Source organism: Lutjanus erythropterus, chromosome 12, assembly GCF_056507025.1.
Source record: "Lutjanus erythropterus isolate fLutEry1 chromosome 12, fLutEry1.hap2, whole genome shotgun sequence".
NCBI lineage: Eukaryota > Metazoa > Chordata > Actinopteri > Lutjaniformes > Lutjanidae > Lutjanus > Lutjanus erythropterus.
This window is the reverse complement of record NC_139328.1, coordinates 33,805,407-34,372,889: the sequence shown is the minus strand read 5'-3', so window position 1 is coordinate 34,372,889 and position 567,483 is coordinate 33,805,407. Positions and strand designations below refer to the sequence as shown.

Genomic DNA, 567,483 nt, shown 5'->3' with positions numbered 1-567,483 from the left:
AAGTTACCTTAAAGTTGCAAAATGACTCACATCTAACTTCATAATCATTTATTTGTGATGTTTTGGTTCTAAACCTTCATCAGGCAAAAAAGTTCTGAAACGTCACAAAAAAATCAAACAAAAGAAAATCAACAATATAAAGGTAAAATAAGTAATCTGTTTATTATTCAATTAAATCAGTACAACTATGTAAAATACTATATACTAAATCATGTTGTTGTATCTCTACAAAGCTGAACTTTGTCCTGTGCTGCAGGTTCAGGTTGGTTTGCTGTGTTTTATCATCATTATTGAAGCAGGTCGTCACACTCAGATGAATCTAAACCTGTTTTTCTGCACAGACCTGATCAGTACACAAGTGAGCAGCTGGACTGACAGACACTCATGGAAATACACTGAATAAGTGGAAATCCCCTGTTTGACATCAACATTTATTTTAGGTTTGAAAAAACTATTTCCAATTGTTTAAAGGTGTTCCTTAATGCAGACATCTCTCTCACTGGGTTTCTGGCTGCAGGTCCAACTGTTTTTATTCTTTCAGATGGATGAATAAGAAGCATCTTTTCTCTCAGTTCAGGCTTCTTCTGACCTTCTGATTATCTGATTAGTAACTCAGTTTCGCTGATAATCAATCAGTTGTTTCAAGTTGACTAATCAATAAGTCAGACATCCAAAAACACAAAATAGAACTTTATACATTTAAAATGTTATTGAATGAGCTTGAAGCAGCTTGTGTTTGTTATTCTTACTGAATAAAAAGTGAGTGAAAGTCATCAAAACTGTCATCCTGAAATTAATCAGCTAATCTAATGGTTCCCAAAACTTTTCTGATAATCTGAATAAATCAGTTCAGATGAGTGTATTTAGTATTTTAGTGAATTTGTTGTCAGAAAACTTCTTTATTTTCCTCCAGTCAGAGCTGTGTATGTTTGTGATGATGATAAATGATGTGTGAGCTCTGACAGCATGTTGTTGTGTTTGTGTGAAGGTGTGGGCTCTGCTATGAATCAGTGTGAGGAGACAGAGGAGGGAGTCCCTCCCTCTAAAACCACTCTGTGTGGGGAACATGACAGCCAGACCAAAGCTCAGAGGTGAGATGAGCATCTCTAACTGTTCATGACAAATCACTCCAGCGTCATTATTCACAGTCAGAGCTCTGTGTGTGTGTTGTGTTGAAGCCCAGAGCAGCAGCAGAGACCAGACTCTCCTGGACCTGAACCCAGCTGTGTGTCCATCAAGAGTCACTGGTCCATAGAAGAACCTATTTACTTCAAAAATGAAAAACACTCTGCTGAAGGAAGGTAAGAATTTTAACTGCTGAATTTGTTCATCTGCGATTCTCCTGGAAAAGGCTATGTAGTTATTACATACATTTTCAGATGCACTTGAACACATCATCTGCGATGTAACCTGGGGTCATCAGGTTTTTTAGGTGTTTCAACAATCATACATCATCATCAAGGTGACCCAGCCAGGGTTGATGAGGTCCTGTCTAGTGTTCAAGTGGTCTGTGTAATCCATGGACCTCCTCCTTAATCCAGAGCCACCTGGATACCTTCTCTGTAGCATCAGTGGTGTTTCTGATGTGTTTTTTTACTGTGCCATCCTGTGATGCCAAGAAGCTTGAATTCCTGCAGGGATACGGGCCAGAAAAGTCACTGCAGTCCGCCTCAATACGGAGACATTACACATACTATTACTGCTTCCAGCACTCACCAAATAAGTCTCCACCCTTAGCCCTCTTTCTGTCATGGACCTTCCTCCATCTGACATTCCCAGGGAACAATCAGCTCCATCTGGGCCACTTGCTTTTCAGCAGTTTCAGACATCAGGGCTGTGTCTGACCTCAATGTGGTCATTGCAGTGGTTGCTGGGGAGTTAAGCACAAGCCTTTCAGCTCATTTTGTCAAGGAGCCTGTCCAGCACCCTTGCCTGAGCCTGTGGTTTCTCCACTGCTCTGATGAATGCAATGCCCTGTTTTTGATGGACAATGTTGTTTGACTTGACTGATCTCCATGAAGATGGAATCAGCAACTGCCCTCAGGACCTGGTCATGATAATGTGCCACTCCTAGAGCCTTCGGGCACCAGCTGAGGATATGTTAGTGAGTGATCCTGTTCTCTGAGACGGGGGCATGCTGAAGTTTCAGCAAACCCCCTGCAATACAGGTTGAATGGGCCAGGTGCCACACACACCGAATGATACCTATCTTTGCCTCTGGCTTTGTTGTAGCATGATCTTGAAATACTGATGAGTCCTGCACATACAAGCTCCATCATTCAGGATCTGTATTTTAACAGCCTCTTTCTTTTTACTCACAGAGTTGAGCTGGAGGAGGTTGTGCCTAGAGGGTAACCCTAGACCCGCAGAAGATCTCCCAAGAGTGATCATTTTAATGGTCTTTCTCTAACCCTAACCAAGTGTTTTTTTGGCCTTAAACCTACCCAGGTGTTAACCACAGTGGTGTCACATTATAAAACAAACTTTGCTTTGTGCAATTCCCATTACCACTTTATGCACTTTCTGTGCATTTTCTTTCCTGAGGTGCACCGAGGCTCAGCTCATGTCTGTGAAGAGAGAAATAAATTTGTTATATGTGATATATTAGGTCATATTTGCATTTGCATATCTCCACAGACTTAAGGAGCAAAAGTCAGAGGGTCCTGGTGGTCAGTCTGTCCAGCAGCATCCAGAAGACCTGGACACCATATTCATGGTTTGTAACTGTCCAACAACATTTACCTCAGTTCCCAATAAATTAGACAAATATTTTAAATTTTTTTTAAATTATTTTTTCCAGCATCTTGAAGAGAACATTATCACTTTTGTGAAGAATGAGCTGAAAAAGTTCCAGAAGGTTCTGAGTCCAGGTTACCCAAAATGTTTAGACAGACAGAGGGAGGATGAGGAGGTGGTGGACAGTGAGGAGGAAGAACAGAGGAGGAGCAGCAGAGAGAAATTTCTGAAGATCACACTGAATTTCCTGAGGACAATGAAGCAGGAGGCACTGGCTGACTGTCTACAGAGCAGTAAGAGGATTTTCACACACACAACTCTTCTCATATTAACAATAACATCCACTCACTCATCATATTTGTTGTGTTTCTATTCAGGAACTGTTGTTTCAGTTTGTCGACATCAACTCAAATCTAACATGAAGAAGAAGTTTCAGTGTGTATTTGAGGGGATTGCTAGAGCAGGAAACCCAACGCTTCTGAATCAGATCTACACGGAGCTCTACATCACAGAGGGAGGGGCTTCAGAGGTCAATGATGAACATGAGGTCAGACAGATTGAAACATCATCCAGGAAACCAGACAGACCAGAAACAACAATCAGACACAAAGACATTTTTAAATCCTCACCTGGAAGAGATGAACCAATCAGAACAGTGATGACAAAGGGAGTGGCTGGCATTGGGAAAACAGTCTTAACACAGAAGTTCACTCTGGACTGGGCTGAAAACAAAACCAACCAGGACATACAGTTCATGTTTCCATTCACTTTCAGAGAGCTGAATGTGCTGAAAGACAAAAAGTACAGCTTGGTAGAACTTGTTCATCTCTTCTTTACTGAAACCAAGGAAGCAGGAATCTGCAGGTTTGAAGAGTTGCAGGTTGTGTTCATCTTTGATGGTCTGGATGAGTGTCGACTTCCTCTGGACTTCCACAACAATGAGATCCTGACTGATGTAACAGAGTCCACCTCAGTGGATGTGCTGCTGACAAACCTCATCAGGGGGAAACTGCTTCCCTCTGCTCGCCTGTGGATAACCACACGACCTGCAGCAGCCAATCAGATCCCTCCTCAGTGTGTTGACATGGTGACAGAGGTCAGAGGGTTCACTGACCCACGGAAGGAGGAGTACTTCAGGAAGAGATTCAGAGATGAGGAGCAGAGCAGCAGAATCATCTCCCACATCAAGACATCACGAAGCCTCCACATCATGTGTCACATCCCAGTCTTCTGCTGGATCACTGCTACAGTTCTGGAGGACGTGTTGAAGACCAGAGAGGGAGGAGAGCTGCCCAAGACGCTCACTGAGATGTATATCCACTTCCTGGTGGTTCAGTCCAAAGTCAAGACCATCAAGTATAATGGAGGATCTGAGACAGATCCACACTGGAGTCCAGAGAGCAGGAAGATGATTGAGTCTCTGGGAAAACTGGCTTTTGATCAGCTGCAGAAAGGAAACCTGATCTTCTATGAATCAGACCTGACAGAGTGTGGCATCGATATCAGAGCAGCCTCAGTGTACTCAGGAGTGTTCACACAGATCTTTAAAGAGGAGAGAGGACTGTACCAGGACAAGGTGTTCTGCTTCGTCCATCTGAGTGTTCAGGAGTTTCTGGCTGCTCTTCATGTCCATCTGACATTCATCAACTCTGGAGTCAATCTGCTGTCAGAAGAACAATGTAACTCTCCACAAAATGAACCTGAACTAACACATTTCTACCAGAGTGCTGTGGACAAAGCCTTACAGAGTCCAAATGGACACCTGGACTTGTTCCTCCGCTTCCTCCTGGGTCTTTCTCTGCAGACCAATCAGACTCTCTTACGAGGTCTGGTGACACAGACAGGAAGTACCTTATGGACCCATCAGGAAATTGTCAAGTACATCAAAGAGAAGATCAGTGAGAATCTGTCTCCAGAGAGAAGCATCAATCTGTTGCACTGTCTGAATGAACTCAATGATGGTTCTCTAGTGGAGGAGATCCAACAGTACCTGAGATCAGGACGTCTCTCCACAGATAAACTGTCTCCTGCTCAGTGGTCAGCTCTGGGCTTCATCTTACTGTCATCAGAAAAAGATCTGGATGTGTTTGACCTGAAGAAATACTCTGCTTCAGAGGAGGTTCTTCTGAGGCTGCTGCCAGTGGTCAAAGAAGCCAACATAGTTCTGTAAGTTCACAGATAACTGCAGATAATAATGTCATCACATGTTGAGTTTCATTGTCTCCACAGATTAATGCAGTCATGAAATATAAAATAAAAAACACCATCACATTGTAGTTCACTTGAGGCTAAAATTATTGTGATTCCAGAGATGTGACTATAATTTTAGAAATGTTCGATTGCTGTTAGATTCCAGTAATATACACAGTAAAAACACTAATCATCAAAAAAATAAGGGTAACCACATTAACATGTTATTTATAATGTAGACAACACAAACCGTCTCAGTGTTTAACTTTATCTCTAACTCTCCTTCAGGCTGAGTGGCTGTAATCTGTCAGAGAGAAGCTGTGAAGCTCTGTCCTCAGTCCTCAGCTCCAAATCCTCGAGTCTGAGAGACCTGGACCTGAGTAACAACGACCTGCAGGATTCAGGAGTGAAGCGTCTCTCTGCTGGACTCCAGAGTCCACACTGTAGACTGGAAACTCTCAGGTCAGGATTTATTTTCTGTTTAACAGAGGAGCATTTAAATGTTACTTGACATACAAGTTAATGTCTATTAAAAAAGATCCCCAACATCTACTGGATTTCACCTCTAGATTAAACTCACAGAGTACTACCCCTTTCTTCTGACAGACTAGAAATGGATATCTTTGAGAAAATTTCATGATTTCTTTAAAATGTTCAGCAAATGTCACATTAGCTTCTTTAAATCCTTTCAAAACTCAAATCCACAACAGCCTTGTAATTTAGGGTTTCACGTACATAAACATGAGCATCTAAAACATATGAGAGAACGGGTTTAATCCAAAAGAGAAATATTGTCATTTAAGTTTTTCTTCACCTCACTGCAGTTCACTTCAATCAGAAATTTATTACAAGGACTTGAACAATTAATTCCACCAACCAAAATCCACATCAGTTTCTTTTTCAGTTGTTCCTCTCAAAGGTGGAACAAAACTTCTCTGCTCCTGTCGGCTTAATCTGCCTCTCTAGTCTGAGCCAAATCAGCATCGGTGAGCTGAGGCTGTTATATCACTCCTTTGACACAAACAGTCATTTTACCTTGCAGAAACCAGTATTAGTTTACATGTACACAACATTTTGAATATATTTACTGACACTTATTTTGTGTCAGACAGCCTTTTCAGGTGGAGAACTGATTCTGCAGTCTATGATCTCTTCACACTCACCAAGACAAAAAACTAATTTTACCTCACAGGACACAGAAGTTGTTGATCTAACTCTGTGTCTGTGCCTCGGATCTGAACAAACACATTAAAACACTGAAGCCACACAATAAGACAAACAAACTAAGTGATTGAGGCAGCAGTAGACCAACAACTCCTGTGTCCTGTGAGGTAAAATGACCGTTTTTGTGAAGAGTCTTTGTGGCTTTAAAGAGAACAAAGATGGAGGCTTCAGTTCTCTGTTGGAAAAGTCTGACAGCAACATGAAGCAGTGAAAACATCCTAATTTAGTCTACACTTTATTTACACACTAAACTGATTCTGATTTTATTTAATGATGCACAATAAATGTTGGTATATAAATTATTGGCCAGTATTGGCTATTACTTTTTATATCAGTCTATATCAGTATCAGCATATATTAGCTGATAAATATGATATAATAAAATCTGATTTGACAGATTATGTCAAATCATTTCATTTGAATTAATTAAAGGCAATATGCTTCATGAAGCCAAAGTATATTTGACGTTTTTAATTAATTTTATTTAAAAAACTAAATGAACATTTGAAGAGTCAGACCTGTTGTTTGTTTTTGTTGTAACAGTGATGTCAGTCAGATTTGGTTCAGTCAGAGTTGTTGAATATTAAATCACCCAGCTTTGATCACTACATCTGAGCCTTTCTTACCCTCAGCCGTGCATAAACTACAGGATGTATGAACTTCTTTTTCAAATATTAAGATGTGAAATGATCAGTAATCTTATTATCAGCCATGAGAAGCAGATAGTTATCAGTATCAGCTGAAAAACTCCATGTCGAGCATCCCTACATTTTTTTCAGGTGTCTAAAATATGTGTGCTGCTGCTCCTGTCCACACCTGTCCACACAGCAGTACATTGTTTAGCTTGTTGATGTCGATCAAATCCTGACGTCCAACACAGTCTGAAGAAACGGTCTAAACCCTGGGTCCGTAACAGGGAGTCTGTGACCCTGAGGGGATCCTGACTTACTGCAGGGGGCCCAAATTATTGTTCCATAATTTTCTGAAAGTTTTCTTTTTAAGAAGTGAAATTTGACTGAAAACATGAATCCAACATATTATATAAATCAGTCAATTTGTAAAAGAAAACTATCAACATGTGAAAATATTCAGTGTGATATATGGAGTATGAGGCTCCAGCTTTGTCTATCAATCAGCTAAGAGGTCCAGGTGAAGACCCCTGGTCTTTGTAGTTTTACTATTTAAAGCAACATTTCCAGAGTCTTTAAGAAGTATTTTTACATTAACAATGGATCAATGTGTGTCAGTCAGTGTTTCAGTCTCACTGCTCTCATCAGCTGGGGGCGACACGGTGGTTCAGTGGTTCACACTGTTGGCTCACAGCAATTTCTCAGTGTACTCTGGCTTCCTCCCACAGACCAAACACCTGCAGGTTAATAATAGCAGGTTATAACAGGTTAATTGGTGACTGTAAATTGTCCGTAGGTGGACATGTTTGGTTGTTTGTCTCTATGTGTCAGTCCTGTGATGAACTGGTGACTTGTCCAGGGTGAACCCCGCCTCTCGCTCAGTGTCAGCTTGGATAGACTCCAACTCTATGGGTCATCTGTGTTTTTTTCAGCAGCAGCAGGCAGCGGTTTTCATCAACCAAGCTCTGATGTAACAGGGCACTACCTGTCCAGCAGCAAACAGCAGAGAGAGACAGTTAGAGACTATCTGGTGAAGAAGGTGGAACATGTAGCAGCTAAAGAGCAGCACAGATTTCAAGATATTTTTCTGATCTCACAGATGTCTGATGTCTGTCCACAATGATTAAGAAGGTTTTGTTTTGGGCTAAAAGCAACTTTACTGTGTCTCCAGTCTGTCAGGCTGTCTGATCACAGAGGAAGGCTGTACTTCTCTGGCCTCAGCTCTGAGATCCAACCCCTCCCATCTGAGAGAGCTGGACCTGAGCTACAATCATCCAGGAGACTCAGGAGTGAAGCTTCTGTCTGCTGGACTAAAGGATCCACACTGGAGACTGGACACTCTGAGGTATGAACACACATCAAGAGCTCAAATACTGTTTGTGTGTCACACTGACAAGCTGAGGACTGTTGGTTCACAGTCTGTACCAGCAACACTGCTGATAACAGTGGAGACAGTAACTGATGTGGTATGTAAAGTGCAAACAGTGCTCAGAGGATACTCTTGATTGTGGCTCTATAAATGCGAGGTGTTCGGGGACCAGGTCAGATCAGATGTAATGTGGACACTCCGGAACTTGATGTTGTCTACACGTTCCACTGCCTCCCTGTGGATGTGGAGAGGAGCATGTACTGTCCTCCCGGTCCTCCTGTAGTCCATGATGACCTCTTTGGTCTTGCTGTGTTCAGAATGAGGTTATTGCCTGAACACCACTGTGTCAGGTGCTGGATATCTTCTCTGTAGTGAGTCTTACCATTGTTTGAAATGAGACTGTTATGCCCCGGTCTAGGGGAACCCTGGACACAACAGATAATGTGCTCCCTCCGTCTTCCCACACCAAAGAAGGCCAGCAACCACGTTTTCAGGTTCAAAAAAAGGAGCAGTTTTTATTTTGCTTCAGGGGGAAACACAGGCCAAAACAATAAACAAAACAATCTAAGGAAAACCCTAAACTTACCTAACGAAGAAAAAACAAAAGGGGAAAGAATGACAAAATACTATCCTGATCTCCTAACAAAAACATAAACAGGAGAAAACAGGTTCACAAAATAAAGGCTGCCCCCCCCCTACTAAACTGCCCTGCTATTTACACGTATTTACAAAGGTTTCAAGAATTCGAGGCTTACTCGAAATATGCTCACAGTGCTATCAACAAATTACTCGAAGCTACTACCGTCATCTACTGATCTACAAAGATTACCAAAACCAAACAACTCGTAACACCGTGCTGGTGGTTCTTTGCGGTGGGGAGGCTGGAGAGAGGGAGAATGCAGGCCGTCGGCGCTCATGTAGGCCTAGGGCTCCGCCCCCTGACCAATCGCACGGCAGCAATCGTCGTCATCATCATCATCATCATCATCCAGCACCACCTGTTCCCAATTCACACTGGAGCAGCAACACACACACACACACTAGGGAGAGGAGACACTATAGCAAAAGGAAAAAACAAGAACAAATTCACAAATGACCCACAGGGTCATAACAGAGACCCATCACAGTGGTGTCATCCGTTAACTTCACGACCATGTTTGTGGAGTGGATGGCGGAACAGTCGTGGGTGAAGAGAGTGAAGAGGGCTGGGCTGAGCACACAACCCTGCGATGTGCCTGTGTTCAGGACCAGAGTGGACGATGTACAGGCTCCTATTCTCACCACCTTAGGTCTGTTGGTGAGAAAGTCCCTGATCCAGAGACATAGCAGTGGGGACAGTCCATGTTTAAGAAGCTTCATTGCCAGCTTATCCAGGACCACTGTATTAAAAGCTGAACTTAAGTCAACAAATATCATCCTAACATAGGTGTTGGGATGCTCCAGGTGGGTCAGGGCTGTGTGAAGTGCTAATGAGATAGCATCCTCTGTTGATCTGTTCCCCCTGTAGGCAAACTAATGTCTGTCCAGACTAGCAGGGATTACCTCCTTGATGTACTTCAGGAGAATCCTCTAAAAGCACTTCATAATCACAGGAGTCACAGCAACAAGGCGGTAGTCATTAAGGCAGGAGATCGCTGATTTTTTTGGGCACAGGCACAATTATGGAGGATTTAAGGCAGACAGGGACTGTGGCAAGCCGCAGGGACAGGTTAAAAATGTGAACACTCCTGCCAGTTGGTCAGCACATGACTTCAGAATCCTGTTTGACACCTTATCTGGTCCTGCAGCTTTGTTGGTATTGATCCTCATCCTTCACAAGTGAAAAATCACTTCCTGTAAGACATACTGAACAAAAACATAATCCTGAGCAGAGTGGTCCAGCAAAGACAGCATGAGTGGATGGGTGTGCAGGCAAACCAATGCAATGCAATGTATATAGGACTAGTACATCACATGTTTTTACTTAAATGTAATGATGCATACATGTATCATCCCCATCAAATAAATAAAGAACTAAATAAACAACAACTCAGCCTCTGTGGCCAACAGGGGGTGGACAAACCAAAAATAAACCAAACTAAAACCTAAGGAAGATTAATGAAGGCAAAATGAAACTAAAACAACACGGCAACTACAGTCAAGCTAAAAAAAAACTGCTCAGTGAATCCTACAGGTTTTCCCTCATCAGGGTTGAGGGAGAAGATGAGCTTAGATCACCTCACCAGTGAGGCTCAATCACACTGACAGTGATAATTGATGCACCTGTTTTTATTGAACTTGATTTATTCAGGGGAGTTTGACGGAGAGCGATGCTCTCTTTTTCAGGGACGTCCTGATCACATTCACACAGTTAGACACATTCACACCTAGAAGCTGCCCAGTACAACCACAGTCTGATCTGCTGGCCAGAGCAGCTCCACTGGAGCAGTTGGGGTTCAGGGTCTTGCTGAAGGGCACCTCAGTGGTGGTAATGAGGGAGGGGCAAGAGCTGCTCTTTCAATTTCTCCACCCAGATTTATCCTGCTGACGACCTTCAGGACACAAGCTTGTTTCTCAAACCTTTAGGTCACCACTGCCCCAATATTTCTGTTGACCACTGAATTGAAGACACTGTAAATGATATTTTTATCTTTCAGTATTTTATTGTCTTGATGTTTTGGATGTTTCCTTCTTGTCTGACCTTTTTATTATTTGACTGTTTTCTTCTGAGTATTTGATGTAAAGTTGAACTGAGTCTGTGTGTGAAATGTGTTTTATAAATGCAGCTGTTTTGTCTTCATGGTGGATCTGAGTGAAGGTTTATGAGGATCATTGATGAAGAAGCTTCTGAAGGTTCATTCTGACTTTGTTTCTTCCTCCAGGGTGGATCATGGTGGAGAGCAGAGGCTGAAACCTGGTCTGAGGAAGTGTAAGTGTGTGTTCACTGTGATTCATGAAAACAAGGCAGCTCATGTTCAAGTAGTTTAAAGCAAAAGCTTCTGTATCTGCATTCAACTGTCAGTTTGAAAGAAGATCCAGAAAGATGAGAAGTTTTGATCTAATTAACAATCAGTCTGTTAATGAAACAACAAATAAACCCATCAGGTGTGTTAGATGATAAACTGCTGCTGTGTTGTGTCTTGTTCTCTCCATCAGATGCCTGTGAACTCACAGTCGACACAAACACAGTGAACACAAACCTCAAACTGTCTGACAACAACAGGGAGGTGACATGGGTGGAGGAGAAGCAGCCATATCCTGATCATCCAGAGAGGTTTGACTGCTGGCCTCAGCTGCTGTGTAGAAATGGTCTGACTGGTCGCTGTTACTGGGAGGTTGAGTGGAGAGGGAGGGTTTATATGTCAGTGAGTTACAGAGGAATCAGGAGGAGAGGAGACAGTGATGACTCTGTGTTTGGATGGAATAATCAGTCCTGGAGTCTGATCTGCTCTGATGACAGAGATTACTCTGTCTGGCACAATAAGAGAAGAACAGTCCCCTCCTCCTCCTCCCCTGTCTCTCACAGAGTAGCAGTGTATGTGGACTGTCCTGCTGGCTCTCTGTCCTTCTACAGAGTCTCCTCTGACACACTGATCCACCTCTACACCTTCAACACCACATTCACTGAACCTCTTTATCCTGGATTTTCAGTCTGGAGATCTGGTTCTTCAGTGTCTCTGTGTTCACTGTAGGAGGGAGACACACACACACACACACACACACACACACACACACACACACACACACACACACACTTTTTGTCTCTGTGTGTTTTTATTTTGCTCAATGTTTGTTCATGATTTTTTAAAACCTTAAAATATTTTCATTCAAGTTTTTGGACTAAGAGTAAAAGAGAAATGGTTTATTGGCACATGCATGATATATGAAACATGAACAGTCTTTGGCGGTTAGACCCCATTGAGGTGAAACAATATGTATATACTATATATATATATATATATATATTGTCCTGAGAGAATTTATATTTCATTGTTTTGTGTATTGTTCTAGATTAATTAGATTTTTATTTGAAGCACTAAGCATTTATTGACGTCTTTACTCAGCAGATGTTTAGATTTGGTTTTCTTTATGGTAAAAAAAAAAACGTATTTCAGTAGAACATACGTTTTATGTCATGCCCTTCTCTTCAGAAGGTGTGGGATTACAAGGACAAACTTTTTCTTTGATGGATTTGGAAATCACTTTTGCTGATGTATTGCTTTAATTTAATTTAACTTGATTTATTTATGTTACTTTGTTTTGTGATTGTTGTAATTCAGGGTGAATGTAGAATAATTTTATCTGAATAAAAATGATTTAAACTCTTTCTTTCTGTATTGTTTTGTCTTTCTTTCTTCTTACTCACCAAAATTAGCAGGTGGGTTAAAATTCCACCAACTATACAATTTACCTTGAAAACGACGTAAACTAAAAATTCTTTCACCATTTTCATTGTTTGATTCATCTCAATCTTTTCTCAATTACTCTTCTGCTTTAAAAATATCTGTTGGGCCAATCATCCTGATAATGAGTCAGCATCATCTACAGCAGACCTGCTGGGGCAAAATGTGGCCTGAGGGCCAGATGCAGCCCACTGAAAGGTTTCATGTGGTCCTACAAGGCCAACATGGAAATACAAGAAATTAAAAGTCTAGCAAAGACAGTCAACAACATTTTGCTTACCATTAAACTGTTATCAGACCTTTACTTTGAAAGGGCTCAGTGTTAATGATGATGAACTGAATCTTTAAATTAAACTGTAACTTTATTCACTCAGTGCTGAACATCCATGTTTTTTATGTTGTTCTTCTTCTACTGTTTCTGCTCCTATCATTACAACCTGTATGCAGCAGCATGGTTCACAATTCAGAAAGAGGGACCAACAGTAGAAGAGTCCTGAACAGAACATTTCTGATCGTTCCATTATTAGAGGTTTGAACATCAGTTAGGACTTTATACCATTTGTGTCTGACCCACAGCAGCCTGATCAGTTTCTCATGTGGCCCCACATGAAAAATAACTGACCACGTCTGATCTACACACTTTGTTGATCTAAAGTTTTTTTTTGTTTTTGATCCAAATAGCTCATTTAGAAAACTGTGCAGTCAGTCATGAACTCAGTGAGATATCAAGATAAAACCTGACGTCTGTTCAGGACTGTTCACTCAACTAACTTATCCAAGTGCATTTCACCTCTAGGGGGCACCACAAACTCTTAAAGTTTATATCTCATAGTTAGCTACGTGGATTAATGCAAAAATTGTTTTTGCATGATCTCAGGTCAGGACTCAGTCGGTGCATGAATTTAGTGATGATTGCTTAAAGTTGGCCCGACTTATTACAACAAATCTGAATTCATAGACATTTCATAATCCGAACTTGTAAAAATCAGCTGTAATTAGTAACATTTTACTTATTTACATATTCATGTATTCATTCATTTAACAAAGACAGATCATATTAATGAACATCAGTGTGTAATACATGATGTATTACTGTCAGAGTTAGAAACAATACTCAGTTTCATCTGTAGTCCTGAGGCCGATAACAGATAGAACAAAATAAAAAACAAGACAAAAGAACAAAACACAATAAAACATTGGAAAACATCACTGTGGATAACAAACATAACAGACATCCCACAGGATCTATACTGCAGAAATAGTTTATACACACACATTCATAAGTCTGGATGTGTGTGGACACCGGGTCCACACATGTTGACCTGTCCCTGCCACCCAGGACGGTCCAAGACACTAAACACTCATCATATACAACACGCTGCTACAGACTGACACGTTATCATGGACACAACAACACAAAAATACAGTGAGTGCCGGGTATGATACAATAAAGTGCATCACTGAAGTGAAGTTCCACAATAAAGTGCAGGATCATACTGAGACACATGTACACATGAATGTGATATTTGCATATCGACACACAGCCACATGTATCAATACAATCAATACAGTCATTTACATTTGACTTGCACAGTTTATTTTGCCTTCCTACAGTAGTAGAATTTCATTTATCATAGTTTAGTGTGTGTCCCACAGCTTGTTTTTATCTGTCCCTTTGTTCTGTTTTCAGTTGGCTGTTACCATGTTTTATCAATCTTACATGCAGTTTATCTCCTGAATGACTTTTAATGCCTCAGATTCTTGATTACTCCTTCAGCTGTGTTTTAATTTCATTATTTTACCTGATTTTTAATGTGTGTGTGTGTGTGTGTATGTTTTCCTCATCAGTAGAAATGGCTCAGAGGAACATATCCATTATATTATACTGTAGAGTTAAATGTGTTTTCTGTGTGTCCATGAACCAACAAGCAAACAACAATCTGTGACGGACGGACGGAAGGACGGACGGACGGACTCACATATGGCCGGACAACTGGAGAACAGGCATAAAAAGACGCTGAGTCGGTTCATTGAGACATAGATGTATGATGTTTGTGATGTGATTGGTGGAACTCGCTGGAAGCATCAATGATTGGTCAAATTTGTAGAAAAGCTGTAGTGATTGGACAGACTTGGTTGTGCAAACTTCATGGGGATTGGTTAAATTTGCATTTATTGTTGCAATCACAGCCTCTTGAAACCACTGAGACAAAAAAAGAAAAAGTTTCTCTTGTGTAAAAAGTCAAAGAAGAAACTTTTAATTAACACGAGAGTGACAGGAGTTTTCCTTCACATCCAATCACAGCTGCAACTGATCAAACTCCAGATGTAACATCACTGTCAGTGTTTGGTACCTGGAGATCCTTAATCAGTCTCCTCATTAGAAACAAAGGAATTATTTGGTGGCTTTTGTTTGTTTATTTGTTTGTTTTACTTTCTCTTTTTATTTTTCCTTCTCTCACATTGTGTTCTACCAGGATTCATCATATTTAAATTTTTTTTTTTTTTTAATTTAATCCCAGCAGCAGTAGTAGTAGTATTTATTCAGTATTATTAATATTTTCTGATTTCTTTGCTGTATTTATTTGTATTTGTCTGTATGTATTCCCTTCTTCCACATGTGGTTTCGTCTCTGTGATTGGTTTGTTTAGCTCAGTGTTTCTCAGTCCTCAGGACTCACTGATTCAACACCCCTGATTCAGATCAGCTCATCAAGCCTCTGCAGAGGCCTGATCATTTAAATCAGGTGTGATGTATATGTATGATATATGTGTATTTGATGTCCAAAGGCAGTAGTTCTTTTCCAACCAACACCAACACTGATGTGTTTGTCTCTCTTCTGTCCCGGGACTGTTGGGAAAAGTTGACTGCTGATTTGAGCTGCGTTGTGTTTCCTCTGCAGACTTGTCTGTTTAGTAAAAAAATGTTTCATTTTAATTTCATGCAGCTTATTTAGATTGTTGATGACATTTTAAACTGCAGTCTGCACCAGTGAGAACACTGAACTCTTAATGGGACAACACTGCTGTGTTTAACACGTCACATGACCTGCTGAGCTCAGCAGTGTGCTGCTGGGATATCAGCTGTCATTCTGATTCACTCAGTTAAAAAACTGACGAGTGACTCTGATTACATTAGTACACTAAACTTTGCTTTATTAAATATCAGCTCTCCGGCTGGCAAGTCACTATTAATTAATGATTTTATTATCAACAAAAACCTTGATTTTATGTTTTTAACTGAAACTTGGTTAAATGAAAACAACAGTGCAGCAGTTCTTATTGAATCAGTCCCCCAAACTTCCATTTTATCAACTCAGTTAGACAACTTAGAAAAGGAGGTGGAGTAGCCACTTTATTCAAGGATGTTTACCAGTGCAAACAGTTATCATATGGGAAGTTTGAGTCTTTTGAATATGTAGCACTGCAGTTGAGATCCTCCTGTCGAGCAGTATTAGTAACCATTTACAGGCCACCAAAATATAATGCACACTTTGTTGATGACTTTTCTAGACTATTGTCTGTTGTGTGTATTGATTTTAACTGTGTTGTTATAGTGGGCGATTTTAATATTCATATTGATAATCCCAAAGATGGCAGTGTTTTCTACATCCTGGACAACTTTGGACTTTCCCAGCATGTAACAGATCCAACACACAATAAGGGACATATTTTACATCTAATTATTTCCAAAGGGCTCAACATTTCTGAGGTTGTGGTGACTGATGTTGCCTTTTCTGATCATTACTGTGTTTTCTTTAAAATGGCCATATCCGCTGACACCAGTAAAATTACAACAGAGGTGATCAGAAAACGTTATATGTACACTATTCACCCAGGATTTTACACCCACACCAGCTCTGCCCTCAGTCTCTGTCGATGATCTGGTTCATAGTTTCAGCTCTAAAGCTATGAATGTTATGGACACTATTGCTCCTATGAATGTCAAAGTTGTCTCTGGTGAGAAAAAAGCACCATGGAGGAATGCCACACTGATAAAAGCTTAGAAAAGAGAATGTAGAAAAGCAGAACGCAGAAACTCCAGGTTCATTATGACATCTATAAGGAAAGTCTGCGCATCTATAACTTGGAGCTAAAAAGGGCGAGGCAGTCCTTTTTCTCTGAGATTATCAACAAAAATAACAACAATGCACGGACCTTATTCACTGTTGTTGACAGACTGACAAACCCCTCAGCATCAGTCCCTCCTGAACTGCTGTCCACCGAGGCATGCAATGACTATGCCTCTTTTCTCACACACAAGATTTTAAAGATAAGACAGACAGTCAACACAGTGGCTATTTCACCTGTGCCTCATAACACTGCTCCACTTAATTTAGCACTTTTTCACCCCTTAGATGAACTTTGACAGACATAGTCAGAAATCTTAGGTCCACTACCTGCTGCCTTAACACTCTGCCTACAAGCTTTTTTAAAGATGTTTTTAACTGCATAGCATCAGATATACTTCAGATAGTCAACTGTTCTCTTCAGTCAGGCCTTTTTCCAACGGCCCTGAAGACCGCAGTCATTAAACCTCTTTTAAAAAAGCCTAACCTGGATGCCTCAGTAATAAACAATTACAGGCCCATATCAAACCTACCTTTTTTAGGAAAGATCATTGAAAAGGTTGTTTTTCAGCAACTTAATGCCTTCTTGGTGCACAACAATTTCTTTAATGTCTTTCAGTCTGGATTTCGAGCACATCACAGCACTGAGACTGCACTTGTAAAAGTTCTGAATGACATTCATCTGAGCAGTGATGCATCAAAGATTTCAGTTCTGGTATTACTGGACCTCAGTGCTGCATTCGACACAGTCGACCATAAGATACTCCTCGACAGACTAGAAAAGTGGGTGGGACTTTCTGGCACTGTGCTAAATTGGTTTAAATCCTGTTCACAAGACAGGGATTTCTTTGTGTCTCTTGGCAACTATGAATCTGTGCAAACAAAAATAACATGTGGAGTTCCTCAAGGGTCCATCCTCAGGCCTCTTCTGTTCAACATCTATATGCTCCCTCTTGCTCAGATTATGGAATATCACAACATCTCCTACCATACTTATGCAGATGACACAGTTTTTATACAACAGTGTCACCAGATGACTACAGTCCCCTACATCTGTTAAATAAGTGCATTGATAAAATCAATATGTGGATGTGCCAGAATTTTCTACAACAAGCCAGAAATCTTGGTGTCATTCTGGACTCAGACCTGTAAATTTCAGACCTAATAATCTGTAGCTTTTGTTTTTATATTTGTCTGCTGTTGCTTTTGTTTTGTTTGCTTTTTAAATGCACTTTCTGTAATATTCTAAACTATTTATTGTCCTGCTTTTAGCTTTTGTTTTTAATGATCTCAAACGCAATTTTAATGTTCCTTTAATGTGCAATGAAAACAGACTTAAATTAAATTAAGACATACATTTTAATGTATTTTCAAGTTCTGTAAAGCACCTTGAATTGCCTTGTGTATGAATGGTGCTATATAAATAAAATTGCCTTGACTTGCCTTATCAATCACTGAATATCAAATTGATTAATCAAAATTAGTTAAATGTAAACGTTCGTGCTCTTTATTCAGAAAACCCACCTGTCACATCTACGTTTCAGGATCTGTTTATTATAAACACAAATGTTTAATATTAATATTTCAATATTTATCATCACAATAACAGTGTTACATACATCGATAGCTATAAAGACTCATAAAAACATTAGAAAAATACATATGTTGGTTTGGTGCTTACCTCTGTCCTAAACATATAAGGAGTAAACATTTATAATCATCACATTAAAAGTTACATACGTTGTTTTTGATGCCTATTTGTTTCCCAAATATATTAGTGTGTGTGTGAATGGGTGAATAAAGGGCATCAACTTAAATCACTTTGTAGAAAGGCGCTTTATTAAATTTGGTCCATTTCCTTGCATTAGTTTATGGGGCAGTTCTGCCACATCCAATATGGCGGACACGCCGATGTATCGCAGCAACGGGCCAACCCGCTCAATGAGACGTCTATGTTTGTCTTTTTTTTTTTTTTTATTAAGCAGTTGAAAATACAAACTCTCAAAGAGGATGGTAATAACAACAGAGATGAAATTTAGTACGTCTATGTTTATGTCTATGGGTCTGCAGCCAGGTACTTGTGGCCTCAAGCTGGAAACACGTGACCTATCTGTAACTTTGAACATCTTAAAACATTTTTAACAGCACATTTTAGTGCAGATGATACATTTTACTCACTAACTACACATTATTATCGTTGCTCATTTCAAGAAATATACAGTATATATTTTAAAGTAATTAAGTCTTCTTCACTGAAGTTTTAGGATGTGGGGAGAGAGCGCCCTCTATTGACCAGCTGCCACTGCATTTGACCCAATAAATATAACTATAGATGACCAATTTGCCTTCTTACGTATGAAATTAAAATAAAATAGTTAAGATTTCACTTGAAATTAATTTCATTAACTCTGTGGGTCTCATGGTTTTACAGCAGTATGCTGTATGTCCAGGGTTTATGTCCCTTGTGGACGTTCTGTTTTTGATCTGTTAGTTATTGCGTCTTGAAATAGCATTGTTTCAGTCTCAAATATCATTTTGGTATCAAGAATCATTATACTAAGCTGGTTAGTGGTGTCAGAGTCAGAATGTTGGTATTGTGACAACACTAACACAGTTAGAAGAAGCAGAGAGGAGAAGCAGCACAAAAACTGAGCAACAAACTGCTTTGAACAGGGTCTGAAAAAGATTCATCTAATAAAATCTATATCAGTTCAAGTGTTTGCTGTATATAGAATACTTTCACTGCTTCATCTTGTCTTCAGACAGAAAACCACTGTTATTTAAACCAAACAGTGTTCTCTCCAAAGCAACAAAAATTAATAATAATAAAATAATAAAACAGGCAAATTGTCTGCTGTCTCTTGAGATCTAATAAACACTAGGGCTGCAACTAATGATTATTTTCGTAGTTGATTAATTGGTTATTTTCCCAATTAATCAATTAATAATTGTTTGCCTATAACATGACAGACAATGGTGAAAAATGTTGATCAGTGTTTCCCAAAAGCCAAGTTGACATCCTCAAATGTCTTGTTTTGTCCACAACCCAAAGATCTTCAGTTTACTGTCAGAGGAGGAAAGAAACCAGAAAATATTCACATTTAAGAATGATTCATTTTGTCTTAAAAATTACTCAAACTGATTAATCTCTTATCAAAATAATAGGCAATCAATTTAATAATCGATTAATCATTGCAGCTCTAATAAACACATTATACAAGCTTTCAAAATACCAATGAAAACTTAAATAGAGCGACAGATGCTGAGCAGATTTGGACCCGAGATACAGAATGTACTGAATAAACTAAACCTTGATAAGCTTTGGTGGTCTGATGGAGAAAATCTTCATAAGTGGTGTTTGATGGGGATAACTGTTATATGTATGAGAAGTGACACATTATATCATTCATTCTTGAAAATTGTTTTCAGTTTTTATTTAATAATTCTAGACAACACGTGCGCCTGATGTACTGTTTGTCCTCTGCAGAGGCTGCTGGTTTGCTGAATGTCATCCACTCTCTCTTCATCCCCCTTTCCTGTCATGTCTTCAGCTGTCACTGTAATTAAAAGGCAAAAAAACTCAAAAATAATCTTAAAAAAAATAAAAAATAAAATAAAAAATAAAGGCAGGACGTTGCTCAAGAAAGCACCTAAGTTACCTACTGCTCTTGGTTTATGTGTCTGCAGTAATATTATGAATTTAAACATAGATGGATGACTAATAAGGTATTTTGGCAGGTACATCCTTCTAAACTCAACAATGATTGCATTTTTACATTCAAACAAAACATGCTATTCATCCCCCAATGATTTATCATTACATATAAAGTATAAAACTTTTTATCCCTTTCCAGACATTTGTATCATCCTGTTATCTTTGGGATTCTGCTATTAGAAACTCAAAAGTTACAAACTGCCTGGGAATACCGACTATATTCACAGAGCAGATACTTTTCAAACTAAAATTCCTCTTTAAATTCACAGTATAGATCACATGATGACATACTCATAATGCCACTTCTGAAGGAAGTGACCTCTACTCACCTGCAAGCTTCAGCCAACTGATTTATTCAGCTAAACAAAGTCCAGCTGAGTTTTGTTTCCTTGTCTTTTAACAAGCTCCCCCAACAACCAATAAGTCTCTTTTTATTGCAAATACATAGTGGGCATCTTCCCAGCTCTCCATATGTCATACTGTTACAAGTGGACATTTGAACTTTCAAAATGTACTTGAGGAATTTCACATGTAGCTTCTCTAAAATGCCTCCCAACATGCACAGAGCTGAACTGGTGTCTTCAAAGAGCTCTAGTCTGACATCTATTGGTAGATCAGATTTCCTACACTTGCTAAACAGGGCAAACATAGATCTAGAGGTCTGTTTACTGAGTTCCTCAAAAGCAATTTTAAAGGAGCCCTGATAGTTAAATACCCAGGTATTTAAAGCTATGAACATGAACATGAACATGAACTCCTCACCATTACAAGAATTGGTACCGCTTGACATCGACTTTGTGGCTGCTAAATATAGAACCTTTAGTTTACTACTATTTATGACTAACTTCCATTTTCAACAGCAGACACTTTTGACAAAACTGTATTTAGTCAATTTTTTGTATGAGGGGGTTTGATTTTTACTCTTCAACTATTCCCTTGGCTATTAAACCTTGTAACGGGCTAGCCTCCAGGTGATTACAGTTTTTTTAAAGGTATAATCAGAAACATTTTCTAAAAAAAAAAAGGAGTAGAAGTGTGTATCTACACAGACTCTGCACTCTGCTTGTATCATATTGTTAGTTCTTCCCCTCATTGTTTTGCTGTCCTCGGGATGTTTCATGTTGGTATTTGACGTCCTGATGCCACGATGTTTATGAACAGCTCAGACAAATCTCTAACTCAGACTCTACCTTTAAATATAATGAATCAACCCTAACAGATGGAAAATCTGACAAGAGTTGAGGTCTTACAGAGCTGACAAAATGTGACTTTTTTCATTTCACAGCACAGTGATAGTGAGCAGCCATTGTATTTTTTTAAAGTGTCTCAGAGTTCTCTTAATGTTAATCAAAATACACATTTTTAAACCATATTTCTTATTTAGCTTTGATTTAGAAGAACTACAGAGTTGACATGTTATGATTGAGACACATCTGATAGAAATATAATTCAGTGAATTTGTTGAAAAATAGAAAGTGCTTGAGCAGTATTCTCACCTTTTTTAAACCAGGAAGTGAGACAGGGGTCCTTAGGGTATAGTTTAACTTGTTTATGCCTGATTAAATCATGTTTTTGTAAAAATCTGACAGAGAGATATCTGGGACACGATTGTTAAGGGGCCAAGAGTGATTTCTGACAGTTTAGGGAAAAAAAATAAAGTAAATCAAAACATTTCATAAATTACATAAATTTCATATATAAATCACCAAAAAGTTGGAATTAAAGTGTTCGCTTGCTGCTTCCTCTGCCCCGAGTTTAAATACTGAATCATATACAGAAGAGGACAGTTGTCCCTCCTACAGTCTTTCATGTGTTCATGAATAAATACTGCCTCTGTGTGGATCACCTGTGACATTACATTTCATCAAACACAAGAGAAGACATGGCTGCCAGTCAGGAAGAGTTTGATGTGATGAGTAATGGAGTGTATGTGTCATTTATTCCAACCTGTAAAACTCTTGTGCTCAGATGGTGAATGTTGCTTTGAAGTATTTACAGTGTTAACAGTGTGATAATCAGTCTACACAATCACTGGTCTATATAACACAACAGACATCACACAAGTAAATGGAAGCTTTGCACTGGACAAGGTGGGGCATAAACCCTCTCTCTCTCTCTCTCTGACTCACACACACACACACACACACACACACACACACACACACACACTTAAATAGCTAACTTTAGTATCAGTATTGTTGTCCAAACAGCTTTGTATCCAGGTCACATGGTCGATGCCACATTATTATGACATGACAGTGTGTGCTGCGTTTATCTTTGTTGGTCACTTTGGAAAATTCTGTTTATTCATTTTCCAAATTCACAATATAACAAACATAACATACCAGCATACCTGTCAACCTCGAGACTTCAAAAATAGGGATTCAAAACCATAAAAACTGAGTTTCAGAGATGTTTCCTGCACCTGGTGACTTTTAAAGACTAAGTACACTGCAACATCAATTTTATGTTAAATACTTTAAAATGTACTTTTAATTTATGGAAGGAATTCAGAATAAGTCGCTCCTCTACAGTGAACATGCCTAAATCTCTGGCAGAAATTAACATTCATCAGTTTTAATTCATTCATTTTTTTGCCCAGCCCCTAAAAGAATATTGACACGGCAGATTTTTACAAAATTAATTTCCCTCTACTTTAAAACTTCCATTAAGAGACAGGAAATCTTCTTTCCAGACAATCTGGTGTCGCTGTACTGTTGTCCATGTGGAAACAGCAGATCCTCAGAGCTGTAGGGCTTATACTCACTATGCAGTGCCAGAAACAGATTGTGATAATGAAAAAGAAAAAGGTGTGAAAACGTATCCTCAGTCAGGAGAAATGCAGGAGAATTGTGGTCACCTGGGAAAACTGAGTGGGTTTACAAGTATATATAGCATCCCATACCATAACATAACAAAACAAAACATGACATGACATAACATCAGGGCCATATTACACTGTGCATTTGACACACACACACACCACCACCACCCTTCACCCAACCCAACCCAACCCCCCCAACACACACACACACACACACACACACACACACACACACACACACACACACACACACACACACACACACACACACACACTAGTGTAGTGTCTCTTTCCAGAAACGATGACCTACAGTAATGTAGATAATCCACACACTATGTTGTGAGCATCTTCATGTTCACTTCTTCATCATATTAAATCAGATATTACTGTGCTATAAACAACCAAAAGTATATTTCATAATAGTATTCTGGTGGCAAATTAAAGGAAAGGAAAAAGTTTTATGTTTCAAAATGTGACAATATAAAACAATCACTCAAACAAATAATTTAAATTTGAAATTTATTTTCAGTTTCAATGAAAGCCAATACAATGTCCAGGTTTTACCTCCCACCCACTGTTCCACCACAGGACACACATCAACAAAGACTGACAGGTCACATTAAAGGCACAGTTCACTCCCAAATCAAAAATGACACACTGAATTTTCCTCTTACCCGTGACCAGTGATTCAGATATCAGCTGTAGAGATGTCTGTCTTCTCTCCAATATATCTCCAAAACTCTGCAACTCACACCAAAAAAATCTAGATGAATAAATAGCACTGCAGGTAAGAGGAAAATATTTATTTTTCAGTCTCTCAATCATAAGTTAAGCACAGGAACATGATTGATTGATTTATTCTATATTTTCCACCAACATCAGAAGTCTTTCTTGTAGCTTTAAATAAAGTTGAAACAAAAACTTTAATTTACCTGCTGGCTTGTTGTATTCTAAATATTAAGTAGGGTATTTTTTAATGTGCCATCATGAAGTTAATGTGCTAATATTTTAGATTAACTGTAAATTGCGTCTTTGTTAGTGTCCTTCAGCTACTGTTTCTGATTTAGCCTTCTTAATTTTATTTGTGATATCAGCTGAATGAAGGAGGATGTGCCACATACTCACCCCTCCCTGTGCTGCTCCATGAAAGGGCCTGGTATCTGTGTGGCATCCAGGCAGCCAGAGGGACTGTCAGCTGGAGGATCTCACCTCTAATCCTCCATAAAACACGGCCTGAAAACACAAGCAGCTGCCCGCCTGATCTGCGCTGCTGAAAATGTTCCAGAGCAGAAAGCCAGAAAAGAAGGACATGGCTGGACACGCTGGAGGCCTCGTGTTCATTCCTACCAAAGACAAAAATATGTCTGAATGTTTTACAAAAGTGCACACATTCATTACTCAACTAGAAGCACAAATACTACAAAAAAGATTTAAAAAGTATAAAAGTAGAAAGTAAGCCTCTGAAGGACATTTCTACCAGCTGTTTCTGTGCAAAGTTAACTGAACCTAACTTTTCTCTGCAGTCGAGCCTCCCCCTCTGTCTGTTTGTTCTTGTTTTTTGTCTTGTTTTCTTTTACATCATTTTTGGGCTTGTTACATCTTTTATGCCATTTTTGGTCTCATCATGTTTTTGTTTGTCTTGTTGCACATTTTGTGTCATTTTTCTTCATGTTACATCATTTTTCCCTTGTACCATCTTTTAAAAAAACATTTGTACATCTTTTTTGTCTTGTTACATATTTTTCTTCTTTTTACACATATTATGTCATTTTTCTTCATGTTACATCTTTTTTGTCTTGTTACATCATTTCTGGTCTTATTTTCTCTCTCTTTTTGGCCTTGTTAGGTTTTGTTACTTCTTTTTGGTCTTCATACATCCTTTCTTTCCTTTTAAGTCTGATGTGTGTGATATGCACTGATGGTTACATCGAGGAATCGTCTTTTCTCTTTGTTGTGGTCCCATCCATTTAGGCTGAAAATGGTCTTGGGAAGGCAATAATTCCCTTTAATGCATTAAAACTGCAGTAATCAGGGGCGCCCCTGTAGCTCAGTTGGTAGAGCGTCTATACAGGCTATCAGTCCTCTGCAGTGGCCATTGGTTCACCTCCCACCTGCAGCCCATTTGCTGTGTGTCATCTCCTCTCTCTCTGAGAGAAAAAGTTTTGTACTGTGATAACATTTAACTGGCTAAAATAAACACAGTTTGTCTTAATACATGAGTTATTACAATGGATTACATTAGCTGGTGAAATAATTCGGCAAACTAGCCAACTAGCATATCGACTCAGGTAGTTTTTGCATGCAAGCATGGTAAGGTTAGCAAACTGCCCCACAACGCCAGCGGACAAAGCAACTTGCAGCAGACAAGCGAGGCAATCTACCAGTCAGATCAGACCTGGAAGTCTGAATAAAATAGCTGATGAACTCAAGACAGTATTTTGCTGTTAACATACCTAACAATTAGCAACTAGCAGCTAAAACCACAATACAATGTAAATTATTTTACATGCTTTGCAGCAGGGGCACCGAGGCGGGGGGGGGGGGGGGATTTAGGACGATTCTAAGGGCCCGGCCAAGACAGGGGGCCCTTTGAGGGCTATCAATATTATTTTAATAGTATCATCTATCTAATCTTTCAGGGAGCCCAAGATTTCTGGCGGCGCCCCTGCTTTGCAGTAAAGTTAGCTATGGCTTTGGACTTTGTCTTGTAGTGGGTGCCTGCTGTTTGTTGATGTTAGCAGACTCCATTAATAAGCTAACATAAGCTAGTGTGTTGATGTGGTAGGGGAGCTGAAAGTCACATCCTTTGAATTTTTTCCAGGAAATGCATCCAGAGTCCTTCACAGAGAAACCATTCCATAAGCTATTAATGGCCAATAGAGAAAGTTGGAGAAGGTCTCATTTTTACGTTATGTTTCAATCTGGTCACAGTACAAAATGATTTGTGACTTGCTTCAAATTCATACATATTTGCACATTTAACAGTATACATCAATATTGACAAATACACAATAAAACAGCATTATAAGCCTTTAGTGTCTAAAATATAACAGCCAAGTTGTGGCTGAGAGAATAAACAGGAACAAGACTATCAGTTCAAGCTCTTTGTCTCGCCGTGGTGGTTATTTTCTCCCCATGACTGTGTCTTCTGTGCATGGTTCAGCTCAATTCTAGTAAAAGAGAGCTCTTATCAGCTCAGCTGCTATCAGGCTGAAAGTGCCACTGATGATGTGACCAGTAAACAAGCTCATACTCAGTTTGTGCAGAGGAAGCCAGTAGGGTCAGGTGAGGTATCAAACAAAAGGTTTATTAATATCCATCACACTCAAAAGAGTATTAATAAACTGCACACATGCTAATACCACAATGATGAGAGAACAATGGTGAGTGCAGCTTTCTATGGATAGAGCACTCCCTGTCTAGTAGTTAACTGGGACCTCACTTTTATTTTACTCCCAGCATCGTGCTAAAAAAAAGTTGGTTTAATCTGTGATAGATGCAACCAGTACTCACTTTTATAATGGATGTCTGAGTGGGTATATGATGGATCAATGTCTCTTGATAGCAAGATTCAGGTGCTTGTCACTGTTTTTTAGTTTCAATTTGCTATTTCCTGGGAGCACAGGAGTCTCCACACTCAACAGAACCACTTTCTTTATCAATTCACTGAAAATTATTAGGAAAAAGCTGAATCCATGGGTATGAGCTACAAAGTTTTTGTATTAGACTAAAATGCATTCACACCCTCCCAAAACTCAAAGATCAAAATTACTGTTAAAAACAGGCTTAAGGAGTAATGAATTACAAGTAATGGGATTACATATTTAGAATACAAAAAAAGGTAACTGTTTTCCATTAGAGTTAGAGGGAAAAAAGAAGTAATCAGATTACAGACACATTTAGTAAAAATGGGAATTATTTATCAGGATTTCAATTTTAAAATAAATTTAAAATAAAGAACGATATGCCACCATGCAAAGTGTGCACACAATACCACACTTCATGGGTCGCACAACTCCAATCTGGTCTCCAGAGAAACTACAGCAAATCTTACCAATTCAATCATGGCCTCCATTTCACAATTATTTAGATACCTTTTTTAAGTTTAGAAAAGGTGAACAACATCACAGCAGAGTGATAGTTCATCCTTCAGATGTAAAAATACTGCCATCATCAAAGACCCCACACCTAAATAAATACTGCTTACAGGTAAGACCAACCACTAACAATAGCTACACACAAAACCATTAGCTTGCTAACCTACTACTACTACTGCTATTGCTACTACTGAAAATATTTTGGGACTGTAGGTGGTGATGCTGGTGACATGGGGGTAAAAACTCCCCAGACTGAAATAAGGTTATGACTGTTTGCTTGAAGTTGTGTGAAATGCACTTAGCTTAAAAATGTACTTAACAAAGTACATTAAGTTCAGTTGGTAGAGAGACCACTGCATGTACAGAGGCTATCAATCCTCAGCAGCCTCCATGTGTCTGATTACAGCTTTATGGCCCTTTGCTGCAGGCCATCCATACACTTATAGTAGAACTAGACAGGGCACTGCCACTCAGCCATGTCAGCAATTTTTCCTTGTGGCCACTTCCAGTATTGCAGGAATTTTTTTTTCTCCAAAGACCCAAAAGGTACTTTCCTCCATAAGCCACCATTATTAAAGAGATGGTTGTAAAATTGTTGACAGGACACCTTGAACTTTCTATTATGAATTTCGGACCCATGGTGGTTTTGTGTTTATAAAACTTTCCTCAAGCTGAAAAATGATGATGTCATCACCATGTAAAGTCTATGGGCCGAGTCGGACTCGCAGGAAGGGGCAAAGAGGAAAACACTACTGCACATATTCAGTGGGCCGTATAACCAGGAAGTAAACACAGAAGCTAGAAAACTTTTTTTTTATTTATGTGCCAGGCAAGAAACTGTCATTGGACTAAATGTGTGCCACCTTTGCATTCATTATCTAGTTCCTTATAATACATCTATGGTGCCTTCTCCCCTCTCTCCCCTGTTTCCTGTCAATCTAAAGCAGAATACATTTTAAAGTAACCCCCTGTAAATCAGCTCTCCATTTCATGATAGCAAATATTCTTTGAACTAATCAGTCAGTAGCCTGGCTGCAGAAAATTTTAAAATCTACTCCTTCCTCTTGAGGTCCATCTGTCAGCTGTATTTCATTACCCAGTCGGGTTACATGTGGCCAGTCATGACAGAGCTGTCAGTGAAATGTCAGTAGTGGTTGTTGACAGGATGCCAGCCATATGTAGCTTGACCAGCCTTCAGTATATAATTTAGACTTGGAGCCTGGCTGTGCTAAGCATGTCATAATGAGACATGGTGTTAATTTACAGGTATCACCCAAACACTTAACCCTGCTACTGTATCATTAACGGTGGAGTGATACGGAAGCCTATTAGCACAAGCAAGCAACTGTGGATATAAATGCTGACATGGTACGGTGTTATTGCTGGAGCCTCTCTGCACTGCAGTGACATGGAATGCACAGCAATATAAGGACATTACAAACAGGCCCCCACTGGGACTTAACTTAGAAATAAAGATCCTCTAGGGCGCTTCCAAACAGACCATGGCTAAAGCAGGTGAAGGCTGCAGTGGAGACAGCACTCACAAAGTGAATGCAACCATCAAAGTCTTTAAATAGATCAACAAATCATTCCAATGAGATGGGATGGATGCAGCTGTTTTATCAAGCAAAGCAACTTGCAGTGTCCTGCCTGATCTCTGTCAAGAATTACTTCAGTCAGTAACCCACAACACAAAGCCTATCTATACATCATGTATATACTATACATCTATGCAGCAGTGCAGCTCTCTGTACTAATTATATGTTTGACTATTTTCAATAGAACACGTCCCTCAGCTTGTATTAGATACCAAGCACCTCCCCCCTGGAGAAGGAAGCTCATTTGCAGTCTTGTTGTTTTGCATCAGATTTGCCGACAGCAAGAATAGAATGAAGTTGACCAAATCAGGTAGCAGCTTCTCAGTTCAAACCTGCTATTCTGCTGTGAAGTTTATTCTTTCCACGGTCCAAATACACTGAGGTTAGGTGAATCAGCAATTGGAAATGGATCATTGGTGTGAAAGGTTGTCTGTCTTTATATGGCAGTCCTGTGTAGGGGTGGGTATCTTTATTGATATTGATACAGATACTGATTATTGATATTAATACAAAGTCAAGCTGTGTCGTTCTAAATTGTGTTTCCGTTGCCACTTTTATCGTGCCAAGCTGTGCCCAAGATGGACCTACTCTGTAGTGGGGCCAAAGCAAGCCTGACCTCTCCTGTGTCATTGTTTGCACTTTCAGATATCTGCATTATTTTACTGTTTCATATTTGCTTTCACCTCTGTAGGGGTCATATTAAGTTAATACTCATTAAACCCAGAAGGAAAACATTTCCTGTTTGTGTTGCTTCCTAATAAAAGCCTTTAAATAACAAAACAACAGGGAATTAAAGTAACAGTGTGTTTATCCCAGACATGTATACGAACGGTTTATCCACTGCTTTACAGCTATATGATTTGAGCTTCGTCAAGCTCATCTTCAGTTAAAGACACACCTTTAAGCAGGTAGCCCTGCTGTAATGGGAATTTAAACCACTGCTGAGTCAAACCAAGTCAAGCCAGGCCAGCTAATGTGTATGGAAAAAGTGTACTTGTAACTGGAGTTCAAGGCTGTACACAATTCCTGAGCAAAAGAGCAGCTTGTCACCGAAATGAGAATAGGTTGGTCCACCTTAAAGGTCAGCCCTCCTTAATCGAGTCTGTATTGGAGTTGTAGCTACTCCAGGGCAGACCCCCATCAGCAACATTCAAAATACAAAAATGCACTTCTCTGTTATGTTCACTCTCTGTCTCTATGCGTTTTGTCTCGACTGCACTCTCACATGGCGACATCAGCAGGAGGGGATGCTGATAAAAAGACAGAGGCATGTGGATGAAAGGGTTCAATCGGGGTCACCTTTTGTACAAAAGCGGCCCGATCTCTCCCACCTGTGTCCTAGCTTGTTTTATTTCATGTATGGCATCACCAAGACACTTTGTCTCATTTGGGTTGATGTATTTGAGAGGGAAAGGGGGGCAAAGAGAGCATGCAGGGTACAAACTGATGGGCAAAGAGACCACTGAATCAGAGAACTAAAACATTTCCTGATTGTTTCAGAGCGGTTATGCACAAATAAACACCCCCCACACCCTACAGCTGATTGCTATTGAGTAAATTCATGTTACATAAATACAGACAGCAGCACTGTTTGTACAGGAGCTTATCAATACTTTGGTACCGACCAATCAGGAACCGGTACCAATTTAATACCATTCTCAATACCCATCCCTAGTCCTGTGACAGACTGCAGACCTTTTCACGGTGTCCCTTGCTCCTAACCCAACGACAGCGGGGAGAGGCTCCAGCTATCCAGAGCTCATTACACTGGTGACAGCGGGAACATAAAATGGTAATTGAGAGCTTCACCTCTGGGCTCATCCTTCCCAACAGCTGGGTACAAGATCTCCATCACTACTGCACCAATCTGTCTGTCAGTGTGACGATCCATCACATTTGTGAACAAGACTGAAAGGGGGCGTCATCACTGTCTGGCAGAGTATCGTGGCCTCAGAGGTGTAAACTCATGTGTGCCAGGTCACAGTCTGATAAGTTCAACAGAATTACAATCAGCAACTTCTACAACAATCAACTTCTACAATCAACTTCTACAGAGGAGCAATAGAAAGTATCCTGTCAGTTAACATCACAAACTGGCATTGGATGTGTACGGTCCAGGACAGGAAAACTCTACAGCGGGTGATTAAAACCACCCAGACCATCACTGGCAGAACTGTGGTACAGCCCAGTGATGTGCTTATCAGAGCAGCTCTCATCCAGTTACACAAGGGCTGGATGGTGTGTCTCCGGGGCCTCAGCACTCTACATCTTTGTCACAGTCCACCCTTTGACCTCAGTATTGATCTTTGATCATTTACACTAGAGAAACTGGCAAGGCTTCCCTTGCTGATGATGCCTCGTCAACAAACGATTTCTCTAATCCATAGATGTGACCTTGTATTCCCATATGGTCTAGCGGTTAGGATTCCTGGTTTTCACCCAGGCGGCCCGGGTTCGACTCCCGGTATGGGAAAGCTTCCTTTATGAAGTGGCAGTAGCTCTCTCTGTAAGAATTTGGCTGGGGAACCACAGGAGGAATGTGTAAGTCCAGCATGAACTGGAATCCTGGCTACAGTATGGTAGCACAGGGAGGTGCCAGTTCCCCTGCCAAGGTCCCCCTGAAGTGACTGCTCAGGGTACCTGTCTTGGGGCAGGTCCCTTTCATCAGTCTCCATTGATAAGCACTGTTTGTATATATGTGTAAAATAACAGGGTGAATAAAGGGATTAAGAATGCTTGTTTCTTTTTAAGCTCCACTGGAGCCCCTGAAAATAACAGCTGGAAGAAGGCCAGTCTCTCCATCCTGAGTCTTCTGATACCTTGACGAAACAACTGAAGCCAACTAAAAGTGCTTTATATGACCACAGAAGCTGATGTTCTTGATGGGTCCACTGAGACTCAAAAAACCAATAAGATATAGGACCATTTTCTCTATATGTTGCACTTGAAGACCTTGCAACCTTGCAGTCACAGCCTCAGTTCATCCTCACTAAGGTTTGGCATTTAACAAGTCACTTTATAAACTGTTAACTGATATATCAAATAACTTGCTTCCTCTCCTTGCCATACAGCTACATTAGCTGATCGCCAACACAAGGCCTGAGGAATTCTTTAAACATTTATTATGGACAGTCCATGACCAAAAGAGAAATGCCAAACACGAACATCCCGCTGAGACAGGGTCAGTCTCTTGGGCAGGTCAGGAGTTTTGTGGTTTTGGCAAGAATTATGTTGTCAAATCTCTGCTCCCCTGCTTTAAGATGGAACATTGAGATGGTAAATATATCTTCTGTGCATAGCTATGGCAGTGTACAGAACAAAAAAAGTTTCTCTTACCCAGACTGGGGACAGCTGCACACAAACCACATAATGTGGCAATTAGAGTGCAGCAGCCAGAATAATGAATAAATTGAAAATGACATGTGACTTGATATAAACTATGTTGGCAGGTAATTTTATTTTTGACCTAGGTAGCAATTCATACCTTTCCTGTTACACTCTGCCCCTCTTCCCACTGTTCCCCTCATGACAGGCAATAAATAGAATCTGGTTTCCGTCCACAACTAGTCCTCACTTGGAAAAAGGAAGAATTAGAGATAGAGAGGCTATGCTTGGGTGACTCACACGAGTTATTCAGGAGAAAGTTCCTGGCGCCACTCCCAAAAAATCACATTATTTGGATGTGAGCAGAGAGGGCAGCCAGACATCATGAGAGCCCTAGAGAGCCCTGTCGTAAGTGATGAAAGTGATGGCGATTACCACAATGTGTGTGTGCTTGTGGGTGTGTGTGTAAAAGGGGATGTTTATGAGTAGTGTACCTGTTGGTGTGTGTGAGTGTGTGTATGCGTGTGTGTTAGTTAGCAGGTCGGGGTGGTGCCCTTGGCCTTGTAAGGCAGGGTTATCTGGGGTTATATATTTGATCCCTGCCATCCCTGCAGGTCTAGCAACTGCTTCCTCTTCACCTGGCCTCTGTAAGTCTGAACAACTGGCTGCATTTGATATTCATTCTGTTTTTCATACTCTATTTTTCCATTATCTAAACTAACACTAAATATATTTAAATATGATCTCATTTAACAAAATAGAGGTGCTAGGAAGGTACGATTTTAAAACTTAAAACAACTAACACAAAAGTACTATACATTGACAAGTTGTATGCCACATCAAATTAAAATGTCTGAGCATATTTGAACATTTGAACTAACTAGGTTAAACTAGAATAGGACATCTGTTATTTTAACAAATGTTACTGTAATTTAGATTTTTTTAACAATTACCTAAAAATATTCTACTTAAAGTTTTCTCTCCCCTCTTCAGGTGGATCACTTGATTGTACTCTGAAGTCTGAGCTCACCTGTCATCTGAGTTGAGCCCACTGGTAAATTATGCTTTCCTAATGCTTTCATAGCAATTCATATCAGAAGATAAGGACTGAAGAAAAAGATGGATTTGTAAATAGTTAAACAAAATCCAATGCTATAGAAGAGTGATGAAAAAAATTCCTTGAACTCCCTTAAGGTGAGGTAGCATATACTGACAGAGTGAAGCCTTTATCAATCACTGTTATTTGTAGGTACATTAGTGCAGCCATGGGGGATGCAGAGATGGCTGTGTTTGGGGCGGCAGCACCGTACCTGAGGAAGTCGGACAGGGAGCGTATGGAGGCGTCCACACGGCCCTTCGACATAAAGAAGGAATGCTTTGTCCCGGATCAAGTGGAAGAGTTTGTGAAGGCAACCATCATCAGCCGAGAGGGAGACAAGGTCAATGTAGAGACGCAGAGTGGAAAGGTCAGTGGCTACATTTTATCAGTTAGTTTATATTATTTATTTGCATCGAAAATATTACTATGAACCTTAAGTGTAAGCTTAACATATGAACATGTACAGAAATAAGTGTAAGCACAGTCATGCTTTCTGGCACAAATTCACCTAATTTCAAGGTGTATGGAGAAGGAAAAAGTTAACAATAGTCTCTCCAAAACTCCAGCAACATTTGTTATCTACAGAGGAATTTTATTGTTAGACCAGTGCATTTTGGCTTGTGGCCTCCATCAGGGTCATCTGGGGATAACCAGAAGTACAAGTCAGGCTGTGGACAGAGTTTGTTAACTAGTAGTGATAAAAGTAATGTCAGAGTCTCAAAAAACTGTGTAAATTAATGAACCCAGAATGAAAAAGTTTTGCTTTTACTCACCTAGCATGCCAAAAGAGTAAAATTGTCATATCCAGACACTGCCATACATAAATCCTCAGTGCACTTAAAACCAATCTGATCAAGGAAAAAACAAGCAACAAAAAGAATCTAATTACCTACTTTGATTAAGTGTGTCACTCGTGTCATCAGGGTCAGTTAAAGCAGCACAGGAAACACATGAGATGTGAGTCTGAGTGTGAGTCTATGTGGAAGTCCTTGTCTGGGAGCAAGTGTTAATCTGAGTGTAAATCTATGTGTGATTTAAAGCGTCTATCCTTGAGTGAGTGCAAATACAAGTTCAAACAGGAGCCTGAGTACTAGAGCAGTTAAAGTGTCTCCAGTCACTACACCGAGCAGCTGAGTGATGAAACGAGGCATTGCTGCCATCTGGCAATAACAATGTGTGCCATGCTTTGTAATGTCACACAAGCATTGTTAATGATAATAAGGTATTATATGCAGGTAACTGAAACAACAACAGAAGCTGACTGTGCTCTTTTTTTGGCTAAAAACTGCATTTATTTTCCTTAGAATGCAACTTTCAAAGACACCCAGATTCTGCAACAGAATCCTCCAAAGTTTGACAAGATCGAGGACATGGCCATGCTGACCTTCCTCCATGAACCAGCTGTGCTGTTTAACCTCAAAGAGCGTTATGCAGCATGGATGATCTATGTGAGTAGCCTACAACCAATAAACAAGATTAGTCAATAAAATGTACTGTACATAGGGATGGGTACTGAGAACTGACACTCAACATGTACCAGTTCCTGACTGGTCAGGACTAAAGTATTAATAAGATCCTGGACAAATGATACTGCTATTAATACTATGTAACGTTACATAACCAGCTGACAGGGCAAAAGAATTAGAATGTGGGCTCACTTTACTCAATTTGATGAAAATGCAGCTAAATGGCTAAATGCAATATCTAAGGAAACAATTTAATTTGTTACTTCTGCAAAATAAAAAGATAAATAAATAAATAAATGAAGTAACTGTTGAATCTTCTCACGTCTTTTCATGTCTGTTCAAATTATGGTGAGTAGTAGAGCTGCAACCATTAATTGGTTAATTGATTATTAAATTAATTGGCAACTATTTTGATAATCTATTAATCACTTTCAGTCATTTTTTTAAAGAAAAAAAGGAAAATTTCTCAGATTCCAGCATCCTAGATGTGAATATGTTATCTTGTTTCTTTAGTGTCCTATGACAGTAAACTGAATATCTTGTGGCTTGTGGACAAAAGACATTTGAGGATGTCATCTTGGGCTTTAGGAAACACTGATTGACATTTTCCACCATTCTCGGACAACTTATAGACCAAATAACTAATTGATTATTTGAGAAAATAATCCACAGGTTAATTGACAAGTTAGTTGCAGCTTTAGCAAGTAGCATCAATAGGAGTATTGATAAGTATCACATTGATAAGTCTTGTCAATGTCAACAAAATCCTAATAATACCCATCCCAGCTCTAACTGTATGGTTCATAAAAGCATGGTTCCACAAACCCACACACCAATAGAAAATTTAAGGGTTAATTATGCCATTTAGAAAACACTGTTATTAGTTTTTCTCTTTAAGATGTAAGATTACCTGAATGTCACAAGTAAAGGAATTGCTATCAGCAATGTGAATAGATTGTACAAAACCTGAATTCATCAATAGATGGATATAATTTTAAAAAAATTTCCAGATGGCATATGATTCATGTTAAAACAGTAATGATTTATCTGTGAATTTCAGACCTACTCTGGGCTCTTCTGTGTCACTGTCAACCCCTACAAGTGGCTGCCAGTCTACAACCAAGAAGTGGTTCTTGCCTACAGAGGAAAGAAGAGAAGTGAAGCTCCTCCTCATATCTTCTCCATCTCTGACAATGCCTACCAGTACATGCTGGCAGGTAAAAACTAATAAGAAACTTAATGTTTGAGGTAACTTTTCTTTCATGTATTAATGATGAATCTTGATACAATCAAAGTCATACTCTCTTGTATTTGTAGACCGCGAAAACCAGTCAATTCTGATCACGTACGTAATATCTTATGCTTGAAAAGCATGACACTGCATGCACTGAAATAAAACAAATTATTCAACATTATGTCACTGTAAATGTTAGTCACTGACTTTGCAATTGCAGTGGAGAATCTGGTGCAGGAAAGACTGTCAACACAAAGCGAGTCATCCAGTATTTTGCAAGTATTGCAGCTGGAGGCATAAAGAAAGACGCCAGTACCAAAGACAAGGTAAGTAATAAGCTCGTCCAGTGTGAGTTGTAGGAGAGACTCCACAGTCTTAAACTACAAGAATAAAACCAAAAGACAAATGTCACCACAAACTCTTATTCACTTTAACTGAAATGGAATAGATGTGTCTAACTTTCCTTGTTAAACTTAAAAAAAAAATCACAAATTCACTTCACTTATTTTATGACTTCTACTACCAATAGCTACTGTGTTATATAATTTCTATGTTAGGAATTTCTTTGACCTTTGAAATAAAATCATTTGATGCTATCAGAGGCTGCTAAAATCTCTCTGTGTGGCTTTAAATATTAATTTCAGATTGAGCTTACATAATGTTCCTCTTTGACAGGGAACTCTGGAGGATCAAATCATTCAGGCTAACCCTGCTCTGGAGGCCTTTGGGAATGCCAAGACCATCAGGAATGACAACTCCTCCAGATTTGTGAGTGTCTAATTTGTGTGTGACTGACTGGTGTATAAAGTACACCACTCCCATGAAAACACAATAATTAGCAGTAGCAGATATCAAGGTTTGTCATAAATATAAACTTTTTTCTTTTCAGGGTAAATTCATCCGAATTCATTTTGATACCAGGGGAAAGTTAGCCTCTGCTGATATTGAAACATGTAAGAACAAACACCCTCATCCAACATACATTTATAATAATTTATGTTTTATAATATGGTAATATATGGGAGTGTTTTCACTTTTTTTGTCACTTGTCAGATCTTCTGGAGAAGTCTCGTGTGATCTTCCAGCTCAAGGCTGAGAGAGATTACCACATTTTCTACCAGATTCTGTCCAACAAGAAGCCTGAGATCCTGGGTTAGTAAACAGCTGCGCTTCCTTTCTTTTCCTCCCAGTAGTGGTTGGCCACCATGAAAGATAAAAAAAAAACAACAAAAAAACACAGCTACCATTGTCTTTTTACTGCAGTTGTGAGTCCGTCTGTCTGACCTTGTCTGACCCTGTCTCTTTGTCCTCCAGAGATGCTGTTGATCACACTTAATCCCTATGACTACGCCTTCATCTCTCAGGGGGAAACCCAAGTGGCCTCCATCGATGACGCAGAGGAACTGATGGCAACAGATGTCAGGCTCTCATCCATTTCTCTCTCTCTCTCTCTCTCTCTTTTTTTTTTTTTTTTTTTTAACAATTTTACATTTCACTCTAATCATGATGACAACACAGGACTAAAAACAGCTCTGTATTAAAACAAGAGAAGTTGGTGAGGGTGTGACAGTGAAATACAATCGATTTTCAGATGCCAAAGGCCAAAACACCGAACACTGGTTTATAATACTTTGAGACAGGATTTCACAACTTTAGACAGTTATCATGGCAGCAAATATTTTATCTTTCGTCAGGGCTTAGGGCTGTCATGTTATCAGATTTTCTCTACAAAATTATATTGCTGAAAAGAATTCACAATAACAAAAGAAAATTTGAAGAAAAAAAGGCTATTAATCAAATTAATTTTTAACTTGAATGAATTACACTCATATTTGTGATTTTGGGGTAAACTGTGCCCTAATAAATAGTGACAAATCAACCAGATTAACTGAAAAACAAAAAAGGCCTAAGATCTGCCATCAGTACCATGTCAACTGAACTGACAGTAAGGAAACAAATTATTTAAGAGCACACAGCAATTTAAGAGTTGCTGGTTTATTTAAACAGCATTATCGTATGTACATTAACATAATATCAACAGTTATTAAATATCATTTATTGTTAATAGTTATTGTTATTGTTAATAGCACTATTTCAATACCCCTAGTCAAAATGATTGCCAGGTAAACAGTAGAAATATGGCATTCAGGTTACAAAGTAATGTACTGGGAATGTGCAGCTAGAGTCAGTCTGAATGAGGCCTGTGTTCATACATACACATACAAAGGAGCAGAGAGTCGTTGGTCTCTTAGGAAGCTCTGTGTGTGTTGTGTTGAGCATGCAATCTACATACTCTGCTCTACAGTAACATTCAGATGTAGTGAACTACAAACAAGGAAGTTGTTCATTTCTTTTTGTCAAGTACAAAAGAGCTGCTTTGCAGGATCCATTGTTGAAACTGATGCAGAGGCTGGCATGACTGATTAGCTTTACTGTGATGCATCTATGTTGGATCATGCACTCCTCCACAGAGTGCCTTTGATGTGTTGGGCTTCACTCAAGATGAAAAGAACTCGGTGTACAAGCTGACTGGTGCCATCATGCACTATGGCAACATGAAGTTCAAGTTGAAACAGCGAGAGGAGCAGGCGGAGGCTGATGGCACTGAAGGTTAGAGAAGCTCTGTTTGTCAGTTTGGCTCAGAACCAACGAAGACAGGTGCTGGCCCGAGTAGGCTGTTTTAACAACATTAAGTTTCCTTCTTCAGATGCTGACAAAGCAGCGTACCTGATGGGCCTGAACTCTGCTGACCTCATCAAAGGTCTCTGCCACCCAAGAGTCAAAGTAGGAAATGAGTGGGTCACCAAGGGACAAAATGTCGCTCAGGTAAGAAACAAAAAAGTCAACTTAAATTCTTGTATAGGTTAGGTTAGTTTAGGTTAGGTTAGATACCAAATACAGGAATATATTATGTTTTGTAAGTGGCTATTTTTGCAGAGGCTAAAAGGTTGCATGAAAGCACTGCACAAAAAGTTCACTTTTATTAATTTGCATGCTTGCTATCAAATGTGTGTACATCACAGGTGAACTATGCTGTTGGAGCTCTATCCAAGGCTGTTTATGAAAAGATGTTCCTGTGGATGGTAATGAGAATCAACCAGTCACTGGAGACCAGGCAACCTCGCCAGTACTTCATTGGTGTGCTCGACATCGCTGGATTTGAAATTTTTGAAGTGAGTGACCTTATTGGTATGCAGTAAACCAGCCCTTTCATTATCAAATGGACAGACAATTACACTCTCATTTTTTTCGCTTTTCAGTTCAACACCTTTGAGCAGCTGTGTATCAACTTCACCAATGAAAAACTGCAACAGTTTTTCAACCACCACATGTTTGTGCTGGAGCAGGAAGAGTACAAGAAAGAGGGCATTGAGTGGACGTTCATTGATTTTGGTATGGACTTGCAGGCCTGTATTGACCTGATTGAAAAGGTGAGATATTTACATGTTCATGGATAAAAATCAATCAAATAAAAGGTCTTTTTTTAAAATGACCATATTTTTGTCTCCTCAGCCCATGGGTATCATGTCCATCCTAGAAGAGGAGTGCATGTTCCCCAAAGCCAGCGATACCACCTTTAAAGCCAAACTCTATGACAACCATCTGGGAAAGTCTGCCAACTTCCAAAAGCCCAGAATTGTCAAAGGCAAACCAGAGGCCCATTTTGCCCTGATGCACTACGCTGGAACAGTTGATTATAATATCAACAACTGGCTGGTGAAGAACAAGGATCCTCTGAATGAGACCGTTGTTGCACTGTATCAGAAGTCTACTATGAAGCTATTATCTATTCTCTTTGCAAATTATGCAGGAGCAGATTCAGGTACTTTGGAATGAATATATTTTTGAGATAACAGTGTCTTTTTGTCTTGCTCTAAGGCTACACATTTTTTTTCCTGAACAGCTATGTCTGAAGCTGTTGAAGGCAAAAAAGAAAAGAAAAAGAAGGGATCATCATTTCAGACTGTGTCTGCTCTTCACAGGGTAGTGTAGTGTATATATGATTGCAAAAATGCAAAAATGATTTTATCCTAAAATATGGTATTTCATATGATGCTTAATGTTTTAATAGAGAGCACTTATAAATGTATGCTTCACTATATTAACAGGAGAACCTGAACAAGCTGATGACCAACTTGAGGTCTACTCACCCTCACTTTGTGCGCTGCATCATCCCCAATGAGACCAAGACTCCCGGGGCCATGGAGAATCCTCTGGTGATGCACCAGCTGCGCTGTAACGGTGTGCTGGAAGGCATCAGGATCTGCAGAAAGGGCTTCCCCAACAGGATCCTCTACGGAGATTTCAAACAGAGGTACTGTTATTTAATTTCACTCAGATACTGTGTAATTTCAGACAGAAGTAAAGTATTATTCTGCAAGATATTTTTTTCTTTTTGTCTTTTAGATATCGCATCCTGAATCCCGCTGCCATCCCTGAGGGTCAGTTCATTGACAGCAGGAAGGGAGCTGAGAAACTTCTCGGGTCTCTGGATATTGACCACAACCAGTACAAGTTTGGACACACCAAGGTATCATCCGAAGTTGCTCTTGTATTGGGAAACCTGAAACATTCTAGTAGGTGAAAAAGATGGCAAAAAAGTAAAATACCCATTACTGTTGTTAGGTGTTCTTTAAGGCTGGATTGCTGGGTCTGCTTGAGGAGATGAGAGACGAGCGCCTCTCCAAAATCATCACTGCTATTCAAGCCAGATCCCGTGGTCTTTTGTCTCGTATTGAATATCAGAAGATGGTGGAACGCAGGTATCTTTTGTGTCCAGCTAATATTGGTCACTAAGGATTATTGGTTTGTGATTTGAATGTTTAACTAAAGCTTTCTATTTTATTTTAAAAATAATTTAGAGATGCATTGTTAGTGATCCAATGGAATGTCCGTTCATTCATGGGAGTCAAGAATTGGCCGTGGATGAAGCTGTTCTTCAAGATCAAACCTCTGTTGAGATCTGCTGAAGCAGAAAAAGAGATGGCCAACATGAAGGAAGAATTCCTGAAGCTGAAGGAGGCTTACGCAAAGTCTGAGGCTCGTAGAAAGGAACTAGAGGAGAAAATGGTTTCTCTTCTCCAAGAGAAGAATGACCTGCAGCTCCAAGTTCAAGCGGTGAGAATGGCACTATACTGCCACTTTGCTTTGAAACAAGTCATTAAGGTACGTGCTAATGAGTATCACTATTTGACAGGAGCAAGATAACCTCTGTGATGCAGAGGAAAGATGTGAGGGGTTGATCAAAAACAAAATTCAACTGGAGGCAAAAGCAAAAGAGCTGACAGAAAGACTGGAAGATGAAGAGGAGATGAATGCTGAACTTACAGCTAAGAAGAGGAAGCTGGAGGATGAGTGCTCTGAGTTAAAGAAAGACATTGATGACTTGGAGTTAACTCTGGCTAAAGTGGAGAAAGAGAAGCATGCCACTGAGAACAAGGTGTTACATTTAACTTAGGCACTGGCTTCAACACAGATCAGCAACTTAACAAGACATCCAGTGATTCATCTTTTCATGGTTCACAGGTGAAGAACCTGGTCGAGGAGATGGCTGCTCTGGAAGAAATCATTGCTAAGTTGACCAAGGAAAAGAAAGCCTTACAGGAAGCTCATCAGCAAACACTGGATGACCTGCAGAGTGAAGAAGACAAAGTCAACACTCTGACCAAGGCCAAGGCCAAGCTGGAGCAGCAAGTGGATGATGTAAGTCCATATGGAAATTGTACTGCTTAGATGATATTGTAAGCACTCGTAATTAAACATTTTGCAAATGTTGTAATCATATGTATTTGCATTAAGCTTGAAGGATCTCTTGAGCAAGAGAAGAAAGTTCGAATGGACCTTGAGAGAGCCAAGAGAAAGCTGGAGGGAGACTTAAAGTTGACCCAGGAGACTGTAATGGATTTAGAAAATGACAAGCAACAGCTGGAGGAGCGCCTGAAAAAGTACAGTTTCATTATGATATTGTTCATTCATCATGGTCATTTAATAATATGCACACAGTTTGAATTAGTCGACACTGATTGAACAAAAATCTGCAGGAAAGACTTTGAGATCAGCCAGCTGAACGGCAAAATTGAAGATGAACAGGCCATAATCAATCAACTCCAGAAGAAGCTGAAAGAGCTGCAGGTAAAAATGTGCTCTGGTTTAGTTAAACATACATATAATCCTAAGTACTGCTACATTTAAACATGTTGTTCCGAAAAAGGCTCGTGTAGAGGAGCTGGAGGAAGAGCTTGAAGCCGAGCGAGCTGCCAGAGCCAAGGTGGAGAAGCAGAGGTCAGACTTAGCCAGAGAGCTGGAGGAGATCAGTGAGAGGCTGGAGGAGGCTGGTGGAGCAACATCTGCCCAGATTGAGATGAACAAGAAGAGGGAGGCTGAGTTCCAGAAAATCCGCAGAGACCTTGAAGAGGCCACTCTGCAGCATGAAGCAACCACTGCCACACTGAGGAAGAAACAAGCTGACAGTGTTGCCGACCTGGGAGAGCAGATTGATAACCTGCAAAGAGTCAAGCAGAAACTGGAGAAGGAGAAGAGTGAGCTCAGACTGGAGCTGGATGATGTGGTTTCCAGTATGGAACAAGTAGTTAAGTCTAAGGTATGTACGCACAAAGATGCTCATGAACCAACCGTCAACCTTAAAAGCTTAATACCCAGAACCTACCCACAAAAATCTCCAACTTAAATGTATTGTTCTTGTCAGGCTAAGTGAAGAAAAGCTTAGTTTAACACAAAACCCGGTGTCCCTCTAAGATGGAATTTTGAGTGCAAAGTAGTCAATGAATGTCTAGAGAGGGTTGCATATATTATTATATTACACTTTCTTTAAATATTACACATAATATTAAAACAACAGTAAAATGCCTCTGAACTATGGGATATTTCTTTTGAAGACTACCTTGGAGAAGACCTGCAGAACTTTGGAGGATCAAATGAATGAATACAGGGGCAAGTGTGATGATTATCAGAGATCCCTTCATGATTTTACCACCCAGAAAGCCAAACTTCAAGCTGAGAATGGTCAGTGTCATACTTTTCACACATTAAACTTGCTTAATGTCGAACAAAACAATTCTAAAACATGACTTTGCCTCTCTAGATGAACTTACAAGACAGATGGAAGAAAAAGAATCGCTTATTTCTCAGCTGACCAGAGGAAAGAATTCCTACAATCAACAAGTTGAGGATCTGAAAAGACAATTAGAGGAGGAAGTAAAGGTATAAGATGGCAAATGTATTAAGTTATCTTTATGTCTCAAAAATAGCTGCATGTCCAAGAGAAATATCCATTATCCATTATCATTATTAATCCAGGCCAAGAATGCATTAGCCCATGCAGTGCAGTCTGCTCGTCATGACTGTGACCTGCTCAGGGAGCAGTATGAGGAGGAGCAGGAGGCCAAGGCTGAGCTGCAGCGCGGCATGTCCAAGGCCAACTCTGAGGTGGCTCAGTGGAGAACTAAGTATGAAACTGACGCCATCCAGAGAACTGAGGAACTGGAGGAGGCCAAGTAAGTCCAGTACATACAAGAACATGAATCTAACATGTGATGTAAGATGCATTGCTACGCCTTCTTAACAGGCCACTGTGGTTGCAACTTGTCACAAGGTAGCTGCTTCTTACCTTGCTTTATCATCCTTTTTACTCTAAATGGGAGCATAATTTACAAAACGAACATCATGCTATTTTGAAGAAATGATTGAGACCATAAACTCATTAGGAAACTGAGGTGAGAAATCAAGTGACAAGTAGGGTTTCTCATAGACTTCTACACAGTCTACACTTCTCTAGTCTCTAGACCCCAGTAGAGTCGCCCCCTGCTGGCCATTAGAAATAATACATGTTTAAGGCACTTCTGCATGGGCTTCTTTTATAGCCTACAGGTACACCACCAGTTTGTACCTGAACCTCTGCCTCCATTCTCTGTCTTTCCATTGCATTTAATTAAGCTCCCTATCTGTGTCCTGCGATTCAAATAAACACAGTGGCCCATCTAAGCAAAATGACTCATGAATGTTCTCATGATATCCCTCCATGGTATGATCAGCCATTGCACTAAGCTTTTTGTATTTCCTTAGAGCAAAGTAACAGCAGTAAGAGTCAACCTTACACAAGTCAAAAACCAGAGTGCTTGAAGAACATGGCAGCTGCCAATTTGACCTGGATTTAAATATGTCTGGAAGTTAGCCACAATGGTTATTCCAGGGAGCTAGGCATTTATAGTTATTCACTGAAAAATCATATTTATTTGGAAGGGCTCAGGCAGCTTACCACATGTGTATAAGAATGTATATATAGGAATTGCAACGTCTCCAGTTTGAATACAGCTGGTGACCTTTGTTGCATGCCGTTCCCCATCTCTATCACTTTAATTTCCTGTACTCCAATAAAGGCATAGATTGCCTAAAAAAGCACCAGTAGATAAGACTTGTGTTTCATTTCCAGAAAGAAGTTGGCTCAGCGTCTGCAGGATGCAGAGGAGGCTGTGGAAGCTGTGAACGCTAAATGTTCATCTCTGGAGAAGACCAAACACAGGCTGCAGAATGAGATTGAAGATCTCATGGTGGATGTGGAGAGGTCTAATGCTGCTGCTGCTGCTCTGGACAAGAAGCAAAGAAACTTTGACAAAGTATCAGTATTTTTTAATCAACAAAAATGTTTAACACATTACAATTAATTGAATCCAGTTTAATATGTTTTGAAGTGTTTTCTTATGTGATGTGAAAGATAAATTGCAAATGCTGTTAATGACATTCATGACTACCAACCTACTTCTTCCCATGTACAACCTGGGGTTTTATAGTGTTCTTACAGTGCAAATACATTCTCCTAAAATGATACACACTCTAGAGAGCTCAGCGTAATTAACCTCAAATTGTACAACTTGTATCCCAATGTCTAGGTCCTGTCTGAGTGGAAACAGAAGTATGAGGAGTGTCAGTGTGAGCTGGAGAGCTCTCAGAAGGAAGCCAGGTCTCTGAGCACTGAGCTCTTCAAACTGAAAAACTCCTATGAAGAATCTCTGGACCATCTGGAGACCATGAAGCGAGAGAACAAGAATCTTCAAGGTAATTTATCAGTCAATGTGTCTAAGCAGGCCATACACACAAATTAAAAAAGCCAATTAAATACAACTACTTTTATACACAGAGGAAATTTCTGACCTCACCGAGCAACTTGGTGAGGGAGGAAAAACCATTCATGAGTTGGAGAAGGTCCGTAAGCAGCTGGAGCAGGAAAAGAGTGAGATTCAGTCTGCCCTTGAGGAGGCAGAGGTAAGACTAAAACCTCAAATCCTCAATTTCTCACATAATGTATATGTGTAGTTTCAAATGGAAGCTCTAATTTGGAGAATAGTTGGAGAGATATATGATTTGACATACTATGATTTCTATCTTAGGCTTCTCTTGAGCATGAGGAGGGCAAGATTCTGAGAGCTCAGCTGGAGTTCACCCAGATTAAGGCAGACATGGAGCGTAAACTAGCTGAGAAGGATGAGGAGATGGAGCAGAGCAAGAGGAACCAGCAGAGGATGATTGACACCCTGCAGACCTCTCTTGAGGCTGAGACCCGCAGCAGGAATGAGGCCCTCCGTATAAAGAAGAAGATGGAGGGAGACCTCAATGAGATGGAGATCCAGCTTAGCCAAGCCAACAGGCAGGCTGCTGAGGCCCAGAAACAGCTGAAATCTGTCCATGCACATTTGAAGGTAGGAAAGGAAACCTGACATTCAGTTTTGTTAGCTTTATTACTATGGTATCTTTGTAACCGGGGATGTTGAAACTTTTTCAGGATGCTCAGCTCCAGCTTGATGACGCTATGCGAGCCAATGATGATATGAAGGAAAATATTGCCATCATTGAGAGACGTAACAACCTGCTTCAAGCTGAAGTGGAGGAGCTCAGGTCTGCTCTGGAGCAAACTGAGAGAGGTCGTAAACTTGCTGAGCAAGAGCTGCTGGATGTTAGTGAGAGAGTGCAGCTACTGCATTCACAGGTATGGCATGCTAGACTTGGGACTTCTTTTACTTTTAAAAATGTTTCCCTACAATACATTGTATAATGTATTTGTCTTAACTGTATAATAAGAACACCAGCCTGATAAATCACAAGAAGAAGCTGGAGGCTGATACATCCCAGCTTCAGACTGAAGTGGAGGAGGCAGTGCAGGAGTGCAGAAATGCTGAAGAAAAGGCCAAGAAGGCCATTACTGATGCTGCCATGATGGCAGAGGAGCTGAAGAAAGAGCAAGACACCAGCGCTCACCTGGAGCGTATGAAGAAGAACATGGAGCAAACCATTAAAGACCTGCAGCACCGTCTGGATGAAGCTGAACAGATCGCCATGAAGGGAGGCAAGAAGCAGGTGCAGAAGCTTGAGGCCAGGGTGAGTATTTCTTTTGCGTTTGTGATTTGTGTTATTTTTCATCAACAGTGATGTTGGATATGTTTTCTGGAAGTTACCTAAAAATATATATTGTGCCTGACCAGGTGAGGGAGCTGGAAACTGAGGTGGAAATGGAGCAGAAGAAAAGCAGTGAAGCTGTGAAGGGCGTCCGTAAATATGAGCGCCGTATCAAGGAACTCACCTATCAGGTTTGCTGAATGTAGCTTCATTAATTGGCATGTGTGGTTTCAATTCTTTCCAGGGAAATTAAGTTTGTAACTTTGTCTCTAATTTCCACAGACTGAGGAGGACCGCAAGAATATTGCCAGACTCCAGGATCTGGTAGATAAGCTGCAGCTGAAAGTCAAATCCTACAAGAGATCTGCTGAGGAAGCTGTAAGTGTGGAAATGTATGAAATGAGGCCTTCATTCAGCTTCTTCCCCTGTCACTGTTTAACTTTTTTTTTTTTTTTAATTTAACCTAAACAGGAGGAACAGGCTAACGTTCATCTCGGAAAATTCCGCAAGCTGCAGCATGAGCTGGACGAGGCTGAAGAGAGAGCTGACATTGCAGAGACTCAGGTCAACAAGCTTCGTGTCAAGAGCCGTGACATTGGCTCAAAGGTTTGAAGCGTTCTCTCTGTAGCAGGTGCACAGCATCTGACTCTAACACATTCTGCCCTCTGTTGGCTGCATTTAACTTGTATGCTGCTCTGCTCTTCAAGTACTAGTACAAATATGAGTTAGGTCAATAGCTGTGCTTCAGTTTACATTAGTCGGCTAATGAATACGCTGCTTTGTGGCACTAAAGCAACACTAATCTGAAGACCTAAAAGCTGTTTCTCTTTTTCTTCCTTTCCAACTTCCTCGGCTGCAACAGAAAGGGTTTGATGAGGAGTGAAGCTTTGGAGCCTGCAGAATCCCCTTTGCCTGCTGTGTACTGTAGATCCCCTCAACTATCACTATTCACAACCTGTAGTGCTTAATAAAATTTGATCAAGCTGTTGCACAACATCGTATTCTTCCATTTTTTTTTACATGAGTGTGGTCATGGAACTTTATATAGGAAATATTGTATGCAATGTAACTTTAGTATATTATATTGATGCGTCAGTAGCAACACAGATGTATCATACTATTTGAATTAGAAATATTACATTATGTAGTGAAATATATAACGCTACATATATGTCACTCATTCTTGAGAACTGGGACAACAGTTTTTTTTGGGGGGTGGTGATTTTAACTCTTCAATTATGCTGTGAAAATATATTTTAAAAGATCAAAATCTTGGCTGATCAACCTTGTAAGATGCCAGCCTCTTTAAATTTCTTATTAAAAGACATCAACTCTGTCAGATGGTAAATCTCAGTTTTTTTTTCTTACAGAGTTGACAAAATGTTACCTTTTTTCATTTCACAGCATCGTCGTAGTGAGCAGCCATTTTATTTTTTAAAGTGTCTTAGAGTTCTCTTAATCAAAATACACATTTTTAAACCATAATTGTTATTTAGCTTTGATTTAAAAGGACTACAGAGTTGACGTGTTATGGTTGAGACACATCTCAGAAATAGACAGAAATATTTTTAATTAACTTGTTGAAAAATATTATAATAGAAAATATTCCCACTTTTTTAAAATCAGGCAGTGAGACAAGGGTCCTTAGGGTATAGCTAACCCTTTTTATGCCTGGTTAAATCATGTTTTTGTAAAAATGTGGCATAGCTGATGGAACTCAACATGTCTCTAAACACAGATGATTACAGTAGCACATTTTATACATGTTATCGGTGGGTATTGTTAGTTTTAGATTTTAACACATTTTTAAATTGTTTGAAGTTGTGAATTCTTTTTTAGGACAAGGGTGTTTTCTGGCACTGAGCTAGCTTAAAAGTAGAAAAAATTAAAGCAAACCAAAACATTTCATAAATTAACATATATCTCATATATTAATATTCACCAAAAATTGGAGTTCGATTGTTGGTATGAATTGTTTTGTTTGGTAGGACAAGATTTGTCTCACTTCTCAAGAATGGATAGTGTATATACAGTGCATAATACAAACTTAGGTAACCAATAAAATTAGCAACATGAATTTTGTAAATAATGGGTTTTTAATATCATTATCATACTTTTCCTTTAGGATACATGGAGTGAGATTGACTAAAATATTTTGAGGTAAATTCTTTTGAACGCCAGGTGTCAGCGTGAGGATGAAGAAGCAGGAGGGTCAGAGTTAGGCCTAAGCAGAGCAACTCTAGGGACCGATAAAGTACGGCGGCAGAGGGCCCAAAAACAGGGAAGTTGAGACGAGGTGATTGCTAAAATAGAGAAAGATACAACAAATCTCTTGTTCTTAAAATAGAGTTAAAGAAAGCCTAAGAGCCTGGGCCTCAAGGGCAACAATAGACCGACGCTCATGCTCAGGCCTACCATAATACCAGACATAATCACTTGCAGCTGCTCAGTAAATCCCTGCTCAAGTCTGCCTGCTCCTCCAAAGGGCTACGGAGAATTTCAAAGATCCAGTAATCAAAAATATCTAGTTCATATACTGAAATAAATCAACAGAAAAACAACATATTACATTGGGATGTCAGTCTTAAATTTACATATAATTAAGCGTAGTAAGCTGAGTTGAACTTTTACATGAAGCCTTGGTATATTCTTTAAATATTTTGATGGAAACATTTTTTTCAAGGATTATCAGCATTGTAATTTTGAGAGGTATCTTAAAGTAGTTTGCAGGGCTATAGAGACATAAAGAAAACATTTATAACCTACACTAGAGTGCTATCCTTACCTTACTTATCTGTCTAGAGCTTTGTCTTGGCGCTGGTGTCAGGTCTCCATCATTGCGGCTGCTGCTAGACACTAAATAATGATTTAGTTCAGGAGGATGGATTAGAGGGAGGCCCCAGACTCCCTGTGCATGAAATTCAGGGAGTCCTGTTTCTTCTCTTATTACATGTCATGTCCTTTACTCCCTGAGTGGACAAGCAGGTATCTATTAGCTAATAAAGGCACATTCACACCTCTGGTTAAAGAGGTGCACCACATACAGCAGAGTACGTGTTGAGGATTGTCAGCACGATTAACAGGATATCTGAGCCCATGCTTGAATACATAAGAGGACTGACCAAAGATGGAACAATCCACTGCCTCTATAATTAGACCAGCTTTATTGCAGTATATGATGCTTATGTTCTTATCTCACAGTTAAAAGAAATCACCTTTGACATGGTCATATAGTTTTCATACAAAAAAACTAGTGATTTAGTTCATAGCCAGTTTATAAAAAGTTTTACACACCTTTGTGACCTAAGTCCCTCAAGGATAAACTTCTCTGCGACACAGAAAGTAATTTTCTTTTCCAGCAGTATATATATATGTATATATGTATATATATACATATACATATATACATATATACATTTCAGTACAATTAACTGCATAAATTAACAAAAGGACCATAAAACTTTACTTTAAAGTTTTAATTAATTGTACTGCTGTACTCATTGTCAATGTAATTTCATTTTAACAAACATACTGTATCAACAACTTGGTGACTAAAACAATGAAAGACTGAACTTCATTCATACTGTGCTTTTATAAATGCTTCACAGTAAAACACGGCGTAAACAGAAGAAACAAAACAAAACAATAGCTATAGAGTAACTGGTAAAATTAGAAGAAAGCTAGGCTCATCTATATCCATTGGATCGTCTATGATCTTCAAAGTGGGGGCCAAGACCCCCCTGTGGACCACCAAAGGGTGCCAGGGATGCCTCAGCAAATTCAAGGGGAGTTAAGGTAAAATCCTACAAAAAAATAAATAAATAAATAAATAAAAAAATTGAATTGTTATCATTATGTGTATTTTTTCTAAAATATAATTTATAGTGCATTTATTTAAATTAACTTATTATTACACTGATAAAAGTAAAGAAATGTATTTGATAATTTAATATTTTAATTATTATCATTATTATTTTTGTTGTTGTATCATCAGTGGGTTTAAAAAACACCTTGCAAAAGGGGGTCCTGGCCATAAACTAATGCTACTTGGGGGGGCTTTGCATAGAGAAGTTTGGGAACTCTAAGTTGCTGATATACTGAGTAGATGTCTATTGTGAAGGTGTCCTCTGGGACCGCAGCCCACAGACATGTGGCTACATGCTCCATCTACTAAATATCCTTTCCCAGTTTGCATTTAATTGAATGCTGATTTGTTGTGACATAAACAAAGCATTTAAAATTTGACCTGTAAGGTCAGTGTTATCTACACTTGGTCTTTAGCAGGGGCATGGAATCTCTCACTTCCATTTGGCACCCTGACGCCAGCTGTCAGTAACAGGGACGGGGAAGTTATCAGAATGGAAATAATCTCAGCACTTGTCAGCAGCTGTTGACCCTCCTTTTATCTCTTAACCTTTGAAGAGGCTGTGATTACTGGTGCTAGTGATTGGCTCTGCATTAGAGCTGCTATACATATATGCTGTATAAGTTACTTAAGTTTTATAAGTCATCATTTATTAAGTGATATTAAATAAATGAATAATAATAATTTAAATAAACAAAATGGTTTTTGGAGTATAAATCAGTGAGCTACATGAACCACACTTAAAGATAACCTGTTGGTAGATATATTTACTTTTGGAGGAAGTTTTTGAAGAAGCCACCATGTGTTGATGGATTTCAATGATATCAGAATTATGAGTGGAGGTAAAATGACAGAACTGAAGCAGCTCAGCTTAGACTCAGACTCCACACAGGAGAGGCATTTTAAATGGAACAATAAAATCTGATGGGCTGGGATTAGCTGTGGGACATACCTGTCCCCACAAGTATATTTATGAGAGACAGAGCCCAGTGTAAGGCCGTTCATCTGCTACAACTGATCCTAGATGCAGGGGAAGGCAGGATCCTGAAAGCCTCTGTGGCTGCTTTCCTCAATCAGTGCAGTTCTCAGCAGGAATTTCACACAGTTATCTTTGTCCTCAAAGACACAATGCCATGTCAACAGGACTGTAACTGAGGGGCCAGCTTTCGCTCGCTGCTGTCTGATAATGGGAGAAGGCTTCTACAGTGACCTTGGCATCACATTGGCGCATGTCGTGCTGGCATAGCGCTCTATTGTGTGTCATCATTGCTGCCTTCCAGTGAATCTCAAGCATGTCACCTGTGGCAGACCTCTGTCTGTGTGCCTCGCACTTGTCGCCTGGTTAATCGCACAGACTAATGTTCTTTATTTAGACCGAACCACTCGGTATCCGACGGCTGTTTATGTTACCACAAAGTCCATTCTATGATAACTAAACACACTATGTTACCAATGTCTCACTTCAACTCCACTTAAGCCCTCTGGGTAATTGAGACCCATACATGAAATACTTCTCGAAAATATCTCCCCAGATATTTTCTGCATCTTCCTTTGTGTCTGTACAACAGTAGTTTACATTCACACTATCCTCTATGATTGTAGATCATGCGAAGAATGTTTATTATCCTTTTGATTTTTTCTTTTGGTTTTGCTGCTGTTCCAAGATGCATTGAACATGTCTACTTATTACTTTCTCTAACAGTCCAAAAGCAGTCCAAAACAGACACATAATATATAGTTACTGCTTGCTATAAATGTTATTTAATCATTGTTTTTTATTAATTCTGCCAGGCGTGAGCTCTGGAGGAGATCTTGTGATGTTGATATATGTGGGTGTGTGAGTGACCAACAGGGTTGGAGTTACTGTCCGTTTTGTCCACAGCTGATCTCACATACTACTGAACCCATCAGCCTAACATTTTTTGTGCACACTTATGACTGTGTGCTCAAGGACCTCTCATGGATGCTGTGATTAGCAATTGTAGAAAAACCTTGAAAATCTGTTTTATTGATTGCTCAGTCTTATACTGAATCCTCTTAATTGGCTGGTAGAGGCTGCAAGCCATCAGCAACTGACTGGCTAAAAACAAGGTTTACCTGTTGCAGCCCACACTTTGGCGACTGTCACACATTGGTACAAAAAATCCATTCATTCATATAAAAGTTTGGTCTTATCTTAAATTGGAGCATCCGCAGATTACTACCATACCAGATATGATCATCTAAAGTTGGGCATAATCAAGAGATGAATAAATCCAAGCCGCATGTTGTCTGAACAGTCACCATACTGGAGCATTCGAGGGCCGCTAGTAAGCACATGAAAGATGCACACTTGCAGAAAGATGCACACCGTAATACGCTTAATTCTAAACCAATTTGCATGACATTTGGCTTGTTATAAACCTGAAAAATTGAACATGATATTGGTTACAGTTCCTTAAGTTTCTGGAGGTGATATAATCTACTCTATGCCAAACATGAACATTCTGAATAACCACAACTTCCACTGGGACATGCAGGCTCCCAACTTTGAATGGGCAACATTAAGTGTAAATAATTAAGAATATCAGCTTGTGTGAGTTTCTTCAAAATGTAGTTTTCTATATCTATTAAATTGTTGTAAAGCCACTTGGTTGTTGACTTGGGCACAATCTTAAAGTTGTCTCCCAAGCCAACTCCACTTTTGAAATAATTCATAGGCACTATTTTTTTGAAGGTTTTGTTTATGCCCCCCTATCTGTCTATCTAGGCTAAATGACCTGTGTGCTGATTGTGCCTGTAGATTGAAGTGAATCAGAACAGAGTCTTTGTGATGGTGTAACTAAAGTTTTTACTGTGAAAAAACATTGTAAACAGCATAAAGTAACATATGAGGTGGAGCCCGTGTTGTACTTCTCTCAGCTCAGAGTAAAAGGGTCATGTGAAAAAAAGTACAAACTGCAGTTAAAATAGAGACAACATCTCTGCTCTGCAGATGTGTCCAGGGCTGAATTTCACCTGTCTCCCCCAAGTTGTAAAGAAATCCGCACCCTTGGTTCTAAATACATAACAATGTTTAAATTGGTTGGGCTTATTAAAAAGTTTGGGCTTATCAACTGGTTGACTGTTTCCTTATTTAGTTTATACAGTTAGGTGAATCTCCACTGGTTGCATCTGCAGTTTTGGTGGCACTGGAGTAGGTGCTTCACCATCTGTTGCCTGGTGAAGATCTGCACTCTGCTGTGTGATCTCTTCTATTTTTTAGTTTGTGTTTTGTGGTAACATGCAACCAGGACCAATGAGGAAAATTAGGGAATGATACATAATTATATAAAATATGTTTAGATTGGTAACATTGGCATTCGCCCTCTGATAGGTAGGGGTGTCAGAAAAAACATTGAAAATATTGAGTATTATGATATCATATATTATGATACTGTATCAATTCTCAAAACACTGTATCATCATCATATTGTGATACATGCAAAGATTTGTTCAGTTCTAACTTAGAACTGTTTGTTCTTACTGTGACAGTTTCCCTAAAATAAGATAAAAAAGAATAGCAATATATAATTTTGCTGAGAGTATCACAATATATCACAATACATTGAATCATAACCCCTGCATCGTAATACATATCATATTGCCAGATTATAGCCAATATACAACCCTACTGACAGCTAACAGCAGTTTGTTCATTTTCTGTTAGATCAGTTGTTTTAAATTATATTTCACTGACCTGCCTTTAAGTAAGAATAAGTTTGGAGAAGATTTGATATGTTGAAGTTGAGCATATCAGTAGATTGACATCTCTTTAAATAATTCATCATATAACAGTATCAGTCTTGCCTGTCTTAAGTGAGGATGCTTCTGTTCAGTACAGCACACATTGTCTCTGTAACAGAAGCACACTTACTGTAAGGGATGATGAGAAAGGAATTCCTCCCTGTGTCTATTTAAAGATGGAGTTGCAGTCCCCTGGCTGCTTGAGGATACCTATGATAAATCACCACACCACATGAAGCTCCTAATATGGCCTCGTCAGGAGACCCCAACACTGATAAGACTCTGACCCGCTGATTTCTATATTGCTCTCTGCCACTCATTAACCCCCTCCCTTCATGTACCCCCAACCCATCTCAGACACAATAACATTCCTGGACCTTGAAACGCTCCTCCATATTTGGCAGAGAGGCTTTGTTTATAAAGAGACCTCATGGTGAAACCCCCAATTGGTCACCATTCTATCTCAAGGTAAGGTGCAGGGACAATGGCTTACAAAAACTAAAGCATTACCTGTGTTGGTGTGGACCACAGACTCATTTCATCAGTTTCCATTCTTTCTTTCCTCAGGACCAGTACACCTCAGTCTCCTCAGCAGGGATTGAAAGGTAAGAGCATCTGAAAAATTAAAATGTGTGTCATTTAAAAAAAAAACAAAAAACAAAAACATTTTACTGACATTTAGAAAGAAAAACAATATATCACCAATAGAATAAAGTAACAAAAAAGTAACTCTATATTGGCATTTTCACCTGCAGTTGCTTTTAGATAAATACATAGTTGAATTTCAATAGATTCTTTCTCCTGTAGACAAGGTGAAAAATGGGTGACGCTGCCATGAAAGAGTTTGGGGCAGCAGCCCCGTACCTGAGGAAGTCAGACAGGGAGCGCCTGGAGGCCCAGACCCGTCCCTTCGACATGAAGAAGGAATGCTTTGTTCCCGACCCTGACGAGGAGTACGTGAAGGCTTCCATCACCAGCCGTGAGGGGGACAAAGTCACTGCTCAGACTGAGAAAGGGAAGGTTAGTGAGCTGGCAGGCACAGCTGCCCTGGATGCAACTGGGTTCCTAACTAAGACACAGTGGGTAATGCAGAGAGATGATTCAGGTCATTTGTCAATTAGTCATGCATAGCAAGAGACACGATAAAGACCCTGATGCACAGAGCCATGATGCTCCTGTGCTACATATTCACACATTCCTTTTTTCCTCATGCAGAGTAACACCTAACTGACATTTGTATATTAAGTAAGTAAAGCTTCAATATTTTTACTTAAACAAGGGCCCACTCAAGGGGGCTTTATGTGACTTTTCCATCTCCATCACTAGCAGACCGTTTCTTGTTGTAGGTAATCAGAGTCAGAAATACTTTATTAATCCCTACCAGGAAATTTTTTCATTACGATTGCTCCCTTTCAAGAACAGAAATATATATAAGCATATAGAAAATATAAAAATGTAAATAGAAATAAGTATGTAAAAAAAATACTGTATTATACTACTATATACAACAATATACAAAAAATAGAAGAAGATGTGTAAAAATATGTAAATGACAAAAAATATACAACAATACATACAACAGTGGTACACAAAATAGTGTAAAACAACAGTGATGCTGAAGATGGGGGATAAGTGTGTTAGGATACAAGTATTATAAATAAGAGTATAGGTTGGTTTAAAGGCACAGTATAAATAAATAAATCCAGTAATGATGCCAGCATAACAAGTGTATTTAAGTATTAAACAGTTAATAATCATCTAAATATCTAATAAGTAAGTAGCTTCTGACAGTGGTGAAACAGGCCCAAGTCAGTTCAGTCAGTTACTCAGAGCGTCAGACACTGAGAGAGTAGTGGTAAAGTTTGATGGCCACAGGTAGGAATGACTTCTTGTGGCTCCCTGTGGTTCATCTTGTTGAAATCAGTCTCGCAATGAATGTGCTCCAAGTTTTTCTGCTGCATCTCATTGGCTTGGTTTTGGCAGTTTGTCATGAGCTTTAAGGAGTCTACATTTTTCACCGAGAGAAAATGACTCTGTTTCCCAACATGATCTAAATGTGCAGCAGCAACAGCAGCCTCAGGTATCCAGCTAGAAGCAAACAAGTTACCATGAGTTATAGTAATAGTTAAAAAAAAGTATTACTGTGGGGTTAAATTTATTTTATTTATATTATCATGTATGAAAAGACCCAAAATGAACACTGTAAGTAGACTACTTGGTTACCATAAGCAAACTATTTAACCACCATCTGTATTGGAATGATTTTGTCCTGAGCTTTTTGATCCATATAAGTATGGATCTGTATGGATTTCACTGTAGAGGAAATTCTGCAGGATTAATAACAGTGTATTAATGCTGGCTGTCTCTATTTTCAGACTGTCACAGTGAAGGAGTGCGATATCCACCCTCAGAACCCGCCAAAGTTTGATAAAATTGAAGACATGGCGATGTTCACCTTCCTCCATGAGCCCGCTGTGCTGTTTAATCTCAAAGAGCGTTATGCAGCATGGATGATCTATGTGAGTTGAAAGCTTTGTACACTTCACCAATACAACTACATACTACATTCACATATCAATGGCTGATATAAAAGGTTTCTTACACAGTTTTTGAAGTTAATTCGCTTCAATTTTTTTAAGGTTTTGCAGAGCTCAAAAATATAATTTAACTATTATAACTTTGACTGAAAAGAGAGACAATTAATGGAGTCCTAACATATGTCATTATTCAGCTTGAATGAATGGTGCCTGCTTCCTGTGTGAAGAACCTACAGCACCTCAGCTCTTTATTTTGATTTAAGACAACTTTTCAAAAGTTGTGAGGGAGTCAGAGGAAGTTTTGGGTGTGTTACATGCTGTCTTTTTTGCCCCCAAGACTGTTCCACCACAGTCCACCCTGTTGTGACTGGCTACTACTACTGTGCTCTGAATGTAGACCGGCACATAGGAGAAGTTTTGCATGGCAGTTTCCCCTAGGAGACTGGTCTTTTTGTCCAGTGCGAAGCTAAATCTATTCTATTAATGGCAGAGTGTCTCATTGTTTTATACTAAGTTCCTCAAACAATTACATGCCATTGGATTCGTTTTACTGTAGGCTACAGAGCATTGCAATTTTCCCAGCAGCTTTAAATGCACCATCTGCAAATCTAATACCTACAAAAATTACAATAAATTAAAGTCAATTTATGACCTAATTTCTGTGGTTTTAGTTTGAGAGTTTTTATGACTTTTTAGGGGACTTAGGGATGATGCTATCTTAAACACTGCACTTACCTTTTTGTCACTCTCACAGACCTACTCTGGGCTCTTCTGTGTGACTGTCAACCCCTACAAGTGGCTGCCAGTCTACAACCAAGAAGTGGTTATTGCCTACAGAGGAAAGAAGAGAAGTGAAGCTCCTCCTCATATCTTCTCCATCTCTGACAATGCCTACCAGTACATGCTAACGGGTAATTTATTTGTTTAGTTGTCATATGTTCACAGAAAGGAAAAGCTGAAATTTGCTAAGGAACTTACTTAATTTCTTCTCTTTTCCAGACAGAGAAAATCAGTCAATTCTTATCACGTAAGTCTTTTTTTTTTACTTTGTTATCCTGCAACTGCAATGGAAGTTTTTTTTATTCTTCTGGACAATTTCAAAGTGATGTTATTCAATTACAAGCAGGTCACTGATGATTTCACTACTGTTATAAATTGCTGCAAGAGTCCAATCCAGTACAATGAATGTTAAGAGGGATAGGTTAATTAGTGATAGTGATGAATAATGACAGTTATAGTGCTGGCTGAGTGACTTATTTTACTGATTAATTATAAAAAACTGACTAGGTGTGTGAGATGCACTGCATGTTACGTATTTGACAATTCATCAAAACAATTCTGTTTGTGTCTTCAGTGGAGAATCTGGTGCTGGGAAAACTGTCAACACCAAGAGAGTCATCCAGTACTTTGCCAGCATTGCAGCTGGAGGCGGGAAGAAGGAAGGCACTGAGAAGAAGGTTATAATCCTGAAATGATATAATCAAATCTTTGACAGCATATTGCATTATTGTCTTTAGTGAATGTTGAATTTTGATTTTTTTAGGGTACTCTGGAAGATCAAATCATCCAGGCTAACCCTGCTCTAGAGGCCTTTGGTAATGCTAAGACCATCAGGAATGACAACTCTTCCAGATTTGTAAGTTTCTGTCTGTAATGAAACAACCCTGTGTGCCTATTCTATTTTAATGTTCCTTTTGTCATACATTATAGGGCAAATTCATCCGAATTCACTTTGCAGCCAGTGGAAAGCTGGCCTCAGCTGACATCGAGACATGTAAGCAGTCTCTTCTCTATACTTTTATCTTGTTCATTCTTGTTCACAATAATCATCTCGCCACCTACATAATACAATTATCTTCACAGATCTGCTGGAAAAGTCCCGTGTCGTCTTTCAGCTTAAGGCTGAGAGAGATTACCACATCTTCTATCAGATTCTGTCTCAGAAGAAACCTGAGCTGCTTGGTAATAAAAAAATAACTGATAACTGATCTTTGGACAAGGAACAGCTTGTAGTTGTAATGTTGCTAGCATATGAATTTTGACGGTTCTGTTTTGCTTTTTAGAGATGTTGCTCATCACCAACAACCCCTATGACTACGCCTTCATCTCCCAAGGAGAGACGACTGTAGCCTCCATCAATGATGCTGAAGAGCTGATGGCCACTGATGTGAATATGAATGCACCATACTGTCTCTTCCAATTTATGGATTTAGCTATTCTAGATTTAGAACTGATGTCAATGATGTCAGCTGTAACCCAGTATTACTGTGTGCTTTGATGAGAGTGAAATGATTTGAATGGAGTGGATTAGATGTCTGATGTCAGCTATGGTTTAATGTTATCCTGGTAGCTCAGAGAGCACGTACTATCGTATCCCCTGGATCGCCTGTCACTCTCCTGTATAGCCTGATATCATGTAAAAAGTCAATGGCATATCAAATACAATGTCCCTCTCTCATTCAGGACGCCTTTGACGTGCTGGGCTTCACTCAAGAAGAGAAGAACGGCATTTACAAGCTGACTGGTGCCATCATGCATCACGGCAACATGAAGTTCAAGAACAAGCAGCGTGAAGAGCAGGCAGAGGCTGATGGCACTGAAGGTAGGAGAGACTCCCTATAGTACTAAAATATGATAAACATGATATAGAACGTCAGAATTTCAGGCATTTATTCAGCGATAAAGCTTATTGAGAGATTTTTCATTTATGTGTATTTTCTCAGATACTGACAAAGTTGCTTATCTGATGGGCCTGAACTCTGCTGACCTCATCAAAGGTCTCTGTCACCCAAGAGTCAAAGTAGGAAATGAGTGGGTCACCAAGGGACAAAACGTCCAGCAGGTAAGAATAAAATTTAAGAGATGGGTTTATGCCAAGGTTTCCCTTAAAGCAGTGGTTCCCAACTTTTTTCCTCAAGCGACCCCTTTCTACCATCGAGTAACCCAAACAAAATGACACCTTTCCAGATACAGTACCGAACAAATGATAAACTTTAAAATTAATCCAAATACTGAACACAGTAATATGTATATACTGTACATATATTCACAGGTGATAATCTGCTCAAATTTCATTCAAATTGCTCTTTTTATCTCCCCACCACCCCAGCATATTCTACTTGCTCTTTGATTATTTTAACTGTGTCCTTTTCTAATGCAGCCTGTATAACAGAGAGTGAAGGCTCTGTGAAAACAGCTTGACCTGAACAAAGGTCCTTATCCTGTGAGATTTAAAAATAACAGTTTAAAGGTTTTTTTTACTCACTTTTCTTCACAGAAATGAATGAATTATTGAGATACAGACCTGTTTATTTTTCTTACACCCCTTAAAATTAAAAATGCCTCACAACCTCCCATGAAGCTTTGGCAACCCCTAGTGGGGGTTGGGACCTCCAGGCTGAGAACCAGTGTCTTAAACTGCAACATATGACGGAAACAACACTGAAGTTTTAACATTTGGGTCTTTAGGTGTACTACGCTATTGGTGCACTGTCTAAGTCAGTGTATGAGAAGATGTTCCTCTGGATGGTGGTAAGAATTAACCAATCCCTGGACACCAAGCAGCCGAGACAGTACTTCATTGGTGTACTGGACATCGCTGGATTTGAGATCTTTGATGTAAGCTTCTATTTATGTTCATATAATCTATATTCTATAATTCATTTAATCAACTCCATTCTTTTTTATTTATTGCAGGTAACAAAAGATGTAAAGTGTGTTTACTTTTGTCTCTTTACATTACAGTTCAACACCTTTGAGCAGCTGTGTATCAACTTCACCAATGAAAAACTGCAACAGTTTTTCAACCACCACATGTTTGTGCTGGAGCAGGAAGAGTACAAGAAAGAGGGCATTGAGTGGACGTTCATTGATTTTGGCATGGATTTGCAGGCCTGTATTGACCTGATTGAAAAGGTGAGATATTATTATATATTCAGCTATATATAAATATTGATTGATTGTGTTTCTTTTCTTTTTCAAACCACTTATATTTTTGTCTCCTCAGCCCATGGGTATCATGTCCATCCTTGAAGAGGAGTGCATGTTCCCCAAAGCCTCTGATGCCACTTTTAAAGCCAAACTCTATGACAACCATCTGGGAAAATCCAGTAACTTCCAAAAGCCCAGAATTGTCAAAGGCAAACCAGAGGCCCATTTTGCCCTGATGCACTACGCTGGAACAGTTGATTATAATATCAACAACTGGCTGGTGAAGAACAAGGATCCTCTGAATGAGACTGTTGTTGGACTGTACCAGAAGTCTACTCTCAAGCTGTTAGCTTTCCTCTTTGCAAATTATGCAGGAGCAGATTCAGGTAAGAATAACCTGAATGTACTGCTTTAACCTCTACTGGGAATGTAAATTTTATTTAGCTTATTTTAGATATTTGTCATTATGAGAATGGCAAGATTGAATCATTTTTCTCATGTCTAATGAGTTGTACACTGGTTTATTAGCTGAGGGTGGAAAGGGCAAAGGAGGAGGAGCCAAGAAGAAGGGTTCATCCTTCCAAACCGTGTCTGCCTTGCACAGGGTTAGTAAAAACACATGAATATGTGTGAATGGTGTCATCATATGGACACCAGAGACTGTGACTGAGACTTAATTTTAATCTGAAAAGCGTTTCAATAATCACCTAAACTGGATGTTAAACACAGGGTTTAATTACTTCAACAGGAGAACCTGAACAAGCTGATGACCAACTTGAGGTCTACTCACCCTCACTTTGTGCGCTGCATCATCCCCAATGAGACCAAGACTCCCGGGGCCATGGAGAATCCTCTGGTGATGCACCAGCTGCGCTGTAACGGTGTGCTGGAAGGCATCAGGATCTGCAGAAAGGGCTTCCCCAACAGGATCCTCTACGGAGATTTCAAACAGAGGTATTATATCATATGTCAAATGTTTGGTCACATACTTAATTACAAATGAAAATGTATATCATTATCTAAGTTATTATTTCTTTTCTTCTTTTCCAGATATCGCATCCTGAATCCCGCTGCCATCCCTGAGGGTCAGTTCATTGACAGCAGGAAGGGAGCTGAGAAACTTCTTGGGTCTCTGGATATTGACCACAACCAGTACAAGTTTGGACACACAAAGGTAAAGAAAAAACAGTCAAGACCAATAAACATCATTCAGTATAAAGTGTTAAAACAGTAGAAAAAATAGAGAAGAGTCATCAAGTCAGTAAAATGAACTGACTTATGAATAATGCCATTTGTACAGTACAATACAATAGTCATCCAATGTTGGGGAACATGTTCATGCTTATATTTGTCTTGATAAGCAATTGGTTACACCAGAGTAAACAAGTCCATGGCAACAATTTGAGCAAGGGTACTTTTAAGAATTCAACTTTTAAGTTCTAGGAGGAACAATGTATCATTTCTTTTTCTCAAAGGTTAGACAGTCTTGATTTAAATCTACAGTATCTTAGACTGTTAGCCCTTATATGTAACATTGGTGGTCATTGATATGCTGTGACATGCTCCCAAAGGTGTTCTTCAAGGCTGGTCTTCTTGGTCAACTGGAGGAGATGAGGGATGACCGTTTGTCACTCATCATCACTGGAATCCAGGCCAGATCAAGAGGTCTGCTGGCAAGAGTGGAATTCCAGAAGATTGTTGAAAGAAGGTCAGAAGAATCAGGAATTTAAAATAAATTACAACCAAGTAAATTATATTTTACAAAGATTTTGTTTTATGTCAAGTGGTAATAGTAACTTTGATTGATCTTTGACAGAGATGCACTTTTGGTGATCCAGTGGAACATCCGTGCCTTCATGGGAGTCAAGAATTGGCCGTGGATGAAGCTGTTCTTCAAGATCAAACCTCTGTTGAGATCTGCTGAAGCAGAAAAAGAGATGGCCAACATGAAGGAAGAATTCCTGAAGCTGAAGGAGGCTTATGCAAAGTCTGAGGCTCGTAGAAAGGAACTAGAAGAGAAAATGGTTTCTCTTCTCCAAGAGAAGAATGACCTGCAGCTCCAAGTCCAGGCTGTAAGTCCAATGATGCATTCTTAATATTTTAATGCCAAAATGCAACCAAATATGAATACATAACTGCAACTTCTCGTATCTTATCAAATTAATGACCATTTCAGGAGCAAGACAATCTTGCAGATGCTGAGGAAAGATGTGAGGGACTGATCAAACACAAAATTCAGATGGAAGCAAAAGCCAAAGAGCTATCTGAGAGGCTGGAGGACGAGGAGGAGATGAATGCTGAACTTACAGCTAAGAAGAGGAAGCTGGAGGATGAGTGCTCTGAATTAAAGAAAGACATTGATGATTTGGAGTTAACTCTGGCTAAAGTGGAGAAAGAGAAGCATGCAACTGAGAACAAGGTACCACAACAACTCAGCTGTTTATACTTTTCTTAATATTAATTGCATGAATGAGTAGCATGTTTCTAACCTATACACTTTTTATTCATTTCATTCATTCTGCAGGTGAAGAACCTGGTCGAGGAGATGGCTGCTCTGGATGAAATCATTGCTAAGTTGACCAAGGAAAAGAAAGCCTTACAGGAAGCTCATCAGCAAACACTGGATGACCTGCAGAGTGAAGAAGACAAAGTCAACACTCTGACCAAGGCCAAGGCCAAGCTGGAGCAGCAAGTGGATGATGTAAGAATTCTACTACGTGTTGTCGCCACCTTAGTTTAATATGTTTGGTAAGATCATACGCTCCCTGTATATTGGAGAAAATAGTTTGACTTTCTGTAACGATATTGCCCAGCTTGAAGGTTCACTGGAACAAGAGAAGAAGGTTCGTATGGATCTTGAGAGAGCTAAGAGGAAGCTGGAGGGAGACTTGAAATTAACCCAGGAGAGCCTAATGGACCTGGAGAATGACAAGCAACAACTTGAAGAGCATCTGAAAAAGTAAACACATTATTCTACTCTATGAACAGTATGTCTCAATGTCATACACAACTCAAACCAATGAAAATCTGCTCTAATTCTGACTACTGTTTTAACCACAGGAAGGATTTTGAACTCAGTCAGCTCAACAACAAAATAGAAGATGAGCAGGCCATAACCATTCAGCTTCAAAAGAAAATGAAAGAGCTCCAGGTAATGGGCAATTGTATGGAAGGGTCAAAATTCAAAAAACACTCAACTGTAAGCAGCAACTAAATAATTTTGCCTTTACAGGCCCGCATTGAGGAGCTGGAGGAAGAGCTTGAAGCAGAGCGAGCTGCCAGAGCCAAGGTGGAGAAGCAGAGAGCAGACTTAGCCAGAGAGCTGGAGGAGATCAGTGAGAGGCTGGAGGAGGCTGGTGGAGCAACAGCTGCCCAGATTGAGATGAACAAGAAGAGGGAGGCTGAGTTTCTGAAACTCCGCAGAGACCTTGAAGAGGCCACTCTGCAGCATGAAGCCACTGCTGCAACACTGAGGAAGAAACAAGCTGACAGTGTTGCTGACCTGGGAGAGCAGATTGACAACCTGCAAAGAGTCAAGCAGAAACTGGAGAAGGAGAAGAGTGAGCTCAGACTGGAGCTGGATGATGTGGTTTCCAACATGGAACATATTGTGAAGACAAAGGTTGGCTAAACCTCTTGCTAATGTTGGCATGGCACAAATATATTGGTATTGGGGGTATAATGTATATATTTGATTTTTAATCTAGACAAATCTGGAGAAAACATGCAGGACAGTGGAGGATCAGATGAATGAATACAAGACCAAATTTGAAGAGGCTCAACGCTGCATCAATGACTTCAATATGCAAAGAGCAAAACTTCAAACAGAAAATGGTATATTTTTTGTTTTAATACAAACTGATATCTACTTGATGTATTTCACAGCTGACCATTTCCATGTGTAAGATGTTTCAAGCTTTCAAATCATGGACTTCAATGAGTTTTATTGAAAAAAACAAAACTTAACAAAAAAAAAATCTTTTAAAAAAGTTAACCTCTTGGTCATACAAGCTTTGCTAAGACACGGACAATGAAATTCTGCGTGCGCCAAAATACTAGGTGAGCTGTCAAGGCAGCTGGAGGAGAAGGATTCTCTGGTGTCTCAACTGACAAGAGGAAAGATGTCCTACACTCAGCAGATTGAAGATCTAAGGCGTCAGCTGGAAGAGGAGACCAAGGTAAAATGAAGTTTCAATGCACTGTGACAGCACTAGCCAGTAATTTCTAGCTGATGTCAATGTATTACAGTTGCTTATTCATATAATTTTGTTTTAACAGGCCAAGAGCGCCCTGGCCCATGCAGTGCAGTCTGCTCGTCATGACTGTGACCTGCTCAGGGAGCAGTATGAGGAGGAGCAGGAGGCCAAGGCTGAGCTGCAGCGCGGCATGTCCAAGGCCAACTCTGAGGTGGCTCAGTGGAGAACTAAGTACGAAACTGACGCCATCCAGAGAACCGAGGAACTGGAGGAAGCAAAGTAAGACAGTTTGAGATCCAGATTCTTAATTTGATGCAATTCCTTAAGAGACATTTTACTTCGTCTGGCAGATCAGCTTTTTGTTTGTGTTATGTTCCAATTAAAATGTAAGACGAACAAAAAGTTTGTCTGTTAGATGATCGAGCAGCCAGTCAAATTAGTTGAATTTAGTATAATTTATACAACAAGCACAGCTGCAGGGACATTAAATTATATGAATGATTGACTTCTAAAGGAAAAAGCTGGCCCAGCGTCTGCAGGAGGCTGAGGAGGCTGTGGAAGCAGTGAACGCTAAATGTTCATCTCTGGAGAAGACCAAACACAGGCTGCAGAATGAGATTGAAGATCTCATGGTGGATGTGGAGAGGTCTAATGCTGCTGCTGCTGCTCTGGACAAGAAACAAAGAAACTTTGACAAGGTGAAGCACTGCAAAGTATTTGTTTCTCTAAACCTTAACAGGGCTTGTTGAAGCCATAGTGTGCAGAAAATGAAAAAGTCTTTGGTGCCCCCCAGTGGTTGTATTAAAAAGACACATAAACACAATCCTAATCATGTAGACAACCTCAGCTGACAAGTTTGACCAAACTGTCATAGACTAAAACTAAAGACATTTCCTGTATATTTTTTTAATCGTCATTTCAGTTAACTAAAATGTTTTTCACACCAAGTTTTAATTTTGTTTTGGTTAACTACAATAACCTTGCATATTAGGTCAGCTCTCCAAGCCTGTAATCATTTCTTCATCTGGCACATGTACATTTATTGCTGACCTTTCTATCCACTGTAGGTCCTGTCTGAGTGGAAGCAGAAGTACGAAGAGTCTCAGTGTGAGCTGGAGAGCTCCCAGAAGGAGGCCAGGGGTCTGAGCACTGAGCTCTTCAAACTGAAGAACTCTTACGAGGAGTCTCTGGATCATCTGGAGACCATGAAGAGAGAGAACAAGAATTTACAGGGTAAGATCTACTGCTGGGGTTTGTGTCCTAGTTTCTTCAGACATGCTTTGCAAATTAAATTATAACACCATCTTAATCACCTGCTTGACATTTTGCAGAGGAGATTTCTGACCTCACTGAGCAACTTGGTGAGGGTGGAAAGAGCATCCATGAACTGGAGAAAATGAGGAAACAACTGGAACAGGAGAAGAGTGAGATCCAGTCTGCTCTTGAGGAAGCTGAGGTACAGCCTCTCTTTCATAAATAAAACATTTCTGAGTAAAACTGTCTGCTGTTATGTACAGTGTAACTCTTGACCCTCCAACCCACCAGGCCTCCCTGGAGCATGAAGAAGGTAAGATTCTGAGAGCCCAGCTGGAGTTCAATCAAATCAAAGCTGATATTGAACGCAAACTAGCTGAGAAGGACGAGGAGATGGAGCAGAGCAAGAGGAACCTGCAGAGGACAATTGACACCCTGCAGAGCTCTCTTGAAGCTGAGTGCCGCAGCAGGAATGAGGCCCTCCGTATAAAGAAGAAGATGGAGGGAGACCTCAATGAGATGGAGATCCAGCTGAGCCAAGCCAACAGACAGGCAGCGGAGGCCCAGAAACAGCTGAAATCTGTCCATGCACATTTGAAGGTAAACTAGAAAAGAAAAGGCACACTTTTTAACATTCAAATTCAAACTAAGTCTAAACATTAATGAGGTTGATGTCATCCAATTAAGGATTGCCAAATTCAGCTGGATGAGTCTGTTCGGGCCAATGATGATCTCAAAGAGAATATTGCCATTGTTGAGAGGCGCAACAACCTGCTTCAGGCTGAGCTGGAGGAATTGAGGTCTGCTCTGGAGCAAACTGAGAGAGGTCGCAAACTTGCTGAGCAAGAGCTGCTGGATGTTAGTGAGAGAGTGCAGCTACTGCACTCACAGGTAAGACCTAATCATTTATTTTAAACACAACAGATTACTGACTGGTTTTCTTGGACATTGTAAAACTCAAAAGCATTACACTTTGGAAGTGCAGTAACAGTAAGAAACATTTCTTCACACTCTCAAATCTCACATCTCAAAAATGTGCAGAACACTGGCCTGATTAACCAGAAGAAGAAACTTGAGGCCGATGCTTCCCAGCTGCAAACTGAAGTTGAGGAGGCACTGCAGGAGTGCAGAAACGCAGAGGAAAAGGCCAAGAAGGCCATTACTGATGCTGCCATGATGGCAGAGGAGCTGAAGAAAGAGCAGGACACCAGCGCTCACCTGGAGCGTATGAAGAAGAACATGGAGCAAACCATTAAAGACCTGCAGCACCGTCTGGATGAAGCTGAACAGATCGCCATGAAGGGAGGCAAGAAGCAGGTGCAGAAGCTCGAGGCCAGGGTAAGAGAAATTTGCCAATATACAAATATCACATGCATTGGTGGGACCAATATTATTTTCATATTTTTGAAGTGACAGTATCAGATTTTGAACTGAAAAATAAGTCAACAGCCCTGATACATAACTGCTTTAGAAACCTGTTTTGGGTAATAATTGCCTTCTTGCACATCCAGCAGACACTAAACAATATTATCATCTCATTATCATTATCATCTCATCTCATCTCATCTAGACACCTGATAAATACATCAAATATATGTCCTCATTCCCTTGCCTTTAGGATTTGTCTTCACCAAATCCTGAGGAAAATGTTCATGTTTTTAGTTTAGTAGATAATCAATTTTTTTCACCAGGTAGTTCCTAACTTTGTCTTTCTATTGTTTGATTATGGACAGGTAGCGTACAATGGGTTCATCAGATTCTCATAAAATCAAGACAGTCTTCTAAAACTGTCTAAAAAGCTACATAGAGCTGATAATTCTCTTGATGTTTGCTACCTTTTGTACCTCACATATTTATTGGTGTTGACTGCTAGATCTTTGAGCTTAGATCCTCATAGACCAGTGAATTTCCAGTAAATGATTTTTCTGATGTTTTCAGGTGAGGGAGCTGGAGAATGAGGTGGAACTGGAGCAGAAGAAGAGCAGTGAAGCTGTGAAAGGAATCCGTAAATATGAGAGACGCATCAAGGAGCTCACATATCAGGTGATTTGTTTTGTTCTAGCTATTACCATAAATATGTTATGGTAATGGTTATAAATAAGCAATAAGAATTTGTATTTTCATCTCTAAAACATATATATTAATAAGTGTCTTCTTGCCCCGGGCCCCAGCATAGTTGAAGAGTAAAAATGAAAACCCTGTCAAATTACATTTCTGTCCCAATTCTCAAGAATAAGTCAATTAAGATGCTAATTGAAGACGATACTTTAATATTATCCATATCATTAAGAATGCAAGTCTCTTTCCTATTCCCTTGATTTATTCAGACTGAAGAAGACCGCAAGAATACTGTGCGTCTGCAGGATCTGGTTGACAAACTGCAGCTGAAAGTCAAAGCCTACAAGAGAGCTGCTGAAGAAGCTGTAAGTCTGGGCTGGAAAAGATGTCTCTCATTTGTGCTGTGTGCTCAGGATTCATTCAAATTAGCTTTCCTTTTGCAAAATGTCAATTGAGGCTTAAACAAACTTTCTACGGTGTCACAGTTAGCATGCTCATAGCTTGTTACTTTATGCAGTTTATTACATCATATAAAAGTTAAAATATGACTAAAACACTAGTTGTTCTGGATTTTAGCCAGGAAACATTTCAGCCTCCACTTTGACTTATTTTAGACCTAGTCTGTAAACTACAAATCAATGTTGAATTTTGAAAACTGCACAGAAAGATGCTGGTTATAGCTGTGTTTACCCTTTCAACTGAAGACCATGTGGCCTTAAATCAATTCTGCCAGGTTCACTGTCTCCAGTAGTAATACAATCTTGTGGTTGTTGAATCCTATAGGAAGAACAGGCCAATGCTCATCTGAGCAAGTTCCGTAAACTGCAGCACGAGCTGGATGAGGCTGAAGAGCGAGCTGACATCGCTGAGTCTCAGGTCAACAAGCTGCGGGCCAAGAGCCGTGATGTTGGCTCAAAGGTAAGAACCTACGCTAGATCAAATACTGTCCTACTGCTTTCACAATATTGAACATTATTTTTCAATCAACATCATCATCACTATCATTTCAATGTAATCCATTTCAAACTTTTATTTGTAATGCAATCAAGAACTACTGAACTGTTTATCATTTAAATTGAACAAATAAACCAGACCAGTCTTTATATAGATCAATTTTATTGAGTATTTTATTGATTTGTTTTGATGGATTTAGTACGTTGCATTAGAGCAATGTAATAGGTTAGTAGTAATGCAATTTTTTCCACATGCAAGGAAACTGCAAAAAGTTTAAATTGTTCTAATTCTATTTCTGGGCATTTCATGCATTTATAATTAAGCTAACAGAAAATATATGACAAAATGAGATGAGATGTGGAGCCACATGCAGCAATATTTTTGACAATAATAATGACATCAGTGAGATTTTTTTAGGAATGCAGAGACATCAATCAACACTGTAAACCAATCAAAGTAATGTTAGCTAAATAATATATATATAATGATGAGTAAAGACGTGAAACATTGCCTTGAATGGTCTTCCTAGATGATCTTGTCAAAATAGAGCGACTAGTCTGTGCTAATGTATGAACCAGCTTGTGGACAGTTAATGTGTTGTGTGTCAAGGTAAGCTTGAATCCAACTTTTATATTATTTTTTAAATCATTAGCTTACCTCTATTGTTTACCGTAGATTGAACCCATCCATCAAAACCAACTTTAATAAAAACAAGCAATGATTTGTGTCCAAGCCAAAATACCAGAGTTAAGAAATGATGACAGTAAAATATAATTTATGTAAAATTACTGCCACAATCAGCAACTTGTCACAAATTGAATGTTACAAGTTACTGACTTGTTACAAATGAATAAGTTGCCACTCAGTCCAGAACTAAATCTACTTCTGTTGATTGTTATTGATTCTTGTTGGTCCTCTGTCACTAATGTTTGTCTCTCTCTCTCTCTATTCTCTTATTCTTCTTCATCACAGAAAGGGCTAGATGAGGAGTGAAACTCACAGTCAGCCATCTAAGACCTTTGGGATCTCCTGTCCTGTAGTCCCCTTTGTCTTCAAAGTACTGTAGCCCTGTAGAATAAAGCAAAGTGTATTCAAATTAATGTGTACATTCCTCATTTATTTCAGGCATGCCTATGGACAGTTCATCCCAAAATCAAAAATACATAATTTTCTCTGGCCTGTAGTGTTCTTCGTCCATCTATGCTGTTCTGCTGTGTGTTTCAGAGTTCTGGAGATGTCTGCCTGAACTAAATGGCACTAGTCTTGTGGTGCTCAATGGGCCAAAAAAAATATATTTGAAAAACTCAACACCAATATCTCTTTCCAGAAATCATGACCCGGCTACTCAAACTAGTCTGAAGTACTTGTTGTGAACAGTTTCATGTAGGAACTACTTTCTTTCTGCAATAGAATCTACCAGAACTACTTTCTTTCTAATATAAAGGAAATTGTTTGTATATGAAGCTGCTCACAAGGTTTGTGTACTATCTTGAGTAACCGGGTCATGTTTTATATTGGAGAAAACAATCTAGATGGCTAGACAGCACTGCAAAATATGTATTTCTGATTTTGGTGTGAACTTTCCCTTTAAATTCACCAGCTTTCACTTTTTCAACCATGAAAACACAAAAGGAACTGAGACACACACACACACAAACACACACGCACAAATGCAGTGTATTAATAGTATGTGCAGCCAATTAATACCTGACACAAACTACTGTGTTCATTTTCTGTGGCGGGTAACAAGTGGAGAGGGGCTACAAACATTAAATAGGTCACTCCTGCCACCTTGTGCTGACATTTTGAACTGCTCTCCGATTTTCTACTGTTGCAGGGATGTTTTTCACAATGTGACAAACAGATCTTTTTAATGTCAACCATAAATTATGAATGTTCCATGACTGAAAAACCACAGCTTCTGTTCTGTGTAAAGCCTAATACTGAATATAAGATTGACAATAGGGGACAATATTCATTCATTCAGATTTCTTGAATATTGTATTTCAGTTAGTAAAGGTCCATTCCCCACCACAGCAATTAAAAACATCTGTAAGTAGACTGAAAAAGAAAGGAACAGCTAGAACTCAAAGAAACTCTTCAGGGTTCATGATGGTGTAAATACCATTTTAGAGAGTTCTTGAACTTGTCCAGTATAAATCCAGCAGAAACATGGATTCCTTGCAATTCTGTGGCAGTTGTCAGCTTTAAGGAAACTAAATTTGTGTTCAACATGGCTTAGAAATTACTTAAAATGGTCAACACTGTAGAACAATAGGATCAAAATGACCATAACTATCTTTCCTTAATGGTGTTGTATGAGATGCTACCATTAATAGAGGTACTATTAATAGGCTTTAGCCAAATGTTCCTGGGTGTGATGTTACTGTGTGCAACAATACCAGCCCTGAGAGTGCAGTAAAAACACAAACAATGCACAAAATATTTTATCTTAAATAAAAAATCCGGCAATAATATACAAATCAACTTGTTCAAGAATGTTCTCAAATAAAGTGTCAAGTTATTAGTAAAGTTCATCAATCTTACCTCAACCGCCTCAATTTTATACTGATGCTGCTATATGAGCTACATGTGTAACAAGACCATCAGCAAGAACGTTGCTTATTTCTATATAGTTATTCTAAATGTTGGCCAACAGGTCAGATTCTTCTTGGAATCAGATAAAATGATTTATGTTAACATTTTCCAAAGGCCAATTTACAGTGAGTAGTACACAGCCTGTACTTTAGATACTCTCACTTTTTACATTATATTAAGTTGTTATAGCGACGGAAACAGTGCCACTGTTGTCCACAAGGGGCGTCCAAATTCAACACAATATGAAAGTTCCTTGTAGCAGTTGTGGGAAAATAAATAAATAAATATATATATAAATATATATATATATGTATATATATATATATATATATATATATATATATATATATATATATATATATATATATATATATATATACATGGATTAGAAACAAAAAAACATGGCTTCTCTGGAAGTAACAGTGCTTTTATCTACTACTGTTTCAAAGATAAGAAAAACAGCAGCTCTTTTGCTGTAGATGTAGTGGATGCTGCTATATTTTTTTTTAAATAAATGTTCTATTTATAAAATTTTATATGATTGCCTGGAAACAGCAAAGTATGTGTTAAAATGGCCTTTTGGAATATCTATACGTAGATGTAGAAATGACATCAAAGATAAAATGTCTAAAGGTACTGTTTACAGTACCTGTATAAAAACAGGGCTTTCTGAGCCTCTGCACTTCCACTGACATTTTAGATGTTGTATTCAGACAGGTATTCATTTGAAGCATCTAACTACAGGTAATAGATTACCTGTAGTTAGTCTACCTGCATGTCTGATAAAAGACTAATCTATTCCTACAGGTAATAATTCAATATGAATTCTATCATGATGACATAATCTTCTCATGTTATCGACTGCAAATTCCTGCTGTCCAAATGATTGATTCAGAGCAAGCTACTGAACTGTAGGATAACACTAATGAAGAACAGTGGAACATACTGTAATTCACTGAATTGAACATCAGTTTAATTAACATTTGCCATATCATATCCATATGTATCAAAGGAAAAATAATATTAATAAAAATTTCATATCATATTGCTCAGCCGCATAATGTTACAATGCAGTAAAACAATGTAACAAGTGTTGACTATTGTTTAGCCTAGCAGATGCTATCATTACAAACTCCTTTACATAGTAAAGTAGAATTAGCAAATTAAAAATTAAACAAAATACATCACAAAACGTTAAAAAGCTGAAATTAAAATGTGGTATCTAATGACAACAAACTGAATTCATACAGCACTGTTTACACTAAATCTACCTTTTAGCTGAGTCTAGCTGACAGACTTACCGTACCTCAATCTTCTTCAGCAGCAGGAGGGACTGCTGCTCCAAGTTCTTGCACTGGCAGAGGGAGCCAAGTGAGGGGTGGACATCAGCTTGACACTTGTCTAGTACTGCATGTTGACCTTGATCTCACATGGCTGGTCCTTCAAGGGTTTTAGATATTTACAGAGAGATTATAAGATAATAAATAAATCACATAGTGTTATTCTTTGATTCCACATTTGTACACTAACAAAACCACTTAAGCTTTGTTTATCTTCCTCGTGACCCTTTAAGATTTAGCAACCTTTTAGCATCATTACATAGGATTCTCTGTGTCAGCTGCTTAACATGAAGGAATGTGATGTTTAGCGATACCATAGGATTAATAAGCAGACGTCACCAACAATAGCATATCAAGGTGACACCACTTGCTCGTTCCATCAAAGATTTTAGCTGCCAACTGGCCTTACCTTAGGAGTCTGATTACAACTCTGTGCCCATGCAGAGAGAAGGGAACGGAAGCCAGGAAGATGAAGATTTCCAGAGGGATTTAGACAGCTGAGAATGAGAATGAGTTCAACAATGTTAAAAGCAAATTCTGACCGACTCTTGCAAGGTCCATTAGAAAATAGCTCAGCACTCAACATTCTCATTTTACAGGAGTAAAGAAAACTTGCATGCATGGCTTCATTTGCTAAGAGTGCATTTTTCTCCTGAAAGCCGTGTTCACTTAAATGTTTTTGACTCATGTTTAATAAAAGTAGACCTAGAAAAAGGCTATGGTCTCCCTACTATAGCCTTTTGATTTGTATATACTGCATAAATTCAAACTGCCGATGTCAAATTATTACATTCCATAATGGAATAAAAATTAAATGAAACAACTGAAAAAAGATGAAAGTTGTGCTCTAGAATAAAGGGAGGTTTCTGGGTAAATTTACAGTGCCATACACCTGTTACCACTCATCCATCATGACATCAGACTCTGCACTTCAGCTACATCAGTGCCCTTAAAGGCTGCCCTTCTCAATCAGAGAGAAAAAATCCAGACAAGAATTTCACAGGGTTATCTTTGTCCTCAAGGCCAAAGGAAAGGGAACAATGCCATGACGACACCATGAGACAAAGGGTGTAGACCTTGTTGGGCAGAACAGTGGTGAGTGATAATTCAAAGTCCCTGACCTTAGCTCACTCGACAACAGCTGCAACACTCTTTTGTCTCAGCGGAGGCTATAGAAATGCATTTCACCACCCTTCACATGACTGACCTTTACTGAACTTTTTCTTCTTGATTAGGAATGTTAACAAGTCCAAAGCAAGGTGTTTGAAGAACAAATCAGTCTTATTAAGTCATTAGTCTTGATTGTCACTCACTGCTCTGTTTGGGATTTAGGATGGTGTCACTGAACTGTATGGTACTGTTTGAAGAAAATTAAGAATCATGGAGTTTTTGCTTTAACTTCTGTTTTCCCAAATGAATGTGAATTTAAAAGGATTTTTTTTCACCACATCCATGTCTACATTTTTCAAACTTTTCAGTTCTGGTTATCAAAAATTGCAGCTGCTAGATGACTAATATTTGCTGTCAGTTAATTCCACCCATCATCAAAACAAAACAGGGTTTAAAAAGGAAAATAATTTAAGTTAATAAGGAAAATGCCCTTTAAAATATTGAAATATCAGATAAAAGTACTTAATATACTATTTATTTTGTTAAAAGTAACAAAGCAACTATAAGCAAAGCTAAATGTGTTAATCTCACTCAGCAAATCTAACTGAATAAAGTCAATAGCTAGTAAGAAATGACATAAAACGACCTGTTATAATTTATATGAATAAAATAATAGTCACTTGATATCAAGCCTGTCCCTGATCCCCACCTCTTGCCCTCCCCTTTCTTTGTACCATGTATTGTCCTCGCCCTGTTTGTCACAAGGTGAAAGCAACAAATAGCAGCAGTACATTCTGCCCAATTATGAGAACGCTTTTTTGATGTGCAACCTTTTGCCAAAAATTCATCCCATATTTGGTGGATAAACAACCTTTATTAATGGAGGGAGGGCTGCTGTCTGCTGCGGAGCTCATCACTTCTCTTGATTAAAGGTTGAGAGTCAAAGGTAAGCATTTGTATCAGTGGTATGGAATAGAAATATGGCAGATGTCTTGACATATACTGCCTTAGATATAACATGTTTTGGAGTAAAGTTTTAGGGATATACTTCACATGTATATCATGCTCTTTGCAACGACATTTCTTACACAATATAATTGTCTGTTTTATTTAGTGGGCTGTAGATCTTTTTGTGTCCTTAATGAAGTTATTATTTATTATATTATTAAGTTCTGCTTCATTATCAGGTTTGAATAGCAAGTCCCAGACTGACCCAGGTTTCTCTTGTTCTCCAAACCCACCCAAGGTAAAAGCCTCTTTTGATTCTATCTGAAAAGTTAGTAATGATGACTACAACACCCACAACTTCAGTGTGGACTTGCAGTGAAGTTTTTCTTTTTTATGTACAGTTTGATTCAACAACTGATTCTGAAGAAAGATAGTTGATTGTTGAACATCTTTCACAGGTTGTCAAATTACTGACACTTTGGCTTGGTGTCGTAGAGATAGTTCATTGTTGACTCTCATTCCCAGGTTGTCAAATATTTGCATTTTGAGAATGAGAGTCAACATTAAAATCTCACTGACGTGTCTGGCCACAGTCTGCCTTCATGATCTAGATTTTCTAGGGAACGAAGAGGAGAAGTCTAGTTCTCTTTCAGACCACTCGAATTACATTATACTTAAAGGTTATTAAGGAATTTTGCATAGTGATACCAAAAATAAAATGTTTTCCCAACTTTAAGAGCTTGAGGTAATTTGCATACTAAAGGCACAGTTCACAAAGAAAATATTGTGGCTTATGTAACGCATGAAACGTTTATGACACAAATCCTGTTGTACACACTGTAATAATTCTGAATGCCTGATGTTGCTTCATGTTAATGATGACACTATCATCAGTAATGGCTCAACATTTGTAAATCCAATACAGGTTGAAAAATGGGTGACGCTGCCATGAAAGAGTTTGGGGCAGCAGCCCCGTACCTGAGGAAGTCAGATAAGGAGCGTCTGGAGGCCCAGACCCGTCCCTTTGATATGAAGAGGGAGTGCTTTGTTCCCGACCCCGAGGTTGAGTTCGTCAAAGCTACTATTTCCAGTCGTGACGGTGACAAAGTCACCGCTGAGACTGAATTTGGAAAGGTACATAAATTTTAGGTTCTGGTGGGAAATGCTGATGTACATATTTTTTCTAGGGTCATTTGGTTAGGTTCTGGTCAGTGTGATTGTAAAATGTATTATTTTCTTTCATAGACTGTCACAGTGAAGGAGAGTGACATCCACCCTCAGAACCCACCAAAGTTTGATAAAATTGAAGACATGGCGATGTTCACCTTCCTTCATGAGCCTGCTGTACTGTTTAACCTCAAAGAGCGTTATGCAGCATGGATGATTTATGTAAGACAATAAAACCTTAACATAAAACCTCACCTTCATTGATAAAGCATCGTAATTGTGACTGGGTAATACATGATGCTATCCTTCTATTATCTGTAACCCTTCTGTTACTATGACAGACCTACTCTGGGCTCTTCTGTGTCACTGTCAACCCCTACAAGTGGCTGCCAGTCTACAACCAAGAAGTGGTTCTTGCCTACAGAGGAAAGAAGAGAAGTGAAGCTCCTCCTCATATCTTCTCCATCTCTGACAATGCCTACCAGTACATGCTGTCAGGTAAATTATTTATTTTTAGCCTTCATTGTGTTTAAATATTCAACACAGATGCCATTACATTTTTTACTGATAATTTGAAAAATCTCTCTTGCAAACAGACAGAGAAAACCAGTCTATCCTTATCACGTAAGTCACACAACAAACAAAAACCTCTTTAGTAGTTATGGATCATTGGTCTTGGTGTAAAATTTTCTGTCTCTCTTCTCCTCAGTGGAGAATCTGGTGCAGGAAAGACTGTCAACACCAAGCGTGTCATTCAGTACTTTGCCAGCATTGCTGCTGTCCCAGGTGGGAAGAAAGATGCAGCAGCTGAGAAGAAGGTCTGTATTTCTTAATATGGTACAACCAAAATATCAATTTAAGTCAAAGTTGTTGTTTTTTTCTTGAAGTCTTTGTTTGTTAATGTCTTCATTTAACAAAACCAGGGAACCCTGGAGGATCAAATCATTCAGGCTAACCCTGCTCTAGAGGCCTTTGGGAATGCCAAGACCATCAGGAATGACAACTCCTCCAGATTTGTGAGGCTATTTGATTAACATTAATTGATTGTACGTTTTTTTTCTTATCTGAAATATAAATGAACACTATTCCTCTTAGGGTAAATTCATCAGAATTCATTTTGACAACCGAGGAAAGTTGGCCTCAGCTGACATTGAGACTTGTAAGTAAAACTCCATCCATACATCAATACAAGATGTGACCAGTTTGTTGAAACAAATGTATTTGTGTATAACCCTACTGAATATGTAATGTCACACCAAGGAGTGAGAGTGTGGCAATTACTATAGCTAAACCTGCACTTAGAGCAAATTGTTTTATATCTGATACACAATAACATAAAATATATTATACCTCTAACAGACCTTTTGGAAAAGTCTCGTGTGACCTACCAGCTCAAAGCTGAGAGGGACTACCACATTTTCTACCAGATCTTGTCTCAGGCAAAGCCTGAACTTCTAGGTAAGTGTACAATACATACATGCCATACATGTGATATTTGGTTATATACTGTTACTGAAACGATGTATCATGTATTGTATCATCAAATAAATGTTTTCTATTTTGTAAATATCTTTTCAGAAATGTTGCTTATCACCAACAACCCCTATGACTACGCCTTCATCTCCCAAGGAGAGACAACAGTAGCCTCTATTAATGACTCTGAAGAGCTGATGGCCACTGATGTGAGCTGAATCTTCAAACACCAGTCAAACATTTATAAATCAACTTTAACAATGCCAGAAATGCATTTTTAATCATATTTCTTTTATTAGGAAGCATTTGATGTTCTGGGTTTTACACAAGAGGAGAAGAATGGCATTTACAAGCTGACTGGTGCCATCATGCATCACGGCAACATGAAGTTTAAGCAGAAGCAGCGAGAAGAGCAGGCAGAAGCTGATGGCACTGAAGGTTAGAGATGATTTTTGAAACAAAAGCCAACTGTAATAAAGGAATCAGGAAAAAAAAAGAATGATGAGGACACTGAAAGGCAGTGATGACCTTGATGAATTAATACCACCATTTCTCAACAGTTGCTGACAAAGTCGCTTATCTGATGGGCCTGAACTCTGCTGACCTCGTCAAAGGTCTCTGTCACCCAAGAGTCAAAGTAGGAAATGAGTGGGTCACCAAAGGACAAAATGTCGCTCAGGTGAGAGAATGTAATTTCTTTTCTTCAAGTCCAAGATAAAGATCCACTAAGTTTAACTTAGGTGTTTTTTGTATTTCCTTGTTAGGTGAACTATGCTGTTGGTGCACTGTCCAAGGCAGTGTATGAGAAGATGTTCCTCTGGATGGTAATGAGAATTAACCAATCTCTGGATACAAAGCAGCCCCGCCAGTATTTCATTGGTGTGCTGGACATCGCTGGATTTGAAATCTTTGAAGTGAGAATTTATACAATATGAAACAGTTTTTGGCTTAAGGAGAAAGTATTAACTCTGGTCATACTGTGGACCGTTTCATTACAGTTCAACACCTTTGAGCAGCTGTGCATCAACTTCACCAATGAAAAACTGCAACAGTTTTTCAACCACCACATGTTTGTGCTGGAGCAGGAAGAGTACAAGAAAGAGGGCATTGAGTGGACGTTCATTGATTTTGGCATGGATTTGCAGGCCTGTATTGACCTGATTGAAAAGGTGAGATATTATTATATATTCAGCTATATATAAATATTGATTAATTGTGTTTCTTTTCTTTTTCAAACCACTTATATTTTTGTCTCCTCAGCCCATGGGTATCATGTCCATCCTAGAAGAGGAGTGCATGTTCCCCAAAGCCTCTGATGCCACTTTTAAAGCCAAACTCTATGACAACCATCTGGGAAAATCCAGTAACTTCCAGAAGCCCAGAATTGTCAAAGGCAAACCAGAGGCCCATTTTGCCCTGATGCACTACGCTGGAACAGTTGATTATAATATCAACAACTGGCTGGTGAAGAACAAGGATCCTCTGAATGAGACCGTTGTTGCACTGTATCAGAAATGTACTATTAAGCTGCTCGCCACACTCTTCGCAAATTATGCTGGTGCTGATTCAGGTTTGTATTTAAAAAGGGATTAGCCCCTTAGTTTTAAAAGGCTCATCAAAGTATCACATAGAAGAGTTGTACAATGGTAGACTTGCATAACACAAAATTTTATACACATCTGCCATGCATCCCATTTGTTTTCCTGTATGTCACCTGTGCTATTTAAAACAATGTAAAGACGTAAAAAACACATTCAAATATATTTTTTCATTAGACAGTCTAATGATAAATATTTTTTTTAGTTCACGAGTCTGGTGGGAAGGGCAAAGGTGGTGGCACCAAGAAGAAAGGTTCATCCTTCCAAACTGTATCAGCCTTACATAGGGTAAGATCAATATAATCTATAGCTTGTCACACATTAGTTAATTGAGAGGTTCTTTACAGTGTCATCAGTGCTTAACAACATGTCATTATATTGCTTATATTCAGTTAATGACAATCAATCATGTCCTCTGTGATGCACTCACAGGAGAACCTGAACAAGCTGATGACCAACTTGAGGTCTACTCACCCTCACTTTGTGCGCTGCATCATCCCCAATGAGACCAAGACTCCCGGGGCCATGGAGAATCCTCTGGTGATGCACCAGCTGCGCTGTAACGGTGTGCTGGAAGGCATCAGGATCTGCAGAAAGGGCTTCCCCAACAGGATCCTCTACGGAGATTTCAAACAGAGGTATCTCTCAGACAAACAGATGGGTGACAAATTTAAGAAAAAATAAAGTTTCTTAGAAAGTGAGCAACCAAGTGTGGCCACAGCAGCTTTAAGGAAACTTATAGATTCATAGATAGATCACTGTAGATTGTCCAAGTTTCTGGCACTCTGTTGGAAGGATAGACGTCATTCTACCATAATTCAGTTAGTGGTTTGATGACATGGTTAAGACTCTCACTGACTCTAAAAGCTCCTCTGGGTATTCAATTGGGTTGAGATTTTGTGACTGTGAAGGCCATAGCATATAACTGAAATAAAAATAATAACGAAACCATTAGTGAATCTAAAGTTTCTCCACTAAACTTTTTTTATACTCTTTCTTTAGTAATAGTTATCAAGTTGGGTGTATTTGTTGCTTTGATAGTTTATATTACATGAAAGACTGATGATCTTTTGTCTTCATTATGAAGGTACCGCATTTTGAACCCAAGTGCTATCCCTGAGGGACAGTTCATCGATAACAAAAAAGCTTCAGAGAAGCTTTTGGGCTCCTTGGATATAGACCATAACCAGTACAAACTGGGGCACACCAAGGTAAGTACTGGTAAAATATATTTTTGGCAGATACATATAGTGAAAAGCATTAATATTCAACAAATCTTCAAAATGGACATCTTGTACTTGCATATGTTTGCAAAAATCAGGTGTTCTTCAAAGCTGGGCTGCTTGGTCTGCTGGAGGAGATGCGAGATGACCGTTTAGCCTTAATTATCACCAGGATCCAGGCAAGGTCACGGGGTGTTCTGGCAAGAATTGAATTTCAGAAGATTGTAGAACGCAGGTAAATAAAGTAATTGATTTGATGAGGAGAAGATTTAACTTGATTTGCATTGGAGAAGTACAGTACATGCAAAAAATGTACTCATACAGAATTCGTGTACAGGAAATAATTACTTGTATTGTTCTACTCAATCTGTATGAATCAATATCCACAGGGATGCACTACTTGTGATCCAGTGGAACATTCGCGCCTTCATGGGGGTCAAGAATTGGCCCTGGATGAAGATGTATTTCAAGATTAAACCTCTGTTAAAGTCAGCAGAGACTGAGAAGGAGATGGCAAACATGAAGGAAGAGTTTACCAAACTGAAAGAGGCTTACGCAAAATCTGAAGCCCGCAGGAAGGAACTTGAAGAAAAAATGGTCACTCTCCTCCAAGAGAAAAATGACCTGCAGCTCCAAGTTCAATCTGTATGTTTAAACACCGTTTCTAACAGCATTAGATTAATGTCAACATATAACCAGGTCTACTTACGCTGCATGACATGCTTTATGATTTTAATAACAGGAGCAAGATAATCTTTGCGATGCTGAAGAAAGATGTGAAGGGCTGATCAAGAGCAAGATTCAGCTGGAAGCAAAAATCAAAGAGCTGACAGAAAGACTGGAGGATGAAGAGGAGATGAATGCTGAACTAACTGCTAAGAAGAGGAAGCTGGAGGATGAGTGCTCTGAGTTAAAGAAAGACATCGATGACTTAGAGCTAACTCTGGCTAAAGTTGAGAAAGAGAAGCATGCCACTGAGAACAAGGTACCACAAACATTAAAACTGTAAAATTACTCTGTGTATTGTACTCTATATTGTACTACATGATAAAAAATTTCTCTGGCTATAGGTGAAGAACCTGGTCGAGGAGATGGCTGCTCTGGAAGAAATTATTGCTAAGTTGACCAAGGAAAAGAAAGCCTTACAGGAAGCTCATCAGCAAACACTGGATGACCTGCAGAGTGAAGAAGACAAAGTCAACACTCTGACCAAGGCCAAGGCCAAGCTGGAGCAGCAAGTGGATGATGTAAGAAAAGAGTAAATAAGAGTGTCTTGGTATCTTTTAAAAACAAATTAAAATTTTAATATTATGAATTCAACTGAAATGCTCTAAATATCACCCACCACAGCTTGAGGGATCCCTTGAGCAAGAGAAGAAAGTGCGTATGGACCTTGAGAGAGCAAAGCGTAAGCTTGAGGGAGACCTAAAATTAGCTCACGAGAGCATTATGGACCTGGAAAACGACAAGCAGCAACTCGAAGAGAGGCTGAAAAAGTATATGAAAATGGCACTTGAGAAAGCACAAATGTATTTTAAACTCTGTGAGAGATGGTACATTTCATATCCTTTTTATCCCCAGGAAAGATTTTGAAATCAACCAGCTCAATGGCAAAATAGAAGATGAACAAGCTATGAGTGCCCAGCTCCAGAAAAAACTGAAGGAGTTGCAGGTAATGTTAAATAAGAGGCAGAGAGTAAATTTGTTTGTACAGGAACGTGACATTTTGCTAATGCCACAATTTGTAGCCATGCAATCCAAATTTCCACTTTTACTTTGGTCTAGGCCCGCATTGAGGAGCTGGAGGAAGAGCTTGAAGCCGAGCGAGCTGCCAGAGCCAAGGTGGAGAAACAGAGAGCAGACTTAGCCAGAGAGCTGGAGGAGATCAGTGAGAGGCTGGAGGAGGCTGGTGGAGCAACATCTGCCCAGATTGAGATGAACAAGAAGAGGGAGGCTGAGTTCCAGAAAATCCGCAGAGACCTGGAAGAGGCTACACTGCAGCATGAAGCAACCACTGCCACACTGAGGAAGAAACAAGCTGACAGTGTTGCCGACCTGGGAGAGCAGATTGACAACCTGCAAAGAGTCAAGCAGAAACTGGAGAAGGAGAAGAGTGAGCTCAGACTGGAGCTGGATGATGTGGTTTCCAACATGGAACAAATTGTGAAGGCTAAGGTAAAAAAAAAAAACCCCAAAAAAACATATTCCAATAATTCTTAAGAAGTTTATGTGCCATTATGAATGTTTTTTTTTTTCAGAATAATTTGGAGAAAATGTGCAGGTCTCTAGAAGACCAGATGAGTGAATATAAAACAAAGTCAGAGGAGGGACAACGTACCATCAATGACTTCACCATGCAGAAAGCCAAGCTTCAAACAGAAAATGGTATGCATTTGATTAGAACTGTGCTTTTTGTTTGGGACAAAATGAAATACTCAGTTTATTTTTGCATCAAAATTAGGTGAGCTTACAAGGCAGCTTGAGGAAAAGGATTCCCTGGTGTCTCAACTTACCAGAGGAAAACAATCCTACACTCAACAAATTGAAGACATTAAAAGACAACTGGAGGAGGAAGTCAAGGTAGAAAACAAAAAGCAATGAGACTTCATTTACAGAGAGATTAAGTAGTAGATGAGTGGCATTAAGATATCTTTTCATTTCAGGCCAAGAATGCATTAGCCCATGCAGTGCAGTCTGCTCGTCATGACTGTGACCTGCTCAGGGAGCAGTATGAGGAGGAGCAGGAGGCCAAGGCTGAGCTGCAGCGCGGCATGTCCAAGGCCAACTCTGAGGTGGCTCAGTGGAGAACTAAGTATGAAACTGATGCCATCCAGAGAACTGAGGAACTGGAGGAGGCCAAGTAAGTAAAACATATTTTCACCCAGCCCTGCACAGTTCAACAACAATGAAGCCTGAATACAATCATAACAATAAACTCATTATAATAAAATAATAAAACCAAGTAATTCAATCATAATCTAGAAAGAAGTTGGCTCAGCGTCTGCAGGATGCAGAGGAGGCTGTGGAAGCTGTGAACGCTAAATGTTCATCTCTGGAGAAGACCAAACACAGGCTGCAGAATGAGATTGAAGATCTCATGGTGGATGTGGAGAGGTCTAATGCTGCTGCTGCTGCTCTGGACAAGAAGCAAAGAAACTTTGACAAGGTTTAATTTGAAATATGTTTCACAATTACACTATTTTAGATTAACAATTAAAGAATAATGATTTTAAAATATTTCAGATCCTTTATCTAAAATGTGAACTGCCCCTCAGATTTTGGCAGAATGGAAACAGAAGTATGAGGAGTCTCAAACAGAGCTGGACAGCTCTCAGAAGGAAGCCAGGTCTCTGAGCACTGAGCTCTTCAAACTGAAGAATTCCTATGAAGAATCTCTGGAACATCTGGAGACCATGAAGCGGGAGAACAAGAATCTACAGGGTAAGGGCAACACCAGCTAACATCTCTATTGTTGAATCTGCTCTAATGACTAAACCACTGACAATGTTACATGTTGTTTCCCAGAGGAAATATCTGATCTCACTGAACAAATTGGTGAGAGTGGAAAGAGCATCCATGAGCTTGAGAAGATTCGAAAACAGCTGGAACAAGAGAAGTCTGAGATACAAACAGCCCTGGAGGAAGCAGAGGTATGTTGGATTTCCTGATGTCGAACATTTTTTGGTAATTGGTAATAATTAGTCATATATTTGATTCTCAATCTTTATTTGATGATAGGCCTCACTGGAGCATGAGGAAGGGAAGATTCTCAGAGTCCAGCTTGAGTTCAACCAAGTCAAGGCTGACATTGAGCGCAAGCTGTCTGAGAAAGATGAAGAGATGGAGCAAGCAAAGAGAAACCAACAGCGAATTGTGGACACTCTTCAGAGCTCTCTTGAGGCTGAGACCCGCAGCAGGAATGAGGCCCTCCGTATAAAGAAGAAGATGGAGGGAGACCTCAATGAGATGGAGATCCAGCTGAGCCAAGCCAACAGGCAGGCTGCTGAGGCCCAGAAACAGCTGAAATCTGTCCATGCACATCTAAAAGTATGTATTTTATTTCAAAATAGGATGTCTCAGGCAAATTATGCTGTCACTAGATTTCACTTGTTTCACAATAAATGTCTCATTCTTCCAGGATGCTCAGATGCAGCTTGATGACGCTTTGCGAGCCAATGATGATATGAAGGAAAACATTGCCATCGTTGAAAGACGTAACAACCTGCTTCAAGCTGAAGTGGAGGAGCTCAGGTCTGCTCTGGAGCAAACTGAGAGAGGTCGTAAACTTGCTGAGCAAGAGCTGCTGGATGTTAGTGAGAGAGTGCAGCTACTGCACTCACAGGTAAGATTAAGTCATTGCAACCTGGCACAGTCCTTTGCTATTCTTGTCAGTTTACCTACGACTGTATAACAAAATTTTGTCTTCAACTAGAACACCAGTTTGCTGAACCAAAAGAAGAAGCTGGAGGCTGATACATCCCAGCTTCAGACTGAAGTGGAGGAGGCAGTGCAGGAGTGCAGAAATGCTGAAGAAAAGGCCAAGAAGGCCATTACTGATGCTGCCATGATGGCAGAGGAGCTGAAGAAAGAGCAGGACACCAGCGCTCACCTGGAGCGTATGAAGAAGAACATGGAGCAAACCATTAAAGACCTGCAGCACCGTCTGGATGAAGCTGAACAGATCGCCATGAAGGGAGGCAAGAAGCAGGTGCAGAAGCTTGAGGCCAGGGTGAGTATAAGTTGGCTCTTTGACTCCTTGCATACATGTGACGTACAGTGGCATTGGCTGACTTTTCTTGTGCCTTTATCCTTCATACTGCAGGTCAGAGAACTTGAAAATGAGGTGGAAGCTGAACAAAAGAAGGCCAGTGATGCTGTAAAAGGAGTAAGAAAGTATGAAAGACGTATCAAGGAGCTTGCCTATCAGGTAATTACACACTCTACACAGCTGGCCCACTTGACCAAACAGACATTAAATGTGACTCTTCTTCATTGTGATACAATGCTCTATCTTGATGAGATCAAGTGATTAGATTTAACCAGGATGTCTTTGCCAGAACTTTGCTGGTCAAGGGTCAGTAAATCACATTCAGAATCAAAATATATATACATTTTATTTTATGTTGTTTATGCACGATTTAGACAGAAGAAGACCGTAAAAATCTAGCACGCCTTCAAGATTTGGTGGACAAGCTGCAGCTAAAGGTCAAATCGTATAAGAAGGCTGCTGAGGAGGCTGTAAGTACTGTGACATTCAAATTCCAAACTTGCATCTTACCAGAGAAACTAAACGTTATCGGAGCAGATATAATACGTAATATACATATATGGCGTGTCTCTTCTACAGGAAGAACAGGCCAACACTAATCTTACAAAGTTCCGCAAGCTTCAACATGAGCTTGATGAAGCTGAGGAGAGAGCTGACATCGCTGAATCTCAGGTCAACAAGCTACGTGCCAAGAGCCGTGAAGTGGGGTCAAAGGTCAGCATACACATAACATACATACATTTAAAAATAGGGAATCTTTAGATACTTTGTTGCTTAACCACACAGAAAGGAATGTTACCTAGAAGTGGCAATCATTTTACTCATATATTGTATAACAGTGAGGCAGTGGTCCTCCATCGATTTGTCAGTGGTGGATATTTTTACTATATTTAATTTGTATTAATTTAATTAGGTTAATACTCCTCTGAGGGGTCTAAAGGATGAATAATATGGGGACAAACATAACAAATCTTATCTTAATATTTATCTTGTGTTTTCTTTCTTTTGTTTCAGAAAGGACTTGATGAAGAGTGAAGTTCCCTCAAAAAATTTCTGAGGCACCTGTTGCATGTGTAATGGTGTCTCCCTAAAAATGGTTTTTGTTCAGTAGAATAAATTTATGTGCATCTGAAACCGTTTCTTGACTCTTAATTGATAAAGGCTTTAGTGGTTCATAATTACAGAGAATTAAAGTTTACTTTTTTCTAAATAAGTAAAATTTACATTTCTGAATAAAATAAACTGATGATTTGAATCTGAATTAATTTTTGAAATAAAAAGTGAAATAAAACAAATGGTTACACAAAGAAAAAAGTCTAAAAATGCGTGTTAATTTGCCAAACATATCTTACTATTATCAAAGAATTGTATTTTAAGAAATGCATTCTCTTTCAGCAATCATTCTTTTTTTCCAATACACAAAATATGGTTAAGCCACTCCCACTTCTATTGGCCAGGCGGGATTCAAAATTGACTGATCAGTCCTTAAAGTCAATTGCTAATACCCAAGCTGAATAATTCTAAGAATATGCGTGTGTTAATTATTATGTATAAAACAGAGAAGAAAGTCAGTCAGTAAGTCAGTTAGTGAAAAAGACCTTGTACCTTCAAGAAAATAAATTCTGCTGATGGAAAAATAAATCCTAATACTGAAAACTAAAAAAGGGTGTCTACTTGTATATATTGAAGTTGATTAAGTAATTGATTTATTCATGTCTTTACTATTTATTTCCAAAAGTGTCACGTTGGTCGTCCATTGATCAAATATCACAAAAACTTCATTACATTACATTTATTTAGCTGACATTTTTATCCAAAGTGACTTACAATAAGTACATGACCACAGACTACAGCTGTGGTTGATTTGAAATTAAATTGTCTACCTGTGGTCCATATAATACTGTGCTAATTCAGGCAGTTTTCTTTATAATAGTAAATATAATAATAATAATAATAATAATAATAATAATAATAATAATAATAACAACAATAAATTATTATTATTATTATTATTATTATTTGTGGCTGCAAACTATTTGTTAATTAGAAGTATTTAAAAACCAGCTGGACTTCTCCAGTCTCTTTCACCTGATGATGTAAAAGTCACTCAGTATCATGATCAGCAGAGTGCGCTCACACTCTGTTTTAGTTTGGTTAAGAGGATATTTGTAGTTGTTCAATTAGTTTTGTTCAAGGACAATAATTAACTCTTACAAACTGATAACACCTTGTATTATGATTTTAATATTAATGATACTATACACTTTTTCAAGTATTGCAACTTATTTTTTGTTTCAATGTGCTAATTGAAAATAATCAAAAATACAGTATTTCTCTAATTAATTCTAGTTAACTGAATACATTTTGTGGGGCAAATCTATTAAAAGCATTTCAAGGATTCCAAATTAGAATAGGGTTGTAAAAATGTGAAAAAGCCATTAAAAGAGAATAAATATACCTAAGAAATGATCACGTGATAAGGAGAAAAGATGTTGCTGCTTCAATCCCTCATGGGTAAAGCTGACTAAAGGCAGAGAGTAGTACAGCAGAGTGTGCCCACAAGTACAACTAAGAAGAAAAATCTGCTTTCCCAGTATTAAACGTGCGCCCACAAACCAAGAAACTGCCAAAGTATTTTGACAGAATGTACATATTTCTAGTTTAATGACTGGAACTAATGATTTGCTAATCACCACTTCATAAAAGTCCTCTAGAGAGAATTTTCCACTGCACATAGCATACTGCATTTTGAGTTTACAGCAACTCTTAAGTAAAAGTGGAACATTTTTGGATTATTAAAGGAGGATCTGTGCAGCTATAATGAGCAATATGGATGACTGCAGAACGGTAGTGTATGAGAAGAACTATGAGAAGTTTGTACAGAAACACCACAGCAAAAGGACTGAAGAACCACAATGGATATATGACAAAATAAATTAAGAATCTCACGTATTAATAAAATAAAAAAATAAAAATCGATAGTAGTTGCAACTGAAAAATAACTATCGACTAGAGATGTAACAATAAATCAATCTGGATCGATACACTGATTAAATGTTCAACATTCCAATATTATCAATGCAAATTCAAAATATTCATCTGTATCATCATCATCTCTATGATACACCTTTATTTGAAAAATCACATGACATCTCTGTGTCAGTCAGTCATACAACTGTCAAATCATAATCAATTACTTTTTGTGGGTTGACATAAATGTAACAGAGGGTGTTCAATGTACATGATATTGTCTGATATCGATGGCAGGACCCTGAATTGAAGTGAATCAAAATGTGGCAGACTGTGATATTTGCAAATATTGTATCATTGTTCAAAGAATTTATATAATATCATAAAGAAACCGAAGTAGAAGGATTTACACCCCTACACTTTTCCCATTTTCTGGGCACAGATTTTGGACACAGAAAATCACTCATTCATGAGCCAACCTTTGCCTTTCACATAAATGTAATTCATAGTCCATTTTGAGATTACACACTTAAATCGATAAAGATCTAAACTATTAAATTTGTCAACTAACCTTTTTATCAGTAGTGGAAGTCAGTCTCCTCCAGTAACAGGCATCTTCTTTTCAAAGTCAGGTGAGGGAGGGCCAGCTGAACACAAAGAGGAAGACTTGACTTGACTGACAGCAGATAATCAGGATTTGGTGTGCTAGAGTCCTGCAAGACAAACAAAGAATCAAGAAACACCATTTCATAAATCGAAACAGGGCAGGACAGGACAGTCTTTATTAATTTTCCAAATTAGCAGATTTTTCAGTTTTCTAATTTGCTTACAAAAAAGTAGACAATAAAAGCGTTAAATGGTCAACCCTACCTTTCCCTTATTTTGCCATGTTCTGGTCATTGCCTCGTCAGAATACAAGCAGAGCTCAGGAGAAGAGCCCATACGGAGGTCCACAGTCTGAATAAGTGGAGAGAAGACAGAGCACGAGAACATCAACTCCTCACCTCCACCAGGGCTTAACACGCCCTTAGAAGTGACCTTCCACAACAACAAAGGACAAATACTAACAATAGCTTTGTTGGCTCTCGTTTCAAACTTAAGGGAGTCAAGGTGCTTCACACCTTCCCTTGTGTGTTCATGTGATTGTAAAAGTCAGAGACACAAGGACTGTGGACAGCTGGGAATGAGACCTTTACACATCGGCTGACTGCTCTGCTAGCCTGGAATAGACAGAGGGATAAGGAGATGAGATTTCTAGTATGAAGTCAAGCAGGGAATAGTGAGATGTGATGTGAAAGAAAGAAGGACAGCTAAGGTTCTGGTTGTATTGCTGAGCAACGTGCTTTGAAAGACTGAATTTGTAATTTGAGTTTCATCATACCAGGTTTTAAATTTTCTCTCAGGTCAAGAAAATTATTTTGCATGTCTCAGAAATCTCCTTGCTGCCATAACTCATGGTACAATTGATTTGCCTCACTGTCCTTCACAGTATGACACAACTGAGTTGTTTTAAATTCAGCCTGAATACAGATTAATTTGCCATTTTATTGTATATAAATGATATCATATTCATAAGTACACTATATATAGTGCATACACTAGATAAGTGGTTTCTCATAAGCTTATCACCTGTTGTTTCTGGTCATAGAAAAATAAAACCTGTCCTACTAATTGCGTCACAAGCTGTCCCCAAGCTGTCCTCTGAACCACCAAGCCCCCAAAGGCAGCCAGCAGGAATTTCACAAGTTATCTTTGTGCTCAAGGATAAAAAGAAGAAAACAATGTCATGTCAACAGGAGCAGAACAAGGGCATTTGCAGCAGGCAATGTTTGGATAGACGCCCAGAGTATAGGTTACAATATAGGTTAGTCTATATGGATTTGTTTGAGGGCACAGAACTTTGTTGTGGATGCCAATATTTTATTTTTCTAAAAAAAACAAACAAAAAGAAGTTACATGAAATAATCTGCATTTCTTTGAACACATAGAGGTTATAAATAATGCAATGAAAAAAATAAACCTAAAATCTGAAATCTAAGTCTAAAAATGACAAAAAGGTACAAACACTGTAGTTAAACTATTTATTCAATTTTACGTTTTATGATTAAAAACAGATACTTGTTTGTACAAGCTCCTTTGTGTCGTCAAGTGGTAGAACACAGAGGACCTTTTGACATTTAAACATAAAACTTCTGTTTGATCTAATCTTGAACTGATCTGCTCCCAAAATCCAGGTATTCTTTGGTTAAAACAATAAACGTATATGTATGTCATGAGAATAATCATACACCCTGAAGCAATGTGAAGCCACCACCTTCATCATGAAGCAAAATTTACTTTTATAATAATTAATACTGCACTTAGAGAAAAGCTAATATCATCTGCAAAACCTAGAATGTACACATGTAACCTTTGGTCATCCAGTTTAATTATTGTATAGTGGTAATTCCTAGATTTATTAATTTATTACATTTATTTATTAATTTATTATTAAGAAATTACACATTACTTAATTTCTGACAAAGACATGTACAGTAGATTTTACATCCTGATTCTTATGACTTCACAAGAAAACCCTGATGCTATGATCCTTACAATACCCTGTTTTGGACTTTAGTGGTGTCCTGTTATTTTTTTCCCTCCAAATGTCTAATACCAATCAATGTATCACAGTATATCTCTCAATATACACAGACACCTCTATCACTTAGACATCACCTGCAATTATAACAATAATATAGAAATTACTGTATACATAAAAGGACATGCTAAACAAAAGACAAAAACAGACATAAGGGGTGGAAACCTCTTGGTACCTCATGTTTGGATTTGATTCTGATTCAGAGGGCTACAACGCAATGATAAAATTATTCTTGATGGATCCTGACTTAAAGCTTTGTCAAACTGTGTTCATCTGCAGCTGCTCATGCTCAGTTATCCTCACCAAAACTCAAGAAGTAGTTTTGTTTAGCCTAGTAAACATGATGCAGAGACGTGAATCTCTTTGTTCAATTTGATTCAGGCTCTATTCTTAATTGAATAAATAGAAAAGGGAGCACAACTCTCAGTATCTTGCTTCAACTCCCCTGAAATACAATATGAAGCATGGTAATTTAATGGTCTACAGCCTTTTTATTTTAAAAAGTTAACTTCATTAATTAATAAATGAATCAATTTGAAAGCAACATTCAGTCTCCTGCCTGTATAAGAATAACAAAATAAGGTGGGGGCAGCATGCGCCACCGTGTTAACGTTGTGTCAAAATCCACCCTTTCCATCTTGCACCAGGGATGTAGGGGTATCCTGCCCTGTCCTGCCCTTTGTGCCACTAGTGCACAGTGGGATACACCTATCAGGTGTGCCCAAGTGCCCTCATTAATTCACAGGCGAGTCTAGGCCAAGCATGCAATAAACCAATCAGAAAGTCAGCCCTGATCACCTTTAAGAGGCATGTGGGCCAGGAAGTGGTGGCAGCATGACAGCAGATCTACTAGGAGGAAACAAAGAGAAAAGATTATCAAGAGAGGTGACAGATCTCCTGGTTCGAGAAATGACAGCGCCAGAGTGCGCAATATATGGAGGCAGCAGGGCGTCTCCAAAGCAGCTTCATGTGTAAATAGTTTATTTTACATTAATGCCTAACAATGACTATAAACAATTAACAATATAGGAACCACAAATGTCTTGCAGATATGTAACTGGTCATGTTTCACACTGAAGCACCTTGAAATTGTGTTGCATTTTATACAACACAACTGTATTTCTATTATCATTATCATCATTATTACGCAGCTCCGCTGGCTGAGGAGCGAGGGGAGGGGAGTGACGAGTAGGGGAGAGAGCCAGTGCAGTGAAGGAGAGATGTGAACCGATCCAGTCTGGCCGCGAAGCTGCCATCTCGAGGAACAGTTACACGGCTGTCTGTGCTCCTCCTTCTTCTCCTCTCCCTCCTCATCCTCATCTCCTCCTCCCAACCTTGCTCCTCTGTCCTGCTAGGAAAAAATCATAACATGTTTCTGAAGTTTGAAGTGCGCAAAATTACGCATGAGTATATCCAACCAGCTCTGGCAAAAGCACACATAATCCACGAGACCATCAGATATGATGTCTTGTACATTTTGTATGTTATAGATCATAATTGTTCAATCCTTGTTTTTCACAATAAACATGCAGACACAAACACTACAGCTGCTCCAGCTGTCATGCTGACTCATCTCATAAAAACAATCTGACAGCTGTGATCCTGGCCCGTGTGCACTTTGCAGGTCTGTTCAGATTTATTAGGCTTTAAAATTACAAAATAATTTCTTTTTCCTTATTAGTGCGTTTAACTTCAAAGACACACGTGTGCACAGCTGTTCAACATAAATGAAATATGTTCTGTGATTGTGACCTGCACGCTTTCAACTTCAATATTTACACTTTATCGCTGATAGCAAATATGTTCGAAGGACACGTTACTAATTCACACTCCTCTGTGGGGAAAAGACTGGAGATAAATTGAGGTGTTTTGTGATTGTGGAGACGCGCGTGTGTGTGTGTGCTTTGGCCGAACACGTCGGGTGCTATTTCGTGCTGACAGACCAGTTGTGCCACAGACTTTGTGCTTCAACCAGGTTTTAGCTGGTCTAAAGGGCAAGTGGCTTTTACTCCAATGCACCGAGCACAAGGCCGCGCCTTCGTTTTGCCTTCATTTTCAGACCTCCTGCCCAGGCACAAGTACATTTGCTATCTTGCACACATGGCAAAAATGGCACTTGTGCCAGTGTAAGATAGCAAATCCACACTTCATTATTCATTCATTCAGCCACTATATTAAAACATATTTGTAACTGCTGCCTTTTGAGAAGATGAAGTACATCTCTCATTACTGACTGCTGATACTGTTGATAACTGCTGACTGTCCAGGTGCTGCACTGCCCACCTTCTTTGCTCCATCAACATCACTTTGTTAATTAACATTTAGAAAATTGATTCTTGACAGATATGAATCAATGTAGAATATTACACCTTCGCATCATAATGCATCTAAGAATCAAGTTTTTCCCCACTCCTACGACACATATGCACATGCAGTGAGCAAGTGAGTGATTAAGTGAATGAGTTTGCCAACTCAGCATTAATTAAGAATCATTTTAATAACTATGCAAATAAATACACAGGATCACCAACACCTGTGTATTTATAATAATCTGATACATCAAAGCTAATAACTTATCCAAATGCAGAATGCTAGCAGGAATACATGACTTCATGGCTCTGTTACTACTGAACTTTGGTGCTCATGTGTCTTCACTGCTCCGGACTCCTAACTTTAGTTTCATTCCATCTTGTTTTACTTGGGAAATTTTCTACATTTACATTTTTGTTGGTTTATGCACTATTTGCTAATTATATGCAATGCAAAGGCCTTAAACACAATACTGGATATCCCCAACAAAAATACTGATAGGAGAGAATAGCCTGGATTAATGCATGAACTAAAGGTACTGTGACACTCACATATGGCACTGACTTCCTAGGAGATCATACTGACAATGAAAGTTCACACTGATTTATGGTTTTTAAACCATTTCAACTGTCTCACTAGTCAACAGTCACAACAAATATTTTTGTGTATCAACCATGTGGGTCATTGACTCCAACATTGAAAAAAAAAAAAAAAAACTTAAATCCTAAATATTATTCAGGCAGAGAAAGCTTTTAACCAGTCCTAGGTCATCGAAAAGCAGAGCTCACGTAAACTTCATGTCATATGAAAATTAGTTGAATTGCATAGTCTGAATATTGCTGGTAAAGAAAAAAAGGAAACAATGCCAGATGACCAGGGCTAAGGGCATATATCTATGAACAGTGGTGAGTGATAATGAAGGGATCTCACAGCTGTGACCTTGGCCTTGTCTTGCCACTTTGTAGACAACAGCTGCAGCTCTGTATTCTCCCTCTTGAAATGTATTTCACACCGTATCACTTGACAGACTATTGTTGAACGCAATATATTTGATGTCTCATAAATCCTGCTTGCTAGCCTACTTCATTTAGTTTTAAAGTATAGAGGCTGTGTGTTATAAAACATGTCTGTCACTAAATAAGATATACATCATCATAAAGCATAGTGGGTCTATTTTCTAAGCAACAAATGGCAATCAATATAAGTATTCAGATTAATGTGTTTCCTCTTAAAATTTTCAGTGCCAAGAAAATAAAGAATAAATGCCTAATTAGTGCTGTTCTGGAGTATACAGTAGAGTAGGTCATATCACGTGTTGATACAGATTCTTAATAATTATAAATAAAAATGATAATATAAAAAATAATGAGTGATCATACCCCAACAAGGTTCGTCATTTTTACAGTATGCTCAACAAAGAAATAATAAATAATAACATTTTCAGCATCAAGTTAACTGCCACTCTAATTGTTCTTTATAATTACAAAATAATTTTATATAACTCACTCAGATGAAAGTGAATAACTTGATAGACTGTAGCCTGTCCCTGCTCCCCCACCTCCTGCCTTCCCCTTTCTTTGTCATGTCCCGTCTGGGGTATTAGTCTGTTGTTCACAAGGTGAGAGCAACAAATAGCAGCACTAGGCTCTACCCAATTTGGAGAATGCTTTTTGCGATAGGAAACCTGGATGCCATTTCTCTGATATTCATCCCCATATTTGGTTGACTAACAACCTTTATTAATGGAGGGGCAGCCTGGTGTCAGCCACTGGATCCATCATTTCACTTGACAAAGGTTGACAGTCGAAGGTAAGAAAAACATCCACTCATTTGAGAATCTGTTACATCGTATGTGACTGATCATTTTAAATATTGTTTGCTTTAGATGTTAAAATTACTGTCATATATATATATATGTTTACAGTGTATTTTATTAAGAATATTTACTTGCCAAACTTGATTTGTCTTCATTAAATCACGATGTCATATAACATTTGCTTTGCTTCTGTCCACTAAATATAAATAGTACAGATCCCAATTTCCTGTGGCGTGAAAAGACCTCAGGTAAAATTAACAGCTATATTTGAGTGACATTGTACTCACTTATGATGTACAACAGTCAACTAAATAATTATTTAAAGCATCTTGCTCTTCTGTTGACACATGCAGATGTGAGCAACGAATGCCTTTTCTGATTCCAACATTTTGGGGTTGTTCATGCTCGTGTTAAAGACCTCTGCATGTCTCTTTAACTCTAATGTTAAAGATACATCCATTTAAGCTTTTATATTTCTATATTAAAAGACAAAGGTTAAAGGTTTTAAATGATATAGACTTGTTAACAAGACAGTGATTGGAAATACTGTTTTTCATATCTGCATACAGAAAACCTGTGTTTGTATAATTTGTATATTAATGCTTTGCCTTGTGTGTGTTTCCTTTGGGTCTTATGTAATGGGTCATGCATATGTGTGTAGTCCCTAAACTATGTTTTATTCTTAAAAGGTTGAAAAATGGGTGATGCCGCCATGGCAGAGTTTGGGCCTGCTGCTCCTTTTCTGAGGAAGTCAGATAAGGAGCGTCTGGAGGCCCAGACCCGTCCCTTCGACATGAAGAAGGAGTGCTTTGTTCCTGACCCTGAGGTTGAGTACGTTAAGGCATCCATTACTAGCCGTGACGGTGACAAAGTCACTGCTCAGACTGAACAGGGAAAGGTATGTACAGCACATCAATTTATTTCAGTTCAAATGTTTGCTAATTCAAGTCTTGACCCTTGCTTGAGAATGTGTTATCTCTTTCTGCAGACTGTCACGGTGAAGGAGTGTGATGTACACCCTCAGAACCCACCAAAGTTTGATAAAATTGAAGACATGGCGATGTTCACCTTCCTTCATGAGCCTGCTGTACTGTTTAACCTCAAAGAGCGTTATGCAGCATGGATGATTTATGTGAGTAAACTGCCCAATCTGTAAATTAATTTCCTTCATTCGTAAGACATCTCAGCATCTCAAGTCACTATTCTCTATCCCTCAACACAACAGACCTACTCTGGGCTCTTCTGTGTCACTGTCAACCCCTACAAGTGGCTGCCAGTCTACAACCAAGAAGTGGTTCTTGCCTACAGAGGAAAGAAGAGAAGTGAAGCTCCTCCTCATATCTTCTCCATCTCTGACAATGCCTACCAGTACATGCTGGCAGGTAAATTATCTATTTTTAGCCTTCATTGTGTTTAAATATTCAACACAGATGCCATTACATTTTTTACTGATAATTTGAAAAATCTCTCTTGCAAACAGACAGAGAAAACCAGTCTATCCTTATCACGTAAGTCACACAACAAACAAAAACCTCTTTAGTAGTTATGGATCATTGGTCTTGGTGTAAAATTTTCTGTCTCTCTTCTCCTCAGTGGAGAATCTGGTGCAGGAAAGACTGTCAACACCAAGCGTGTCATTCAGTACTTTGCCAGCATTGCTGCTGTCCCAGGTGGGAAGAAAGATGCAGCAGCTGAGAAGAAGGTCTGTATTTCTTAATATGGTACAACCAAAATATCAATTTATGTCAAAGTTGTTTTTTTCTTGAAGCCTTTGTTTGTTAATGTCTTCATTTAACAAAACCAGGGAACCCTGGAGGATCAAATCATTCAGGCTAACCCTGCTCTAGAGGCCTTTGGGAATGCCAAGACCATCAGGAATGACAACTCCTCCAGATTTGTGAGGCTATTTGATTAACATTAATTGACTGTAAGTTTTTTTTTTCTTATCTGAAATATAAATGAACACTATTCCTCTTAGGGTAAATTCATCAGAATTCATTTTGACAACCGAGGAAAGTTGGCCTCAGCTGACATTGAGACTTGTAAGTAAAACTCCATCCATACATCAATACAAGATGTGACCACTTTGTTGAAACAAATGTATTTGTGTATAACCCTACTGAATATGTAATGTCACACCAAGGAGTGAGAGTGTGGCAATTACTATAGCTAAACCTGCACTTAGAGCAAATTGTTTTATATCTGATACACAATAACATAAAATATATTATACCTCTAACAGACCTTTTGGAAAAGTCTCGTGTGACCTACCAGCTCAAAGCTGAGAGGGACTACCACATTTTCTACCAGATCTTGTCTCAGGCAAAGCCTGAACTTCTAGGTACGTGTACAATATATACATGCCATACATGTGATATTTGGTTATATACTGTTACTGAAACTATGTATCATGTATTGTATCATCAAATAAATGTTTTCTATTTTGTAAATATCTTTTCAGAAATGTTGCTTATCACCAACAACCCCTATGACTACGCCTTCATCTCCCAAGGAGAGACAACAGTAGCCTCTATTAATGACTCTGAAGAGCTGATGGCCACTGATGTGAGCTGAATCTTTGCTACAGCAAACAATGTCAAAGTCAAAGTCAAAGATTAATTTAAAACAAAATAAAAGAATTTTCATTTTTTGATTTCATTCAGGATGCCTTTGATGTGCTGGGCTTCACTCAAGAAGAGAAGAACAGCATTTACAAGCTGACTGGTGCCATCATGCACTATGGCAACATGAAGTTTAAGCAGAAGCAGCGAGAAGAGCAGGCAGAAGCTGATGGCACTGAAGGTTAGAGAGGGTGTTATATGTACATATGTATTATTATGACATGCATTAGTACAAGTTGTTGACATTTGTATTTAATTATATACTAGCCTCATTTTCATTAAATTATGTAAAGCTATATAGATATCCAGCTGTTTACATATCTGAGGCTATGACCAATGTCATGTTAAAGAGACATAGACTTGTGAACAGTATATGTAACTTGTGTATATCTTTACTTACTCAGATGCTGACAAAGTCGCTTATCTGATGGGCCTGAACTCTGCTGACCTCATCAAAGGTCTCTGTCACCCAAGAGTCAAAGTAGGAAATGAGTGGGTCACCAAGGGACAAAATGTTGCTCAGGTATTACATTGAAGGGAACCTTTTGAAGACAGTAATTGAAAGTTCAGTTTTAAAAATATTACTACTCATTTTCTTCCTAAGGTGTACTACGCTATTGGTGCACTGTCTAAGTCAGTGTATGAGAAGATGTTCCTCTGGATGGTGGTAAGAATTAACCAATCCCTGGACACCAAGCAGCCGAGACAGTACTTCATTGGTGTACTGGACATCGCTGGATTTGAGATCTTTGATGTGAGCGCTAAATAGAATCCAAAGCTCATAAAAATTTCTAACATTTTCTTGCCTGAGTTAATTTTTCCTTTCTATTGATAATATTACAGTTCAACACCTTTGAGCAGCTGTGTATCAACTTCACCAATGAAAAACTGCAACAGTTTTTCAACCACCACATGTTTGTGCTGGAGCAGGAAGAGTACAAGAAAGAGGGCATTGAGTGGACGTTCATTGATTTTGGCATGGATTTGCAGGCCTGTATTGACCTGATTGAAAAGGTGAGATATTATTATATATTCAGCTATATATAAATATTGTTTGATTGTGTTTCTTTTCTTTTTCAAACCACTTATATTTTTGTCTCCTCAGCCCATGGGTATCATGTCCATCCTTGAAGAGGAGTGCATGTTCCCCAAAGCCTCTGATGCCACTTTTAAAGCCAAACTCTATGACAACCATCTGGGAAAATCAAACAACTTCCAAAAGCCCAGAATTGTCAAAGGCAAACCAGAGGCCCATTTCTCCCTGGTTCACTATGCTGGAACAGTTGATTATAATATCAACAACTGGCTGGTGAAGAACAAGGATCCTCTGAATGAGACTGTTGTTGGACTGTACCAGAAGTCTACTATGAAGCTATTATCTATCCTCTTTGCAAATTATGCAGGAGCAGATTCAGGTAAGAATAACATGAATGTACTACATTAACCTCTACTGAAAATGTTAACTTTACCTTATTTATATTACAAAATCCTAGTGAGAGCAGAAAGATTGAATCATTTTTCCCATGTCTAATGATGCCAACTAATGAGTTGTACACTGGTTTATTAGCTGAGGGTGGAAAGGGCAAAGGAGGAGGAGGCAAGAAGAAGGGTTCATCCTTCCAAACCGTGTCTGCCTTGCACAGGGTTAGTAAAAACACATGAATATGTGTGAATGGTGTCATCATATGGACACCAGAGACTGTGACTGAGACTTAATTTTACATTGATAATTGTTTAAATAATCACCTAAACTGGATGTTAAACACAGGGTTTAATTACCTCAACAGGAGAACCTGAACAAGCTGATGACCAACTTGAGGTCTACTCACCCTCACTTTGTGCGCTGCATCATCCCCAATGAGACCAAGACTCCTGGGGCCATGGAGAATCCTCTGGTGATGCACCAGCTGCGCTGTAACGGTGTGCTGGAAGGCATCAGGATCTGCAGAAAGGGCTTCCCCAACAGGATCCTCTACGGAGATTTCAAACAGAGGTGTGATCAACAAGCCCACCTTTAAAACTAACAATGAAAACCATTATCAACAATTGTCTTGTCAGAGTTGTTGCCGTGTCTATATTTTCACAGGAAGCAAAACACTTAACCTTTTGTATTTTTACCAAAGATACCGCATTTTGAACCCTAATGCAATTCCTGAGGGCCAGTTCATCGACAACAAAAAGGCTGCTGAGAAACTGTTGGGTTCTCTGGATATTGACCACAACCAGTACAAACTGGGGCACACCAAGGTAAGTCTTTCTAACTTGGATTAAGAGAAGATTAATTTTGCTCAGCAGATACGCTATTACTAACTATCCTATCTGCCTCTATACAAAAGGTGTTCTTCAAAGCTGGACTGCTGGGTCAGCTAGAGGAGATGCGAGATGACCGACTAGCACTAATCATCACTGGCATCCAAGCCCGGTCAAGAGGCCTTCTGGCAAGAATTGAATTCCAGAAGATTGTTGAACGCAGGTACCTGCTAACAGCATGGACAAGATGTGTTTGTCAGGTCAAGTCAATTATATTCATTAAGCCCAAAATTGCAACTCATGAATTTGTCAAAAACATCTTTAAATTTAGCACAGCATAACACAACTTGTATACTTAAAACCCTTAAACCCAAAAACCTACCAACCTCTAAAAAATGGAGTCAAAAATCAAAGCTGAATCCGTGCCTCAAAATGCTCATACAGGTTGCCTTACATATGTAAATCAGGCAGTAAAACTACCATTGCAATTACCATCAAAGAGAGTAGAGCTTTAGGAGGGATTGGAATTTAGGGCATATAAAAAGGACATTTTTCCAGTCAGGCTAAACTTGCATGTCCCCTACTAGAGCAGGCTTTAAAGACAATGATAATGTGTTGTCCACAGGGATGCACTACTTGTGATCCAGTGGAACATTCGCGCCTTCATGGGGGTCAAGAATTGGCCCTGGATGAAGATGTATTTCAAGATTAAACCTCTGCTAAAGTCAGCAGAGACTGAGAAGGAGATGGCAAACATGAAGGAAGAGTTTACCAAACTGAAAGAGGCTTACGCAAAATCTGAAGCCCGCAGGAAGGAACTTGAAGAAAAAATGGTCACTCTCCTCCAAGAGAAGAATGACCTGCAGCTCCAAGTTCAATCTGTATGTTTAAACACCGTTTCTAACAGCATTAGATTAATGTCAACATATAACCAGGTCTACTTACGCTGCATGACACGCTTTATGATTTTAATAACAGGAGCAAGATAATCTTTGCGATGCTGAAGAAAGATGTGAAGGGCTGATCAAGAGCAAGATTCAGCTGGAAGCAAAAATCAAAGAGCTGACAGAAAGACTGGAGGATGAAGAGGAGATGAATGCTGAACTAACTGCTAAGAAGAGGAAGCTGGAGGATGAGTGCTCTGAGTTAAAGAAAGACATCGATGACTTAGAGCTAACTCTGGCTAAAGTTGAGAAAGAGAAGCATGCCACTGAGAACAAGGTACCACAAACACTAAGTACTGTAAAAGTACTCTGTGTCCCCCAAATAACATCTGTATTATAGTACTTGATAAAAATTTTCTCTGGCTATAGGTGAAGAACCTGACTGAGGAGATGGCTGCTCTGGAAGAAATTATTGCTAAGTTGACCAAGGAAAAGAAAGCCTTACAGGAAGCTCATCAGCAAACACTGGATGACCTGCAGAGTGAAGAAGACAAAGTCAACACTCTGACCAAGGCCAAGTCCAAGCTGGAGCAGCAAGTGGATGATGTAAGAATTAACAAAATTGGGAGGATGTGTATATAAAAAATATTAAGTGAAAAATAAAATATTATACTATTATGGCCCACAGCTTGAAGGATCCCTTGAGCAAGAGAAGAAAGTGCGTATGGACCTTGAGCGAGCAAAGCGTAAGCTTGAGGGAGACCTAAAGTTAACTCAAGAGAGTATTATGGACCTGGAAAATGACAAGCAGCAACTCGAAGAGAGGCTGAAAAAGTAATATGAAATGTGCACTTTTAAAAAGACAAATACATTTAAAGCATCGTGTTGGTTGGTGAGTTTGACTTCTTTTTTTAATCAACAGGAAAGATTTTGAAATCAGCCAACTCAGTGGCAAAATAGAGGATGAGCAAGCAATGAGTGCCCAGCTCCAGAAAAAATTGAAGGAGTTGCAGGTAATACTTTAAGTATGATATACTGTATGTAGGCCAGTGCATGAATATTGAATATAACACCGAAATTTAGAGCGACAATATTTCATTTTCATACAATGTTTTGCTTCTACTTTTGTCAAGGCCCGCATTGAGGAGCTGGAGGAAGAGCTTGAAGCAGAGCGAGCTGCCAGAGCCAAGGTGGAGAAGCAGAGAGCAGACTTAGCCAGAGAGCTGGAGGAGATCAGTGAGAGGCTGGAGGAGGCTGGTGGAGCAACATCTGCCCAGATTGAGATGAACAAGAAGAGGGAGGCTGAGTTCCAGAAACTCCGCAGAGACCTTGAAGAGGCCACTCTGCAGCATGAAGCCACTGCTGCAACACTGAGGAAGAAACAAGCTGACAGTGTTGCTGACCTGGGAGAGCAGATTGACAACCTGCAAAGAGTCAAGCAGAAACTGGAGAAGGAGAAGAGTGAGCTCAGACTGGAGCTGGATGATGTGGTCACCAATATGGAGCAAATTCTGAAGGCTAAGGTAAAAAACATCACCTAATGCCAACTTACTACCAACTTGTACTACTTATTGCCTGATTCATATTCTAATTTGTCAGCACAAAGACCCATTTTGTTAATTTTAAAATAGTCTATGTGCCATTATGAATGTTTTTTGTTTTCAGAATAATTTGGAGAAAATGTGCAGGTCTCTAGAAGACCAGATGAATGAATATAAAACAAAGTCAGAGGAGGGACAACGTGCCATCAATGACTTTACCATGCAGAAAGCCAAGCTTCAAACAGAAAATGGTATGCATTTGATTAGAACTGTGCTTTTTGTTTGGGACAAAATGAAATACTCAGTTTATTTTTGCATCAAAATTAGGTGAGCTTACAAGGCAGCTTGAGGAAAAGGATTCCCTGGTGTCTCAACTTACCAGAGGAAAACAATCCTACACTCAACAAATTGAAGACATTAAAAGACAACTGGAGGAGGAAGTCAAGGTAGAAAACAAAAAGCAATGAGACTTCATTTACAGAGAGATTAAGTAGTAGATGAGTGGCATTAAGATATCTTTTCATTTCAGGCCAAGAATGCATTAGCCCATGCAGTGCAGTCTGCTCGTCATGACTGTGACCTGCTCAGGGAGCAGTATGAGGAGGAGCAGGAGGCCAAGGCTGAGCTGCAGCGCGGCATGTCCAAGGCCAACTCTGAGGTGGCTCAGTGGAGAACTAAGTACGAAACTGACGCCATCCAGAGAACTGAGGAACTGGAGGAGGCCAAGTAAGCAAAACATATTTTCACCCAGCCCTGCACAGTTCAACAACAATGAAGCCTGAATACAATCATAACAATAAACTCATTATAATAAAATAATAAAGCCAAGTAATTCAATCATAATCTAGAAAGAAGTTGGCTCAGCGTCTGCAGGATGCAGAGGAGGCTGTGGAAGCTGTGAACGCTAAATGTTCATCTCTGGAGAAGACCAAACACAGGCTGCAGAATGAGATTGAAGATCTCATGGTGGATGTGGAGAGGTCTAATGCTGCTGCTGCTGCTCTGGACAAGAAGCAAAGAAACTTTGACAAGGTTTAATTTGAAATATGTTTCACAATTACACTATTTTAGATTAACAATTAAAGAATAATGATTTTAAAATATTTCAGATCCTTTATCTAAAATGTGAACTGCCCCTCAGATTTTGGCAGAATGGAAACAGAAGTATGAGGAGTCTCAAACAGAGCTGGACAGCTCTCAGAAGGAAGCCAGGTCTCTGAGCACTGAGCTCTTCAAACTGAAGAATTCCTATGAAGAATCTCTGGAACATCTGGAGACCATGAAGCGGGAGAACAAGAATCTACAGGGTAAGGGCAACACCAGCTAACATCTCTATTGTTGAATCTGCTCTAATGACTAAACCACTGACAATGTTACATGTTGTTTCCCAGAGGAAATATCTGATCTCACTGAACAAATCGGTGAGGGTGGAAAGAGCATCCATGAGCTTGAGAAGATTCGAAAACAGCTGGAACAAGAGAAGTCTGAGATACAAACAGCCCTGGAGGAAGCAGAGGTATGTTGGATTTCCTGATGTCAGACTTTGTGAACTCAAACATTTTTTTTGGTAATTGGTAATAATAAGTCATATATTTGATTCTCAATCTTTATTTGATGATAGGCCTCACTGGAGCATGAGGAAGGAAAGATTCTCAGAGTCCAGCTTGAGTTCAGCCAGGTCAAGGCTGACATTGAGCGCAAGCTGGCTGAGAAAGATGAAGAGATGGAGCAAGCAAAGAGAAACCAACAGCGAATTGTGGACACTCTTCAGAGCTCCCTTGAGGCTGAGACCCGCAGCAGGAATGAGGCCCTCCGTATAAAGAAGAAGATGGAGGGAGACCTCAATGAGATGGAGATCCAGCTGAGCCAAGCCAACAGGCAGGCTGCTGAGGCCCAGAAACAGCTTAAGGCTGTTCATTCACACCTAAAAGTATGTATTTTATTTCAAAATAGGATGTCTCGGGCAAATTATGCTGTCACTAGATTTCACTTGTTTCACAATAAATGTCTCATTCTTCCAGGATGCTCAGATGCAGCTTGATGACGCTTTGCGAGCCAATGATGATATGAAGGAAAACATTGCCATCGTTGAAAGACGTAACAATCTGCTTCAAGCTGAAGTGGAGGAGCTCAGGTCTGCTCTGGAGCAAACTGAGAGAGGTCGTAAACTTGCTGAGCAAGAGCTGCTGGATGTTAGTGAGAGAGTGCAGCTACTGCACTCACAGGTAAGATTAAGTCATTGCAACCTGGCACAGTCCTTTGCTATTCTTGTCAGTTTACCTACAACTGTATAACAAAATTTTGTCTTCGACTAGAACACCAGTTTGCTGAACCAAAAGAAGAAGCTGGAGGCCGATACATCCCAGCTTCAGACTGAAGTGGAGGAGGCAGTGCAGGAGTGCAGAAATGCTGAAGAAAAGGCCAAGAAGGCCATTACTGATGCTGCCATGATGGCAGAGGAGCTGAAGAAAGAGCAAGACACCAGCGCTCACCTGGAGCGTATGAAGAAGAACATGGAGCAAACCATTAAAGACCTGCAGCACCGTCTGGATGAAGCTGAACAGATCGCCATGAAGGGAGGCAAGAAGCAGGTGCAGAAGCTTGAGGCCAGGGTGAGTGTCATATTTCTGAAGCGTTCAATATTGAAAATCTAAGAACCATAACAGTTCATCATAATAAAAACTACACAAAGAAAATAATTTCTTCACATGCCAACAGATCAGAGAACTGGAAAGTGAAGTAGAGGCTGAACAAAAAAGGTCCAGTGATTCTGTCAAGGGAATACGAAAATATGAGAGACGAATCAAAGAGCTGACCTATCAGGCAAGTTTCACTTAATTTACAAAATTGTGGAACACATAATATCATTTCTACTCAAAATTCCAATTCTAATGTTCTATTTTTTTTTCAGACTGAAGAAGACCGTAAAAATCTTGCCCGTCTGCAAGATCTGGTCGACAAGCTGCAGCTAAAGGTCAAGTCCTACAAGAAAGCTGCAGAGGAGGCTGTAAGTACTCTTTTCTTAGTGAAACTAATATAGAAAAGAGCACAAAATCCACTCAAGCCCGCAGCACGTGTGCATATTAAAAGTATGTTTCATAGATAAGCTGAGTTACAAATAAGATAGAAAAACAATGATGTGTTACTGTTTCTGTGTTTCTGTTCTACAGGAGGAACAGGCCAACAGTAATCTCACCAAGTTCCGTAAGCTTCAACATGAGCTTGATGAAGCTGAAGAGAGGGCTGACATTGCTGAGTCTCAGGTCAACAAGCTGCGTGCCAAGAGTCGTGATGTGGGGGCAAAGGTCAGTTATTGATTTTTTTTTTTTTTTTTGCTTTGGGCACTGCATGTGCTTGTTTTAGGCCAATCAGGATGATGTTAAATACAGCATTAAGCCTGTCAGTACAGTGTATTGCAACCAGATCCCATCAATGCCAATATTAAATAGTGTAAACTGTGCCCAAAAGTTTCTAACTACTATGAAGGGCAATGAATCTACAGCATTTAAAGGTTATGATCATAAATTATGATGCATTTTAAAATATTTGAAATAACAAAGAAATGTATTTCATTGTTTCCTTGTTTCCCTCTTATTTCAGAAAGGACATGACGAGGAGTGAAGCTCAAGGAATTAAGTTCTTGTTTCTGAGGCACCTGATGCCCTGAATAGTGTCTCCCTAAGCATGTCAGTTGTTCAGTAGAATAAAATTAATCTGCATCTCAAACTATGCCTTGGCTTCTTTTTTTTGTAACTTTCCCATATATACTGGTCACACTTTATCCAGAGGTTGATAATAAAAAACGGCTTATAACCATTACTATCACATAATTAAAATGTATTTCCTACTTCAAATGGTAGGATTTATATCACAATTGTAACCTGTATATAAAATATGTAAGATTGTTGCTACACATATCATTGCACAGCAACTGCAATAAGTATGTCAAGCAAACCCAAATGGGTCTTTGTCTGTGCAAATGGTTAATAAAATGTAAATTGGAGTATACAGTAGAAACTATATAGACTGCCAGTTAATGGTTGGTGGAAAAGAAGATGATCAATATGTGAATGGTTGCAGGATTTCATCAAGACAGCTTTAGAATGGCAGAATTTTCTATGTATTTTATGAGCAGTGTTAAGTCCAATATAGCACATTTGATTACACCCTCTGACCACACCACTGACACTGATGTGAAGGTTGGATGAGAAGTGTGCTCTGTTGCGCTTGTAACCACACTCACTAGTAATGTCTCAGTGTAGAGACACATCCTGCTGTACACTGCTACATCACTGCAGTCAGGTGAGAAATTATACCACTAGAGGTCAGCAAAGTTTTAAGTTGCTCTTTTACAGTACTGAGCATTTCTACAGTATGATGCCTGTGAGTTCATAAGCTATCGACTTGATGATATAACTAGAGGATCAAACAAGACATACAGTCCAGTGCCGTTGGCTACATAAGACAACTGATTGGTTTATGTTCTGCTGGAGTTAACTTTTCAAATTTCACTGGGTGCTGGGCAGTGAATGGCCCTTTCCAAATGATTGGTTTTAGTTTTACGGATGTAAAACAGCCTGCAGATTATAACCTGGCCTAGTGAGAGGGTTTACACAGAGGTTTAAATCATTGTCCTAATAAACAGTATTGCACTGAGAATGAAAATCTATGTAATCTGACCATGTGTTGATTAATTTAGTTAGTAATTTTGGTGTACATAACCTCTTTGTGTACATAAATCTGTCATAGATAATTGTCTGATTATTGACCTATTACGAACATATCACAGCGTCACTAACAACAGGTACTGTGTGCAATTATAAGCAGTAATTCTCTTATATGCTCACCTGTTATAATGATGTACTCTTGCAGAAGGCGCCTCAGTTCAAAGATTTGTGTTGTTTCACAATAAAAGTCTGAAAATTTTAGAAAAGAAGAAAAAAAAAATCATAAAATGATAAGGAAACATTCAACATTATTAGTGATTAAGTGGAATTTCCATATTACAGCAAATTATTAAAAATATTACAATACACAGAAAATAAATAAATTCATAAATAAGATCATTAATATACAATCCAACATCTAATAACTTTTGTCGTTAAGTCATGACGTATGGCGAGGGTAATAATGGAAAACATGCTCTTTCATCTCAGAAAAGTGCAACCATGCGATAATTGTAGGCCTTGTTCATATCCTCTAAAAATGTTACAAATTTCGCAAATCTCTCATCTATATATTGCTAAACTATCTCTTCATTTTCAATAACTAACATATCTCAAGTTACATTACACACATTATCACTGTAATTACAAATGAAAATTGAATATTTAATGTGCATAGATCGCTGACATATTGCTGCATATGTGACAAACAACATTTCACATAATGAACTACATTATTTTTCATTAAAACAAGTGATTAAAATATAATGTAATTCAAACCCTACCTTGTTGCCCTGTTATGCACAATATTTGGTCCTCTTCAGCAGAAAAAAAATGTCTCATCTGTGCAATAACCTGTAGGAGTCTTCCAGCTCTAAGCACAAACGCACAAGCCACTAACTTCAGTGTCTGAATGGAGACCAGGAGAAAGGACAAGACAAAGAGAAGGACACATGGAGGCAGGGTCCAATACTCAACACCTCCTCAAGTGACTCTCAGTAAATAACAAGCATTCTAACAATAGCAACCTCATCTGAAACCACAGTTGGCTCAGATTTCACACTTAAGAGAGTCAAGGTGCCTCGCACCTTCCCTTGTGTGTGTACATGTGATTGTAGAAGTCAGAGATACAAGGACTGTGGACAGCTGGGAATGAGACCTTTGATGGAGGGCTCACTGCTCCACTAAGGCCTGGAATAGACTGACGCTAAGTAAAGGAGTTCAGAATTCTGGTATGAAGGCGAACACATTGCCAACTTTATGTAGGTCCATTGTATGGGGGACAAACTAAAGAACTTTGTGTTCTACCTAGGTTGCAAGGTTCACTAGTAAGGTAAGCTATTGGTACATTAGGGCCGGCCTTAGTGTATGACATCCTTCAGAACATCTGGTTTGGATGACACAGACTTATATTAATACACAAGCTCCAGCTTAATGGGTACGTACTGAAAATGTTTGCCTGATGCAAGTACTTACTTAAGTGAGTTTGGTGGATTATCCTCCCTGATAACAACCTACAGCTACTTAAAATATGTCTAAAAATTAAAGACTAGGGAGAACAATCAGCCCTTTATTAATAGTAGGCATGTACTTGGGAATTCTTAGATGCATCCTTATGTGAACGTGGAAGATTCTGAATCGATTCATCAATGCCAAAAATTGGTTTTCTAAATGCCAAATAACATGATGTTGATGGAGTGAAAAAGGCGGAACTCAGCTGCAGGGCAATGCAGCATCTATGCAGTGCACATGCTAGAGTTTTCAGCACTTAACAGGGAGATGTACTACGTCTTCTCAGAAGGCAGTGGTTAAATGTCTAAATAAGTGCATTTGCGAGACGAACATGAAGTGTATTGTGAATATGCTTTACGCCATCATCTGGAAACTGAAAGACATTAACAGAGCATCAGCTGTGACAAATAGGAGTGACATACATGGTAGCATTAAAAGACTTCAACCAGCTCTGTGATGAAGAAGATCACTCTCTGCTCAGTGTGTTTCCCCTCAAAAACTCTGTACTTCCTCTACATCTTGGACAGCGATGGCTTGTCTCAGAGCTAACAGTGCAGCAGAAAGGCTGCTTGAGACATAACGTTAACAACAACACAGCAGAGCACTTCCCCCTCATTGATTTATCCTCATATAAGCAGGAGATTGTATGATGCTTTTAAAATTCATTAATTAATGAAGTTAACTTTTTAAAATAAAAAGGCTGTGGACCATTTAATTGCCAGTTTGGTTTCATATGGAATCTCAGAGGACCTAGAGAGAGACTGGAAATTGTGCCCCATTTTCTATTCATTAAATCAAGAACTGATTCTGAATCAAATCAGACAAAAAGATTCCACCCAAATGTAATGTCTGTTTCTTGAGTTTTGGTGAGGATGGGTGAACAGAGAAACAGTCTGACTGGCACCCCCAACTTAAAGGTTAAGATTTTGATGGCTCAAGATACATAATGAATCGTTTTAACATTGCATCATAGCCCTCTGAATCGTAATCGAATTGTGACATACCATGACATACCCACCCCTAGTGTTTATAGGTGATACAACTTACCTTGGTTCAATGTTCATATTGTTTGAGGCAATAAATCAAATTTTATTTTCAATTATCATTTTGGCCTCCAACAACTGTCAAAACAAGACAATCAAGCTAAAACGATTATTGTGCCGCATTTCACAATTACATATCTAACAATGGTGTTTTATTGTGTGGTATAAATCATTTTTCTCTGCAGTGATGGGCTTTTGCCCTTCCCTAAAAGCACAAACTCTCCACTAGGCTGTGGCATGTTGAGTCCAGCTCACTGCAGTCAAGTGAGCCATCATCTGCAAAAATCCAGTCAAGCCGACTGCCACTAGGATTCTGATGTGCATCTGTTGGTTTTGTTCCAGAAAAGGTGCTTGGAGCAGCATGATTTTTTCTGATGTCAATGAGTAATCATGTTAAATAATTATGATCTCAATATTGACCAAACTAATAGTTCTTATGATTTTTGCCTTAATCAACCAGCCCTAGTTTGAGGCTGATAGAACATCCCATCTACAACTTCACTATATGCAAATAGTACATTTTTAACTAACAGGGTGCAGCACTCGACACTTTTTGGAGTGACTCTAATTTTGCTATATACAGCAACTCTTTTATTGCTGATGTGTGTAAACCTGTCCCAGACAGCTAACTGGAGAAATGTGTGTGTGATCCAGCAGGTGTTGCTATCAGTGGCTGTTTATTGTAGCTTGATAAATGGAGACCTTGGTGGAGTATGCCACCCATAAGTTACAACAACAGATGCAACAACAGTTGGACCAGGAAGACCTAAATAACAAAGCAATAAAAAGGGCAGCAAAGCCCTAGCAAAAAATATAATCTCTCTTTAGACTTTTAAATCTTCCATTCTAAATAAGTTTATCAAGGACATCTTGACTTTTTATAGAATTTGCTTTTCAGCCCTCTATGGAAGGTCATATGGAATATAGACATGCAGTCATATTCCTACAAAACAGTTTTCTTATTTGCACATTATGCAGTATTGCCACAGGTTGCATTTGATGCTATAATCTTGCATTCTCTTTAACATAAGTATGCATTCATGTGTCAACAATTATGTATTGTGTATAAATATGTTTCTTGAGAGTGTGTCAGTGCCAAATTCTATTTTAACCTCCAGCCCTGACAAATTGCAAACCTCTGAATCTCTTCATTTGCTTGCAATTCATGTCATTTCAATTTAGGCACTGTTGGGAATCAACAGAAATTATAGATAACAGGAATAAGGAAAAGGGTACTGTACACAATCAATAGCTCCTCTTTAACATGTATGTTCATTATGTTGAATAAGCAAAAAAACATAGTGAAAATATTCTAATCTAGTTGCTGTTATCAGAGGTGGGGGACTGGAAACACATGACCTGACTTAATTCACAAATTAGAGGACTTGAGTCTTGCATGAATAACACGGATAAAAGATTCTACTTAACTTGGTATTCATGACTTGAGACTTGATTTAGACTTGAGATACATTACACAAAAGGACAGACCAGCAGAGGCCAAACCATGAGGCATCAATCATGGTGGGGTCTCATCCAAAAGCAATACAAATTTGTATTCAAGGATTATGTTGTTGATGACAGTAGTAAGAAGAGTGAAGTGGTATGTCTAATCATATGTGAAACACCTTAGATAGATGCATTAACAGGCCAAAAAGCAATGCTGTGACCCACCTGAAGGAGGTTTAACATTGTGATGTATTATTTGTTTCATGTTTAGAGCCCTTCAGAGCTATATTAACATTTCAAAGCCCCGCTCTTCATTGCTATTCATCAAGAAGGCTTCTTTTTGATTGCCAATGTTGAAAATAACACTAATGGGAAAAGTGCAGTAGATTATAATAATTTTGTTGTTTTGCTTGTGACATGCAAAGACTGTTTAGGTCATATCTTTTTATTATCCTTTTTTAACAAGTCACTGTTTAATTAAGCATAAGAATGTGAGGGGCTGTCTGTTAGCCTGATCACTCTTGTCTCAGGGTGTTAGCAAACACTTGTTGGACAACAATATTGTTGGGATACTGCCCTGAACAATCATAATCAGAGATAGCCAGAGCAATGACAGCATTACTTAGCTTGTCATTGTGAAAAATGATAGAAAAACAGAACAGTGTCATACAACAGTTTTGTAATCAGAATATGTGTGCATTAAGAAAGAAAGATGTTTGGTGCTTACACTGGTTCACCCTGGTAGCTGGAGGAGAAAATATAATAGACATATACTTACACTTACTGGGCTGCTGGATGAACTTAGATGTGTTTCTGTGTGGCAGATGTGAGAAAGGTCACTGTCCATGGTGCTGACCTTCCTCTTTGTTCACCCTTCTTTTCCTACAGTTGATGCAGAGAAATCAGACTTAACAACTACAATACAGTGTTTTACCCTACCTTAAAAAAACAAGGATCTATCTGAATTTAATTTAATCAGCATTAAGAGAAACTGAATCAGAGATATCTGATTCTAAACAGGATGTGAGAGTAAAAAGTTGTTTATTTTGCTAAAGACATCAAAATACTAATTTGTTTTTCCATGTAAAAGGCACTGTCTGAATAAGTTTCATATAAAACACATTCATGTTCTCAGGGCTGGGCAATATGGTTGAAAAAAAACATTGCAATAAAATGTTTCACTTCAGTCAATATTGATGATTACTAACCACTTTATTTTACCTGCTTTAATTTCATTTTTTTCAATTTTTATTTGTCAAGGCATACAGGTAATAGACTTTAAACAAACAAACAAAAAACTGCTATTCTGGCAAGCTGACCTGCCCTTTTTTTTATTGTCCATTTCCTCACTGTCTGCACTCATTTTCTCACTCTGCACTGTTTCTATTGTTGTGCCACATGTCCATGGGGGGATTTATTATGTGCTTTTAATGCATTTAAGTCAAATTATTAAACATTTTATAGAATAATTTTCTTATTGTTATTGATGAAGTACCTATTGATGACACATACCAGTATTGTTTTGTTGCCCTGGCCTGTGTTCTTAACACTAAGTATTGAGTTTTTATCCCTGGATTTGTTTATTTTAAAGTAAACTGTACTGTTGTTCCCTGTTTCAGTTGTTTGTACAGTGTAAATGATTGGCTGTTGCTACATCACCTGTTGCTGCTCCTCTCCATGTTAAAACACTTCATTCCACCGCCGTGCGTCATAAGCTGTCTACTAAATCATCACCGCCGTGAAGGCAGCCAGCAAGAATTTCACAGGTTATCTTTGTGTTCAAGGATACAACGCCATGCCAGAAGGCAAGGACAAGGATAGAGGCAAGGGTACGACCAACTTCTGGAGCTTCACCAATCAACAAATATAAGGTGTAATCGTAATAACACAACTAGCCTAATTTGACTTCTCTATACAACTAATAAAATAAAAGTCTGCTCAGTTAAACTCAACAAAGCAAATGTTGTGCAAGTTTATTTAATATGTATGGTCAGCAATAATATAAAAAAAAATTCTACACCATTTTCACAGTAAACACACAACTGATCTAGTAATGGACACTATCCATTTTTTGAGCTTATTTGGGAGAACAACAAAATAAGTCATTATGGAGCACCTGTATTTGACAAAGACTGTTTAATTGAGCTTGTCTCTCATGAAAAAAATAAAATAAATAATTGATTATTAAATTAATCACCAACTATTTTGGTAATTGATTCATAAGTTTCAGTATTTTTTTTAAAAATGTCGATATTGTCTAATTCCAGCTTCTTAAATGCGAATATTTTCCAGTTTCCAGTTACTTCTTTATGACAATGAACTGAATATCTTTGGGTTGTGGACAGAACAAGACATTTGCGGACGTCATGTTGAGCTTTGAGAAAAACTAATTAACATTTTTCACTATTTTTTTATATTTTATGGACAAACATGGATCCAATATAATTTTTTTCACAAATTAAACAGAAAATTATTCAGTATGCACACATACATACAGGGTAAACAGGTGTTATCAATGATACTAATCAAGATTTGTTCCACTCAGGGTGCTGCTCCTGTGCATGGTGGCTCACTGGAAAGGCTCTGCTGCACTAAACGGAGTGGAACTTTAATTAGCATCACTGGTAACACCTGTGTTGAAGGTATTATTTCAATATGGCCGCTGTGGAAAAATGTCTATTCTTTACATTTTGAACCAGTGAAATTTAACTGAGCACTTTCTCTTCTCTTCTAGACAGTACAGAACTTTTGCTCAAAAAATATGAAAAATATTTATATTTACTGCATTTAGGTTTCATGTTTATGTATGTTTTGCTTCTTCTTCTTGTTATTATCATTATTATCATTATCATTATTAATATTATAATTATTATTATTATTATTATTATTATTATTATTATTATTTTGGACAAGTTATCCATATTAAAATAGAACAACTAACTACAAACTACACAAACTAACAGTCATCCTTCGGACTTGAGAGCCCAGTAGGACGAGCAATGAACTAATTGTGTAACTATAAGCAAACACGCTTTAATGTTAATTTAGACCACAAACTTGACTTACCCATATCCAACCTTTTGCTAGCTAACTAGCTAGTTAGCATATAATTGATAATTTGAATATAAAGCTAAATTTTCCTACTGCACACCCCAAGAGTGGTGTAAAGTGAATAAGTGCATTCACTAAAGTACATACAGTTGAGTACTTTGAGGTTTACATACATGTAGCCTGTAGTAACAGCAGGTCCCTCCTGTGTACGACGTGTCCTTCATATCAAACCTGCGGTTCCCCTTCTGGCCGCGAGACGTCACGCTCCTGGGCACGTTCCCGCCTCCACCACCTGCGTGACATCATCCGTCATCGTGTGCGCGAGCTGGAAACCAGACTGCCTACATGCATCATAGCATTACAAGTCAGCCGTCATCGTCAGCTTCTGAAATATGATGCATAGACCTTTACATAGCAGCCATTTTGACATGAAATAGTAGTGTAAACACAGGTGTTATCAACAGTACTAAGGTGTGTTTCATTCAGGTCAAACAGTCAGGATGCTTCTGTTGTGCATGTTGGCTTATTGGAAAGACTACATTAAATGAAATGGGACATTGGTCACACCTATTTATAATACTATTTTCTATATAGATAATTTACAGTAGAATATAAATTATGTAAGTACAATAATTAAAATTAACCACACCTTTACCAGCTGCAACATTAAAGTAATAAGTAATAATCAATAATTATAGTCCAAAATAATACACATTATTCTGAAATAGGCCATTCTGCAAAATCAGTACTTTTAATTTTGGTATTTTCAGTCTATTTTTAAAAAAATACAAATTACTGTTATTAAAATGTGCTTTAAGTTAATAGAGCATTTCATAATTTTTAAATTACCATATTTTGTACATGTAATCAAAATAATATTCAAGTAGTCTTTGACAATGTAACTATAATCTAATTACACACTCCACTCCACAGGACTGAAATATGCAAAAGTTAATAAAACACTGATTAATTCATAAGTTACTTTTGGATTACTTCACAATCAAACACTGAAAATACGGCACTTTATTCTGAAAAACTGATCGCAGCCACAAAAATTTGAGTTCTGTGAATAAAATGCATTTTTGTAGTTTTTTTTTTTTTTTTTTTTTTTGTGGAGCAGTTGTCCAAGAAGTTGTGTAAGTCAAATGTAGTTTTTATGAGTTAACAGAGTACTGATTACTATGGAGAAAACTTTCATAATCAGAAAATTGCCATATTTTAAACATGTAATTAAAAAATGCAATCAAGTCATTCTTGCCAATGTAACTAAAATAATCTCAATTATTTTCAAATGTCACCTGGGATGATTTTAGTGACTAAGTCAGCCGGTCGGCTTTTATTTTATTTTATTTTAGTTTAGTTTAAGTTTTATCTTGCATGCTTTTATATTCTTATTGGTCAACTGTTGGGTTTTCATTATTTTATCTTATTTTTCTTCCTATTACATGGTTTTAAGTCTCATGTGTTACTATTTTACCGGTTAATTTATTTTATTTTGCCTCCCAATTTTATGCATCTGTTCTTGTGGCTGCAACTTTCTTGGCTCACTCTCTGTGCAGCACTTTGTGCATCCACCTGGAATAAAATAAATAAAGCTTTGCTTGCTTACTTATTTTTGTAATCTGATTACATGATCCTGATTACATGTTATCTGTTACTACCCAACCCTGATTATGGTCCACTGCTGGTTAAAAAGGTCAACCAATAAGTAAAAATACTGTACACCACATTAAAGTAAATGTATAATGTAAATGAAAGTAGAAGAAATGACACACCCATGGCACTGGCTGGTATTTTGCTCATCTTTTTATTTCATGATTAATATTCACATCACTGGTTAACAATTAATCACAATGAACATCTCTTTCATACCAAATATTCAGAATTGAAGGGGGGAGATGAGCTCTATCTAATAGGACAGATGCCTCTAACAACCAGCAGTTTGTTTGTTGTCTTCTGCATGCTCTTGCTATGGTGTTGTGCCCTACAGAATAATACAGCACACGCTACAGCGGATCTGCTCCACAGGACTGAAAAGTAGACTCTACTGCCTGTTTCCGCTCCACAGATTTGGACACGGAGCCAGAGTTCGACCAAAAGAACTGAATCCTGCAAACAAAACCTGTCTAATAAATAAAACCCACGCGGAGTCCTACTTTTGTGCTCTCCTTGACAAAGAAACATTTGGGAAACATTTGGTTTCACTGGGGTACCATCTGGTAGTATCTGTATGTGGTAAAGGACACAAGCTACTTTTCAGTGCTGTGATGCTGACAGGCCTCTGTAGGTGGGAGACACAGCTAGGGGCTCCAGGTGCATATCTACCAACACTCCAAGTTCTTCTGGATTTACTCTTTTCTCCAGTTACGTTTCAGCCAAGTGACCGCCTCTCTTAGAAGTACAGTTCAAACTTGCTGCATGTTTGAGCTCAACATTCACTGATGTATCCTATGCTTTTTAATCATGCAAACCGGTCCAAATTATTGACACTGAGCCGATAATTTGGTTCAAGACTTTCACGAACTCAGTCCCATGTTGGTAGGTATGTCAAGGTGACTATATAGGAGCTGTCTAATACAGAACATTACTTTCTACCACATGCCAAAAGACTGGTTAGTCTAACAGGGGGGGTGGCGGAAAAAAGGCGGGAGAAAGGGCTGAGCAGTGTGTGTCAGGTGTCACATGTACTGTAGTGCAATTCAAACCAAAGTGGAAACCAGTCAGACTGTTTGCCAAGTGTGTGTTGTTTTTTTTTATTTTTTTTTATCTGCGATTCCAGGTTCTCTTTCTGTAGACCTTCACCGCACCAAAACACGACACACACTGCCTCCCTTTCGTCCCCGTCAGTTTGAATCCAGTAAATAGTGTTTCCATATGTGATCTATCTTCCAAAAACAGAACAGAGACGAACCTCAAACATGTACTCATAATCTTGCATCTGTAATACATTTTAAAAACATTCTTGAAACTTCAGCAGCCCTTTTCTTGGAGGAAAAAAGGCAGACTCTGAAAAAAAGGAAAAAATACACTTTTCCTTTCTTATGCTTTCAATCTTTATAATAATAATACCATTATTAACCTTAACAGTAACAGGTTTATGAACGTGAAAGCTCATCTGTCAACATCCACAACACCCTGTTAAGAAGTAAGATTTTTTTGTCTTTTTTTGTTTGATTTTAATTTATTTGAGTTAACTTCTGGAGTGATAAAAACATGGTGGAAACTATATACAAGGGACAGTGTGAGATACTAGTGAAAGGGAGGTATTCAAGCGCTATAACTGGGGGATCAAACAGCTGTGAGTGGACATCAGAGTGAATCTGGTTATTACCTTTTGTCCAAGCTGCAAAGCTACAACGTTAGCGTTGTTTCACAAATAATCAGATTGGTTACTATGAAAAACATAACTCTAGCCTGAAACCTAATCATATCAAATATGATTATATTAAATCTTAGACATGAGGTGGCCCATCGGGGAACTCCTCTCTTGGAAAGACTTTTAAAGCATTGTGCCTAATTTTCAAAAATTTCTCCATGATTTCACTTGAATCCCATATAATTAAGATCTCTATAATATGATCCTTAAGTGGAATTGGCCTGTGGATTCATAAATCTTTAGCAAACACACTTTCAAAAGTTTGGTAGCTGTCTGGCTGATGTCATTCACGTCTGGTGTGAAGAAAACAAGCAATGCTTTTAATCCTGCAGAATAAACCTCACGAGTCTGGATGCTTCTCATTAAAATGTATTAACCATGCAGCATTAATACTGCTACATATTCTCATTGTCACTGTTTTAGGATATTGAAAGCAACTCATAAATAAGTTGCAATTTGCAGGTTCAAACCCTTGTGCTATTCGCTATTCGCTTTATAGCCTGAATTGTGTTATGCTATGGTCATATTTGGCATTTGTGGCACCCCCTACTGGTCTATTTAATTGAAACATTCAGGATATATTTCAGGTACTTATGTGGACATATCTGGTGAGTTTTGTGGTGACTGGCCCAACAGTTTTTGACTTTGCTCTATTTATGTTCTGAGCCACACTGCATTGTCTGTTCTTAGAATTAAACTATGAAATAATCATCTAAATAAAGGCATTTTAACTTTGCCAGACGAGTGCCTTGGACCTTTGACTTTTGATAAGGTTAGTCTACAGATGCCAATGATCCATGGACAATATTGTAGTAATTTGACCTATGGTTTAAAAGGAGATGTCAAAAATATGTTTCTGGCAAAAAATTGCAAAGGGGGTTGTAAAATCCATCGTGGTGGACTTTTATGGTCCAAGAGGCTTTTTGTAAAGCTCACTGAGTTGGACTTGTATGTCCAATTTCAAGTAAACTGGACTTATGGTGTCTCAATAACAGCGCCACCATCTGGCTGACTGGGCTCATATTTCTTGGGAAGCATTTTATGGGCCAGATCTAATCTTTCTAACTCATTTCAGCTTGTAGAATAACGGCCATGGAATAAATAGTAATAATAAACCAGCACAAACACAATAGGTTTCTACTGCTTCTGGACTTTAACTGTAATTACTTGACATACTGTATCCTAAAGAATGTTCCACCAGGAGTAACTTTGAAGAGTCCAGTATGGTGCTTTAACTGATCACAAACAGAAACTTGCCCACTTGAGAAATGTGACTTTGCAGCTCAGTCAGACAGTAATATCCAGTGAATGTTGACAGGAACGACATGAGGACAGACCGGAGACTCGAGTGTTAAACCATCATAGCCAACAGAACAACACGGATGACCAAAGTTCCACTAAAAAATCTCTAAGCTGAACAAGATAAAGGGGCACTGATGTGTCATCCAAGGTACACAACATCAGGTCGTCCCGTCATACGGAAACGTACTCTTACACTGAGCTTCCGACACACATTAAGACTACGATTTGTTCCTACTTTATATACACAAAGCAACTGCCTAGACCTATCAAAGTGCTTTCATCCCTTTGTTCTTCTACTCCCGAAGAAAGATTCACATTATCGTTTTCACATATGATCCACACATATGTCAGGTATCATGTCTTGCTTTTAGGCAACTCATGGGAATGAATTGGAGGGAACAGTACAATATTAAATATGTCTATATGTTGCTTGTACTTGTCTAGTCTTTATTGTTGACTATGTGACCACTTGCTCTTTGATTATCATAACTTTATCTAACTACCAAGACTGTTTTTGCTCCCAAAAAGCACACATGTACAGTACACAGTTGACAATGTTTTACCAATATACAGTAAAGCAACTTTAATATCACTTCAGTGCATCAATAAATGAACAAGACTGTGTTCAAAGTGCACAAGACTTTTGAGTTTTAAGGGGAACTGTACATAATTCATATGATTTTGATAGTATTTATTATTCCAGACACGATAATATAGTGTGGCCATCAAAGCTAGATTAAATGAGAACAGTATGTAACTCTACTGAAGCTTCTGGTGATGTAAGGTTTCTCAGTCTCAGAGCCAGACTATCAGTGTTCCAGAGGCTAAGCAGCGCTCTCTACAGGATGGATGCAGTAGTAACACTTCACACATCTGACAACTACGGCAACACCCCACAAACACGTCAGCAATAATCCTTTATAGTTTCAGCGGAGACCAACCCAGCTTTTAATGCTCAATGCATAGAGTAACAGTGAGTAGAGTAGACGGGGGCCTTCTCCGTCGAGACGGCTGCTTCTACTCGTTTTACTGTACGTGACACATAACAATGCTTTTGTCTGTAAATCAAAGTCACATCACAGTGCTGTTTGAATAAAATCTAAAATGCCAAAACTGATTTTAGGTGATTTCCTAAAATATAACAAACAGGCTGAAAAAAGTGACCTTGTTTCTTCTCACTAGATCATTTAAGACATTTAACAACTGAGCAAAAGTACTGTTGCTTTCACACGGATTCAGGCGAGTGGTAGGCGGCAAACTGGATATTTTAATGGACGAGAAGGGCAGTAAAGTTAAGTGAGAATACGGTCTGTTGTACCGTCCAAAGCTAAAATATTTTTAAGATCTTGCAAATCAACAATAAATGTGTGTTCTGAGTTTTTCGCATCACGGAAACATGTTATTACACATGTTATTAACCACCCGGGTAAATTTAAATGAAACAATGTGACATCACCATGGCAACTTAGTGTCACATCTTGTGAAACTACCTGTTTGTTTTACCCGTTCCATCGAGCAGGTTTCCTCCGTCTGCCATCACCTGAATCCATGTGAACGCAGCATAACGCCCTCTACAACTTTAGGCTCGTTTTTCAACCATCATTTTACATTTTCTCAGTGTACTACGACCATTATTATGTTTTTATCGGAGGATTTGTATTTTACAAGTACATATTAGGGCTGCACAATTAACCAAAATATTACAGAAAGTATAATATCCAAATGGCAGGAGCTGTAATTCTTTTGATAAAGGAAAAGCAGGTAACAAAATAGCAGTGCTGCAGAAATGCACTGGCCTACAAATCTCGTTCTCCAGATGTTTTTTACAGACCACAACAATTTTTTTTCAGGAAAACTGTGATGCAAAATTTCCACAAATTTTGAATCATATCACAATCATGACATCAGTCTAAATAATTGCAATATGATTTTTTTTTAACCATATCATGCAGCCCTAGTACATATTTGTTTACCAAAATGACAATTTCATGCACCACTAGATGGCCCCGACTACAGGATCTGCAGGCCCTTCTTGGTTCAGCTTTGCTGAAATACTGCTGCATTCATGGCATTTTGGAGCTGGGCAGTCCCAGCTGTCCAGTGTAGTAAAATAATACTTTCATAATTTCTTTTTAACATTTGAGAATGTTTATATTATTTGTATATCCAGTGATACAAAACAAATAACAAGAAATAGCTGAACCAAAAAAAAAGCATTTAAAAAGCTATTTACTTCCATCTATTTACACTTAAGATGTTGAGTAAAATATATGCCGAACAATAGATAACTAGAAACTAGATCATCTGCTGCTGTGCAGTACTCGCCTCGAGTAAATCACTAAAAAGTTGCAAATAAAACGCCGACTTCAGTCGTGCCATGAATGTAACATTATTCCCTTTAACTGACAGCTCTTCCTGCAGGTTCCTCTCTTAACCAGCTGTTAACCTCTGCGGTTGTTCTCTGTCTCTGTCCATCCCTCTCTGTCTGTCTGTACGTCAGGTGTATGCGCGGGTAACAAAAGGCATTTCCAGCCAAGATCACTGTATTGCTGTCAGAGAGTCAGAGTGAAACACGGGTCGGGGAAACGAACGAGAAAGAGGCAGGATGAGGTGAGCCTATGATGAAGATGCCAGACGATGACTATGATAGGAACAACACACCGACACAGCTCATCATTGTTTTAACAATATCAGCATAGACCACCAAAACACAATAAAGAGTTGGTTTCACTCTAGAACAGAGAAATGCTTCTATGAACAGCATACCGTTTTTATTTCAGGGTGCTGATTTGTGTGTACATGTGTATATCTGTGTGTGTATGTGTGTGTGTGTGCATGCACACCAACAAGCATGTGTGTGCTTTCCATCTGTGCTTATGTGTGTGTTTGTGTGTTAAGAAGAAAGTCTCACAGAGAGGATTCTAAGACGCACCGGCTAGTGGGAGGACTAAAAAGAGGGCGTGGCTCTGTAGCCACACCCCCTCTCCACTGGGGTGAACCACATGACCAGGAAGTGCCACATGCGCGAGAGAAGGACGGTGCTGTCTGTCTGTCTCTAATAGCCACAAGTGAACCGTAAATGCAACTCATGGTGACTCCTGGGGTCCCTCACAGGAGAGTCGATACAGTAGATGTATGAGTGGCATTATGGGATACCTGGGGGGTTGGGGATAATGCGTTATGGTGCAGGAGAACAGGGCTGCATGTGCTGTGACAGTCTTAGTGAAAAGATTAAGACTAAAAGGTTCAGTACCCCAAACCTTTATGCCATACAATGGGTCGGACATACGTGCTTATTCAGAGATAAGTTTAAAAGGTTTGTAAGACTTACACTGAAACAGGTCTGCTGCTTAAGGTGCGTTTTTGTCCTTTCTTTTTCATACTTTCATCACCCCAAACTGAAAGGGGCTACAGTGCTGAAACATCCATAGCAGTCTGTGAACTTGTGCTAAGACCATGTGACCAGGACTGATCAAAATCAACGAGCAAGCAAGAATGTTAACATTAAGTAGTGCTGTAACACTCAATGTCCCCAGAGGTGGTTAATATGCTCTACAGACCTGTGTTTACCCTGATGTATTAACATATTTTCAAGCTATTGTGTTAGAGGAAGACCGCCGACCACTTTGTGGAAGCTATCAGGAGACCAAATAAAGGCCCGGTCACAGCACAAAGTGGCATGATGAAATTCATCCGTGTGTCTTCCATAAATATGTTGGAATGTAGGGACTAATTGCAGGGTTAGTTGGTAAACTAGCATACTAGACCCTAACTGATGATGGTGATTCAATTGTAATAATCAAATTTTGCCATCTGAAGTGCAAGAACCAGGTCTTTACACAGCAACTTGACACTGCGGTTGAGACTGTCCACAACAAAGCCTGGATTATACTCCCAAGTGGACATTTCCTCTGACAGCTGCACACACCACAGATGCGATGTGGTTCCTATTATATTCTAGAGTCCACACGTGCAGTAGAAGGGCATCTACAAGATTTACTGCAGGATCTGCCATGTGGACGATGTGCGATCCCAACCACAGACAGTAGAATAAGTGGACGGAGATTCTGGGTCTGAAAAGTGAAGCCAATGCATAAGTGCTTAAAACCTGCTTTTTTTATAATAGCAGGCCACGTGAAAAGGAGTACAACTGTATGCAACCTTATGAAAAAATTACCCTACTTCTCACTTGGAAAAGCTCATTTCGGAACCTCCCGAAACATATTTTAGCATACTGTTTAGCAGTAATACAAGAAAGATTGTGACCAGACAGTCTGCCATTATTTCTTGCTGATAGGATGAGCCAAAATCAAGAACTGCCCAACGCGCCTCTCGGTACTGTGCATGCTTGGGTTGCATAAAATCAAGATGGCAACTCCCATGATGCCAAACACAAGGCTCCAAAAGGTTGCCCACAACCCAATGGGTGATGTCACGGTGGTTTTGTCCACAAATCATTCTACTGTCTATGATCACAACAAATTGTTGCTATGCGGATGTCCACACAAGTCCTACATGTACATCCTCTCATGATGACATTTTTATCACACAGACCCTAGCTGACCCTCACAGACATGGAAAGTGTAATACTATCTGAAGAAAAGTGCTACATACAGTTTGCTGTGCATTAATGATTTCATGTCATGTTTCTTGACTAAAAGGTGCAGCAGCAAGCAATTTAAGGTTTAACAGTTATCAGAAAGACTTGAACACTCCTGTTCAAGCTCAGTCCTTCAGCTCCATTTGTACTCACTCCTTCAAGGTCAAATACTGTGATCTTAACTTCAGGAATACTTGGCTTTGAGATCAAATACCTCTGTTCCGTGCCAAATCCTTTTTGAGCCAAGGCCACCCAGAGAAGCGAAACAGCTCCACCATCACTTTACACCCACCTATCTTGATGATTATCATGCACTAATCACATCATTAAATGATGCTTCTAATTGTCATCTGCTTTGTCCTCTAAATCTCCAAGCAAGTACCGTCCTTGAAACATAACACAGGAATTGTCTAACATCCTTCTGCAATGATTCCGAACTCTGTTTCCAGTCTTCATTCTATTCCCTAACTTCTCCAACTGTTGCCCCTCTACTCTACTGTACATAAGCCCTTGTCCTCTGCACCGATCACTGCTAACTGTGAGAATCCTGACATTAATAGTCAAGAGATAAAGAAGCATTGTTGTAATATAGTTGGGATGGAGACAAACAGGCAATGATACCAAGAGATGTAATGGGAGATATTGTTTGATGAGTGAGCTGTAGAGCGACCTATAATGAGAAGACGTGCAGTGCTGTAGATACTGTAGATCTGGAAATAATAGCCGGATGCAGGCCGGGAGCCTGGAATGTGTTGATTTAAAGCAGACTTGACAGCATTTGCCCTGCTGATAGCTGGTAGCAGGGCCTCAGCTGGTTGGTGTGGTCTGGGGCTAAGTGGACACTGATTGGGGATGGAGGTGGAGCAAATAGTAGTCTTAGCATATCTGCTTGGGTTGGAAGATCAAAGTGGTTTTGAGTTGTGAAGGCCTGTAAGAGGGACCATAGATTAGGCTAAGAAACAGAGTTCTGAGGCAGGGTGTTTGCGCTATAAGGACACGTGTTAAAACAGTAATTAGACTCAGGTGTGGAAATATTCTATGAAAAAACTGACTATGCTCAGTATACTTCAAACAGCATGGACTACGCTAGTGGATTTATTGCGTTGGGGTTGTTAAATTTGGGGTTTGTCCTCTAACTCAGTGCTTACAAGGGGATTTTATCAGTCGAGAAGCTGGTGGAACCCCACACAGAGAAACACAGACAAACAGCAGGTGCTCTTCTCTGTGGTAGGCAGGGCCAAAGGTCAACCCGAGGGCATTGAGAGGTCAAAGGTCAGGTTTGGTAGCAGGAAGCTGGCAGGCGGACCCCAGAGAAACACTGAGAGGCGATCGGTCAGTTCGGTGCTGCGGTGGGCGAGATGAAGGGCGGGGCCAGAGGGAAGTGACTGCGCCGTGGTAGGTTGGTTGGTTGGTTGATTGGCGGGTCGGCAAGCGCCATGCGCGTCCCACCAACATCTACAGGTCACTGGGACTCAATCTGTGGAGGGGAAAGTAATCAACAGAAAAAGAGAAGAGAGAGAAAAGTGATGGGTGGAACATTGCAGGGTTTAGATTTTACCAGCCAGATGGTCTCTAGCTAATAGGCTCTTACTGTCTGGGGCAGGTTCATATGAATTATGGGCCTAATTATAAAACATTCCTGTTTTTTATTGTATTAGCACTACAGTCATCCATCAATTAGGCCGAGTTTGGCAACCACATCGGGTGGCAGAAGCCTGTTGTGCCTCTGAACTCAGGGAGTGTGGAGGCCAGTTGCAGTGCCAGAGATGAATTTATCCTCTAAGACTGGCTCATCTTTACTCTGTAGGTCTTCTCATAATCTCATTTTGTCGCAAAGTGTCTGCTATTGTTACCATCCCACTCCATCAGACACGTAGCAAAGAGCAGACAACACACATGCATGCACGTACAATCTTTACTCATTTATTGTCAATTGTCTCATTGCAAAATACCCCTGAATAGCAATTGACCAATTATGGCTTAGCAACCGTAACTAGGCATGTCAGGCTGTCTTCTGCCTCAGACTTCTACGCATGTTGAAGTGGTGTGAAAGGATGCCATAGAAAGAGCGATAACCTGAGTAGTTTGGAGAGTAGTGTTGTTTTTTGTCACATTTCTAAAACTGAAAACACCAGAGCAAAAGTGTGCAACAAAATTTCCAAATTAGCTAATTATATCATCAAATGGGTTACAGATAACAGAAAAATATCTGTGCAGGACTAGAACATTCACTATTCTTTGCACTTCTGTGTACTGTACTACATTTAACATCCTAAGGTTGTAAAATTAATTTCAATGTATACTGACAATAAAGTTGTATCACACTCTATCAAATCATAACATGTTGCATTGTATCTTATTGGATCATACTGTATTGCACCGTATCATATTGTGATGTATCACATCATATCATACCATACTGTACTGTATCATATCCTATCCTATCGTTTCATGTCGCATCGTATCGTACTGTACCGCATCATATTGTGTCATATTGTTTTGTATCAGACACGACCATATTAGATCATATTGTATTGTATAGTACTGTACTATATTGTGTTGTATTGTACAGTATTGCTACAGTATTGTATACACTTGGGAGCCAAGGTTAAGAGTATATCACAGGAGGAACATAGCAGCTTTGTTCTTGTCTTTACTTTGAGAAAGTTTACATCCCTGCCAAGATTGCATTAGATGTTGTGGTGTTGTGACTGCTCAATTTGTTTTTTAACTTATCCTTAAATAGTTTTCTCTTGTAAAAGTGATACTGTTTCAAAATACAAGCAATAAATTGTATATCTAACCTCTGTGTTGGTTGTCCAAGTATGGTTTTATATAGTAAGCTTTCAAATCATCCAACATTGGTACTGCCAGCATCAGTTGTCATTTCAGATATTTCAGCCGACCAAATCCACGGTTGTTGGTTATCAGTAAGTTAGTTTACTTCTGGCTGAAATCAAGGACCTGTTGTTTCCAAAATTTCTACACCTTCGAAAGCTTTCTTATAACTCTCTTAATCCTAGGCTAAGGGAGCTAATAGCCCCAGGTTAAGACCACTTTCACACTGACATAACCCTGTCACATGCTAACCCAACTTTAGCCTAGGGCTTGCTGGCTTAGCTGTAGGATTATTCATTAGAAATCGATTAAACACGGGGCTAAAAGTTGTCAAGCATGAATCAGGGATAAAGGTTGCTAAAGAGACGTCACGCATCATTCTAGATTGTAAACATCAGTCACTGTTCCAATAGATATTTAACCCAGAAGCTTGAAAAAGTGAACTGTGAATCAATAGCCCTGGGTTTAGGTCAACCCTTAGCTAATGGTCAGTTTGCTCAAAATCATAGACAAACACTTCACTACATTTAAAACTGATACTGTAGCCCTGTTCGTGCCTCTGTTTACCCACTTGTCTCAGTGATGCGTTTGTCTATGCTAAGGGGCTCCCTCAGTCCGTCTCCCCCAAAAGGAGTAGGTGTGGGCTCCTTCACCCCATTCTCCTTGGCAACACCTCCTGGTGCTGTTGCCTTAGCAACGCCTGCTGGTCCTGTTGGGGGTGAAGATGTCTTCTCCTCTGTTTTCTCCTCCTGCAGCCAAATATAGACACACAAGGGCAGGGACACACACACACACACACACACACACACACACACACACACACACACACAATGATTTTTAGAGAGTACTATCTCATGCTACCACACCATCTAGTGGTGTCAGCAGGTAAAGGCACACAGTGACTCAGCAGAACCAAAGAAGTTAACTGTGTATGAACTGATGGTAAATGACTGTGTTAAAGTTCGACCTTGTGTCCGTTGGTCTGTCCGTTTCCTTGCCCCACGTTGTCCATGGATCCGACCTTAGACTTGGCTTTAATGTTTAGCTTATGGGACTCAATCTTCACATCACCTCCACCTGAGGTAGAAAAAGAAGAAAGTTTGAGACCAGCGTGGAAGAAAAAAGTTTAAGGGGAGGAAAAAAAGAGGGCAGAAGGAACAGAAGTTTTAATAGTGACCTGGCTTATGTTTGATGTTGTCCTTGGAGCCACATTTGGACGTCACCTTGCTCACGTCGACCTTCTTATTCAGGATCTGCACCTGGGAAAGAGGAGAGATCATAATGCAGCCTCATAAATACGCCACATCCAGCACAATGGATCTTTACTTCAGCGTCTACTCTATCCACTTTAGAAAATCACTGTCATCCATTACCATGCACCTGCTGCATATATAGAGGATGACATTCAGTACAATACAGTGGAGAACAGATACTCGTTTCCTACTTTGACCTGCTTTATTGTTACTGAAGGTGCCTTCTTGTTTTGTTAGGCTGGTAAATGACGCTCCATTTATGCAGATAAATGGGGACAGGCTATAATTGGAGGATGGGAGAAGGCAGTTATTAGATCGACGTCACATAGTGCGAGCGTGTGTTCAGGATCACGAGGAATAATCCCGATCAGTCTGACGGCAGCTGGCACTGATGGATTTTGAGACCCGCTGACCTGCCTCACAGTGTGTCAGAAGATCAATCATACTTACATATTCAGTGACAGACAGGAGGATGAACTGTCTGTACACTGTGACCCTCAGTGCTGTTAAACACACCTTGATTAGTGCTGATTGCCTGACTGACATTTGAGCTCTCCCTCATTAGAGGCTGCTCCACACTTTAACATATTAGCAACCTGATTTTATAATATATACAAATATTTTAAGTCTTAACAGCTAATTTAAATATTCATTATGTCATTTGAGACTGAGGAACACACCAGTGTATGGAAACCCTGAGAGGCAAGTGAGGAAAATCCTGCCAATCTTTTTTCTAAGTAAGAGCTAAATTGTTTATTCTTCTGTATTTATAACTTATGAACAGATAATATAAAGAATAATTGGTCTAAAGCTCTTAAGTTTCTTCTTTCATCTGTGAAATAGGTGAATTTTTGTTGTATTTGTTGTTGTAATACTCATTTTCACCACAAGAGGCTGAAGTGCACCACTACCCTGTGTTTTTAAAAAGGACTAAAAGCATTCTTGTTTTCATCCAGGTGAGTCTTGTGGAGCATTCAAGTGCTCCTTGGACAGACCCAGTTTGTGGTGAGTTCATGTGCATTTAAATCATACTGTAGTAACAACATGGATGCTACCGAGAGTAAGGGACTAGTTATCAGGGTTAATGCTAATACATAAAATTTTGAATTAATCTAGGTCACTCTATGTGGACAATAACTAACAGTTACAACTTAATACAATATTACAAATGATGTGACCAAAAATGATATGCAATATGAGAATTAATAAATAGTTATCAACCAAAACTTTTACTTTTGCCCACCATAATTCTGTGTATATGATGTCAACAAACAGCAACAACTACATTTTGTCAGACTCTCTGAGTTGTTGTTCTGACTTGAGGGAGCATTCATGTGAATTTTCCCTGTTGGGAGATAATTGTTTCCACTATTCCAACAGTACATGAACGCACCTTTAAAGTCAAGATGAAACAGCACTTTCAGAGTGTCTAGCTTCTGTACTGTGACATATTTCAGTGAAGCAGGATGGATAGGCAGGTCATAATGTTGGGAATAATTTGATTTGAATGTTGAAGAGTGGGCACATTGTAACCCGAAGTACAATCCTGTTGCTAGCTTGCTAACTAATGAATCTTAGGTCTGTGTTGCTAAAAGTTGAAGATTCATTGATGGGTGGATGACATGATACTATTGGTTGAAACTAGCTGGTATAAACCTATGTAAGCACAAATCATATTTTATTTTACAGGAAGCAAACATGATTGGATTTGGGTCATAAATATATTATAGGGTGCTAGATTGTGTATGCAAACATGGTGCCCTTTTCACCAATGAGAGCTGCTTATCTGGCACATAAGCCAAAAAAGTTTTCTAGCTTTTGGGTTTACTTCATGGTTATATGGCCCACTGAATATGAACAGCAGCGTTTCCCCCTTTGCCGCCGCCTGCGGGTTCCAACACGGCACACAGATTTTACATTGTGATGACGTCACAGATTTGAAAATTGATTTGTTTGGCACGAGAAAAGGTTGTAACGGCGGCCTATGGGAGAGAATACTTTTGGGGCCAATGGGGATTTTTTTTTTTGCTGCAATACTGTGAGTGGCCACACAAACAAATTCATTGAGTGGCAGTGCCCTGCAACAGATGCAACAGAATTAGTTTTCCTGCATTTTTTTTGCAGTAAAAAGGCATCTTTCATTTCATCTCAACTTTAATTTCTCACATGGAGGTATTAAAAGTCACCTGGAGGAAAATTTTCCTGATTAAAAAAAAATCACCTACTGATTTTGGTAAAAACTTTTTTTCACCTGATTCACAGATGAAAAGAGAGATCAATTGGGAAAAAAACATCTTTTTTTTCACCTGTACTTGTCATAAACACAGGAGAGAAAGAAACTTAGATCAGACTAGAAAATAGGTCACCAGATTTTTTTTTTTCCTCTTTTGCCTGTCAGAGTTTCCATACCACTGACTTCAGTTTTCTTTTATATCAGTGTGACTTTATAGTACTTTATAATATATTACTACATTATAAAGTAGTAATCCTACTACAGTACATTCCCATGGGATATGTATAGTGCCCTTGTACTGTAATATTAACACCTTACAGGATTGTATTGGTTTGTATTTACTTACTTTATGTGGAACATGCTTTGGAACATATTCATACATGTGTTGTTTTACATTTACATGTAAAACAGCAAGACATAAAAAAGTACAGAGCATCAAATGTGATTAAGGCAGGAAAGAAAATGGACAAGACAAAGTAAAGATTGAAACAAATATCTAAATAACAATAACAACAGTTGAGAAGAAAAACATAATAAAACATAACAACATGATGAAATTAGATTTACAGAGGAATAAGATCGTGCTATATCAATATTCAGTTTTTTGTAACCCACATCCCAATTATCTTGATTTCCATTTCAGTTATATACATTTTTTTTTGGCAATAATTATTTCTGTAAGCTTAACAGCGTTGTCATGACTATGGTTTAAACTGATGAAATAACCAAGAAGGCATATTTCAGCATCCAAAAGACTGAACATTTGCTGAAATAGTAATGTGTGTGATCAGCCCAGCCTAGAGCTTTATGTGATGCCACTACTTGGATGTTAGCCATTTGCTCTAAACCTTTTGCATTTGGTTTAATTGATCTGAGACAGCAGAGTGGTGATTGTGAGAGCAGGCCAGAGATGGGATGTGATAGTGCAGCAGGTGTTTGGAGCAGATGGGAACAACATCTGGAAGGGTGGGCAGAAGGACCTGAGGTCAGTCCACTTTAGGTGAAGTCAAACTGAAACGCAAACAGGTGGTGCCATAAACTTGCTAATCACGGTGCGCTCATTCTCAGTTTATGCTTGATATTTGAAAATCTGGATTTTCCAGCCTTGAAGGTTTCTCACTACAGAAAAATGTGATTTTCTAAATCTGTGTGCAGCGGTTTGATCGTGATCACCACATGATTTAGGATACAGTACACTGATACAATATATTGATTATATGTCAGACTGATTCATTTCTTTCCATTAACTATCAGGTCTTCTTCTTGTTTAATCAAGCAGGAAGTGTGAAGAATGGTGCTTTGATTCAGCCTGTGTTCACAGACAAGTAAGGCTCATACTGTATAATGGTGGTAAAGGCTTATGAAGGCCTGAGTCTTGTTCTGTGGACATTTGGGTTGCAACAGTATGATTTTTTTCACAGTATGATGAAAGTCTACATCGCAATTTCAAGGTAACAGTAATTCTTATCATTATTATTATTACCATTAGTCACAATGTCCTTTAAGGATGGAAAACAGAGGGATTTTTTTGGTTGAACAAACACTTTTTGGTTTATATTTCACAAAATTTCATGTCCTGACAGACATGAAATAAATAAGACAAATTTCAATTTAAAAAAAACTAGAAACAAAGAAAACGAATAAACTAAACTAACACTAATACAGTAACACTAAAAGAATAAAATAAGTAAATAAGAATTGTTATTTTTAAATAACACAAACATGAGATAACAACACTAATAATGCTAATATAGTAGAATTATATTTTTAATGCTCCTACAATAAAATTTAATAAGAAGAAAAATAATTAATTCAGTAGAATAAATGTATTTTTATTAACACTAATATGGTAGAATCTTTTCTTAAAATAACGCTAACACAATAGAATTTAATTTCTTTTACAGTAGAATATATATTTTTAATAACACATACAGTAGAATTGAATTTAAAAATACTAATATGATAACACTAAGACAGTAGATTTTTTTTTAAATTTTACAATAACATCAATATGATAGAATTGTTTCTTCGTAATAACATTGATATAGTGGAATGCAATACATATAAGTAAATGTACATGGTATTATGACCATCAATTATCATGTCATAGAAATGGTATACTGCTGCAACCCTAGTGAACATACAGCCCAATCAGGTGTATGAGATAAAAAATGCATCCAAGCTACTCTCTTATCCTTTTGTGACACATCAGGTCTTTTTGTGGCTGGGATAAAAAAAAAAGTACATTCCCAATTGATTAGGATTTTGAGCGAGACAGCCAGAATGAGGCAAAATTAGCATAACAATGATATGCATCCACCCTAACCAGAGTCTGCCTCCTCCAGCTCCAGCAGTACTTACATTGCCACCTCCAGGGACATGTTTGATATTGTCCTTGGAGCCACAGCGAGACGTGACATGGCTGAAGTCCAGCTTTTTGTGCACTATCTGAACCTAAAGACAGGCAGGCAGACACACAGACAGACAGACAGACAAGCGGGGGAGTGTGGGGATAGAGAGGGAAAAGAAAGAAGAAAGAAAGAAAAAAAAGGGAGGTATGACAGGCAGACAGACAAGAGCAGCAGAGAAGAGCAGATCAGCTGGCAGTTGAAGTTAACGGGAAACAGAGTAGCTTTGCTCTGCTAGTATGGAAGAGATTCTGTCATTCAAATCAAATGACTCCTCCTACAGTATACATGAGATCACTGATTCTCTGCATTATGGGATAAATTAATCAAAACATGGCACTGTAAAAATGGTTTGGGGACATTATGCAACAAAATCATTGTAATTCAAAAAAAGGGTGCAGCTAATCGGACAGATTCTCAAAAAAAAAAAAGTTAGTGAATAGTTACAGTTTTAACGCTGAAGTACCAAAAGATGAGGATACTGACTGAATAACAACAGAGCGCTTCCATAAACAGGATTAACCAAAAGTGATCAAGCACAGGACAAACACCGGAAGAGGAGACAGAGCACATGCAACACAATATTACACAGGACACTCAGTGATTGTGTGTTAACACATGCGGTTCTAGGCAAAGAAGCAACTGCAAGCGACCAATACGGGAGTGTGGAGGACCAAAGATGTTCCTGTGTTGTTCTGCCCTGCAGCCTGTCCCACGGTTCTAAGAATGACTAAAAGCACAAAGTATATGTTGCATGATTTCATTCAGGTTTTCCTGGGTTTTCATCAAGTAGTACTCAGAGATTTGGAGAGTATTCCCAGTATTAGATATTTGGGGGACTAAATGACTGCTAGCCACAAAAAGTTTTGGAATTGGTCCAGTTGTAGTTTTAACATGTTAGTTTAGATCTAACCAAGGGTGGACATTTCATGCCAAGGTTGGTGGGGACATGTCCCCATACACATAGCAAAAGGTGTCAGTCTCCTGTCTGAGGTGCACAGTGTGAAGGGAGACAGAGAGATGCTGTGCTGCTGCCAGGCTGCCAGAGGAGTGCTGACTAAGATTACAACATGCATCAGAATAAATTTCAAAACAATAGATTTGTGTATATGTCTCACTTTCACCCTGATCTTTTGAATAGCTCACTAGACTTGTCTCTAGTCCCTTAATTCATATATTAAATAATTTGGCAGTAAAAAGAGGCCAATGGCTATAGGTAGAATGCAACCTTTCAAAACTTAAAAAATACATTGTTTTGCATCTAATTTTTTAATTTGCTCTGGGCAGTTCAGTAATTCCTGTATATTTGTTGGGACATACCCTTTTCTCCACCCTTGGGTCTAATCATTTAAAACACCACCATAATACAAACAAACTAGCTGACTGTGGCAGCAGTAGACCTGCAACTGCTGTGGTCTGTGAGGTACAATGACCATTTTTGTCAATAGAGTCCAGTGGCCTTGAAGAACGATACAACAGCTGGCTCAGGTGGAACAAAAAGGATAGGCTTTAACAAAGATGTCTGTCTCTGTAGGGATCCATTTCTTTATTGTCAGACACTTTGAGTAACAATTTGAGTCTGTCAGGGGAAAAAACAAGAACTTCTGGAGCTAGTTTACACCTAGAGGTCTGGTTCCTGAATCAAACCAAAGCAAGGATGATTCCTTGTTTCAATGTTAAAACTGGTTCTGCGTTCAGAAAAGCAAAACTCAAATGAATGACCATAAATTGTAAACACAAGTCATGTGGTGGAAATTTGATTATTTGTCATACAGTCAGCAGGTAAAAAGACAACAAACAGCCCAATTTCTACATGGATATCACACATCATGAAGCACTGTCAGGTTCTGTTCACGTTGGTATTGATCTGGACCGCAAGTCAGCAGACTTTCAAGGACCGCACATATGAACGTCTCCTAAGACTCCAAGTGTTAAATAATTTAATAATGCAGGTCCATTGTGAGTTCAGGTTTGTCCTCTGCCAGTCCACATTTTGGTAGCAAACATGCTACTAGTTTACCAGTCACCAAAACAGGAAGAGAAACTGTTTGGTAACCAATGAAATTACACATACAATGGTACACTTATGTGATTGGTGTGAATGCTGTTCTCAAAAGAGATGAACCACTGCAGACTTCACTTGACTTCACTTGTTTGAATCTGGTGTCCACACCAACCCAAGCAAACCACAATGAGGATCTAAATGCTCCAGGGTTCTGTTCAACCAGATGAACCAAGGCTGGTGCGAACACGCCCTCAGTTAACATACTTTGAGAGGTGAATTACATTGGAGCCATTGTAGCCTGTTTTGCAGCCGCCAGCTGAGGCGATCTACTGGACCAATTCCAAAACGTTTTGTACCTATCAGTCATTTAGACACCAAAGTATGTAGAAATGGGGAGTAGTAATAACAGTGATCAAAATTTTTTGATAGTTTGACTGTCTACAAACAGGTTTATAATCTGGCAGCAAATGGACCAAAAAAGACCCAGAAAACCAAGGAATAAACAAGAAGAATCATTAACACAACACAAGTTAATAAATGAATAAATAAATGAAGTCATCTCAAATTTGAAAGGGCACAATGAATACAAAAAGTACAAATTAAATGACCAGTGGGATTAAAATGACTTGCAGTTCAGCAGTGTCATCACACTGTGAACTGGTGTCTGTTGGTTTTCTGTAGCATGAAGCAGAATCCAGATCCACATCTCAGTCACGCCCCAAGAAGCCTGTGTCTCTGAAACCACGATGTTGGCAGGTGTGAGTGTGCAGTTCATTAGTTTTATTGCAGAAACTGGACACTAGTCAGACTAACAGAAGACAGAGACGGACATCGTCTTTAACCTTTTCCTCTCCTTTGTCCTTTACCAAAAAGATACTGGCAAAGGGAACCGCAGAACATTTTGAGACACCATCTTTGGAGTATTATTATCTGTCATTGCCACCAGTTGATTGGTAATCTGACCCTAATCTGACAATTATTCATAATCAGAGATGCATGAAGTATGTGTGAAAGACAACTACCTATTAAGAGAAAAAAAAAGTGATATATTACAGATAGTTAGTAATGGCAATACTTACTAATTAGGAGACATAGCCAGACATGTTATCTGCACAGCACTGTGTCAGCGCTGGAGAGACCTGTGTTCAAAGAATTACGTTTGGAGTTTTTTTTGGTTGGCAAGTGAAGCAAATCTACCAGTCACTTGCATATTTTACTATCACTGCGCTGGTGGATGGTGCTAATTTTGTTCCCCGACTGTCAGCGAGGATGTTCAGGAAAACAACACTGGATCTGACAACTAATGCTAGCTAATGAACTATCACAGACAGAGAGGGAGAGCACACAGAGGAGAGCAAAGGCACTGTTAAATACACCTTAAAGTTCAAGTCTAAGGTTACTTGATTAGTAAAACTATCTGCGAGAATTTTCCCCTCCTTCAAGTGCCGTCCAAGCCATTCAGTGTCTACTAATGGTAGCCTCATTATTTTCCATGCTATGAAAAAGAATGAAAAGTAATAATGTGATTTGCTGTTATATATAGCTGACTTCTCTCTAATATAATGTAACCAGATTGCACTTGGCTTGTGGTGCTCAAATGCCCCAAAAAATACATTATAAAAACTCAACAACGTCACTCTCCTCGGGTTCCAGGTACCGAAACCCCTGACCTACTGGACCAAATCACAGCGCAGATTTCAGTGCCATGTGCCTGAACTGTCAAACTGAACTAGTTGACCTCTGGTGGGGGCGTTACAGGCGCATCACTAAACAGCTAGTTAACATTACGGCAGAAATCTCTCTTCAAGGCTATGGCAACTGGTGACAATAGCCTACCATTAGCTAGTAGCTACATTAACCACAGTTAAGACGCCAACCTAAATGGACTTAAGTGTGGATGTAGTTTACTCAATAACAGCAGGCTGGACGTGCAACAAGTGTTTAAAAAGGTGTAATTTGAGGAAGCATCTGTTTTGTGTTTTCAGCACCTCAAACTGAGTGCCATTGAGTTCCATTAAATCAGAGAAAAGGCTGAGAGTTCTATGGCTCATATTTCATGAACTCACAACTCACACAAAACAATCTAGAGGAATAAACAGCCCTACAGGAAAAATACGTATCTTTTTAGTTTGGGGTGGAGACTCTGTTTAATCAGTTAACATGCAATAAGCATTATCTCACTTCTGAGATAATGCTTATGGCCTTATTACCACTCAACATACAGAAATACACAATGAATAGTTTGCATTCAGTATTGAAACTACTGACCAATCAGGGACCTGTGGATGATTTCTCCTCCCCTAAAGCAAATTTGATCTGCTCATTTTCTGAAGAGTTTGATTTATTGCTTTAATCAAGCAAATTCACTTTTCTTATGCACAGGTCAGTTATGTTATTTTTCTCCCACCGAACAATCAAACAACCCCCCTCCCACACACACACACACACACACACACACACACACACACACACACACACACACAAAGAGGACATTAATGCCTTCCCATCATGTTGTGATATCAGTTTAATCCTTTGTGTTTGTGTTGTAAAAAGCCCTGCAGCAGACCTGAGACGCCTTACTCCTCTCTCCTCTCTCTGTCTCTGTGTCTTTCTCCAGGATGAAAATGGCATGATGACGCAGGTGGCACCAGCAAAGGATGACTCACTGAGCAGTTAACACACATACGCTCTTAACACGTGAACACACGCACACGCACACAAAGAGCAGTAGCCTAAACAGAGTCTCTGTATTTTCTCATTGTAAACATCCTAATTGATTCCAGCACACCTGTAGGTTGGTGGCTGCAGCCTTGTGATTCATCATGTCTCCTTCATTTCTGTATCCTTTAGTGAGCTAAAGGATAAAGGGACACTGCAGGATGCTCAAAATGTTTCCCTGCATCACTACAAGTGAAGAAAAGAAACTAAGTGAAGCCTGAGTGGAACTAAACCAGGGAAACGTGCCCGCGCTTCATGGAGTGACACAACACTGAAAGTTTCCAGGCAAAGACACAAGGTCATTTCCCTGGTTAGTTCGTCTTTCGTGCACATCTGTCCTGCAGCTGTGCACATTGTCTGCATCCACTGGTGTGTACAGTACATACCTGACCAGGAAAAGCGGTTCTTTTGTTATTTGTTTGTTAACCTTTTCAACAATAGCATTTATATCACTCATTCTTGACAACTGGGACAAAGCTGTATTTTGAGCGGGTTTTGATTTTTACTCTTCAATTATGCTTGGAATATATATTTAAATAGATCAAACTCTTGTCTTTTAAACCTTGGGCCAACTTCCCAGGTAAATGTAGCATGTAGTAGTTTTCTATCTGACAGAGTTGACTTGGAGTTCTCTTAATCCTTATAAAAATATGCATACACATTTTTAAACCATAATTCTTATTTAGCTTTGATTTAGAAGGGCTACATATTTATTATGGCATTTTTTTTATACCTATGTTATCAGTAGGTATTGTTAAAGCCTCTGAAGACATTTTTAGATTGTTTTAAATTGCGAATTCTTGTCTGGGACACGAGTGTTTTTGCCAAGTTTAGAAATTTAAAAAATGAAAACAAACCAAAACATTAATAAATTACTTATATTTCATATCTACATAACCTTGAAGAATACATTTACAAAAAAATGGAATTAGAGTATTTGTATTAATCATTTTTCATTAATTTTCTTTTTTTGTTGTTGGGCATGATTTGTCCCAGTTCTCAAGAATGGGTGACATATATGTTTCTTGGACTTGCTTCCAAGTTACAGAATATGTCAGCTTCATTTGTGATTGGTGTGTTTTAGACAAAATTGAAAGAAAAGGTGTTTGGCTTCATGGAAGCACAAACCACGCACAATGTTCCCAATTTCCTTGATATGTGTAATGCCAGTCATGACGATGGATGTATTTCAAGATCTAGAGGACTATTCAGTCCAAAAAGAATTGCTCACCTGGTGCATATGCCAAAAAAGTTTTTCTAGCATCCAGTTTTACCTTCTACAGTAAATGGCCCGCTGACTATGTGCAGCAGTGTTTCTGAGTTTTAAACACTGAGTTTTAAATCACTTTTCTTGCTTTGAGGAAAATTTTACAAATACAAACCCTCAATGGATCAAAAATTCAAAATAGAAACAGCCATAATTGACCTTGTTTGCACTTCGAGGTGTACTATCAATAGTTTTACAGATGCTTTTGCTGCAGGTGATTTTTTTTGCTGCAATAATTTGAGTGGCCACAGGGCAAAATTGGAAGCAAAGATGAGTGGCAGCGCTGTATCCAGGTCTAATTATACATCCACAGTCATGACTTGACCGTGGAGAGTTACAGTGGTGCACAGGAGCAGGTAGACTGGTGCAAAAGACATGCAGAGGCTTGTGTTTGTTATACAGGGACTTCACAGGGAGTTGGCTTTTTGTTGCACTAGAATCCACATTCATTAGCAGTCAAGTCAAAGAGAACGTAGGAACAAAAAGCTGCCCCTTAAAACAATTTTATTTTTCAGGAGAACATCTTGTTGGAAAATGGGTCATCAGTCCCTGCTGGAGTGTTCTTTAAAAAGTGTGGACATACAGAGGTGTAAATAATGATACTGGTGAAGTCATAAAATACAGTTTATGAAGCTCAGTTCATGTGATAAGGATAAGGTGTTATGGAAATGAAAATGTAAATGAGAAGAAATCGTGGGGTTTAGATTGAGGAACTGTAAAACATATCAGTTTTTGAGTAGTAGCAAAACTTTTCTTTTCATAGTAAGTACCATACAAGGACAAGGACATGATCCCTCACTGGCTTCCCATCTCCAAAAACTGCTTATTGTGTGTGATATAACAGAATTCAATGTACAGTACCTTGCTTGGAGGACATGTTTGTGGTTTCTTACTTTTGCCCTTTAATGTAATATAAGATCTAAATACCACACTCCAAAATAGTGCCCATTCATTATCATAAAAATTGCTCATTGACTACACATGCCAAAAAAAATGTTTCCTTCCTGTGCAGCCCACTGCACATTCTCTGTCACTGGCCCTGTTGACCATTCCAAAAGACTTTATATTTGAAAAGCTTTGGAAAAGTTAAAGAACAAATATTAAACCTTGGTTTGAGAAATGTATAGTACAAAGAGTAATTATTTACCTTGTTTACAGTTGGAGATGTCCAGTCAACATTTTATAGACATTCACTTTTATAATGGCTGTCTATGGATAATATGTTTTTTGTTGCAACACTGAAGTTGTCCACTTGGAAAACTACCTTAAGTCTAAGACAGGTCATCTAATGATCACAAACTGTATAATAAACCGTGGATGAAGCCACTGTGACGTCAACCATTCATTTGTGGAGTTTGGCATTATGACAGCCACCGTCTTGGGGTTTTGGAACCAGAGGTGACCATATTTGGATGAGAAGGTGGATGGTCATGTCTAGATATTAACCCCTGACCCCAGAATGAGGGTGCTCATGTTTAACCCAAACCATGATCTTTCCCTAACCCTAACCATGTGTTTTTGTCAATAAACCTAAGCAGATCTGATCACAATCACAGATCACAATGAAGAGACAACATTTAAAAATCCAGCTTCACATATCTATATCTAAGGTTACCATCTAGACATGACTTGGCTGGAGCTGGTATATTGCTATGCCTCTATCTTGCTTGGATCTGCCAGGGTTTATCAGCCATTTTACTCTTATTGGAACAATAATTTACAAAATGAACATTGTGTTGTATTGAAGAAGACTTCAAACTACTGATTGAGACCAAAAAATCTTTAGTGAAGTGTTTAGTGAAGCAAAAAATCTGCTGAGAAGTAAAATCATTCTCTCATAAGACTTCATACAATTGGACTTTGTTTTGCAACCAGTGGATTCACCCCCTGCTGGCCTTTAGAAATTATGCAGGTTTAAGGCATTTCTGCTATGGCTTCACTTTTCAGACCTAGAGGATATGTCCACTACTTTTACTGTTTATGCAAATGATGATGACTCAAGGGAACCGTGAGAAATGGAGGGAAATTCAAAATGTCAGAATCCTGTAATTACTACTTGTGCCTACAGTGAACACTGTTTAGTGAAGGTTACATGAAATAGTAGCCATAATTTTTTTTTGATGGAAAAATCTTGTGTTACATTAGATTTACTTGGTCATATATGAAAACAACCAGGCTGGAAAGTTTCTTTTACTCTGCTTTCAAACAAACTGTAGTTTGATATCTTGTTCTTGAGAACTGGGACAAAAACTGATTTGGAGGTGGTTTTGAATTTTAATCTTCAATTATATTGGGGAGAGAGGTGCTTGATGTTTTCATGCCTGATTAAATCATATTTTTGTAAAGATCTGACTTTAAAGGGCCAACATTTTCTTTAAAAAAGTATTTCAAAACAAACATGATTATAAAAAATATAACTTTTTATACCCATGTTATCAGTAAGACTTTTAACACATTTAAATTGTTTGAAGCTGTGTTTTCTGACACAGAACAAGTCCAGAAATTAAAAAAAAGAAAACCAAAACATTTTATAAATTACATTTATTTCATATGTATAAATCCTTTAAGATGTTTCCCCCAAAAAAATCCATAGTGTTAGTATAATTGGTATAATTTTAAAATTTGTTCTAATTCATTTTCTGGCACAAAGCAAGTTTAGAAATTAAAAAAATTAAAACAAACCAAAACATTTCAGAAATTACATGTATATTTTATATCTATAAACCCTTAAAGAGTACATAATGGAATTAGCGTGTTAGTATTAATAATTTCTCAAGGTTTTTCTGGTAGGACATGATTTGTCCCAGTTCTGAAGAATGTGTGTAATAAGAGAGACATGAAGTGGAAGCGACAGTGTGGACTGATATTTACTTATTTCATCATGTATTGATAACAGGTGTAAACAGCAAGGGTGAGGCGTGTCCTGGGTGGATGTAGAATGGGCAGTGTATGCGGTGAATGCAGAGAGAAGGTGGGCGGATGTTTCTTGTGTGTGAGGGTGTCGATGGCAGGGACTCACTCTGGCCTTGGAGGCGGGGGTGGAGGGGTCTGATGCCTTGTTGTTCTGGGTGGAGGAGACCTGGGGAGACAAGCACCCCCTGATCAATACAACCTCCAACCAACCACACGCCACGACACAACTGGAGTGGAAGAGCAGGTGGAGGGAGTGGGGGACATGGTGGCTGGTTAAATGGAGGGGGGTGGGGGGGGTGATGGGTTAGTGTGTGCGGACCAATCAGATGAGTGTCAGTGAGGGTCAGTGCAGCCAATCAAAACGGAACCAGAGAGTTGCATGGATCAAAAATGAGAAACCAACTTCAGAATCAAATTCACCAGACAAGACTTGAATCTTTAACTTAAATTGTCCATGTGATCATGTCTAAATGATACAGGGTGAGGATGTGAGGAATCACTGTGGATATGGAATTGGATGTTGCTAAAAAGGGAGTCTGCATGCTGTTTCCCTGGATATAAAGGGGGGGAGATGGCATCTGTGCTGACAAATCTTAAATGGTTTGGAAATCCTGTTTACCCACCCAGCTACTGCTACAGTATATGTTAGCCTGATCTACAGTCTTATCAAACAGTCTTATCAAACAGATGTGAGAGAAAGTAAAGAGATGAAAATGCACCAATTACAGAGCACAGAAAGATATCATGTATCTGCACCTCTAACAAACATTTACATCAACATATAAAAACACATTAGATTGAAATGAAGCAGTTCCAGACTTAGAGGCAGAAATGTAACACAAATACCTTTGAGTAGCTTCAGAGACAAATAGGAAGACATACAAACACATGGAAAGGTGGGGCAAGAAGGAATAATGCACCTAAAAACAGTAAAGACTCATTTATGCTTAATGTCAGATACACATATGGATACAGACGTATCTGTGCATGTTTTCAGAAAACTTATGGACATGAAAGAAATCAGAGCATTACCACCAAAAGTCTGGGGGGGAGCTGTAGGCTTGGGCAGTGTCTACTTTTTTATACCTCACTCATTCATGAGAATTGGGACACAACTATATTTTGAGAGGGTTTTGATGTTTACCCTTCAATTATGCTGGAAAATATATTTTAAAATATCAAACTCTTGGCTATTAAATAGGCATGTAACAGACAACAGTTATATAATAGAAAAAGCACAGTTTTACTGTCGCTGTTACTTTTTAAAGTAATAATATCCACAATCTTGATGCAAAGTTGGAGTGAAAAGATGAGACAGTTGTGTGCTGTGTTTTATTCTCTGCGAGGCCGTGAAGTCTAAAAAATAAGGAAGAGTGACTGTATTAAAAGCCGTCACATTGCCTCGAGTGAAATCTGAATCATGACTTGCATTTTCACTGACGTAACTGGTAAACTGGGCATGCTGTCGTCATAGAAACAGATCATAAGATTGTGATATTTATTGAAACTTTGGTGAAATCTGCTGTCTGAGCTTCTACACAGCTCTGCTCTGCTCACCGGTGCAGCTCTGTGTCTGTAACACAGTGTGTCTGTGTTGATTGGACATTACACATGACTTCTAACCAATCAGATAACATGTAGGAACTAGCAGTTCAGGTAGATTCTAAAAACAAGGTCTGTGGATTATCTTGAGTAACCGGGTCATGACTTTTAGAAAGAGACACTGCTATTGAGTTTTCCAAATACTTTTTGGTGCTTTGAGCAGTACAGGATTAGTGCCACCTAGTCCCATTATACTGAAGAGAAGGCAGAAACCTCTGCAGCAGAATTCTCCAAAATTTGGTGACTCACACCAAAATCTTATAGACAGATAAACAGTACTACAGGCCAGAGGGAAAATATGTCCTTTTGATTTTGGGCGAGCTGTCTTTCTAAAAAGGGATTTTTCATTTCGTATCGACTTAAAGCCCAGAGATGATTAGTCAGCCTAGACTTGAAGCAGGAGGAAACAGCTGCCCTGGCTCACTTCAACATTCAAAAATACATCTACCAACGCTTTCAAATGAAATGAACAAAAAACCTGCACATTATTAAACCTTGTAGGTGTTGGTAGGCATCATATGAGAACAAACAACTGTGGTTTGATGACGGAGTATAGTAAAGGTGGAAACAGGATGAACCAGACAGACACATCATATCAAATAGCAGGGCAGACGGAGAGGAGATGATGTTTGTGATTCAAAGAGACGGCACAAACCTTTCCCCAAGACACACTGTCTCAAACATTGAAGGGACACAAACACAACCAGGTGTCTGAGCCATGTCAGTCCGTGAAATGCTGCTATGTGCCTTTTTACCACAGTGGAATGCAGACAGGACGATCATTTTCACTGTTTTAGAAGTGTCACTCTGTGTGTGTGTGTGTGTGTGTGTGTGTGTGTGTGTGTGTGTGTGTGTGTGTGTTGGCAGGGGACTCTGAGATTCCCAGGTGTACCTAGGAATGTGAGAAACAAAGTTGGCATTGCCGAATTTAGTGGTGATAAACAATGACAATGCTGTCAAATGGATGTTGCACTGAACAGACAGACAGAGGGAGACGGAAGGAGGAGGAGGAAAGGTGGTAGATGGATGAGTGAAGCCAGCACAGGGAAACAGAAACACAAACTGACACACAGATTGTTGCTGTCTCTTTAATTAGCATGTGATGGTACACTCTTAGAAATGAGGGTTCCAAAAGAGTTGAACATGTCTACCACAAACCCTTTGCTACTGAAGAACCCTTTTAAAGAGAGGATCCGTCAGGTGTTCTTTGTATGACTTAGGGTTGCATTAAGAACCCATTTTCAGAGGAAAGAGTTCTTCAAGCATTGTTGAAATCCTTGAAGGAGTCAAGGGTTCTTTGTACCATATTATATAAGGATTCTTAGTAGAACTCCCTGGGTGGGTTCTAGATAAAAAAAAAACAAAACCTTGGAATATAAAAAGTTTCTCAGAAGAATTTCCTCAGTAGGATCTAGCTAAAAGAAAAAGGTTCCAAAAAGAACCCCAAGTGTGTTCTAGATAAGACGCTTGGAATATAAAAAGGTTCCCAATAGAACGCCCTTAGTGTGTTCTAGATAAAAACCCTTGAATATAAAAAGGTTACCAACAGAACCCCCTGAATGTGCTCTAGATAAAACCCTTGGAAAATAAAAAGGTTCCTATTAGAACCCCCTGAGTGTTTTCTAGATAAAACCCTTGGGATATGAAAAGGTTCTCATTAGAACCCTCTAAGTGTCCTCTAGATAACAACCCTTGGAATATAATATAGGCTCTTGGTAGAATTATTTGAGTGGGTTCTCATTAGCACCTTTAGATGATTGAACTGCTCTGAATAGAACCTCCAGAGAGGGTTCTCGGTGGAACCATTACACCATAGAAGGGTTCTCTGTAGAAATCTCTCTCATAGGGGGTTCTGGGTGAAACCTTTGATAGATGGTTCTAAGTATATCACTTTATGTTGGATTCTAGGTAGAACTATGTGAGAGGGTTCCAAGTGGAACCTTTATAAAATGTCCTACTAGGAACAAATAAAAGGTTCTCCTATGAGGACAAGCTGAGGAACCCTAATTAGTACTTGTATTTCTGAGAGTGTAACAACCTCCAAAAAACTTGATGTCTGCAGTGCAGAGGCGAGGTGTGTGTGATAGTTTGGGATTGCGCAATATTTGTCGAAACAAAGTGCTGAGAATGTGTGTGTTGAACGTCGATGTCACATTTCCTCTCCCACTTGAACTCATTACAAAAGCTAATTTGAGTGTTGTTGTTAACAGGGTATATCCTCCCCTCTCCATCCATCCTAATCTCATCCACTGCTACATGTCTCCCCACAGCTGCGACACACCGTGCTGCCTCACACAGCACAGAGCTGAGTCTGAGGCTGCGGCATAATGTGGCTGGATCCAGTGTTCTCAGTACAGACTCTGTGACAGAACACGCAGTGATCTTCTGTTGGTTTTAGTTATCAGCCTCCGACACACAGACATTGTTGTTACAGATTGACGGGGATCTAAAGTCCACATTCACAACGCGTCATGAGGTCTACTTTCACATGAGTCAACACTGCATCAAGACCAGTAATAACTTCCTGCTGAAATAAAAGCAATTTTATTCTCAGAGGACAAAATATATTGCTAGGTTTAAAGGTAAAACAGTGAAATTTTCTGTGCTGTGAACTACTAATTCTGCACTCTGATTGGCTGTGAGTGTAGATTGGCACTGTCTTGTCCCGTGTGAAGCTGAATGTGACTTTTAACTGATTTTATTGACTCGGTTGACTCATTATTTTAGTTTTTGGCAAAAAAAAAAAACTACTTACTTAAAATTATGGTTAATGGTTAAAATAGACCCTTCGACAACATTAGAAAGGCTCTCTGGCAATCACACGGACCCGTCATCAAGGCAATGAGAACTAACCAATCACAGCTCAGCAGTGGTAGCCAATCACAGTAGGGCGGGACTAGGCGGAACAGTCTTGGGGAAAAAAGTAACATGGTATTATGAGACTGGAAGGTCTGAAGTTAGCTGGTTAGCATGCTAACTTTAATAGATATCTCTGCAACACAATACACAAAAGTCCTTGGCAAGATGAAAACTTATTTCTTCACTTTATTGAGATTTTGAATGTTTTATTTATTTTTTTTAGCTTAAGACCTCTTTCTGACACCTCTACCCTCCCTGATTATCCTTCATTGATGTCATTATAGCATGTCATCAGTACAGCTGCCGTCAGTAACCTGTATTTATGATTATTTTGTCAGATAATTGTAAAATAATGGTGATTTTGAAAAGTGACTTGATTAAATTTTCAGTGCAACAACACAAGAATTAAAACTAGCATGCTAAGATGAGAGTCAACACAAAGTTAACTTTTCAAGGAGAGATTGATTAGCATTTATTCTGACAGCCAGTCTGGTCCTAGAGCAGAAGGAGCCCTCTGAGTAAAACATGTTATGATGTACAGCAGCTATTTGAATTACAAACCAACCAGCGCCAAATCATTTCCTCATACAAGAAAATCACTCTGCAGGGAATCTTGACAGGTACATCACAGTTATGAATTATTCATCAACTTTTCTTGTGCTGTCTGGTTTGTCCTACCTTTCCTCCACCAGGCTGGTACTTGATGTTGTCAATGGATCCGATCTTGGAGCGGACGTTCTTAAGGTCAGGTGTCGGAGCGTTGATGGGTCGGGGGGTTCGAGGGGCACGGGGCACCGGCGGCTTCTTCTCCAGCGGGGTCTGCTTGGGCACGGGGGGCTTGGTGATGACGCGGCGGCGGTGAGTGCCAGTTTCACCGTTGGTAGAAGCGGCTGGAGTGGCAGGAGTGGCGGTGGAGGCCGGGCGAGGACGGGCTACAGAGAAAGGACAAAGTATTGAGTCGAAAGTTAAGTACGGATCAGTTTTGTGAAACACAAAAAGTCAAGTTAAATAAAGTTAGTATTAACATGAGTGAGATGTAGACATAATGACAACATGTAGACTTGAGTCACATGACTTGGACTCAGTCAGACTTGATCACAAACTTGATTACTTTAAAAAAGAACTAGACTTTAACACCAATGATGCGTGACTTTCCCCCAAGCCCAAAGATAAAATAGTATGTTATTTAAAAAGTTTGAAACAATAAATCAAGTTGATGGAGAGAACCATGAGAATGTTACGTTACATACCAAAGATAATTTTGTTTGCATACAAAAACTAAGTGGTGGTCAACAAAAAAATGTATCACAGACGGAGACGAACAAACTTCCAACTTTGTTCTGCATTTGAAGATCCCAACTCTGTATAATGGTTCACATGGTTTACATATGCAACCCTGTTATCTCATCAGTCATAAACAAATAAACCCGTTAGGTCTAGTGAGGAAGGTTTGCTGTGATACTGAATGTAATGTAACACATCAGATATGATGTGGTTATGTTGGGTCGTTAAAAATGACACTACACTTATTGTCCCAAAAAATCGGGCAGACACTGTATGGATTAAGCCATATCCCAAAATTGATCATCCCCAACTATTTTTAGAGTGAGTGCAGATTTATGCCAGATCTGCAGTCGTTTGATGTGCAGTTTGAGGAGGGTCATAACGCCTGATTAACTGCTTGAATGATTAACAATATGACTGTCAGGCAATCTAATGGATTTTTGGCTTGTCAGAAATTTTGGCTGGCTGTCTGAAGTTTGAGCAGTGATCAGATTTCCCAACATGACGGCTGCCAAAAAGAAAAACATTATACGCTGCAGTGGCAAGAACTGTAGTCTCACTATATCTGAAGAATCTCCTTCCTTTGTTTGAACCTACTACAAAGAATTTTTAAGTAGCTATGAAACAGTTTCTGTTTAACACTGATGCCTCTACAAACCCCCTTTCTCTTGGTAAACAGCTAACTAGCTACTTCTGTTGGCTTGGTTTTCAGCATTGGCTGAAGAAAATCTGATTACGTAAGGTCACTCACTCTCCAGGACCGTGAGTGTTACCTGGAAAAGTTAACATTAATCAATAGGAGCAGATTGGCTGACCTGCGCACACAGGTCCATGATTGGCTGATTTCACTGATGGTTGATTGTTGAAATAGTGGAAAGACAGATTAGGTGAGTTTTATTCAGTTTCTGTCTGTCTACAGAGTTTAAATGAAGTTTGTTTCACAGAGTTAATGAGGTAAGTGAAGCTGGATTCAGAAGATGACCAGTTGTATTTTAATAAAATTAGATGTGGGAATATTTCCTTTCATGACATTTTGTGAATTTGTTTTATTTATTTTGTCATGGCTCGCACATATCTGCCAGGTTTCATCTGATCATGTTCAACCATAGTTGTCAGCTTCAATTTTAAGCCATTACTACTGAGATTCTTGCACCCAACAACAGGAAGATGCCATTTTAGCTTGATTATGTGTCCAACTATTTTGTGCTTGCTTCCAGTTTTTCCTCCAGCTAACACTGTGATGTAATCCTGACGTTGGTTCAAATAGAGTTTATATAACCTAAATATATTTCTGTCTAGTTGTTCTTCATGGCTGCCACTGGGTCGGAAAGTGGATGAAATAAACTTGTCTTCATATTTTTCCAGGCAAAGTTACAGTGAGTACTATGTTAGCCGGTTTAAAAGAAACAGGATTTTTGAAGTTATATTTTATTGTTATGGCAGAGAAAAAACTACTGCTTCTTTCCACAGGGGCCTCCAAAATCAACACAATATCAAAATTCCCTGTAGAAGCTTAAAGTAATATTTGTTATACTGAAGCCATGCTGTGTGCTTTCACTTTGTTATTATTGTATGTCCTGTTTGTGATCATGGTCTTGAGGCATGTAAATAAATAAATGAACTGAATAAAACTGAACTTGCAATTAGAATTGCACAAAGTGATGCTGGCTTTCTCTCTTTTTCTCAACATAGTAGAAGACACAGTCTTGTTTGAATAAAGTTTATTGTCTTCCCACCAACTTAGCCCTGGTTCTTGAACTGGTTTTGTCCAGGATTCCTTGGTGCTATTTAACGACTAAGCACACGTTTCCACCAGTTCTGAGCAGAACCATTGTAAAGGCCAAACGTCCTATCTTGCAAGGATAATGAATGCATCAAATAATTTGTGCATCCCTGTGATTTGGATCAGCTCCAAAATTTAATGGGTTCTTCCTCAGCTCCTGCTACACCCTATGATCAAGTTTCATTAAAATCATAGTAGTTTTTCTTCAATCCTGCTAACAGACAAACCAACAAACAAACGGCACAGGGAACATAACCTTCTTTGGTAATTAATTAAAGGTGTATCATCAACGGAGGGTGTTGCACGATGCCAAACAAAAGTAAACAGTAGAAGTAAGATGGTGAATCGTATTAATTATCTGCAAGATTTTGTTCTGTTGTTACACATATTTGCGTTTGTCAAAAAAACAAGCAACTCTCCGTTGTTGTTTTCTCCATCCTCTCTTTCCAAATAGTAGAATATGACACGCCCACTCATGCTGTGTCATGGTTTGCGCTTCATGTCGAGGAAAACCTGATCATTTGTGGTTCTAGTTCCATGTTGATGGAAAAGGGGTAGGTGTGACTGGTCAACTGATCCATACAGTGTCAAATTAATAGTCAGATTCTGGCCATATAACCATATATAGATTTCTATCCATAAGCTATGCTTTATTCTAGTGACATGAGAACAACATCCAAACATACGGTCACTGGACTTTCTCTTCTTGCCTGTCTATCTTTACTCTGTGTTTGTTACCTGTAGTCTTAGGTTTCTTGGGCTCTCCCGTCTTGCTCTCAGGCTTGTCAGTCTTGTTTGCTGAAAGCAAGAAACAGAAAACAAACTTCAAAACATGACACATAACATTGGCAGCCTTTACCAGTGTCCCAGGGTTGATCATGTGGGGGCAAAATCTTTTCTTTTTTTTAGATCAAATCTATGGTTTGTAGCAGCATTTGCAGCAGCATCAATATTTTGTTTATTAACAATGATACAGGTTCTTTAGTTTTTTTTAGTATTGATTTAGCAGCATGTTTACTGTTTGGTTCATTCTTAGCGGTCTCATCAATTCTCATTTTTTCTGGAGCAGTTCGCAGTACAGTAAACCCCCGTACACTGTATGCTCAGCACAAATCAGGGAGACAAAATTAGCAACCAGATGGTGAAGAAATGATCATTTACAAGTTAAAAGAAACAACTTTTTTTTTTCTCCGTGTGTGAAGATTAAAACAGTGACACACCACTACTACACAATCTCAGAACCCAGTGACTACCGTTGACAATGACTTAGCCTCAGGGGGCGATGGCCAGTGTTTCGAGGCTCCTGGTGGTGCCGTCACATATATGGATAACAGATCATGGACATGCAGACTTCCTCTCCCCTGAGCCAGTCATTGTTTACAGCCTGATTAGCAACTTGAGACATGAGAATGAAACTGGAGCTGAGAGACAGTGATGTCCTCTTATTTAGCTGAATATGGGCTTTCACAATACAAAAATACATGTCTGCCCCAAATCTTATAATGTATGTACTGAAGGTATTTTTTGGCTGTATCACTACATTGACATGTGTGATTCTAGTGAATAATTTCCAGTTAGAAACATGCTGTCTTCACTTAGAGACTATTTTTTACAGAGGAGGACAGAGGACTGATAGAGAGCTAAATATTATATTATTATTATTATTATTATTATTATTATTAACATTATAAAATGTCATCACTTCATTATTTTGCCTTATTAGACATTTGTGTAAAATTTGTGTTGTATTTTTGAGTTATGTAAAAGGAGAGGTCACAGTGACCTTGACTTTCGACCTCCAAATTCTAATCAGTTCATCCTTGAGTCCAAATGGATGTTTGTACCATGAAATAATTCCCTCAAAGTGTTCTTGACCTATCATGTTCACATGAGTGGGGCAGACTAGAGGTCACACTGACCTTTGACCTAAAAATTCAAATCAAACCATCCTCGAATGGAAGTGGATGTTTGTGCCAAGTTTGAAGAAAGTCCCTCAAGGCGTTCTTGAGGTATTGCATTTGCAAGAATTGGACAGATGGACAGATGGACAACCCGAAAACATAATCACTCCGGCCACAGCTGTCGCTGGTGCAGAGGCATAAAAAAACATAGTGGCTGATGAGGCTTCATATGATTAGCTAATTTAAATGTTAAAAATGCCACACAAAAATTTTAATTTTAATTTTCAGGATTTCTTCAGGAAATATCTGTTCTCACCTGCCTGTAAATGGTTCATTTTTTACCTGTGTGTGTGAATTTGCATAAATGTAATTTTTACCGTTACACAGCTTTTTAGCAGGTTACACGGTGAGTATCTGACCCAGTGCAGGATTCTGGCTTCCAAAATCTTGTCCCTTGCCTACAGATGTGCACTCACATGCATACATCTGTTTATAGAGATTCCCTAACACGTGACCAATACCAACTTAATACATCATGGCTGTAGTGTGCCCCCAATGTAGTATTGCACAGTATACCAAAATTCTGGTATTTTTCCTTTTTCCAATGTGGCTCTCCGCTCCCTGGAGCTTAGCAGCTGTATATTGTCAAGCGGAGCACTGTACTTTTGCTCTACACTCCAGCGATACATGTGAACTTATCACACAAACTGAATATTTTCAACTCACACTTTCTGCTGATGCTTAAACAATGCTGCCAGCCACAGTGTATTAAGCACAAGTTATTTGGGGGTCTCGTTTTGGTGCATTTTAAAACACTCAATGGCTAAAAGAGCACAGCGCTAACAGCACTAGCTACATGTAACTTTTCAACTATGGTGGCTCTGTAGGGTCAGACAGACTGGCCAGTGAAAGAGGAAAACTGACTGAATGTTCCCGAATAAAAAAAGAAAATGTGTTCCTGGAGTGAAATTTTAGTGGAAATGTCCTGTTGGTAAAATCATGGTTTGTAGGTTTGGTATATTCATAGAATAATACATTGGTACTGTGCAGGACAGGTCTATAATATAACATATATTAATATTTGATCCAATAAATATAACCATTAAATAGCAATTTAACATATGAAATTAAAATGAGGGTTAATGTCCCTTGTAGACGTTCTGCGTCTGATCTGTTAGGCACCAAGTATGGAACTAGTATTGTTTGAGTCTAAAGTATCGTTTTGGTATCGAGTATTGTGGTACTAAACTGGGTATTAGTATCAATGCCAAAATGCTGATATCATGACAACACTACTGCAATGTGATCAAGCAATGAATGCAAATATTTGGAAAAGATGTTTCACAAACACTGTGTAAAACTGGAAAGCTTTGCACAGCTGGTCATCTGTTTTTTTTTTTATTGCCAACAAAAGGATATTAAGAACGTGATTGGCTGACAATTGCAATGTCAAGATTTCCTGTCTGATGAAATCCTGCAGTCGGCTCTAAGGCTTCTTGATTGATCTACTGTACGGGAGATTTAAGGACATGAGTCATTTCACTGTTTATGAAGGAGTGTCAGCACGTCCATCATGTTGATAAAGCTGTGCTGTATGTAATGCTGCCATCATGTGGCAGAAACATTATGGAGTTGGGCCAAACTGCTGCCGTCGGTGCAACAGTCACAAAAGTAATGGAGTTCACTCACGCAACTAAACTGAAATATTCACCTTGCAGTACGTAACAGCCATCGCTGTGAACCGGGTGAGTGAATCATATTCTCTGAGGGTGCTGAGCCGAAGTGCACCGAAAGCAGAAAGCCTGTTTGACTAACATGGCTCAGACTGAGTCACAGCTTCCTCGCTCCAAGAGGTGAGATACTGTTTGTGATGCGCAGATAAAAATACCAGTCTGGTGTCTTCAAAAGCCGGCTCTTGAATCCGATTAAGTGTAACATATGGTAGCAATTCAGTTAGCCTGTTGCCTGGAGAGGTGCCAGTGAGTCATTTTTCCAGCCACTGTAGCAAGTTCAGGTCTTGTTGTAGTGGTCATGTTGCACTGGCACACACTATGAACTACAGTGGAGATACTGTCTGTGACAATAGTGTTCATATCACACAGTCAGGGACTGAGGGCAGACACAAACTGGGGATATAACACAAACGATGATAGTGTACAAGCTGTGGAGGTGTGTTCGTACCAGCAGTTTTACTTGCAGCAGTCGCAGAGGAGCCGTTCTTATTGGCAGTTGCACGGGGTGTGGGCGTGGCCTTTGGCACAGGTGGGCGTTTCTCAGCTGTACCATTTTCTGGAGTCTGGAAATCACAACATAGCAGAGATGAGCAGTGGGTGTGTGTGTTTTTTGATAGTCTCGTTTGTGAGTAGTTTGTCTGCATGGTTTGTGTGTGCTGTGGCTGCAGTCTGCATTAAGGCTATGTTATCCTGTTTTCCGCTGTTATGAGAGACCAAACATGCAAGCGTGACGTAAGCAGCAGAGAATGAAAGCAAAGAGAGGAAAGAAGGTGAAGACAGACTGATGACAAACAGGAGCGGAGGAGGGAAGGAGGACTAAGGTGTTATGGTTTGATTAAAAAAAATCAGAAAGTAAAATGAGACACAGCCACTGCAGTTAAGTCATTTGTAGTCTGATTCATAGGATGTAGACTGTACGCCTGCCATTGGCCACTGCATTCACCTTCCCTTCCGTTATCTGCCTATTAATATTCATAGCCCCCGTACCTACAGAAATAACAACTACAACACCCAAACTAGCACCCTCCACGCTGAAATGGCAAATTACACTGACCTGTTAGCTAACATACACAAGCTAGCGACATTTTCCATTTCTTTAGCAGGGATTTAGCTATTTTAATGCCAGCTACGGCCCACCTCCCCAAATGCAAATGTTCTACCAAAACAAGTTTCTCTCAACACTGTTTTGCAGAAGCAAAACTCTGTGGCCTGGGCTTAGCATGAGGGATGTTCCTGTAGACTAAATTCCCTGTCGATTACATGGGAATGAAGTGATGGCCAGGACACCTCGGCAGCACCACAGTATTTATTTTAAAATGGTACTTTGACACATATTTTGCCTTTAATAAATACTGCGCATCCTGTGTTTTGAAAATTGCAGTAGACAAGATTTTGATAACATTTCAATTAATTGTTCAGCCCTAGTAATAAAACACTAAGAAAACAGTTGAAATTGAGTACAGTTTATTAACTGATAATGTTAAACACTATGTTAACAAGCTATTTGTAGCTGTTAATCACATTCCACAATAACCAAATAGTATTATAAATGCCGCTGAAACGTGTGGCACTTTGCGGCTTGCATGTTGAACATATTCAGATCAGTTCAAGTCAATTTTATTTGTATAATCACAACAAAGTTATCTCAGGGCACTTTTCAAATAGAGCAGGTCTAGACTGTTCTGGTTATCGGCCCAACTGTTCCCACCAAGAGAAAGCACTGTGGTAACTGTGGTGAGGAAAAACTTCCTTTTAAGAAGAAGAAACCTCGAGCAGATCCAGGCTCTTTATTTAGTGTGGGGACCATCTTCTGAACCTACATTGCAAATTATCTTTCATAACATGACGACAACTCATTAAATGCTTTTTCAGACAGCACCTGCCAGTAAAGAAATTTTTTTTTACCAAGCCACGGAGTGGCAGTGCAGCAGCAGCGGCCTGCTCTCCTTGCAGTTTAACATCTGTGCCTGTGCTGAATGTCTGGTTGAGTGATTATATGCCATTTCTTTCTGACAAAACCTACATACAAGCATATATTCATTTTTTAGATCAAAATATTGGCAAAGTGTGTTTACAAGCTGTCATCTGTGCCATACAAGCATAAGGGTAGTGATGGTAGTGATGTTGACCAATCGCACATCCCTAGCATTAACACTGCCCAACAAAATTGTGACTAGTTTAAAGCTGGGCTAGGCAATTTTGAAAGAATAAGAACGATAGTTGATTTTTGAGGTTCATTCCCAGGTTGTCAAATACCGACATTGTGGGTGGGAAGCTCACTCCGCACTAGAGGCTCCTCCTGGTTCAGAGTAGTTGTTTTTATTCAGGCGTGGTAGGTTCTTACAAATGTCATTAGGAGCACATGGAGGAGCCAGAGGAACCACATTTTTTAGCATATTATCTGTCTCATGTGCTACTGTTGGGATATAGTGATAGTTTCAGCAAATATGACAAAAAGGTTTAATAAAAGTTACCCACTGAACCTTAAAAGAAATACAAACTGTTGGTATAAGAGACTAAGTCACGTGGGACAGTGGGATGGTCACTGATGTCAGCGGTCACGTAGGACCATGCAGGTATAAAAGTTTCTAAAACCACAGTAGGCAAGAGATTTATGTAAAAATATCAAAATCTTATAGGTCAAAAGTCTCAATCAGCAGGAACAAAATGGCTTTCTCAGTGCCCCACGTTCCTGCTCATGTGCGTGGGAGTTCATACTTGGCAGCCAGGCTCTGGTGGTTAGACTTCAACATAACTGTCAATAACAGGCTGACTCGAGACGAGCTGGGCCTGGGGAGAGTCGATCCACAGTGATCAGCGCACAATACATGCCTGTCAGATTTCTGTCTGACTCGATCCTGACTTGCTCTGCCAGTTTGCTCGGGCAAACGTAGGCAACGGCGGTCTCACAACATCAAGACAGCTGCAGGTGCTTTGTACAAGTCTGCAAGACTTCAGGGCATGGTGGGAAACGCCTGGCTCTCCTCTAACCTCAGCTGAGTGGCACAGATGTTGGATCAAGAACATGACAAACCTTTCATTCTCATTCTTTCGTTGATTGGAGAGATTAATGTATTATTAGTCTGCTTTTGTACTGTGAAGTTTTGTTTTGTTTACAGAATAAGCGTTGTGTTCACGTGTCGATGGAGAACTATGATAGTTTTAGTCTACAGTATTACTTATTTCATTCCTGAAATAACATATCTTACAAAAGTTATTACATCTTATGTTTAAGCTGTTATGTAGACATCAGTGATACCTGTAAATTACCAAGTAGCTGCAGAGACAGGCCTGTTTTTCTCACTGGGCTGTCATCGTGTCAACTGTGTGGAGCTATTTTAGGCTCAAGGAAGAAAAGAGCAAAACGGCCAATTTGCAGTTTAGTTTCCACGTGTGAAAAAGTTAGCATGAAAAGATGCAGCAGTGCTACATTATTGATGCACTTCTTCCTTGATGGTAGAAGAACATTTGTTTCACAGTTTGAGCATGATGTTTTTAGATGGGTAGGTTAAGCAAAGCACATCTGTACAAATGTGTTATTAAGAGCTTAGCTGTTTAAGAGACGACAAAAAGACGACATTGAATCTGTATCGGATATATCGCAGATATAGTTTGAAGTTTGCTGAATTGGTATGGATTTTGGGCATGAAGAAGTGGTATTGAGTCATCCCTAGTCAGAGAATAAAAGTTGATCGGCTTTGCTCATATCCACACAAGTCCCTCCCAAAGTATCCTTGATAAATGAGCGGAGTGACAACACTTCAGTTAAATGTGTACATTGCATTGGGATGAGACTGATGATGTTTCACAAGTCCATGAGAACACAGGTACAGACAAGAATGTCCTGTCTCCACTAAATAAGATTTTGCACACTGATGCGGAAGAAATAACTCTGCCCACATGTGGATCATACTCACCTTGGCAGCCTTGGCCGAGCCATTTGCCGGTGATGGCCGCTTGGCGGCAGTGGGTGTGGTTGCCTTGGGTACAGGGCTTTTTTTATTGGATGAGGCTGTGGTGGGGGAGGGGCGTTTGGCTGAGGTGGCCTCGCCATTGGTGGAGAGGGTGGATGGGCGGGATTTGTTGTTTGGTTTGGTTGAACCCACGTCAGGCTGGTGATAATGAAATTAAAATAAGCCACAATAACAGTAAAAAAAGGAGAAGGGAAGGAACGGAAGAAAATTTGAAGACAGATAGAGATAGAGAAAGAAAAAGCAATCACTGATTGCAATGACAGCGTGACATGGCAGCACAGCCAGCAACCATATGACAATCAAAAATAAATTCTAAAATTAAATTAGCAATTTACAGCCACTTTAGAGAGCTCATGAGCAGGAAATCAAAAAATTGGCCTCAAATCTGATGAAGTGAGCAGCAGTCCAAAAGTGGCACATGATATGGAAATTAGGTCTCAGATACAGAACACAGAATCAGCAAGCCCACACACACACACACACCCCTCCACATAGACTCGAAGATGGACTCGAGTCACACATTTTATGACTTTAGAGACCCTGAGACTTACTTGTCACTTTCAAAACAATGACTTGTGTGCCATCTGCTATTTGGCACTTCTGAACACTTACTAGAAGCCCAGAAAGCACAGCTAAGCTAACCTGTGCACCTTCACTGAACAGGTGGTGCTAGACGTTTGGTGACATCGATTAAATCCTCATTAGATTTTATTTGACTTTGACTTTTTAAAAACACAATTGTGAGTATTGTTGGAGGGAAGCCTGACATCTCAGAATTTCATAGCCAGTGACTGCTTCACTGTAATTGCTGCGCATAGGACAGTAAAGAACTTGAACTTGAATTTGTAGTGACAACTCAAGGCTAGTTGGTGAAATACAGCAGTCGGGAAGCTAACTTCTCAGTCAGTCACAATACCTCCTTGAGCTTGTGTCTTTCAATCATTCCATCTCAATAGTTACTGAAGAGGGGAAAAACCTCCCACAGCTGGCGAGCTTTGTAACTGTCAATCTACCCGATCTGTCAATTAGCTTGTTAGCTTGGTCGCTAAAGGGATAATAAGGAGGATGTAGGAGGGTTTAAGAAAAGGATAGTTGCAACCAGGGCCAGCCCAAGCATTTATGGGGCCTTAAGCCGAATTTGATTTCGGGGCCTCCCCAGTGTCTTGGTGCCCCCAATACTATTGATTATTGTCAATGCTTTATCAATCACACACCTAACGAAAAATAACACACCCGTTATCAATTGTATTAGCTGTAGATTGGTTGCTTACATCATAACAATGCAAGTATGTGCATGAATGTGAACCAGCTGACAGACAGCAGGCAGAAGTATTATGACTGTGTCACTTCATGGCTGCACGACGTCAGCTGGAGCTGATCGCTCCCATTGCTCCCAGTGCTTGCGATTCCACCAGCAGCAGCTTTTTTTTTTTTAGATGGATGCCACGTCAATCTACACAGAGCAGACAGAGTGGGCAGGAAGTCAGGCACAGAGGATCCAGTTAGTTTAAGACAACAAAAAGACCCTGTGCAGAGCCGCGATCAGAAAAGAAGCTATGTAGCCTACGTATCCAGGGTAGAAGCACGTATTTCATTATATAAATATGTGCATATTTTATCATTTATATTATACAAATATATATTTATCACGACATAAGTTATCTCATTTATCGCACTTTTCATATAGAGCAGGTCTAGACTGTACTTTTCATAATTTTATTAACTGAGACCCAACAATTCCCACCATGAGCAAGCACTTGGCAACAGTGGTGAGGAAAACTCTCTTTTAACAGGCAGAAATCTCAAGCAGAACCAGGCTCTGGTCAAACAAAATAAGCAATTTGATGACATCACCTGGGCCTTTAGGAATGTACAGAGAGTCTTCAGTATTTTCTTGCATCTTATAGACCACAGCTGATGGTGAAAATTTTGATAGGTTTCTCTATTTTGGGCTCTTGGGCTTTCCATTCCCTCAAGATGGTTTGCTATTTGTCAACAACACAAACTTTCAAGTTAAATCTGATCAGAATTGAACTTGACACATAAGATTAGGACAGATCGAAAGAACCCCTGTGAACAAATGCACTGATTCCATTGAAATAAATCAATTTTGACGTCAAATTGAACCATTTAAAATGCTGGTGTCAACTTGCCTTAAGACAGACACACACACACACCCACACACATCTGGGACCGATGGAAGCAGCAGAAGCAGTGCAGCGACTGAAGTAGAGGATGTCTGAGTAATTCCTGCAATCAGGCTGAGCATCCGTGTGTGTGTTTGTGTGTGAACAGGCGGGGGTTTGCGTGTCTTGCTCAAGGACACTTCAGCAGGTTGTTTTTGGACACACCGGCTGTGGCAGAGTTCAAAGCTGTGACCTTTGGGTGACGGGGCTGTTTCTGTAACCACTGGACACTCTGCCACTTTGGGTGTGTGAATCTGTATGCAGGAAATGTGTGTGGACAGCAGTGGACAGCAGTGGACAGCAGCGTCCGTGTGTGTGTTTGTGTGTGTGTGACCCACCTTGCTCTTGCTGTCAGGGCTTGGCAGAGTCTTGCTGCCGTTGCCTGTTGGAGACTTTGCTGTCCCCTTCCCTCCCTTCTCCTCCTTCTTCTCAGCGGGCTTCTTCTCCTCTTCCTTCTTCTCGTCTTTGTTGGTCTTCTCCGGCTTGTCCACCTTCTCCGCCTTCTCGTTGGCCTTGTTGTTTTTCTCCGCGTTCATCTTCTCCATCTTCTCATCGTCTTTGACGATCTTCTCAGACTTCTGGTTCTTGTCTGAGCCGTTGTCCTTCTTCTGCTGCTCTTCCTTCTCTTTCTTGTCGAAGGTGTCGATCTTGTCTGTCTTGCTGGACATGATGTCTGTCTTCTCCTGCTTGTCCTTGTTGTCAGTTTTCACTGAAAGAGAACGAATGCCATCATCAGCATCAAAGCTTATTTAACCAAAATGCATTTTTGGTTAAATAATAAGTTTTGGAATATAGACTTTTTTCTAAGAAAATGTTGGTTGTTATATATGAACCAAAATCTTTTTGTTAATTAAATCTGATAGATCATGGGGTATGAGTTGAGCATGTTTATCATTTCTATTACAGAAAATGGCTTTTCTTTACATATACATATGTTGTTATCTCAAGTTGCAATTATGTGCAAAAAAATTAAAGGATACTGGAAATTTCTTTTTACAGTTTTTGTAACTGTAAAATCAGTTATTTGAAGCAAACATGGCACTATGAAACAGGTCAGTTAACACGGTACTAAAAAACAGGAGTTTGACTAATATTTATAAAGTAAAACTAACATTGTTCTAGGAGTATGTTTGGAGCAATGATTCATTTTAATGTTTTCTAATTTGCAACCAGGTAAAGCTTTGGTTTAGGTTTAGTTTTAGGGAGAAACACTATGTGGCTAAGGCTCAGAAAACATGTGGTTAAGGTTAAAAGAAACCAGCTGGGAATGCTGGTAGATGAGATGCATAAAGTTGACCCATCCATCCAGGCTGAACCCTCTCACTGAACTTTGTTTCTATTTATAACAGGACGCTACTTTCACCTTTTCTTCTGGGAGACAATGTCATGGCTACAAGATGTCGTGGCAACGTTTGAATTTCTTACATGCTGTTAAATGTGAAAAGTTCAGCATTCAGGTCAAATATAATGCTGTCTTCAACCCCATCAGCTATCCTTTGACAACAGTTTAGCCTTTGGGGGCAACGGCCATTGTTTCTCAGCACAAGAAGATTGAGAAGAGCTCCCATGGCATTTGTGTCAGACCTGTTGCCTAATCCTCATTTCCCCATGGGATCAAAGTAGACTGGACTCACCGAATCAGCCCACTGAGCAACAAGCCACATCGTCGCGTTTGCCAAGATACAACACAACCAAGTAAAAGAGAAGAAAATGCAAATAGCTTACAATAGGAGCTCATAAACTCTGAAGTACAAAGCATCAATATCTTCCCAGAGATGAAGAATTTCATCACATTTTGGCCGATCCATTACAGCTCTTTTGCACTTCATGCAAAAAAAGTCTGCTCAAACATGATTGGTCAATAACTACTCTGGCTACAAATGCACTAAAAATGGAAACCAGAACACTTCCGATACCAAAATCTTGTCCCATACCTACAGATTCTCCATAGAAATGATATGTAGTGAGACACAACACATCTTTTGAATACCAGTCATTCCTGAGCACTGGGACAAATCCTACTAAAAGAAAAGACTTTAAAACTCATTAAAACCAACAGTTACTCAAATAATTTTAAAAATATTCTAAAAGCCTTTAAAATCTAAAATACCTACTGATAACAAAGATGTAAAAATGTGCTATTATAATCATCTTTGTTTTAAAGTCAATTGTTTATGAAAATGTTGGTCCTTGTGTCCCAGATTTCGGTCAGCTCTGTCAGATTTCTACAAAAATGAGGGTTAGCTGTACCCTAAGGACCCGTGTCTCACTTCCTGGTTTAAAAAAAAAGCTGGAATACTGCTCAAACATGGGTAAACTTTCAAAATTTTCAATCTGACAGAGTCGACATCTATATCTAATAAAATAAATGGAATCACTAGGAGTTGGATCTTTTAAGACATATTTTCCTGCATAATTAAAGAGTAGAAATTGAAACCCCTCAGAATACAATTTGTCCCAATTCTCAAGTCATTTACACAGTTACTTGACTCATGAGACGCTGTCTGTCACTTCTGTGGACACTGTGGAGCTCGAATGTGTAAGAAAGTTTTCACCGACAGAATCTATCACATCAAATAACCTGCTAATTGCAACTGGACATCAGTTATTTATAGATATGATTGTCAATCTGGGTTACTTTATGTAGGTCGCACCAGCAGATGATTCTGGGTCTAGTTGATAAACAGGTCAAGCCCAGTAATTCCATTGGTCTGCATTACGAAAGTTAAAATCCATGCCAATGAGGTTATATCCAGCCCTGATAGAGGAGGTGACTCATATGTGACTGTGTCTATGTACAGGCTAATAGCCAGACTGATGTGCCACTTGTTTCACATTATTCAGACTTTGTGTTCATATGAGCTGTATTGTGTTTGGAGGACATAGATCAGCGTCAGAGGATAAGTGCTATAATCGTAATAATTGATAAGTTATACAAATGCCCTTTCCACTTTTGTTTTCGTTGAAAAGATGTTGAGATGTGGGCATCAATCAAGGGGTCTGGAACCCGACTAAGATGACTTGCCTTTGAGTGACTTTATTGAGGGCCGGCATTTGACCAATGACATGCTTTATTCTCATACTTATTAAAGAGGTACTCCAGTGATTTAGTACTATAGTCCCATGATATTAGCGGACAACTTGTGAGAAAAAGATTTAAAATACTGTTTCAAAATGGTCAATGGAGCAGAGGCTGAGATAGCCTGACTTCTAGTCACTAATATGGTTCAAACTTCCAAAAATGCTGCATCATACACTTCCCATGATGAATATTAACAGCATCTTTTCCGTTCTTTCAGGCTTTCTTTTACAAAAGTGCTCACTCCAACTCCAAGCCTAATCCAGGACACTCTTAATGACGTGAAGCTTGTCCAAAGCCACTGAAGACGTCATACAGCTAAATGTCCCTTTTGGGATGTTTTCTGTCCAATGAAATCTACAGCACGTTCACACTGTAGTTATGTTTGATTACATTTGACTTAGGGATGCAGGTGAAAAGACTTTTGTTATTTAAGTTGTTTTTAAAAATCAGAATTTAAATCAGAAAGGTATGTGTCATTTCAGTGTTGACTGTTCTTCATCTGTCTGCCAGGATTATGAAAGCAACATTCAGGGACATCCATCCTCCTCAGAGGAAGCACTAGGTCAAGCTGGGTCGCAGCACCAATGTTGCCAACAGCTGATTCATAGGATGAGCACAGTATAAGAAAGAAAAAGAGAGAATAAAGTGAAAGCAAGAAGGACGTACGACAGGGAGCAGTGGGAGACAGAGACAGATGGGGTTCAGGAGGTTGATGGGGTGAAGGAAAGGCAGCCCGAGGGGGGTGGGGGGCAGAAAGGGACAGGGGCTCTTTGTTGCCACCAAGACATCTCTTACATAACAGTGACAGTGGACAGGCCTGGCTATGCTGTGCCCTAACGTCCCCTGATGTCCCTCTGCGCTGTTGTTGGCTGTGTGATAACTCTGTGATTTTTTCTCCTCTGAAACGATGCAAATTTGTCTTCTTAGCAATCAAGCAGACAACATGGAGCAGCTTCCTCCAGAACTACAGAAGACACCTAACAAGAAGCCGTGGTTGCAAACAAGCTTGGCCTGGAGCCAGCCAGAGGCTACAACTACGTGCACGGAGGATTTTCACATGCACAGTTTATGCGTGGTCATGCAGGGAACGGAAAAAGCTAAAGTATGTTCAGTGTTCAGAGTCACTCATTTAAAGTTTGGTAATCCTCCTTGCATTCCTATTCCCACTCTTTGTCCAACAAGACCATTTTGTCTGGCTTTATCGAGCTATAATGAAGTCAGTTCCTGCCTTTCTGCTGTTAAGCTGATGTTAATGCAAACTCATCACTTGCTGCAGCTGCTTCACAAAGCCTCTCGGTGACACCTACTTGTTTCATGAATTTTAATGTCCTCGATTCCAAGATCCCTTGCAGTGTTTTGGTCCTGTCTGTTGTTGGTGTCTGACAGAGAAAATATGCATCAATGTGAGCCATTTGGGAACTAAAAAGAATTCTATCGCCTACAATGCTAAATGAAACCAAGATCTTCTGTCCTCTATCCACGATTTGGTCATCCTGATTCATCATATTGTAATTTTGCTATTTTGGTCCACTTTGACCTGGTCCTCAAGTCCACTGCTGAGGCAATCAGCAAGGCAATCAGTGACAGCAGATATGCCCACAATACAGCAAACATGACTGTTTGTCAAGAAGGGAGAGCGTCTGAAGGAAAGGCCTAGGAACTGCTCTGTGGGTTGAATTTCCACAGCCAGACTGGGTAATGACAGTTGGCCTGGAGAGGCAGCTGAAAATTCCACCACATATCATCCAGTCCTCACTGAGACCAGACATCATCTTGGTCTCTGAGGCTGCAAGACACCTCATCTTGCTGGAGCAAACTGTGCCCTGGGAGGAGAGGATGGATGAAGCACATTAGAGGAAGAGGGTGAAGCACCATGAGCTGGGGGGCTGCTGCAGGTGGAGGACCAGGTGCATGCCAGTGGAGGTGGGTGGTTGGCGGCCACTCCCTCAAGCAAGGACTATGGAACCCTGGGCATTATGGGACCAAGCACGAGGGCAATCAACAACAATACAGATGTGGCAGAGAAGACGTCCACAAGGCTCTGGCTGAAAAGGGTGACCAGTGAGGTCAGCAGAATGCCCCTTGAACAGCCTGAGCAACCTTGTTCGGGTTGCCGTGGTGAGGGTGTCTGTTGCAAGACCCAAAACACCGAATGACTCCAGGATAAAACACTGATGATGTTACTATCAGAAGATATATGTAAGAAGGATGGTGTTCTGAGTCTTACTTTGTTCTGCCTGACCATCACAGACAATGAAAGTCCATCCAGGCATTAAAGGATTACCCTACTGATTGCACTCCTATAACAATGTCTGACTATTGTCAGACGGAGATACAATCACTGTCATCTTATTGTCTTCATCAGCAGATCTGCTCATAAAGTTTGTATGTGGACATTAAGATTTCTACTATAAGAGTTGAACTGAGATTCAGGAGTGCAGTGAAAAGTCAGATGGGGCAAGAAACAATCTGTCAGAGCATCAGGATGTAAACCCCGTGCTAATTTGGAGATGATGGAAGTTTCGTCACAGTTTAGAGACCAACTTCTTTGTTCAACTTTAAGGTACTATTATACATTCATGTGGTGTCAGAATAACCAGAAAATAAGTTGGCAACCAGAAAAATCAATGTGAATGACTCCTCAAGTTGGAACAGCTTGAAAAGCCTGTGGAAATTTTAGTACACAACTTTTGGTTGGTTGATAACTTTTAAACCATTCATATATAATTTTTTTTCTAATTTGTTCATTCATTCATTGGCTGTAACCACTTATCCTTGAAGGGTCGTGGGGGGCTGGAGTGGCGGGGTTTACCCTGGACAAGTCGCCAGTTCATCACAGGGCTGACACATAGAGACAGACAACTATTCACTCTCACATTCACACCTACGGGCAATTTAGAATCACAAATTAACCTATTATACTGCATGTCTATGGACTGTGGGAGGAAGCTGGAGTACCTGGAAAGAACCCATGTGGATACGAGGAGAACATGCAAAGGCACTTCCCAACTGCAAACTCTCCAGCCCAACAGCTGGCTGGGGATTTAAACTCAGGACCTTCTTGCTGTGAGGCAGCAGTGCTTACTACTGTACCACTGCAACACTGTGCCACCCACATGTAATTTGCTTGCTGTAATGAAAAACAGATCAGGGAGCTAAAGTTAGCTAGTTGGCAATTCAGTTAACTAACACAGAGTTTCATAACAGTTACATCAAGGGTTGAAGGGTGGAGGACTGAACATCGTTGCTCATAAAAAAAAATGGGGCTTTGGGGTTTCTGGACATCACAAATATGAACTAATACTCTCAGATCAACTCTTCGTAAACAAGCTCAATCTCATCTGTCTACAGATGACATTTCAATCATAAAGGTTCATAGGAAACAACAAAGCTGGGTTTCATATGGGTCATTAAGGGGTTTCCACTGATAAACAAGTTAAGTAAAGCAATATTTTACTGGTTTTAGGGAATGTATTGGTGCAGCAAGTCTCACGTTGTTATCACTTTGTTGTTTTAAGTTTCAAACTGTTTCAGCATTTTTGGATAGCAACATGAATTTCACTGAGACACTAGCCTCAGCCAAACCATCACCCAGACACTACAACAATAACAAGCCTACCCTACACTTTATAGCGTAGTGTTATTTGACCAAAGTCAGAAGAACGACTGCCCAATTGGGGAAGTGGGACCATCTGAGGAGCATTTCACATGTATTCATGTCTGTTTTTCCACCACAAAAAAAGTCTTTTAAATTATCCAGATTACCTGGATATATTGACACAGATTTCAGCAGGGGAAACCAAGAGTGAAGGGCTGAAAGCAACACATAGACTGCACCAATTGTCTTTAAAAATACATATGCTCTCAGAGTAATTTCATAGTTGCCATACTGACAAAAAATCCAGACACAGACAAGGGACTTTATTATTATATGACTTTATTACTGTAGCTTCAACATAAGCTGGTGGCTTTATTTGCTCATGCTACAGTAGTTTTCATCACTGTATCACTCCACCCTGCAACACCAGCAATGTGACTCATCCAACATGAAACTGCTGGCTGAGAACACGGAGGATCCATCTAATACCACGCTACAATACACAGCTGCTGGCGACCAGCTGTGTGTGTGTTTGTGACAGAGAGAAACAGAGAGAGAGTTGACTGCCATGTAAATCAGGGCATGACTAACATACACAGACATGGGGCTGGTGCAAGGATATTTTACTGCAGGCAGCCTTCTCAACACACGCACACACACACACACACACACACACACACACGCACACACACGTTTTCACTTGCTGTCTCTCATGCACACATAAACCCAGTTTGAGTATTGACCGCTATCGGTCCTGTTTGGTAGCAAGATAGCTACTGTATCAAGCTATCACACTGACAGATGGGACAATCAATAGACAGACTGACAGACAGTGATAATCCACATGACTTTGCATGCACATACACTACACACAAACTGATTTTATTCTCTGTGACACTGAAACTTTCATTTTTGGAAATCCCTCCTTATGTAATAATGTATTGATGCTTTTATTAGTGCAGATTGCATTTTTACTCAATCATTCACTATTTAATTATTTAATTTTTTTGCAAATCATACAGGTTCACACCCTGAGATCTTTCCGGAATCATTTTAGCTGCAAAAAGCAGTGCAAGTTTTGAAACTGTGAGCCCATAAGCCCCTCTCACACCTGGGTCCACCTCCTGCCTGCTCACATGCACATGGTGCACCTGTTTGCTTTCCCTCTCCTGTAACTACACATTCAGGGGCTGCCTACATGCTAAAAGCTAAAAACATATTTCAGCTGTACTTTATTTTACAGTACACTGCGAAGAAGTAACAAGCTGTAGTTTTTTATCAAGTTAGACAAGACCTAGAAATAATATGTTCTGTATGAGACAGGCAATAAACACAAATATACCCTAATTAGACACTTCACACACAACAGTACACTAATCAGACTTAACAAGTCATGCTTTGTTTCAAATTAAACAAAAACTAGAGGTAATTCTTTATTGGACAATATTAGACCCCTTATTAGACTTAATTAGAGGGCAAATAGTGACTCATTACAACATAACTGTACTGTAAACTAAAGTATATTATTTCTCACTGTTAAATCTTTATTCGACTTCATTAGACAGTAATTAAGGACACACTAGAACCGAGCTGTACAGTAAACTAAAGTTACTAATTATTAGACTGTATTAGTTGGTAATTAAAGATACATTGCATCAATGAAGCCTATTTCTTTCCTTAGACTTTATAAGAGGGCAATTAGGTTCACATCACAAAAGAGCTGTACTATAAACTAAAGTGTATTTTTCCCCACTGTTAAAACCTTGATAGTCTATATTAGAGGACAATTAGGGACACATTACAAAAGAGCTGTACATTAAAGTAAAATGCATTATTCCCCACTGTTCAACCCCCATTAAACTTTATTAGACAGTAATTAAGGGCACATTACAACAGAGCTATACTGGAAACTAAAGTGAAATCATGTATCTGCTTCTTCCCCAAGGGTTTAACATGGAAAATATTACACTTCAGTTTACAGTACAGTTTTGTTGTAATTTTGTCCCTATTAACCCTCTAATCAAGTCTAATATATGTCTAATAAAGGCTCTAATACTGTTTAATAAAGAACATTATTTCTAGTTTTTGTCTAATTTGAAACAAAGTACAATGTGTTATGTCTTGCTATTGTACTGTAAAATAAAGAGCACCCCAAAAAAACCCATTAGTTTAAGAATATGCTATATTTAGAATGTTTTCACCACTATTTCTTGCAATCAGTCAGCCTTTTCTAACAGGGAACTGCCATTATACAAGCCAAACATCAGACTAACAGATTGAGGCAGCTGTAAAATGGCTGTTTTTGTTTGGTTGCTTCAGAGAAAGCGATATTTGGCTCATATAATGACAGTCTCCTGTCATAAAAGGCTGTCTGACAACCGTTTTTTGGATGGCTAAAATATGTTTTGCTGCTGACTGTCCACAGCAGTTCACTGTTCAGCCTCCTGCAGCGGTACTCCTGCTGCTTCTCCAAACTAGGGGCGTGCTGAATGCCATCTACTGCAGGTAACACACTGACACTGAAATTCCAAACTATCCCTTTAATGTTATCAGTTCAGTTCAGGTTTTCTTGTTCTTGTTTTTGTCTCTCATAATCCATAGATCCCATAGAGACAGCTTTAGAGGAGGGACAGGGGTCTAACACTGGTTCCAACATAAAGAGGTGTGTTAATGAGGACTGCAGCAGGTAGCCGGGCACATTTTGATCCGTTTAATGAATCGGTTATGTATCAGCACTGTTTATGTTTCCTATTAGCGCAAGCTCAAAGACTCACACTCGCCTCCCCCTCCCCCCTGCGGTTGTGTACTTCTTTGTGCATGAGTGTGTATTGTCGTGCAGCTGTGATCTATTTCTGTGCTAAATGGCAAAAAAAAAAACCACAAGTTGCAGACTTGCTGTCTACTGTCAGTGTGTCTGTGGGGGCGTGTGCCTTTAAAATCTGTAAGATTCAGTGGAAGCTCTTCACATACACACACACATATCTGCACACGCGCATGCGCACGCACGCACACACACATACGATGCTAGAAATAGCTGCTCTAAATTTGAATGAGTACAGTCAGAGTCAATGTCTAATCAATGTCCCAGCTTCTCTCTGTCGACTGCAGTCTGAAAAAAACAACTCATGGCTGCATGGATAGATAACATACCTTATACATATATACAGAGAAACATACACTCAATAGAAGTGGATGGAAGGTAAAACACTTAGGAAAAATAGGAAGAGACAGAAATAAATTTATGGATAGTTTCTCTTTCATTAACTTCGTTATATGGAGCCATATAAAAGACACCAATAATCCAAATCAGCATTCCTTTTAAATTCTAAGCCCTGGGCCGGTCCTCCTCCTCCCCCATAATCCTCTGCCAGCTCCCTTCACACACTTTCCCCCCTTTCTTTTCCTGTTACATCACCATCAACCTCAACTTGTCAGAACGTCCTCTGAAGTTGTCCTAGAATTCATCAAATGGTCACTTCAAAGAATGCAATAAAATGGGAAGATGTGATAATATCTGTGTGACATTAATAAAATGAAAATGAAACAGAGTGATGACGTGAAAACCGGCAAAACCAATTTTCTCATATCGATTTACCTGATTAAAACCTCTATTAGAGGAGGAGATGGGGATTAAAAGAGCACTAACCTTTGAGATAATGGAAATTAAGACTTGTTTTCCTAAACTAAGTTGGTATACTTGCTATACACAGCACTCATGATGTCCCAACAAAAGTGTGATATTACTATCTGAAGTTTTCTGAAACTCATCTTTCATTCCTGAGACAGGAAAGCTCAGTCAGTCCAGTGATCAACAGAAGTCATGAAAGCTGTTGTTGCTGGTCAACATGGCAGCGGGTTCATCAAGAAGAGCCTCATTCATGTTTACTGATGTGTTCAGTGCAGAGGAGGCAAAGGGCCACACGTTCTCTACTCAAGCAGAAATAAAGATACTTATGTAAAAAAGTCTCAGGTAAAAGCAAGTACTGATTGAACTTCTTCACTCGAGTAAAAGTGACATTTACTCAAAGTATAAAAGTAAAAAGTCATTTCTACCAGCTGTTTCTATGCCATGCTACCTGAACCTCACTTTCTCTCTATGGTCAAGTCTTCCTCTCTTGTTATTTTTGCTGAGTTTAGTCTTTTGCAGCGTTTTTGTTAAGACTTTACCTCAATTTTCGTCGTTACGTCCTTCATGTCGTTTTCATCTTATGTCTTTTGTCAGTTACGTCATTTAGCTTATTTTTATATTGATACATCTTTTACAGAGTTTTGTCTTGTTACATAGATTTTGTCTTTTACGCATTTTCATCGTATTGTGTCTTTTTTGTCATGTTCGTCTTTTTACAGTTTTAGGTTACTTTGGTCTTGTTATGTCTTTAACATAGTTTTGTCATGTTACATTGTTTTTGTCTTGTTACATCTTTCATGCCATTGTTGTCTTCTTTTACGTTGTTATGGTCTTGTTACATCATGTACATTGTTTTCGCCTTGTTATATCTTTTACGCCAGTTTTGTTTTATCACATCTTGTACATTGTTATGGTCTTGGTATGCCATGTACATCGTTTTTGTCTTATTACATTATTTACATTGTTTTTGTCTTGTCACATCTATTACATCATTATGGTCTTGTTATGACCTTTTACGTTGTTATGTTTTGTTAGTTTTTTTTTTTTTTTTACATAATTGTCATCTTGTTATGTCTTTTACATAGTTTTTGTCTTGTTACATATTTTAGGTCATTTTCATCATGTTATGTCTTTTCCATAGTTCTCTTATTTTGTTGTTTTTATCTTGTTATATTGTTTCCATCATAACATCTTGCACATCGATTTTGTCTTGTTGCGTGTTTTACGTCATATTTGTGTTGTTCTGTCTGTTGTACAGAATATACACTGACAGACTATCCATTTAGGTTTAAATTGGTTTTGCTGCGCACAGTGATACAAAATAAAAATAATCAATAATTCCCTTGAGACACATTAAAGTGAAAGTAACAAGTCTGTTTTGAAAATGTAAGCAGTCAAAAGTACAGACATTTGTGATAAAGTATAGAGAGTAAAAGTAAAAAGTTGTAAGAAAAATAAATGCTCAATCAAACTACAGATACTTGAATTTGTACTTAGTTACTTTGGATCTCCGGTTGAGTGTTACTGCTGATAACTGGCTAGATTTTTGTTTTCCCTCACTACTCTGAGCCATACTCTATGTATTGACATGAGCAAAACCCACACACTCCTTTTACCCCAGCTCATTAATTTCATTAACCACCATCTCAAATTAGCACAACATGTCAACCAATTGATTTGCTACTACACTGAGACTGGAAAACATGAAATGTACTGTATAACTTTCCATGGATGTTATTGGCAAGCCCCATATAACTGAGAGCAGGGAGAATAAATTAAACTATGCCAAAGAGAAACAAAGAAACAGAATGGATATCCACAGGTGGATAATGATGGTGGGCAGCGGGTTGCACAAAAAGAATATTCAGTGCCTGAGCATACCCAGCCACAGCGTGTTGCAGGCATGGTGCATGTGCCTCCTACCAAAGTGGCAACCAGCAGTGTGGCAACCTCCTATTGATATTCTAAAATACACCTCTTTTAGACATAGCTAATGCTGGCAGAGAGGGCACAGCCAACAACCTATACTTAGCCAAATGCACTGATGATCACTGATTGCAACATGTGCTCAGGTGAAGTGAAGCAGCAAGAAGGACAAGGAAAGGACTCCAGGCACTCATGATCTTAACTGTGTAATGATACAATCACATGCTACACAACCCCTGATGAAGATGAAGGCAGAGCAGCATAAAAGCTAGAACAGTCCCCATGGCCAGTCTGTTGGGTATGTGTCATTTTTGTATTATCATAGCTCTGTATAAATTACGAAAAAACAAGACATTGCGACTACTTTCAAGTCTTTCAAGTGGCTGGAATTTCAAGTACAGTCACAAGTTACGGGGTAGCAACAGAGCCTTCATACATACAGTAGTTTGGCGGGGCTGAACTGAAAGAACTGTGACTAGATTTACTGGTTGCAGTTTGTAAACACAACAAAGCTGGACCCTCCCCCCAAGCTCAAGAACACCAGAAATACATGCCCCCTGCCTGTTCTGCCTACTCACTGCCTCAACAATGTCCTTGCGATTGACAGAAAACTGTCTCTAGCATCATGGAAGGGTGCATTTTACCCAAACATTATGATCCTTTTCTAAACCTACTGAGGTAGTTTTTATTTCCTAAACCTACCCCAGCCAACTAAGTCTAAAAAAACAACAGTGACTTTCAACTTTACATGGGACATGGAGACCAGTCTCCTGGTCTTGTGTCCTGTGTTCGATCCATTCATCCACCACATCATCTTTACTAAACTGCCATTATCCATTTGTACTCGCAGCCAATCGGAGCACAGTAGTTGTAGCCAATCACAGCACAGTAGGAACTAGGCAGAACAGTCTTGGGGAAAAAAAATACTGCGCCATAACTGCTAGAACAGAATTTTCTACATTGGTTTGTCTGCTTGGCATTTCACCTTGCTATGCTGTGTCATTTACGCAGCTTCTTCATGCTCACTGTCTGGCATCTGATCGCTACATTTTACAGAGTCCCACCCTCACACATAGTCTTGCGATACCAGACAATCAGAGCCCTCTGCCTACCGAGCATCTGGGGATTTCTAAATGAAAAATACTTGCTTTAACCGTGGTGAAAATGGCCATGGACAAACCTATGCTCCTTACAGTACAAAGGACAGCATTTATCCTCAGTCTTTATTGAGTGAGGCGTGTAGAGACTGACTTGTGAGCCTCACACCCTGAGACTCCCAGCAACATCCCGCATACAGCAAAACAAGAAAATACAGGCAGATGGCATGGGTCTCAGCTGATACAAACACTGTCACAAACTTCTACTTGTCACATCAGTAATGAGAGTTGACTTAGTTGTACAGCTGCCTCAATCTTATCCACACTTGCCACAATTTTTCATGAACGCAGCTAGGTAGCTAGCTAGCTATTTAGGAAGATGATGTCCCCATCTTTAATCCTGCGTACAAAGTTCTATTTGGTCCACTACCTCTTCAGATTGAAGAAACCACCATCTATGGGCAGAAAACCAGATTTATATGAATGTTTGAACAAATCATAGATCTGAATGGTTATTCAGAGGTCTGGAACCAAGCTGGGGAAAATTTATCCTGTACATTATGTAATAATTTACTTTTATATTTTGTTACATCCATCCCAACAGAAGCATAGGCGCACAAACAGAAACTCTTACCCGTTATATTATTATCTTGGGTACTTTTAATGGACGTTCCTGCAGGAAGGGGGACAGTGAGTAAAAAACTGGTCTCACAACTCCCTTGATGCCTCTTAGGAGGTGGGGATGATGGCAAGACAGTTGTCGCCAATAATGGGGATGACATCATTGTCGCCATTGCAGCTGAAGCTTCTGTGCCGTCCGTGACCGTGAGCGATCGTCTAACAGCCACGTGTGGGTAAGGTGGCCTGGGCGGACAGCCTGTTCCCATCAGGGAAAAATTCGGTATGTTGGGTGTCATCACTGGCGAACCTCCCATGCCAGTGGGGTACGTCCCGGCCATTTCCATGGGAACAGACAGATGTGAACAGTCAGACATTGCTCGTCTCACTGCAGTCCGCTGTGGCAGTTCACTGCCTTGGCTAGTTTTTGTCTCTCTGTTTAAGGTAGCGCATGATCCCACTCGCCCATCTTCAGCACGACTTAAATCTTGCGACAGGCCATGAATTGCAACTCCACCTGTCACTACTCTGCTAGATAGAGCACAAGACTCTGGCCTCCCCTTGTCAGTATGGCTTAGGTTTTCTCTCTCCATTTCACTCTCCCTTATTTTACTCACCCCAACACCAATGTTAGCTGAGGGTGGGGGTAGGCCTGGTCTAGGCCCTTCAGTGGCACCAGTTTTACTGTCTGTTAGGTCAGCAGTAGGAGGAAAAGTACCAGTAGATTGTGTGGCACTTTGTTTTCCTAAAGATGGCTTGAGAGTTTGAGTTCCAGTTAGACCTGCAACTGCATTTTCTTTAACAGATTTTTTCTCTTCCTCTTTATTGCCTGGACTTGATCTGGTTCTTCCGGTGAAGCAAGGGCTCAGTGTGTTTCTGTCCCCAAACTGCCCAACCTGGGCAGACATTTGAGATCCCTGGATGTAAAATCCATCTTTCCTTCCTGTTGAGTTTTGTGGGAAATTATTTTGTCCACCAGAGTTTGATGTGGCCTTACAGTCAGGTGCAGAATTTGGGAAGGATCTTGCAGGTGAGATGGATGGGGAAGGTGCTGAAGAGGAAGGGGAAGAGTGGGAAGACAGGGGACTGCTGGGGCTTTGTCCTGCACTCCCTAATGACCCCAATGCCCCTCCCACCCTATATCCGTCCTCCTTTGGCCTCCCCCCTCTGGACCCCTCATCCTCTATCTTCAGCACTGGCATCTTGAAGCTTGGGGATCCTGGTGCCTCGGCCACCGTCCCAGACAATGTCCCCTCGGTCCTGCCTCGCCCTAATTTCACCTCATCTTCCATCGAAGTTATTTTTGACCCCCCCTGTGTGGCAGCGGCAACCTGCACCCCTGGTACCATCTGGCCTTGGCAGTGCCAGTCACTGTGTCGGTCAGAGGCTGGGCTGGAGGGTGATAGCGTAGAGGAGGCCAGGACCGCAGGGATGCTGGCGCCAGAGAGGGTATTGGGAGGTTTGTGTTGCTGTTGATGTTGCTGCTGCTGTTGATGCCCACTGGAAGGTTGTCCGTACCCGCTGCCACCACTAATAATGCCAGGCTGCTGCCAGGGCGAGCCAGACAGGAAGGACATTCTCCTGGTCTATTGTTAGGTCTTCTTGTCTTGCCCTTTTTCTGGCTTGGTCTCTGTCAGTCTCTTATTTTCTCTTTTCCTTCTTTGTCTTGTTTGTAGTTTTTGTTCTTCTTTCTGTCTTCAGTTTTTCCTCTTGTCTCGTGCTCTTTTCTGTCTCCAGTAAGTGCTGTTTTATTCGTGTCCAGAAGGCAGAAATGTCCTCAGTATCCAAAGTGTTATGAGCGTGGAAAGTAGAGGAAGCAATGCATCCTTTCTTTTTTTAAAGTGATGCCTCGGAGTTGTGTATGTGTGTAACAGAGTTGATGTGTGTGCAGTGCATGAGAGTATGCAAAAGGCATGTGTGTGTTTACAGCCGAGGCAAAAGGAGTGCGTGTGAGAGTGAGAGTGAGTGTGTGTGTCTGGTCGTCTCGGCTTCTCTCTGAGCACTGCACGGATCAGCTGTGGGGCTAAATTGCACCTTGCTCTCTCTCTCTCTCTCTCTCTCTCTCTCTCTGTATCTCTGTTTTCTTTCTCTCTCTCTCTCTCTGACATCACAAAGTCACATGACAGCCCGGAATATTCCCTCATTCGCTGGAGCAAAATTTCAGCACCTAGCCCCTAGCGACAAGCGTGCACAGGCATACACACATGAAGACACAAGATCGCACAAACACATGTGCAGTGGTAAACATGCATACACACACGCACACACAAACAGATCAATTGCTGCCACAGTTACTAGGCTGCCATATGACAGCCACTGTTCACATGTTGATTCAGAGTGAGAGACACAAGGAGAGATTAGTGAGACATCACTGAGGACTGTAATCATCCTGACAATACTCTGATTGGACTTGTCTCCTTCTAATATCAGCCCATGATTGGCCGCAAAAGTAAAAAAAAAATAACGTATATTCTGAGGCTATAATTTACCACATTGACGTCACAAAATGACAGTGTGTGTGCATTGAGGGACCTGTGTGCCCTGACCCTTGTGCTCTTGTCTTGATTAATTTGTGGCTTCACTGCAATTATTTTGCGTGGTTCAAATTTTTACTCTGCAAAGTTCATATTTTCACGTCTGACATACTTAATTTATTTAGTTGATTACACTGACTCATTTGATTAAATGAAGTATATTTCATTGCAAACACAGGCAGGGAGGGGGCAAATCATGGCGGCTGGGGTGACTCTCAAGTCTAACATTTACAAAGTAGCTTTATGTTGGGCATTTTCACGGGACATAGACATCTTTTCTGCACATATTGCTTAAAAAAAGGAGGAAAATCTTTCTGAGGTTGAAGTACAGAATGGAAACATTAGCACTCAGCACCGCCACTACGTATAGGTGCATCATGTGCTGTGTGTAGGGCACCAAGTGCCAGAGAAGGTTCCAAAGCTGATTGTGGCGGCAGGAAGATTTACGAACATCAATTGATTACCTTGCAGCATGTGAATATGGACAGAAGTGTCAAGATGATAAAAACATCCTTTGATGAGGAAGCCTACTGTTTCTCTGTAATTTCTTTGTTTTATCACCGAAGTAAATGAACTACACTGCAGGCTGAAGTCTCTAACGGTGAGAAGCGTCCTCTATGAAATGCCTGTATCTATGGAAGCCCATTTCTGTCAATATGATGCAAAAAGAAGATCCTATGATTCATTATTCTGAGACGCTTTGTAGAAATGAGTTAGGATCTAAAATAATGTATCAGTGTTTAAAAATAATGAGTGAGCATCTAAAAAATGACTTAGTATATGTAACTTCGTACTGTTAGCACTGGACTCTTGACTCTCTTGAAAAGAAGAATTCATTCTGCATCACAGATTTGTTCATCTTTTGGTGAAAAACGTGGGATGGGGTGAAGCTAAGCCTGTTGAATCTCAACCAAATAACCGAAGTGGGTCATGTTTTTACTGTGTATTTGACCAATCCCTCATGTGAAAAACCACACGGAAGAGTTTAATGCTGCAGTGAAAAAGATCACAATAAAACAGTTCTGACTCACAAAGGTGAATCATGTTAGCCTGATTTATAGCGGTATGTGTCAGCTCTTATAATTAGCAGTTACATATGTGGATTTTCAAAGCAACAGAAGGCAGACAGACAACATTAGTCACAAAAAATACTGGCTCATTGTGCAACATCTGTTATATTAACACTGAACAGTTTCAAACTTGGGTGCCAATTTCAATCGATTTCAGCTACAGCCTGTATAAATTATTATTTTTTAGCTAACTGGCTTTGTTCTTTTGACTGAGGAAATCTCTTCTGACTAAACAGAGGGAGTAGCTGCAAACTGTGAGCCAATTAGCCAGCTGCATACATGTGGGACAAAGTTAGCTTGTAAGCTAACTTAACATCACATGCCTAGCACATGATGCCAAAGAGCCAGAGTAGGAGTGTCTGAGAAATAAAGGCAAACATTTAGCAAGTCAAAAACTTTCTTATTAAGAGGACCAACCGTGTGTACAACCCCAAGAGACTTTTTGTCAATTAGTAGTCCCTCATTCTTGGTATAATTTGTCCAGGGACGTTTAAACCTGAAATAACTCATTTCCTTTTGGCCACATGGAGGCAGCAGAGACAAATTATGATCACCACACTGACATATCATCATCTTTTAAGCTGATATGGTGAAGCACACAGTAAGTTCAATAGTCACTCTCTTGTAGCTCTGTTTCTGTCATTTCATACATTTTAATTATAAAAATATTGATCAGAGCCACTTGCAAATACAAAAAACAAAGAAAACAAAAGAACATCTGGCACAAGTTGAAGCTTACCAGCAGTAGAAAGTGCCTGTTTGTTGGCTCAGAGTGTGGGCTCAGAGGCACGACTCCTGGGACGCTTAAATGGAACAAGGCCACTGGTGTGTTAACAATTACACCTGTGCTTTTACTGGTGTGAAAAGGTCCTGTTGTTGTTTTTATTCTGCCAAAAATCAGCAGAGATTTCCAATGTTCACTAGTCCTACAACAGGGTCATTCTTAGAGTCCTATGTTTCCTTGTTGTACAAATGTGCTCTTCCAGGGTACAATGTTTCCCAGGTCATATATATATATATATATATATATATATATATATATATATATATATATATATATATATATATATATATATAGTGTATAATGAGTTTGGGTTAGGATTTAGCATTGAACATGGATCCTGGCAAAACAGGACATTCAAACATCTGTGTGCACTGCTACAGGCATGTTACACATGGTCTATATACACAATAGTAAAGGCATAAGGCCATCCCTATGGTCATGATGCCCCATAACACAACACTAATTAAATTAGGATGACGTCCAAATGCTTTCCAAGGCTATACCTCAATATATAGCACATCACTATAGGAATATATGGTGAGCAGAGTGAAATGTAGATTTTTTCCTCCTCCACCCTGAAAGAGCTGGAGCTTTTTCCACTTTGAGAATAGTACAGTATCCCACTACACTCCGCTCAGGATTTGTACCACAGCTTTTGCAAGGAGGATTAAAACTGTTCTGACGGCAGAGGGTCTCATCCTCCACCCTGCCTCTGCTATCTCCAGGTTTTTGCCTAGCACTGACTTTCTGGACTCACTGAGAAATTGTGTGTGGGAGCTAACTATCAGTATCACATTACACCTACCTAAAATTGGAGGCTTAAGCAATACAAGATGAAATTCACAGCTACATTCAAGGCATTGACCTAATGACATGCTGTGCAGCATTCGTATCATCAGCTCCAAGTGCGAAGCAGAAACCATAAACGGACTTCAAGGAGTGCCACCATCTGGATTCAGTATTCTCTCTTGACAGAATCTCTCCTGGAACTGGTAAGTCTTCTGGCTGTTTAAAGCACTGAGCATGCTTTCCTAAAAAAGACCAAGGTCATGTTCAAAAGGGGATATCACTTTCATAATATGCAGTAGATTCTGGGGTTGGGTGATGTCAACCAAACTGGAATACTGTCAACAGTGAAACATCATGATGGATGATGTTATCATTGCATGGTCTAAAGGGTCTTTGTTTTGGCATCAAATGAACACGTAGTGCAGTGAACAGAAGCAACACCTTTTTATTTTCGCTCCCACGTGGCAAAATTAGGCAACAACTCTATGGGGAGACATCCTGCCTCAACTACACAAGGCTTTTAAATCATGAAACTATGGCTGTAGTGGTAAAATAAAAGGTAGGTAAATCCTACCTTACCTCAACTACTGTATCAGGGGCCTATGAGTGCAGTGGTGATTGAAAGATAGATCTGTCAGGTTAACAGCATAATGGAAAACAAAATGATCCTTGAATCAATCCTGTTCAAGCACACAACAGGAGCTGGAGGTGTGGACTTCAGTCATATGACTTGGATTTGAGTCAGTCGCAAATCTTATGACTTTAGATTAGACTTGACAAAAAAGACTTGCGATTTAACTTGGACTTCAACACCAGTGACTCATGACTTCACTTGGACTTTTGAGCCTTTTCATTTGAAAATGTGCCAAAAGATTAACAAGTATGTTATTTAAAAAGTGTGCCATGAATCCAGTAATTTCCCTTCATTCTCTGAAACGTTTTTCATTCCCAGCAAATTGATGCTCAACTCCCCATAATCCCCAGGTCCACTTTGTTTTGAACCAATCTGACAGTATCCAGTCAAGCTGCAAGAGAGGGCCATGAAGAACTTAAGATAAGTTACTGAGCTCCTGGTGGAAAAAAATATACCAAATGATAATATTATATTTTGCTTGCTCACCAGAACTATACAGTCGTCAATAAAAAAAATGAATTGAGGGTGACGGAGATGCAACAATTTCCAGCTTTGTTTGACATTTGAAGTAGCACAAAGAACGGACAAAGCAGATGCTTTGACACAGCTGTTGATGTGTTTCCTTGGAGATGATGCACCTAGTTTGTGATTATCAAAAACTAATACTTTTTGGACCCTTTTACAAGCAGATAAACCTCTGTCAATGTTATTCTAACAGTCTCTGATCACAACAAAGTTTTCTCAAACATCTGACTTGGCCTTCAGCAATTTATTGTCCACAATTTGGCATTCGCCACTGACTATTTTAGCCTTTATGTCATCCATTTTGATGTATGGTTAGCAGCTAGCCTACATCGCTATCATATCTGTGATGTCCCACCATTTAGCCAGATGTGGAGTCAAAGGCTGTCATAGGCTTTCGCAAAAAAAAAAAAAAATCCTATTGACTAATTATGCTTGATGATATTATCTGATTTATATCTAAAAATAATGCAATGTCATTTTCATTTCTGATTTCTCCAGAAAAAAACACAACAGCATAATTTTGTTGTCAACCACTGCCCACCCACAATTAGTACATTTTTACCTGTGTCCCTACCCGTAAATGTATACAAATATATATCTACACCTGTTACAAAACTTTTTTGTGGGTTACCTGGCAGGTACCTGCAGGTACCCAATCCAGTACAGGACTCTTACTGTTACAATTGTGCATTATGACTTGTTCAGGACTGTTTAGGACTTGACTTGGGGCTTGAGTCAGGACTTGCCTGTCTTGATTGGGACTTGAGTGCAATGACCTTAAACTTGTGACTTGCAAAACAATGGTGTGTTGAGCCTTCACTACAGCCCTGCATGTAACTCTGTGTTTAATATGTAGTTCTTTTAGTCCTATGCCAAAAAAGACGTTGTCAGCTAAAGAGCTAAGAACTATGACTTGGATCTTTGTGTCCTTGCAGCGTTTAAAGTATGATACAAGAGTTCAGTGCTCTCAGAAGTCAAAGTAAGTCAAACAGAGGTAGAAAGTACTAACAAGTTGCACATGTTTAGACACCGGCAAGTATCTCTAGATGTCTTGAGTCAACCGTCAGTGAACCAGCTCAGGGTCTCGACCCTGCCTTTGAGACAGAATTTGAAACAAATGCCTGATGAGTTTTTCACTGCACATGACAGCTGACTGTCTCCCACCAACCCCGGTTCACCCCCAACACACCCGAGGCCAGAGCCAAAATAACAAGGGCAGCTTGTCAAGCATGACTGAAAGTGAATGAGTATTATTACATAATCCTCCATAAACAATTTGTCTACTGTAACCACAGAGGGAGAGTTAGCCAGAGAGAGGAAGAGGAAGACATTAGAGCCTTGTTCATTTTCAATAGGCTTGGAAAAGGGTGGGCATTATGCAAGAAATCCAGGCAATGCTTCTGTTAAACTTTGGGTCAGTCTCAGAAGTGGCATGTGCTAACATTCAAGCAAGTCCTCTGGTCAAACCGGAGAAATTTGTAGGCTTGACAGTTGAGGTTCTGGGATTTCACAGCCAAGACAAGGGCAAGTCTGAAACTTGGAAGACAGACCCCTCTGCATTCAATTCTCTCCTTCACAAACTATTATCACTTTGAAGTGAGAATGGATCAAGTCAGATGTATGTACTGTATGTTAATTTAGTCTTTGTTGAACTGTCATGTCTGAAAGCCTGTGGCAGTGACCTTTAGCTGATCCTCCCACTAATGTCAGTTTCACTGCAGCAGCATAGAAAGATGTCATTTCTCTGTCCAGTTCAAACTGCTGTGGAAATGTTTGCTCTGCTAGCACAGGTTTCACATCTTTTCCCTCATGATGTCCCAGAAAACCACACCATTATACAACCAGATTTGTTTAATGGTGGTTTTATAATTGTTTTTGTCTAATAACTTTTGTTTAATAACCGTTTAATCCTCTTGTGGTTCAAAACTAAAATGATGTGAAGTGCAGTAATCAGATTCACTTGCTTTTTTGTTTCATTAAGTCTTACACAGTTATGTTATGTTAGTTGTTTTTAGTTTGGAGAGGGTGGTAAATTTGCTCTGACCTATTAGCAATGACTGGGGAAACTCTTTATCCAAGGGTCCTATGTTTCCTGGGTCTTTTGTTTCTGATATTTCATAGGTCCTATGTTTCTATTGTTCTATGTTTCTAGGGCCCAGTGTTCCCAAGGTCAAACATTCCCAGTGTCCTGTGTTCTCAAGGTCCTATGTTCCCAAGATCCTCTGTTCTCTGGGACCTATGTTCGCAGAGTCTGATGTTTCCAAGGTCCTATGTTTCCAGGGTCCTATATTTTTAGGGTCCTATGTTCTCAGAGTCCTATGTACCCAGGGCCCTATGTTCCCGGGGTGTTACGTTCTTTGGATCCTGTGTTCCCAAGGTCATACATTCTCAGGGTCATATGTTACCAAGGTCCAGTGGTCCCAGAGTCCTACGTTCCCCAGCTCTATATAGTTCATAATGGGTTGGGATTAGGAGTAGGGTAAGAGTTAAGGGTTAGCAGAGAATATACTGCAGGACTCTGGGAACACAAATACACTTGTGTAGTGACTGATGTATCTGTCCTGCCTATGTCAATTTCCGTTGACATCAATGTGTTACCACTAAGATGCGGGACCACTGACACTACCTCTGAAGCTAATGGTTTTCATTTTGGTCTGCAGATCTAAGAGTCACTCTTTCTACAAGTCAACAAACATGGATTTCACGCCCTGTGGGCCCCTAAGAAACCTCTCACCAAATTGATGGGACATTCACAGCCTCAGTAAATGTCATTTATAGTGCAACAAAAGTTGACAGTAATGTATTTTTACAGGATGTTGCTATAGATTCAGTGAGTTATGCTGTGGGCTGCAAAATGAGCCCCTTATTTTAGCCTTTATTTCATTATGTTTTGGCAAACAGGAACCATTAGAAGTAATCCTAACTATTAACAGTTTCTATTTGCTAAGTACCTATCGCTATACAGAAAATTATTACTGGATTACTTGATGCTGAAGACCTTAAACCTGACTAAACAGGACTACTTTTTAACCTGATGATTCTGGTGTCATAAGGAGTGTCTTTTCTCTTCTTTCTAAGTGAATTAATGGGTGACTATCAGTGATGGATGATGGATATAATGATATCTTTGTATCCTCATAAAGTGTTCAGTGTCACACTGAATCTCAAATTATGTCTATCAGTTAGAGTTAAAGCTCTGACAATGAGCACAACATCTAATGTAAATTGAGGCAATCTGGCACTAAGGGTTTTAAGGTACCATGAGCTGCAGCTGCTGAGTGAGTTGATGAGCGGCCAAATCGATGACCAAACTCCTGTTGTTTTTAGAATCCTAGCACGCACCTTTCACTCCACACAGTGAGGTTTGCCTCACATCTCTCCCTCTGGCCTCATTGAACTCTCCTGTGGCCCCCTTGTGAGGCACACCTCACAGTTTGAAATCCCCCGACTTAGAATAGCCTTTACAGCTGTGTCAATCTCCCTCATGCTTGTGGCCATTTTTCTGTCACTGTTTTTCTAGTACAGGTAGATGATGTCACCGTTTTTAGTCTCACCTACATAGCTTTGACAGACTCTGGTTACAATATAAAGCTCTGGAGCCAGGCTAGTATGGTCCAAAACTGACTTGGATACCACTGTGTGACAACAGATTCTAACTGTGACCAGACTTTATGACCGAAAAAGCGTACATAGATATTCCTCAAAGAATTCCTGCAGTATCCACTTCTCTACTTTTCAGTATATTCTAAACACTCATCTTTCAAATACTGTACAGCAAAAAACACACGATGAAAACTTTTAAAATCCACTTTGACTGACATATTATAATCTTTGTGAAACTAATAATTATTTAATGATGTTTATATAGAGCTCTATTGTTGTCCAAAAACTACAAACCCTGTATCCTGTATCGCAAAAGGACCATCCAGACTGATCACGCGCCAACTTTAAAAGCCCACATCTGTAATAGTATAGGGTTGTGTTAGTGCCCATGGCATCACATTAATGCTAAAAGGTACATACAGTTTTGGGAGCAACATATGCTGCCATCCAGATGACATCTTTTTCAGGAACATCATTGCTTATTTCAACGTTACAATGCTAAGACACAATCTGCATGTGCTACAACACCGTGGTTTCATAGTATATACTGTATAGTATAGTATAGTAGTAGTATAGTAGAAAAATTTCACTTTCAAAAAATTTCACTTTCAAAAACTTCAATTCGTGTCCCCAGTTCCCAAATGCTGAATGAGTGTTGTGTAAAAAAAGGTGATCTAACACAGTGGTAAACATGCTCCTGTCCAAACTTTTTAAAAACATGTTCCAGTGTATATTTACAAAAAACAATAAAGTTAATCAGTTTGAACATTAAATATCTTGTCATTATACCATATTCAATTGAATATATGTGGAAAAGTTTTATTTAAATTTTACACAACATCCCAACTTTTTTGGAATTGGGGTTATATTAAAAACACATCAATGAGCCACACTGTTGCACTGGGTGGGATCTTCCTTCATTGCCATGAAAACACACTGCACTTTATCTTCATTAAAACCCACACACACCGTCCTGCTGCCCCAAATACTAGCTGGAGCAAACGTGAATTCATGCGCAGCTTAAAATAGTCCCCAACACTCCTGTTTGACGAAGGAAAACTTGCCAGGTGTTTTAGGAAATTATTTTTGAAAAATAAAGATTTACATCTTCAGTCAAGGCCAGTGGTTTAATGTTGCCTGGAGAAGTAATTAAAGCCCTATTTTTTTTAAAGTGGCTTGTTGAGCAAAAGATAAATGCCCTGTGTTATAAACCAAGACATATAAGACTACCATGCACATTACGTACACCCACATCGTCAAGTCTGTTTCTTGACTTCAGGAGGTTATATCATTATGAAATTAACATTAGCCACAGAAGAGGTGCTGACCCAGACTATAGTGTGAGACAGCTACATAATTCTGCATGTTGAGTGAACTATTCCTTATTCCTTATTCTGTCCACTCATGAAAATTGGACAACTATTCTCTCACCTTGCAAGCAGTCTATGGGCCAGGAGTTTCCTTTGTAAACTGTCTCACAGAACAGCTGATATGCAATAGATAGTGTCCTCCAGAGTGTGCCATCAATTTGCATGAACATAAGATAAATTCAAGATGAAGCAAACCTGGCATTTCAGTGAGAGATTAGTTTTTAGGTGATCAGTCATGACCCGCCCTACTCTGCCTCTGATATTCTTACCTTAACCCTCATTGGCCTTTGGATCATACATCGACGGCAACTTACTCTGCATAGATCAAACCCCCTTGACTATAACACCATTCATTGAGATCAATTGAGAAATAAACATTATACACATATATTGCTTTCTACACAGATATATTTGTTCTCAGGTCAGTCTTGACCCAAGAAAAATGGCGGCAATGTTGACGTAATGCAGCAACAAGCCAAAGTGGCCAATGTGGCATCTAGGTATAAATGTCTGACAATGACTGCAAGCTAATCAGAGGCAGAGTAGGTGAAACAGGTGAAAAATACTTTCAGATTAGGTTCGAAAGTGAAAGTTTTTTCACCAACTACTTGAAGATGTTGACTGGGTGTTGACATGAAATATGTGTTTGGTGATGTTATAACTGCATTTTAACAGACTGAAAAGAAGGTGAAAAGTGGATTAAGATGTTCAGACAGAATATTAACCAGATTTTGACTAGAAATCAACATTGAAACTCCAGTTGGTTCTCACTGGGATGTGCATCAGAGGAGATCTAGATGTGGATATATGAAATGCTAGCTGAAAAATAAGTGGGTATTACTCCAAATACCTGCATATAACCTGCTCTACACCACTGATGGGAGCCAATGGACATTGGAATTGTTGACAATAAAAATAACACCACCCTTATTCTTGCAATTTCTTAGCTGCAGCTAAGACAAAAATTCCCCACCCATTGGCGGCCACAGTTTTCGAACTAGGAGGCTGAAATCTGCCATGGAGGTCAAGTGTGTGTGTGCATGTGAAGGTGTGCATTTGTGTTCATGCCAGTGGGCTACAAGGGGGCCTGACAAAGGGAGTGGTCTAAAAGGTGCATAACTTCCAAACGGTTTCTCAGACACACAGAAGTTTAGGTTATTAATGAGCCAAAGGACAGCTGATGAACTGTTCGTGTCAACTGGCAAATAGGGGTGTGTGGCTGTGGGAGTGGCCTAACTTCTAAACAGATTTACGCATCACGGCCAAACTCATGAACTGTTAGACACAGACTCTTGTAGGAGGCATCAGCAGAGTTCGTTTTTCTTTAGTGACTTATACTCAAATCACAAACTGTTTGTCGTAGACACTTGTGGGAGGCTTCACTGGCCTTAGCAGAGCTCTTTGTCATTGGTGAAGGTTAGCCTTTAGCTAAATCATGCCCCCTTTCATAACTCATGACCTGTCATAGAGCCTTGCAGCTGGCATGATTGGACCTGGCATTTGTGTGACTTAATCCCACTCCTTATACTTAAGCCATGGAGGTCAAGTGGTTGTGCAGCCATGTTTCTTTGCTGGTTTTGTTCAAAAATACAGTAATGGATGGTCCATTTTCATTAAAATGTCACATTTAAGCAGTGCACAAATTGCAAAAAAACACTGTCACTTGCTTTCATTGGTGTATATTTGTGCTCAATATGATTTGACTGTTAATGTTTTGATCTCTTTGTATTTTTGATATTGCTGCTGTTTTGTTGCATTATGCACAATAGTTGCAGAACTGAATTTAGATGAGAAAATGCCTCGAAAATAAAATGTATACACACTATGAATTTGATTCCATTTGTCCAGCTTTCATTATGTCCTTTCATTAGTATGCAAATGGAACATGGCCATATTTTGCCTATGAAAGGACCACTGCAACTTTAATAAGTCTCATGCAAATCATGTCAGATAAGTTTAATGATTATAAATTTGAGGTTGTTAAATATGGCTCCCCAAGTAAAACTGTAAAGATTTCTAAAACTGAAACTTTGGCAACTAACAAGCTTGACCACAGAGACACTCAGAGGAATGTAAGGTATACAAACAGCATTCAAAGAGCAGGAGAACAAAATAACAGGTCATATATTTAGAAAAAGCAGCTGACGGCTCAAATTAAATCTGATACTCTTGCGGCTTTTCTGCGCAGGCAAAAATCACAGAGGTCACTGTTAGTCCACCTTCTGAAGGTCACAGATTGTTGAACATCAGCTGGAGACGGAGGAAACAGAGAGAGGAGGATGCTACAGCTGGCTGCCCATGGTGCTGGGCAGAGAGAGAGGGATAGAAGGGTGGGGGTGGGGTGGGGGTGGTGTTGGTGGTGGAGGTGTGGGGGAGGGAGGAAGGAGAGAAGGAGGGAGGAGGATCTTGTCAGAGTGTTTCTATTTTTACTCTCCGACCTCACTGACTGTCACACCCAGTCCGCCCCTTCTCTATCCCTCCATCCTTCACTCGCAGAGTCTCTTTGTTTCCACGGCAACCGCCTCCCATGTCTCCCTGACAACACCCCCACCCCAACTCCCCACCAACACCCCACAGCCCCCTCGCCACCCCCCCACCTCCCACCCCCTTCTCAATCGCCAATGCAGTGATTATTACGGTGCCGCAGCGACACGGGGAGTCTGGGCAGGAGAGGGGAAGACGTGACGTGGATGGAGGAGACAGAAAGGGCAAAGAGATGGAGGGTGGAGGGGAGGTGGGGGGGCAAAGGCAGAGAGAGGGACACTCTTAGAAATGAACGTGCTAACTAGAACCATAAAGGGCTCTTGGGCTTGTCCCCATAGGAAAGCCTTTTTGGTTCCTAGTAGAACCCTTTACAAAGGCTCCACTTGTAATCCCTTCAGAGAGTTCTAAACAGAATCCCACATTGAGACCTAGAGACTTACACCTAGAACAATCTGTGAAAGGTCTCATCCCTTGTGAGGTTCTATCCAGAACCTTTCCACCATCTAACGGTGCTAACAAGAACCTACTTATGGGTTTCTACTGAGAAGTTGTCTTATATTCTAAGGATGAGAACAAGAACCCACTTAGGGGGTCCTATCTAGGACACTTTTATCTTCCAAGGGTTTTATGTAGAACCCTTTTGTTCCAAGGATTTTATCTGGAAGACACTTAGAATATCGAGAATCTCTCTATATTCCAAGGGTTTTTTCTGACCTCATTATAAGGGTTCTACTGAGAACCCTTTTTGTTCGAAAGGTTTTATCTAGAACCCACCAAGGGAGTTCTACCCAGAGCCTTTTTTGTTTGGAGGGTTTTATTTAGAACACACTCAAGGATTCTATTGAGAACCTGTTATACATTTCAAGGGTTTTATCCAGAGGTCAACCAGGGGTTTCAACTATTTTTTTTTTTTTCAATATTTCAATGGTTTTATTTAGAACCCACTCATGGGGGTTTACTGAGGACCTTTTTATATTCTGAGGGTTTTTATTTATTATACACTACAGAGGGTTCTACAGAGAATGTTTTTATATTATGGTACAAAGAACTCTTGAACCCTTTAAGAAAGAGTTCTTCAAGGATTTTAATAAGTCTTTCTGACAAAAGTGGTTCTATGGATTAAAGGGGTTCTTCATGGAACTCTTAGTCATACAAAGAACCTCTGACAAACCCTTATCTTCAGACACAAATGGTTCTGGGTAGAACCTCAGCCTTTTAGAGAGAACCCTTCTAGAACCTTGATTTCTAAGAGTGCAGAAGCAGGGAGATGAGGGGTGCTGAGGAAGACAGAGGAAGCGAGACAGAGGAATCTGGGAATATATGTAGATGAGAGATGATGAGTGGCAACAAATGATAGAAGAAGAGAGGAAAGGGGACAAAACAGGGCGGAAGTAAATACAGAGAGGAAAAGAGTTGGCCAGACAGAAGAGTATTAGTAGAGATAAAGATAGAGATTCGGGTGAGAGGAGCAAGAAAAGGAGGGCAAGTAGAAAAAATAATTTCCAAAAACTCTCCACTAGCCCACTTCCTACTTTAATCTGCTCTGTCTGTCTCTGTGTTCTAAAGCTGGTTTAAAAGTCCCCAAAATCAGGATTTAATTAGAGATATTAGATTTGAAAAATTATCACAGGAAATGTGCTGGCTTAAATTCAGCTCAAATCAAGAAGACATCAATAATAGGAGCAACATAATCAAACATAATCAAAAAGAGAAGACTGGCAGCCTCGATATAGTAATAGATGTTATGTGTCAATGAGTCAGGTTTGGCAGGACAGCAGGAGGAAACAGGAAGAAGTTTCAGGGACTCTGGCAACAGACAGGAAGGAGTGAAAATACAAATATGCAGTCAAGTAGACAGACTGACCTGACAGGAATAGTAAGTAAGTAAAAGATAACAAAGGCCATGGTTACACCTGGTATTAGCATGTGACCTGGGTGGTCTCCACATTAAGTGGACAGCTTTAAGTACAGGTGTGGCTGCGCCCAAGATGCACTGAGGACACATTGAGATCTGATCACTCAGACCACATCTGGAGGTGGTCTGGGCCACATGTGACCACATTCTTAGAGCAGTGTGTACGCTGTGAGGGCCGGTTTCACAAAGATATTTTAGACTAGTCTGCAGTGTTAGACTAGTCTTAATTTTGCTCACAGATTAGTCTATTGAAAGTTAGACCATTTCACAAGATTAAATTAGACACCTTACCTCAAGGCTAAGTCAGGCTTAAGACCCATGTTACCATGGTAACAATCAGTCCCACCAACTGATCAGTAGCACTGAACAACAAAAAAGAGGGAAACATGGCTCATAATTTGTGGTTTGCTAACAATGTTATGGAGAGAACAATGAGAAGGGAGAGAGTTTTTGGAGACTGTAGTAACCCACTGGAAATATACAGCAGCGAAGACATCATCAGTCATTTTCCTTTGCCTTTCTTTGTGCCTTGTACCCTACTTTTATATCTTTTTTGAACATCATTGACGACACTCACAATGGTGAACACTGATAACTGTCACTGCAGTTTTTTTTCCATGTGAGATTTTTTGTATTGTTTACACTCTTCAGTGACCTCAACTGTTGAATTCCTCAAAAAACAAAAAACAAAACAACAACACATATTTTCTGCTGGGGTAAACAGAGCTGAGCAGTTTGGATGTGATCCCTTAGTCGGCCATTCTTTTATTTATTTGGACCTTAATTCAGCAAATGGTATACATGAATTTATATCTTTCTTTGTGTAAAAACTTTGTGTCCCATTGTCTCAGCATTTTGTCTACTACTGTTGGGCTGCCGGTTAAAAACAACACAATACAGGTTTGCAAATGGAAATGGTGTCGCTACCAGGGCTGAACCATTTTGAGAAAATATATAATTATGAGTATTTTAACTGATATTGCAATTGCGATATGATTTGTGGTATTAGAGTTAATGTTACTTTTTACATCATTGTTTTTATTTTGACTGACAAACAAATCAAAATGACTTTGGTGTGATTTTTTTTTTTTTTACAAGAATCTATACAAAATGAAGATGTTTTCTAAAGCCTGTCAACTCTGATGTGTAGGACGAAACATCTCTGCTTCATTTTAACTAACAAATGTTGCACCTCCTGTGATTTGACTGTGATTTTGATAAAAATTTGATCAACTGTGCAGCCCTAGTCGCTACGTGTTTATTTGCACATGGAACAGTGAAGTGAGATCTTGTCACAAGTGGTCACTCATGGTACTTTCTAATAGCAGGTGTGAACTGACATACTTGCAGCTATCGACTTGTGATCAGATCATCCAAGACACATGTTAATGGAAGGTGTAAATGGGGCCAAAGAGGACAGATACAGATGTCAAGCTGATCAATAAAGTGACCTAAATGAGATTCTGCAGTTTGCAGTGCTGGTTTTGGGCTCACCCATGAGAAAGAGACTGTAAGATATGATTTCATTAATCCACCACGCCCTGACACTGATGGATTATCCTATAGACCTATTAATCTGACCGGTCAGAAATCTGCCATGTCCTACATATCATGCTTGCACCTTAAGGGAACAAATCACACAAAATAACAAAAAGATTTATTATCTCCGCTAGAGGATCATGCGATCGTTTCTGTGTGTGCCTTAGCGTGTGTGTGACCACGAGCCCTGCATCTTATCTGGCGCTAATCTTGCATACTCCTGGACTGATCAGCTTAATTTCTTTTGTGCACAGTCACCATTTTATGCTGAAGGACCATATTAGGAAGGACCTGATACCATAATATATCTGTTATAAGCTAATACCAGCCTGGTGGATTTATCAGTCAATTTATTAGTCTGCAACATGCCAGAAAATTATGAAAAATGGCATTCACAATTTACCAGAGCCAAAAGTAACGTCTTCATTTTGTTTGCTTTGTCTGAAAATGAGTCTTACAGCCAAAGATTGTTGGTTTGCAAAGATATAAGACAGAAAAAAAAAAAAAAAACATTAAGAGTTGATTGTTGAGTCACTAACATTTAGGTTTTTTGATCAACAAATCAAATACATAGATGTACTACCCTACAAATGTACTATAGCTACCTTTTCCTCATAGGAACAAACTCCAAAAGTATTATATTACACTATATGACATTATAGGATTTTATATATTTATTTATGCCTTGGCCAGGAGTCAGTCTGTTAAACGCTGCACCATTATGTCTTTGCTACCAGTGGCCATTTGTGTCCGCTGAGCTCCAGTTGTAGGAGTTTGTGTTCAGAGCTGCAGTCCTCCCAGCAGACACCTGATGGAGCCAACGAGCAGCGCTGAGACGCAACAACCCTCTGACGCTTCCCACACTGCAACATGATGACCTATCTGCAATGTTACACTGCCAACCACAACACACACGTGGGTCTCCAGTGATTATCTTAATTTATAATATTCGCTCGGATTCCATCTCACTGGCTCGCTCTCAAGGACAAAAGCAGGTCACTGCATCGTGTGTTTGTGTGTGTCTGTGTGTTTAGATTGCAAATTTAACTCACTGGCAAAAGGTGGTTACAGCTTTGCTTTGCCTACAAGAGGGCTTTCTCTATTTCTCACACACACACAGTTTATGTGGCTGAATGATGATGTTCTGAGAGAGACTGCACACAAACACACACACACACACACACATTTGGATCATTATCCCCACTGCACTAACATAATGCATTGCATTCACTGAAAATTCTAAGAAGTTAACCTTGAAAAAATAGCAAATTGATTGCCTTGGGGAAAGTTAAAGAATATAACTGTCAGGTTGTGCATGACTGCCTCCAACTTACTCATAAAAAACAAGTAAATATTCTAGAATGACACAAGTATGAGGGTCAAAAGTACTGACAACTCACTTTAAGAAGGTAGAATTAAAAGAGAATAAGTGAAGTTAAAGGCACTACTAAATTTAAGTAAATGTAGCCCCTTATCCTACCCATGTCCATCACAACTGAATGTCTCACCCTATATAGATATACTTGCTGTTTAACCATGCGTTTGCGTTTGCGTAGTGTTAATTTCTGAGGACGTGCACAACCATCGCTCCAAATGGATGCAGGATACACGAGGCAGCCATGAAGCATAGGGATGCATAGTGGTGCGAACACGTACTTAAAAGCAAGCATATTTCCAGCATTACCCTTACACTAACCTTGACCTAATTCTAACCCTAGCCCTAAAACCAAGTCTAAATCCTCAAAAATCAGTCTGGCTGTGGGGAACTCAATTTTGTCCCCAGAATGACAGGAGGTCCCCATTGGTTGTTGCGCAGTCAGGTTAAATCCCCCACAAGGGATATAAAAAATACAAGAGCGCACAGACGCACACACACACACGGACGCATGCACACACACACACACACACACACACACACACACACACACACACACACACACACACACACACACACACACACACCCTGCATGGTAAAAGGTGAGGGTGTCCTCGCCTTATGTAAGGGCGAAATAGTCCCCGTCATCAATATTGTATTTGAGAGAAGAAGTGGAGGCAGAACACGTCTTTATAAATAGAGACAGACATGATAAAGACAGAAGAGAGAAACAGACACAGATAGAATAATAGAGTGATACAGCAGATGTCTACTAAAGACGCAGTCAGCTGTCAATAACTCTGTTAGAGTCCGTTCACTGAGTCGCAGGCTCACCACACAACAAAATCACTCTACCTGCACTGTTTAGGCCAAATCTTACAAGTGAATAACAAGTAAATGTTTGCTACGAAGTGACAAAATATGATAATTATATGATTCAGGTACAGAACTTTAACACTCTGTTATGGCTGAGTGTTTAATCACAGATTCTAGTCACCTGCACTCTGAAAAAGAATCACACCCATTCTTGAGATCTGAGACAAATCATGTCCTGCCAACAATACTTAAAAAAAACATAATAAAACAACATTTTAATTCCATTTTTTTTGGTGAAAATGTATTCTTTAAGGATTTATATATATATGAAATATATGGAATTTATGAAATGTTTTAGTTTGCTTTAATCTTTTAAATTTCTAAACTTGCTCTGTGTCAGAAAAACAGCCTTGTCACAGACAAGAATTCACAACCTCAAACATTTAAAAATGTCTTAAAAGCCTTCAAAATCTAAAACTAACAATACCTGCTGATAACAAGGTACAAAAAATTTCTTCTTATCTTTTGTTTTAAAATTGATTTTTTTAAATGAAAATGTTGCCCCAGATTTCTGTCAACTCCTGGCTTCCTGGTTTAAACAAAGGCGTGAATACTTCTTAAGCACAGGTAAACTTTCTATTTATTTATTTATTTATTTATTTTTGACAAATTCATTAAATAATATTGTTATCAGATGTGTCTCCATAACATGTCAACTCTTTAGTCCTTCTAAATCAAAGCTAAGATTTGTATTTTGATTAACATTAAGAGAACTCTGAGACACTCTGAGACAAAAAATAAAATGGCTGCTCACAACAACTATGCTGTGAAATGAAAAAAATGTAACATTTTTTCAACTCCATAAGACGTGAACTCATTGACATATACATTTAATAAAAATATAATCACCAGGAGGTTTAACAGCCAAGAGTTTGGTCTTTTTAAATACATTTTCCAGCATAATTGAAAAGTAAAACTCAAATCCCTGTGAAAATAAAAGTTTTGTCCCAGTTCTCAAGAATAAGTGAATACAAGTTTGTGTCATCTCAATAGGACATCTCAATACAGACTCATATAATTAAAAGTAATGTGAATTTGAAATGACAACTTATTCATTCACTGCCAGTGACGACACAGAGGTCGTGTATTTTTCTGGGAATTTAGGGATACACTCTATAAGAAATAACAAGGAGGGTATTATACTGTCTTAAGGATGAGGGATTCAGTATTTCTTGTGGATAAGGTGCCATTTGTCCCTTATCTTCTATATATCTCTAAATGTGTCTTCTTGAATATGGAAAAAGTCCAAATAATAATGGCATTTTTGAAATGGGATGCACGACAACATCCACATGTCATCAGTCTCAGCTGATAGACTTTAAAATGAAATATCATATCAACCGGAAGTGAACATTTTGATGTGACAGACAAACTTTATAGTCTGTGTAATGGAAAAAAACGTTAGAAATGTTAGAAAATAGTTGATGTGAAAAGACTGAGACCAGTTTAAGACTGAACTGGGGAGTTAGATGGTTTTTCACAATTTCTCAATGTCGGTCATGCGAGGAGGAACCAAATCATTTTCCTTCAACACTGCAAATTTAACTGACCATCTTAAGAGCCATCATCGTGATCATTAAGATGAATTAGTGACGAACAGAGAGAAACAGGCACCAGCAAAAAAAAAAAACAACAACCTGTCAGCAACAGTTTTGTCCAGTGAATGTGTACATTTTTTTTTTGTATCTTATGTCTGCATCAGTGGGCTTTCACAATAAGAGCAGACATAATGATACATAAATTCCACCACAAGACAGACTTGGTTTTCTCTGTAATTAGATGGAAAAAATATGGTCAGTGGACCAAAATGAGCTGGAAAATATCCAGTATCGTGCATCTCTGTTGGTAACTTGTCTTATTTTTAAGGCAATAAAATTGTGTTTGGGGAACTTAGGACCTTGACATTTGTAAAATCTTGGCTACAACCCTGATCTGCTTTTTCTACTTTCGACAGAAAAAGACTCAGTGGAGCTACAGTTTATGAACATCATATGCAACAGTACAACCCTGAGGCAGTCAGAGATTATAATACCTCCACCATTTCATGCTGGATTTTGTTATCTACTGAAAGAACATCTGTTCTGATATGAGGGTTTTGTCACTCACAGGTGGTGGATATCATACAATATTTTAGTGAATGGCCGTCATCAGTGTGCAGGAGTGATTATGTGGGTTTTGTTATTAAAGCAACAGATCAGAATCTACTACAGATGCAGATGTATGGTTGCAAAGCTTGGACAAAGATTTTTTAAATGAAATAATATTAAAAATCACAAGTGAAGAACTAGTGTTTCTCTGGGAGGTGCCACATATCTTCTACGGAATCACACTTTCATAGCAAAATGGAATGATGTGTTTAATGTTTGTCGTATATTTGCAATGAACCGAAGAACAGGGTAAATATCATCAACACTGATAGTTGCCATGGTTGACCAGATGAAGGAAAAGAGCGCCACCAACAGAAAACAATTTTCAAAAAGGCATTCTTGAGATTTCTGGGAGGTGCAGTGCAGTCATGAGCAGCAAGTTTAAAAGGTTATAAGCATCAGAAAGAACCACAAACTTAGTGATCACAACTTTATAGACTAATAAATATTAAAAGCTCAATTTGTACTGGACCAGTAGCTCTGTTTGAAAAATAACATGCTGTACTGTTTGCTCTTTCATCTTAATAGCCTCCATTTTTCAAACCCTGTGAAGTTTTGGTGACTGCAGCACCAGATCTTAGTCAGGTCCCGCACTGAGGGAGGAGCAGCCACAGAGCAACATATTCACCCTGGGACAACTTAGTACCGACTGAATAAGCAAAGCAGACAGGCTGGATGGTGCTACACTCTGCAGCAGAGACGGCCTCTCAACAAACACAAGGACTTAAAGCTTGGAAATGACTGAAGAATTCCTCTAAAAATTCAAAGTGATTTCTCTGTATTGAGATGGATGAGACAGAATCCTCTTTGTGGCAGTTAAAGGTGCATTTGCCATTAGAACATAGTGCTCATTTCTCGAGTATGCAATGCCTCATACATCCCTAAACTCACAATAGTCCCACAACGATTCATGTGGTGTGAAATATAACATCATTATCTTCCAAGTAATGCCATCTAGTAGACACTGGAGGGCATGTCAAGGGAGAAACAGCTCAGTAACATACTGGCAAGGACTCAGTTCATTCATAATTTCATTCATTTGTGGTTTTCACTGGGTGGAAAGCAACAGGAACAACATACCTTCACTGTCACTGACTGATAATAAAGGCAAATGTGATTTAGTATTTACATTGCACGTTTTTTGTGTTATTTGTTTTGTTATAGCAGCTGCTGTAGCAGTATTTTAGGACAGTTTGATATTAAGCCAAATACCAGACAAGACTGGTAATACTGAATTTTACCACTAGGTGTCAGAAGTAGCTCATGCAGCTGAATTAAAAATAGACAATTGCCTCTTTTCCCATCGCCCGTAAACAACTTCACCTGTGCAGTGAGCAGAAAAGACAGGTTTTTAAAAGTCTCTGTGTGGTCAGTTCTCAGTAGTTCTGTAGCTTGTGACTGAATCTCTGTGGTTTGACGTTTAGCTTGTCCCCTGCATCACTGTTTGTACTTTCAGTTATCTTCTTTATTTCATAGTCACTTTCAGCTGGATAGGACTTGTGTTAAGTTACTGCTGATAAAAAAAAAAAAACATTTCCTGTTTTTTGCTACTTCACAATAAAAGCTTTTAGATAATAAAAGAATGGGGGACTTTTATTGTGAAGAAAAGCCAGATGGTGGGTGTTTGTGGGTTTTTGTACAGTGTAAAAGTGGCTTCAGAGTGGAGTTATATATCAGTGAGTTCCCCACAACAGTGTGTCTACAAATATTTCATTATAACAGCATTGCTAAGAAATGAAGGGTTTCTGTCCACTGAAACGCTAGATGGCTTTTAATTTGAAAAGGATTGCAGAAAGTGTTGAGTTTACATTAGCAGAATAATGCAGTGACTTTAACAGGGCAAAGGGAAGCAGATCAAAACAAAGTTTTGTACTTCTGCTATGTTGCTGCACTGACAAACTATAGCTGGCTAGCTACTTGTTACACAACAGATGTGATAATCATGAGCAACATGACATTCAGGAACAGGGTTTTATTATGATGAAAAGAGAAAATGACACCCCACATTGGTACACCTTCAGTTCCAAGTTACCTCGACCCTGATGTACATTTCTAATGAAAGCAGATTTTGTTTAACTGAGACAGATTAGAGATGAGCTTTACAGGTGGGATGAAGTTTGAACCAAAAGAAGATAATATGATGATTTATATTACACTATGCTGATGACACTCTATTCTCTATACGCAAATTTGTCACTGCTATATTTGTTAAAACCACCCAGGAATATGCAAATAAATGAAATTATTATTTACCACACCGTCACAGTGTGGTCAGGGCTGTCCAACATACCCCACAGAGTTCAATTTGAGAATGAAGTAATTTTACACACTTGAAAAAAATAAACTTTTCTTACCTGTTGTCCAAGGTCATGTGATGGTGGCATTATGAAACAAGAAAAAAAGGGAAGGGGGAGAGACAAAAAGAGATATTCAGTCAATTTAGAATTAGCTTCACTGCATTAAGCACAGTTCTCAAACATCAACCCTAACAATGTCTCAGCGTTGGAGCTTCTATTACAAAATGTAAATCATGAATGTGCTTCACAACTTCTGGTAAAATTTCTGAATGTTACAAGACACTTTAGAGATTTGTACTAGTACGGCTAGAAGACCAGTGTGAATGAATCACTGTTTTACTAACAGAAAGGACTCTGGTATCAGAATTTGGAAACTAGAGCTACAAAATCTGATTCAGTTAATGGATCAAGAGCAGTTAACAAACATTCCACAAACAGTGCCAAGTACTGGGTCAGATTTTAGTAGTGGAGGAGGAGCATAGAGAGAATCACACTGGAAAATAAAGCTTCATTCAGCAGACTGTGGGATGTAGCCAGAGACAAAGTCTTCAGGATTGAAACCCAGCATTATCAGGAGGAAGGAGCATTAGACTGAGGTCATGTCAGGGTTTTCCCCAGTGTACAAGAGGTCAGGCAGGCCAAAAGGGCAGCTGGTTGTTAAACTCATGGGGGTGGTCAGCTATGTCTGTCAAAATTATGCCATGTACAGTGCATAACTTTTTTAGACTTGTACAATGTCAAGAGTCTGCTGGGAACTGGGGGAAGCCCTGGCATTTGAAGGTGGCTTTATTTATTATTTAGGACAACATACCAGACAGGCAGATTCTACCCTGGACTAGGATTGGAACAGGAACAAAAATTGATTTTTCAAACTTTTAAACTTCACTGGATCTTTGCATTGCACAAGGTTCCAAGTGGTTACAAATCAATTCATCTCATTTTAGAATCTGTAACTCTTTGAGCTTTTTATTCTTGACCTTGAAAATCCACTCAGTGACTTAATTATTAGGTACACCTGTACAATCTAGTGCAATCCAGTACCACTGTCCTGCAGATTTGTCAAGCCATACGTAGTGATGGTACGCCACTGCATTATATTCAGATAGATAAAGTAGAATTTATGGCAGAAATCATACAAGTGTACCTAAATAAATGGACACTGAGTGCAGCTGTTTGACAAATAAAATCATGCAATCTATCATAAGACTCAAAGTCCTCTTTCAGAGTTTTCAGCCACATCTTGCGGCCATGTATCAAGTTATTTGTGGAGATGGTTCAATTGATCATACCTAAATCCCACCCCTTTTTGCTCTCTGAAGCTCTCAACCTTGATCAACTATCCTTTACTGTTTCCTCTATTTAAATATTTGATGTGCTAGTCTTGTCTATGTTGAAGAGAAAACAAAAATATGAATATGGTAAAAAGATGTTGCTGAGGGACCTGTAAAAGGTAGCAAAACCCTAGCTAACAAGCTAGTTAACAGTTCATACTGTTTGTCTGGCTAGTTATCTTGCCTTTTGCTAACAGTGGCTGTCAAATGTAACTAGCTAGCTATCTATTAATGAGGGGGGGACATAGAAGGGGTCAAAAGTCATCATATGACTTGGTCCTTGTCAGGTGGTCATATATTGTCAGGGAAACATATCTAGTATGGTGACCTTGAGTTAAGAAAAAAAAATAGCAATGTACTGTATAGTTCTGACAGCTTCAGTGTTTTGGACAGCTGAGTTTGAAAAAAAATTGCTTACTCCAATTTGAGCCAGATGTGTCAGATTTGCTGCCCTAAATTTGAATGTTCTACAGTCTCTTACAATGTTCTGTCTCAAAATGTGTTCAAAGACATTATAAACAGCTGAAACAGACACAAAATATAGACACAATGAACCAAGAAAAATAGATAATTACATGGTGTGCCCTATCATCCTAAACCATGTTTCACATTACTGGTAAACTAATTCTGACCATATTTTCTTAGCTATAGCCCTGTCTATTGTCAGCTTCTCCACTGCGATACTAATTTGGCTCAGTGGAGTTAATACATTACACGCTAAAAGGCATTAGCAAACTAGCTCTGCGATGCAAGGACCCAGGTTATGTTTAGACAGAGAGGAGATAGTGGGAGGTTAGACAGGCAGCTGACAATCAGATGAAACAGCAGACAGTCGAGCAAGCATAGATAGTGGAGCTATCAGCAGCAGGTCAACTAATAAAATTGTTATGATCATGGTAACAGATACACAGAAGCAGGCAGAGGGAAATCAAATCAGACAACTTATCACTTCACCCTTGCAGTTTTGTTAATATAGGGCCCGACCAGCACAGTACATTTGTCTCCCATACTCATGCCAACAGTTGGGAAGAGTGGCATATCTGAACACAAATGTTTCTCTGATAAATTTCTGAAATAAAACCATTTGTCTTAGGGATTTTTCAATGGTAATTAAGATCATATATGTGTATATGACTATCTAAAAATCAGATTCAAACATAAGCTGTATGATATATATCTGTCGGGCCCTGGTTATCACAAATACATAGAGGAAAAGATCAAGCACCAAGCAGGCCTGGTGCTCAATCGACAGACAAAAAGCCATGCATACAGGAAGACAAACAGTAGCTACTTCCTGCTGTCTTAGCCTACAATCATTTTGTTCAATTTAGCCCCATGTTATTCATAATCTTCCCTGTAGTTCACCAACCTTCCAGTGGGGGGAGCTGTGACGACGAGGACTCCTGGTGCTCTGAGTGTGCAGGGAGAGAGGGAGGGGCTGCGGGGGTGATGGAGGGAGGGGGTGTGGCTGCTGCTTGGCTAATGGGTGTGGCTACACTTTTGGGGGGAGTGTCTGGTTGTGATGTGGGAGTGGCTTCATTCTTAGGGGGAGAGGCTGAGGAGCTAAGGGTCGTAGCTGGGGTGGTAATGGGCGCAGTAGCAGTGGTTCCTGTGGATGCTGCTGCTGCTGTGCTAACAACAGGAGTGGCTGCGGTCGTACTGGGTGTAGCTGTGGAGGATATGAGTGTAGCTGAGGGGACAAAAGGCTTGGCATCGACGTTGAGGGAGGATGCGACTGTGAATGCTGGAGGGGTGGTGGTTGTGGCAGCTATAGGTGATGGGTTGGTGGACAAAGCAGAGGTAGGGGGTAGGTCTGGAGTGCTCTTGGGGGTGTTGAAAGCAGGACTGGCTTGTGAGGCAGGGATCACAGGTTCTGTCGGGTTGGACTTCGTTAGGGCAGCATTAGCAAGGGAAGGGGTGTTGGTGATAGGGGTGGTGGTCTGTGAGTCAGGAGTGGAGCCTGGAGGGGTCTGGAGGACTGAATCCAGGAAAGAGAAGGTCTGGGAGACTGGGCTCAGATTGTCCCCTGTCATCAATGCTAGGCTACCGCTAACATCTCCAGCTACACTACTCTTGCTGGCAGCACTGGCCACTGAGCTACTGGTAGGATCGAGTTTGCTGGTTGAAACTTTCTCTTCATTTGCTTTTTGGCCATCTTTAGCAGATGTAGGGAAATCGTCTACACACATTGGCTCGTAGGAGCGTGGAGATGAATCTGTTACAAGGCTAGCATGGGAACGGTTGGTGAAACTTGTGGGTATTTGTGCAGGGGCAGAGGGCAAAACAGGGCTGGGGCTGAAGTTTGGAGCTTTGGAGTCAGAGGGACCAGAGTCGGTAGTTGTAGCTCCGGTAGGAGCGACTGCAGCCGGTATGGGAGACACGGGTTGTTGGGGCGCTCCCCACTCCTCTGGAAGTCTTGCTCGGCTCTTAGTCTTCTTGCCTTTCACTCTACCCCCTCCTCCACTCTCTCTGATCTCCCACTCCCAGTTCTCATCCTCGTCCTCGTCTTCCTCCGCCTCCCGTCCCCCTTTATCCAGCATCCCATGCTTGTCTGACTGGCCAATGTTATTCTCCTGGCTATCCAAGAAGTCGTAGACCTCATCGTGGCCCTTCCTCTTCTTCTTCTTCCGTCTCTGCTGTTGCTTGCCAGCCTCTCCCCCCGGCCCCACTCTCTCAGGGCTGAGGGGTTCGGAGTTGGAGGAAGTGCTGTCATCCATTGAGCCACTGGGAGAGAGGTTGGGAGCTGCCGAGGGGGGGAGGGTTTTATAAGAGGAGGAACCAATCACATACTCTGTCAGAGAATCACCTGCCAAAAAGCCATCAGATTGTGGTTACCAGAGGTGGTTTTCACTACTTCATGTCAAAATGGTTTACTGTTTCATGGCAGTAAATGAATGCAATGACTGGTCTCATCAAAAGTGTAAGGTCCATACCAGCTGAAGTGATATTTTGAAGGGGGAGCTTGTAAAATTACCAAGAACTGTAGGTGGATTGCTGGTTTGTAATGCAAAGTTTTGTAAGGATCAGCTTTTGCAGAATTAGTTATTCCTTCCAAGACAGAGTCATACAAACTCATGGATCCAAGTTTTAATGATTCTGCATGTAGTTCTATGGCATGTTGAATATGTTAGGGTTAGGACTCCAGTCAAGACTAAGATACTTGGTACTAAAGGCTTTTATATACTCTGAAACTGATGCTTACACAGACAGCTGTGGACTCCTAGGATGTGTAGCAGTTCTGTTTATACTTCTTACTGGAGTTCGCTTGGATTCCACACATGCATATAAAGTATTCTGAAGCATGTGCTATTGACAAGTCTGTGCAATCGCAAAAAAGGAGGTACTGTATGCAGTCTGCCCTTACATCACACTGATTCTAGTGAACCCTCCCATACCCGAGTCAGGGTGTGCTTATTGTGAGGCTTAGCTTAGTCCCTTACACTGTCTGCAAATAAACATGAGGTAGTTGGATGGTTGAGATTTTCCTTCCAGATTCTACACATCAATATCTGTTCACTGGAGTTCGGTAGCACTACTGCATATTTGAAAAAAAAGTGGTGTAAAGCCATTAGTGGTTCTAGACGAAGCTGTGCAAAGTCTGATAAACTGCCTCAAGTGATTACACTTGAGGCAAAGCCAGCTGGGGCTGAAGTCTACAAGTTGGAAAGTTAAAAAATCTGTAGGTGGGGTGTTAGAAAGAAGAGAGGTTACCCGCTCCTCATCGCTGCTTAACCTCGCTCAAGGCTCCATTAGCACAACACACCCAAATCACCTTTTGAACTGTCAGCTGTAGACTTGTATTGTAGGTAATGTCGACGACAGGTTTTATGAAGGAAGAAGAATGTGTGCATTGTAAAGCCAATATTATATGTTCGGTGTATGTGATTGTGCGAGCTTCTGCTAGGGTTGGCATAACATAAATTGTGTCACGTAACTCCAATTTGTAGTGACTGTGCAGACTTGTCCACAGAGCGACTACACCGATCCATTAATCCCTGATCTACTGCATATGTGTGAAAGGCGTCCTACAAGCAGACTCCACAAAGTAGTATAAATCAAACTACCATGTGTCTGTGGTGTATCCACAGCTGCTGCATGTCTATTTGGGAGTTTAATCCTGGTTTAACTGTGCAAAGCTAAATACGTGAAGTACTCTTTTAAGGGGAGCTACTTCAAGACCATAGATGACTATTAATTGAGCAAAGTTGAAACTCCCACTAAAGGTCCCTCTGTTTTGCCTGCAGAGATTAAAGGCTGCTATGAGTTTCTCTGACACTCAGTAACTGGAGAAATGTTTTAACTCAAGTGATGACTACAATAACTCAAAGGTTAGTTCTGTGCTTAATTCATACATAATGCATGCCCATTACCTGACTACCTAAAGCCTTTAGGAAATAGTGCATCCTCAAGGATGAAGCAAAGTCACTAGTGTGAAGGCTGTGATGTACGTGCATTGTTAAATAAGTTGCATATCCAGATGGAGAAAGATAAGCTCTGCTAGCGTCACTGTGGGACTTGGTAGAAGAGAGGAATTTCCATTACTTTCATTGTAGTACACCTACTGAGACCTGATGAGACTGGGTGGTGGCAGCATTCGTGAGCTTCTACCATGATAGTAGATACTATGACAGAAGTACTGTATTTAGCAATATTAGCTTTCTATGTATAATATGAGTTAGCACTGCACTTGGATGACACATTTAAATTAACAAATAAGCAATGGCTGTGTCCCAATGTTCCCCATCAATGGCCTAAGTTCTGAGCCTTCATAGACTTTATTGACATTACCTGGTATTGCTTGAGTGCAAGGGCCTGAAATGGTATAATGGAACAACATAACATCGTGTTACCTTGACAGTGCTATTATATGGCCAAAGCACTGAAGCCTGACTTTAACGTCTTACAGGCTCTTGCCTTACAGAGTGGATCAGAGGTAGGCCTTGTCAAATAATCAATTTATGTCAAAACAGCATTATACATTTACATGTGAACTTCTTTTTTCTTGTAGCTGCCTCTTCTGCGTTTACAGTTATTTTAAAATGCTTTTTTAACGTCATGATTAGGTTTGGGTACCATTCACATTTGAACTGATAAGGTAGCTATACTGGTACCTGCAATTCAGAACTGGTACCTTTTTTTAATACTTAACTCTCTCTGTAATAACTAAAATGTGATCAATTGTAAAAAAAAAATAAATAAATAAAAATAAAAATAACTTCTCAATTTCAACATTAATATTTATTTTGATTATCTTGTTATCAAAAAAAAGAAAAAAAAAACTCCCTCTCCTAAAACCATCCCAACAACCTGCAGCCTGTCAGTCTGTAACCACGGCAACACTGTCGTTTATATCGCAGAGAAAAAATATGATAGTTTTCCGGTTATGTTGTTGTTGTGCTTGCATACTGTAATATTTTCCCCCTTTGCAATTCAAAAAACATTGTTTTCATACTAATAAACCTCACACACTGTTGTGGCATGCTAAATATCATGTTGGTGAAGTGTTTCAGTATTGGCTAACGGTCAGTAAATGCTAAGCCAACCAGGACAGTTATCACAGTAAAAAAGCCCAGTTATCTCCACTAAGAACTTATCCAGTGAGCTAATTAATCACCTGAAGGTGCTGAAGTTGGTGGTGCCTCACTTAAAGTTTCTGTCATCCATGTACACTGTTTAGGTGCTGGCTGCAGGCATGCTAACATTAGCAGCTGCTGCTGTGGGGAACCTCCGGGCTGTGTTAAATGTATTTTGTGCTTGCTAGACATGTTGCAGCGGATTTGCCTGTGTCAAGTTTTGAAAAGCTTAACCACACTTGCCACTGCTTTTGGCTCGCTGCTACACTGACTCTCTGACTCCACTCTGTGACTTGAGCAACCTGCTGCTCTTCGCTCTAACACCCCTCTCACTCTTTCCCCTGTTTCTCTATAATCTGAGATACTTTCTCATCCAAATGTGCAGCCAGGTATCGAAATTTGGCACAGACTGATAACGTGAATCAGTACTCAGTAGCACAGATGTAATTTGGTCAGTACCCTTAAAAGTACCATGTTCAATACCCAACCCTTATCACAATGCTATGAACAGTGGGAAAGTGTAAATTAGAGGGCTCTCATGCACTTGATGATTTGACAGTGGGACAGCCCTGAGCTGGCGTGGACTTGTCAGGAACATGCCTTAAAATCCATGAAGGTGAATACTGGGATTGGGTCAGTGACTCTTGCATAGTTGTATATGCTGCTTGTGCAGACAATATCCAAAAAAGGTGATCAAGTTTAATCACTGGGTGTTTCCAGCCATAGTAACCATAGTCTGAGTGCTTTTAGGCTTTGGCGCAACCTTTTGAACTTTTCATAAAATAGGGTGTATGTGATGGTGCCTGCTTTTATAAATACAATCAACCTGCACTTTACTCACCTGTTACATACTTTCTATGGTTCTGCAAAGGCTACACAATCAACTTGTATTAAGACGGATATTTACAGGTGCTGTTTTATGGCAACGTTATGGTTCAGCACTGGGTATTGTGTGATTGGAATTTGCTCTGATTGATCTGCTTGGTTGTGTTACAGTTGCAACATGATTGTATCTCAACTCTGCTGGGGTGAAACTGGTCTCAATTAAATTTACATTTTATATAAACACACTGTGAAAACACTGTTTTTATTCAAATTTGCCAAATTGTTATGGCAACTTTGTAGGACCAAAGCTGAGCTTGACTGTATATTAACATTTTAATCTTTAAGAGGCCTAACAGTGACAAAGGATCCTCGTTTATGATCTGTACAGGTTCATTTTATATTAATCCTAATAAATACAGTCAAAATTCACAGATCCATTGTCTGGTCATAACAAATTATGTAAATTTTCAATTTTGAAAATTCTGCATGGAGTCTGGAATGGACATAACAAGTAGCACTCTTCAGTCAAATGAATTCATTGTGTGATTCTCTCTTTTAAACATCATCATCATAATCATCATCATCATCATCATCATCATCATCATCGTCATCATCATCCAGGGGGCAGAGCTGGTCTTGTGTTGGAGGCAGGCACACACAACAGAGCAAAACAAACAGACCGGGAGCGACAGAGCTCTGAAGCAACTTAACAAGGCAAATTAAGCGAGCAGATTTCACACCAGGTCGAACATGCATGATTAAAAATAAATGCATGCATGTCTGAAGAGTCACTGCAATAAGTGCATCATTGTCACACATGCAGGAACAGTGAAATGATCCAAAAATGACACACATGTATGTAGGATATGTTGCAGAAACACAAAACAATGACAAACTGTGCACATGCGAGCTTTGATGAAAACAACAAAAGAAACTGAGCTTGCACTGGAATGATCCCTTCATTTGTCTGTTCCTACCATCTTCTCTTGTTTTCGGGGGTTAAGTCATCACATTTTCCTCTGAAGCCATATTTTACTCAATTATTTCTGACAAGCACTTCATGGGCTCGGAGAGAGCCAGACAGAAAGATGAACAGACAGACAGAGGGATAGACCGTATAAATAAAACTTTGACCTAATACAGTCCTCGGTCTGCTCATCATGCCCTCTTCATGCCTGAATTATTATTCCTCTATCTCAGTTTTCATCCTCTCATCTCCTCTTTTCTTCCCTGTCATCACTGGATAATAATGTGAATCCAGAAAAAAAGGAGCATCCCCCTCTAAATCTGGAACCTTTCCCTGTATTTCTAAATTGATTGCAGTTGCTATTTTCTCCTTTTGGCCTCAGATGCTTCCCCAGCTATAAACAGCTTGAAGAAGAGACCAGGCCGGGGCATTACCATCTATATTTAATGTGATAAGGTATTTAATGGGAGTACATCTTAATCCGCGGTCTGGCGAACTGCCAAGAGAAACATTAATGTTGGAGTGCTGGCAGCGTCAAACACATTGCCTATGCAAAAGTGCGGTGGGTGAGAGTTAATCTGAAATATCCTGCAAAGGGATGAAACCCACTGACACCTGCACAGACAGAGGAACGGGTGTGAGGACGACTTCAAGCAGAGGCAGCACAGACGGAGCTGAAGGCTGGTTGGTAAATGTGCCGTCAGTGTCCTGCAAAAGTCTTGTAGCTCCAGACAAAACAGTTTCATTTCCGATACAGAAGAGTTGTGGTTTAAAAATGTGTATTTTGATTAGCATTAAGAGAACTCTGAGCAACTTTAAAAACATAAAATGGCTGTTCAGTACGACTATGCTGTGAAAATGTCAAAAAACGTCAACTCTGTCAGATAGAAAGTAAGATATGCAATCATTAGGAAGTTGTCCCTCAAGAGTTTGATCTTTGAACGTATGTTTTCTCAGCATAACTGAAAGAGTAAAAATCAAAACCAAGAATCGGCTCAAGAATGAGCATCTTAAACATCAATTAAAATGCACCAGTGTTGCAAAACCAGTGAATTAGAGGTTGATAAAATGGGTAATTAAGATTTATAGAGCATATTAAAGGTGCCACTCGTGTTTTTAATGTTCCTGCTGTCTCCTGCTACCATCCAACAGCAGAGATATTATGGCTCCTGTGAAATCATTAGAGCAAACAGAGCATAGACTGATTCAACTGGACTACAGACAGACTCCCTCTGTGAATGTTTTTATTAAAGGTTTTATGATTGTTTCCCTTCATTAGACACTCAGTGATGTGAGAAGAGGAAGCAGAGACATAACTTGCCATGACTCCAAATATTTCCTTCTGTCTGCCAACAGGAATGAACTAGTCACAGTCAACTAGCCTCACAAGAACAACTGAGACATTACAAGAAATGACAACTATTAAAACAGCCACGCTGTGGTAAATCCAAACGTTGCCGTCAGTGGTGTAGTCAGAAGACTTTACATTAGATTGCTCATTAGATGTACAAAAGCAACTGTGATAACAAAGGCAGGGTTTAATATTAACCTAGACCTGATGGGCCCTGGCTGCAGAAAGTTACTCTGTGGCCACCAAATATTCCATGCAGATGGGCCCCTGTGGCCGCCAGGTTTGATCCCCATACTGCGTGTCTTTTCACAACACAGCATCACAGCTCCACAAACATCCCGATTCCTTCGCAGCTTTTAATTCAACATTCTACAAAAAGAGCAAATGGTGCTTGTCGCTGGCAAGCATATGTCGAAGCTCGTGAAATATGGGTAATATCACAGCTCATGGGAAAAGTGGATAATGCAAGTGTCACAGTTAAAGAAGACCGTGATGTTGGGTTAAATTTCCTTTTCTGTGTTGTTTTTACATACGTTTACATCTGGGCCACCAAAAATGTACTGTGGCCACCAAATTCTACCTGTGAAAGGATTTCGATATCAGTGACATTACTTTACTACTGGGATGACTGTAACATGGAAGTCTGGTATTGTGAATGCTGCCATGGCTTACTGGGATAGTTGAAAAGAACAGAGTAATCCTTAATGTTATTAGTAACATCTACATGAGTACTGTACCACCTTCTGGATACTACATTAATGATTACTAACTACATCTTCACTAGTTATCTACAAAACTCTACCACCTTCCAGTACTTTGCAACATAATTTATAAACTTCAGCACTGGGTTGCAGCAGCTGTCAGTAAGGTCTTGCCTTGGGTTAGGGTGTAAAGTAAAGAGGGTACTTGTTAGTCTGTAACTATATTTGCACCATGATTACTTTAGTATGGACCTAAAGTCATAACTAAGGTAAGGAACCAATCAACAATCAAAGACAGAGTTCAGTTGTCATGGTGGAGCCGAGGAAAAACAGCTGCAGCTTTGGCTGCTGCCAACGGGGATCCTAGTAAATAAAATGAAAAATAGGGACTACGTGCTTTCTGGCTGGCATGAGCCACTTGGCACTGTAGGACACTGTAGAAAGTTTGATTGAAATTTATATATCAATAAATAAGGTTTTTAATGCATTACTATGTTGCAAAAGTCTGCAATAAATAAAAAAGAAATAATGCTATGTGGCAGAGAAACTGCTGTTTTATCATTAGTGAGAATAATTCTGTATCATTTTATGATTTACACCTACTGTGTAACCATTTAGTTCTTACATCTGACAGAGTTTAGATCTTACAGAGGTGACAAAATGTTTTTCATTTCACAGCATAGAGCCGCCATTTTATTTTTTAAAGTTGCTCAGAGTTCTCTTAATGCTGATCAAAATACACATTTTAAACCATAATTCTTATTTGAGGGCTACAGAGTTGACATGTTATGGTTGAGACACATCTGATAGAAGTATAATTTAATTAATTTGTCAGTGCTTGAGCAGTATTCACACCTTTTTCAAACCAGGAATTGAGACCTTAACGTATAGCTAACCCTTTTTATGCCTGAATAAATCATGTTTTAATAAAATTCTGATAGAAATCTTGAACACAACTTTAAAGTGCCAACATTTTCATAAAAAAAGATGTTAAAACAAAGACGATGACAATAGCACATTTTATACCTATGTTATCAGTAGATATTCTTAGTTTTAAATTTTGAAAGTTTTTAATGCATTTTAATATTGTTTTGAAGTTGTGAGTTCTTGTCTGGGACAAGGCTGTTTTATGACACAGAGTAAGTTTAGGAATTAAAACATCAAAGCCGACCAAAACATTTCATAAATATCATCTATTTCATATAAATAAATCCTGAAAATAATACATTTTCACGAAAAATTGTAATTAGAGTGTTGTTAGTAATAATTTTAAAGTTTTTCTTTGGTAGGACATGATTTATCCCAGTTCTCAAGAATGGGTGCATCAACCTAGTAATAATTTACATTATAACTAAGTGAACTTACAGCTGGTGCAACAGGCTGCAGGGCTCTAACAGACAGCTGGAGCTAATAGCTCTGCTGAGTTATCCCTCTTGAGATAATGAACATTTTCCAGGCATTACTTTAGTGATTTGTGCAGTTTAATGCACACAACAACTTTTCATACTGGTCTGCTCATTAGCTCTCAGCCATTATGGTTTGTTTTATACACTTGTGTGTGAGTGAATATCACTGATGGACTAATACACACAGCTTGCAGTGGTAACAGGCCACAGGTTGCATATTTCACACAACATTTAACAAAGAAGTAAGATTTGCAATAGCAGGATCATAGATTGAGTTTGCTTATCCAAAACTTACTTTTTATTCTTCATTGTTGTCGTTCAAATTATGTAAGAGGATTGGCACATTTACAGAATGTCTGCAGGTATTTTGTGTGATGGAGCGGCTAGCTAAACACAGAATTTTAAAATAGCAGCATGCGGTTACATCACTGCAGTCTCTTCCCTGAAAATTTAATGGCTAGTAGGAAGATATTTTTAGGGTCAAACAAATACAACTACAGTTTTCATTCTGAAATGTTTGGCAGCCATTAATGGATGACACTGCAGGGAAGCAAATCATTTTGGCCACCAGACAGTCTTTCCAATTCATCCCCGGTTTCTAGAGGAAGGCTGTTGAAATGTCTCGTTGTGTGTTGTCATCTGTGTCACTCATGCATCAATAACATCAGCATCAATAGCAACTAAACTAGAATAGTAACTGTTGCATAACAAGCAGCCTGTACCGCTAGCTGGCTTTAAGCTAGTGGGGCTATCTTTAGTACATCAACAAAACAGAGGAGAGAGGAGATAGAAAATAAATCCCTGAATAAAAGCTGCTAAATGTTTCATGGTGAAACTCAGATGCTGAGTCATTTTGCAAGTTTAGTTGAGGATTTTGGGGTCCTGGCATTACAATAAAAAATGATCATAATCATTTTTGCAGCTCTGCATTGCATGCCTCTACTACAGAATGTGAAATGTAGCTTTTGGGCACAGTTACACATGAAGACTGTAGACGGCATGGTGTGCTGCTCTATCCTCCTGTGGGTTTGCATTTTTGTTGCTCAGCAACCACTAATTCAGCTAACGCTCAGCTGTTACTCACTCCAGCAGATATTGACTATTATAAACATTAATAATTCATAATGAGAGGCAACTATTTTCACAGGGAACAGAAAGTTGCCTATGGGCTGTTCTTTTCTCATCATAAAACTGCAGGTTGTCCTGTATTTATAATTTCAAATGTTGGCTGCATGAGTCCCATCTGTCTGTTGATCCAGTGTGTCAGTACATAAAGAGAAAAGCGGAGTGCACAGAGCAGGAAGCAATGAGGCAACCAGCGAGCTGGAGCTGCTCCACCGACAGCGACAACAACTAGAAAAGGCTGCCCTCTGCTGCTGAAAGCACGTCCTGTGGGACCAGGCTGCTACACTTCTTCTGCCACCACCCGCCCCTGCTGCCCTGCTGCACAAACCCATGCCAACCTTCTGGTAGGCTAATACAACAGGCTTGATTTAAATTTAAAATATGAGTTTTATAGGGATAGTCTGGATTGTTTGATGTAGGGTTTGATGAGGTACTCAGTGTATTACCAACAGTAGATGCTTGTTGGCAACGCTACATTTAAAAATTTTCACTGCTTTAGCTTGCTGTTAGACGTTTTTTTTATGTCAGGAAAACTGTTATTTCAGCCATATATGACTCTCTCCAAACTAACCAAACTCCATAGGCAAAATCAGCAATTTTACCTCATAACACACAGGTGTTTCTGGTCTACTGCTCACTTGATTGGTTGGTGAGTTTGTGTAATTGTGTGACTTTGGTGTTTTGAAAATTAGTTTGGATTCACCAAAGTCACACAATAACTCAAAACAAACTAACAGATTGAGGCAGTGGTAGACCAGCAACTCCTGTGTTCTGCAATGTAAAATTACTGACTTTGTCTATGGAGTTTGGAGAGATTATTTGGCTTATATAACAGAGCTTTCTTTTTGGAAAAGGATGTCTCACAGCAAGGTATCATAAACTGATGTGTTTTTTTTTAAGGTGGACCTTATTTTAAGGTGCCAAAATATAATTTGTTGCTGACCCCATCCAGAGCAATGCATTGCTCTGCTTCTCTTAAGTGGGGGCGTGCCAGCCGGAATCTACTAGAACTAATACACTGACTATCAACAAATACATCATACACTTCAAATAATCCAAACTATCCCTTTAAAGTTTGGGTCGGGGCTCAAGCTCCAACTGCCTCTATAACTATGTGACAAATCCAACCAAACCTCTCTAATGCATAAACTTATTCGCTGAGATTTTCTCTAGAAAAGTCTCTGAATCCCAGAACCACACTACCGTAACTTCCTCCTCTCTCCTCATTCTGCTGACGCCACCCTCCCCTGCTGGCCCCCAGCACATAGCAACACATGCAACCAACCCTCTTTTTAATACCTGTAGAATGATCCATAGATTGGATTCCCGGGCCACCAGAAGAGAACATGTCACTGGTTTTCAATGGACTGCTTCCACTGGTGATAGTGGTGGTTTTGCTTTCCACACCAAACAAGCCTGAGGTCTTCTGGGCATCCACAGCCGAGCCCATCCCGGTCTGGCCGAGACCGGAGCTCATACTGGTCTGGAATGGTGGCATGCCGGACCCCACGGTCCCTCCCATCCCAGACTGAGAGAAGCCTGATGGAGACACAGAACAAAGACATACATCAACAACATTTATACACAGTTTATATAGTATGTATTATACTAGATTCAGCAATAATAATGACTGTTATAAATTTGTTACCTTACAATATTAAAGCTGCTACATGTACAATTTGAGGGTTTCTGATAAGTGACCCAGTGGTTGAGTCATAGAAACTGCAGGCCAGTTTTTACTATGACTGATTTTTCTACCAACTATAACCAAGACTATCAGAACAGTATGAAACGTTCCCTTATCTTATAAAAGTTCTACACATAGTAGCTTTAACTTTTTGTTGTATCTGTGGTTATACATTTCTTTCATTATACATGTCGTTTTTACAGGTCCCACAGCAACATGTTTAAACCATAATCAAAATCTGGTTTTATTTAACAGGGACAGATCACCCCAAAATCATATTTTTACATATTTTGCATACATTTGCCTTATTGTGATTATATTGATTCTTTATTCCAGCATACACAGAGGTGAGCATATGTGGTATTAAATGGTACTGAGACATGACTGAGTGTTTAATAAAGGCTTGATAAAGGCAGAAAGTAATTGATGCAGTGAGCAACATAAATATATTATGGATGATTTGCTGAACAACTACAAAGCAGCAGCTTGCATCAAGGTTCATCTTTTTATTGTTTACCTCCCGGGTTGATTTGTGCACAACATCCCAGCTTGACTTGTTTGTCATTAATAATAAATCATTTAATGAACACGACAACAAAACATCTACATCCAGAGCCAGATTCAAATCATCACCACATCAGATTAAATCATCTTTGAGTCAAAATTCAATGACCAATTTGAGCCAAATGACTTTTTCACTTTCAGTATCTTCAGAAAGAGAGGAGGGATAATACAACGTCCTTCTGACTGTCAGAGGGAGTCAGTCAGAGGTAAAAAAAAAAAAAGGACACGGGAGGTGAAAAAGTAAAGTGGACCTAGGAATGAGTCAGGCATGCTGCTGTCCTTTGTCTTGTTCAGGCTCCACTGATCTGTCTTCCCACCCATCATAGGACCTGAGAGACAGAAAGAGACAGACAGACAGATAGACAGGAGGAGAGAGAGAAGAGAAGAAGAGCCAAAGGACCAAAAAATAAAGGATCAGAGAGGACAGAGAGACAGAATCAAAACGAGTGGAAGGCAAAACGAGGTGAATGATCAGGAGAGATGAGGAACAGAGTGACATGAAGCAGTGGAAAGAAATGGGCAAAGTAAATGTTAGACTTTGGAAATATTCAGCAGGATTTTAACTGATCCATCAACTGTTGATGTTGCATTTAAAGTATGTGCATGCAGTATGTTAAGTTAAATGGAATGCATGTAATATGAGAAGAATAAGAATATAACACATTTTTGGACATTTTGACATGTCACAGAAGGAAAAGCACAGGTAAATAACAAAACAAATGATGGCTGAATTCCATTTCTTCAGTCACTTCAGTTTCAAGGTCATGCTATTATGCATGGTGGCTCGCTGTCACACTGTCTTGGACAGAATGGAGTCATGATTAATGCTATCGCTAACACCTGGGCTTTTCTTTTAGGACAGGTCAAAAGAAAACAAAGCATATGAGTAAAGAGAAAATGCAATAAAGGCTGATGGAAACAAAATTGTTGAACAAATAAAAGCGTTGATGTTGATGTGCTGATGTGTAAATGCTGATGGTGGCACGATTTGTGGCTGTTGTCAGAACGGTATTTACAGTGAACACATGAATATTTTCGTTTATAGTTTTTGGCACCAAAATGTAAAAAGAACCACGTTACTCAGTAGGCAATTTGAGGGGGGATATCATCCCCTTGTTACCCCTCATTGTATCCCCCTTATTAACCTGCCATCCTGCCTCTCCATCCTCCAGTAGCAGAGTAGAGGTCAGGGACAGAGGGGTTGTTACAGTCTGCCTGACTCATTGATCTTTCATCTGAGGTTGGCACAAGTTAGAATCTATGGCCCCGACCATGGCGCTGAAATATCAGCAGCCTAAGCATCTTTTCACACAACAACAATGTGGCATGAAATTGCAGCTAATATGAAGGGGAAATTTTGATGTGCCTGACAATTCACATCAAGCGTGATGCAATTTGACAATAAATTATTACATTATGATTAGGGCTGAATGATTATCTAATTGTGATTATTTTTGACTGATATTGCAGTTGTGATATGATTTGCAATATTAGAGGTAATGATCATTTTTATACCATTATTCTTAATTTGATTGAAAAACATGCTAAAATGACTATGGTATGCTTTTTTTTGTAGGAATCTACAGAATGAAGATCTTTTTTAAGTTTGTAGAATCTGATTTGTAGGACAGGACATCTCTGCATCATAATATTCATTAATTTAAAGGTCTTTTGACACACATTTTGCCTTTAACAAATGTTGCACATCCTGCAATTTGAAAATTGCAGAAGCCATACTGCAGTTTCGATAAACTGTGCAGTTCTAAGTATAATTATATCATAACCAATGTCACCCAATGTTTGGAAAAAGAGGAAAACTTTGTGAGTTTCACTCCTTGGTTCAGAAGCTGAAACTGCACCACAGCAGCTTCAGGACGTGTTTCTCTGCTCCAACAGCTGGCATCAAATTTGAAGAAGCAAAGAAGTACCGTCTCAGAGTACCGACTGACCCAGAGCAGCGGCTGGTCCTGCATCTGAGGTAAAATATGCTTTCATATGGCTTGTAAACAGCTCCAGCTGTGCCCAGTGCACATTTGGTTCACTCATATTCTGGGGGAGGAGGGGGGGGGGCGGGGGGGGGGTCATCTGGTTGGAAGTTTGAACTAAAAAGTTTTCAGTAGATATACACACCATCGTCATACTGAAGCTCATTTGCTATTCCTCTCTACACACTGTCTTTGAAACTGAAAACATTTGAAATTGTTGTCTGTAATTCTTTCCCTTCTTATCGAATAAAATGGAGTGTTGTGAAACAAGCAATCTGCCATGTTGAATGTTTTGAACGTGACGTTGTCAACAACATGCAGATTGATTGGTCGGATGTGTGCATGTCGGCAGTGAAATTTCAGAAAAAATTACCGTAGTCCAAAAAAATAAAAACTGACATCGCTCTGCAGAATTTTATGAAACGTAAAAAACATTAATAACGTGCGACTTAACTGGATGAAAAAAACATGTCTGGTGTGAAAAGGCCTTAAAGAGCAGATTGCAGGTTAGAGCCCACTTTTAACCAAAGTTTAGAAAAATAATGTAGGAGTTCGTTTTTTATTAAAAATATACTTATACATACATTTTTTAGGTTTTGGGGATCATTTATTGACAAATTTTTACTTCCGCATCTGAAAATGCTTGACCGGAAGTGACGTAACGGGAGGGAGACCGGTCTACTCGAACAATAGGAAAACGATGGATCGCGATCAAAACGCACCCAGGCACGGAAGGCAGCTCCGCCCTTTTTCCTGTTCGGAAACCGGTGGACCCGATGTCCTGACAGGCTGGAGTTTGTGCAACCTCCACACACGCAGTAATTCACCATGATAAACCAAGATAAACTACTGAAAACACACTGACTCTCTATAACACGACCGCTCTGACTTATAACTACCTACTCGCCACACTAAACTATTGAAGCGGCTAGCTTATAACTCCCTCACGTGACGTAATATGACGCGATCTTGAAAAAAAGAGCAGTTATATTCGCTTTGCTCCAAACAGTCACTTTTTCGGTTAAATTTGCACCCTTGTGGGCTGAAAATCATTGTAAATCATTGCTTAACTTTTAAAATGGTAATTTTTGGACAAGATTACATATACATGTGTAAAAAAGTATAACCTGCAATATGCTCTTTAACTGTGCTGTGCATCAATAAATCCATGGAGCTGTCCATGGTGCTGAAGTAGCAGACAGATCTATAATTCCACTTTTTTCTCTCAGTCCCACCTTTCTGTCAGTTTTGTCTTGGATCTATAATATTCTATATACTATAAATACTAAGTTATATATAATATTGTAGCCTATATAATCTATAGAGTAGTGTCACCTTCATTATCAAGATCAAGAGCAAGAGGACTGTAGAGACACACTGCTGCCTTTAGTATTCTACAATGTTCTTATAATAAGGTGAAATGTCAAAGTCATAGTGAAGGTGTCCTGCAACAGTGTCTTGTGGGAGGTGTACATGGTGTAGTTCTTAACATTTAACAGATCATCCACTGGTTGACTTTACTAGGTGTGAATTCAGTACTAAAAGATTTGCTAAATCCTCGTGAACATTTTAAACTTTTACTTGTGAATATACATTAAACACATAGAAAGCAGTGCTCAAAACTGTCTTGAAGTGTTATTTTGGAATCGACCTACAGGGGGCACTACAGCCCCCCTGTGCAAACATCTTCTATATTAAAGTAGTAAAACCCTGTAATGAATAACTCGCACTCCCTCCACCCTCACCAGACAGGTAGTCAGAGCCGAAGCCAGGCTGTCCTGGTGGGTCTTGGCGTCCTCCTGATGACATCGTTGATGACATCATCCCTGGACCTAAAGGAGATAAAGCACATTATTACCACCACCGTAAATCAATAAACAGAACCATCACCAACTTTCTCATTGTCGCACCAAATCTGTTAATTCTCCCGCATGGAGCATTAAAGGAGCAATATGTAACAACTGCACGTTCAAAAATGAGTACAGCAGTCCAAACAGTGTGTTGGAGCCATAGACTGTATATTAAATAGATCGTAATCCTATTCAATATCCCATCTATGGTTAAAGGGAGTTGTTTCCCTGCCCTCTCCTCCACAGACTGGAGGAAGTTCAGGCAGGCTGCAGGAGCTCTGCAGGAATGCAAGACGAGGACAACACTGTAACTGCACAATAACAAGCGAGGACGAGTCCTCTGCTTTATGTTGATCGGCTGTTTATGACCGTCACTTGTCTGTCAATGTAAAGTTAAACCTGTTATCCTGAAAATAATACACACAAAAAACACTCTGCTCTGAAAATACACACACTGAAGTTAAATGGCTGCCTGTTTCACGGCCTGCCAAACCGCATTAACATTATACTCAATTTAACAGTTGGAAACATTTATGCCCTCTAAAGGATTCTTAACAATTTTTTATGACTTATAAACAGACACTAGCTTATTTGGCAAACAGTCAGCATTAATTTAAACTCTAACTGCCCTGAAACTGGTAAACAATAACACAAGGGCTGGAACAGAAATTTCAAAGGGGGACAGGCTGTGGCACTGTTGTCAGAGAAGTGAGTATTTCAACTCGGCAGGCTTCCTTAATCTTTGATGACACAGCCTGGTCATTTTATGATCTACAGAGAAGATTTAACAGATTTCTCCTTCTTCAAATTCCCTAGAAACCATGTTTCCCACTATGAAAACAAAAGGTCTCTTTTTTTAACGTATGTAGTGCTGTAAGCTTGTCATTGCCCAGATGACTTGCTACATTTCCAGGTGTAACATCTCTGAAATAAATTAAAGATTGACAGCTAGACCTCATTTGACTGACCTACATGTTTGTTACGAACAAACACAGCATCCTGCAGGCTTCTGTTTAACAAATCTCTCCACACAGTGACACAGACCGCAACCCGCACCTGGATGTGTCTGTCTGTCTGTCTGTCACTCTGCTCTGTCAGCTGTTTAACCATCAGACAGGTCCCACATCCCAAAACCAGCTTGCACCAGTGTGTGTGTTTGTGTGTTGAGTCCATTTTTTGACAGTGAGGCGAGCAGACACAACACGTCGCTGAGAGGGACTATCACCATGGTTACGCAAGGGGATGATGACAGCATCTGCGGTTCCCTAGGCAACGCTCGCTGTCGGCGGACGTGTCTTAAAGGGCCGATGCATGTGCACCACCCGCTGAGGCACACATGCCAAGACACGCATAACACTCTCACACACACTCACATACACTATTGATATACACTATAAATAAAGTGTTTCATATTACTGTTAGTGGTCGGGGGAGCAGGAGGAGGAGAGGAGATCCTCAGATACTTAAGTGCTGCTGTATCATAAAAGAAATCAACAGGACGTTGCAATCCATTGACTAAAGTAAAGGGAAGATTTGCACTGCATTAAGTCACATTAAGCTGCACAAAGTTAAATATAAATTGTTTTATATCATTAACTATTATCATAACAATAAAGATATATTATCTGACTACATTATACAAATATTTACCTCAAGTCCTCCTCCTTCATCGGGGTAAACTCTGTGGTGGAAGAAACATTAGTATCCTTAATTAAACATTAAAGTCCATTAAAGGTTTTTTGGTTTTATTTTACTGTAAACTATAAAATATTGCTCTGCTCCTGAAATGAATAACTTCTTCTCATGACCAATAGGAGCCATTCACGTCTTTTTTTTCATTATTATTATTATTATTATTGTTTTTGTGAAGCAACACATAACAGGTGAGACAAAGCAAGACAGACTTTAGGAGACATGACAGGGTTAACAAGGATAGTACAGACAGGCACAGGAAGTCAAATCAATAGTGAGTGAAAGAAAAAGAACAGATAGGGAGAAGAAGAAGCGAAGAAAAGAGAGGAATGACCTCCTGGGAGGGGTGATGAGGAGGGATGTCCTGCATCCAGCCATATTACTTTTTTCTTCTTTCTTTTCTCATTTTTGCTGGAGGATGATCACCGTCACTCAATCACCCAGCATGAGGCAGCCCCTGAACCCAGGGGGAGGTAGACTGTTCTTGCGCGGAGAACCTTTTTTCCCTTCCCTTTTATTCTCCTCTTTGACACCAGACATCTTAGCTTCAGACACTGGTTTTGAAATTTTCAAAAGTATTCTTTTGGCACTTTGAGCACGACAAGCCGAGTGCCATTTAGTCCCATTATATTGAAGAGAAGGTAGACATCTATATGACTGATATCTCCAAAACTCTGCAACTCACCAATAAAAATCTAGATGAATAAAGAGCACTACAGGTTAGAGGGAAAATATGTATTTTGGATTTTTGGGTGAACTGTCCCTTTAAAGAAAAAAACACGTTGAATATGGTTATCCATATGGATATGAATGTTGCTGTGTGTGTGTAACTTACTGTAAGTTTGCTAATGTTAACAAAATGTTTGATAAAAACATCAAAACAAAACATTGGACATCCAATATTAGCAAAATGCTAACTTAAGATGTTACTATAGACTATATATGTCACTCTTACAGCATCCCTGAATTGAATAAACTTTATTTCAAACATCTTTTAAAAGAATAAAATAAAAAACATAACTTACCAGAAATAAACAATAATTTAACAGAAATAACTGAGTAAACAAAATAAACAAGCTCTAGATGAGCACACTAATAAACAACACAAAACAAAACAAAACATGTTTTAACCAGCTTCAGAATTTAGACAAATAGAACTATAGGCCAGGGGAAAATTAAAAATACTTTTAATTTTGGAGTGAACTGTCCCTTTAAGTAAAGTATATGAGTAAATGCACCTTTCAAATTGACCCTCCCTTTCCACCAACTCCAAATATTCATTTTTAATTTGATAAATAGCAGAAATTTCCTGTTGATATACATATACATCAATAGTATCTTGAGCTGTAAAATTCATTTTGATGAAGCACATCTGGATCAAATACAGTGTGATCATTGTTTCTTTAATGCATTATCCTGCTGCTGCTGCTGCACAAGAAGTATTATAGTGTGTATCTGTCTATGGTCCTGAAGACCAGGGGGAAAGACAGACAGTGTAGCCTCCAACAAAAACCAGGACTGAACTCGCACAGACACACGTCCCGTAGCTTCTACTGAGACACATGCAGCATGACTGTTCTTTGTTTACCTGAAAAGATCTCACTGTGGTTTTTTCAAATGCAATCAAGGGAAATAAGGACTCATATTTCTGGCTCGGGGCCAGTATCAGTGTAATGGTGGATATCGTGAATAATTGACGAGTGTGCATTAACTGTGAGTTTAGGCTCACTGGCTCAAGTGTGAGTGCGTTTGTGAGAAAGCAAGTGTTTCTTTATGGCCATTTTTGGGGTCTACTGAGGAAAGACCTCTGTGAATTTACACTCAGCTGGAACCACACAAACAAACACACACACTCAAAGACAAACAGCAGACACAATATCTGCAGAGTCACTCTAGACGGAGCGCCACAGGAGTCTTTTCTGTCTCCGTCTAGTTTTCCTCCTCGTCGATCACTCTTCAGCTCCCTCTGTGTCGTGTTTGTTTCCCTCCCTCTCCCCTCACACACACACACCTCTTTGTATTTGTTGTTTTGCCTTTTCTACTTTTGCATACAAGATGTTACAGCACAAAAGAAAGCTTAAAAGAACATTTCAGTCAGATCACATTTATTTAAAGCTGAAACAAGCAGTTTAACATTACTGCTGTAATACTCCATTACCACATTAAGTTTGATTAATTAGCATTTCAGTGTGTGAATGATTACTGACCTCTACCATGCATTTTACATAAACCAGCCGGTCAAAATGATATTTAAAGCTACTACAAGCAACTTTCCTATCGTGTTGATTTTGGAGCCCCCTGTGGACAAAAGCGATAGGGTTTCCAACATAATAACAACAAAATAAAACATAAAAAATAAAATGATCTGAATAAAAATGTCCTCCTGCTTCTTTTTTAACAGGCTAACATACTTCTCACTCAAACTTTGTCTGGAATGTTACACTCATTTGGTCTTTCAAGGAGAATCCAGACGTTACGAATAACTGGGCCGATCCACAAATAGTCAATCTTCATGCTGAAGGCCTAGTTTGCTTATGTAGCTTATATAGAGGCAACAGTAATAAATTGAGACCGCTTTATAACCTGCTAAAAAGTCCCTGTAGTAGCTTTAACATTTTCATTAAAGACAAGAAAACAAATGATGCCACAGAGGGTAAAGCAGGACACGTAGTATTATTGTTTGTGATACAGCACAACACAGTTTAAAGGTGAGCTGAACAATTACTTTAGAACTACATCTACATTTTACTTTTTTTTAATTATTAAAGGAAAAAGCTGTAATAAATGTACTGTAAGAAATCATAAAATGAGCTGAATGTACCATGTTAAGTTATGATACTGCAGCTTCGAATAACTGTTTTCTATTTCACGTTAATTAGAGTTCAAATTAATGTCCAAACTGTCTGTTTATGAGTTGTAAGAAATCATTAATAATCTTGTAGAAGGTGTAGATGTTTATAACTGTTAAACTGAGCTAAATGTTAATGGAATTTGGCAGGCAGCCACTTAACTCAGCAGCAGAGCCTAACAGTTGACATCTCAGCTGTGCTATGCTTGTTTTGGCCAACATCTCCTCTATGAACTTCTTGCCCGTGTTAGTTTTAGAGAAAGCTGTGATAGAAAACTCAAGTGAACACAGAGCACAGACGTCTTTTCAAGGTGGAGTGGGGAGTAAGCAAGGGAAGAAGACCGGAGACGAGGACAAAAATGAAGGAGGAAAAGTGAAGATATGATACCAGATTCTGCAAATTTATCATTCCAAACAGTGTTTTTAAGATAAAATACAAAAATGAGGCAAACAATGAGAATCTGTTAACCAAAGTGTTTTATGGTTAATATTAGAGGAAGAAAAAGAGAGTGAGCAGGAGAAATTAAGGAAGTAAAAAAGAATGCAGCGACGAGAGTGGAGGAGAGTGAGATCAAAAGGTAAAAAGAATGAAAGGAAGAAACACAGGGAAAGAAAAAAAAGAGGAAAACCACTGCAGTTGGGAAATACTTCTGGTTTTAATTTCAGAAATCTGGTCACCTTAATTTAGAACATTCTGGTAAGTGCAGAAAATGACATCACTTTACTGTAATGCAGCCTTATGTCTATTACATATGATGATATAATGATATCCAGCATTTAAGATGATATCTTGTCTCACATCACAGTATGGATGTAATATTGATAAACTGCCCAGCCCTATGGGCAATAGAGGCACAGTTTCACTGTAAATGAATGAATGAATCAGCCACACCATGGATGCATTAGGTGCACTAAAGGTAAAAAAGTTTCCCCCTTACTTTTTGCTTTTGTTCTCTTTTCTATCTTCCAGACACCCCCATGAACACACACGCACAATAGAGACATACAGTATGTGCGTGCAGGAACAGTCTGAACCCAGACAGTCCTCTGAGGACAGCAGCCAGTATCAAGCCTCAAGGTCAAACACCTTCTTTTTTTCCAACATGATTTTTGTGGCATTTCTGCATCACTGGACTGGAAGCTCTTTGAAACACACAGCCAGGAGAAACGAGTTAAAAAAAATAAAAAATACATCCAAGTGGGGAACCACCACTGAAATAGCTCCGGTTGCGTAGTTTGAAGAAATACAGTTTGAAAGGCTCATCACCGTGCCAGACACGGGCTGGTCGTACTTTCAGAGCTCATTACACTGCAGTGTTAGGGAGGATGCAGATTTGACCTTCTGTCGTAGCTCATCTTGTAAAGCACCTTCAGTTGGTGTAGAAGGAAAAGAAAATAGATTTTAAAAAAAGTCTTGAGACGTGGGTTGTGTTTGTGCTTTTTTCTATACCATGGGTAGTATATTAGTCTCATGTATTATGTGTAAAGTCTATGTGTAAAAGTTTAGCGTCACTGATCTACCCTTCCCTAAGCCTCCAAACAGCAACTGTCCAATCATAGATTAGCAGCCGTAGCTAAGACGTTGCAACGCCTATCAAACTGCATTTCTCTACACCAGAGATTCCCAAAGTGTGGAATGCATCATGAGAGACATCAAAAAGTTTTAATTTAAGTTTTTGTACTTTGTAACTAAATTACCCTAAAATATTTACAATGAATGATCTCTGTGGAAATTTTAAATGATCTAAATATTGTTTCAAAAAAGCTAGTCACATGGAATTTTCTAATTATTACATAGATCTCTTTTTATTTGTTGACAAAATGAAGTGATTATGTTTAATATACTGACTTATGATTAGGGTGGAAATAACTAATTACAAATACTACAAACTAATTAAATTAATTAAGTAGTTTTTGGGGGTATTTGTACTTTTATGAATAGATTTTAATGCTGAACTTTTACTTGTACTTAATTACGCATTACAACTGTGTTTCTCAAACTTTTTACACCGCGTACCACTTAAGAAAATACTGAGCTTTCCCTTATTGTTTTGTGCCATTTGGTGCTAGCAAGCATTAGCATTAGCTAGCATTAGGAGCTCTGGACACTTCACTGGTGCTTCTGTTGTCTACTTTTCAACACAACTTGCTCCAGATATTGTCCTCCTGATCTGAACTTCTTGTTGTAATAGTTCCTGTTCGAAGCCATGATCGTGGTGCTCTTAAAGCATTCTGTGACTTTTATCTCAACTTATTATCTCAGCATCACAGTTTAGCTTGTAACTACCGCTAATCAGGCGGATATTGAAACAAAAACACAGGAAAGACAAAAAATTATTTAAAAAATTGTGTTTCTGTGATCTTTTCTCATTTTTTTATTATGTATTTTTATCATTTTTTATAACATTTTATCAGTGGTACATGTATCACAGTTTGAGAATCTAGGCAATACAAGATGTAATCTACGTAGTTACTTTTAAAATCATAGTTGAGTACTGAGTACAAGGTGAATTAATATCCTCCCTTCCATCTGCATTTTAGTAGCCAATCAGGTGATCTGACCACAAACGGGCCAATGAAAACACTGGCATACAGCAGCACATGCAGCTAAGGAGGGAGAAGCCAGTAGCACTGAATGTGATTTTCATACTATATTTTTGCCATATTTTGTTAAACAGGTGGACAGTATGGACAGGGACATGCTCTAAAAGGGTTAAAAGGGTATTTTTCAATTCATCTGGACTTTAAGAGTCCTTCTGTAGCCTCCACCTCATTTATTTCTCCTCAGAGGTCAGAGAGCGGTTCTGTCTGCTGTGCTGTGCCTCTGAAGTGGTTCAGGGTTTGCTGGAGTGATGATGATGATGATGCAGGGGTACCAAGACTGAACCCAGCTGCACTTCAGCTAACAGCCAGAGTACAGCCTCCAGATGATGGTAGTCAGCCTCCAGGCAAACCTGCTGCCTCTATATTTAGATGAACATCTCATGGGTCACTTACTGTTGGCCAACAAGGTCAGTATGAAATTTTTAATTAAATCTCTAGGTTCATGGTTTATGTTTTGTATAATTATAACTTTTCTATCTCATAATTTCTACTTTGTTCACATAATTATGACTTTTATGACTTTTATCCCATAGTTTCCACTTTTTATCTTCTAATTATGACTTTTTATCTCATTGTTTCTACTTTATTTTCCTCAGAATTCTGAATTCTTATCTCATAATTTCAACTTTGTATTTCATAATTACCACTATTATTTCATAATTTCAACTTTTTATCTCATAATTATGGACTTTTATCTTATAATTGTAACTTTTTTCAGAATTTTGACTTTTCATCCATAATTTTGACTTTTTATCACATAATTTGAACGTTTTTTTTTTTGTTTTTTTTTTCATAATTATGACCCTACCCTAGGGCTGTTTTTTTTCTTTCACTGGCTTTCAATGAGTATATTATATATATTTGTGCTCTTATTCTTAGTCATTCATATTATGTTTTTCTGTCTGATACTGCAAATTTGATGATTGCCATCATAGGCAATTATATCTAGGTCAATGCTGTAAAAAAATGAATCTCTATATTTCACCTTTTCTCTCTTTGTTTAGACATTTCCCCACCAAATATGTTTTAAAAAGAAGGGTGATTCCATCTCTCTCCATCACAGAGTCCTTGACCTGTCCCTGTCCCCTGCTCCCACTTTCATGCAGCTAATATTAGCGTGCGTATCTTGCTAATGCTACAAGTCTTTCTCCCTCTCTCTTCTCTCCCTGCCAAGGACAGGGGAGGTTAGTGTCAAACCACAGCATCCCATCCTCAGTCACAGCTGTCACTACCTCTGGACAGAGACAAGCACTTAAGAGCGAGGGAGAAGAGAGAGGAGGGGTGAAGAGTAAAGGGATGGATGGAGACGGCGGTGGGCAGCAAAAAGACAGAGAAGGGGGAGGACAAGAGGGAGGGATGGAAGAGGGGCAAACAGAGAAGGACAGGTAATGGACGCACTAGGGCTATTTTCGGGAATAAAGGACTGAGCAGTGAATAGTGAATTTGCTGGGGACTATTTTCTGTAGCGAATGAATCCCCTTTGGTGATCTAGTGAGCATTTGGGGCAGCAAGACAGGAGGAAGATGCCACAACAGTGTGGCTGACTGATGTGAATTTAGTAGTTTTTGGACATATGGAGAAAAAAAAATAAAATAAAACAGTCTTCTATATACATAGGAAATATATATACTATATATTAAATACTAGAGTTTTAGCTACAGGCCACACAAGAAAACGCCTGGTTTGCAAAACTGAAATATAAAACAGTTTAAAGATACTACAATGATTTAAACATTTACTCATAGTTTTGTTTTGTTTGTTTTTTTGACCATGACTCACTTCATTGTTGGTTTTGGTCTTTTCGGTGGCTTCCTTGACAACAACTTAACAAATCAACCATCACTATCTGTCTGGAAGGCACGGATGTTGTAAACCAGCGAGGTGGAAAGTGGGACAGATAATATACACCAGATGATTTGTAACACAGAACCACCTGGGAAGTCTTCCTTGGAAACGGTTTGGAAAAGGGCAGGCACTTTCCAAAAACCTTTGGCAGGTGATTGGATGAACCATCTGCCTATCACGCCTAACACAGGGAAACCTATTTGGCATGTCAGGTTATCACAAAATGATAGTAGGATTAAAAATATGTTTTGCTTATTGAAAGATGTGATTAACTGTTGCAAATGGCTCTTAAATACATGCAAAAAATGTGGGCAGTGTTTTAAATATCAATTAATAAATTGTATTGTTTTCTTACTTTAAGACTAGTCGACTAAGCCTCACATTCTCACCTTGCTGGTGTGTTAGACATTAGGTCACAAGCTATAGTAGTTTGACGAGTCGCCCAGAAAGTCGGGCCAACGTGACCACATTGAGCAGTGGCCATTTTGCAGGGATGCAAGAATATTGTGTCACTTTCTAGTGTGACCAGGCCTTTATCCTTGAAAGTGCTTAGTCAAAGTCAAATATTCATACTAACAAACTCGTTACAAGAAGTGATGTGAGACAGATGAGACAAACTGTTCTGCTAGAAATCAATAAATTCTGATATCCAGTGTTATATCATGCTAATACTACTGTGTCAGTGAACATAAATCAGACTGGAATAAGACTTAAAGAGTAAAGGAGGATGTGAGGGGGAAAGAGACAAAAGAGCAGGTGCACAGGAGGATTGAAGGTAGTTTAATTTATTATTGTTACGATGATGGATGGTGGGATGCAGGGAAAGTGAGCGCCCTTTACTAGAAATCAAATGAATGACGCAGAGCAAACTGATGATCACACAGAGCCTGAGAAAGTACGAGGGACGTCAGAGCGTGAGGGGGAAATAAACACGTGGAAACGGAAACGGGGTGAGACATAAAAAAGAAACTGAGAGGTGTTCAGGTGAATCATTCTCTCCTCTGGGTGCAGATGGTGCTGTGGTTCTGATTAACAGCAGAACAACAAGAACAACCCAGATGCTCTGTAATGATGGTGCAGTCCCATGGACACTGAGCACACGATGCAGATCCTGTTACTGTGACTGACGGACTGTGGAACTGGAGGAACCTCTGGAGGCGCTGGGTCTCCTCTCAGCTGTCAGACACAGGCTCCTTTCATGGTCATATTTACTGAAAAAATATTGGGTTTTCAACCCACATGACCTCTGGTGCATAGTCATACAGTGACATCTGAATGTCAGTGTGTAACATGTTAAGTGTGTCAGATTTAGGACGATCTATTGGCAGAAATGGAATATAATTTTCATAAGTCCTTTTCATTAGTATTTAAAAGATCAAAGTTTTGGCTATTAAACCTTGTAACAGGCCAGCCTCCTGCTGATTACAGAGTTGACAAAATGTTACATTTTTTAATTAAATTCATTATTAAATACAGATGTCAACTGTTGAGTTCACATCTTACCTCTGTTTTCATTTCACAGCATAGCCATTTTATTTTTTAAAGTTGCTCAGAGTTCTCTTAATGCTAATCAAAATACACATTTTTAAACCATAATTCGCTTTAATTTAGGTTTGAGACACATCTGATAAAAATATTATTGAATGAATTTGTTTTAAAACAGAAAGCCTACCAGAGCTTCAGCAGTGTTCCTGCCTTTTTTAAACCAATAAGTGAGACAGGGGTCCTTTGGGTATAGCTAAACTTATTTATGCCTGATTAAATCATGTGTTTGTAAAAATCAGACAGAATTGATGAAAATCTGGGACACAACTTTAAAGGGCCAACATTTTCATTAAAAGGGTTAAAAATAAATAAATAAATAAATAAATAAAATAAAGAAAGATGATTATAATAGCACATGCTTGCATCGGATTGTATTGTTAGTTTTAGATTTTGAAGGCTTTCAACACACTTTAAATCTGTTTGATTTATTAATTCTTGTCTAAGAGAAGGCTATTTTTTGGCATATTTAAAAAAGGAAAAAACATTAAAGCGAAGAAGAAGAAGAAATTACATTTTTTATATGTATAAAAATCCTGAAAGAATACATTTTCAGAAAAAAATGCAATCAGAGTGTTGGTATTAATAATCTAATAATTTCATTTCTTTGTTTTAACACACTTTGGCCTGCATTTTTTGGAGCAAAGTTGCTCTGAAAATAAACTGTATTATTATCATCATTATTCCTATCATTATTAAGTATTATTAGATTATAGGTTAGTACAAAAAACTGAACTGAAGGTGAAAATTTATTACTCAGTTTGCTGTAAACAACCCTCAATGTTTACAGACGACTTCCTGCTTCAGCTATGACCTACTGTACCACTTCTGTGCACACACTTTGTCTTTGGGGCATCATTACCCACATTTCACCTGCACACAATTTTTGTTTTACCTCCAAATACAACGTTTTCGATGATCTGGCTGATCAGCAACCCGTCTGACTGCTTGTGTTTTTAGTCCACTCACACTTTGTTGTTGTGTGTTGTCAGTAATTAACTCAGTGAGTCCAACTTCATATTAACAGAATTATCCTTTAATTTCTTCATCTAAAACAGTCACATTATAACTGATACTCAAAGATGGGAAGGAAAGTGCTGTGCTTATATAGATTTTTCAGTTATCTCTACATTGCTTGAGTATTTATTTAACTGACAACTTTTTAATTCACTCCCCATTTGAACAGAAATATCTGTACTTTCTACTACTTTACTGTTACTTTAGTTTTAATGCATTTCAGGTGAATAATCAATCATTTTTATTTGGCTTCATTGCGAGTCACCTTCTCAATATCAAGACAGATTACAAACTAAATGGATGCAACAATAACACACAGAGAAAAAGACTCTTTGGTGTATCAGTGCTTATCACACACACACAACAGACGAGATGAAAATGACATAAAAGAAGTAACAAGATGAAAATGATGTGAAAGACCTACCAAGAGAAAAACTATGTGACAGATGCAACATGGTGAGAATAATGTAAAAGATGTAACAAGATGAAACTATGTAAAAAATGTAACAAGGCAAAAATAATATAAAATACATATTATGGTAAAAGGATGTAGCAAGATGAAAATAAAACAAAAGACAAAACAAGATTAAAAAAAAAAAACTACAGGAGAGGGAGACTCGACCGTGGTGAAAAGATGACATTCAGTTAGCTTTTCACAGAAAAAGATGGTCGCAATGTCTTTCAGAGAGCAACTTTTTACTTTTATACTTATACATTTCAGAGCCTGCACTTTTTCACTTTTACTTGAGTAAAGAAGTATTTGTACTTCTACTTGAGTAAAGAATGTGTGGGCTTTTTCCATATCTGCTGATACCACACTTGAGAAGTTAAAAGCTAAAACCCACTGAGGCTTAAACTGTGTACATCTCAGATCCTCTGTCTGTGTGTCTGTCTGAGTCGTCCAGGATGTCAGAGGGACTCGTCTGTCTGTCAGTCTGTCCTTCAGTCAGTCAGTGTTGTACAGAAGTGCTGTAAAAGCTTCACTTACATCATGCTCACTTCAACATATCTGCTGAACTCAGCTCACTCACACACACACACACACACACACACACACACACACACACACACACACACACACACACACACACACACACACACATCCTAATTATTGGCAGTGACAGCCAAGGTGTGTGTATGATGACCTCACCAGACCTGCATGTGTGTGAAGCTGCTGGTATTGATGCTCCACCGTACTGCAGTAACATGTGACTGCAGTGTCCCGTACTGTAACACACACAGACACACACACACACACACACACACACACACACACACACACATGCAGACCGATTCACTCAGGAATATAAAACACAATCGCCTCAGATGCACACATGCACATGATGCTACTGCAGAGGGACTTTTATTTGCTGACACACACACACACACACACACACACACACACACACACACACAGAATACTTGTTAATGCAGAAGTCCCTGCCCCTCCTCTCTCTCTCACACATACGTCCAGTGAAAGTACACACACTGCAGGGACGTGTTAGCATGCCTCAGCAAACACAGCTCCTTCCCTGCCTGCTAGAAACACGAGCAGACTGCAGTGAAACTTTACCTTTATCGTGTTTTTTATTTCACTGTGGCTTCATCTCAACCTGGACCGTGTCAGATCCAAACTCAGTGAACTTTAAACACGATGAAATGTGAAAAACTGTTTCTGAAATAAATGATCCTGAGTGCTACCCATACAAATACTGTGTGAATAACACTTTCTCAGCACTACAAAGTGAAAACATTTTGTGTTTGTAGTGGAACATTTGGCCTTATGCACAAAAAAGAAGATATTCACATGTGAAATTCTCACATTTTTACAACAGTGACTGCAGTGAACGTTGATCAAACTGTATTCACATTCACATTCAAATGATCTGATTTGATATGTCGACATTATTTTAATCTTTTATTAAAGGAGCGAGACGATACGTGCATCCAAAAATGAGTACAGCAGTCAAAATAGCAAGTTAGAGCCATAGTCAGTACATCACACAGGCTGAAATCCTATTGAATTTAAAGTCTCTGGTTGAAGTGAGTTCTTTGTTGTTCTCGCTGACTTTCATCATTGATTAATCTGTCAATTATTTTTTCAATTAACTGATTATTAGTTGGTCTATGAAATTTCAGAAAACAGAGTAAAAAGACAAAAAATATTCACATTTGATGAGCTGGAATCAGAGAATTTTGACTATTTTTTCTTAAAAAATTACTAAAACCAGTAAATTGATTGTCAAAATAGTGGGCGATTAATTTAATAATCAATTAATCATTGCAGCTTTAGTTCTCCGCCCCACTTTCTGGCATAACAGTTGCTCATTCTGGTTTTCAGTATATTACCACGAGGGAAGTGGCTGGTGTTCATTTGCCAAAACTAAGGCTAAAGTGGCTAACAGAGCTAGCCTCGACAAGGAGTTAACAACTGAACACAACTCAGTGTAGTTTTTAATCATTATCAATTAATCTGTTGATTATTTTCTTTATTAATCAATTAGTTGTTTGAAAAATGACAGAAAATGGTTAAGAATGTTGATCAGTGTTTCAGGCGACGTCCTCAAATGTCTTGTTTTGTCCACAACTCAAAGATATTCAGTTTAATGTCAGAGAGGAATAAAGAAATCAGAAAATATTCACATTTGAGAAGCTGAAATCAGAAAATTGGACCTTTGTTTTTGATTAAAAGAAAAAATAACTTGATTTTGCAATACTGCAACACTGTAGGTGCAGTGCAAAATGCTTGAGGAGGAAAAATGAAGCAGAATTGAAGGTTTCCTCTTACTGACACTGAGGACTGATGAGCGTTTGGATTCCCATTCAGTTCAGACAGCAGCAGTCACGTTTATTACAGGCCTTCATCAAAGCTGAGGCCTCAAATGACTTCACAGCTTCCACATTATTAAGACTGAAATGAAAGGAGAAGCACAACAACACTTCCCACTACTACAGAATTCAACAGACGAAGACAAACAAGGTACGAGGCAAGAGATGAATGAAAACAAGAATTAAAGAGGCAGAGTGAGAAAGAAGGGATGAGCGTAAGACAACAAAGACAAGATGAAGAGACAGAGGAGGAGGAAAATACAAAGGAGTCATGCAGGAACAGATGTACAAGAAAAACAGTGACAGAGAGATGAGAGACAGTCTCTCGTCTCAGACTATAGATCTCATTGATTTAAGTGATTGTGACATGTACCCTGACCATCCAACTAAATATGTCAATATGTCAGTCTGGCAGGCTACAATGTCAGAATTATTTTATATTAATAGACAACATTTCCTGAGAAATGATCCTTGAGTTGAACCACATCGGTCTCTGGGTTCAAATCTTATCACATATGATCTTTGCTGTGATGCATATGTGATTGAGGATATATGATATGAAAACATTTGAGAAACCCTGTGGTAAAACATCTGCTGTATGCTCATGGTCTCTGCCTCAGTATCACACAGGAGCAACCCCACAGACAGGGTTAGAAATAGATTCATGTGCATGGACACAAATCTTGAAATTCTTTCGTGACAGTCTGCACGATTTTCTAACTAATAAGAAGTAGGACTTCTAGGGGCTAGGGCTGCAGCAATCATTTTATAGTTGATTAATTAGTTGATTATTGTCTCAGTTAATCGAGTAATAGTTGTTTAGTCTATAAAATGTCAGTCAGTGTTTCCCAAAACCTACAGTGACGTCCTCAAATGTCTTTCTTTAGCTCACAACCCAAAGATCAGACGATCAGGCCAAAGAAGATCAGTTTACCGTCATAAAAAAGTAAAGAAACCAAAATTTAGGAAGAAGCTGAAATCAGGCAACTTTGACTTTTTTTCTTAAGAACTGACACAAACCAATTAATCAGTTATCAAAATAGTTGACAAGTAATTTATTATCGATTAATCATTGCAGCTCTGGTCCACTTGGAAGAAGGTCATAGGCAGTGTCAAACTCAGGACATTTACACATTCTTGTGTGAGAAAAATACTACGAAAAATAGTTAAATATACAGTAGTTATTTCAGCTCGAACCACAGTGTTTTCCTAAACCTAACCAAATAGTTTTGGTGCCTGACCATCACATGAAATGTTCCTAATGAAGCTTGATTTTCAAAGTGTAATCTGACATTGCATACTCATTGTCGCCAACTTGACTGCAGAATGAGACCGACGGTTGATAATACATTAGTGTGAAAGTTGTGCGTAGTGTCAGGAAAAGAGTTGAAAATTCATGTGCTGGAGAACACAAAAGTCTACGACATCATCACGTCCTCGGAGAAAGGATTGTTGAAAGAATTTGGTTTGGTGACCATTCTCATGTCTTCTGGCTCTGTCCAGAAATTTTACAGTTTTGGGGAAAATGTTCATTTGGTTATTGTCAAAAATTTGGGCCATGATATACCAAGGTCAGGTATAGTACTGTGTTTTGGCAATATGACAGGAAATCTTGTGTTGAGAGAAGATGGATGTTTGCTGAAAATCTTGCTAGCAGCTTTTAAAAAGCCATCACAAAGAGACGGTACAAGCCAGAATCACCATCACAAGATAAGTGGTAGAAAACTGTGAGTGAAATATATGTTATGGAGCAGCTGACTCATAAGTGTCCTCCCGTCTTTGAGTTGGTTCTACAGGGTGGATGGTAAACTGAACCATAACCCTTGACAAATTCCATAAGAAAAATATTATTATACTCATTCTTAAGAACTGGGGCAAAACCGTACTTTGAGGGGGTTGTGAGTTTTAATCTTCAATTATGCTGGAAAATATATTTTAAAACGTCAAACTCTTGGCTTTAAACCTTGTAATGGGCAGTAAAGTTCTTATTAAATGCATCAACTCAGTCAGATGGAAAAGCTGATGGAGTCAACATCTTACAGAGTTGAATTTTTTTTTTTTTTTTTCATCTCAGAGCACAGTCATAGTGAGCAGCCATTTTATTTTTTCTAAGTGTCTCAGAGTTCTCATAATGCTAATGCTAAGTGAACCCCTGAGCTTCAATTTATTTTGTTACACAATAAACAAAAATTGCAATAGCGTAAAAGTCGTGTTATTATTAGGTTTAGTCCAATTAAACTTGTTGCAAAGCAACCTGAACAGAAAAAACAAAAAGTGGGCCGAGACTTGATCCTTGAGTTGTACCACATTGGACTGAATCTTATCACATATGAGTCTTCAGTGTAAAGCATATTTGACTGAGGATATATGATATGAAAACATTTGAGGAACCCTGTAGTAAAACATCTGCTGTATGCACATGGTCTCTGCCTCAGAATTATACAGGAACAACCCATATGGAACATACAGAACGTAGCCTACAGGCCTTTATAGTACCAGCGTTTCACACACACAGAGCTAGAGGACGTGTGTCTGCTTTCTGTCATCTTCATCACACCAGCTGTGCGTGGGCATGTCAAAGACTATGTGAAATGAGACGACAGACTGATGATTTATCATAAAGGATTAAAAAAAACATACACACAGCTCTGTTTGAAGAGTCATCTGTGTTTAGCATCATAAATATCTCACCAATCAACAAGAGCTCGTCAAACTCTGGATCTATGTCAGCCTGGGAACCAGACAAATCTGCAAGCTCATGTGTCTTTTGCTCTGGCTACCCCCCCTCATTCAGACAGATTTCTACCCATCCTGAATGTCTTCAGTTCAATCACAACCATTAATCTGATATAGGGTGGGGTTTATATGATGACTGTACAAAGGAGCACAACCTCATTGGCCCTTGAGGTATTTTCATGAAGCCGATGAGGTGGGACTGTTTCTGAATGACACAAGAGCCACAACAAAACAATAAATAAATTATTCCATTATTATTTACTTTTATGTTATTACTGTTTGTCTTTGTCGTACTTACATAAGACCTTTTGGCTGTTAAGGCATCTCTATATAACTGTCTCTTCTTGTTTTGTCTGCCCTCTGTTGCACAATAAAAAAAAAAACATATTCTTCCCCTGGCCTGTAGTGACATTTATCCATCTAGATAGTTTTGGTGTGATTTGCTGAGTTTTGGAGACACTGCCCATTGAGATGTCTGCCCTCCACAGACTTCCACACCCACAAACCTTGTTGTGAGCTGTTTCATGTAGGAACTACTTTCTTTATTCAGCAGAATCTTATAATTTGCGATTTTTTAAGGAGCTGAGTCTGACTTTCAGTCTTTCTAAGAACAGAGAGAATACGCAAACATTTTTGTAACTTTTCTTTGATGTATAATTTAATTAGATGCTCATAATAAAACAATGAATACTAAATAACTTACATTTCCTACAAAAGTCCTCCAGGTTACAGCCCAGTCCTTATTATATCATTATATTAAGATTATGTTCCAGAGGGAGCATGATCTCATGAGATCTCACATGGGGATGTGATTTCACATGACCTCACGTGGAAGCAAAGTTAACAAACCGGAGACTGACATGGTGCAACAGTTTGCTGCAGTAAAGAAGAAGCAGAAGATAAACAAGTCTGGATCTGTGCATCCCTACAAACTAGCAGAACTACTTTCTTTTCTACAACAACGAAAACAGTTCCTAAATGAAAATGTTCACAATGAGGTCTGTGGATTATCTTGAGTAACCAGGTCATGACTTTTTGAAATGGACAGTAGCTTTGAATTTTTCAAATGTATTTTTTGGTGCTTTGAGCCAGGGTAAAAAAAAACAAACATGTATTTTTGATTTTAAAATTGCATGCCACGAGTTATACTCATTCAGTTTACATTCAGTCGTGAAGAGCCTTTTCAGCTTTTAACAAAAGCTGCATATTATCTTAAAAAATAACTCCAGAGATGATCATGATTTCTACGTAAAAATGCTAATGAGTTGCATCATGGGAAGTGCAGGAGCCTGCATTTTTGGATCTTAACCTACAAGGTAGGATATCCCAGCTTCTGCTCCTTTTCTTTGTCTCTTGTGCATCCAACAGCTCCTATACGGAGGTGAATATCACTAGACTTGATTTGACTAAAATGTCCATCTACAAGTGCCATGGATTAGAGTTGTTGCCAAAACTCTGGTTCCCTACAGCTATGGACTGTTGCGTGTCAAACACTGACAGCTTAACATTCAACTCATTGGACCAGACTGTGCCACTGGCTGGGTGCTAATTTTGTGTGTGTGTGTGTGTGTGTGTGTGTGTGTGTGTGTGTGTGTGTGTGTGTGTGTGTGTGTGTGTGTGCGAGTGGTGATGGTAATGATGCTAATACAGCACTGTCTCCAGGGCTGACACAGCGTAACAATGACAGGAAGAGAGACAGACCGAGCGGACGGGTGGAACAGAGACCAAAAGAAAGAGAAAGCAAAAAAAAAAAAAAAAAAAGGAAAAATGACGAAGGAGGAAAACGAAATACAGATAGAAGGACTGAGGATGACAAGAAAAATAAAGAGAACAAGCCGGAGAGATAAAGACGAAGAAAGACAGTCCTACAGCTAATTTAAGTCTAGACAGGGTCGGCCGAAGTGTCGAAGCAATTACACTTAATCTTCAAAGCATACACACACACACACACACACACACACACTCTCTCTCTTAGGAGAATCCCTGATGGCCCTGGAACATAAAGTAGTATATGAGGAGCTTATAGTGTCTGTATTTTGTGCAGTGATACTCACAATTATTGGACTGCTGTCGACCATAACTAACCCTGAAATCACATGATCTCTTAATTTCAACCAGTTGAGTTTAGCCAAAGGCCTGACATCAATGTAAACCATGTTTCAGTGTGCTGTATCCAACACTGTTACAAACAGCATTAATTATTAACACATCATGTCTGTAACAACCAGAGGAAAATCCTTATTAAATCAGGGCATGTTCAATTTAACATGAAATATTGCTAACATAAATATCTGCAGTAAAAACTGGCAGTATCTGATAATAAAGCTGAATAATTGAGTTTATATCAAAATTATGATGTGAAAGAGTCACAAATTTAATTTTAAAGGGGAAGTTCACCCCAAAATCAAACATGCATATTTTCCCTTGATCTGTAGTGTTATTTATTGATCGCCATAGTTCTGGTGTGAGTTGCACAGTTTTGGAGATATCAGCCGTAGAGATGTCTGCCTTTTCTCAAGTATAATGGGACTGAATGGCACTCAGCTTGTGGTGCTCAACGCAGCAAAAAATACATTTGAAAAATTCAAAACCAGCATTTTTTTTCCAAAAATAATGACTCTGTAACTAAAGATAATCCACAGACCTTGTTGTGAACAGTTTCATGTAGGAACTACTTTCTTACTCTGGTAGAAAAGAAAGTAGTTCCAGTAGATTCTACTGCAGAAAGAGCACTGACCTGTGTCACTATGAAGACAACTCTCTCTGGCAAAGGCAGCCAGCTGTAGCTAATTACCATTCATTCAAAGAGTTAATCAAACGATGACGTGAAACTTGTGCTGTAGTTACGTTGCCTTCAGATGGAGTTGTGTTTACTGTGTTCACTAGAGGTGTTGAACGCCCCCCTCTTGTTGAATTCAGTGCCTTGTGTAGCCTAGCTCATCCCATCAGTCTGTGAAGCTAACATTAGCTAAAGCAGCTACAAAGGTCCAATATCAGAATTTTTTAGAGGTTTTTACACTTTCAGCTATGAACAACCAGAAAAAAAGGCAAGTAAAAGAAAATACATAAAACTGTCAATGTATCTAATATCTTATTTTCATCAGAAAGCAAGTTAAGATTTCCTGGAAGCATTTCTTTGGCCTTCCGGTTTGAGAATAGAGACCTCAGCAATAGTTTTATTGGATTAAAAGACATTTTTAAATTTTGCCTGGTACAAATACATCTTAAAAAGTACAGGCTTAGAATTTAATCTGAATTCACAGCTGATCAGAAAACTACTCAAATCATCATCAAGAGAGCAGTGCAGAGAACGACAAACATCATCTTAAAAGCCAAAATGACAGGGTTTATGGGAAATCATTTTCACTCTGCTTCCACTTGATCCAATAAGTTTACAGAGTTTCAATTAATGTGTTGATGTTTTCAAATGTCACACAGCAGCTTTAAACTACCTTTAACTCAGCTGCTGTCCCTGAAGTTGAAGGGGACTTTACTGAATAGTTCAGACCCACAGAGGGACAAAAACTACACGTGGATGTTCTCTCAGTAGAACAAAATCTACTGCAGTCCCTTGTTTGCACAAATGACCCCCCCCCCTCCCCTGGAAGATTGAACAAACCCCCTTCTATATACAGTAATAATCCATGTCCCTGTGTGTCTACAGGGCCTTTGTGTCTGCTCTATTTAACTCTCCAGCCTGGACGACTCCCTTATTCTCCATCCGTCGCTCTCCTCTTCCTCAAACCCTCCACTTTGCTCTTATCTATATTACTTCTCTTTTTATATCCCAGCTCTCCCCTCTCCTCCAGTCATCCATCCATACATTGCTCCCTTCATTCATTCCTGTTAGGTGATCATGTTTACACACAGCTTATCCCACCTCTCTGCATTTTCAGTGCACAGGAGGTTTAAAAAACTATATTTCTAAAGTTTAAAGATACTATCAAGTTGTATTATGGTAAATGTCAGATCCAGCGATTTGGAGCTTGATCCATTCCAGGGGCTTAAAGTTATCAAATACAGATATAAAATTTATCTCCTTCTAGAAATGCAATACTAAATCAATTGTGTAGCCCGCTAAGTGGATTGTTCAACCAATTCAATCTCTGTGTGTACAAACAGCTACCCTAAATATGACATTTGTTATTGATTAATAATCTTATTTCTCATGAAAGCTGCAGGGGGTGTGTTTTATTATTCAGCAGGACTAATATATCATGTAAGCAGGTGGCAAATGATACAACAGTCCTGAATCATTAAAGGCTGGTATAATATTCATATTCCTGTTGGGGGTATGTAGAGCACATGTGGTCGGTTTAGTGACTTTATAGCAAAGTTTTTTATACTTTACACTGATGTTATTTCCCACGTCAATGTCTCATCAGTATTGTATTTATATCTGGTTACCCTGAGTTTTAACGTATCTTATAGTAACACTCATTCTTGAAAATTGGGACAGTTTTGGAGTTTTTATTTTTACTCAGTTATGCAGGGAAAATATATTTTATATAATATATTTTAGATTAATAATCAATTAATCACTGCAGCTCTAAATGTAACCACTGCTGGGAATAAGCCATGAGTTTGTTAATGCAGTGGAATCTAACACAAGTTTGGCTGGAGGTAACGTTACCACAGCTAGTAAGCTAGCATTAGTTAGCAGGACATGCTAATGTTGCATCTCATGTTAGAGCAGATAAAGACTAAATTTAATCCACATGAGTCCGCTTGTGTTTCCCGTTTTTTAAAGACTATTAAAAAATGACACTAAGTCACAGGGAAATGCAAAGTTTGAAGGCCTGCAGAGCCTTTGTTACAGTTGCTGTTCACAGGAGGAGTTTAGCAATGGGTCAAATTGTCAGCTGTTGAGGTACTATTCAGTTGTTTTGCTTTAACTTTATTCTTATTTGAACTCAGATCAGAGAGACCAGAGTGCTAACCATTACACCATGGAACCATCACATATACATCATCTGCTGCATTCACATACACGTGCTGTGGGTGGGACATACATATTTTCAAAGACAATCCTTAAACATACTTTTACATTGTACATTTTGCATCGTCTATACTTTACTCCATAGATTTCTGTAGTTGTCAGTTTCATATCCATTCGTGAATGTAAGAAATTGTAAGTTGAGCCAAAATGGACAAAAATATAGAATGCGTTATGTCAGTGTCCAGAATGGCAGCTAAAGCCCTGCAGATGAGCCGTTTCATGTTGAGACTTTACATGTGAGTATTTGTATTGTGAGATTCATCGTCTGTTGAGGTGGACTAGTATTCAAATTTTTTACTTAAAATCAGGTCCCACCGAGATTTGAACTCGGATCGCTGGATTCAGAGTCCAGAGTGCTAACCATTACACCATGGAACCACCACACACATACCTTGTGCTGCTTTCACAGACACCTGTTGTGGGTGGGACATCCCATAAACAAACCAAAGCTTTTGACAGACAATCCTGAAACTGTTTGAAAAATGGCGGTGTTGTTTTGTGTGCCAGTTCACGAATATAGTGCTGGAGGACCATGCCTCTGGCACGTCATGGAGCCATGACAGGTCCGCCAAAAAAATCCTGAACACAGAAATCCTGCATAACTGTTTAAAAGGCCTAAGCTCACAATGCGCCTCATTCACAAACAGTGCGTACGCAAAAATTTGTGCTTAACCCGTGCGTACAAACATTTCAGGCACAATTCATCAATATTTTCTTACCTGAATTTGTTTGGAAACTAATTTAGAACTGCCTGGTGCCTTGTTCTTAGAATTTTATTATAAATGTTTTGATTATCTGTTTTTATGGTAAGCACTTTTGTTGCATTTCATGAATGTATAGTGCTAGATTATTATTATTATCAACAACAATTATCATTATTATTAATGTTATCATCATTTTTATCCCAATGCTCCTTGTTCTCCGGCTGCTTCTTTATTTTCCTTCTGGTCTGTTTTTCTTTTGAACACATCACGTTAATGTCAAACCATTTCTTTTTCATCTGAGACACAGTCTGTTTCCCCTGGGACACAACACAACATGCACCGCTTCGATTATCGCAGCCCAAGGAGTAATTATTACGAGTCGCAGTGCAGCGGTGTGTCCAGACTGAATGGGGTGAGGCGGCGCTCAGCGCTGTTAGAAAGCAGCTGAATCAGGGAAATAAAATATTATTTCCTGATTCTTTCACAGCGCTTCAGTGCTAAATGCAAATAAACACCCCCACACACCGCAGCAACTCCTGATTTGGCCTGAATGTAACTTTACAATGACTTCACTGCTTTCTGTCTGATGCTTTTCTATTCAAACATATTTCCTTATATAGAGAAAAGGGGGCGTGTCATTATGCAGATTACAGGCAGCAGGTTTAGAATGACTCTGATTCACTAACATAAGCACAGTGATAAGAACAAACTTGGCTGGTACTTATGAGTCATGAATCAGATGATGACTTTGCACGCGAACTTATTATGTGTGGACAGTAAGAACATTTCTACACACGTTAGTGAACAAGGCCCATTCTAGGTATTTGAAATGTGTACTATTCAGATGATCACAGTTTTACTTAGATCGGCCTTAAAAATCAGGTCCCACCGAGATTTGAACTCGGATCGCTGGATTCAGAGTCCAGAGTGCTAACCATTACACCATGGAACCACAACATGTCAGAGCCATGTTGCATTCACAGACAGCTGGTGTGGGTGGGACATGCCATTACTACATCAAAGGTTTTGACAGGTGATCCTGACACTGTTTGAGGGACGAAACATGTATAACAAACACACCGCACCAATGGCACAGCACTTATTTTCATAACTGATTTATCATATCACAATTATCATGAGTTATAAATATACCAAAGTGTTTTGGTGGGCGCATCACCAGTTTTTAGTTTTTTCATTTCAAACAGCTCAACAAATATTGCAAAAGCTAAAATATGGCTGCATTTTTTTCCCAGAAGCAGTGTTTCAGAAGCATTTCAGTAGCGGAGCTGCTTCTGGTAAGCATCTGAAACACACCGTAGCGCTTCTGGTAGAAACACAAGCTTTGTCTAGAGTGGCCGCAAATGTTGCCTGTGTGCCGCGGCGTAGCCATGACAAAGCGCAGCCATGCCTGGTGGAAATTGGGTAGGAGTACTTATTTGGCTTAAACATACAAAAACACTGGTGCAATCCTTGAAAGGGGCAGTTCACCCCAGAACTACATATTTTTCCACTGGCCTGTAGTGCTATTTAACCATCTAGATTGTTTTGGTGTGAGGTGCAGAGTTTGTCAGAAGTATCAGCTGTAGAGATGTCTGCCTTCTCTCCAGTATAAAAACATACATTTAAAAAAAAAACAACACTAGTGTCTCTTTCCAAAAATTATGACCTGGTTACTCAAGATAATCCGCAGACCGTGTTGTGAGCAGTTTCATGCAGGAACTACTTTCTTCTGCAGTAGAATCTCCCAGAATTACTTTCTTTTCTACTAGAAAAGAAGTAGTTCCTACTTGAAACTGCTCAGGTGTGGGGATTATATTGAGTAACCAGGTCATGATTTTTGGAAAGAGACACTGCTTTTGAATTTTTCATATGTATTTTTTTGTCGCTTCAAGCTTCAGCAAGCTGAGTGCCAATCGGTCCCATTATATTGCAGAGAAGGTAGACATCTCCAAAATTCTGCAACTTGTACCAAAATATCTAGATGCTTAATAGCACTACAGGCCCTTTAAGGATTCAGTGAAAACACACACTGCAGCAAAACCGCCAGTTTCAGCCAGTTTACCACCCTGAAACTGGAGGCTAATTTCACCTAAATGATTATAATTCAAGCCCAGTAATTATCCAAATTATACAAACAGCTGATTTTTCTAAATGCCCACCAGCCAACTCGACTCTAACCTGGCCCAGAAAAGAGAGCGGCCCTGCAGGGATCAACATCACATTAGACAAAAACATCACATTTTGCATAAACACTGAGGGCGACTCACCGCTCTTGGTGTCCTTTCCATCCAGCAAGGGTCGGTAGTCGCTCTTGGAGACCGTCTCCCCCACCTTGTCTTCATAGCCCTCTTTCTCCAGCGTGGCAACAAAGTCCCTCTTCAGCAGGGCCTCGGCAGGGGCCCCTCCTGGGACCCCACCTCCACCCCCACCCAGAGCATCTCGCAGGCTCAGGTCCATAGTCCTGTTGCTGGAGAGAATAAGGAGAGATTACATTTATTAATCTTTTCTTATTGCAGTTTTTTTCCTTTACTCACTCCACTTCAGGTCACCTGTTTGTCATAAATAAAACTTCTTCCTTTAGTGACCATCACACTTTACACTTTTTACACGCCTGTCAGTTTAGTTGGTGTGATTGCAGATGAAAACTAAAAGAGTGCATTCAGTAGAATGAAGATCCCTGCCAGGCATCTGATGGTGAAGCACCTACTGCAATGTCTCCAGCAGAGATTTGCCAACATTAACATGACCCCCTCACACATTGTTCTGAGCTGAAACTGAAGCAGTTGTGGATCACTTAAGAAGAGTGAGAAGTCAGCTGTCAATGGTCGTATAAAACAGACTGGTCAAAAAATAGAATTACTGCCTCACAGTTGTTTGTCTCCACCAACAAGTCAAATTACAGTTTACATCCATGTCTGTCCAGACTCATGTAATGTCTGTAGTGAAGACTTGGAAGGAATTTAATATGGAACTGACCATTACATTATTACTCACATCTTGTCGTGAGCAGTTTCAATTAGGAACTGCTTCCTTTCTGCAACAGAATGTACTGGAGCTTCTTTTTTTCTACTTGAAAGAAGTATGTATTTTGAGATGTCCCTTTAAAGTAGTTCCAGTAGATGTTACTGCAGAAAGAGAGTAATTCCTACATGAAACTGCTCACAACAAAGTCTGTAGATTATCTTGAGTAACTTGGTTATGATTTTTGAAGACACCTCTAGCTGATAGCTGATATCTCTAAAACTCTGCAAGTCACACTGAAAAAAATCTAGATGGATAAACAGCACTACAGATCGGGGGAAAATTATGTATTTTTGATTTTGGGGTGAACTGTACTTTTAATTTAAGTAATTAAAGCCAAAGCCATAATAAGAATTGAAACTCAAACTGTTGAAGTACATATGTGAATAAGGAAGTCAAATGAACTGTGGGCAGAACTTTTAAACTTTGTGTATTTTTCAGGTGAATGGTTAAAAAAGGAAAAAACTGCGCTCGTCTCTTGTGTGTCTGTGCTCCTCCTGAAACCACAGCAGCTGTTTATCATGAATCAGGTGTTTCTACTCCTGATGATTCACAAAGGTGAATAAACATGAATGGCCTCTAAATAAATAAAGCAGTGAAGCAAACATAAATCCACTGACAATCCAGGAAACAATTTCTTCAACAATAATTTCTCCTAGAATAATACGTGTTGAAAACAAGGACATTTGATCCCAAAATAATCCACCAAAACATGACAGTCTCAGTCCAATAATAGGTCAAAAATGTTAAAGGTGCAGTTAGTAATTATGGACAAATACAGTAGACTGTTAAGTCTCACTCAGGATTGGTGACTCGACACCGACCCAAAGCTTATCAGAAAGCACCTGCAATTCAAGTTTTACAGGAAAAAATAATTTATTGATAACCTGGCATTTTACTTTTTATTGTACTGGACATATTAATTTAATTGTCTCTTTTACAAAAGGCTGTTCACACATGGCAGAACATTTTACCATTAACCTGGTAAAGCACCAGCACTATGAGAGCATTCTAGATGAGATTGATTTATTATTAAGAAACTGATTTTTACTTCACCTTGCTCTTAAAAACCAGGTCCCACCGAGATTTGAACTCGGATCGCTGGATTCAGAGTCCAGAGTGCTAACCATTACACCATGGAACCACCCCACAGCTGCATTTACAGACAGCTGGTGTGGGTGGGACATTCCATAACTACACCAAAAACATAGAAAACATTGCACTGATGGTGCTGTTAAGAGAACGGGACATTTTACATCTCATGTGCTTTACTTCATAGTAGGGAGGTGGGATAAATATCAGGGCTGATAGGTTATTGGCTGATACTGGCCTGTCCAGCTATATCAGTCCATATTGGCAAATATTGGCCATTAAATATTGGCTAATAATAACTGATTTTGACAGTTTATCCAAGCATTTCATTTGAATTCTTCAGCAAATGCTCTGTAAAAGCTAAAGTATATTTGTTTTTTAATGAACATAAAAAAAAGGACATTTGAGAATATTTTTTTTTACATCCGAAGGTGCTGGGCCGGAGGCATACTGTTCTCCAGTTGTCCGGTCGTACGTGAGTCCGTGTGTCCGTCCTTCCATCTGTCCGTCCTTCCATCCATCCGTCACAGATTTTTGTTTGCGCAATAACTTTTGAACGGGTGGACGGATTTGCACCAAATCTTGTCTGAGATCAACGTTTTCGAGATGGCCGCAAAATGGCCGCCTGACAGACCTGTCTCTAAAAACATACTTATGCCAATCAGGTGTAGGGAACACAAAAAGTCACAGTTGTATGAAACTGTTGCAGGCGGAGGCATCAGAATCAACGCTTTAGCGTCGACTTCTACCCATTTTCATTATGTTGAGTCTTGATATCCGAGAATTTGTACTGTGAGATTGAATTTGTCAGTATTGGAGGTACTACTCATATACTCAAATTTTTGGTTAAATCAGTCTTAAAATCAAATCCCACCAGGATGTGAACTTGAATCACTGGATTCAGAGTCCAGAGCACTAACCATTACAGCATGGAACCAACAAGTTCATAGAACATGCTGCATTCACAGACGGCTGGTGTGGGTTAGGGTAATATGAACTATAATGCATTTTTTTCTTTCCAGGTGAAATGCATTCAAAGTAACCATATTTACTTTTGTGCAAGGATTAAGATGTTTTTACTGGGCATTTTGATTGATCTTCTTGATTTATGAGATTTGTCAGCTGTCATGGTAACCTACTATTCAGATTTTCACCTAACCTGATCCTCAAAATCAGGTCCCACCGAGATTTGAACTCGGATCGCTGGATTCAGAGTCCAGAGTGCTAACCATTACACCATGGAACCACCCCACAGCTAACTTGTGCTCAGTTTACAGACAGCTGGTGCGGGTGGGACACGTCATAAACATATCAAATGCTTTAAGAACGACCCTGAAACTGTCTGAGGAACACAACATGTGTACACACATTGTACTGATGGCTCTGCTAACATTTGCTTTATTATTTATTTATAGGATTGTCAGTCTAATATCTGTTGAGGAATGTATGAAATATTTACTTGTTATGTCTTTTTCATCTTGTTAAGTCATTTTGTCTTATTACGTTATTTTTGTCTTCTACATCTGGTTACATTGTTTACATCTTTTATGTCTTGTAATGTCTTTTGTCTTGTAAGGTAATTTTGTATTTTTTGTCGTTATGTTGTTTTTGTCCTTTTTTTGTTACATCTTTTTCTTTTACCTTTTCACGTTTTTTATGCTGTTTTTGCAGTGTTACATCTTTTACATAATTTTTGTCTTGTTGAATCTTTTCAGTCATTTTGTTTTGTTACATCATTTTTGTCTTGTTATGTCTTCTTCAACCGTTTATGTCTGTTTCATCTTGCTTCCACTGTTGTTCATGATGTGCACTGATGGATATACCAAGAAATCATCTTTTCAGTGTGTTATTTCCTCGTCTGTTTAGCTTGAAATTAGTCTTGATGTTGGGAAGGCAGTATGCAATCGTGCAGAATAAAAATAATATTTTCCAAAAAGGGATGATTTGCAGTTTCTGCGGGGAAAAAAATGCAACAAATACTGAAACAGAATAACAACTTTAACAGACATTTTTACTGGACTCAAATCAGTTGTGTTGAAATATTTCAACTCAGCTTTAAAGCTTGAGTTTGGGTTGGATTCATTCGACTCTCCACCTGCTAAATGCCACAAAACATCAAACATAAATGGTGTCAGCATGACCACTGAACAAACTCTTCTTTCTCTCTGTCCTCTGTTTCTGTTTATCCCTCCATCCAGCCTCCCAGCAAACAAGCTGTCATTGTCTTGCAACTGTACCACACACACACACACACACACACACACACACACACACACACACACACACACACACACACACACACACACACACACACACACACAGTGCCCAATAGCCAGTATGAGGACATACAGTAGAGTGTTATCAGGCCTTGAGTGGAACTGTAGGCCATTGTTTCAGGAGAAGGACACAGTATAGTGGATACCTCTCTCTCTCTCTCTCTCTCTCTCTCTATTTCTCCCTCTCTCACTCTCTCTCTCTCTCTCTCTCTCACACACACACACACACACACACACACACACACACACACACACACACACACACACACACACACACACACACACACACACACACACACATACTTTGGGTTACCTCTTTTTCACCCATGGTTTCTCCTCTGACTCTACTGCTGTTATGAATGAATGTCTATCCCTGTTAATGCCTGTGATTTTCTCTCCTGTTTCTACACACATTTCCTCATTAATTCTGGTTACTGTGATGCTTTATTACACACATTTTGGCTTATAATCACACAGCACACTGTCTCTCACACACACGCTTGTGATGCACTCAATAATTCCATCACTCCAATACAAAAAAATGACCCAATCCCAAATAGAGGCTTCCCAACCTCTATTACCCTCTTAGCGTATTATTCTGCCGTATTTATCGCTCCATTGGAGAGGTTTCATAAGCCAGAATATTCAGTGGCCCGGAGCTGGTGTTCTTTGTTTTCTCTCACCCACTCTGCCTCTCATTACTCGTGACAGCAGATATTTTTGTTTTAATTATTAATGCATGTCTTTACTTACTGCTGCCATGTTAAGTATAACATGAAAGGACATGCTGTTGAAACTGATGCTGAAACTTTCTACGACCTTGAATTCAGATTAATGAGATATTTCTGTTGGTTCTTCCAGTAGACAGCTTGATAACCCCCAGTCATACAGAAAAGGAATAGAGCACTGCAATCATTTACCTCAGCAAAGCCCCACTGGAGAACTTACCAATTTTGCGACAAAAAATATGCAACATCGAGTCAAATTTTCAAAATGAAAGGTACAAAAACTATATGGTTGGATAAATAACTTGTGTACGTTACATAACTTAAAAAGAGATCAAGCTATAATTGTTTGCAAACGTGGTAGGGCATTTAGCAGCTAATGAAAGTTATATTTTTCTCAAGAGTTGGTGGAGACCAAAACCAGTGCTAAAAGGAGAGAGGATATTGGGATGTTCGACAGTTGGCCAGAAAAATGACGAATGCTAATGTTGCTCTGTGTCTGCTGGTGTGACCAATTTTTGCTAACACTTGTATTTTCAGGTTTTTTGCTGCAACCAAGTAGCCAAAATATAGCTTGAAAGAAAATATAACGACTAGAAATTCAGCCTTGGTGATAAAACAATAGTGGCATCTTTCGGCGATAGACATGTCACCAATAGCAATAAGACAGTAGTTCAATAAAATGTTCGATAGTCTCACTTAAATGCAGTGAATGTAAACCACCATGAAACCAATATGCCCCAGTTCATAAGCAGCCTGTCATATCCCTTGATAATGGAGCAAGCTATGATGTGCTAACAGCCAATCATAAAACAGACAGACCTATCATATTAGTCTACCAGTCTACCTCTTTTTGTATTATGTAAAACATATACAAGACAATGTAAAAGACTTTTTACTTTCATACTTTGAGTACATTACAGAGCCTGTACTCACTTTTACTTGGGTAAAGAAGTTGAATCAGTACTTCTACTTTAACCAGACTATCTGTACTTCTACTTGAGTACAGAATGTGTGTACTTTTGCCACCTCTGCTTGTTGTACAACCCTGTGTTGTATAATGATAATAGATGTCCTAAAATCCCTTTAGTCAAACCAGCATTTCACGGAATATTTTTAGACCAGAATCAATTAATTTCAAATGAACCCCTGCAATCAGTGGATTTGTGAACTGGTGCAGTACCTTCACATAACAAAACACTGGTCAACTTTGACTTTATAAGTGTATAACATCAATGTTACACCAGAGCATTATGATGTAACTTGTGGTAAGTAAAAAGCTGTGTGTGTATTTGTGTATGTTTAAGAGAGAGAGAGAGAGACAGACAGAAAGAGGGATGATGATGATGATGATGAGGGGCTGTTGGGTGAGACAGCTGTTGCACTCTGAGGGATTAAAAACTATCTCTGTACCCACAATCCCCTGCTCCAGCATCCGCCACCTCTCCCTCACTGAACCCAACCGTCTGCTACATAATCATCTCATCCTCCAGAACACTGACATCCCCCACGCAACCACACACACACACACACACACACACACACACACACACACACACACACACACAAACACAAAGGCCACAGATTGGCAGGAAATCAAACACATCACTGTACCATCTAAACACAGGAGAGATTTAGTGGATGATATTTTTGTGTTGAACGTGTGTGTGAGTGTGTGAACACAAACCATCACCTAAATAATTCTCCATCAGCCTCCTGTCTCCTCTCTGCACCGGACATAAATCAGGTCAAGCAGGATCACTGAATTAGCAACATTTTGCTTCTGAAAAATGTGTATCTCTTTAATATTACAGGGAGAAGGACTCTGCAGATAACAAATAACAAGTTTCACTGAGACCTGTACGGATTGCAGACATGAATTTCACACAATCAAGTCCATTTTATTTATACAGTGCCAGCTCACAGCTAGAGCTGGGTTAGAAAAAATCGATTCAAATCCATTGCCTGGTACGATATCGATTCATAAAATCCCAGAATCGATCTTTTAATATCTGTCTTTTCTCAGGCAGATGTGTGGTATGGCCTGCAGTTTTAACCCTGTTAGTCTCACATGACCAGCCTTTGGCATCAAATCTCCTGGAGCGAGATTTTGCCAATTTTAGTGTGTTTTACTTTTTTTTACTTATATTTTACCAGGTTAGAGGGTACCTTGTACAGTTTACAGCTTAAGTTCTCTGAGACTCTCTTTCACATCCAAATAAAATTGGTATTGTAACTGAAATATATCTCTGATCAAATTGATATCGAATTGAATCAAATTATGAATCGAATCTAAGTGTGACCTTGTGAATCGAATCAATTTGGGAAATCTTGATTGATATCCTGCCCTACTCATAACAAAACTGATCTCAGGACAGTTATCATATAGGGCATGTATAGATGGTTCTCTTTATAATATTATTTACAGAGACCCAATAATATCCACCATGAGCAAGCACTTGGGGACAACGGCGAGGAAAAATTCCCTTTCGAGAGGCAGAAACCTCCATAAATGTTACACCTCAGGACGAATTCAGCACCAAAATAAATCGAAGTTCATGGAAGAACAAGAGCTAATTCTCTGTCAAGTTAACTCACCATCAAGGTCTGTAATAATAATGCATGTAATGCTTTGAACGGCAGCGCAAGCCAAAGAGGACATTTGAGGAACGTCCCCAGTGCTCTAATGTGTGCGTCAGTTACCATATCATGATCTAATGGGATTTTATTGTCATGGCAGTGCAATGACCCGTGCAAGCCTGTTTGTGTTTCCATGACTTTGAAATGCACTTTGATTTTCTGTTTAGGATTTTAATGCACAGTCACATGCACAGGAATGCACTAAGTCAGAATAACGTAGAATCACACAGAATGTAAGATTAGTTATGGTGGATCGTTGCATTTAATTTGGAATCTTAAACTGCACAAAAGAGCTGAGAGTTAGTTACTTCCTGGTGGGGGTTTTTTTTTCACATTTTTCATATTTTTCAGATAATATCAGGGGTCCATCCTGTTTCATTTGTCTCACTCCTCAATATGAGCCTAGAAGAGTCACTGACAGGCAGAATATTACAATTTCTTTACTGCTGTTTTTTTGCTACGGCCAGTTTGCTCCTCTTTAGCAGCTCCACTGTTGGCTGCTAACAGGCTAACACATTGCTTGTATTTCTGTGAAAACCAGCTCTTTGTCATTGTGCTGAATACACCAGATAGAAGTGAGAGAGCCGACTCAGTTTTCAGCATGGTTCACACCTAGTGGATAATGTGATGTTTGTATCAGTCACCACACACTTGATGTGAGATGAAAACCTATTTTGAGCAAAGAGTCTAAAACCAGTTGATGTATTACTAGTACTGTTTTAATTAAACTGTATACATTTGATCGGACAGTTTTGGATTCAAATTGCAGTTACGTGATCATAGTGAAGAACTATATGTAACATACCTACATCTGCCATGAGGGTCTTTTCACACCTTCCTCCTTTGGTCTGGACTTCCCGACTTCAGTTTGATCCAAACCAAAATTAAAGGTGTAAACCCCTCTGGACCAAGGTCTGGACCAAACAGTCCAAACCAAAACACTGGTCCTCGTCCGGATCAAATTGAACCATTGTTCTTGTGAAGACATTTTTTTGGATGGTTCGGACTGTCCATGAGCGATTTAAGAGAATTTTTGCAGTATTCACCAATTTTCATGGAGTTCCGCAGTATGAATGAAGTTGACAAGTGTTCCAGACCTGTCATACCAGTCATGTGCTGTCATGGACCCAACAGTCAAGGCACAAGGACAAACAGATGTAAGATTTAGATTTAAACCTATGTCCAACCAAAAAAGATGGCCTCAACCTGGATCTAACTGAACCATGGTTTAGCATGAAAACTTCCTAGCATGAAGACCTTCGTACTCTCGAACCAATTAGCTACAGGAAGGAAAAAAAACAAAATCTTTTCAATTATGTTTCAAGAGGATTAGAAGCAGAGGGATTGAATTGAACTGACAACACGCCAATGTTAGGTGCATGCTGATCTACAAACCAATCAACTGCAACTACAGGGACACAGCTCATGTAGGTGATGACGACAGGGTCTAGGTATGTCATGTATAGTTCTTCAGTGTTCAGAGATATCAGTGACCAGACACAAATGTACAAAGTTTTTTTATGAGGTTATATTAGGGGACGTTACACTTTAGTCAACTGTGATGAAAACAAGACTGTAGTTTTATGTCTATACATGACATACACAACAGGTATGGACTGCTCATGAATTTCATTCATAACGTACCGAAAATACAAAGTATGAGACAACTGGTGAACTCCCAGAATTCTCTTCAATCTCTTGCATGTACTACAACAGAATAAATCTGTCTGTACGAGTGCTTTACACATGATGCTAAATGTGATGACGTGTTTACTACCCGCTCACCGCTGTCTTGTAAATAATAGAAGAAGTGGTTCTCACAGTCTGGAGGAGTGGGCTTCTGACCCGAGGGTCGTCCACACTACTATCAAATACTGTCAAATAGAGTTGAGTAACAACTGAACTATACTGAATATCAATCCACATCATCACGATATGATATTATATTCGTTCTTTGGACAATGATACAATATTTGAAGATGTCACAAAGTCTGCCACAATATGATTTTGATTCAATTCAAGTCAGGGGCCTGCGATCAATATCAGATGATATGATACGTCCATTTAACACATTCAGTTACATTTATTTCAACTCTTAAAACGCTAAGTCGACCTCTCTGAGTGTGGCCTTCAAATCAGTAGCTCACAGTTACTTGGATCAGTAACTGTAATTTAATTACTGATTTGGAAATTATAATCATTTACAGTAATTGTTACTGTTACTAAATTCATAATATTACAGTAATATATTACTGAGTAATGCATTACAGCCCAACACTGATCATACTGTTGCTAACTAGCTAACTAATGGATCTTAGCCTTAGCTCTGCACTGCTAAAGGTACATAAAATAGTACCGATTGAAACTGCTTAGTTGTAGCTTGCATGTTTTGTTTTAGAAAAAAGAAGAAGAAAAACTAATTGATTTTCCGTGCTTTTGATATAAAAACATAAAGAAATGGAATTTGGGGTGGGGGTATCGTTAAATATGTGCACAATATACTGTGATGTAAACGAGTTAAAAAGGCATTTTTCATTTCATCCCAAATAAATTAGTGCCAAATTTCAGTACCTGAGAGCACATTTGGAAGGGAGAGTAACTTCTAGTATGGAGAGAAAGAGCAAGAGAGAGAGAGTGAGACTGTGTCATCCCTGTAGCGTGTTTAGTCACAGAGACTTGGGGCAATGACCGGCTGAAAGCAGTGCAGTTTGGTCACACTGTTCAGAACCTGAAGCCAGACAACAATCTCTGCAATACTTGTGAAATGTGAAATGCAAAGCTGGTCAGGGCAATACGCCTCACCTCAGGAAATACGCTGTGACACACACAACAGCATTCTCACGCTATGCCCTGGTGACAGACGGTGGCATGACAGGCTGGAGGTCGGGTGTGGGAGAGGAGAGAGAGGTAGCAGGGTTCCCCCAGTGTGCTATAAGCCTAGTAGTCCACCAGGCCCAAGTTGACCCCCCTACTGGACCTAGGCATGGGGGAATTTTAGCATGCCAAGACTACACATTGTCAGATTCTGTGTGATTCTTGTTATCACAAAAACTACAGGGCCAGTCTGGCAGTCAGTGGGCCACACTGGGCCCCTTCAAAAAAAGACACCTGGCCACCCACCCGTGTCAAAAGATACTTGCCACCAGGCCTAACAACTTTGCAAGGGAAACCCTGGAGGTAGGGAGAAATTTTATGTTGCATGGCGTGTAAAATGTTGCCAATAAATACAAAATGTTCTAAATAGATAATGTTTAAATTGAGAAGTTATTCTTTATAACTGAAACATTTCTGTTATTAGAGGGAGCAAAGTACTGAGACAGGGTTCCATAAAATCCTGAATTCAAGCAGAGGTGGAAAAAGTCCACACATTCTTTACGCATGTAAAAGTGAAAAAGTACTGAACAGCTCTGAAATGTACTCAAAGTATAAACGTAAAAAGTCAGTCAGTAAAAAGACATTTCTACTGACTGTTTCTGTGAAAAGCTAACTGAGCCAAATCTCCCTGTCTCTTGTCTTTTTACATGTTTTTTACATCATTTTTGTCTTTTTGTTACATCTGTAGTGTCATTTTTTGCCTTGTTAGGTCATATTTTCTTGTTACGTCTTTTACATAATTTCCATCTTATGTCTTTTACATTGTTTTCATCTTGTTACATCTGTCATGTGTGATATGTTCTGTTGTATATATGAAGAAATCATTCTATGCATTACTGTCTGATCCATTTGGTCTGATTTTGGTCTTGATTGCTGGGAAGGCGGTGCCCCATGGTGCAAAATATAAATCAATAATTCCTCTTAAATGAATTAAAAATAAAGAACATGCCTGTTTTGAAAATGTAAGAAGTAGAAAGTACAAATATTTCAGTTAAAATGCAGAACGTAAAAGTAAGAAAAATAAATGCTCATTGTACTTATGTATTTGTATTTCTACTTAGTTGCCTCCCATCTCTGGATGTCAGCAGTTCCCAATTCTTAATCCAAACCCCCAATTATAAACACTGACATTACTCAAATACTGAATATAGTAATAAAAAACAGGAAAAATCAGGTTTAGCATGCTGCACAAGTCAATATCATCCCACCACCTGACAGAAAACAGCTGTTTTTGCTCCACAGTGTGATAGAAGGTAGTTTTACAGCCGAGCCGCAGGTCAGTCCAGCTCAGTGATGAGTCACAGTACAATATCTGCTAATGATGTAACAACAGTGAATGGAGAGGTTAGTGGCCCTCGGGAGCTGCTTCTTCCTACATTCATGGGTTTGTTGGTCACTGAGAATGCAATAAAGAATCATCTCCACTCATTCAAAACCGTACATCTCTGCTCAGTTTAGTTTGCTACAGCAGAGAATGAGATTTTGCCAATTCATCCTAAAATTTACAACATATTTGGCTCCTTCTATCTTAGTGTCTGTCAACATATAGCATCTTAGTTTATTGCCGGGTTTGATGAGGACTATATTATGTAAAGTGGCTGTGAGTAAGCTTTTTTCAGCTCAGTGTAATCATGATAAATTAATGTGCAACCAGCCTGCTGGCCTGACAAACGAAGTGCATCGCTGCCTCTGAAGCACTTTCAGCTTCTCAGCAGCTGTGACTTCGCTGCAGCTTTCACTTTTATTGTCCAGCCCACTGGAGGGTTCACCCACAGGTGAAGACAGAGAGACATCAGGACAACAGGACAGACAGAGAGAGTGGGTGGGAGAGAGGAACAGGGTGTGTTTGTGCTCTTGTCATCCAAAAATAAATTTCAAGGAGACCGGAGATATGGAAGGAAGATTTGGGAGATTCTTTTGGTTCACCAGCAACACAGTGACAGACAAAAAATAATCAATTTTTAGCCAGGGATAATCATTAATAAATGAACTGTATGCTCACAAGCAATCGTTTGTTTTTCTATCATAACGGCTGTCTCTTCAGACATATTACTGTATGTTTGTGGCCACATAGTTTTATTTTATTGTAGGATTTTGCCAACACAACATTACAGTTTAAAAAATATCCCTTATAGTTCAGCTTTATACAATAACAGCAAATAAGTGTTGGGAACAGCCAGTTTGTTGGGGCTACTACAGTTTGGGCTTGAGCTGACTCAAACTGCTAACACCATCCTTAAAGAAGAACCAGAAACACAAAAGGTGGACTATAAAAAAACAGCAGGAGTTTAAGTGGCTACAGTATGACACACACCGAAAGGTTGCGTTCGTTTTTCATCAGAAACAATGTGTTCAGGAAACACCACATTGCAATTCATGGGAAAAGTGGACAACACAAGTGTCACAGTTAAAGTAGGTTGTGTAAAGTTGTGTTAAATTTCTGTTTTGTTTTTTAAATTAGGCTACATTTGGACCACCAGAAATGTAGTTCGGCCACTAACTTTAGGGGCTTGGTGGCCTGTTTTAATATATAAGTGTCTATCCCTGGACCTGCCCTACTCTTTGTTTCTCCTGTTTCTCTCAGCTTTGAGAAACACTGATCTTTTTTTTGCCATTTTATAGGCAAATAACTATTAATTGATTAATTGAGAAAATAAATGTTTTTTTCATATCTCATTCCATTTCATAATGAATTAACTGTTATATCTGCTGCAGAGAAGAACAAAGACTAGCTGTAAACTTGAATAAAGTAGTACAGTATTGCTATTCCTCTCCTATGTTATCACTTCAAAATAGGGACTTGAAGCAGTATCTTTCTTCTTTGTGAGAAAAAGTGCACAATCTGTAGGCTCAGAATGTAAATAATTCAAATCTATCCATGCTGGAGCTCAGTGTATGTGAGCTGGAGCTCTGCCTCAGTGAGTATAGCTATACAGCATGGTACTATAAGACTTAAACTGTAAAACTATACTACATTTAGAAAATTACCCATCCACCTCTAAAACCAGCTGCACTGCAACTTTAAATAATATGTGCTGAGTTACTCTATGTAAAACTGCTGATACTGGTCCTGTATCAGCAGATGAAGCATATAATGTGTATGTGCAAGGTCATAAGTGATGCCAAAATGCATTAGAATCACAATGAAATGATGATCACAGAGCTTCCATATACTACATAAATCAGGTGGGCTGGATATATGCTTATTATACGTTCATTTCAAGTAAGTGAAAATATTCTTCCCGGACAGGTGATTAAATACAAAAAATACACTTGTAGTTTTGAGTGTTTCAGCATCTTTTTGCTCAATGTTGTGGGATTTATGTTCCACACCTTGTTTTGTTTCACTCTCACCAGCCTTCAGTGAAAAAATAAACTGATAAATCCACTTTACACTGGCTGCCCAGCACCAAACAGCAGACTAAGTTAAAGACTAACCAGGCATTTTTCTCAGGAGCTGATGGAGACCCAAGCAGAGCTGAAAGGAGCAGAACGTTGGACTAAAGGGTCTAGTACTCTGTCAGAACTGCTTGTTGTATGATTGAACAGCTTCAAAAGTCCCTCCCCCCACCACAATGTAGTACAGCACTATGAATGTCTTCCAGGAGAGCTGGTTTCAATTGCTAACCTGTTGCTAATACTGATGCACCCTTTCTAAATGAGAAAATGTACGAGATATGACCATGCCATTGTCTCAAGTCTTTGAACTCAAGTCCAAAGACAAGTCCTGAGTCAAGACAGGCAAGTTCCAAGTCCTAAACTTTGGGTTTCAAGTCCTAAACAAGTCATAATGCACTCTTCACCAAATGTAATGCTATTATGAAATAGTTTTTTTTTTTTTTTACCAGCTTTACTTGCCCAATTATTTTACTTGCCCTGGGCTAGCAGGCAAAAAATATTTTTTAGCACTGTCCAAGTCAGGACTTCCTCTTCTGTGTGCTGACTTGACACATGAGAATGGAGCTGGAGGCTGATTTCTATAAACAGATATCAGCATATGAATACAGATAAATCTTAAAAAAAACAAAATGTTCATTTTTGCCATTTTTCAAAGTCCAAGTTGATGCCTTTAAATATCCTGTTTTGTCAGGCCATAATCAAAGATATTTTGATAATAAACAGAAAAGCTGTAAATCATTTTGCATCATTTTTGCATGACATTTTTGAGTCATTTTTGCATGAAAAATAACTTTAATGATTAATCAGTGCTCAGAATAATTCTCTTTTTTATACAAATTGCCTTGTCAGGAAAGTAGTTGCTAAACTTACAAGCCCAACATGACATTTTACTTGCTCCAGACAGCAGAAAAGCCTTACTGTTGAGCCCTGTTACTGACACACAGAGGTGAGGATAGATGTCAATTTCACTTGTGTGGTCAGATGGCAAACCAGCATTTCCTACAATGATGGACTGCTCCTTTCAACATGTTAGTCGACGTCTAAGATGACAAGGCCAGCAGACGCAGAGGATAAATGAGCAGCCTGATTTAGTTAGGAGCAACAATCTAGACAGTTGAGATGTGTCTGAGAGTCCATTAGCGAGCTCAGAAATGTCGACTGTGGGACTTATGGTCATGTCAGTGTAATCTGTTTAAATCATGGCTACAGGCGTGCTGCAGGAGCCCCCTCTGGGCTTTTTCCATGTTGTTAATAAAACCTGCTACAACAAACGGATGGTGGCATGAGGAAAGAATCTTCCTGTCATTAAACATTACAGGTTGAAGTGAAAACAAAAGGAAATGCATCACCAAAGCTGGAACTCAGACATGTTCCCCGTTTTTCAGACTCGCAGCGTCTAACGTGTTAATAAAATCCTGTCATGGCTGCCCAGCCAGTCGCCATGGTGACTCAGCAGCTCCTCGCTGTCTCCTCCTTGACGGGCACAAGCTCCGACACACACACACACACACACACGCTCACACAGTGTGTGTCTGATGAGCAGCAGTTTAGATTACTGCTGACAACACACTGTGTCGACCTATCCACGCACGCACACACACATACATGCACACACACTTACACATGGCATCAGTACATGAGAGAAAGGCGCAGACAGTCAGCTTATTCAAGCGGCCCAATGACTAACTGGGCAAATCTGTCAAATGTGGCTCTGTGCTGCGTTAGTGTGTGTGTTGTGTTTTCAAAGTGAGAGATAATCAAGAAAAGCAAGACTGCACAGAGGAGACGAGATGGAGAGAAGTCCACCAGTGAAGGAGGAACAAAGGAGGTGAAACGATAACAGAACAGGCTCTGCAATGAATGATACCGTATCTTTTCATCTCTCTATGTCCTCTGACTGTTTACACAGCAGCTCCAAGAGTCCAAGTGTGATCTGGTGATTTTATTGGAGGGAGGCAAAACAATTTTATTTCTGTGCTTCATCCTATGATGTATATTCAATATGTAGTCATGTGACCTTAGACGTATTTTGTGATCAGTTTTAATTAATTATTGGATGCTATAAAAAGTGGGTCTCACGTCATGATCGACAGCTGAGCTCTGCTCGGTCAGCTGTGTGTGAGGGACCTCAATACTGCGCTCCGACCCTGATCACTGCTGCACAGACTCGGACACGGACTGACTCCACATGACGTCAGCAGCACAAGATGGCCAAAAACTGGAATATTTTTGTGTCATTTTTGTACAGTGGGAGGAAGTGGACACTTCATCCATCTTTATATACAGACTATGCAATTTCTAAAACCTAAACTCTAAAAGGTATTTGCTGATTGAGTTTCAATCCATTCAGCATAATGTACAATCTCTATAACTCACTGAATAAAAAATGAAACTGGATTTATACTTCTGTTGAGGGCTTCCCTCGTATCTACAGGGTGATGACTATATTCATAGGCTCCGATGTTCTGCTGTAGGCTTGACATACACCTCCTTAGACATGTGTGGCGACACAGATGCCATGAGGGGGCCGTAAGAACTGTTCTTGATCAGCCTGGGCTTAAAGATCTTGTAAAGATCTTGTGTTCTGGGTTTGCCTGGGTTTGATTAAAAAAACTCACTCAGTATATAAAAGTAAGCCTCGTAATCATGAAATAATCTCTGCTCTGAATTTTTTTTTCTTCTGTGCCCAGTTGTTGTAACAAAAGTGAGCTGACGCAAACTCCTCGGCTGATTTGGACTGAGAGAGTCGCTAAAGATATGTTCGTAACTGATGGTTAGGAAGGGTGAGGTGGTGTCGTTTGTGTCTCAGTTTGTGGGGCTTATATAGTATTTGGGAACCGTGTCTCTGGCACATCATGGAGCCATGTTTCAGGTCCACCCAAAATATCCTGAACAACTGTCTACCAGTCTGACTTCAGAATTCAGTACTACATAGTTGTTGAGATTGAGGACAACTGTAGCTATGTTTCCATGTAAATGTCACAATGCATAGTTTTATCAAAAATTAGCAGTACAGGCTACATTAGTAAACTGAGTAGAAGAAGCAGAGGTTGTGAACCAAAAACAAAACTAGTTGCCTTTGCAATCCACAACAGTTAAATGGAGAGAGGTCTTCAGGAATCCTCTTCCTGTTGAACATTGAATCAATATATTGATCCAGGTTGATGTATCGTCACACTCCTACTTTGGTTTCCAATCTATTCTGGAGCTGAAATGATCAGTCAATTAATCAAATAGATGACCGCCAAAAATTGAATCTGCAACTTTTTTGATAATGAGAACTTCATTATCATTTTCCAGCAAACATTGTTGCAGTTATGTCTTTTCTGTTTCTGAGTACTTCTTCCACAACTGCGTATATCAACATATATTTACCCCAAAACCAAAAACAAAGAGCATCCCACGCTGTCTCTCCCGGAGCCCCACAGTGCAACTGTCTTAAAGCAAAAGTGCTGTTCATTTATGCAAAGAAGAGCGTAGGCGGATAGACAGCATGAACAAAGATCCAAAAAAGAAGGCAAATAAAAGCAGATGGAAGCAGCTAAAGGCTATATGTGTCTTTTGGAAAGGAAACATCCTACAATTTAAAAACTAACAAGGGTTATTTTGAGGGCGGTAACTTATAACTTACTGTAGCTAAAGAAGCCTTGAATAAAGTGGGTGTGTGTCTGTGCCCACAACCACACAATGGAAGCTTGAAACGTTCACACTCACACCCACTCTCAATGTTCAGTTACTTTAATTTGCAGCCCCTAAACTACATTTAAGAATTGGTTTATTAGCAGCACTGTTTTAGATGAAGCGCACACATTTAGTTTACATTGTTTTATTATGTTGTTAGTTGCTTTTGTAAGTTATATTGATTCATGAGTCTTTGCTTTTGAGTTACCTGGCTGCCGGCTGCTCCTTCCTGGTCTGAGTCTGGCAAAAGATGAGTTGTGGGCAGAGCCTCGTTTTATGCACAGGGCCAAACCAAGAAGTCATGGTAGAAGAAGAGTCATTAGGGGGGGGCGGGGGGTCTGTGTGTTGAGTATTTATTGGTCTGGATCAGCCAGGATATATGATGCCCTCATGCCAGGTCTGTTGGTTGAATTACTGTCTTGTTAGCCTAATTTTTAGCAGTTATTTATTTTTTTGTATCATTTGCTTTGTAAAATCTCATTTGGGAAAATAAGTCCACCTTTTAAACTTTGAACTTTTTGCTTCTTATGTTTTGGCTGCTTGGTCCATGATAAAATGACTGAATGGGAGCACACACATTAACATTTGCAGGTATACTGTGACATTAAACTGATGATGAGTCATTCCTCAGGAACTGTATTTACACCTCTTTCAAATGGGGACTTGAATTGTTTCAATAAATCTCATTTAAAACAGTTTATAACTGGAACCATACAACATGTTTGCAATGGAATGTCCTCAGTCTAGTCAAGTTTTTCATACTATATTCAATACAGTTATACTATATATAGTATACATATACTGTAGTCCTTTCCCCAGTGTATTTATTCAAATAACAACTATTTTGTGAGAAAAATATGAAAACTGCACTTTTTGAATAAATATCTGAAGCAACTCTTTCCACTGAGCTTGTTTCCACCAGCTATGAGCAGTAAAATATTTAGTGTAGACTTTCACATTTTCTGAATTTAGAGCACCCGACTTGCAGTTTAAAAAGACTCCAGCAGAAAGCGATGCTGCCAGTGGCTTTAATGAAAATACATGCGCTGTCTTTGTTACCAGTGCTGCTGCATGGCTCCCCAGTTGTGCTGTTCAGTACCCAGTTTCTCTATAATTCCGTGGAAATCGTCACACACTGACAACTGTGGGAGCAGGAGGCTTTTTATTCAGTCACAGTTACTTAAAACAATATCTTCTTATTGTCCAGTTTTCCAAAATCCAATGGTACCTGACAGGTGACACGTGAAAATATTGTGTAATGGTTAAAAAAATATATTTATATAAATTCATGGGTGTAGTCAGGGGTAAAAATGAACTAACTGATGGGCAGACAGCGGGTAAGAACAATAATATAACACATACAATACAATAATATGCTTTTTCCCTGAAGAAATCACAAATGAAATGATTGCGCAATATTTTTATCATTTACATTTACTTTTATTTAAAACCTAATCAGCTGGCAATATTTTATCGTTAAAGGGTATGACATAACCTTTGACTCCATATCCTGCCAAACAATTGTATATCACTGTTTGATCTGACAGCAATGAAAGTTTGCTGATAGCTAAAACTGAAAAATGAGCCAGTGGATGATACCAGACTGTGCTCAATAAATCATCAAAAGCCATGTTGGGCGTTTGGGAGGACTTTCAGGCACTCAAAGACTGTGAGAATAACGTTGTCAGTGGCTTTGCTGCTTGTAAAAGGTTTCAAAAAGTATTAGCTTCTGATAGCCGCATGTTAGGCTCACGGTCACTATGAAAACACATCGATGGTTGAGTGACTGTGTATGTGTTTTATCACAGATGCAGGTCGGATCATGGGCCTTTATTATATTAATGGTTCTGGGCAGGCAAAGCTTCGATTTGGAGATATTTTTTTCTGGTTCTTCAGTTTTGTAGTTCAAGGTGGATTTGCAAACCTGGACCCACACAGGACTTTACTTGCTCCAGGTTTATCCCTACTGCCAGAGTCTGTGATAAGCTGAAGGAGAGGAGGCCTGCAGACACTACTGAGGTCTGAAAAAGTAATGCAAACTACTTGACACATTTTTTGCAAAACAGAATAAAACTGTTTAATCTATTTCTCTTGCATTCAATATTCTGCAGCTAGCAATATGCTGGAACTGAACATCAATCAAAATAAATATTGGATATGGCAGTAAAGCACAGTGCTCTTTTTAGTGGCACATTAAATATTTATCTACCACCAAGTATGAGGTCTCTATCAGCCATAGAATTCACAAGCTTTCACATTATTTATTTATTTACTTATCGACAAGCTGTGAACTGTGATTTGTTACTTCTACTCTGAACTCTGAGCTTAAATGATGAATTCTGCATTTGGGATCCATCATTTCATGCATCAAAGACGGTCGTCGGAAGGATGGGGACATTTCGTACATTTTGTCCCCCACTCTACCGTACCGTCTGATGTCAGGTCTGATCTGAATGTCAGCCTCTGTGATCAGCAGGACAGGAGAGACCTTTGCCTGTTTCGAATCACAAACACACACTGATGGAAGCTCGCTGGAAGAGGACGACGAGAATGAGGAGGAGACACGCTCATCCCGTCCTCCCCATCTCTGCTGTGCCGTATGATGTCAGGTCTGATCTGAATCTCTGCCTCCTCCCTCAGCAGGAGACGACGACCTTTGTTGTTTCCTCTGAACTCTGTGTTTAATCTGCTCGCTGCATCTCCAACATACATTCAGGTCAGCCAGGGGGAAAGTTATTATGCTACTGTTCTGGACTGGTTTGGTATTTATTGGTTAAATTCCAAAAAGAATATGCATATATCAGTAATAAATGCTATTATTTATTACTTTAATCATGCAAAGTCTAAAGTCAGGACCTTCTGTTCCATACGCAAGGCTGCAACTAATGATTATGTTCATAGTCGATTAATTGATTGATTATTTTACATTAACATGTCAAATGGTGAAAAATGTCCCAAAGCCCAAGATGCCGTCCTCAAATGTCCTGTTTTGTCCATAACTCAGAAATATTCAGTTTACTGTCAGAGAGGGATAACAAAAAACAATAAAATATTCACATTTAAGAAGATAAAATAAGTGAATTTTGATTTCTTAAATTTACTCAAACTGAATAATCGATTATCAAAATACTATGATTCATTTTATAATCGATTCATTGTTGCAGCTCTACTCACAACCCAAAGATGTTCAGTTAACTGTCATAGAGAAGTAAAGAAACCAAACAATATTCACATTTAAGAAGCTGTAATCAGAGACTTCTTCTCTTAAAAAAATGACTCAAACTAATCAAGTATCAAAATGGATAATAATGGATTAATCACTGATTAATCATTGCAGCTCTATCCATAAGTCAGAATAACTCACTCAAATTAGTATCACTGCAAATGATCTATACTGATGAACTGGCCAGGTCGATAGCGGCTGATACTAATTTATTTTAGATATGGATTTATTGGTGTACATGTTGGCAGAGAAGTTAATAGCAGCACAAAAATGCTGTTTGAGGTCATTTAGAAGCTGTGTCACCATTACATAGGTCAAAACAAAGCACTGACATTATATTATATATTTATAATTGTACAGTAAAACGTCCTGCTTTGCACATATTTTTGTCACAATTACAGAACAACAAATCCAAGCACATTTGTATCATCATTCTTTGTATGTTATGTGTTGTTGTTGTTTTTTATCTCACTTGTCTTAGTATCAGATTTTTTTTAAACTGTCAGATATCTGTATCAGTCCCGGCCTCAAAAATCCATTACTGGTGAGGCTATGCTCTACAGTAGAAGTTGACTGATAGAGGACATTTAAAAGCAGATATAATGATGGCAGGGCTTGTTCATATTAAAAAAAAACAATATCCTATGGTCCTTTATTTTAAATATCTATCACAGCTAAATCAGTTTATATCAGTATTGGTGTATATTAGATGATAAATATTGGCTATATTAATATCTGATTTGACATGTCAAAGCATTTAATTTGAATTCTTAGGCAAATTCCCTATAAAAGCCACAATATATTTGTGAAGTTTTTCAATAAACTTTACAATAAATACTACATGAACATGTGAAGAGTCAGAGTTGTTGTTTGTTTTTGTTGTCATAATGATATCACTATTAAATAATCTATCTTTGCTCACTATATCTGAGCTTTTCTGAACCTCAGGTGTGCATAAAGTACAACAGAACTGGAATGATTAATCAATTATTATTCGATTATGAAATTAAACACACAATTTTGATAATCAATTAATCAGGTTGAGTCATTTTTTAAAGAAAAAAAGTCAAAATGTGATTCTAGCTTCTCAGATGTGAATATTTTCTGCTTTCTTTACTCCTCTCTGACAGTAAACTGAATATCTTTGGGTTGTGGGCAAAACAAGACACCATTTTCTGACATTTTATAGCAAACAACTATGAATCGATGAATCGAGAGATAATAAACTAATAAATCAACTATGAAAATAATTGTTAGTTGCCACCTTAAAGTACCGGTTACATTAACTTCTTTTTATCATGACAAAAATGTGAAATTATCGGTTATATTATCAGTATTGGGCATGAGAGGCAGGTAATTATTGTTTATCTGTATCAGCTGAAAAAGATCCTTTAAGTGCAGCCTAAGTGTCACCAGCTGGACAGAAAAGCAAAGTGTCAAATGTTTTCTTATCTCAATCTTCAAACACACAAAAATGTGAAAGATGAATAAAACAGACATAAAAAAAAATATCTGGCCCATCCAACACCAACGGCTCAAGTCCCACTGGGTGATGTGCCAATGTGTGCCTCCTTACAGCAGTGCTGAGGAGGCTGAAACACTGCTTTGTCATTTGGATTCAGTGAGTGAGGAGGCTGCTGGTAATGCCAGGCTCTGCCCCACAGAGCGACATCACTGTGCCACGGAGTGAACTTTGAATTCAACACAGGCCTTTCATTTTCACAAAGGTGATTCACTGTTAACCGGGCAATCACCATGGTAACCACAACCGAAACAGGTTCAAGTTCGAGCTGTATAAATAACAACCTCCTCACCAGTCGGCTCACTCGAAAAAAAGGAGTCAACATTCAACAAAACCTGTCTGCATATAAAGTTAGGAAGCAATGAAGAAACCACACTCTGAACAGAATCTGGCTGATTACAAGGTCTGTCCGCAGTGTGTTAGAATGCTTTCATTTTCTCTTTGAGTGATAATTTATTCTATAAGACATAATAAATGTTTTTAGGCCCCTAAGTCCCACTGTGGCAATAAAAAAGGGCTTCCAACAGATAGCTCATAGCTTACATAATTCTCTACGGTCATCAATAATGAATCAAAATTGCTATTGCTCATTAAGCACACTGGAAGTCTTTCCACAGATTCTCAAGAGTAACTGATGCAACAGATTGCACCCATATTCTAATCAGCACAGCGTGAGGCCCACTTCACAGACTCAAAGGGAAAAAGACAATATTTTATCAATGAGAAGTTGTCCTGCTGTGTTTTCATTACTAGGCAGGGGTGAGACTGTGTCAATGCCAATGTAATCTGTGAGACTTTCTGCAATTTGCCTCCCGTTATCCTCTCTGTCTTTGGCAGCAACATTGTTTAACACACACAAATATATTGACTAAATGTCAGCACATGAGCTTAAAACACATCCGCATACATAAACAACAGAATATGCTGATTGCCAGTGATTCCGAAAACGATAAATATGACATTTAGAGACTGCAAGAAACGGGCAACACCTGGCCTCAAGTATGTTACGTACGTCATGTGATGTTAAACACAGGGTTAACATTGATACCTATGTATGGTCACAGTTTGGTTAGGTTTAGGCACCAAAACTACTTGGTTAGGTTGAGGAAAAGATCATAGTTTGGGTTAAAGTATGTATGTTATGTTACATTTAGAGATCAATCCACGTTTTTTTAAGTTCCAATCCAGTTCCAGTATCTGAATTTGGATATCTGCCAATACCAACACTATACCGATAACAGTGGTCTGGTTTTCTTGATGCGTATTATTATTAGTAGTACTAGAAGTGGTAGTAGTACGTGAGGCTGAAACTGAACTTCAGTCTGGAAAGCTTGTGTTGTTTATGTAATGTAACCTATGTAATGGTGTCCTTCAACCATTGTGGGGTGCAGTAGGATTGTGGCTCATGACATTGACATGTGCAGCTGATAGGCTGAAAAACGGCCATCATTTGCATAATTTCCCATGATGCATTGTGGAGAGCCTGTTATTTTATGTTCCAAAATGCAACTGTTACGTTTTGATGGTGTTTGTAATGTTTTTGTTCAGCAACATGGTTTATGTTGGTAACTGTCATTTTTGTGCTGGTTTATTGTTAGACCACAAATAAGGTGGCTAATACATTTCTTCAATCCAGGCGTATCGGAACACAGTGAATTAGAACATTTTCTTAAAAAGCAACTAAATGCAGAGTATAAGTGAAAGGCAACATCCAGCAATCAATTCCCACTGCCTAGCGTAATGTTTAGAAAAGTGTGGTAAAAGTGGCGTTGTGGAATTTACATTGGAATGCAGATCATTGTCGCAAGTCTAATACCTCAATATTGGGCCCCGATACCTTTATCAATCCCATCTCACATTACATTACATTATTTTACAATACATAGGTCACATGACGTAAGTGATGTGATGCAATATTTTTTACATTGGTATTAGACAAGGTTTAAGGTAACGGACCCTGTAGCCAAATAATAAATGGTTATTCAAGACACAAATGTTGCACGTCTGAGTTGCACTGTTGTGGAAGACATAAAAAATGTATACACACATGACCTAACAATTAACAGGTTGGAGTAGAGCAATCTGAAAATACACAATCTGTCATATTATCACCTTATAAAGTTATGGTGAATGCTTACGTAATGTATCCAGTCTGCACAAAGCAACAAGTTCTTCTTGTGACCTGATTAATTTAAGAATATTCACCCTCCTTTTTAGCTGTGTTCTCCAACAAATATCTGTCTCATTAGCAGCTAAATGCTGCACCATGTTCACCAGATGGTCGCTAACTCTGCCTGTCTGCCGTTTGGTGCTGAGTAGGTGTGCACAGTGGGTTTATCAGAGCTGTTTTTGTTGAAAATAGCTGCCTGCTGCTGGATAAAACGATGCTGATGAGAGCTGTGAGAGTTGCACTGCTACTGCATGTAAAAAACAAGATAATAGATTAAAGAGGGTAAAATTCTCCATAGAAGAGTAGTGAACCCCAGAGTTCAATGATAATTCTCTGTGGGTTTGTCATCATGAGCAACCTCTGACCCATTACACAGTCATTTCATCCATTGTGAATATATATATTTTAGTGTAACCCAATTTGTCCAACGTCATTCAAATATTAGAAAGAAAGTTTTTATGGATGGATTTCATGTAGAATTAAAATTTATACTGACAGTAGTAGCAAGTGAGAATGGATGCAGTCTGTGCTGCTTTCATCCCATTCATGTCAGATATCAGATAAGCTGAAATACTGCACATAAGGTTTTAATGATCACTGTTATCATGAGACATCTTAATTCACTGTCTGTAGTCTTACAGTGAGGCTTTGCTGGTGGCTTAACAAACTGTACATACAGTCCTTCATTATTTTACATTATTGAACTGTAGTTGATCGTTGGCCACATATCTAGGGATGCACAATATGGATTTTTTTCAGCCAATACTCATCACAGATTATAATAATTTGCTTCTCATGGCAGATATAGATAAAATAACCAACCTTGAGAATTGGAACAAATCATGTCCTACCAAGAAAAACTAAAAAAAAAGGTATTAATTCCAACACTCTAATTCCATTTTTTTTATGAAATAAGAGATTTTCATATATGAAAAATTTGTATTTAATTAAATGTTTGGGTTTACTTTTATTATTTTTGAATCTCTAAACTGCTCTGTGCTAGAAAACGCCCTTTTCCCAGACAAGATTTCACAACTTCAAACAACTTAAAAATGTGTTAAAAGCCTTCAAAATCTGAAACTAACAATACTTACTGATAACATAGGCGTAAAAATATGCTATTATAATCAACTTTGAATTTTTAATGAGATATAAACGTGTGTCCCAGATTTCTGTAAACTCTGATAGATTTGTACAAAAACACGATTTAATCAGGCATAAAAAGGGTGAGCTATACCTTAAGGACACCTGACTCACTTCCTGGTTTAAAAAAAAAGTTGGGAATACTGCTCAAGCACTGGTAAACTTTTCAACAAATTCATTAAATAATATTTGCTATGAGATGTGTCTCAACCACAGCATGTCAACCCTGTAGCCCTAAATAAGCTAAATAAATTCATGGTTTAAAAATATGTATTTTGATTAGCAATAAGAGAACTCCAAGACACTTTCAAAAATAAAGTGGCTATTCTGTGAAATGAAAAAACATTTTGTCAACTCCATAAGATGTCAGATTTTCCATCTGATGGAGATGACGTCTGCATTAGTAAAGAATTTAATCACTTTGAGGTTTAACGTCCAAAAGTTTGATCTTTTAAAATATACTTTCCCAGCATAATTGAAGAGTAAACATTTTTCAAAAAACCCTCAAAATATGGTTTTGTCCCAGTTCTCAAGAGCGAGTGACATAATTTCACATTTTTGTCATTTAAAAAGAAGATCATATAACCTGTAGCTTCTGCACACCTGAGACTCCAACCTGCAATATAAAGCAGTTTTTTCTCTGTTACAGAAAGACTACCTGATGGTTGGAGGGTGTTATAGCTCCTTCATATAGCTTGAGTTGACATTAGGCAGAAACACAAAGAGATAACTTCATGTTTTGACCCCAGTGTCATGTAATCTTACTTTTAACAAACTACTATCGGGGCTTAGAGATTGCCTGGGCCCTGAGGGGGGGACTTACTGAAAGACTGGAGAGCCTCACATTTTCTGTAAAAGTAGCGATTATAACTGACATTGTTATGATGCAAATTACTTTTACAGTGAATGGATGACTGCTTGACTGACTGTTTCTTTGGAAACCGGAGTAACTCTGACAGTGCCTGACAAAAGGACTGAAAATGTTGAGTATACCTGGTTGGACGACCGCTTGCCTGACTTCTTGTGTGCTTGGCTGGTAATCTGGGAGGGATTGCTTGTAATCCCACCAATCCCTAAAACAGAAATTATGGCATCATCATCATCACAACAGCCATGCATTAGAACATCTCTGATAATCCATGTAGCTTCCTGCCTCTAGCCTGTATTTTTTATCTATTTCATCATGCTGTCTATAGTTCAGACATTCAAAGACACCACAGGAGCAGCACTGCCAAACCATGCAGGCTGGGATCCAGTTCTATACACTCAACATCTGATGTGTTCAGGCGTTACTGGCCTGTGCTCATTCTTCTTATATTCTGCCTCCCAGTTCCTCAAAATTTGTGTTTCGCTGCAAACAGAACTGCAGAATTTCTCCCTGATTTCCCAAACCTTTTATCGTGATGAGCTTGTCTGAATAATGGGAAACGCCATGTTATGTTTTGGATGTTCCAGTGAATCTGCTCCTACTTCACAACATATCCACTCTCAGAACCCACCGGCTATTATCTGACATAGACTTGGCCTCTGTGGGCAACTTCCAGTGTTTTGGGGCTTATGGTGCAGCCAGCAGATATCCAATAGCGGTCGACATTTTTATTCACTTGCCCCGCAAATGGGTCACATATCTACTTGCCTGAAGTCCCTATTTACTTGTCTTTATACAAATTGTTGTATGTATTTGCAGTTATCAAATAACAACAAAGACTAAAGGGAACTGTCATGCTTACTCTAGGACTGCAACAAATACCATTGTGATAATATTTAGCGAAAGCACCAAGTCATCTCTACAATGTTGTCACAAGGTCAGTAACAAGATATTTGGTCAAAAATATAGTGATATTTGATTTGGTCCATATCGCCCTGCCGTACTTGTACTCATGTGTAGCTAGTTCATGAGACGCACCAAAGAGGAAGTGAAAGAGAGCGCTAAGCTGTGCTCACAGTGAAGTGAATTTTCACTGAGCATTACTTGCACTACATTCATCTATTACTGCATCAGTCTCCTGCTTGGTATATAATTTCTTTCTTTCTTTCTTTCCTTCCTTTTTTCTTTCTTAGTATTTTTTTTTTTATTATTGCCTGTCTGTCTGTCTGACAAGCCTGTCCATGTATGCTGTTTAAGACAGACTGTTGCTATTTTATTTAGTAAAAGTTTTGGAGTTTTTTAAAGGCGGGCTGCTGCTAAAATCAGAGCAAGAAAGATGCACCCGGAGCTGTAAACCTTCTAGTCTACAGTTAACACAGCACATAGTAATTAGAAAACTGGCCCGTGTTCATTATGGTGTGATTATTATATGGTTTCACGGATCACTGACAAAAAACAAACCTTATAATTCATCATCTTTTATTATCACCTATCTTCTTAAAGAAAAAAGACAATCCTCAAACTTTAATGTATTTGACAGCACCATATTTCTCACTATCCTGTGAGCCACAGTGTCAACTGACTGAAGTAAACTGTCCAGTAGTGTCTACCAGTGACAGACATTAATTATCACCAAAAGTCCTGAGTCATCAAAAGCTATGCTTATGTGTTTTAAAACTTTTTTTAAATATATATTTTTTGTTTTTGTTGGGGTTTTTTTTCAGACAGATCAAGGGACAACAGACGAGGTCATCATATGTGAAGTAAAATGCCTAACATCATGTAAAATAATTATGAAATGAATATCAAAACCTGTGGGTCCTTTGTGTCCATGATTGCCCTTTAAGATCCTAGAAGTCTTAATGATCCATGAATTTGATTTGCACAAAGTCAGAGTATTTCTTAAGAAGAAAGGTGTGTCTAATTCATTCAAAAGTTCCTTCTGTTGGTACAGAGGAAATCACTTCAGATTCAAATTGGACTTCCATTTTTCCAGTGTTTTTCCACATTTTTTGGCAGCATGTCAAAGTATACATTTCTTGCACTATATCTATCCACTCAGACTGTAGGAGACTCTTTCCTTATGCATTTTCTGGTTATTATTTTTTTACTACCTACTAGTAGTATTTGTAACAAGTATCTGTCCTGTTTTTTCAGGCTAGTTGGCACATTTCTCAAACATATAACACTGAAATTAAAATCAAGCTCTGGGGTGATGTTTTAAGACATTTTTGTCACATCATTGAATCCCATGAAAATATTTCCTTCGAGGCCAAAAGTACAACATGAAGTTTCAGCCCATAACATCCTGAACAACTCTGGAGTTTCTTACAGGGTTGATGACCAAACATATTAAAGTATTTATTGTTTATTTCATTCAGTTAGCAGTCATGCAACCTTAAACACTGTGGGAAAAAAAATACCTATTTTAAGATAAATTACTGAATTAGAATCACCAAACATTGTCTGCTGTGGTTTCCTGTTATGATAGCTGGAGAGCAGCCTTGGCTACAGAAAATACAGGAACCAGCTGTAGCACCTCATAAAATCTGCTGAGTTATGATTCACATTAATTTCATTATCATTACTTACATTTTGTGAGGATTTTTAGAAACGTACTGCTGCATTGTTTTTGTTTTGCAGTTGCACATACATAATTCAAACATTCTTTACCAAACACATCATCTCTATATATACAAACAACAATGCTGTATACATCACATTTTTCATTTAATAAAATACATTTTTTCAAGTCGTCATTTTTCTTTGCTTTTTAATGTCATGGACTTTTTATCGTGGTATTATTGTATTACAATACATTCTTTTAGTCATGGAGACACTGCTGTCTTGAGCTAAAACACTTCATCAATTAACTGATCAATGGAAAATTAGTCAGCAACTAAAAAAAAATAAAACATTCTCTGGTTTAAGCTTCTCAAATATGAGGATGTTCTGCTTTTCTGTCAGTTATATTTTGGTAAGCTGAGTATTCATGGCTTTTAAAGTGTTGGAAACAATAATAATAATTATATAATAATAATAATACCAATACTGGTATCAAAAATTCCTGTAATACAGCTTAAATGCTGGATCAGGTATTGACAAGTATCTGAGTCTACAAGCTGATCCAGTATCATGTAATTTACTAGCCCTGAAACGGGACGCTGTTATTTCCCCACAGTGTCCTGTATGCTAGATTTTTTTAACCTGAGGCAGGTCAAACATCTGTGATCACAATCATATCACATCCATACAGGGTTAGTAGTATACATTTGTTAATGAACAATAACAATACGTATATTTTTTAATGTCACTGGTATCAGACTGGTACTGGATGTAACAATGCTAAAAGCTCACAGTATGATAATAACACCATAAAGAGTCCATGATACAATACTTGTCCCGACATATTAAAAAAGAATGAATCTCATGTATACTGCATTTCTTCTGTATAAAATTTGTTTTTTCTTTTAACTAGGGGTGTTAATGATTAATGATTAATAGATTAATCACGTTAATAATTAACTGATTGAAAATGTATTAAACAATACAGTAACAGTATAAAAACTGTGCCTGATTTGACATCGTTTTGTCTGGCAGAGCAATTCCTTGAATAATGAAACATAAACTTCAACTTATAATGAAAATTGATATGTACTACTCTTTTTTATTTTATCATTAAAGCTTTGGCAATATTGTTTATAAACCATTCAAACCAATAAAACATATTGAATTGAACAAAAGAGTAATTGGTTAATCGATTGTTAGCATTTTCAACTATCAGTTAAGGAAAATGACCAAAGCATGCAAAAATATTTATTGTGATGTTGCAGTAATCAGTACCTCAAATAATTAGTCATCGCCCTACTTTTGTCCAAACTGACATTTTTTGCCCCGTACACACACACACACACACACACACACGCACACACACACACACACACACACACACACTGGGAGTAGTAAGAGTGCATTTAGTCTTTTGCTAACTGCTACCACCTCCCCAAAAATTAAATGTTAGATACTATAATAAATACACAGCTTAATAATACTAAAAGAATGAATTTCTATAAAGACGGTTTAAATTAAAAATGCATAAAATATTTTGATTCATTATGAAACATGTTGTGTGTGATCAAAAATGTTCATTTCTAACTGTCTGAGACTGATGATGCCTGGTAGTTATGTGAAAAAATAAATAATCAAAACTCCAGAGGATCCTCTGATTAAACACAGTGTGACAGATGAGTGACAGAGGCAGGGACAGACTTTAACAAGGCGACAGGTAGGCAGAGCTGGACTGGCAGAAAGTGTCTAACATTCACAAATACACTCACAAACAAAGAGCGTCAGACAAATGGGTGACCTCTTCACCCTGCAGGAGCCACCAGCAGGTCAACCAACATCCAGCACACAAAATCATTTCAACTTATTGTCTGGAATAAAAACTTACCAAAGGAACCAAACATGACCGGCTGAACGACCGGACGAGATAATACACAAGACTCCTAAACAGGTCCATTCTATGGAATTTTAAGTGACGTGTGTTGACTTTAAAGGGACAGTTCACCCCAAAATCAAATATATCTATTTCCCTCTTACCTGTCATGCTTTTTATCCAGGTAGATTTTTTTGAGCTGCAGAGTTTTGGAGATGTCGGCTGCAGAGCGGTCTGCCTTCTCTCCAATATAATGGGACTAGTTGACATTCAGTTTCATGTAGGAACTAGAGCTGGACCGATATCGGCTGACAGATATTACTGGCCAAATATTGGCCTATCACAGTTATACCAGTCTGCATCAGTATCAGCATATATGTTGTCCAATATGCAGATATGTCTGATATATTTTTTACAAAGTATAATGTGATAATAGATTTATTAAAATGTAAAAAATCCTGCAATGATTAATTGATTATTAAATTAATCGTCAATTATTTTGATAATCAATTGATTTGTTTGAGGGGTTTTTTTTCTTAGACAAAAAGTAAAGATTCGCTCCAGTATATTAAATGTGAGTATTTCTTTGTCGATTTACTCCTCTCTGACAGCAAACTCAATATATTTGGGTTGTGAACAAAACATGACAATTGAGAAACATCATTTCAGGCTTTGGGAAACACTAACTGACATTTTTCACAATTTTCTGATGTTTTATAGTTTAAATAACTCATTGATTATTCAAGAAAATAATGAACCGATTAACCGAGTATGAAATAATCGTTTGTTGCAGCTCTAGTCTCCATTACATATTATTGTCACACGTTTGATCACCACATTTGAGGGATCATTGCAAAAAATATGTGTTTATGTATACTCTATATTCTGTATAAAAATTATTAGACAATATTTTGTATTTGGATTTTTTTTCTCTCTGCTATCAGCATCTGCATCACCCCCAAAACACCAGTATCTGTGCGCTCTAGAGGAACTATTTTCTTTTTGCCAAACAACACCTGCCAACTTCATCACTAAACAGATGAAGCATGCAACTATTTATGGAGGAGAGGCTTGTGCGTGACAGCGAGGGATGTAAACATTAATGGCGTCCTCCTCAACTGAGCTGTACCCTCTCGTCCATGAGCAGATGCGTGCTTTCTTCTGTGAAGTGATACGGTTGGTGGGTGTAGAAAGAAAGTAGTTCCTACATGAAACTGCTCACAACAAGCTCTGTGCAGCCAGAGGGGCAAAACACAACAACAGCACACAAAACACAACATAAAATACCATGACTGATATTTGTTTTAGTAACACGGTGTCAGCGCCATATCACTGCAAGGAAATGATCATTTTATTATTTTTGTATACTCTTGGAGGGGTGGAGGGGTTTGATAGTGGGGGGTCAAAACTCAGCATTTGAAGGCAACTGGCCCCTGTTGTCTCTGCTCTTTCTGTGTTTGGTTAGATGTTGCCCCTTGCCAGCTATACATCGAGTTTTGAAAAATATTACATCTACTACAAGGAACTTTCAGATTTTGTTGATTTTGGAGGCCCCTGACAACAAAAGCAGGAGGCCAGCATTTCCACCATAATACCCACAAAATATAACATAAAAAATAAAATGATCTAAATAAAGCTCTACTGCTTTGTTTTAACTGGCAACCATATCCCTCACTGTAACTTTTCCTGGGAAAATGTAAACGCAGGTTCCTTTCATGTGATGTCACAGAGAATCTGACATTAAAAATAACTATACAGAAATACCGGATTTTCTCTCTGATGGTCTTGTTCTCTTATGTAGGTCATATAGACACATCAGTATAATGATTGTAGCTTTAACCATATTTGCGACCTGTTTCAGCTCCTTACTGTCATATTGCCTTTCTCTCTTTAGTCCGAGTTCCTCTCCCAGCCAGACCGACTCTCAGGTATTGACATTTGGCAGAGACTGATTTAAAGGCATAGTTCACCCAAAAATGAAAATGCAGTCATTGTCTACTTACCCTCATGCAGAGTTTCACAGGAAAACAGTGTTGCAGAATCTCCTAAACAGTGTAAGTCAACAGTGACCAGTTTTCAAACATAAAAAAGCCAAAATGTTTTTTTAAATGCTTCCGCACTGCTGGTCTGGTGTAATCCAAGTCTCCTAAAGCACCAACATGCCTAGCTGACTTGAAAGACATAATTTACACCAGTCTGAACTGGGTGTGTGTGGTGTGACAGTGTGTGTGCCCAAGTGAACAGAATGTTGGAGCTTTAGGAGACTTGGATTACACCAGACAAGCAGTATGGAGGTATTTTATGTGCTTTTTCTGTTGTTTTTTTTTCCCTATTTGAAAACTTGTCACTATTCATTTCTGTTGTTTGGGAGATTCTGTAATGCCGTTTTCCTGTGAAACTCCAGCAGTGTTTTCCAGACTAAAAAACTAAATGCAACATTTAATCTGCATTAGGGTGAGTAGATAACGACTAAATTTTCATTTTTGGGTGAACCATCCCTTTAACTTGAATCAATTCTCATTAGTACAGACGTTACTCTGTAGGTACTCTTAAAGTACCAATTTCTGTGCCCAACCCTTGTAACAGCTAATGTGATATTTAATCACATCCATTCACAGAGCCTCCCCTGAAACTATTTTGAGCCCCCTGGGGAGGCCTGCCTCCTACTGTAAAAACCTCTCATCTAAATTGATAAATAGCACTACAGGTAAGAGGAAAAATATAGATTTTTGATTTGGGAGCGAACTTATACTTTAAACATCATGTAATTGGTGTTGCAACAAACAGATACAGAACAGACACTATGATGTTTACTCAAACTTTAGAGCCACCTGTACTCTCAGGGAAAATGAAGACCCCGAGCGAGTATTCCTGCCCGTTCATTAACGAGTCCACGATGCATTTATGACCCTAGTCTCACACATGAAATGAGACTGAAGATCGAAACCAGAACCAGCCAGAGAGGGAGAAAGACATGAGCACAGATGGAACAATGTGTACTAATCCACATAGAGACACAGGATGCAGAGTGTGTGTATGTATCTGTGTGTAGAGAGTGTGTAGGGGGGTTGGGGTCTTATTGTATAACGACTAGGCTTAGTCCCTATAGAACATCACAGTCTTCCTAAAACTGGTGTACAGATAGGCCATGAGAAACCATGAGAGAAAAAAAGGCTTTATATAACCAGGCCTTGGCTGCTGTGGAGCTGCACCTGACTGCCTCACAGGAAAATATACCCCTGTAGTAAATAATATAAAAATAGCACTAAAATACATATTCTATAGGTGACTTTTGTCCCACAAGGGAATATTCAAAAATAGAAAGGTAAAGTGTGAGATGCAATGAGGCCACCATACAGCCATGAATTATAAGTGAGGAGTACTATGAGGAGATTATAGGCATATTTGTGGAGTACTACAGCCTGGTGGTGCTTCAGCAGGAGGGGTGTACCATCCCGACTGCGGCACCACCATAACAAAGAGACACGAATCCACGGAGCTCTGCATGAGACACACACAGCCCCTCACACGCCCACTCCCCTCTGCCATTGTGATGGGAAACACCGTCCACAACAGTGTTTAATTGTCAGTCCGCCATTTAAAAAGCTAAATATAGCCCCATATCCGTGCCACTGCAGCGCGAGACCCAAATACCGCCATAAATATTTATTTCATCCTTCATTTAACGAGGCACGCGAGGATGGCGCAGCGCGAGGAGGCAGTAAACAAGGCTACTCACGCGATGACACATCATATCTGAGACGTAAATAGTGAAACATTCGTTCGTACTTTACTCACCGTTGCAATGTCCCGTTTCCTTCGCTGAGTGTGTGTGTGTCAGTGCGAGTGTGTGACAGGCGGAGTGTGTGATGGTGAAAATCTCTCCACCTTTCACTTGCTTGCAGAGCAGACTGGTGCCAGGGACTCAGAGGCAAGCCACGCCCCCTTCTCCGGAGGATCAGCCAATGAGGAGCCGGGAGCAAAAAAGGAGCCTTTTCCCCTCAATCTGCAGGGTGCTGCCTTCACGTGCTGCCGTAAATATGAGGATTTGAAATTGTTTTAGTTATGGATTTGTGAAGGATATTACAGTAAATACAAGGAATAGCTTGTTAAAGTGATAATGTGTAAATCTATGGACCCAAGATTAAAAGGCTGAAAGACCCAGACTGACCAAATCATCCATCCATCCATCCATCTGTCCATCATCTATGACTGCTTATCTTTTGGAGTGTTGCGACCAAATCCTAAAATATAGAAATTAAAAAACATTTTAAAACCCTTATGCCTAAATAAATATATGTTGCAAAATATAAAATAAAAATATTAGCAAACATCTGCTTGATATTAAACAATGATATGTAGCAATTTTACATGCAAAAATGAGTACTTCTGCACCCATTTTTGCAAACAGTGAGTTGGAGCTGAGACTCTATATTAAATGGGTTGTAGTCCTGTTTAATATACAGTCTGTGGTTGCAGGTTTTTCCCACCTGCTCTGAGGCTCAGACAGGCTGCAGGAGCTTTGCAGGAACACAGGACGGGTACAACAATAACAATCAATGCTGAGACCTACACTGTGAGTTGTTCAGCTATTTATGACTGTCAGTTGACTGTCATTTGACGTTAAGGCCGTTATCTGGAAAACAAAAGCCCACTGCTCTGAAAATACACACTCTAGGCGATGAGTTAAGTGGCTGCCTGTCTCACTGCCTGTCAAACTCTATTAACATTTTGCTCAGTTTTAACAGTTGTAAACATCCACTCCTTATACAAGATTAACAATTTCCTATGATTCATAAACAGATGCTGACTCATTTGGTGAAAATTCAACCCTTGATCTCTGATTACATATCATGTTCATTTTATGATTTATTACAGTAAATATATTAAATATTTCTCCTTTAAGAGAAGGGAGACAGTTACCAGTAAACAGTAACTCAAATCCAGTGCTCAAATTAATTATTTAATTTTGAGAAGTGAAAGCATAATATTTGTTTAGAGGTTCTACTAACTTCAATATATTAAGTGCCATTAGATGTTTTTCATTAAGCTTATAATTTTTGATTAATGAGGGAAATGAGGTCCCTAAAAAAGCTCCCTAACAAAATAAAGATTTTAATCAAGTTTTATTTATGATTATGAGAATAAAATCATGTGTTTTTGTAGTTCAAATGTATTCAGTTCTGTTAATTTATTGCAATGAGAGCGGTTAAAAAACTCTAAATATTCTTGTTGGCTTGATCAATCACTTTAACTTTGATTTAAAAGTACACATAACACCAAATATTTAAGCTCTGATAACCTCAAACTTTTGAGTTTATGAACTCAAGAAAATTGTGGCAACTGATTGGCACTACATGATAAAACTGACTTGGCAAATATTGACAGTTTAGATGATATTTAATCGTACTGTCAGTGCACACAGTAAGAAACAATAGAGTGAAATGCAGTTAAGCGTGCAACTATAGCAAGGTGCTGATACAGTATATACAGTACAGATGAATGAATGTACAGACTGAACAATAAACCAGTAAGGTAGCAATATAAGTGAATGTAGCTGCAATGTACCACAGAGGACCTGAAGTGCAAATGCAGCAGGCAACTGAGCATTAAGTAGCAGCAGTGGTAATGTTAAAGTAGTGCAAAGAGCTGGATGAAGTGTCCTGAGGTTACGAGATGCTGTTGCCAGGATTGTGACAATTTGTGTGTTTGAAATTATTTTGTGTCGTGATGTTTAGAACAGAAAAAGACATTCACTGATACAGCAATCACACTGTCACTTTACAAGCTTCTAACAGCAAATTCAAATCTGAGTACTCACATACAGGAATCTAAAATGGTTTTCCAAGGATTTGTTTGTTTACTTCTTTTTCAGCTGTGTAGCTCCTTCTGATGTTCAGTAATCACAAGTAGCCCATGTATATTGTGATTTATCTTGATTGATTGATTTCCACTATAATTGTAGTATACTGTATAATCAATATCATGACTGGAATTAGCGTATTTAACAGCTGGGATGCAGAGACATCACAGAATCTCATTAAGTGAGATGCTGTTGAAAAAGTTGATGAAATCCATCTGTGTCCAGTTGTGATGTGAGTAGAATCATGCTGACCACATACTGCACGGGAACAAGCAGCTGACCTAAAACTTCTTCTGTGATCATACAGTGAATCAATACATCCTCATACCTGAACCCAGAGAACGTCAATTTACAATTACTCCAAACAATTAGGCTGCGAAAGGCTGCAAAATAAAACTCTTACATATTGCTAATTTAATTGATAGTATGTTATCAGTCTATAATCACCATTGAATTCAAGGAGATTTTTTTTTTATTTTAGAGCATTGTATAAACAAATGCCACATACCACAAAATATACCAGTACACAATGGCTGTCCCTACATGCACCTTTAAAACACATAAACTCAACAAATTAAAAATTAAAAATACATATAGAACAGCACAAAAACAATTTACCAACAATAACACAATGAAAGTTCCATAAATTCTGTGTACAAGGCCCACACATTATCTTTTTGCTCCATCCAAGTTTCCCTCAGCTTACTTGCTTGTCTAGTTGCAGTATTAATAACAATTTCAGAACCCTTTTGGACCAATCAGAGCAAAGGATAGTGTTGGACATTCTATGGATGCATTTTGTCAACTATTGAAACTGAGAGTTGTACATTGTTTTGGCTCTTTCAGTAGTCACACTGTAAAAAAAAAAATGTCAGTGAAATAAATGGTAAAGTGCTGTAAAAACATGATATTAAAAAAGTGTAAACAGAAAATAGTGCAGTGTGACACAGTGTTTATTTTTGCGATAATGTGTTGTAAAATGCTGAACCCAATATAAGTGTTAATTTTAAAATGAGAATATGTTGAAAGAATTGATTTTTTGGTAGAATTTACAGACTACTGCAGTTTAAACAGAAAAAACGTAACACAACAAGCAATACAATACAGTCAAAATTACAACATGGCGGTGTTAAAAAAAACTTTTTGTTCATGTAGATTTTTTTTAATACAGAAAAAAATATCTAATTTTACAAATTTATTTATTATTATTTTAATTTAGTTTACGGTTAAAAATATGTGCAAATACAGTAAAATTCTGATAATTTATGCCAAATTATGCTAATATTTAAAAATTGGAACAAAAAAATTGCAATTTGTTGCTTCATGGTGTTTTACAGGACCAAAGTGAAGGACAGAGTGGCTGGCTGGTTGACTGACTGACTGTATGGCTGGCTGAGCTACAGACTCATGAAGCTAGCTAGCCAGATGACTGACTGGCTGTTGGAGAGGCAGAGGTTTCTATAGGATTATCTGGGATTATGGCTCCCATTTGATTTGGTGGGTTTGTTTGTAATCTCCCAAATATCACATACTGTCAACAGTACACAAGCACTAAAACAGAGTCAACAAAAACACACATCGAAATGAATGAATGAAAACATGGCTATTTTTCTCTTATGCAGGACATTCGTCTTCTGTCATATGAATCAATCCCTGCAGTGATAACTAACTCCAGTCTTATCTAGTCACTGGTGATTTCAGCGTTCACCTCAACAGCAGCTCTGATCCTCTTAGCCAGGATTTGTCAGCACCTATTGATGCCGCTGGTCTATATGATGGTCTAGATTCATCACAGTGGTACACCCTCCATCTAACGTCTCTCATCTCCACCTGATCTGCAGTCTCCTCCATGTCCCAGCCTCATCTGAATGTAATTCTAACTGTCAGCCTGTAAACTGACCTGTCCTCAGTTCTCGCTCCTGTAATGGGTCAGTGCTACAGACAGGAGCGCTGAGTTAAAACAAGTTTACAGTGTCCAAAGAGCAAAATAAAGTTTGGACCAGGAGGTCAGCCCAAACATGCAAGCAAAACAAGAGGGACAGACATGTCAGAAAAGCAATATCAACCAGAAATCTAAAGTGTGCTGCAGGGGGAGGTAATGGTTAGTGGACGGAAATGGACGTGACTCATCTCGAACAAACAATGGCAGCTGCTGAAGAGGTTAGCATAGATGCTGTGATAGCATCAGTAATAGTGTATTTCTTCATTGGAAGAAGAGCAAAGAACAGCACTGAAGGCTTTTCTCCATGGAAAAGATGTTTTCGCTCTTCTCCTAACTGGTGTCAGCAAGAGTTTGATCTGAGTGGCTGAAGTTAGCCCATATCCAATCACCTGCCAACTCTTTTTTTTTAAGTGCTTGCCCTTTTCCAAACAGTTTCTGATGACAACTTCCCAGATGGTTCTGTGTAACAAACCGTCTGACGTGTTAGGTTACATAGAGCAGTGTTTGTTGGAACTTCTTTTGCTGGAAACAGCTGCCTGCAGCTGCTGCTGGAAAGAGCAGAGAGAGTGAAGTAAAACAGTAACATCATGAGCCTCAATCTGCTCAAAAAGGGTCAGATCTGAGTTGTGTGTGTGTGTGTGTGTGTGTGTGTGTGTGTGTGTGTGTGTGTGTGTGTGTGTGTGTGTGTGTGTGTGTGTGTGTGTGTGTTACTTGGAATGAACCTTTTATATTTGTAATTTGATCAATTGCTCACATCAAAATATTGATTAGTGCAACTTTAATACTAGAAGAGCCAGAATTCCATTAACTACTAGAATTGTCATAAGTGGTCATTAGACCTCTGACTGTTATCTCTCATGATAAATACCAGACTAAGAGAATAATGCATTTATTCTGATAGTTTATCATTTTAAAAATGAAATATCACCAAAAAGTTTTGTAAAATGTGTTCATATATTTATCAGTACGCATGCTATTGTGTGTAGTAAATTTTAATGATTGCACAGCATTTTTTTGTTGTTGGATAATGACCATCAGTGATCTGATTGAAATTTTAGTTTAAGATAGGATTAGTCAGAGTGAGAAAGAGTTAAATGTATTTTATAAGATTAGAAACATGTTATTTTAACATTAATACTAACAAATTTACACTTAGAATCATCACAAAAAATAATCATAGCCTATAAAAGAAGGCTGGACACACAGTAGACACGATGCTATTTGTAATAAGTAATGGTATGTTGTTTCAGAATTTGAGAGCTTTAACAAAAAAATTCAGTGAGTTATAGGTGCTGAGACACAAAATGTTACAACTGTCCCTGGTCTCCCCTACTTTATTTTTAATCAAGTCTAATGAATTAATTATTTGTATTTTAATGCCAGGAAATTGGAAATCGAGACCACTTGTGAAGTTTCATTCACAGAGACAGTGATAGTTGCTAAGCAACCAAGATGCATCTCCAGCTGTAGTATAACGTCAGTATAATGATCTCTTTTCTATCTCTTTTTTTGTGTAATTTATATGAAAATACGACACTTTTAGGAAAAGTCAGGTATCAGCAGCATTGTATTTTTTAATTAAAAGTTATTGCACATATAAAATGAAACCAGTCAAAATGACCACCCTGGTTGTTCTTCATATTATCATTCACTAAATGTACTTCATCTTCAGACAGAGCTTTGATCAGCTGATTTTCAGTTCTAGTTTGAAGTGACTCATCAGGTTTTCTTTGAAGAAGTTACAAGAAATCTCAGGCGACGTTCAGGTTAAATGAAGACTCAATAAAAATTCCAATCAACCCTCTGGACTGATGAGGTGTTGTAATTGCAGTCGCTCTATAAATGGAGTTGTGTGTGATCTGTGTTCGTGGACGTCTGCGGCAGCAGCGGAAGCAGCAGCTCTGGATGACTCAAACAGAGGGCGTGGCTGTGAGTCCGTCATCTTCATCAGGTTCATGCAGAGAGGAGGAGTCAGGGGGTGCTCTCTCTTCATTCACACACTGCGTCACTGCCAGTCCTCTCCTCCATTTATCCCCCCTCATCAACTCCTCTTCTGCTCCCTCTTTCTTCTCTCCAGGTCCGACAGACTGTTATGCAATCCCCTGCTCGCCTGCATCATCTCCCTCCCTCCATCTTTCTATCTCTTACTGTCATCAGCATCTTTGTTCCTGTCTTATCCAAACTCTATCTGTTACACCCCCTCTCCTCTCCTCTTGCATCTCTTTTGCTGTATCATTCCTCCTTCTCACTCTTTTCTGTTGTTCTTATCATCGTACTCCTCTCCAGAGATCCTCCCTCTGAAGGAAACAGCAGAGATTTAAACAAAGTTAGCCTTCCTACTGCATCACACTGCGCAGCCGGGATTCATCTTATTCATTACCACTCAAACATATTTAAGGTAACAAGTTGAAAATAAATCATTCTGTTTTGTCCTGATGAAGGTGAGTCAGCACTGCAGACTAGGGGTGTCACAATTTCAACACAATTTCATTTTAGGATGCTGAAATTAGAGAATTTAGATTTTTTTTTTCCTCTTAAAAATGACTCAAACTGATTAATTGATTATCAAAATAGTTGACATTTAATTTAATAATCAGTTAATAAATTATTACTAAATTATTCAGTTCATCGTTGCAGCTATCAGGCCATCTACTAGCACCAGAAAGAGAGAGTGGGAGGGAACCATTATATTTGAGAGAAAGCAGACATCTCTACAGCCAATAGCTCCAAAACTCTGCAACTCACAGCAAAAAAATCTAGATGGATAAACAGCACTACAGGCAGATGTCAAAGGCAGATTGAAGACGGGTCAGGGCCTGAGCTGGGGTGGGACCTGGCAGATAACATCATATCATCAGCAAAAACACAGACATCGATTAAAACTATGTAATTTTATGATTATTAACAGACTTAACTGTCCTCAGAACATACTGAGGAAAACTTCCTGAAAAGTTTTACTTTTATAACAGACGTGATGTGTTAATGCATTAATTTAAAATCCCCACAGTGACAGAGCATTTAAAAATGAAAGACAGCGCGTTCATTTGAAATTTTTATTTGCTGAAATGGTTCTACATAAAGGGGAGGGGGATGAAGGGACAAGAGGAAGAAGGGTGAGGGGTGAAATGATTGGAGCAGTAGAATGTAAGACCAGTGTCAGCTTGTGATCGGAAGACAGCAGCGACGAGGGAGGTCAAGATGATGAGTGGGTCGTCTCTTGTAGATTTTCGACAGCCCTCCCAGTGGTTCCTGTATTCAAACAAAAGAGAGAGAGGGGACAGAAAAAAAGGTTTAAGTTCAACATTCACTCTTCTCTCTTCTCTGTCTTCTCTATGTGCTGCTAAAATTCCAAATGCTCCACTATGTTCATGAGTTTTATGTTCACATTTTATCAAAGATTTTTGCTGACATGTTGAGTCAAGCCAAGCCAGCGAATGTGTATGGGGAAGGGGTACTAGGGTACTTGCCTGGCCATTTTCAGTATTCACTACAGTCTAGCTCAACCAGCGATTGAGAGCCTCAGTCACCAAGCCACCCAGATACTCTGTCACCAAACGACCTAGAGCCCCAGCAGGCTCCGAGGCCCAGGGTCCCAGAGTATCATTTGCCCAGCGACACAGACCCTCTGTCACCCAGCGCCCCAGTGTCTGAACAGCCCAGCGTCCCATGGCTTCGGCGGCCTGGCGGCGCAGTGTCACTATCGGCTGCCCTGTACCATCCTCACTGGCTCTGTTCTCCCTGAAATACAGACAATAGTGAGTCAGTTAAGATGACTGAACTGAACTGTGATGGATAGATATAAGGTATAGTAACTGTTAAGTCAAAGTCAAATTTACTGATACTAATGTTTGATTTGAAGCCCTGTTGAGGCTACAATAAATGTAAATAAAAAAATAAAACATCTGTTGTGTTTTATTGGTCCATGGCTTACTTTTCATCATAGTAATAATGGCTGCTATGATAAGATGCTGCATTAATATGAGTATTGGAGCAAAAAAAGTAACACAGTTACTTTTCTTAAGAACTAGTTATTTTTAGAATGCAGTAACTAGTAAAGTTAGTAATTCAGTAACTTTTTGAGAGCAGTAGCTAGGAACTGTAACTAATAAGTAATTTAAGGCTAGAGCCATAAACGCCTGAGCAATGGAGTCAACAGACTAGCTGCCATTAGATTTGGGGGAGCAGATGTGCTTTTGTATCCCCACTTTCTGATCATACACCTTTACTATTTTTGAATATTCATTTATTTAATTAATTGATTGATTGATTGATGTATGCATGTGAGGGCTATAACAAGCAGCTGGCTACCCAGATCACAAAATAAGATGCATGCAATTCCCGTGTTCTGCAAGGTACAATGATCGTAGACGGTGGCTTCAGTTTGTCGGCAAAGTAGACCCTCACCTTAAGGCTCCACGGTGTCTTATCACTATATTCTCCTCCTGTAACTGCAAAACATAACATGGCATGAAGGACTGCAGCGTGTCTGAGAAATGCAGAATAGAAACACTTACCCTCACTAGAAAAGTGGAAAAAAAAGAAACAAAAGTGCTAACACGCTATGTGGGTAACAGGTTTTCTGTCGACAGAATAACATTGAAGCACTGTGCATCATTATTATATCTATCAGCAAGTAGATATAGGCAAACAGGTGTTTTAACATTTTTTTAACAGTCAATCAAAAATAACTTTACCATTTTAGTTGGAAATGTTATGGGTTTTGCAGCTAACAGGCCTCTTTTCAATTAATGCTAACTGCGTCACTTTGCATTTTCACTGGACGTGACGTCAATTCTGACATAACATCGCGAGACCAAGACAGATTTCAGACACCTGACCTGTCTTGACCAAACTAGGTCACATTGTTTTTTTTTCTCCACGTGTTTTGAATGTTTTAGTCTGAAAATACACAAATTTTAGATCAGGTTTGCCAACGTAATGAGTAATTGAAGCTTTTTATTAGCAAGCTTTTTAGTTGCAGCAGGGAACTAATACTCATTTAAAATTAGTCATATTATGCATAGACTGCTTTGACAGCATCATACAAGCGTACAATATGTCCCAGTTGTGACTTTTCCACCACATATAATTTGTAATCACTTGCAAGAAATGACAAGTTCCTCAATGTGTGTTTCTGACTAAAATTTAAAAGAAAAACTGGCAATTCTGAACAGATCAAACCACTCTACTGTAAATTGCTGAAGAATTTCATACCTGAGATGCTGATTTGTGAATTTGACACAGTGTATCCTGAAATCAGCATGACTGGAAGAATATTGCAGCGTAAAAGGATGTCCAGTATCCCATGCGATGTTGAATAATCTGAGTTGCTTCCACAGACAGTAAACTGGATCCCAGAGTCATCTTCTCATCTCTTTTCAGCCTGTCAGTATCAGCTAAGTCAATCCTTTGGCGGTGTTGAACTCCGAGCAGCCCAGAGCAGTCCAAAACAACTGTAGTCCATTTGTTCCCACGTCTGATCACAGTCTGTGTCTGTTGCTGTATGTTCTCTTACATGCACTACATCAACATGTGATCTTACAGTATGGGAACCACACTGTGCTGATTAGACAAGATTTCATCTGTAAAATCTCAGTGTCATGTTTCATGTTATTCAACTTCACTCTCACTACTCCTGAGAAAACTGCAGATTGAGGTGATAATTTGATCTACTGTTATGAATGAATCCAGAAGTTAACTAGTTAACTCTGATTTTTGCACAGGTACAATCATCAAGTCAACCGTTTTTCTCTACTTAGGCCAATGAGACCTGCAAAATGAATGTGTTTTGTCCTATGTACTGCAGTAAATGCTACCATGCTAACATGCTAAACAAAGATAGTGAACATGATTACAAACCTACCTAAGTCCAAACCAAATCTCTAAAACCATCATTAGTGATGTGATTAGTGATGGTGGTAATGTCATTTAATTTAATGGACTTGATAAGTACATTACAGACTGAGAAATAGTCCCATGAGTAATTCAGCCTGTAATGTCTTGGTGATATATTCTGTAGTGTGTAAGAATATGTAATGTACAAAGTAGTACAACAAAGTAATAAAGTACATTAGTAGTTAACTACAAAATATACTTTTTTATTAATCAAAATGAGCCAAAAGAATAAGTGACCATATTATTACTACAGTAAGTATTGATGGTATATTGTCTGTATATTAGCAAGACTCTGACAATAAATTTTAATGTTCTTATGACACAAACAAGGTAAACTTTAATTTCACTCATCAAGCATCTATATTAGAACATATGCAGTCATTTTCTTTAAGTGGACTATGTTGTTCCACTTTAGCACATAAAAATACACAAAATACACTTCAAGTTGTGCTTTACAGTTGAATTATTCTTTGTATAAAATTAGTTGTTCTGAAACAGCTTTAAATTAGCACACCTTTAATTTAAGTAATCACAGCTGAAGTTAACTGAGACTAGTTTCACAGAGGTCAGAGTATCATGTATTTTGTTTTGTCTATGGATGTTTTGAAGCTCCAGTCACTGGTGGTCTTACATTACTACTGTCATAATGCTTTAAGAGAGTTACATATTTGATAAAAAAATGACAATATAATAACAACTCTGGTAGTGCTATTTATCCATCGAGATAGTTTTGTTGTAAGTGTTGTAAGTGTTGGAGATATCAGCTGTAGAGACGTCTGCCTCCTCTTCAATATAATGGGACTAAATGCAACTCGGTTGCGCTGCTCAAAGCACCACCAAATTGAAAAATTCAAAACCAGTGTCTCTTTCCAAAACTCATGACCCAGTTACTCAAGATAATCCACAGACCTTGTTGTGAGCAGTTTCATGTAGACACTATTCTCTCTCTGCAGTAGCATCTGCTTCTATTAGAACAAAAGTAGTTCCTGCATTAAACTGCTCACAACAAGGTGGATCATCTTGACTAACAGGGTCATGATTTCTGCAAACAGACACACGTACGTCTGTGTGTTTCATGTTTGTACTTATTTTTCAAGTCTTTCCTGTAACATTATTATTTTCATTATCAATCAATTTGTTGATTGTTTTGTCCACTAATCTGTTAGTTGTTTGGTCCATATAATATCTGAAAATTTCACAAAATTTACAACAATGTCATCAAATAGTTAATAGGTTAATTAACCCTGTCACAAACTTGTCACTTGGAAAATGGGTTAAAAATGTGTTTGAACCTATTTGTCAAGTTTTTTCCTGTCATGATTATTTTCATTATCAATTAAACTGTCGATCAATTTTCTGTTTGGTCTGTTAAAAGTCAGAAAATGGTGAAAAATGTTGATCAGCGTTTCCCAAAGTCCAAGATCCTCAGAAACCAGAACATATTCACATTTAAGAAGCTGGAATCAGAGAATTTTGGACTTTTTTTCCTTAGAAAATGACTATATATATATATATGTATATATATATATATATATATATATATATATATATATATATATATATATATAATATATATATATATATATATATATATATATATATATATATATATATATATATATATATATATATATATATATATATACATGTATATGAAATATTTAATTGAATCATCTATTAATAATTCAATTAATTTGGATGGAAGGGGCCATTATATCAGGGAGAAGGCATACATCCCTACGGCTGATATCTCCAAAACTCTGTAAACTTTGTTTTCCTTACTACTGAAATGCTTTATTTGGTTCAGATGTTTTGATACATACATAGAACAGACTGCTGTGTTCTCTTTACCCCATTAATGGAAACTCACATCAAATATTTCACCCATATATCTGACTGATTACTCAGAAGACCAATAATATCCACCACAAAGTCATCACATATGTAGTGCACAGCTGCACATAATATTACAGTAACAGAACATAACATCCATATAATCTGCATGTAGTGTCAGGGAGGTGTGGGAGGGACGTGGAGCCCACAGCAGAAAACCACACACACCGTAACTGAGCTCAGAAAGGCTCAGGAGTCAGAGCTTCTTGTCGTGATGCAACACTGCTGCTCAGGCTGAAATCACGTGTGGGCTCTCTGCAAACGCACATGTCAAGACAATAGTGACTGTAACACTTGAAGTCATGACATCATTTTACTTTTATTTCATTGTTTTTTATCCTGGTTTTATTTAAGTCCATTCAGTTTTATTACAGCAGGTTCAATCATACCACCTTTGTAATAGTAAAACTAATGCACACAAAACATAGAAATAAAAATGATAATCAAAACGACAAAAGAGAAACAAAACTGGTTGATTTTTGTCTACTACAAGCCAGATTCCATTGTTTAAAAATCAAGTTTGGCTCTCGAGAAACTGACTTACATAGTTAGAAGGAAAGCTTCTGAGTTTTGTAACATCTGGAGGATGTTTCTGGAATTTGTGAAAAAAAAAGGTGATATAAGAGGCATTGGAAATGTGAGGTAATTATGAAAGTATGAAATTTATTATGAGGAATGTATGAACTCTGATCAATACCTGTGTTTATATACTTTTTTCATTTTATTCACTTTATTCATTTGTTTTTAGTTATGATAGTTATTTACACAGTAACTTAACAAGGTATTTTATTATTAAAATTTTATTTAGTTATTACTACTTTCAAGACTGCCTATGTTCATGTTTGGGGTATGTTCAGAGTTTGTTTGTATATTGTGATGAATCTTAAATGTATAAATGTATAAAAGTAATAAATGTGGTCTTTTAATGTTTAAAAAACAATAAAAGAGGTAAAGGACAACTGGATATTAAAATAGACAAAATGCAGTAAAACATATGTATGTATGTAGTTTATGGTCATCAAATATAATAATTAAATGCTATCTAAAGAGGTAAGTGCAGGTTGCATCAGTTGTTTTGAAATACTGTCATAAATATTATTGTGGAAGAAGTATTCAATTCCTTTAATTAAAGGGAAAATTCACTAAATTTCAGTGTTGACTGTAATTGTAATCAGCTGAAGCGATAATTTCCACAGTGCTGCTTTACTGAGATCTCCTGCTACAAAATCTGTGGTTCTTCCTGCTTCTCCTGCTTCCTGTTGTTGTTCCTGGGTTATTTCAGCTTGGAGTTCTAATCTCTGCCTCTGGGTAGCCAGGAGGCGAGGATGGGCACTTTTGTCACCTATAATGTTACGTTATGGTGAGCAGAATAATATAGGCTGGGGTCGTGATACACAGCTACATGAGCGTGGGCGTCAGAATGCATCCTGGTACATGTAGGCTGTGCAGGCACAGCTCCTAAAGCAGGAGAACTCATCATTCTTGGTCAACATAGCAGCACTGAGGAATTTATTGCTTCATTTGACTACATTTCCCATCAACCCTGACTGCACATCCACATGAAAAGTGCAGAATTCCCTTTAGAGGAACAACTCACCTCACCCTGCCCTTCCAGACCAAACTGACTAAAAAAACAAAACAAAAAAACAGTCATTTGCTGTACACCATGTTTTTATCCTAAATCTTCACTTTAGATCCTTAGTTCTGATATGAAGTGGAGTATAGAAAATGAAACTGAAAATTGTGCAGTATTTGAGTAAATGTACTCAGATTACATGACAGTGATGTTGAACAGACTGTCACAAAACTGAGAAGAATAATGTCTCCTTCCCTCATTTGTAGCCACACTAGCAACATGGCTCCAAATACAATAATTACAATGAACACTTCTTTATTATATGGTGCTGCTAACATGTGTATACGCCCCCTTACAAAAAACATCTGTTTATCATGGCCTCCACCTCTGTACGTGAGTGTCGTGCAGGATTTAGGCCACACAGAGCCGTTGTTGGAGTTGAGAGCGTTCTTTTTTAGCCCACACCACCAATCCAGAGGAGTTTAACTCTTTAACCATCCACTGACCTAAATAAGGAGTGAACCCCTGCAGAGCCAAGGCTTAGCCGAGGGATTGACACACTGATACACTGGATATACCATGTTAACACTGCATCACAACACACACACATGCATTAAAACACTTTGACATACATGCTGTGCAAAATATAGGTGAGCAAGCAGCAGCAAAGACAATTACACACCTCCATCTCTGTTGATCTTACTGGTTAAAATCATATTAAAACTGCTGTTTTTTGAGCCAGTGCTACAGTTACCATGACATTAAAATGTCTGCTGTTAACAGGTTTTTTTTTTTTCAAATGATTGGCAGCGTGGGAGGGTTTGGGGGTGGGGAGGAAGAGGGCTGGAGACAGATTTGGAAGAGAGAGTTTTAAGGCTGCAGGGGGATTTGGGGCGAGGCTGCACAGGGGGTGTCTGGGTTAGAGGGCCTAGGAAGAAGGGGACAGGGGGAAGGTGGCAAGGCATGGGTGAGGATGAGAGTGAGGCAGGCAGAGGGAGTGATACTGTGAGGGTAGAGGTGGAGTTAAGGCTTATTTATGCTTAATGTTATACATGCATATACAGATGTTCACATTCATGTGTAAAGAGGCATACATGGAGCAGAGTTTTAACAATTAATCTAAATCTTAATGAAATGGCAGTATGGTTTAGTGCAATTTTCAAATTGCAGGAGACACAATATTTGATAAAAACACAATTTTTGTTTGTAAAATCATTGTGGCGCTGCAGAAATGTGCCGGCCTACATATCAGATCCTACAGACCTAAGAAAACATCTTTGTAGGGCTGCAACTAATGATTATTTTCATCTGTCAGTCATTTTTATGATTAATCAATCAGTTATTTGGTTCATAAAAAGTCAGAAAGTGTTGATCAGTGTTTCCCAGTCCAGTATGACGTCCTCAAATGTCTTGTTTTGTCCACAACTCAAAGATATTCACTTTACTGTCAGAGAGGAGTAAAGAAACCAGAAAATATTCACATTTAAGAAGCTGAAATCAGAGAATTTGGACAATTCCACATCCAAACTGATACTATCAAAATAGTTGCCAAGTAATGTAATAGCTGACAACTAGTCAATTAATCCTACATCTACAGATTGCTGCGAAAATGAGACCTTTAATGTTTTTCAATGAAAATGAGAATAATGATATAAACATTATAATTCCCTCTAATATTGGAAATCATATCGCAACTGCAATATCAGTCAAAATAATTGCAATTGGATATTTTTTCAGAATCATTCAGCCCTGCTTTGGAGGAAAGTAGGGGAGCTGGTCTGCAGTATTAGACCAAGACAAGACAAAGTCCAAGTATTTATGTCAGAGCTGACATTAGCTAAGGTTGATGAAAGGTAACTTAATGTATCACTCATTCTTGACAAATGATAAAAACATGTTTTGAGTTTTACTTTTCAATTATGCTGGAAAATATATTTTAAAAGATCAAACTCTTGGCTGTTAAGCCTTGTAACGTCCAGCCTCCTAGTGGTTACATTTTTTAAATTAAATATAGACGTCAACTCTGTCAGATGGAAAATCTGGACGCTGATTTGCAAATAAACTCTTTGTGATATTTATTACATAAGATCTGTCTGACATCCTCTCACAGACAGCCACAGTTTCTTCTTCCATCTCCCACATCCACTTTCTTGTGTATGAAGGGGGGCGGTAACAGTAACAAAAATTTAAATGACTCAAAGGCGCCCCGCAGAGGACATTTTACCATATTTCTTTTCTTTTTGTTTTTTGTCCTAGGAGCCCCCGCAGCCCACACACACGTACATATGGCAAAAGATTAAGTATTATTTCTAAGCTTTAACATTCAGTTATAACTGTTTCAGTTTCTTCAGTCTTTACCTTTGGTAAATGTCTCTTTTCTAACATTTTTTATTTTAAAAACCCAACAGACTGAACTTATACACACTCATAATGATTCATTATCACAGGGCATGAGAGGTCACAGACGTGTGGACAACTAAGTAGCCTATTATTTTTGATAAAATAAGCCTTGGGACCTCCTGTGATCTTTGGCGCCCCCCTAGGGGGAGCCAGGACCCCAGGTTGGGAACCAGTGCTCTAGAGCAGTCATTCCCAATGGCTGGGTTGGGACCCACAGGTGGGTCACAGGAGATTTCATGTGGGTCGCCAAATAAATCAAAGACTATTTAAGAAATTCTGCAAATTTAAGATGTGCAGTACACCTTTTTTTTAAAAAGCATTTAAAATGTGTGTATTGTTTTTACTGATGAGAGGAAAAACTGAGATCTTGTTAATTCTGTCCACATGCACTTATTTTGTCTCATTTATGAAGCGGGTTAAAATGTCCCATATTGTCCTGATAAGAAGCAGTAAGATGACCTGTTAACTCAACCTATATGAACTTATTTCTCATTTCCAAAGTTTTAACGTGTATTAATGTTTTCAATAACTTGTCAAGATAATATAAAGTGAGGCTGAAACAGCAGTAAAAATGGTCAGCGACTTTCATTTATGAACAAATGGATTCTTCACAGAATTTATTGATGAGGTCTATAGTGAACATGGTTTGTTATTTTTAAAAACTGGGTCTCTAGAAAAAAAAGTTTGGGTCAAACTGTTCTAGAAGACACTTTAGCAGATTTTCTCCACTGGGAGGACACCACACAGAGAACTTTTGGACATTTTATCTACCACAGAGGCATCCATGCATCGTCTTTTCAAACATGGGTGCACCAGGGGAGGCGATCACTCCCCCCACCCCCCTTGAGTCCACCACTGATGTCTCAGTATGGAGACATTTGTCCTGTGTCTGACCCCTGACATTACACCGTCCCTCATATTTCTGCTGTCTTTGACTGTTCACTGCAGCGTCTACAACATGCATGAAACAAACACAACACTGTTCATGAGTTTCTTGTAAAAGTGCAAAAGGTCACGTCAGATGTTGATGCTCTGCAGGTTGTTAATTCTTTACAATCATTCCTTCTAAAGAAAAGAGCGGATAATCTGTGATCATCTAAATTATATGGTGTGCGAGTCACTTGAACTAATTCTTAATGACTTCCTACTGCTCTGAACAATATCATAGAAAGTACTTTAAATCTACTTTGCATATTTTATTCATCATCTCAATGAAATTACTTGATTATATGAAGGACAGAAGTGGGAAAAGAAAAGCCTGGCATTTTCCATCTTTATGACAGTTTAGAAGTGTTTTACATGCCGTCTGAATAAAGGATAGAAAAGATGAGAGAGGATGAAAGAAAAGGAAGAGAGCTAGAAGAAAAGTATTACAAAAGTGTGTTTTTTTTTTCCAATGCAGGTAGCCAGTGATGAAGTATCAAATATAAACCAGCAGTGTGTTAACATTTTTATATATCTTTTAAATTACTCACTAAATCATTTTCCATTTAGGAAAGGAGGAATGAGGAATGATTTTTACACCTAATCTCCTCATTTGTGAGTTAACAGCAGAGATCAAACAGTAAAACCTGCGTCATGCTGCTGCTGTACAAACCAAAGCTGTAGAACAAGACAGCAACATGGAGCCAATCAGAGCAGACAGAGCATGGGCCTACAGTACCACCTAGTGGACTAAAGGGTCCTCTGCAACGTCAACATCATGTAATCAATCTTGATGGATGGATGGATGGATGGATGGATGGATGGATAGATAGATAGATAGATAGATAGATAGATAGATAGATAGATAGATAGATAGATAGATAGATAGATAGATAGATAGATAAGTAAAAGAAAAAATTAAGAAATTAATACATTAATTACCATGTTCATATGTAACATGACATGAAAATGCAGAAACAACAAATTGAAGCCTTCAGTGATTCTCTGCTTCATAACATGTCATCATTGTCATTTAAAGGTTTCCTCTTTGTTGTGATTGATAGTTTTTCACTGGACCAGAGGGCTTCATCAGTTATCATAAAAATATTTAAAAACATATATATGTTTTATACCTGCAACAATATGGAGACACTCCATTACCAGTAAAAGTCCATCATTATAATCCTACTGAATACAGAACATGTCAGGAATCCCAACTCTTTAGTTTGTTTTCATGTGGTTTTGTTTTCATGGCTCATCACAAACTCTCCTGTCATTTCAGATCACGCCTCCCTCTCAGTCCATGCATCTGCTCATTGCCTGCACCTGGTTTTCTCCGCCCACCTCCACACCTGTGGCTCATTCTCCCATCAGTCCTTCAGTATATATACCAGTCCATTTTCCCCTGCTCTCTGCCATGTTCTCTTGTGTTTTTGCCAAGCTATCCAGCATTTTCTCTTTTTTCCTGCCCAGACACCTGTTTTTGGACCCTGCCTGCCTGTTTTTGGACTCTGCGTTCCCTGCCTGCCTGTTGTTGGATTTGTTTGCCTAGTTGTCTGATTTCCTGGTTTTTGACTCTGCCTGTACTGACTAGTAAAGAGAACTTTGCCTGAAACACCACTGCCTTTGTTGTGCATTTGGGTTCAAACCTGTACTGGTGGTTCCAACAGTACAATCTGGCAGAAAAAATACATACATCTGAATAACTCAAAACCATCCAAAAATCATGACCTGGTTACTCAAGATAATGCACACGCCTTGTGGTGAGCATTTTCATGTAGGAATTATTTTCTTTCTAGTTGAACGAAAGTAGTTCCAGTAGATTCTAAAATAGTTTGTGTCGATTTTTATTGCAGAAAGAAAATAGTTCCTACATGAAACTGCTCACAACAAGGCCTGTGGATTACCTTGAGTGGACTGGTGTTGAGTTTTTAAAATGTGTTTTTTGCTGGAGAGAAGGCAGACACCTCTACAGCTGACATCCCCAAATCTCTGCAACTGACACCAGAACAGTGCAGATGGATAACCAGCGCTACAGGCCAGAATCAAAAATAAGTATTTTTGATTTTGGGGTGAACTCTCCCTTTAATCCCTCTGCACTCTTCTGCAGTTGCAGTCCTCCAACCAAGGAATACTGTGGTACACATCTTTCACTGCTGACTTTGCAAAACACAATATGTCACATACATCTATAGTGAATGATAATATATAATATTTAAAGACAGACCTGATTTATTGATTTTACGTGGAAAACGATTTTTCTGCAGAACTCACTAACTCACACATTCGTCTGCTCACCACAGCCTCTCACTCTCTCTTCTTTCATCATTCATTCACTCTGGTTTCCTCCTTCACCTCCATGTTTGTGTGAGTTGACCTCTGGGTGATGCTCGCTTCATTGTTGAAGAAGTTGTTGCTCTCTGCTTTTCACCACCTCTCTAACCGTTACAGTACTTTATGCAAGTAGAGAGCAAATGCTAGGAGACACACACACACACACACATACACGAGTGTGACAGATGTAAAATTTCCTCCTCGATGGGACGAGGAAATGTACGAGCGTGCCCGTCATTGTCTGACCAACAATACAGTACACACATTAGTGACATTAGCACGAGCTTCAAAGTGTCTCACTGACGGAGTGTAAGACAAACACAGACGCAGGAAATGATGCTTTTGTTTCTCTGAACACTTTACACAGAGTTTGACGGCTCTGTATTGTGAATCAGCCTCTGTGTGTGTGTGTGTGTGTGTGTGTGTGTATGAGGGTCATTCTTCAGCTATTGCAATATTTGTGTCTCTGGCAGATATATGAAAAACAAAAACACCTTTCTTACTGTTATTTTGTCACACTTACTTGAGCCATGTAAGAAACTGATTGAAAGACCGTCAATCAGTTAAAAACCGTTAAAAGCAATTTTTCATCTTCACAATGAAAAGGTATTGTCTTTAAAACCCTGAAAATAAAGTCCTTTTATACATTTAGTCACATGACTGTGTGAAATTGAATTAAATACTTTGAAACTACAAGATATTTTCAGAATTTTGTTTAAAATGATTAGATTTAGAGTTTAAGATTTTCTAAAACTTTCCAGACCAAAACTGAACTATAGTTGAAGACTGACCCATGAAGACACACGTGCTGCATGTTCATGAGATGATGTCATCGATTATGAAACTAGCGCATCGCCAACACGGCTGTGCTGATGTGATGATGAGGACAATGATGATAATGTTGCTTATATTTTTTTTTTAACTTCTTTTCCTCTGATTTTACTCTCTCATCTTCACTGTTGGGCAGCACTATAGTACTTAGTAATAAATTACTGTAATATTATTACTTTACACATGAAAGAGTATTGTAAGGCAGTCATTCCAAAACACTGGGTTGGGAGCCACAGGTGGGTCAAAGGAGATTTTATTTTTGGGTCCTCAAATAACTAAAATACTATGTAAGAAATTCTGCAAATTTAAGATTTATATCTGCAGTATACCTTATAAAAATAATAAAAACAATGAGATGGTCCATTAACTCAGCCTAAATGAATTTATTTCTCAGTTATAAAGCTTTAACCTTTGTTTTCAATAAAGCATCAAGATAATATAGGTTGATGCAAAAAAAAAAAAAAAAAAAAAAAAAAGCAAAAGTAAAAATGATCAGGAATGTTCATTTATGCATGAATTTATGAATAAGGTTTATTTGGTAATTATATTACAGTTATTAGTTAAAGTAAGTGTGAGTTAGAGTTATTTTGACCTGGTTAGTCTGTCTGATGATGATGATGATGATGATGTTGATGTGTACGTGCAGCAGCTCAGGTCAGCTGCTTGCTGAAACGCTAAACAGAGGATGAAGGGTGAGGGAGAGAGGCAGACTTCCCGCAGGTGGAATTACGGTCATTATTTTGAGTTTGTCTGGCTCCTCCTGAGAGAATGTGAGGTGATGAATCTAATTTAAAGGTGACACTCAGAGAGGCTGACTTTGTTTTCTCCTCATCCAACATCTGGACAGATAACAACAACAGCTTTCTGAATGTTAACAGTTCACACAGGGCTGCCAACAAAGTACAAAAGTAATATAGTAATATAACAAATAATGTAACTAATTCATTTAACCCAAAGTAATAAGTAAATACATATAATTATTTTCCATAGTAATCAGTCAGGCTGAACAATTAATCACATATGCAATATGGCTGCAAATGTTCATATCACAGCGCAATATTTGTTACAGCAAAATGTATTTCAAAATACCATTTTATATTAAATTATTGTCCTGCTGCAGAGATGTCCTGGACTCCTGGATTCCTCAGACTTAAAAAAAAAAACATATCTGTGGAACTATTTTCATTATATTCATTACCAGTTAATCTGTCACTCATTTTGTCAATTAATCGATTACTTATTTGGTCCACAAAATGCCATAAATTGATGAAAATTGGTGATCAGTGCTTCCCAAAGTCCAAAGTGACGTCCCCACATGTCTTGTTTTGTCCACAACCTAAAAATATTCAGTTTATTGTCACAGAGGAGTAAAGAAACCAAACAATATTCACATTTAAGATGCTGGAATCAGAGAAATTGGACTATTTTCTCAAAAAAAAAAAAAAAAAAAAAAAAAAAAAAAATATATATATATATATATATATATATATATATATTCACACTGGTTAATCAATTATTGAAATAGTTGCCAATTAATTTAACAACTGACTACTAATTGATTAACCAACTGATCTTTACAATTCTACATGGTGTGGTACAGATTGCCACAAAAACCAGACCTTTAATATACTGTATTTTTCAATGAAAATGGAAATAATGATATAAAAATGACCACTTCCTTTAATAACATAAATGCTATAGCAATTGCAATATCAATAAAAATCAGGGCAATCAGATATTTTTTCAAAATCATTCAGCCCTAGTTGTAAGTAAAAAGTATCTTATTACACTTCCTGAGTTACACTACTCCTCTTTACATGCCCTCATGTTCCTCCATCCTTGACTTTCCCTCACGATGCCTCTGTGATCTCGTTTCCCTCTGCTCACTTCAAGCTCTTATCTCTCCTTCATTCATCGTTTCATTTGTTCAGCTCTTTCTCTCCTTCAGCTGACTCTAGATCAGAGATCGTAGGCTCCCACACGACCTGCAGCCGCGCAGAACAGTCACTTCCCTGGAGGAGAGAGCGGGGCGAGACCACCGAGAGGGGTCGTGTCTCACACACACACACACACACACACACACACACACACACACACACACACACACACACACACACAGAGCTCAGTTTCACCACACAGACAGGCAGACACATGCCCACATACATAAATACATACAGATGGAGCACACACACTCCACACACACACACACGCTTGCTTGGAGGCAACGCTGCTGAAAGGTGATCTGTGCTGGATCACCACAGTCTGAGTGTGTGTGTGTGTGTGTGTGTGTATGTACATGTGTCAAACGTATTAGTGTAGTGCAGCCACAGGAACTAATGCTATTTCCTGTGTTTCACCGTGTCTGACTGTATTTATTTATTACAGTGGAAATGGTTCAACAGTGAAGATTAAAGGAGCACATCAAGCATTTGGACATTTTCCTGCTGCTCAGTTCTGCTGAACGTGCTGAGACACCAACGTCCTCCACGTGTCAGCAGGAGACGATGGACACTGTCAATATAATGTATCCTACTACACTTATAAAGCCTAGTACATTTCAGGGCGATCTGTAATTCAATTTTCTAATATTGCTCTAGAAAAAAAGTAATTTTTCACAATGAAATTTCAAAAACTTTGTTAAGTAGTTATAAGTGGTCAGATGTCTTCTTTTTGGATCCTGTGATTTCTTTTAAACAACACATTGAGGGTCCTTAATGAACTCATCACTGCTCCACGTAGGAAACTTTGAACTGGTTACCCCTTGAATGTATTTTTAAATGTTTTAATTCTCAGACACACTCAGCTGCCTTTCCTCTTTGTTCCCAAAACTAATAAAGAAATTACAAGATGAATACAAAGCTCCTCGTGACTGGAACAACCTCCCCACTAACATAAGAACAGTAAACTTACTGCACCTAATTATTATTCTTGAAAACAACATGCTGCTGTTTTTAATGGTAACGTCTTCCAGCTCTTCTAATATAGAATATTGTTCTTCTGTTTTAAGTTTATGAGAATGATGTGTGGGTGGGTCCGTAAATGAGAGCCTTATGTCTGTATGTTTTATGTGATTTTGTCAGTTGTATCATGTTTTATGTTTTGTGTTGGACCCCCCGAAAATGAGATGGGTCACAGGGGGCGATCCACTAATAAACTTCAAACTATGTGGTCATGTTTGTTACCATTTGATGAGACCCCCAAAACCACCAAAATAAAGTGAAAGATATCAGGCAAGTCAATTTCAGTAAATAAATAATTTGTTTTACTTAGATGGGTTTATTTCTCAAGCCCTTTTTCTCTGTCCAAGATTTTTTTTCATTGCGTTGGTCAGGCTCAGCTCAGCTCAGCTCAGCTGTTACTGATATTTTCTTTCTTTTTTTTTAATTTCCAACAAGCATCAGTCAATACTGAATCCACTCTTTCAAAACTCTTACAATTTGCATTACCAACATGTATCTTGGCCAAAAAGTTCTCACCTCCAAAACTCACCCAAACCACCAAAACACTTCATAAATAATACATCAAAATAAAGGTTGTTCAACCAAAACAATGACAGCAATTGTCACTCAGACAACACACGCTGTCACTGATAACACACTGACCTAAAACACTAAAAAATTATAAGGCTTCCCTCCAGGAAGTTGCACGTTGCAATCTCAACAATCCATGCAAATTCAACCACTCCCCTTGAATTCTGGAGGGCTGTGCAATTTTGTCTGCTGCAACTTCTACACAAACTTGACTAATCATGATTGTTTTCTGTAAGTTCCACCAATCATGGCAATCCCTTGTGCAAACGTCATACATGTACGTCTCATGTCCTGCAATTTCATTGCAAAAAAAAAAGATTAAAAACATCACAACATACATCACTTTTTTTTTTTTTTAGAAAAGCTGCCATGAAATCAGGCATTTTAGGCTGCAACAATCTCAAATACATATACATATATAACACAATTTGTTTTAATATCTGCAACTCTTTGCATATAGGAATTCACTTTTTAAAAAACAGTTGAAAAAAACAACAACACATCTCTAAAATTCCAGAGCTGTAATAATAGACTAATTACAAAAAAAAACCCTCAACAACATGTGTAGCACAATCACTTATACACACAGTTCTGTGTACTGTTTTTTCCTGTTTGGTAATGAGACTAAGAACACGACACATGAGGATGCTTTCAGCTGAAACTGTTGTTCTGGGAACGATTATGTCATTTTATTGTAAATATCCTGCTAAGATTTTCCTCTGTGTTTGAAGGCAATTTCTGCAGAAATGCATGAAAATTTGCCAAAATTCTGTTTTGAATGTGTTTTTTCCACAGCTTTGAAAACAGTGCGTTTGAAAGACGTGTTGTACACATGTATAGAGTTTTGCAGGTGGTGGAGTCTGAATGAGAGAGACTTTGAATGAGAGGGATTTTGGAAAATGTGGTCATTGAATGTATTTTGTGTAAAAGCAATGAAAACTGACTCACAGTTTGGTCCACAGAGGGCTCTATTTATAGAGTGCATAGCGCAGGGCGTGTGCAACTCCACTTTTCTCTTTAAATGTTGCATAATCTGGGCCCAAAGTAAGGCGCAAAGAGGTTGTGTTAAGACTCTCCATAAATCAGGTGTGTCTTGGGCATAATATAGATGAAAGTGTCATCTCAGATTCCTGTTAAAAGCCAGGTGCACCTGCCTGTGGCACACTGCTACTTAAATGATAGATTCAGCAGGTTGATGCTGAAATGATCCACTGGTAGTAATGCTGCTGCTGCATTAAACCTGCTGGTTTGGTGGGCCGGGTCATGAAAATGAACATATTCTTAAAATATCAAGTGGCAATGAAAAGTTGCATGATTCATCTGAAGCCCTCACACTGTTAGACTACATAATGTTATGTCAAAACCCTTTTTTGGTCAAATGAAAAAATGCAAGCAGAAGGTGTTTGGTTTCAGTCAGGTGTTTTATTTGATGGTATAGCTGACTGTTAACTGCTTTTGTTAAGCTGGTGGGCAGGGTTAAAACTGTTCTGATATAGTTACTAATTACCTGTTAAAAAATGTAGTCAGTAACATAATCATATCACAATATTAAAGTAATGCAAAACAAAAAGTAAAACAAAGCAATGTCTCGTTTTGTCCACAACTCAAAAAAATGCAGTTTACTGTCAGAGAGGAGTGAAGAAAGCAGAAAATATTCACATTTAAGAAGCTGAAATCATAAAAAAAGACTCAAAACAAATGAAGATTAATTTAATAGTGGATTAATAATAGAATGAACTTGAACGTTTTATGTTCATTGTCAGGTTTATTAGTTTGTCCAGCTGTTCCTTCCTTTGCTGTGTGTAATATATCGATTGATTGATTGATTTAAAGACAGAAAATGGTGAAACTTCCACCCAGTTCACTGGAGACCATGATAATGAATTGGCAGCTGTGTGTGCACTGTGCATGGTAGTATATCATTCTTTATTTTAAAATTGAAATCCTTCTAATAATTTCTGTTTTACTAAATGTATCTGTAATCTGATTACCTCTCTTTTAATCTGTAGCTGTAATAGAATACAGTTACCTTTTTTTGTATCCAGATTACATAATATCATCACATGTAATCTGTTATTCCCCAAACCTGCAGTTTTGGAGGAAATATGATGTATAAAGACAATATAATAGATAAGACTGGAGTTAAAAATGTCACACACACACACACACACACACACACGTGGGCATTTGCAATAGCTAACATCTATAGTGTGTGTTCATGGCAAATAAACTGAAGTGAACACTTGGTTCACATTCAGAATAAACACTTTATCCTTAATGTTTCCTTGGATCAGGATCTGAACAGCAGACTGCAGCTTACTGCAGTCCATTGATTCAACAGAGGGTTCTGACCCCTGGCATGATCACTCAACACACACACACACACACACACACAGAAAACCAAGACTACACAGGTCTGTAATGATTTCATCATGTAGCAGGATATCCTACCACCACTATATAAACACTCAAAGAGGGTCCAGGGGTCTCTCCTTACTTCCTCCCCCTGTATCCCTTTCTCCTGCATTCAGTCTCCACCGTCTCTTTTACCCTCTGAACCCAGGATGTGTTTGGTTGTTTAAGGCTTGACAGCAGCATTAGCTATCAGTTTTAGTCAGATAATGCATCAGATTAAGTTATTGCTCAGTTATAATTATATGTTACTCATCACTTTACTTTCATAAATAAAGTTCTTCATCAAAGATGCCTTCAAAGAACTCAAAATCCTCCTTACCCCCAAGCAGGTAGCCCAGTTTGAAGAGATTTATTAATCATCCAGCAGCTTACTTTAGCCTCAGTGACTACACACAGTTCTCCAGAAGTCCTGACCTCAGCTGTGCAGTTACACACTGTCTACTTCAAACCTCAAAACTAGTGACTCCTGAACGTAGACGTATCTGTGACTAACATTAGCAAGCCAGCTCAGCCCTTGTACCAGGCAAGCACAGTCTGGATCAGTTTGATCAGTCCGTTTCCAACAATGTTACCATCACTGCCCACATAATTTCATGTGCCTTAGACTTAGGCAGGGATGATAAGCAATACATCCATTAGAGGGCGCCACTCAGAGTCAAAAGTTACCCCAAATGGGGGAAGAACAGTCAAAATTTTCTGACAACAAGAAATATGTTGACACGGGAGGCAGTGGCCTGTGCAACCATTACACTGCAACATGAACTTTTTTGTCATGTCCTGGGGTTGTGTCTCGCTTGAACTATTGGTAATGGAAAACATGTATATGTTTTGTATGCACATCTAGCATGTCGAGCATAAACAGTCCAACACTGCCTCCCAGTAATGACAATTGCTACCCAGGAACCTCAGTCAACTTTGTTTCCTGTAGGCCTTCATATGCTATGTGCTAGGCTCGTCTGTGTTAAAAATAAAAATAAATTTTGAAGATAGTTAAAAGATGTTGCTGGGGGACCAGTAAAAGTGACATGGTCACTTAACGTGTGTGTAAAGGGAAAAAAGTTTATTTTTCTTATAAACACATTATACGAAGTATGTAGAACTGAATTAGATCGTTAAACTGTTATTCACAATTTCTGCATTTCTGCACTAACTGTCAGTTATGAATGTACCTTCAGCAACTCAGTCTAGATCGGCCCAGCAGTTCACTTCAGCTCACTTCAGTTCCAACATCCTGACACAGAAAGAAAAAGAATACCATCCTGTCACCGTCCTCTGGCTCAAACATGTCTGGATATGTCCAATAAAGCTGCTGGACGAAGCGTCCATGTTTCAGGTTGTTGTTTTCAGACTGAGCAGTAACACAGTCGGGCTGCTGCTAGCTCAGAAAACACACACAAATTATTAAATAAAGCTTGTCTCTTATTATTAATATTATGTCTATCTGTCAACTAGCCTAAAGCCATACATCAAAATAGGAACATATCACTAGCTAACTAGCTAGATTATCTGCATCAGTTGTTTTCTAGCTGGTTAGCTACCATTTTGCCAGTAGTTCCCAAACTTTTTCTAGCATGCCCCCCTTCCTAAACTGAATAATCCTTTTCTGTCTGAGCTGCCTCCTTTAGGGATTTAAAGGAATCATTTGTTTTGGGAACTGCAAATCCAGTGAACATGTAGCCTTTGTGCTACTGTTAACACTGTATGAGTGAAGACTGGAAAGAATGCTGGCTGCAGCAGGTTGGCTTGTAAAACCATCAAGACATTATTCTCACTGATGATTCATTTCCCAACCAGAGTGACCACCTGAATTCATCTTGTTTGGAGCAAATCAGTCTGGAACACATATTATTTTATTCACATTTTACATGTCCTCATGTTCTTTTTCTGCAGACTCCAGACAATTCACATTCTGAATCACGATCACTCACAGATTTAGGATTAGAGAGCTTAAGATATTAGCAAAAGTGTGTGTGTGTGTGTGTGTGTGTGTGTGTGTGTGTGTGTGTGTGTGTGTGTGTGTGCACATGTTTGTGTGTAGGATCACACAGACTTGTTGCATGTCTGGACCAGACAGTGTAATTTTAGGAGTCGGTTTGTTTTGGCCAACAATGTGAATAAATTACTGAGAGGTCTCAGTCCTTCCAGAGAATCGTCTTCCACTCTGCCAGACTTACAGGGCCTCACACACTTCCTCTCTCTGTGTGTCGGTGTGTGTCCCACTTGGCCTAACACCTCCAGACCGAGACAGGATATTGATGTCAGTTTCATTTTGAATGGGATAGACTGAAAGTATTGATTTGAATTTTTGTTTATGTCTATGTTTTGTGACCAACCAAGATGATTCCAGCATTCTTTCTGGAATTTACGGAGAAATTGCAGATCATTAATTAAAAATTCACTTTAAATTACATTAACTAATTTTATTTTTTTGGTGACACTAATTCAAGAAGAAATTCACATCATAAGAAACCCAAATTACTCTTGTCACCAGAGAACAGACATGTGTAACTGCTGATTATACTTACTGCCCTTGTCAAAGATCCATTCATGCATGAACTCCTTCTTTTTAATAAATGTCTGTTTCACTGTTAGCATATGTTGTCACTCCCAGAACATTAGATATGGCAGGGGCACCAACAGTACGTGGTATAGGGTCTCAATGCAGCTAAAATAGCATTATAAGATGAAACAGTTCCATTTCTTGATTTAAATTAAAATAGTTTAATTGTACAAATACTACTCTACTACTACTGTAGGGCAAATCATTTTCTAGTATGTAGAAGGGATCCCTAGAGGGCACTTTACCATGTATTGTCCACTGGAGGGACACTTTAGATGAGACTACCACACAGTATCTACCATGGGGTAGTTTTTGTGCCTTTATTTTGAAAGTCTCCCTGGACGCTGCAATTTATTATGCTCATTAGTACAATACAGCTTATTAGTTTGAAGTGTAGGCCATTGAACAAGTGGAGAGCTGGGAGTGAGAACATGCTGTAGTACATTGTAATAGTCATACATGGTAATAGTCATACTTCATAAAAAGTTTAGCTTGATGCACTTTGGAAAATGCAAACTCCAAACTCCACATCCAGTAACTACATGTGTAGTTACATGTGTAGTGTACAAGAAAGAATAATGCATTGAATAGACATCGCTCTGGCACCGCTGCATTGATTTTGATCATTTTTAAAAACTCCACAAGTGCACTTTTAACTGAAAAGAGAGTGTGACTACTCTGGTATTTTAAAACTCTTTCTGAGTTTTTTTCTGTTTTTCTCTCCACTTGTATCTCCAGTATCTCTACATCTCTGAGAGCATCCAGCCATAACACTGAGATGTCCCACATAAAGTGTAAGATAACGAGATAACACAAAACGTGGGCAGAGATAACCATAGACCACAAATGTGACAGTGTGTGGCCTAAAGCTGCACACACACACACAGACACACACAGACACACACAACCCTTATTTATCAGTCAAATGTAGCAGTGTGCCTTGTGTCTGAGCCTGTAGAGAGATTATCTTTACCCAGATCGTGAAGCTATTTGACCCTCACCATTCTGGATAGATCCTTGGGTCTGCAAGTTCAGTATGTGAGACAAGTAAAACCTCCTCTTTACTTCCTACTGTTGAACAAGATATTTCATTCAATTTACAGCCACTGTGACAAGACGGGTAACATTTCAAAAACTGTGAATCACTGCAATCATGAGAGGTCCCTGAGCATACAGTCATAACTGTGTACAAAAAATATCAGGGTGATGGGACCAGTTTTATTTGAAATTAGCTGCGAACAGTCACTCCAGTTCTGTTGGTCATACATAGACACACACACAACCAATCACATGATCTCCTCCAGACTCATGCCAGGCAGGAATAAAAATAATGTTGTATTCAGTAGGAACATATATATTGTATGACAAGATCCAGTATTTTGCTGGAACCTAATGAAATACATTATCACAATATGTCAACAATTAACAAAATTTACCAGAAAGTTACTAGAAAATGTATTCAAGTCAGCATTACGTTTCCATCAAATATTCATTCATTCATTCATTTTCTGTAACCGCTTATTCCGTAAGGGTCGCGGGTTGCTGGAGCCTATCCCAGCTGACATCAGGCGAGAGGCGGGGTTCACCCTGGACAAGTTGCCAGTTCATCGCAGCCATCAAATATTTGTTTTTGCAAATTAGTAGAAAAGTTGGGTAAAAATTAAAAGGGGTTTTACACTGCCAGTGGTCAAAAGAGAGCGAGAGACAGCAGGAGGGCCGCACCAAATTCATGATTAGTCCATGTGGGTGGAGCTGCAGGACACTCCAGCAAATTTTTCTGAAACCCCAACAGTCCAAACAATGTCCCTTAAGATCGATTTGAGAGCCCATCCTGAAAATTAACGCCTACTGCTCCAAATACCCATTGCTCCAAAAATACACACTCTACCTGTGGTTGTAAGGGTCACGGTTGGTGCGAATGGGCCAGTGTGTGCAATGTTTTTTTCAGAGTAACTGGCTGTTGGACAAATGCACTTTCAGTCCAATGGGACATTTTTTGAACTATAAGGATTTTGAAATAATGGGCCATCAGAATGATGCATGGCACCCAAATCTAATGTGTGGTTATTAATAGACAAGCTGAGTAAAAAGTAAGAGGGACTGTCCACGTGGATGGAGCTGCAGATCACTCCAGCAATTCATTCCAAAACCCCAGTACCCCAAAAAATTATCCCATTGGACCAAAAGCCCATTTGTCCAGCCTGTTATCCCAAAAACAAATGCCCACTGTTCCAAAGCACAATTGTTAGACACTTAATTAGTTAGACACATGCATGAAAATTGCTGAATTAGTACTTGTGCGTTAAACCATGGGAAGAACACAATGCACCAATTGGTAATAGGGATGCAGCACCAAATCTGAGATTTGTCCATGTGGATGGAGCTACAGAACACTCAACACAGAACACAGCAAATTATTCTGAAAGCCCAATAGTCCAAAAAATGCCCAATTGGACTGAAAACCCATGTGTTCAGCCTGTTATGTATTAAACAAATGCCCTCTGCTCTAAAGTATTTCTCAAAAAAAAAATACACACTCTACCTGCAGTTGTTAGAGTTAGGGCTTAGGGTTGGTGTGTTACTGCAGGGACAGTTTGTATTTTCGGAGCAACGGGCCTGCATGTGCAATGTTTATTTTAGAGTAAGTGGCTGTTGGACAATGTGCTTTTAGTCCAATGGGACATTTTTTGAACTATTGGGGTTTTGGTGTAATGGGCTGTCAGAACAATGCATGGCACACAAGTCAAACACATGGCTTTGTGCTTGTTGATAGATATGCATAATAATAATAATAATAATAATAATAATAATAATAATAATAATAATAATAAGAGACGAGCTTGATATAATAATTTGGGTGTGTTTTCTGAGCCAGCAGCAGCCTGAATGTGTCGCTGCTCAGCCTGAACCTTCTGGCCTATTGTTTGTGTACCACCCCGCCAACCGACCGGACGTTTACCTCCATTACCTCGCCGTGTTTACCTCCACAGTCAGCCCAGAATAACCTGTCACTCAGCAGCCACTATTCACCCATTTCCTCCAATAGCGTGACTCTGCTGTACGAGGGGCGGGAACTGGATTAAAACAGGATAGAATGAGGAAAACAAGATGTGACAGAGAGGAGGGTTTCACAAAGGACAGGAAACACAGACATGTCAAAGAGAACAGGAGGGAGAGATGGAGGGAGAGATAGAAGGAGGAGAGACGAGTGGGGGTGCTTAAAAAGAGAAGTGAATGAGATGGAGGGAGAAAACAGAGAGGAGGAAGAAAGCTTGAAGGACACAGCAAAAAAAGTCCAGATGGAGTAATGACAGAAGTAAAGAAACGGAAGAGAGAAGGACAAAGAATACTCCTCCTTCAGCTTTGAAGTCCACTTTTAGATCCAAAGTGGTTTGTTGTGATTATGATATGATTTGATAAACAGTGGTGGCTTGCTGTGCGTGCCACAGACAGATGAAGTGATGAAAGTTTTTTAATAACAGAAGCGAGTCAGAGCTTTTGGTTTTTAACAGCATTAGTCAGCAAACTGACAGACACAGCTTTGATCTCCAGCGTTGACCCTCTACATCCAAAACTGGGGATATTATTATATTCATCTCATCATTTAAAAAAATATACTACTGTAAGTGAATAAAATTATTATGCACATAATACTATTTTGGAAGATGGGAAATATCCAAATATCAAAATGAAGGAGCACTTTGCGAATCATGTAACACTTAATATTTGTATTTTTCTTGTATTTCTTGTGTTTTTTCTTTCCTTTTCTTGAGTAACTTGGTCTTTTGGAAAGACACACTGGTTTTGAAATTTTCAAATGTATTTTTTGTGCTTTGAGCTTCTGAAACAGTGCTGGTGGGACAGGTAGTCTTGTGATGGACGGATCTGTACACTACCTGCAAAGCACATTGACACATCTTGATCAGCCCCTGGTGGCTGGCTGCAGTATAGGTCATAAACCCCGTCCCACTACATGTTAATAGATAGGACATAGACAAAACAAAAAGTCAAAGTAAATGTCAAATAAAATTTTTCAGAGATGGTTTCTGTCATTTTATCTAGTTCCTGTCAAACCAGTGTTTGTTCTAGTGTTCATTTTTCTGATCAATTTTGTATTATTTATTTCATTGATGCTATAAAAAGTGTGTTTCCCATCATGATTGACAGTTGAACCCTGCTTGCTTTAGAGTCAGCCGGTTGTGTGGTCGGGACCTCAATATCACGACTCCAACCCTGATCACTACTGCACAGACAGACACGTTTAAAGACTAGCTGGTGAACATAGTGAAGTTTTTAGCAGCTAAAGAGCCAGATATTTCCCTCAGGAGTTGGTGGAGACCAAAAGCAGAGCAAAAACAGAGTGAATATTGGACTTGCAATCATCAGGTGGACACAAACATGCCTCCAAATGAATGCTAATGTTGCTTTATTATGTGACCTAAAGTACAACTACACTAAACATCGCATTTTCTCCACCCCAAAGGTACCCTTGAGGGCACTTTACCACATTTTGTTCACTGGAAAGGCACCCTAGAAGGCACTTTATCATGTTTTCTCCAATGGAACAGCACCCTAGAAGGTGCTGTACCACATGTCCTACACTGGAATGGCACCTTAGGGCACTTTATCATGTTTTATCTACTATGGGGGCATCCAAGAGGGCACTTTTCTGGCATTATTTCAAAAATGGGGGCAACAGCAGGGCGATCGCCCCCCTTGCCTTCCTCCAAGTCCATTGTATGTGATGGTTAACTAATTCAGAAAAATATAAATCAAAGGCAGGCTGTGCAAATGTAAATGTGCTTTACAGGCTACACACATTTCAGAGTCACAGATGAAGGTAGCACACGCAAAAGTAATCTAAAGGTAGAAGGGAATGTTTTCCCAATACTGTAATAGGGTCCTTTAAGGTTTACTTGAGTTTAGTGCAAGTCTAATGATATTCAGACAGCCTCAGTGTTGCATGTTAACACACTGAAGATAAGGTACTTTGTATGGCTTGTTTGACGTAGACTCAGTGTTTTGTACCATAAGAGTGACAGAGGTAGGATGTGTCTTGATGGCTATCAAGCATGCTGGCCAATACACACAGACATTTAGTGGAAATTTTTGCCCCCAGCTCTCGGATGTATTATAACATATCTGCGTGTGCCAGTAGAGGAATACAGAAATGGGATGAAAGTGGTCTGTCAACACCAACAACAGGCTCTCGGTGAGCTTGGAGTCTGGTTTTTAGCTGTGTTAGCCAACCAACTGACAGACAGGGCTTTGAAGCTGTGGCTTCAGCACTCAGCACCACAATGAGACTTATTTGGAAAGAGATTTGAGGAAAAACTCAAGTTGCTCAGAGTTTTACTTGAGCAAAAGTGTTTTTTCACTAGTAACAAAAACTCCTCTATATCCTCACATGTAAAACTTATTTTCCTGCCATGTGTCATTAACATCTGCACTGACATGTGAATCTGTGATTAACATGGAAAAATGAAGTAAGACATCAAATTAAAGACAAATCTCAAGGCTAAAATGTTTCAACACAACTGTACATGAACAATGAAAGTGATGTGTAAGATTACACTTTTATTTTATTTTTATTAGGGAGGTCATTTCCAAGACATTTGAGAACATAAATAACATTTACATAAATATATAATAATATAGAGACTCAAATAATTGCATTGAACCATATCTAAATAAAGCTTGTCTCCCTTCTGTTGTTCTCCCTTTCATTTTACTGTAAGTAATTATGACCATTTGAACAAACAATGTCACACACACTCATTTATCCATGAAAATCCACTCTTGATATTCTGTGCAGTAGTGCATTGGAGAAGGCAGTTTCCATTAAAGCAGGTCAGGTTTCTGTGAAATTATGTTCCTAATCTATTTTGACCACATTCTCCTAAATCAGGGGTCTGCAACCTCTACAATCAAAAGAGCCATTTTTGGCCAAAATAGAGGGGGAAAAAACCTGTCAGGAGCCGCAACTATTAAATGCTCTCTTTTCCCTGAAGACTTCTGTTTTTTTGGCAGCCATAGATTATGGAGACTCAAGAAGACGAGCCACCATCACAATTTAGAGGAAAAGACACTGAGCCATAGACACAGTCTTTGATATTTTAGTTGATGAAATATTAACACTTTTTTAAAAATTTGGTGTGCAACATACTGCAATAGATTTCAGAGTTTTGTGCCCAACTCAAACTTTCACAAACTTTCTGCCTTTAGTTACCTTTAGTTGAGATAATTAATTATTCTTCCATAGATATATTTGTACTAAAAGTTAGAGAAACTAAAAAAAAAATGTTTTTCAAAATTTGGTCAGTTAACTGTGAACCTGATTTGTTACTGTTTTGTTGCCTTAAAATTAAATAGTTTATGCTCTTATTTTTTAATACAACATTTTGGGGTTTCTAAAAGTCTAAAAATAAATGTATCTAAAGACGAAAACTAAATTATCTCAACAAAAGATCAGTAGTTGATAAACTTTCAAAACTGAAGAATTTGACTTGGGCTCAGAACTGATGTATGATGTGTGTGCAGTATGTTGGCTTGAAATTTTGAGCTGTTTCAACTTTTTGATAGACCTACAATAATGAAACATGAAAAATATTTTTTAAAAATATGTAATTCATTTCCATATCATTTTTTGACAAAGTGACAGGGAGCCACTGGAGAGGAGCTTAAGAGCCGCATGTGGCTCTGGAGCCTCAGGTTGCACACCCCGTCCCAAATCTTTCCACTTGCATTTTTGTAGAAAAGGTAAGTCTCCCCATTGTGTAGATTTCATAATTTTGAACTGTCTCATTGCTTTGAGGGTCCATTGCTCCTAAAATACATGCTTTCGCAGCAAATGACCCTTTGCTAAGCCCCGCCTCCAAACAGCAAGCGTCCAATCATAGGTTAGCAACTAGGTTAGCGAGTCTGGACGGTAGCGTCTTATTTGTAGTCACTCAAAGATGCTGCTGTGTTCCACCATCCAACCAGTGTTTGCTGAGATGTAAGCTAGCTTTAGCTTAAATCTTTTAGCCGAGTCAAGAGTTAGCAATAGCTTACATCAGTCAGCTACACTTGAACTCTTGAAATCTGCTTGTGAGTCATTATTTTAGCTGACAAAATCCACTGTCGTCAGCTAGAAATTAGAAAATGCTTTTGTTCATGTCTCAGAGGAATCAAAGACTTTGTGTTTCAACAATTACTCACAATTTCTATGTTAAATCTGCCACTGTTATCACCGTAAACTGCATAAATGCAGTGCAAGAATGGATTGTTTGGCAGGTGTAGGAACAGTAATGAAGGAGGGCGGTGCTTAGCAAAGGGTCAGTCGTTAGATCAGTGGCTGCCGGCCCTTGCCATGGGACTGAATCAGCAAGGTTTTTGCCCGGTGGATGTTACAAAACACTGAGTCGATACTCGGGTGGGACGATCTGGATCAATATATCGATTTGATTTTAAAAGATCCAATATGTTCCATCCAAAGCGAAAATGTTGATCTATATCTTAATCTTTAAGATATACCTTTATTTTAAAATTCCCATGACACGCCTGTGTTACAAATGTCTGGAGGAGTTCAGTCATAAATTTCCATATTTCAATTACATATATTGATCAAATCTTTGATCAAGATTTTCATAGTTGAAAATAGTTGCAGAACCCAGTATTATCTGTTGCACAAATTGTGCAATTTTTAGGACTTTCGGGCCTTCAGAACACAGAACAATGGCATGACAGTGACACAAAACGTAGTCACAGTGATGAAAGAGCTACAAACACTGGATGCTAGTGGTTTGACACACATCATCTGGTGGTGTAAGTTGCCCATAGGATTTCTCCAAATCATACATTAGCTGATGACTACATTGCCTTTGTCTCACTTTCAGTGTGAAATGAATATTTCCCTGTGGATGTCGTGACTGCAGAAACCCTCAGCTTGCAGGTCTGATAACTTACATGAGACTATAGTAAAAACAATGAAATCTTGTCTTTTAAGCTTCACCAGACAAATGACAGCTCGATCCATAATTCATGATATGAGTATTTGAGTGGCTACATCAAAGAGACTGTAAAGGCTATTTGTGTTGCAATAAAACCACTGAAATCCAGAGTCTTCGGCTGACCACAGTAATCTCAGTAGAGTGCTAGCACGCTAGCTAGCCTCTGAGGAGAAAACACAGCTTCCTTTGGAGCGGTGAGGGAGGTTTGACTGAAAGAGAACCAGCGAGTTTTGACTGCAGATGACGGCTGAAGAAAACACATCAGAACGTGATAAAATCTCAGCTAAACTTAGGTTTTCATGAGTGATTGGTCATCTACCATAACTGAGCTAATCTTTGACCCTTAAACTTTAGATGTTATGTCTCCTCATCATCTTTCTCAACCTGATCCAGTTAACTATGTCCTGATGACTCCAGAAGACGAGGTCAAAGAGCAACTGCCTCCTTTACTTTTCCTCTTTTTCCTCTTCCTCAGTCCATTTTCTCTGTACCACTCGAGAACTTCAGACAGCCAATTACACTAATCAATGGCAGAGCAGCAGTCGTAGAATTAAAAAAGTAGGAGGACACATCATCATAAACCCCTTTCTGACATGCAATTCGTTAAGTAAAATGTGACAGCAGTGTGATATAGCAGTCTCATGTCTGAATAAGTGCCTGCAAAAGTGAAGATGGAAGTCTTAGCAGGTCAGACTTAGTGACGATATCCAGGGACGTATCCGGACTTTTTGGACTTGGGGGGCCCAAGTGGGGCACTGACTTATGCAGGGGTAGCATGATGCACGTGCATGCATCTGCAGGCATTAATGTACCATTTCTCATATCTACTTTATCTTTTAAATTTAAAAAATAAACACAGAAATGTAAAAAATTGTAAGAAATTGTAATGTTAGTAATTAAATAGCCCTATGAGAGTGTCACCACACAAATATATTATGAGGCTTCCATACTTTTTTCTTCAAGTTCTTAAAAAGAAATTGTCCCTGCGTTGTACCTCTTTCCTCAGGCGATATAAAATGTCATCCTCAAAACTCCATCATGAAAAATATGTTTATGATTTATTATTATTACAAAAGAAATGATGTTCATTCTTATTTACAGTTAATATTCCATTACTTAATTAAAAGTTAATACTTTGTAAGAAATGCTAAATGTTATAAATGTTCATCAGTGTGACTTAAATGTTGTTAGTTCAACTTAATATCTTAAGTGTATTAAACTTGTTTTTTTCATGTACAACTGAATTAATATAAAGTTTATTTGACTAGAAAAGTTTTGAATCATTACAAAAGTACCTCAATTTGTCTTTTCAAACTCAGTCAACTTAAAATTTAAATTTTAAGGCAGCCCAGACATGATATTGTTTTAAAGTTAAAACATTTTTTACAGTGTCTGAAACCAGCAATGTTAAATAAACCATTTGTATGAGGATGAGGATGAATACTGGCAAGGAAGACGGTTACATGTGGACACGCACTTCAACCTCAACCTCACTAAGATGGTTTTGAACCACAGGATGACCTCCATTACTGTAACTGTTAATGGAAATCCTAATAAAACCAAACTAAATGAAATCCCTGCAGGTCCAGAAATGGCTCCCTGAGGCCCAGGAAACATCAGTTTCCCTTGATGATGTCATTTCCTTCTCTGTCAGAATAGACCGCCATCCAGCCTCTCGTTGTGTCGCAGCGTAGAATACAAGTCATCTGTCATTGGCCTGTGATGCTAATGTGGCCCAGATGTGGCACTCCTCTGGTTCCACCGGGCCACGCCCCCTCATCCGCAGTTGTCACGTCAGTACAGTACCCAGAGTCCCGCTGTTTATTTTGGTTGTCCCGGTGATGGGGTACTGTAGCTGAGATGAAAGAGGAGCTGGAGTTGATAGGGAGAGCAGAGACGGACAAACAAACACATGTACGTGCACGTACGCTCATAACAGGCTGGTTGGCTGGCGGTCAGTTACAGTATCACTCCAGTTTGATTTCATTTAAAGTTTTTGTGTGAGAAGAAAAGGAAAATGTGCTAAAATCTTATGATTCTCTGCAGTTGATGTGAAACAGAAAGTAGGGCTTGTGTGATCAAAACAGGTAAAAGTGTGGCAATCTTGATAAGGGTGAGTGCAGGTAATAAATGAGCAGTGATGACAGAACTGACTCCACATCCATTTAATTGAAGCGAGCACTAAATACATCTTGTACACACATTTTGTTCACTTGCCAAAACTTTCTTCTACACCAGTTTCCCATATGAAAAACAACAACTTTGAAAAATGATCGTGGCAAAACATTTTTTGTCACCTGTTCTTAACGATTGTGTAAAACAACAATAAATGTGTGTTCTGACTTTGTTATGCCTCAGAAATGTGTTATTTATCACCCAACCAAATTTGAATGATTCAAAAAGTTGCTTAAGTTTAAAAGTTGCTGTTGTTCATGATTTCTTCAGGAATTTTTGAGCGGACCTGAAACATGGCTTAGTGTCGTGCCAGAGCTGTGGTCCCCCAACACTATATAAGCCCCTTGAACCGTCACATGATCGACACTGCCTCCCCCTCCCCCTCAGTGGTCAGTTACAAACGTACCTTCAGCGACTCTCTCAGTCCAAATCAGCCCAGCAGTTTATTTCAGCTCACTTCAGTTCCAACAACCCGACACAGAAGAAAAAAAAACATCCTTTCACCATCCTCTGGCTCTGGTGGATCAAACATGTCTGGACATGAATAATAAAGCTGCTAGATGGAGCGTCCATGTTTCAGGTCAAAGTGGTGTTTGACACTGAGTGGAGTGGACACACCCCCAGCGTTTGAGAAAACTGCTCATTTTTTCCACATTGTGGAGACCTAATTTTATAAACTTTGCCATTTCTAATCATTCATTTGGCTGGGTGGTTAATAACACATGTTTCTGTGGTGTGACAAACTCAGAACACTTATTTATTGTTGCTTTAGATTATCTTTAATGACTTGAAATAGAGTTAAGATAGTAATGATGAGTGTTGTAGCTTTGCAGTGGAAGGTGAAAACCTGTCATCTTAATGAGAATACAGTGACTGAACACAGAACACACAATAATATATTGTAGAGGCATGCTGCACGTATGAATCTAGTCTTTTTCCTCAACCAGGAGAGTCAGCATCTACTGTGCCATGTGATACATTTCAGTGCTGGAAAATCACTTACAATTCATGTATTTGTCAAAAAAAAGTTTAAAAGGGCAGTTTATGAACACTGTCACTGTAACACACCATGCACACACACACACACACACACACACACACACTGACTTCCCTAATTGTAACCGTCTGTATAGTTTCCAGTGTGCAGAGTGAAAGGACCACCATCTTCCAGTCCTGTCCTTCCATCCATACTACCTGTCACAACTACACACTTCCTGTCAGGCTCAGGTAACCAGTGGAAACATGGCAGCTGGGCAAGGAAAGTGGTCTCTCCCTCTTTCTCACACACAAACACACACACACGGTCACATCCAATCTTTCACCAGTGGCTCTCCCTGACATCAAGCTAAGTAATCTCAGATGCACACACACACATACACACACACACAGATTCATGTATGGTGACACACCCGCACCGTGACACTACCCAGCAGCGAGATAAGCACGGCATGTCATGTCCAAACCAAAAGCAACTGCTGCTTTAAACCGAAAACAACAGAGTGTTTGTGGGATGCTGGGATGTTTTTGGCTGAGGAGGGAAACCCAGCCCAGTGACAAACACCGCCGCCGCTCACGAACCCTGACGCCGTCATGAGACACTTGTCACTGAGCAGTTCAGAGGGAGGAAAGGGGCACTGACCTTTTGTCATCACATATCATTTGATCTGATCTCGCTCTTTAGATCGATGAGAGACATTAGAAAACGTCCTCACCTCGTGTAGGTTTGGTATACACACACCCTCTCAACGAATCAAATATGGCAGCTTGGTAAACTATGATGCTGTAGGTACCCCTTTAGTGTCATTTCTGGAGGCGTCCCTCTAGCATTATGTTTTAATGTACCATCAAATTCAGGTAACCTAGTATAAAGAGCAAGATTGGGGTGGATGGATGGATGAGACAGAGGGTGTGTGTCCTGTCTGACACCTCGAGTCAAAGCTGACTTCTTTTTAAGGGTAATTATCGCTAGATGGGCTAGAGTGATCCTTTTTTTGTAATTAATATTTTACTGAATTTTCATATAAACACGATCAGAGCAGAATAATTCTCAGTCACATAAAGTATGTAAACATTATGTGCATGGTGTGTGCTTTACCACAAGATCTGTCTCCCCACTTCGCCATAGATTTCTCAGTCCTGTCTTTAGAGCAGAGGGATATTTGTTCATATGTTGCCACTTTTGCCAAATCTGTCATCCATATCTGAAAAGAGGGCTCACCTGGGTTCCTCCAGATTCTCACTACAATTTGCTTTCTGACCATTATGCTGGTTGGAATAAAGTCCTTAGCTCCATGGTGAGATGTCATTTGTAGGTCGTATAGACTCAGGCAGCTCGTTCATGAACTTTTCACCAGTAGCTCTGAATCATGGGACATTCCCAGAGAAAGTGAACGAAAGTCCCTTCAGAGCTGCAGCGTGTCCAGCAGTCACCACTGTCCTTTATCTTATATCTGGACGGCCCAGAGGGGGTGCAGTAAAAGTGGTTAAGAATCTTAAACTGGATTAATCTAATTTTGATGTTTCTTGATACCCACATAATGTTTTCACATATATGATCCCACTCTTTCTCTCTAATCTCAGTGTTCAACGTCAAGATACAGTAAGTGTCTCAGACCCATTAACTTTTAAATCTGAACAAGAAGATCAGACTGTTGTTCTTAAACCTGCCACCTGACCACCGCTTTGTCAAAGTATGTGTTTGCACAATGTGCACAATGAAGAAACAACACATACAAGTCTTGCAACTTTAGCAAATCTTTACACAACCATTTTTATTTTTATTTTTATTTTTTTTACATAATGTTAAGAAACATACTTATGTACATACCTTATGTGTGTTAGATTATGTACATGAACTCATGTAGGTAATATAGTCATTTTAACCCAAAACTCTGAACTTTTCCTAAACATATCCCAGTAGTTTTTTTCCACAATTTACTGCCTTTTTCAATACATAACAATAACTAGACAATAACAGTAAACATACTTATAGAAAGCAAAAACATAAAAAGAAATAAGAAAAAAAAATCAAAACTGAATTAAGCACAATTTGATCCACCGTTTACATTTAATTCATTCATACATCCTCCAAATATTTACAATAAAAAAAGTCAAATTCATTTGGCCTCAGAATGTTCACTCCTCATTTCCATACTTAGATTAAAAGTTACTATGAAAGAACATTTTTATTTTTTAATGATCCGAATCATATTCATAATAATGTTTGTTTTGCAAAGTACATTCATTATTTTGAAGTCTTGAGACATAAGCTATCATAGGCCTCCATTCTACCATCTGTTTTTAAAATTTGCTTAGCAATTATTAATTCCATGTAACACGCCTTTTAAGCCATCTGTCTCTTTTGGTTGCAGCCAATAGGGTTTTGGTCATACCAAAGTAAAACAAAGTGGGTCTAAATGCAGGTCTGCATCCAGACTCAGCTTAATTTCCTCTTTAAGTTCTTGCCAAGAGTGTGTTATTTTTGTGCGCTCCCAGACGATGTGTGTATGACTTCACACTGTTTCACATCCTCTTCAACACAGTTCAGAGGTGTCCATATACTTTGATAAGACAGTAGGAGTATTAAAAAACTTCATTATAGTACCCCCACCCAAGTAGTTTTGGTGCCTTTATTTTGTGCCTTTATTTGTTTACATTATTTAGTCTACCTGGACATTGTATATTTGTAATTGTTAACTTAATTGCGGATCAAACTACTGAAACAGATAATTAATCAAACTTAAATTTTGCATAAATTCCTGTTAACCTCATTTTCTTCATGTTGTGAATCTGACACTTTTAGACAGGTGCAGATTAAATATTTTTTTAAAAGTCATTGACTGTTTGTATGACTGTTTGACCACAGCTTACAATAACAGGGTTGACAGCTAAATTATCCTCCCACTTTTATAAGGAAGCAGGTGTCTGCAGTGTGTGTATGTGTGTGTGTTGTCCAGAGCTCTCAGACCTTCTCAGACCTAATGAAAGCAGCCACGCACTACCCTTAATCGCGTGTGCTTGTTCCAGGTAAGATATTAAAGGATGGAGGATCCATTAATTTAGCAGCCATTTTTATTTTCAGCTGCCAGTTAACTGGACTTGGTTACCTGACAGGTTCATAAAGCAGATTGTACAGGGACAATTATGTGGAGAATAACTAAGTGGTCTCAACAAAAGGTCGAAAGTCTTTTAAACATGAAGTGCCATGATGTCAAACACCCAGAGAGCTACTGCCCCCAACCCCAAACAAACACACCCCCTCCTCTCTTTTAACAAACCAGCAGATGCTGGCCTAAATCCTCCAGCCCTGAGGAGGGCTGGATTAGGGAGCAGTGGAGGAGTGGAGGGCTCTGCCACACTGAGGAAATGTTTTTTTTTCTATATTTCCGCTCTAAATTAAAACAGGTGTCTTTCTGGTAGAACAAATAAACAAATATTTGAACAAAATAACAGATTTTTTTTTGCATGTCTTTGCACTAAAATGGGAATGTGTGGCTTTACATAGAAAATAACAGTGTCTCTTTGCACATGTGTGAAAAATATCACACGCCAGCTATTCAGTTATTCAGAGTAACAAAGTCTCTATGAAGAGGAAGTTAACTATTTCCCTGGGAGACAGGGGTTTTGGAGAAGAAGTTTTAATCTTGTGTAAAATGAGAGGTTGAGGTTGACTTTTACTTTTTCGACTTATATTTTTCAGTCGCAGTTTTGCTAGGTTTAGATAACAAAACTAGTCAGTTAAGTTTAGGAAAAGATCATGGTTTGTCACTGGTATTAGTTTGTTTGTGTTATTGCATGACTCACCTTTTAAAACACTGGAATTGCACAATATCAGAAATAAACTGACAAATTGATGCAGAGGTGTCGACCAGCAGCTCCCGTGTTCTGCATTTAAAAATGAATGATTTCGTCTGAAGAGTTTGGTAGGTTTGGAGAGAGGGATATTTGGCTTATAAAACAGGGGTTTCCTGTTGGAAAAGGCTGTCTGACAGCAAAGTAAAGCTCAGAAAATAGTGTACACTTAAACTGATGTTGAATGAGGTAGGTGGATCTTCTTTAAGCGGCGAAAAAACCTTTTGTTGCAGATCTTATCCACAGCAGAACATTGATTAGCTTCTCTGCTTCTCTTAACTGGGGGCGTGCTGAGTGGCATAAACTGACAATTGACAAGTAGGTCCTATAACCCCACTTCAAATAATCTGTGTCATTGTGTCATTTAAAAATACCCATCACATAATACTAAATATAATTCACAAGAAGAAATCAGATTCATTTTGAGGAAGATACAATTGCAAAATCAGGATTTGTTTTGGGACTCAGCTTGTTTTGTGGTGCTGATTCTTTGAGTATTCTGATTAAATTTAAAAGCCTGTTTAAACCCAGTCTACTATACACATTTATGCCACTAAATTATGTCCTACAGACCCAGTTTAGAGGGCAGGGGGACTGAGGTATTAGGTTGCACACATATGCACAGATAAGACCCAGAGGGCTTCTTGCTTTGCCATTCACAAAGTGCCCTCTGAGAATGTTTTCATTCATGCCTTTTTGACCCCAGACTTTGGTTAGCTGTCGTCTTCACTTAAAGTCTGAGGAGGTAATCATGGAAGAGGAGGTCTCCTGTAGAATTAAGACCACTCTCTGTTTTATAAGAGGAGGAGACCACTTGGCACTGCCAGACCCCTTCTATTAGCTGAAGATTATGAAACATTTCCTTAAAACTGAACTAAAACCAAACAGCAATTTATATAATGTGACTTCAACAGCATGGAGATTATCACAATTTTATATACAAGAATGATTGTATTGTATTATGGTTATGAATGTAGGTTACAGAAGATTACTTAACTGAAAGATGAAAAAAATCAGAATATAGCTTAACCTTAACGTCTTTTCTGATAAGACAAATATCGCTGTCTCTAATCCAACCAAACTCCATAGGTGAATCAGTCATTTTACCACACAGAATACCAGAGCTGTTGGGCTACCGCTGCTTTGATCTGTTCATTTCTTTGTGTTATTGTGTGACTTCAGTGAAACTAAACTAACCTTTTAAAGCACCAAGGTCACACAATATCAGACACAAACTAACAGATCAACGCAGCATTAGACCTGTAACTTCCATGTTTTGCAAGGTAAAATTGCTGATTTCGCCTATGGAGTTTGGTGGTTTACATTCAGGTAATTAATTCCATGAAACTGTTTTAATCTTCTGTGAGCAGGTCTGAGAGTTTTGGTAAACGGCCCTGTGTGAGTGCTGCAGCTCAGATGGTGTGGATGTCTACATAAATATAATTCAGTCCCCGAGCTCGACCTGTGCTGTGTTCATAATGTCCCTGAAGGCAAGAAGGGAAAAGATGAGGAATACTGATAAAGTCAGACTGAGCAGACAGAATCTAAATGACTCTCACAGGAAAAGAAAGTTGAAAGTTGACTTTTTAAGAAGATTTAGTTTTCTTGAAGTGCTGCAGCCTTACTGCGCTGTGGAGGATATAATAATGTAACACTTATTCTTGAGAAGAGGGACAACAGCAAGAGGGGTTTTGATTTTCAGTCTTCAATTATGCTGGAAAATATATTTTAAAAGATCAAACTCTTGGCTATTAATAAGCCAACCTCCTTTTGATTACATTTTTAAAAAAATGTAGACGTAAACTCTGTCAGATGGAAAATCTGATGACTCACGGACTTGAAAAATCATGTTTTTGTAAAAAATCTGACAGAGTTGACAGAAATCTGGGACACAACTTTAAAGGGCCAACATTTCACACATTTCATTATATTTTAACACAAAAATGTTTATATTAGCACATTTCCATAACCATGTTATAAGTAGTATTGTTACTTTTAGATTTTGAAGGATTTTTAACACATTTTCAAATTGTTTAAAGTTGTGAATTCTTGTCTGGGACAAGGGCGTTTTCTGATACAGAGCAAGTTTTTTTTTTTTTTTTAAATAATCATTAATTCATCAAAAAATTAGAATTTGACTGCTGGTGTTAATCAGTTTTAAAGTTGTTGTTTTTTTTGGAAGGAGATGATTTGCCCCAATTCTCAAGAACCTAAATCCTGTTAGTAGTTGCTTTAATGAGTAACTTTCTATTTTAAGAGCCTGAATTTAAGTTTTCACCTTGACAGTCATTAAAGAAAGAAAGAAAGACAAAGAAAAGAATAGAAAAGAAAAAGAGAAAAGAAAAGAAACGAAAAGAAATGACAAAGAAAAAGAGAAAAGAAAGGAAAAGAAAAGTAGAGAAAAGAAAAGAAAAGAAAAGAAAAGAAAAGAAAAGAAAAGAAAAAAGAAAGAAGAACTGCTAGTTTCCAGTGATGCTGCAGGGCGGGTCCCGGCCGTCAGTGGGAGGTGCACGGGGCTGCTCTTTAAAATGACAAGAACAAAGTTGGTGGGTGAACAAAGTGTTCAGGAGGCTGAAGCACAGTGGACTAATAACGGGGTCAAAGTCCAGGATCCCGGTCTGCTGCTGCTGCTGTGGAATAAAAACATCTGGCTGAATGTACGGGGATGTACCGCAGGAGCCGGCAGATGTTTCAATGAAAATGTTCAACTCTGTCTCCAACAGCGCGGTAAGTACAGATAAATAATCCTATTTAGCTGCAACTTCAAAAAACTTTTAGTCTATATAATCTCTGTGTTTCATTATGTAACATACTAAACTAAACATGGAAGCATGATTTAATTAACTTCATTAATTTTAGGCTGCACTTTGTGAGAAACCCAAACCCTTCCTCAAAATTAATGTAACTAAAGGATTATTTTCGTTTTGACGGACTATTACGCAAAACAAAAAATAAACTTTTTCTTTATTATTTAGGCCTAATGAAATCACCTTTATTTTCTACGCACGCAGAAGTGAAAATCTCATGTAAATGGTTTATCATATAGCCGAAAAGTACTGAAATCATCTGGGCCTAAACCATAAAGAATAGACTAACAATGTCGACGTTTTATTCTTTTACTGTATTTAGAAAACAAAAATTGACATTTAGAGGCCAAACCAAGCCATATCAGAAATACGTCCAATACTCCATGATTTACTCGTCGATTTATTATTCTAGGTCAATAAAATACTCTACATTGTGGTGATGCTAACTGTACCTGCATTGATAGCCCATATTTATTATCCAGCACACATCAAGGACAGCCTATTTCTAAACACTGTAGGCTCATAAAACTTTATTTTTTATTAATGCGGGCAATAACAGAAGTGTGTATTCAACTGATGTATGACACACATAAGAAACAATACAATAGGCCTACATATAAAGGAATTAAAACACATAAAAAGACACCACAATTACATGTAGGCAATAAAACATTTAATATGTAAAATGCTGTGGACCAACAAGAGTAGAAAGTTAAAGAAAAGAGTTTACCTGTGGCAGTTAAAAGTAAATATAAAAGATGGCGTCAACAGGCCCCGTATGAAGTTGTGATTTCATTTAAAAATGCGAATTATTTATTCATTATTTTGTTGTTGTTGCTGTTGTTGTTGTTGTTGTTGTTACGATTTCGCTTAAGCTCGTGCCTTCCACGTCGCTACAGAAAGGCAGCACTGTCGGAAATGTGCGCAGAATCAGCAGCACAGGTAAATGCTCTCCTGCGTCCGGCTCGTGGCTCTTCTTCATCACGTGCACGTGCGCTGCAGAATGCAATTAGTGAGAATCACCTTCAGCTGTGAGGGCGGTCTCTGCTAATGAGATGGTAAAAAATAGTTTTTAAACCGACGATAGACTTTAATAAAGTGAATATGAAACCGTTGCAGTTCATATTGGGCTCGTGCCGCTATATGACCGCACATACGCAAAAAAAAAAAAAAAAAAAGAGCAAACAAATGCTTCCAAAAGTTTAAGCTAATATTTCGTTTTGGGATGACCTTTATTGGCTAATGACTGTGGTTGTCATGGAAATATGAAGGTGACATTAGGCCGCTGGGTGGTCAGTGTGTCCTGTGCGTCAGTGTGGACGCGTCGCTGACAGCATGTCGGAGGGAGAAAGGCAAACGACGGAGGCTGTTTTCACTCAGCTGCAACAGGGGAGCGTTTTTATCGACACAGTAGGTGTTTTCAATCTCAAATTAACGATTTTTCTCGCAGTTTAAAGACGGGGGGGGGTGAAGTGTGAGACGTTAAATGGAGCTCGTGTCACTGTACGCGCACTTCAAAGTGCCGCCGCCAAATAAATCCAGGCATTTTAGCTTTAGGAACAGGTATTATGTTTAAACAGCCTCGTCTGAAGGCAGTTTTAGTTTTCTTCTATTTTAAAAATCATAACCTCAAATTTGCTTTCGTTGGTATGCTGCCTAAACCCTGAATTATATGACATTTTTCTTTTTTAAAACTTATTAAATGTTAATTGGGTTTTTGTTTGAATATTCAGCCACAAGCACTGGACTTGTCAACGTTTGATTTTTTTCCCCCAGAGAAACAGGAAAAAACACGCTAAAGAAACAAAAACATAAACGCCACGGTTTTAAGTGTCAGTTATCGAAAAAGGACATATACAAGTCCGTTATCTTGCGGTTTATATATCAGTACGTCCGTGACAGAGGCATTTTAAGGCAAGTATAAAACGTCTTTATACGCTGTGGTTACATTATCAGACTATTACATTATCTTTTTTGTCATTTAAGTTTTTATTCACTTTTGTTTTATAAACACTGCAATGCAACATAATATAACGTACTACAGTAAGTCAATGTAAAACAAAACCAACACCAAAACAAACGCAACAAACAACAGATCTTGGCACTCCACAATCCCATAAGTAGGGATTCACAAATTTTTTTTTTTCTGCCGATACTTTTAATTCTTTGCTTCTCGTGGCTGATACCGATAAAATAACTGATAAGTAAACTTTTTTTTTTTATTTTAAAAAGCAGTTCATATAAACTGTAGTGTTTGCACATCTAAGAAGGCTAAGATGTGGTGAGCAAAGATGGATGATTTCATATTTTGACCAAACCAAATCTGACATCACTATTACAACAACAAATGTTTATTTGTTTTTTTCCAATAAGGTTCAGCATGAAAAAATCGCATACTTTAGTTTCCTTGAAGAATTGTTCCTAAGAATTCAGATTAAGTACTTTTGACATAAGTAGTAGTAGTAGTAGTAGTAGTAGTAGTAGTAATAATAATAATACATAAATAATAATACAAATAAAGAGAGAAGAGAAGGGAAAAGAGAGATTACAGAGCACATTGAAATAAAGAGATATTTGAAATCCTTTGTTTCTTTCTTCATGTGCATTAAAAAATTAGACCAGACTTCATAAAACCTCCCCATAATTATTAGGCCTTGCTGTTACTGATTTGAAAGAGGCAATGTTTGTCATCAGCTTTAACCTTTCATCAAAAACAGGCTTGTCTGACTCTTCAAGAATGAAGAACAGTGCTTGAATCACCAATAAATTTTGTTATTTATTACCCATGTCCTGATAAGCACAGCTGGGGAGATTCTGGCAGTCATTTATGCACCCGACCACCAACACATTCCACTGTTTGCTTCTATATAGGACAAATGGACAATATATGGACAATAAATAAAGAAAAGTGAACTGGCTACTGAGCTTCAGCCACTATAGTTTTCCATATATCCTTCTCTGTGTTTGAGTTTGACATCTCTTTCCCAGATTTGTGTCAGTTTTTCACAGTTACAGTGTGCTGTTTCTGACAGGGTTCCTCCGGGCCTGACGATATTTTCGAGGAGGACTGCTACTCTCCGTCCTCACTCTCTTCATCGTCCTCCTCCTCCGTCCCTGCTGTGGCCTCCTTGCAGGGGAAGTCCCTGTGCACCTCATGCGGCCTGGAGATAGTGGACCGATACCTGCTCAAGGTCAGAATGACATCTTATTTTGGCAAGATGTCATTGACAACGCTAAAAATTGGACCTGGTTTGAACTAAAGAAGACTTAATTTGAGAAAACAAACTCACAAAAGCTTCTGTTTGGGGGAGAAGTGTCAATATTCCATCATCCTCTTGTTTTTTCTTTCCAGAAGGAAAGAGTAGTGAACTTTTTAAAGGGACAGTTCACCCCAAAATCAAAAACATATATTTGTACTCTTGCTTGCAGTGCTATTTATCCATCTATATTTTTCTGTTGTCAGTTTCTGAGTTTTGGAGATATTTGCCATAGGGATGTCTGCCTTCTGTCTGATATAATGAGACTAAATGGCACTAGTCCTGCAGTGCAGTTTCATGTAGGAACTATGTTCTTTCTGCAGTAAAATCTACCAGAACTACTTTTTTTCTACTAGAAAGAAAGTAGTTCCTACATGAAACTGCTCGCAACAAGGGCTGTGAATTATTTTGAGTAACTGGGTCTTGATTTTTGGAGAGAGACAGCGGTATAATTTTTTTAAAAAAATGTGCTTTGCGCACCATGGGACAAGTGCCATTTAGTCCCATTATATTGGAGAGAAAGTAGACACCTCTACAGCTGATCCCAAAACTTTGCAACTCACACCAAAACCATATAGATGGATTAACAGTGCCACAGGCCAGAGGAAAGAGAGGTCTTTTGGGATGAGCTGTCCCTTTAAGATTAATGTAGGCCATGACATCCACCAAGTCTGTTAGATTGTTTAACAAATTAAATGAATTTGATGTTTAAAAAACAGTTAAGTTAGTTTAACCTGTAATTGAGGACCTAGACCTGAAGTTTTTGCACTCAAAACCTGAAAATCAAATAATTTTTGGTATTGTTGGACAACATACTCATAACTGGGGATGAACAATATGGACTTTTTTCCCACTCAGTACAGGTAACCAGTTACCTGCTGATCATGACCAATGCCATTAATATATCCAATAATTTCACATTTTGTATTTTGATAAGTCCATATAACCTGTAAATTCTGCACACCCGAGGTAAGAAAGACTCAGATGTCCAGTGAGCAAAGTAGAATAATTTAATGTTGTAGCCAGATTTTTGACATCATTGTTAGAACAAAACAAAGAAGAGTTCTGATTTAGTTCCTCTAGTATAGTACACAACAATGGAAATTATACTTTGGCTTTTAGCATTTTTCCTTAGAGTTCAAACTAAATGCTTTGACATAAACTATCAAATCAGATATTATTATAACTGATACTTAGAGGCTTTAATTTAATTATTTGAATAACTATGTACGTTTCTCATTATTTACCCACATTATTTACTGTGGTGCCCACCAAGGCAAACATTTTTCATTGTTATATGTTTAAGGAATTAATTAAATGTCATGTTTTCAAAAACAATGATTTTGTAACTCTGAATAACAGTTATGTTGCATTTTTAAAAATGTTACAGTCTGCAACTGAGCACATGGTCTACCTTTACACTGCACACTAATGCATCAGAGTACTGAAAACCTGCACTCGAATCAGTTGTGGGTGTTTTTGTACTACAGTATCCTATAGGCCAGCTCATAATTACATTTATTTATGCACTGATTTTTATGCAAACAGTTTCTCTGGCTGCAAACCCACCAGCCTTTGGGATAACATAAGTATAATGACATATGTGAGTGAAATAGATCATAAGAAGAACCAGTAGGAAAATCTAAATTCTATGTGTACAGGTAAAATAAATGCTTTGTTAAGAATATGAGCAGCCTCTTTTGCCTTCAGTTATAAGGCTATTAAACACACTATTAAGGGACGTTTAAGATGGCACTCATAAGCCACATTTTGTTGAAGTCTCCTCTGGTTCTCCCTCTTTCAGGTGAACAACTTGTGCTGGCATGTGCGCTGCCTCTCATGCAGTGTGTGTAAGACATCACTGGGTCGACATGTGAGCTGCTACATCAAGGATAAACAAGTTTTCTGCAAACTCGACTACTTCAGGTAAGTCTGACCTGACTTTTTTTTTTTCATCTCCAGTGACCTTGTTTTATAATTTACATCTAACATCATAACTGAAAACAGGAAAGACATGAATTTTGAGGGGTTTCTTGATTTGTATTACTGGTCTCCTTGACTAAACACTGAACATATCATTAAGGAGAATAATGGTGACTAGGGGTGTAAGAAAATATCAATATGCTTATTGCACTTACTGTGATGTTTTGTGATAATGTATCAATTCTCAAAAATATTGTATCATGAGGCATGCAAAGGTTTGTGGCAGTGGTCCATTTTGTGTTTAAACTCCTTTTTTGAATATGGTGGTCCTTCTAGTATGACAGCCTTAAAAAGTATTGCAGTATATCATAATATATTGAAAGGTAACCTCTATATCATGATATGCATTTTATCACCAAATTCTTGTCAATAGGCAGCCCTAATGATGACATGGTGAACATGTGGTGAACATGTGTTTGAGACAGTGGAAGAAAACAAGGAGAAAAGTTGGTACAACAGAGATGTGATTTTTGGCACGAGAAACTCAAAGTACAGAACACAGAAGGAAGGAAAAAACACTTTCTGCCAATAAGGGAACATGAGGACTGTGTGCTGCTGCATGTGGGATTTCTGTTTGAGGTGCATGATCAGTGAATGACAGAATTCAAACTAAATTTACTGTGATGTACCGTGAGGACATTTGAATGTTGGATCCAGCATGCCTCAGCACAATTAGGTTCAGTTTGCAAAATCGAAAATTGAGCATAGACGTTACCCACTTAGTTTAGAAAATGCTGCCAGCCTCTTAAAATATTTAAAAATAAGATCATCTTTCCAGTGTTTTTTCCAGGGTTTTTGAGACAGTTTTCATGTCAGCCTTGGACTACAGTGATGTGACTTTATAGGAATGTATCCTGTTCAATGTTCATTTTGACAAGAATTTCTAATTTAGTTTTAGTCACATTTTAGTCTTTTATCTTTGTTTTAGTCAGTGACACAATCTTTTTTGTTCACTTTATTCAAAACAGTTTATTCTTTATCCTTAAATAAAGTTCTTTCATAAATTGAATAGTGTGGATCAGCAAACTACCTCTATTGTTACATCTGTCCCCAGCTAGTGTTACAAGTCATCCCAGTAGTGAAGTTGTAAGCTGTGCTGTGAGGGCAGATGACCATTATCTGGGCAACATACATTTATTCACTCTGCATGGAGCTTAAACTAATATGGAATTATGTTAAATATTTGCTGAATGAGCTGGTGTCTGTCAGAAGAAATCATAGATTATCTTTAGAAGGAGGAGATGTTTTATGAACTGGTGACTTGTCCAGGGTGAACCCCGCCTCTCGCCCAATGTCAGCTGGGATAGGCTCCAGCAGCCCGCGACCCTTACGGAATAAGCGGTTACAGAAAATGAATGAATGAATGAATGAGATGTTTTACTATGAGTTCTGTTTAAATTGAACAAAGTAAACTGAGCACATTAGTGACACCCTGAATCCTCTTTGTTTTCTTTCTACCCACCTGACAGGCTGCTGGTGAAGATGAGGCACTTAACTAGTTTTACTGGAGCTTTGACGTGCTGAACAGAGATTTTGTTTTTGTTGGAATATTTTTTCATTGAAGTCATCATCAAAATTTGGTAATGACTTAAAACGATGTCAATGAATATGGCTTGCTAGGTTCCACCTTTCATCCTATCACACTTAACTACAGTTGTCTTCTTTTTGTGGCAGCTGGTCTGCAACAAAACTTCCATTCTGAGTCATTTGTACTCTTTCTGGCACCAAACAACACAGCAAAATTACATTTTGCTCTGTTTTGTGGCCTACTACTCTGAGGTGATTCGTGTTTGGCTCCAGTTTTTCCATTGTTTCGCCTTCAGCTGATATTGTGACATAATCTTCATGTTGGCACTAAAACGGTCTATATACTGATTGCTTAACTAGATATTACATAGCCGTCACTGATCATCTCATCTCAACTAAGTCACTTTTTCTCCTTTCACTCCTCCTCTTCCCTGTCTTTCTGCAGGAGATATGGGACCCGCTGTGCTCGTTGTGGCCGTAACATCCATTCTAGTGACTGGGTGCGTCGGGCCCGAGGCAACACGTTCCACCTGGCCTGTTTCTCCTGCACCTCCTGTAAGCGCCAGCTGTCCACCGGGGAGGAATGTGGGCTGCTAGAGAACAGGGTCTTCTGCCGGCCACACTATGACATCATGATGGAGAATATCAAACGTGCCAAGGAAAACGGTGAGTACATGGAGGGGTCACAGGGAAGGTTGAATGATAGCAAAGAAAAGTCAGCAAATAGATTATTAAAAAAAAAATATATATACAGTACTCGGCGAATGGTAAGGCGAAAGTGGGGGAAAAAAAATTCAGTTTTGGTATTAAAAAATAAAGCGCCAGGTAACACAAATCATTAAGAAAAAACACTTGTCCATTTACTCCTGGTCATATCTTGACACCAAAAACTTGATCATTTATAACTGAAGTAGATTAGCAATGCTGTCATGGGTGAATAAACTAATCACGAGAATATGGACCAAAAACACTGTGTCTCATGTGACACTGCAGAACAGCCAAAAACTAAGACACAGTGCTTACAAGTCACAACTAGACCTTGAAGACTGGGTGCTAGATTCATATTTTTTACTTTATTGCAGGTTTTTACATTTGAAGTTAACAGATTGGCGACTGTTTTAGTCATCCTGCTACATTTATATATTTTTAATACATACAGATGAGGACAGCAGTCCAATTTGACCTTTTGATATTGGTGCTCAGTTTCAGGCAAGACTCTCTTCAGCATATAATATGGAAATTTCACAATCAGTATAACCAGGAGGGGTTAATTACACTACATCACGTGGACATAAACAGTGAAGCTGCCATGGAGAGGTGGTAATAGTGACTGAATCCTTCTCCAAAGGGAGGCACGTTGGATACAGGTCACCTATAGTTAGTCCCACCTGTGTATTTTGATTGTGAAATTGCCAGAATACGTGCTGAAAAGGTGACAATAAAAAAAGTAAAATTGGAGTGCTGTCCTAATCTGTCTTTATTATTAACACCCAAGTTTAACAAATTAGTGCATGTCAAATACAAATGTAAATGGCACATTAAATCTGAAGAATTTAGTTTCTAGTAATTAAGTGCCTACATCGTTTAACTGAACTGTAGCTGAAGTTTCTGATGGTGGTGGATTGTTGATTGTAAAAACAACAAGGAAGTTGAAGAAAGACTCGATCATAGAGGATGACTGACTGTATGGCAGTGGTCTCCTGTTCATTAGTGAGACAGTCACATTTTCCCATAGCCTCTCTACATCACAAAGTGAATGGACAAAATACCAGAGGTTATGTAATGGAGAACAAAATGACCTGATTTTATATCCAAAAAAGCTGTGTTTCTATCGGTATGAATGTTTGATCTCACTAGGTCAGACTTGAAGGATGCCCACATGAGGATGTCATCTGAAACAGGTCTTATATTTCCAAATGTCAAATGATCCTTCTAACATGTCCTGTGTTTCAACCTAAAGAGGAACCAAAGGAGGAGGAAGAGGTGGCAGACAAAGATGACTCCAGCACCATACCCAGACCTGCAAAGAGGGCCAGGACCAGCTTCACTGTAGACCAGCTCCAGGTACTGCCAAACATACACATACAACACTGTTGCTATGTGTGTTGCATGTTTACTGTTTCCTTCTCACTGTAATCAATTTGATTGACTTCCACAGAAGTGAGGCCAACTACAGCCACCGGATAAGTCGAACACTTTTCCCTGAGCAGATGCTCAGCCCTGCTATTGAGTTACTGTGGTTTCCTACTAAAGTAATAATCTGATCAGAGTATACTATTACTAGAAGAAGTACATGACTGTACATCAGTATTACATGTTACATCTGTTTATCTCATCAATAAATTTCAGCAAGCTTAAGATTTTGACTAAAGTTAGAATTGGTTGGTTTGTGAAGTGGACAGAAACAAGACTCCAAATGATGTTCCGTGTCAGCTGAATGTGTAAATAGACAATGTTGGTAACAACAAATGTATAAGTCTGTGTTCATTTTGTCCTGATGTTTTCTGCCCTCTTGTGGCAGTGGTAGTTAATACATTGCATTTGAGAACACAAGCCTATCACTCTCTTAACCCTTCTGCCAACTCTTCTAAACTGTTATAATAATCAAACTTGACTAAACTTTGTAAATGCGTGTCATCTCTCCATGTGTAGGTGATGCAGACTCAGTTTGCTAAAGATAACAACCCAGATGCTCAGACTCTGCAGAAACTGGCAGAGAGGACTGGTCTCAGCCGCAGGGTTATTCAGGTAAAGCAACTGTTGAGGATTTGCTCCGATAAACACTATTATTTAAACAAAGATTGAGGAATTTACTTCAGCAGTTTTGTCAGGTTTAACTCTTCCCATAGAGCAATAATGATGGCTTTGTACAATGAAACTGTAAGTGAAGTCCTGTAACTGAACTGAACTGAACTGAAAGCTCAGAATGTGTAATATGCATAGATCAAAATGTGCAGAGTTCCCTTTAAGCAGTTTGGACTCCTTTCTTTGGAATTTGCATCCACAGCTAGCTTAGGGAGACTCATGACTACCACGGTCAAAATTTAGAGGAAGAGCCGTAGGTATAGGCTCTGATGCACATTTTAGCTGATAAAAAGTTAAAACATTAATTGTATAGACTTCACACCTCTACAATTGCCTACAGCAATGTTAAATGAAAATTTAAAATGTTAAATATATTTTTAGTTATTTAATTTTTTTTTTGTTTTTTTTGTCAAAACCACAGAGGGCCACTGGAGAGGGACAAAGGTTGACAGGTTAAAATCTGCCAAATCCTACACATTAGTGCTTTAAATACATATTAAAAGTGTTCACTCTGTTCTGATTTCCCTTCATTGTTTGTTGACAATGAAAACTCCAGGGAATTTTAATAATGTGTCATCCACAAATAATATTTCTGTCCAAAAAGAAGAGAAGTGTTGTAGAAGGAGCATCAGCACCTAAAGAAGAATATCACTTTACAGACCAGTTATCAATCCATTCTCCCTCCACACAGGTTTGGTTTCAAAACTGTCGAGCTCGTCAAAAGAAATACGTCAGCCCAAATCCTGTGTCCTCAAACATGATGACATCACTTGCTCCTGGTCAGCTGACACCACCTTTGATGGAGGATCTTCAATACACGACCTATATTTCCCCAGATGCCCCCCTCCTCACTACACTGACTTATATGGATGGTAAGACACCTGAACACACATCAGTATGCTTCTTATAATACAGAAAATAAACCTCAAAGGACAGTTAAGGGCACCAGCATGGAAGCAAAGTGATGCACTGCTGTGGACAACAGCAAAACTTACTTTAGCCAATTATAAAAGTTCTTCCTAACAAAAAACAAACAAACAAAAAATATTAAATATAAACTTTATTTAGAATATTTTCACTGCTGACTGACTTTAAAAAAAAAACAGATTGAGGCAGCAGGACACCAGCAGCTCCTGTGTTCTGTGAGGTAAAATTACTGATTTCACCCATGAAATTTGAATAGTTTGGAGAGAGTGATACTTGGCTTAGGTATGACATTGACACTGACTATTGAGAAGTACCTCATACAAACCCCCCATTAAATAATCCAAACTATCCCTTTAACAATATAAATCCTCTATAAGAAAAGCTCTGGCCTCTATCAGGAGGAATCACAGTGATTCAGATTTTTTTAAGAAGCATTTAGTTTTTGTTATGGGAATAACTTGCTGATTTTAATAATCTCTTTGTGGTTCATTGGTTCTTTTTTTTTTTTTTTCTCCAGTCCAAACTCCAGACCCACTTTTGCTGCAGCCGCTCATATCCCATTCATTGACACAACTGCCAGTCAGCCATGCCTGAGCTACAGCCTGCCTCTTGAAAACTGAAAACAATGATCGGCTGATGAGAAGATGAAGAGCAAATCGTTCACTCTTTACCAAAAAAATCTCCTGTGAGGATCGCCTGACTTTAATTCATAAAATACACATATAACTGGAATTAAATTAATTTGTTTCACTGCCTCGTGAGTGAGCAGACACTTAAATCAACTTAAGTCACTGAATTAATTTCATTCAATTATAAAGAGATTCACAGGTAAGAAATGCAAGAGAATGCCAAGAAAATTCTGGGTATATGTGAGACTTTTGTTAATATGTATGTGTTATGAGTTTCTTTGTATTTAATTTATTTGGAGAATATGATGAGATAAGGCACTTTGTTGAAAAATGATGTAAAACTGCATATAGATTTGGTTTTCAGTTTTATTTAAGGATGTGTTTGAGAATGAGAGAAATGTCAGAAAAATCTTTTGAAAATTCAGGATTGGTTTATACAGCAAAATTAAACCACTGGAGGTCAGACAGAGATTCTCCTGAGCCTTGCTGTGTTATTGATATATGTATAAATGCTTTATTTGGACTGTTTTTCCACTTGCAGTGCCAAAATCTGTTCTCAAAACACCAATATGTCTTAATTTCAGATGAACTTTTCAAATTTCTGAATATGCTTTTCAGTAGAGCATGTGTTAAACAGACAAAACAACTCGATGTGTAAATGTTTCTTTAGATTGTGACTGTTAGATGACAGTAGAAGCCATGTATGAACTGCACACTGGGAATAGATGGACTTTTGACGTTTGAGATACTGGAAATTAAAGTTCATGACTGCACCACAAAACTTTGCTCGTTTCTTGGTTAAAATCTCTCGTTTTCTTGAAAGATGGTGTAAGTGGTGAAATGTAATTACATGCATTTACTAAAATATAGGTGTATTTTATTGATCTCAACTTCGCGAAAGTTGTTGTTCCACACCTTCTGATCTATATTCATGTTCACCCAGCCCTTTGCACGCTGCCCTGCTTGCATGAACCAAGAAGATATGAATGGAGACAGTCTGTGCAACCTGGATACATACCCAAACAGATGTGTACATGGACAGCTGCAGTCACCACAGATGTGTAACCTACCACCTTGCACTTTGTATTTATTATTCCAATTTCAACTGAGCTTTCAAGGTACTTAACAGAGGGTGGAATTCATGCTTTTGCACCCAAATCAGGCCTGTTGGCGTGAAAAGAGCTGGCTGAGGGTGAATATACATCAATGGGTGTTGTGATTATTAAATACTCTGTCAGCCAGTCACATCATTGGTCTCAGCTCTGAAACAGCTGCCAGGGCCAGTCAGAGGTAAATGTATGTGAGAGCAGCAGTAAAGCTTTACCACAGGAAATGTCTGCAAAGTTCAGAGTGCTACAACATGAACATGTCACCACAAATCTGCACCCAAATACAGAGGGAGTATCAGGTACATGATTACATAATCAGTGCTACACAGCAGTGTTGCACTGTGATATGCTTCAAGATGAGCAAATTTAGCTAAAAAGAAAGTTGAAGAGGTTATAGTGAGCCCTGGTAACCAGAGGTCTCTTCCATTAAAAAAATAGCATAATAACAAGGCACTTCAGAGTATTATTGCTGTTGCTCTGACATAAAGCAACTGTTGCTGAAAAGAAGCAACATGTTGTATTCACTTAAGCATTTTTACAAGTTTTTCCAGTTCTGTTCCAGTTTCATCAATTCATCAGGGACCACATGCAGACTTGTTAACACCTACACTGGTTTTGATTGTTTCTTGCAGGTTACCATCTCCTACTGCTTTCCTCTAGAGAGGGATTGATGTAGTAAAGTTTACTTCTATTATCATCATGCCTATTAATTGAGCAGTAGTGCTATATCAGTACACTTATGCCCAGTTAATTCAAAATAAAGTGCCTCAATCAGCTGATCCATGCTGGGCAGTTATGCTGACAACAGCTGAGTGGAAAGTGACATATGGAATGGAAGAAGAAAAGTTTGGTGAAGGAATGCAAGATATTGCGAGGGAACACAAAACTGCATGGGGACGCAAAAGAGATAGCCACGGGATGCAAAACTTTTTGCAAGGAGCACAAAACACTCTGTGTGTAACACCCTGGAAATAAATGCATAACTGTTTCTGGCCCAGTGCCACAAAGGAGGCATTTATCACCTATATCAGTAGATTTTTATATAGGTTTATATTATCTAATTGTGAATTCCAAAATTAACATCCTTCGGACGATATATTATTATAGTTTTGAAGTCTGTATTTTATGTCTGTTAATTTTAGCCCACCAACTTGTCTACATGTAATGCGATGACGTAATCTCATACTATACTTTTATTTTGAAAGCCCACTTTCCCGGAAGTGGCGCTTGGTATTTGGCATGCGCATAATAACACCGAGGAAGAAAAGCAGCAGTGTTTAACCGACGGCATTAAACTGTAAACATTAGCAACCTGGGCGGCTTCTCTCTGTCGTAGGGATGGAAATATAAGGTAAAGCCTGTCTTCAACACGTCGACTTTGTTGTCAGATAGTTGTGACTGTTCACTGTGGCAACACAAGAACTTAGTTATCGTTAGCATTCCAGTTTATTAGAGCCAATCCGTGCTTTCTGACCTGATGCTGAGACAGACTCTCAAGCGGCCACAGATACGTTACCCTACATATCTGCTAACTGTGGAATGTCTTCATTTTGTGCTACATTTCGTTTTATTTGGTTGTATGGACTCACATTAACGTTGGTATTGTTGCCTGTGGAGTTTCTAACATAGTGCTAGCGATAGCACACAGCGTTCCCACACATCCTCGGTAGTGATCTAATGTTAGCTAAACTAGCGCATTGATTTTCAGAGTTCTGCGTAAATAAAAATAGTCCGTGAAGCACCAGTTCTTTCTGTTTAGCTCTTTCGTTTCTGCCACAACTATCGACAAACCTCACTGGAACCTAATTCTTAGCATACCGATTGAAAATGTGATTAGCTAACCAGCTAACTGACTTCGCATCCGGATCTGTCTATGTGCTGAATCTGCTAACAACAAACATTCAGCCCAACTTTGAAGAAAGCAGCTTGCTATTAATAATCGGGTCATTGTAAGAAGTGACAGGGCTGGCACTGGGGATATTTTGGAACAAAGCTGGCGTTACTGGTACGTTATGTGAACGTCTTGCTGAGTCCTTGCAATAGGATCCGTTTTGGTTTCCTGTTTTCCCACTAATTAATCCTGATCTGTGGTCAGGTTAATAGGGTTTGTGTAATGTTATCTGAAAGATCTGCTTCGCCTAATGTAGCTGCTGCATTCTGTGGCAGTTCGTTCCCAAACCCACCCAACAATGTTCAGTACTGAATTTATGATTATTTCACCAACAAATGAATATGCAAAAATTTATTATAATAATACAGAAAAGGAGGATTGTAATTAATCCATTAACTCACCCACAATGCAGTATGTATTCCACTCATTCTCTGAACCTCCAGGCAGTTGTATGGAAGTACTGCTCTCCAAAGTATAATATATGATAAGAATAATCACAGCTGAGTGCTGTGATTGATTGATTACCTATGAGTAACTTGCAAACTCACTACGGTGCTGTTTGCACAACGTCTTCAACATTAAACTGTAATTTTTGTTGTGTTTTGGTAGTGTGTTCCCATGGCTAGGGATGTCCCGATACAACTTTTCGATAAAATCCGATACTCTTTTTTTTGGCTGATATCGGATCGATATTCAATATCAATATCTGATTGGGACACCCCTACCCATGACAACAACGTTTTGTGGGCCTGAAAATGCCAACTTATTAAAACTGATTCCAGAGGATAATCTTTGTATGCCAGCCTTACCATTTCTGTTTAAACTGACAATATGAGGTTCCTGTGAAAATGGTGATGATTCCATCAAACACCTATGCACAAGAAGGAAGACAACAAAAACTTTGGTGTACTACTGAGCTTGGAGTTACTCGGAGTAACAACCCCGCTTCATCTTATGCTCAGACTAAGTTACCTGTTTTCAAGCGAGCATTCGCCATTTTCTTCTTGTATTCACTGCTCTGTAGAAGAAAGCTTGGTGTTATTCTGTGCTTCATTAGAAAGTTACACTGCCAGTTACTGGCCTCGCATGCACACTACAGCATTTTCAGTCATTTTTGCAGATCTCTGTGCAAAGGGATAATCTTCATGTTGCCATCTAAATGCAGACTTTTTTAAAATGTAGAGGAAAAACCTTTCCATTATAAGCAAGACTGCTGTAATGTAAACATGGCCTAAGTTACCAGTACAATAGTTAGATCTGTTAAATGCATTACGGCTCAATACAATTACCTTGTCATTAGGAGCATAATGGTACACAAAAATGAGTCGAATCATGAGTTGATATGTACTTAGGTGTTAGTGTTATGGTTCAATAGATTGTCATTACAACAAGGAAAACAAATAGTTGTAGAAAACACCTTTTTCATTCTTAATTTTGAAAAATGTAAACATTTAACAGTCTAATTGGCCGTAATTCTTACTGTAACAGTCAAGGCACTGTTACAGTAAGTTATTATCACATTGCCATAGTACCGGTTTCATGATACCAACCACAGTAAAGTTCCAGTTAGTAGTGCCGTTTCAAATTTTAACTATCATTAAAACGGCGTTTGATTACCTTTGCTTTGAGAAACTCAGTAAATACTATCCAGCATCAACCAACGTTAGTAACAGTCTGGTGCAGCAATGTGGGTTTGTTTTGTGCCAGTGAAAACACTGACATTGAAAGGCACATGATTTCAGTTCATTAAGAGGTTTTCAGTTTAACAGTTTGTTAGATGATTTCAGCATGTATATGAATACTTTCTCAACCTTTTTAGCACATTTTAACAAAATCACAACAATGATTACTGACAGGCCAGATGGTTTGTTAAACAGTACAATAGAAAGTGTTTGGAGAAGGGCAAGCACTTTCAAAACCATTTGTTAGATCATTGGTTATCTATTATGTCTTGAATCAGTCAGATCGAACTCTTGCCAAAGAGCGAAAACTTCTTTTCCATGGAGAAAAGCCTTCAGTGCTGTTCTTTGATCTTCTTTCAATGAAAAAATACTCTCCAGTTCTGATATAACTGATGCCGGATGTTGCTCTGTATAACTGATGGACATTATATATAATGTGTATTAGGGGTGGGGGAAATTTCCGATTCTTAGATGCATCGCGATTCGGACGTGGACGAATCTGAATCGATTCACAAACGTCCAAATTTCGATTATTTAAATCTGTTAATTAAAGTGATACGGAAGCTTCTAAATAATGTGGAACTAAGAAGCGCGGTACGCGTCATCGCCGGGACACTTTGGGACGCGCACCTGGAGCGACACGCGCACAGCGGAAAACAAACATGGCCGACCGGCAGCCACCTCGCCATGAGGTCCGAACAGCTCCTTCTAATTTAAAAGCAGCCGTGTGGAAACACTTCGGCTTCTACAACGTCGACGGCGGAAGCGAACTGGACAAGAGCCACGTTATATGTAAGCTGTGTCGAGCTAAAATAAAATACTTTGGCAACACAACAAACATGAGAAGCCGTAACTCGATTCCACCCGACGGAGGAGTCGGGGAGACGGCAGGCTGCTGTTGCTGCGGCTACTAGTGGCTACTGTTGGTACTTTCCAGTTTGCACATATTTCCAATAGTTTAATAAAATATAATCGAAATGAATTCTTATTACAAATGCGCTGTTTTTAAAAATTGCAAGTGACGAATGCTTATTCAGTGAGACAAAAAGAAATGTGTTTGTGAAAAAGTGCATCAATATACATAAAGATGCATCAATAATCGTTTTATAATCGAATCGTAGCCCCTGAATCGTAATCGTAATCGAATCGGCAGGTGCCCAAAGATTCCCACCCCTAATGTGTATTCTTGATACTTTATATTACAGTTGTACACAATGTTCCTTAGTTGCCCTATTGATATCTTTATTTCTTCACTTTTATATTTGTCTCATTGTTCAACGACATTCAGAGTGGAAGTCAAAGGATGAATTTCATTGTAAAGGACAACTTGTTTTTAACTGCATATAATAGTAAACGCTTGGCTATCGCAGTATCTATGCTAACCTCTTCAGGAGCCACTACTGTTTGTGACGAGTTGCTTCGTCACACCTAAAACTATGTCCGGACCTACCAGTAGTTCCTCCAAAGACACGAAGTGGCTGCACCACTGGTGTGGACGCAGACTGATAACTTAAAGCTTGGCAAGATGGATGCTTGTGTGACCTCGCAATCTAGTGAATCCAGCTGCTTCACAAGATAAAGTAAATAACACAAATGTCAGTAACGCTCCATGGTGAGATCCTGACTTGTTGATCATTTTGGGCTTGTGCTCGTTAATGTAGAGCAGGAACCACAGAATGACTAAAGCTGGCCTGGTCTGTCACCGCCTCACACAGAGGGATCATTTGGACAGATAATCTAGTCAGAAAAGCCTCAAATTGAAAACACACCCATGATTGCTGGGAGGGGCGAAGCAGACCTTAAATCTGCCCAATTATCAGTGTGGGGCCAGCTTAACATGTACAAGTGATGGCACATTGTAGTAGGGCTCCAGCAGCAAGTATTGATGCTTAAATACTTTTCAAATTCACATTCACGTCAGTATTTATTGTCCTCCCTGAAATTTGGCTTGCAGCAAAACCAGACAGTGTTCAGTGACTTTTTCTGTACCAGCACTGTGTGCAGGTTGTTAATTTTTTAGAAGGGGAAAAATCTATTTTGTGTGCTTAGGACTTTTGTCTTTTGCTGTTATTGAAAGAGGTATTGAATAGGTTTTTTTGTACTAGTATTGTGTTAAAATTTAACATTTTGGCATTGTGACAACCCTATTCTCTATGACTGATTATGGTCACATATCTACATCAGTAAACAGTCCTATACATACTCCTATAGTTTTGGTTATTGCTTTGGTCCAAATGTGCAGTGAGAGGCTGTCTGAATGCTGTGGAGAGAAGGACTCGCCTTCCACTCTTGTTTTATCTCAGCCTTCTAATTCATTTGGGTGAACTGACACTAATCGACATCCATTGTCATTGTAACTAATTGGGAAACTGTAATGATCCTATATAGTGGCAGTTTGGATGGCAGCAACCCTACATTAGGCTGACAAGCTGGGACTGGATTATATTGTGTTAATATTTTTTTTCATATGGATGTAACATATATCTACATATATCTACTTTACTAGACTGTGATGATATTACATGGTTATTTACTTTCTTTCATTACTTTTATTTTAGAAAAGGACTGCTGCTGACTCCTGCATTGTTTTTGTTTTGCAATTGCTCATACATAATTTGAACATTCTTTGCCAAAGACAATTCATGCCACTTTTTTGCACACACTTAGGTCATGTGAATGTGAATATTTTGTGAATATCGTTGTGTTGTGGACAATGAAAAGGCATCTGACAACATCATCATCAGCATTTTCCAACATTTTATGGGCTTAACCTTTGATCGATTAATGGAGACAATAATTGACAGATTAATCAGTGATGAAAATAATTGTTAGTTGCGGCTGTAGTATTATCATACTTGAGTTTTTGGAATTGTTACCTCCCTAGTGTTTCATAATATATCCAACCCCATTTACATATGTGTCTGGGTAACAGAAAAGCAGAAACACCTGTTGGGACACAGTGTCAATAAAAACTGTACATCATGAACTCGACAAAGGCAGGGTTTACTGCAGACGACGGTATTTGATCACAATGCAACAGGTGTACAGAGTTTGCACAGGTGTGTCTCATAAACTGGTGACACCTTGTAAGGAGGTGCACCAATCTGATCTCAGGCTTGTTAAGAGAGGGGACTACAGATCAGATTTGTGTTGTAGCATGACAGAAGTGTGGCACAAACTACCAGAGGTACACACATTCTTACTCAAGTAGAAGTACAGATACTTGTGTAAAAAAAGACTCTGGTAAAATTAGAAGTGCTGATTCAACTTTACTCAAGTAAAAGAGAAAAAGTATGGGGTCTGAACTATAAAGTATGAAGTATAAAAATAATAAGTAGCTATCTTTCAAGTTGTTTTTCCTCATCTTTTGTCTCGTCATCTTTCATTTTATTTTGTTACATCTTTTTTGCCTTGTTAGATTGTTGTTTTTAGTCTTGTTGTTTAGACGTCTTTTCCGTCTTGTTACCAGGGTTGTGTATTGGCAAGAATCTGGTGATATGATACGTATCATGATACTGGGGTTATGCTTCAGTATATTGCAATACTGTAAGCAAGCTGATATATTGCTACTTTTTTAAATCTAATTTTAGGAAAGTATAATTGTGTAAAGAATAAATCGCCATATTTATAACATTTGAATTAAAAAAATAATTATGCAGGCAGAGAAGGGAAGATAGATGACAGTTGCTGGAGTTTAAACACAACACAAAATTAACTACTACCACAAATCTGATGAAAATAATATCCTGATATAGTGTTTTGAGAATTGATACAGTATCACAAAATCTAATATCATTCTACTCAATAATTTGGACAGTCTTGCACCTTTACTTGTTAGATCTTGTGATGTCTGTTCTGTTTTTCCCTGTTTTATTATTTTGTGTCTTGTTACAGTGTTTCCCATCCTGTTGCTTCTTTTTCGTTTTGTTATGTCATTTTTGTGTTGTTACGTTGACCGTGCCTGATATGCAGCGATGAATATACGAAGGAATCATCTTTTCTATGTGTTACTGTTGCATCCATTTAGGTTGAAGTTGTGATGTCAGAAGGCAGCGTGTGGTGAAAAAAAAGTCAGTTATTCCCCCCAAAAGTATTAAAACTAAAGTAACAGGTCTGTTTATCAAAGTGCAACAGATATCTGAGAACTCTATTTAGGTAAGGTAACAAAGTATTTGTATTTAGTTCCTTCCCACTTCTGCAAACTACAATGACAAAGCAGTTACTGTGCCTTCACAAGAGGCTGTTGTAGACTTTTGTTCAGCAAACCAATCACATAAATCTGTAGACCAAAATCTAAATGCAGAACAGGGAAATTGAAAAAGTGCTCTCGTGACAAACACATTCTGCGTTCACAAGGAATTTCTAAACTCCTTCTACATTGTGCAGAAGACAGACTGACAGAGTCTGATTTGTTCTGTTTGTCTTTGTAGGTTAACCTCAAGGTGTGGGACCAGACATTGTTCTTCAGTGCATGGACGCAAAGCCAATGCGCAGGTAGGTGTGGTATTAAAAGCTTAAAGAATGGGTTTACGATCCTTTTGCAGAATCAACAATCCCTGGGTGTTATTCTTAGTCTTAATCAAAGCATAGCCAAGGTTTTTAACTCAAAGGAAACATTTTGTTCTGTCCAGTTTAGTGATGAAAATGCTTCAGAATGAGTATTTATGGAACTTGTGTGAAACCCCCCATGACTCAGTGGCACCTGTCCTGTTATGTCACCACATAAGCTTGTCTACAAGGCAGACAGATCCCTGCTGTACACAGTTTGCTCTTGATCAAAGGCTCCTCATTGGGGGCTCTGCGCAGAACCCACCTTGACAGTTTTGTCTGAAATATTTGGAAGAGATGAGTCTCCCTCTGGTTTGTAGAATTAATGCAGTTTATCCTTCACATTAAAGTAGCAGGAGACATGCAGGCTCCCTGCTGTGAAATGAATTATGTAAAATCCTGGTGGTGCTCTAAAACAAGACAAAAAGGAAAGAAAGCAATGTATGCTCAGCTTCTATAACAGCCTGCCAGACCCACGTTTTAAAGGGACAGTTCGCCCCATAATTTTTTTTTTTTTCCGTGGCCTGTAGTGCTTTTTAACCATCTAGATCATTTTATGGCGTTAGTTGTAGAGTTTTGGAGATATCAGCAATAGAGATTTCTGCCTTCTCTCCAATAGCACTTGATTTGTGGTGCACAAAGCACCAAGTAATACATTTGAAAAATTCAAAACCAGCGTCTCTTTCCAAAAATGGTGACCCGGTTACTCAAGATAATCCACAGACCTTCTTGTGAGCAGTTTTTATTTTCTTTCTATCAGGAAATACGGAGGGCTCCATAGTATTTTTTTCATGTCCAGTACCAGTATCGACACTGCAACCTTCAGTAGCTGCCAATACCAATCTGATCATTATACCTTTAATGTATTAATCACAGTGATTAAGATCGCATAGATGTACGGATCGAGATTGTGATTAAATGTGCAGCCCTAATTGGCAAATAGACCAAAAAAAGTTCATGAAGAAAAATAATTTCATAGTGTGTGTAATTTGCCTCAGCCATAATGATTAGTCCACATGTTGTGTCAGATGAATCCAGATGACAGGGGGTTTTGGGAACATGATCTGAAGTGCACCCACGTCCAAGAACCAAAATGATCGTCTAAGTACAGCTCTCAAACCATGTCTGGGTTCACTGAGTGAACTGACTGCAGGAGATACATTTACACCAGATATCTAGTGACCAATGACCCAAGTTACTATGTTTGACTCAGCTGATAACCAAAGACTGAGACAGCAGATCAGGTGTGTGTAGTGATTCACAGGTACACTGCTTATATCAACAAATGTCATTTATTAACAAGAACAGAAACGTGTCTAAAATATCTGTTTGGCTTTGGTTAACAAATAAACCATAAGCATTTTCCAGATACTCTGTTATGTGGTTCAACTTAAAGAAATGACAAACAAAAAAAGGGCATCACACCCCTTCTCGCAAAACAACAAAGGATTACTCCAGTGTCCGGTTCGGAATTGGGTTTAGTTGACATGGATTAAAAATAAAATCTCAATATTTTTAAGCTATTCCATGACATGCGATATGTGTGTATATATATATATATATATATATATATATATATATATATATATATATATATATATTTATCTTGATGTACATGTTTTCTTTAAAATAACATACTGTGAATTCTCAAATAATGTCTAATAGTAAGAAAACACTCAGAAAGCAGTTACAATTAAGGACAATTTATTAATTGATATATGTCAAAAACTGTCTGAAAACTGTGTGTATTGAGAGCCATTTGAAGCCATTAATCACAGTCTACAATCACCAAATCATAGTTTAAATACTGGTTAAATGTGTGCCGCTTTGTGCCATGCAATATAAACATTGCACATTAACCTACAAAACATGGCAACTACTCACTAAATGCTTCAACTTTTCAGACTGAAAAGGGTCACAGTGTCTGGGGGTAAATGACATTGTTTACCTGGAGATGTTAGCTGCCAGCCTGACACAGCGTTGTTAACATTAGCAGTGCTACCACCAGCAGCCCTCTCGTCTACATTCAGTGTTATTTCCATTTTCTATATCAAAACACTGGCAAGCAGCACTCGTTTTATGAGCTGCCATCTGCCTGACTTTGCTGGTGAAAGCATCCAGGGTTGCGTGGACCCTTGGGGTGCTGGGTGAGAGGGGCCGCCATCTAATGGGGCTGCATCCCCGACCACTGGAGGGCAGTTGCATAAATATGACAGGCAACACTTAACTGACACTGTGCATGAATAAAATATTGCTAAATAGTTTATCTGACTAGTATTTCTGGTGCCGACTAGCGAGGATGGTGACGTTTAAATGTGTAATTGACTAATCGCACACATCCCTACTATCAAGTAGCTAAAATTAAACTTAAATATCTACTGCAGTACAATGCAGCATACATACAGTAGTCGCATCAGATTATACCAGATATATTATACTATAGCCGATGCATATAACACTGACAGGAACCATTTTACTGCACAATGCTACATTTGCTTTTGACACGTTATACAGACATACTTTTACCTGAGTAAAGTTCAGAAAGCAGAACTTTTACTTGCGGTGGAGTATTTTCAGGGTGTGGTATTTGCACTTTTGCTTGAGTAATGGACTTGAATTTCACACCCACTGCACCTGTGTGTTAATGCTAAGTTAGCATTTCATGGAGCAGCTCTGCTGTGAAGAGCACAGCAAAGGTGCTGTGGTAACATGAAATAAACAGGGACTTTTTATTTCTTTTCTGTGGCAGCAAACACAACACACAGCTGTTCTGTAACTATTATACTGCGATCTGAGCTGATCTACAGTCTTTATGGCTGACTGAAGTAAAGTTACTTCCCCTTAGCAGCCGCCAGTGGAAAGAGATGTTAAGAAATCAAGTGAAAACTGGGGATATATTTACTCGCTTAACCATTACTCGTCTGGTTGATGTTTAGGGCCACCAGCGCACGCCAAGACGCCACTGGAATGGACATCACCAGCCGCTGTACTCTGGGGGACCCCAACAAGCTCCCTGAAGGGGTCCCCCAGCCTGCGCGCATGCCCTATGTCTCGGACAAACACCCCCGACAGACCCTGGAGGTGATCAACCTGCTGAGAAAACACCGTGAGCTCTGCGATGTGGTGCTGGTGGTGGGCGCCAAGAAGATCTACGCTCACCGTGTGATCCTGTCCGCCTGCAGCCCCTACTTCAGGTACTCAGACAAACCGATTCAGCTCACATCTGGTGAAGTGCAACTGGAGGGAGTAAAATATGTTGATTCCTGTGTTCTCTGCAGGGCGATGTTCACTGGAGAGCTGGCAGAGAGCAGGCAGACTGAAGTGGTTATCCGTGACATCGATGAGAGAGCCATGGAGCTGCTCATAGACTTTGCCTACACCTCCCAGGTAACAGTAGCAGCCGAATATTTGGCATTAGGGATTGGACACAAAATGCCTTGTGTCTCTGTTGATGAGAGTGCATAACCACATTGACCATGAGCATGCAGATAGTCAGCATGGCAAAGAACTTTCCCTGGATTTTTTGAGACAAAGGTGACAACAGCTGGAGAATGTGCGTGGCATGTGGAGCATTCACAGTGTGGGGGCCCTGCACCTAAGTGTGAAAAAAAACACATTTCATTTTTTGCTTTTCAACTTGAGGGCAGACAAAGAAACTGGAGAGAAGGGGGACAAAAGGGCACAGTGCCTCATATTTGAATAAAATCATGAATTTTCTATAAATATATTAATATAAAAAAGAAGAAACACTCAAGTCTAATAAAAATATCTCCTTTTTGTGTCGTGTTTTGAGTCATTAGATCACATGACATGGAAGCTAAAAATGCAGCTATATTCAATTCAAGTAATTATGTAAAATAAATGATTCACATATTAGAAAGAATAGATGTGCTGCATGAGACTAATTAAGTAATTTTTTAAATTATAATTTTTATGAAGTCAGTATGAAAAGAAAAGTCTTTCAAATGGTAATTTATTGATGGTGGTTCAGTGAACTGACTGATTTGTTGTATCTGATCAGGTAGAAACAGGATGAATTGGGAGTTTAATTACAGGTATGGGTTGACTATCACACACTTTTTAATGGACTGAATGGTAATAGGACCCAGAGAAAAATACAAGCACAGCAGTCTGAACAGTGTTTGACTACTGTATGGATATTCTGGTATCAGCTGCTGTCTCTTCTTTCTGACAGCAAATTGACACACAAACCACTGCAGTGCCCATACAGTCACGCCTCCTTTCTCTTCCTCATGGTGCTGTCTTCTCTCACTTGTCTCATTTTTCGGTTCAGTATCTGTTGTCATGTTATAGCATTGTGATATTTATCTTTTAATGAAAATCTAAAAATTTATGGCCTAAATGTTGTGTCAGATTTTCCCCATAGTATCGAATATAGACATTTTTCAGTGTATTGTATCAAAATTAGAAATTCCAATATTGTGACCACGCTAATCCATGCTAACATGCAGATGTATTTTCTAAATAATCTAGAGCAGCAACAATTAATCGATTACTAAATTAATTACCAAGTATTTTGATCATCAATTTTTTCAAGAAAAAAAGTCAAAATTCTGATTTCAGCTTCTTACATGTGAATATTTCATTTTTTTACTCCTTTATGACAGAAAACTGAATATCTTATAGTTGTGGGTAAACTGAGACATTTTAGGACGTCATCATGGGTTTTTAGAAACACTGATGAACAGTTTTAACCCTATTCTGACATTGAAAACAACTATTTACTGATTAATGAACTATGAAAATAGTCGCAGGCCTAAAATGATCTGTCAACTATCAGTGCACAAACAGTAAGCTACAGAGGATTGAGATCGAATTCTATTCACTTCTGTGATTTAAGCTAACTTAGTTTTTATTACAAACACACTTTTGCTTGCCTCAAGATTACCTTGATCTTGCACCCTTGTGTCTTGTGTGCATGCTTGGTATAGGCAAACCAAAGCAGTTGCTAATAAAGGCCACAGTAGTTTTGGCATAAAAAAGCCTTTAGGCTACGTTTTTGTCTGAATTGTTAGCCAAAAATACAAAGGTGGCCTGCCTTTGTGTTGGATAGGCAGGGAAAACCCTGTGTATGCCTCAGAGCACAGTAATGTCTCTGTCATAAAAAATTCAACCAAAGTAGCGCAGCTGTAAATCTGACTAGAGCATCCTCAGACTGACTGTCAGTGTGAGGAGGCCATCAAGAGGCCTGTGGAAGAAGCTGCAGGGTATCACAGCTCAGACGAGAAAAACTCTGCAAACAACAACTCTCGCTCAAGTGGCTCACCAGTCGCAGCTTCATGCCTGTCTGACTGTGCTGTATGTGGAGAGTGTCTGATGTGCCGGCCTCCTCCCTGCTCCTAGGTGACCGTAGAGGAGGGAAACGTTCAGACGCTGCTCCCCGCCGCCTGCCTCCTCCAGCTGGCTGAGATCCAGGAGGCCTGCTGCGAGTTCCTCAAGAGACAGCTGGACCCCTCGAACTGTCTGGGCATCAGGGCCTTCGCAGACACGCACTCCTGCCGCGAGCTGCTCCGCATTGCAGACAAGTTCACCCAGCACAATTTTCAGGAGGTAAGAAGTCACATGTTATACTAGATGACTCAGGTAAATTTAGACTGAAGGTGCAGAAAGATAAATGCTCTGGAATGAGAATACAGATATTTTCTTGCATTCTCAAATGTATTTTACACTTAAAATGATAGTTTGGATTATTTTAAGTGAGGTTATATGACGTACTCATCCACAGTCAGTCTATCACCTACAGTAAATGTCAGTCAACATGTCCCCAGTTTAGAGAAGCAGCAGGAGAACTGGTGAAGCTAAGTAATGTACTGCTGTGGACAGGGTCAGCAACAAAACTGATTTTATCCACCTAAAAAAATCACTGTCAGTTTAAGTGTGTACTGTATGTATATTTATTTTCACCACTTTACCTTGCCTTCAGACAGCCTTTTCCGACTTGATACCGCTGTTATAGAAGCCAAATATTGCTCTCTGTTGCTCAACCAGACTCCTTTTGCAAAAACATTTTACCTCACAGAACCCAGGAGTTTATGGACTGTTGCTGCTTCAGTCTGTTAGTTTCATTGTGTTATTGTTTGAATTCTGTGAATCCGAACTAACATTTTAAAGCACCAAATTCACACAATAACACAAAAAACTAACAGTTTGAGGCAGCGGTAGAGCAGCAGCTCCTGTGCTCTGTGAGGTAAAATGACTGATTTTGAGTCTGGTCGTGTTTGAGAGAAGGATGCTTGGCTTATATCTATATTAGTGGTTTTGTGCTGGAAAAGGCTGTCTGGATCAACATAAAGGGGTGGAAATATTCTAAATGTAGCATACACATCAACATATATACAGTACTTAACACATTTATTAGACCACCACCCAATGTGAGGTTTATGCCACAGTTGCCCTAAATTAACAGCATTGATAATTATTTTTTACATTTCTGTAATGGTCAATACACCAGTATGTAGAAGCTCTTTAAGCAAATGATATTTTTAATGCTAAAATATAATTATTATTGTTACCATGAATTCTCAAATTTGCTGTTTTATAAAAAAAAACCAGAAAAAATAGTAAAGCACATTATTATTTCTTGATTAAAATGTCAAATTATAGTTATAAAAAATTAAAATTAGTTGAAGTGGTTGAATGTTATCCTTGATTAATTTCTGACTTCTCAGAGAAGCCCAGTGAGTCGGCTCAAATTTGTACATAAAAGGTTGAATTCAGTTTGAAATTCCGCATTCCTGTTCAAAATGGTAAAACGTCGAGAGCTGACTGAAAATGAGAGAGTCGGCATTAAAGCACTTCATGATGCTGGATGATCTCAAATAGGGAACAAATAGGCTGAAAAAAATACTGTTAAATACTACAGACAAGTAGGGAAAGACATAAAGTGTCTCACAGTGTGGTCAAGTGTGCTTTGGAGTCAACTGCAGAGACTTGTACTTACAAAATGCACCAAGGAAGAGACAGGAAATGAAAGTTAACTGAAGCAGATGTCAGACACCTCAAGATTTGAAGTACTAGAGACAGAAGGAAGACCAGTGCTGATCTTCAGGAAGAGATAAATGCTTCTAGATCAGAGTCTGCTTATGGTCATTCTGGAGACTTTCTCAGACCACTGATGGAACAAGGCTTAAAGGGAAGACTAGCTGCTAAGAAGCCATTATTGAGGCCTGCAAACATCCAGAAACGCCTCAGATTTGCCAGGGAGCACAAACACTGGACTGTTGATGACTGGAAGAAGGTACTCTGGACGGACGAGTCCAAGTTTGACCTCTTCAGTCAGCATCGTCGTGTTTATGTCCGCAGAAAAGCTGGAGAACGTTTTGATGCCAGATGCTTTGGACCCACAGTGAAACATGGTGGAGATTCCATTATGGTATGAGGTTCTATTTGTGGAAATGGCGTAGTCAAATTAGTGAAAATTGATGCTGTCATGAACAAGAACGTCTACCGCAACATCTCAGTGCATCATGGAATCCCTTCTGGACTGAATCTGATTGGCCGTGGGTTCATATTACCAACAAGACAATGAGCCCAAGCAAACTTCAAAGCTGTGCAGAGACTATTTGACCAAGAAAAAAGAATCTGGAGGACTGGAACTGATGGACTGGCCAAGTCAAAGTCCAGATTTGATGTTGAACAAATTTGGGATTTAGTAGATTCAAAGATTGATCACACAAAAGTTTCATCTAAAACAAGTCTGTGGGAACAGCTAGAAACTATTTGGAACTCAGTAACAAAAGAGACTGTCGAAAAGTACATAAAAACAATGTCAGCAAGAATGCAAGCTGTTATCAAGGCCAAAGGAGGCCATTTTTTGGTTATTATGTGTGAAAAAGGACTATTTAGTTGTTTGAGTTTTTTAATTTGCCAAATAAATAACAATAATATTTTTAGCTTTAAACAAGTTTTTGAAAGAGCACTGTGTGTGTGTGTGTGTGTATGTATGTATGTATATATATATATATATATATATATATATATATATATATATATATATATATATATATATATATATATATACATATATATATATATATATATATATATATATATATATATATATATATGTATATATATATATATATATATATATACATATATATATATATTTATATGTGTGTGTGTGTGTGTGTGTGTGTGTGTGTGTGTGTGTGTATATATATATATATATGTATATATGTATGGCTAGAATTCATTATGTTGCTGTATGTTGCTTTAGGCAACATAGAGCTGTGATCGATATTAAATTAATCTGCAACTTTTTTTTTGACATTGATTAATACGTTTGAGTAATTTCTTCAGAATAAAAGGTCAAACATTTCAGGGTTGTGCACAAAACGACAATTTAGAACGTCATCCTCGGCTTGTGGAAACATAGATGGACATTTTTCACCATTTTCTGACATTTTATAGACCAAGCAACTAATCGATTAATCAAGCAAATAAACCACAGATTAATGGACAATGAGTTGCAGCTGGAGAGTTATTCAATTTCCTTTTATCCTGTCAGAGCTGTGCTTTCCTTGTCTTTCATCTTTGTCACGTGTGTGTAAAAACATACTATTAAAAGCTGTGGAATCTGGTTTCTGCAGGAAAATTAATAACAACATGGATTCTTTTCATGTAAGCTGCTTCTTCCAGAAAGCATGAGGAATCGAGCATGTGTCTGTGGTTACTTGCTACATAATGTCATCAGCAGGAAATCATGTCACACGCTCCCAGTTCACTTGGCTTGTTGTCTCGATTCTCTCTCCAGCACTGTTTACACACCCTCTCTCTGAGCCCGAGGATGTGTGCACACAGTAACTAATACAGTTGCCAGTGTGACAGTATAGTTTGACATAGAATATAAACATGGAAAAAGGCCAGACAGTCTGTTGACTCATGATTATAAAGATGAGCTGGAGACACGTGCCAACGCAGCACAGAAGAAGAGGGAAGCTGTCACATTTCTAAGAGCCTCACAGCTTCTCAGCACACTGCTGTTCACAGTTAATGTAAGCAGTCAAAGAGAGAGTCAGATTTTCTGTTTCACTTCCACTCGCGTTTTATACAAACATCTTGTCTTATGCAGCTGGTTTTATGCTTGTAATAATAATAAGCATGAAGATAAACTTTTTCTCCACAGGCTTGAATTCAGACAGGCAGAAAACAATGCTGGGTTGTAGTTTGTGAGTCAACAGAAAGGGGAAACAGGCTTCAGGCTGTTCAGCTGTGTGGGCTGGTGGACAGACTGTCTTCTTGTCTTGTATCTGACTCTTATGTTTGCTGCCTCAGGCGATAATTGAGAAGTTTATGACATTTCTAACAAACCGTGGCTTATGTGGCAAACAAGTTGACTCACAGAGAAACAGACACAAACAATGACTCTACCTGTCATTTGTTTTCTCATTTGATGGAAAGTGAGGATTTCTTGATTTTGGCAGAATCTCTTGAATAGCGCTACAATGATTCATCGATCCTGAATCGATTATTAAATTAATAACTAACTATTTTGATAATCAATTTATGGATTTGAATAATTATTTAAGAAAAAAAATTCTCTGATTCCAGCTTCTTAAATGTGAATTATTTTCTAATTTATTTGCTCCTTCATGACAGTAAAGTGAATATCTTTAGGTTATGGGCAAAATAAGACATTTGAGAACGTCATCTTGGGCTTTGGGAAATACTCACAACAGATTAATCAACTATGAATAAAATTGTTAGTTGCAGCCCTACTACTGTGGCTGGCACAACTGTGGTGTCCACTAGGGCTGCAACCGATGACTATTTTCATAGTCGATTAATCGGTTGATCATTTTCTTGATTAATTAATTAGGAGTTGTTTGTAATGACAGAAAATGTGGAAAAATGTCATTCAGTGTTTCCCAAAACGTAAGATGACGTCCTCAAATGTCTTGTTTTACTTAGAACCCAAAGATATTCAGTTTACTGTCAGAGAGGAGTGAAGAAACCAGAAAACATGAACATTTAAGATGATGAAACCTGAGAATTTTGACTTTTTTAGTCAATCGATTAATTGTTGCAGCTCCTGTGTCCACACAGGCTGTGTTTGTGTTAATATGTAGGGCTTTCAGCAGCAGCCTCACAACCGAGTTTGCAGAAGAGTTTTATAGAGAGCTGTAAACACAGGGCAACAAGTTATTTCCCCCCTTGTTCAGAGATGGAGGGATGGATGGAGGGAGAAGAGAAAAAGAAAAATATTGCTCTTCACCCGATTCTTTTTTTGTAATGTTGGTGACAGATTCTATAGATATAGTCAATGTCAGTGTGACTGTCAGCAGATCATTTTTACTGTATTTTTGCTGAGAATCATGTGTGTCATGTGGAAAAAAATAAGCAAGCCACTGAATTTCCAGATGAAGCGTGGCTGCAGCCGTGTGTGACACACACATGCTGCTCACACAGTATGTGTGGCTGCACTAACCTGTTTGTTTGTTTTTTTTACTTAATTACAAACAGCAGTAGAATTACACATATAAAAAACAGACAACAATAATTCCAGGGGATCAGTAGTACAGACAGAAATCAATCAGTTCGTTGTAAAAAAATATTAAAGAGTGTGGATAAATTTAATATTTTGAGAATATGGGATGGAATCAAAGCATTGCTTGAGTTTGTTTTCGAAAATTACAAAAGAAGGTTTAGATTCACATTGATGGATATGTGATTTTACAAGTAATATGATCAAATTGATGATAGTAGTGTTGATTTCTTTTTGGAGGAAGAATATGTAACAAAGCCAAACAATACATTTTCATCAGACCAAAATAAATGCTCTACATGTTCTGGCTCTAACCTGTTGATATGGGTGCTGAAACTAGTAATTCTACACACAGGAGCTGCTGAAGCATGTAGTGTGAACCGGCTGTTAGGGTGACGACTTCATAAAATATGACAGCAGGAGTTCAAACGTTCATTCGAAAACCTTGGTAGCGGCTTCAAAAGTGTCAAAAATGACATTCTGTTCAACCCCGAAAACAATAAATCTAGAATATAATTGGCACATTCATTGATACTAAAATAAAATCTCTAGTTGAAACCCAGAACAGTTCTGTCTTAGATACCTGTCAAGTCAGTTATTAGGAACAGATGTAGAGCCACTGTCAACAAGTTTAACAGCAGCTCCATCCTGTGGACAATATATATAATTACACTCTATGCTAAAGAGTGGTGCAGTTCAAATAAAATAAAACCAGATAATTTTCTCCTCTAATCTTTATCATATCAGCAGATTATTGGACTCTTCCCAGCACTAATTATCTTTAGTTCTGCGTAATACCAGAGCCCTGGATCTGGTCAAACTAATTTATAATGCAGCCAGTTTTATTAATGTTCTTAATTATACCAGTGTTTTTCATTCTATTCAGTGTCAACATGTCTCTTTCATATAACAACATGTAGGATCTATAGAACATGATTTTCAGCTGCCATATATTTGATAAGCTTTAAATCCTCAAATTCAGATGAAGGCAGTCAGCCAGTGATTGAGTGGTTTTGAAGATCGAGGAGTTTAGTGACAGAGGAGAATTAGAAGTGACTGTTTCTCTCTTTGTGGCTGAGCTGCTGACTGACTGCTCCGCTCTCTTGTCACAGGTAATGGAAAGTGAAGAGTTCATGCTGCTGCCTGCCAACCAGCTGATCGACATCATCTCCAGTGACGAGCTCAACGTGCGGAGCGAGGAGCAGGTTTTCAACGCCGTGATGGCCTGGGTGAAATACAGCATCCAGGAGCGCAGACCGCAGCTGCCCCAGGTCTGCGGCCGAAGAGAGAACCTACCACAACTTCTGATATTAGTGTAGAATCCAGTCATATATGTTACCTCTGATGTAGCAGAGGAGCACTGTAGGACTGATGTGTGTTTCCTATGTTCTGTAGGTGCTGCAGCATGTCCGCCTGCCACTGCTCAGCCCCAAGTTCCTGGTGGGCACCGTTGGGTCAGACCCCCTCATTAAGAGTGACGAGGAGTGCAGGTGGGTGCTGTTTGTTTGTCAACTGTTTCGTCTTCAACAACTCAACATATTCACAGTTCCAGGCTGGAATTTTTTTTCTTTATTATAATCTTTCCCAATTTCACTGGCTGAGAACCCAAATCACTGGGAACCTCATCCATGTTGCACTTATATGATCTTCATTTTTAAAGTTGCAAATTTAAAAATGCATATTTTTCCTCTGGCCTGTAGTGTAGTTTGTCCATCAAGATAGTTTTGGTGTGAGTTGCAGAGTTTTGAAGATATCAGCCGTAGAGATGTCTGCGTTTTCTCCAATATAATGAGACTAAATGACACTGCCAAAAAAATACATTTGAAAAATTCAAAACGACTGTCTTCTTCCGAAAATCATGACCTAGTTATTCAAGATCATCCCCAGAGCTTGTTGGAAGCAGTTTTATGTAGGAACTACTTTCTTTCAAGTGGAAAAGAAAGTAGTTCTTGTAGATTCTATTGGGTGAACTAACATTATTACCTGTGTGTGTGTGTCTACTTTGCATGTAGCATCATGTTTTTTCTTTTCTGTTGTTTTTGCTGAAAAGTGTACTTTGTAAAGGGACTCTCTGGGTGATGTGCATTTTAAATAAAAAGAAATTAATCAATTTCAGTGTTTTTGGTGGGAAAATGGTGCCAATCTGGATTCAGGAATTGTGTGGATTTCTTTAAAGACATTTATGAATTCTTTTCTATTTTCTTCAGGATTTTGAACTACAGATACTGAAAGGAGAAAATGTAAAGACGATGATGATATGTAACCTTGTATTTCTGTGGTTTCAGAGACCTGGTTGATGAAGCTAAGAATTACCTGCTGCTGCCGCAGGAGAGGCCGCTGATGCAGGGCCCCAGAACCCGGCCAAGGAAACCCATCCGCTGTGGAGAGGTACTCTTTGCAGGTCAGTCCCTTATTATTATTAGTATTAGTATTTTTATTATAGGAAGGTGTAGGTATGGGAAGTAACACCCAAAGGTCACCAATATCTCTATTTTTTCTTATTTTCAAAAAAGAATGATACTCCCCAGCCTTATGAGTATCATGGGAGTATCCACTGTAAGTTGATCAGCTGTTTATAACTGTCAGTTGTCTGTCAATGTTAAGTTAAGCCCATTATCCTTAAAACAAAAGCCCACTCCTCTGAAATAACACACTGGAGTTTGAATGAAGTAGCTGCCACTCACTGCCTGCCAGACTCATTCATGCTTCGGAAAAATAAATTTCAAATTATCTTAAAACCTGATGTTGCACTAAATTTGCCGAAGATATCTAGGACATTAGGAAGTGTTGGTACCCGATCTATATACAGTAACAAATTATCCACATAAAGTGACATTTTATAATATGTTTCACTGAATTAGAAACTGTGCTGGTGGCAGTAAATGCAGTAAATATGTTACAAATGTCTCCTTAACTTCTCATAGGCCAAGGCATTAAAAAAAGTATAGAATACATGTAAAAACTAGACAAGCCAGCCAAAACCACAAAGATATAGTTGAATGACAAAGTAATTTGGGTAAAATTTGGGCACATCTTTCAATCCCATCTTGACCCTACACCAAAGATAATACAGACAGGGTTGTATAATAAGAAAGGAAAGGCTATCACTTTGAGTAGAAATGTTATTTTGATCCTTGAAAAGAACATGACCTAACTTCTTTCTAAGTTTAAATATGATATTAATCTTTTAACCACCTAGAATATGATGGTGGTAAGGGGGAATTCCAGGGTAAGAGAACCGTTCAGTGAGCCAAAAGAGTTGTGAATGCAATAACATCATGTTGTTTAGTATTCAAGGCTAAGGATTAAATATTTGGTACTCCAAAGAGGGGATTTTGTGGACTTTGGGCAGTAGATAAAAACCAGGGTTTCCCTTTGCATCAAATAAGAAGACGTGGAGACACCACTGCCAGTTTGTTGGATTGTAAAAGTGTATTTCGCTGCGTCATGTTTGTGCTAATTTAATCTTGTTTGCTCTCCTTTGTCTTTTCCCTCATGTCTCTGTGTCTTATAGTCGGTGGTTGGTGCAGCGGTGACGCCATTTCCAGCGTGGAGCGTTACGACCCCCAGACCAATGAGTGGCGGATGGTGGCATCGATGAGTAAACGGCGGTGTGGTGTCGGAGTCAGCGTCCTGGATGACTTGCTGTATGCGGTGGGAGGTCACGACGGCTCGTCGTACCTCAACTCTGTGGAGAGGTGATCACTCAGGCAGCCTTATCTGGGAATTCTCATTTGTCTCAACTTTTTAAAAAAAATGTTTGGTGCTCTTCTTGTCTTTCCACTTTTGTTATTAAAAAATACATAGAATTAAAAACATAGTTTCTCTTTCTTCTTTCTCTCTGTACAGATATGATCCGAAGACCAATCAGTGGAGCAGTGATGTGGCCCCCACTAGCACCTGTCGTACCAGTGTGGGAGTGGCTGTCCTCGGTGGTTATCTGTACGCTGTAGGAGGACAGGATGGAGTGTCTTGTCTCAACATTGTAGAAAGGTATCTGTCTTGTGTCAACTGTCTGTGGAAGCATCTCATATTCGTGTTTCTTGTTTTAGATGTTGTTGTTGTTGTTGTTGTTGTTGTTGTTGTTGTTGTTGTTGTTGTTTCCTTGAGGTAATTCAGTGTCTTCCCTTCAGTTAGACAAGTTTCGTCATCGTGATCTGTTTAACTTCTAGAAACTTCCCTTAAACTTCATGTTTGAACAATCATTCATCATAAATAATTGCCAAAAAAGATTTATACAATGATGATCTTATATTGATGTATAGTTTGCTGAATTAATCATTTTATTGGTGCTGTAACGCAATAGAACGGTGTCCTCCCTGTGCTGTAGGTATGATCCTAAGGAGAACAAATGGACTCGTGTGGCCTCCATGAGCACCAGGCGGCTGGGTGTAGCTGTGGCTGTGCTGGGAGGGTTCCTCTACGCTGTAGGAGGGTCTGATGGGACGTCACCATTAAACACAGGTGTGGTGCTGAGTCAGGTGATGAGCACAATCTGAAATTAACCAGCAGCTCTGACAAGAATGATGGTTAGGAAGTTGGAAATGGGTAGAAACTAGTGTTGCAAATTGTAAGCACTTTCCTGAATTGATCATTGATAAATTTAACAATCAGTTAATTGATTAATGGTTATTAAAATACACAAAAAAAGACGTAAAGACATAAAGATCTACATATTAAACAGATATGTGGACACACTCAGAAAAATAATTTCAAATCTTTATTCAATAGTAGATTGATCAAATTTTTTTGTTCGATGAAATTCGTAATCAACCATTGATTAATGTTTATCATCTCTAGCAGAAACCCGTTTGGGTTTTTGCCAAATCAGCCTTTATCTCTTGAATGTTATCCAGTTTTTTCCATCAAAATAAAGGTGTGAAACATCCAGAGCCAATCATGATAATGACAGTAATAATAATACATTTATTTTATATAGCACCCTTAAAACAAAGTTTATGAAACACTTTGACAGACAAAACAGAAGTGCAGGATATCCAGGAGGAAATATGACAAAAGAAATCCAAAACTGAAGTAAAAGGAAAACGCAAGCAAACAACACTAAAAACATAAGACGCAACAGTAAAAGACATGAGAACAATAAAAACAAGAGAAAACAATAAATGTTCAATAGAAATAAATGGAAATAAAGAGAAAAGAATGTAGAGACACATCACATAAAGTGTTTGAGTCAACGTAAATAAGTAAACGAATAAAGTAGGTAAATAGACAGTAGCATGTAATTTCAATATAAATAAACATGTAAAAAGATTTTTAAATGGCAATCATGTAAAACCATAATCACATTCAATATTCAGCATTTTAACGATTATCTGATTGTTTTTTTTTTTTTTTTATACGATTGATGAAAAGATGAGGTCCTCTTCCACTGAGTCTGCCATGTTGCACCACCATGTTTCTACAGTAGCCTAGGACGGACAAACCAAACACTGATCCTTTACATCCAGAGTTTCTCCTGCAGGCTTAGAGGGGAGATTGAGGTTGCTAGATCCCACTACAACCTACACACTGGTCCTTACAGTTTCACCAGTTTTATTTATTTATTGCTTCATTTTCTTGGTAAAACTTGGGGGAGGTATTCAGTTTATTCATTTATTTTAAAAATAGCTAGCTTCAAGAAATGAGAAAGATCCCTGCACTGTTTGTTTTAAGATAATTTTGTTTGATAGTGTTTGGTGTTGGGTGTTGTATTATTCTAAATTGTGACACCAGGGTTGGTATATCTGCTGCAGAGTTATGTTATATCTGTTCCAAATATTGGTTACTGGTTTCCTTGATAACTATTATTCAATATCTGCCCTGCAAAAAACATATTAGTCGACCCCTAATCAGAGAGCAGTGGAAGAGTTTGACAGTCAAAGAGCATTAACCCTCCTTAATTCCATGTGAGACATAATGCAGGCTGGGACCATCCATTCAGACCTGTGGAGGTGGTTTTATTGGTCGGAGTAGTCAGTGTGCCTTAAAGTGCAGCATAAGGTCATCCACTACATGGTTAGTTCATTGTCAAAGTAAAAACACATCATTTAACACCCCCCTTTTCCTCTTTGTGCTTTCAATCTTCTCTGCCCTCCTCAGTGGAACGCTACAACCCTCAAGAGAACCGCTGGCACACAGTGTCTCCCATGGGGACCAGGAGGAAGCACCTTGGCTGCGCCGTCTACCAGGACATGATTTACTCCGTCGGAGGGAGAGACGACACCACAGAGCTGAGCAGTGCAGAGCGATACAACCCCAGGACCAACCAGTGGTCTCCTGTCGTGGCCATGACGTCCAGGCGGAGTGGGGTGAGTGTGTGTCTGTGTGTGTGTCTGTGTGTCTGTGTGTGTGTGTGTCTGTGTGTGTGTGTGTCTGTGTGTGTGTGTGTGTGTGTGTGTGTGTGTGTGTGTGTGTGTGTGTGTGTGTGTGTGTGTGTGTGCTGGGATTTTGTATGCTTAAAATATGAGGTTTGTTTTTGCATAGTTTCAACCTCACAGTCATATGGTAAGTTACTGAAATTGTTATCAAACACTTGAATGAGGCTGAAATATACTTGTGTGTGTGTGTGTTTGTGTGTGTGTGACTTTAGGTGGGCTTGGCAGTGGTGAACGGTCAGCTGATGGCAGTTGGAGGCTTCGATGGGACGACGTATCTTAAAACTATAGAAGTTTACGACCCTGATGCCAACACGTGGAGGTAAGCACCACCAACCAAAACAACACAGCACTAATACCAGCTACAACACAACTTTATTAAACTTCGAACATGTTTCTATTAATTTATGATTTGGAATCATTAACATGATTATTAGGTAGGGTTGGTATTCAAGGTACTATGGGATACCAGGGTATTTACAAATCCCAAAGGTATGATTTTCAGTACCATCATGGTGAATAAAGTTATCTGGAACATAGAAGTTGCTGTTTTTTATTGATGGAAAATAAAAATATAAATAAAGAGGGAACTTAGTCAATGGAGAAACTATTTCTGCTCTATAGCAAAGGTTTCCTTGCCAATAAATTAAATATAACTTGATATAGAAGCATGAACATATTGCAATACATAAGTTAATTTTGACATGACTTCCAATTATGCAAGCAGTCTATTAGCCACATGATACATGTGTAAATCATTTCTGTTCAGCCAGATGAGTATTGGTATCCATGGCAACAAGTGTCATCAGGTCCTTCAGCAAGGATCTATGGAATAGGAGTGCTTATTTCCGATGTATTCATAAATGTATGGATCATAAATATTTACACCCAATAAGAATTGCCTAAGAAGGCTAACGTCATAAATGCTACATTGACTTCTATCACCAGCTTTTAATAATGTTTTGCCACACAAATACAGTCATATACTGTATATCCTGGCGAAATGTCAGGAAGGTATAAAGGTATGGAAAAAAAGATACCAGCCCAGCCTATTATTAGGTTTGTATTACCATATTATGACAATTGCTGTAGCTGTAAGGCCGTGCGAGTGGTAGAGAGAAAGAATGAGAGTGGAGTTGTAAGTCATCGTCTATCAAATGTTTCACAATAAAAGCCTTGTTAAGAAATTATGGCTCTCTATTCACTGCAAAAGGACTAGGGGGCTTTTAATCCGAAAAGGACACAGGAAAAGATGATAGTTGTCATTTTTGTGCTTACTGAGGAAGCTGTTACTTTTCTCAAACTGGGTTTATTTTGCTACTGATTATTTGAGTGCTTGTTATCTCTGTGAAATGTCACACAAGGGTTGACATCATTTAGAGCTGCTTTTTGTCTTCTTTAGTCCACCAGAACGTCTCATAATGACATATTTTAGTCAGTTAAATTAGGTCGGTTCAAGCTCATTCACAGGACTGGACTGGTAAAACCGGAAATTGTCCCAACCCTACTTTTAAGTTTATCATTTCTACTGCACGAAAAATTTGAACTTTTCCTTCCTCATCATTTAACTCTCACTGACTCTTTCCAGGTTGTACGGAGGAATGAACTACCGCCGGCTAGGTGGAGGGGTGGGCGTCATTAAAATGACTCACTGTGAATCCCACATATGGTAACACCAACCCCTCCGCCACACACATACACACCCGCACACACTTCTCATCACGTTGCAATGGATGCCTCCTTTCACCGACTCTCGTGCCTCCAAAAGAGACGCTGTGATTCATGCGAGGATGAGAAAACGTGGGGGTGGGGGGAGACGAGACGGAAAGAGGAAAAAAAAAAGACTTTGAACTGTAGTTCATCCCCCAACCCCACTTTGAGGTCATTAACTTTGGAATACCCTGGTTGTCTTCATTGACTGACCGCGGTCACCATGAAGTGCACTGAGAGCAGAAGTCTAGCAAGAACCATTAAGCTTCCGGTTTGGAGAGGACGGTTCTTCTCATGAGATCTCTCCAAGCTTTTCATCCTCCAAGCTTGTCACTCTGGGACATTTGATTTTGGCGTGTGTGATGGCTGGAGCTCAACTTGGGGAGTTTATGTTACGTTTCTGAGGTTTAAGAAGTTCAGTCTTTCAACTGTGAAAGCCTCTATCACGTTCCCTTGTCCTAAAACGCCAGCCCCCAATTTCTGGCTACTGACCACCGCCCTCAATGAGTTAACGAAACAGCCAGCGGACCAGCAACCCTTCTGCTCATTGTGTGAGATTGATTATTTCCTGGAGACACATGCATACTACAGTATTGCATACTGACTGTCAGAGGTAAATCTCATTCTTTTTCTACTTTGCTTTTGGCTTCGAAGCATACTGTACATCTCAGCTGTGGCTGTTATGTCTCTGGACCTCATGTGTAGCATTAAACAGTAGAACGCTGTCAGCCAGTTACCTTGTGAAGGCATCTATATGTTTAGGCTGAATATCCAGACGGGAAAAACATAATTTATTTCACCATTAAGGGTCCCAAGGAAGTAAGGTGGGTAGTGTTAGAGGGATATGTGTGATGAGGAAGTCCCTGCGACTCGTTTACTCCCAAACTTGAACGGGGCTCTGCTGCTGCACTTTACAGGAGGCTTGCTATCACCTTGGGTGTTTGACGATTTCAGTTCAAATGTTGACTGTGTCATTAAAGGAATACACTACATGGCTTGTTAGTTCACTTAAACCCTCAGTGGAAAGAACCTGAGCACAAAAATCATCCAATTGTGTTGCTGGTATACTGTTGGCTCCATTGCTGAATCCTAAAGCCCTCAATATGCTTCAAACATACTCAAGATTTTTCACGTCAAGAGATGTAATTAGAGATGTTCAGATACAAGTTTTTTCCTTCCTGATACCGATTCTCATACCTGACCTTTGTGCACTGGCCAATATAGAGTGCTTCAACTTGAAGCTGCTCAGAGCTACAGTAAAATTTATTTGTTAGCTAGCTAGCAACATCATGGTATGTTCTCCATGTTTGTTATGACACACATACTTCTCAGAATTAAAATCAAAGCCCTCAGTGGAAAGAGTTTTGACACCAAAATTCTCCAGTTGTGTCACTGGTTTATTGTTGGCTCCAGTGCTTAATTCTAAAGGCCTCATTATGCTTCAGACAAACTGAGGGTTTGCATTTTCAGATGTAATAGAGATGTTGCAACTCCATTTTTTCCTTCCTGATACCAATTCCAGTACTTCAACTTTGTGCATTGGCTGATACTGAGTACTTAAATTGTTAGCAGCACAGAGAATCAGTAAAATGTATTAGTGAGCTAGCTAGCAGCAGCATGGTATGTTCTCTGTGTTTGATATGACACAGCCACTCTTCAGAATTCAAATCCAAGCTCTCGGTGGAAAAGACTTCGACACCAAAATCATCCACCTGTGTTGCTGGTTTATTGTCGGCTCCAGTGCTTAATTCTAAAGGCCTCAGTATGCTTCAAACAAACTTAAGGCTTCACATTATCAGATGTAACCAGAGAGGTTCAGATACAATTTTTTTTTTTATATCAAGCCAATATTCAACTTTGTGCTTTGGCTGAAACCAAATTCCTCAACTTTTAGTAGCACAGAGATACAGTAAAATGTCTTAGTTAGCTAATTAAAAACACCGTGGTCTGCCATGCTATGATTGTTGTGACACACCCACTTTTCAAAATTCAAAATCAAACCCCTCAGTCAGATGGTTTTGGGCACCAAAATCATCCAGATGTGTTGCTTGTTTATAATTGGCTTCAGTGCTGAATTGTAAAGGCTTGAGTACACTTTCAACAGACACTCTGACCCACTGTTGTAGATCCTGTTAGATTATCTGACAGACCTTAACAGTGTCATTTACTGCCTTTGATAGTATGTGGCCAGCTTTATCTCAAAAGTGGTCTAAAATGTTTATTTTCAACAAATCTCACATAAAACCAAAACCAACAGTATGTTTGTGTGTGCAGTACTTAGCCCCAAGCCCATTCATTCCTGCTGAAGTCTCATAACTGCTGTTTATCATTTCATTTTTTACGAAGGACTCAGTGACTACCTAAAACAGCTGGTCACTGTATTTCTTTTAATGAATGTTACTCAAACAGCAGGAAACAGTGTATTTGTTGGACTATTTTCAGTGGTGGATTAATTTTGCTGCTCCAGAGAACATGTCTGGCAGCGGGATTGTGTATATGGGATTTAGTCCAAATAAACTACAGTTTGTGTGTTCATGGTAATGAAGGAACATGTTTGCCAGTACAACAGTGTGGCTCATTGATGTGTATTTAATAGTTTTTGACTACAGTGGAGCTCTATGGCACAGAGGAAGAAGATATATCATGCTTTGATACACTGAATACTTGCTAGTAGAAACATTCATTGTTGGTTTGGGTCTGCGTGTGGGATTTGTTGACAATAAGAAAATTATAGAGTATCATCTTAAACTTGAAGTTAATTAACTTTTTCAAGTCCCACCCCTTTTGGGACCTCAGTCAACTTAATTTCTTGCTACCCATACTTAGATATGCTAAATGCTAGGCTAGTCTATTTTTCATGATGATTAATATTTTGAAGATGTTGAAAAGACGTTGCTGGGGTACCTGTAAATGTGACATCCATGCAGTCACATCTTAAGGCAGCTAAAGTTAAAATGCTAGTTAGTGTTTGATCTGTAGAAAATGCTAGCCAACTAGATTGATGTAGATCAGTTAGCTAGTGGTTTGCTCTGTAGCAAAACATGAGCTAACTAGCTTGCTAATCTACATCAATTCATCAATAGTAGCTACATCAGATAGCTAATGTTAGCTAGCTAGATAATCTACAATCTACAAGACAAATTCTTAGCTCGTTAGTTAACTAAGATGTGATTATGTAAATAACACTACAGCTCTCCCAGCCATCTTCAAAATTTGGTTTTCTTTTTAACATAAACAAGCACATAGTATCGCGCAGGAAAGGAGAAAGTTGACTGATGTTCCAGCGGGTACCAAGCTGACCCAACTGTCACCAGCACAGAGCAAAAAGGGGTGGGGCTTAGGAGGCGTTAATTGTAGTAATTTGCTGTCCATTTTGTTCTGAGACTGGAAATTGAAATATAATACAAACATGCTTCTTAAAATACTAGATTACTTTCTCCTTTTCTACAAAAATGTGGGAACCCTTGTGTTTATATCCAAGATGATAAAATCCATTAGTTTATGTGTTGGCACTGAACACTGAAGCCAGCGATGTACTGTGGACACAGATGATTTCAGCGCACTCATCTCATAACATAATCCATTTAGTAAACTAGCTTCCTTTACAGTCTCTTTTGTGAAGCACGGCCTGAACAGAGGGGCTGCAGCGAGGCTCAACCCCATGATGCAGATAATAAGCTTGGTGTCACGTTTGATCAACTTTATAAATATTTTATAACAGAACTGAAGCATTTTTTAGTCATCTATTTAAGTAGCAAGGCCCAAGTTCAGCTCAGAAATGTTTACTAGAAACTGTTGGGCGTGATTTTTAACATGATGGATGGACAGCGTTCTTTTGCCAAAGGACAGAGTACATAAAACCTGAGGATTTCAGTTTTGTTTTTCCTGTATTATCCCTGACAGCAAAAATCACAGAGCTTTTTTTTTTCATTTAAATGGGGAATTAAACCCAGTTTCTCTGACTGGAATTCACTTACATGCGTCTAGCATCAGAGTCTGACCTCTGCCCTGCAACAAACTCCAAATAGTTCTCATGACAGTGGACTATGACAGATCGTATTTCAAAGAATGGACCACATTAACATATTTTCAACTATATGCATTGCTAAAGGAACATCTCCCTCTGTGGTAGTCTGTGATAGATATTTTTGTTCATACAATCATGAGGTTTGTGAAACACAGGTCTTGTTTTGTATCATTTCTGTATGTCATTATATGCAGCGCAGTGTAATGGCACCACCTGCTGGAGGACAGTTGTAGTGCAGCAACCTCTTTTTCTCAGTTTTCTGTGTGGTCCCTGGTCATATAAGTATGGAGGCACATTACTACCACTGAAAGAAAAAAATATCCCCATGGTAAGTCATAAAAAAGTGAGAAAAAGGTCACAATTATGAGATAAAAAGCCAAAGTTCAGAGATAAAAAGTTAAAATTATGAGATAAAAAGTAAATATATTTAAAATTCATTCATAATTTTGACTTTATCTCATAATTATAACTTTTTATTTGATAGTTTTGACTTTTTTACTCTGACTTTTTTTTCTTTCCTTGGTGGAAATGAGCTTCCATATATAAGTGATCTCAGCTCGGTGTGAAACAGAAGTGGAGACAGTTTGAGTCAAATTGGTTTGAATGAATCTTCTCAAAAATTTTTGCACTGTGAGTATCTTTTTTTTTTTTTTTTTTTTATCATATTTTATATGGGTGTTCAAATTTTCAGATATGGGGGAAAACTGTAAAATCATCACAGGTCAACTTGGGAATCAGACATTTCAGGCCTCACGCCGAGAATGACGGATTTATGTCACAGATGCGACACGACGTGTTACTTTCTTTGTGTCACAGTTCATCACAGCTCTGCACTTTAAATTGTGTGTGGAACAAATGCATCGCCGTATTGACGGGCAAGCGACTGCTCGTACGAGGCTGTTGGTATGCATTATTTAAACCACATTTTCATGAGCAAACAGGTCCTAACCTGAATATTGGTGTTAATGTTCATTGATATGGCAATTCTAGATTTTTGTTGGGTTTAGTTTTCTATGCTAGTGGGAGATTTCAAGCTGCAGCATCACGGTTTTTTGTCTGATCATGCAAAACACTATGTTGAAAATGAATGTTATGTTTTAAAGTCGCAGTTGAAATGTTGAGTCTGACGTTTTGTGCAATTTTCTGAAATGTTAACATTGTTAAGAATGTAGCTTTCAGTTTGCTGAACAAAACATGATGCAGTGGGCCAACTGTGTATGTCTGCTCCTTGAAAACTCCCCAGAATATGTTGCTACTTTTCACTGCCACAGAATTACAAGGAAATCCCACTCAAATTAAGCTTATACATGTTATTACTTTGGTTTAAGACAAGCCCATGTACTCTTAACTGCTTTTGTCTTTCTGTCAGTGCATTTTTTCAGATGATTCCATTTGAAAATAGTTCATTTAGCTTAAGAAGTAGAGCTGTTTTCGCAACTCAAAAAGGCACATGTGACTCTGAGCCTGTTTACACCTGTTATTAACAGTCGTCTTGGGTGATCCAATCACAAGACAAATCTGAGTATGAAAATTCTTAGTGCATCCCCATGTTCGTCACTTGTGTTCGAACCTAATTTCTCAGCTCTATATGCAAATAAACACGTAGCAACATCATTTCTGTTTGTAAAGAGTAAATATGTTTTTAGTCTTAACTGGCAGCCCAACAGTTGTAGCGAACATGATGGGACCAACTGACATGATGTTTTTACACAAAGAAGGAAATAACTTCGTAAATAACATTTGCCAAATTTACGAGAAGGCCCAAAACATTAAGAATTTGTTATAGGCAGCTTTTCATAAAGTTTCTCCTCACTCAAAACTCACAAAATTACATATCTTATGAGGGAGTCGGGGCGTCTTTCCCCATGGGCAGTCATCTTATATTGATTAGTGTTTACTGTAAAATTTTACGTTTACCGTCAATAAAATGTCTTATCTTTCTTCTAATTTCTTTGTCAATTAATCACTTGATTATTTTCTTTTTTTCTAGTATTTTCTCTAAATATATTCAGTTATTTGTTTGGTCCAGAAAAGAAAATGGTGAAAAATGTTGATCAGTGTTTATATTCCCATTTAATAATCAGAGCATTATTACCTTTTTTCCTTAAAAACTCCCAATGATTAATTGATTATCAAAATGATTGGAGATTAATTTAATAGCTGACAACTAAGCGCTTACTCAATCAGTCATTGCAGCTCTCAAATTTAAGTGAAATCCCTTGAAACCATGCGTCCAAACTGCTGTTAAATGTTGGCAGGTAAGATTCACATTTAAAGGTGGTGTAAAGGAAAAGGGGAGTTTTTCTATTTTGTCCACTTGTGGTCAGATTACCTAAGACACATGTTAATAACAGGTGTAAACAGGCTCTCTGAGGATTGATATTTGACTTAACAAATATTGATTGGGTTGTCCTGGACCAGTAATACTGTATATGGTTTTCCAAACTGAGTGGAGTTTCCCTTTAATCATGTTAGCTACTAACAATGCATTGTGATAGTGATGAGCAGAAGTTCAGTCAGTAGCCTATATCCAAATCTCTTGTTTTTGAGTAGCCTCTGTGCAGTATGTCCAACATGTGACCCAAACATGGCTGTGATCTCTGGTGTTTTGTTTTCATGTATCAAGCAGCCGTCTGTCTCTCAGCTGTGATCACTACAGCAGCTCTGGACTCACCATGTTCACTATGACAAGGATTAAACTTTTTCCCTGGAAAAAACCAAACACGTGTCTGATTCTTTGTGACATCTACTGGGGGTTGGAATTTCAGGAAAAAGGAATGTGCTTTCTCTGCTCGCTGAAGATAAATCGGAGCAGCTGGAGGTGTTGTTGTCATGGATGTTAAATGCCAAGTGCACACTTAAATGTGAATGTGTTAACAAAAGTTCACTGATGGTCTAGTTCACATTCACATCTCATTACCACAAACCACAGCATCCATCAGTGATTCATTACAGTAATCAGACACTCAGATCCAGCTTGAAACATCTTCTCTTTCTGTCTCTCCTCTCCTGTCTTTCTGCAGCTGTCACTGTCCAATAAGGCAAAAAGCCTCAAAATGCTAATAATTGAAAAAAGGTCATGGTTTACTGTTAACAAGTTCCCATATGAGGCAGCTGAATTCGTGAGATCATGCAAGAGTCCACCTGGCCAGGCTTCAAGTTATCAATTTGTGTCCACAACAAAAGTGGTGCAGCCAATCAGTGTCCTAGGTGGGACTACTGGCAGCTATGGGTGTGGTTTTAGGTGTGATGACAGCGAGAAGCATCCATGGAAGTGACTTATCTCAAACAAACTCTGGCAGCTCCTGATGTGGTTAAAGTAGATACTGTGATAGCATCAGTTATATCAGGACTGGATAGTATTTCTTCATTGAAAGAAGAGCAAAGAACAGTACTGAGTTTCATCCGATTGGTTGAAGTTAGCCCGTGGTAGAGGTGATAGACAGATGTCTCATCCAGTCGTTGCCCTTTTCCAAACATTTTCTCAGGACGACTTCCCAAATAGCTCTGTGTAACAAACCATCTGACATGTCAGGCTAGTTAACAAGTGCATAATAAAAGATTAATTAACCTTAATCAGCACTGTTCACAGTTTAGACCTGGTACCCCCAAAATGCATAGTTAACTGTTAATAAATGCATAATAAAAGCCCTTGACATAGCTCATGACATATTAGGTAAGTTAGTTAAACACAGTAAAAATGCTATTTTAAAAATTATAAGAAATTTGTATGATGTTTATTAACATTCTTACAGTCTATAAACTTAAGTTGAGCCATGTAAAAAAAAAAAAAAAAAGCCCGGAATTGTGAGGCATTATGATGCTTGATCTTATAAATAAATCATAAAATCATCACAAAAGGACGTGATTATTGGGGCTGCTCCCATAGTTTGGTTGATAGAGCGTTCACCCCCCTTATAACTATAGTTATTCAGAGCTATTTATACAGTGAGCAGGTCATTATTGTGAAATAAACACTGACAGGTGATGCAGGACGGGGTCTTGCACCATCCTGAAGGGGTTTATTTTGCAATAATGACCTGCTCACTGTACATTATCCAACCTCTTAAATGATTATTTAAGAAAAAAAAAACAAACAAAAAAACAATGGCTTGAAATATTAAGTTAAAAATGATTGTGTGGATTTAAAAATTACCTTAGAATATTGTATTTAACTAATCAGAAATTTGTATTTTGATTTTTGAGTGTATTATGACACATAAATATGTTTGTAATGCATTATAGGGGTGCCCCATGTGCTGAGGCTGTTAGTCCTCTGCAGCGGCTGCTGGTTCATTTGCTGCGTTTCATCCTCTCTCTCTCTCCCTCTTTCCTGTCATATCTTCAGCTGTCACTATCAAAAAATAAAGACAAAAGCCCCCCAAAATAATCTTTATAATGCATTATAAACACGGGTGTTATTGAGAGTGATATCACATTGTGTTTAATTACATCAGCTGTGTATTGGCAAAACTAGGGTGATATGATATGCATCAGGAGTTATATAGTGTGATACTGAAAGCAAGATGATATGTTGCATTTTTTTTTATTTAATTTTATGAAAACTGTCATTGTATACATGTAGAACAAATAAACACATTTAAAACATTTTAGTTACAAAAAGTTAACTTTTTTATGCAATCAGAAAAGGAAGATGGGTAACAGCACTGCTATCTAGCAGTTGAGGGTTTAAAAACAGCACAAAATGACCCACAAATATTTGCATGTATCACAATCTCATGATACAGTGATAACTCCATTCTTTAGATATTTTCTTAGAATTACATTATTTTCTTACTAATTACATGTAGTGTTGATTGCATGTGTGGACCAGAGGAAATCACAGTTTTTGCACTGTTACACTCTATCAATGTCTGTTGTGGTTGAGTTGTAAGTTTTCATATCATACACCACTTTAGCCCTGTAGCTGTGCCAGTAAACCATCTAGATGTCTTTTGTTTCGGTGTATAGACGCTTTTGCTCTCACAAAATTGATTCTCTGTTATGTTGAGCAGAATAAAGCAGCAGCAGAGGACTTTGATTTGGTTACAGATCAGCTGCTCGCTTTCTGTCTGCAAACTGCTGAGTGGGTTTTTGTCCAGAAGAGAAAAAGAAAAAGATGGATGTTCAGTCACAGTCAGTCAGAGAGCAAACAGAAAAGGTGCTCCTGAGGACAAATGGAAAAAATTGAGTTCGCTTTTTTGATGTCATTTCTTTATCCAGTTAAAACTTTTTTATTATGTGAGGACAGAGGAAGAAAGTCTCTGTACTCAATCTTAGAAGTTCTTCACACCAGTATTAGATTTCTTGTCTCACTTCTACCACAGGCTCTCAAATGTTTGTGAGCTATATCCATGCATTTCTTATGCATTCAGGGCCTATATATGTATTGCATATACACATGCAGTGGCTACACATTGCCCCTTTAAACACTGATTGTATAATCAGTTAAAGCTACTAAAAGGAATTTAAATATTATGTTAATTTGCATACAGTTGCTGTATGTCATAGGACACATTACAAAAGGGCTTTCTTGTTTTTATCTGCACAACCAAAAAAGGTGTAATGCTGTAAAACAGTGTAAAAAATAGGCTAAATAAAAAATGCATATGTATGTAGGATGTAAGCATCATTGGCAAGTATGAACTTGGAGTATATTTTATGGTAGTTGAGTTTGTACATTGATGGAATCGATGTTACATTAAGAAAAACACAAAAAACTATGAAAATACAGAGATGGAAAAGCAAGACACAAACACAATGCAACTGAAAATGTTTTAATAAAATACCATCATCTGGGAAGACTCTGTGTAGAGCTGTCACATTTCCCTGCCTCATCATTACAATCTGCTCCCTGTTTACATGCATGCCCAGTGTATGTGAGAGATCATGTGAGATGTGCTTTCAGGTGTGTTAGTATGGATGGAAATTGTTTCTAAACTGGTGCTAGAACACTCATCTCGACAGAAATCGTTTTTGTTTCATAATGGTGCTCTACAATGAAAACATATTCGTGTGGATGTAGCCTGAGAATCAGCTTCACTGAGCAGCCCCGGACCAGTTTGCCAGGTACAACCCTGTGGAATAGATTATATAAGTCTGAAAAGCAGATACACTGCTGTCAGGTCACTGGTGGGCCGAAGCAGTTCAGCCTCCAAAGTGTTAGATAATCATAAATCAAACCGAGTCTGACATCAGTTTTTCTGATGATAATGAAGTGTAAGTAACCATAGTGACAAATTTCTACAATACCAAGGCTCCACAAACACTGCATCTTTCCATAAATGCAAACAAATATCTCTAAAACTGCATCATTAAACACAGAGTTTTAAAGGTACCCTGTGGAGTTTTCTTATAAACAAACACAAGTTATGTTTAGTGTTTCTCACCAAAACACATTTGTATGCATCCTTGAGGTCTAATAATTCTGTTGAAGGCATTTTCCTCTTTATAAAACATTTGCAAAGTCTGTTTTTTAATATTTAAATCATGTTTTGTCTCCATCAATGTTTGCTAGCTTAAAGGAGTAGTTCAGATTATTTAAATATTACCTACAATAGATGCCAACTGGCATGGCTCCAGTTTGAAGAAGCAGACAGGGGTCCTTGCACGGTAGCACAGAAATGTATTGCCGTGTACACGTCCAGCAGAAAAACTTTAAAAAGCAAGACAAAAAAGGCCCTACCTAGGCTGTCAGACAGCATTTTCTAATAGGAAACCACTGTTACATAAGCCAAATACCATTCTCTCCAAACCAGGCAAACTCCATAGGCAAAATTAGTGATTTTACTTCAAGGAACACAGGAGTTGCTTATCTACTACTGCCCTGATGGGTTAGTTCTTTTGTATTATTGTGTGACTTTAGTGTTTTAAAGGGTTAGTTCTGTTTCAATGAAGTCACACCGACCAATCCATCGAGGCGGTGGTAGACCAGCAACTTCCAAGAGCTGGAGTTTGGTAGGTTTGGACAGAGAGACTTATCTAAGCAGTTTTGCCTCAGAAAAGGTTGTCAGACACCAAGGTAAGTAGTGAAAATATTCTAAATGTAGCGACACTTAAACTGATGTTCATTTTTTAATTATTTTAACTATCAGTGCAACCCCAGTTCAAATAAACTGAATTATCCCTTCAGTGTGTTTCTTATTGTAGGAACACTATTCCATTGCACCACTCATGTTCAAAAACTCCACAGGGTATCTTTAATTTATGGTTAGGAAATATATCATCATCCATCTCAGATCCACAAAGCATCTTTAATATATTTAAAAGTAGTGTTGCCAAGAGCCAAAAGCATGGCTATTAATTGGGAGACTGACAGGAACATCTTGACCAAACTCTGCTCACACAATAGAGCCAGAATTTGTCTCCCTTAAAATTGAATTCTCCCCTGGTGAGTCTTCAGTCCAGCTTCACAATGGGTAAAAAACAGTTTCAAGGTCTGTTTTCTCACTGCTGGCCTCCAAACAGTAATGAAATATTTTTCCAAATGTAAGAGCAAAAAATGTCTCCCAAAAGAAACCTGTCCAGATGCATTCTAATGGAAGTCTTACATTTTGCAGTGATATACCTATATGAAAGCTGAGCTTAAGAATACTACCGGGGCCTTAAAGCACCGATCTATTGCTGGAGACATTTGGACGAACCGCAGGGAATGTTTTCCAAGCAGCCTGCTGGATTAACTTCTCTACTTTTAAGCATGAAAAAGCTGGCACAGTCTGTAAAAGAACAACAGGGAGACACATTCACCGTCATGTAACTGAGCCTGTCCATTCAGCTTATACACTATTATAAACAGCACTGCACTGCTGTAACTGCAGCTTGATACACACAATGAGTCAAATTTATGGCTTCAAAACATGAAAATGTTCATGAGGCTTAAACACCTTCTACTTCATGTTTCATAATGGAGAGGAGGTCTTATGTTGTGGTCCCACCAAAACTGCAGCAAATGTTTGCCTCACATGAGTTTGACTGACAGATCATTTTGGGAACGTTTGCAGTTATTTGTGTGACTCGTGCAAGTGTGTTTATTCACATCAAACAGGCAGCCATAAGCTAGTGAGCAATATGCTAACAGTTAGTGAGCAGTGGCCCCAGCACCAGCACTGTCTGTGTGTGTGCGTGTGCGTGTGTGTTTATTCTTGCGGTCAGCAGTCAACAGGGACATAGAGACTTATTTGCGGACAGTGTATGGTTGAGCAAGGTCAGCTATGTGGGTCACTGCTGCAGACAGGTTGAGAAGCGAGAATGTTGATAAATCCACTTTTTAAACCCAGAAGTTAAAAAACAAACTCCGAGCTCTCTTCTCACCAGTAAACGGGTCAGTGACTCCTCAGTGTGTCGCTGCTGCAGACAGGTTGTGAAGCAGGAGTGAAGATAAATCAAATTTTGAAACATAAACTCTCCTCCTGCCAGTAAAGGAGTCCACATCAGAGCAAAACCATGGTGGCTCTGGTGTTTCTTCCTCCAGAAGCTCTGGCCTGTCTTCAGCTCTCTGTTCCAGCTTTCAGCAGCTGCATGTCAGTATTTCTCCACACAATGATCGGCAAAAGCCCTGTGATAGATGGAAATTTTTCAGTCAAGTTGAATATTTTCAACTTGCGCGAATACGTGAGTGACAGGAATTTGGCTTTGCACTGAAATAGCCGGTAGAATGAAGGATTCTTTTTAGATTTATACTTTGAGTACATTTCAGAGCCTGTACCTTTTCACTTTAACATGAGTAAAGAAGTTACTGTACTTCTACTTTTCCAGTCTTCTTTGAACATCTGTATTTTTACAAAGTACAGAATGTGCGTACTTTTGCCACATCTGTTTATCCATCATCACCATCATCATCATCATTAGCACCTGTAGTCATTAACTAAACTACACAATATAAAAAAAACAGGAAGCAGAGGAAGAGGACAGCTTGAGCTGTTTTATTTTTTAGAGACTTTAGTTTTTTCATGACACTGTGCTTGGCAGGAGAGGAAGCAGTGAACTGTGAAATGCCAATAGGCTCTCTATACGCTCTGCTGTGCTGTTCCCTGAAGGCACCTAAGGATGGACAAACACCAGACACACCTACAAGCACACACTCAGAGAACGAGAGATGAACTTATTGCACACACATCTCTGCCCCTCTCTGCCTCTGTTTCAGCATCGCTGCCTCTGTCCTCCCATCTCTTTCTCCCTTTAGTGTCTCATAAATGTACACTGAGCCGATGGCTGCAGGCGATTCTTTACTGAACAATCTCCTGCTCACTGCATCTGTCCCACAAGACGCACCCTTACTCTAAAAAACACACTAAACCATGAAAACTTTGCTCTTGGCAAAGGTCCAAACAATTTGAAATTCACGTTTATTAGTTTGTGGCTCAGCTGGAGCTGGATTCTGCTCCAGTATGTGCGCTATATATCTGTGTGTGTGTCACTGGGGTTTTAATGCAGCTCCTCAACAGAGGATACAGTAGACCATAAGGTGTGCTGTTAATATTGTTGTATTCATCTGGCTGATTATATAATATATCAATATTAGTCCTTCCAGGATTTTGCCGGGTTTTTGACTGTTGCGGCTTAAAATGCCTGACTTCATGCAGCTTTTCTAAAAGACTGTGATGCATGTTGCAATGTTTTTAAAAATGAAAGTGACAGTTGCACAAAAAAAGTTGAGATTTGGGGGGGGAGTTTGTAATATTTCATCAAAAAGCAAAGGCAACTGGTTCTGGTGAGAATAAAACCACACTCCCTTCTAAGTAACTTCACCAAAAAGGCTCAGGATTACAAAAATTCTAACAAAATATGCTTTATTTGTAAATGATGGAGGAGTGCACCTGGGGGGCATTCCACAAAGAAGCTAAATCTTTTTGGAGCTTTTGCTCAAAACAGGAAAGATGAAATTATAATATTAAAGTGCACAGAACATTGATCACAGTTGGTAAAAGTACACACATTTCTTTACTCAAGTAGAAGTACAGATACTTGTGTAAAAAGAAGATGGGTAAAAGTACAAGAATGCTGCTCAGTCAAAGTTTGCAGCTTTTTAAGGTACTCTTCATTCATTAAATATTTGTAAAACTCTCAGACAGACATATAAAGGGTGACCGATAGCATTGATTTATGAAGAAAACCCAAAACAAAATGACAAAATATGCAGATAACCAGGTTAGCGCCTGACAGTGACATTATGAAGAACATATTAATCTGTCACCTGTGCCAGGATACTGTCTTTATGTCTATCCTGTCTTTATTCTTTGGACACTCCACTCCCAACTACCTGTCCTGAATTTCACCTGTTCTCATTTCAGTTATTGTGTTATTTATTTAGAGCATTTTACACACCACACAAAATAAAATCCATCCTTCTCCTGTCTTAAACCTGTCTCTAGGGCAACGCTGTTATTTGTGTCGCAGAGGAAGCGCATGTGATTTCCTTCCTGTTATGCTGTTGTTGTTACCACCACTGTGCTTGCATACTGTAATATTTCCCCGTTAATAGTCTGCAATTCACAAATACTGGTATACTGGAATACTAGGGTTTTCTAATACTAAGGTAATAATGCTAAGCCAGCCAAGACACTTATTACAGTATAAAAGCTTCCAACAAGGTAAAGTGTTGATGAAGTTGTCAGTCTCCCTCCAACGCCGCTCTCTTTCTCTTTTTCTCTACACTCTCTCGCCCAAATGCATATCGAAATTTGGTACCGATTGATTTAACGTGAATTGGTACTTGGTAGTAAAGATGGGCAGTTTGTCGGGGAAACTCCATCTTTCACATCATTGATTAGTTCTTATTCATTTTTATTTTTTAATTAGTTACAAATCCCCTCCAGTGATTCCCTACAGCTATCCAGCAGCTGTTGGTGATTAAAGAAGAGGTTCCCCCTGCGTGGAGCCCTAGCATGGACCAGCAGGACCCAGAGCTGCTACACATAAAAGAGGAACAGGTGGAACTCTGGACCAGCCAGGAGGGACAGCAGCTTAATGGACCGAGGCAGGCTGACATCACCAGATTCCCATTCACTGCTGTTCCTGCTGAGAGTCAAGATGATGAAGAGAAAACCTCCGTCTTTACAGCTTCATAGAAGCCAAACTGAGGTCAAAAGAAAGGCAGAACCTCCAGCCAGCAGTTTTCTTGGCTAATGGGGAATCACAGGAATTAGCCATGAAAGGAGCATGAGAAGTGGTCACCAGACTCAGGACGGCAGCTATTTATTCTAATACGAGTTGCTCGCTGGAACTATTGATTATTTTCATTGTTGATTAATATGTTGATTATTTTCTCAATTAATTTATTAGTTATTTGGCCCATGGAATGTGCGATAATTGTGAAGTGTTTCTAAAAGCCTACAGTGACATCCTCAAATGTCTTGTTGCATTTTTAAAAACTTTACTCCATGATTCTTTGCCTCAATGTAACCTGTCTGCTTCCACCTGGCTACCCGAAGCTGCTGCTGCGTGCACACTGAAATCATGACAGGAAAAAGTCATTTTCATTCAAGAAAAAAAAAAGTACTCTCCTTGAAGCTTCTGACCAAAAATGAGCCAGTGAGATTCAGCAGTGAAACTTGGTGTTCCTCATGGTTACTGTGTGTAACCTACTCAAAACAGTAAGAAGCAGTGATGGAGACAGAATGTCATGTAATGTCCCCTTGAGTGGACCCCTGTTGAGGGAAAAATATTGAAGCCCTCTGTAAAATTCAGGTGATAATTCTACAAATGTCCATTAGATGGTAATCAGCATGACACATAAAGGAAATATCATTTCCTCATGACATCTCTTACATCTATTTTGTCTTTGTTGTGTTGATGTTGGGAAGAAGGCGTGCAATGATGCAAAATAAAAATAATCTACAGGTGGCATGGTTTGTAGAGCTAACTTTAGTGGTCTGTGCCAGGGCATAGTGATCTGTTGACTTTGTATAGTTAAAGAAACTACATTTAACAAAAAAAATAAGCAAAAGTCTTATCTAGTTTTGACCCAGCCTTGTTTTTTTGTTTTTTTTTATCTGGATCGATTTGTTGCAGACAAGGACAAGAACATCATGAAAGTCGCTAAGTGATGAGCGCTGATTATCATGATGGGGTGCTGATTATGGAGTGGGCTCTCTTCAGGGTTTAGAGACAGTCTGCTGCAAATTTGTCTGGGTCAGCACTGATGAAAAAAGGAACTCCTTCTGAAGAGTCCAGTTGTAGAATGAGAAATCTACATGGATGTGCAGAAACCCCTGTATTATTGTTTAAACTGCTGTATTTCAAATAGTCTCTGTGTCTGAAAAGTGATTCCTGCTTGGATTTTGACAAACACAGACTTAAATACTTCACTCTCCTTTTTATCATGAGAATATTCACTTCAAAAAGAGGCACAAGCAATATGGAGTACCCATTGACAGGAACAAGGTGACTCATCCCTTTAGACACTCAAAGGTTTATTCTTGAAAGATTGAAACCCACAATATGCAACACTTCACCTTGAGACACTCTGCCATCACTGTGTCATCCTGATGTACTGTCTACCTTGAAATGGTGTCTAGTTCGAGCTAACTGGAAGAAAAAAGGCAGCACAGATGTAAACGACACAGATATCAAAGGTTAGAGAGAAAAGAATCATTGTTGGTGCTTGTGAATGGACCTTGCTGCAGGTGTGCAGTAACACACAGATCATTTTACCTCTTATTTTGGCAGAGTTTTGAAAAATAGCAAAGTATGTTGGAGACTGAGACATCCAGACAAGGCAAGGGACATGGGAGGGTAATTAAAAAGTTGTCCCATGGCTTATGAAGACGACACTAAACCTCTGATAAACGTGATGATGAATGCATTTCAGGCATTCCTCAGCGCCGTTTGTTCATGTCCTCAGAGATGAATGTTAGCAGCCTGCTAGCCTGATATCCTGACATTGTCTTCACTCAAAACAAATTCACAGAGGGAAGGGGGATTCAATTTTCCATAACCAATCACTGTTGTCATTCTGAGTCTACACTGGTGCGCTGCTGTGACCGCATACTTTGTTTTTTCCCCCACAGTCTATGGCTTTATTATGAGAGTGAGTGTGTGCGGGGTGAAGGGTGTGTGTTTGCTGCCATTGAAGTCCCTGTAATGTTACCATGGTGTCTTTATGTACTAATCACAGCAGAGTTCGTCCAGATTGTGACAAGCTAACTTTAGCGAGTTAGCAGCTACAATTTAGGCTAAAGACAGATAAAATAGTCTAAAACCAGAGAGCCCCAAGCATGGTTTAGAACTGCGGAGCTATCTCGATTCATAGTACACCCTTCCAGAAGCCTGGGGTAGAGAAGCTAACGCGATCAGCTGATCAACTGCATTTTCTGCTGGTCACTGACTGACATGAGATTAGCTTGTGGCTGCTAATTGGCTAACGGTAGCTCTGCCGCTGCATTACATAAACTGCTGCGTACATAGACGAGGACTTTCATTTCTTTTCTGTAGTAGCAAAGACAACACACCGCCTTTAAGTAACTTCTATACTGCAACCTGAGCTGATCTATACACTTCTCTTGTTTAGTCGACCTAAAACAGCTTTGACAGTTGTGTGTAAAGCGGTCACCATTGTTATTACTCCTCCTTGGATGCAGTGCACAGACTGACAACCTTTGACAACAGAGGCCCATTCAATCTGAAAATGGTGTATAAAAACAGGAAAAAACTGTTAAAAACTGATACTGCAATTGCGATATTGTTGTTATATTATTATATGCAGTATTAGAGTGAGTGATAATTTTTACATTATTAATCTCATTTTCATTGAAAAACATATTAAATTGATTCATTGTGATTTTTGCAGGGATCTGTACCAAACAAAGATGTTTTTTCAGTTTGTAAAACATGCTGTGTAGCCCAAGAAGCATGGCAATATTTAATTACAAATGGCATTTTGACACACATTTCACCTTTAACAAATATTGTGTCTCCTGTGATTTGAAAATTGCAGGAGGTCATGTTGAGCTTTGAGGAAAAAAAAAAAAAAAAGCCTTAATTTATGCAGAATTTTGGAACATTTTGGAACACGTCCTTTGATGTGTCATTAAGAGCGTGTCATCACATTCCGTGTTCCATGCACAACAGGCATAAGAACACAAACTGTGGACAGTTAGTTACAGATAGACGTGTTGGATGGACATTGACTTGTTAGTGCGTAGTGATTGTTTTGGAAACTTGTTGAACATTATTATGGAAAACAAATCTTCACCAAAGATTGACACTGGCTGTTCTCTGGTCCTCAACAGAGGTCAAGGTAAGTAAGAAATCCAGACAAATCTGCTCTCATTTGTGTAAATTATCCATGACTTATCAGGTAGAGCAGGGACTAATTCAGAGGTAATACCTCGAGATAGACCTCTGATGATGTTGAAGGTTTTTTCCTCACCCTGATAAGATGTCTGTGATCTGAATCTGTACTGTGAGATGTTTAAAATACCTTTTCATACAGTTAGTGGAAACAATTCACAATAAATCCATGTTCCACTGTTTTTCTCATTTTTAGACAGCAAGAGTGGCACAAATGAACATTGTGCAGCGTCTGGAAAGGATGGTGGGACTAAAAGAAAAGCCAGTCCTGATGAGAGGACCTCCAACAAGAGGACAAGGGTGTCTGAATATGAACCCCAGAACACCTCTTGGATGGACATTTTCGCCAAACTCCTGGACAGGAAAGGTATGTCAAACTGTAAACTGAAAAGTAACAAGTAACTAAAGCTGTGAGACTAATGTAATGATCTAGAACTATGATCTTTTTTGATTACAGTGTCATCTATAGGCTTAGCAGGGGAGATTATGCTTAGTTTTTAAGAGTTGCATGTTAGGCAGTTTCAATAATTAGAGTATAATGAGCTAATAAATTGCTCAAAACTGGAAACTTAAAAATCTAAGTCTGTGGGAAATATTTTCACCATCACTTGCTGACCATGCTGTGGGATTAGCCAGCAGAAGGTATAGGCTAACATTTGTAGGTGTAACCTACTAGATTATTTTAGTGTTTTAGGTCAGTCTGCTGCTTATAGTCTGGTGTAGGACATCATTGGATATTAGTAAAGCAGCAATAGTTTTATTGAAATTGAAGTTATTTGTCTGGAGATTGTTTTATATTGGCTCATTCAGGTTATAAAGGCTGCCAAGTACAGACAGGTGACATATTTTGAAATGTGAAACTTTGTTGTGTGCTAATTTAGAGAGCAGCAGCGGCCCATTAGAGAGACGCAACTCATCTGTGGAGGGTGTTAGCGAGAGGAGCGGGAAGAGAAAGGCCGCCGCTGATGAAGAAGGACCGAGCAGGAAGAGGCAGAGGAGCCTGAGCCTGCAGCAGATCAAACTAGAACTGTTGGTAGAAGCCCGAAGAGGTAAGTAGTGATTAATGTCTGACTTTATTTTAAAGTAAAAAATGAGGATTTACATGAGGTATAACACAGGAAATATCAATATTAGAGTTTTGGTAACATGGAAATGATGTACTTCAGAATTGTGACTCAACAAAATATGTGTATCTGTTTGTTCAGCTGATTTTGAGGCCAAATATCAACAAGAGAATCGGCTCGGTGAAGGAGGCTGTGGAGCTGTGTTTGCAGGATATCGCAAATCAGATAATTTACCTGTAAGTGTTACACACCATACACACACATGTATGCACAGTGGTCAGAAAGTGCTAACCAAAGTCTTGTTTGTGTCTTGTAGGTTGTGATCAAACACATTCCTAAAGACAACATTTTTTGCAAACATGAGGTAAGTAAGTAAGTTTGGAGATATATTTGCTTTTAACTACACATCCATCTACAGATCTATCTTGTATCTGTTTTGAGTAACGTCCTGAAATGGTTAAAAAGAAGTATATCACCATCCAAAAGCTGTTGAAATCTGCTGTTTTACTGCACTCACTGGCTGAATGTATTCTGTATGAATGGTGGTTCTCTGTGAGTCTCTCAAACTTCTTTCCCTCATCCTCCATCTTACTGTGACGCTTCAGGACCAGAATGGGACCCAGCTCGCGATGGAGGTGGCCATCATGTTGAAACTGCAGACTGGAACAGATGGTTAAGTGGGGACGTCAGCTCCAGTGTCCCTGCTGGACTGGTATGATCTGGACCAGGAGCTCATCCTGGTGATGGAGAGACCAGTCCCCTGCAAAGACCTCTTAGAGTACATTGAGGCCAACGGAGGCTCCCTACAGGAGGAACAAGCCAAGGTAAGTTGCCATGTGTGTTTCAAGCCTTTCATATCTTAACTTGGGTTAGGAAATCCTAAATACTTAATCCAACGTTTGCATGTTCTCCCCGTGTCTGCGTGGGTTCTCTCCGGGTGTTCCGGCTTCCTCCCACAGTCCAAAGACATGCATGCTAGGTTAATTGGTGACACTAAATTGCCCATAGGTGTGATGCGATGAATTGGCGACTTGTCCAGAGGGGTATAGTACAAAGCAAGCTCAACACAGCCAGGCTTTCTTTGCATGATCTGGATCAACAAAGCCTAAAACCGCAATCAGAGATAATGGGTATCACGATGGTAGTTATCAACTTGCTTTGTTAATCCAGGTTCTCATCTTAAGGTTTTGTGCGCGCTCACATAAAAGAGGTGTTACCACAGGGATAACTGGCTTTGACTCTTCTTCCGCATGAAATTAATCGATTGGACTTAAGTCAAAATCATCAAGTTGTTATAATTAGGAGCTGTGGAAAATATACAAAATACATTACGGCAAAAAGCAACATTGTTGCTGCAAATAAAGCAGGAGAAGAAGAATGCTGTCAGAAAATGACTGATCGACTAAATGTGGTCTTAATGCTGCCGTTTATTCTAACATGAAAACTGCACATTAAACAATAAAACTCCATACAGTAGATTTAAACATGATGAAGTCTGTCTGACACTGTCCTATGATGACAGAGACGTGGAGATCACTGAAGTTTTTGACCAAACCAACGTAAAATGAGTGTAACTGATTTAAGACTGTCTGTGATAAATGATGATGAATTTTCTAATCAGTGATCTGAGCTGCAATATCACCAAAACAAAACAGATAACAGTAAAAAGTATTCAAAGTGTCTGTAGTTGCTTCATCATTATTTTAGTGTGTGGATTATACACCATGTCAATTTCAAGTGTTAATATGATCTGGAGCAAACGGGAAAAATGACTCTGCATCACCAAACGGAGGTTACCATGACAGCGTGATGCATTCAGTTTGTGCCGCTGTTACATTTTTACATTATATGGATTCGTTCTGTGATATTACGAACATACAGCTCAGCAACTTTTCATTTTAAATGTCTTTCCTCAGTTTAAAAGCTATATCGCTCATAAACAACCTTGTTAGAACAATAATTAGCTAAAGAACAGTGCGTTTTACATACGATTTAATCATAAACTCTGAACATAACCTGCTCCCGACCAGGTTATGAGTTAAGCATAAGTTACCATGGTGATCTAGCCAGGTAAAAAGAGAGCCACCTTCCTGACACTAAAAAACCTGGCTTTAGACTCAACATAGCTCGCTAACCCATTAATCTCGCTTCATAGTACACCCCTCAGGGTGTGTATACATATATATATATATATATATATATATATATTTGATACAAGGCTTGTTATGTTTTATTTGTGTGCTGTTGGTTGTTTGGTATCTAGTTGTTTGTTTAATGTCTAATAAGGATCATGCTTCCGGTTTCGTCTAATTTAATACAAAGTACTGATTGTTAAATCTACTGTAAAATAAAATGATTTCCCTGCTTCTGATGGACACAATATGAAGCATTAATATTCCCCTCACATTTAGTTGTTTGTTGCAGCATGAGGCTCTTTTTGAGAGAGGGGACATCTGCTCAGCCTGCCACACTCTTTGACTTTTGGTCATTGTTGTTTATTGGGTAGCGTTGATGTGAAGATGATGAAGAAACGTCCGCTGACACCGACTTGATTATATAATAAGAAGTTTTATTACAAAGAAGTTCAGCATCTATCAGGCACCATGGTTTGCCTGTGAGAGGATTCGAAGCCAATATGAATCTCTCTGCCCACAAGTCATGTAACTTGACTAATATAGATTTGGTTGTCCATTGGTCCACAAAAATAACCCCATACATATAGCATTCTCTAAGAGGACACCCGAGTATGATCTGTCTAAAGGGGCCTCACTTCCTCAAAGCAGGAAGAGGGGCTCACTTCCTCAAGACAGGAAAAGGGCCTCTCAGAACCGAGAGGTACCAAGTTCTTGACAATCCCTTGTAATAATTTATATACAGTACAGTTATCCTAAACATGTACATATCTTTGTTTCTTCACACTTTGCTCAGCTAGAGGCTTTTTCCCTTAGCAAAGCAGAAACATAGGAAATGGAACTTCAGACACCACAATGACCACAAAGTTTTGATTGAATTTCACAAGTGAGAGCACTTTGCTGAATGGCAGATGACACTTCTAAGACAGCTTTGTGTGAATCAAGTTTTGAGTGTGATTTCTCAGTCATGAGACGACTTGCTTTGGAGCTGCGCTATTCAAAAACCTGATGAAAGTAAACAAAACACGCCTTCGTTTCGGGTCCAGTTTAATTTTCAGCCTGCGGAGAAATGTTTGTGCCTGTGCTGTGCACACAGAGGCATCTCAATACACTCTGATTACCAGAACAAAGTTTAATCATGTCTTTTTAAAAAGAATTGACTCCGCATTCTCTACCACTTATTTTCCATTATAGCTGAGGATATGGGAGCCCATTCTCTATTAGTACTGCAATCATAGACCCTGGCCCTGGTAAACAAATGATAAGGATCCCAAATTAGTGAGACACCCACACACACTGGAGCAGTGAATGTATTAGAGATCTTTAATCAGCTGTCTCTCAGCAGGGCTCCTGCTTTGTGGTTAGCAGAGCCACGAAGATTCAGTATCTGGCTGAATTACGCAGTATATTACACTATTACACAAAATGATGAAACCTTTAACACTGGCAAAATAAAGTACCATAATGAATTCAGATAAATTGGAATCTAAGCTATCTGTAATAAACTCACTCAGAGAAAACGACACATCAGATTTACTTAGATTCTTTCTGTCAGGATAAGTGGTCTTCATTCATTAGAAATGACCGGGTCACTCTGCTCTCAGCTTGCTGCATACCATTTTAACATCTGCATAAGGAAATTACATTTGACATTTCCATGTCTTTTCACAGAAATCCCTCAGCTGCAGAACTTAAAAGCACATGTTGTCACTCAGCTCAGTGGAAAGCTTGTGTGATTTATGGATATGTTCATGTGCAAAATGAAAAAGCACCCTCTTAAACTGGGAGGACGTCTCCTGTCACGAAATATCCAACTCTTTGATATTCCCAATACTAGTTTCCATAGTTACAGTCATCATCCTGTCATAGAGTTTGATCTTCAAGCTTTAAAATCACCTGGACACCTGGATGTTCTTCTTAACCCTCCTATCATCCTCAAATATCACTAACACATTTTACCCTTGGGGTCAATCAGACCCCAGGGATATTTGCCTCCAGAAAATGATTTCCAGAAAATTGTTGACCAAGTTTTTGTGTCAGGCACTTTGTTTATTTGTTGATTACATAAATAACCCCTTGATAATGAAACCTTGACCTGTCCTCTAGCACCACTATCAGGCACTAGAGGTTTAGAGGAAATTAATTAGAATTAATTTATCTTGAAAAGTTTTCATCCAAATCTTCTCCAATTTACTGACAACATTAATGACCACAAGAGTACGAACCCTATTGATTTTGGTGATGATGTGACCTTTCCTGCAGCGCCACCATCAGGTCAAATTTTCAGTCTTAGAGTTAGTGTATCTTGAAAATCTTTCATCCAAATCTTTTCTAATTTGGGGTGCACATTCATGACTCTCACAGAATGAACCATATTGATTGATGTTGGTGACCCCCCTGTCCTCTCATAAACATATTTATTTACTTATTTTTATCTCCTTTTTTCGTAACATATTTGTGGTTAGTCACTATAAAGTCTCACTCACCCCTCCTCTTTTGTTAGCCTTTATGATTTGTTTTGTTTTTGTTTTTTTTTGTTTTTTGTTTGTTTTTTTAGTGTGTTGTGAGGGGGTTTGCATGTTTGAAAATTCACCCATTTATGAAACAGGAAATCATAATGAGAACATCAGTCAGACAGTCAGAACATGGAACAGTTCTTTATGCCCACAGTCAAGCTTCTAGGATGTGCAGAGAGTGTGTTCATGCTCCTTGCAGACATATTTCTTGCATAGCAAACAGGTCATGCTAGTCTTAGAATCATTTCGGGTGGGACAAACCTGACACCTGCCAATATTGCCCCCCCCCCCATGTCATGTATCAACTCAAAAGTATCAACTGTGCACCTGCAGGTGTGGGGATGTTAGGTCACACATGGGTCACACACACACAGACAAGTTTTACACAGCTAAAACAGCTCGGGGTCTGGCAGGAGGGCGGCTCCGAATATATGTTTCAGACTTTTCAGATTTAAAAGTGGATTTATCTACATGCCTGCTTCTCAACCTGTCTGTTGCAGCGACACATGGTGGAGTCACGGACCCTTTTACCATCTAGAGGAGAGCTCAGAATTTTTTTTTTTAACGTTTGGGATTAAAAACTGGATTTATCTACACTTTCGCTTCTCAACCTCCACAGAGGAATTGCAGACCTGTTTACCAGTCAGTGGAGTGGAGAGCTGCCCTGCGTGCTGCTTTCTGCCAGGTGGAAGATAGAGTCCTGTGTGTCTTTGTACAATAAAGCAGCCTTATTTTAAACTTTGTTAATATAGCCAAATGTATGTAAAGATACCAAACGTTATTAATTTGTAACATTGTGCAAGACTATTTAGTTTTAAATATTATTATATTTTTCAGAGTTATAACAAGATCTTAGCAAAAAACATATATAGAAATCTTTAGTTTGTATTTCCTGAAGGAACATGACTCTTGTTGTAAAGCTGAAAAATGAATATCTGCTCAGCATACAGAGCAGATGAAATTAACTACACCACGTGTTGTTTTCCATTTCTGTCAGATTTCTAAAGTTTCTAAATCCAAAGGACTCTACTGAGTGACTGAAGTTCTACAAGCAGGAGTAAGACAACAGTGTGAATACTGAGCACTGTTTTGTATCTGTGGATTTATTACTGACTTGGTTTTAAGTCCATTTTGGACACTGTCTTGACTCAGTCCCAAAACTACTACTATGTCTTGACAATAACTTTGTTGTATTGAGGTGACAATAAAGAAGTTTGGTCTATGAAAATAAGAAAAAGAAAAATCATTTATAATAAATGCAGACATTCAAAACCCTGTCCTAACCAAAATCAAGTGACTTCATAAACCCGACCCCATCTACTGTAGATACTGCAGGAAAAAACTCATTTATAATGGGCAAATTGTTAGTATTTCTGTAATCCTTTAGCTCAGATGTCACATTATTTTCCTAAACATTTTGGCAGGTCTACTTTTTGTCTTTATGTTTAGCCAAGTTGAATTTTTGATTCCTGTGTGTTCAGTATTTTTGGATTCAAAACAGGCTGCATCAGTTTCTTTGCACAAGACTAGTCCTCCCACATTTCTGTCATTGAACAAACTGAGAAATGAGGAGACCTGACGTGTGAATACATATCAGAGGCAGATTGATGCCTCAATATATAATCAGCACTTAAAGCGGCCTCTAATTTTGACAGACAGGATTATAAAGGGCAGAATACATGTTTAACACACACGCTTATATAACAGCATACGCCATAGCACTGCGCTTCAATTAATTAGAACCATGACCAAAGAAGAGAGCAGCTTGGCTTCCATAATGCCAGTAATCTCATAATGTGTTCCTCTACCCATGTTTAACTGTTATTCTACTGCATTATGAACTGTGGAGGAGCTTGCTCAGTACTACATTTACAGCTTCAGCACTTGCCAATTTATTTTCTTAAACCTACCAAAGACCTCTGCAATAAAAGCCATGGTAACCACACTTACAAAGTCAACACTTGCCAAATTGCAGGCACTGGACTAAAAAAAAAAAAAAAGGTGGGAGGGGGATAAAACACCACACAAAAGTAAGAGATGTAACATTCATGACCTGTTTCCCGATTCTGTTTCAAACATTCAGAATTTTTAAGTGTTCAAGGACCTGCAGTTTGGCTTTTAGCAGATCCTGGCATCTGAAGGTTGAAAATACACCTCTTTGGAAGCTAAATTGCAACAATACTGATGCAAGAGCAAAATCTGTTGCAACATTCACTTAATTCTTTGCCTAAACTAGCGTGTTTGCACACTGCATCGTTTTAGGATGGAGGTGCTATTAGTTTTCTTAGAGCATGAACCAGGACCATCTGGGAAGTTGCCCTTAGAAACTGTTTGGAAAAGGGCAGGCCACAATGAATCAGCCACAGATCAAGATTACAAACATATTGTCAGTCAAACAGGCAGAAACATCTAGTCAATTTTAAGATCACTGTCACTGAAAATTCCACTGATGTGTGTTGCAGTAGCCTCGTTTAATTCTCTCAGCTGGTGAACAGCAAAGAAAGGTGGACCACATTTTCATTACCTTCCTTGGTGGGCTGGACCCGGACCCCGCTCATCGCCTGACCTGGTCCGGGACCTGCCAGTGGTACAGTTCATCTTCCCATGCAGTCACCATCTTCAGCAATGAATCCTTTCTCTCCGGTCCACTGTCAAAACAAACCTCGTCCTGTCGTCATTGTGTAGTCCTGGCTGCGTCTCTTGGTTTTCCCCAACCAGGCGACCTTTTTTAACACGGATGGCCTGAGTGGGGCACTGACTTATGCAAAGGTGGTACATACACACACTGGAATTGCATTAAGTTACCATTTCTGTCTTCTTTAATCAATACTATTACAATATCTTACAGTTTCTTTAAGTCCTAAAAAAGAAAATGTATCTCTGTTGCACCCCTTTATTTATTTACCCATGCTGTAGATAGTTTTTCGTGTATGTGTTTTGTTTTGTTAGTGGGATAAAAGGAACTAAATCTAACATCTTATTATACAACCTTATGTTGTAAAATGATAAATAAATTAAATTAATCAATAAAAAATTAAGAGTGGGCTAAATACAAAAGAAACATTGCACATGGGAAATGTGAGAAGGAATTGTATCTCGTGCATATGCAATAGAATTTTAAGCACTCTGTGTAGTAAAATTAAATGTCTACACACACACACACACACATATTCTGTGGGCATTCTAAGGCTTTGTACATGGGCATGGAGACAAAAAGAAAAACAGGAAAATGTGTCTTATTTTTGTGGGTTTAGCAACGGAAGCAAGAAGACTGCAGTGATGGAACACATTAAGAAGGAACACATTTAAAAAACATCTCTCAACTGATCTAAAGGAAAGAGGATAAAAAATAATTGAAATTGAAAATGTGATGAAACCGATCCACATTTTTTGGGCCAAGGGAAACATCCTCTTCTCTAAACCGTTTTTAAAAATAGACCAGTATAAAAGAAAATAGTGGATTTCTCATTTTCTCTCCAGCATCCTCACCAATCATTTGAAGCTGTACTGTCTAGTAGATAACCACTTTCCAAGACAGAACTGGATTAATAACCAAATAAAACCGACAGCGGAGCTTATGACCCTGTGCAGAAGAATCTACAGTATGTCTTTCTTGGGAACAAATTAAAAGTTTTGTAGCTCAGAAGAGTTCATGGAAGCTCAGATATTTGTAGTGTGATGACTTTCAAGGAATAATTTGGATTATATGAAGTGAGGTAAGAGGTATTTATCGATAGTCAGTGTATTAACTACAGCAGATGGTGGGCGGCAGGACCCCAATTTGGACAAGTTGACAAAATGTCACATTTTTTTCATTTCACAGCATAATCATAGTGAGCAGCCATTTTATTTTTTAAAGTTGCTCAGAGTTGCATGCTAATCAGAATAAACATTTTAAAACATAATTCTTATTTAACTTTGATTTTGAAGGACTACAGAGTTGACATGTTATGGTTGAGACACATAAGTAGCTTTGCTGAAAGTTCACCAGTGCTTGAACAGCGTTCCTGCCTTTTTTGAACCAGGAAGTGAGACAGAGGTCCTTAGGGTATAGCTGACCCTTTCTATGCCTGATTAAATCGTGTTTTTGTAAAAATCTGATGGAAATCTGAGACACAACTTTAAAGGGCCAACATTTGCAAAATAAAAATATACATCTAAAACAAAGATGAGCAAAGGTAGCACATTTTTATGCCTATGTTATCAGCAGATACACAGTTTTAAGATGTTTGAAGATGTGAATTCTCATCTTGGGCAAACGTATTTTCTGACAAAGAACAAATTTAGACAATAGAAAATTTTAAGCAAACTAAAATGTCTAATAAATGATAAATATTTCATGCATATAAATCCTCAAAGAATAAATTTTCACCAAAAAATTGTGATTCAAGTGTTGGTACATTGGTATTTTTGGAGGACATTATTTGTCCAAATTGTTAATCACAGGTGTATTATTTTTGACTCTATGCATTGTTGTTTTGGGGGAAAATCCTACATAGGTTGCCTTTAACTGAAGTGAACTTTGAGAAATGTTCCTAATTTGTCTAAAATGTAGTGCGGCAGATAAAGGAAGTTCAGCCAGGTTCTGTTGTAAGTGTCATGCTGATGTGTGTGCTCTGGCTCTGTGCCCAGTCTAGACTTCCTCAGTCGCTTCTATTGAGCAGGATTGTGATACTAATAGTGCTGCCATTGAAAGCTGCAATAGGCTTCGTTTTTTTTGTGAGCAGAAACGGCTGCGGGCCTCACTGCTGTAAATCCTATCTGCTCCATGAGAGTGTTTCTGTGCAGGGACCGTTAACCTTGGTGTGAAATAAGCTGCCCAATGTGAGATATCTCACCATGCAGTGACTAAAGGCCGATGTATGCACGCAGCCTATAATAAGTTTGATGTGAAAAACGCCCTGTTCTCACTTGTTATTGCTGACTGTCATTGGCATGTGCACTCTGCCAAGGGCAATGCAATGCAAAAGCACACTAAAAGACAGGTTGGATTGATTGACATGTTGCATCATGTGATTTATTTAAACATATATCACACAGATCATACTAATGGGTTTGGGATTAAGAAGCCATGGATGTGTGAGTGTACGGGATGCGCTCTGCAGTCTCAGCTCCACTGCAGCCATGTATAATCCTTTCCACCGGGGACGTCACCAAATATGATAAAACACTGCAACTTTGTCAAAGCTTCAAAGTTTTCGTTCTATATAGAGTGAAGTTTTGCATGCTTTTTTAAATCAGAACCTTGGGCATTTTAACTAATCCCATGTTCGGCTGAGAACATTTCCTTGAAAAGTACAGGGCCTTGAATTATTTTAGATAATACATTTGCTTAAGAACTGTAACGAGTATTGATTTTTTCTTTTTTTCCTTTTTCGGAGGAAGTCTGACTATGAGGGAGTTGAGTGGCGAGACGAGTTTTCAGAAAGAGTTTTCTTAACCCCAAAACAATTCACAAGATCTGCAACAAAAGTTCAACAGGTCAACTAAAGACAAGTAAAATCAGGCTATGGCAGCTTTAGGTCATTTTAACAGAACTGAAAAAACAAACTTCTAATTCTAATGAATTCTGGCAGGCTCTGTGCTGCAAGGCGTGATGCTGAGATCCTCAGTTGGTCGCCTGCTGTTTTTATTTTAGAGTTTTAGGTGCAAACCAGTGGAATATAAATAGATTTAAATTGTTATTTATTGTACATCCTTTATTTGATGCTTTTTTTTTTCATACATGAGAACACCACCATCTGTGATTGATGACTGGACGGTGTCCCCTTGCCGTAGCCCTCCCTACCTATTCACTTTAATTGTGCCTGAAAATTTAAACTTGTCGAGGCCTGGTGCTGAAAAATTCTGTCTGAAACCAACCCGGACTGTACCTGTATTGGCATATTTCAGTTGGTTGGGTCCCGTTGGGTTTGGGCACAGATCTCAAGCTCTAACAGAGAGGTTCTCTGGTATAATATCCCTCCTCCAAATGCAACGAATGTGGTGCAACTTCTCCTGTTAAGTTTAAAGTGATTTTCACATTCTCCAAGTGTAAAAATGTGCAGCCTATACACCAAATGCAAAAAAATGTTTTAATATGTGCATCATGGCCTACGGCTATGGCACCTTTTCCTGTTTTTGCCGGTGGCTACTCTAAATCTCCCTAGACTATGGATGTTGAATCTTAACAAAAGAAAAGTGTCCAAGGCAAATAGTTGCGGCTCCAGAATGATTTTGTTGTTTCTTCTCTGGCCAAAAATCACTCTTTTGATAGTAGATGTTGCAGACCCCTGTGTTAAGCTTTGTGTATTGCTTCTGGTGTCCTTTGGTACCATGTTGGTTTTGATCGTTTAGCACTACGATGTCATAAACAACAAGCCTCCCCCACATGCACATCACTGTCATGAAAATGAAATCGCAGGTTAATAAACCCAAAAACATGAATTGTGTTTAACTGAAGAGTCAAGCTGGTGTGTGCAGTAAGATACAGTGCAAAAATGTTGATTAGCTGGGAATACAGGGTAATATAAATACAAATCTATCATTAAAAATATTAATTAAGTATTCAACCAAGCCATAGCACACACAGAGCTGGCAGGGTTACTTTAAAAATATATTTGAATAGAACTAATTACTTATCTAATCTATCTAATATCACAATATCTCTGTATTGCTAATGTTAGCAGTTGGTTGGTATTGAGATGTCAAGTGCTGTAATGTGTGCACATGGTGTTGCTAAAATTATGAACCTACTAATATCTCCATTTTTACATTTAACTGTAATTTACAGTTATACTTACAGACATTTACATTTATATTTTACCATTTTTTTCAAACTATAATGGAGTACAGCTGCCTTTTTTTGTAATCCTGTTACATGTAATCTGTTACTCCCTGAAGTCCACCCACCACAGTCTCACAATATCCTGTGGGAAACACTGAGTCATAGCACTACTTAGGGTGTTACACCATATTTGCTTCCTCCATTTAAAGTCCTACATAAAGTATTAAAGTAAAAGTACTAAATAAAGTAACTTCATTTTTACTGTAGTACCTTGCATAGTACTTTTTACTTCATTTTTACTTCAGTACCTTACTCAGTCTTTTTACTTAAGTACTGAGGTAAAAATAAAAGTAGTACTGTCTGCAGAGAACATGAACAGAAGATGCACCAGAATGCTTTGTTTACATGTTAAAAGTGATTTAAGAACATATCACCTTTTTCACTTTTTATGAGTTTGCAGGTTTGATAATTATTTTGTGGTAACTTGATTACAGTACAGGCATATTTAGTAAAATGCACCATATAAGTAAATAATAAATCAATAAAGTCTGTAACAATAGATTTTAATTTTCCTCTTCAGAAGATGAAGTCAGATGAATAATCAGGTAATAATTTTAACGGTTGCCTTCAGGCCCTGAGTGGTTAATTTAATAGTATGATGTAGTGGTGCAAACTGTATTAACAAATCAATCTGCAACTGGACAAACCACAAACCACTGCAATTAGAGTATGGTAAACCTTGAGCTTTCAGGGTCCCTTAGGGCCACTAGCCTCATGGCGGTGTGTAATCCCACCTTGCCGTCAGGTGTGATTATTTGTAGCTTTACAAGCAAAACATGTAATAGTCATACTGTCACAGTCTGCATTCTGCTCCTCTGCTTTCCCAGTAATTTTCCAGTCACCCTGCTTCTGCCTCACTCCACCTGCCAGCCACTCCCACCTCATCACCCCGCTCCACTCACCTGGTCTCACAGCTGCAGCTCATCAGCAGTCAACCCAGTATAAAATCCTCTGCAGTTCACTCAGTCTTTGCCAGTTTGTTCTTTGCTGTCTCCATGCAAAACTCTCCTGTCTCATCTGAGACAGGAGCTTGCAAGGATTGCATACCTTCTCGATTCTCTGCCTGCCCGATGACGTCTCTCACCTGCCTCTTTATGGTGCTGTCACCTGTTATTGAACTGTACGGTGAGTACGAACACATCTCGTACACCCTGAACTCACCTGCTCCCTGGTTCGGCTCACTTGCAGAGAGCCTCTGGGTCAGATACCTGCCGTAGCAAGATAGACACTCTGTTTATGAACTGCACCGTCATATTGCCTGTCCTTGTTGTAATGTGTGCTGTTCTTGGTTTTGAACCATACCATAACACTTACACTGATGCATCACATTTTGTACTTTAAAGCTTCTGAAAACTTGGTTTCAAATCTTAAAAGCATAGTATGTGGCATTTCTGCATTGAAATGTCTAAAAAAAACAAAAAAAAAAACCTGCCAGACCAATTTTATGCCTTTTGTAGAATTGTGTACTTTATTACCATTTCAAACAATGGACAAACCCAGAGAAACCTGTAAGTTATTCAAGGTAACTGCGTTTCCTACTTGCCTGCAGTGGCTATAACTTCAGAGAAATACATGATGCGCCACAGTGAGGAGGGAAGTCAGCGAACGTGCCTAAATATCACATGAATAAAACTTTCATGTTCAATGTGTTAACTCATCTCTGAACCAGTCGCATCAGATTTTTATTGGTGATGGTGGGTGTTTTAATAATGATAACTCTACACTATTCCCACACTATTTCACAAAGTCAGCGAAGTCTCTTGTCATTGTGTCATTACAAAAATTAGACTGTATGTTTAAATATTAATAGTACTATAAGAACTGTTTTCCAACTCAACCACCCAACAGCTGCCCCTCTACCTAAATCTCTCATGTGGAATAACCAAATGGGTTTAAGTTTGGCAAAACATTGTGTGTTCATGTAGAGGACCAGTACTTGTAACACACACATTTCTTGTTGTCTTGCATGATTTTTAAGTTACACTCAAAAGTTATTCTTTGAATGAACATGAACATGAAATCATGAAAAGTGTGTTTATGTGATTAAATAATTTCTTTCAGCATTGAGCAATTCTGTTGGGCCAACTAAATTTACTTGGGTTAGATTCACTTAGTTGTATAGTTTTACTACTGTAAAAATAGATGGATCAACCTTATTGAATTAAATCAGCTGTAAACCTTTTTAAATAAGTCAAATTTACCCTCCACATTTTAATTGACTCAATCTGAGAAAATTTTGTTGGACCAACAAAACTGCTTAATACTGAAAGAAAGCCATTAATCATGTGGATAAACTTTCCAATAACTTTTGTGGTGCAACTTTAAAAAATAATCTAAAAAGTAAAACAAACATAAAACAGTTTTACATTTATTTGTTTGCACGTCAAGCATTTCCATGATTCATATAACTTCATTCCAAGTTATTTTTCGAGTGTTCTTACAAATTTGTTCCCTAACTGTTAGGCCCATTTCTTAGAGTGTCATTATTCTCTTGTTGTTAATAACATTTTACTGCAAATATGTTTGAGTTTATTACAGGAATTTTAGTTTTGATTATTCTTGTGATGGCATGTTTCACTACCTATAACAAAGCAAAGCATCATAAAAAGACCAATCCACACATTTTAGACTGTGTTCTTCTCAGTTTGACCAGCTGGGGGCAGCATAGCTCCACAGTATTCTACCTTCCCCTCTGTTTTGGCCCTTATCAGGGACAGGGTGACATTAAGGGAAGCAGTTAAAGGTTAAATACTTTTCTCAAGGGTGCTCCACACAGTCCCTCACCATACGGTAAAATCTTCACAGAAGAAGCTGCAACCTGCAGCTCACGGATCGCCATTTTAACAACGCCATAACGGCTGGACTGCTGCAGTTCAGCTTTAGGCTGTATGCTAATCACCTGGCTCACACTCGTCTGTAATTATTTTGCCAGTGATGCTGAATGTAGGAAGATGTGATATTTTTTTGAGGGGAGGATTAAGGAATTTGAAGGCTTAGAAGCACAGCATGACTGTTCATTTCTCAGTGTATGTCCTCTGGTGCTCTGCCACCTCAACAGTCCTCCATGTTCACTGCAGTGTAACAAAAACCTCCATGGTTATCACAACGCCGCTAATTAGAAAGAGACGTGAAATGCATGGGATCTCAGTCTACAGATCTACAGACGGCATGAATGAGTCCGGCTGTTAATTGTGAAGCAGGCTTCAGTCAGTAATGTTTCATCAATGACGACAAAAACATTGATTCAGTAAGCCACTGGGACATATCTGCCACACATCGTCCTGCACTATAGTGCCAGGTTCTTAAAGGGATAGTTCGGATTGTTTAAAGTGGGGTTATATGAGGTACTTATTCATAGTCAGCGTATTACATACAGTAGATGGCGGTTGACACAACCCCAGTTTGAAGCATCAGGAACACTGCTGTAGGAAGCTAAGCAGTGTACTGCTGTGGACAGGCTCAACAGCAAAACACATTTTAGCCACCTAAAATAAAAAAGAATCAATATCAGATTAAATGTACACTATATTTAGAATATCTTCACCGTTCATCAGACTGTAACTTATCTTTTCAGCAGGTAACATTGTCATTAAGCTCTAGGGAGATTATAAACACATTTTTTTGATATTTTTATCAGAGATTCTTTCTGAAGTGGTGGCTGCAACTTTGTCGTCTAGTTTAAAACAGAGCAAATGACATCTACGATCCATTATTTATGATGGTATAATGAGTGCAACAAACATGTCAGGGTTGCTGTCATTTGAACTAAGCAGCACACCAAAAATACACCATATGTTCAATGCAGCCTTATTCAATAGTACTGTGTCATCAAGTCAGGTCTCTCAGCATACAGACAGCTGTTCATTACATCTATTACTATGAGGGTTAATTATCAGGATAGGATTTGGGACAAGTCCTTGAAATCAGGGACTGCTCTGAGTATCAGGACCTCTGGTCACTCTATATCCAATGGGAAACCACTGTGATACAAGTCAAATATTGCTCTCTGTCCGTCAGCCAGACTCCTTTGACGAACAGTAATTTTACTTGAGAGAATACAGGTCTGCTGCAGCCTTGATGAGTTAGATAGTTTATGTTATTGTGCGACTTTAATGTTTTAAGAGGTTAGTTCAAACTAATGGAAGTCACACAATTAACTGATCGAGGCAGTAGTAGACCAACAACTCTTGAGTTCTGTGAGGTAAAATTATTATTTCTTTTTTCAATAGTAGTTGAGTGAGAGAGATAACAGTGGTTTCAGGTCAGAAAAGGCTGTCTGACAGAAAGGAAGGCCTTGAAAATATATGAAATATAGCATATGCTAAACTGCTATTGTTTTTTTGTTTTTTTTATGGCTAAAATGCATTTTGCTGTTGACCATGTCCACATCAGTACAACAACATACAGCTTCCTTGTGTGTGAAAACTGCATCTCAAAAGCCATCATCATTTTTTAAATTCATCATTTGTCTGTGTGTCTAAACAGAAACCTTTGTAGCTGCATTTTTCAGTCATCTGTCTGTCACATGTCTGACAGGACAGACATGCTTCTGTTCTAATCCGCACAGCTGGCTGCACAGGCTGTGCAACTGCCTTATCATTAGACACGGTGCAATCTTCAGGTTTCTTCAAGTGGAGTGTGAACTCAAAGAGGGAGTCACAGACGGGACTTTTGGTTCCTATGGCTTCATAATTCCTGGAACAAATTGGTTGAAAAGGGCTTTGGCTAAGCAGGCTGATTCCTTGTGAACATTAAAGACAGGAAGAGACCAAACTGATATAATAAAGCTTTGATCAACTCATCAAATTTCGATTCAACATTTATTTTTAGGTATTTCCCATAACTCACAATTTTGTGGCACTATACAGGAGTTTGCATTGATTTGTTTTGCTGTCCCTTGCTGTCAAGACAATAGATACAACAAATATTTCAAACGGGAGGTTTGCATATCTCTGATCCATAGTCTCACTTTCTCCAAATCTTGCAATCGACTTTGGAATAGCTGCAGTTTCAAACTGCAAAATCATGATCGTTTGGACAAATATTTCAGAGTCCTGTGAAAACTTCATTTTTTCTTTCATTTTAAAACTTTTTCTCCCAGTTTGGAAAAAAACTATTTCCCACATACTACAGGCTTAGGTAGGCCCGGCCAAAGGTTTGGCAAACATGGACTTTTCTTTCGATTTGTCAGACTTCAACAGGAGGCTCATGCCTATGCATAATGACTCCACAACTCACCAGTAGGTGTCGCTAGTACTGTGAAGAAGGACATGATCCCTCACTGGCTTCCCACTCATCTTACTGTTTTTTAGGAGTTTCCAGCGAGCCAGATGTAGTGTCCATTCAGACTGACCACAAGGTGAATATTAGATACAAATTTTCAAGTGTGACATGAATTGATGCAAAGATGCGTCCATGCATTTTTTTATTTTTTTATTTTTGCTTTTTTGCTTCATACAGGTACAGGGATGAGAGGAAAAATGAGAAAAACTAGAGAAAGAACAGGAGTTCCTGGTGAGTTCCGCGTTCAAGGCTGTGGACATGGGAAAAATTACCTCTCACGTCTTTCTGCTAGAAAGCCCTTTCTGTCAATTATCTCTCTGTCAGAAAGCATTTGTAAGTCGTGGTTAATGGCATTTTAAAACCATGTTCTTTTCCTAAACCTAACCAAGTACTTTTGCTGCCTCAACTGTGACAGCTGTGACTGTGAAAATGATATGTCAGCTAAGTCTAAAAAGAATAAGTCCACAATAAGTTGCACATAGGAATCAGACACACGCACATTCTGCAGCTGGACTGTTGCTCTATATGACATCACCTGACTTCTTAAAGCCTCTCTGGCAAAAAAAAAAGCCCTTTTTGGTAGGGAGATTTCTGTCAGAAAGGGCCTCTTGCAAGAAATGCCTGAGGGCTAACTTCTCCTGTGTGAGAGACTGTGCTGAACAGACATTCACACACAGTCAATCCATCCATTGCTAGGTAAGTTATAACAGTCAGCAGTAGAAAACTGGTCATGGCAGATACACCATAGAGTCTGGTTCTGCTTGAGGTTTCTGCCTGTTATAAGAAAGTTTTCCCTCTTCTGTGTTGCCTTGGTGCTTGCTCTTGTTAGAAACTATTGGGTCTCCGTAAATAATATTAGAAAGAGTATGGTTTAGACATGCTCTATATAAAAACTGGCCTGAGATAACTTCTGTCATAATTTGGCAGTATAAATAAAATACTATACCATTGGACTGAATACAGCTGGTCTTTTTAGGCGTTTTAAGTTGGTGTGAAGGAAAAAATGAGTTTTTCTTGTAACAAATTATACATGTTAGAAACTAGTTGCTGAAAACATTCAAAGACTGAGAACTAGTACTGACTTGTGGATTTAGACAGGTAAACAGGATTTTTTGGGCAGACCCTGCCGGAGCCATGGTCCCCCAACTCTAATAAATAACCGACACGAACCAACACACGAACGACACCAAGCCCCCCTCCCTAATAGTCACTCATGCACATACCTTCAGTGACACTCTCAGTCCAAATCAGCCCAGCGGTTCACTTCAGCTCACTTCAGTTCCAACAACCTGACACAGAAGAAAAAAAATATCATCCTGTCACCGTACTCTGGCTCTGGTGGCTCAAACCTGTCGGGACATGTCCAGTAAAGCTGCTGGATGGAGCGTTCATGTTGTCAGGTCATGGCGGCATTTCAAAGCAGAGAAAACTGCTCATTTTGTCATGACTTTGGGACTTAAATATATATATACTTCTGTGACAAACTCAGAACACACATTTATTATTGCTTTACACAAACACAGATAGTCTAATGGATAAATTTGTCTGTGACATCTTCACTGTCTGTCTGAACACACCTTCACACACAGCATGTACAACCTGTTTTTAACCTAAGACAAAAAAAAAAGCCACCATATGAAACTTGTAGTATAAATTAATAGATACAATTAATTTTTGTGATGAAATAGTAGACATCTGTAAATCTCAAGTATTTACTGAGAATAAATTGATGTCTGCAGTGGGACTTTTAGAATATTTCCCTGGGTGTCTGGGACAAGAGTGTTAACTTTCACACTTTGTGAGAATTGGGTGTTGGGGGTGGAGTAGCTCGTTATTCTAGTCTTGTTACCACGGCAGCATCAAGGCTGCCAGGCTAACTGAGCTGCCATACTTAGTGATACCAGCTGTTGGGCCTACAAGCATGCACCGATGCTCCCTCTCTGTCTGCCTCTCCCTCAGATGTTCTCATTAAGGAACAGAAAAAAAAAACTCCCTGACAGCAGGAGCAGCCAACCTTTCTTCTGCTTTAAACCACGGGTGTCAATTGGCGAAGGCCAGACATATGCACTTACCTTGCCTTACCCTGAGCAAGTTTAAATGCGAACCTGAACTTCTGATTGCTATAATGGGGAGAGCAAAGACCGAGCCGAAGTGGCAGAGATCTCGTTAGAAGCTACATGTAGCACGTGGTTTAAAAAGACAAGGGAGACTAATAATTGATCATGCTGACCCAATATCACATCCTGTCAGTCATCGCTCATCACCCCACTTCCTGAGATGTAGCTCTGTTTGGAAATTTGGAAGGAAACTGATACAAGATGTGATGACTGTCAGTTAGGTGGTGGAAAATAAAACTGCACAAGACAAATCGCAGCAGAATATTTGGGGCCACTACGGCAAAGCATGAAATCTAGTATGTTTTAAAAGCACAAAACTTTCACAAAGTTTTAAAATAGGGTGAGTCTAAGTGTTCTGCACAGTCATAAACACGTATGTGTGATTATGCACAAACCACACGCATTTTCATCAGGGTTGATTGAAATGATATATTTTTGAAATTATATTTTCATGAATTAAAATGATGAATCAGGTGCTTCAATTTGGTAGAATGGCATATGTACACTGATCAGGCATAACATTCTGACCACTGACAGGTGAAGTGAATAACACTGATTATCTCTTCATCATGGCACCTGTTAGTGGCTGGGATATATTAGACAGCAAGTGAACATTTTGTCCTCAAAGCTGATGCGTTAGAAGAAGGAAAAATAGGCAAGTGTAAGGATTTGAGTTTGACGAGGGTCAAATTGTGATGGCTAGACAACTGGAGTTCTTGTGGGGTGTTCCTGGTCTGCAGTGGTCAGTATCTATCAAAAGTGGTCCAAGGAAGGAACAGTGGTGAACCAGCGACAGGATCATGGACGGCCAAGGCTCATTGATGCACGTGGGGAGTGAAGGCTGGTCTGTGTGGTCCGATCCAACAGACGAGCTACTGTTGCTCAGATTACTGAAGAAGTTGATGCTGGTTCTGATAGAAAGGTGTCAGAATACACAGTGCATCACAGTTTGTTGTGTATGGGGCTGCATAGCTGCAGACCAGTCAGGGTGTCCATGTTGACCCCTGTACACCACTGACAGCACCAACAATGGGCACATGAGCATCAGAACTGGACCACGGAGCAATGGAAGAAGGTGGCCTGGTCTGATGAATCATGTTTTCTTTTACATCACGTGGATGGCCGGGTGCGTGTGTCGCTTACCTGTGGAACACATGGCACCAGGATGCACTATGGGAAGAAGGCAGGCCGGTGGAGGCAGTGTGATGCTTTGGACAATGTTCTGCTAGGAAACCTTGGGTCCTGCCATCCATGTTGATGTTACTTTGACATGTACCATCTACCTAAGCATTGTTGCAGACCATGTACACTCTTTCATGGAAACAGTATTCCCTGATGTCTGTGGCCTCTTTCAGCAGGACAATGTGTTGTGCCACAAAACAGAAATGGTTCAGGAATGGTTTGAGGAGCACAACAACAAGCTTGAGGTGTTGACTTGGCCTCCAAATTCCCCAGACCTCAATCCGATCAAGCATCTGTGGGATTTGCTGGACAAACAAGTCTGATCCATGGAGGCCTCACCTCGCAACTTACAGGACTTAAAGGATCTGCTGCTAACATCTTGGTGTCAGAAACCACAGCTCACCTTCAGGGGTCTAGTGGAGTCCATGCCTTGACGAGTCAGGACTGTTTTGGCAGCAAAAGGGGGACCAACACAATATTAGGCAGGTGGTCATAATGTTATGCCTGATCGGTGTATGTGTAACATTGCCTTTAAAATTCCCATTTCATTCAGTCTGAATGCACAAGTGTGTTTTTTTCTTCCCACTATTTCTTTCAACATATGGCAGCTTAATTTAGTTGTTTTTGACCTTTGACTCTGAATTAAGGGAGGGACGACACATTTCCCTGCAGCTTCAAGTTGTTATTTTGGCTGTAAGTGTGTACTGACTAGATTATACTAAAACTCAGAGAAACCAGATGACGGAGACACACAAATATCTCATACATACAAATCATTCCTAGCTGAAATTTCATGATTCATTTGCCTTTGGAAAAAGTTAGCCCTGCTGTTCTTCACTTCAGTTTAAGGGGAAACCTTAAAACAGAAACGTCATATTACACAGTCAAATGATAAGGTCATGGAGCACAGTTATGCAAAAAAGACGAAGAAAATTAAAAAAAGAACAGGAAGTGAGAGAACAGATCACAGTAATAGAAAGAGGATGAATAAGGAAAGAGCTGCTGAATGAGAGGAGGCGAGAGAAATTAGAGGAAGAGAAATGGCAACCAGAGACAGGTGGCAGAATGAAAGAAAAGAAGACTAGAAAGGGAGACAGACAACCCACACATGCTTGTGGTGAAAGAGAATAAGGCCACGCTCTGCCTTTCCATCTCTGCTCTGAGGGGGAGGCAGCATGCGTGCTGTATTCTTGTACAAATATATGTGTATATATGTATGTGTGTATATATGTGTATATATATATATATATATATATATATATATATATGTATATGTATATGTGTATATATATATATATATATATATATATATATATATATATATATATATATATATATATATATACATATATATACATATATATACATATATATATATATATATATATATATATATATATATATATATACATATATATACATATATATATATATATATATATATATATATATATATATATATATATAACTGCTCTTGTGTCCCAGGGTAGCTGGTTATTATATAAAATGCAGAGTCTCTTATGGACACCGGCAGGGAACAAATTTGTCAACAACAAATTATATTGCCAACATGAAAAGGTGATGAAGAAGACAATAGCTTGTTCATCCGGGACTGAGGGAGTTCAGATGATTTGCAGTCTGAAATGGAAGATGTCAATAACTGTAGGTGGACAAAATATCATCAAGACAGACAAGCTGTGAATAGTGTCTCTGTGAGGCATCAGACAAGTGTTGATTCAGCTTCTGATGTGTAGCTTGTGTGCGTTATATTTGTATTAAATCCTATTTCATATTGTAGCAAAGATTTTGTAAGTGGGTACATATTTGTAATTGTCAAATGTTCGGGGACTGACGTGGAGCTTGTCCGCATACTTGTCTTGCATACTCCTGAACCTTAACTGTCCTAAAGGTTTTATGAACTTGCATGACTGTACGCTTGAAGGAAATTCCAGTAGAACCTAGATAAAACCTACAGGGACTGACAGTCCTCTTAACTGGCTGGTAGGGAAAGTGAGTCATCAACAACTGCTAGGCTAAAAGAAGACTTATCTACTGGCAGTGTTTGGGAGTAACGAGTTACATGAAACTAGTTACATGTAATTAAATTACAAAATAGATGTAATTATAAACTGTTACACTTGCTGAAAAAATTACTTAAATTACAATTACTAATCAATGTTGGTGATTACCAGAGGTGGCAGATGGACACACAGTCTATACTCAAGTAAAAATACAGACTCTGGATGTTTCAGTGCAAATCTAACTGAACCTCAGTTTTTATCCATGGTCAAATATTCCTCTCTGTTTGTTTCATCTTGTTGCATCTTTTACATCATTTGTGTCTTGTTATGTTGTTCGTTGTTTTTGTCTTGCAACGTCTTACGTCATTTTCCTCTTGTTACACCTTTTACATAGTTTTGTCTTGTTACGTCGTTTTTGTTTTGTTATGTTATAATCATCTTGTTACATTTTCTGTGATTTTTGTCTTATGCATTATGTTGTGTTTGTCTTGTTACACCTTTTACATAGTTTTTGTCTTGCTACATTTTTTTAACGTAATTTTTGTCTCGTTATGTATTATTACATTATATTCGCTGTGTAAATACCTTTTATTGCTTTTGTCATGTTATGTCTTTTAGTCACTTTCGTCTGATGTTGTTTTCATACTGTTGCATGTTTTTACGTCGTTTTTGTCTTGCATGAAGGGTAAGTATGGAGTAAAAGTAAAAAGTTGTATGAATAAATAAATACTTAAGTAAAGTACATGAAAAATGTTATTTGTACAATAACATAGTATTTGGACTTATTAATATAGTATTTGTACTTAGTGTTTATGCTTAATACTAAGTGTATATTATATTATACTAAGTACTAAGTGTGTTTTGCTACTGACAGTGTCTGACAACATAATATAAAGAATCACTACAAAGATTTTAAAATAAGATATATGTTGTATAATCAGAAACAGCTGTTTTATTGCTCTTGCTAAATTAACCAGACTCCCTTTGCAAAACCGTAATTTTAACGTTGCTGTCGTCAACTTCATTCAAACTCCAGAAACAAATTAAAACTTCGGCTCATCGTTCCATTCTTTCAACAATCACCAGCTCCATTTTGGTCAAAACAAACCCTTTATTTTTGGTGTTGGATAGAAAAATATTGAGAGGAGTAAGAGGGAGGTCAAACAGAGGAGCAGCAGAAGTGTGGGATGAAATTTACGTACGCTCATGTTGCAGAAATTATAATACTGTCTTAACTCTGGTGTTTGGTGTTTGTTGCTGCAGTATAAAAATTGTGTGTCCATATCTCATCTTCCCAGATCCTGCTTCGGTTGCCCTGTCTGTCGAAGCAGCGGCCTGAGCTTTAAGTTGGCGTGGAGCACGGATGCACGGAGACTCATGTACCGTCACCCACAGGTGTCTTGACGGGGACCGCTGCTATGGAGAGAGAGATGCAGAGAATGAGGTTAGTGCTGCTTGTTTGTCGACAGCTGTTCAATCTACAAGACAATGTTTGGTCTTGTAATGCCTGTACAAATACATTGTCCTTTGAGTGCCTACATATCCCAACAAACAAACACACACACTTAGTAGTTTCCATGATGTCTTTTTAGAGAAAGGACAGAGGTCTTGTGTAAATTATGATAACCAACCAATGTATAATATGCAGGTTTTAAAACAATGTTTAGATAAATAATCTCTTTCAATCATTACTTATGACACGCTAGAAGTGTGTGGTGGTGTCTGTATTTGCAGAATTCCCACACTCCGCCTGTGTTTTCTTATCTTGCTAGGATGTTACTGAGCGTCAGCCTTCAGCCAGAGGTTTATTCAGGTGGGACCAAAAAATGATTGGTCTTATGCCATTGACTACCGCCCATGTTTTTTCCTAAGTAAGGTCCAGTAGGTCACACAGAAGGAGCATAGCAGCTTGATTCCACCAGACGTGAAAGTGCCCCGTTATGGCTGCACCACATCAGCCAGAGCTGATTGCGGCCATTCAATTCCATGGTAACGGCACAAAAAGTAGGGAAAATTAACAAAACAGAATATTTTGTGATCAGTATCAGTTTGTGTGCTCTCCCTCCTGCCTGTCAGTGTGTGGACAATTTTGTTTTTTCCTCTACTTTGCTCTGCACTGCACTGTTTCAGCTTGATTCCATCAAGCACAGCTGTGTCACCAACAAAATCTGAGGAAGTTAACATAATCATGGTGGGAAAACCGCTCCGCTTCTGAAATGCTTCTGAAACGCTGCTGGTGGGGCCTGGAGACATTTGGATAAAAACTGTGGTGCAGACATGCTTTGCCCAGTGGAATCATGGGTATTTTTGCCTCACTATATCTTGTCAATGGCAGGGGAAGCATTGGGTCATACATGACAGAAAATCTCGCCAGTGGCAGGGAGCGAGTTAATAAAAAATGGTTGCAATGTCTGTGAAATGCTTCTTTATTGTTTCATTAATATTCTATATGTCCAGCTGATGCTGAAGTCTGCAACCACTCCAGACAAGGACAAAATACTCATTCAGCATTCATAAATCATTTCTATTGTGTGAACTCCATCACACACAGTGTGATGGTGTGGCTAACAATAGCATGTTGACGGCTGGGAAATAATAGAGCACAAGGTTGTTTTTTGTGAGATTACTTGTAATCTCATCACATTGTGTCAGAATAATACCTGTGGAAAGGTGCCAAACTCAATACTAATACACTAACAGTTAAAGAAGTTTTCTTTATAATCAAAATTGCCATTATCAGACTCCTCTCTCCTCATTGCAGAACTCACAGGAACTCATTTGTGTTCCATGGTGAAAAAAAACAACTCCTCAAAGGAAATTGCTGCATGGAGTCTCATAAATTTCCGAGCCAGACAAACACTTTTCAGCATCTATTTTTTTAACAGTCATTAGAGTGTGACAGCTTTGTGTCTGTCATCGAATTTCTGGGTTGACATGATTTGTTTTCTGTCTGGCGCATCAGTGTTTCATCAGATCGCACAACAACAGGCACGTACACGCATTGTGACACAAACACATGTGTGCACATGGAACAGCATCCGTAACCAAAATAACCACACAGTCATGTACTCTGTCTTTGTTGACAAATGTGCCATTCATTATTACTGTCACTGTATCAACTGCAGCAGCTAAAACTAACTTGTTTGGGTTTGATGGAAAAAAGTTTACAGGCTACAAATTCTGCTTTATTCTTTTCACCCTCATTTTGGATGTGTGTGTTTATTAAGCATACATTTAGGCCTGAGGAGTAACAGATTACTAACAGGATTACATAATTAGCATACAAAAAAGTTAACTATATTCCATTACGGTAACAAAAAAATAAAATACTTAGATTACAGTTATAGTAAAACTGGTATCACTAACTTCATAGGCCTTGACAACATTCTGGTCTCAGTGAAACCAGTTAATCTGACAGCTGCAAATTTATTATATCTTGAAAAACTAGATGGCAATCCCGCCATTAACTTGTGTCAGTAACTAGTTTCAATAAACATTTACAGATAAGACCAACCCCTAAAGTTTGCTACACAGACCAACAGCTAACTTTAGCTAGACAGACCAACTGCTCACGTTAGCTACACAGGTCAACCGCAAACACTATTTACACAGGCCAGCTGCTAACGTTTGCTACACAGACCAAACACTGACTTTAGCTGCATAGACCAACTGCAAAAGTTACTGCTAGTGCTTGCTACACTGGCCAATGCTAATTTTAGCTGCACAGGCCAACCGCAAACACTAGTTACACGGGCCACCTGCTGATGTTTGCTACACAGAGACCCAACACTAACTTTAGCTACACAGACCAACTGCTAATGTTTGCTAAACAGACCCAATACTAACTTAAGCTACACAGACCAACAGCCAACATTAGCCACATGGGCCAACCACCTGTTAGCAACACAGACCAACTGCTAACATTTGCTACACAGACCTGATGCTAACTTTAGCTACACAGACAAAATTCTAACGTTATGGGTAATCGAGAAGTAACAGAATGTAAAATCAAGATACATTACTTTAATATTGTGATACTTGGATTACATTACTGACTACATTTTTTAACAGGTAAATTAGTAATTGTATCAGAAGAATTTTTTAGAAGTAAAGAAGCACAGGGATTCGATCAGTGTAGCAGACCTTGACAAGGTCACCCAGCCAGACGGCGATCACAGAAGACAGTCAGGATAAGAGCTAAGCTAAACATCTTTGACCTGAGACAGCGAGCCAGAGTGAGCTGCATCGTCGTCGGGCCACTTTGATTCTGCACCAGCCCACATCCTCCTCCTCAGAACCCCACAGAACAAATGCAGTAATGTCTAACAGGTTTGGCTGGAGGTAAAGTTACTGCATCTAGCAGGCTAGTGCTAGTTAGCCGGACATGCTAACGTTTGCAGCTTATGTTCGAGCACATGAAGACAGAGTTTAATCCAGTCACCACACGTGTGCAGGTGTGAAGGGTAAATTGAAATTAGAATGATCAACAATTATTTATTTTCACTTTAACTTAACTCAATTTCTTTTTTTGTTTAAATCTTAAGGATTCAAGTTTTATCTAAAGAGGAAAAGTAAATTATCTTAACAAAATATTATTAAACATTATTATCAAATAGTTTGTGTGCTCCTACAGATTGATAATTGTAGCTGCTGAAAAGACATTTAAAATGAGTGTCACCAGTGTCCGAGCCCTGCTTCATATCATATCATCATCAGAGTATCTTCATAATATAATAACAACTGATGTTACATGACACGTTCATGCTCATGCCAACTCTCTGTCCTGAATGTCACATATTCTCATTGTTTCAATAAATCTCTGTATCTCCTTTCTGCGTAACTCTATTACAAATCAGATGGTTTGCTGGGTTTGGAGTATTCATCCATCTCAGCATATCATTGGAAACCAAATCAGAAACTAGTTAGCCTTTAGCTGTTACATTTGAGATGTCAGAGAATCTCAGTAAAAGCTGTAAGAACACATCTCTGAAATCGAGGCACATGCCTCGCTGTGGTTTGGGAAATGTAAGACAGGACAGGTGGGTTGTCATGGTGGTGGGTCAGCTTGTTTCTGTGAGAGCATGTTTCATTTTCAGCTACATTTCTCCTGAAGGTGTTTATCTGCACAAGCAGCATATCGGCAGATGGTGACCTGGAGTGAGGCTTTTATGCCTCCAGTCCTGACAGAACTCGGGGTTGCCTGTAATGTGACAGATCGGTGAATAAGCTTCCTGTACCGTACTGTTGCTTACTGTTCTGCCATATGCCACTCGGCACAAGAGTGGCATCAACATGCATGAAATGTAATGTAAAATATATTTCCTTTGTATCACATTTGTGCAGATGTTGGTAAAGTAACTAAATGTAAATACTTTGTTATTGTACTTAAATAGATTTGTTAGATATCTGTACATCAGTATTTGTTTTGCAGACGACTTTTTACTTTACCCTACATTTTAACACTTTTTTACTTTGCTGTCAAAACAGGTTTGTTACTTTAATTTTTATTTTGCATCATTGCATGCCGCCTTCCCAAAATCAAGACCGTACACATAAGTACACAATACGGATCCTTGTGGATCCATTAGTGAATGTCATGGACAACAGACACAATGAGATAAAAACCATGCAAGGGTGTGACAAGACAAAAATTATGTATCAAGATGAAAAAAGATCTAACAAGATGAAAAAGATGTAATAAAAGGTAAATGATGTGAACAAACACTGTAAAAAGACAAAAACAACATAAGATTTTCAGTGTCATGAGACAAAAACAACATAATGAGATTAAAACAACATAACAAGCTGTAAACAAAAATGTAACAAGACAAAAATGACATGACAAGATGTACAGAAGAACAATATTAACAATATTAACAAAACGAGAACAACAATAATCAGACAAAAACAACTTTAAAATGTAAATGATGCCACAAAATAAAAAAAAACCCCTAATGAGATGAAAACAACACAACAAAACAAACAATTAACAAGATGAAAATGATGCAATGACAAAAACATCATTACAGGATGTAAACAATGTCACAAGACGATAACAACATATTGAGATGAAAACATAAGACGAAAAAGATTTAACAAGACAAAAATAATGTAACAAGACTATCACAAAATGAAAACAATGCAACAAGAAGAAAAAGTAACGAGACAAAAACTGACATAACAAGATGTAAACTGTCACAAGACGAGAACAACAGTATGAGATGGAAACAATGTCAGAACACAAAAACAATGAAACAAGACAAGAACAAGACAAAAACAAAACAACCAGCAGAAATGTCCTTCAGTTTGAAACTTTGACATTTCAGAGCCTGTACTTTTTTACTTTACTTGAGTAAATAAGTTGAATCAGTGCTTCTATTTCTACCATTTTTTTTCTTTACCTGACTAACAAATATATGTACTTTTGCCACCTCTGCATAGGTGAGACCTGATTGTTATCCACAGTTAGTTTACTCACAGACACTCCAGTGCTTTTTCTTTACTGAGCTACATTTCAAGAGTTTTCTTTGAGGAAAAAAAAAAAAATACAAACTGTCTTTTTATATCCACAATTTATTTCACCTGAAAATGAGTAAAGTCACACTTCAGATTCAGATCGTCAGGTTATGTGAATCATTCTGTCATGATGTCAGTGTTGTTTCTGTTTCCGACACTGAGATCTGACAGGGCTCGCATGTTAAGTCCTTACCCTGCAGCAACGATCTGGTCAACATGGTCAAACTTTGTGAACTTAAAGTAAAATGGCAGACAAAGTCATTAAAATAACAAGTCTGATGCTGTGAAATCCCGCGTGTTTGAAGTGGCTGAAAATGTTTGGGTGAAAATGTCTGCTGAAATTAACTATCAGACTGGGAACATTGCACACTCGAGAGCGGAATAAGAAGTGTCTTGGCTCTCCAGATATTGTCTGAAAAGCCTCCCTCCTCTGTCTTTCTCTTTGGCTTCTTTGTTTTCCCACAAAATAAAGCACACTTATTTGTGACATGATGAATTGGCTGCATTCTGCTGTGCACACACTCCAGAGTGCAACCTTGGTTGCATATTTCAGAGAGCAATTAATTTTGGATTAACAAGAGCTCAGTGGGAATCTCTCACCCTGAGGCCTGTCCTGAGCTGACACCGAGTGTGTTTGAAAGGGGTTATGTTACCCTGAACCACAGCGACAAAATCCAGGGTTAAACTCAAAACAGTGGGAGGCGGAGAGGGAGGCAATCTTTGTTGCACGATGACACGAACCAGTGCTCATTGTGGTTACCTGGCATGTGTCTTACATTACTCAACCACCAGGATATACAACACAGACACAGTTGGCGACAAGCTTGTGAAACAGTGGAGCATTTAGCAGCTTAATAGCCAAATATTTTTCTCAGGAGATGATGAAAAGCAAAAGAGAACTGAAAGGAAAATGAATATGTTCATCAGCTGGACACAAATATGACTCAATATCAACAATAATATTGTGCTGCATGTATAAATTATTTTGCATTCATGTGGTGTCAGAATATTCAGAGAAATTCACGTGAATGCCCGTTCAAGACGGAACAACAATTCTGAAAGTCTAAGAAAATCTTGTTACACGACTTGCTGTGAGATCAGCAGGCAGATTGGTGCAGCGTCAGCAGTAATGTGGGCGTTGTACCGCGCCATTGTGGTTAAGAGGTAGCTGAGCTGGGAGGCAAAGCTTTCAGTCTGCCAGTCGATCTACGTTCTGACCTTCACCCGTGATCACAGCCTTTGGGTTGTGACCGATAGACACAGAAACAGCCGGTGGGATTAGATACTTCATCTGGCCTGGGAGCACCTCACACAGTGGTTCTCAAACTTTTCCTGACATGCCTCCCTTTCAGAAGCCAACAGAAGTTCGAGTTCCACCACCCCAAAATTTTTAAATCAATAATTAACGATAACTGGAGATGGAACTGATAAAAATGTGTTTATTTCCCCTACATAGATCATATTAATTCAACTTTGTTGCACTCTTTGTTTCTCCTCCAGTCTTCTGTACCCCTCCTGCCAGATGAAGGCCACCCCACCAGTTTAGGAACCAGTGGCCTAGCGATCCTCCAAGAGGAGTTGGAAAGTGTTGTTGGGGAGAGGGGTGTTTGGAATATTCTGCTTAGCCTGCTGCCACCGTGAGCCGACCCCAGATAAGCAGAAGAAAGCAGATGGATGGACTTGCAGAGTAGCTGTCTGTCATATATGCAGAAACATGGTGGACAAGAGTAAGTGTTTGATTACAACTTTATTTTACGTTTATATTAATTCATGTATTACATACCAGAGGGCGGGTACTATTTACATATTCATGAGTCCTAAATAAAGGCAAGATATATATCTGTATGTATGCCATTTTAACAAGGTATTTGAATTTATTTTGCAAAAAAAAAACATAGACACAAATTATTACTTACATTTATTAGAGCATTTTGATATTCTTTAAAACATGACATTTAATCCATCATTTATGGCAGTGGTAATTGAATTTTTTTTGTTTGCCACTCGGGGGCAGAACTTTACAGACTGAACACACTGACATTTGATGTAATTTGACTTTTTAAAATGGCTGATGCGTTGGCAAGTACTTGCCAATTCACACACCCAGCAGACAGGAAGAAACACTTCCATACGGGCAATGTTCCTCACTTATGCTTACTCAATAAAATACTATTTCCAAACAACCAAATCTGTTAGTTGTAGGCTGACATGTAACCTAGGTGTATGAACGATACTAAAATAAAATATGCTTTGTTTCTCCATTGTCATATTACAATTACTGAACTGACACAGCCATAAATAGATACATTATCTCATCATTATGCATCCTGCAAACAGCCAGTTAAAAAAAAAAAAAGTATTAAACAAGTACATGTATCATTGAAGTTGTGTGTGTCTGTGTGTGTGCACATGCATGCACTGTCACACGCATGTGTGTATGTATACAAGTGTGTGTGTCTCTGTGTATGTGCATGTGTTATCATGCACGTTTGTATGTATATGGGTGAGTGTGTGTGTCTGTATGTGCACGCACTATCACTCATGTTTGTATGTACATGTGTAAGAATGTATGTCAGTAAAAGTCACCTTACACATAGAAAGAATAGCTTTTGTGTGTGTGTATATATGAGAAGGTGTGTGAATAAGTGGGACAGAAGAACAATATGGCTGACATTAAAAATGTCAGTAGGCAGTCATGGATATTAGACTTAGAGCTAGACATTCAATTAAGCCAGTCACAATCAGCCTTGTGAATTTCTGCCCAGCAACTGTGAGTGGACATGTATCCACTGTGTAGACAAGATGGACATTTCACGAATGAATGAATGAATTTAACATTAACCAGCTCAAACTTTGAATTTATTAACAGTTAAAAAAGACTGCAGTCTAAAATTTCCACGACTTTTCCTACAATCTGATGTACAATTGTATAATTGTATGTAGAGTGAACACTGTGGCTGTGGCCGCGATTTTATGAGAAAATTTCTAGATGATTTTACAGCTCCTCTCCACTCTAGTGATGACATCACGCACTCTAGCTCTAACGACTGCACGCAATACACACCCATTATAAAGTCTGAAAGAGACTGAAAATCTCCCAAAACGAAAACTGGGATTTCTTTAAAATCGTTGTAGTTATGAAAATGCCATTTCCTGTGAAGGCCACAGTCTGGTGAACTGTTCAAACTTTGAAGGACTTTTCTACATTAAAGTATGGCGAAGCCACATGGTGTCAAAGTGGGGCAATTTTTGAGTCTTTGACAAAAATTCCATTCACTTTGAACGTGAAATTTGTCTTAATTTTTTGCGAATTTTGCGGAAACAGTTTTGCGAATCATTAACAAAAGTCATCATAGCACACTTGTCCCAAATTTTCCACACGTTTTGATGTGCTTTTTGTGTACGTGCTCCCAATGGCGCGGGACTAGTTACGTGCTGAAAATCCGGCGGAAGAAAAATAATAAAATGAAGTATGGAGGATTATATATAGTGTGCCTGCACATCAGGCACACTGAAAAATAAGTTGAGTCTTTCTTTCATTCACTTCCAAGAGTTTTTCAATACAAGGCAGTGCTGCTCGTACTGCCTTTGTCCACAGGTGGCACCAAAATCAACACAAAATCAAAATTTCATGTAGTCACGTTGAGATGCATTATTTAAATAAATATCTGTAGATTATCATTTCAGTTTTTATTTAACTTTTTCCTGAGAAATATACGCGGGTCTTTAGCAGCCAAATGCTCCACTTTGTTCAGCAGATAGCTGCTGACTGTACCCCACACTTTAATGTTGAGCAGGGAGTGTACGGGGCTTTTATTTTATTATTTCTATTCTGACTATAGCTGTGGCATTAAACAGGGTTGATAAGAGCAGCCAGAGTGAACCAAACAGCAAAGTTGTGGGCCATAATACAAGAACAATGAGTTAAAAGATAGTAAAACACTTTGTAGAGCAACATTGAGTACTAATTCATTGATACAAGTGATGCCTCTTACATTACTTAGTAATTTGATTCATTGTTAATATAAAAATATTGGTGCAGCTTTAAAGTAATGTTGTATTATTCCTATTCATATACACCAGCATTCAAGTGTGCAATTCCGAAAATGTGTGTTGATTTTTCATTATATCTACAGTACAGTAATGTTTTTCATTCTGTAATGTGGAGGAATAATTGGTAATACTTGAGTGGATAAATGGTAATTGTTGTTGTCTCTGAATCTGCATTTGTTAAAAAGACACTACACTGTGAAAACTTTGATCAATACCAATTGCTGCTCTGGCACATTGATTGATCCTGTTGTTAATATTTAATCAGCACTGGGATACTCTTCTTTACATCATTTATCTTTTTTATGTCTGTTCTCAGAACGAGGTATGCATTCCAGGGTTATAGCGCTTCTACATCAGTGGCTGTCCATTTGGGATGATTGGTTAAGAAATAAAAGTCACTACATTTACCATTGCCCTATTCTTAGTGTCAACTGCAATAATGCTATGGGTCATAAACGGGGAAAACTCATTGCTCATCTCTTTTCTCAAATGGCTCAACCTCCAGCTTCTCTACTCCGTTCAGACAGTGAGGTTTAAAGCATTTGGAGTCAGTATAATGGCCGACAGTGATAAGCTCAGGGGATGTGCAAAAAGTGAGGTATGTTTGTGAAATGATAGATGGCAGGTTGTGAAGTGGTTGGTGATATCAGGTCTTAACTGGAGTGGCTTGGATTGATGGCTGCTGGAAGGCATTATTTATACCATCTATCAAACAAAAAAACACCTAAGGTTCTGGTCAACCTTATTGGCACCACTAGATTTTAAGTACATCATGTACAGTATAGCCTGAAATACAAGCATGTAGTGAAACAGCTATGGTCTACAGACACTCAGTGGGCCCTGTCCTACACCAGGCGCAAAGCCATTGTGCTGGTGGCACAGGCAGATTTGCTATCATACACAGTTACAATTGCCATTTTTGCTGTCTGCAAGATAGCTAATAAACTTGTGCCTGGTCTGTGTGGCTATAGACAGGAGGTCTAAAAATGAGGGCAAAATGAAGGCGTGGCCCAACACGTTTGCTATCTTGTGCTCAGCGCATTGGAGGAAAAACTACTTGCGCCTTAGACCAGCTAAAACCTGGTCGAAGAGCAAAGTCTGTGGCTCAATCGGTCTGACAACGCAAGATAACACCTGGCACACGAGGCACATGCACACACGTCATCTGCAAAAACCAGATGCAAGACACAATTGATCTGAAATTTGCAAAATTTAACCACAGTCCTTCTGTATGACTGACATTTACTACACAGTACAAGAAAACTAGGCATAGGTCAAAGATCATGAGCCCTCAAGCACTATAAAGACCCAAAACACACATGGAAAAGCACACAGGAAAAAAAAAACAAAAAACTATTTTAAACTGGCCAGCAATGAGTCCTGATCTAAATCCTACTGAATACCCTTGGAGAGAGCTGAAATCTGTCACTGGGGAAATTAACCCTGCAAACATTCAAGAGCTTGACCAAATTCAAATGAAAGAGACGGGGAAATGCTCCAAGGTGCAAGGAGGGTACAAGAAACGTTTGGTACCCAAGGTATACAACCAAATATTAGGGAAGGGTGGCTTTGACGCTAGCCAGGTCATATTTTATATTTTTTGCTTGAAATCACTCAGTGTTGACATGGCTCAAGATGGAAAGGAATGGTGTTTTTTGTTGTAGTAGTTGTTGAAAAACTTTGGACATCATATTAAAACATTCTGGTAATACGAAGTTGGCACATTTCCATTTACATCTGAAGATACTGTGATACGTTATAAAAAAATCCAAAGGTCCCAGACTATATGTGCAGGTGATAAAGTATCAGGACGATGTATCTGGTATTTTGTACATCATCTTTTTATCTTTATCTACGTTGTGAGTATACAATTAATTAAGGAAGTCAATTAATGGAAAAGATTGGATGTGACAGTTGAAAGGAAAATAGAACTATCTGAGAGCATCAGAAGTGCTATCATCACCAAACATAAGATTTGTAAAGAATATGAGGCTATCCACAAAGACCATGGTATGTGCAACATTATCAAGAACTTAGATATTACAAGAACCTCCTGGGATGTGGGGGGAAGAAGTGAAGGCTGAGCTGGAACAATCTGGAGTGATGGTAGCAACACCTATCATATGCTGCACACTAAGCCAAGAAAGGCTTCATGGGTGAGGCCACAGAGGACCCTGCTGCTGAAAGAAAGATAATGAAGCACAAATGATCTTTGCCAAAACGTACCTGGACAAACCACAGTCAACAGTTCTGTGGACAGATGAAACTAAAATAGAGCTTATTGGAGCTACCAGCAGTAGCAGCATTTGCTGCATAGTGTAAGAAAACTAGATATAGATGAAAGATCATGAGTCCTCAGGCACTATGAAGACCAATAGCACACATCAAAAAGCACAAAAAGAATGGTTGAAAGGGAAAAATGGACTGTTTTAAACTGGCCAGCAGTGATTCCTGATCTCAATCCAACTGAAAATCCTTAGAGAGAGCTGAAATCTGTCATCGGGGAAATGAATCCTCCAAACATTCAAGAGCTTGAACAAATTGCCATGGAAGAGTGAGACACACTAGGTGGAAGGCTACAAGAAACAGTTGGAGGCTGTCAGTGTTGCCAAAGGGTAGACAACCAAATATTGGGGAAGGGTGTTTTTAATGCGGGCCAGGTCTTATTTCATATTTCTTCTTTGAAAACACTAGATGTTGATGTTGGAAAGGAATTAAATTGTGTTAAAACCTGGACTGTACTACTGCTGTAAAAAAAAATATCTTTATGACACTTACCATGCAAGCTGCAGGCAGTAGAGTTCCTGGAAAACATCCACCAGTGAACAAACTGTATTTTCAGACACTGTGTAGCATTTCTGGCATGTGGTCTCAGTCCCGCATCTACTGAGACACTGATAATAAGGAGAACTGTTAATTGAGCACAGGTACCCTCCTTGTAGGTTTCCCCAGACTCCCCCTACCTCTTCATCAACAATCAATCCAACCCTGCTTGCAACAAATTACAGGAAATTATTGCCTGTGGCTAATATTTTAAGCTCTGTGAGAGTGTTCCCTAAGCTACCAGGGAAAAACTTTTTACTCCCGAGCAGTACTGCAGTATAGCTGAGAGTCAAAGCTGTCTCTCTTGCTTGCTGTCTCAGGTCTAACCTGGGTTAGCTTAGCTCCTATCCCAGCTCTCTTCCGCGATCACGGTCCAGCTGGTCTGGCTGGGTGACCTGTCTGAAGGTCCACTGCACTAATTGAGTCCCCTTGCTTCCTTTTCCCACATTAATGGGTGTATTTTTTTCATCTATCATGTAGATATACCTGCTGTATTTCACCATCCAACCAGTGTTTGGCAAGATGTAAGCTAGCTTTAGCCTCAGTCTTTTAGCATTAACATTATATCATGCATGCAGCTGTTAGGTAACTTTACATTTACACTTTCACAGGGTTCTTGTTATAAAACATGTCAGATGGAAACATTTAAACGTCAGCTGGAGACTTCTCAGCTGACTCAAGTCGACTTGGCATTAGCTCACATCAGCTAGCTACACTTATGAAATCTGCTTGTGAGTCATTATTTTAGCCGACAAAATCCACCCTCGTCAGCTAGAAGTGAGAGGCTGCTTTTGTTACATTTTGTTACATCATTTTTGTTACAGGAATCACAGATCTCGTGTTTCAACAATTACTCCCAATTTCGATGTTCAATCTGCCACCGTTATCACCGTAAACTGCATAATGCGAGAATGGGAAGATTGGCAGGCTTAGCAACAGTAACTAAAGAGGGCGGTGCTTAGCAAAGGATCAATTTGCATTACACCAGTCAACATAAATGTCAACAATGATGAACACAGACTTAATGTTAGTTCTTAAGTAAATCCTGTTTTCAGCACAAAGATAGTGCGAAACTGTAAAAAAGTTGACAACTCAAAAGAGAGAAATGAAAAGAAATGTATTGCAGTAAGTTGCCTCGAAATTTTGAGTCCAACTCAAACTTCTGTATTGAAATAGGCCTGAACTTAAAAAAGTTTTACAGTGCGACAATCTTTAGTTTTCTTTAGATAAACTTGAATCTTTGAGTTTTAGAAATTCATAAATTGGTCCTAAATCATATTTGACATTATTTGGATGCTTGAAAGTAAATGGTTTTAATTGAAAATATTAAAGAATTATTCAGTTTCACAATGAGTCACAATGAGTTCAATAATTTTTGAAATACTTTCTTTCTTAGTTTTCTAAAACAGTCAGGTTTATCTAAAGATGAACAGTAAATTACCTCAACAAAGCATTATTAGTTGGTAAAACAAGTTTGAGCCGTGTTCATAACTTACGTCAACTGCAGTAATTTGCGTTGAAATCAACTTTTTGTTTTTACAGTGAAGAAAACAAACTCACAAGCTTATTTACAAATTTCCTTTCACACATCCACTGTACTGCATTCAACTCCATATCTCACATAAAACACAAAGTTTCTTGTTGAGTGTGGACAGCACTGAATCCTTTGTGTGGACATCAAAAATTGAAATTGAGGCATCACAAAGTTCAGTATTTTCCAGTACTTTCTCCCACTTAGATTTCTTAAGACTTTTGATATGTTTTAAAGCAATGTTTCTCAAACTTTTTATGCTGCATACCACCTCAGAAAATATTGAGGTCTCCAAGTATCACTTTACTGTTTTGTGCCATTTGGTGCAACGTTAAACGCTGCTGCTCGATTTACTCTCTTACTGATCTGCACTTCTCTGTTTTGGAAGCATTCATTTTCAGTCTCCTCATATTATGTCCACTATCTGTGTTGCCATCTGAGTTTGACTTATAACTACCAGTAATCATGGCTGACATATGTACACGCCACATGCATGATCATTACAACATAGCAGGCTGATATGGAAACAAACATACAGGAAAGACAAACTTATTTTAAATTACATATCAGTGCTCTCATGTTTTCATTTGAATTTTTGTAGTATTTTTGATAATATTGTATGTTTTTAATTCATTTATTTTGTTCAAAAATGAGATTTCTGATATTTTTCCATGTACCACCAGAGAGAACTTGAGAATCTAGGTTTTAAGGGACATATTTATGAGACTAGAACAGTTGAAAGAGTTTCAGGAGCAGTTTGTCAGGGGTCATGTCACATAATGCCTGTACTTGTTCTGAATAACACAAGTATACTAGGAAGGAGTTTGAGACTGAGAAAAATGTTCTTAAAATCAAAGAAAAATTGTTCCTTACTTGATGCTTACCTCGAAATTGCATCGTAATTTCATCATTTCCCTACATTCACAGAGCAAATCACAGTTTAACTGTTATCAAGCCTCCTCTCCTCCTCACTCTGTCTCTGCTTATCTCTGGGTCCACTGGGTTTCCAGTATTGCACTCATAATTCAGTAACTTACTCCTCCTACAGTGGAAGTGATGCTACAGTTTGATCATTTTATTAGGCTACATATTGCAGGACTACAAACAGGTTTATTATTGTTATTATTAATGTCTTTCTGCTTCGACTGAGGGTGAGGAGGCTGTCTACTTCCTGAGGAGAAATAAAGACTTCCCACTTTTTTAACTTAAGGTTTTGTACTACAGGACAATATGACCACAGGTGGACTGGCAAAGTCTCGTGTAGAAGACTTTGGGTCAGTTAACCCGTGGGCTGGAGGACAGAAAGACTCATACGTTTACAGCAGTTTTGCAGTAGACTGGTCAGATTGATCGATTCATCTGTGTGTGGAGGGGTCATGACGTTACATTTCAATCTCTCTTGAAATGGAAAATTGACATTGATCGCTTCACCTGAAATTTCTTCATTTTTTCCCACTGTTAAAAAGGTTTATGAGCTAGTTTTTCATGGTCCAAATTGAAGGTCTAAGTGCCAGTAGACTACAAAGATTTTTTGGGGGGATGAGGGGGCTTTTATACCTTCAATTCATAGGACAGCTGAAGATATGTCAGGAAAGGGGGAGAGAGAGTGAATGACATGCAGCAAAGGTCTGTAGGTGGGAGTCGAACCCACAGCTGCTGCAGAGGACTCAGTCTCAGTACCAACTGAGCTACCAGGCCACCAATTACATACAAGCTTAGTGTAAAGACGTGAATAGACATAAAATTTGCATCTCCTGGTGTGAATAATGCAATTCTAACACACAAAATTTGTGTAATTTGCATATTTAAGTTTAAAATATTAAACTTGGGTGAAAATTTCCGTGTGAAAGGACCACCTTCTCTGGTGCGTGCTGCCTTCAGTCTGGCTGACACACACACACACACACACACACACACACACACACACACACACACACACACACACACACACACAGCTAATGCTTATGACCTGTTAGATTACAGCTAGCTCGAGCAGTGCTAACAACTACAAATGTTCCCAAGATGGTCCAGCGTTTCAAACTTCACTTTCTGTACGCTGTAAAGCCAAATAAGTTAACATCATTTAAAAAAAAAAAAAGAGCGAATTAGTTGCCGCAATTGTTTTGACCTCAAACTCAAAAGTTTGAGGTTAACAGCGTTTAAAGATGTGGAGTTACAAGTTTATATACTCTGATTACAGCTGATTTAAAATTATTGATTAAGCCAACTCAAATGTTTTCTGTAAATGCAGCTCAGAAGTTTCATTCAACACTCTCATTGGAGTACCTTAACAGAACTGAAAAATTTCCAATATAAAAAAACACTTTTTTGTCTTAATCAAGAATTATGAGTTTAATAAACACAAAAGAAATAAAATTCTACTGGCACTCAACATTTTTGAAGGAATAGTGCACCTAAAATTGAACATTCAGACATTATTTACTCACCCTCATGCTGATTGAAGGTCAGGTTTAGTTTTTTAGTCCACAAAACACTACTGGAGTTTCATAGGAAGACAGTGTTGCAGAATCTCCCAAACAATGGAAGTGAATGATGACCAGTTTTCAAACAACAAAATAAAAACATAAAATGTCTCCATGCTATTTGCCTGGTGTAAAATCACCTAAAGCCCCACATGCCAAATTAACTAAAACAAATGTTATTTACACCATGTTTTTATCCTGAATCTTCACTTTAGATTATAACTTAGAGCTACATTTACATGCGCACTGTCTGAACTGGGTGTGTGTGGTGTGACGGTGTGCAAAAAGCATGTCAGGACTCCAGCGGTCTTTTGAGGACTAACAAAATAAACCCGACCCTCAATCGGTATAAGGATGAGTAGATAATGACTCAGTTTGCATTTTTGGGTGAACTATCCCTTTAAGTTAGTAATTTTTGAATCAATTTGAGCATTCAGTTTATAGTGTGTGCATGCAACTTAAGGACATAGTGTTTTATAGGCTGTACAAATTGTAAAGCTCTTTGAGACAAACTGTGATTTGTGATTCCTGCAGTACACTGATAATCCACCAGAGGGCAGAAGACATGTCTCAGATCGCATACAACAGGTTTTTCAGTACTGATCATACTGATGTCGTAAAGGTCTCAGAATCTCATGCACCACATATGATGCAAATGGTGTTATAAGGCTAAACTGGTTCTCAGTCATCAAAACTTTGAGAAACCCTGCTTTAAAAAGGACAAAATGTAACAACAGACACACAACTGGGTGGCTTCACATGTAAAAAAATACACAGACACACACTGTTATGTATAGTTTGGCCAAAAAAAAGATGAAACAAACTTGTGGTAGTGTCAGAAGTTTAAGAGAAAAACTTTTTATACAGGTCTTTAATACATACAACCCACTAATGATAGGGAGGGAAAAGAAAGTCGCTAAAAAAAAAAGTTGTGTTGTCGGGGTAGATTGTATGGCTGAATCATTCAGTGTGTTGTTGAGGTTAAGAAGCTGAGCAAAAGTCACAGAAGTGTGAAGAGGAACCCCCCCGATGCTCACACTATATACCAGGCTGTCACGGAAGGTCTCTTTGTATAGATGGGAGTCTGTCAGGGCACCTCTCTCAGGGAGCACAGATACCACAATTTTGCAACTACTAGCTGTGCTCTGTGGCTTGAAATGCTTTGGGGAAATTCACTTTTTGTTCAGAGGGTAATGATCAGTAGCATAAATATGAGTAGGTGGTAGGTAATGAAATGTATAACCTGTGGTGATTTCAAAGAAGATGCAAGATGGGCTCATTGGGGAAAAGGGAAACTGATGTAATTGTAATTTGCTTGGTGTTGTGCGTGTTTAGGGTTAGGGTTTAGGCACGTCACTGAGCCATGTTCCACGTTTTTTCCTCCATACAGACTTTAAAGGGGTAGTTCACCCAAAAATGAAAATTCAGTCATTATCTCCTCATCCTCATGCTGATTGAAGGTCGGGTTTAGTGTCAGTCCACAAATCACTGCTGGAGTTTCACAGGAAAACAGTGTTGCAGAATCTCCCAAACAATGGAAGAGAATGGTGACCAGTTTTCAAATGTAAAAAAAAACCCCAACAAAATAAAAACATAAAATGCCTCCATACTGCTCATCTGATGTAATCAAAATCTCCTAAAGCCCCAACATGACTTGACTTGAAAGATGTTATTTACACCATGTTTTCAGCCTAAATCTTCACTGTAGATCCTTAGTTTAGAGCCACCTGTGCATGTGCACATTGTCTGAACTGGTTCTGGTGTGATGGTGTCCAAACCGCACGTTGGGCTTTAGGAGACTTGGATTGTGCCAGACAAGGAGTCTGGAGGCGTCTCTTTGAAAACTGGTCACCATTCACTCAAATAGTTTGGAAGATTCTGCGATGTTGTTTTCTTGTTTCCTGTGTAGACTATAAAACTAAATCCGACCTTCACTTGGCATGAGGGTGAATGGATAATGACTGATTTTTTTTATTTTTGAGTGAACTATCTCTTTAAGATGTACAGTGCATTCATAATTCTACAACCCGTTGTGGTTCTCTGTGGTATGAAATGTCACCCGAACATACTGACAACCTCTAGTTAATTAAATCTCAGTATGAGCTGTTGTTTATTTTAAAAAAAAAATCAAGCGAGAACTGAGTGACAAATTCGAAAACAAACAAATAAATCATATTCAGTGTTAAATTTGGCACTTTACCTGCTGTGGTCTGAGCTGAGGATTATAATAGCATGAGGTGTGAAAACTAAAATTAACACGACTTCTCAGCATTACACAAGACAAAAAAAAAAAAAAAAAAAAAAAAAAAAACCTTCCATAACAGGTATGCTAAAATAACCAAGACTCTTTGTTTGCTGCCACAGGCATTTGTAGGGCTGTGCTGCAAAGTATTTTGAAACAGGGTGGAAAAATGACGCTTCATTTTATTGTAAAGAATTTGGCATGCTGCTTTGACTGAACATTTGTGGAAATATGGGCCACCTGGACAGGACAAGATAAGTGGAGCTGCCTGTACGTCTGTTCCTGCTGCTTCTGCCACAACTATTTTGATGACCGTTTACCAGCAGGACTAAACCTTATTTCCTACAACCCTGGTTCTATGTTGATGTTTGGTGACACGTTGTTGTCTTAGATAAAATATTAAATTTTAGACCCATTTCTAAATGATCATTTTCATTTAAAGTTTTAGAAGTTGTTGTTTGTTGTTACTTCCCTCATTGCAGTCCCTGAATATTAATGTCAGTTCAACCCAAAAATAAATCCCTTCTTGGTAAACAAGGCTTTGACATAAATAAAATGAAATAATCCCACACAACAAACTTTATCAAATGTTTCAACATGATGTCGGTATTGGTAACTTTTCTAATTAACTGCCCAGCCCTAGAAAGAGGGAGGCATTGCAGACCAGTTAGTGTGAGTCACTGGTACTCACAGGACTCACTGGCTTCCCACCAAAGAACTTGTTAATTGTGTTCGATGGGGCCAAAACTCTTCTGTGGACTGTGGACGTAATTAACACCTCCCTGTGACTGTTGACTGCTGATCAAAACATGAGTGATGACTCATGAGCTGTATGGGGGGAACTCAGAGATAGAAATACAAGTCTTGGTAACTCTAAAATAACTTGTTTATTTGATGATTCATACTGATTGTTTTGATTGTTGATAATGTTAACCGACAGTTTTAGCAGAACACTATGTTGAAAGTGATTTCCTTCACTGTAAAAAATGTATCTCAGAAGTAGTTGAAGTGATTTAATGTTTTGAATGAGACTCATCTTTTTTGTGGATTTTAACAACTTGAAATTACTTCCCGTTCCCTTAACCTGCTATACTTATTTCAGTTAGATATGTCAGCTAGGTTTCTCTTACTAAAGTACATCTGACATAATGACGTCCATGTCTTTTTCAGCTTTTTCCCTACAGCTGAGCTGCCATTTCCTTTTAGTGACTTGGAAAGAAGGTTAAGTCTAATGCTACACAAAATTATTTTGTGATAAAATAATGTATTATGTTATATGGTCCACCTGATTTGGTTAAGTTGTGTTTTTTAAGCTTTAGTAAACTCACTGAACAAAACCAGCTATCATTAAGTCAGGCTAACACGTTTATCTAACTTGTAAAGTTGATTTGAACAAATTTAATTCATTTGTGTATCACCAATTGAAGTATTTTTTGAAGTTGTTCCAATAATTCTCTTTTTCAAGTGTTCAAATTGTGACTCATTTACTTGTCTTGCTGTGGGGACAAGAGTGATCCTTTTCAAATAACATCTAATCTCAGGTAATTACAGGCTTTACAGTGTTTGTACAATCCTTAAATTCAGATGTGTGTACAAACTTACTTCCAGTCCCTGGGTGTAAATGCTGGGGGAGGGTGCTGGGGGGATTCACCCTGTTCTAAACAATGAAAGTGGTCATATATAGTCACATCAAAATCATGCCAGCAACATGAGACTTTTTAATACAGTTTTAATACAGTTTTCATGTCTGTAGACTCAATGTCTGCAGACTCTGTCCCTAGTGCCAACTATTTTGATAATCAATTAATTGATTTGAGTATTTTTCTTTTTAATTAAAAAAGGTCAAAATTCTCTGATTCCAGCTTCCTCGACATTAATATTTTCTCATTTCTCCTCCTCTATGACAGCAGACTGATTGTCTTTGGGTTGTGGACAAAACAAGAAATTTGAGGACATCATCTTGGGCTTTGGGAAACACCATTTTCCAACATTTTAGAGCCCAAACAACCAATGGATTAATCAACAGATTAAACAACAATGAAAATAATTAATAGCTGCAGCCCTAATGTCCCTGTACACACACACACACACACACACACACACACATACACCCTGGCCAAAGGAAAAATAATCACACTGGTTTCTGGTTACAGCTCTTTTCTTTCTTCCATAGTCATGTGCAAACTCAGTGTAGTCAGGTGGAGCTGGCAGTAGCAGCGCTGCAGCAGAAAAGCTGGAGTGCTCGCCACAGCCATTCAGCGAGGTGGCGGGCAGGCAGCGCAGTCAGGGCCTACAGCTCATAGGGCTCCAGTGTCTCGCTCAAGGACACCTCAGGAGGGCAAATGCGTAATTCAGCTGAAAATTGGATGACATTGTCCAAGTTTGACATTGACATTTAGAAGTGCAGCTGTTGATATATTAATGCCAAGGGGCTGCCAATATGGCTTTAAGAGTGTCATACATTGACATCCATCTCCTCTGTATGACAAACTGTGTTGCTGATGCCATGCAAGCGGGCAGTGAACACACACATGGCCTCTCTAACACACACACACACGCACACACACACACACACACACACACACACACACACACACACACACACACACACACACACACACACACACACTTTGTGAAAAACACGGTCTTGAATTTGTGCCCAGTCACAGTTCCATTTGGGTGCTGCTTGCTACCTGTGGATTACTTAATCCTCAAAGTCCCTTTGAATCAAATCACTCAATGGTCGCTGCTGGCAGGTTAGTAACACACACATACACGAGCACACACACTGAAAGAACCATCATTGATTTCAAATACAGAAGAGGTGCGTTTTGAAATCCAAGCAGGCTTCATCAGCTGTGAAGGTCACCTACAGGTCTTTTCGATCACTCTGTACTGCACACTGTTGAGCCTATAGCACTTTACATTACGCACTTGAAGTCACTTTGAAAGCAAGGATGGAAGGAGTTGATTGACAGATACATATTATTCTTGTCATGTGAAAGCCTTACAAGTCCTTCTTAAGTGTTTTTTTTCATCTTTGACTTCAATAAAAGACCACATCATCTTGTAGGGCTTATTTAGAGATGTCTGTGATTCTCTGGCTTTGAAAGTTGCGCTGGATAAAACTCCCAGTTACATGCTAATCAATTCTGCATTTCCACAGGAGAGCCCCGTCGCTCGTCTGCAGTATCGGGCTTCAGATGTTCTCTGCTTCAGTAGTACCAACACCAACGGGATCAACAACCTCAAGCTATCAAGAACAAACCCTCTCAATTCTTACAGGCCGTTGTAGATGAATGCGGGAGTAAACTGATACCCACAACCAGGACTGTTTTTGGATATTTTGGTGCCCTAGTCTAGCCATACACTGGCAGCCCTGAGGGAACTGAGTATTTCAGTAATATAATATTTAGTAACGCTTTAGATTACAGCCTGCAAGATACACTGTAATTACTTCAGAGTAACTGTGTAAATTATTTGTAATAATCTTGTACCAGTTCAGTACGACCAGCACATATGTGTAGGTACTGGGGAACTATTTTTTTAACTACTTGGCAGCAATTCTGTTGCTACAGTGTATGTTCTTCCATGTTTTGAGGCAAGTAGACTTGAAACAGATTGTTCTTATATTGTCATCTGTAGTTAAAGAGTGATTTAGATTTATATGCTGTGGTAGATCTCCCCTTGTTACATGTAATTACATGGTAACTACAGGATATGTGGGTTGTAATCTAAAGCACTGTTAATTCTCTCCTTGTTACATTTAGTTAAAGGGTAACTTTGGGGTATGCAGGCTGTAATCTAATGCACTGTTAGCTCTCCCCTTGTTACATTTAGTTAAAAGGTAACTATGGAGTTTGTGGACTAAAGCACTGTTAGTTCTCCTTATCTTACAGTTAGTTATTTATATTTAGCTTGTAATAATAGAATAGAATAGGTACCCAGTCTTCAAAAAACAACTACAGTATGATTTTATTGTAAAATCATAAATTGTTACCCCCTTATTCCAGCTTGTTTCACAGTACCTACACTGGTGCAGCATAATTACAAAAGATTACCAGAGAGAAAAATAGTGCAGATTGAAGACGCTAGCCGCTGCATTTCATATACGCAGCCATAATTATAATTATCAGTAAGTACAAAGTACTTCTACTTAGAAGCCTATCTGAATCCTGGTTAAAAGCTGTATCCCTGGTGGGTCATATGATGATCTTTGCTTGGAACATAACTAACCTAGTTATTCATCCATTATTCTTGCACAGCGGTGTGAGCAAATGAACCGTGGGGGTCACAAAATAAGCAGCAGCCAGCAGTTTCAGTTAATGATTTAACAGAGAGCTTCAGCCCCCAGAAGAGAGTCCTCACGCAGACTCTGCTTGTCGTCTCCTCTTATCATCAGCTGTGTGAGCAACGGGTTTATTTATCAATGAAATGTGAGCATTGGACATCTGTGAATAGGCTGACATTTTCACATTGTGCACCTGCCGGCTGCCTGCTCTCACAAAAAGCTCAAAAAGAGTTCAACACAGATTTCCTAGGTATGTAACCTTATTATATTAAAATCGCTGATTAGGGCAGCTAGTCCGCAACTTTGGTGTGTGAAAAGTAGCAGCGGACGTCAGAAGACCAAAAAGACTTCTGAATATCTAAACAAAGAAAAAGTTATTTAAAAAAATTCAGTCAGTAGTTTGCATTATCTGAAGACTGGTGCAGGCCTCCTGAGGTACAAATGCCACCTGAGTTACCACTATTGTTATTTATCAGTATGTTATTTATCAAAGATGCACCCGATCAGCACTTTACTTGAAGGGCCACAAATATGATGAGGTAATGAAAAATAATGCTCAAGTAATCAAGATTTCAACACAGAATATATGCTGCCATGGTCAGTTTTTTGGCCTGTCCCTTTAACTGCAGACTTTCCTATGAAGAACATATGAACATTATTAATAACTCAAAAGTCATGATGACTGAAATGCCTTAGTTATTTCATTAATTAAAGCAACAATAAATGTGTGATCTGAGTTTGTCATACCACAAAAAGGTGTTAATTACCACCCAGCCAAATCTGAATTATTAGAAAAATCACTAAGCATGTAAAATTAGGTATCAAAATGAACTGTAGTCTGTGCTCTGAAACACTGGGGGTGCTGATAGGCTCTGATTGGCTCTTCTTTCTGTGTAACTATAATATTTAACACTGGATATATTAGTCTGATGTTGTGCAATGACATTTTAATCTGTCAACAAGCAGATATCTTGTGGCTCATAATAATAATTAATTTTTTTTATATGTGACTTATCAGAAGAACAGTTTCAAAGTGCTTTACAAGGCAGATAAAAGAAGAAATGTTCCACGTAACAGAAGGGGATCTCTGTTTCAACTTCAATCAACGATCAAGAACACACTTTATTTCTTCAGCTATGAACGTGGTCTGCAAACTTCAGGTACAGGTGATCTAACAGGATGTTAGTGTCTCTTCCTGTATGTTCTCTGAAGTCTACTGGAAACTGTCCGACTTGACTGCAGCTTTTTGTCTCTACCTCTTGCTGCAGCTGCCTAATCTCATCTAGTCTCCAGGCGAGGTGCAGTTAATCTTGAACATACCTACTGAGCTCTGTCTAGCAGCTTTATTGGACATGTCCATGCATGTTTGAGCTACCAGAGCCCCTTTCTCCTTTACATGGGCAAGATGGCAAAGGTGGACTTGGACACACTTTAAATAAATTAAAATCCTTGCCCCTTGTGCTTTGAACCTCTGTTTTTTATGTACATGTGAATGCCTGATATTTGGTGACATGAACTATAACACAAATACATTCTTTCCTGGTGCATGAAATCATGATAATTCATATACCTGTACTAAAATGTGTCACCAGATGAAGTGGTTTGATATATGAAAGCAATTTTCATTGCACAAGGAACTTTACATGATTTAATAGTGTTCCTCTGGCAGGAAAGTGCTTTTTAAGTTTAGCCCTGTGGAAAAAGCAAGGGTATTAAATAAGTTAATTTCCAGGGGTAACTCAGATAAAAACAATAGAGTGATAAACTGAAAGCAAGTTTGGTTAATAAAGAGAACAATAAATGGATAATTGAGAGATTAACATGATTCAACATTGTTTTTGTACATAGTTGAATAAGTGGTTAAAATAAAGTGTTAAACTGTTTTAAAATAAATAGTGAAGGTTTGAACAGGTGTGACCTGAAAAATTGCATAGCGTGGCTTTAATTTCATCATTGCTATTTGAGTGTTTTATTGGTTAAAATGATTGTCAGTCAGAGTCACCTGTGGTAATTGGCCGCAGGTGAGGAAGAGAACAGGAGGGGGCGGGGTCAAAGGCGACAAGAGGAGGGGCCGAATAGAAACGCGAATGAGAAGAAGCAAAAGTGAGAAACACCAAGTGGCAGAAATGTAGAGAAATACTATTGTAGATAGTTTGTGAATGCTTCAGTAAACAGTGATAAACTAGCTGTGGACGTTAAGTCGCATTTCATGCTTTAACAGAGAGATTAAGGCAAGTGTTTTGTGCTAGTGTTTGTATGCTAACTTCAGCTAAAAGCGGTGAAGACGCTTAACGAGAGGACGCCATTGCTGAGGAGTTGCGGGAGCGGAGGACGCCATTGCTGACAGGGGAGGACCGTTTTTTGCTTTTTGAGGACTGCCTGGGATTTCACCACTGCTGGTTTCAACTTTCAGACCACCCAGCTGTTTCTCCAGGACCAGGACTAACGTGGAACTGTGAGTTAGACTGCCTGTGTTTTCACTCTGCTGAGGAGAGGGACCCAAATGGCCTCAGTGCACCCAAAGAGGTAGGTAATTTTAGTTCTAAAATATTTCAAAGGGTATATCAGTTGTGTTTTAGTGTTCTTTTGCTTTGTTTAAATTAAAGGGCAATTTTGTATCTTTCAATCAATCATCTTTCTTTTAATTCAAAAGAGTTGTTTGGGGTTAGTTATTTAAAATACAGTACAGTTAATGTGAATATGACAGTTTTACAGTTTCAGTGCCTCCTAAAGGTATTACAAGTTTAACCCAAAACAGGTAAATTGTAGCTACTTTAAAAGCAAACCCAAACACGCCATCATTCCAGTTTGAGGTTAGTTAAAGCACTTAAGCCTAATATTCTGTACCACCCCCAGAACTGTATTTCCAGTTCTTGTGGGTGACCAGATCGCAACAAACCAAATGTGGGGCACAGAGTGTGAATGTGTGTGATAGTGTGAGACTAGAGATTCACTGATTCCAATTTTTTTGGCTGATTCTAACTTTTTAACGGCCTGACCTGCTGATACTGATTTTTGCTGATTCCGGTTTCTGGAATCTTTCTGTATAACTGTAACTGACAACATTCTCAAGCATTTTTGCAACTTCTCGATGTTCATAATGAAACACTGACTATGAAATATCCATTAAATACTATTTCACATTTTCTCCATAAATTCTCCAGGTTATAGCTAGGCCTTATTATATTATTATAGTAAGATTATGTACTAGAGGGAACATGATCTTGCGAGATCTCATGGAATCTCTCGGGATTTCGTGGGACACAATTTCATGTGATCTCTTGTGGAACCAGATGTAAGCAAAGAGGAGACTGATGAGGTGCAACAATTTGTTGTAGTAAAACTTTGCAGTGGGGAAAACAGAATGTCAAGTTAAAGGAGTCTGGATGAGAAAATGTTTGAGGAGATTCATCAACACAGGTTGTTTATTCTTCAGTCAGAATAGGAGGTGAGATTTTAACTGTTTCTCTGTGAACAGTAGTGTGCTGCTGGCTAACATTAGCCTGACGAGCTACAAAGTTTACGGCTATTTTACATTGTCAGCTGCTCAGTTGCTGCGTCTCCTTTTAGACTGTCTGTCTTCTCTTTATCCTGTTCTTGGAATCTATCGCTAACACCAACTTCATGAGAGCATGTGTCTGAGTGTGTGTGGCTGTGATCAGCACTTTTGTGGGTGTTATATTAGTTCAGTGTGTGCTACGTGCATGATGTGACCATCGTGCAGAGCATGTGTCTGAATATGATGGGCACAGAATTGGATATGTGACGCTGACTGGCTGGTCACTGGTCAGGGACGATCATGCTGAAAACCGTCTGGTTCTGGTCTTTGACCGGTTGATCAATGCATTCCTATGTGAAACACATCATCCATAAAGAGCGACAGGCCAAAACTTTGATATCTAACTTTAAAAAATGGAGAAAAATGTAACATTTCTACTCTGCCCTGCTCATATCATCTTTATACTTTGTCCTCAGGCTGATTCAGTGGCACACAGTAGACTATCAGTTTACAGGTTACCACAGTCTGCTGACCTGTATGATTGAGCCTGCTGCACAGTGGGTTTTAGTAAGAATGCATCCATAGATCTTTTTGAGCCATACAGCTCTGGCAATTTTCTCAAAAAACTCTGTGAAAATCACCCTCCGTTGACTTTACCACTGAGGTAGTTTTTCAGTCTTTGTTGTAGCTCTGTTTCCTTTTCTTTGTGGTTGCCTTACTCCCCATCATATTTCACTAGACTGTGACTTTGCAGTTAGTCAGGCTATTAAAATGAACTAAACCTTAACTATAAACTAACACTAGGTGTGGAAAGAAAAATGTTTTATTCAACTGAAATAACTAAAATAAGATACATGGAGATTTACTAATCATTGAGAAAGAGGTCATATAATGAGATTTTGATGTTAGATTGATTGGATTGGCTGGCTAACATAAAATAACACATACAGTTTTTTTCACTTTGGTCAAATTTGTCAGCACAAGAAGCATGAGGATGCATTGGTGGATATGTTTATTGAGACTGTCCACATGATGGTGAGTCAATTATTTCACAAAGTGTTGTTTGTATTATAAAGGGCTGGGCAATATAATGATATATTGTATTGTGATATAACAATAGATATCGTGATAGATTTTAGATATCGTTATAATGTGATATGTCAGAAGTGTTGTCTTCTCCTGGTTTTATAGGCTGCATTACAGTTCAGTGATGTCATTTTGAGAAATTACTGTATACATATTTGCCTTTACTCACTTAGGCGTTATATCCACATTACTGATGATTATTTATAAAATAATCTCACATTTTGTGAAAGCACCAATAGTCATCCCTGTAATATTGTTGCAATATAATACAACAAACCCTCAGCCACTTCCACCCTTTGTAGTACACAACATATCATCAGTCACAACTTACACAATCAATAATTATTGATATTGACTGATATGAAACTTCATTATTGTGATATATCGCCCAGGCCTAGTATTATAATACTTATTCTGAACTGACTAATATCCCCATATTATAATAATGAAACAAAACCTAAAAGTAATAATGAAACTAAAATAAAACTTAATGTTTTTAAACAATTACAACAAAACTGAAACGAGTGAACCCACTCTGGAAACTAAGTGAAACTGAACTGACTTGAAAACAAAAATTCAAAACATCATAACAATAAAAACTATTAAAAAAAAATACAAATCTATAAATAACTCTGGCAGTTACTCGCAGGTTTTTTCTGTTGGGTGTAGTGTAGGCAGCAAGGATGGTGACCTTGACCTATGCACGCACAGTTTGACATCAATCACAGCCCCGTGATGACAGCCTTCACTGTTGTCTCCACAACTTTTTAGGACGGAAAATAATCATATTGTGATTATTTTCTTGCATGGGCAGGGCATCCCAGCAGCGCTAGTACTAGTTATTATAATTATGCTGTCAAACATTTTCCTTTATCAAAAAATTGCACCTTCTGCAATTTGGATATTGCACTTGTCCACATTGTGGTTTTGATAATATTTCGATTAACTGTGCTGCTCTACAGCCACTGGATAAAGCCAGCTTCTAGAAAATTGTCTGTCCTGCAGTGGTTTGACTTTAGAAAACTAGAGCCAATCAAACTGTGGGACATCATATCAATATGGTGGATGTGAAACAAGGGATGAAAATGTTGTACAGTACCACATAAAGTTCATCATGGTCCCTCCATAAATATTTATCAGAGTGATAAGCAGTGTGATAAAAGGTAATCATGTTGGAAGGGAGAGTCAGGACTGTTCTTGGTGACAGTTTGATACATTATGTAAATATTCTATTTTACATCGAAATACTTAAATAAGCATTTTTACTTTTCAGAAGAGCATTGTGATATTATTATTATTGTTACATCTTTTATGTAATTATCTAGGGGTGTAACAATTCACTCATGCAGCCGATGCGTCAGACTTTAATGTGCAAAATACGAGTGCATCAGCTCAGACGGCCTGTATTGGTAAAAAGCTGAACATGAATCGGAAACAAATCGATGCAGCATTAGCGTATCAATACATTTCATTAGGATGTGCATACGTTTAATTTTTGGCATCAGAGAGCTGCCACTGTAACTTTCCTCCGTCTTCTCTCTACCACTGTCTCTGCCTGCACCGCTCTCACTGGACACCTGCTGCCGCACTCACAAAAACAAGCGCTTCCCCCTCCCTCTCTTGTGTCTCCTCTTCATTTACTTAAAACAGACAGTGCTGAAAACAGCGACAGAAGTGACATTGTACCGCGTCACACCACCAAACTTTCATAACGCTTAAGTGTAGACTAAGTTTGTGTTTTATAAGAAAGATGAGAAACGCTGCTGCAGTTCATTTATGCAAAATGTGTCTGACAGCAGAGAACAGAGACACGAGTCTGACCCACAGAGACGTCATGTCACTGTGAGAGCAGGTAACACGTCACTGTTCCTCCACACTGATCAAAACCACAGAACTCTTCATATGAAACAGAGCAGCACATCATCTTACTGCAGAAATACTTGTGTATCAAATAGGTCTCAGTCAGTGAGATACACACCCCTATAATTTTCATCTTATGTGTTGCTACCTCATTTTTGCCTTGTCATTTTTGTTTTGTTACATCTTTTAGGTAATTTTAATCTTGTTACGTTATTTGTCTTGTTACGTCTTCTATGCCCTTTCATTTTGTTATGTATTGTTATGTCGTTTTCATCTTATGTTTTTTTTCCTCGTTTTTTTTTCTTGTTAAGTCATGTTTTGTCATATTTGTCTTGTTACACCATTTACATAATTTTTGTCTTAAAGTTTTCATGTCATTTTCATCTTATGTTTTGTCATTTTTGGCTTGCTTTAAAACTGAAGTAATGATCTTTTTTTTGGAAAATATATAAATATGAATATAGAACAGATATTTGTGTAGGGAGTAAAAGTAATACTCATGTAAAAAACAGATATCTGAAAATTCTGTGTAAGTACACTAATAAAGTATTTGTACTTAGGTACTCACCATATCTGGTGGAAAGTAGCCAAGATACAGGAGTGCCAAATGGATTTAGACCATGCAGAAGACAACTGGTGCTAGTCTTTCCAAGAATCTCATGGAGTCAATAGAAAAATGATGATATCAGCAACATCAGAGGGCAAGGATATGATGGGATATATAGAGGTGTGCCAGCTATTATAAAACAGAGCAATGAAAAGGCATACTTTGTGCATTGCTATGGGAGTCAGAACTGTTCTTGGTGGCAGTTTGATACATTATCTGGATATTCTATTATACATAAAAATGTTAAATTAAAGCATTTTTACTTTTTAGATGAAGATGCTGATTTTATTATTCTGATTGAGCATATGGCAAGGGACAGTTACATCAATAGTGGGCTTATTCAAGGAGATCCAGAGACTTTGACTGGAAGGAAACAGGAATTCAAAAAGTACCAATGGTTAGAGTACAAGAATATGACAGATGCAGCTTTTTGTTTCCCTGTGGAGTGTTTGGATGTTCTGCAAACTATGACAGGAAGTTTTCTGTTGAGGGATTTAGAGATTGGAAGTCAGCTTTGGAGACTGAAAGGTTTTGCCAAACACAATGCAAGCCAACAGCATATTGAAAACTTTTAAGTAGCAGATGCATTCCATGTTTTTCAACTGATGGAAGAAAAAAGCTGAAGACAAAAGAAAGGGAGAATGGTTATGTTGCTTTCCTAAGGCTAACAGACATAACCTCAACACTAGTGCTCCTGAAATGACCCTTTCAAAGCCATGATGAAGAAACAGATCATAGATGAAGTAGACAAGATGCTTCTGTGTGCTGTGATACAACTCCAGACTCCTCAAAGCAAAATTAGTTGTCTGTCATTCTTCAATTTGTGGAATGCAGCCAAGATACAGGAGTCCCTAATTGCTTTGGAGCATGCACAAGACACAACTGGTGCTGGTCTTGCCAAAAATCTCATGGAGACAAAAGAGAAATATGGTCTTGATGTCAGCAACATGAGAGGGCAAGGATATGATGGCTGCATGCTGAGTCTGCGATATGTAGTGGTGTGCAAGCTATCTAAAAACTGTGAGAAGGCATACTCTATTACTGTGATTTAGTTGTGATTGATATGTGTTGTCAGAACATAGCCTCTTGCAACTTATTTGGTATCACTGACAAACTCCAGTCTTTCATCGAAGGTTCTTTCAAAAGATTTGCTCACTGATGCCCAAGAGGAGATGATAGAAACAACCAACACTGAGTGCCAGATGGGGAGCACAAACTGACACAATTAAGTAATCAAGTAATTTGAGTAACTCCATTACTGAAAAAAGAAGCCTCGAGGCAAATAATTTGCCTTGAGGCTTTGTTTAAACCCAGACAACTATACAGCGCTCTGTGTTTTGCACATAGGGATGGGTACTGAAACTTGGTATTAAACAGACCCCGGAGCTGAATTATATAAGACTGAGGTATTGATAAGCTCCAGTGTTTCAGGCTGCAGCTCTGCTACAGAGTCCTTATTACCATGGATTCTGTGGTGTAGACATTGGGTTGGATCCAGACCAGTAATGCATTTGATTGGGACACAGCAGGAGCATTAATGGCACTAAGAAAGCCATTGATTTTGAGTCCTGTCTTCAACTGGTGATCTTGTGAAGAATTCTCACAGTGACTAGTATTCTCTCAAAATACCTCCAGGGTGAATACATGGATATCAGCACAGCTGCAGAACTCATGGAAGACTGCAAAACAGAGCTGTCACTCGTGGAGTGAAGCAGAGATGGCTGGCCAAATTTGAATGTTTAAAAAAAAATTACAAAGTATAAAAACCATGGCTGGTTTCAGATCTGCCCCAAAAATACTCAACAATATCTGAGTCTTTTCGCATGATTTCAACTAGGGATGTTCCTGGCAACTAATTTCCCTGTCGATTAAACGCGAAATTTCATTTAGGCTAGTCGACTAGTCTAACACTAAGAAAACACTCAGAAAGCAGTTAAAATTTAGCAGATTTCATTAATTTATAGTGTTAAACACTGTCCGAAAAAAATACTGTGTATTAAGAGCTATTTGAAGTTGTTAATCACAGTCTACAATCACCAAATCGTACTTTAAATGCACCTGAAATGCACGCTACTTTGTGCTGTGCAATACAAGCCTTACACAGTAATGTACAAAACACGACAACTCACTAAACGCTTCACCTTTTCAGACTGAAGAGGGTCACAGTGTCTGCGGGTAAAGGACCCAGAGCTGGCTAACGTTAGCAGTGCTAGCAGCCGCAGCAGCTCCACTTGTAGGTTTATGTCCATGTATGTGCTTAATGTGGGCATGTTTCTCCAGTCGAGTGAATATATATCAGCTTATTCTGTCATTCTGTTAACATCCGGGGTTGCCAGCGTGATTGGTTCATACATGCTGGGCGAGAGGGGCTGCCGTCTGACAGTGCTGACTAGTGGTGGGCGGCTGCATAAAATCTTAGAGGCAACAGATAACTGGCATTGTGCATGAATGAAATATTGATAAATATTTTAAACGACTAGTATTTCTGGTGCCGACTAGCATGGGTGGGGACGTTTAATCGTATAGTCGACTAATCATGCGCGTCCCTATTTTCAACAACTATTTTCGATGATGTATAATGTGTTTAGGAAAAAAATCCCTCTTTTCTTTACACCATCTTGAAGCTTTGTTTGAATCGACTCCATGTAATGTTAACAAAAGGTGAATTGGGGAGCTAATATAGATACACTGTCGGTTACATTGCCACAAGAAAAATGAATAAATGTTGGAGTTATGAAATATTCATGGGACAGTCCGCCTCGCCAACCTCACTCACAGCCATAGATGACTGTGTTGGAGACATGAACTTCACAAGAAAGAGTTCCATTTCGTTAGTCTATGTCTTGCTGCTCAACTCCTCTTACTTCTTATTCCTCATTTCTCTCCAGCTTTCTTTTAACATAGACATTTTCTCATGACTTGATTTGCTCCTTTCCTGCTGTGAGGCTATGCTCTGTTGCCCCCTGATATAACTATCAGGGCATTGGCTTGATGTGAAGCAAAGTAGAGAATAATGGAAAAAAAGAAGGATGAACACCTGTCGAATTGGATCATGTGATGCATTGAAATCTGTTCCATAAGCTGTTGGCCATTTTGTTATTTCATTAGTTTTTCTGTCAAGTACCGGAATTAACCACATGCTAATTGGGATTCATGAACGAGGGCCAAGTCATTATTTATTTACTGGGTAATTGGCATATGGAGACGAGTCAGTTTTCTCAGTAAATGAAAATATTTTTAGGGAGGTTATTACAACAAATGACCATAACTTATACCACGATGGTTATGTTTATTGTAGTCTTCACCTTGAACAGTGATTCATTTTTTCAGATCCCATGTTCTGTTGCACACAGCCAACGTTTGCAGGAAACTTAAGACTGAACTCTGCAAAAATGCCCTTCTGCTGGGGGAATTCCATTCCTATGGAGAGGACTGAAAAGGGACTTGGCTACATTTCAGACCATGTGAACCGTGTCTTCACTCATGTCCACACTGATGGGTTTTCTTTTCTGACTTTTGTCTCTACTCTAGACCTTTTCCCTTTCACATAGCAGTTATCGAAAAGTATTTATGCAACCTGATTCCAGTTCATGTTACGCTGAAAGAGTGAACACAAAGGGGATCATTGGCTACAAGCAAAAACACAATGAAACAAAGTTAGTGTTACCGGGCTGAACTCCTGCTGGACTGATGAGCTGATGAGTGCCAGGTGTGCAGGCAGTCAGGTTGGTGTGCAGGTGATTGGTTTCTCCGGCTGCCAGGACAGAGAGAGAGACACCCACGGCACACACAAAGAGACAAACAGGAAAGAAAGGAGAAAGATGGGCGACACAGGAGGAGAAGGAAATGGAGGAAAATGCAGAAAAGTGGGGGCACAGTCATGACCAAGACTAGAGTGTATAACATTTTGTGCATGAGGACTGAGGCATTGGCAGTAATGACTTTCTTTCAGACTAGGTGCTGGGTTAATGCTTTCCCATATCCTCATCAGTATCAGTATCAGAGTACTCAACAGGAACATTCAGCATCCTGTCCGTTTTCTCATCTGTTGCCTCATCTGCATTAAAGAAAATATATTCATTTTTAGTTTAGGTTTAGCCGAGCCTTTCCTCAGTAAAAGAGTATCCATGCTGGCAGCTTGCTGCAAGGATCCTAACATTATTATTATTTGCATTTATGCAACAGTTTGTTTACCTTTAAAATAGGCATAATGCTACTTTATACTAGAGATGCATGATTACTATTTTAGAGGCTGATTCCGATTTTTGAGGGCCTGACCTGCCAATTCTGATTTCGGCCGATTCTGATTTTCAGTCTTTCTAAGAACCATAACTGACAGCATTCACAAATATTTTTGTCATGACCGACTATGACACTGACTATTAAATGTTCATTAAATACTATTTCACATTTTCTCCAAAAGTCCTCCAGGTTACAGCCAGGCCTTGTTATATTAAGATTATGTACTAGAGGGAACATGATCTCGCAAGATCTCATGGAATCTTGTGGGATTTCATGGGATGCGATTTCATGTGATTTCATGTGGAAGCAGATATACACAAACCGGAGACACGGTGCAGCAGTTTGCTGCAGTAAAACTTTGTATTGAGAAAAACAGAAGCAGAAGTTAAAGGAGTGTGGAAGAGAAAATGTTTGAGGAAGTGCATCAACACAGGTTGTTTATTCTTCAGCCAGAACAGGAGGTGAGATTTTAACTGTCCCTCTGTGAACAGTAGTGTGCTCTTGGCTAACATTAGCATGAAGAGCTACAAAGTTTATGGCTGTTCTGCGACACTGTCAGCTGCTCCATCTCCTTGTACACTGTCCTCACTTTATCCTGTTCTTGGAATCTATCACTAACACTGACTTCATGCAGACATGTCTGTGTGTGTAGTTGTGATCAGGGCTTTTGTGGTTGTTATGTTAGATCAATGATGTGACCATTGTGCAGAACACGTGTGTGAATATGATGGGCACAAAATCGGATATGTGATGCCGACTGGCCGGTCATGCTGAAAACCAGCCGCTTCCAGTCTCTGGCCTGTCAAACTGGTGCATCCCTACTTTGTGCAAGTCAAGTTTCATACAGAATGTTTATTTAATGCTTTAGAAAAGATTAATCATGTGCCAAGATAAATCCAAGATGCGACTTCATGGGCAGCACCAGCAACGTTCTACTGCAATAGTTTAGGGTAGTAATTGCTAGCCTGTAACTGTCAATTTTCAAATTGCTTGAGGTGTTTTTTCAAAAGAGTTAATGCACTCAATGGAAGATGGAATCATTTTCTGATTAAGTTCTGACATAGTGAACATTTAACTCGAATGACTAATCAGCTTTTTCCACTCTGACAGCCTCCTTATCACTCCAGTGACTGTATCCATGATTGCTCCACACAGATCTGATGTAACTTTCCTCACATTAATACATGAAGCAAACATCATCACATTTCCATTGTGTTTTTCTACATTGTTCCTCACTCAAAACACTCTTTTAAATACATCGTCTTGTTGTGCTCTCTTCTTCTGCAATGGTATAATAGATTTCTGACTGGAGAATCGGTGCCACCTATGGCTTATCTTAATTAAACAACTTGAAATTGCACAACAGTAGTGGATGGAAACAAGCATTTGCTTGTATTTTCTTTTGCTGATTTACTTGAAATTAAAATTTAGAATATATTGGGATCAAAACACAACTAATATTGGACTCAACAGTGCAAGTCTTGGGATTTCCTGGAAGCAGTACCTATCATTATAGACCTGTTACAAAGGGAGCTGAAAAGACTTGTTTATACATTTTAATGCACTGGCCTAAACTCAGGAAAGAATATTTGAAGCAGATAATCAGTTTTAATCACAACAGGAATTACCCCACACTGCATTGCACCATGCTTAGAAAGTAATTTAAAATAATATCTGCATCATCAGTGTCCTTGTGTCCAAGTCTCCTAATGACAAAACTTGCTTGGTGTCCTTAACCTGTAGTTTTTTTTTACTCTATGTGTTTGGGTGCAGTCAGACTCTGGATGTGATTTCCTAGTTGGCCTGAGGGACTGTGCGAGGTTGAAGGGCTGGCAGGGTAACATACACACAGCTCCTGCACTTCACTCTGGAGGAGCGAGGTTGGCTCAGCTGACATAGTAATTTTCTCCATGAGCTGCCTCAGCCACTGCAAACAGGAAACGGTTAGTCATGGCAGTGTACCACAGCACTGATTAATCTGGCAAAGATGGAAAACAACACTCACTGGCAAGCATTACTCCGTTCTGCCAATAGAGTTTGGGAAAATAGTTTGATACTCTGACTGATGTTTGGCCAGACTTCATTTCAAAGATAAAAAAAAGTTTGCTGATCATTTGTGAGATACACAGACTGCTACATCAGGCTTTAATAGGGGAACATAGTCACTGCTGAAGAAGATGAGCAGCTGTTTGGAGTCAAAGTTCATCATAGAGGCCTGTTGTGCTTGGATGCAGATGGACAGATATGGAACAAACAGAATTACCATTTAGCATCACGCTGGCCATGTTGGACATCAGGTACACTGGACTAATGCTCTACTATATGCAACAGACTTTAGAAAACTATTGTCATCTATTCTAACTCTAATTATCCTCCAATTGTACCACAATTGTGAATGCCTATAATCACACAAAGTCAATTCAGATCTAAATGCAAGAAGCTGTAGGGAGAACAGTTGAGTTGTTGCAGGGAGGAACACAAGAGTTTGTTCTTATTTCATCAGGTAATGTAGAGGTGTAACGATTCATTCATGTATCTGATGGACTGGACTTTAGTGTGTGTCAGTTCAGATAGCCTGTATTGGTAAAAAGCTGAACATGAATCGGAAACAAATCGATGCAGCACTAGCATATTGATACATCTCATTAGGATGTGCACGTTTCATTTTTGGCATCAGGGAGCTGCTGCTGTAACTTTCCTCTGTCTTCTCTCTCCCACTGTCTCTGCCTGCACTGCTCTCACTGGACGCCTGCACTCTATGCACTCTACAAATGTAGAATTAATTGAATCAAAATGTAAAGACTGACACATTGCATTGTCTTGTAATGCATCGTATCGTGACAGAGCTGAATCGTATTGAACTGAATTGTTGGCCATTTAAAGATTTATAAGACATCATATTGTTGAACATGTATTGAGATACATATCGAATCGGTCTCAGTCATTGAGATACACACCCCTAAGGTAATGTAATGTAGTTACACAGCCATATCCTTTATGACTGAGGAGATTTTTCCTTTAATTAACACGGCAGACAATGCATTGTATTAGCTTGTTGAATTAAAGTGATTGTTCAGCGTGATGCAGGATGATGTAAAATGTGAAATGTAAAGTAACTGAACAGATCCGTGGTTCAGATTGGTAACACCTTTGTATTGCAACCATTTTCAGTTTGTCATTAGTTATCAATATAACACAGAATTAAGTTAGCGAGTTCTATCCATATAGAAATCATAACAAAAGTAATCTCAGAGCATGTTACATAAAAAGCAGGTCTAGACTTTACTCTTTATAATATTACTGATAGAGGCACATTAGTTCCCACCATGAGCAAGCACTGAGGTGACAGTGGTGAGGAAAAACTTAAGTAATGATAATTAGGAGTTTGCTGTTATTATGCTTTTAGCAAATGTGTTTGATTCAACAAGAGTTGAGAATCAACTCTATTAAATTAATCAACTCCTATTTCCCAGTGGTGGAAAAAGTATTTGGATCATTTACTTAAGTATAACTGTAGCGTCACCAGTGCTAACCGCAGTAATAAGACACTAACATCTAGCTAGGTCCAATGAGCAGTTGCCTTGAATAACTCCTGGAGAGAGTTAAGGTACAGTTGAACAGTGACAACTTTATAGCCTCACAAAATTATCAAACAAATACAAAATGTTTTAATATTGTAAAATGAAAATAAAAAATAAAATAAATAAGCTGTGAACTCTTAACTTTGAGCAGTTGGACAGTGGACAATATTGTGTTGTTGTTTTTGTTGTTTTTGTCCCCGCCCTCAGTTGTTCCCACCATATACTGACAGTAAAAAATAACTGAAGTGAACTTGAATTGTTTGCACTTTAAAAGTATAATTTGTTTTATTGGATTTATTTAGGTTATTTTTCAGGGTCTTCTAATTTATTATTTATTTATTTTATTCAATTGTAGAATACTGTAGATATCATATTGAAGGTTAAAATTTATGTAACCAATTGGTTAATAATAAATGGGTCAGTTTTTCTCATACCTACTGTTGCTGACTATTGTTCTCTGTTTGAGTAATAGGGGTGGGTAAAAATATCGAAAAATCGATGCATCGAATTTATCCGCCCCCTAATTCAATATTGATTAAGCAAACCCTCTGAATCGATTCACCTCCTGGCCATTGGGGGTGCTGTGCGCAACATCTTCGTGTGATTCGCGTTTTAAGGACGGAGACTGCACGCGACCAAACAACAACAATATGTCTGCAAACTACCGCCAAGCTCTGTCCGCGCACAGAAGATAACAGAGTCTGTGGCCGTCTTCATTTGCAAGGACCTTCGACCGTACAGTGTCATGGAAAATGAAGGTTTTAAGAAGATGGTACACACACTTGAACCACGATACGCTATACCAACACGAAAACACATGACAGAGGTCGCCATCCTGAAGCTGTACACAGAGGTGAAGACAGAAGTTTATATGCACAAGTGAGCTATTATGGTGCTGCTAATGTTTTATTTTCAGATGTTTTATTGCCCAAAGATGTGAAGTAACGTACCACGTGTTATGGGCATGAAAATAAATATTTAAAAATTGCCAACAGGTACTCTTAATTATTTCTACTTCTTACTGAATCGATATTGAAGAATTTAAATCAATATCGAATCGAATCGAAATCGAATCGAAACCTAAAGAATCGAAATCGAATCGAATCGTGAGGTTCTTAACAATACCAGCCCTACTGACTAACATCACTTGATCAAGCCTTTTATAACATTCTACACTACAAAATAAGGAATAAAAGTATGTATGATTTGTGCTGATATTGTATTGGATCGATATCAGTATTGGCCAATACTCAAGGCTGCAATATCGGTATCGTATCGGAAGTGAAAAAGTTGTATCGGGACATCCCTACCTCTAAATGACAAATATGGTTTTAGTAGCCCGATATTTCATGTGGGTTACATAACTATTAGTGTTGCACTGTGAAAATAGTCCACTGAGAAGCACACATAATGGAACACTTCATCCTTTTAGTTGATTACTAATACTGAAATTCAAAATACATTCACGGTTTTTGGACTGGACAGGATTAGTACAGGTTAAGTACAGTACTTGAGTAAATGTACTTAGTTACATTCCACCACTGCTTTTTCTTTACCTGTAGTGCTAATAGATATAGTAGAGTACAGTGAAATCAGCTGTAGTGGCAAAGCTTCAGGGTCTCTATTAGTGATTCAGATGGCTGGCTCTGCAGTCATTCAGAAATACTATAAGCTGCATTGCTTATTATTGTAGAGTGTGACTGTGTTGAGCGTGTGCATACAACCATAGCATGTTAATACAGGAGGTACAGTGGTATAAGGAGAAACCTTCCCTGCAATCTAATCAGGACAGTTTAGCAGCAAAGGCTGCTCTACAAACAACAAATACCTTGAATCTGAGTGAGAAATGAGCCAAATGTTTGTACTAGCTACAAGCAAGGACAAGCTCCTACCTCATTTATGAAATATTTGAGTTTAATCCTTAAAGGAGAAATCTGTAATATATTAATATAATAAAACATAAAATGAGCATGATTTGTCATCAGAGATCAAGGAAACATCTTAAGTTGAAATACTTACTTCACTTGGCATGAACAATGCAGCCGTGGTGTCTTCTTTTGGAACTTCCATCCCAGACTGGAATGACTGTTTTGTCTGTCCATTTAACATTAATCAGAGTTCAAATTCATTTCGAATTTTTGCAGAATGACTAAGTGTCTGTTTAAGTAGTGTCTTATAAGCCCATGAGGGCTGGGCACCTTTCCTTTGGTGCATGACACTGAAAAAAATAAATAAATTACCTTACCTTACCATATGAAATAATTACTAATCTTGTAGAAGGTGTAGACCAGGTATGTCCAAACTATTCCATGAAGGACCATGTGGCTGCAGGTTTTTGTTCTTACCAAGCCGGAGCACACCAGGCTTGACTCATTTAATCAACTGATTTCAGTCTTCAAACAGCTGATTAGAGGAGTCAGGTGTGCGCTTGGTTGGTTGGAGCGAAAACTTGCAGCCACTCGGCCCTTTGTGGAATAGTTTGGACATGGCTGGTATAGACATTTCTAACTGTTATACTGAGCAAAATGTTAATGGAGTCTGGCAGGAAGTGAGACAGATGGCCACTTACCTCACTGTCTGATCTGTGATATTTCAGATCAGTGGGCTTTTGTTTTCAGGATAATGGGCTTAGCTTTACATTGACAGGCAAGTGACTGGTATGAAGAGCTGATGAACTTAGAGCGGAGGACTCGTTGCTTGTCGTCATCAGGTTTTGAGGTTGTGTTCAGCCTGCGATCCTGCAGCCTGTCTCTGCTGTGGCTGGTGAGGAGAGGGTGGCAGGAAACAACTCGTTTCAACCATAGATCGTGTATTAACCAGGATCCTCCCGTTTCCTCTTGATGGCATTTTTAACTTAAACGGGTACACCGTTTTCTTCAAACCAAAGCAATGGACACTCGCCTATGCCAGTGGTCTTCAGTGCTTTGCAGGCCGTGGACCCCTTAGCTGATGGAAAGACAGCAGGGACCCCTACGTATGCGGGCTCAGCTCTACTTCACCATGGTAGAGTGTGGTACAGACATGTGTATCGCTCTATCTGTGGGCTGCAAGGAGAATCCTTGCTTCGTAGACCAATTGTGAGAAGCTAACACGCCTCCTTGTGTACATGTAGACAAGCATGAGCGCATGCAATAAATAGAGATGACAGGGCGTCTCCAAAGCAGTTTCATTTGTAAATAGTTTTTAAATTTACATTAATGCCTACAAAAACTAATACAATATGTGAACCAAAGGAGTCATGCAGTTAAGTTTTACACTAAAGGACCTTGAAATTCTGTTGTATAATTCATTGTTATCATCATCATTATTATGTATCTCTGCTGGTGGTGGAGTGAGGGAGAGAGACGATGTGATCGAGAGGAGAGGTGAGAAGCTGAAGCTATATCTCAGTCTGGCTGGACACCCACCTAAGCTGGATTGTGGTGCAGCTTCACAGCCTCCCATGCTTCATCACCTGATTCTTCTCCTATTCTTCCACATCCTCATGTCCTCCTCCCATCCTTGCTTCTACATCTTGCTAACACAACTGTGGGTGGAGGAAACAGAATCAGGAAGTGTTTCTGAAGTTATGTGCAAGTTACGCAACGGGATCTCCCCTGGTCTGGCTGGTCAGATATCACATCTTCTTCATTTTGTATGTTATAGATTATGATTGTTTAGTCCTTGTTTTTCTGGATCCCATTAAACACCCAGACACAAACGCCACAGCTGCTTCAGCTGTCATGCTGACTGATCTGTTAAAGATGATCTAATAGGTATGATCCTGTTCTCTGCGCACGGTGCAGGTCTGTTGAGATTTATCAGGCTTTAAACTAACAATAACAATTTCTTACTAGTGAGATTAACTTTAGAGATGCACATGCATGTTGTTTACCATAAATGAAAGGTGTTTTGTTATTGTTGAGATATGTGGCTGCACCTCAGCTAAGCGTGAAACACACACATGCAAGCTGTTAACTTCAATATTTACATTTTATTGCTTATCAAAAATAGGTTCAAAGGACACTTAACTTATCCACACTACTGTGTGGGGAAAAGACTTTACAGAAATGAGTGAAACACAAAGCTGGTGAAGTCAACACTAACGTCAAACACAAATACATTATAGCTAAAAGCTAAAGAATGCTATGTTTATTATGGCCTGAAAGTTTGCCACAGCAGCTGCAGCTAATGTTAGCATGCCTGTTACCAGCACTTACACAGTGCAACTTAACCCTCTATGGACAACAAAACTTTGTAAGAGGCATTGACAGCTTCATCGACATCTTCAGGTGATTAATTAGCTTGTTGGATACATTATTGCTGGAGATAACTGGGCTGTTTTCATTGTCTTGGTTGGCTTAGCATTTTTATTAGTGTTAGCTAACGCTCAGCTACTGGCTGATTCTGAAACTCCGCACCCACATGATATTCAGCACACCACAACAGTGTATGATGTTATTATTAGTATGTCTAAAACCTAAGCATGAAAACATTATGTGTGAAATGCAGACTATTTATGGTAGATATTACGGTGTTCAAGCACATTAGTCGTGACGACGACAACAACAGCAATGCAACTGGAAGCTTATCATATGTGCTTCCTCTGCGACACAAACAGCAGTGTTGCCCTGGTGACAGACAGATGGGTTTGTGAGGGGCAGGGAATGTATTTTATTATATTTTATTGTACTTTATTTCGTGTGGTGTGCAAAATACACTAAATAACTAAAATACAGATAACAAAATATAGATAGCAATGTTGAAACTGAGAAGTTTAGTCTAATTTTTTACAAAAGTTTTTGATATATTTGAGAGTGAAGTACTGAAAAAAAGGTACGGTTGGGGACCACTAGCAAATTCCAGGTTCCAGGATTGGGAATGCATCAGTTTGAATGTACCCAGCCCTAACAAAGACGGATTTGACCATCTTGCTTTCATTGGCTTAATTGGCTGCAAGAAATTGGTTGAGATGCCAGCAATTTAATGACTGACGAGTCTGTCCAGATATGCAAAATTCTTTGATCTGATTAAATTAAAGTCTGCTTTGGTCTGATTATACTGTTCACACTCCAACGTGTGACATTGTTTTCCTCTGTTCTTCCTGTATTTCTTTACTAATAAAATAAATCTATTGAATCCTGTATCTGCTGTAAGAGAAAGGAGTAGTTATGTAACAAAAAAAAACAACAAAAGCTCATGAGCCAATCATCATCAAAAGCAAAAATGCAAATCTATTCCTTAACAACTCTCTCACTTCTCTTCTAGTGAAGACAGTGTTGCTGTGGTTACACGACTGTGGCTTCCTTATTAAAGCAGAAGGTTCAGTGTGATAATGGATCTTGCCTTCCTTGCACCTCAATTAACAAGCTTCTGCACACTGCGAATAATTGGCCCCAATATAAGGTTCAATTACTTCCTCAAATTACGTGCTTTAATTACTTACTTGAAATTCAATCACTTTTTAGATTAAACTCATTTTGGAGAGCAGTATCAACACCATTAATATTATTAGGCAACACTGGGGGATTGTGTATGGCTCACCAGCCTGCAGTAACTTCATATAATCAGCATGTACTGTGTGTATGTCAGATACCATTTTCACCATCTAGCTGAGTTTGGGTATGAAACATGCCATTGGGCAGACATGAAATATGATTGCACAGCTTATTGAAAATGTGGTGTCTGATGACAACTGGTACTCTACAAAGACTGTCTTCAAATAAAGAATCCCTTTAGGAAAACTGTGGCAGATCAAGTATTTCCAGAATTTTTTTCTTCCCATCTGGGCTACTTTTTATTTGAGCTAGTAAACAAACAGGTTTTGGCAGCCTGTGGTAATCTGGGCTACTTTTTGTACCATTTAATCAGGTTCCTCACCCAAAAGTTGGGCTGTATACCAACAAGTTTTAACTCCTGTCCACTGTATGATTTTCATGGGGCACCGAGTTCAATAAAGAGCTGAAGTCACACCCCTTTCCTTATAGGGGTGGGGGAAATTTCCGATTCTTAGATGCATCGCGATTCAGACGTGGACGAATCTGAATCGATCCACAAACGTCCAAATTTTGATTATTTAAATCTGTTAATTAAAGTAATACAGAAGGTTCTAAATAATGCGGAACTAAGAAGCGCCGTACACATCATCTCCGGGACGCTTTGGGATGAGCACCTGGAGCGGACACGCCAACACGCACACAGAGGAAAACAAACATGGCCGACTGCCAGCCACCTTGCCGTGAGATCTGAACAGCTCCTTCTAATTTAAAAGCAGACGTGTGGAAACACTTTGGCTTCTACAACATCGACGGCGGAAGCGAACTGGACAAGAGCCACGTTATATGTAAGTTGTGTTGAGCTAAAATAAAATACTTTGGCAACACAACAAACATGAGAAGCCATGTAACTCGATTAGTTCAATAAAATATAATGGAAATTAATTCAACTCTTGTTTCTTATTACAAATGCACTGTTTTTAAAAAATGCAAGTGATGAATGCTTATTCAGTGAGACAAAAAAAAAGGTGTGTTGTGAAAAAGTGCATCAGTATACATAAATTAAAGATGCATCAATAATCGTTTTATAATCGAATCGTAGCCCCTGAATTGTAATCATAATCGAATCGGCAGGTGCCCAAAGATTCCCACCCCTATTTTGTTATGCCTCGTAGGAGCTAACTTCTGAAAAAATATGAACAGTAGTCTCTGCCAAGAGACAAATTATTTTTTGCTTTAATCTTGCCATGAATTACAAACGTTGTTTGTCAATTAAAAAAAAAAAAACTTTTACAAGAAACCAACGTTATAATTTGTGGTAGGTTTGAGCAGTTTCACATGAAATTAAACTTAACTATGACAATGAACTACATCCCTTGTCTCATTCATTATATGTCATCGAGACCAACACTGCTGTCCTTTGAAATGGTATCTTACCTAAAGTGTTTTATCCAGTGACTTCTGGTCCTTTTATTACCCATGAAGAGAATGAACGAGTAAGACCTGTTGTTGTGTGAATACATCCTGGTATGAAAACACACAGGCATTGTAGCTTCAGCGGCTAACATTAGCTTTTATCTGTACAAAACTGACAATGGTAATTCATCCAATATGAAGCTTTATGGCCACACAGAGAATATCTTTATCTTTAGTGTCTTGAAAATTAAATTTAAGCTAAACAACAGAAACAAGTAAAACTGTCCTTTATTTTACAACACTCTTCCTTTAATAAACCTTATGAAGTTTATCATTGCTTCTCTTTTTGTGTCAACTCCACATACATCCTGTATATGAATAAATTCTGTGAGTGTAGTCAGTCCTCTGAATTACATTGCAGTCCCTCCAAAGCTGATGATTAAAACATGCTCCTCCTGTCTGCAGATTGCTGCTGCATGTTGGAGGTCGCCTCCCAAGTATCTGTGTGACCAATTTCCATTTTATGTCCCGCTGTGACACAAGCGGGAATTACTGTGACCTCCCGCACTGATTGGCTGGGACATCATTTCCAGGCGTCCCATAATTAGGATTGGAGTTAATCCCTCTCCGTCTCGTCCCTGCTGCAGTTCTTCCTTCCGAGAGCTGACCTCTGTCAGAGATAAGAAGCACACCTTCCTTGTCTCGCTCTCGTCTCTCTGTTCACACGAACGCTTCTGAGCAAAGCTGATAAACCTCGCTTTTGTGGAGACTTTTTGTTAGAACCTCGCCCTCCATTTCTCACTGGCTGGTTGTCTCTTCGTCAATCGGCAGCTAATTAAGAAAAACTCATGCTGGTTTTCTCTCCTCCTCTGCCACCCTCTCCGTCTATCTCCCTTTGTGAATATCTTGTCTGAACGTTCTTGTTCACTTGTGGCTGTTGACAAGACTGAAAGAAAGGTCATAGTACATTGGACTTGTAAGGTTGTCAAATCTGAGTATAAGATTAAAAAAATTCTTGCCTGAGTTTTATTTAAATGTGTGCCTTTCCTTGTATAATCCACAGTTTTACTTTATTATGTGTGAGGGAACCATGGTTCTTTAAAATGTCAGCGTACCCATATGAAATTCATGAACAAGACAGTTCACCTCAGAATCAGAAATGCTTATTTTTCTTACCTGTCTTGTTCCATCCAGATAGTTGTTTTTTTTTTGTGTGAGTTTTGGAGACATACGCCGTAGAGATTTCTGACTTCTCTCTAATATAATGGAACTAGATGGCACTCGGCTTGTAGTGCTCAAGTTTAAGTATAATGTAGGAACTGTTTTCTTGCTACTGAACTACACTGACCAACCGTGTCACCATGGCGAAAGAAGCTCCTCATCTTCATCTACTCATGGAGGAGAGGTCACAACTCTGTGAAGGAAAATGCAGTGGTTATTTTCTCGTCCTCATGCCACTTGATGGTCATGTTTAGTTTTCAGTGTGCAAAACTCTGCCAGACTTTGCAAGGAAAACAGTGTCGCAGACAAACATCTGAAGTGAACGGTGACCAGTTTTCAAATGGAAAAAACTGGAAAAATGCCTCCATACTGCTTGTCTGGCTTAATCCAAGGCTTCTAAAACCCAACGTGCAGTTTGGACACTGTAACACCACGTATACCCAGTTCAGACATGATGTAAATTACATCTTTCGGCTGTTTTTTTAATGCAAGACCTATATTTTGTTACGCACTTTGAAAAGAGTACATCAATAGCTAACCTTGTAAACAGACTGATGTGTAAAATTGGTGGAGTTCCCCTTGGCTAGGTTTTATTCTAACTGTTAGGGGGTGCACTTAAGCACTTGGCAACAAAACACTCTTACACGCACATTTTATTTCCAACAATAAGTTTTAGCTATTCCCATTCTTGCTAAACATACTGCTCTTCCTGGAGAGCAGCAACTTTTTCCTTGCAGACGAGTCACAATGAGCTGGACAGTTATGGGCTGTGTCAACCAAAGCCTTTTCGTCTCAGCTGAAAATGTGAGGTGCTTTTATGAAAATGCCCAGCACGGAGTGCTTGAGAGTGCTTTGGAAGTGCTGCGTTTTTTTTTTGTAACGCTTTGGTTACTATGATACAGAATATCCATGTTAGTATGTGTTGCAAGTACTTAGTTTAGCAGATACATTGTGCCATCAACAAATACTGAATGTATTACTTGTTTTGGATGAAGGACAGGCTCAAGCAAATAGGAGGAGATGATGCATAGACCCAGACTGAACAAAATGTCTCCTCCACTGTTGTCGTTGTTAACACATGGTCTTTGTAAGGGTTGCAAGGGCTATTTTAAATAATATATTCTGATACAATTACTAATCACCTGTTAATGTAACTTGATTACTTTACATTATTTTTTGATTCCTTCTAACGTTTGCGGTTTATCTGGGTAGCTAACATTAGCTGTGTTGGTCAAGATAGTTGGTAAAAACGCATCCAGGTTTTCTGTTGTTCGTCTCTGGCTGATCAAAACAGCCTGACTAGTTGGCGCACATTTTGTCACGGGGACGGATGACAAATGCTCATGTAGAATCAGTTGTGCAGTTTTGTCTAAGGTAATAAAGATAACTGCCACTGTTTGCCCCTTTGAACTGAAATAATGATTGCTTGTTCACTGTTGGCTGCTAACGTTAGCATTGCTAATTTGCCATCATCTGCACCTTCCATGATGAGTTTGACCTCTGCTCTCTGAACATGTTGTGGCCTTTTGCAGTGTCCTCATAGCTGCGCAATGCTGCAAGTTACAATACTGTATGACCTGTGAAGACCTCTTGTTTTTGTTACTTCAGAATGAGCTGTTTGTATCTACAGAGGGCACAGGTTCTCTTCTTCGGAGTTTGCTATGTTGCGCTGCCATGTTTCTACATTAGCCCAGGTTGGAAAAAACAAACAGTGGGATGAGAAAGATGAGCTCACTGCTAGATAACACTAAATCCTACTCACTGGTCCTCCAAGTCGAAATTTAAGTGCTGTTTATCATTTTATCATATTGCTTGATCTAGTTAGATATCATGTAAAGGAAAAGGGAATTTTGTTTGTTTGGGTGGACTGTAGTACGGCTCATTGTCATAGCGGAGCCATGATACCCCAGCACTACACAAGCCCCACAAATTGATACATGAACAGCACCGCTGTGGTCAGCTTCAGACGTACTTTCAGTAACTCTCACATTCACACATTTGCCCAGCGGTTCACTTTAGCTCACTTCAATTCCAACAACCCGACACAGAAGAAAAAAAAAAAATACCATGCTGTCACCGTCCATGTCCAATAAAACTGCTGGTCCATGTTTCAGATCAGAGAAAACTGCTCATTTTTTCATGATTTTGAGAATTTTATATACTTATACTACTCTTTAATTATTCAAATTTGGCTAGGTGGTTAATAACATGTTTCTGTCATGTGACAAACTGAGAACACACATTTATTATTGCTTTAATATATTGAATACATTATGAAAAATACAAAATAGGAGTGAAAAACATTCTATTAAGAAACAGAGGGTTTTCGTTTCTCACATTAAAACCTGCATCAGACGTATTCACAGATCAAAGTCACCCCTTGAGTAAGTGTTCTCACATTCAGTTATAACAGCATGACAACAGATGGGCAATATCACAGGGAAAAGTCACTGTTGTTGATCAGAAGAGGTCACATCTGCAAACATTTCCTGAAGCATCAGGCACTGATGGAGATGCTGCATACTGTAGTGAGTGAGGAACAACTGCTGCTAATGTGAGAAACCAACAACTGGTGTATGCTGAGTCAAATGCTGTCAGTGTGATCCTCTGTGTGTGGCAGTTACATCTTTGACTCAATCAGATTGTTTTGAAATGTGTCAAATTTTTCATATTTTTTTAACAAGCTGGCAGACAGTTTGATCTCTGCCCTGCAGCTCCTTGTTAAGTTGATTTAACCAATGGAATATGTCACTCAAAAAAAACAAACTCCAACTATCATTCAGCATGAGCGACAGAACTGTGTCTGCCTTTCTCTGCTCACACATATTGAAATATGAAGTTTTTCAACCAGCTGGCAATCAGCTTCACTCCTGTCTTGTTATTCCGTGTTAAATTAATTTAAATGATGGATTATATCTCTCAAAAAACAAACCTCAGACAGAAGTACATCAGTCAGCATGAGCGACAGATAGGCGCCTGCTTTTTTCTGCTCACAGCTATTGAGGAAAGCAGCCAACACATATTCCCTGACTTTTAGCTGTCTGTTAATTCTCCATTTTATTAGTGATGTCTCTATATTCTTCTTTACAAACTTGTTTTGAAGCTGGTTGCTGACAGCTCAGCAGCATGTGGTTGTTTCCTCACCTGCACCAGCAAAGCGATGACTTTCTCAACTGTACACTGATAGTAGCTTCTAGGGATGCACCAATACTGATACCAGCATCGGGTATCGGTCTGATACTGACCTCACGTACTTGTACTCATATTCATAAAAGTACTCTGATGCCCCACACCTGATACCATGTCACGAAAAGTAGGTGCTCAATACAAGTAAACATCTAAAGATCCGCCATGATGCAGAGTTCAATGAGTTTGCTGATGCCTACCCTTTGTTGTTTGTTTTGGATGCGCCGTCATCATGAGCGAGAGACTGGCTGTCCCCAGCATCATCCAATAATGACCGCAGCGACTTTGGAAACTGTCCATAAACTCCCATGTAAGTCCATGTAAAACTGAAATAAATGCACATAGTGCAGCTGTAGACCGCAGCCAGCCGCTGTCCAATCAGTCCTGGCGAGTGTAAACTACTTGAATGCTTCTGCAAATTAATCCAAAAACGAAGAAATAACACCGCTGCCACCAGTCTGTAACCCTGTTTTCTTCCTAATAAGCTGCTACAATTTATCTTTGTGTACTTAATCAGTAAAGTAACTTACTACAAATAACCTAAAAATGTAATGTCTACAGTAACCATAGTTACACTTGTAGCAGGAAACGGCACCAATGATTTGTTATGTTTAGAAAATGACCATCTAATGAAAGTAAAATGTTTTAAAAGTTACTGTAAGAACTTTAATGGCATTATTAAGTACTTGTATCGGTACTTGGTATCGGCAAGTATCCAAATGTAAGTACTCGCTCTGACAAAAAGTGGTATCGGTGCATCCCAGGATGACAAACTATTGCTCCAGTGATTGGAATACAATACACAGGGTGTAGAAACATCACCACATGTTTTACCTGATGAGAGGATGAACAGCATTAATTATGAAAGCTTTTTTCTGTGGTAAATAAATAATATTTAAGAAGATATTAGAAGGCGATCTATTAAGATTCTGTAAAGTAACATTAAAAGTGTGTGTTGTCACACCACAGCAAAATGTGTTTTTTACCACCCAGCCAAATCTGAATGATTAAAAATATCACTATGTATATACACAGCCTGGCTGAAAAAAAAAAAAAAAAAGAAAGAAAAGAAAAAAGCCACACATATTTCATTGGAACCACCTTTAGCTTTAATTAAGGCATGCATTCACCATGGCATTGTTTTAATAAGCTTATGCAATGTTGCAACAGTTATTTCTGTCCAGAGCTGCAGTAATTTTTCACCAAGATCTGGGAGAGTCGGACCGCTGTGTAAAGTCTTCTCCAGCACATCCCAAAGATTCTTGATGAGGTTCAGGTCTGGACTCTGTGGTGGACAGTCCATGTGTGAAAATGATGTCTCATGCGCCCTGAACCACTCTTTTACTGTTTGAGCCCCATGAATCCTGGGATTGTCATCGTGGAATATTCCTGTGTCATCAGGGAAGAAAAAAATCCATTGATGGAAAAAACCTGCTCATTCAGTATATTCAGGTAGTGAGCTCACAAAGATCAGCTCATCACCAAACCTCTGCAGAAGCCTGATAACAACCTGATCATTTGAATCAGGTGTGTTGGAGCAGGGAAACATCTAAAACATGGACTGTGAGCTCTGAGGACCAGGGTTGGGAAACACTGCTTTTAAAAAATGATATGAGATGAAACTAGACAAAAAACATGCAAAAGACATAACGAGACAAAAACATTGTATAAGACAGAAGATGAATACGATGTATAGGACATAATAAGACAAAAACGATGTAAAAGATGTAACAAGACAAAAAAAAAAAACACTCAAAAGACGTAAGACAAAACAGATGTTGAGGGAGACTCAGCTGTGGATGAAAGGGTTCAGTTAGCTCTGTAGACTGAAAGAAAATTGTGATTTTGGCTCTACAAATAAAATTTGACTTGACTAGAAATGTCTTTTTATTTTCTGCTTTGAGTACATTTCAGAGCCTGTACTGTTTCACTTGAGTAAATATGTTGAATCAGTACTTCAGCTTTTACTAGAGTCTCTTTTTATACAGTATTTGTACTTTTACTTATGTGCATAGAATGTGTGTACTTTTAACCACCTCTGCAAATAGAATATAATACTGTCAGCAGTACACATGTGATGGTTTTGCCAGCAGTTTGTTCATCTCTGTGAGTACTCAAGTCAACCTGATGATCTTGGGGAAATGAGAATGAGAGGGACTTTAATTCTCACTTTAAGACTCTCAGTGACTCACCTCTGAGCCTAAATTTGCACCTGATAATGTGGTCGGCTGTTTGCTTGATTGAACAAGTCTACGTTACAGCCACAGAGAGGATGATATAACATGCTGTGAGGTGAGAGATTTGTGACATTTAGTTTTATTAATAAATAAAACTGTCACAAAACATATATTCAGGCATTCAGTGCTTCTTAAGTAATAAATAATAATAATATAATATAAAAAAATACATGGAAATAATATATTTTTTTAAATAATTATTAAAAAAGCAATTCATTGTTACAAAAGAAGTAATCTTTTTTATTCATTGTCTTTATGTATGTGCAGATGAATAAATAAATAAATAAATAAATAAATAAATAAATAAATAAGTTGTAGAAACAGATTTAAAAGTGATTCATTGTTAAATTAAAAAAGAAATAACTCTACCTCCTTCTCTCTCAGCTCTCTATCAGCTCGGCTTCTTTACCTCAAAAATGCAATGGTGTCATTTCCTGTATTCCTCTCCATCCTCGCTCAGCCTCTGCTTGCTCTGGCTCCAACTTTCCTCTGTTGTCATTATGTACTCTCATTTCTTCAGCTGCCTTCTCATTTTCTGTGATTTACTAGATTAACATGTCTAATTCTGTAATGTCAATTGATGTTACTCTACTCCTTTCTTCCTTACTCATTTTTTTTTCTTATATTTTCTCTGGATCAGAGCAAATATCTCCCTTTTACTTTAAATTGAAGGTCCAGGGAATTATTTAGGGCATCTGCAATAGCTGACCAGACCTTTTCCTTTGTCCACACTTCCCTTCTCGTATCTAAACGGCTCTGACACCAGGATTTCTCTGGCAAGCATTACATTGTGCCTCTGTCCACTCCATGGGGACTCTAGATTCAGTACAAGTAGTTAGCCAAGCTTCAACAGCTACTTCAGCACCATGGACAGCACCACTATGAGTTTATCACTCTCTGTGAACAAGAAGGAAAATTGGTCAAATTAGCAGGTATTTTTCGGTAAATATGCTCAAACAGGCAAACAGACTAAAACATATTATCACCTCCTGATGGTTTTGTGTACCGCTGAAGATTGCAAATCAGTCATTCTCCTATAGTAGACCGTTACAAGGCAGGAAGTGAGGAGAAACTCCATTTTAAAAAGCTGAAACCTTTATGGGGTCAGGGTGGGGACTTCATTAGGTTTAGGAAAAGATCATGGTTTGGGTCAAAATAAGTGTGTTAATTACTGAAAGCAGATATATAAAGTAACTTCAGTATCATTGTTGAATGGGATTAATATGTACTACTCTTTATTTTTTTTTTTATCATAAACGCTCATTGCATTGAATTTAATTAAACGAGTTTTACATAATATTTATACACTGGAGTATTGCTGCATTTACTTCAGATCTAAATATGTCTTCCACCACTGTTTGTAGCATTGTGTCCAGTTTAAATTGTTTATCATTTTGTTAATATTGTGCTCACATGGTGCAGATTCCTGACTCAATCAAAGTAATGGATACATAAACCTGGAGCTGAGCCTGGGAGTTGTGATTGTGCTCTGAGGTTCTGGGCATATAATAAGTCAGTGATATACAGTCTGCTGTGGGCTCTGTATGCTGAAATCTGGCTACCAAAAAGGGGGGGTTAAATCTGAGGCTAAATAAACACATAATAATAAGAGTTTGCCTAATAGATTGTTGGTGAAGTCAGGTAATCCCTCATCATTATCTTTCTGTGCTACAATACTACAAAATATAGAGAGACAAATAAGGAAAACTCTGAAATAATCTCACATTTTAACTGGCATATATTACTGCATCCTTGTAAATATTAATATTGAGAATTAAATAATAATAAGCAGGAAAGAAGTTTAGAAAGGTAGGCAGAAGTCAGAAGGACTCGGGCAAACACTGACCACACAAACACCTGGGACACTATGTCGCGGAAAAACCAAAAGACAACCTGGGAATGGTTGGTTGAAACATGCAGGTACTAGGCAGGGGAATAAGGAGCAGGTGTGTGGATCAGGTGACTGGCAGGAACACAATGAAGGCAACTGCTGGTGTAACATGGAATGACAGGATGTGGAAGGGCAGGTGAGTTAGTGACTAGCAGGGTAAACGGACAGGAGACAATGTGCAGAAAACTAAGACCAGCTGCGTTCCACTTGGCCCTGCCTGTGTGCCGCGGTACGGGCGGGAAACACGCTTCAGTAGTGTGAGGTGGAGCTCATGATGTTGAATCTCTCTCAGCTGGAAATTCTAGCAGTGAGTGAAATACACTTTAATGTCATCTTTTCTTAGCTTTTTAAGAGGCTCTTGGCTGATTACCATGACATCTTGTACAGCGCCCATTCTTAAGAACCGGGACAAATCATGTCCAAACAAAAAACCTTTAAGAATTAATAACACCAACACTCTGATTCCAGTGTGTATATGTATATATATATATATATATATATGTGTGTGTATATATATATGTGTATATATATGTGTATATATATGTATGTATAGAGAGAGAGAGAGAGAGAGAGAGAGAGAGAGAGAGAGAGAGAGATTTTGGCTTGCTTTAATGTTTTAAACACCCTTTCCCCAGACAAGAATTCACAACTTCAGACTATTTAAAAATATGTTAAAAACCTTCAAAATCTAAAACTAACAATACCCTCTTAAAAAAACATGATTTAATCGGGAATAAAAATGTTTAGCTATACCCTAAGGACCCCTGTCTTGCTTCCTGTTTTTTAAAAAAGGCGGGAATACTGCTCAAGCACTGGTAAACTTTTTTCAGTCCCTTGTCTCAACATAATTCAAAGAAACATTTTTTGGTAAGACAAACTGTTAAAGTTAGTTACATAGGCCAACAGCTAACATTAGCTACACAGACAAAAGTAACAGAATGACATCAAGTGACATTACTTTAATATTGTGATACTTGGATTAGGTTACTGACTACATTTTTAACAGCTAATTCTATCAAAATTCATGTTTAAAGTAACCCTCCTAACCCCTGAGCTAAGTATGTCACTTAATGTTAAATATGTGGTTAACATTGTGAAATGGTTAGAGTCTGGTTAAGTTTAGGCACGAAAAATAGGTAATTACTGACTGTACTGGATCACATTTTTAAAGTAACCCTCCCAGCCCTGTGTGTACATGCTTGCATGTGTGCTTCATTTAAAATTCTTACCTGGAGGTGTGGTTCTTATAATTTGAAATTGGAGCAGAATGGTCGTGAAAATGTCCCATTCTTTGTAATGCACCTGTATTCCCTGTTCGTGTGTGTATGCCTGTGTTCACGTGTGCAGGTGTGTGTGATGTACAGCAGCATTAACCAGCGTGTCAGATGTTGCTCCCAGCTGAGTGAGGATTTAGAGACAGCTTAATGAACATTGTAATTTCACTCCCTGCCCTGTCAGCATTGCACTCGGTCCCTTTTTACTGTCAGAGTGACGGTGCAGGCTACACAGTACTTTCTAAACTTTTAATCTTAGTTTTTATGAGTGCAGACATCCCTCTTATCCCTGACTTAATATGCTAAACCATTGATTTTCCTGTATTCATTCCCTGAATAATGGATAGTCCAACCTCTATAAAGGGACATACTGTACCCTGACAGTCTAGTAAGTTCTGAACAAGAAGATAGGCTTTTCAAAGCAGTCTCATCAAGTTATAAAGGCTCATTCTGCTAATTTTTAGGAGAATATTGATGGGATGACAACAACAAGTACCAATACACACATTTAATTTGATGTTATTAGAGGCGTACTCATAGAAATGTACTTTATTATTGTATGGTTTGTTAGCAAGAGAGAACAACTGGTTCTTACACAAAGAACAGGGTCAATTTGACTGGAGGACATCCTGACATTGAGAAAGACAGACTTCAGTGGGTCTAATGCCACTTGTTGGCACTGGCACAGGTTCCTCTTTTGACCAAATTACCCTCAGGTTCATTTTTAAAAAACAGTATTTTGTAAAGAAATGGACAAAAGCTCTTTCATGATTGTCTTTTCTATTGTTGTTGCAGAAAAAGGCATGCAGTGCAAGCAGGTCTGAACTAGCTGACATGCGACATGTTTGACAGACCCAACGCTTTAGTTTTAGCTTCTTCAAAGAATTCATCAGTGTTAGTTTTTCAAATTAAAGGAACAGTTGGGAAATAAAAGAGTTAGATTAGAAGATTGATACCAGGTATTTGTCTCTTAAATATGAAGGTACAGCCAGGAGATCAATAGCTTGTATGTGTTGGGCACTTCTTGGCCAGCTGCAGCAACTTCCTGGCAACCAAGTCACTGTTTTAGAAGTCAGAAGTCAGTTTCATGTCTTTACACTCGAGTCCCACTTTGAGTTTCAAGTCTTAAACAAGTCATAATGTAACTAAGTTTCCAGCCTCATTCAAACTATTCAGTCAAATAGCAAATTATGAAAGTAATGCAGTTACAATTTCAAACCGTTTCCAAAATCCAAGCACTTTTCAAACCTTTACATTAAAATTCAAGCGTTTCAAGGATGAACATCCTTAAAATAGTAATTTTCTGTTGTAATCAAATTTGAAAATGATATTTGTAAAGTAACCCTCACAGCCCTGTTAGCTTGTCTGCTAATCTTACACCAAAAATACATCCTCCACTTTGATTCCTTGTTTGTTAACATACTAACTTTGGTCTACAGTATATCTGACCAATGAGATGATTTCTACCTGAATAAGAACACTTCTATGAGTTGATAGTATCACATACAATTAAGGTAATGCAGCTTTTATTTTGTTAATTCCCCAGTAACACTACTGCTGCTGTCACATCATTTCAGATGAACAGATTAAAATGGAAATCAGTGTGTTTGGGATGTAAATGAAGTGGCTCTAGTCCTGAAATGGTGTGTGTGCATCTGCTGGACTTGGCTTGGATCCTTTATCTGTGTAATTACAGTATATATATCAGTTATTTTGAATGGCAGAAAAACCATCACCCTTTGAAAATGAAAATACTTCAAATAAATGTTTATCCCTGATGGCAGTACAGCAGTCAATTGTTCATTGTGCGGGCTCTTTTCATGTTTTTCTTTGATTATTGAGTTGAGCGCCTGCAGCTTGTGTGTGTTGTTTCACTGCTTAATAAATTTAGACAGATGGAGAGCACTTTAAAAAAAAGACCCTTTTAGTGTTTCTAAAGTTTGCTGTTTTTTTTTTTCAGGAAATAAAATAAAGTAGTTGGCAAGGAGTGTTCTTATTTTGCCTTTGGCAGATAAAGCAATGTTTTATTTTTGCTCTTCTCATCCCTACATCCACGTTACGGTTACTGAGCTTGTACAGCATTTACAGTAAACCAGTTACTCTCAAATGAGAAATTTACTTATATCATGTACACCGAATTTAATTCTCCAATAGCACAGCTGAAATATTCTTTTTCTGCTGTCTCTCTCTCTCCCTCATGTCTCTCCAGTTTCTTTGCCTCTCTCATATTCTTTCTTCCATCCTAGTCTTTGCCTCATTTCCCTTCTTTTCCTTGTACTTCCATCAGATGGAGGCTGTAGGTTGTCGTGTAGGTTACTGGGTCGTACAGGTGGGATGAGGCAGAGATGTGCAGTGCAGGACCAGGAAACGGCCCATCACAGTACAGACAAACAGGCTGCAAAGCTGCCTGATCCCCTCTTCTTACTTTTCTCTCTCTTTCTTAAAATCAGCCATTGGTGTGTTTTCCTTCCCGGTTGTTAGTTTATCAAGTTGCTGATTCGACCAGCTTGCTGTAGTTGATTATGAGTAAGCTTTGACAGCTGTCCTCTTTAATGGTACTATGGTTACAAGTTGGATAGAGGATGAATTTTGAATGGTGATTAAATTTGAGCTGAACCACATGTACATTTAACATTTTTATAACACACCTGCTGGCCAATCATTAAAGAATATTCAGCCAGAACATGGTAATAAAGTCCGTAATAACACAGGATACAGTAAACATATGGAGTAATATCATTGCTGTGTGTTAGATATAAAAATATAAATAGGCTATAACATGGATAGTAATAATGTTGTGATTAGAGGTGTAACAATTCACTCATGCATCTGATGCATTGGGCTTTAATGTGTAAGATACGAGTGCATCAGTTTGGACGGCCTGCATCCGTAAAATGCTTAACATGAATTTGAAAAAAAATCAATGCAGCACTAGCGTATTGATACATCTTATTTGTTCATATGTTTCATTTTTGGCATTTGTGAACTGCTGCTGTAAATTTCCTCCATTTTCCTCTGCCTGCACGGCTCTCTTTAGAAACCTGCTGCCTCGCTCACACAGAACAAACGCTCCCCTCCTCAAAACGGACGGTACTGAAAACAGACAGAAAGAACTGACACAGTACCGCGTCGCACCACCAAACACAAGTGTAGAATAAGTTTGGGTTTTATGAGAAAAATAAGAAACACTGCTGCAAATTATTTATGCAAAACGTGTCACACAGCAGAGTACAGAGACATGAGACTGACCCACAGAGACGTCATGTCACTGTGAGAGCAGGTAACACGGAGCATCACTGTTCCCCCAAACCACAGCACTCTTCATGTGAAACAGAGCAGCACATTTAATAGCAAAAATTATTTTTAAACAGTTTTAAAGTTTGTTCACAGATTCTCATTTAGGCTACATGATGTCATTTACACACAAGATTCCTAATAACATGCACCGCTGTAACATGTTCACTTCTTTTTGCACCTGATAGCACCCTACAAAAATATCATTAATTGAATCAAAATGTAAAGATTTACACATTTGCATCGTCTCATATTGCATCATATCGTAATGTATCATGACAGGGCTGAACTGCGTCATACCAAATTGTTGGATGATGTATCTTGTCATTGAACATGTATCAAGTTATTTATCGACTCTTTCTCAGTCAGTGAGATGCACACCTGTTATTTTTGTACAACAGACCGCCGATTTGGAGAACAGACTGTTGCTACAGACACAGTTCTGATCATAGACTCTGAAGGATCAATAAAATCATTGTTAAATCACTAAAATAATTTTAAAATTACTATTTTGTATCAAATTATTAATGTTTTGGTACATAACCATGTAACAAGCAGGATAATGAACAGTGAGCAGGTCATTATTGTAAAAGAAAAGCATAAAATTATTTTAAAATGAATATTGTGTATCACATGAATGTGTGCCAACTATAATTTTTTTTTTTTTTTTTTTTTTTGATGATTCAAGACCTTGACGTGACCTCTGTCATCCCGTTGGGATTTATTTAACAATAATCTTACATCTCTCTCACATTTTTTAGTTAAACTGACACACATTATCCCTTACATAATGTGTGTAAGTATAACTATAAATGTGAGTAAAACAGTCAAAACAGAAAAAGAAAACAACTGCAAAATAGCTGTGATGTTGTAAGGGGTGGGTGATGTGATAGAGACAACAACAGCACTTCATTACACCCTGCCAGTTCATGAGACTTCTGGAATCAATGCAAAGCACATGAATTTGTTCTGGAGGCACCAGACACCTTACTGAGACACTATGTCGTTTCTTCCTTTAATTTGACACCTCATATAGATGTCATGTCACTAATGTCAACTGCTTGCTTCTCTTTTTAAATTGAGACATTTCACGCTGCTTCCTATCACGGCATGTGGTGATAATTGACGAAACATCAACAGTTGCCCCTGTGTTTATTTTAATCGTGTGAATTGCATCCTGCAGAAGGCAACATTAAATGTGACATACGACACATGCAGGTATAGAAGTGTCAGGCTGAGTCTGAAAATGAATGTGATAATGATGCCTTTATGTGGCTCACAGATTCTCTATATGGTGGTTTCTCACTGCAGCGTCTGTGCATAAAATATGCTTTACACTGTCAGAGTTTGTCAAGATTTATTGACACCTCTATCAGGCACTCTTTACCTTTTATAAACCTGTTTGACTGATACAATGTGTGGTTACGACGAGGGCTTGACAAGCTCTACTCGTCCCCGCTGACGAGAAAGAACCGCTGAATGCATCTCAGTGGTTACAGAGGTGATACTTACTACACATCATTAGACTATTTGGTCTCCTTGAGCACAGGAAGGAGCTGGTTCAAGAACCAATTACAGCGACTAGAGTGTTGTGATGGGGATTTTTGTCCCAGCAAATGTGTACTGAGGGAGCATCAGGAGACTGTAATTTGGCGAAATGACTACTGGGTTACGGAAGACATGTGAAGCATGATGATCCAGCTACTCTGCCACTGCAGCCAGACAAGTGGGGGCCACCCAATTAAAACTGAGGTGCTTGCTGTCTGGGGCGTTTCGTGTTCGTGATGTACAAAGGGCAACTTTTCTGCCGTTTCCGGAATTTTTCATCAAAAGCTGGTCACATCAGTGAAAATTGGCCCGTAGAACATGGTTCAAAAGTTGCGGCAGTGCTCATCAGCACCTCTACATGTTAGTGAAGGGTGGCCGTGCTTTCATCACTCGCAGTTGCTCCCAAAATGACTTTGAGCCCGTTGCTAAGGCAAGGGCAACAGAGTTTTAAATCTTATTAACAGCATTTCAATCTTTTATGACCAACTTCCTCTGTATTGGCTCAGGTGCCGTTAAGTCCTTTGGTGCATACAGTTTGAAGATGTTCTGTTTAAAGGTGCACTTTAGTTTCACTGTGTTTCACTGGGATGAACACAGTTTGCATCATCATTAATCTGTCTAAAACCTCTGCAATCATAGGTCTGTTAACAGAGCTGACAACATTAGGTTGTGTTATTTTCTATTTATACTTTTTGACTCCTTGCTTTTTATCTATAAACCTGAGTCTGATGTGACAAATTCTATCCCACAACACATGCTGTATGTGAGGGTGTGTGATTGCAGTCCCTGTAAAAGAAAAAGGGGTTTTTTCTTCTGAACACATAATACAAGTTAGAAAATAGTTGCTGAAAGCATTTGAAAACACTGAGAAATATGTAGTTCTGAAGTGAGGAGTTGTTTTTCACCAATTCCGTGTTCAGGATTTTTTGGGCAGACCTGAAACATGGCTCGGTGATGTGACGGAGGTATGGTCCCCCTAGCACTATATCCCAGACAGCCCGCCTATGTCTTGCTGACATCGGCACGATGAATAAAGTTGCATCACTGCGACGTCATATGGAGAGCGTTTGCTCATTGGGAAGACGTCGCCAAGACGTCGGCATTTGGTTGAAAATGCTCTCCAGACAACGTTTGGACGATGTATCAAAGCTGCACAGCGTAGCCTCTCTACAGCTTCTATGACCTTTATTTATTCAGGTCGAATCATTCTATCAGCAAATATCTCACTATCTTACTTATAATGTGATAGGAGTATGGCAATATGACAATAAAAAAACAATATGCTTGACCATCAAAATAACTTCCTAATTTTGTGTGTGAATAAAATAAAGAGACACGAATGATTCAAGTTAATGATCATACATTTATTTCAGACTGCATAGTCAAAACAACAGAAAAGATAAACAAGACAGAACAGATAAAAATACACAGGTGGCCGGTCGGGAGACGCACACGGACAGCACGGTCTGGACTGCTGGCAGACTTATGAGCCTACTATACAATAATATACCCATACTTCACAAATAAACACGTACAGATAGACACACCAAGGAAGGAAAATGTAGCTGTGCCTTTTTTCCCGGCCGTTGTCTGACCTTACAGAGCCACCGTAGTTGATAAGAGACCTGTAGCTAATAGTATCAGCCCTATGCTCTTTAGCTATTAAACGTGTTAAAAAGCACCACAACAAGACCTCCAAATAACCCATGTTTAATACAGTGTCACAGGCAACACTGTATGAAGCACCAGCAGAAAGCATGACTTGAAAATATGAACCACAAAAAGTTTGCGTGTATTATTTTGCGGTGCGGTCTGACAGCCCCGGCTTGACCGCGGATAGCTGCTGAACTCCGGCCAGCTCTACAGGAGAGGCGGGGGGGGGGGGGGGTGACTGGAGGGACATGACAGAAACAACTGGAGTCTGTTGTGTTTTCCAGAGATGCAGCACTAAACTCAGACACGCCTATGTGAGGTTGATATTAACTTCACTTACAGTGCAAACACACCAACAATAGCCCACAACCAGTACCGAACTATGAGAAAATGTTACACTGCGCCATATTTACAAATAGAGCAGAGCAGAGCTTCCCTTCATTAGCTGCCAGTTAACTGCTAAAGTTAGCTCTGCAGCTGTAAAAACACCGAAGCCCACCAGCTATGAGCTAACAGCTAACGCTAACTAACGTTACCTCACCCTTTCCCAAATTCAACACTTTTTTGTTGTCTAGATGGAGATTGTTCACGTGCTGGAAAGACTTATGGCTACCAAGCAATGGCTAAATTAAGTTAGTTGATACATTTGCTGGTCAGGTCTAAGCAACTAATGTTTGCTAAGCTAGCTAGCTAGCCTGCTAGGAGTCAGCATCTGGGCTCTTCACCTGTGCTAACATACCCAGTCAGGGCTTAATAGTTTATGTTGCTAAATCCCGACTTATCTTGCTAACCCTGTATGTCATATTTATAAAACAGCTATTTTTTATATATTTACTTTAAGTGAGCTTATCTGAAGACTAGTCCTGGCTAACCTGAAGTAGCCTCTCCCTCTCCAACACTCTCAGTTCCGTTGGCACCAATTGGATAATGTGCAATGTATCGATCCAGAGCCGACCTATTACCGACTTTGAAATGGCACGCATAATCCCGCCCTCTGGCAAACCATGTCCCTGCTATGGGACAGAATCATTTCCTTTTTTTTTTTTTTTTTTTTTCCAAGAATTTTATCAGCAAAATTGTGAAACTTGAATAGCCCCAGTTTTGCACATCTGGTGTCATTGCCTCAAAAAGTGAGAAGGTGGGTGGATGCCATGCCTCTCCAGTGGTGCAATCTGTAAGTCACCTTCTCTGGAGAGCCAGAGGTCAAGAGTTTGAATCCCCATGCAGCCAAGTCCTACTTTTCCTTCAAGGAGGCAGTTCATGTATGTGTGGTATACTTCTTGCCAGTGCTTGTTTCTTCTAACTGGCTTGCGGCTATGTTTTGCATTGTGTTTGGTTGACCTTATTCACATATTCAGTATTCAGATGCAACAGATGTTTAACTTTCTGAACAAAGAGAAAAGTCTGAAACAAACATCTCTAAAAAAAGAAACCGTCTGCTGTGCCCATACAGTATTTGTACTTTAAATGCAGACCTTAGATACATTTTACATTATAAAACTGAATACAAGAAAATACATCATTAGTACCAAACTTTTGTTAACTCATTTCTTCATGGTGCTGTTTGGTTTCTTTTTTTGTGTATGCACAGATTCTAATATTATCTAACAAGCAGGACAACATGTACCTGTGTCCCGCACGCTGAGAGAACAAACACTGTCTGTCTCGCTGCTGCAGTAAAATAAGTGGTAACCAGGCCGAGCTAATGATTACATATGAGACATACACCGGCTGATAAAAATGCTCATGTAACAGTGCCTTCTGTTGCATTTTGCCACGTTATTAATTCCTCTCCTTGGCATTGTGTCTCCTTATTTGTGGCGTTAGTTAAACCTTAGCGCGGCTCTAGACATCCTGTAGGCTGCATTTTTCACAGGTTGAATCTCCGCCAGTGTCTGAAGGCATAACGGTTACATCTTCCATTAAACTAGGTGAACAGAGACAAAAACCTGTATTGCATCCAAATCCTGGTATGACGGCAAACAAGCAGACTTTTCAAACTGTTGAAGTATGAAATTGTAGCCAGCAAAACAATAGACCATGCTCAGGTCGGACTCAGCATCATGTAATTTCTCTCCTTTCATTATGCCCATATATACGCAGGGTAGGGTTGGGCGATTGGATGAATATATCGTCTATCGACGATGGGCTGATTTTTAGAGCAATATTTGTCATTTTATTTTGCTAATGTAATAGTCTGCAGAGTGACAGCCTCTGCTCTGCACCGCGCTCTCATCCAGCAGTGCAGTACACACCCACTCAGCCGACCATGAGTGCGCTGAGCTGGGTGACGAGCGATAGGAAAACTTTGCTTGAATCAGAGAGAGATGGTGGGTTCAGGCTCAGGCAGATTTGAATGGTAGATGTTAGAATTTTGGTGGGGGGGTTTAAGTAATAATAATTGGTTGCAATTTGCAGCAATATTACTAATATGCCTCAATTTTATTCAGTCTTAAAGAGTAATGGATTACATGTGACAGGATTACATAATCTGGTACAAAAACTGTATTCCATTAGTTACAGGTAAAAAAGATGTAATCATGTTTCATTAGTAGGACTCGTTTTATAAAGAACAATATACTACCATTCAAGTGCACACACAGCTCATTATCATGGCCTCTAGTGAAAAAATGCTTCACTGGGTGGAAATTTCACCAAATTTTTGTCTTAAAATCAACCAGTAAATAAATTGTACACAAGAAAGGAAGGAACATCTGGACCACAAACATAAAACACTCACACTTTCTCTGCTACTCTCTGACAATAAACAATAAAATAAATAAACAGAATATCTTTGAGTTGAGGACCAAACAAGACAGTTGAGGACATAATTTTGGACATTGGGAAACACATAATCAGCGTCAATTTTTCATCATAATCTGACATTTTATGGACCAAATGACCGTGTTTAATTTTCGAGATAAATCGAGACCATAAGGATTATTTGCAGCAAAAAGGCAAAGGTACAAGACTGAATACATCATTATTTTAAGAGTGAACAAAGCTACTCATTCCACAATCCATTGTGAATGATACACTCTGCCAACCGCAGACCTCACTGTTACACTTTACAATTATGGGTATTGTAGTACTCCATGGCATCACAAATAAAATGTGCTTTAAAACGAGGTTGATATCATAGGAACTTGTGTCGTCTACAGGAACATATACCATTGTTTTACAATCTCATACTTTGTGGTAAGCCCACATTCACTGGTTATGACATCATGATTAATCATCTTAATCCTGTTAGCCAGCTATTCCCAAACTTAATAATAATACCACGGCCCAGTTTGAAATCAGAAAATCTTCTGAAGCCCACCCACAATTCTGATCACCACACGAGACAACATCTCATCTCTTACATCTTACAACTTTGAGATGTAAGACAGGTTCCAGAGTTAACATGACTGGTCTCCAGCCACGGTGTAACTTCTTTTAAATTAGGTCAGATAAATGAAGACTAACACATAATTTAAATCCAATGGCTTTGTTTTATTAGTTCTGACTTTTTAAAAATCAGTCAGACCTATAAAACTGAAAAATATATTTTTTTAAATATATTTTTCATCATCTCTCAACACCTACCTGCTGGGCCTTCACAGCCCACCAGTGGCCCACACTTTGAGAATCCCTGCTCTGTGCAGAATATGAGTTTTCACTTCAGGAACCTCACTGTTGAGCTCTATAACAACCAGGGCTGGAACCATTCCTGTGTCCTTTTTTGAAAAATCAACATTTTTTTTTGCTTTTGTTGTACTTAAATGGTACTCTTATTGGTATTTTTTGATTACTAAATACAGACCTGCAAACTCATAGAAAAAAGAAGAGAAAAAAGTGACATGTTTGTAAAGCGTTCCCCTGTAGGGTGTCTGGGGGCGTCTGTCCTCCTCCAGAAGAGAAATATTATATATATGATTTTAACATGTTAAGAAAACATTCTGGTGACGTTTCAGTTAAATGAGTGACCTAAATCTTGTGTTCGTGGTTTCTGCAGACATTAATACCTTTACTTTTACTTTTGTACTTCAGTAAAAAGTACTAAGTACAGTTTTCCATTCTCCATTCTCTCTCTTTTTCTTTTTTCCTCCAAATCAAATGTTTTACGGTCACGATTCATCTTGTAGTTGGTTGGCTTGCTTGCAGGTTCAGAAGTCTTTATATAAGGATTTTCTGAAATGAAGTGTCATTTCAGAAAATGACACTTGACTGCCAAACACTGGTCACTATTGCATCAATGGGAGTGGCAGTTTGTGGTCTCTATAGTCTGATGCTTCAGTATGTACAGTTTGTATAATGTACTTTACTGAAGCAGTGCGTAGCATCCTTGACAGCTGTACATTTCTGTTGGCAGTGTCCAAACGCTGATGGCTTTTCATGGTACAGGTGACGAATAGACGAGTAGGGGACGATTGAGAAGATAAAACCTTTAAAAATGAACATCCCTGTCAAGGTAAATCACGACTCTTTCTGCATGTGTGTATGAAAGCTGCTGCTGTCAGACCTCACTCTCACTGCTGACCTTAGATCCATTGTACAGTGATCCAACATCTGTGCCTGCCTTCTCCAGCTCCACTCTTTTACGCCTGAGGGCCTTTTGATGAATAACTGAATCTCTTTAGTGTATTGACTGCCAGTGGTGGGAAGTAGTACAAATACTTAAGTAGAGTTTTCAGGTATCTGTACTTTACTTGAATATTTATTTTTCTGAGAATTTTTTGCTTTTACTCCCTACCTTTGACAACAAATATCTGCATTTTCAAAACAAGCTTGTTAATTTAGTTTTAATGAATTTAAGGGGAATTATTTATTTTTATTTTGTCATTGTGCGTCGCATTCTCAACATCAAGACTGTCCTATCCATTGAGACTGATTTCAGCCTCAATGGTCAAGACAGTATTAATAGAAAAGGTGTATCCATTAGTGTATATCACTCATGACAGACATAATTCATCATAATTGACATAATATGAAAAAGATATAACAAGACAAAAAATGAGAAATCAAGACAAAAAGACATAACGAGACTTAAACAGACGCAAGATGAAAAAGATGTGACTAGACAAAAAACAATGTGAAAGTTGTAACCAGAATAAAAAGACATAAGAAACCAAAAGCAATGTAAAATACATAACAAAAAAGACATTAACAAAATGAAAAACAACATAAAATAGATAAGAACGACGTAAAATGTGTAACAAGACAAAGAGACGTAACTAGATGAAACACGACACATTCAGGGAGCTCTAATGATTTGTAATTATTACTCCAGGACTCCACAAATGATAACAAGATAAAATTGACATAAGACGAAATGACTTAACATAAGACAAAACAACGTACAAGATACGCAACAAGACAAAAAACTACTAAAAACGCCATAAAATATATAACAAGATGAAAAAGACGCAACAAGATGAAAAGCAACATCAAAGATGTAACAAAACTAAAAACAATGTCAAGATGTAACAAGACAAAGAAAGGTAAAATGATGAAACACGACAAGACAAGATTAAAAATCTAGTGAAAGACATAACAAGATGAAAGCGACATATCAAGACAAGAAAGATGTAACAAGATGAAACAGAGAGGGAGACTCAACCAGAAAAGTGAAGTTTAGTTAAGTTTGCACAAAAACAGCTGGTAGAAATGTCCTTCAGAGGCTTACTTTTTACCTTTATACTTTGAGTACGTCTGTACATTGTCACTGTAACCAGAAGCTGGATCAGTGCTTCTACTTTATCTGTATCTTTCTCTACTTCTACTTGAGTGCAGAATGTGCGTACTTTTGCCACATCTGTCGACTGCCTGATGTTTGTTGATAAAGTTACAGCCTCTCTTTGAAATCGTTGGCCTGATTTTAAAGAGAAATAATGTCATTGTGGCTGTAATGAATGGCGTTCACTGTGCACCTGCTCAACAGCAAGAAAACATGACCTCAGAGCACAAAGGCAGCCTGCATGCACATGTTTTCAGTTTTCAGTGTGTGAAGGGTAGCGGAGGATCTTGCTTGGCTGCATCTTCACCACCCACAAAAAGAAGAAAAAGAAAATGTTCTTCCACGTTGCCAAGAGAGCGTTGGAGGAATCGAGCTCAGGTTATTAAAGTGTACACGTAAATGAACAGCGTGATGGCAGCAGAGGTGACGAAAGTACACACACTCTTTACTTACAGATACTCCAGTAAAAAGTACGGATTCAACTTCTTTACTCAAGTGAAAGTACAAAGTGAAAAAGTACTGGCTATGGAATGTACTCGAAGTATAAAAGTTAAAAGTCGGGGACATTTCTACCAGCTGTTTCCGTGCAAAGCTAACTGAATGTCACCTTTTTTGTGTTAAAGTCTGTCTGTTTCATCTTGTTTATGTCTTTTGTGATGATTTTATCTTTTTACATCCTTTATGCCCTTTTCATCTTTTTCCTCTTTTGTCTCATTATGCCACTTTTTTTGTCTTGGTTAAGCTTTTAACGTTATTCTTGTCATGTTATGTTTTTTTATGTAATTTTCATCTTATTATGCCTTTTATGTCATTTGTCTTGTTACACATATTTGGTCTTGTTATGCCTTTTATGCTATTTTTTTTTATCATACTACATCATTTATGTAATTTTGGTGTTGTTGCATCTTACATTTTATTTTCTTCTTATGTCTTTTATATTGTTATGTCTTTTATGCTATTGTTTGTCTTGTTACACCTTTTAAGTTGTTTTTATCTTGTTACATCTTTTTTGTCTTGTTATGCCTTTTGTGTTGTTTTTGTCATGCCTTCTGTGGAATTTTCTTCTTGTTATTCGTCTTGATGCCATTTTCATCTTGTAATGTCTTAAACGTTTTCATCTTTTACACTGTTTTCATATTGTCACATCATTTTTGTCGTTACATCTGTCGTGTGATATGCACTGATGGATTCATCAAAGAATCATTTCTATGTGTTTAGGCTGAAACTAGTCTGATGTTGGGAAGGCAGCATGCAATGATGCAAAATAAAAAGAATCACTAATCCACTTTTAAAAAAATGATCTATGTTTAAAAGTGCATGCAAAAGCATGTTTATACCTTATTTATCTTACAGGGAAACTCAAAAGGCATTGCACTTGAAATGTTCATTATCTACATGATTGACTGGACAATTGCTGCAACACCTGTCATAGACATGTGATGTGCTAGGCTCGTCTATGTTGAAAAGAAAAACAAATTTTGGAGTTAGTTAGAAAACATTGCTGGGGGACCTGCAAAAGCAACATACATTCAAATCTTAAATTCCCTAATGTTAGCTAAACTCTAGCTAACTAGTTTGCCAATCTATATCAATCATTAGTTAGCTAATTAGCTAGTGTATTAATAGTTTTGCTAGATAGTTAGCTTGTGTTTAGCTAATGTAACATATGACCCTATATGTTGCTTTTACAGGAAAAGGGGAAAGTTAACCAAGGTAGTTTGCTTACTGTTTAGAGGGCATAAGTCACACCCCTTCTACTGGACCACCATGGGATCTAACTTACCTAAAAAATATGAACTTTTAGGTAAGTTAGATCCCATGGTGGGGATATGAACTTTAGCCAATGGTGAAAGACAAACCCTGTTTGAATTGTGCCACAAATCACACATTGTCAGTCAATTTAAGAGATAATTTTTCAATTTTTTGCAGTTTGTTGTAAAACTCTTTAGGTATCAGACTGTGGAGATTAGAAGGACTACACATCTAGAAGTCACGTGAGTGACACCATGATTTTCTCCCACCAAAAGCTAATGTGAGCTGCTGAAGCTACAATGTTTGGGTGTTTTTGTAGCGGGATGTAGTCACACAACAGCGTTCTTTCTCTTCACAGCTGATAAAAGCGCCAGGAGTTCCTGGATAAAACACTTAAGGCAAGATAACGTTGCAAGGGACAGCATGATTGGTGTTGGTGACATATTTTGTGTGAGATGAGAGATGTAGTTCTGTTTTACACAAAACTAAACTATGACAAACCCACCACAAACTGAGACTTTGATTTGTAAAATTAAGTTGACCAAAATCACTTGTAATTCGTGCGACAAATCAAACAGAATCAAGAAATAATGTGTCTATAATGTCTATAATATAATAGACTACTGTTTATGTTTTTTCTGAATTGAGGCCTCACGGGGCACACTGGAAGAGGTGTGACAAGGCACTGTATTGGAGAATATAACGAAAAGGGGTTGGACTTAAAGGGCCAGTTAGCTTTAATTTATTCCAGTTGTTAGGTCCCCACCATTTCATTTGTACATTGCATTGTGGGAGTAAAGAGTAGATAAAATTCACTCAAAAATCAAACATTATCCAGTACATATATATTGACTGTTCTGAGTGTCTTTTATCTTGACATTTTTCCTCTGTGAATACCAGTGTTTAAACACATTCAAACCCTGGATTAGTATGTAGAGTCAGCTGGTCCTATTTCCCATCAGCCAGCACCTGTAGTGCAGTGATGGTTCTGTTCACATGTACCCTTGAGATGACAATAGAGTGGCAAACACTTCATACTGACAGGTCAAAGGTGAAAATCCTTCTTTTTCATCTCTTTTTGTTATTGTGGGTAAACAACACACCAATTGCAGCACAGCACCACTGATCGTCTGCCTTCAGGGAGTCCAAACAGTCTGTTTGCAGCCCTTTTCATGCCTCCTCTTTCAACTCTTGTTGGTGGTGTGTGTGCTCAGTCCAGGGACTCACCTGCCAGCATCGTCTCTCCAACTGATGACACTAATCCTGTCCTCTCTGGACAGGATTAGTGTCTTCAGGGACCTCTAATGATTTGTAATTATTACTCCAGGACTCACAAAAATGATATGTTGTCCAGAACAAAGGAGGGCACCCAGTGTTTTTTCTCCAGCATGAAGTAAACTAAACTACCTGTCGTTTTTAGAGTTAGCCCTCACATTCCACGGTCATCCCACTCAAGCCTTTATTTTAAACCTTCTAACCTGGATGAAACTTTTATTGATGAGCAGGAATAAAACTGTTTGGAGTACACTTTTATGAGTGATAGGGGTTCATGAAAGGTGAATAAAACCTGTATTAGGGACTGAATGAAAATGACACTGCTCTCCCCAGTGTTATAACCAGAGGTGGCAAAAGTACATACATAAATTCATAACATCTTATATCATTTCTGTCTTGTCACGTCTTTTATGCCGTTTTCATAAATAAAACAATAAAATCCAGATCAGTCTCTTCCAAAAAAGAGAGGCTGGAAAATATTCACACAGAACTCTAACGCTTTTTTTAATGTTTATAAAAATAACTCAGAGCTGCAGTGAATTAAGCTATTATAGTAACATTTATAGAATGATTATGAAGGTTAATGAACCAATTTTGAAACTTTTGCAGGGAGATTTTAATCTATGGTTAAAATTTAATTCAGCATGCAGCAATCTGTATTCACTCTCACTAATCTGTTGTCAAGTTCATTTTTTTGTTCTTTCCTCATCCTGCTCAGGTGCCCTCGAGGAAGGCACCGATCCTCCAGCTGCTCAGAACAGAAACACTTTGATTGAATGCTGCTGCTGATAATGCTTTAAACATAAATATTTCAAGGGTAATACTTAGTGATACTACGTAGTTTTTGAGAGGAACACTGTCATTTTACTTAAGTAGTTGTCTAACACCTATACTTTTTACTTGGAAATGAGTAATATTTAGTAATGTAACAGTATTTAAGCTCAGTTCCATCTACCAGAAATAGTCAGCAAAAGGAAAAATGGCTTGCCAATTAATTTTAAATTTCATTTCGACTTGAAGGTTTGTATTTAGTTCTTGACTTGTGACTGTAACACTTAATCCACACAAAACCACATAACCAAGTTCTTAAAAAAATGTTTATTTCACTTACAGACTCTAAATGAATTTAGTTTTGAAAAAAATTCCCAATTATAATAATTATAATAAAGAGCAGGAGGATCACTTCAGTGAGCCGCTGTGGTCCATCCTGACCCCACCTGTGTGCAAGAAGAGAGAGTTTATGTTTGTATCTACAAAAAGGTTTGATTTGAGAAACATGACAGATGCTCTTGCTTTGTCTGTCAAAGCACTTTGTAAACTGTTTTTTATATTTATATATATATGCATTTTATATTTATTGGATAGACAAGCTATCAGGATAATGGGATGGCCAATCAGATTTCAAGGGTAGCCATTGCCCTGTATGACCCCAATGCTACACAAATATAGCATCAAGCTGGGATATTTTCCTATAATTAGTGTAGTATTTTTCATTATAAATGTGTTCCTAAAAAAGAAAGTAAACATGTTAAGGAGAAGGCAGCATCTGAGTTATCTTGGATTTGGATCTTAGATTTAAATCGTTTGGCTCAGATTCAAATTTGAACCTGAGAGAAAAACATATGTTGACTTTTTTAAAAGATCTCACCTCCTTTCCGTCTAAACTGCTCCATGTGCATGCACCTGGACCACCTTAGAGGGTCTGGAATTCCCCCACTATCACAAAATACCCCCCTAAAAAAACCAGAAGTGGCTCTGCTTCCTGCTTAACAAATGAACAACCCCCAAATATTGATATCCTATGAATATGGTGAATACAAATTACATGCAACAAAAAACATAGTGCAAAATGTATTCAGGCAATTATTAAATTTAGTTGGCAGCAGGTGAGAGTTGTGCAGTATTTACTATGTTCATATACTTTTGTTGATACTGTTTATAAAGTATAAACATACAATTACAATGTGATGGCAAAATGCTTATTTTCCACATTGACTTCTAAACAAGCCATTTACCTCAGTAACAGAAGATTTAAGTTTTAAAGTCCACATCCAGTCATGTTTTACACAATATAAAATGCTCTTCAAGAAATAATAAGTTGTGTCTGATATGCTTTTGTTTTTGTTTTTGTTTTTTTCACACAGCACAATGTCCACATCATAAAATATTAACTGTCACACCGTGTAGATAGCAGGGAGGAGAGTAACTAATTACAAATACTAGATTTTTTTTAGCAGAATACTTTATACTTTTACAAAAGTAAGTCTTAAGTATTTTTCTACCACCAGTGCTTTTACTTGTTATTGATTAATATCTTAAAAGTACTTGATTTTCAGTATTCTTTCCACCACTGATAATTACCGAGGGACAGTCGTTCTGTGTGTCGTTTCACCCTGGCAGACAGGACAAGGACTCAGTTGTGCGTTACATCTCCCCACAGATATCAAAGGTCCACGGGATTGAAACACTAGGTCTTCCTCCCGGAGATGTATATCTTCTGAAAACAGTTGAATTCTGATTTTAGTGAATTTAACCCACAAGAGATTTTATAAATTATTATGATAATGTGTAGACGCTTTTACCTGAGCTTAGCATATGCTCCAATCCTTCATCCACACCAGGCTGCTGGTTCCTAATCTGGTGGTCATGAGCATTACAGATAAATCAGAGGGGTCATTAGATGATTAACAGATTTCATCCCTATTCTTTTCATTTTTTATTGTGAATTATTGTGAATGTTTTACTTCAGGACTCTAAAACAGAAACAAAAGACTTTTTTAATCAGAACCAGCAGAGGTATTTGACCATTGACAAGGGTTCTAGAGTGGACTTTTCTTTGTTTTTAGGGATCGCAAACCAAAAAAGTACACACAGGTACAGTAAATGCTCACTCCAGTGTGTATGTACTTACAGAAGGCATGGGATACGTTATGTCACCAAACACAATGACTCCATTTAAACCAAGAGGGTCGGTCTGGCATTGGACCTAGGAAGGTGAATGATTGGAAAAAGAGATCAGGAGTTAACAATAATAACACAATAAGTAATAAGTCTGCATTTGGGAAAAGGATTTTTCAGCCAGCAATTAAGGTTCAGGTAAGGCTTAAGGTTAGGCCAGTAGTTTAAGTCTGTGACTATACAACAGATTAATCATACTCACCGGAGCTGACAACTCCTGTAGTTGTATTGCAGGAACCTGAGTGTGAAACAACAGGACAAAGATTTATTTATTAGAATCACACATTTGTTGTTTGACACCAACTTTTATTCTCCTAAAGTCTGCGAGACTCAGTGATGGGTCCGTTTGTACAGAAAACACAACTTTATACTGAAGTACAAAAAAGTACAAAAGTACAAAATTAACTGTTCTGTGCTGACTGCTTACATGAATGTGAAGTCAAGTCAGTGTTATTTGTATAGACCAATATCACAGATCACAAATTTGCCTTAAGGGGCTTTATAAATGAAAAAAGTCCTTATTTTTAGCCTTCATGTAATATCCCAGAGAAGATCGTAGCAATCATCTTTTCTGTGTCTTATGAGAAATAAATAGGATTCTCATTTTGAGCTTACTGAATTCACATCTGTTTTTCCTAAATCCCAACTTAGAAGAAATAAGGAGCAAAACAAAAGAAAGCAGGAGATATTTTCTTGTTCTTATAGGTATCTCAGAGATTTCTCCTTGATGACTGTATAGAGCAATAAATAAGACAAATGAGGAAAAAAAGGCTAGATCTCAATATTGTCTAACAATAATTTAAGCAAAACATGAGAATGTGTGGAGATATTAATGAGATGTGAAGGAGAAGCTAGTAATGCAAAAAACCTTTATAAGAAAGGTAAAATACTTTTTAAGTAAACAATTAATCAATATATACAGACTTGATGTGTACTGAAAAGGAAAATAAGAGAACAGCAAAAATCTGTGTATTTTGACACTTTATAAGTCTTCATTAAAGACCAATTTCTGTGAACACTATCAGAATGATAAAATCTGTTCTCCAAATATTGTTACATTTGACCACTTGTACTCTATAACTGGTACTTTGACACAATTTCAGTACTGCTTAATAGCTGTGTGTGTGTAACAGACAACAATCACATACTCCAGTTGTCTTCATTTTTCTGTAAAGTACCTCCAACACTTCAGGGTTAATCAGTAATACCTCAGGAGTGAACTGTCTTGCAAACATAATACATACCATTATATATATTATTTTCAACAAAATTAGATTTTAATCAAAGAATTTTGCCTATTTAGATAACAACATCTAATGAGTATTAATATTGTACATTAGGGGTTTAAAAATTCACTCATGCATCCTATGCATCAGACTTCAATATGTAAGATACGTGTGCATCGGTTCAGACGGCCTGTATCGGTAAAAAGCTGAACATGAATCGGAAACAAATCAATGCAGCACTAGCATATCGATAATCTCATTAGGTTGTGCATATGTTTCGTTTTTGGCTTCAGGGCACTGCTGTAACTGTCTCTGCCTGCACCGCTCTCACTGGACACCTGCTGCCACTCTCACACAAAAGTAACATGGAGCATCACTGTTTCTCCATGCTAAGCGATTAGCTACATATCGCAGGCCTGTGGCTAGAACTAGCCTCTTTTCAACAGGCCTTATTATCGACGTTAAAGCAAAAATAGAGTCCAAAATTCTTTTGATTTGCAAGCAAATTATCTAAACATCATAACACCTTGGGTGTAGAGGTTAAGAGTCAAGGACCCACACCAGTATCGTAGATTATGTTTGACAAAATCATGGAGGAGCTAAGCCATAGCTTAGCAAACGGGAATCAAAAACACGTTGGATGAATGATCGCTAATCTAGTTGATTGACCTGATAAAATAATAAACATGCCTAATTAACCGTGGCCGGACTAGAAAAGCCAGTTCCTTTATTCAAATGTTGCCATAAAAAGGGTAGATTGACATCGCTGTCGACGATTGTAAATGTATACATGCTAATACATGCTAATCAACTAAAAAGTTTGATAGACTTAACATGTTAGATCGCTGCTAGTGTGACACTAAGTATAGGTACAGACAGACAAAAGTTTTAATTGAATAATGTTAATGATCTTACCATATCTCCAGTTATTAAGAAGATTTTTAGGTACGTGGCGATCACAGGACGTTCAAGTCAAGTAGCTCTTATGCTCTCTCTCACTTCCTGACTTTAATGTGACGTAAGAGTAATGTTTGTTTTCATGGAGATGAGTCTCGCGATACAATGCGAGACCAATACCAATCTGGCTTTGTATTTTGAGATGAAATTATCTGTTCCTATGCTAAATTACATTAACTTTGTTTACATTTTTAATGCTTTACCCTGAATTGAATTTAAATAACACAAGTTTAATATCAGGTTTGTCAGAAAATGAAACTTTGCGTTAGTTCAGGCAGGGAACTGAGGCTCATTGATAGACTGTATCGACAGCAGCATACAAGCCTTTCCCACAAAATTTAGTTTAGTTTATTATGAACTGCAAAAACTGATCAATTTAACATGTTTGTGACTAAAATCTAGATGAAATAAAACCAATCTACTGACAATCACTGGGGAATTTCATCTTACCTGTGATGTTGACTTGTATCTCTTGCACAATATATCCTCTCAGAGGAAAGGTAAAGTTCAAAATATCATCTCGTCTAGCCTGTGACATAAATGAGCTCAAATTAAAACCAATATGAGACTTTGACCATTTTCACATAGTTCTTAAATTCATCTCCTGAGAAATAGCCATTTGTCTCCGTGGTCAAATTTAAGTCTTGTTGTCCCATATGGTCATCAAGGACAAACCTCTGAGACACCACAGAGCTCAGAAAAAGATCTCCTGCTTTTCTTTGGTTTTGCTCCTTTAATCTCCTGAGGTGGGGTTTATGAGAAATACATGAGACTTAAATAAGCTCAAAATGAAAATCTTATTTATTTCCCATGAGCCAAAGATGTTGTGTGAAACAAAATTTTCCTCCGGGCTGATTAAAAATACCTGCCTGGGTAAGAAAGATCCATGTGTTGTTCAATCTGCCAGTCAGTATCATGTGAGTCTGTCCTTTGGAGTGTGTTCCACATCCCAGGTGACTCCATGGAAAGTGCAGTCAAATACTGTAGAGTTGAACTTGAAGCTACCCAAAGCAGTCCCAAAGACATTTGAAAGAATTGTAAAATCCACATTGGTAGTCCATTCCATTTGGTCCCATGTCTGTAAGAAAATGAAGAAATTGTTAACCTGCTTCTAGACTCTTTACACCCTTCTCAAGCTGACTGTCTGTGCTTAATTCACAAGGACTGGTTGTTATGTGAAATCTACATGAATGCAATCCTGTTTTTCTATTACTAATGAAGGTGGTGATCCTGCCAGTCCCTTAAAGATCATTAAACCCTACATGTCATTACTTGCCATGGCAGGCATCTCAAACGTACCACCCTGTCAACTGACGTCTGCCAGATGCCACATTTAATAGATGCCAAAAGTTACATCAACTGTACCTGCATGTTTGAGCTGCTCGTAGACACTAATACATCCACTTTATCTGTAGCAGGAACTTCATATGACTGAGTTGTCTTGTATATAATGTACTTGAAATACCTCAAATGTAAATGATTTACCTCCTACAGAAATCCCATTGACACTGCCAGTGTCTCTCTGATAGCCTCTGTCTTGTGCTGGACGCCTGTTAGGTGTGGCACCAGAGTACATAATCAATCATCCAGTGTTTCCTCCTCACAGTTTCCTGAATCAACCAGTTTAACCACTGTAAACCAAAGCACAGTCGCCTCCCCAGAGTTACTTCTGTCAGTCTCCTCTGTTCTATGTGATTTTGACATTTTAAGATTCCTAAACAGTATAAGATGAGAAAAGGTTGATCATCTCAAATCTTTTACACTGGACAGACAAACTCACTCACAGCCACTAACATCTGGCTTTTGGCTTCAGTTGGACAGGCTACGATCTGCATTCATTCTCAGGTCAAATAATTCTGTGTGTGGTCATACGTGTCAGTCCAGTCTCACTCCCCACTTGAAAAGTCATATGTGCTAATTTTGGTGTAGAAACTGTGTTACTTTATTTAGCTTTTTCACTAGGAGTGGCTCTTTGGAATGAGTGTATGTTGATGTGGTGAGTATAGTTTGACCCCAGCATCCCTGATCACCAGATAATGAACATGGTTGGCCTTAACAATTCACTGTGATGCAAGAATGTTTCTTCCTTATGACAAGAACAAACTTGTTGATGTTTCGGTTGATGAGTAGTCCATCAAGTTTCTCCTCCTTCCTCTATAAAAGACATCATCTTGCACAATGTCTTAGAAGTGCAATCTTTGCAAATCTTTTAATACCACCTGAGGAATGTCACCCACATATTATAGTCGAATGACTTGGCAAACAGCTGCCTATTTACACATCCAGTAGACAGAGGATCTTTAGAATTAATTTGGAATCAATATGTCTTCTCCTTTTTCTTTTTCCCAACTTATGGTCTTATGGAGTTTTTCCACTCTGGTATCACCCATCATATCACTGTCTTCACTGGCTGCATTGTGAGCTCTGTCATTTCTTTCCACCTCTCACACATACACACCCATAACCATGGCATGTTGTTTTGGCATCATGCCACACATAATGTTTTTTTTTAGTACTAGACAGGCAGAGTCACAGTGTAAGCTGCAGTAGGCAAAACAGCTCAACCCCTCCCGTCAACATTTTCTGGTGCTCCACCCCTGACCGTGCAGCCAATCACTAAGAGTTATGGACAGGGAGACAAAGTCCTTTACAACAGTCCAACATCCACAGCCCACCTGCATCACTGTCACCCTCCCTTTCTCCAGCTCTAACCAAACATTTCCATATCCAGATCCATCCAGTCCATTCTCTGTTTTGCATGATGCAAAATACACTGCCTGGATTTAACTAAGCAAATCAATAAGACCCTTCCATTTGAGAATTACTGCAGTGATAAATATGTTTCAGTTGGCAATAAGTTATTTAACTCTAACTGATGCAGTGAGTAGCTTCTCATTTCTTAAACAACCTTGTCAGAAAACATATCCTGTGGTTGTGGAAAATATGTTACTGTGTTTCAGAAGGGTCATATTATTGTCCTGCATCAAACAAAGAAAACAACTAAGGAGATGGAATGACTAAAACTGGGTTAAGAAGTGTCCAACACATTAAAACCTGGGAGGATAGTGGTGAAGCATCATCTTCCAGGAGAAAATGTGGTTGGAAAACAATCTTGAATGATAAACATTTGGTGAAATCAAATCTTAAGAAATCAACAGTAGAACTCACGACTGTTTAATAGTGAAAGTAAGAACATTTTCACACAATGTGAAGAGAACTCAAGGGATTGGGACTAAATAGCTGTGTAGCCTTAAGAAAACCACTTATCAGTGAGGATAATCAGAAAAAAGGCTTTAATTTGCTGGGGAGCATAAAGATTGGACTCTGGAGCGATGGAGAAAGGTCATGTGGTCTGATGAGTCCAGATTTACCCTGTTCCAGAGTGATGGGGGCATCAGGGTAAGAAGAGAGCAGATGAAGTGATGCTCCCATCATGCATAGTGCCTACTGTACAAGCCTGTGGGGGCAGTGTTATGATCTGGGGTTGCTTCAGTTGCTCAGGTTGAGGTTGAGCTGCAGCCATGTGATAATAAATTACATCAAACTTTAAATGTTGGCACTCATCAATACTCTGGTCTTTAATAACCCCCACATGCAAAACACAGTGTGCTGTACAGTTGTTCGGATTTAAACAGATTTTAGTAATCAAATTACTCAAGGAATTGTTTCAACCCTAAAATGAGTGTCTTCTCTGTAATTTTCACACTTTGCAAAGTCATCCTGCGGGCCAGACTGGACCCTCTGGTGGGCTGGTTTTGACACCCCTGCCCCTGCTGTATGTGTGAAAGCAGAGCACAAATTTTTATTTTGACAACAATAAAAATGTTGTTTTTCATAGGCCAAATGCCAAAAAATATGAACTGAAGCTGAATATGTCATTTGATGAAAACACGTTGTGAATTTTGATCGATCTTTTGACATTTTTATTATTTTGGTTTTTGGACTGTACAGTGTTCTGTACATGAAATGCATGACTTCATCTCCTTTATCTGTCGCTGTCTGTCTGAGTAGCCACATAGAAGTGATATTTTATAATTCTTTATATTATAAATTAACAAATTTTGTTAAAGCAAGTCATTTGGCGTTTTCAAAGTCATAATATAAAGCTGAGACAGATTCATTCTGTTTGTGTTCACAGACTGCTGCTGTGCGCTGCAGTTTTCTGCCATACTCAGGCTAATAAAGTCACTGATCACTCAGAGTTAAAAAGTAAAGCTGTAAAAAGCTCTCCCTCACTTGGCACGAGAAGTTAGAAGGGTTCTTAAGGAGATTTCAGCTGTCTTTATTCAGTGCGGTGCCTCGGGGTCATTTTACGCCCGAACAAAAGGTGTCATTTATATAAGTTGTTAACTTTGTAATAATAATAATATTAATAATAATAATAATAAGTATGACTTGAAAAAAACAACCTTTTAGAATTCAGTTTAGGGCACTTATCATTTACAAGGATGTTTGGTTTGGGTGCAGACAGAACTCAAAACTAAACGGCATCGGAGCTTCAGCAGGAAAAGACCCACCTGTCTCGCTCTCTCCATCACACACACGTCTCTCTCTATCTCACTCTCACTCACACACACACACACACACACACACACACACACACACACACACACACACACACTACACGGACACACCTTACAATCAGCACACACTCCACAAAGCTCTCCTCTTCCTCAGATAAAGATGATTGATAAGGTGAGAATGATGGTTAACATTGATCTCACCCTCATCAGATTGTCCCTCCCCTCTCACGTCCTGAAGCTGTCAGTGTCTCAAACATTTGTTTCTTATGATACAGCCTGGTGTTTCTTGTTTTTAATAAATCCTAAGATAGATAAAGCCTACTGTACATACAGGCTGTGTGCTGTCTTGTAATGAATAAAATATCTTGAGTAAACAGTGGCCATTGTTGTGGAACCTGATGTGGCTCTAGAGTGCAGCTTATACAGATGTTTCTGAGAGTGAAAATGACTCCTCAGCTCTTCTATTTATCAAATCATCAGCATCATGATTTCCCCTTTTGTTCCTACTGAATGGACAAGTGTGCCATCAAACAGGTTTACCAGCCCCCACAATGTGACACTGTACTGTACGGGCTTTTGATGCAAATTCAACAACACTTCCTCACTGTCGATGTCTGTACAGCCTCATAAAAGTGACATTTTACAACTCTTCATATTATTAACTAAGGAAATTTGTTTGGCAAAGCATTTAGTGTTTTCAAAGCCATGATATTAAGGCGAGACAGATTCATTCTGTTTGACTTATCAAGCTGCTGCTGCAACACAGCAGAAGGGCTGGCTCTGTGTGAAATTTTGTCCAAAAACATGACTTGGAGTCTAAAATAATGAATTCACATTTTTATAATATTGAGTTTGTATCTTAAAAAAGACTTTGTCTCTTAAAATATAGAGCAACTTTTTCAAAATAAATTGAGTGATTATTTTTAGATACTAAGTCATTATTAGTTATTTCCAGAGTTTCTCATTATTCTGAGAGACTTACTCAGTATTTTGAGTTGAGGAGGCCTGATGCAGGACGAATTTATTAAAAAAATCTAAAAAACTGTTTGTACAGAATTCTTAATATAAATTATGAATTTGTCACAGGCAGTTTCGCCTTACTTAATAACTCAAAAGGAGCACACAAGAACCTTGTTGTTCCTCATTATAGTGTGAATATGCCATCTCAACAGGTTTCCCAGCCCCCACACTGTCACACAGATCATCACACTGAGTGGACTGTACAGACTTTTGATGCTAACGTTCAACAACACATCGTCACTGTCAATGTCTCAACTACCTCATAAAACCTCTTCACATTATAAACTAAAAATAATGAGCAACTTTTTCAAAATGACACAAGTAATTGATTTCATGCACTTAGTTATTTTCAGAACATTTCTCATCATTCTGAGAGAATAACTCGGGTGGAAATTGGCTGAAAACTGGCAGGACATCGACAGGCTTCTGGAAGGGCAGGAAAATTGGAAGTGGCTGCATCTGTTTATTAAATAGGTTGAAATCCTACTTAATATATTATCTATGATTGATTGTGTTGAACATATTTAACTGTGTCCTTTGGTTTTCATGAAGTTCATCAGTCAAAGTTCATTCATTCATTCATTTTCTGTAACCACTTATTCCGTAAGGGCCGCGGGCTGCTGGAGCCTATCCCAGCTGACATTGGGCGAGAGGCGGGGTTCACCTGGACAAGTCGCCAGTTCATCACAGGGCTGACACATAGACAACCACTCACACTCACACCTACGGGCAATTTAGAGTCACCAATTAACCTAGAATGCCTGTCTTTGGACTGTGGGAGGAAGTCGGAGAACCCGGAGAGAACCCACACAGACACGGGGAGAACATGCTAACCCTAACCCAGCCAGCCAGGGGATCAAACTCAGGACCTTCTTGCTGTGAGGCGGCAGTGCTAACCACTGCACCAGTGGCCCAGTCAAAGTTTATATTGTCTAATTTAACATTTCTATCAATAAGGCAGGTATTGTTGTAATGCAAAAAGCCCTACAACTACACATCCTCAGCCAGGCTTCAGCTTGTACAGTATCATGTTTTTTAATCACTGTAGGAGCTGCTGAGACAGAAGTTTTATCAGAACCTGCACAACCCAAGAACATTTAGGTTTCTTCATGCTCTAATGAAGCCTTCTCCATCTGTTTGCTCCAAGTCATGCTTTCATCTAACCGCTTTTTAAGAAACGTAAAATTTTGACTAAACTTTCCATATATTTGGAATTTCAAATTTATTTATTTTTTCATCATTTACTTATTTTGTCAGGCAGTCTCATGGAGATTAAGATCTCTCAGAGCAGACAGAACAACACATCTACACAATAAAAAGGAATTTAAAAAAAACTGTTACACAAATCACAAAAAGCATAAGATAATGAAATGTCCAGCAGTTCTGCCAACATCAGTGTGTACGTGAGAGATGACTAAGATTAGGTAATTACTGGATCGTGTACTGTAGTTGTTTCAAAGGAAAGTGGAGATATGAGGTAATTGGGAAGCTTTAATAGCAGAGCTTTGTTAATGAATATCATGAGCTGGTTATTTCTTCTTGACTATAAGGACGTCCATCCAGCCATGTGATACAGAGAGCAGTGACGAGTCTGATATCCTGTGATGAAATATAACACACTGTGACACACAGAGTTTACCTGTTGAAGTGTTGATGGAGCAACATGACAAGACAGAGTGTCTCCATAGTTGATGATCAGTGATTTTGATTTTTTCATTTTACAGTTTGAGGGAGTTAATTCTGCACAAGAAGCCATGTTTTGTTTTTAATGTTTGGGTCTGTCAAGCCAGATACTAATATAGATATTTGTAAGACTCAACTAGAGCAATGTGGCTGCTATTTAAAGTTTTAATGGCAGGATAGTCACAGTCGCTGGTGGAGGCGGGAAAATAACATCAATTCTGCATTTAAAACTAGTCTATGATTAATGAGTGATGACTGGGAGACACCAAAGTCAGACTGAAGATGGATCAGGACTTGGGACAGTGTGGGACCTGAGGCATATAATGTTGTAGCATCAGCAAAAAAAATGGACATTGAAGGATTGATTTAGAGGAATTATGTTTATGTACAAAGTAAACCGCAATGGACCAAGCATAGACCTGTTCCTGATTATGATGTCTTGACTGAATACCATCAGAAACAACAGTCTGACTTCTCTCTGAGTTAAAAGTGGAACTTCATCAAGACCTACAGGCTGTAGTTTGTGGTGAAGGACATTATGATCAATGGTGTCAAATGCTTTGGACAGGTCAGTGAGGAGGGCAGCACAAAATTCCTTTCATTCAGGGAGGAGACAATGTGGTCAGTGACTGAAGGTGCAGGTGTTACTGCGCTGTGACCTAGGTGAAAACCAGGCTGCTGTGGCTGTAGTGGGTTTAATAAGTCAATAAAAGCACAAAGTTGAGAACTGACCATGATTTTTGTTCTGGAAGGGAGTTTTGATATTGGACTGTAAATACTAAGATCGGAGAAATCACCACTTTTGTTTGCGGAAACAACTAAGGCATGAAGCTGAAATCTTACCTGTTAAAAAAAATGTTTGGTTAAAAATATGAGCTAATCATATTATATTGAAACATTATGTATTTTGTTTTGTCTGTGGATACTTTAAGTGCCAATCATTGGTGGTTGTAAATTAGTACTGCCGTAACACTTGAAGGGCATGACACATTGGATAAAGTGATAGTACATCTTTTTTGTTGTTGTCTAGCTGTCATCATATCAACATTTCTGTTTATTTTTTGAGACACTGAGCTGCACACATGGTGACACCTGCTGGTCATTTGTTGTAACCACCATGGTGTTTTTGCTGTCAGTAGACTGATTCTATGACAAAGATCTTTCTAATGTTTATTGAAACTATCTCAATATATTACAGTGTTTCCTCTAGGATTTTTTTCAGCAGCGGGGGCAGGCATTCCGTTTCTCTTCTTAGAGAAATATTTCAATAAACTCATCTGAAAAATGCAGTCAGTTGTTACATAATGGCGTGTAGATATTAACGTTAGCCTAATACTATCAGTTAGTTTACTCACGTTAGCGACACTGAGTTGGCACCGGGCCAAATTAACTTAAACTACCGATAAGTTAAGTAACGTTAGCTGGTCATCAACATACTGTGAACGTCTGTTTAACTTGTAAAATCTATGTCGAGTTACCTCAAGCTAATAACTTACGTCTACCTCTTCTCCGGCCGGTAATTCACTGCTTTATTGTTTATTTGTAATTCGGGAATTCGCTCCTCTGACTCTGCCCTGTCGCCTAGGTGCTTGACGTGCTTGACGACCGCGCCCCCCAAACAACGCTAGCATCATGCAAATGAGCATGCGCAAGTATATTTCCATACTGAGCAAGATAGTTATCTGCAGTTTACCTTAGTGCTCGCAAGACAGGAGTCTGTTTTGAAGGTGGAGAGATGCGGCGGTGGTGTATTTGCATCAAACAATAAAAAAAAAAGAAAGAAAAAAAAAAAAGAAATTTGACGGAGTGGCGGCTAGGATTTAGGAGTGGTGGGCCGCCACTCCTAAATGAATGTAGAGGAAACACTGATATTATCAGCTTGACATGAACAGGCAGTACAATAAAACACTGCTGTATAATCACCACACCAGCAGAACATTTAAAAATGAAAGATCAAAATGAAAATCCATTCGAATCTTTTATTTCTGTGTTTGAAAAAAATTGAGGGCTGGTGTCATTTGGTGGATGGAAGACAGGAGGTTTTCAGCTGGGTGAAGACTCTGCATCAGGGCGTCATTTTGGATGGTGCCACCAGTGGTTCCTGTATGCAAATAAAAGAGAGAGAAGAAAAGAGAGTTTGAATTTGAGTTCAACATCCACTCTCTTTTCTTTCTTCTATTTGTGCTACTAAAGTAGTAAATGCTCCATGGTGTTCACTGCCTCGTTGCTAACATGGTTTAATATTTGGTGCTGGACAGGTAGCATGTAGATCGTTTTATCAGAGCTTTTTCAACAAAAACTATGTTGGTGAGAGCTGTGAGAGAAAGAACTACAACTAAACTAAATTAAAACTATAGAATACCACTCTCTTGTCAGTCAGTTATATTTGTATATAAGGCTACAGCTGGTCTCCACTGGTCACTTAGCACCTTCATGGTGATGCAAACACTCCAGGAAGTCAGCTCTTACCCGAGAAATAGTGCGGCACATTACCCCCCGTAAAACGTATTATTTTTAAACTTCATTTTTTGTATAAATTAAATGAAGAGTTGGAATTTGTTTGGACAGAGCCAGGCCAGTGATGTGCAATATGCTATAAAAACACAACTACTGTGATGGCACAGTTAAAAATTAGCAACAGCTATAAACTCTCCATGCAACACATCAGTTTCATTCTCTGTACTGGAACTATGTTAAATTGCATCGTCCCTATCAAATAAAATTATATAAAACAATCTGCTTTAAGCGTCACAGTCAGGGCTTAGAGGACACTTAGGGGTATATTTACTTACCTGCCCATTTTCACAGGCTCCCGTGGTCGTCATGGTTCCTGACGCCACTGGCAGTCTCAGCGCCCAAGTGCCTTAGAGCAAGAGTCACCAAGCGCCTCAGAGTCTCAGTTGCCAAACGCCCCAGAGCTTCAGCGGGTTCAGCCGCCCAGGGCCCCAGGGCTTCAGCAGCCCAGGGCCCCATGACCTGAATGACCCAGCGGCCCAGAGCCTCAAACCCCAAGGGCACCAGAGACTCATTTGCCCAGCTCGCCAGAGGTTGAACCACCCAGTGCCACAGAGCCACAGCTGCCCTGCGCCAATAAGAGTGGTGCTGGCAAGGCTGCTGTCCTCCAGCATCCTCACTGGCCCCGTTCACACTGAAATACAAAGAGTCCTGAGTCAGTATAGTTTATCAATATAGACACACAATGAAAGGACAACAAACAGACATAGGACAACCACAACAGTAACAAAAATAACAATAACAAACACCGCAACAAAAGGCCTTAAAAAAAAAAAAACATAACTTATAACAAAACACAACAATCAATAAATGAATTGATTATCTTAAAGAGTACATGCCATGTATATGGAAAACCAGAAAGTCAGGAATGTTTCACAAAGGGCTGCTCAGTGCTCTAACAGAGTTTCAAATACACAATGTTGAAACACAACTCCAAATTTGGTCCCAATTCAAAATTCATATCAGCTGTTTGTTCCATACCAAGAAGACTGGAGAACTCAAGCAACCCTGATTCTATTGACAAACATGCTGGCTTATGAATTTTCCAGTTTAACAAACTCATTCTTTTGGCAGTCAGTAAGACTAGGCCTACTGTTTTCCTGTCTTCTCTTGACTTTACCTGTGCAGCCCTACATCCCAACAAGCAAACCAGAGGACATGAGGAAAGATTTCTATTCATTCTTACTGAGATCAAATCAAACACTTCTGTCCAAAAGGACTTGACTGCAGGGCAGTGCCATAACATATGAATCAGAGTTCCCAGTTGTCCACAACCATGCCAGCAAATCAGAGGAGACTTGGTCCATTTTTATTTAATTCTGGAAGATTCTGATGTGAACTCTATGGAGGACCTTTAATTGTATAACTGTAGCTCTAACACACTTGGAAATCTCCATTGGGCACCTCCTTATTTTTTGCCACTATTCAGGACCATGCATTCAGATCAAATATTTTGTCAATGGGTGCTCTAATTACAACACCCAAGTACCTCATCCTTGAATTATTTGTGGCCACAATGTCAAGTGTGATGATGAAACATCACTTTTAAATGGGATAGAAAAGGTTGACTGTCTGCAGACTGACACAGTGTTTTGGTCATGGAGCTTCATCAAGCATTAAATTCACAATAATACACAATAAAGTCTTCATGTTAAAGCTACAGGCTGTGATGACCAACCCAAAAAAGAAACAAAGGAGACAATTACCACAACAATAACTGATCAGATATTCTTAATTGTACTAGCTCAGTTGATGGAGGGTGTGCTCCATATACTGAAGCTGTCAGTCCTCTGCAGCGGCCCTGGAGTGATTCCAATATGTGGCCCTCAAAAATTCAAATTAATAAATAAGCACTACTTTTAAAAAAATTCAACAAGCACAAGACTGAAACAGTTCTGAAGAAGCTTCTTGGATGAGAGGCGAAACGTCTTCAAGAACTCTATCAAGTCCACTTGGCTTCGACAATCCTTGCTACAAATATAACAAATACCATGAACTGGATGACTGAGAACCTTCACAGACATGAACTCTCATAGTGCAGTTACCTGGGGTCAGGAGCTTCAGCTATCAATGGTCCAGGGGGCTGAACCACCTGGTTCTCCTCCTGATCATCTCTCTCTCCTGAAAACAATTGAATTCTGATTTTAGTGAATTAAACTCACATGAAGAGATTTTATAGATTATTATGATTCTGTATAAATGGTTTGTCCCATCTACCTGAGCTCGGCTGATGCTCCAATCCTCCACCCTCACCAGTCGAGTTGTCCACAGATGAAGGCTGATCTTGAGGCTGGAGGAGCATCAGAGGAGGCAGAAAGATAAATCAGAGGGGTCATTAGATGATTAACAGTGTAGGAGAGCAGATTTTTCAGATGTTTCTGTAACATTTTCACCTTTTCTTGTGAGTTACTGATCATTTTATCAAACGAAGGATGAAAAGAAAAGTAAATTCACCTTCGGCTGCTTTCGACGCCGCCGACGCCGCCGCCGACGTCCTCCAGCATCCTCACTGGCTCTGTTGGCATTAAAATACAAACAGACATGAGTCAGTTAAAAGGAACAATGAGTTATTATTCATGGAAATTATCCACAATAAAACACCAGTGTACTAAAGTGATTAATACAAAAACACAGTGTTTATTAGAAACACAGGGCCTCATCTGACACCCGGTGCAAAGCAGATGTGCTGTTTGCACAAGTGGCATTTTTATCTTATACCTTAAAATGAAAGAAAAGAAACTGATTATAATATAAGTTTAAAGTGACAAAATTAGATATTTTTTATGATGTAATAATATGGAGTAAAAATAAAATATGAAGCATTTTAAGTGAAAGTTTGAAGAAAATAGTCTGATGTTACACAACATCTGACCAATAATTCTTACAATTCTTCCTGGAAATATCAAACAAAACAATATATGAGGCCATCAAACTGTTCAAAACACAGAGAAAAAAAATTAAAGAAGCACTTTCTTATAAAAACATCCAACAAGCACAAATTTTCAAGAACTGTTCTGTTGCAGCATGTTGATATTTGATTTTCTTACTCACCTGTCTATAAATGATATGTAACACTGAGTTTGTTTTTTAATCAGGATAAAATGAAGCACTTGGTTCTTTGTAGTAAAATACAGGCTGTTATAATTTGTTGCTTTTGTGGAGTCCTGCAGATCATAATGTCTACAGTGTAAACATGAACTCTCATAGTGCAGTTACCTGGGGACAGGAGCTTCAGGTATCAAGGGTCCACGTGGTCGAACCACCAGGTTCTCCTCCTGATCACGTCTCTCTCCTGAAAACAGTTGAATTTTGATTTTAGTGACTCAAACTCACATGAAGAGATTTTCTAGATTATTATGATTCTGTATAAAAGGTTTGCCTTCATTTACCTGAGCTCAGCTGGTGGTCAGGAGCGTCACAGGGGGCACAAAGATAAATCAGAGGGGTCATTAGATGATTAACAGTAGAGGAAAGCACATAAAACAACATTTTTTTCTGATATTTCTCTCACCTTTTCCTCTTTTCTTGTGAATTACTGATCATTTTGCTCTGAGCATTTGTAAAACACACAAAGAAATCATCAGACACAGTTAACACTCACTTCAGTGTGTTTGTACTTACAGAAGTTATGGGATAAGTTCTGTCTTCATAGTCCACAACTCCATCCACACCAGTTGGGTTGGTCTCACACTGGACCTAGGAAGAGAATGATAATAAAAAGAGATCATTTCAACATTTCATGGTTAAATATCACGTCTGTCACTGTCAAACATGTTTACAACATGTGCAACACGTCTCAGACTAAAGACCAGTTAACTGGGGCGCTGTGTGTGCAGTGGGGGACAAAAGCCGACTCCACATTTGAGAAAAGGCTGATTTTTAGATAAGTAGGTAAGAAATGGGGAGACCTTTAGGACCTTGGGGAGTCGGGGAAGATAATTTAAGGGCACCAGTAGGAAGTGTTCTCTCTTTCTCTTCCTCTCTTCTACCAGTCCATCATCCACAGAGGTGCAGTGGGTTAGAACACGTGTGGATGCCAAGAGTTTGTTCACAGTAAGTCATGTATTAGTTTAAACACAGTACCTGTTAGATTATAAGACATTTACAAGCAGTCTTGTAAGAAATTTGATAACAGTTTATAGACTGCTTGAGAATGTTAATCATGACTGCATAAGTTTCTTATGATTATTTATAACAGCATTGCAAACGCATTTATTCAGGTCAACAAACTTATCTTTTATATCGCTGTTAAACTTTTATTAATGTTTTATTGTTGCTTTACTGAGATTTCTACATACTTCATTCTTCACTTATTAACAGTTAACTATGTAGTTTTGCGAGTACTGGATCTTAAGCATGAACAATTCTTATTAAGGGTAATTAATCCTTTATTATGCACTCATGAACAGTTAACTATGGATTTTGGGGGTACCAGATCTTAAGTGTGAACAATGCTTATTAGTAGGGGTGTGTATCTCACTGACTGAGACGATTCGATACGTATCTCGATACATGTTCAATGATCCAATATATTTTATAAATCTTAAAGTGGCCAATGATTCAGTTCGATACGATTCAGTTCTGTCATGATAGGATATGATACAATACGATACGATACGATACGATACAAAACAATGCAATGTGTCAGTCTTTACATTTTGATTCAATTAATGCTACATTTGTAGAGTGCTGTTAGTTGCCAAAAAAGTCCTGATAGTTTTACTAAATATAGTAACAGTAGAGACAGAAAGAAGGACACATTACAGTGGTGTTTATATCTTATTATGTGTCTCGTGTAAATGAGACAAATCAGAAACTTCAAAACTGTTTAAAATATCAGTATTTTGCAGTAAGATGATGTGCTGCTCTGTTTCATATGAAGAGTTCTATGGTTTTGATCAGTGTGGAGGAACAGTGACGTGTTACCTGCTCTCACAGTGACATGACGTCTCTGTGGGTCCGACTCGTGTCTCTGTTCTCTGCTGTCAGACACATTTTGCATAAATGAACTGCAGCAGCGTTTCTCATCTTTCTTATAAAACACGAACTTAGTCTACACTTAAGCGTTATGAAAGTTTGGTGGTGCGACATGGTACTATATCACGTCTGTGGAAGGAGACACAGGAGAGGGAGGAGGGAGCGCTTGTTTTTGTGAGCGCAGCAGCAGGTGTCCAGTGAGAGCGGTGCAGGCAGAGACAGCGGGAGAGAGAAGACAGAGGAAAGTTACAGCAGCGGCTCCCTGATCCCAAAAATTAAACATAAGCGCGCCCTAATGAGATTATCGATATGCTAGTGCTGCATTGATTTGTTTCCGATTCATGTTCAGCTTTTTGCCGATTACAGGCCTTCTGAGCCGATGCACTCATATCTTACACATTAAAGTCTGATGCATTAAACGCATGAGTGAATCCTTACACCCCTACTTATTAGGATTATTTAATCCTTTACTATGCATTTGTTAACAGTTTTTTTTTATTTATAATTATTACAATTTCAGACTTTTTGCCTCTGTTAAGAACTGTTAATAAATGCATAATGATCATAAAGAATTATAAAAAAAAAAACTCGAGGCCTGTATTAACATATTTAAGCAATCTAGAAACTGTCAACACGTTTCTTATAAGTGTTTATAAATGTCTTATAATCTTACAATAAACATGTAATGCCATTCTTAACATGTATAAAGGCTTATTACCTTCTAACTAACTCTTATTACAAGCACATTAATATGAATTGTTAGTCTTTAGTTTAGTATTGGTCATCACAGCATTAAATATACTGCTGGTTGGACTGTAAACTTTGAATGATGATTGAAAGGTACAGCATATGAACATATTATTGTTAATTTATTTATTTTTTCTAATGTATTTTTGAATGTTATTTGATAACATGTTGATTTTTTTATAGGACTGTGCAATATAGTGCAATTTTGACTGATAGTGTTTTTTCCCATGTTTAGAGTGTAGTTATTTTTTAATTATTATATATTATATTTTCCTTTTTGTTTTTGTGGTTTATTTTTTTTTTTATCTTTAATATTATTAAAGGGCAGTGTGCAACAATTGATCAGTAATTAAAGACAGCAGGAGTTATTGGCTTTATTTAAATTTAAAGACCCCTGGTTGTTTGATCGTAGCATCATGTGGGTTGCCGTGTTATTCTGCTTGTTATTCTCTGTGTGGAAGTGTACACAATTTGTAATTCTTAACATTTGCAGTGGTATTTTGCCCAAGTGGATCTTCCTTTTTTTGCATTGTGTGTAAAAATGATATTAGTAGCCTCTAACCCCTCCTGGAACATTTTTACTGTTTACATCAGTCAGTGCACAGTTTAACACACTCACTAAAGTTTGCTACTGTGTAGCTGTCAGCTGACTCAGTTTCCCTCTTTTTAATATTTTTATTTTTATATGATCATAAGAAATTCTACTGTCTACACTTTTGAGCCTCCAGCCTCCTGTCCTGTTTATTCTGTTCAAACTGTGTCTGTGGTGAATCAGATTAGAGGATTAATAAGTATTTCCTGTCATATACATCATTTAAATCACTATAAGTAGTTCGGGTTAGAGTTAGGCCAGTAGTGGTTAGGGTACAACATGATGGTACAACATGAAAGCTAAGAGGGAGAAATAAAGTGAAATATACTCACTGAAGTTGGCGGCTCCCCTGGTTGTATCGGTTGAACCTGAGTGTGAAACAGCAGGACAAAGATATTTTGTATTAGAATCAAACACGAAGAAACAAGGTGCAAGTTGGTTTTTTTTTCACAGGAACATTTATTCTCCTAAAGTCTGCCAGACTATGATGCTGATATGAAAGTTAATTCAGGTCAATTTTATGTATACAGACACAAATCACAGATTTGTCTCAAGTGGCTTTCAACAGTTAAATACTTCATGCTTTTAGGGTCCTTTGCCATTTTGGCATCGAACAAACAACAAACAACAACAAAATGTCACATCAACAGTGTCTTGGGCGCTTCGTCACCTCTCCTCGCGTCCTAGAATGTCAGTGAATAACACTAAATTACAGCGGTGCAACAGATCGTAAATCTCACAGTTCTGATCATCATATATTTTGGATCAACACATAAAAGAAGGGTATGAATGCTGTGGTGTAGCCACTTCTCTGTCTGTAGTAATACTAAATACTGTGTAATTAAGAAAAAATTGTAATATATACAGTATACTCCTAATATTTTCCTGTATTATATACACATAATATAATAGACAATTTACATTAAAGTATATGTGTATCTACACATTAGATATTAACATTAAATCCTAAATAATTATTATTTGTACAGTTGTCTAATTTGTGTTTTCCTATTGTGAAACTATATATGTTTCCCTAAGATCTGGATCTTTTATGAAAAATCACTGTTTTGGTCTTTTTCAGGCCTACTGCCAGGACCAGGTCTGCAGGCCCTGTTCTTCAGGAGTTCACAGAACCAGTTCATCTGCGTAGAACAGGAATCTGATCTCCGACTCATGTAGACTGAGTGAGTCACTTGCATATTTTCACCTTTCATCATAAGAAATTACAGTATTATAAAAGATATTTAGAATTTGCACTCATTGAAGAACTCCGCTATGCTTACCAAGCACGTTCATCATAGCAAAAATTCAGCTGAGTCATTGTGAGACTACGTTTGTTTTACTTTCGGGACAGCCCCTGGAGAATTAACCAGCTGCTACAGGGTTATTGCAACACTAGAATGATAAACACACAGCCCTCATGAACTCTAGCCGCATGAAGTGTTATCATAAAACAACAGATAGCTTATCAGTCTCGTGCTAATTCACGTGCTAGCAAACAGGCTAACCGGTGTGCAGACAGAATAAACGTCTTTGATCACTGCTACTGTGTCACTAAGTATACACACAGACAAACAGGTATTTTAAAGAATTATATAACACCGATGTCCTTACCATGTCTGCGCAAATAGATAGAGCTGGAGTTATTTAAGATTTTATTTGGCTCTGTCCTCCGTTTTTGATGAGCGAGTCACATCGACATTACACACCCGGAAGTTTTCGCAAAGCGGCGCATGTCACGTCTTGCGTCACGTGTTGCGTTCACTGAACTAAATCACAGTCTGTTTGTTTCATAAGATCAGGTTTGTCAATATATTAAATAAAAGAAGCTTTGTTTGAGTTGCCTTATCCTTTTCCTTTTCTTTACATTGTATTTGACATGAGGAAGGAAATAATGAAGTGCTGTGATGCAGCGGAGAAACCCTGGACTAAAAATGGTGGCGCAAACCCAACAAATATCACATCATCACAGTTTTAATACTCGCATTTTTCAGTAAAGATGAAATCTGTAATGCAAGAATGATCATTCCCACTAATTGTATTGCGTATTGCAATTTCAGTCAAAATATCTATCTTCAACTTCAGTTTGTGACCTGAACAAAATGTATGTCACATAGTATCACAGGCAAAACTGCTCTCAGAAGTTATTTTAGTGTCAGATTAAATTTCTTACCTTAGAGAGGCAGAGATGAGCAGGTCAGGACTTTGGTTGGAGTTAGAATCCATTTTTATTTAGACTTTAACAATGTTATGATGGTTACAAGTTTCACAAAAGGTAGAATACAAAAACTGACCAGAAAATTTAAAAAGGAAATCTCCTCTCCATGGCAAAAAGTCCCTCTGCAGAATGTCCTTCTCCTCCCTCCCTCTACCAAACACAGAGGTTGGGAGGGAAAGAAAAACTCACAGAGAAGTCAACAAGTCAGCACGACACCAACAAACAGTTGGTTTCACTTCTGTCTCCTTTTATACAGTCGGGGCAGTGCTATCTTCCATACATGGTAAAGGCACAAAGTACACACAGTGTGTTTGCAGACAACTTGTGTAACCATATGTCAGTATCAGGTCAGCAGCAGAAATGGTTTAACTTTCATCTTTACTGCATCAGGAAATTCTGCAGTCAGAAGCACAAACCACAACATGAAGTATAACCTCAGTGTTTCTGTTGCTTGCTCTTGAAGACGTAATACATTTCACTGACAAAATATTTCTGAAACAAAAGAAGGGCCATATTACAGACACATTTGAAGTCCATTCCATCCCATGTGTTGAGGATAATAATAATATTAGTAGTCATAATAAGTCATTCAGCCCAAAGTGCTTCATAAAGAGAGAAAAAAAGAAGAAACACGCAAAAAAAATATAAAAACATAGTCAAATGTTAGATAAAAGATATTTAAAATATTAAAAGTATTAAAGACAGACGGATGTGGGAAAACCAATAACAGTAATAAATAGAACAACAAAACAATACAACCAATGAAACAAGATGAAGTCAGAAATAAATAGAACAGTGGAATAAATAAGCAATCAAACAGTCAGGCAGACTGAAAGACTCCAAGAGAAGGTCAGAGTGTAAAGGTGTGTTTTCTCTCAGACACTGAGTGTTGGATGTGCAGAGGTAGTGTGTTCTGTAATTTCAGGGTGTAGATGGTAAAGGCTGCTTTTTTTTGGTGGGTCCATGGAACATCAACCTACAGTCTGATGATCTCAGTGATCAGTCTGGTGTGAACAATGAGAGACATTCAGCTGTATGAAGATATAAAATCCAGTCAAAGATCTTTAAAAGTGCTAATTCCAATTAGAAAATCTGTATTATAACACTTTCTCTACTATTAGTGATATTACTTTATTGAAGACATTTGATCGTAATAATTTAGAGAAAATCTGTAAAATAATGGTGATTAATTTTACAGGTTTTGTTAGAGAACTGCTGCTGCCAATAATTTGACAGTTTTTTTTTTTTTTTTGTTACAGTTAGTGGATGATTTTGCATAAAGCAAAGCTACTCCTTATTGTCACACAGAATTATTCACTATTATAATGTTGCATCAAAACACATGAGCTCATAAATCTGAACTCTCAACTATTCAGTAGAGATGCATTATTTATTTCTGTCCATGTATCCTGTTAAAAATACCCAGACCATTATATATAAAATAAAAATGTTGGGTTGTCTGTTTGTGGTTTGTCCCAGTCATTATACATCAGTCACGTAGTGCAGGGTTTGTTCTCATGTACCTGAGTTCCTGCTGAAAGCCTCCAAGAGAAGGTCTGAGTATAAAGGTGTGTTTTAAGTCACTCTTTAAGACACTCTTTGAGTGTTGGATGTACAGAGGTTTGTTCCATAATTTCGGGGCATAGATTTAGAAAGGTTTGTTTTGTTTTGGGAGGAGGGGATGATCTCATTGCCTGATCTGGGGCATAGAATGATGGACATTCCAGTTAGAAAATTTGTAAAATAGCAGTGTTGCTCTACAAAACTATTAGTGCTGTCACTTTATTGAAAGTGCCCCACGCCCTGCACACACACACACACACACACACACACACACACACACACACACACAACATATTTCTTTCCCTCTTATTTCCTTGTTATCTGAACTTTTGGTTCCCCCTCCAGTTAAGTGCTGTCATTTCCTCCCTGTCCTGGTATGCATGTGTGTGTGAATGTGATAAGTGATGGGGGTGAAGGACCGTCCTCTGGAGTGAGTGAGGTTTTACAGAATGGACTGGAGTGGGTTGTAATGGGGTCTGTGCTAGATAATCACAATACACTATCAGTATTTCTGTCATTTGTATTTGTATTTGACTTCTGTGCCAATATCAATAAAGAGACTTGAAAAAAAAATCAGTTTGCTGTCACAGAGGAGTAAAGAAACCAGAAAATATTCACATTTAAGAAGCTAAAATCAGAGAATTTTTACTTTTTTTTTATTAAAAATGACAAAATGATTCAGCAATTAATTAATCCTGTCACAATCTTGTCACCTGATTATTGATTAGCTCTCCACCATTCCATTTTCATCCCTAAATCAACTGGTTATTTGGTCCATAAAATGTCAGAAAATTGTGAAAAATGTTGATCATGGTTTCCAGCGGTGAACCGTAGCTATTAGAGCTGGGACTTCTGTTCAGACAAAACTTATCTAGACAAAAAGGGCGAAAGATTCTGCTGGAATAAGCAGCAGGTAGCTTGTGACAACAGCAGGTGTCAGAAATGTGTAGTTGTCACGTGTTGAGCCCGGATGAGGGCAGCAAACACCACACAGTGATGTCAGGATACACCTAGACACAACAACAAAAAGATCTGATTGGATAACTCTGTTTTACTGTTTTCAGGACAGTAACCCTTTCATTTCTGAAGAAAACTTGAGTTTGAAATTTTAATTAAAAAAGAATAACACAACATTGAAATGAAATAAATCAAATATAATATATTTGAATTTATATGTCTGATATGTTTGGCCTTCTAGACGTCCCTTAGGGTTCCACTGAGTGTTTTCTAAAGTTCGAGATGATGTCCTCAAATGTCTTGCTTTGTCCACAACTCAAAGATATTCAGTTTACTGTCAGAGAGAAGTAAAAAAAAACAGAAAATATTAATATTTAAGAAGATGAAATCTGTCAACTTTGACTTCTTTCTTTAAAAAATTAATCAAAATGATTAATTAATGAATAAAATAGATGCAGATGAATAAAATAGTTGATTAATAGTGTATTAATCATTGCAGCTCTAAGTGTTTTATGTTATTTGCAAGGTTTATTAATTTGTCAATATGTTCCTTCCGTTGTGTGCAATTTATTGGTTGTTTGATTGATTTAAGGAGAAAGAAAGGTGAAATTTTCACTCAGGTCACTAGAGACTATGATAATAAATTGGCAACTGTGAGTGTGTGCACTATGCATGCTAGTATATCATTATTTTAAAATTGTAATCTTGCTAATAATCCCAATTTTTAGTAAATGTATCTGTGATGTAATTACATCTTTTTTATTTGTAATGGAATACAGTCACTTTGTTTTTGGTATCCATTACATTTAATCTGTTACTCCCTTAACCTGCTAGTCACAAGCATCATCTACCGTTTGGTGGACATGTTTTTGGTGTAAGCTCACAGTTTAAGATCAGAGAAACTGCAGAAAACTGACTTTTGGTGAGCTAACAAAAGTGAAGGCATTAAAGGGATAGTTCACCGAAAAATGAAAAGCCAGTCATTATCTACTCACACTCATGTTGATTGAAGGTCTGGTTTAGTTTTTTAATTGACAAAACACTGCTGGAGTTTCACAGGAAAACAGCGTTGCAGAATCTTCCAAACAGTGGAAGTGAATGGTGGCCATTCATTAATAATCTAGGTTGGCAAGTAGTGAGTGTGTTATTTTAGAGCAGTGGGCTGTTGTCAGGATCACAGGCTTAACTCTACACTGACAGCTCACTCCAACCATAGATCATATATTAAATAGTATTTCAACCTATTTAAATACAGTCTATGGCTCCCATGCACTATCTGGACAACAGTACTCATTTTTGTACATATAATTGCTACATACTGTCCCTGTAAAAACAGGTTTCAATGTGTACAGTTATACTGAAAACTACAGTATAATGTGTTACAATTAATTTCTTATAATGATAAATAAAGGGGGAGACTCTTTGGGCGGAAGTCCTACAAATGGAGACAGGACAGGTTGTGGAAGTGTTTTTGGGGTGGTGTCAGGAATGATGCATTTAGTGACTGCAGATATCTGAGCTCTTGTTTGGTTGCTTGCTGGTATTAATCAGTGTAAGTGACGTGGTCAGCCGTCTCTATAAAAGTGAAGTGAGTCTTGTATAGTTTCATGAGGGATCCAGAAACTTGTCCACTTCTGTCTTAGAGTGAACGCTCTATACAGTTGTGTTGAGTTTCCTTTTTGTACATGTACTGCAGTTATTTGACTTGTACTGAGCACTTTGTGTATCACCATCAGTTTTATGCTTGTGACTAATACAGTAAGACAAAAAGATGTTCTGAGGTCTTGGCAGAGTTTCCTAATGGCTGTAGTGTGAGATCATTTTTGGTCCATTAACTTACCATGAAACCAAATGACCTTACTGCTTAAACGCTTTCAGCACTTTCAGAGACGGAAGAGCTGCAAAAATGACTTATGTACCTATGAATCATTAGTCAAATCAATGTGTGGTGAGATTCAAACTGCTAAAATCATGACCTTAATAGAACCCAGCAGTTAATGTTTTAAACATTAATAAAGGACACCAACTGGATGTGCCAAATTATTTTGGCTGTCCTCAGTAATTACCCACAGTGCACTACATGTACACAGCATATGTAAAGTAATTCAATATTCATAGTAGAGATGTTGATTCTCACTTTCTTCAGAAGCTGATAATTCGTGCAATAATTCAACTGTTTGTTACTCTGGACAATAATAATTCAATAATCAAATGCATTGATTAGACTGGCATCATCACTGCATTTATTTATCTGTACTGTGCATTTCAGCCAATCATTACATTCAGTGGTGGACTCAGGCTTTCTGAGGGGCAGGGGAGAGAAAAATAAAAGGGGCACCAGTGCGCTGAAAGTCATGACACATTTATGTGAAAACATTTCATATCTCTAGTTTAGAGACCCGAGCTCTTGTTTGATATGCATTTTTTATTTCTCTTTGCTATTTGGACTCATTGGACCCTGATAAGTATAAAAACTAAGCATCATCTTTTTACATGGTGTAGTTTTAGAGAAAAATGATGTCCACATATGTGGACACTCGGTCTGAATTTCCTTAAAACACAATAAAGTCACCTTTGTGTAATACAGTGCAAAACTCTTTATTTCCACCCTGAACATAGCAGTTTTTTTTCCTGACTGCTTTTTGCATGTATTAATAACACATTCAAACGTATTTTTGAACATTTTTTGAAAATCACAGTGCAAAAAACAAAACGAAGTCACAACATTTTTGCCCCTTTTGGACAGTCACAGCTACAGTAAGACATCATATGCTTGTAACAAAATATAAAACATTCAAAGCATTTTGCATTGTCACTGTAGCATATTAATAATACATACAAACATGTGTTTAACATGTTCTGAACATCATTGTGCAAAAAACTAAATTTAAAAAATGCCCGTTTTGGACAGTCAGAGCTACAGTATGGCTCATTTGAAATGCTGCAAATAGTTTCAGGAAGACATCATATGCCTGTAACAAAGTATAAAACATTCAAAGCATTTTGCATTTGCAAAAAAAAAAAAAACTAGGAATGCCCTTTTCCTTAGGAACATGTACACAGTTTTGTCCTCATTCTCAAACTCGGCAAGATTTGGCATCAATGGAGTAGCCCTCCAGCGCATTCCACGTCCTGCACAATCAGAATCAGAATAAGAATAGTTCTTAGTGCAAAGAAAGTTACACATTTACCCATGCAAGCAATTCACTGAGGTGTATTGGTGCATAACATAGTTGAATCTGACTGGATGTTTATAAGACATTTGAAGATTTATCTTCAAATAAGAACAAATACCTTTATTGTTCTGTCCCTGAGGGCTTGGTCCTGGTGTTGGCTCTTCTGGGCCATCATTTGAGTCATCAGCTTCAATCTGTTGTCTTTGACGGCGATGTCTGGGAGTGTGAGATCTGGCGTCATAGTCTGAACCTGTACCTGTCCCTGAATCTGTCAACAAGTGTTGTAAATTAGCATTTTGCAACAAATATTGAATGGTGCAGTGTCTGTATGTTTTCCTCACAATCTTTCACCTAGCCTTGAAGCCCTAACTGCGATGGAGACGTTTACGTCCCCTGTTGTGCTCAGTGGGAATGGGGTCTTCTTCACCACTACTGTCATCATCACTGCTGCTTTGATCCCATGGTGGGGGCTGATAATCAGCATCCAGGATGGCATCATCGTTGTCAGACAAATTATCCAAATCTGACTCTCCATCAAGTATCTCAAGCAGCTCCAGTGCTCTTTCCACAGAAAAATGCTCTGAAAATAAAATCATGAAAAAAATCCAATACAAATCCATGTAATTTATGTATTTATTTATATATTTATTTATGTATTTATTTATTTATTTATTTATTTATTTCACTGGGACAGTGTACAGTTTTTTAGCTGCACCAGAATTAGCTATAAGCCTGCTGTTCCTGGGCACATTTTTGCTAACATATTAGCATTTTTAACAAAGCTAAGTCCCTGTGTACACATACGTGTACATCATGTTTAGCATCATACTAGATCATTACTTTTACAAATTTTTTGTCAAATTTGCATGTCATGGCAAACTTACAATGCTTCTATGCATATCTAAACAAGAATAAGCCAAGAAATATGATTGGACTTCTTATCTTGTCGACGTTTTCGTTTGGAGTGGCCGGCCGAACTTTGCCATGTGCTGGCGGCCATTTTGAATTTTTCCTGAAGTGTGTAGTACTCTTCTGACACCACTGGGTGGTAGTGTAAGGGTCCACATATGTGGCCATAAGACTTCAGTTAAGCAGAATTAGCTACTATGGTAATATAACCCAAAATGTGATGTCCACGCATGTGTACGCCAGGTCTTAAGAGGTCTTGTATTTTGAAATACTAGATAATGAATTATAAATAATTCTCATTATAATGACTTACGGGATCTCTTTATTTTTTATAATATTGGTGGAACGGGGCTTCCACAGGATGCAGATGCTTCATAGAGGACGAGCATAATGTGGATGTGTCTGTCTGTTTCTGACTGTTGACTCCAGCCCTCAGTGTAGTTCATACACTTCACTGATACAACACAGAATTATAGAGGAACATCAGGCTTCTCTGTGTCTTGTCCTGAGCTCTCTCTGTCTCTCACGTGCTTTATCTGCTCAGCGTTAATCAGTGTTTTCTATAACACTTACTTGTCTATGATCAGGTCGTGTTGGTGCCCCTCCAGCAATTGGTTCCCACACTCTTGGTCCTTTGATCCATCTGTATAAATCTGTAAATCTGATCCCTGGTCTTGACTGATTTTTTTCTTATCATTCAGTGGACACAGATCAACTTCACATTCTGAGGTTGGTCATGATGATACAGGGAATTCCCAATGGTGATCTAGCAATCATTTTGTTGAACATATTTCACTGTGTCCTTTTTATTTTCATGAAGTATGTGAGTCAAAGTTTATATTGTCTAATTTAACATTTTTATCAATAAGGCAGGTATTGTTGTAATGCAAAAAGCCCTACAACTACACATCCTCAGCCAGGCTTCAGCTTGTACAGTATCATGTTTTTTAATCACTGTAGGAGCTGCTGAGACAGAAGTTTTATCAGAACCTGCACAAACCCCGAAACTTTTAGGTTTCTTTCTGCTTTAATTAACCCTTTTTTTGCCTTTCCATATATTTGTAATTCTCTTAATTTTTATTCACTATTTCTTTATTTTGTCAGGCAGTCTCATTGAGATTAAGATCTCTGAGGAAGACAATGAGCAGACAGAACAACACATCTACACAATAAAAAGGAATTAATGAAAACTGTTACACAAATCACAAAAAGCATAAGATAATGAAATGTCCAGCAGTTCTGCCAACATCAGTGTGTACGTGAGAGATGACTAAGATTAGGTAATTACTGGATCGTGTACTCTAGTTTTAAAGGAAAGTGGAGATATGAGGTAATTAGGAAGCTTTAATAGCAGAGCTTTGTTAATGAATATCATGAGCTGGTTATTTCTTCTTGACTATAAGGACGTCCATCCAGCCATGTGATACAGAGAGCAGTGACGAGTCTGATATCCTGTGATGAAATGTAACACACTGTGACACACAGAGTTTACCTGTTGAAGTGTTGATGGAGCAACATGACAAGACATAGTATCTCCATAGTTGATGATCAGTGATTTTGATTTTTTCATTTTACAGTTTGAGGGAGTTAATTCTGCACAAGAAGCCATGTTTTGTTTTTAATGTTTGGGTCTGTCAAGCCAGATACTCAGATATTTGTAAGACTCAACTAGAGCAATGTGGCTGCTATTTAAAGTTTTAATGGCAGGATAGTCATAGTCGCTGGTGGAGGCGGGAAAATAACATCAATTCTGCATTTAAAACTAGTCTATGATTAATGAATGATGACTGGGAGACACCAAAGTCAGACTGAAGATGGATCAGGACCTGGGACAGTGTGGGACCTGAGGCATATAATGTGGTATCATCAGCAAAAAAATGGACATTGAAGGATTGATTTGGTAGACTGCAGACTGCTGTGGCTGTAGTGGGTTTAATAAGTCAAAAAAAAGGAGTTTTGATATTGGATGGTAGTTATTGAGATCGGACACATCACCACTTTTGTCTAAGAGAACAACTAAAGCACAAAGCTGGAATCTCACCTGTTAAAAAAAGTTTGGTCAAAAATATGATATAAATGGTCTGTGGATATTTTATGTGGCAGTTATTGGTGGTTGTAAGTTAGTACTGCTGTAACACTTAAAGAGCATTACATATCGGATAAAATAATAAAGGTCCTTTTTGTTTTGTTGTTGTCTGTCAACATATCCACATTTCTTTTTATTTTTTGAAGCAGTCAAACTTGTTGATGAGGAGCTTCACACAGAGTGAAACCTACCGGTCATTTTTTCTAACTACCTTGGTGTGCTTGCTGTTAGTTCTATGCCATTGATCTTTCTAATTATTATTAAAACTATGACATATTATTATTATTAACAGACTTAGCTGTCCTCAGAACATCCTGAGGAAAACTTACTGAAGAGTTTGTACTTTTATAACAGACATGATGTGTTACAGTAGCTTAGCTGCACATGACAATAAAATAAAACACATAAACACATAAATGCATTAATTTAAAATTCCCATACCAACAGAACATTTAAAATGAAAGACAACACATTCATTTGAAATCTTTATTTTATGAAATGGTTCTACATAGACAAAGTGAAATGAAAAGACAAGAGAAAGAAAGGCAATGGATGAAATTCTCAGTGTGTGGACTGACTCGCGTGCTCGCTGGTGCCCCATCCAGCATTCTTTGGAGTACCAGGGGCCTGTCATGCTACTGACATATGTTCAGAACAACTCTACCTGTGGAAAATCATTGGACTGATGAAGTGTTTGGGGACCACTATGTTTATTCATTATGTCTATTGTTGGATTTGTTTTATGATTGGGACCCCTTCTCAATGCTTTGGATAGACTTGGGGTGTCCCTTGCACGCTATTTATTGAATTGCCTATACATGCTGCTCTACAGGCAAGGGGATGGAAGTATAAAGAAGAAGTGTGAAAGATCAAATGATCGGAGGAGAAAATGTAGGACCATTATAAGCTCATGGTGGGAGGTCAAGATGATGACTGGGTCGTCTCTTGTAGATTTTCGACAGCCCTTCCAGTGGTTCCTGTATTCAAACAAAAGAGAGAGAGGGGACAGAAAAAAAGGTTTAAATTCAACATTCACTCTTCTCTCTTCTCTGTCTTCTCTATGTGCTGCTAAAATGCCAAATGCTCCACTATTTTCACCAGTTTTATTTTCATGTTTTACTAAAGCTTTTTCACTGGAGATGATGTTGATGAGACTGTGAGAGGGACTGTAGCATCGTTCAATACTAGTGAGCTTTTTCACATTACAGTTATTTGACATTGTATTTGACTTCTATTGTTGGTCAGTACAGCTTTAAACCAAAAGTTTGACATTATTTTTTGCCAAGTTACACTCAATATCACTCTTCTTTATATCAGTCAGTCAGTGGTGGACTGAGGGAAGGGCCCTTTAGAGTGCACTTAATCATATTTTATATACCAAGGGGGCACTTTTTCATTGTTTTTTTTTATCATCAAGTCCACCAATCCAGTCAGTAATATGTGAAGCCTCAGCAGCTACAGTTGGTCACCTAGCCAACTCACAATGTTGCCAAGACTCTGGGACGTCAGCTCTTGGCCAAGAAATGCTAAAATTATACTTGAATAAATTAAATGATCATGTTGTTTTTGTTACTTTTGGCCAGAATCAGGCTAGCAGTTCCTCCTGTTTCCAGTCTTTATGCTAGGTTAAGCAAACTGGTTCGTGGCTGTAGTCCTAAATTGACTATAAAAATATTGGACTGGTTCATGGGCACCTGCGTGGGTTAAATATTAGAAGGTTCCTTACAATAAACCTTGATAACTTCACATCGTATCTGTGTCCTGCACTTGGGTCCAAGCAGTAATGCTACAACACAATGATCTGACCAACCATTGAGCCAGCAGACAGTAGCTGTATGACCTCAACCTGTAGGTTTGTTGGAAGCCCCAGTACAGATGCACTTGTGTCACATCATTCAGGACTGATTTGCATTTCCATAATCACTTTTTACATGGCAAGCTGTGACCAGTTGCGCCTGAGATGGACGCTGTCTGGAACGGGGCCAAAGTATGCCTGACCACCAAACTGTGGTGATGTCTCATACAATGTGGCAAACCTGAGACTACTCCCTTTTCTCCCTCTCAAACAAGCGTTGCTAGTCTCACCACATGTGTGAATGGAGCTGCAGATCCCTGCCAAGCTGGGTTGACATGCAAAGTCAAACCAAGTCAAACCAAGCCAAGAATGTGTAAAGGGCTATTAGAGTACTTACCTGGCCATTTTCACAGGCCACTTTCATCATGGTCCCTGATGCCAAACAACCAGCGACGGAGAGCCTCGGCCGCCCAGCGACCAAAAGCTTCCGTTGCCCAGCGACCAAGAGCCTCAGCAGGCTCACCAGTCCAGGACCCAAGGTTATCAGTTGCCCAACAACGTAGGCGCTCTGTTGCCCATTCTCCCACCACTTGAATTCCAAAGAGCAGCAAGGCCTCGACGGCTCTGTGGCCCAGAGTCACCATCAGCCGCTCTCTGCCATCCTCATCAGCCCTGTTCACCCTGAAATACAGACAGTAGTGAGTCAGTCAAGATGACTGAAGAAAGATTATTCACATGATGATGACAGATTAGGAGCATGGAGCTTCATCAAGCACTAAATTCAAAATGTCAAACAATAACATCTTCATACTAAAGCTTCAAGCCATGACAACCAATCCAAAAAGGAAACACAGGAGACAATTACTGCACCAGTAATTGATAGAATATTAGAAATGTCTGAAAAGATATTGATTGTGATATTCAAGTTTAAAGAGGCAAGCGATTTTTCAATAAAATTTTTAAAAGACAAAATATCAGATGGTATTTCAAGTGTGGCTTGGTGCTGAATGCACGACATCGACCTTTTCTTTGACATAATTTAATTTTGTTACCATGGTATAAATGATAAATATTACTGAGTTTGACTTTTAATCACGATAAAATGAACCACTAGGTTCTTCGTATTAAAATGCAGCCTGTAATAATTTGTGGTTTTTGGCGAGACCTTTTAGTGCTGTGGGGCACAATGTCAGTTACCTGGGGACAGGAGCTCCAGGTCCAGGGGGCTGAACCACCAGGTTGTCTTCTTGGCCCATCTCGTCTGAAAACAGTTGAAAAGTGGTTTTAGAAAATTGAACTCACATGAAGAAGAGGTTTTATAGATGTCTTAGTATAGATGATTTGTTTTACCTGGTGGCGGCTGATCATCCAATTCTCTACGCACATCAGCGGTGTTTTCCAAAGAGGAGGCCTCTCTAGGCTGGTTCCCGATCTGATGGTCAGGGGCAACAAGATTAAATCAGAGGTGTCATCGGATAATTAAAAGTAAAGGAAGGCATTTAAAAACATTTTTTGCAGATGCTTCTATAACCTTTTCCCTTTTTCATTTGTGAAGTACTAACCATTTTATGAAACAAACAATTTAAATAAATAAATAAGTAAAATGAAATACACTTTTTATTAAATTGTTTGCGACCTGTACAGGTTTGCTTTCAGTGAAAATGTTCAAGAGTGGACTTTTCTTTGTTTCTAGTAATCATAAACAAAAGAGGTTGGGAAATATTGCTCTGGCTATCACTTTTAAAGAAAGCTAAATAAATATTTTAATAATAAAAAAAAACATCCTGGAAAATATGATTCATCATAAAATTTGGAATGTACTTGTTTTATGTCTAAGGTTTTGCCTGGGCTTGCCCATGCTTGCCTCAGCTATGAGTTCATCAAACAAAGAGCTGACAGTGGCATTTGCACCAAAGCCACCACTAGAGGGGACTGGGAGGTGCCACGTGGACGAAAACACATTTGGACAAACTGTGTTTGTGTTGCCTCCTAGGTTTAATTAACATTCTCACTAATGTTCAGCATGTTTACATCTTATATTAGTGTGAGATGGCAGGATACAATATTTTATAAAAAAAAATCACTCAGTTTGTTTGCCAGGCCCATGGACCCATTTGTACAAAAGCTCATTTTTACAACATTTTTACAACATTTTGGAATAAGCAGGTACATCACACAGTGTGGGAAAATGATTTTTCTCAGTTTTAAGAAAAAATAGTTTAAGAAGTTACCACACAATAGTACTAAATCCACTCTTTCACTGTCTATGTACATTGCAAAGTCTATGTTTTTGATGCGTCACTCCTGTTCGAACCTTTTCGACACGACAGAATAATGTAAAAAATGTAGCATGGACAATGTCTGTCACGGTTTTGCTATGCTAAGTAAGTCATTAAGTGTCGCCAGACTAGAAAAGCCAGTTAAGTCAAAAGTTTACTATATTAGAAGACAAATCATCAGAACACAGAAGCTAACAGGCTACATGGCTAACGGTAAACATGTTGAATCGCTATTGCACCAGTAATTATAGCCTAGGTTTAAACAACAGTAACAAAGCACAGCTGTTATAAACAATAAAAATACATCAATAAGCTTACCATTTTCCAAAATTCTGTGTTTTCCGCCAAGTTTTCAGCAACAAAATGAGACTGCTGTAACCCACCTAGAAGTTGGTCATCAATACTCAAGGTCAACCGTTGAATGTGCATTTATTATCTCTCAATAACAGGAGACGGAAACCAGGTATGTTGCATCATCAAAATAAAGCACATTCAATTGTGTTTCCATTTTTACTGGTTCGCTTTTGATGTAAAACACACAAGTTTAAGATCAGGTTTGTCAGTGTGCTGAATAAATTTAAGTTTTGCTTTAAATCAAGCAGGGAACTGAATCTCATTTAAAATCACTGATTATAGACTATATGAACAAAACAAGTGTACTTTGAGAGCTCAAAAAGCCTTTTCCATCAAACACAACTAAATAATAATAATTTCCAACAAATGATCAATTCCTTAACATGAATGTTTATGAGTAAAACTTATGGTATCAAACATTCTACTCAGTGTTGCCAGATGTAACATAATTATTGTATTTGTACCATAATTTAAAGTACTGTGTGGTAGACAATCAATCATTTCATCAAAAGGCCGAACATACAATAATTTTGTCATTTCAGTTAACTCCACTATGAATCCTTGTTTGTGATATCTGCACCATATTGGTCAAGCGGTTGGTAAAGTGTTGACACCATTTGTAGATCTTGGGCTTTTGTTTTGAAGGGTAAGAACAGAAGAGCAACTGTGTATCGGGCTACGACTAACTCAGTTGGCGTCTTGTTGTCTATGAAGGCACACGTGATCTAAGTACAATCATTTTAAGGTCGGACTACAACATTGCTGTATTTTCCATCTGGCAGCACTGAGTCTTCTCTACATAATTTTGTCTTACCTGGGAGGTTGAGTTGTATTTCTTGCATGTACCCTGTTCTCTAGTTTCAAAGTGATGGGAAATGCATGGCAGTGTGAAAAGGATGTCCGATATCCCATGTGTTGTTGAATTTTCTTGTTAGATGCGACTCATTTTCAAAAATAAGGTGCACGATCCCTGCAGTATCAAAGATGCTGAAAAATTGACAAGGACCTCCACTGATGTGCGAAGTTTTGTGTTGGATTGGACTGACAATTAATGAGTACAATCACTGTTTTGTAGTTTGAGTCCTGTGCTCGCTTTCAACTGAGGAAAGTTCATTACAGTACTTTTTTCTCAGGATGGTGAAGCCATGACCCATATTACTCTGCCTTTGACTGGTGAGCACTTGTTGATTCATTGGTCAGGTTGGTTAGGTTTAGTCGTACTTTCCAACCTTGAGACCTAGAAGCTAAAAGTTTCAGACACATTGTTTCCTGTATTTTGGTGACTTTTGAAGAATGAAAATTTAAAAAATAGTAAGTACACTGCAACAGTATTTTAATTTTACATTTTTCTTTATCTTACTTTTAATACCTGAGAAAGAAAATGTAATAAGTTGCCCCTGTGTGAACTTGCGTATATCTAGGGCATAAATCAGTTTTCTCTCAGTCATTTTTGTTTTTGCCCTACCCTGAGAGGAAAATTGACATGGCAGATTTTACAAAATGCACAATCCTTCCCTGTAAAACTTTACTCAAGAAACAGGAATTCATCTTTCCACAGGGTCTGGTTTGATGTAGCTGTATTGTTGTCTGGGGAGAAATAGTAGACCTTTGGTGTCATAGGGTTTATACACACTGTGCAGTGCCGAAATAGGGAGAAATTGGGAGGGTTGACGAGTGTGGGGACTGGTTATTGTTAGGGAAAGAATAGCAGGGTAAGTCAATCAGAGACAGAGTAAGGCAGGTCTTGCCTTTGCCATCCTGGGGAAAAAAAAGGATCGCCTACAGTACAGGCAGCAGCATCATCTGTCACCTTTTCGTTCAGTAGACTTAACTTTGTAATATCACTGCCCTCTCAGTTCTGTTGCCATGACTTTGATTCCTCCAGTCAGTGTTAAAGAATCATCTTCGTCTCTTTTGATTATCAGCTAAGTCAGCCGTTTGCAGCGTTGTTCACATTCAAGACGATTTCACGCAAAATGCAGTCTAGTACTGCAGTGTTGAACTTCCAGCTACCCAGAGCAGTCCCAAACACATGTGAAAGAATTGTAGTATCCATATTTGTAGTCCATTCCATTTGGTCTCTAGCCTGTAAGAAAATTTAGAAAAAGTTCATTAGTGACAAGTGAGTGTGATTGAGTGTGAGTGAGCTAATCAAGAACACTATTACATCCACATTATCTGTAACAGGAACTTTATATAACTGAGTTACAGTGTAGGTGAGAATTATATTATTACATTTGTTTGTCATTATTCATTATAATGTAGCATCAAAACACAAGAAACAATAGCAAATTCAAGGGTAGAATCACTGGCAATGAATCAAAATCATCTATTCAGTAGATATCCTGTCAGTCTAAAAACAAAAATTGCTTAGATTATTACAAACAAAATACTTATATATACTTTTTTAAGCTTAAACTTTCAATGATTTACCTCATGGAAGTCCCCTTGGTGTTATCAGTGTGTGTCTGACCAACTCATCTTCTTGTCAGCTGGTTTTGACAAAACCCCAAAACATAATCCAGCTATACAGGATGGATGGGTTGAACAAGTTGAACTACGTGAACAAAAACAATGGCAATCATCCTCATCTTCATTCCTTTTAGTACGTCACTATCTTCCTGCTCTCTTTACAAAATGAAAATATGTTGATTGTCTACAACCTTCTAACAAAAACAGTGGTGTTATGGGTGGAGTGTGTGTCCAACTCATCACCATAGTTCGAATTACGGGGGGAGGTAAGGGGAGCTCGGCTCCCCCGAAAAGGACATGAGCTCCCCTTAAAGTTTACTTTGAGACATTTAGGGGAAGCTTTAAAATATTGCTCATTTACAGCGTTCCATAAATGGCAGAGGAAGTCTCTTTATTTATAGCTAAAAACACAAGTTTGCTCTGATTGTTCTTTGATTTTGAAACTGTAGCCTTATGTCATTGTTATGTAGCATCTATCAAACGTAATTGACAGTATTAACTGTCTGTAGTAGTAACAATCGACAAATGACTGCACAACTCCATGTATACATGTGCATGTGACATATTTTAGTAGCAGCACACAGCAGAAAATAGGGCTCCCTCAAAAGCCACTGCATAATTTGAACCCTGTTCATCACTGATACCTCAAATTAGACTGATCACATGCTAAACAGACAATATGCCCAGCCAAAACATTATTATCATTATGTTGTAAGAACGTTTTTTTCTAATGAGAACAAACTTGTGTGTTTTCAGTTGAACAGTAGTCTACCAAGTTAATCTTCTTTTTCCTATAAAACACTGGTTTATGATAGTTTGACAAGGGATCGTCTCAGCTCAGAGTAATTGATTTAGTAACACTTTATATTAATGTTTAATATTAATGGTTATTGTTAGATTATAAGACATTTATAAGAAGTGTTGTAGGAAACTTGTTAACAGTTGATATACAGTGTTACATGTTAATAAAAACCTCATGATTTATTATTTCTCTAATTGCTCATAATATCTTTATAGACACATTTATTTAGATCAGCAAAGGATTTTGTTGTTGCTTTATTAAGATTTCTACACACTTCATTATGCATTTATAAGCAGTTAACTATGCACTTACTAACAATGAACTGAATTTTGGGGAAACCGGATCTAAAGTATGAACAATTTTTACCAAGGTTAATTAATCCTTTATTATACATTTATTAACAGTTAACTATGAATTTTGGTGGTACTGGACCTTAAGTGTTAACAGCACTTATCAAGGTTAATTAATCCTGTATTATGCATTTCTATATATATATAGACTGATTTGCATTTCCATAACCACTTTTAACATGGCAAGCTGTGACCAGTTGCGCCTGAGAAGGAAGCTGTCATACATATATAATGCTTTTATTACCATTTTTAAGCCGTCTAAAAACTGTCCACAATGTTAACATGTATCTTATAAGGGCCTTATTGCCTATTATCTAACTATTATTACAATTATAAAGTAAATATAAAGCAGTACCATGAATTTTAGATTTGCTAAGTTAAATAAAAAGAAAAGGTCTGACATTTGTTTGACATTGGATCTGTTTTTCCAACTTCTATCCTGTCCATCACTGTCTAGAATGGATGACTTATCACTTTTTATCACTGTCTCTCACAACCATCCCAGACATGGCCTGTTGTTGAAACTATGGCGTCATGTACACATGCAGTTTTTCCAGACAGTTCTCATTCCCAGTTTGTCAAATGCCAACACTTTGTTCTGCCCTTTGGCAACTTGTGCATACCAAACACATCAGGCAACCTTTTCATATCTGTATGACACGTACTGAACTTCAATGTAAACCTGTCTGTGTCGGCTGAAGCAGTATAAAGAACAAAAAAAAAGTCTGGGTGTGGAGGAGGTGGAGCAGTTGGATGGATCAAACAAACACAGGACTTTTATTCAAAAGACATTATAAGTTTTAAAGAAGAACTGCCCTCTTCAAACTAAACTAAATTATATTACTGTACTGTGATAAAACACATAAATGCTGGGGTTGATATTTTTTTTATAAGAATCAAAATTGCTCAATAGGCCAGTCACTGTTTTGAATCATCCTGAAGCTTGCAAGGCCAGTGCTAAGACAGAGGCGGCTGTTTGGGACCACAAAATATAAAAAAAAAAGGGATGTTAATGCCTATTTATCAGATAATAAAATGTGAGGAGTAGAAAGTACAGATATTTGTGTTAAAAGGGACTAAAAGTGAAAAGTTGACAGAAAAAGAAATAATCGGGTAAAGTACAGATACCTGAAATCTACTTATAGTTTTATAGAGTGTAGAATAATTTCTCTCCATGCTGTAAAATCAGTCAATACATCCACATATTTCCAAAGTTTGCATATTGTACTGAAAACCAGTTGTTTTTTTTTCACCTGTGTTCATGCTGAAATGTCCAAATTACTGTTGCAACAGCGGATCTGCTGAAGTTCGCCTGAGCTCTCTGTCCAGCTTCTCAGTGTCAACCCAGTGATTACAACATGGTCCTCGTCTTCTTTGTACACATCCTCCATTTTGGTTGAAGACAGGTACACTCACCTGTCGCCATTTTATAGTGGTCGCCCCTGATCTGTGAGTTTAGTTAAACGTCTGTATGTCTGACGGCCCTGTTTGATCCACTGTTTGACTTGTGTTGTATTTTGAACATCAGTGCTTTGAAAGGGCAAAGAAGTGACATTGTGTTAGATTTCTGTCTAATTTAGAGAAGTGTGTTTAGTGATTTGAAAAACACTGTGTGTGGTGTTTAACTAGCTGTTATTAGTGTGCAAGCAGTCACAAAAAAACTGTAAGTACAGTAACAAAATGTTTTTACTTTCCTTCTCTGAGCCACTAATGTAAGCTACAAAAGTGGTTCCCTACCTTTCTTCCTCAGAGCCCCCCTACTTGTATCTATGGAAAGCTGAGCTGAGTCCATGCACACACGCATATACACCAGAAGAATAAGTCATTCATTCCGAAGATTTACCTTCCAAAATAAGCATCAATGAGATAGAACTTTTTCTAGTGTAAGCGTAACATTTTTTCCCACTGAGTAGCCTAACAAAAGGACAAAAAATGTATCCTTTTAAATAATTCTGTATGCAGACCTCTGTATAAATTGTAAGCATGTGCAAATCTAATTTTGACACCGTCAGAGCAGACAAAGTCTTGTGGACCTCCTGTCACCCCTTGAGACTCTGTGTTTCCAGTGTTGCTGGTTAGCTCTGACTCATAGGTCTTATCATTGCTACACTGAGCAGTGTGCAGTGTGTCTCTCTAGACCGGTGTCTCTTTACTTACTGCGTAACCACAAGGCCACGCCCACTGCAGAGGTGGTCCTATGCATCCCAGCTTGCACCCCTCCCTTGCCATGTTAACTCCACCTACTAAATCAGTAGGTTGAGTTTGGCTCAGACCCTGGCTGCAATTACACTTTAAGTTATGTCATGCAACATAACATCAGCTACTTATTTTAATTCAAACCATGATCTTTGCCTAAACCTGACCAAGTAGTTTTGGTGCTGAAACCAAATGCACACACTTCCCAACATTAACCACAAAGCTAAAGACTTCCATACAGACACTAAAGGGTGTCAGTTGTGGTATCAGATGCCACAGGGCGTGACAAATATGTCGCTATTTGACAACCTGGAATGAGAACAGGTTGTTTTTTTCTGTAAAGGACAGGCACATTGTCTCTCAGCTGTAGAGGACATCTTGTTAAAATAGTAAACTTGGGTCAAAGCTGCAGTCATCATTGTTCGGTTGCTCGTCTTTGCTCATGTGTTAGCGAACATTCTCTCACCTCATCCAGTACAAAAGCTGCAATGTTAGCATTCAGTTAAGTTATGTTTGTGTTTACATGATGCATTTAAGTCCACACATCACTTTCATTTTAGCTCTGTTTTGTTCTCCATCACACTCTGGGTTAAATATCTTGGATTCTAGCTCCTAGCTTATCTTGTTAATACTATAAGAATCTATAATAATATCGTAACACAAGCTGGGTAAAATTCAAGCTGGGTTATAAAATCTCATATCTCATACTGGAGACACACCTTCTTTGGCTGGTTGTGTACAGTTGGCAGATTGTACACTCCATATGATGCTGACTGTCTCTGCAGATTATTCACTGCATATGTGCGTATCTATCAGACCAACAAACCAAGCCTAATATTTATTTGTGCACATTCATGACTGTATAATGAAGGACCTCTGTGATTCAGATTTTTTGAAAAACCTTGAAAACTCTTTTTTTAATGCCTCCACAAGGTGACAGTAGTGGCCACAGGCTTTGTGTTCAAAGGTCATCGTCACCCTGCTGAACACATTTTTGCCCATCACCAAGAATTCATGTGCTCACTAGAAGAGGTTACTCAGTAGAGTGCAGATCCCCACCAGGAAACAGGTGGTGTGGGGACATTGCAGTAGTTGGGGTGTGGTGTTTAATCGATGCTCAGTTGGTAGTAAGGGGCCCAAAGTGTGCAATACACCATTACACCACCACTACCAGCCTGAACCGTTGATACAAGGCATGAACCCGCGTGAATTGTAGCCTCAGTTTCCTGTTCTTCTGACAGTAGTGGCACCCAGTTTGGTCTGCTGTAGCCCATCTGCTTCAAGGTTCGATTCGTTGTGCATTTGGAGATGGTCTTCTGCATACCTTGGCTGTAATGAGTGGTTATTTGAGTTGCTGTTGCCTTTCTATCATCTCCTCTGGCATCAACAAGGCATTCTCGCCCAGTGAACTGCCCCTCTCTGGATATTTTCTCTTTTTCAGACCATTCTCTGTAAACCCTAGAGATGGTTGTGTGTGAAAATCCCATTAGATCAGCAGTTTCTGAAATATTCAGACCAGCCTGTCTGGCACCAACAATAATGCTATGTTCAAAGTCACTTAAATCACCTTTCTGCTCAGTTTGAACTTCAGCAGGTGATCTTGACCATGTCTACATGCCTAAGTGCATTGAGATGCTGTCATGAGATTGGCTGATTAGATATTTGATAACAGGTGTACCTAATAAAGTGGCTGTGAGTGTGTATGTGTATGACAGAAAGATGGCGCCTGTGTGTACGGCCTGCCGTCTGTCTCTGCCAGCATTGTGTGTGTTTGCGCTGTTTCTGTCGCTTGTTACCCAATATGTCAACTCTCTACTGGTGTACGATCGCCAAACACTGATGGATCTTCAACTTTCTACCCAAGATCTGGTGAAGTCAGATGATACGGGACATAAAAGTTTGCCCCCGTTTCTATCGGGGATCCCAGCTCACCTTTGCCGCGCCCTAGCTCCACCTCTCCGGCGTAAGCGTCCCCGCCGCCGGGGTAAACGCAGCGGTCAGCTGGTGAGGCTGAAGGCCTGCATGGCGCGTTTTTCTACGGCTTCCTGGACCCTGTTTGGAGCGATGCCTCGCGTCTCCTGGCTGTTACCCGTTGTCGGCCCGGATGAGGTGTTCCAGACCCGCGGCCCCTGCTCTCCCCGTCCCTGCCGGCGCGGAGTGAATCTGTGTAACCTGCGGCCTCTGAGTCGGGCTCCCCGGACAGCTGACGCCGCGGAACCGCCGGTTCCTGTCAGGATTGGCCTGGTAAACGCTAGATCGCTAGCGAATAAAACTTTTGTTCTTAAAGATTTCTTCACGTCCCGAGGATTGGACTTTCTCTGTGTGACTGAGACCTGGCTGAGTGTTGGTGAGTCCAGCGCTTTCACTGAACTTTTACCTCCGAACTGCTGCTATTTTAACTCCCCGCGGACATCGGGCCGAGGTGGAGGAACTGCCACTGTTTTTAAGAGTCACTATAAATGTAAGCAGCTATCGTTACCATCCTCGTTCACCAGCTTTGAACTGAGCCTATTTGAACTTTGTCGCTCTCACACAGTGTTGTGTGCAGTGGTCTATCGGCCTCCCAATTACAATAAGGACTTTTTAAATGAGTTCTCTGATTTCCTGGCAGAAATCATGCCTAAATATGATCGTGTCCTTATTGTTGGAGATTTTAATGTTCATGTGTGTTGTCCTGATAAGCCAATGGCAAAGGACTTTTTAAGCCTCATTGACTCTTTTAATCTTGTGCAGTCTGTGTCTGGTCCCACACAAGAACGCGGACACACACTTGATCTTGTTTTATCTTTTGGTTTGCCTGTTTTTAATTTGGAAGTTTGTGACGCAGTATTTTCTGATCATATGCCTGTAGTATTTGAGGTTGCCCTTGCTTGTGAAACAGTTAAACCTGGCGCTGCTGCCCGACGCTGTCGCATTATTAACCCTTCCACTGCTGTTCAGTTCTCGGCCGTTTTCAGTCAGACTCATAACTGTGTCTCTGAGTGTTTGGACAAAGATACGGAGGAGCTCAGCTCATGGCTGCAATCCACCTGCCAATCCATTTTAGACACCGTGGCTCCGTTAAAAACCAGGCAGCCTAGGATTAAATCTGAACCCTGGCTGAATGACACAACCCGTGCTGTCAGACGCGAGTGCCGTAGAGCTGAGCGGAAGTGGAAAAGGGACAAACTGCAGGTGTCATTTCAAATTTTAAGGGACTGCTGGCGTCATTATCAAACAACTGTGAAAGATGCTAAAAGAAAACATTTTTCTGATATTATTCTGTCCAACTGTCATAAGCCTCGTGTCTTGTTTAAGACCATTGACTCTGTTCTTAATGCCCCACAGACTGTCTGTATTGAGTCCTCCCCTGCTGTGTGTGAAAATTTCCTTCACTTTTTCATTGATAAGGTTTCCTCCACTAGGGCGTTAATCTCACCCTCTGCGTCTGACACTTCAGTCTCTGTGTCCTGCTCTGCTGTCTTCAACAGGTTTGAGCCTGTAACTCTGTTGTTGTTACAGAAGACTGTTGGTCAGTTGAAGCCCTCAGGTTCTCCGAATGATGTGGTCCCTCCTCGACTTTTTAAAGAGGTTCTCCCCACTATAGGGTCCTCTGTTCTGACACTTATCAATAGTAGTTTGTCCTCAGGTGTGGTCCCTAAAAATCTCAAACATGCAGTAGTACAACCTTTGATTAAAAAACCAGGCCAAGATACTACTGTTCTCTCAAATTACAGACCAATCTCTAAATTGCCTTTTATCTCAAAAATCCTTGAGAAGATAGTTTGCAGCCAATTAATGGTTTTTCTGGATGAGCACAACATTCTTGAGGTCTTCCAATCTGGTTTTAAAACCTTGCACAGCACCGAATCAGCTCTTTTAAGAGTTTTTAATGATATCTTTTTAGCCACTGATGCCGGTGACTGTGTTATTCTTGTGCTTTTAGATTTAACTGCTGCATTTGACACAGTGGACCATGAACTTTTAATCTCTCGTTTGGAACAGTGGGTGGGTATCAGGGGTGTAGCACTGGAGTGGTTCAGGTCATACTTGGCTGATCGAACTTTTTGTGTCAGCCTTGGTGACTCTGTGTCCTCCTCTGCTCGTCTCCCATGTGGGGTCCCACAGGGCTCAGTTTTAGGGCCTCTTCTCTTCTCTCTCTACTTGCTTCCACTTGGTTCCATACTGAGAAATCATGGTATCTCATTCCACTGTTACGCAGATGACAGTCAGATTTATGTCCCTCTCAAAAAGAAAGACTCCTATTCTGTCAAACCGCTACTCAGGTGTCTTGATGACATAAAGGCCTGGATGGCTTTAAACTTTTTTAAATTTTAATGAGAAAAAGACAGAGGTGATGGTTTTTGGTGGCACCACTGGGGCTCCCCCTGTAGATCTGGGTTCCCTGGCCCAGTTCATTAAGCCAACTGTCACTAATCTTGGGGTTAAAGTAGATGCTGATCTCAAGCTTGACTGTCAGATCAGGTCGGTTGTTAAGTCAAGCTTTTTCCAATTGAGGCAACTTGCCAAAATTAAACCGATTCTTTCAAAACAGCACTTTGAAACAGTAATCCACGCCTTTGTGACCACTAGGCTGGATTACTGTAATGCACTTTATGTGGGGGTTAGTGGGTCCTCTGTCGCTCGTCTTCAGATGGTGCAAAATGCTGCGGCACGTCTTTTAACTGGCACACGTAAGCACGAGCACATTTCCCCCATTTTAGCCTCACTTCACTGGTTGCCCATCCATTTTAGGATCAGTTTTAAAATTCTTTTATTTACTTTTAAATCCCTAAATGGTCTCGCCCCGCCCTACCTCTCCGAACTGCTGCAGCCTTATACACCCCTCCGCTCTCTCAGGTCAGCTGATCAGCTGCTCCTGAGTGTACCTAAAACGAAGCGAAAGCTCAGAGGTGACCGTGCCTTTGCTGTAGCAGCACCAAAACTGTGGAATGATCTGCCTCTCCACATCAGACAGGCCTCCTCGCTGCCTGTTTTTAAATCACATCTTAAAACCCATCTCTTCTCCCTGGCTTTTAACATCATGTGAGATGTTGAATGTATTGTATGTATGTGCATATGTATGTGTGTATGTATATGTACATATATATATATATATATATATATATATATATATATATATATATATATACACATATATATATATATATATATTTGTTTAATTTTATTTTTCTATTGCTTTAAATTGTATAGCTGTTTTATGTCTTTTAATCTGTTCTTGTATTTTATTCCTGTACAGCACTTTGGTCCACTGCGGTTGCTTATAAAGTGCTTTACAAATAAAGTTGGATTGGATTGGATTGGATTGGATGTGTACATTGTCAAATGAATGTGTAGTTTAGCACAGAATTTTTAATTTTGCTCACATTGAATTGTATCCCTACCAAAGTCCAAACCAAACCTATGACCCAAAACTGCATTTTCTGTGAACAGCACAAATATGACCTGTATTTTGTGTTACTATCAGAGTTGGTAAGCAGCTAGTGGGTGATTAAAGCATCCTTCCACAAACATGGTCATTTTGTAAAACTGTAACTGTAACAATCTGGGGTTTATTTTTTTTTTTAAAAAGGTCAGTTTCTCTTCTGGCAAAATCAAACAATGCTATCAGATCATACACAAAACCAGTCAGAATATAAACACCGCTGAACAGCCGTCACACACTACATCAAAAAATGCAAAACACAGTGTTCAGAGCATGTTGCTACAGGAAAACATTTTACAGATTTTTGCAGTTTGGTTTTTTTTTTGCTTAAGCACATGGCTTATTTTGCCAAAACACACAATTCACCCGGCCACAAACACAAGTAGCAGAACACTTCAGATGTTTTGCAAAATGAAACACTTCATTCAAAACTGTACAAAAATGAGTAAAAACCCGACTCTGTCATGATACGGCCTGCACATGCTTCTGCTGATCTGATTTTGTTTTAATCAGTTTGACACAGCTGTGCTCAATCTAAAACATGTTTAACATTTCAGTCATTAAAGCGATAGTTCACACAAAAATGAAATTTCACTCAATATGCTGATGTGAGGATGGGTGGAGATCTCCAGTTCACAAAACACTCCCACAGCTTCAGTGGAAAACAGCATTCCACTGAAGCTCACCCATCCTCACATCAGCACAGGGGGAAGAGATATTGAGTGAAATTTCATTTTTGGGTGAACTATTGCTTTATCAATAACTGAGTTTGGAACTGCTAAAAAATGGTTCAAAAGATAAATTTTAGTGAAATAAAGTTTAGAGGGACAGAATCAACAAACTTTTGTTTATTTACCCTACATAAATCATATTCATTCAACTTCGTTTCACTCTGTAATTGTTTGGATCAGACACAACATAAAAAAACAGACCTGCACACTGATGAAAATATTTTTTCTCTCCACATTGTGAGTTCAGTCAATACATGCATTTCCAAATTTTGTATTTTGCACTGAAAATCAGAAGAGAACATTGTAAATAGCATATAAACACAGCAACAATATTTGTGGAGACAAAAAAGAAAGTATGAATTACACTCTAGGCTCTGGGCTACATTGCACTGATTGTAGAGAAAAGTTGTTTTTTCACCTGCGCTCATGTCGAAATGTCCAAATTACTGTTGCAACAGCAGATCTGCTGAGGTTGGGCTGAACTCTCTGTCCAGCTTCTCTCAGTGTCAACCTGAGGTTTACAACATGGTCAATCATGGTCAGTGCAGACTTGATAAATTCAGTACAGGTAAACTCACCTGGTGTCTTTTTGTATTTCTCATGCCTGACTCGTGAGTTTACAGTTAAGCAACAAAGTGTGTGTACGCCTGACGGCCATGTTTGATCCACTGTTTGACTTGTGTTGTATTTTGAACAACAGTGCTTTGAAAGGGCAAAGAAGTGACATCATGTTACGTTTCTGTGTCTAATGTAGAGAAGTGTGTCCATTCTGTAAAACCTCACACTCCAGTTGTCAGTCCTTCCTTCTCTGCACAGGATGGTCCTTCACCCCCACCCCTAATCACATTCACACACACACATGCGTACCAGGACGGGGAGGAAATGATAGTACTTGAGGGAAAAGTAAGTAAAAAAACGTTATGATTAGGGGGGAGTATGTGTCCATATAAGGAGAATGAGTCTCCTCACAAGCAGAGTAGAAAATACAACAATTTGTTGCGAGGCTTTGGATGCACTGATCACAGAAGGAATTCCAAAGAGGACAGTGAGGGGATCGGGGTCCACTCTTTTACCCAAGACTGCACAACGGGTGTCAGATAGTTTTGGACATGTCAAGTAGTCCACAGGAGATCGTTTGCATCTGTTGCATCTGTCGGTCCTGTCTGGATATATCTTGGCTACTCTTGCATTGATGAAATGAACTCTATGTAAAATCTTATACAGCAGTAGACTTTGCTTTTCACATATAGAGCAGGTATGTACAAGGTTTAATATTTGTCCCTATTTTTTGTTGGACACGGTAATCCTGAGATCCTGGTCCCAGATGGCAGTAAAGAGTTCAGGACAGAGTCAGTCATAGAGGGGGAAGGGACGATAATAAAGTGGAGGGAGTTTATTTTGGCCAAAGTGAGTATTTAGAAGATTAGATTTTGCTGATAAATCTGTAAATGTCTTTATCATAAAGGTCGTAGATGGTCAGCAAACCCTTGATTGACCAGGTCTAAAAAAAAAAACAGATCTGAGCAAGATGGTAAAAAATGTTTTTGAAAGAGTGGAGCTGGACCTGACGATGCATGTTAGCTACATTATCTCCTAAACTGCCAAAAAAAACAAGAATGTTTTTGAGTTGTGGACAAAATAAGACATTTGAGGATGTCATCTTGAGCTTTGATCAACATTTTTCACCATTTTCTGATATTTCATGGACCAAACAACTAATCAGTTATTAATTGATGAGAAAAATAATTGTTCATTGCAGCTGTAGAAACACTTTATTAGCCTAAATAATTCCACAATGTTTTCTATTGAGGTAATCTGAAAAATAACAGAAAGTCACATTTAGCTTTTTAGTAACTAATTCTAGTAACTAAGCAACCCAATAGTTAAAAATTCCATTGATCACCACTTAAAATATGTGTGGTCTTGCTGTAATAATGTGACTAGATGTTCACCATAGAGACAAGTAGTAGAACATCTACATGATGACTTTTTAAAAGCCTGTGTAGTGAAGCAATACCTACCACGAAGTTGCAAACATCTCTACTTGATTACTGCTGGAAACACTACTGCCTCGCTACAGAACTCTACACGACCACCATAAAGCCACAAATATGTTTTGTGTAGCAGTTCAAGGTGTGTGAATGTTCATGCAGCAGATCAGGTATGTGAGAACAAACCCTGCACTACGTGACTGATGTGTAACAACTGAGACAAACCACAAACAAACAAACCCAACAGTCAAGAAGAGAAAGAAATTCAAGTATTTAAAGTAAACTTTATATATAATTATCTCATATATAATTGTTCAGGCTTTTTTAACAAGATACGTGGATAGAATTGAATAATCCGTCTCTACTGAATAGTTGAAAGTTCAGATTTCTGTCCTTGAGTTTGATTGGCTATTGCCGCTCATGTGTTTTGATGCTACGTTATAATAGTGAATTATTCTGTGGGACAAAAAGGAGACTAATGTCGTTCTCACATATCTGACCTGCACTCACACCCATTAAGGATGCTGCATCAGTGGAGATACAGTCCAGACAACGTGGATGTAACAGTGGTCTTTGGAGAAATGATACTGAGTTCAGGTTCACTTCCAGGAGATGTAGGTACTGTAGATGTCACTATTGGGATATATTAAGGGGGAATCCGGGAGCATTCAGTTGATAGGGTGGTGCGTGTGGATTCGCTCCAGCATTCTTTGTCTTGACTGGCCTGTTATGCCCCGGTCTAGGGGAACCCTGGACACAACAGATAATGTGCTCCCTCTGTCTTCCCACACCAAAGAAGGCCAGCAACCACGTTTTCAGGTTCAAAAAAGGAGCAGTTTTTATTTTGCTTCAGGGGGAAACACAGGCCAAAACAATAAACAAAACAATCTAAGGAAAACCCTAAACTTACCTAACGAAGAAAAAACAAAAGGGGAAAGAAAGACAAAATACTATCCTGATCTCCTAACAAAAACATAAACAGGAGAAAACAGGTTCACAAAATAAAGGCTGCCCCCCCCCCCCTACTAAACTGCCCTGCTATTTACACGTATTTACAAAAGTTTCAAGGATTTGAGGCTTACTCGAAATATGCTCACAGTGCTATCAACAAATTACTCAAAGCTACTACCGTCATCTACTGATCTACAAAGATTACCAAAACCAAACAACTCGTAACACCGTGCTGGTGGTTCTTTGCGGTGGGGAGGCTGGAGAGAGGGAGAATGCAGGCCGTCGGCGCTCATGTAGGCCTAGGGCTCCGCCCCCGACCAATCGTGCGGCAGCAATCGTCATCATCATCATCATCCAGCGCCACCTGTTCCCAATTCACACTGGAGCAGCAACACACACGCACACACACTAGGGAGAGGAGACACTATAGCAAAAGGAAAAAACAAAAACACATTGACAAATGACCCACAGGGTCATAACAGGCCCCATCACATGCCCTTCCACCCTAAAAGCCCCCTTAAATTTTGCATGGTTTTCCCACATTCTTCTGTCTTCAATATTTTTAAAATTTTGAATATATCATTATTATTATCATTATTATTTCCCTATAGACAACTGGAATGGAATATACAAATGTGGGTTCTGTAATTACTTCAAATGTGTCTGTAATGTGACCCTTCTTTTATTTCAGAAAAGTTTCTGGAAAATGTATTGTGTCTTCAAGAGTAAATAACACAGACACTGAAGTTATACTTCATGTTGTGGCTTGTTTGTGGCTCCTGACTGAGCATTGTCTCGTTTCCTGCAAAAGTGAAACTGTTTCTGCCGCTGACCTGATATTGACATCTGGTTGGACAAGCTGTAGACACACTTATCCAATGATTTGTGTGTACTTTGTCCGTCTACCATGTATGGAAGGTGTCACAGCTGTATAAAAAGTAGACACAGAAGTGAAAAAGGGGTTTGTGTTTGTTGGTTTCGTGCTGACTTTTTGACTTTCCCTCCCTGCCTCCAGGTCTGGTAGAGGTAGGGAGGAGAAGGACATTTTTTAAAAATAATTCACCAACAAGTTAATTGATAGAGCATCAGTAGTTTTTACTTTTTACATTGAAAGTTTTTGTGTCCTTTCTCTATTTAACCCTTTTGCCATGGAGAGATTTTCTTTTAAAACCTTTTTTTGAAAAAAATTTTCAATTTCTACCTACCTTCTCTTTGTGAAACTTGTAACCATCATAACATTGTTAAAGTCTAAATAAAAATGGATTCTAACCCCAACCAAAGTCCTGACCTGCTCATCTCTGCCTCTCTAAGGTAAGAAATTTCTGTTTTGAATTAATCTGACACTAGAATAACTTAAACTTTTATTCAGAGCAGTTTTGCCAGTAATACAATGTGATATAAATTTTGGATGAAAGCATTACTAAGTGATTTTGGCACAAAATGTATTAAATTGATATCTTAATGAACCTAATTAGAAGGACAGGGTTGAGATATTATATATATTTTGAGTAAAATTGCAATTTGCTATCAAGAATGATCATTCTTGCATGATAATTTTCATTTTTTCTGAAAAAAAAAGTAAAAACATGATGGTGTGATATTTGTTGTGTCTCGGTGTGGACAGACAGGGCTTCTCCGCTGCTTCATTACTTACTTTTTCATGTCTGACTACAATGTAAGGAAAAGGAAATACAAACAAAGCTTCCTTTGTTTAATATATTAACAAACCTGTTCCTATGAAACAAACTGAATATGATTTAGTTGATGCAAAGCAACAAGTGCACTGTTCTGCGAAACTTCTGTGCCACGTGACTATGACCTATGTCATCAGATTGCGCCGCGCTCATCACAAACAGAGGAACGGGCCAGATAAAAGCTTAAATAGCTCAAACTCTGCCTATCTGCATAGACATGGTGAGGACTTTGGTGTTATATCATTGTTTAAAATGCGTGTTAGTCTGTGTGTGTACTTAGTGACACAGTAACAGTGATCAAACGTTAATTCTGCCCACAAACCGGTTAGCATGTTTGTTAGCACGTGAATTAGCACGAGACTTATAAGTGATCAATCCCTTTTATGACAGCACTTTGTCCGGCTAAAGTTTATGACGGCTGTGTGTTTATTATTCTAGCATGGCAATAAACCTGTTGCATGTGGTTAATTCTTCTCCAATAGGAGCTGTTCTGACTGTGAAGCAAGCGTAGGCCTGCTATGACTCAGCTGAATGACGATTTGTTATGATGAAAGTGCTTGGTTACTGTATGAGTTTTCATAAAAGATCCAGATCTCAGGGAAACACAATTAGACACTAATTAGACAACTGTATTGGTAATAATTATTTAAGATTGAAAATCAGTTCCATTAGTTTTAACCCAGCAATAAATGAACTGAGAGAGAAAGGACATTAATGCAATAAAAAGTCAAATTTACATGCATGGTCATGCCAATAACGCCTCTTTGAATTTGAATTTGAAAAAGCATGAGCCCTGAAACAGTAGCAGAAAAGTCAAAGAGAATAACCATATTTAAGACAAAAATCAAGACAAGTATTGAACATTTACAAAGTAAAATGAATCATCTGCAAAAAAAAGAATGTAGATTAAAAATGTTTTTTATTAAATGTTATATATTTCCAGCTTGGGGCGTTCCCTGCGCCCTCAGCATGCATCTAAGTGCTGCAGATACACAACCAACCATCTAGGTCATTATCTACTCATCCTCATTTCCTTTTTCACGGAGAAACAGCGTTGCAGAATCTCCCCAATAATTTAAGTGACCAGTTTTCAAATGTAAAAAACAAAAAATCTGAAAACTGCTTGTCTGGTGTAAGTCTCCAAAAGCCCCAACATACCAAATTGCCTAAATCATCAATGAAACTCTTTACCTTGGAGCCACGTTCACGTGCACATGCACACTCTCTGAACAGGGTGTGATGGTGCGCGCTCTTAGGGATGCCAGCCGCAGCCCCACCTGCGGAAACGCGGGCATTTCTGCTCGACACTATAGCAGCCGTGACAGACCCCGTTTGAACTGGTGGTGTGACCATTGGGCTCGCAAGTGATCATTATATCGGTGCTTTAGGAGACTTGGATTTTGCCAGACAAGCAGGAGGCATTCTGTCTTTTTCTTTTTTGGGTTGTTTTTTTAAGTTTCAAAACTGGTCAGCAGTCGCTAAAATCGTTTAGGAGATTCTGCAACACTGTTAAACTGTGAAAACTGTGAAACTCCAACAGTGTCTTGTGGATTAAAAAACTAAACCCGACCTGCAGTCAGTATGAGGGTGAGTAGATGATGACTGAATTGACATCTTTGGGTGGATGAGAACAACCTGTTGTTTGATGAGCATAGAGCTGGAACTGCCTGGCGCAATAGATAGAGATTGTAATTCAACTAGCTAGAATGGACAAAGAAAATTCTGTTAAGTCTCTAAAAATAATTAGAACAAGTATTTAGTGGGGTTGCAACGGATCACAGTTGTCCCCCATGGTTCAGCCCAAATGTGACCCACGGATTAAATGAATTCATCATAGCAGGAAATACAGTTTAACTGTCACTGTTAGTTTTTAAAGTAATAACTCCCCCAATCTCGATACTGAGTTAGAGAAAAGATGAGATTGACGTACACTCTGTTTTACTCTCAAGTGCTGTGCTGTGAGACACTGAGTCTTACACCGTGTTAAACACAGCTCGTAATATAGAATGTGAACAATATTTTCAGCTCGAGTTCGCCCGCATTGCTTCTAGTTAGGAAGCGTGTTTAAAAGCCGTTCACATCCATCGAGTGAAATCTGACCACGATTTTGGACATTTTCAGTGGTTTAACTGAGAAACTGGACATGCTCGTCACAGAAATAGATCATAAGATTGCGTTGTTTATTGTAACTTTGGTGATGTCTGCTGCTGGTCTCCTCTGACACACAGCTGTCACTCACAGGAGTCTGTCACACAGCCCTCACTGCTGATTGGCTATTACTCATGATGTGAAAACTAATACCAGTATGGTATTGCATCAGCATTCTGTGATTTGTGTCTGTATAAATAAAATTGATCTGAATTAACTTTCATATCAGCATCATAGTCTGGCAGACTTTAGGAGAATAAATGTTCCTGTGAAAAAAACAACTTGCACCTTGTTTCTTCATGTTTGATTCTAATATAAAATATCTTTGTCCTGCTGTTTCACACTCAGGTTGAAATCATAGAATCAGAGGAGCTGTCAACTCCAGTGAGTATATTTCACTTTATTTCTCCCTCATAGCCTTCTTGTTGTACCATCATGTTGTACTTTAATCACTACTGGCCTAACTCTAACCCTATCTACTCCATACCAAACTGGGTGGGTCATCAACCTGCTCGGGGAGAGTCACTGAGATAGATCTCCTTCACCTAACTACTTATAGTGATTTAAATGATGTATATGACAGGAAATACTTATTAATCCTCTAATCTGATTCACCACAGACACAGTCTGAACAGAATAAACAGGACAGGAGGCTGGTGACTCAAAAGTGTAGACAGTAGAATTTCTTATGATCATATAAAAATAAAAATATTAAAAAGAGGGAAACTGAGTCAGCTGACAGCTACACAGTAGCAAACTTTAGTGAGTGTGTTAAACTGTGCACTGACTGATGTAAACAGTAAAAATGTTCCAGGAGGGGTTAGAGGCTACTAATATCATTTTTACACACAATGCAAAAAAAGAAAGATCCACTTGGGCAAAATACCACTGCAAATGTTAAGAATTACAAATTGTGTACACTTCCACACAGAGAATAACAAGCAGAATAACATGGCAACCCACATGATGCTACGATCAAACAACCAGGGGTCTTTAATTTTAAATAAAGCCAATAACTCCTGCTCTCTTTAATTACTGATTACTGCCTGTATATTGCACAGTGCCCTATAAATATATTAAAGAAAAAATGAACACACAAAACAAGAGAAAAAACAAACAAGGCCTGTTCCTTAACCAACAAGACAAGACAAGACAATCATTCATTCATTCATTAATTTTCTGTAACCGCTTATTCCGTAAGGGTCGCGGGCTGCTGGAGTCTATCCCAGCTGACATTGTTGTCATTATTGTTGTTTTCTTAACAGTGATATAAAAGATAAGTTCGTTGACCTGAATAAAAGTGTTTGTAATGCTGTTATAAACAATAATAAGAAACTCATTCTCAAGCAGTCTATAAAATTGTTAACAAGTTAACAAGTGAACTCAGGACACAAAATAATACACAAACATTGATGGGTTGAAGATTTAATATATAAAAATATGAAGTTAATAAATAATAAATCTCAGTGTTCATTTACTTTTACTCCTGTTAAACAATGCATATTACAAGCACCCTAATATGAAGTGTTACTAAATAAAGGAAAAGAAAACACATGAGCAAAACTTTGTAACATTACAGGCTTCAGGTACTGTGTTTAAACGAATACATGACTTACTGTGAACAAACAGTGTTCTAACCTACTGCACCTCTGTGGATGATGGACTGGTAGAAGAGAGGAAGAGAAAGACAGAACACTTCCTACTGGTGCACCTAAATGAAAGGTCTCCCCATTTCATTGTAGCTTCTTACCCAGAAATCAGCCTTTTCTCAAATGTGGATGTGGACATGTTTGACAGTGACAGACGTGATATTTAACCATGAAATGTTGAAATGTTATTTTACTCCTGATCTCTTTTTATTATCATTCTCTTCCTAGGTCCAGTGTGAGACCAACCCAACTGGTGTGGATGGAGTTGTGGTCTATGAGGACAGAACTTATCCCATAACTTCTGTAAGTACAAACACACTGAAGTGAGTGTTAACTGTGTCTGATGCTTTCTTTGTGTGTTTTACAAATGCTCAGAGCAAAATGATCAGTAATTCACAAGAAAAGAGGAAAAGGTGAAAGAAATATCATAAAAAATGTTGTTTTATGTGCTTTCCTCTACTGTTAATCATCTAATGACCCCTCTGATTTATCTTTGTGCCCCCTGTGACGCTCCTGACCACCAGCTGAGCTCAGGTAAATGAAGGCAAACCTTTGATACAGAATCATAATAATCTAGAAAATATCTTCATGTGAGTTTGAGTCACTAAAATCAGAATTCAACTGTTTTCAGGAGAGAGACGTGATCAGGAGGAGAACCTGGTGGTTCGACCACGTGGACCCTTGATACCTGAAGCTCCTGTCCCCAGGTAACTGCACTATGAGAGTTCATGTTTACACTGTAGACATTATGATCTGCAGGACTCCACAAAAGCAACAAGTTATAACAGCCTGCATTTTACTACAAAGAACCAAGTGCTTCATTTTATCCTGATTAAAAACCAAACTCAGTGTTACATATCATTTATAGACAGGTGAGTAAGAAAATCAAATCATGTGAAAGAAGAAGCATTGAGGGTTTTAGAGACACAATGTTTCAGTCAGACACATGCTGTAACAAAACTGCTGAATATTTGCTCTTGTTGGACATTTTAAAATTGTCCTTCTTTGATATTTTATTGCTTTTGTTTTGGGGTATTGTCAAAAGTTTAATGGCCTCATATATTGTTTTGTTTGATACTTCCGGAAATAACAGTACTACTATTACATGTGTCTTAATTATTAGTGCATTAAAATATTGGCCAGATGTTGTACAACATCAAACTTGTTACTTTGAACTTTCACTTAGAATAGCACTTAATATTTTATGAAATATGTTTGTTTAATATTTCCTTAATAGAAATTTGATTGTCCTTCTGTTCAGTAATAGATGTCAGAATTCATTCTCTGATCTACCTCTGCTTTTTGAAATATCCTGTATAAAAATACCAAATTCTGTCTATTTAATCTTATGTATTACAATCAGTTTCTTTTCATACATTTTATTTTTATAAATGATTGGTGTGGTAATTGTCTCCTGTGTTTCATTTTTGGATTGGTTTTTACAGCTTTAGCATGAAGATGTTATTGTGAGGCTACATGATCACAACTTTTCGCTCTAATAAACTCAGAGCTGACAGTCTGCAGGAAGTCAACCTGTTCTCTCCCATTTACAAATGATATTTCATTGTCATTTTATCACACTCATGTTTCATGTTTGAGAATCGTTTCCTCATCTATCATGCTCATCTTAAAACATCATCGTTCTTCAGTTCTGTTACCTGATTCACTACTCTGTGTATTTCAGGGAGAACAGGGCCAACGTTAGCCGAGCCCCAGGGGCTTTGGGGTCCTGGGCGGTTCATGCAATGGTGCGCAGGGCTACAAATGCTCTGGGAAGGAGGGTGACTCTGCGGCGAAAGGTGGCCCAGAAACTGAAAAAGGCAGAGAGCCAAGACGACCGCGGGTCCTTGTGAAAATGGCCAGGCAAGTACCCTAACTGTGTCTAGACTAGGGGCCCTCTTCTGACAGCATTGAGGTTCAGCTCATCCTTAAGTGTTTGGCCAGATCACTTTGTTGTAGTGTTGTTGACCCAAGTGCAGGACAGACACAGATGTGGTGTGTTATGAATATTTAACCCAAGTCAGGACCTCCGACCACTCCATTGTCTTTATGGAAAATTTGAAGCTGCAGCCAGCGAGCCTGGCCCTGTCCAAAGGTAACACAAACAAAGTGAAGAGTAAAAATAGCATCTGGTTTTACTCTTGCTGAGAGCTGACTTCCTGGAGTCTTAGCAGCATTGTGATGTTGCTCAGTGACCAGCAGAGACCAGCTGTAGCTTCATATATAACTGATTTACATGAGAGTGATATTGACTATAGAAATGTTTAACTTTTGGTTTAAAGCTTCACTAACATATTAAAAGTGTACAGTATGTCACACACAATATCAAATAACTGTGTAATGTGACAAACCCACACAGATAATTACTTTTAGAAATAAAATAGAGATATTTTGTAATTTCAGCTCATTGCTTTGGTTTTATGGTTCATTAGCTTTTAGGAGCACATAGAGAAGACAGAGAAGAGAGGAGAGTGAATGTTCAACTTAAATTCAAATCCTTTTTTTTTTTTGTCTCTTTCATTTGCATACAGGAACCACAGGGCCATCCACACCCTGAGATACATGAATGGCAATGGCTTCCTGCTTACAAACCACCACGTCAGTGGTCTGTTTTTATTGTATTTTGTGCTGAAGTCGAACAACATGGTACGCTTAGAGTATGACTGTGCATTTACTGATACATGTTTACCTTTCCTGTATACATTAAAATTTATTATCAGAATTGTGGAGTGGGATGTCTCATTCATTTAAGCAATTTCACATTTTATTATGTGTTCAAAAGAGTAGGAACAATTGTCAACACTTTTGCTCATTAACCACTTTCATTTGGCTCACTGATCAAAAGTTGATTTTCAGTGACACCTCAGACTCTTCACAACTTCTAAACAGTCTTTCATTGTTTGATCCATCATGTGCAAAACGATCCATTCAGTTATCAAAATCTATCAGACATACATGTACATGTTCCATAAATATCAATGGCATGTAATGTTTGTGATGCAAATGAGCTGGCAGGTGACAGTAATGAAGAAGGAAACACACTGAGGTCACTCTGTGGCAAAGTTTCTATGTATGTGTTCACGTCAAAGATCAAAGAATTTTTTGTTGACACTGAATTTACAATTTCACACATTCACTTTGTTAAGTCCTGCCTCCAAACAGCAATTGTCCAATCATAGGTTAGCAACCGTAACTAGGGCTGGCAAGCTTTCCAATTCTCTACATGCTGGAGGAGGTTCTGAGAAGAGCATTTTACTCTGCATTTCATGAATCTGGACGGTGGCGTCTTTTTTGTCGTCTCTCAAAATACACGATACACACGCGCACGTGTGGGGAATGTATTGAATTTTGTCTTGATCTTTGACCTCAGCTTTAACATAAGCTGTGAACATTAGCATGTCTGGCTAACTAATGCTATCTTACTAGCTGCAGAAACTTTACGTCCAGACAGACTTGTTAGATCCCACTGCATCTACATTTGTTCTGTGGAGGTTTGAGGAGGAGGATGTTGGCTGATGTAGAATCAAACTGGGCCAGCAGACGATGCATCTTTCTCTGAAGTGTGGGAGAATTTTAGACAGAGACACAACCGTTGAGCTCCACAAACTGGACATGTCTTATCAGAGCGGGACAAACTACTCCCCATGAGTGCTGGAAGTGAAACACCGAGCGACCTGTCCCCCTCCTCCAGCTGCAGCAGCATTTCCCTCACACCCGAAGAAACATTTTCTGGGAGCCGTTGCTCAACGTGCTAATACTGAAATCGTTGTAGACAGCAGAGCAGCGCACAACGATATAACTTCCGAAGCAGAGCGGGGGAGCGGGCAGGTCTAGAGCATATACCTGGGTGTGCCCATATAAGCAAGTCTGCCACGCATTGACGTCAATGTTACTACACCGTTTAAAAAAAAAGACAGTAAAACAGAGCGTGCAGAGCCATCCAAAACAGCTTGCAGGGCTCACTTTCAAATGCATGAACCTCAATATTTGATGCTTTGGAATCGTTTAAAACGAGTATCCAACACTGTGACAACATTTATAGGTCAGAAAAGAGGAAAAACATAATAGTTCTCCTTTAAGGTCCAGTATTTTTCTGATCAGAAAACCCTATAAAAATAGGGCGGAAATTAGACTACCTTTAAAATACGCCACTATTGTCATTATTCTATTGTGCTTTATATGTCTATTTTTCAGGATTATGATTGAATAAAATATTGAAATATTAATGAGACAAGTTTTTAATATGCATTTTAAGTACATTAATTGTTATATAATTGATAGATTAATCATTTAGAAAATCATCATTAAGTGCAGCCCTATTTCTATAAAAATTATTTCACTTTATACTTACAAATGTGTTTATTGTTTTTCAATGTTCTCTAGGATTGTACATTGCTGACCTTTATCAGTAAACTTTTACCTGCTGTTGAAATCTGAATCTAAAGCGACAGCATTCAGCCAGACCAAACTGACATCCTTGGATAGTATAGTGAGCAATCAGTGTCAACAAAAAGACATTTTTATATAAAAGAAACAGTTGCAGGGTTGACTGTCATGTAGTACGGCTCACAGGACGAAGGAACAACTTTTCATTTTGGTGGTGTTAGTCAGTTTACTGACACAAGAAATAGATTTTGACACATGAATGAAATGTTTTGGGTGAGTTACTAGCTTTTTGCAAAAATTCAATAAGGTCCATGAAACAGTCTTGATAATGGCTCTTAGTTTTGACCATTTTAGAAAATGAGGCAAAAACAATTGAGGAAGTACTGTACTAAAGGCTGAATTACTCATGGGACTGTTTCCTAGTTCCCCAATTTACTTTAAGTCAACATGCTAATGGTAATTCCCAACATGTTTTAGCATCAAGCTAAGCAATACTCCATATTGAAAACACAAGATGGCATCAGTGGGATGATTTCTTGATTGAGATTCAGATTTCTTGTTTCTGTTTCACCAAATGAGTGTGCAGTGTGTTTCAGATAGATTTAAAATAACATTTGACATTTTTAAGTTAACTAATCATTAATACACTTTTAGTATACTGATGACTAGTCTGACTGCAAGTATATTCAAGTATGCCAATATGTAATTTATGTAGTATATTTATTTTTCAGCAGGATCCAAATATCATGTATTTTATTTTGTCTATGAATATTTTGAAGCTCCAGTCACTGGCACTCTTAAATTAGAACTGTTTGATAAAAATCACAGTATAATAACAAGCTGGGTTACAAAAATACATACTTGAGATACATCTTCTGGTGTCACATGCTGCACAACATGTGATGCTTCATGTGATGCTGACAGTCTGTGTGGATTATTCAAGTACAAACCTACCAGTTTTTAAATATCAACATCTCTGTTAACTCTTTTTAAGACTGTTGATGAAGAGCTTCACACAGGGCGACACCTGCTGGTCGTACTTTTGTCATGCTTGCTGTCGGTTCCACGACATTTATCTTTCTAATTATTGAGAACAAACTTTACTGTCCTCAGAACATCCTGAGGAAAACTGACTGAAGTGTCTTTAGTTTGAAAATAGACGTGATGTGTTGTGTTCACTCAGCTGTACATGAACAAGCAATACAATAAAATACTGTTTCATTACTTTATTATTCACACACCAACAGAACATAAGAAAGGACAATGTATTAATTTACTAAGAATAAATACTGCATTTGAAGAAAATTTATGGGCTGCTGTCATCTGGTGGCGGGAAGACAGGAGGTTTTCAGTTGGTCCAAGACTCGGCGTCGGGGCGTCATCTCTTCAAGTATCTCAGATTTTGGATGGTGCCACCAGTGGTTCCTGTATGCAAATAAAAAAGATAGAAGAAAAAAGGGATTGAATTTGAGTTCAACATCCACTCTCTTTTCTTTCTTCTATTTGTGCTACTAAAGTAGTAAATGCTCCATGGTGTTCACTGCCTCGTTGCTAACATGGTTTAATATTTGGTGCTGGACAGGTAGCATGTGGATCGTTTTATCAGAGCTTTTTCAACAAAAACTATGTTGGTGAGAGCTGTGAGAGAAAGAACTACAACTAAACTAAATTAAAACTATAGAATACCGCTCTCTTGTCAGTCAGTTATATTTGTATATAAGGCTACAGCTGGTCTCCACTGGTCACTTAGCACCTTCATGGTGATGCAGACACTCCAGGAAGTCAGCTCTTACCCGAGAAATAGTGCGGCACATTACCCCCCGTAAAACGTATTATTTTTACACTTCAGTTTTTGTACAAATTAAATGAAGAGTTGGAATTTGTTTGGACAGAGCCAGGCCAGTGATGTGCAATATGCTATAAAAACACAACTACTGTGATGGCACAGTTAAAAATTAGCAATAGCTATAAACTCTCCATGCAACACATCAGTTTCATTCTCTGTACTGGAACTGTGTTAAATTGCATCATCCCTATCAAATAAAATTACATAAAACAATCTGCTTTAAGCGTCACAGTCAGGGCTTAGAGGACACTTAGGGGTATATTTACTTACCTGCCCATTTTCACAGGCTCCCATGGTCGTCATGGTTCCTGACGCCACTCGCAGCCTCAGCGCCCAAGTGCCTTAGCGCAAGAGCCACCAAGCACCTTAGAGTCTCGGTTCCCAAATGCTCCAGAGCCTCAGCCGGTTCAGACGCCCAGGGCCCCATGACCTGAATCACCCAGCGGCCCAGAGCCTCATTTGCCCTGTGCCAATCAGAGTAGAGTCCCGCTCGCAGGAGGCAGTGGTGCTGGCAACGGCATGGCTGCCGCACTCCAGCATCCTCACTGGCCCTGTTCTCACTGAAATACAAAGAGTAGTGAGTCAGTATAGTTTATCAATATAGACACAATGAAAGGACAACAAACAGACATACGACAACCACAACAGTAACAAAAATAACAATAACTAACACTGCAACAAAAGGCCTTAAAAAAATACTTAACAACTTATAACATAACAAAACACAACAATCCATAAATGAATTGATTATCTTAAAGAGTACATGACATGTATATGGAAAACCAGAAAGTCAGGAATGTTTCACAAAAGGCTGCTCAGTGCTCTAACAGAGTTTCAAATACACAATGTTGAAACACAACTCCAAATTTGGTCCCAATTCAAAATGTGTCGCCGATCATATCAGCTGTTTGTTCCATACCAAGAAGACTGGAGAACTCAAGCAACCCTGATCTGCCTCATGAGGACAGAGGCAAGACGGACTGTAATACAGACTGTGCATTCAGATCAAATATTTTGTTAATGGGTGCTCTTATTACCAGTGGTGGACAGCAATGAAGTACATTTATTTGAGTACTGTACTTAAGTATGTTGTTTGAGTATCGGTACTTTACTCGAGTATTTGTCTTTCACTCCACTACATTTCAAAAACAAATATTGTACTTTTGACTCCACTACATTTCTAGGAAGGTTGTTGTTACTCGTTACTTTTAGTCTAATCAGAGTTTTGAAGTCAGCTGTTGCTGATTTTCTTTTCTAAAATGCGATTGGCCACACGCTGTGTTCCTCACAGAAGGAAACCACAGTACCTGCTCTCAACTGGGATTGATGTAAAAGCAGAAATTTGTCATCCAGACAAGAACAAGCAAGCTCTCCCTCTGTCATTCAAACAAAACTCTGTAATGGTGACGGCAGGAAAACAACAACAATTAAATCTGAAGATGATATGTTATGATTGGAAAAAGAGAAAATATTCCTGGTAGACTTTTAATGCTGGATTGTTTTTTATTGGGGTGAAAAATAGCAGATAATTAATGTATATACTGCTCCTGAAGACAGAGAAATCTCAGTTATTTAACAGACTTGGTGAACTCCTTACAGCTACAGTCTAATTTTATGTGGCGATTTTAATATATTTACATCAGAAAATGACTTTTGTTCCTTTTTGTTTTTGATTGTATTTCTATGCTGAAGTTTTTCTAAGTGTTTTCTATATACTTTGTGTTATGTGTTACAGTGTCTAACCCTAACCCAGTGTGTTGCTGAGTTCTCCTCTGTCCAGGTTCTGTCCCTCCTCCCCCTTGCAGGTTGCAGTGATTGACAGCAGGTGCAGCCACTCTGCAATCAGGACCTGGGTGTTAAAAGCCTGGAGAGTGCAGCCAGTCGGGCCTAATGGAACATTCAGCAGACTGAGGTCAGCAAGTCTGCAGTCTAGTCCTGCAGAGGCAGGTTAGACTACTTGTGGCGGTTGAATGACAAGTGCTTTGCTTGTGCTCTCAACTAATGAAGTCCCTTGTCTTTGTGTTTCATGTGCCTTGTTAACCAAAGAACCAGACCGAGTCCACTTGAAAAGGTGGGTCTCGGTGCAGTTTGTTTGTGATGTGAAAGCAAACGAACCAAACACAGGATTTTATGATAGAAGATGTGATTTTGGCAGGACTTCAAAAGTTAAATCCATCAGCTGATCGTTAAATCAGGTGGTCCTATGATTGATAAGTTTTCCCCGGTTAACAGGCCAAAAGCTGTTCTTATATCCTACTTTGTGTGTTTTGTCTGATTAAAAAGTGTGTGGCGACCCCCCCCCCCCCCCCCCCCGTCTGAACGGGGAAAAACAAAAATCCTGACGCTTTATTATTCTTTTCTTCTCCTCTCAAAACCTCAGTAAATTCAATATATAAAGACATGCCACAATTTGCTGGTTGTTTCTTTGTGAGCCTAAATACACACATTAAAGTGCTGCGCAAACTTCTGTCAGCCAGAATCTGATTTTCCCACGTGGGTCCTGATGATGCAATGATGATGCAGGATGACAATCACCAAAACTGTCCAATCAAGGATTACCTATTGGTTCGTATTTAAAAAGTAAATGTGAACACGAATCGGACCAGGACTAAGACGCAACAGTGTTCCTTTTTTGTCTTTTGGTCCGGCCCAAATAAATGAACTACCCGTGTGAAAATGGCCTAAAAACCCTCAATGCTTCTTCTTTCACATGATTTGATTTTCTTACTCACCTGTCTATAAATGATATGTAACACTGAGTTTGTTTTTAATCAGGATAAAATGAAGCACTTGGTTCTTTGTAGTAAAATGCAGGCTGTTATAATTTGTTGCTTTTGTGGAGTCCTGCAGATCATAATGTCTTCAGTGTAAACATGAACTCTCATAGTGCAGTTACCTGGGGACAGGAGCTTCACGTATCAAGGGTCCACGTGGTCGAACCACCAGGTTCTCCTTCTGATCACGTCTCTCTCCTGAAAACAGTTGAATTCTGATTTTAGTGACTCAAACTCACATGAAGATATTTTCTAGATTATTATGATTCTGTATCAAAGGTTTGCCTTCATTTACCTGAGCTCAGCTGGTGGTCAGGAGCGTCACAGGGGGCACAAAGATAAATCAGAGGGGTCATTAGATGATTAACAGTAGAGGAAAGCACATAAAACAACATTTTTTCTGATATTTCTTTCACCTTTTCCTCTTTTCTTGTGAATTACTGATCATTTTGCTCTGAGCATTTGTAAAACACACAAAGAAATCATCAGACACAGTTAACACTCACTTCAGTGTGTTTGTACTTACAGAAGTTATGGGATAAGTTCTGTCTTCATAGTCCACAACTCCATCCACACCAGTTGGGTTGGTCTCACACTGGACCTAGGAAGAGAATGATAATAAAAAGAGATCATTTCAACATTTCATGGTTAAATATCACGTCTGTCACTGTCAAACATGTTTACAACATGTGCAACACGTCTCAGACTAAAGACCAGTTAACTGGGGCGCTGTGTGTGCAGTGGGGGACAACAGCCGACTCCACATTTGAGAAAAGGCTGATTTCTGGGTAAGAAGTTGTAATGAAATGGGGAGACCTTTCATTTAGGTGCACCAGTAGGAAGTGTTCTGTCTTTCTCTTCCTCTCTCCTATCAGTCCATCATCCACAGAGGTGCAGTGGGTTAGAACACGTGTGGATGCCAACAGTTTGTTCACAGTAAGTCATGTATTAGTTTGAACACAGTACCTGAAGCCTGTAATGTTAAAAAGTTTTGCTCATGTGTTTTCTTTTCCTTTATTTGGTAACACTTCATATTAGGCTGCTTGTAATATGCATTGTTTAACAGGAGTAAAAGTAAATGAACACTGAGATTTATAATTTATTAACTTCATAATTTTATATTAAATCTTCAACCCATCAATGGTTGTGTATTATTTTGTGTCCTGAGTCCTCAGAATTTCTGCAACATAGATAATAAGGCCCTCATGTGACGCTTATTAACATTCATATGTGTTAATAAGAGTATATTAGTGTAAATAAAAGCATAATAAACATATTTAATTTTGAGATCATAAGTCTTATTAGAAAGTTTCTTGTTAGAAAGTTGTTAACAGTTTATAGACTGCTTGAGAATGTTAATAAAAACCACATAAGCTTCTTATGATTGTTTATAACAGCATTAAACACGTTTATTTAGGTCAGCTAACTTACCTTTTAAATCATTGTCAAAGGTTTTATTGTTTTATTAAGATTTCTACATACTTCATTAGACACTTATTAACAGTTAACTATGTTTTATTAACAGTTAACTATGACGTTTTGGGGGTACTTGAGCTTAAGTCTCAACAATGCTTATTAAGTTTAATTAATCATTTATATGCAGTTATTAACAGTTAACTATGGATTTTTGGGGTACCAGATCTGAAGTGTGACCAATGCTTATTAAGGTTAATTAATTATTAATTATTATATTAATTATTATGCACTTGTTAACAGTTACCCATATTTGTTTTTAAATTATTACAATTTCAGACTTTTTGCCTCTGTTAAGAACTGTTAATAAATGCATAATGATCAAAGAATTATTAAAAAAATCAAGGCTTTTAATAACTTTCTTAAGCAATCTAGAAACTGTCAACAAGTTTCTTATAAGTACTTATAAATGTCTTATAATCTTACAATAAACATGTGTATGCCATTATTAACATGTATAAAGTCTTATTACCTCTAACTAACTCTTATTACAAGCACATTAATATAAAGTGTTAGCCTTCAGTTTAGTATTGGTCATCACAGCATTAAATGTACTGCTGGTTGGACTGTAATCTTTGATTTAAATGATTGTTAGGTGTCACAGTGTGGATGTGCTGCTCAGGTTCTGCCCCTCCTCCTCTTTGTATTTGCAGTGATTGACAGCAGCTGCAGCCACTCTGCAGTCAGGACCTGTTGTTCAAAAGCTGGGAGAGTGAAGCCAGACAGGACCAGCGGGTCATTCAGCAGACTGAGGTTTGTAAGTCTGCAGTCTAGTCCTGCAGAGGCAGGTGAACTGTTGTGTGTTTGTCATGTGCTTTTCAGGCTCTGACAGCCAACAAAGTCACTTGTGTTTGTGTATCATGTGTCTTGTTAGCCTCCACAGTTATCAAAGACTTTAGTAAAGGCTCCTCATGTTCTTTGTAAGCTTTTCCAGCTTATAAAGCCATGTGTTCTTGTTAACCACTCTGGCTAGTAAGGACACTGGTGTTTTGTGTGGTGGTGTTGTTTAATTTAGCAGATTAAGTTAACCTGTTTGTTTTATTTAACTTCTTGACTTAATTTTGCACATAATTTACTGTTACACCCCTCGTTCCCTCGCCCAAACTTGGGAATTGTAACAATGATGATTGAAAGGTACGACATAAGAGTGTATATTGTTTATTGATTATTGATATTTTCTGAAGTATGTTTGAATATAATTTGATCACATGCATATAATTATAGGACTGTGTTTAAGTGCAATATTGAGTGATAGTGTGTTTTTCCCATGTTTAGAATTTGGTTATGGAACAGAGGGGTGTACTACGAAGCAAGCTCAACACAGCCAGGCTTTCTTTGCATGATCTGGATCAACAAAGCCTAAAACCACAATCAGAGATAATGGGTATCACGACGGTAGTTATCAACTTGCTTTGTTAATCCAGGTTCTCATTTTAAGGCTTTGTGCGCGCTCACATAAAAGGGGCGTTTGTTACGTCTTTTGACTCTTCTTCCACATGAAATGAAGCGATCGTGACTTAAGTCAAAATCATCAAGTTGTTATAATTATGAGCTGTGGAAAGTATACAAAATACATTACGGCAAAAAGCAACAATGTTGCTGCAAATAAAGCAGGAGAAGAAGAATGATGTCAGAAAATGACTGATGGACTAAATGTGGTCTTAATGCTGCCATTTATTCTAACATGAAAACTGCACATTAAACAATAAAACTCCATACAGCAGATTTAAACATGATGAAGTCTGTCTGACACTGTCCTATGATGACAGAGACGTGGAGATCACTGAAGTTTTTGACCAAACCAACGTAAAATAAATGTAACTGATTTAAGATTGTCTGTGATAAATGATGATGAATTTTCTAATCAGTGATCTGAGCTGCAAAATCACCAAGACAAAACAGATAACAGTAAAAAGTATTCAAAGTGTCTGTAGTTGCTTCATCATTATTTTACTGTGTGGATTATATACCATGTAAATTTAAAGTGTTAATATGATCTGGAGCAAACGGGAAAAATGACTCTGCATCACCAAACGGAGGTTACCATGACAGCGTGATGCTGCTGTTGCATCACATTATGTTACATTTTTACATTATATAGATTCGTTCGGTGATATTACGAACATACAGCTCAGCAACTTTTCATTTTTAACGCCTTCCCTCAGTTTAAAAGCTATATCGCTCATAAACAACCTTGTTAGAACAATAATTAAAGAACAGCGCTTTTTACAGATGATTTAATGTGAAACTCTGAACATAACCTGCTCTCCACCAGGTTATGAGTTTAGCATCAGTTACCATGGTGATCTAGCCAGGTTAAAAGAGAGCGACCTTCATGACACTGAAAATCCTGGATTTAGACTCAACATAGCTCGCTAACCCATTAATCTCACTTTGTAGTACAGCCCTGAGGCCTTATTGTTTATTTATTTATTTTATTATTTATTTATTTATTTATTAATAGTTTTCCTTGTTTTTGTGTGTACATGGTCCTGTACATACAATATTGTTGGTAGGAAGTGTGCAAGACTTGATCAGTAGTTAAAGAGAGCAGGAGTTATTGGCTTTATTTAAATTTAAAGACCCCTGGTTGTTTGATCGTAGCATCATGTGGGTTGCCGAGTTATTCTGCTTGTTATTCTCTGTGTGGAAGTGTTCACAATTTGTAATTCTTAACATTTGCAGTGGTATTTTGCCCAAGTGGATCTTCCTTTTTTTGCATTGTGTGTAAAAATGATATTAGTAGCCTCTAACCCCTCCTGGAACATTTTTACTGTTTACATCAGTCAGTGCACAGTTTAACACACTCACTAAAGTTTGCTACTGTGTAGCTGTCAGCTGACTCAGTTTCCCTTTTCTTAATATTTTTATTTTTATATGATCATAAGAAATTCTACTGTCTACACTTTTGAGCCTCCAGCCTCCCGTCCTGTTTATTCTGTTCAAACTGTGTCTGTGGTGAATCAGATTAGAGGATTAATAAGTATTTCCTGTTATATACATCATTTAAATCACTATAAGTAGTTAGGTGAAGGAAATATTATCTCGATGACTCTTCCTGAGTAAGTTGTATAACCACTCAGTTTGGTGTGGAGAGTCAAAGGCAGTGCACTGGCCGATGCATGTTACTTCATAAGATCCTCGGCAGGTCAAATCCTCACCATCTTTGTTTTTTGTCCAGGGCAGTGAGTGGGATAGGGATGGGAAAATGGGTGAATGGGAAGGAGGACAACAGTATAGAGGTAATGAGAAGTCGGTTAACCTCGATCAAAACCCGGCTGGAGTAGGCTCATACTGTGTCTCCCCGCCACCTCCCAGATTCCTGAGGGAGAATTGGAGGGGGAGGGGAGAGGGGGTGTAAAGAGTATCCTTGTGAAAAAATTATTCTAGTGAGTCCAGGTTCGGTTGGTCAGGTGTGAGGAGATAAAAGGGGTTAGGATTAGGGTTAGGCCAGTAGTGGTTAGGGTACATCATGACGGTACAACATGAAGACTAAGAGGAATAAATAAAGTGAAATATACTCACTGGAGTTGACAGCTCCTCTGGTTGTATGGGTCGATCCTGAGTATGAAACAGCAGGACAGAGATATTTTATATTAGAACTAATGGAACTGATTTTCAATCCTAAATAATCATAATTTGTACAGTTGTCTAATTTGTGATTTCCTATTGTGAAACTATATATGTTTCCCTAAGATCTGGATCTTTTATGAAAAATCACTGTTTTGGTCTTTTTCAGGCCTACTGCCAGGACCAGGTCTGCAGCCCCATCCTGTGGGAGACCACAGAACCAGTTCATCTGCGTAGATGAATGATCTCCGACTCATGTAGACTGAGTGAGTCATTTGCTTATTTTCATCTTTCACCATAAGAAATTACAGTACTATAGAAGATACTTAGAATTTGCAGTGATTGAAGTACTCTAACATACGCTTACTAAGCACTTTCATCATAAATCATCAGTTAGCTGACGCACTGGCGGCTTGTGGTTACTCAGCTTTCGGGACAACCCCCTCTGAACAAATATAAACCAGCTGTCACGCGTTCATTACAACACTGGAATGATAAACACACAGCCCACATGAACTCTAGCTGCACAAAGTTCTGTTCTAAAAACAACAGATAGCTTATCAGTCTCATGCTAATTCACGTGCTAGCAAACAGGCTAACCGGTTTGTGGGCAGAATTAACGTGTCTGATCACTGTTACTGTGTCACTCAGTATACACATGAACAAACAGGTATTTTAAACAATTAAACAACACCATGTCACCTTACCATGTCTGCAGATAGACAGATAGTCTAACAGTCTGAGCTACTTGAGCTGCTTCTAGATGGTTCTTTCCTGTTTTTAAGTGAGTTGCAACGTGATGACGTCAAACGCTGAGGCGTGTTGTAAAGCAGTGCGTGTCACGTGTTGCATTGTGACCAAATTAAATTACAATCAGTTTGTTTCATAGGATCGAGTTTGTCAATATATTAAATTAAATATATTAAATAAAAGAAGCTTTGTTTGAGTTTTCCTTTTCCTTACATTGTATTTTGACATGAGGAAGGAAGTAATGAAGCGCTGTGATGCAGCGGAGAAACCCTGGACTAAAAATAGTGAAAGAAAACATCTTTGTTTTCAAATATCACATCATCTCAGTTTTCATACTTGCATTTGTCAGTAAAAATGAAGTTATTTTAGTTAACATTCTTACCTTAGAGAGGCAGAGATGAGCAGGTCAGGACTTTGTTTGGAGTTAGAATCCAGTTTCACAAAAGGTACAATATAAACCTGAACAAAAAGTTTAAAAAGGAAATCTCCTCTCCATGCCAAAAAGTCCCTCCGCAGAATGTCCTTCTCCCTCCCTCTACCAAAAGGTTTTCATACTGTTGGGGGAGTGGTGTTTTCCATACATGGTAAAAGCACAATGTACACACAGATCATTGGCTACATGTGTTATCCATTTGTCAGTCGGCTCAGCAGCAGGAACAGTTTAACTGTCGCCTGTACTCTTTCAGGAAATGAGATTGGTTTCAGTTTGTGTGTCATCAGTTTGAAGCACAAACCAATGTGCAGTTTAACTTCAGTGTCTCTGTTACTTCTCTCGACAACACAGTACATTTCACAAACAAAACATTTCTGAAAAAAAGAAAAAAGAAGAATCACATAAGAAATACATCAGATCAAATAGGGTACACAAGGTACTACAACATACACTGTCGTTACAGTGGTCAAGTGTAAGATAAAAGATGCTTAAAATATTAAAAGTATTAAAGACAGACAGATGTGGGAAAACCAATAACAATAATAAATAGAACAACAAAACAATACAACCAATGAAACAAGATGAAGTCAGAAATAAAAAGAACAGTGGAATAAATAAGCAATCAAACAGTCAGGCAGACTGAAAGACTCCAAGAGAAGGTCAGAGTGTAAAGGTGTGTTTTCTCTCAGACATTGAGTGTTGGATGTGCAGAGGTAGTTTGATCCATAATTTCAGGGTGTAGATGGTAAAGGCTTCATCGTCATGTTTTTTTTTTTGGGGGGGGGGGGGGGGGTTCAGTGGAACTGTTGTTCGCCTTAGAGTCTGATGATGTGGGGCATAGAATGATAGACATTAAGCTGCGTATGAAGGTATAAAAACCAATAAAACAATTTTGAAGGCGTCTGATCATAACAATTTAGAAAAAATCTGTAAATTAATGGTGTTAATGAGCAAAATCTAATCTTACAAATACTCACATTTTCTGATTTCTCTGGATTAGGCACTTGGTGCAAAATAAATTCCCTCAGTTTCCTAATCGTCCCTTCTGACACTATGATTGTCTCCTTCCGAGACTCCTTTACTGCCATCTGGGACCAGCACCTCTGGATTAGCATGTCTGACAAAGAATAGGGACAAATGTTAAACCTTGTACATACCTCAAAGTCAAAGTCAAAGTTTCTTTATTGTCAATACCACATATGTACAAGACATACAGAGGATCAAAATTATGTTACTCTCAGACCATTATACATTATAAATAAAAATGCAAAAGAGAGATAAAAATTTAAGTAAAGTAAAAATAGAAGATAATAATAAATATAGAAAACATGAGGCGCTGTCACAGTGACAGTAGTGCAAATAGAGCAGAGGTAGCTTATGTCTGGTGGTGTACATGCAATGTCATACGGTGAACAAACAGTATGTAGTTTTCTGTGTGTGTGTGTGTGTGTGTGGGGGAAGGGGGGGGGGGGGTTGGGGCTTCAGGAGCGCGTGTGTGCAAGGGGCAGCGGGCGGGGGGGGCGGGGGGGGGGGGGTCAGAGCAGGGAGGGACTTGAGTGACCTGACAGCCTGATGTAAGAAGCTATCCCTCAGTCTGCTAGTCCTGGCCCGGAGACTCTGACCCTGACAGCAGCAGGCCAAAGAGCGTGTGCGACGGGTGGGTGGGGTCCCTGGCGATGCAGAGGGCTTTTCGGGTGAGGCAGGTGTTATAGATGTCCTGGAGTGGGGGGAGAGAGGCTAGGCTAGGGAGAGATCTTCTAGGCTGCTCTCACGATGCACTGGAGGGTCCTGCGGCAGGAAGCTGTGCAGGCAGCATACCATACAGTGATGCAGCTGGTCAGAATGGACTCGATGTTGCCCCTATAGAATGTGCACATGATGGGGGCTGGGGCTCTGGCTCTTCGCAGCTTGCGAAGAAAGTAGAGGCGCTGATGGGCTTTCTTGGCCAGAGAGGTGGTGTTGAGGGTCCAGGAGAGGTTCTCTGTGACATGCACACCCGGGAACTTTGTGCTGCTTACCCTCTCCACGGCAGCACCATTGATGGTCAGAGGGGAATGCTGGGTGTTTGCTCTCCTGAAATCCACAACAGTCTCTTTTGGGGCAGTCCTGAGGTGCTGCATGACTAGCCGTTCGAAGCACTTCATAAGGAAGTCATTGGAAGGTAGTCATTGAAACAGGTTGGTGACGGATTCTTCAGGACAGGGATGAATGGTGGTTGTGAGGCATGATGGGACAATAGCCTGACTCAGCGAGATGTTGAAGATGTCTGTGAAGACATCAGTAAGGTAATGTTGTCAGGACCAGGGGTTTTCTGAACAGGTCACTGCATTTGTGCAAGTCTTCGTCGCGTCTACCTGTTCCGAGGCACATTTACACCCACAAGTTCCTGCTCGACGTTAGCAGAACAACAGTCTTTGAGTTAAACACCGAGCAAAGAGAAGAGCTACGAGACTGCGGTGTGCTCCAGAGGCCGGCACCACCCCCATCCCCCACTCCCACACCTCGCCCAGAGTGGAGACGCCACAAGCGACGCGACAGGAAGCAGAAGAGGGGTAAGCGTGGTGGTATCTGAGCGGCTAGCCCACACAAGCCGGCCATCCCCACCATTGTACTGGCCAACATACGCTCTTTGGACAACAAACTGGATCACATATGGCTTCTACGGACCAACCAGAAGACTGTGAGTGATTGCTACATTTTTGTGTTTACGGAGACATGGCAACAACAACGTTCCGGACCACGCCATGCAGCTTGAGCGGCTAACATGCTATCGAGCAGACAGAGCTCTTGGTGAAGGAGGTAAACCCGCAGCAGGGGACTCTGTGTTTACATCAGTAATGCTTGGTGTCGTGACACTGCTGTGGTCTTCAAATACTGCTCACCATTAGTGGAGCTTATGGTCATTAAGTGTCGGCCATTCTACCTACTGAGGGAATTTACAGTCATGGCACCGCTGTCTACATCTCTCTGCCCTCAAATAACAACCACAGGAGTGAGGCACTGAATGAACTGTATCAGCACATCAGTGAGCAGCAGACAGCCCACCAAGATGCTTTCCTCATTCTGGCGGGGGATTTTAACCACGCAGATCCTAAGACCTTGTTTCCCAAACTACATCAACACATAGACTTTCCAACTCGGGGCAACAACACACTTGACCATGTTTACACCACCCAGAGAGGAGCTTACAAGGCCCTTCCCCTCCCCCACCTCGGTGTCTCAGATCACATCACTGTTATGCTAATGCCAGCATACAGACCACTCATGAGAGTCACCAAACCAGTTCAGGAACAAGTACGAGTGTGGCCAGAAGAGTCCTCAGAAGCACTCCAGGTCTGTTTTAACACCACAGACTGGGATGTGTTTAAACAAGGCTGCCACCTCCAATAATACTACCGACCTCCAGGAGTATACTCACACTGTCACTGCCTACATCACCAAGTGCATTGATGATGTAACACACCTCAAGACCATCACCGTCAGGGCCAACCAGAAGCCATGGTTGACAGGAGAGGTCTACAGGCTTTTATATGGTTTATGTGGTATATGGTTTTTATATATGAGAAGCACAGTCTACTGCTGTCTAAGATTTTACATAGAGTTCATCTCACCAATCCAAGTTTAGCCAAGATATTCCTGGACAAGACTGATAGTTGCAACAGATCCAAATGATCTCCTGCTGACTAGATGCTCTTGTTCTGGACATTTCCAAAACTATCAATGTTCTGGTCTGAAATATTTGACACCCTTAGGGCCCTATCTTATTAGCATCATCATCATTATTAAATGCATCATTGCATTGCAGCAATTCAAGGTCCAGTATTTTTCTGATCAGAAAACCCTATTAAATAGAGTTGAAATTAAACTTTAGAATATGCCATTATTATCATTATTCTATTGTGCTTTATGCATCTGTTTTTCAGGATTATGATTGAATAAAGTATTAAAATATTACTGAGACAAGATTTTCATATGTGTTTTAAATACACAAATTGTTATATAACTGCTATTGAAATCTGAATCTAAAGCGACAGCATTCAGCCAGACCAAACTGACATCCTTGGATAGTATAGTGAGCAATCAGTGTCAACAAAAAGACATTTTTATATAAAAGAAACAGTTGCAGGGTTGACTGTCACAGTGAAAAAACTCCTAAACATTCTGAGTTTCATTTTGGTGGTGTTAGTCAGTTTACTGACACAAGAAATAGATTTTGACACATGAATGAAATGTTTTGGGTGAGTTACTAGCTTTTTGCAAAAATTCAATAAGGTCCATGAAACAGTCTTGATAATGGCTCTTAGTTTTGACCATTTTAGAAAATGAGGCAAAAACAATTGAGGAAAACTGTACTAAAGGCTGAATTACTCCTGGGACTGTACTTTTCCCATTCAGGAAATTATTTAATACAATATGAAGTTTGAGTACATGGAATGAATGAAAGTCGTCCAGCTAGTGTTGAATATCATAATATAAAGAATATAAATAAAATCGAAAAATTAAAACACTGAATTTCAATGTAAAGTCAGCAGCTATTCGTTTGTTTCTGCAGAGGAAATATATGGCTGGAAGTGTGACACTCATTTTGTGTTATGTTGAGAATGTGATGTGAAATAAAAACGTGTGTTTAAATCAGCAATGCTAATTTAAGTTAACATGCTAATGGTAATTCCCAACATGTTTTAGCATCAAGCTAAGCAATAATACACATTGAAAACACAAGATGGCGCCAGTGGGATGATTTCTTGATTGAGATTCAGATTTCTTGTTTCTGTTTCACCAAATGAGTGTGCAGTGTGTTTCAGATAGATTTAAAATAACATTTGACATTTTAAGTTAACTAATCATTAATACACTTTTAGTATACTGATGACTAGTCTGACTGCAAGTATATTCAAGTATGCCAATATATAATTTATGTAGTATATTTATTTTTCAGCAGGATCCAAATATCATGTATTTTATTTTGTCTATGAATATTTTGAAGCTCCAGTCACTGGCACTCTTAAATTAGAACTGTTTGATAAAAATCACAGTATAATAACAAGCTGGGTTACAAAAATACATACTTGAGATACATCTTCTGGTGTCACATGCTGCACAACATGATGTGTTGTGTTCACTCAGCTGCACATGAACAAGCAATACAACAAAACACTGTTTCATTACTTTATTATTCACACACCAACAGAACATGTGACATGATACAGTGTATTCATTTAATTCAAAGAATTGTCATCTGATGGCGGGAAGACAGGAGACATTCAGCTCGTCCAAGACTCGGTGTGGTGACGTCATCTCTTCAAGTATCTCAGATTCTGGATGGTGAAAAAAGGATTTGAATTTTAATTAAACATCCACTTTCTTCTCTTTCTTCTCTTTGTGCTGCTAAAATATTAAATGCTCTACGGTGTTCATCACCTCATTGCTAACATTGTAATGTGCATATTGTTTTATCAGAGCCTTTTCACTGCAAACTATGTTGGTGAGAGCTGAGACAGGAAGAAACACAACTAAACTGTATAGTGTATATAGTCAGTTATATTTGTATATAAGGCTACAGCTGGTCTCCACTGGTCACTTAGCACCTTCATGGTGATGTAAACACTCCAGGAAGTCAGCTCTTACCCAACAAATAATGTGGCACATTACCCCTGTAAAACCATGTATCAACACATCAGTTTCATTCTCTGTACTGGAACTATGTTAAATTGCATCGTCCCTATCAAATAAAATTACATAAAACAATCTGCTTTAAGCGTCACAGTCAGGGCTTAGAGGACACTTAGGGGTATATTTACTTACCTGCCCATTTTCACAGGCTCCCGTGGTCGTCATGGTTCCTAACGCCACTGGCAGTCTCAGCGCCCAAGCGCCTTAGAGCAAGAGTCACCAAGCGTCTCAGAGTCTCAGTTGCCAAACGCCCCAGAGCTTCAGCTGGCTGAGCCGCCCAGGGCCCCAGGGCTTCAGCAGCCCAGGGCCCCATGACCTGAATCACCCAGCGGCCCAGAGCCTCAAACCCCAAAGGCACCAGAGTCTCATTTGCCCAGCGCACCAGAGGTTGAACCACCCAGTACCACAGAGCCACAGCTGCCCTGCGCCAATAAGAGTGGTGCTGGCAAGGCTGCTGTCCTCCAGCATCCTCACTGGCCCCGTTCACACTGAAATACAAAGAGTCCTGAGTCAGTATAGTTTATCAATATAGACACACAATGAAAGGACAACAAACAGACATACGACAACCACAACAGTAACAAAAATAACAATAACTAACACCGCAACAAAAGATCTTTAAAAAAATTACTCAACAACATATAACAAAACACAACAATCCATAAATGAATTCATTATCTTAAAGAGTACATGACATGTATATGGAAAACCAGAAAGTCAGGAATGTTTCACAAAGGGCTGCTCAGTGCTCTAACAGAGTTTCAAATACACAATGTTGAAACACAACTCCAAATTTGGTCCCAATTCAAAATTCATATCAGCTGTTTGTTCCATACCAAGAAGACTGGAGAACTCAAGCAACCCTGATTCTATTGACAAACATGCTGGCTTATAAATTTTCCAGTTTAACAAACTCTTTCTTTTGGCAGTCAGTAAGACTAGGCCTACTGTTTTCCTGTCTTCTCTTGACTTTACCTGTGCAGCCCTACATCCCAACAAGCAAACCAGAGGACATGAGGAAAGATTTCTATTCATTCTTACTGAGATCAAATCAAACACTTCTGTCCAAAAGGACTTGACTGCAGGGCAGTGCCATAACATATGAATCAGAGTTCCCAGTTGTCCACAACCATGCCAGCAAATCAGAGGAGACTTGGTCCATTTTTATTTAATTCTGGAGAGTGTGATGTGAACTCTATGTATAACTGTAGCGCTAACACAATCTCCATTTGGCACTTTTATATTTTTCGCCCCTCTTCAGGAGTCAATAAGATCCCCAGATCTCGTTCCCACTGGGACTGATACTGGATGTTTGGATTCAGGGAGAAGTGTATCAGCATCTTGTACAAACTTGAAACTGTGCCTCTATTTTAATGCTGTCCATCTGCAAGATAATATAAGTATACATCTGGGACTCCAAGACCTCCTCTGTCTCTCAGTATTGACAGTTTTCTCTGATTGTCCTTCCACAAGAAGGAGAACATTCTATTTAGGTTGTCAAACCAACGTTTGGGAATAAATAATGGAATTGAAGAAATGAGCAAAAATAATCTTGGAAGAATGTTCATCTTCAGCACTTCAGCTCTGCCTCATGAGGACAGAGGCAAGACAGATTTTAATAGATTGTAATTCAGATCAAATATTTTGTCAGTGGGTGCTCTAATTATGACACCCAAATACCTCATCCCTAGATTATTTGTGGCCACAATGTCAAGTGTGATGATGAAACATCACTTTTAAATGGGATAGAAAAGGTTGACTGTCTGCAGACTGACACAGTGTTTTGGTCATGGAGCTTCATTGAGCATTAAATTCACAATAATACACAATAAAGTCTTCATGTTAAAGCTACAGGCTGTGATGATCAACCAAAAAAAGAAATGAAGGAGAAAATTACCACAACAATAACTGATCATATACTGACTACTGGGGCGCCTTAATTAAGAATATCTGGAGGTTGTGCTCCATATACTGAAGCTGACAGTCTTCTGCAGCGGCCCTGGATTGATTCCAACATGTGACCCTTTGCTGTGTGTCATCTGCTCTCTCTTTACCCCCATTTCCTGTCTGTCTCCACCCGCTACTGTCTACTTCAATGAGGGCAATAATACATTCTTAAAATGAAAAGAGGTGAAACTGATTATAATGTTAAGTTTAAGAGGCAAAATACGCTATTTTTCTCAAGAAAATTTCAAGAATCAATTCCTATTCAGAAAATGTTAAGTAAATATTTTCCATAAAATATAAAGCACTATTTTAAGTGAAACTTTAAAGGGAGTATTGTAATGTTACACAACATCAACTCAACAATATCAAAACAGAAGAAAAAAAATCTAAATTATAAAGAAGTACTAACAAAATCCAACAAGTAAAAACTCAATGCTTCTTCTTTCACATGATTTGATTTTCTTACTCACCTGTCTATAAATGATATGTAACACTGAGTTTGTTTTTTAATCAGGATAAAATGAAGCACTTGGTTCTTTGTAGTAAAATACAGGCTGTTATAATTTGTTGCTTTTGTGGAGTCCTGCAGATCATAATGTCTACAGTGTAAACATGAACTCTCATAGTGCAGTTACCTGGGGACAGGAGCTTCAGGTATCAAGGGTCCACGTGGTCGAACCACCAGGTTCTCCTCCTGATCACGTCTCTCTCCTGAAAACAGTTGAATTTTGATTTTACTGACTCAAACTCACATGAAGAGATTTTCTAGATTATTATGATTCTGTATCAAAGGTTTGCCTTCATTTACCTGAGCTCAGCTGGTGGTCAGGAGCGTCACAGGGGGCACAAAGATAAATCAGAGGGGTCATTAGATGATTAACAGTAGAGGAAAGCACATAAAACAACATTTTTTATGATATTTCTTTCCTCTTTTCCTCTTTTCTTGTGAATCACTGATCATTTTGCTCTGAACATTTGTAAAACACACAAATAAATCATCAGACACAGTTAACACTCACTTCAGTGTGTTTGTACTTACAGAAGTTATGGGATAAGTTCTGTCTTCATAGTCCACAACTCCATCCACACCAGTTGGGTTGGTCTCACACTGGACCTAGGAAGAGAATGATAATAAAAAGAGATCATTTCAACATTTCATGGTTAAATATCATGTCTGTGGTCAGGAGCATCACAGGGGGCAAAAGATAAATCAGAGGGGTCATTAGATTATTAACACTATAGGAAAGCAGAGTTATTCAGATGTTTCTCTAGCCTTCTCAACTTTTCTTGTCAATTACCGATCATTTTACCTCATGAAAAGCTGTGAAACACTGCTTTTATAGCATAGTACGACAAATCACCATCTAACGTTGCCCATTCAGCTTTCCTTCACCATTATGGCATCAAACGGAGAATGAAAAGATGTAAATTCACCTTCGGCTGCTTTCGTCCCCGACGTCGACGCCGCCGACGCCCTCCAGCATCCTCACCAGCTCTGTTGGCATTAAAATACAAACAGACATGAGTCAGTTAAAAGGAACAATGAGATATTATTCATGGAAATTATCCACAATAAAACACTGGTGTACTAAAGTGATTAATACAAAAACACAGTGTTTATTAGAAACACAGGGCCTCATCTGACACCCGGTGCAAAGCAGATGTGCTGTTTGCACAAGTGGCATTTTTATCTTATACCTTAAAATGAAAGAAAAGAAACATTATAATATACGTTTAAGTGACAAAATTAGATATTTTTATGATGTAATAATATGAAGTAAAAATAAAATATGAAGCATTTTAAGTGGAAGTTTGAAGAAAATAGTCTGTTACACAACATCTGACCAATAATTCTTACAATTCTTCCTGGAAATATCAAACAAAACAATATATGAGGCCATCAAACTGTTCAAAACACAGAGAAAAAAAATTAAAGAAGCACTTTCTTATAAAAACATCCAACAAGCACAAATTTTCAAGAACTGTTCTGTTGCAGCATGTTGATATTTGATTTTCTTACTCACCTGTCTATAAATGATATGTAACACTGAGTTTGGTTTTTAATCAGGATAAAATGAAGCACTTGGTTCTTTGTAGTAAAATGCAGGCTGTTATAACTTGTTGCTTTTGTGGAGTCCTGCAGATCATAATGTCTACAGTGTAAACATGAACTCTCATAGTGCAGTTACCTGGGGACAGGAGCTTCAGGTATCAAGGGTCCACGTGGTCGAACCACCACGTTCTCCTTCTGATCACGTCTCTCTCCTGAAAACAGTTGAATTTTGATTTTACTGACTCAAACTCACATGAAGAGATTTTCTAGATTATTATGATTCTGTATCAAAGGTTTGCCTTCATTTACCTGAGCTCAGCTGGTGGTCAGGAGCGTCACAGGGGGCACAAAGATAAATCAGAGGGGTCATTAGATGATTAACAGTAGAGGAAAGCAGATTTTTTCAGATGTTTCTGTAACCTTTTCATCGTTTCTTGTGAATTACTGACCATTTTATCTCATAACTCGTATTTTGGGGATCACAACCAAAAACAGCTGTGAAACACTGCTTTTATAGCATAGTACGACAAATCACCATCTAACGTTGCCCATTCAGCTTTCCTTCACCATTTTGGCATCAAACGGAGAATGAAAAGATGTAAATTCACCTTCGGCTGCTTTCGACGCCGACGCCGCCGACGCCCTCCAGCATCCTCACCGGCTCTGTTGGCATTAAAATACAAACAGACATGAGTCAGTTAAAAGGAACAATGAGATATTATTCATGGAAATTATCCACAATAAAACACTGGTGTACTAAAGTGATTAATACAAAAACACAGTGTTTATTAGAAACACAGGGCCTCATCTGACACCCGGTGCAAAGCAGATGTGCTGTTTGCACAAGTGGCATTTTTATCTTATACCTTAAAATGGAAGAAAAGAAACTGATTATAATATAAGTTTAAAGTGACACAATGAAATATTTTTATGATGTAATAATATGAAGTAAAAATAAAATATGAAGCATTTTAAGTCAAACTTTCAAGGAAATAGTCTGTTACACAACAATATATGAGGCCATCAAACTTTTCATAACACTGCCCCCCCAACAAAAAAAAAACATTAAAGAAGCTGTTTCTAAAAAAAAAAAACATCCAACAAGCACAAATTTTCAAGAACTGTTCTGTTGCAGCTTGTTGATATTTGATTTTCTTACTCACCTGTCTATAAATGATATATAACACTGAGTTTGTTTTTTAATCAGGATAAAATGAAGCACTTGGTTCTTTGTAGTAAAATGCAGGCTGTTATAACTTGTTGCTTTTGTGGAGTCCTGCAGATCATAATGTCTTCAGTGTAAACATGAACTCTCATAGTGCAGTTACCTGGGGACAGGAGCTTCAGGTATCAAGGGTCCACGTGGTCGAACCACCAGGTTCTCCTCCTGATCACGTCTCTCTCCTGAAAACAGTTGAATTTTGATTTTAGTGACTCAAACTCACATGAAGAGATTTTCTAGATTATTATGATTCTGTATCAAAGGTTTGCCTTCATTTACCTGAGCTCAGCTGGTGGTCAGGAGCGTCACAGGGGGCACAAAGATAAATCAGAGGGGTCATTAGATGATTAACAGTAGAGGAAAGCACATAAAACAACATTTTTTATGATATTTCTTTCCTCTTTTCCTCTTTTCTTGTGAATCACTGATCATTTTGCTCTGAACATTTGTAAAACACACAAATAAATCATCAGACACAGTTAACACTCACTTCAGTGTGTTTGTACTTACAGAAGTTATGGGATAAGTTCTGTCTTCATAGTCCACAACTCCATCCACACCAGTTGGGTTGGTCTCACACTGGACCTAGGAAGAGAATGATAATAAAAAGAGATCATTTCAACATTTCATGGTTAAATATCACGTCTGTCACTGTCAAACATGTTTACAACATGTGCAACACGTCTCAGACTAAAGACCAGTTAACTGGGGCGCTGTGTGTGCAGTGGGGGACAAAAGCCGACTCCACATTTGAGAAAAGGCTGATTTCTGGGTAAGAAGTTGTAATGAAATGGGGAGACCTTTCATTTAGGTGCACCAGTAGGAAGTGTTCTGTCTTTCTCTTCCTCTCTTCTACCAGTCCATCATCCACAGAGGTGCAGTGGGTTAGAACACTGTGTTTGTTCACATTAAGTCATGTATTAGTTTAAACACAGTACCTGAAGCCTGTAATGTTAAAAAGTTTTGCTCATGTGTTTTCTTTTCCGTTATTTGGTAACACTTCATATTAGGCTGCTTGTAATATGCATTGTTTAACAGGAGTAAAAGTAAATGAACACTGAGATTTATAATTTATTAACTTCATAATTTTATATTAAATCTTCAACCCATCAATTTTTGCGTATTATTTTGTGTCCTGAGTTCTCAGAATTTCTGCAGCATAGATAATAAGGCCCTCGTGATGCTTATGAACATTCATTCAAAGTTACAGATAGGTCACGTGTTTCCGGCATGGGACACAATTTTTTCATCCATTCACTCTCGCTATAAGTTGTACATGCACAGTTTGATCCTCTGAATACAACAGATAGGAGGTTGATGGGGCGCACAGAACCTGCACCCTCAGCATTCATTTGAATGTTGCTGGTTTATACATCATCAACCTCTGGGTGGCAGCAGAGAGCGAGTGGCTCGATGTGCATCTGATAATTAATACAGTAGAGTGACGTGTTGCTTGTCTGAGGAGTTTAGTGTGTCAGCTGCTACACTGGAGACAAAATTCATTTAGTCACTATAAACAATGTGTTTTGAAAGGAGAACGAAGAGAAGCTCAGAGTTAAAGAACCTGATCAGCTGACATCATAAACAACAACAATCAGAAGAAGATGATAAACTCTCTGAGGAGAACATAGTGACAGAGGAACTCAGCCTCACTCTGAGACCAGGTGATCTTCAGACAGGTGAGCTGTGCTGGAGAAACTATTCACATCCTTTACTTCAGTAAAAACACTAATACACACTGTGAAAATACTCCACTACAAATAAAAGTCCTTCATTCAAAACCTTAAAAAGTATGTAAACATTATCAGCTGTTCTCAGTATGAAAAGTAAAAGTAACCACTGTGCAGTAAAATGTTTCCTGTCAGTATCTAGTAACTGTACCTGTCAGCTAAATGTAGTGGAGTAAAAAAGTTAAGTACAACTTTAAAGTAATATAATATGGAGGTAATTTTAAATTAGACTTAGGTAAAGTACTTGAGTAAATGTACTTAGTTACATCCCCAAACTGCAGATGACAGAGGCTGAATGTGTGGTTTTGGTCTGTTACAAACTTTTAAATAGTTGCTGTTTTGTGAAAAAAAAAATTAGGTACTTTATATAAACCTGTCAAAGACATTAAGACATTAATAACATTAATAAACACAAAGTCTTTGAGACGTTTACATCACTAAGAGAGAATTTATGGACAAAAAGTATATTTTAAGCCACAAGATGGCAATTTTTGACTAATTTATTTATTCTTAAATCTTGTTATTTTCTAATAGGTTTTAGTGTGTTTATAATTTTCTTCCATTGTCTTAAGGTTTGTGGTATCAGATTTCTTTCATACTTATTGAAGTACTTTTTGCCGTCTTTAGTCTTTCAGCATAAATTGTAAAATAAAATATTATTATTATAAAGGATTTGCACAATGAAGTACCTTTACTTACCTTAACTAAGCAAGTTCCATTAGATTATAAAACATGTTCATTTAGTTCTGCAAGTACAAATAAAGGGCCTTTTTGTACATTAAAATACTCTGGTGCGATACCTTATGATGTTTGCCTGATTTTCACTATAGCCCCCCATGGAGAAAAATTCACCAGCTGCCACTGGTATAAAGTCTTATTACCTCTAACTAACTCTTATTACAAGCACATTAATATAAAGTGTTAGCCTTCAGTTTAGTATTGGTCATCACAGCATTAAATGTACTGCTGGTTGGACTGTAATCTTTGATTTAAATGATTGTTAGGTGTCACAGTGTGGATGTGCTGCTCAGGTTCTGCCCCTCCTCCTCTTTGTATTTGCAGTGATTGACAGCAGCTGCAGCCACTCTGCAGTCAGGACCTGTTGTTCAAAAGCTGGGAGAGTGCAGCCAGACAGGACCAGCGGGTCATTCAGCAGACTGAGGTTTGTAAGTCTGCAGTCTAGTCCTGCAGAGGCAGGTGAACTGTTGTGTGTTTGTCATGTGCTTTTCAGGCTCTGACAGCCAACAAAGTCACTTGTGTTTGTGTATCATGTGTCTTGTTAGCCTCCACAGTTATCAAAGACTTTAGTAAAGGCTCCTCATGTTCTTTGTAAGCTTTTCCAGCTTATAAAGTCATGTGTTCTTGTTAACCACTCTGGCTAGTAAGGACACTGGTGTTTTGTGTGGTGGTGTTGTTTAATTTAGCAGATTAAGTTAACCTGTTTGTTTTATTTAACTTCTTGACTTAATTTTGTGCATAATTTACTGTTACACCCCTCGTTCCCTCGCCCAAACTTGGGAATTGTAACAATGATGATTGAAAGGTACGACATAAGAGTATATATTGTTTATTGATTATTGATATTTTCTGAAGTATGTTTGAATATAATTTGATCACATGCATATAATTATAGGACTGTGTTTAAGTGCAATATTGAGTGATAGTGTGTTTTTCCCATGTTTAGAATTTGGTTATGGAACAGAGGGGTGTACTACGAAGCAAGCTCAACACAGCCAGGCTTTCTTTGCATGATCTGGATCAACAAAGCCTAAAACCACAATCAGAGATAATGGGTATCACGATGGTAGTTATCAACTTGCTTTGTTAATCCAGGTTCTCATTTTAAGGCTTTGTGCGCGCTCACATAAAAGGGGCGTTTGTTACGTCTTTTGACTCTTCTTCCACATGAAATGAAGCGATCGTGACTTAAGTCAAAATCATCAAGTTGTTATAATTATGAGCTGTGGAAAACATACAAAATACATTACGGCAAAAAACAACATTGTTGCTGCAAATAAAGCAGGAGAAGAAGAATGATGTCAGAAAATGACTGATGGACTAAATGTGGTCTTAATGCTGCCATTTATTCTAACATGAAAACTGCACATTAAACAATAAAACTCCATACAGCAGATTTAAACATGATGAAGTCTGTCTGACACTGTCCTATGATGACAGAGACGTGGAGATCACTGAAGTTTTTGACCAAACCAACGTAAAATGAGTGTAACTGATTTAAGATTGTCTGTGATAAATGATGATGAATTTTCTAATCAGTGATCTGAGCTGCAAAATCACCGAGACAAAACAGATAACAGTAAAAAGTATTCAAAGTGTCTGTAGTTGCTTCATCATTATTTTAGTGTGTAGATTATATATGATGTAAATTTAAAGTGTTAATATAATCTGGAGCAAACGGGGAAAATGACTCTGCATCACCAAACGGAGGTTACCATGACAGCGTGATGCTGCTGTTGCATCACATTATGTTACATTTTTACATTATATAGATTCGTTCGGTGATATTACGAACATACAGCTCAGCAACTTTTCATTTTTAACGCCTTCCCTCAGTTTAAAAGCTATATCGCTCATAAACAACCTTGTTAGAACAATAATTAAAGAACAGCGCTTTTTACAGATGATTTAATGTGAAACTCTGAACATAACCTGCTCTCCACCAGGTTATGAGTTTAGCATCAGTTACCATGGTGATCTAGCCAGGTTAAAAGAGAGCGACCTTCATGACACTGAAAATCCTGGATTTAGACTCAACATAGCTCGCTAACCCATTAATCTCACTTTGTAGTACAGCCCTGAGGCCTTATTGTTTATTTATTTATTTTATTATTTATTTATTTATTTATTAATAGTTTTCCTTGTTTTTGTGTGTACATGGTCCTGTACATACAATATTGTTGGTAGGAAGTGTGCAAGACTTGATCAGTAGTTAAAGAGAGCAGGAGTTATTGGCTTTATTTAAATTTAAAGACCCCTGGTTGTTTGATCGTAGCATCATGTGGGTTGCCATGTTATTCTGCTTGTTATTCTCTGTGTGGAAGTGTTCACAATTTGTAATTCTTAACATTTGCAGTGGTATTTTGCCCAAGTGGATCTTCCTTTTTTTGCATTGTGTGTAAAAATGATATTAGTAGCCTCTAACCCCTCCTGGAACATTTTTACTGTTTACATCAGTCAGTGCACAGTTTAACACACTCACTAAAGTTTGCTACTGTGTAGCTGTCAGCTGACTCAGTTTCCTTTTTTTAATATTTTTATTTTTATATGATCATAAGAAATTCTACTGTCTACACTTTTGAGCCTCCAGCCTCCCGTCCTGTTTATTCTGTTCAAACTGTGTCTGTGGTGAATCAGATTAGAGGATTAATAAGTATTTCCTGTCATATACATCATTTAAATCACTATAAGTAGTTTGGGTTAGAGTTAGGCCAGTAGTGGTTAGGGTACAACATGAAAGCTAAGAGGGAGAAATAAAGTGAAATATACTCACTGAAGTTGGCGACTTCTCTGGTTGTACTGGTTGAACCTGAGTGTGAAACAGCAGGACAAAGATATTTTGTATTAGAATCAAACATGAAGAAACAAGGTGCAAGTTGTTTTTTTCACAGGAACAATTATTCTCCTAAAGTCTGCCAGACTATGATGCTGATATGAAAGTTAATTCAGGTCAATTTTATGTATACAGACACAAATCATGGATTTGTCTCAAGCGGATTTAAACAATTCAACAACAAACAACACCAAAATGTAGCATCCACAGTCCCTTGCAGTTTTGGCTGGCCAACAAAGGGCCCTCTTCCCACATCCTAGAACTTCAGTGAATAATGCTAAATTTCAGGGCTGCAACGGACAACAAAACTCACAGTTCAGATCATATCAGAGTTTTGAGTCATGGATCTGATCGTTTTTTGGATCAACAAATAAAACAATGCCCTGGTGTAGCCACTTCTATGTCTGTAGTAATAGTAAATAATGTATAATTAAGAAAAAATGATAATAATAATTCAGTATACTACTAATACTGTACTGTATTATACACCGATCAGGCATAACATTCTGACCACTGACAGGTGAAGTGAATAACACTGATTATCTCTTCATCATGGCACCTGTTAGTGGCTGGGATATATTAGACAGCAAGTGAACATTTTGTCCTCAAAACTGATGTGTTAGAAGAAGGAAAAATAGGCGAGTGTAAGGATTTGAGTGAGTTTGACGAGGGCCACATTGTGATGGCTAGACAACTGGAGTTCTTGTGGGGTGTTCCTGGTCTGCAGTGGTCAGTATCTATCAAAAGTGGTCCAAGGAAGGAACAGCGGTGAACCGATGACAGGGTCATGGACGGCCAAGATTCATTGATGCACGTGGGGAGTGAAGGCTGGTCTGTGTGGTCCGGTCCAACAGACGAGCTACTGTTGCTCAGATTACTGAAGAAGTTAATGCTGGTTCTGATAGAAAGGTGTCAGAATACACAGTGCATCACAGTTTGTTGTGTATGGGGCTACATAGGTGTGTGTGCACTACCTTCCTGGGGAACACATGGCACCAGGATGCACTATGGGAAGAAGGTAGGCCGGCGGAGGCAGTGTGATGCTTTGTGCAATGTTCTGCTGGGAAACCTTGGGTCCTGCCATCCATGTTGATGTTACTTTGACACGTACCATCTACCTAAGCATTGTTGCAGACCATGTGCACTCTTTCATGGAAACGGTATTCTCTGATGGCTGTGGCCTCTTTCAGCAGGATAAAGCACCGTGCCACAAACAAAAATGGTTCAGGAATGGTTTGAGGAGCACAACAACAAGCTTGAGGTGTTGACTTGGCCTCCAAATTCCCCAGAATTCAATCCAATCGAGCATCTGTGGGATTTGCTGGACAAACAAGTCTGATCCATGGAGGCCACACCTCGCAACTTACAGGACTTAAAGGATCTGCTGCTAACATCTTGGTGTCAGCAAAAGAGAGACCAACACAATATTAGGCAGGTGGTCATAATGTTATGCTTGATTGGTGTATACACATAATATAATAGAGAATTTGTATTATAGTTATGTGTATCTACACATTAGATATACACATTATATACACTATAAAGTACAAAAGTTCTACACTTTCCATTCTCATTCAATGTCCTGCTCACAGCACTAGGTGATTGGTTAGACATCATGAATAATAGCCAATCAGCAGTGAGGGCTGTGTGACAGACTCCTGTGAGTGACAACTGTGTGTCAGAGGAGAGCAGCAGCAGACATCGCCAAAGTTACAACATCGAGACGGGGGGTGTTATTACTTTAAAAACTAACAGTGACAGTAAAACTGTATTTCCCACTATGATGATGACATTTGGGCTGAACCATGAGGGGCAACATGGACACACGTGATCCATTGCAACACTACTAAATACTTCTACTGTTATTTTTAGAGACTTAACAGAATTCTCTTTGTTCAGTCTAGCTAATTGAATTACGCTCTCTATCTGTTGCGCCAGGCAGTTCCAGCTCTACGCTCATGAAACAACAACTTGTTGAAAACAATTTAAGCGATTGGTGACTATTTTTCAAATGTAAAAATGCCTCCTGCTCGGGTGGTCGGCATATTCCAAGTCTCCCTAAGCCCCAATATAATGATAACTTGTGAGCCCAATGGTCACACCACCAGTTCAAACGGTGTCTGTTGTGGCTGCTTTGGTTTCAATCAGAAACGTCTATGTCCCTTACCCTTGTCCCCCTGAGAGCACACACCATCACACCCTGTTCAGACAGCGTGCATGTGCATGTGAATGTGGCTCCAAGGTTAAGATTTACATTGAAGATTTAGGCAGTTTAGTGCCAGACTTAACGAGATTTACACCAGACGAGCAGTATGGAGACATTTTAAGATTTTACAGTCTTGATTTTTGTCTTAAATTTGGTTATTCTATATTAGTTTTCTGCTGTTGTGTGAGGGCTTGTGTTATCAGACTTCTTCCACACCTTTTTCAAATTTGTTGATTTGACCACAGGAAAATACAGTATTGTCAAAGAACATTCAAAACACAAAGTACACAAATAAAACAAGTAATAAAATATAATGTTACAGTGACATTAAAGTGCAGGAGCAGGAAACTGAACATAACTGATGGACATTGTTGCTTGTGGTTTTTCTGTGTGCCTGGAAAACTGGGCCAAATTGTGATAAACAGGACCCCACACCTCACTACCATACAGGAGGACTGGTTCAATGACAGATTGGAACAGTCTGAGCCTGATTCAAAGTGGAATTTGACTTTTTATTGCATAGAGCGCCCTGCATGCTCGCTCTCTCAGTTCATTTATTGTTGGGTTAAAACTAATGGATTTTCAGTCCTAAATAATCATAATTTGTACAGTTGTCTAATTTGTGTTTTCCTATTGTGAAACTATATATGTTTCCCTAAGATCTGGATCTTTTATGAAAAATCACTGTTTTGGTCTTTTTCAGGCCTACTGCCAGGACCAGGTCTGCAGCCCCATCCTGTGGGAGACCACAGAACCAGTTCATCTGCGTAGATGAATGATCTCCGACTCATGTAGACTGAGTGAGTCATTTGCTTATTTTCATCTTTCACCATAAGAAATTACAGTACTATAGAAGATACTTAGAATTTGCAGTGATTGAAGTACTCTAACATACGCTTACTAAGCACTTTCATCATAAATCATCAGTTAGCTGACGCACTGGCGGCTTGTGGTTACTCAGCTTTCGGGACAACCCCCTCTGAACAAATATAAACCAGCTGTCACGCGTTCATTACAACACTGGAATGATAAACACACAGCCCACATGAACTCTAGCTGCACGAAGTTCTGTTCTAAAAACAACAGATAGCTTATCAGTCTCATGCTAATTCACGTGCTAGCAAACAGGCTAACCGGTTTGTGGGCAGAATTAACGTGTCTGATCACTGTTACTGTGTCACTCAGTATACACATGAACAAACAGGTATTTTAAACAATTATACAACACTAATGTCCTTACCATGTCTGCGCAGATAGACAGATAGTCTAACAGTCTGAGCTACTTGAGCTTCTTTCCTGTTTTTAAGTGAGTTGCAACGTGATGACGTCAAACGCTGAAACGTGTTGTAGAGCAGTGCACGTCACGTGTTGCATTGTGTGCCCAAATTAAATCACAGTCAGGTTTTTTTTCATAAGATCGAGTTTGTCAATATATTAAACAAAAGAAGCTTTGTTATCCTTTTCCTTTTCCTTACATTGTATTCTGAAGGAAGTAATGAAGCGCTGTGATGGCAGCAGAGAAACCCTGGACTAAAAATGGTGAAAGAAAACATCTTTGTTTTCAAATATCACATCATCTCAGTTTTCATACTTGCATTTGTCAGTAAAAATGAAAAATGTAATGCAAGAACTCAGCCCTGTCCTCCTAATCAGGTTCATTTAGATACTTTTTAAATACATTTTATGCAAAAATCACTAAGTAATGCTTCAACTTCAGCTTGTGACCTGAACAAAATGTATCTCACAGTATCACTGGCAAAACTGCTCTCAGAAGTTATTTTAGTGTCAGATTAAATTTCTTACCTTAGAGAGGCAGAGATGAGCAGGTCAGGACTTTGTTTGGAGTTAAAATCCATTTTTATTTAGACTTTAACAATGTTATGATGGTTACAAGTTTCACAAAAGGTAGAATATAAACCTGAACAAAAAGTTTAAAAAGGAAATCTCCTCTCCATGGCAAAAAGTCCCTCTGCAGAATGTCCTTCTCCTCCCTCCCTCTACCAAACACAGAGGTTGGGAGGGAAAGAAAAACTCACAGAGAAGTCAACAACAGACACGAACCCTGTTTCACTTCTGTGTCTCCTTTTAGACGGCTGGGGCAGGACTATCTTCCATACATGGTAAAAGCACACAGATCATTGGCTACATGTGTTAACCATATATCAGTGTCACGCCAGCAGCAGGAATGGTTTAATCTTTACTGCTTCGGGAACGGAGACTGGTTGTGGTTTGTGCTCCTTCAGTCTGAAGCACAAATGTGCAGTTTAACCTCAGTGTCTCAGTTACTTCCTCTGGAAGACACAATACATTTCACAAAACAAAACATTTCTTAAACAAAAGAAGGGTCATATTACAGACACTTTCAAAGAAGAAAAAACAAGAAACTCAAACCATAGATCATATATTAAATAGGATTTCAACCTATTTAAATACAGTCTGTGGCTCCCATGCACTATCTGGACAACAGTACTCATTTTTGTACACACAGTTGCTACATACTGTCCCTGTAAAAACAGTTTAAATGTGTACAGTTATACTCAAAACTACAGTATAATGTGTTACAATTCTTATAATGATAAATAATGGGGGAGACTTTTTATTACAAATGCTTGTTAAATATAAAGCACATAAGACTTTCATCTGTAAAGGAATTTTGATCCTACAAAGAAGTCATGGGACTGCATCCAGCTCCACCTCTAGATATCCAGCCACCCAAGACTGTCAAAAGCCCAGTTTGATTGGCTTACCCTGATAGTTTTACTCCCACCCTACCCAATCCTTGGGTGGAGCCTCAGTAGACCCAGAGAGGAGGAGCTGGACTAGATGGAGGAAGTCCTACAGATGGAGACAGGACAGGTTGTGGAAGTGTTTTTGGAGTGGTGCATTTAATGACTGCAGATATCTGAGCTCTTGTTTGGTTGCTTGCTGGTATTAATCAGTGTAAGTGACGTGGTCAGCCGTCTCTATAAAAGTGAAGTGAGTCTTGTATAGTTTCATGAGGGATCCAGAAACTTGTCCACTTCTGTCTTAGAGTGAACGCTCTAAACAGTTGTGTTGAGTTTCCTTTTTGTACATGTACTGCACTTATTTGACTTGTACTGAGCACTTTGTGTATCACCATCAGTTTTATGCTCATGACTAATACAGTAAGACAAAAAGATGTTCTGAGGTCTTGGCAGAGTTTCCTAATGGCTGTAGTGTGAGATCATTTTTGGTCCATTAACTTACCATGAAACCAAATGACCTTACTGCTTAAACACTTTCAGCACTTTCAGAGACGGAAGAGCTGCAAAAATGACTTATGTACCTATGAATCATTAGTCAAATCAATGTGTGGCGAGATTCAAACTGCTAAAATCATGACCTTAATAGAACCAAGCAGTTAATGTTTTAAACATTAATAAAGGACATCAACTGGATGTGCCAAATTATTTTGGCTGTCCTCAGTAATTACCCACAGTGCACTACATGTACACAGCATATATAAAGTAATTCAATATTCATAGTAGAGATGTTGATTCTCACTTTCTTCACAAGCTGATAATTCGTGCAATAATTCAACTGTTTGTTACTCTGGACAATAATAATTCAATAATCCAATGCATTGATTAGACTGGCATCATCATTGCATTTATTTATCTGTACTGTGCATTTCAGCCAATCATTACATTCAGTGGTGGACTCAGGCTTTCTGAGGGGCAGGGGAGAGAAAAATAAAAGGGGCACCAGTGGTATGTGGTGGGCCACCAGTGCACTGAAAGTTGTGTTGCATTTATGGGAGAACAGCTCAGATCTCTAGTTTAGATTAAACTTGGATTGTTATGTGACTTAAATACAACAAATGCTATTCCTCTGTAATAAAAACACATTTATTAACTATTTAACCATTTAGAGGCCAAGAAATTTTCTAACATGTAGGGCACAGCATTACATTTTCCCCACTAGAAGGTCACCCTAGAGGGCACCTTATCATGTTTTGTCTAGGGGGGGGTGTTGCATGCCCTTTTTTCATATGTGTGCATTTGCCCACAGTCTATAAATACTAAACAACAAAAGAAGAACAAATAATGATCAACTACATGTCCAGTCAGTATTAAATTAATCTCTTTTATATACATTTGGAATTTTTATCCTATGTTCAGTAGTGTTGTTGATGGATTCAGGTCTAAATATTGAGTATTTGAATTCTACATATTGTGTTATAAATATGCATAGTGACTGCCCTCTACTAGTTGAAACATTTTGCTATTGGCTGATCTGGTTGCAGCTTCACCGTGAGTGCTGGGGAGACACGCTGTCACTCTGGTCAGTGTCTCCTTACCTCCCACGTCACACACTTCATAGCCATGGGGGCCACACCCCCTACAGTGGCTGACTACTGGTGGGTGGGGTTAGGCTGCGCCGGGAGGGAAGTACTATGGGAAAAGTAGGATCCAGCTTTTTTTGGCCTGAAGGTTTATCTCTGCTTTGCGAAAGTGCAATAC

General features: G+C 38.8%; 13 protein-coding genes, 3 long non-coding RNA genes and 5 other non-coding genes across 34 annotated transcripts; 9 read left to right on the top strand and 12 right to left on the bottom strand.

The window, feature by feature from the left end:
* The first annotated feature begins 966 nt into the window (after positions 1 to 966).
* Positions 967 to 11,939, top strand: LOC146318301 (protein NLRC3-like). Its single transcript, XM_084732198.1, has 9 exons — positions 967 to 1,091; positions 1,179 to 1,301; positions 2,638 to 2,716; positions 2,801 to 3,029; positions 3,114 to 4,902; positions 5,215 to 5,388; positions 7,951 to 8,124; positions 11,010 to 11,056; positions 11,284 to 11,939. Exons 1-9 carry the CDS (start codon positions 967 to 969, stop codon positions 11,817 to 11,819), a joined length of 3,276 nt encoding a protein of 1,091 aa, XP_084588324.1. The 3' UTR covers positions 11,820 to 11,939.
* Positions 11,940 to 31,234: 19,295 nt separating this feature from the next.
* On the top strand, positions 31,235 to 31,306 carry trnae-uuc (transfer RNA glutamic acid (anticodon UUC)). Its single transcript has one exon. It is a non-coding gene; the product is annotated as a tRNA-Glu (tRNA).
* Positions 31,307 to 32,737: 1,431 nt separating this feature from the next.
* Positions 32,738 to 47,357, top strand: LOC146318299 (myosin-7-like). Its single transcript, XM_084732196.1, has 39 exons — positions 32,738 to 32,804; positions 33,151 to 33,211; positions 33,407 to 33,623; positions 34,561 to 34,704; positions 35,783 to 35,939; positions 36,040 to 36,067; positions 36,177 to 36,282; positions 36,632 to 36,724; positions 36,846 to 36,909; positions 37,010 to 37,108; positions 37,271 to 37,374; positions 38,428 to 38,566; positions 38,664 to 38,782; positions 38,980 to 39,129; positions 39,217 to 39,387; positions 39,470 to 39,779; positions 39,861 to 39,940; positions 40,066 to 40,271; positions 40,364 to 40,487; positions 40,583 to 40,719; positions 40,819 to 41,074; positions 41,154 to 41,396; positions 41,483 to 41,659; positions 41,756 to 41,901; positions 41,998 to 42,088; positions 42,168 to 42,557; positions 42,853 to 42,979; positions 43,059 to 43,177; positions 43,274 to 43,470; positions 44,406 to 44,589; positions 44,863 to 45,028; positions 45,111 to 45,235; positions 45,361 to 45,669; positions 45,753 to 45,956; positions 46,049 to 46,345; positions 46,450 to 46,554; positions 46,646 to 46,741; positions 46,835 to 46,969; positions 47,226 to 47,357. Exons 3-39 carry the CDS (start codon positions 33,423 to 33,425, stop codon positions 47,244 to 47,246), a joined length of 5,820 nt encoding a protein of 1,939 aa, XP_084588322.1. The 5' UTR covers positions 32,738 to 32,804; positions 33,151 to 33,211; positions 33,407 to 33,422; the 3' UTR covers positions 47,247 to 47,357.
* A 7,114-nt stretch (positions 47,358 to 54,471) lies between these two features.
* On the top strand, positions 54,472 to 70,018 carry LOC146318298 (myosin-7-like). Its single transcript, XM_084732197.1, has 38 exons — positions 54,472 to 54,598; positions 54,801 to 55,013; positions 56,369 to 56,512; positions 57,285 to 57,441; positions 57,530 to 57,557; positions 57,885 to 57,987; positions 58,074 to 58,166; positions 58,241 to 58,304; positions 58,394 to 58,492; positions 58,594 to 58,697; positions 58,994 to 59,132; positions 59,254 to 59,372; positions 59,999 to 60,148; positions 60,275 to 60,445; positions 60,537 to 60,846; positions 60,989 to 61,065; positions 61,209 to 61,414; positions 61,511 to 61,634; positions 62,032 to 62,168; positions 62,277 to 62,532; positions 62,637 to 62,879; positions 62,985 to 63,161; positions 63,274 to 63,419; positions 63,521 to 63,611; positions 63,693 to 64,082; positions 64,168 to 64,294; positions 64,520 to 64,638; positions 64,739 to 64,935; positions 65,171 to 65,354; positions 65,724 to 65,889; positions 65,988 to 66,112; positions 66,202 to 66,510; positions 66,598 to 66,801; positions 66,952 to 67,248; positions 67,849 to 67,953; positions 68,238 to 68,333; positions 68,752 to 68,886; positions 69,895 to 70,018. The coding sequence occupies exons 2-38, from the start codon at positions 54,813 to 54,815 to the stop codon at positions 69,913 to 69,915; spliced, it is 5,814 nt and encodes a 1,937-aa protein (XP_084588323.1). The 5' UTR covers positions 54,472 to 54,598; positions 54,801 to 54,812; the 3' UTR covers positions 69,916 to 70,018.
* LOC146318297 (uncharacterized) lies at positions 69,854 to 88,824 on the bottom strand. 2 transcript variants are annotated; one of them, XR_014771643.1, is made up of 5 exons: positions 88,689 to 88,824; positions 79,631 to 79,773; positions 73,270 to 73,357; positions 72,827 to 72,960; positions 69,854 to 69,990 (listed from the first exon to the last, which is right to left on the bottom strand). It is a non-coding gene; the product is annotated as an uncharacterized LOC146318297 (long non-coding RNA). The 2 variants fall into 2 exon arrangements; XR_014771644.1 differs by having other exon boundaries at positions 69,859 to 69,990; positions 72,822 to 72,960.
* LOC146318296 (myosin-7-like) lies at positions 74,877 to 105,906 on the top strand. 3 transcript variants are annotated; one of them, XM_084732194.1, is made up of 39 exons: positions 74,877 to 74,916; positions 75,158 to 75,216; positions 75,844 to 76,052; positions 76,164 to 76,307; positions 76,427 to 76,583; positions 76,682 to 76,709; positions 76,795 to 76,903; positions 77,009 to 77,101; positions 77,181 to 77,244; positions 77,445 to 77,543; positions 77,664 to 77,767; positions 77,858 to 77,996; positions 78,119 to 78,237; positions 78,323 to 78,472; positions 78,557 to 78,727; positions 78,819 to 79,128; positions 79,362 to 79,444; positions 79,589 to 79,794; positions 80,244 to 80,367; positions 80,478 to 80,614; positions 80,769 to 81,024; positions 81,122 to 81,364; positions 81,450 to 81,626; positions 81,730 to 81,875; positions 81,961 to 82,051; positions 82,165 to 82,554; positions 82,638 to 82,764; positions 82,841 to 82,959; positions 83,043 to 83,239; positions 83,362 to 83,545; positions 83,655 to 83,820; positions 83,905 to 84,029; positions 84,118 to 84,426; positions 84,518 to 84,721; positions 84,812 to 85,108; positions 85,202 to 85,306; positions 85,522 to 85,617; positions 85,727 to 85,861; positions 86,162 to 86,281. In XM_084732194.1, exons 3-39 carry the CDS (start codon positions 75,852 to 75,854, stop codon positions 86,180 to 86,182), a joined length of 5,826 nt encoding a protein of 1,941 aa, XP_084588320.1. In that variant the 5' UTR covers positions 74,877 to 74,916; positions 75,158 to 75,216; positions 75,844 to 75,851; the 3' UTR covers positions 86,183 to 86,281. The 3 variants fall into 3 exon arrangements, with proteins under 3 accessions (XP_084588320.1, XP_084588319.1, XP_084588321.1); XM_084732195.1 differs by lacking the exons at positions 74,877 to 74,916; positions 75,158 to 75,216; positions 75,844 to 76,052; ... (34 more) ...; positions 85,727 to 85,861; positions 86,162 to 86,281 and adding exons at positions 94,781 to 94,877; positions 95,095 to 95,132; positions 95,574 to 95,782; ... (34 more) ...; positions 105,351 to 105,485; positions 105,781 to 105,906; XM_084732193.1 differs by lacking the exons at positions 74,877 to 74,916; positions 85,202 to 85,306; positions 85,522 to 85,617; positions 85,727 to 85,861; positions 86,162 to 86,281 and adding exons at positions 104,899 to 105,003; positions 105,092 to 105,187; positions 105,351 to 105,485; positions 105,781 to 105,906 and having other exon boundaries at positions 75,202 to 75,216.
* A 17,658-nt stretch (positions 105,907 to 123,564) lies between these two features.
* Positions 123,565 to 275,193, bottom strand: LOC146318291 (uncharacterized). 6 transcript variants are annotated; one of them, XM_084732181.1, is made up of 18 exons: positions 275,074 to 275,193; positions 266,963 to 267,042; positions 240,471 to 240,670; positions 215,283 to 215,369; positions 211,804 to 211,881; positions 210,601 to 210,840; positions 198,723 to 200,096; positions 158,470 to 158,840; positions 155,889 to 156,083; positions 152,420 to 152,534; positions 149,076 to 149,135; positions 145,949 to 146,202; positions 140,916 to 140,975; positions 131,860 to 131,952; positions 127,190 to 127,271; positions 126,980 to 127,089; positions 126,584 to 126,761; positions 123,565 to 124,651 (listed from the first exon to the last, which is right to left on the bottom strand). In XM_084732181.1, the coding sequence occupies exons 3-18, from the start codon at positions 240,658 to 240,660 to the stop codon at positions 124,647 to 124,649; spliced, it is 3,492 nt and encodes a 1,163-aa protein (XP_084588307.1). In that variant the 5' UTR covers positions 240,661 to 240,670; positions 266,963 to 267,042; positions 275,074 to 275,193; the 3' UTR covers positions 123,565 to 124,646. The 6 variants fall into 6 exon arrangements, with proteins under 6 accessions (XP_084588307.1, XP_084588310.1, XP_084588312.1 ...); XM_084732184.1 differs by lacking the exon at positions 140,916 to 140,975; XM_084732186.1 differs by lacking the exon at positions 155,889 to 156,083.
* trnaq-cug (transfer RNA glutamine (anticodon CUG)) lies at positions 237,806 to 237,877 on the bottom strand. Its single transcript has one exon. It is a non-coding gene; the product is annotated as a tRNA-Gln (tRNA).
* On the bottom strand, positions 239,084 to 239,155 carry trnaq-cug (transfer RNA glutamine (anticodon CUG)). Its single transcript has one exon. It is a non-coding gene; the product is annotated as a tRNA-Gln (tRNA).
* Positions 242,297 to 242,368, bottom strand: trnaq-cug (transfer RNA glutamine (anticodon CUG)). The gene has a single exon. It is a non-coding gene; the product is annotated as a tRNA-Gln (tRNA).
* On the bottom strand, positions 243,491 to 243,562 carry trnaq-cug (transfer RNA glutamine (anticodon CUG)). Its single transcript has one exon. It is a non-coding gene; the product is annotated as a tRNA-Gln (tRNA).
* A 6,926-nt stretch (positions 275,194 to 282,119) lies between the features above and the next one.
* On the bottom strand, positions 282,120 to 510,417 carry LOC146318286 (uncharacterized). Of its 2 annotated transcripts, none has more exons than XM_084732176.1 (5): positions 509,771 to 510,417; positions 507,674 to 507,755; positions 507,521 to 507,584; positions 506,721 to 507,004; positions 282,120 to 282,329 (listed from the first exon to the last, which is right to left on the bottom strand). In XM_084732176.1, the coding sequence occupies exons 3-4, from the start codon at positions 507,577 to 507,579 to the stop codon at positions 506,731 to 506,733; spliced, it is 333 nt and encodes a 110-aa protein (XP_084588302.1). In that variant the 5' UTR covers positions 507,580 to 507,584; positions 507,674 to 507,755; positions 509,771 to 510,417; the 3' UTR covers positions 282,120 to 282,329; positions 506,721 to 506,730. The 2 variants fall into 2 exon arrangements, with proteins under 2 accessions (XP_084588302.1, XP_084588301.1); XM_084732175.1 differs by lacking the exon at positions 282,120 to 282,329 and adding an exon at positions 505,096 to 505,505.
* Positions 321,030 to 332,514, top strand: LOC146318290 (LIM/homeobox protein Lhx8-like). 3 transcript variants are annotated; one of them, XM_084731964.1, is made up of 8 exons: positions 321,030 to 321,182; positions 324,295 to 324,453; positions 326,324 to 326,445; positions 328,475 to 328,695; positions 329,990 to 330,093; positions 330,682 to 330,777; positions 331,526 to 331,706; positions 332,279 to 332,514. In XM_084731964.1, exons 1-8 carry the CDS (start codon positions 321,111 to 321,113, stop codon positions 332,353 to 332,355), a joined length of 1,032 nt encoding a protein of 343 aa, XP_084588090.1. In that variant the 5' UTR covers positions 321,030 to 321,110; the 3' UTR covers positions 332,356 to 332,514. The 3 variants fall into 3 exon arrangements, with proteins under 3 accessions (XP_084588090.1, XP_084588091.1, XP_084588089.1); XM_084731965.1 differs by lacking the exon at positions 321,030 to 321,182 and adding an exon at positions 322,454 to 322,672 and having other exon boundaries at positions 328,478 to 328,695; XM_084731963.1 differs by lacking the exon at positions 321,030 to 321,182 and adding an exon at positions 322,457 to 322,672.
* Positions 334,730 to 361,201, top strand: klhl20 (kelch-like family member 20). The gene is made up of 14 exons (XM_084732168.1): positions 334,730 to 334,850; positions 341,503 to 341,566; positions 344,557 to 344,814; positions 344,899 to 345,007; positions 346,985 to 347,191; positions 353,240 to 353,398; positions 353,523 to 353,617; positions 354,413 to 354,528; positions 355,642 to 355,825; positions 355,977 to 356,120; positions 356,458 to 356,591; positions 358,227 to 358,435; positions 358,717 to 358,823; positions 360,090 to 361,201. Exons 2-14 carry the CDS (start codon positions 341,544 to 341,546, stop codon positions 360,172 to 360,174), a joined length of 1,830 nt encoding a protein of 609 aa, XP_084588294.1. The 5' UTR covers positions 334,730 to 334,850; positions 341,503 to 341,543; the 3' UTR covers positions 360,175 to 361,201.
* LOC146318283 (uncharacterized) lies at positions 380,335 to 531,709 on the top strand. The gene is made up of 7 exons (XM_084732525.1): positions 380,335 to 380,415; positions 427,906 to 428,133; positions 528,065 to 528,100; positions 529,594 to 529,668; positions 529,890 to 529,899; positions 529,997 to 530,072; positions 531,050 to 531,709. Exons 1-7 carry the CDS (start codon positions 380,335 to 380,337, stop codon positions 531,216 to 531,218), a joined length of 675 nt encoding a protein of 224 aa, XP_084588651.1. The 3' UTR covers positions 531,219 to 531,709.
* Positions 474,866 to 479,182, bottom strand: LOC146318288 (uncharacterized). Of its 2 annotated transcripts, none has more exons than XR_014771674.1 (5): positions 478,929 to 479,068; positions 478,433 to 478,641; positions 475,583 to 475,618; positions 475,334 to 475,408; positions 474,866 to 475,059 (listed from the first exon to the last, which is right to left on the bottom strand). It is a non-coding gene; the product is annotated as an uncharacterized LOC146318288 (long non-coding RNA). The 2 variants fall into 2 exon arrangements; XR_014771673.1 differs by having other exon boundaries at positions 474,870 to 475,059; positions 479,049 to 479,182.
* On the bottom strand, positions 486,865 to 494,396 carry LOC146318287 (uncharacterized). Its single transcript, XM_084732170.1, has 8 exons — positions 493,952 to 494,396; positions 490,693 to 490,999; positions 490,520 to 490,595; positions 489,758 to 489,818; positions 489,521 to 489,593; positions 489,349 to 489,424; positions 487,582 to 487,937; positions 486,865 to 486,890 (listed from the first exon to the last, which is right to left on the bottom strand). The coding sequence occupies exons 2-7, from the start codon at positions 490,790 to 490,792 to the stop codon at positions 487,592 to 487,594; spliced, it is 732 nt and encodes a 243-aa protein (XP_084588296.1). The 5' UTR covers positions 490,793 to 490,999; positions 493,952 to 494,396; the 3' UTR covers positions 486,865 to 486,890; positions 487,582 to 487,591.
* LOC146318285 (uncharacterized) lies at positions 510,517 to 511,581 on the bottom strand. The gene is made up of 2 exons (XR_014771642.1): positions 511,390 to 511,581; positions 510,517 to 511,042 (listed from the first exon to the last, which is right to left on the bottom strand). It is a non-coding gene; the product is annotated as an uncharacterized LOC146318285 (long non-coding RNA).
* Positions 516,500 to 520,086, top strand: LOC146318284 (uncharacterized). The gene is made up of 2 exons (XM_084732492.1): positions 516,500 to 517,123; positions 520,016 to 520,086. The coding sequence occupies exons 1-2, from the start codon at positions 516,616 to 516,618 to the stop codon at positions 520,057 to 520,059; spliced, it is 552 nt and encodes a 183-aa protein (XP_084588618.1). The 5' UTR covers positions 516,500 to 516,615; the 3' UTR covers positions 520,060 to 520,086.
* A 3,254-nt stretch (positions 531,710 to 534,963) lies between the features above and the next one.
* On the bottom strand, positions 534,964 to 565,043 carry LOC146318281 (uncharacterized). Its single transcript, XM_084732174.1, has 6 exons — positions 564,803 to 565,043; positions 543,370 to 543,405; positions 538,667 to 538,972; positions 538,494 to 538,569; positions 535,868 to 536,157; positions 534,964 to 535,176 (listed from the first exon to the last, which is right to left on the bottom strand). The coding sequence occupies exons 3-5, from the start codon at positions 538,764 to 538,766 to the stop codon at positions 535,878 to 535,880; spliced, it is 456 nt and encodes a 151-aa protein (XP_084588300.1). The 5' UTR covers positions 538,767 to 538,972; positions 543,370 to 543,405; positions 564,803 to 565,043; the 3' UTR covers positions 534,964 to 535,176; positions 535,868 to 535,877.
* On the bottom strand, positions 549,753 to 555,751 carry LOC146318282 (uncharacterized). 2 transcript variants are annotated; one of them, XM_084732172.1, is made up of 5 exons: positions 553,652 to 554,398; positions 553,026 to 553,331; positions 552,853 to 552,928; positions 550,403 to 550,758; positions 549,753 to 549,915 (listed from the first exon to the last, which is right to left on the bottom strand). In XM_084732172.1, the coding sequence occupies exons 2-4, from the start codon at positions 553,123 to 553,125 to the stop codon at positions 550,413 to 550,415; spliced, it is 522 nt and encodes a 173-aa protein (XP_084588298.1). In that variant the 5' UTR covers positions 553,126 to 553,331; positions 553,652 to 554,398; the 3' UTR covers positions 549,753 to 549,915; positions 550,403 to 550,412. The 2 variants fall into 2 exon arrangements, with proteins under 2 accessions (XP_084588298.1, XP_084588299.1); XM_084732173.1 differs by lacking the exons at positions 552,853 to 552,928; positions 553,026 to 553,331; positions 553,652 to 554,398 and adding exons at positions 554,407 to 554,482; positions 554,580 to 555,751.
* Positions 565,044 to 567,483: the final 2,440 nt, after the last annotated feature.

What these genes read in the sequence shown, in the direction of transcription:
- LOC146318282 (XM_084732172.1), bottom strand. Translation starts at nt 553,125, where the DNA reads ATGTTGTTTTATGTGCTTTCCTCTACTGTTAATCATCTAATGACCCCT. An exon ending in TGACCACCAGCTGAGCTCAG is followed by an intron (nt 552,929 to 553,025) that starts GTAAATGAAGGC and finishes AACTGTTTTCAG; the next exon opens with GAGAGAGACGTGATCAGGAG. An exon ending in CCTGAAGCTCCTGTCCCCAG is followed by an intron (nt 550,759 to 552,852) that starts GTAACTGCACTA and finishes TTTGTATTTCAG; the next exon opens with TGTGAACGGGGCCAGTGAGG.
- klhl20 (XM_084732168.1), top strand. Translation starts at nt 341,544, where the DNA reads ATGGACGCAAAGCCAATGCGCAG. An exon ending in GCCTGCAGCCCCTACTTCAG is followed by an intron (nt 344,815 to 344,898) that starts GTACTCAGACAA and finishes TGTTCTCTGCAG; the next exon opens with GGCGATGTTCACTGGAGAGC. An exon ending in GACGTCACCATTAAACACAG is followed by an intron (nt 356,592 to 358,226) that starts GTGTGGTGCTGA and finishes TGCCCTCCTCAG; the next exon opens with TGGAACGCTACAACCCTCAA.
- LOC146318286 (XM_084732176.1), bottom strand. Translation starts at nt 507,579, where the DNA reads ATGGGCCAAGAAGACAACCTGGTGGTTCAGCCCCCTGGACCTGGAGCT. An exon ending in CCTGGAGCTCCTGTCCCCAG is followed by an intron (nt 507,005 to 507,520) that starts GTAACTGACATT and finishes TCTGTATTTCAG; the next exon opens with GGTGAACAGGGCTGATGAGG.
- LOC146318290 (XM_084731963.1), top strand. Translation starts at nt 322,598, where the DNA reads ATGTCGGAGGGAGAAAGGCAAACGACGGAGGCTGTTTTCACTCAGCTG. An exon ending in TGGACCGATACCTGCTCAAG is followed by an intron (nt 324,454 to 326,323) that starts GTCAGAATGACA and finishes TCCCTCTTTCAG; the next exon opens with GTGAACAACTTGTGCTGGCA. An exon ending in CAAACGTGCCAAGGAAAACG is followed by an intron (nt 328,696 to 329,989) that starts GTGAGTACATGG and finishes TTCAACCTAAAG; the next exon opens with AGGAACCAAAGGAGGAGGAA.
- LOC146318284 (XM_084732492.1), top strand. Translation starts at nt 516,616, where the DNA reads ATGGATCTTCAACTTTCTACCCAAGATCTGGTGAAGTCAGATGATACG. An exon ending in TGAGACCTGGCTGAGTGTTG is followed by an intron (nt 517,124 to 520,015) that starts GTGAGTCCAGCG and finishes ATTCCTGTACAG; the next exon opens with CACTTTGGTCCACTGCGGTT.
- LOC146318283 (XM_084732525.1), top strand. Translation starts at nt 380,335, where the DNA reads ATGGAGAGACCAGTCCCCTGCAAAGACCTCTTAGAGTACATTGAGGCC. An exon ending in GCCTCAGTGCACCCAAAGAG is followed by an intron (nt 428,134 to 528,064) that starts GTAGGTAATTTT and finishes TTTCACACTCAG; the next exon opens with GTTGAAATCATAGAATCAGA. An exon ending in CAGAGGAGCTGTCAACTCCA is followed by an intron (nt 528,101 to 529,593) that starts GTGAGTATATTT and finishes TTCTCTTCCTAG; the next exon opens with GTCCAGTGTGAGACCAACCC.
- LOC146318291 (XM_084732181.1), bottom strand. Translation starts at nt 240,660, where the DNA reads ATGGACCTGAGCCTGCGAGATGCTCTGGGTGGGGGTGGAGGTGGGGTC. An exon ending in TGGAAAGGACACCAAGAGCG is followed by an intron (nt 215,370 to 240,470) that starts GTGAGTCGCCCT and finishes TATCTCCTTTAG; the next exon opens with GTCCAGGGATGATGTCATCA. An exon ending in GACAGACCAACGGACACAAG is followed by an intron (nt 126,762 to 126,979) that starts GTCGAACTTTAA and finishes ATTTGGCTGCAG; the next exon opens with GAGGAGAAAACAGAGGAGAA.
- LOC146318301 (XM_084732198.1), top strand. Translation starts at nt 967, where the DNA reads ATGTTGTTGTGTTTGTGTGAAGGTGTGGGCTCTGCTATGAATCAGTGT. An exon ending in GGCTGACTGTCTACAGAGCA is followed by an intron (nt 3,030 to 3,113) that starts GTAAGAGGATTT and finishes GTTTCTATTCAG; the next exon opens with GAACTGTTGTTTCAGTTTGT. An exon ending in TGGAGACTGGACACTCTGAG is followed by an intron (nt 8,125 to 11,009) that starts GTATGAACACAC and finishes TTCTTCCTCCAG; the next exon opens with GGTGGATCATGGTGGAGAGC.
- LOC146318299 (XM_084732196.1), top strand. Translation starts at nt 33,423, where the DNA reads ATGGGGGATGCAGAGATGGCTGTGTTTGGGGCGGCAGCACCGTACCTG. An exon ending in TACGGAGATTTCAAACAGAG is followed by an intron (nt 40,272 to 40,363) that starts GTACTGTTATTT and finishes TTTGTCTTTTAG; the next exon opens with ATATCGCATCCTGAATCCCG. An exon ending in TGCAGAAGCTTGAGGCCAGG is followed by an intron (nt 46,346 to 46,449) that starts GTGAGTATTTCT and finishes GTGCCTGACCAG; the next exon opens with GTGAGGGAGCTGGAAACTGA.
- LOC146318281 (XM_084732174.1), bottom strand. Translation starts at nt 538,766, where the DNA reads ATGTTGTTTTATGTGCTTTCCTCTACTGTTAATCATCTAATGACCCCT. An exon ending in TGACCACCAGCTGAGCTCAG is followed by an intron (nt 538,570 to 538,666) that starts GTAAATGAAGGC and finishes AACTGTTTTCAG; the next exon opens with GAGAGAGACGTGATCAGAAG. An exon ending in CGTGAAGCTCCTGTCCCCAG is followed by an intron (nt 536,158 to 538,493) that starts GTAACTGCACTA and finishes TTTGTATTTCAG; the next exon opens with TGAGAACAGGGCCAGTGAGG.
- LOC146318287 (XM_084732170.1), bottom strand. Translation starts at nt 490,792, where the DNA reads ATGTTGTTTTATGTGCTTTCCTCTACTGTTAATCATCTAATGACCCCT. An exon ending in TGACCACCAGCTGAGCTCAG is followed by an intron (nt 490,596 to 490,692) that starts GTAAATGAAGGC and finishes AACTGTTTTCAG; the next exon opens with GAGAGAGACGTGATCAGGAG. An exon ending in CCTGAAGCTCCTGTCCCCAG is followed by an intron (nt 489,819 to 490,519) that starts GTAACTGCACTA and finishes TAATGCCAACAG; the next exon opens with AGCCAGTGAGGATGCTGGAG.
- LOC146318296 (XM_084732193.1), top strand. Translation starts at nt 75,852, where the DNA reads ATGGGTGACGCTGCCATGAAAGAGTTTGGGGCAGCAGCCCCGTACCTG. An exon ending in GAGGAACTGGAGGAGGCCAA is followed by an intron (nt 83,240 to 83,361) that starts GTAAGTAAAACA and finishes ATCATAATCTAG; the next exon opens with AAAGAAGTTGGCTCAGCGTC. An exon ending in TCAAAGAGCTGACCTATCAG is followed by an intron (nt 105,004 to 105,091) that starts GCAAGTTTCACT and finishes TTTTTTTTTCAG; the next exon opens with ACTGAAGAAGACCGTAAAAA.
- LOC146318298 (XM_084732197.1), top strand. Translation starts at nt 54,813, where the DNA reads ATGGGTGACGCTGCCATGAAAGAGTTTGGGGCAGCAGCCCCGTACCTG. An exon ending in AATCAGTCAATTCTTATCAC is followed by an intron (nt 57,558 to 57,884) that starts GTAAGTCTTTTT and finishes TTGTGTCTTCAG; the next exon opens with TGGAGAATCTGGTGCTGGGA. An exon ending in TACGGAGATTTCAAACAGAG is followed by an intron (nt 61,415 to 61,510) that starts GTATTATATCAT and finishes CTTCTTTTCCAG; the next exon opens with ATATCGCATCCTGAATCCCG.